This window comes from Spermophilus citellus (genome assembly GCF_964194105.1).
Source record: "Spermophilus citellus genome assembly, chromosome: 12".
In the NCBI taxonomy this organism is placed as follows: domain Eukaryota; kingdom Metazoa; phylum Chordata; class Mammalia; order Rodentia; family Sciuridae; genus Spermophilus; species Spermophilus citellus.
The window spans coordinates 72,188,816-72,765,531 of record NC_138198.1 but is presented as its reverse complement, the minus strand read 5'-3'; the positions used below and the strand labels follow the sequence as shown (position 1 = coordinate 72,765,531).

General features: G+C 39.6%; 1 protein-coding gene, 1 long non-coding RNA gene and 2 pseudogenes across 16 annotated transcripts; 1 reads left to right on the top strand and 3 right to left on the bottom strand.

The window, feature by feature from the left end:
* Window positions 1–91,227: 91,227 nt before the first annotated feature.
* LOC308631583 lies at window positions 91,228–278,002 on the bottom strand. 10 transcript variants are annotated; one of them, XR_014018263.1, is made up of 7 exons: window positions 277,870–278,002; window positions 205,236–205,347; window positions 184,230–184,352; window positions 103,879–104,014; window positions 101,188–102,024; window positions 98,889–99,107; window positions 91,228–92,863 (listed from the first exon to the last, which is right to left on the bottom strand). It is a non-coding gene; the product is annotated as an uncharacterized lncRNA (long non-coding RNA). The 10 variants fall into 10 exon arrangements; XR_014018264.1 differs by lacking the exon at window positions 91,228–92,863 and having other exon boundaries at window positions 96,512–99,107; XR_014018265.1 differs by lacking the exon at window positions 91,228–92,863 and having other exon boundaries at window positions 96,512–99,107; window positions 101,274–102,024.
* Window positions 134,902–135,830, bottom strand: LOC308632050 (cytochrome b-c1 complex subunit 2, mitochondrial-like; annotated as a pseudogene). The gene has a single exon. The product of its transcript is annotated as a cytochrome b-c1 complex subunit 2, mitochondrial-like (transcript).
* Window positions 278,003–278,196: 194 nt separating the features above from the next.
* LOC308631582 (receptor-type tyrosine-protein phosphatase mu-like) lies at window positions 278,197–380,545 on the top strand. Of its 4 annotated transcripts, XM_081262926.1 has the most exons (6): window positions 278,197–278,321; window positions 344,431–344,606; window positions 348,818–348,892; window positions 349,126–349,152; window positions 353,198–353,243; window positions 379,296–380,545. In XM_081262926.1, the coding sequence occupies exons 2-5, from the start codon at window positions 344,483–344,485 to the stop codon at window positions 353,206–353,208; spliced, it is 237 nt and encodes a 78-aa protein (XP_081119052.1). In that variant the 5' UTR covers window positions 278,197–278,321; window positions 344,431–344,482; the 3' UTR covers window positions 353,209–353,243; window positions 379,296–380,545. The 4 variants fall into 4 exon arrangements, 1 of the variants encoding a protein (XP_081119052.1); XR_014018261.1 differs by lacking the exon at window positions 348,818–348,892; XR_014018260.1 differs by lacking the exons at window positions 348,818–348,892; window positions 349,126–349,152.
* LOC308631652 (lysine-rich coiled-coil protein 1-like) lies at window positions 326,765–327,557 on the bottom strand (annotated as a pseudogene). The gene is made up of 2 exons: window positions 327,107–327,557; window positions 326,765–326,900 (listed from the first exon to the last, which is right to left on the bottom strand). The product of its transcript is annotated as a lysine-rich coiled-coil protein 1-like (transcript).
* Window positions 380,546–576,716: the final 196,171 nt, after the last annotated feature.

Genomic DNA, 576,716 nt, shown 5'->3' with positions numbered 1-576,716 from the left:
TCAAAAAACGGACAAGGACCAGGTGTTTACCCACGATATCATGGAGAAAAACATTGGGCTTCATTGCCAAAAAACGGTCAGGGGGGCCCAATGCTCCGGGGCCCACGACCACAAATATACGGGGCATTGGAGGAACCCAGCAACCCCATCAGGGTAGTGCCCAGGACACATTATCCATTAGATCCCTCATTAGACAAATCAGAGGGAGCGCCAGAGTAGTACTAACTCCAGAGATGGGCGTTCAAATCATTCCCACAGGGGTAAAAAGACCTCTTCCCCAAGAAACCATAGACTTATTATTAGGACGCAGTTCTTTTACTCTAAAAGTACTTATGATAAGTCCTGGGGTAATTGATCCTGATTATGAAGGTGAAATAAAAATTATAGCCAGTTCTCCAAGGGGTATATCAGTAATTAGACCAGGAGATAGAATAGCACAGTTACTAATAATACCCAGCCTACATGATAAATTTTCCAGTCGTACTATAGAAAGAGGTTCCAGGGGATTAGGCTCCACAGGTATAGATTGGGCTATGCTTTCTTTGAATTTAGATTCCTGCCCAATGCTAAAACTAAATATTCAAGGACATGAATTTAATGGGCTACTGGATACAGGTGCAGACCTTAGCATCATCTCTCATCAAGAATGGCCAAAACATTGGCTGTTACAACAAGCCACTCAAACGCTTCAAGGCCTAGGAGTGGCAACTAATCCCCATAGAAGTGCAATGGTATTAGATTGGAAGGATCCTGAAGGATGTGAAGGAACTACACAGCCATATGTATTGGATCATCTTCTATAAATTTATGGGGACGAGATGTCCTAGATCAATTAGGACTAACATTAACAAATACCATCAATTCAAATGCGCCCACTACTATGGCTAGACAAGGTTTTAGGAAAGGAAAAGGATTAGGAGAAAAAGGACAAAGTATAGTGGCACCAATACAAATAGATCAAGAAATAGATAGACATGGATTGGGTTTTCAGGAGGGGTCACTGAGACAATAAAAATTACTTGGAAATCAGAACGACCAGTGTGGGTTCCTCAGTGGCCCCTGACTAAAGAAAAGATACAAGCAGCCCATGACCTGGTCAAACAACAATTAGCAGAGGGACATATACAACCTTCTGTATCTCCCCATAATACTCCCATTTTTTGTCATCAACAAGAAATCTGGTAAATGGAGATTATTGCAAGATTTAAGAGCTATTAATAACAAGATGGTTATTATGGGACCTTCTCAATCGGGGATTCCTCAATTGTCTGCTTTGCCAAAAAACTGGTATGTTTTAGTTATAGATATTAAAGATTGTTTTTTTTTTTAATTCCAATTCATTCTGAGGATAGTCCACGTTTTGCATTTACTATCCCTGCGCTGAATCATGAAGGTCCCGATCAGAGATATGAATGGAAAGTACTCCCTCAAGGGATGGCTAACAGCCCAACTATGTGTCAAATTTATGTTAACAAAGCAATCTAGCCACTTAGAAATCAAAATCCTGAACTACAAATATTTCACTATATGGATGATATATTATTAACACACAAAGTTAAAAACACATTGCTAGAATGTTATGCCACACTTATAAATTTATTAAAAAATTATAATCTAGAGATAGCAATAGATAAAGTACAATTAAATTTTCCAATTAATTATTTAGGAGTTCTACTATCCTCGACCATGGTCTGTCCACCAAAAATTCAAATACGAGTAGATCAACTCAAATCACTTAACGACTTTCAAAAGTTATTAGGAGACATAAATTGGATAAGGCCTTTTCTAAGCATACCATCAGGAGAGTTGGGACCTTTATTTGATATCCTAAAAGATCCATCATATCCAAATTCACCCTGCATGTTAACACCTGAAGCAAGAAAGACATTAAAAATCATTGAAACATATATGGAAAATATGCATTTGGATAGAATTGATATAAGTTTGCCTTTATTATTTATTGTACTACCAAGAAAAAATATTCCTACAGGAGTATTTTGGTAAGAAGGTCCATTATTATGGATACATTTATCTTATTCTTCTAACACTATTCTTACTAGGTATCCTGAGGCTGTAGGACAACTAATACTCAAAGGAATAAAAGCAGCAAAGGGAGTGTTTGGAATTTCTCCCAGTAAAATTATTACTCCATATACTATGGATCAAATTGATGAGCTAGCTAATGAGTTAAACACTTGGGCAATAATCATGTGCAAATCTAATGTTTCATTTGATAACTACTTACCATCTAATCCTTTGTTGTCTTTTTGGTCTTCCCATCCTGTTGTTTTTCCAAAAATGACAAGAAAAACACATATCATGAATGCTCCAAATATATTCACTGATGGGTCAAATAATGGTACAGCAGCTGTAGTTACCCCTGATCAAACTTTTACATTTTTAGTACCCAAACAATCAGCTCAAAAGGTAGAGCTTTATGCAGTATTAAAACCTTTTGTGATGTTTAAAGATTCTGAATTTAATTTATTTTCCGATAGTCAGTATATAGTTAATGCTAGAGTATCCCTTGAAGATGCTGGTAGTATTTCCCCTTCCTCTACTGTTTTCTCTTTGTTTTCCACTATACAAAGTCTAATCTGTCACAGAAAAGATCCATTCTTTATAGGACATATCAGGGCACATACAGGATTGCCTGGAGCCCTTAGTTTGGGCAATGATTTAGCAGATAAAACTACACATGACATACATATTTTTTCTATACTAGAAGAAGCTACAAATTTTCATAAATCCTTCCATGTCAATGCAAATACTTTAAAAAAGCATTTTAAAATAACTAAGGAACAAGCTAGACAAATAATAAAACAATGTCAAAATTGTGTGACCTTTTTACCACAAGTTAATCTTGGAGTCAGTCCTAGAGGACTGATACCTAACCATATTTGGCAGATGGACGTCACACACTTGCCAGAATTTGGAAAGTTAAAATATTTGCATGTTACTGTTGATACTTCTTCCGGATTTTTGATGGGCTCCCTTCATGCCGGAGAAAAAACTAAAGATATTATAGCTCATTGTTTACAAAATTTTGCCACTGTGGGCGTTCCAAAACAGTTAAAAACAGATAATGGCCCTGGCTATACTTCTACCTCTTTTAAACAATTTTGCTCATCATTTGGCATTACTCATATAACAGGAATCCCATACAATCCACAGGGACAAGGCATAGTTGAAAGAGCTCATCAAACTATTAAAATGTACTTATTAAAGCAAAAAGAGGGAATTGGGAAGGGGTGTATATCCCCCAAAGTCAAACTTAAAATAACACTTTTTACTCTAAACTTTTTAAATTTGGATTCATCCGGGCTTAGTGCTGCGGATGACCAAAAAATGTACATAAGCCCAAGTCACTTTGGAAGGATATTCTAACAGGACAATGGAAAGGTCCTGACCCAGTGATTGTCTGGAGTCGGGGGTCTGTTTGTGTGTTTCCACAGGGTGAACAGCAGCCGATTTGGATTCAAGAGAGACTAACCAAAGTGATTTCTACAGATCAAAAAGAAGATGATTTGGCTCAAATCAATAACAGCTGATATCCAGAACTCCAGTTTGGCTATCCTTACATCTGCAACAGTGGTTCTCCCACACCTGGAGGCTAATGAATAATGAACACCATTTAGGCCTATTTCAAATGTAAGAAACCTTGGGGTTTACTTGTGGGAATACCTTCAGACCCATATGCAAGTTACAGGAAGAAGGATGGGATATCAAAAGAAGAGTCAAACCCAGATGGTAACCAGGATGCTTTTTTCAATATCTATTTTATTATTGCCCTTTCCCACATCATGAAGTTCTATTATGTTTTTTGAGCTCATACAGACCTAGGTTAAGGTTTTTCTGATCAGTTCTATTTTTTGACTGTGGAGTTTTTAAACATTGCAATGGGGATTTCACCTGTGAAAAGCTACAAGGCCTTTGCTATTATGTTATGTGTTGAATGTATTGTGTTATGTGTGCACACTTGTGTTTTGTGTTGTATGTCTGTATGTGCGTATGTCCATATATCATATATGAGGAACGCGCATGAAAAAATGGATCCAAATTTTTTTTTATTCACGTGATTTAAACGGTTTAATTTAAATTAGGAAAATAGCTGTTGAGGATTGTTTTAAAAGGTGGTTAACAGATCTGTTTGTTTACTTTCACCTTTTCTTCCTTTCCTTTTCATTATTTCTAATTCTATTCAGGATACTAAATTGTTTAGAAAATTGCTTTTTTTTTTAGTGCCTGCTGGAATGTTACATAATTTTTTTTAGCCATCACTGCCAGAATTCCTATCTTCATCCCAGTGCTAGTGAACACAAAGATAAAACCAAACTACAGCTTCTTCGATAGCTATCATAACAAATTGTATAAACTGATGCATTAATGAATAATGTAACTCAACAAGTGATACTCAATCAAGGAGTTGATTTACTTTGGGAGGAAATGGACATATTAATGGATTTCTCTGCTTTGAACTGCTTGCAGAACTTGCCTGGACTATGTATCACTTGTATGCATTGTGAACTATCTGTTGGTGCAGTGAATCGTGGTAGTGCCGGGGTATCTTTGCTGATGATGTTATCGTTGGTACAAGTGGCTTGGTGTTGTGGCATTTTGTATCCTCCCCTTTCTGCTTGTAGCAGGTTGTTCATGGTGTTTGTGTAAAAACCACTATCCACAAGTGGGCTAAATGCTGGGCCGGTAGTCAATGATGGGTAAGATCCAATTGCAATGGTACCAACCTAAGACAGAAGGCTGACGCCTTGAGGTTAGCTCATCCGATGACGGGTAAGAGCCATATGTAATATTGGACAACCTAAGACAGGCACAGTCCCTAAGCCACATGCTTGTTGTTTAATTAAACAGAAGGGGGAGATGTTGAGAAACACAGCCGCGTCGGGATGGCGCCTGGTGTTTTGCCAGGGGGAGTGGTTGAGAAGTGGTGCCAGCGAACCATTAGGATGGTGATGGTTGAGCTCTTGCAGAGTTCCTGAAGAGTTCGCTTGGATGGCGTTCGCGTGGGTTCCGAAATAAAGTTCGTTCCTGCTTGAATCTACAAGTGGCTCGTGACTTCCTGGTTATTTGTGCCCAGCCAGACTGCGGCAAAAGCCCAACAAAGTCTTTCCTTCTTTTAATTGGAGGATAGCATGAGTCAGCAAAATCTGGGCCCCAGGGTTGTGCATGGGCTCCAATATTGAAAAATTGTTGTTGATGTTGGGTATTTTTTTAAACAGAGATGTCATTGTTCTTCTAAGATCATGTATTGACACAGTGTATATTATCACACTACTCAATCTCTCTAATAACATATGTCTACATCATCCACCAACATATTCTCTCTGGGATTGATAGAGTGTAGGAATATACAGTTTCCTTTTAAAATATTAAATAACATTAAAAGGTGAGACAATTAGAAAACAAATTGTGATAATGTAGGTAGTACTGGAATATGACAAACACCTTGACCATGAACTTTGAATCAGCCCCAGAGCAAGTCCTGAACATGCTTGCTCTCACCTGAGAGGCTGTCCCTGCAAATGGGTGAATTTGGTCCCTGGAGCTACCTTAACAAAGCACCTCAGACTCAAAGCTTTGAAACCATAAGCCAAAACAAACCTTTCCTCCTTCTAAATTGTTTTATCTAAGGTATTGTCATAGCAACTGAAAGTTAAAAGGTGGGAAAATTTGGCTTCATGTGGGTCTAAGGCTCATCCAATAGTCCCGACACCTGTTTTCACTGAGCTCCACCACAGGAAATGTGGCTTTCTCCTTTTGATCTTCTAGGCAGAATCTTAACCAGAAGGGTGCATGGGTGGCCAGCATTAAAACTGAGGGTAGAAAATTAGTTTGGAAGGAGAAAGAATCATCTACTTTTAACTTAGAGTTTCCTCAACTATAAAATGAGGGCTTTGGGCTAATTCTGAGATTTTCCAATTTTATTTATACATGGGAAGATAAGAACCACAATAGTTATATTTTTCCATCTTTCACCATTCTTGAAACTATCTGCTCTGTACCAAAAAATCCATGTTGGCTTCTATGTGCATATGTGTTAGCACTAATATTTATAAGCCCAAAAGTTCATATCTTCCCATTTTTTCAGACCTAGATAGAATATTTTTGTTGAGGTCACTTAAATATCACCTAACAGATTTATTTAATTATCATTGGATGTTTCTATGTTTTATTTGACCAATATGCACTGAAACTTGACTCTGTGTTAGGCACTGGGGACATAGGAATGAGCAAAATTATCTCACTTCCTAGGGAGAAATTTTAAAATCTCAGAATGAATAAATTTCAAATCATGGAGAATGTTCAATACATGGATCATTAATCAAATTCAACTAGGAATGTAGGAACACATATATGAAAAAAATAAAAACCAAGGTAAAATAACACTTCTAAAAAATGTAATAACTCTCTAGTAACAGAACCCAAATGAAAAAAGAGTCAATAAGTTACTTGAAAAAAAATTCAAAATAATGATTTTAAGGAAACTTGATGATATACAAGAGAATACAGGCCAAGAATTTAATGAATTTACGAAAAACATGACACAAGGAATTCAGCAAAGATAAAGTTCATTAAAAAGAAGCAAATCAGTTTTGTAGATAAAGAATTCAATAAATAAAGTATTTTATATATATATATATATATATATATATATATATATATATATATATATATATATATATATTGTCAAGAGTCTAAACAGTGAATGTACCAGGCAGAAGAAAGGACTTCTGAGCTTGAAGATGGATCTTTTGAAATAACCCACTCAAGAGAGTGAGAAGATGAGAAAATAATAAAGAGAAAAGAAAGTCTCAAGGGACACAATCAAACAAGAACATTTTTAGGTTATGGTTCATCTAAACAGAGAAGAGGCAAGGTGCAGAAAACTTCTTCAAATAAATAATTGCCAAAAACTTTCCAAATCTTGGGGAAAATAAAGATATCTAAATCCAAGAAATTCAAAGGACCCCTAATAGATTCAACCAAAATAGATCCCCTCTGAGGCACATTATAGACATACTGTCAAAAATACAAGACAAAGAAAGGATCCTAGACATGGTAAGAGAAAAGTGTTAAGTCATTCCTCAAGGAGTACCCATTAAGCCAACAGAAGACTTCTCCCAAAAGTCTTATAGACCAGGAGAGAATGAGATGATATATTCAAAATTCTGAAAGAGAAAAACGGCCAATCAAAAAACTATATCCAGCAAATTTGTCCTGGAAATAATTCTTTTCAAGATAAGCAAACACTGAGGGAATTAATCGCCACAAGATCGGCCCTATGAGAAATGCTTAAGAGAATATTACGCTAGAAGTCAAAGTAGGAGAACTACCATTTTTATGTTTTGGATAAGTGCTCCCCGACAGCCCATGCATTAATGGCTTGGTACCCCACGGGACACTATTGGGATGTGGTGAAGCCTTTAGGAGCTGGGACCTAGAAGAAGGTATTTAGGTTATTAGGGGCATGCCCTTGTGGAACTCCTGTCCCTGGCCCTTTCTCTTTCACTTCCTGACCATGAGAAGTGGTTTTGCTCTATCACAAACTCTCCCAAATTTTAGGCCTTGAGTTGGCCTAAAAGCAACAGAAGCAACCAATCACAGATTGGAACTCCAGAACTGTGAGTCAGAATAAACCATTTCACTTTTGTAAGTTCGTTATCTCAGGTGCTTGTGATAGTAAAAGAAAGATAACTAACAACCATTAGGAAAATATATGGATGTACAAAACTCAATAGTTATAGAATATAAAAACTAAAAAGAAGATAACTAAAACAAACCTTTAAAACCATGAGCCAAATAAACCTTTCTTCCTTTCTCTCAGGTATTTTGTCACAGTGATAAAAAGTTGGCTAATACCACCACGTGCATGGATTGGAAGAATATTATGAAAGTGTCCATAGTAACTGATGCTGTCTGCAGATTAATGTCATTCCTATGAAAATACCAGTGACATTCTTCACAGAAACAGGAAAAAAAAAGCTCCTAAAATTTGTTGGAGGCACAACAGACCCTGAGTATCCAAAGTAGCTCAATTGAAGGCAGTATAATCCCTAACTTCAAAATATACCACAAAGCTACAGTATCCCAAGAACCATGGAACTGGCATAAAAACAGACATATAGAGAACATTGGTACAACATAGTGAGCCCAGAAATAAATCCACATATTGTTAGCCAACTGATTTTCAGCATAGGCATAAAGAAGTACATTGGAGAAAGGAAATTCTCTTCAATGAATGTTACTGGGAAAAAGATATCCATGTGAAGAAAGCAAGTAAACCCTTATCTCTCACAATATACAAAAATCAACTCAAACGAATCAAAGATTTAAACGTAAGACACAACACTTTGAAACTACCAGTAGAAAACATAAGGGGAACACATTAGGACACTGGTCCAGGCCAAGATTTTTTTGGATACAATCCCAAAACCATAGGTAACAAAAGCAAAAAATTGACAGATGTAATTGCATCAAACTAAAAACAGCAAAGAAACAAAGGAGTGAAAAGACCTACAGAATTGAGAAAGTACTTCAAACTATTCATGTGACAAGGAATTAATTTCCAGAGCATACAAGGGATTCGACAGCAAAAGGACAAAAATAAAATGGTAACAAAAGAATAAAGTGAAAAAAGAAGAAAAGAAAACAATTTAAAACTGGGTGGATTACCTTAACAGACATTTCTCAGAATAAGTGATGGCCAATAAGTATGAAAATATGCTTATCATTAATCATTGGGAAAATGCAGATCAAACCACAAGAAGATCTCACTTTTTTTATAGCCTCAACCCAGTTAGAATGGCTATTATCAAAAGGAAGAAAATAGCAAATGTTGACAAAGATTCAGAGAAAAGGGAAATTGCATACACTGTCAGTGGGAATGTAAAACAGGACAGCAATTATGCAAAACAGTATAGAGTTTTCTTAAGAAAACTAGAAATAGAACTACCATACGATACAGCAGTCCCAATACTGGGTATATATACAAGGAACTGAAATCAGTATGTTGAAGAGACATCTGCACTCATATGCTTATTGCAGCACTGTTCACAATAGCTAAGATACAGGACCAACCAAAATGTCCATCAATACATGGATGGGTAAATAAAACCTACTACATATACCCAGTAGAATATTAATCAGTCATAAACAAGAATGAAATTCTGTCATTTGTAGCAACATTGGTGTAACTAGAGGGCATTTTGTTAAATGAAATAAATCAGGCAAAGGAAGACAAATACCACATGTTCTCACTTATATAGAGAAGCTAACACATTGATCTCAAAATGAAGAGAAGAGTGGTAACCAGAGTTGGGAAGGATGTGGGGAAGGAAGAGATGGAGAGAGGATGGCGAACAGGTACTGCAGTACAGTTGAATAGGAGAACTTCTACTAGTGTTCTGTAGCACAGAGTGATAACAATGATTGATAATAATAAATTGAATTTTTCACAACTGCTAGTAGAGATGATTTTGTTCCCAACCCAAAGAAATAATAAATGTCTGAAGTGATAGATCCCAACAACCCTGATTTGATCCTTACACGCTGTATATTGTGTAAGTGTATTGAAATGTCACAATGTATCCCCGAATATGTACAATTACTATATCAATTAAACATAAGAACATATTTAAAATAAAATAAAAATTTAGAAAATGTACTAAAAAGTCTCGTTGAGCTTTATTGTCCAGAGTTTTATTGGGGTTAGATTATGTAGGCATGATTGATTAGATTGTTGGCCAAAGAAGTAAACTCTTATCTCCAGTTTCTGTCCTTCACCAGAGGTCAGGAGATGAGGTTGGTACAAAGTTCCAACTTTCTCTACATGTGGTTTGTCTTTCTGATAACCAGCCCCCAACCTGAAGCTCTCGAAGGGTCTGCCAGGAGTTACTACATTAGCATAAACTCAAGAGTGATCCATAAGGCTCATGAATAATAAAGATGCTTCTCTCTGGAAATTCTCACATTTTTAGACGTTCCACACCAGGAATCTGAGACAAAGCCCTAACTGTTATACAACATTGTCCAATGGCTCACCCTTCCTGTCCTTCTCACAGAAGATGTGCATAGGTCCATGTATGACTGCCGAAGAGCTTATTGTTCATGTCCTCAGCCCTGCCACAGACCACTCACGGAGACCTCTCTTCACAATTTATTCTCCTCACAGTGGCAGTAGGGTGGGGCTTATGCACCTTGGTGATGTCTTACAGGGCTCAAAAGCCACCGGAGAATCAATATGTCATCAGTCACTATGTTAGTCAGCTTTATCACTGCTGTGACTAAAGGACCCAACCAGCATAAGTGTAGAGGAGCAAAGGTTTATTTAAGGGCTCAAGTTTCAGATGTCCTAGTCCATAGAAGCCTGGCTCTATTCTTAGGGGCTCAAGGTGAGGCTGAGCATCATGGCAGGAGTGTGTGGAAGAGGGAATCAGCTCATATCCTGATCAGGTAGTAGAAAGAGATCTCCACTCACCAGATATAAAATTTATATGCCATGCCCCAGTTCCCACTTCCTCCAGCCACACCCTACCACTTCCTTTACCACCTAGTTAATCTCATCAGTTGATTGATTCACTGATTGGATTAAGGCTCTCCCCGCCTTTCCCCTCTGCACCCTCTTGCATTGTCTCTCATGTGAGCTTCTGGGGGACACCTCATATCCAAACCATAATAGTCACAAAGCACCCACCAGGTGCTAACATTGTGCATCGATTTCCAGCAATCCACACAAAAGGCTGTGAGGTTAAGGGCATGGACTCTGGAGTCGGACCCAAGTTGAGGTCTCAGCATCCCTCTTCACTCGCCCTCTTCACTAGCTCAACCTGACCCAGTTTCTCTATAAAATGGAATTGCTGTGAAACCTAAAGGAAATACAGTTTAGCATACGGAAAGTAGTAAGAGCTCATGACTGGTGACTGTCATTATTGCTATTAATATCAGGCAATCCCAAATATGGATTTTTATATGTCTGCAAATTTCCCAGTGATGGTAGTTATGCCTCCCTTCTTAGACTTTTCTCTCTACTCAACCCAACCCAAACAGCCATGCTATTCATGGGGAGAAGGAGGAGGTACCTGCAGGAACTCCTAAGGAACCCAGTAGGTCCAAAGTGCAGGAGTCAATTTCAGTGGGAAAAACAGAGGCCCGGAAAGCTGTTTTTTCACTGATGCTCCCAAGTCAGCCTTTTAAATGCTTTCCTCCTCCAAACCACAAGGAGATATCACCTCACACTCATTCGGATGGCTATTATTTAAAGCAAAACAAAACTAAAAACAACATCTATTGATGGGGATTTAGATAAACTAGATGTCCTTTCTATGTTGACAGTGGGTGACCGGGTGGCCAGCACCCTGACAGAGCAGGGTCCTGCTCAGGAGGTGTGAACAGCCTAAGAAAATAAAAAATCTGAAATATTCAGTAAGAAAAAAGACAAAGCCAAAAATTAGATTTAAAGTGAAGCTCTTGATGGGTCTTTCAGTCCTGATATGAATTGGAACTGAAACAACTAGAAAAGGGCCCAATTCTTTATTTAAGGGGGAGCACATCAAAGGCAGGGATATGCTTTTAGTGGGAGGAGACTTGTTTCCATACTTGCCTCTCTGTGTGGCGGGGGTCTTGCAGTAAAAAGGTTGATTGGTGTTTGGCAAGCTACATCTATCTCCTGGAGGCTGTTTGGCTCCGGCAGGTTACTCCTCTCCAGTGATGTGTTTGAACTTCAGCAGTGAGTTAGAACAGGGCGCCAATTGGGCATTCTCAGACCAGTAGGTTCCGCCTGGGTATCCCCCAAACCAGGCTTCCCTGCCTAAAGGCTTGGACACTCCTCAGTTTATACAGGGCTCATAGATGGTTTTGGGCATGTGGAAATGTAAAATGGTATACTGACCTGGGAACAGGGTGGAAAAATGAAACATAGTATTTAAAGAACAGAGGTTCCCAGCACTTACCTCCTCCACCAAAAAGAAGAGACAAAGTAATAAGTACATAACTGCATTTTGAGGTGCCTTTAGCATGGGAGGACTGGAAATCAACAAGAGGGAGACTGGAATGCTGTAAAATTAGACCTAGGACAACAGTGTGAAAAGAGAAACAAAATATGGCAGAATCTGCTACTCTGGCTCTACATGCAGGTAGAACGCTCCCCTTTGCAGGAGGAAGGGTGAAAGAGAATCCCAGCAAACTATTAGCACAGATGACAGCAATCATAGCTCCTGGAAAGTTTCACAAAACTCACAGGTTTACATCCTGCCTAAATAAGTAACCTGAAATCTGCACTGCAGCCTTGATGTGGAAAAAGATCTTATGTCATCTCCCAGAAAATACCCAGGGTCCTGCAGTCAGGAGTTATCTTGGAGAACGGAGCTATTTTTCTGAGTTTGGACTGCTCTAGGGACCAAACCCCTGCCTATTCCTATCTCTTGAACTCCACTGACATTCCAGTGCAGTGGCTTGGGTATTAGCTGCTTCACAAACCCAGCTTGGTCCAGCAGGGTGGGTGCAGGAAAACCACGGGATGCCCCTGCACTGTGGGGTTTGGGTGTAGCAACATGGAGAACAGAGAGCACCATCCTTGATAAGCAGAAGATCAGGATGCTTGCTGTCTGAGACCAAGGGTGTGGCCAACCCTGCTGGTGACGGGGCTGAGGGAAGGTGCCCATGCAGTTCTGTCTCCCCCTCCTCCCATTACAGGTTAAGGCAGGGAGGGAAACTTGAGTTCCTGCTGCTGCCCCACGTGGAAGCAAGGGATTCTTGCACAACTCCATGGTCTAGCTGTTCCCTAACCCTGAGCACATGCTACAACTGCAGAGGTTGATGAAGAGAAGCCTCAGATCCAACCATTGTCTTACCCCCAGGCAACCACGACTGAAGAAATCCAGGAAGATTGCCTGGTGCCCGTGGTACTGATGTTGTCAGCAGAAAGCAACATCATGATCCCTGCTTCCACACAAGCTGTATGGTTTGTGTACACATCACCATCCAACCTGGATGTAAGTTCAAGAGGGGAGCTGCATTTCCCACTGTGGACTCTCCTGGTGAAGCGTCTGGGCCATACCATTGACTGATCAGAGAGCAAGCCTTTTAAAAATGTGAGATCAGGCCCCTCACCACTGCTGAGGCCTCCAAAGTAGAGGAACTTGCTAGGAACAAAATTAGCATCCTCAGTTCAGAGGAAACCCCATTGCCTGATGGTGGTCAACACCCCATTGTAAAAGTATCACAAAGTTAGCCCTCATACCTACCTCTGTCTGTGTAACACCTGCCTAAACTGCTAAAGTGTCCCCAAATCTTGAATAGTTCACAGAAATATTGGGTTTGAGTTCTCCATTGCATTCACAGTCAAAGAAACTACAGGGGACAACACTATGGTGCCCAAATATAAATGAAGCCAAACTCTGAAAACAAAACAACACCCCAAGGCACACCTTCAGGAGAAAGCTGCTGCTGAAGAAGGCCACCGTATAAAAGTATTGTGAGGTAACTGATCCATCAGACGTCAATGTAGGAGAGGTATGGAGAACAGATGGAGAAAAGGTAATATGACAAACCCAAGAAAACATAACAATTCTCTAAAAACAGATCCCCAAGAAATTGAAATGGATGAAATGCCAGATAAAAAAATTAAAATAATGAGTTAGGCATGGTGGCACATGTCCCTGATCCTAGTAATTTGGGAGGCTGAGGCAGAAGGATTGCATGTTTGAGGAAAGCCTCATAAATTTAGTGAGACCCTGTTTCAAAAGAAGATAAATAAATAAATAAATAGGGCGGTAGCTCAGTGTAAAGTGCCCATGGGTTCAATCCCCAGTACTGCCAAAAAAAAAAAAAAAAGAAAGAAAAGAAAAGAAAAAAGAGAGAGAGAGAGAAAGAAAGAAAAAGAAAAAACAATTTAAAAAATAATTATTAAAACACTCAATGAGAACCAAAAGAATACAGGAACAGGTAAATGAAATTCAAAACACAATGCAGATTAGGAATGAGAAATTTAGCATGCAGACTGATTTTGAAAAAGAACCAAGGAAAAATCTTGGAAATGAAGAGAGAGCTCAATAAGTCAAATAAAAATACAGTTGAGCCAGGCACAGTGCCACACACCTGTAATCCCAGTGACTTGGGAGGCTGAGACAGGAGGATCGAAAGTTCAAATCCAACCTTAGCAATTTAGCAAGGTGCTAAGCAACTCAGTGAGACTCTGTCTCTAAATAAAATACAAAAAAGAAAGGGCTGGGGGTATTGCTCAGTGGTTAAGTGCCCCTAGGTTTAATCTCTTGTATATAAAAAAAAATACAGCTGATAGCTTTAACCACAGACCAGATGAAGCAGAGAAGAAGACTATCTGAACCTGAACACTGATCTTTTGAAATAGCTCAGTCAGACAAAAGAGAAATGAAAAGTAGGTAAGAATGAAGAGAGCATGAACGACCTATCAGACACCATTTTTAAAAATCCACATTTTAAGAATAACTGAAGGCAAATAGAATAAATTAAGGTCATAGAAAACCTATTCCAAGAAATAATATCATAAAACTTCCTACTCCTGGGAAAGTTATGGACATCTATATACAGGAGACTTATAGGAACCCAAATGGACAAGACATTACCAAAGAAAATCTTCACTGTGGCGCATAATAGTCAAAAGTTTAAGACAAAGAAAAATTTCATAAATCTTCAAGAGAAAAGTGCCAAGTCACATTTAAAGATATCCCCGTTAGACTATCAGAAGATTTCTTAGAAGAAACCCTTCAGGTCAGGAGGGAATGGAATGACATATTCCAACTCCTAAAACAAAATAATTGCCAATAATAATAATATACTCAACAAGGCTACCCTTCAGAAATGGAGGAATAACATTCTTGTAATACAAGCAAAAACTGAAGGAATTCATGAATTCCAGAACCTTACAAAAGATACTTAAGGAAGTCCTATACCCACAAGTGAAAGATTGATAACTACTCTCATGAAAACATGTGAATGTATAACATTCCATTACAAGATTAGATACCCAAGAGAAACTAAATAAGAATCAAACATTATCAAACAGTAAACCATCAAACCACATAGATGAATAAGAAAGGAAGAAAAGAACTAAGAATGTTCAAAACAACTAGAAGAAAATAAAAATGACAGGAATAAGTTTTAACCTATCAATTATACCTGAATGTAAGTAGAATAAACTCTCTAATTAAAAAATACAAACTGGCTTAATGGATTAAAAAAAAAAAACAACAACAATTCCCCAACCAGAAAGGAAAATTTTCAAGAAAATGGAAAACGAAAACAAACAGGAGTGCTAATACTCATAGGTCACAAAATAGATTTTAGGATAAAAATTGTAAGAAAAGACAAATAAGGTCAAGGAATCAATTTAAAAAGAATTGTAGTAAATATACAAAAACCTAAAGTCCATATACAAAAACCTAAAGCCAATAACCAACTTGCTGAGAAAGGAATTATGAAAGCAATCCCATTCAAATAGCACAAAAAAAATTAATAAATGAAACATCTAGGAAAAAAATTAACCAGGTAAGGGAAAGACCTATACAATGGAAAATCACACAATTCTGATAAAAATCATTGAAGATGCAAACATAGAAAGAGGATGCAGGGGCTGGGGTTGTGGCTCAGTGGTGGAGCACTCGCCTAGCATGTGCGAGGTCCTGGGTGTGATCCTCAGCACCGCATAAAAAACAAATAAACAACTACAACTAAAACCTAAATATAAAAAAAAGAAAGATGATGCAAAGAAACCCATGTTCATGCATTGAAAGAATATTGTTAACATGTCCATACTACCCAAAGCAATCTACAAACTCAAGGCTGTCCCACTAAAATACCAATGATATTCTTTGCAGAACTAGAAAAAAATTCTGAAATTTATATGAAAGCAGGAAAAAAAACCAGTTTTAGCCAGTTTTCCATGGGTGTGATAAAATACCTGAGATAAACAACTTAAAAGGAGGAAAGGTTTATTTTGGCTCTTGTTTTCAGAGTAGTCTGGGCACTTGGTCCTGTTGCTTTGGGTTTGTGACACAGTACATCATGTTGAGAGCACATGGTTGAGGTAGACTGTTCACTTCATGGTGGCTGGGAAGCAAAAAGAAAGCAAGTAGCCAGGTTCCCACTATCCCCTTCAAGGACATGCCTCCAGGGATCTCACTTCTGTCCACCAGGGTCCATCTACTAAAGGTTTCACCACCTCCCAGTATCACCACAGGCTTGCCACTAAGGTTTTAGCATATTGTCAATTGGGGAACACTTCAAATGTAAACCATAACACTAAATGAAAAAGAAATCTTAATCAAAAAGAACAAAGCTAGAGGCACCGCAATACTGCAGAGCCATAGTAAGCAAGACAATGTGGTGTTGGCATAAGAACACACACAAAGACCAGGGAAACAGAGTAAGCATGTCAGAAATAAGCCCACCATCTACTGTCAACTGATTTCTGACAAAGGTACCAATAAAATGCACTGGAGAAAGGATAGCCTCTTTAATAAATGGTGCTGGGAAAACTGGATATCCACATGCAGAAAACTGAACCTTGATCTCTGCCTCTTGCTCTGCACAAAAATCAACTCAAAATGGATCAAAGGCCTAAATACAAGATCTGAAACTACTAGAAGAAAACATAGTGGAAACCTTAGATGATTGGGGGTGCGGGAATGGGACCCCAAAAGCACAGGAAATAAAGGCAAAAATTAACAAATGGGATTACATCAAACTAAAAAGGTTCTGCAAAGCAAAGGAGACAATCAACATAGTGAAAAGTCAACCTAAAGAATGGGAGAAAACATTTGGCAACTATTAATCTGACAGAGGGTTAATTTCCATAATACGTAAGGCACTCAAAAGCCTTTCAAAAATATAAGCAATCCAGTTAAAAATGTGAAAATGATCTCAATACACACTTCTCAAAAGAAGAAATATAAATGGCCAAAAAAACACATGATAAAAATGCTCAATATCATCAGCCATTAGGCAAATGTGAATCAAAACTGTAAAAGAGATACCATCTCAGCCCAGTTAGAATAAGTAGGAACAAAAGCAAAAAAAAAATTATAATTACAACATGGAGAAAAAGAAACTCCTACATTATGTTGGTGGGAATGTAAATTAGCCCAGCGTTATGGAGAACATTTTGGAGATTCCTTGAAAAACTAAAAATAGATCTGCCATATGATCCATCAGTCCCACTTCTGGATATATATATCCAATGGAAATGAAACCAACATACCAAAGAGACACTTCACACTCGTGTTTATTACAATACTCTTCACAATAGCTGAGATACAGAATCAGCCTAAGTGTCCATTAACACAAGGATGAAGAAACCATGCTGTATGTGTCCACGATGAAGTGTTATTTAGCCACAGAGAATGAAATCCTGTCATTTGTGGTGAAATAGATGAAACTGTAGGACATTATCTAAGTGAAATAAGCCAGATATTGAAAGACAAGTTCAGCACATGTCCTCTCTCACATGCGGAAACTAAAAAGAGTCCACCTGAAAGTCTAACAGTGATTATTAGAGACTGGGAAGGGTGTGTGGGAAGAGGGTAGAAAAAAAGAGGTCAGATTTGATCAATGCATGCTATAAGCATGTATGAAAATACCCACTGAAGCTCATTAATATGGACAATCAATATATTTCTCTAAACAGCAGGCATGTGTTGCCTAATGTCACATGCATCATGTGATTTCGTTGTTGTGCAAACGTCACAGAATGAACTTACTTAAACTAGGATAGCTATAATGTCATGTGATAGGTATGTGACCCTACCACTGCATATGTGGTCCATTACATACTGAAACACTGCATGTGCCACAGCATTGTATACTTGAAAGACGGAAAACAGGGATTCGTGTGCTTATTCACCTGTGTTCACTGCAGCGTTATTCAAAAGAGCTCAGAAGCAAAAAACTACCCAAATGAACTCCATCAGATGAATGCATAAACAGAATGTTGTGTATCTGTATAATGGAATTTTATCCATCCTTAAAAAGGAAGGAAATTCTGACCCGTGCTGCACAACAGGAACGAGTCTCAATGATGTTATACCAAGTGGGCCAGTTGCAAAGGGACAAATAGTGTGTTTCCACTCCTGTGAGGTTCCTGGAGTAGTCCAAGTCAGGAAGATACATTGGAAATATAATGGTGGTTACCAGGGGCTGGGGACCGAGGGGATTTGGTGGTTAGTGTTTTAAGGTTAGAGTTTCAGTTTGGGGTGAGGAAAAAGTTCTGGGATTGGGTAGTGGTGGTGATGGTAGCATAAAAATATGAACATAATGCCAACGAACTGCACACCTAAAAATGATCACAGTGGTAAATTTTATGTCATGTCTATTTTATCACAATAAGACAAAACACTGACTTCTCTCTGTTTCTGGTTGAAGTTGCCTCAGAGTAAAGGAAGGTTCTCCCTGCCACAGCAGGCTGGAGACTCACAGCACAGTGCTCCTCCTGAGCCCCACTCCTCTGTCTGCAGTCCCAGTTCCAGTCTCAGCCTTGGCCTTTGCAGGGGTCCCCGGGCTCTGGGAATATGTTTGAAACCCCCTGGCCTTAGAGTTTCAGCCCTGCCTGTGTAGGATTTGCAGTGGGAACCAGAGGGTTAATTTTTTTTTTTTCTTAGCAGCATGAAGAGAAAGGCAGATGACTCATAGGACCAAGGTTCACACCAGCAAATGTTCCACTGCATTTCCTTCTGACCAGTTCTGGATCTTTCCAGCTCACTTCAGCCCACAGTGCCTCAGGGCCCTCACTGCCTCCCAGCAGGGTCTCATCCTTCAGGAAACATCTGGGTCAGCAGCACAGGGGAGCCTCAGCCTCAAATAGCCTGGATAATGGCTCTTATGTCAAATCCCTCCCAGCCACAGGGCCTAATCTTCCATTTCCTTCTTGTTAGTAAGGGCAGGGGCGAATTCCTTAAGGAAAAAGGACTTGGGCCAGCATGAGATCCCTGTCTCTGATCCTGCCTTGAACTTCCAGCTCATTTTTTTACTGTGCGAGTGCTGAGCTGGAACCCACTAAATAGAAGATCTGACTTGACTGAGACACTTTAATGTGATTGTCCTATGTGCTTCTTGGAAGGGTGGGGGAAAACCACTGAACCCCAACTTTTTTCTATAAGAGAAATGGTACCAGCTGGGCTCAGTGGCATGCACCTGTAATCCCAGCGGCTCTGGAGGCTGAAGCAGGAGGATTGCAAGTTCAAAGCCAGCCTCAGCAATTTAGCGAGGCCCTAAGCAACCTGATGAAATCCTGTCTTAAAAAAGAGAGAGAGAGAGAAAGAGAGAAGTGGTGCCAGTCCCTGGGCCTTTTCCAGGTGTATCACTATAAACACACCATGGAATATTCCTAAGGAACTCAATCACACTGGGCACTTATCAAGTGTGGCTGGAAAAAGAAAAAGAGTGATTCATGCCACTGTCTCTTCCTGCATACCAAAGGCCTCTCCACTCAAACAGAAAAGAAATTATTCTTCCCTGCCTCAGTTTCCTCACCTGTCTCAGGGGAGAGCTCTTTATTTCTCCCACAAGAATATGGCTAGCATGGGACAAAATGAGGTAAGAATGGGTGGTGAAAGTTAAGAGCAACCTGAATGCAAAATACAGCTGCTACAGGTATCAGAGGTTCTTACCTAAAGATCTCCGCAGGGACAAAGTACAAACTGCAATGTAGGAAATGTTAATCTAACTACCTACAAAGGGCAGGCGTCAGAAGAAACTGCTTGCTCTTTGTTGCTGCCTCTGGGCAGAGATGCCAGCACAGACTCCTGGCCCTCCAGCCATTTGTGGAGGAGGAGGCCCCCAGACCCTCAGATGCCAAGAACAGGCAGCTGGGCCCCATAAACAAAGCTAAAGCCACAACCAGGGCTCCAGTGCTGTGCTTGGCGATCCACGGAGGTTTTCTCTTGGTTCATTAAAGCCACATTAAGATGCCCTCTCTCTCTCTGTGTTAATATAAGTAATAGAGGGAAAGTATAATTACCACAGCTACCTCAATTAGGAGCATTTCTAAAAGCTTCCCTTGTTCCTACTGTAGAAAAACTGGATTTGGAGCCACTTGTCTTAACCAGTCCATCCAGTGGTAGAAGGACCACTTACTTCCACCATGTAAACCTAGAAGGCTGATTTTATCTGCTTCAGTTTACCGGGAAGAACCAGATCTTCCGGTGAGTGAGTGGCTTCCCCTAAGGCCACACCCCTGCCAGGGGCCACAGCAGAACTTGAACTAAGGCTTTGCCATGTTCTTCCCAGGCTTACAAGGATGGATTCAGTCTCCAGAACCAACTTTCTAGATCCCAGCAGCTGCCACTTGGTTCTTTGGCTGTTTGGTCTTGGACAGTTGATTTCAGCTCTTTTAATCTCTGTATCTGATCAACTCCAATAGGTGCTTCCTGACACACTGCATATTTCAAAGGAATATGCAGGTTCTGTTCTTCCCTGTTGTTCTCCCCCTTGTCGAGGGTGAAACACTGACCTGACCTTGGCAATCTTACCCCAGGACATGTCCACAAAGGAGTGTCCCCTTCAGTACTCCAAAATGGAGCAGATCTGCAGCTCATTCATAGATTGAAGGAAAACACAGTGCAGATTAGTGAGGCTGGGGATGAACAATGAATACCCTGGTTGGGAAGGGGTTACCTGGATGCCACAGGCACCCAGCACTGCAGCCTCAGAGAGTGCTCTTGAAATCAGACCAGCCCCCAAACTGCATGAAAGGCATTCCTGGTCTGGAATAAGGATGCCTGTTACCACTCAAAGACTCAGACACCCTGCATTACTCCTGACCCATTCAGACTCTTTTATACCTCATGGGTACAAGAGTTGACCTGCATGTTCCTGTACCCCCACACCAGTGGTCATACTTTACTCAGTCACTCAGCCATTGCTTCTGAGGACCCCACATCAATATAGAGGCCTCCTTGGGCTTGATAGAGCACCTGACCCCAGCTCCTCTCTGAGCTTGGGGACTGACGGAGAAGCAGCAGTCCTGCCAGGAGGGCTAGGAAAGGAAGAGTGATGGCAGCCTGCCCCCACCAACTGAGCTCAGGATTGGGAGACAGCAATGCTCCCTAGAAACAACAGGTTGACCCTACTCCCTGCAGGTCAGCAGAATGCAGCTTCTTTGAGGTGGGGGCAATCTTGCCCTGGCCATGGCCATAGCCCCTGGAGATAGGTTCTATGACATTGCTGACCCCAGGCACCCTCTGAGTAAGGAGCAGAGGCCCAGCCTGGAGGTGGGGGTGAGGGGACCAACTTCTAGGTGGAGATCCAAGAGACGTGCTGGGTTTCTGTTCTCGCGACTAAAAGGCTCAGGGGTTACTCCAGGGAAACTGGGCTGACAAGAGACACAAATACCTTTTCCTTTGGGGTCACTATGAGGGTTTCTCTGACCTTAAGGGTCCGCAGGAAGAGAGAGTGCGAGAGAGCATGCGCTGACCCCTTTTATTGAGGAGAAGCTATTCAATCAAATGAGGCAAGGGGTCAGGTTTCAGAGGGCTGAGTCTGTCTTCATGATGTCCACTGTCAGCAGGTTGACTGACTCCTGGGTAGGCCACACCCAAGGGCACAGTAAGAGAAGGGGGACACACACAAAGCACTTCCATGGAAGATTCTATCCTAAACAGGGCGAGGGGTTATATTACAAAGGAACAGGTGAGTGTAGCTCCACCCATGGGGATGTAGCAAGAGATACCCAAGCACGAGACACCGACCCTCGAACCCAAGAAGGGTGGGGAAAGTCTAGCTAGCAGATTGCTGCCCAACGCCCCAGCACCCAGCCGGGGAGTGTGACTCAGTCACGTGCAAGGTTGGTCTCCCACAGAGGCCCTTTCCAGAATGCAGCTGGCACAAGAGAACACCCTGACCTTTATTCATCCTGATGAGAGCATTAGTCCATTTAGGGTAGGTAGAACAAAATCCCTGAAGCTGGTTCTTTATGAAGAGGCTCATTTGTCTCATAATTCTAGTGGTTGGAGGCTCCAAACAACATGGCACCAGCATCCTGGTGAGAACCCCCTGACTGTATCACAACTGGGCAGAGAAATGGAAAGGAAGACAGCCAAATGCAGAAGAGACCAATACAGGGTGGCCTCGCTTTATAATAGCGCTCTCTCTCTCTCTCTCTCTCTCACACACACACACACACACACACACACACACACTAACTCACTGCATGAGACCAGCATTGATCCCTTCCAAGGATAGTATCCCAAACAACCTAATTATCTCCCAGTAGGCTGCACCTCTTAAAGGCTCTACCACCTCAGCACTGCCACAGTGGGGATAAAGCTTCTAGTGCACAAACTCTGGAGGACACACTGAAACTGTGTCCAAACCACAGTGAGACCTCCTTGGGAGAGCAGATGTGTGATGCACCAGTAGGGCACTTCAGGCCTACCTGCCACCTGTAGGAAGGATGAGCTGGTAACATTAGAAATCAGCCCAGAGCTCCCCTGTCAACCTGACCCCAGCAGGTTCCAAACACAGCCACCCAGGCATGGGAGAATTGGCACCCTCCAGGTACCTCATGATGGAGTCAAGCCACTCTGGAATTCCAGCCAGTAGGGACAGCTTGCTGGCTTTCCTGGGGAGCTGCTCTAATCTGCCTGGCAAGAGAATGTGCCATTCAGGGGAACACAAGTGGATGGCTGCACCCTTCCAGGGTGCCTATCAGACCTAAAAGCTCCTGGCTAATTAGCAAAGCCTTCCCCAGGTCAAAGAGATTTTCTCGATGCTGGAAAACTATTGGATTTGGGGTATGCATGAGCGACCTGAGTCAAGAGGCTTGTCTTTCTGCTCCTCTGATGACTTAATGAGGGGTCTGTATCCATGTGCCCATCTCCTGCTCTTCTGCCTGCTAACTCAATGTCTTTATTTCATAAAATACCAATTTATCGGTCATTACCCTCATTTTAAAGTATGTATATCAGTTAAACATAATTTACCTCTCCTTCCGATCCTACTAGCTGATGAAAGCATTAGCAAATTGTCACCCATTTAAATGACTGTGTAATAGGTATTCGTTTTAATTGTCGGTACTTAAGTGGCCATTATAAGAAAGTGTTTCACTTCAAAAGTCAAATAAGTCCCTCATTCTTGAAGGAAAAATGTTTCAGATTTGGCTGCTATAAAGCTTAGAGACAAGTTTATAACTCATTGATTACAGATGAGACTCTGGTATTTTGACATTGGCCTCAGGAGTCTTTTTTATTAGGGTAAGATATACTGAACATAAAATTTTCCATTTTAACCTTTTTTAATGTATAATTCAGTGGCATTGGGTACCTCCACACTGTTTTACATAACCATCACCACCACCCAGAACTTTTTCATCTTCCCCAACTGAAACTGTGCACCCGTTAAATATTGACTCCCCACCCTGCACCCCAGGCCCAGAAAACCAGCCTTTCACTTTGTCTCTATGAATTTGACTATTCTAGGTTTCTAAAATAAGTGGAATATTTGTCCTTTTGTGGATAGCTTCACTCAGCATAATGTCCTCAAGTTTCATCCATATTTTCATCCTTAAAATGGAATTTCCTCCCATTTTAAGGCTGTGTAATATTCCATCACATGTACATATGACATTTTCTTTATCCATTCATCTACCGCTGAACACTTATGTTGTTCCCACCTTTTAGCTATTATAAATAATGCTGCTATTGGCCTCAAGATTTTGTTTTTATATTGTAATCCTTATGCTTCTATTTTTCATTCTCATCTATATCTAATTTTTGCTTCTTGGTGACTGACATTAGATTCCACTGTAATCCCTGGGTAAATTTTGCTAAACTATCTAAGCAAGACAAGATCTAAAGTCAATGTTAAAGACAAAATTCTAAGATCAAATGAGGTTTCCTACATATATAAAAGGGCTGGATTTTTTGGAGGAGGGGTCACCAACCCATTTGAGAATCCAAAGTTTTCTCATTTAAAAACATACAGGGCTGGGGCTAGGGCTGTAGCTCAGTGGCAGAGCATTTGCCTAGCATGTGTGAGACACTGTGTTTGGTCCTCAGCACCACATATAAATTAACAAATAAAATAAAGGCATTCTGTCCCCATATACAACTACAAAAAAATTTAAAAACATTTACATGCACTCAAACATGATATTTATCATTTATATGAAAACCCCTGAGGCTCATCTTTAGACCACATATACATCAGTTCTAGATAATTCCTTTCTTCCCCAAAAGTTGAAAATCAAAACTTTCCACATCAGAGAAGGGTTTATTTTTTTTAAAGAGAGAGATGGGGGGGGGGGAATTTAAATATATATATTTAGTTTTCGGCGGACACAACATCTTTGTTTGTATGTGGTGCTGAGGATCGAACCTGGGTTGTCATGCCAGACGAGCGCGCCACCGCTTGAGCCACATCCCCAGCCCCAGAGAAGGGTTTAAACATCTGTGTATGTGATTACTATGGATGTGACAATGCCATCACGCTACATGTCTGGTTTTGGAACTTTCCTAAAACAAAGCGTGACAGCAGGAAGATAATCCTGTGTGTTCACACAGTGTCTCCAAAGGACGTGGGAAGTAGCAGCACAAAGGTGCTCCTTTTGGACACAGAGTGGATTAGGAACAGCTGATTATGCTGAGGAAAGCTTGAAGCTTTCAAGGGATTCAAGGCAAGAAGCAGAAAATCTTCCTTCCACTGGAGAGACCCTCCCCAGTGCCTGCCTCTTGCTTCTGATCCCTGGCAGCTTTAGCCACAAGCCCCCCCCCGCCCCCGCCCCAGACCATATGTCTACAAAAACCCACTCCAACTTTCCCAGGAGGGGGCTTCAAGGAAGCAGCAGACCCTAGTTTCCAATTGAACTTGTCTGCACACCAATGAGGCAGGAGGGGTTCCTGGGCAAGTGGATGCTGACCTCGTCCTCAGAGCAATTCCAGTTGCAGTGGAAGCTGTTATCAGCGATGGTTTGCCACAGGAGCACCAGGATCCACCATTGTTGTCCACTGATGATGAGAAGTGTTGCTACAAATTTACCTTAAGCAGGAAGTCTAGGTCAGACTGCATGTAACCTCGAACTTGTGCTGAACTTCAGTTGAGATGCTCATGAATGCCTAGTGGGGTGCTGAAGGATCGGGACCTGATATCCAGACATCTTTATCCAGGGGCTGTTGGCCTGGGAGAAGCACATGTGCAGACACAGCCACACAGGAAGAGGAGAATAGATAAGAAATGCACAGCATCTGAAGAATAGTCCTTTTGGAGGGTGGGATTCCAGAACATGACCCTCTTTTCCTGGAGCCTCTGCAACACAGAGACACCTGTGTCACTCTCCCTAGGTCCCCCACACAGCAGGGGATAGGGAGAGTCTCCCCTCTCCTGTGGGCAGGAAATTCAGAGTGGCTAGAGCCTGAGGATCCCCTGGTGGTTTTGCCACAGGAAATCCCTGGTAGGAGGCACTTTCTTCTAAGAAACTCAAGGCCAACTGATCCCAGACCCTGGTGGCATATTACAAATCAGCTGAGGATCATTTAAAATATTAAAATACTATGATGCAGCAAAACCCATTCCAGACTTGCAATAATCTATGGGAATGTGTCCTGAGCATTTAAAATCAGCTGATTCTAATGGGAAGACTTGTCCCACCAACAATCTCTTCCTTGTACCCCTACGTGGCCCCTCTCCCATTTTTGTTAATATATGTTTATATGTCAGGCAGATAACTGCCACATTGAGTCAACTCTAAAATGCACATTTTAGGACTCTAATAGGGATGTTTCTTACAATCATTGTCAGGCAGGTGACATGTATAACAACCTGCCATAGATGTTAACTACGCATGTGCTTACTCGGACAAAATATTTTATATGGTTGTCACTTTAATGGGAACTACTGGTACCATACACAATGAGTTTAATTGATATTTTTAAATGTCCTTTAAAATGTTACACTATGATTCAGCCTTGAAATGAAAAAAAAATTGTATGAAATGAGCATGGACACAGCAGTGGGGTGTAAGGTTGATGCTAGCATGTGTTTCTAACTGCGCTTTCATGGGTTTTTTGTTGTTGATTAGGTTTGTTTTTTGCAAAGCAACAGCCAAATACTATGTAGGACTTAAAAGAAGCCACCACAAAGCAATGATAAGAACTGCTCATCCCATGCCTAGAAAGACAACCCAAAGTCCAAGAAATCCCCAAATCCTGGATATACTTGTTAGGAGGAAAATTCCTTAAACCAATTAAGTATAGTGGGGCTTATTTCAGTAAAGCAAATTGAAATGATCCACGAATGGGCAGCTCCCAGAACAGAGCAGGTCCTGAGAACTCCAGAGAATGTGATCAGAAAGCATGTACAGGAAAACAAAAGTGAGGCTTGGAAAATCTAATTGGCCACAGTTCAGTGATCAACCCACCAGTTACAGCCCAACTAGTTAGTTGTTCACAGCCTCATTAGATAACAGGCCACCGGGTCTTATACAACCAGTCAAAACTCAAATGGGGTTGAATTTTGTTCAGTTAGGTCTGTTGGGCCCAGTGAAGTGTGTCCAGTCCAAATCCATGGCCTCCTACAACTTTTAACGATTCCCCTTTGCTTTGGTCACTCTTCACTGAATGAGAATTTGGCCAACACTTAGGAACTCAGTGCCATTCTTAGTTACACAAATCATCCCGAGTTTCTATTCCTGATCTATCATCCATAGGTTATGGTCTTCTCAAGATCATGCATTTCTTTGAGTTCTTATCATTCCAGTCAAAGAGAGATCATGTAACATTCATCAGATGACTGCACATAAATAATTAAGCTCAGGAAAATAGTTCACTATAGAGACTTGTTGGGAGCCGCCCTGGCTCCAAAGACTAACTTCCTCATCCCCCAAGAAGAGCCATCCAACGGTGAGCCCTGCTGGCTCACATGGTCCTTACCCACAATCAGACTAGCCCTGCTGGCTCACATGGTCCTTACCCACAATCAGACTAGCCCTGCTGGCTCACATGATCCTTATCCACCAATCAAAAAGCACCCCATGCCAACTGTCAAACCCTTCAACCATTAAACTGTCATAACTGTCAAACCACCCCCGGCTCTGTAAATATGCAGAGCTGTTCCTCAATAAATGGGCATTTTCTTCGATGGCAAGCCTTGATAGTTCTTTCAAGACTTATGATTATTAGTGAGATAATACCAAGAATTGGGAACATGTTCCTTAGCCAGGGTTCTCAAACCAAACCAACTAAAACTCAGATGAATGAAGAACATTCCAGTCTAACCAAATACCTGTTACTTTCCTTGTAACTGAGTCTAAGTACCAAATGTATTGACTCAACAAAATTGTTTTCATCTTCAGATTTGTTCTTATTCAGACAAAACAAGGTTAAATTAAACCAGGAGTGAGAACAAGTATCTACACTAATCCTGTTAAGTGCAAAAGGTGAACACAAGGAAAAATTAAGACAGGTGAGATTTTTATTTTCTGACACCTTGAACAAAGCTTTCCCCATCCTAATATGTCCTCTGCTTCCAGGTAAGCTTTTCTCCAGTCAGCTTTACCTTACTATCTGCATTGGTATATTGGCACCAAGCGTGAGGCCCTGATGCTTTACTGCAGTTGGGTGGATTTCAAGAGCAGTCACTCTCTAAACAGTCACCACGCCAATACTTTTCCTGATTTGTATTCTTTTGTCTACCCCACGATGAGTTACAGGGTACAGAACTATAGAGGACACACACAAAAGAAGGAAAGCTAGCCTATGTTCATGGATTGGATTAGTATTAAGATGACTGTACCATAGATTCAATGTCATCCCCATCAATATACCAGACATTCTTCACAGAAATAGAAAAGACAGTCCTACAATTCACATGGAGCCAGAGAAGCCCCAGAATAACTGAAGCAATCCTGAGGTGGGAGAGTGAGGAAGAGAACATCAAAAAATCCCAAACCATAAGGCTGTAGGTTTTACAATATCTGACTCAAATGTACTAAAAGCTATAGTAAACAGAACAGCGTGGCCCTGGCATAAAAACAGATCAATGGAACAGAACAGAGAGCCAAAAATGGATCTGCATACCTACAGCCAAATGATTTGACAAAGGTACCAAGAACTTATATTGGAAAAAGGATAGCCCCTTCAACAAAGAGTGCATACTGGTAAAACTGGACATGCAAAAGAATGAAACAAGAGTCACATCCTCCCACTACACACACCCACACCCACACACCCACACCCACACACCCCTCAAAGATAGATCAAAGTTCTTAATGTAAGAACTATGGGACTGTGAAGTTGCATTAAAAAAAAGAATAAATACTTTAAGACATCAGTGTAGGTAAATAATCTTTTGATAGTATTCCAAAAGCATAGGCAACAAAAGTAGAAATAGAAAAAGTAAACTACATTGAACAAAAGATCTTTCTACAGCAAAGGAAATAAACAGACCACCTACCAAATGAGAAAAAAAGTACTTGCAAGCTATGTATCCAACAAGAGACTTACCTAAATATATAAGGAACTCAAAATGATCTAATTGAAAAGGAGTTAAGAGTCTGAATAAATATTTCTTAGACATACAAATGGTCAACCAGTGTGTGAAAAAATGCTGAATATCACTATCAGAGAATTGCAAATCAAAACCAGGAGATATTACATCACCACAGTTAGAACGGCTATTATGAAACAAAACAAAATGAATGCTGGGGAGGGTGTGGAGAAAGTGGAGATGTCAGTTAGTACATTGCAGCCACTATGGAAAACAGTATGGAGATTCCTTTCAGAGAAATAGAGATACCACATGATTCAACAAACTCCTCTACTGGTTATATATCCAAAAGTATTTGCATCAAAGAGGTATCTGCTCCCATGGTTATTGCTGCACTATTCATAATAGCCAAGGTATCTATCAACAGATTAATAGCTTAGGTGTCCATCAATAGTTTAAAGGATAAGAAAATGTGGTCTATACTCGCCCACATGTGTGATGGAATAATATGTGACCATAAAATGGATGAAATCCTGTCATTTGCAGGAACATGGTTGGAAGTAAAGGACCATTACATTAAGTGCAATAAGCCATACACCAAAAGACAAATGCATATTCTCATATATTTGTAGAAACTAAAATGTCAACCTCATAGATTAACAAAATAAAATAGTGGTCACTAGAGACTAGGAAAGGCAGGGGGAAGAGAAAATTTAGATAAGAGAGATAAGGAACACCAAAATGGGAAGAATTTGTTCTGGTTTTTCTATAGTATAGTCTAGTAGCTATTTTCTATCACAATGATATACTTCAGGATAACTAGAAAAGAGTATAAAAGTTCCCAACACACAGAAGGGATTGATGCTCAAGATTGAAATGCTTATTACCTTGATTTGATCATTACATGTTGCACGTGTTGAATTATCATATTGTTCTCATAACTGCGTAAGAGTATTATGTCTCAAAAACACACAAAGAACTTGGTAATGGATGCTTTGAAGATTCAAGAAAGATCAGGCAGCTTTCCAAGCCCTCTCTGACTCCACACTTAACACTGAGCTTACCTCCTCTCTAATACCAGTTTTGTTTCTCCAACTCAGGTGTATAATTCTGTCTATTCAACAGGCCACCATATGCAATTTAATTGTATCAATTTTAAAGAGTTTATTCAAATCACACATCTCAGCAATCTTGGTATTGGCTATCCCAGAGCATTTCCAGGGGATTCAACCACTTCCTTCTCCGGTAATGCTGGATTGAAAAGCTTGAGATCAGTCTGTCTATTAAAATTCTAGATGATATGGATTCCACTAGACTGGACTCTGTTGGAGTTCAATGATGTGATCTCAAAGTTATCAAAACTCTGCACTTCCCAGGAGTCTCCTTGAAGACTGAACACTTCAGGACTAGGAAACAATTAACCATCTGTGAAAATGACTTGAAATGGCCATGACTAAAGATCTATTGAGATTTCATTACAATAAAGATGCAGTTGAAGTGGGACACAGCACACACCTGTAATCCCAACAGCTCAGGAGGCTGAGGCAGGAGGATCTTGAGTTCAAAGCCAACCTGAGCAATGGTGAGGTGCTAAGCAATTCAGTGAGACCCTGTCTCTAAATAAGTACAAAATAGGGCTGGGGATGTGGCTCAGTGGTCAAGTGCCCCATGAGTTCAATCCCTAGTACCTCCCCACAAAAAAAGATGCAGTTGACAAGGAAACTTGATCATTTCCTCCCAACATTGAAACAGTAACTAGAACTGTAACCAAAGTCGTTATCCCAGGACTATTAGAATTTCATGAATTTTCACAATTTTGGATTCATTAATACATACATAGAAATACAACGAAGATCCAGAGTCACTTATTTGATAAGCTTCCCACACAATTTAACATTTTAAACAGGCTTCACTCAGTATCTCTCCTTCAGATGCTCTAGGGACTCTTCTGGAATATCCCAAAGTTAGTTCAAGGTCAAACAAACTTAGAATTATTTTTTTTATTCTTTAAAAAAATTTTGCATTTGCTCTTTTATGTTATACATGATATCAGAATATATTTTGACATATTATATATACATGGGGTATAACTTCCCATTTGTGTGGTTGTACATGATGTGGAGTTATACTGGTTGTGCATTCATATGTGAACATGGGCAGGTTATGTCTACATTTTTCCCCATTCCCATCCCCCCTCCCTTGCCCCCACTCCACCCTGCCCAATCCAGTGAATCTCCTCTACTCCCTCCCCCAACACTATTGTGAGTCAGCATCTGCACATCAAAGAAAACATTGAGCCTTTGGTTTTAGGGGATTGGCTTATTTCACTTAGCATTATAGTCTCCAGTTCCATCCATTTACTGGCAAATACCATAATTTCATTCTTCCTTAAGGCAGAGTAATATTCCATTGTGTACATGTATCACATTTTCTTTATCCATTCTTCTATGAAATGGCACCTAGGTTGGTCCCATAGTTTAGCTATTGTGAATTGAGCTGCTAGAAACATTGATGTGGTTGTGTCACTCTAGTATGATGATTTTAAGTCCTTTGGGTTTATACTGAGTAGTAGGATAACTGGGTCAAATGCTGATTCCATTCCAAGTTTAGAATTTGATTTTAGAAAACTTGTCAGAAATAAAGCTTCAAAATTCTTGATCAAAATAAGAACTTGAGGTTTGGGGTTTAGCTCAGTGGCATATCACTTGCCTAGCATGCATAAGATCCTAAGTTTGATTAAATAAACAAATTCCTTTCTCATTTTTAGTGAGCTTGACAAAATTCCTCAAAAAGTATTTATCTTTCATGAACTTTCTACAATCTTCTTATAATCCTCCAGTTATTTGTCCTGTATTTGTTCTCTTCTTGTTTTTAATAACTATTCTACTTTAAGTCAAAACATATTTTTTCTTAAACACATTTTTCATACTTTATAGTTTCACCCACCAAAAACACATCTTTTTTCTTTGTAAAAAGAGGTGTTGTTTCTGGTGTTAATGACCATTGAGACTTAAAATAACTCTTAGTAATCTTAATTTCTAATGAAGCCTTAGAAAGCAATTTTGAACTGTTTTGTATCACAGTTTTGTAGATTAGCTCCCATTTGTTTTCTTTAGAAATAGACTTTTTAAAATATATAATACAATCCTTTTCAACTCTATGAACACACCCAAACACACAGAGCTTCTCTATATGTGAAAACAAAATGTTTCACAAGCAGAATTTCTTACCCGAAATTAAACTATAGGACCAGCATTATTTTTGGTACTAAAGTCAACAAAATACGGAATTCTCACAAAGAGTTCAACTCAACCATTCATCTATTTGCAAGCGAGTGGACAATTCTTTTTTCCTCATCATGTTTGACATTACTAATTTTTTTTTGTATTTCTTACATGTACCCTGAGTGAGTCAGTTCCTTATATCACATTCCGTGAGGGAAGGAACTGCATCTACCTTGTTTGCCCTTATATCCTTTGTTTGTCCTTGTAGAAAGGAAACACAAATGGCTACATGTCGGTTGGATGGATGTGTCTTGCTACTGAGTGTTAAGAAGCCCCACATCTCTCAATGAAAGCAGCCAATGGCTGTTTTCTCTTCAGAACAACATCTAGCAGCCTACCCCAATCAACAGAGGTAACCAGGAAATGCTCCGCAGTTAGAATCAAGTTTATCCTGACTTCAGAATCTCCTCTTCCAACACATTAAAGTCAGAATGGTGGAGGAACAAATTTTAGTTTTCAGCTTACTTGACAATGACTTGTATTTCATAAATACCTGCCACTTAATTCACTCCAACACAACGATAGGCCTTCGAGCGACTGAATTCGTTGTGAAATTATGAGTAGTTCATCCACAAACTTCCATCCCACTTACAGTTACCCAGTTTACTCATTCTTATAATTATGCTTATATTGTTCTCTAAATAAAGACAGTCATTGAAAGAGTCCAGAAAATACTACCCCCAGAGTCTATTGCTTTAGTATGTTACTTTAAGTTGAAGGGACTTGGTAAACACTAATATGCAAGATGTATCAGAATTCCTGACATTTAAAGACAGATCCTCCAACCTCTGCAGATTAACCCATCAGGGGAGAGATTTCCCCATACCCAGACGGACCTGTCACAAACCATTGCCTGTTCTTTGAAAGGCCTGTTCATTTCTCTTATTAACCATTTACTCTGAGGATATTTACTTCATTTTACACATTTCAGCAAGGGGTTGATGTCTAGGACCCTGACTTTTTTCTTCACTGAGCTGCCTGATTATTAACCTAAATGATTGTTGGCTAGGATGCTCACTGTAACCAGATTTCAAGCCTAAATATCATCATCTGTTGAGATGAAGAAAAGAAAAACTAAGTAGGTTAGGCTACCCTGTGTCTGTGTGTTCTTGGGAAAGTTACTGTCCCGAGGTCTGGTTTGTACAACTATAAAAAGGGAAACTACAACTAAATGATGTCCATCCTACTAAGGTGGACAGTAACCTTAAGTTGCAATCTCAGTAACAATTAATGGGAACCTCACGCCTGTCAGGAGAAGGAACACAGCAGGAATTAACAAAGACCCAGAGGAGAGCTGAGACCAGCAGCTGTCTTCCTAAGAACAGAGTTGGCCCTGGGGTCATACCCACTTGGGTATGAGGGGCCCTGGGAAAACACATTTTGGAGGCCCCTGTCCATATAAATAATTTTATTAAATGTGGAGGTTCTTTGTGGGGTCTAGGCACAATTTCTCTGTGCTCTTTATTGACAAGGGCACATTCCTGGGTAAGGTCTCATCTCTGCATGAGAAAAAAATGAGCAGTTCCATCAGTAGTCAGAATGCCAAGGCTCTTGGGAACCTGTTTGCACTGAGACAATATAGATCCTGAACCATTTATGTAATTGTGGCTGAACGACACTCCTGAGTACAGCATCCACCTGTTGCCCACGTATTATGGGTTGGATCGCACACCCCATCCCGTAGTGTTGGAGTCCTAAGCCCTAGTACCAAAGAATGTAGCCTTACTTGGAAGTGCAGCCTTTCCAAGTTAAAAGTTAGTGTGGGTCCTAATCTGGTATCACTGGTGTCCTTATAAAAAGGGGAAAGTTGGAAGCAGACTGACATATAGGGAGAACTCCAGATGGACACAGGATGCTCTACTTAGCTTTGTGACCTTGAGTCAATTACTCTTTCTGAACTTCAGTTCCCTAATGTAGAAAAGCAAGAGAAATAATCATACCACTTAATACAGGGGCTAAGAGTAAACCGTGTCACCTCAGTGCCTGAGTCTGGACTCTGTCCTCACTGGCTGTCTGTGAAATCTTGGTACTTTATCTAGACTGTCTCGGTGGTTTCCTCATCTATAAAGTGAGGATGACAATAGCATCAATGTAATATGGTTTGTAGGGGTTTGATAGTACAATAAAGAATCCAACATAGCACATAGTAAGCACTCATTTAAAAAGTGTTAGTGATACTTTATTGTTATGTTGGACAGGATTGTGGGATTGTAGACTCCACACAGGAACTCTACACAGTACCTGGCACATACTAGACATGCAAAGGTTAGCCAGAGAGAGTCTCTCAACCTACTTCTTGCTCCAACCCAGTTTACCTACACAATAGGCTGGAGAGGAAGATCAGGCCAGATTGTCCTATCAGTTTAGCATGGACCAAATAGGAGACTGTGGATTGGCCACATGACATCTGGTTTCCCACACAGCTGAATGAAGATTCTGAGACCCCTTCCTGTGTTTAGTCCATTTTTGATGCCATATCAAAATACCTGAGGCTATATATTATATAAAGAAAAGGGGTTTATTTAGCTTACAGAGTTTTGGAGGCTGAGAGTCCAAGATTGGGCAGTTCCTCCTGCTTGACCTCTGGTGAGGACTCCATGGTAGAAGGCATCACAATGATGGGGACACATGCAGAAGAGATCACCTGGAGAGACAGGGGACAAGAGGGATTCTCAGGCCAGGCTCGCTCTTTCTGAAACAGCTGTTGGAGGAATTAACTGGGAGCTCTTTTTAAAATAACTCACTCTTGCAGGAACTAACTTGGGCCCCACAAGAGCTACATTAATCCTTTGAAAGGGGGGAGACTCCAATAACCTAATTACCTTTCATTAGGCCCCGCCTCTTAAAGGTCCCACCACCTCAACATAGCCACAATGGGGACTCAACTTCTAGCACACAAACCTCTGGGAGACGTACTCAAATCACATTCAAACCATATCACCCTGACAATCCACATTTCATTCTATTCCCTCCTCTCATGAATACAAAAAGCCAAACCTGGATACACAACCCTTCAAAAACTAACAGCTCTCAAAGTGAGCTTCACAGGGAAGATAATCAAGACAAGACAAAATAAGTGAGAGGAAAGTAATTGGAGAGCAGAAGGAAATGTCAGAAATGACAGCAAGGAGGGAAAAGCATCCATGATGTGCTAGAGAAGGTAGCGGGATGAGAGGGGATGAGGATGAAGATGGGGGAAACCCACAAGACAGCCCGACAGAGGAAGTGGAAATGGGAAGGATAACGAGAAGTGAGCAGCATGTGGCCTGCAGATGGAGGAAGGGGCAGCAGGATCCAGAAGCCCTGGCATCTCCAACCTTGGTCTGCATGTTCTGTCCTGCCCAGGACATCCCATCAAGCCCCCTGCCCTGGTGACCCTCCAAGGTCCCAGAAACAGATCATGAAAGCTCTTGGCACTTGAGAGGAAACCTGTGAGACAGGCCTGGGCTCAGCCACACAGAAGGAGATGAAGATGCGAATCCACACCTGCACATGGGGAAACTGAGGCTCTGCTTCCCCAAACTGAGGGAGAAGAAGTCTGGAAACAGGGATGGGTGTGGTTCTTGACACCCAGACCTACCCCTGAAAAAGTCTCTCCATGCTTCTCTCTTTTTCTGACACTGAGAATAAATAATATGAGCAAATACAAAATGCCAGGCATGGTTCCAAAGGCACGTCAACATATTGATGCATGGAATCCTCCCCACAGCCCTGTGAAATAGATGACGAACATCTTCATTCCAGGGAGCAGAGAGTGGAGATAGAGATGAAGTAACTGCCTAAGGTCACTCAGCCGGTGCCAGAGCCCCAGTCTACTTCAGTGATCTTTCCCTGGGGACACAGCCCTTTTGCTTGATTATTGTTTTTTTTTAAGTATTGTATTAGCAGTTAATTTATTTTATACCATCATAAACGGCTACTCCTTGCAGGATAGGGAAACAGGATTTCTGTGCCTCTGTCATTTAGGACGTTTACTTGATGGAGATTTAATGAGCAGAAATTTAAAAAAAATGCTTTTAGTGTCTATACATTATCAGGTAATATATATTCAAAACAGGATACTCAAAAGTCAAACATCTGCTAAGATACATTAATTTGTGTGGGGAATGTTATTGTTGGTTCTGACATAAATTTACTGACAAAAATCCATCATTCCATATTTACAAATTGGTTTGACATTCTGTGCAAGAGCCCCCCCCCCATCCCCTGAATTGATGGAAAGTATTATTCGGTATCAGTGGGCTAAAACACCATTAACACAAGGCAGCTATGAATTGTAGCAAAGCCCTGGGTACAATGATAATGTCTTCAGAGCAGTTTCTGCTTGTTGATGGAAGAATTTATATTGGCAACCTGTTGTCCTTCATGATTGCCTCCTGCTCTGCCAGCTGAGGACCCCTTTGTTCCCACCCCCATCAGCTCCAACTTGCTTCTCCCTTATGAGGAATGGGATTTCAAATCACACCAGTGACACTGGGACAACTGTGTCTATGCTGTAATCAGTCCCTCAAAACAGGCAAGTTCATGACAAGTGGAGGCCACCCTCAAATCACCTCCAAATGGCAGGGCCAGGCCAGGAGGAGATGGCTCCCACTCTGCGAGTGCATGCCCTGTGCCCTGAAGGGACACAGCCATATGTCTTGGACCAGACACATGCTGCAGCTTTGGTCTGGCTTTGTGGTCTGCAGCTTGTCTCAACATCCCCATAGAGAGTGCCAGACAGCCCGTGAAGTGTCAAAGAGGAAGCCCATGCCTGTTCTCGCCTTCCTACACACAGAGATGAATGGATTTCTGACCAGGAAGGCTCAGGGAGTAGGTCCTGAGCCTCCGCTTTCTCGAATCCTCACTTTGCCAGGAAGATTGAAGAGGCTTGACATTTTCTCCCTGTAGAACATAAGGCCCAGGCTGCTGTGCACACAGCAGGGCACTTGGTGGCCATTTTGGAGTCTGCAAGGAGCCTGGGATTGTTGGCTCTAGGGAGGAGCAGCAGACTTCCTAATTCTGCCAACTTAATTAATTAAGGGAACAAAGGGAGATATGTTGTTTGGGATCAAGTTTTTTTTATATTATTAACAGGATTTGTCTTGAATTACTTACTCCAGATATGGAAATGTCAATGCTTTTGTTGATACAGTGGAGACATGGTGATGATTCTAGAACAGGGCACAGAGCAACATATGTGGCTATAGAAATGGTTCTCTTTGAGTAGCTGTCATTTTCTGCCAGAAACGTTAGGAGATGAGTACAAGAGAGAGGGAAAGAGGGAGGGAGACCTCACACTCATTTCCATTATAATATTTAAACACTACAGTTGACAACAACCACTTCCATGTGTTAAGTACTTATTGAGTGTTTTTCATCCTGGATCAGTTAGAATGTTTTAGGTTGCAAACAACAGGTGGGTTAGGCTGCCCGTGTCATCATAACTATGACCTGATATTGCTAAACACAGGTCTATAGTCTTTACTCTGCCAGTAACTCTCTCCCATCTCAGGAACAATTACCAGAAATATACAACTTCCCTCTCCAAATTAGGACTGACATCGAGTACAACATAGAGTGCCAAGAGCCCTGTGAATAAATCCCCTGGAGTTACTGGGTTCTTGGGCAGGGTGGTCCTACATAGCAGCCTTGATCCTTATTGGTGTTGGTCCTGGAGGAAAGAGGAAAGAAAATGTGGTTCTACCTTTCTCATAACCTCATTTTTCTTGACTTAAGGGAATTCTATTAAATTAGTCATGCTGGGTTTTGATTTATTTCCTCTCAGTTCCAAACAGTTTCATTGCCTGCTCTGAAAAAAAAAAAAAAAAAACATAGTAGGGCCCTGTAAATATTCTTCCTTTGCCAACTAGCACAGTGTTTACTCCTTGCCAAGAGAAGACACTGGAATATTGTTGGCAGGAATTTTCTCTGGGCTGGATCTCTCCTGAGACCCCATAACATATCATGTTTCCAACACTAGCCTCTGTCATATCCAACGACCAACAGGAGTAGTTCTCACCCGCAAATTCTAAGACTTATCTCCTCTTTGTGGATGACTTCTTCATGCTCAGAGGGCAGACTCCATCACGTTCTCCTGGGGTTGCCTATGCTCCTTTCTCTGTCCACCAGTGAGTCAGTACCCTTCACTCTCCCATGAGGTCCAGATCTTGAGCAGTGACCAGCCACTTCCTTAGTTGTTCTGCCTCAGCCCTTGGGTGGTAGCTGCTTCCTGTCTATGATTCCTGAGATCTTCAGAGTTCTCTTTACTTCTTACTTGCTAGTTGCTCATTATGCCAATTCCCTATATTAGTTAATAAGTCTTTATATTAAATTTTCAAATCCCTCTATGTGGTACCTACTTTCACCTTTGTTCTGAAGCCAAGAACCCTTTGTGCCTAGCCTTCTAAAGTTAGCTGTCAGCTGAACTGGTTTGAAAGTAACCCTGCCTGGGCGCTGGGCTTACCAGCCTAGTGTGACAGCAATACTTTAGAGCAATTAAAAACTGATGCCTGGACTGGGGCTGGGGCTCAGTGGTAGAGCACTTGCCTAGCATGTGTGAGGCACTCGGTTCAATTCTCAGCACCAAATATAAATAAATAAGAGAAAATAAGGGTTCTCAACACTAAAAAATATTACCAAAAAAAAAAAAAGAATTGATGCCTACATGCCAATAATATCTGTTGACCATATGGCCCATATATGACATGTGTTTATATAAATTCAGTTAGAAAAATGGTTATATTAAAAACACATGAATGGGCTTTATAGAGCTAGATTTAGATATTAAACTCAGCATTAAATCTATCAAGAGTCCTCAATCTTTCTGAAATATATTTTGGCATCAGCAGTTGGTCATTTAAAACCAGAATGAATAAATCATACATCTGTGACTGGGGGAGACCTCAGAAATCCACCATCAGAACTTCGGGTTTGGGATCAGCATTCTTCCTTAGGCCACGAAAATTTATCTGTTTGTTCACAAAAAAAAGGAACAAAGAAAGATTTTATAAATGGGCAAGGATTTGAGGGTGGCCACACCAGAAACAGACCCAAATTCACATTTGAAACAGACTTGGTAACCAATTAAGGTGTAGAGGACAGGATCTGACACTTTGGCCAAGCACAGAAATCTCCAGTGTTTAAAGGTCAAAAAAGTTTTTAGCCTTTTAATTTTACTCCTCCACCTGTTTAGTAGGTGAGAAAACTGAGGCCTGAGAATCTGAAGGCCTGTGAGTGAACTCCACCCCAAATTCTGCAGAGTTCATACAAGTTGGGGGCCTGGTATTGCTCACAGTAGCTGAAGAGACCCTTAACAATGTCCTTGATGCAGGTTAACCTATGACCTTTGGACAATCATAAGATATATGCACCTCTGCCATATTCTAGAGAATATATTACCCTAACCCAATTTTGAATACATAAAAATTAAAATAATATTTAAAAAACTTAAAAGCCACAGTTTAGTTGGCAGATATAGAGCCCCAGAGACTTAGAATGGCCTCAGGTTTGAGTAGCCCCACTTTCAAGGGTGCCTTCCCTGCTCCTCTGCTCACCTGCCATCCAGGCCATGCACATAGGGACATTGGGAATATTTTTCTGACCAACTGGTAAAGTAGTGTTGGATTTGTAATCTTGATAGGAAGAGCTGAGAAAGTGGGCTTAGTGTGGGTCTACAGACTGAAAAGTGTCAGCTTGGAGATCCCACATGGGGTACAGGAGTTCTCTGTGTTTTCACTTCATAACAACATTCATAGTTCATATCTGATGAGCCCTCACTCCCAGTCCAGCACTATCCTAACTACCCTTCAGATATGAGGGAGGAGCAACAGGATTGCTTGCTGGATCCTATGCCAGCACATTTGTTTTGTTTTGTTTTGTTTTCCTCCTATTGCTGCTATAATAAATTACCACAAACTTAGTAACTTCAAACAACCCCCGTTTTTTGTTTACAGTTCCTGTGGTTGCAAAATGCAGACACAGTGTGGTTCAGCTGGTTCTCTGCTTAGGGCCTCTTGAGGCCAAAATCAAGGTATCAGCAGGGCCTTCACCTTACCTGGGAGGCTCTAAGGAAGAAACCATTTTCAGAATAGTTGGGGCTGTTAACTAGTTCGGTTCTATGTGGTAGCAGAGTTGTTTCTTTGCTGTCTCTTGGCAAGGAAAGGATTGTTCTTAGAGTCTAGAGGTCATTTGCATTGCCTGGCCTCAGGTCTTTCAAAGCCAGCATCTGCAAATCAAAACCTGTCAACCTTTCTGATCCAGATCTCAACCTTCTCTCTTCTTTCTTCTTTCACCAAATGTTTCTTGACTCCAACCAGAGAACTCTCTCTACTTTTAAAGACCCAAGTGATCAGATTGGGCCCATCTGAAGAATCCAGGAAAACCTCCCTATTTTAAAGTCAACTAATGAGTCATTTAATTTCATCCTAGCATTCCATTAGAGCAGAACCTACATTCCTTCTTGATTGGATAACCAGAGATGGGAATCTCGAGGGTCATCTTTCAAATCAGGTTGACCTAACCTGGCAAAGGGCTAACTGGAGAAAGAGGCCACCATTCAAGGTCTCAGTTCACTACAAGGTCTCAGGGGCCATTAGAACTGGTGGCAGCCCCCTTAGGCAGCTCATCCACCATCCTCCCCTCTGCCACATGCTCCCACCATGATGTGCTGCCTCACCACAGACCCAAATGCAGTGGGGCCAACTAATCAGGATGAAACCCTCCATACTGAGCCAAAATAAACCTTTCCTCTTTTTAAATTTGTTTATCTCAGGCATTTGTTGCTATAATGGAAAACTGACAAATACAACTCTTAATCTCTATTCCCCTGAAGTTAACATTTGCCTGTCACTTTATTTTCAATCTCTCTTTCTTTCCCTCTCAAGCCCAAGTTTGTGCCTTTCAAGAGTTTTTAGATTTTCTTCTTAGGTCTACTTGGAGGTATTTTATCTTTGTTTTTATTGCAAATAGTCTTATCTGCCATATTCCTTCTAACTAGTTAATGAAGACTTTACCTGTGTATGTTAGTTTCATATTCTACTACTTTAAGGAGCTTTTGTTTATCATTTGATTATTGTTAATATTGATTCTCTAAGGTTTTTTAGGAATTTTATGTATTGTCTGAAAATAGAGATAACTTTACTTCTTTTTCAGTTCATCTGCTTTTCATTTATTTCCCTTGTGTAGTAGTATGGGCTAATAGGTCCACTTCATTGTTGAAGAGTAATATATATAGTGAGCTTCCTTGAAATATTCTTTCTGTTGGTGGAAATTTCTCTAATTTTCCTTCATGTAAAATACTAACTTTAGGATCAAGAACACAATTTGGTGTGTGTGTGTGTGTGTGTGTTAAAAAAAATAAATCAAGAATAGATATTGATTTTGCAGCATCTATAATTGTTATATGGATTTTCTCCTTAAATTTATTAGCATGTATATTCCATTAATGGATTTTTTAATATGGAGTCAAACTTGCTTTCCTGAAATAAACCCCATTTCATCTCACTTGTTTAAATATGGTACATGATTTGGAATGATAGTTTACCTAGAAAATGTGCAACAATATTTTTAAATGATATCTTGTATTTTCTCACTTTTGAATGTTTAAAATGTCAATGTTATACTTGTTTCATAAAGTGAATTAGGAAGTCGTCCTTTTTTATTGCTCTCAGGCATTTGTTAAGACAATTAAGAAAATTTGGGAATATTCAGCCTTTGAAGATTTGGCAGAATGGTCCTAGGGAGCCATACAGGTCTGATTCCTTCTTTTCTGTCTTTCTTTCCCCCTCCCCCCATTATTTATTTATTTATTTATTTATTTACTTACTTACTTACTTACTTATTTATTTATTTTTGTGCAACAGTTCCTGGACAGCTTTCTCTCTTTCTGCTACAGAAATCAGTCTGTTTCTGTATTTTCTAATAGGATCAACTTTTGTAAATTGTGTTTCTTTAGAAAATTATCCATTCAACTAACTTTTCAAATATAATTGCAGAGAAGCCTGGAATCTCATGGTATTTTAGTTTCTTCTGTGTCAGGTTATTTCCTGTTTGCCATTTCTTAGTTTATATATTTGTCTTTCTATGCCTCTCATTTTACCTTTCCTTTCTAGGTTAGCTAGTGATTTCTCTATTTTGTTACTCTTAAAATAGATATTGATTTATTGATCATTAATTATCTTATCAGTTTCTGATGGCTCCTGTAAGAGAGTACTACAAGCTGGGTAATTAAAACAATGGGAACTCATTCTCTCATAGTTCTTAGAAGCCAGAAATTTGGTGTCAACTATTACATATTAATTTGTGAAAAACACCACGTTATGTTGATACTGATTTCTTTTTTCACATGTTTCCTTTACTGTGTGGTTTATAATTTTCTTTTGGTTCTTAGGAAAGTTTAAATTTCTGTTTTAGTGATTATCTTTGTTAATTTTGATCTTTTATCTGTGGGTTGTTAGTTTTTAATTGTATCTTTTATCCCCTCATTTAGGCACCAAATTGTAATTTACCTACATCCTGGCATTAATCTCAAAGAGAAGAAAAAGGTTTGAAACTGACCAAGGGTAGGGAAACACTGTGTTACTTCTTCAACTGTTTTTCTCCACATCCCTAAAAAGCATCCTTTCTACCTATAAATGGGCCCAAATAAGCACACATGCATGCACATTCATACACACACACACACACACACACACACACACACACACACAAGCTTAAACTATGCTTTTATTCTCCTGAGATCTCCCTTAACTTCCTTTCTAGAGCAAGGATCACTAGTAAATTCTTCGTCTCTGTCCACATGGAGCATGTGGAGATGTGCCAGGGATTGGAGCTCGAACCCTGGCCACCAAGGCTGGTCTCCACAAGTGTGAGCACCACTGGAGGACACAGTCAACCTTCCCCAGAGGTGCCTGGATCATTGTCCTTATTAGAGAATATGATTCCTCACAGAGTCTACCTGAGCTGATGGATAGATGAAGTATGAGACGGAATATGAGGCTCTGTAAACATGTCATTTGGGGAACCAAAGTGGTAACCATTAAGTACAAAGTTTAGTGTGTGTAGATCACTATGAGGGGCAGTCTAGCCTCCTTTGTCCTCCGTGTGGTGCGAGCTTCTCTGCCTCCTCTCCCATTTCCTCCAAGAAAACTGCAAAGTGTAGGATTGCCAGGGGAGGGAGAAAAGGAAATCTGCAATATGGAAGCTCTTTTCTCTCTCCTCTGCAGTTTTTCTGAGGCTCTGAAGATTTCTTTTGTGCAAAAAACAAAAAGGAAAAAAAAAAGGCTTTCATCTGCCAAGATTTTTACTTATCACATATGAAAGGGTATAGTCTTCTCCAGATTTTGAAATGCCTTAAATCGGGTATCAAAGAGTCCAAGGCCCATTAATCTAAATTGCTTTAACACTTCGAGAAGAATAAAAGGCACTTTCTAAAATCTGCAAATGAGAGTAACCTACAAAATTACAGATTAAATGCTGGGAGAAAAAAAAACACCTTAAATTCTCACTTGAAACAAGCATCTTTAAAGGAAAAGCGATATTACTTCAATATTTTAAAATCATGTTTTGAAATAGATGAGAAAAAGACAGATATGTACTTACACCCAATGGAGAGGGACGGAGGAGAAATCTACTTCAGCTAAAAACTAGTTCTCATTAAATTTCATTCAATAAAACTTACCAAGGAGGGATCAGCTCTGTAAAGAGGTTATTCTTACAACCTTTGCAGAAGCCCTTATACATGAATCTAAATTTCTAAGTCATTTTTTTTTCCTCTTGGAAAAAGACTCCACAGTTCTCAGAGTGTAGAGCTGAATTTTCGTTACAATTGGTAGAAAAGAGGTCATCTTACGTCTCAGTCTCTCCCATTTAAATTTATTCACCAGTACTCAGTAAAAATAGAATACGAGATCTGTAATATTTGATAGTCTTGATTTTGCCGCCCAACCAAGATAGCAAAACCCATAATAATGTAATAACACCTTAAATTTATATCCCATATATCTCTAAGGAACTAATAGAATTTTCCCAGGCAATTTTGAAATCTGATTAATCCCATCATCATCCTTCACAGGCAGGCATTGAAGAGATGGGGTCTTGGCACAAGCCCTTTCTGCTAACCAGAGATCATGTCTCCAGAACTGGAAGCTTCCCATGAGACCCTCTTTCCTCTCTAACTTAATTCTGCACTGAGCTGTGGTTCTCTGACCCCCAGGAGGGTCAGGCTTTCTCCTGGAGATAATCTTTTATTTTTTCTCCCTAACTTCCTTATATTATGCAGGTAAAAGGGGCTAATGTAGAAAACCAGGATATTTAAAAAACCATTATATTATGGGTTATAGAAAACAACACATAATACCATGACCAAGACTGAATGCTAAATGCTGTTATCATTTTAGTACCCATACATCCAATCAGGCTGCTTTTCATGTGTAGAGACATAAAAATAGATGGAATCCTACTATATTTACATTTTACACACACACACACACACACACACACACACACACATACACACACTCACATGGAGCTGTTTCCTTAGTATCCTCAGGGAATTGGTTCTTGGACACACCTGCAATATTAAACTCTGTGGATGCCCCAGTCTCAAATAAAATGGCAGAGTATTTGCATATGAACTACACACATTCTTTTGTATACTTTCTGTCATCTCTAGATTACTTATAGTACCTAATACAGTGTAAGTGCTATGTAAATAAATAGATGCCATACTGTATCATTTAGGAATAATGATAAAAAATTGTAGATATTCACTACGGATGCATTTTTTTCCGAAATATATTTGATCTACAGTTGGTTGAATCCACAGAGTAGAAAGCCAAAGTTTCAGAGGGAAAACTGTATAACACACACACATATATATACATGTACCTTTACCAACATACATACTTCAACACTTACCAATAGCTTCAGAGATTTTCATTTTTTACGGTATCAAACTTCTTCAGCTGAAAATTATTTTCAAATATTTGTCATTATAAAGTGTTAATGAAATATATATATATATATATATATATATATATATATATATATAAATTTATATTCTTTTAAAGTTCTTTTTTAATATTTTTACACCCCAAGCCCTTCCTTTGTTTTTTTATTTTTTTACTTTGAGGCAGGTTTTCATTAAATTACTAAGTCTGGCCTTTAACTTAGAATCCTCCTGTGTTAGCCTCCCAAATAGTTGGAAATAAGGCATGTGCCACCATGGCTGGCCACAGTTATAATTTTTAAAGACTTTAATTAAATTTTACTTTTAATTGTTTAATTTTTTTCTCTTCTCCTTCAATGTTCCCTCTGTACCTCCAATATAATCAAAATTATTGTCTTAATTTCTGTCTTTCTACACGCTTCTCTATGTGTAGGAAAACACATACACCTGTACAAAGTGAAGATCACAAGTTAAGAGCATCAATAATAGAATTAAATGGGATATGCCTGGCCAAAAGCAACAGCGATCTCAATGAACAGTTAGTTCAAGAGGAATGTTTGGTGAGAGAGAATTCATAAAGATTACAAGTAATTATAATTCTTTTTTTTTTAAACACCAGGACACATATGAAAAAGAAGATTGGAAACAAAGCTCTGGGGTGGGCTCCACAGCCCTAAGGTGTCATGGGGACTTGGGGCTTTTTCTGTCTCTTGGCTGTAATTTTAGTTTCTTTTTGTCTTCATGAGTGTTGCCTCATGTTCATGGAAGACCACTCTAGCCTAGGCACATGAAAGGTGGGAGGAAGGAGTGGCCCTTGGAGTAGAACACCAAGCTCTCCCATCACAGGCTTCCCCTTCGTTTCATTGACCAGAACTAGGACCATTCACAGTGCCAAAGTACATACATTGGCATTTTCTGCCTTCACTGAGCAAAAGTGGCCCTGGAAAAACAAACAGGAAATGGCCATGATGTTAGGTTACCATGGTTTCTGTGAGAACAACAAACCAGAGTGTACAAAATGGGGTTTAAAAAACAATACAAAATAAAAAATAGGGCTGGGTTGTGGCTCACTGGTAGAGCATTTGCCTTGCATGTGCAAGGCCTTGGGTTTGATCCTCAGCACCACGTAAAAACAAACAAATAAACAAATGAAATAAAGGTATTGTGTCCAACTACAACTAATATATATATATATATATAATCAAAACCAATTCATATATATATATATATATATTTTTTTTTTTTAATAAAAAACAATTCCTTCTCTAGAATGATGTTGGCTTTGAGGCCCAAAAATTCACTTTTCCTACTCCAAGGTTCCAGAGAGACTGTGAGAGTGACTGTCTTCAGACTTTCTTCAGGTGTTTGAACAATCCAGTCTGTTTGTGTAAAACCTCTGGGATTTGGAATGAAATTTGGCCCAAATGAAAATGCACATCACATCTGATGTGATAACTTGCCTCTGGATGTCTTGTCCCCAAGTTCCTTTGTTCTTCCTGCAATAAGTATTTCTCTATTGCATAGGTGAAATTTGTCCACTTGTCACATAAAAAGTCGAGGTGAACTTTTGGTCTTTTTAAATCCCTTCTGTCAATTGTTATAAATAGACATAGGGTTGCTGCCATCATGAAAGACATAACATACAGTGTTAGGGTTTTCTCTGCCTTCCTTTCTCTATCTGCTGTTTGCCATGGTTATCTCCAGCCAGAGTCCCTCTGGACCATCCTGTTATGGATGAATTTGGACTTGCCCTCTATGGATGGGGCTGTAGTCAGTTTGATTTCTCAGCTAGGGCTCTCTGCTTTTCATGAAAGGCCATACACCTCCTTCATGCAGAATACTTTTTGAAGATGGTGGTTTCAATGACTTGATAATCTACAAATCTTTTATCTTTGTTTATATTACTATTATTCTAATATAATTCTGTGTTGAGTATCACTGTTTGCTGAGAGAGAATTCATAAAGATTACAAATAATTATAATTCTTTTTCTTAAAACACCAGGACACTAAAACTTTATTAATAATCCAAATGTAAAAACAAACATTTGATTCAAGAAAATGGTCAATTCATTTTATTCTCTGGAAAATCTGTAGAATGAATTATCAAGTTGACTTTTTTGTTTGTTTTTTACCTCTGAGCTACATTTAAAAAAATTTTTTTATTATTCTAATTTGTTATATATGACAGCAGAATGCATTACAATTCATATTACACATATAGAGCACCATTTTTCATATCTCTGGTTGTACACAAAGTATATTCACACCATTTGTGTCTTCATACATGTACTTTGGATAATGATGTCCCTCAAGCATGAATTTGACAATATGTGACACACAAAGAAGATGACCTTCTCTGATCTGTGTTGGAAAATTGTATAAAGACAAAACCATAACTGCAGGGAAACTCTTTTCTTTATACTGTAAGATGGTTTCTGCATGAAATCTATATTTGCAAAAATCCTGTTCTGGTATGCTTTAGCCAATGTTATAGTTTGGGTGTGAGATGTCCACTCAAAGCTGTTGTGTTCATGCAGGAATGATCAGAGATAAAGTGATTGGACTATAAGAGCTACAACCCAGTCAGCCCACCCTAATTTGAATGGACGGAATGGTAACTGGCTGGAAGAGGTAGATCACCTGGGATGTGCCCTGAAAGGATTTATTTGCCCTGTGGCCCCTTTTTCTCTTTCTCTTTCTCTCTCCCCAGCTGTCATGAGGTGAGCAGCTCTCCTCCATCATGCCCACCATGGATGAAACCTCTGAAACTCTGAGCCCCAAGTAGACTCTTTTCCCCCTAAGTTGCTCATGTTGGGTATTTTGATCACAATGACCCAAAGCTAACTTACCCAGCCACTAAGAGGGCTCAAAGTTCACTCTTATTAGTTCATTCAAATCTTTTTTAAAATTTTTAAAAAATTATAGTTGTAGATGGACAGAATGCCCTTATTTTATTTGTTTATCCTTATGTGATGCTGAACATTGAACCCAGGGCCCCATGCCAGGCAAGCACTATACCACTAAGCCACAGCCTCAGCCTCACGAATCTTTTTTATTTTGATGAAAAGTTGCTTTCTGTGAAGAAAGAAATTTGCGTGCAGTGACCAAAACAATCTGCCCAGTAACCCAACCTACTTTCCATTAAGAGTTTCTTTGTTTTATTTTTAGATGGTGTCCACAAGTGGGATGGTTCTGAACATCTTATTTGGACGTATTTGTCTTTCATGTCTGTGGCTGCTAAAGGGAGCTGTTTATGTTTGCTGTTGAAGAAGTTTGTGGAGAGAAGGTTTTCCTCACAGCCTTCTGATATGATTATAAATGCAGACATCTTATGTCCTTTTGGGAACAGAAAACAAAGCAAACACTCAACTGGATCAAGGTAATCAAGTGCTCTGCTGCCCCTAGAAAGCTTTGCCTCCCTGTATCCTTCATAAAAGTCCAGAAGCCCCACCTTGTTTTAGTTTGAATCTATCCTCTTAGATTCATGTTGAAACTTAATCCTAAAATTTATATGTTAATGATATATGGAGGTGGGGCCACTGGGAGTCAACCCAGATTAGATTAAATCATGAGGGCAGGGCCCTGGTGAAGGCATTAGTGTTTTCAGAAGAAGAAGAAGGAGAAAGAGAAGGAGACTTGAGCTAGCATGCTTACTCTGTTTTATCATGTGATATCCACTGCCAAATTATAATACCAGTGCCATGTTCTTTGACTTCCCAGGCTCCAGAACCATTACCTAAATCTACTTCTGTTCTTTCTAAATTACCTGTCTTTGGGCATGTTGTTATAGCAACAGAAAGGGGACTAAGACATCCCCTCTGCCCCTGGGCATGAAGACTAATGAGGTTGATGCTGATGTATGTATGATGATGTTCTTCCTGGTGTAGTGGCAGCCAAATAGACCTCACCACCATTAGATCCTGGTGGTCTCAGACGAATGCCTCGTAGATTGAGTAGCAGGACTTGCAATACCAGCTGTCATTTCTACTTATTTCTAATGATCTTTCACACCAGGAAGAAGCTCTGCTATTGAGTTCCTCTCCTAGGTGACTGTTAGACAGGATGACCCGTGACTTCTCCATCTTTCCAGTTGTTACACTCAGACAAGTAGATTCTCTTCCTCAATTGTTCATTATCCTAAGCCAGCTTCCCTATCCCATAATCCTTGTCCTCCTCAGGCCCAAAGCAGAGACCTGTACAAGTCATCTTGTGACAGCTGCTTATTTGCTAAGAGAGAGGTAGGCTAGGGCCAGCCCTGAGGACCCAAGCAACAGTCAAAGAGAGGGAGGGAACGTCGACATTTAGAGACAAGGACAAATAGAAAATCTAAAAATATAGTTTTAGAATAATTTATCAATCAACTAGATAATAATCTTGTGTAACATGAATTTAAAATGAGTTTCCATCATGGTAACCTCCTATTTCAATAGAAATTAAGAGAAAAATATTAAGTTACTGGCATCAGGGGAGAGAGAAGGAAATTCTTCCCTCTCTCAAATTTAGTGAGAGGTTTCATGAAGAACCAACAGAGACAACTTGGTCCCTGGGGATGCTCATAGACTTGGGCAGGTGGGTGCTATATGAGGTCATGTAACCAACAGATAAGTGGGCTGAGGTCAAGCCCTTTCTCCTTCCAAGGTTTCCTCACCCTATTAGGAGGCTGTACTTCTAGGAAGAAAGACATCTTGCACACGATGGTACACACCCATGCACACAATTTATGGGATTATTATAAATCCTTCTGACATTAAATGTAAGTGAGCAGTGAGTTGGACTGGGGAATTAATTGCCTGTGACCAGGGGTCAGATCTAGATGTGGGCCTGGTTCAGGAGAGTGCTGGCCTGGGATGAGCTTAGACTGCCCAAGGGCATGCTCTGGAGGGTTGAGGCATCCTGCAGGACCATGGCCACTGCATGCACAGAGGCAGAGGAGCAGGCTTGGGAAAAAAAGTCACATTGTCTTGGAACATGTAACTCTCACAAGTTTCATTCCTACACAAATGAATAGCTACACAAATGAACGGATGTGCATCACCACATAAAGCAACAAAGGAAAAACACAACATACCATTTTTCATCACATTAGCAAATATCTGAAAACAGTAGTTCTCAAAGCTAGTGAGGGCCAGGGGGGACTTGATATATAAGTGAGAGTTCCTACTATCTAAAACTTTTTGAAAAGCAATTTGGCAATAGATAACAAAAGCCTTACAAATATTAAAATCATTTAGCCCAGTAATTACTGTAATTACACTTGTAGGAGTCTATCCAAAGGAAATAAGAAATGAATATAAAGATGTGTCTTGCATGTATAGAAAGAAAATTTTAAATGACCCAATGTCTAACATTAGTACAAAAAAATGTTTATTAGGGTCTACTATTTAAGGAATTAAAATTATGTTTATGCAGTGTTTTTAAAACCTGAAACAAGATCAAATGGGGGAAAAAGTGTAATTCTAACAATGCGTAAAAGAAAAGACTAGAATAAAATATACCAAAATATAAATAGTGGTTCTCTCTTAGAGGTGGAATTATGAGGGAACTGTTCTTTTCTCCTTTACACCTTAATTTCCCCCAAAAGATATATGTTACTTTTCTAATCAAGTAAAAAAGAAAAAATGTCAGAGTAAAGGGCCTGATGAGCTGAATGCTGATGTTGATGAACGCTGTGGTGGGTGGGGTTTGTGGGCCAGCAGGTGGGCCTCTGGGATTTAACTTTACCTGATGGTGGTGGGTGGCTCTAAGCAGTCCAGATGCAGGCGGATCCCCTCAGGTATGCTATCCATCCCTTAAATGTGCAGAGTTATCATCACTCTTCTGGAACAGTCTTCTACAGCAGTGCTTCTCAGACTTTAATGCAGACCAATCACCTGGTGATCTTGTTAAAAGGAAGATTTAGGTTCAGAATATCTGGGGTAGATCCTGGAGATTCTGCATGCCCCTCAAGCTAGTAGATGAGAAAGATGCTTCTGGGGACACAGCTTGGTGGGCCCCACATGTGGACATTCTGATTGGCTAGATCTGGGTGCAGTTTGCTAATTTGCATTCTAACCAGCAACTGGGTGATGCCAATGATTGAGGGTCACACATTGGGTAGTGCCTTGCAGGATTCAAGTCTCTAGTACTTGTCCAAGAGCAACAGCATCAGTGTCATCCAGAAACCTACAGATGATTAAACCCAGTCCCAGACTTACAGAATTAGAGTCTGCATTTTAACAATATCCTTGGGTGATTTTATGCACATTAGCATTTGGTAAACTTTGATCTGGAAGATACTCCAAAAGAGTTGAGCAAGAACATTTTCCAGATGATCAAGAGGTGTCCTGCTCCTCCCAAACCTCAATCACTGGACGAATGAGCTCTCATCCTAAGCATGCTGAGCTGCTGCTTCCTCCTTCTTCCTGTCATGGTCAGGGTCATGCTCCCACAGCCAACAAGGAATGTCCTTTGCTCTCAGTTCACTTCTCAGAGTGATGTTGACCATGATGTTGACCATGAGAAAAACATTTCAGTCACCATGCAACAAACTTGGGATTCTTAGATCAATTCCTTAGATAAGAACCCCTTGCCTGGACAAGTGGAGGTGACAAATGGAAACTATTTTTTCAGGCAGGAAATATGGAACCTGGTTGCAACAAGGAATTCTGGAAGCCACTAGGAAAGTTGTCAACTCCTGGGGAAAAAAAATGTGCATTGTTTAGGATTCCTGGTTGTAGCAACTTTAGAAATGGGAGTGTAGAAGGGAATCTTATTCTTCTAATCTATCTGAAAGCAATACTGTGCTATGAAGAATTGAGTGTCATTTCACTGTAATGTTTTCCCTTAAAAAAATCCCCTCCTTATATCTTTTTAATATACCATAACTTTAGTAGAAAAAAAAATCCCTTCCCCAAGATGTTAGCTTATTGGAAAAGAGAGAGAAAATGTTCTGTTTATTGATGACATTTTTATTTGCAAAGGTATTTTCCTTAGCCCTGGGCAGAATGAAATACACAACCTCAAGATTCTCTTGGCTTGACTTTAAATGCAGTGTATGTTGTCATATTTCCTGCTAGTTGAAGTTGTGTGTGTGTGTTTTTTTTTTAATTTGACAGGAGAATGGGGAAGGAGGCTATTCACCCATGGCTATTTAAAGTTTAGTGATTGCCTAGAAAGGGAAAAAAATGCTATTTTTCAGCAGTGAATATTTTTCACTCTGCTAAGAAATTACTGCAATTTGACACATGAAATCTGAAGCATAGATAAGTGTGATCTTGAAAAATTGTCTTTTGTTGGCTTGATAACAGGAAAAAAAAAAAAAGCTGTCAAGGCTATAGGCGTTTCCCCCTGGTTGGTGGGAATTTGGTCCATGCAGCAGAAAGCCATCTAGCACTTTCTCTGCATTATTACAACAGGAGAAATGGGGCTGACAGCTAGAATGGCGCTCCCATTGTTGGTCATTGGCCATGGTCATTCTGCCCACAGAATGAGGCAAATATATGATTATTAGTTCTTGAAAGAAATCATTTTGAATCATTTTAAATTTAAGATGAATTATGCATTCTGACATACTTAAAATTACGTTTCTTTTTAAAAGACCAAAAATTACCCAATTAGTGGTCTTTCGGTTTTCATTCTTGAAAAGACTTCATTTGTCTTCTATGTCATATTTAACAAATTTGAATAATTATATTTTGCTTAAAGTTTTTGTTTACCAGTACAAATACTGTGTACAAATCTCTGAATGTAGCTTCAGGCTTTGATAACTTTTCCAGGCAATTTACTATCTTTTGAGAATACTAAAAAATCCATTATTCTCTAAATGGAATATCATAACAATTATTGACCTTATACCCTATCTCAGAGCAGTAGTAAATAATTGTGAGAGGGACCTGGGATGGTCAAGATAACTCTTGGACATGAAGGAACAGTACACATTGTCTCATTTAATTTAGGTTTTTTTTTCTTAGTTGTAGATGGACACAATATCTTTATTTCATTTACTTATTTATTTTTACCTGGTGCTGAGGATCAAAACCAGGGCCTCACATGTGAGAGGCAAGCGCTCTCTCTACCATTGAACTACAACTCCAGCCTCTCATTTAGTTTTTAAAAACCATGACAGAATATAAGTATATGTGTGAGTGGGGGAGAGAGTAATTTTTGTCTAGTTTTGCCTGCAGGAGTCATGAAACGGATTCAAAGTGCCAGCTGGAACATGGCTGAGTGGGAAACAATGAAGAAACAGGCATTTTCCAGGGACTCGGGCCAGGAAAGCAGACGACTCAACCCTGTACCTGCTCCTTGAAGAAGTGCTTTAAACTCTTAAAGGTGTTTAAACATCAGCATGCGAACCCCTCACAAACGCTTGCATCACCAACACTATGCCTTCTGGAGATAATAATGTCTGAGACAATCAGAAGCCTCTCCCTCCTATTTTTGATGTAATAAATAAATGTTCCTATGTACACCAAGCAGCTGACTTTATAAAGCTACTGGCTCCTTGTGGGAAGCTCTATCCAGGGACCCAGATAATGAGCAATGTAACTGACGTCTCTGTCTCTATTGTTGTTGTTGTTTTTGAGATAGAGGAATAAAAATACTCTTTCATCTTTTGTAACTGAAGAAAAGCATATGAAATAAAACAAAGTTTAAAGGAATTTCCTATCTATGTTAGGATGGGTTAAGAGGGAAAAAAATTGACAATGGGAGGGAGAAATAAAAAGGGAAGACAAAAGAGAGAAAGAGCCAGTAGGGAGCCGAGGGACCCACAAATGCAGTCCAAGAAAAAGGAAGATAGACTCGTACATTAGAGGGATTGTCGGGATTTATTGTTTAAAAAAAAAAAAAAAACAGTTTCAATGTAGGCTCTAAAGCTCAGAGCACAGATGGTATGAAAGTCTTATCTCCATCACGGAAAGATAGAAATGATTCTGACAGAGCCTTTGCAGAGCCGCAGCATCACTGTGAAAGCCTTTTCCAAGGCCCAGCTTGTTTGCAACACCCAGGATAACTGCGGCTGGTCCTAGAAGGAATCTCAGTCCCTCTGGAATCAAGTGAGGAGATGCACTGGGTGGGGGATGGTTAGCGCCACAGTGTATAAGGTACAAAATGTTGAGCAAATGATCAAAAGGACATTTTTAATGCCTTTTCATTGATAAAATATCAGCATGCTTAGCTATTGAGACTGTGCCACTAAATAGTACCACTAGATGAATGTAAAGAAAATTGTATGAGAGTAAGATCCTTCCTTCTTTCAAGTGACTTCTATATTCTTCTAAAAATAGATCCAGAGGTTCCAATTTCTGGATACAGATGAAGAAGGTGCATATTTTCCACCTTTTCAAGAACTGAAGTGAAGACTTTTAGGAGAGCATCCCCTGAAGAAGAAAGACAAGGACTGAACAGCTCATTTTGATGGTTCATTGACCCCACTATAATTTGGATATGAGGTATCCCCCCAAAATCTCGTGGGTTAAGAGATGTTCAGAAGTGGAATGATTGGATTTCGAGGGCTGTAACACAATCAGCCCATCCTACTTTGAATGGACTAACTGGGAAGTAACTGTAGGGGGGTGGGCGGTGTGTTGCTGAAGGAGGTGGGTCACTGGGGGTGTGCCCTGTGATGTGATGGTTCCTTTTTCCTGCAGCCCCTTCTCTCTGAGTCCTGGCCACCGTGAATGAAGCCACACTACAACTTCTTCCTCCTGCCATGATATTCTGCCCCACCTTGAGCCCAGAGCAACGGAGTCAGCTGACATGGACTGAACCTCTGAAGCAGTAATCCAAAGTAAACTTGTCCTCCTCTACGTTGTTCTTATCAGCTATGTTGGTCACAAAAAGCACACTAATATGTGCCTAGAGTGTTTTGAAGTTCTGGAAAAGTATTACTAGGATCAGGGTCAGCCTAGGAAGCTGAAGGCTCCTGCAATGTTCCCTAGGGCTAATGTCCCTCTGGTCCTGCCTATTTACCAGCCCAAGCAGTCAGTCGGTCTGTTCTTTCATTTTCTTCCCTTTCTTTTCTTATTTTTTATTTTCTTTTTTTAGTACCGGGGAATGAACCCAGGGGCACTCAACCACTGGGCCATATCTCCAGCCCTATTTTTTTGTATTTTATTTAGAGACAGGGTCTCACTGAGTTGCTTAGCACCTCACTTTTGTTAAGGCTGGCTTTGAACTCTTGATCCTCCTGCCTCAGGCTCCGGAGCTGCTGGGATTATAAGCATGCACCATCACAGCCACTGTTCTTCCATTTTCAAAGGTCTAAGGACCCATTTCCAGATGAATGTTCTGGAACATTCTAATTGAGAGTCGCATTCCTTTAGTGAAAGTCTTGGATGGGAGTGCTAAGTACACTATCAGTTTCAGGTGAAAAAAAAAAAAAAAAAGCTCTGAGACCAGGCTTTCTGAGGGAATTCAGAAAGCAGGTGGGAAGGCACCTGGGCAGCAGGTCCCTGGGGACATATTTTGCCTGCTTCCCCACTTCTTGGCAGTTGTGTACTTTGGCTCAGTCTTCACAGGGAACAGGGACAGAGTTTCCAAGCAGGAACACCAACAGTCAGAAGGATGTGGCTCCTGTCTCCATCCCCAGGACTCTGCTACCCAGACTTTAAGGCCTGCTGCTGTAATAGAAAAGAAACTTGGAACCCAAATGAGACTTCAGAGGTTGATCAGAAGCAGCGGTGGCTTTCTTCATAGGCCCTGGTCTGATAGGTGGGACTAGGGAGAGAGCAATAGTGAGGGACCAGGGAACCCCAGGATAAGGAGGAATAAGTAAACAGAGCAAATCAGCAGGGGAGGCTGCCCTGGAGTGCTCTCAGTAGTCCATGTGAGAGATGCAGATGGAGTGTGGGATTGGGAGGGACACATTTATTTCTATTATTGCCTCCAGCCTGCTAACTGGTTAGGGACATTACTAACCTCTCAATGTCTCTGCCTAGTAATCTGTAAAATGGGGATAATGATCCAACCTCTTAGCCAACTCACTGAGCCACCAAGGGTCACACAGTGCTTTCAAATTGCCAAGAGCAATGTTCAAAGTAACAGCCAGGATGTTTCGCTCATGGTAATAGCTCCAAGAGAGAAGCAGATTTTGAAGACAAAGGGATGTTTCCAATTTGACAGAGGCATGTTTCAGGTTATACTGCAAAAGAGAGTGTCAGGAGGCATGTTTCAGGTTATACTGCAAAAGAGAGTGTCAGGAGAGCAGAGGGAATCACTAGGGAAGACCAGACAGAGCTGGACACCTGGCACGTTACATCTCTGCATTTATTTCCTAATTCACATTCTAATGTACCTCTCTGCTAATGGTGGCCCAGAGGGTCAGATTAATCAAAGTGGAAAACATTCCTCCTTCAGTTGCAATTACAACCATTATTTATGTTATTGAAATTAATCAATCACCATTGACTACTTTTACTATTTTTATATCGCTTTGGGGAATGGGAGAACAAATCTCCAACCCCTACCAGGGTAGGGAGCTCATACTGGGAGGCAGGAATATTCTCCTCACAGCAACATGGAAGAAGAAAGGATGGCTGGTTGTGTGGTTGATATTAAAGTTTAACAGGCAATTTCTGCATAAAGCAACATGTGATTTATGTTCTTATATTTTCTTGGCTCAGAACTGGCACTTTTTAATAGACCTGTGTCTCAGACATGGGTCACCCACATCAGCACACGTTTTGGGGTGGGTTAAAGGACATTTCCTAGTATGATGTGACCATTCTGCTATTAGTGGGTATTAGAACTGTGGGACAGAACACTGCTCAATCCAGCAGCCCACAGATTGGAAATGCATTCACACTGTTCTCTGGCTAGTTTCAATGTGTAGTATTTTTTTTTCCTTAGCACAACAGAAAATGGTTAAGTTTAGCAAGGTGGTTAAAATCATAACTATATTTTGAACAACACAAAAGTCTCTGATACGGAGCTTTGAATACCTTCCAACATATAAGACTTTCTAAATAGAGTCATCCTTCAATGCCAGAACCCCCCCATACAAATAGCTCCAGAAGCTGCAGACTCCTCTAATTAAAATGGTGTAATGTTTGCATATAATCTAAACACATTCTTTGTGTACTTTCAATACATCATATCCAGATTCCTTCCAATATCAACAGACGTGGTGGTGCATGCCTGTAATCTAGAGGCTGAGGCAGGAGGATCACAAGTTCAAAGCCAGCCTCAGTAACTTAGCAGGGCTCTAAACAACTTAGTGAGACCCTGTCTCTAAATAAAATATAAGAAGGGCTGGGGATGTGGTTCAGTAGTTGAGGGTGTGTGTGTGTGTGTGTGTGTGTGTGTGTGTGTGTGTATATATATATATATATATATATATATATATATATATATATATATATATATCTTACAATACCAAATACAATGTAAATAGTTTAGGGAATAATGACAGTATAAAAAAGTCTGTACAATTTCAGTGCAGATCCAATTTTTTTTTTCAAATGTTTTTGCCGTAGGTTGTTTGAATCTGCTGATGTGGAATCTGTGCTGTGGAACTATAGACCTGGAGGCCCAGCAGTATTTCTTTCTTTTCATTCTTATTACTTTGAGAGCTTGGCCAAGCAGTTATTAAGAAGCTGCATAGTATAGTGAAAACAAACAAACAAATAAGTAATTCAAAGGCAGTGGGTGGGGGGCTGGGCATCAGAAAGTCATGCTTTTGAACATTAGGGCTGCCATTGTCTCAGCTTACAGACAAGGGGTCTGTTTTAGTCAGCTTTTTGGCTCTTGTGACTAGAGAATCTGACCAGCACCACTGTAGGGGAGGAATAGTTTATATGAGGGCTCATGGTTTCAGAGGTCTTAGTCCAGAGAAGGCTGGCTCCATTGCTTGGGACTTGAGGTGAGGCAGAACATCATGGCAGAAGAGTGGGGCAGAGGGAAGCAGCTCATATCATGGTGAGCATGAAGCAGAAAGACTCCAGTTCCAGAAACAAAATATATGCCCCCTAGCCATGCCCCCAATTAACTACTTCCTCTAGCCGCACCCCACCTGCCTCAGTTAATACCATTAGGGATGAATTCACTGATTGGGTTAAGACTCTCACTATCCAATCATTTCTCCTCTGAACCTTCTTGCATTGCCTCATATGTGAGCTTTTGGGGGACACCTCAGATCCAAACCATAACAGTGGCAGTCAAGTCCACTTACTAATAGGGATTCTGGGGGTAGAGTGACCAACCCATCCCAGTGTGGGGAAGGGAAGTGCTTTCCTGGGTTCAGCACTGAAGTTCCCTTGCCGAGGCACCACTCCCAGGCCAGAGGAGGCGGGGATGGTCGGTTACCCTGCGAGTGCTGAGCAAGGAGGGGATTCCAGGAGAAGCAGTGAATGAACCCCATGCCCAGCCTTGGAGGGTGGGAAGACCCCGGAGGAAGAATGGAGGCAAGTGATGCTACAGAGAAGGGGACAGATTATGAAGAGTTGGGGTCAACAGCCCAGCCTACACTTCCGTGGGGTGGGCAGGTGAGAGAATGGCAGAATGAGAGTTGGAGGTCATGGGTGTTTCAGCCCCTCCTCCAGGCTGGAGTGGAGGCTGCGCAGGGACAGCAGGCTGGTGCAGTGGGGCAGGCAGGTTGGCTCTGTGGTGCGACCTTTCATGAAGCTCCAGCAGGCTCAGCATGGGGTGGGATCTGGGGGGTGATTTTCCTTAGGATACTTTGTGGGCAGGAAACAGAAAGCCCATGAAATCAGGAAAACCTGCACCAGGAAAACCTATGACTGGTTTAGCTCTGGCTTTGCCCCACCCTCTGTGGTTCCCTTGGCTCTGCCTCCCCTTGCCTGTGCGTGGCTGGGCACTTTCTGGACCCAACACTATTTCATGATGTCCTCCCAGGAGGATGAGCATCTGTTCCTGTGGCTCAGTTTTCTTTTCTAGATATACACAAAACAAACAGACAAAAAATGGTGCATACTGCATGAATACAATTTGATGAGTTTGGACATATTCATACACCTGTGAAACTGTCACCATAATGTACGTTATAAACAGATCTGTCACCGCTGAAATTTTGTCCCTTTGCCCCTCATCCCTTGGGTCTTTCTTTCTTTCTTTTCTGTTTTTTTTTTTTTTTTTCCGTAAGAACAGTTAACACATGATCTACCCTCTAACAATTTTTTAAGTGGCCCATACCAGAGTGGTAACTATGGACACTATGTGGTACAGTGGATCTCTACAATTTATTCATCTTGTGAAACAGAAACTTTTTACCCATTGAATGACTAAGTTCCCCTCCCCTTTACAGCTCCTGGCAACCACCATTCTGCTCTCTGCTTCTGTGATCTTGACTATTTTCCAGGCCTTGTGCAAGTGTAATCATGCAGTATTTGTCCTTGTGTGACTGGATAGTTCACTTAGCATAGAACTGCCACAGTATCCAGTAATCCCACTTTGGAGAATTTACCAAAAAGAAATGAAATCAGGACCTAAAGACATATCTGCATCTCCTGTTCACAGCAGTATTATTCACAATAGCCAAGACATGGAAACAACCTAAAGGGTCTGAATGATGTGGATAAAGAAAATATGGAATATACATATGAAGGACTATTATTACTCAACCTTTTAAAAGAAGGAAATCCTGCCATATGTAACATGATGGATAAGTCCATTGCTTACCTAAGACAAAGACAATTCTCTCCTTCAAATGCCCTGGAAAATATGTCCTTGAGTCTTAGTGGTCCTTCCTGAACCAATTTCCACAGCCAGATAGATGATGTTCTTTAACAGTGAGCTTGGGCCTGGGTTCCTGGTTGGTCATGTTTAGCAGGCAAGTTCTGGCCCTCAGGTGGATGAGGCCAGCTATCTTTGGAGCATGTGGCCTGCTAGGCAGAGGAGTAAAACCTGAACCAAACTTAGACAAAGTGAAGAATGGAGGATTCTCAATGATCAGCTGCAATTGGAGACTGGGGGAGAGGGATACACACACACACACACACACACACACACACACACACACATACACACATGCACACACACACACTCAAAATAGGCCTCCAGGATTTGTGGCTATCTCTGACAGTTAAGATGTCCGTTTTTGCCATGTGCAACAAGTGAGGTATGGACCCAAGCCCTTCCCTTAAGCCCTCCTCCTCCCTGGATAAGGAGGGAGGAATCACACCCAAGGAGTAATTCTGCCAGAATTCCATCCTGAGGAAAGGCAAAAGGAAGCTATCTTGGCACTGAAGCAGGTAAGGAAGTGCATCCTCAGCACCCAGGTTCTCAGACCCTACCCTGCAATCATACATCAGGCCCCACTGAGGCCCTGCATAAGTTACAAAAGCTCAGAGGCAAAAGCTTTCTAACCCATTGCATGGAGCCCTTGAGGTTTTAAAATGTTTACTTGTATCCTCAGAGTCAGAAGTTCTACCCAGGAAGAAGATGGGCTCATTGGAGCACAGTTGTTGTCTTATCCTGACTATTGGCTTTTCCGTGTCTTTTAATAGTTACCATCCCTTCCAGCAGTCCCCGCCCCCAGAACTTTGCTGCCCAGTGCCAGGCCCCAAATCTCAAAAGTTGCTTTAAATTCACTTCCAGAGGCCTTTGTGCCCAGCTCCACTGCACTGGGCTAAGCGTGGGGTGTGTGATCTGCTACCAGTAGGAGAGGTCATAGCCCTCCAGAGAATGGCCTTCCCAGCCCATAACCAGGAGCCTTGGAGAATAAAGACTCATTTCACCCCAGAGTCTCTCCATAACCCCAGGCCAGAATTAGGGCTGATGGAGCCCTCTGTGCATGTCACCATCATCTTTCTCACTAAACTGAAATGATGTATTTAAATGACCATCTATTCTTGCCTCCATCCACCCTTAAGCCAGGAAGTTTCAAGGACCAATCTCATACCTAGCATAGAGACTGACATTTAGCAGACTCTCTATATGTGGAGCTCAACCCAGGATTTCACAGAAATCAATCACTGGGTTCATGAACATGAAGTCTGACTGTCACCTACCCATTTGGCTCCTTAGCTTTCTTCCAATTAAGAAAATGAATGATCCACTGAAAATTGAATGAATGTAGGATCAATAATAACCTTGTGAAGCAATTTATCTCTTACCCATCCACACGTGCCCGGACACTGTGAACATTTCAACATCTTAGTCTCAGACCCTGTTTGTTAACTTTACAGATAAAAAGATTTCTCAGCTCTCAAATCCTATTTGACTTTTAAAGCCCCTACTAGGATTCAGAGCAGAGCCAAATATATTTTCTGCTTATTCCTAGAGTATGTTATGTGTTTGCTGTTAAGCTAAGAGAAGAGCTTCTTTGAGTCTGTTGATGATCTAAGACTGACACCTGGAAGCATTTCTCAGCTTCAGAACAAAGGAGCAAGAACCAAAGCCTGGGAGCCCGATAAACCTACGTGCTGGCCCTGCGATAGCACTACTTTAAAATGCCACAGTTCACAGAACAGCATTGTCTAAAGTCTCAGAAATCTAGTGCATCTCCCATCACAACTGCAAGCAATTCTGCCCTGATTGCTATAACCTAGATGACCATGCATTTCAGTGTACCGGGAGAAACTAATGAGATGGAGCTTTCTTGGATGGGAACCTGCTGGCCTACTGCCTAATGCACCATGCCGGGGACCTCTGGGAGCCCACCTCCTGGATTGCCGATGTGCCTGGTTCCAGCGGAACGTGCTGATGTATCTGTCAGTGCCATAGGCTGTAAGTGGACTGGAAAATAGAACAGCAGGTGAAGGGAGACCCTGCAGGGAAGCAACTAAACGGTTCCTCCCAGAACACTAGATATCAGCATTAGCGCCGGAATAGCCACTTCTCCCATAACAGGGCAGTTATTTGCCCGGAGCGCCCATTAGGAACGCAGCCATGGAACCAGTGGGGGGATAGACACAGCACTGGTCTGACATGCAGCAGCTTCAGGACTAGAAATCTATGTCAGGGAACAGACAGTTATGCTTTATTTTTAGTCATGATAAGTCCTTCAGCAGCTGGCAGCTTTGTCATTAATGTTATTAAAGGGAATCTGGACTGGTGGGGAGAGCTGGTGACACGTTCCACACTGAACTTAGTCTTTTGAGTTAAAAGGGGAGGAAATAAAATAGACTGAAAATAAGACACTGATGATCTCTTTTTCTTTGCGATTCAAAGGCTGCCCAAAGGATCAATGGGATACCAAGAGCTTAGGCAGAACCTCATGGGAGCCACCAGAAAGGACTAGAAGCTTCCAGAAGCAAACACCTACCTGGGGTCCCATGCACCTTGTTGACCTCCCTGAAAGAAGCAGGCCTTGATAGAGGGTCCTGCCCATGGCAAATAACTCAGTCCCAGCTGTGTTGGCTTCGTGCCTGATTTGGCACGATTCTTCATCCACCCTGGCTTCTACTGGGATCGGGGTCAGCTGACAACATTAAACAGAGCAAATAGGAGAAAAGAACTGCTCTGCTTTGACCGAACCACTAACCCTTTTTGGAGGAAGTATCAGCCACACTCTTGTTCCATTCTATTTGCTAAATTCCCGGAAGACTCGATATGAAAGACACTTCTAATACCTGCCGTTCTCATGTTTCTGACTGCTGAATTATAAAGCAAATGAAGAGCTTGGGAGTTGGGGCAGTAAGTATGGCCAGAGCTATGGCCAGGTTCCATCTGGATGTGCTGTCACTCTCACCTGACAGTAGAGTTCCCATGGTATGTGGGCTTCAGCCTTTGGTGTCTGTAAGCTCAGTTCTGCACCTTTGGACTCTACTGTGGATACTTTCACCAGAAAAGTGTGGGCTCAGCAGTGTCATTTGAGCAAGAGAAGGGCTGTGATCTCTTTGTAGGACAAGATATGATATAGATTGACTCCCAATACCCAACCAACTGGGCTCTTCTCTAGAAACAGGCTCACTAGGGCTTGCGTCTGTATTGGGCATCGTGGTTTCACCCACCCAGCCCTTTGCCCACGCTCTCTTCTGAAACCAGCACAGCTCCCCCATGAGCTCTACGGAGACCAGCTGCAAGCTCTTACACTTCACAGCAGTCTCCCCTCTCTATCAAGCTCATAAGATCTAGTGGTTGACAGAGGATCTAGAGTTTTGCTCTTCTCCCAGCTTTTCCTGTCCTTATTTTACCAATCTACTTCCAAGTCCCAGAACTGCTTCCTGCTTTTACAGCGAGAAATACTTTAACTCTCATCTACCTATGTGAGGTAGTTGTCAGGAATGGATATCTTGACCCCAGGGTCAGCCTGGGCAAGGGAATTGGAAACACTACGTCTACCCAACTCTCTTAAGGCCAGGATTGCCTCCATAGGCTTTGACCTGCCTCTAATTACAATAAAGAGACATTTTTTTCTGTGTATGGTACTTCTTAGCTGGAAATTCAGACCATTGGGGGTGCTATCAAAATCGGAAGTGTGTTTGTTGAAAAGAGTATGTATACTTTAATGAGCCTCTGATGAGTATATGTATATTGCTTTGTGAGCCTGTACTTCATGCCGGGTGCTGAGCTGGGGCTCCGAAGGTTGATTCTGAGTCTTCTTGAGGAATTTGTGATCATCTAAAGACACTGGGAGATAACACTAAGAGGGTGTGGTAGAAAAGAGGAGAAGGCAGGACGGTAGGTGGGAAAGGCAGATGTGAGGAGAAAGCTCTTCTTAGGGATCAGCTCTGCTCCTGTGCCTAGCAGACACCTGATCATAGGATGCTATCCATGAGGCAGGGAAATTCATCACTCTCCCATTAGACAAAATCCTTTCTTAAGAGATAAAATCCTATTGGCCCTAGTTCTCAGGTGAGCAGAATATGTATTTGTTGTATGAACTGATGAATCTAAGCCTTCACCAGCAGAGAACTCCTCTAAATACTTATTTTGCCCTCACTGAACTTAACTTTTCTGTAAAAGGAAATAGGGTATGGACCAGTGCTTATTCAGAAGTGCCTTCATGTCCCAGCCAGGGCCATCCTAGAACTGGTTCTGTCAGCCTGTGAAAGCAAATGGTTAAATATGCATGAATTTTGTGATCCTGTCGTGAGCCCTTGGTACCACTGGACCAGCCAGGAAGGAAGGAGTTCACAATGAAAATTCTCCTACCTGCTCTTCAGAGTTATATTCTTTTATGTGCCAGTTTACCAACACTGGTAAATTGAAGTGGTTTGACCCCTTCAATTTTCAAGGCCTCAGTTTCCCCATCTGTTCATCTAGATAATGCTAATAGTTTCCCAGGCTGATTGGGAGGAGTAAGTGAGAAAATGCATGGCAAGAGTGGGGTACATTGGCCTGCCCATGGGAAGTTCTCACTAAATGAGATGACTCTTGGTCTGTGCTTATAAAGGGAAACACCCTTTCCCAAGGTCTAAAGAAGTTTAATTCAAAGCTAAATGATTTTCAATAGCCCCATTATTTCCAAAAGGAAAAATACCCCATTCTAATGGATCCCTGCCATCTCCTAGGAGTTGCCAAGCTCAAAAACTTGAAAACACTGGTCTTCCCATATAAGAAAACCACATAGATAATTCCCATGACTGGAGCTGGCATCCTGATAGTTCCCACCAGTAGGACTGAAGGATCCAAAGAGGCACAGCCACTTTGAAGGCCCAGGAAGTTTAGTCATGACTGAGAGCCTGACTGGTCAACAGGAGAAACCTGTAATGTGCCTTTTGATATAATGTTGGCCTGGTTTCTCCTCAGCTGATGCCCTCCTCAGACAAGATGCTTGTGTGTGTGTGCCCACCAGTCTCTACTCTTTGGCTTCAGTGCAGCTTTGCCGGTACAAAACTGCCACAGTTCCATCTAGTGCTGCTAGTTGACCAAAATTGTGATCAAATTTTAAGCTTCTTGGAGGGGATAATCATCTTTCTTTTTGAAGTCATGTGTACTAGACTGTTCTTATAAACAGTTAGTTAGCCTTCTGTTAATCTTTATGCTAAAATTTGCCTTTTTTCCTCATCACTATTGACAATGATCAAGATGTAGAAGCAACTTAAGTGTCCATCAATCAACAAATGCATAGAGAAAATGTAGTACATTTATGTGATGGAATACTGTATAGCCTTAGAAGGGGAATTCTGTCATTTGCAACTGAAGAACAATATGCTAAGTGAAATAAACAAGGAACAGAAAGACAAATAGTATATGATCTCACATATGTGTAGAATCTAAAAAAGTTGAACTCATAAAAGTAGAGAACAGGAAGGTGGTTACCAGAGGCTGAAGGGGAGGTAGAAGGAAGAGCAAAAAAGAGAATGTTGATCAAAGAATGCAAAGTTCCAGTTGGACTGGAAAAATAAATTTTAGTGATCTATTTAACTGCATGGTGACCACAGGTAATAATGATGTCTTATGTATTTCAGAATTGCTAAAAGAGATTTTTAAAGTTTTTTTTTTTATCTCTCAATCAAAAAAGACAAATTAATGAGGTGATAGATATGTTTATTATCTTGCTGGAATCTTTTCTATAACATATATGTTATAGAAAAAAATTATATAAAAAATGTTATGTTGTACTCCATAATTACCCAATTATTATTTATCAACTAAAATATTTTCTTTTTCCTAATTACAAAAGCCATAGTTCTCTATAGAAATTTAGGTAACATGCCTCCATTTTAAATGATATGTATACTTCAGGTCTATTTCAGTGATGGGACAAGTAGGAAAGAGACCTAGGCCTGTTGAGTCCTAATCAGGAGCCTTTCCAGGAGGGGCAGGAATGGGCTGGAAATGAGCTGTATTTTGATACAATTGTCCTTTTCAGCCAAGGGAAGTGAGCACTTCTTTTGAGGTTAGGGCTGTGTGTTGAATTTTTTCTAGAGTTGATTGATGGAAAAAAGTGGTGTCAGGCCATTTAAACCACTTTCCTCCATCAGTGAATTCTTATATTGGACTCAGCCTTGCTCCACAGGCACCTCCCTTCCAAGAGGTAATGCAAACCTGACACTTCTTGGCACTCAGGAATACATTTTCCTTCAGAGTCATCAGAAGACTAGATTCATTAAACTAATCAGAGACGGGAGGCTGTGCCATTATATCTTCAAATATGCAAGTTAGTCAGCTAAGGTAGCCTCGTTTTGATTATTTGCATCTGCAAACCCACAGTCATCATCTTGGAAAACCAGGTTGAGTCTTTTGAGGGCAAGAGTCATAACAGCTAAGGAAAAAAAAAAAAGGAAAAAGGACCCAAGCAAAACACACATCTGAATTTACCCAGGATAGGCAATGAGTTTGAACTTGGTTTTGTAGCTAATGCCTGTATGACAGAACTCGAGAATGTTAACAGATGGAATGAAAAACAAATGGAAAGTGAATGCTTTTCTGGACTGACCCTCAAACCTAGACAGCATGTTCGTTGTTGGGGAGTGTTGCTAATGATAGCACCACCCTAAGATGTACCAGTCTCCACTCATGTGACTCACCTAATGGGGCCAAATCCTGGGTAGGGGGTCTGGCTATAGCCAAACACACTAGCTGATCTGGGCTGTACTTGCAGCCTGCATGCCAGAACAGAGCGTTGCCTAAACTCCCCTTCCTTCCCCCTTCACTTCCTTGCATCTCCATGCCACCTGCATAAGTCACTCTGGTCCATTTACTCCCAAGTGCCATCTTTCTTTCCTTATCAGTGAGCAGGGACCCGATGACCTGAGGAGGAAGCCATGATCATGACCAATACTCCTCTGATGAATCCACAGATGCTAAGGACTTAGAAATGGTATGTTACTCTTTTACTGTGTACTGGCAATGAAAAAAGAATGGATAGCCCCAGTCACATCTAAGAAAACTTGAGGGGTTTTTACTGGTAAGGGTGAGCCCTCTAGCTTCTTAAATCTTGCCTTCTATGTGAGATAAGAAAGCCACCCTATGGAAGCCTGGGCATGGCTCTATCTGGGGTCCAACCACATAGAGGAGGTAACAAATTTTTATCTATTTTGATACAATTGTCCTTTTAAGCAAAGGGAAGTGGGTGCATTATATCTTCAGTAATCTCAGTATTATGGGCCCAAACTAACAGGCAAGGCCTGTTGAAAGATAGTATAGCAAACCTAAGGGAAAAAAATACTTCTATTTCTTGTAGTTGGATGCTGTTAGACTGAGAAATAATTTGCAAAATGTTCATTATATGAAATAAAATAACTTACACATATCCTTATCTGTGATCTATTTTATAACCAAGTTATATGTAATGACTTCTTTTAATTTGCTCTAATATATGACTGTTTCCATTTACTTTTATTATTGTTCACTATATTTTAGAGTTATCCTGTCATCTAGGACAGCCAGAGGGGAAATAATTAAAAATGTATTTTATAAATTCAATAAGATGCATAGTTTGAGGCTTATATGGCTGGCTCATGATAATATCATCATAATGCTTTATCCTTACCTAATACCTTTCACAAAGAGGTAGGAAAAAATCTTTAAAACCATAATTTAATTCTTGTAAATTAAATTAAATTAAATTAATTCTTAAAAGAGGCACTATAATCCCTGATTTATAAATGAGGAATCTAGATTTAAAGCAGATAAATAACAAGCCATATCCTTTTACAGATTCATGCTCAAATTTCTGATACCAAAAAAGCCCAGAGGACAAACTATGCCATTTTTACACTTATACACACACACACACACACACACACACACACACACACACCACACGCCACACAACTTTGGGAAGAAGAAATTGGAGTTTCTCCTTTTCTTGATTATAAAAGAAGTTATTCATCCATTTTCCCTTATCTCTTGTTTTACTCAGTTTTCAGTTACTGTGACAAAATATCTGTTGTGCTAACTGAAAAGGAAAAAAGGTTTATTTTGGCTCATGGTTTCAGAAGTTTCAGGCAATGATTATGTGCCCCTGTTTCTCTGGGCCTGTGGTTCCATGGTACATCATGGTAGGAGCCCATGGTGGAGGAGGCTGCTAACCATAACCACATGGGAAGTGAAAAGAGACAGACAGGAAGGGATCAGAGTCCCAATATCCCCTTCAAGGGCACACCCCACACGACCCAGCTTCTTCCCAGTAGGCCCCATCTTCTGAAGGTTCAACCCACTGCAAGATCCCCATAGACTGGGAACCAAGCCTTTATCACATGAGCCTTCAGGAACGTTCACGATCCAAGCCATAACATCTCTTTCTCGTCCTTTCCTCTCCCTCTGCTTCCCCTGGGTTCTCGACTCGATCAACAGAGCGACTCATTTCTCTCCTTCCTTGTCATGCCTTTATCAACAGACCCTTACAGATAATAGACTACAGCTTGGCAACACTACTTACTGAGTGCCAGCCACTCGTTAATACTTCACAAGGACTAATGCATTGGAAATTAACATCCCATTTTATGAGTACAGAAATGATGAACTGCTAAGTTGAAGAGCCAGGGTCATGCACTACTCCCATCTGGACTTCAGTCTCTTGAGTGCAGCCTATACACTGGTGAGACCAAGAGATTGTTGAGCACCTTCCTAGCACTAAGCTCTGTGGCCACTGGGGATGTAGAATCACCAAAAACAAAGATCTCAAGGAACTCGAAGGGGAGAGAGGGAGTGTGTGATGCCATGGGAACTGCTAGTTATAATACAATGCTTTAACTAATATGTACATCCATACACCTTGGTGTTATTGGAATACTAAGGGGCACCCAACCCCGTCTAGGAAAGTTCCAAAAAGGAACTCCAGGATGCTAGAGGAAGGACAGGCTGGGCAAAACAAATCCCCTGAGCACAGCCTGATGGCCTCAAAGATCTTGACCTGTGGGTGAACCCCAGGGGCTCCTCTTACCTGGTATAAAGTATATATGGGGGCAGCTGAAGAATGAGGCCAGATGGAGAGTGAGATGGCAGGTTATGAAGAACTCCAGCTCCCACCCTACCCTGAAGTGGGTGATGGGGCACCCTAAACTGTTTTGTTTCCTATTGTGAGTGGGGACTGAAGATGGCAAGTGTTGGACTCTGGCTATCTTTAAGACCCTCAGGCAGAGTGGTCCCCATCAACAGGATGGGTGAGCCTTAGAGCAGATTATGGGGTTCCCATCAGGGTATCAGGCTATGGAAGAGGCTGAGCGTATGTAAGGAAAGGTTGGAGAGTTGGAGGAGCAGAGGACAGACACTCCTCAGGGGACACCTGAATTTAAGCAAGAGGAAAAGATCTTCCAAATGGCCTGAGGAGGAGTGGTCAAGCAGTTTTTAAAAGGAAAGTCAGAAAATAAATTGAGTAGTCTTTTTCAAGAAAATGGGTTTGGACAACAGTGCCAAGTGAGGTCCAATTTAGCTATGATTTGGCCTTGGGGAGAAGTTTTCGCTGAGTGACTAGAGCCTCAAGTAGCATGCAGATATGAAAGAAGGGAGGTGAGGAGGTGGAGGGGGAAAGTGTATACAGCAGGTGCATTTAGCCACACCATGAGGGGAAGAGAGGGACATCCTGTTAAAGGAGTTGTTGTTGTTATTGTCTTTCCTATTAAGGAAATTATCTACTTATCAATCTGCTGTAGAGAGACTGCAGAAAGGGAGAGCATGAAGATGAATTTGGGAGAAAGAATGATTGATAGAGCTTTGTCCCTCAGGAAGTAAGAGGGGATGGAATCCAGGGCACAAAGGGAAAATTAGCCTTAGAGGGGATAACAGGAAATGCAAAATCTATAGATTCTGAAAAAAACAAAAACAAAAACAAAAACAATCACAACTGTGTGTTCCTAGCCACCATGTTTGGAACCAACAGAAGTAAGAAGCCAGCAACAGAGCAATCTCATGGAGGATGAGAAGGTGGTGCCAGAGCAGGGGTCATCTAAGGACAGGGTCTTTTCTCACTCTCTTCTCCCTATCCATTTCCTCCCTGAATCCAACACTGAATTCCCCCACCAGATAAAGGACCAGCTGCAAATCACAGCTTCCTGTCCCAGAGAAAACCCACTTCCTGTGTGCACACATGGGTGGGTGTGTATATTTTAGCTTCCTAGGGACCAGAACTGCAAAGAGACTTGGACTGAGCCGTGTTCTCTTTCTTCTTCCCAAACTTACCAGCTGGTGGGAGTTAGGGAGGAGAAGGAGAGGATTACAAATTTTAAGGGTTTAAAATTTCAGCTAGAAAAGAGGAATAAATACAAGAGACCTATCTTATGGTAACTATATGAGAGCCCCTTTTGTCCCTTGGTGATATGTTCCAAGAGGCCCTAAAATGTCCCATGGATTCTTGACACTGAAGTTCGTACTGAACACTATATATACTTTGTTTCTTCCTATGCAAACAACCCCACAATAAAGTTTAATTTGCAAATTAGGCACAGTAAAAGATTAACAACAATAACTAATAATAAAGTACAACAATATATATATATTATAATAGAATTGCCAGCATCACTGTTATTGTGCATAGGGCCCATTATTAAGTAAACCAAGTAATGAATACAGGCATGGCCATACCATGATGTTGATCTGATAACTGAGATGGCTACTAAGTGACTAACGGGCAGGTGGCATATACAGTGCAGATACACTGGATAAAGAGATAACTCACATCCTTGGTGGGACAGAGCAGGATATTAAGAGATTTCATCATGCTACTTCTAATGCTGTGAATTTAAAATTGATTCATTGCTTATTTCTGGAATTTTCTATTTAATATTTTTGGACCACCATTGATGAAAGGTAACTGAAACTGCAGAAAGTAAAACCTCTGAACTACTTTAGTTAATAACTTATACTTGAAAACTGCTAAGAGCAGATTTTGAATGTTCTTACCACAAAATTATAGTATGTAAGGTGATGCATGTGTAATAAACAGCTTCATTCAGCTGTTCCATGATGGATACATATTTTAAAACAGCATGTTGTACACCACGAGTATATAAAATTTTTATTTACAGATTGAACAATTAGAAAGAATAATAACAAAACAAAACAAACAAAAAGCAGTAAGACCAGAAATGAGTTTCTTCTGTGCCTGGCACTGCACTGGGCACTTAACACATCCAACGGGTCTCTCACCCTTACAGACCAGGATCACCGTGACTCAGCAGCTCTGTTCCCTTGGCATGAGCCAAGGCTCTCCTGTATCTGCAGATCGGGCCCATGGCAGGGAAGGCTGCATGTTGCTGACGAGGAACCATCAAAGGGCTGCTGAGCACCATGAAATACCCAGCAGAGACTTAAAATGCTATACTTGTAATGGTCCAAATCCACAGGATTGTGATTTCAACAGCTCAGGGTTAGCAGTGAAAACAGCAGAATGCTGGATTGCAACTTTTGTAGGCAAAGAAAGGAAGTTTAAAGTATTTGGTGAGATCTATGAAAAAGAGGTGTGAAGATCCTTAGGGCACTAGATCCCATCTGTCCGGGCTTTGGGTTAGAATCCCTGGGGAGCTTTCCAAATGTAGAAATGCCTGGATCTGGAGTTTCTATTAATTAGTCTGAGGTGGAGCTGGGGGATCCATCTGGCTTCTAAAACTTCCTAGGTGGTTGGAATAAGTAGTCAGGGCTGAGCACCCACTCAAAGCAGTGCTTCTCAACTGTGGTCCCATGGTAGCCGCAGCATCCCTGGGTATCTCTAGAAATATGCATTCATGGGCCCTATCCCATACCTGACAGGTAAGAATACATGTATGTTTGCACACATCCTCTTAAAGGTTCCAATACACTCTAAGGTTTGAGAACCACTGGCTTAAAGGATGTGAGAGGGAGCAGCAGAGTTCCCTCCTGGGAGTTAGAAGGGATCAGGGTGATGCGGGCAGCTGACAGGTCTCTGGAGTTTGTGGCCCAGGAAGCTGTGGAACTGAAGAGCTATTTTGTCATTGTCAGTGGTAAGTAAACTCAGGTGCCATAGGCCAGGGACATAAGCCTTGCAGAGATGCATGGGAGGGAGGGGAGTTGCCAAAGGGGTAGGAAAACTGGATGGTGGGTGCTGTGAGCAGAGAATGTTGAGTGAGGAAGCTAAGGTTCCTTAGATACAGATGTGAGGAGCAGGAGAAGCTGGCCCTGCTGCTGAGCCCTGTGATTTGGGGATGACTCCTTTTAGAGAACTGCAAAGGAAAGAAGATGCTCAGGAAGAGTCAGTTCCAGGTGTCGCCAGCAGGTGGGGAGAGTGGTCTAAGAAGGCCTTTGCGGAGGCTAAGCATATGCTACAAAGTAAATGCTCCAGATGGAAATGGAAAGGTTTCAGAGAGAGAGAGGTCAAGCAGCATGATGAGGTACCCGAGGCCACATTCCAACTCTACTCTCACTGCAAGGCCTTGGGAGAGTTATTTAACTTCCCTGGACCCCAGTTTTTTTCATCTCTAAAATAGGATGATGTCACTAAGACCTAAGTGTGAGTAGGAAGCATGGAGGGTGCTCACCAGTGGTCTCCAGGATCCAATTAGTTGCTCCTGTGGCCGTACAGCCCCAGCCACAGGTTGCTGGAACCTGGAACCCTTTGCCAGTGCCATTCTCAGTTGCTTCCAATCTATTTTCCAGGCCTTCTGACAATTTCATCTTGGGCTTGCTGCCCCTACAATATAGAATTCTCACCATTTTCTTTATTTCCTGTGTGACAGTGGACAAAGCAGATAATCATTATGACAATGGTATCTTTATCAGTAGTGGATGGGTAACCCCTTGCAGGAGGGTGATGAGATTAAGCAAAATAGCATAAACACAGACACCTGGCCCAGGACAGAGTCCAGCTACTGGTTTTGCATCTGTCCCTCCTGTGCACCACATTCAGTGATTCATACTGAAATGAACTTGTCCTGCTTCTAATGACTCAGCCACTAATACAAATCCCCTACCAAATTGTGGCCTTTCAGAGGGTCTAAAGTGCTATAGGACAGTTTGTCAAATAATTGCTAAATATGCCAAATCAAGGGAAGAGGAGTGACAGGTGTGTCTTTTATTATAGCATCTTCTCTCCTGTTAGCTCACTGTTTTAGTCAGCTTTTTTTTTTTTTTTTTTTTTTTCTCCTTTGACTAAGGGACCCAAACAGCACAACTGTAGAGGAAGAAGAGTTTGTTTGAAGGCTCACGGTTTCAGAGGTCTAAGTCCATAGAAGGCTGGCTCCACTTCCCCGGGAGGGAGGCAAGCCTGAACGTGGTAGAAGAGTGTGGCAGAGAGAACTAGCTGACAACCCAGTGATCAGGAGGCAGAAAAACTCCACTCTCCATATACAAACATATGCCCAAAGCCATGCCCCAATTCCCACCTCCTCCAGCCACACCCTACCACTTTAGTTAATCTCACAAGGGATGAACTCACTGATTAGGTTAAGGCTATATCCCAATCATTTCTCCTCTGTACCTCTTTACATTTTCTGATGAGAGCTTTTGGGGGACACCTCAGATCCCCAAAGCATAACACTCATCAACCCAATGGTTCCTTACCCCCTTTGGATACTATAATCACCTCTGGGAAGTTTGCAAACATATCCCTGTTCATATCCAGTTTATACAACAAATCTATAAATCAGAAGTGCTTTCTATGTCTCTAATGTGTGCCCAGATGCCTTCTGGTGCCAGGATAGGGTGGCGGGAAAGGAAAGGTAGGTCCAGGCTTTGCAGAATTTCTGCTGTCCCACTTACATGAAGAGGTGACTACCAGCTCCATTCCCCATCTGGAAGGTCCCTGGAAGCCTGCTCCATCCTCTGCATTCTGCTGGGTTTCTCCAGGACCAAGTGACCTTGTGCTAGACCTCAGTGTGGTGACAGGGGCAAAAGGTATCTTTGCCAAAAATAATCCAGCCAATGTACACCCAAACATTGCTACTTATGTTACCACAGCGCTGTACTAAGTTTGTTCAGGAAAATTCTGTTTTCCACCAGTGAAAAAAGTGCTGCCTGAATACCCATAAATTACCTTCACCCTTGAGATCTTGAATTAAGTGCTTTTCAATTGAATCAGGCTATAAAGAACCATGGGTTTCCTGCCTGTTAATGGGACAAACCAAACCATTTTGAAAAGTGCAGTGAGAAATATCTTCATGAGGATTTATAGAAAAAAAATTGTTCCATGATTTAAAACACAGCTTATTTCCCTCCATTTAAACAATGTTTATAAGGAAAAATGTTTCCCACAACAATCATGTAAAAACTACCTGTTTGCAGATGTACTCTTCAATAGTGTTTGTGTCCTATTTGTTAACATATTAAAGTTGCCTAGTAATAAATTAAGAACCTATTTTTTAAATAGCATGGAATCAGGATGGAGGGCTGTCATTTCTATCAATAGCGCCTTACAGGGGCCTTGGTGAGTCATTCCCACCAATCCACAGTCCCCAACATCCATGGAATTTAACCACCTTTGCTGTAGCTAAAGTGCCATCTTGTGGTTCTGGACAGCATTAGTTACCAGAAATTGAACTGCTCTGAGCCTTTCTCAGAATATCAGCATACAAAATCCTTCTTGGTAATCATTGAAATCCCTGTGTTCACAAGGCATGGTATAAGTGTTTTAGAACTCTTCTGCATAGGTGGGAGTAAAAAATGCATAAATAACATGTGAAGAGGAGGTCAGGTTTAAGAACGGATGAGAACTTTGGGAAATCTCTGTGGCTTAAGGAAGAACATGTTCAATATTTTCCTGGTCCTACACAATCAATTAAATGGGTAGGCCAGGATAAAAAGCCATCTAGCCTTTTCTATGTGACAAGAAAACAGTAGCAATAGATATGAGACCTTTCAGAATTTCAATGATGCTCGAGGCCTGAAACTTGGCTACCTCTGGGGAAAAGAAATTTCAGTAGGATATGTCAGATGGCTCTGTGTTTTAATGTTTCTGTCAGATGGTGTGGGTCAATGTCAGTGTTCCAGGATGCAATATTTATAGGTCTCCCTCTTGCCTGTCATTATCTTGCTTTCAGGGAGACATGCATAGGACTGTCTTCGAACATGCTCTGTGGCCTTTGGGTTTGATGTATTCTGGTTTGAATGACAGCTGGGTTCATTAATTATGACTTCTATGTACCTTGGAGGAAATCTAATAAAAATCTTTATCAAATAACTTAAAAGAAATTGTATAGTGACTTCTTGAAACACTTGGAATAAGCTTGAAACCTCTAGCAGAGCATGCATATTTGAGACCTGCAATCACTCTGTAGGTAGATGTTATGATCATTGAATTTTATTAACTCTTTTAAAGAAATTCAATATTTGATATAGGTGGTTGGAAACAAAAGTAGCTAAAAGTGTTAGAAGGAACTTAGAATTCTGGGATAACTTTAAAGAAGTTGTGTATTGTATTTCTGGCCTAATTTTAAAGGTTCAGATCTATTGATGCTGTAGGAGTTTTCCTTGAAAGCATTTATTTTATCTTCAATTAAAAAGCAATATATGTTCATTTCATAACATTGGGACAATATAGATATATAAAGATGATAAATTACTTGTATTCCCACTGCTGTTAATATTTCATGTATTGGTTTCAGTTTTCTTTTTTTGTCACCTTATGTACTGTGGTCCTCCCTTAGCCTAGATTGCGCTTTTTACAATTACCTGCAGCCAACCATGGTCCAAAACTATTAAAATGGAAAATTCCAAAAATAAACAATTCATAAGTTTTAAATTGCATGCCATTCTGAATAGTGTGATGAACTCTCGCTCCAGCTGCTCCATCCCTGCCCAGGGCACAAATCATCCTTTGTCCAGAATATCCACGCTACCTGCCTGTTAGTCACTTAGAAGCTATATGGATGACTAGGTCAAATGTCATAGCATCAGTGTGTATGTTCACATAACCTGTTTTGCCGTTATGGCCCCAAGTGCAAGAGTAGAGATACTAACTATTTGGATATGCTACAGAGAAGCCTTAAGTGTGTCCTTTAAGTGAAAAGGTAAAATTTAAGTTAAAAAAGAAGATATTTTGGAAGAGAGATTATATTCATGTACCATTTATTACAGTATATTGTTATAATTGTTTTATTTTCTTATTAGTTATTGCTCTAATTTGGATTTTGAATGTCTTCCAAGGGCCACGTGTTGCAGGCTTAGTCACCGTGGTGACACTATTTGGGAGGTGATAGTACCTTTAGGAAGTAGGGTCTAGGGGAAAGAAGTTTGATCATGGGAGTGTGCCCTTGAAGGGAATATTGGGACCCTGACCTCCCCCTGCCCCTTTACTTCCCAGCTGGTGTGAAGTGAGCAGCCTTCTCTGCCATGCACTCCCACCATGGTGTGCTGCCTTGCCAAGGCCTAAAAGCAACAAACCCTTTGACCATGGACTAAAAGCCCCCAAACTGTGAACCAAAATAAATATTTCCTCTTTTTGAGTTGATTATCTCTGGTATTTTTTTTTTACAGGAATACAAAGCTTCTTGATATACTGTTTTCAGCCATCCACTGGCAGTCTCAGGACCTGTCTTCCATAGATAAGGAGGAATGGCTGTAGTTTTTAAAATACAGGTTGTGATAATAACAGATAAAGTTTTATTTTTTTCACTAACATTATAACATAATATCTCCATGTTACCCAATTATTTATAAATAGTTTAATACTGCATAACTTTTCTATTATGCAGAGATATATATTTATACTTATACTGTTATGAAAAATACCCACAAGAAGGGAAGCAAATATGTAAACTAGTGTGTTTTTCTTATTCCTTCACATCACAAATAACACTGCCATGAGAAAATCTACCTATATTTCAAATTTATTGCTTCAAGACACAGTACCAGGAGTGAATCAACTTCATCAAAGGTGTAGACTGGCTCAGTCACTATGTTATTTCCCATGAGCGGGACCCATCAACACTTCCACAAACAACATCCAAGCATACTTCTTAAATCCTGGTCCTTTGTACAGGATGCATGATTCATCAAGGACTCAGAATTATCCTCAGGCAGGGTTCCATGCTGGAGCTGGTGTTCTCAGTTTGAATGCCCAGCTCTTTCATGATAGGTACCTACCACCCCAAAACTAATAAACACAAGACAGTGCTAAGAGCCATAGCCAAGTAGTATGATGCATGGCATTTTTGGTTGAAAGGTGCCAGCAAGCCATTGAGATGATATAATTATGTTAAGATCTGCATTCTTATGGATATTAGACCCCTGCTGCCTGCTAAGGGACTCCTGGAGAGTTCCCATTGGTTGGGGAAGTGCGGGGTAGGAGGGAATTCCGGAGGAGGGACTTCCTGTTGGGGGTCGGAGAGAACGCCATGTGTGTCGGTTGGCAGTTTTTTTCCCGGGAGCGTACGGGGCATTGGTGGCAGTTTCAAAAATAAAATTTGTTCCTGCTTGAGTGGCTTGTGACTTTGTGCCCAGCCAGACTGCGGCAAGACAGGCTTTCCAACTTTATTCCTGCTTGCACCCTATTTCTTCCCTGGTCAGGATAGGTGCTTTCCAAGCTCATGGTCAGATTCATTGTTTCAATATTCTCTACAGCAGACTCAGAGAGAGTCTCTAGGGATCTGTAGGTTAACAAAGCAATCTGCCCCCCCTCCACCTTCCCCTCCCTTTTGCAGTGCTGGGGCTTAACCTGGGGCCTTGCACATACCAGGTAAGCACTCCACTACTGAGCAATATCCCCAGCTCCAAGAAAGCAGCGTTCACTTGTGCTCTTCTCTCACTTTCTCTTCTCCAGCTAGCCAGCCTCTTTACCTTCTTCTGCTTGTGGCTTGGAATGGTGGCTAATCTCCCCAGATTATGTGTCTCCACACATAGCCCCCATTTCCTCATTACAGGGCCTGGCTCAGTTCTGTGGGTTAAAGTGTAAATGCTGTTTCTCGCCACCTTTTAAAATGTGAATGCTCCTGGGAAAGGGAATTCACTAAACTGTTATGGATCGTAATTACCTTAATAGGAACTAATTTATCAGGTCCGTCTCTCTCTTTCTCCTCCTCCCCTTTTCTTTCTGTATTAGTCAGGATCCACTAGAGGAACAGTTAAGCCAGATTTAAAGTTAGGTAGTCAGTGTAGTTAGGTAAATCGGGTCTAACACCGAGTGAAATCTAAAATGGAGGCCATGCTGAGAATGATTCCGGAAACGCAGGACAACTCGGGGAATGTTAATGAAGTCCGAAAAGGCCCTAGGCCAAAGTCCACCTCAAAGAAGTGTTAATGAACAGCCCCCAGCAAACTTGAAGGTGCTGACTCAGAAGTCCTTCCTGACCAGATTACTTCTTTGGCCCACCTGTGTCCCACCCCTCGGGCCTTCCAACCTACATTCCATCACCAAAACTATAAAAAGGGGAGACAACTGCACTTCCACGGATTCCACCTCTGGGTCCCCTTCTTCCTCCGGGAGAAGTCTTTTCTGCTGTCCTTTAATAAACTTCTAATTTCTACTCTGACCTTGCCTTGGCGTGCTCTCTGGTGTTATTCTTCAACATTGGGGAAACAAGGACTCGTCACCGGTCAACAGCGGTAACAACAGGACCATAGGAAGTATACGTAATTATAAAAAGAGGTTTATTATTGACTCACATGGTCCAAGGCTGATTCGTCCCACAGTGGCCATCTGTAGGCAGGGAGCCATAGAAATGAACAGTTGCTCAGTCCAAGCCTCAGAACAAGAGGGACAATGGTGCAGCCTCACTCTGAGGCTGAAGGCCTTCCTAGAAGTTCCCTGGAGAGTCGTTAATATAAGTCCACATTGAGAATTTGAAGAAGCTGGGGTCTGATGCACCTGATTAAGAAGAATCAAGCTTGTGCACAATGGCAGGCTTCTCCTTCTGCTTTTTATGTCATCTGGGTCCCCAGCCTATTGGTAAGGGCTGCCCACATTCAGGGCAGGTCTCCCTCTCAGTTGCTGACCCACATGCAGATCATCTCTGGAGACACCCTCACAGGCACGCCCAGAAGTATGCCCTCCTAATCTTCTAGGCATCTCCGAATCCAGTTAAATTGACAACCAAGATTATCTGCCATATCCTCTCTTCCTCCTTTTTTTCCTTCTTTTCCTCTCTTCCATTCTGTTTTATGTATGTAAATACTTTTAAAAGCTGGATGTTGTATAAGGCTTATGGCAAAAAATGTGGTGAATCTTGTGCAAAAGACCAGGGTATGAGAAGAAGGCTCCACCCTCATGACCTAACCACCTTCCAAAAGCTTCAGCTCCTAACACTTCACCTTTGGGCTGAAGGATACCCTAGGAATTGGGGGGAACACAATGCTTAAACTAGATGATAGAATTTACATTGGGGATTATTTTCCTTCTCAATTTTAAAAGTCTACAACATTGCTTTTGTAACATCTATTGTTGCTATTCTGATTTTGTATCCTTTTTCTGTTACCTGTTTTTATTTAGAGGATTTAAGAATCTATTCTTGAGTTTGGGGTGTAGCTCAGTGGTGGAGCATTTACAGATATGCAATCCCTGGATTCATCCCCAGTACTGCAAAACAAAACACCTATTATTTCTTGTTTTCTGAAAGTTTATGTTCATGTGCCTTTCCAGAGCATTTTTTTCACACGTTGGATTGAATACTGAATGAGCCCTTCCAAACTGGAAACTCCTTTCAGTCCTGATAAATCTTGAATTGTCTGATCATTTTCTTCCCTACATTTTCTCTATTCCGAATTGCTGAAATGCCTATTATTTGCTTGTTAGACCCTCTGGAATAATCACTGAATTTTCTTACTCTTTTTCTCATACATCTTTTGTCATTCTTCTACATTCTGGGATATCATCACTCTATTATCTGACTTCCATTCTTCTTTTTATTTTGGTTTTCAATTTTAATATCTCCTGGTGAAAGATAAACGTATAGTGTTCTTGTCTTATGAAATGCTAAAGACATGATTTTTAAAAAACTTGTATTCTGATCCCTGTCTCCTCTGACCCCCTAAATTTGTTCATCTGGCTTCTGTCTTGCAAGTTAAGGCAGCTTTCCTCAAGTGTCTGGTGGTCCTTGGCTACCTTTGTTAAGGGTGAGTCACTAACAGAGTTCTTCAGGAGCTCTGTGTGTGCAAGTGTGTGTCATGTACTGGGCAGCAGGTTTCACTTTGCTGTGAGTTAGGTTGGCCACTTCACTTCTTCAGCTGACTGACTCGTGGACCTCCCAGCAATGCAGGGGAAGAGTTCTAGCCCTTGAAGCTGGTGAGCGAGAGGCCAGTTCAATTAGGTCCACTTTGGAAGTAGTCACCAAGCAGCTGGCCATTTTTGTGCTCTCCCAACCTGCCTTCCCCTGGTTTGCTGGTTAAAGCCATAGTTAATAAAGTGCCCCTGGGTTCAATCTCTGGCACCAAAACAAAACAAAACTTGTTGACAGAGTCAAAAAGCAACACAAAGAACAGGAAAAATATTTGCAAATCAGACATGTGATCAAAGGATTAATATGCAGAAAATATATAGAACTCCTAAGCCTCAACAACACAAAACCAAGTAATCCAATTTAAAAATGGACAAAGAACTAGAATACACATTCTTCAAAGAAGAAACACAGATGGCAAATAAGCACATGAAAGATGTTCAACACTACTAATCATTAGGAAATTGCAAATTAGAAGTATGAGGAGAAGCCACCTCATACCCATTAGGATGGCCACCATCTAAAAATTTAAAAAGGACTGAGGTTTAGTTCAGTGGTGGAGCACTTGTATAGCATGCACAAGTGGAACCCAGGGCTCCATCCACAGACCCCAGACCCCCTCCCAACCAAAAAATAAAGATAGGTGTTGTTGAGGAAGCAGAAGAAAGAGGAAAATCCCTGCAAACTGTTGGTTGGAGTGGAAAGTGGCACAGCCACTGTGAAATAAATGTATGTTGGTTTCTGAAAATGTTACAAATAATTATACTCTTATCCAGCAATTCTATTCCTGGGTATATGCTGCTCCCCCCCCCACAAAATTCAAAACAGTATTGCAAAGAGATATTTGTACATTCATGTTCAAAATATCTTAATTCACATTAGCTAAAATGTAGATGCAACCCTAATGTCTACCAAAGAATGAGCAAAATGTACAACATCCACACCATGGAATATTGTTCAGCATGTAAAAGGAAGGAAATTCTACCTTATGCCACATTATAGATAAACCATGAGAACATAATGCTAAACAAAATAAGCCAAATACTTTTAATTCCAATAGTATAAGGTTTTTGTAATAGTGAAAATCATAGAGATAGAAAGTGGAATGAAGGGTGATTGCCAGGGACTGGGGGAGATGGGAATGGGGAATTAGCTTTTAATGAGTTGGATTTACAATCAAAGAGAAATGGGCAGTAGTAATGGTTGCATGTCAGGAATGTATTTGATGACACTGAACTCTATGCTTACAAACAGTTACGATGATAAATTACATGTTACTTGTATTTTAGCACAATAAGGAAATCCTAGAATAAGTAAATAAATAAACTTGCCCTGTCACTAAGTCCCTCAAGTTCTAAAAAAGAGACCAGGATAGGTAAAATATCCAGAACATTCTAGAACCAGAGCCTCAGATGAAAGAAAACAATACTCTAAAACCACATAGAACATACAAGATCACTTCCTGTTCTAAATAATTAACCTACAGTGATGTGGCAGTAAATGTTCAGTCCACCATGGCTTTACAAGCTGATTTCTAAAAATTAGCGCCTGCACGAGAGAAGTTGTTTTGAGTATGTCAAATAAGCAAATTACAGTGAAATTAGACCATGGCTGGGGCTTGGGCCACCTTCTTCCCCTTGGCCTTCTTTCCTTTCACCATTTCAGATACCTGGATGAGAGATGGATCATTTTATTATTTATTATTTTAATTTTATTTCACAGAAAGGCCCTTTCCACCTTCCACTATGGGCCATCTGGTCAGAGGTGGTGACTTTCTCTCATGCAGACAAAGGCCCCAAGAGGCTACTGCCATGGTGTGAGAAGTGGAAGGTAACTCACTGGCCAGAGGCACCTGTGTAGCCCATGTACTCAGGTAAACAGACCTTTACATTATAAGCATTTGAAATTGCCACTAAAATCAAACAGAAATCGTTTACTGAAGCTTTGCACTATTAGTGTCCTTGGGAGCCAGAGCTGGAGAATTATGTGGGAAGTGACACCCTGATACAAGGAAGGCTTCTGTTACGATTTAGATGTGAGGTGTCCCCCCAAAAAACTCATGATATACAATGCAGGAATGTTTAGAGGGTTAATGATTAGAATAGAAGAGGTATAACCTCACCTGTTGATTAATAATTTGAAAGGATTGCTCTACTGGGTGGTAACTGTAGGCAGGTAGGGTGTGGTGGAGGAATTAGGTCATGGGGGGAATGTATTTAGAGCTTATATTTTGTGTATTCTCTGGTCCCTGGCTGCCATGAGCCAAGGCACTTTTCTCTGCTACACCCTTCTACCATACTGGGCCCCTTCACCTTGGGCCCAGAGTAATGGAGTCAGCAGACCAGGGACTGAAACCTCTGAAACCATGAGCCAAAATAAACTTTTTCTCCTCTGAGGTGTTCTTGTTGGGTATTTTGGTCACCATGATGAAAAGCTAATGAACACATTTCCCCACCATTTACATGAGTTCTCCACCTTGCATGGGGTGTAGGAGGAGCCCACAATACCTGAACCACCTTCTCCCATGACTGTGAATTTGTGCTCACTTATACGATGATGCTGAAGGGAAGGAAACGACACTCAAAACCTCCTCTCGGACTCTGTCCTCCACGTCACCGCCTCTCATCCCTGATGAGCTCTCTACTGCGGATGGTGCCTGAATAGGAATAACTCATCTTCCCTGTTTACTTAGGGGTCTAAGATTTCAACCTCCACTACTTACAATTAGCCCATCATTTTATGGGATGCCAAAGAACACGTAAAGGGGAAGGACCCCAGGTAATAGCGGATTCTCTCCCACCCAGTGAGGGAAGATTCATTTACAGATAAAACCCAAGCAAACACCAGTGACCAGCATGACTGATTATGCTTGCCCAACACAATCAAAGCACACCTGAAAGAAAAATGTTAAATTCAGTTATTAGTTCTTTTATAATAGCCAGGTGTATCACCCAATAGGCTGTAATACATGACTAGCTCCAAAGCCATGTAAACTTCACAATTTAAATTTCAATTATCTGAAAATATCTCACCTTCTTTTTTTTTATTGGCACATTGTGTTATGTATAACAGTGGAATTCATTGTTAACTATCTGTCTGTGCACACAATATAACAACATAATTTGGTCAATTTTGTTCCCTAGTATCTCCTCTTGCCCTCCCTGACCTTCCCCTGATGCCCTTCCTCTACTCCAGTGGTCTCCCCTCTATTTTTCTGAGATTTCAGCTCCCCTCCCCTCCCCTCTCTAGCTTCCACACATGAGAGAAAACATATGACCCTCCATTTTCTGAGTCTGGCTTATTTCACTCAATATAAAGCTCTCAAGTTCCATCCATTTCCCTGCAAATGCCATAATTTTGTTCTTTATGGCTGAATAAAGCTCCATTGTGTATATATACACTATATTTTCTTCATCCATTCATTTGTTGATGGACACCTAGGCTGGGTCCATAATTTGGCTATTGTGAATTGTGGTGCTATAAATGTGGGTATGTATGTACTGCTATAGAAATTTTAATTCACTTGGATAAATACCAAGAAGTGGCTGGGGCTCACTGGTTTTTAACACTCTCAAATTTCAATTTACTATGATAATATGTTATATGTAAGTGTATCAATTATGAGATTAGTATCAGGTTGATACATTGAGTTAATTTAGGTATTACATTATTCACTATGTATTGTAACACCATGAATCTCAGGTAGTGAACTTAGGTCTGTAAGCCATCTCAATTAGGAGTTGTCCAGGAAGCCTTGGCAAGGCTCCTGCAGTCATCTAAATGAGCACTGCCCAGGGATGTGGTCAGTCTGTCACCTGGGCGGTGGCTGTAGCACACATGGTGAGTCCATCTGCATTTTCTTCTGTCCTCAGTGAGAGGAGGGTGTGAAAGCCAGAGGACCACTTTCCTTCTCTACTAGCACTCTGTCCAGGTCACTTTGAGAACTCTCAGGCACAGAGCTCAGAACCAAAAATGTGTGCTCTTCCCACTGAGGGCACTGAGAGCTCCTATGGGGCTGGGCCTTCCCTGTCACCAGGCTTTCTTTCTCTACTAGCTCCAAGCCTGCCCTTGGTAAATGCTCAGTGATTCTCATCTCCTGGAATCTGTCTCACCTTTGTGTAATCTCCACCCCACTTTACCAAGGTGGTCAGTGTGACCAATACAATAGCGCATATGGTAGAAGTGATTACGTCATGTTCCAGATCAGGTTATAAAGGACTCTGTGACCTATCCCTTGCCTTGCAATTGGGTCATTCACTCTGGGTGGAACCAGTTTCAGTGTTTTGAGGACTCTCAGACAACCCTGTGGAGAGGCCAGTCAGTAGGCAGTGAAGGCCTGCCCACACCACTCAAGGGAGGGCTCAGATGACTGCAGCCTCATGAAAGACCAGGGGCAGAATCAGCCAGCTAAGCCACCCCTGATTCCTGTGTGGGAGAATGTGTTTGTGGCTTGTTATGGTTTGGATCTGGAATGTCCCAAAATCTCTTGTGCTGAAGGCTTGTCCCCAGTGCAGCAATGTTGAGAGGTGGGGCTTTTGGAAAGTGACTGAATCATGAGGGCTCTCTTCTCCTCAATGGATTAATCCATCCACAGCTGAAAGAGCTCCTGGGAGGTGGGGGGACTTGGCTGGAGGACGTAGGTCATGGGGTGAGCCCTGGAAGGTATCTCTTGTCCCCTGCTCCTTCCTCTCTCTATCTGCTTCCTGGTAGCCATGAGCTCAGCAGCTGTCCTCTGCCATGCCCTTCTGTGATGATGTTTCTGCTTTGGAGCCAGCTGACTGAAACCTTGTTCTAGGCAGCTAGGTTTGGGGGTAAATTGATACACAGCAATAGATAACTAACATGGAGCAGTGCTCATCTGTGAAAGGCTCCGCCCTTCCCTCCCTCTGCCCCCTCCACTCTGTCTCAGGCACACAGCTCAAAACCAAAAATGTGGGCTCTTCCCACTGAGCACTGAGAGCTCCTATGGGGCTGGGGCCTTCCCTGTCACCAGGCTTTCTTTCTTTACTAGCACAGAGCCTGCCCTTGGTAAATGCTAAATAAGTGTTTGCATAGTAGATCTGGGTATTTTTGTTTCTTCCATAGAGCCTGGAGAATCGTGCTTTGCTCATAATAAGCTCTCAGTAGACATTTGTTGATCAAGTAAACAACCTATAAAACTTGATGCCAGTTCAAACTTATCACTCACCCTTCTATACTGACATTGTTCAAACATTCTTCACCTGATATTCTGAGAATAAAAGTACTTTAAAACATATAGTACTTGTCATGGAAAGTAATATTTATAGTTAATTAAAATCAGAACAAGTTTAATTAGAATTCTACAACGAGGAGAACTGTCTTTCATCTTTTCAGGAAAATACACAACTTTTAATATACTTTATAAGGCAAAGTCACCTAAGCAAAGGTTGTCCAAATTACAATCATAAATGGGATGGACTCAAACTAAAAAGTTTCTTCTCAGCAAAAGAAACAATCTGTAAGGTGAATAGAGAGCCTACATCTTGGGAGCAAATCTTTACCCCTCACACATCAGATTGAACACTAATCTCTAGGGTATATAAAGCTAAACACCAAAAAAAAAAATAGCCCAATCAATAAATAGGCCAAGGACCTGAAGAGACACTTCTCAGAAGATAATATACAATTAATCAACAAATACATGAAAAAAGTTCATCATCACTAGCAATTAGAGAGATGCAAATCAAAACCACTCCAAGATTTCATCTCACTCCAGTCAGAATGGCAGCTATTATACATACAAACAACAATAAGTGTTGGTGAGGATCTGGGGGGAAAAAGGGGCACTCACACATTGCTGGTGGGACTGCAAATTGGTGCAGCCAATATGGAAAGCAGCAGGGAGATTCCTTGGAAAACTGGGAATGGAACCACCATTTGACCCAGCTATCCCTCTCCTTGGTCTATACCCAAAGGACTTAAAAACAGCATACTACAGGGACACAGCCACATCAATGTTTATAGCAGCACAATTCACAATAGCTGAACTGTGGAACCAAACTCCATGCCCTTCAATAGATGAATGGATTTAAAAAATGTGGCATATATACACAAAGGAATATTTCTCAGCAATAAAAGAGAATAAAATCATGGCATTTGCAGGTAAATGGATGGTGTTGGAGAAGATAATGCTAAGTGAAGTTAGCCAATCCCAATAAACCAATGCTGAATGTTTTCTTTGATATAAGGAGGCTGATTTATAGTGGGATAGGGAGCGGGAGCATGGGAGGAATAGATGAACTCTAGATAAAGCAGAAGGGTTGGAGAGGAAGGGAAAGGGCATGAGGTTATTAATGATGGTGTAATGTGATGATCATTATTATCCAAAGTACAGGTATGAAGACACAAATTAGTGTGAATGTACTATGTATACAAGCAGAGATATGAAAAATTGTGCCCAATGTATACAATAAGAATTATAATGCATTCTGCTGTCATATATAAATAAAAAGTAAATTTAAAAAATTTTAAAAAGAAAGATATGGCAAGGCTGGGCATGAGGCTGGTGAACTCCAAGTTCAAAGTCAGCCTCAGCAAAAGCAAGGCACTAAACAACTCCTTGAGACTCTGTTTCTAAAGAAAATACAATATAGGCTGGGGATGTGGTTCAGTGGTTAAGTGCCCCTGAGTTCAATTCCTGGTACCCACCCGCCAAAAACAGATCTAGTTACTGTCTTTTTGAGAGCAGTACAAGAGAGAAAACATGAGTGACATTTCTAAAGCCTGTCACTGTGTGTGTAGTGACAACAGGTATGGAAAGGATCCAGTCAACTCACTTCAGTGTCCACGGACTGCCTGCTGTGTACAGATGCCATGACAGGTGCTGAGGTGCAGAGGAGCAGACAGTGTGACAGATTCCACAGCTACACACTAAGCCCACTTCCTGCCAGGCACCGTGCTGATATTTGCAGAACTCACTATGCAGTGGGAGAAACAGACACGGACACTCAACCACCTAAGGAGCCTGTGGGACATCGAAGAGTGCCACCAATAGCTGAAACAGCCTCCTCCAGCAGCTGGCTGTACCCTCACATGCTCAGTTGCTGTGCACTCACTTTCCAACACTGTCCCTGGCACACATGAAGTGGACACACAAAGGTGATTTAAGACCAATCTGCCCATATGGAGCCCACAGAGTAGCCAGCAAGACGATGAGTCATGTGACTGGATCTTAGAGAATAAGGGTGGGATGCAAAACTTTTCTAGATGGGGTCAAAGAGGCACTTGGGGGTCTCAAGAACAGGGTCTAAAAGGGCAATGCGTGGCAAAAGACTGTGAGAAATGTCCCTGTTAAAGGAGGTGACAGCAGAGATTTGGTGAACACAGCCTGGAACAGGCGAGTTTGAGAATCACCTCTGAAGCAGTAGCAAGGCGGCCACAAGAAGACGGAAGTGGGTTCCAACATGGCAGGTTCCGCATCCCTGACCCACCAAGGAAGCTGAGGCATAGTTAGAGTGCAGCCGCAGGGTGCAGGGGCTGTGCCCTTGTTGTTCACCTGAGCTCAGCACTGAGCCTAGCACAAGCAGGCATTCACTGACTGGACAAAGACCTGAGGTGAAGCAGTTCATAGAGAGTGGACAGGGGCCTGTGGAGGTCCAAAGGCGGTGTAGAGAAACAGGCCTGGCTCTCACAGTGCTGCCTTGGCTCTCCTCTCTGAGCAGCACACTGTGTTTTCAGAGCAGACTGCACTGTAGTTTGGTATGCAACCCAAAGCAAAGTCAAGATTGGGTTTCCTATGCAGAATATCTGTCCTAGTGGAGATGAAAAAATATCGAGCATTTATGTCTTCCTAACAACTCTCTAAGGAAGGAGGCTCCCACGTGCACATCCCTTGGTCCCAGAGTTCCGCCTGTAACCTGCTTAGTGGCAAGGACATTTCACAGCCTTCTTGTGAGGGTGGTCGTTCTAGTGTTGGCCCACTGACTGTTGGTGTTGGCTAACATTTCTCAAAAAGAGTTAAACTACTTATTTAGTTCCTTTGTTCATGTCTTCCTTCTTTTCCTAGCCCTCCCCACAAAGGATTTGAAGAGACCTGAACCATATAATCTGGTTACATGGGATGGGCCCAAACTTACCTCATTGTTTCTCTTATGATTTGTTCTAGGAACACTGGCGCCAAAAAGAAGATGCAGGCCAAGTTGCAGGAGGACAGGTTCCTGGGGGAAGGCAGCCCAGCAGTGAGGAAGAGGACAGTTTTCCCATGAAGTGGGTCAGGTCGGTGTTCACAGGGCCTTTCTGAACCTTTATCATCTATCACCACAGGTTGTGAGTGGGTTTCCTCCAGGCCTGCCCCAATGCCAGGGGCCTTAGCCACGGGCCCCACCCCAGTCTTAGTGACATAAAAAGAAAAACCTGGAAGCTATTGCAAAGGCCCCTATTGAACATGAAACCTGAGGTTGCCAGGGAAGGCCAGGCCAGGTAGAGAGAGGCCTTGCATGTGCTGGGCTTAGGCCTGGCAGCAGAAGCAGGGTGGCAGAGGCAGCCCTGTCATCTGCCTACAGGGACCTCAGAAGATCTACCTGTGGCAGAGCCAGATGGCTGCCTGGGTCACTAGGCCAGCATGCAGTTTGGCAGGGAGAAGGGGCTGGGAGAGGGATGATGAAATATCTCCCTGGTATCCTGGTGGAGCTCTTCCTCAGAAGAAAGCCCAGAACTCACTGACACTCCCCCTAGCGTCAGCTGAGGGGCTCTGGGGACCCCCAAGGAGGGTTGGTGGCAGCAATGATTCCATACAGTGACAATGAAAGATGGAAGAAGGAGGAGCCAAGAGGACTTTGTGGTCCAGCATGGAGACTGTGGGAAGGACATCTAAAGATGGCAGATGGTGCCTGCCTCTGGCCCAGGTGTCCCTCATAATCAGGATAGTGATTGCCTTCTGAGCATATGTGCACTTGTCCCTTGCCCTAACCCTCCAACTGGGAAGGCAGCCATCTCTCCTCTCCGGGGAAACTGAGAACCAGAGTGTTGGCAGACAAAAGGGGTTGGGTGTGCCATGAGGAGACAGTGCCTTATTGGGGTGGCTGTAAGAAAGGACCTCTCAGAATAGAGATTATTTCTCCCAGCTTCCAAGCATTCCAGCCTCTTTCCTACTGCTCTTCATCCTGCTATGGAGGGCAATAACAAGAGGCCTGCCCTCAAGACCTACATCTTAATCCAGGTTTTTTTTTTCTCATGGAGCCTTGTGTGAATCACTGAAGCTCTTGAGAATTTTTACATTTGCTTCATTTTCTGCAAAATGGGACAGCTCCAGCCTGCCCCATGGCTGTCAGAACAGAGGAGCTCAGAGGGCCTGGGCTAGCCATCCATAAGGCCTGGCCTAAGTTGGAACTTCAGTATCACCACAAAGTTCAAGGTGCCTGTAGGGGCCTGGCAGCCACTCTGGAACCTGCCTCTGCCTGGTCCCACCTCATCCCTCTCTGCAGTGTGGTGCTGGTGGAGGTGGAAGCTGCTGTCCACCTTAGGCAGCAGATGATCTGCTGATGGGTTCCACTGCTTCTCAGAAACCAGGAGAGCAGGGGACCCACCACCCTCAGACAAGGAGACTGAACAACAAAATTTGGCCTCTTCTCCTGCTGAGTGGAAGTGAAGAGACACTTGGCAGTTTTTTGCTAAATCTTCAGCATAAGAACAAGGATTTCTGCCAATAAGTTGTCATGACAGAATCATGGATCCACTTTCCAAGCAAGACATGGAAGTCACTGCAAACACTGAGAAAGATGCACAGCTCGCTGATGGCAATAGAACAGCACAATTTCCAAGCAGAAGATAAAGTCTTTCCCTGTGCCCTCCCCTCTGCCTGCCCATAGCACTCACTGTAGCTCTGCTGTATCTGCTTCCTGATGTGCAAGGCTCTCAGAGGGACCAGTGTAAAAGTTTAAAGAGATCTCTAAAATATAAAGCCACTATAAAATCATGGTTTTAATGTCTAGATGGGGAACTTGATTGATTTCATTCACACCTAAGACCCTGAATAGATCCCTCTGGGGCCCAGTCCCTGCTGTCACAGGATGCTGTTGCCTTACTGTGACATTTCTTTTATCAGAGCCTGTAGAATGAATGTTACCACTCCATTTTTAGGGACACTTGTTCCAGGGATTGACACCCCCGTAGGAATGTTCATATTAGGACACCAAATTTACAGAGGTCTTAGATACAGGAAACACTAGGGTATCTATTATTTGATAATTCGAAAAAATCAAACTAGATGATCTAAAGAAAAATATTTTTTTTCTGCAACATTGCTTGGCCTTTGTATGCACTTAATGGCCATGAGGGATGACCTCTTGGTTTCAATACCATTTACAACTAGATCTCTACTGCAAAAGACAAAGAAAATGGACAGAAATCCCTTACATGCAGGCCTTTATGGTCCTCAGTCAGAATACAAAAAAAAGACTACAAAAATATGCAAGTCAGAATCCTATGGCCACACTGGCAATGGAATACCCTGATTGTTCCCACTTGGGAAGGCAATATTCTCACTGGAAAATAATTCCTTCATGAAATAACAGGATCCAAATGCCCATAGGGATCCAGGAACCCAGATTGTTATCACATCAAAGAAGCCATGAGTCACATTTGACACAGCAGATGATTGACATGCCTACTTAAAAGCATTTATTTTAAACAATTTAAAAATAGTCCTCAACTTACAATTACAGGGATCACCTACAGGTTTTTGGTGACTCTCTCTCTTCTGAATCTCCGCTTGTACTAAAAATAAAGGTATTTCCAAATTGTTAGCACACATTTTTGCCTGGGTGGCTGGCCAGCGAAAGCTGTATTTATCTTTGTTGGATGTTTGAGGAATGCAATTGCTATTGTTTTCTGTATTTTAGGTATGATAACTCTTAGTGTTTTCTCTGACAATAAGGCAACTTGAAATGACTAATATCTTGATTTTCATGGGTAATCTACAACTAGCTATTAAAAATGCATTAAATGTAAGTAACATAAATATTTGTAAAAACACCATAGTTTAAATTCTGAAAACTGTATGACAGAGGTAAAACAGCTGAGTCATCTGTAAGTTAAAATGTTGAAACACCAATTAGTTGGGGCTGGGGATGTGGCTCAAGCGGTAGCACGCTCGCCTGGCATGCGTGCGACCAGGGTTTGATCCTCAGCACCACAATACAAACAAAGATGTTGTGTCCACCGGAAACTAAAATAAATAAATAAATATTAAAAAATTCTCTCTCTCTCTCTCTCTCTCTCTCTCTCTCTCAAAAAAAAAAAAAAATCAGTCCCTCCTATGAGACACTCCTGGCATCAAACATTTGCAGATATGTCAAACTTCAAATCTAGCTACCCTATTTCCAGACTTGGCCCCTTTAAAAGACCAATGTGTGGAGATTATTGAACAAACTTTATAGCCAGCTAAACCCAATAGATATGCCTCTTGATAACTCTGTGGCTAAATGATTCACAGGTGGAAGCAGTTTTATTTTAAAAATGTACCGTAAAAGCAGGGACTTTGTAATAGTCAGTTTCTATGATACCATAGAAGCAAATGCTCTCCCACTCACACTTCTGCCCCAAAGCAAAACTCATCATTTTTATTCATACCTTATAGTTAAAATAAGAAAAAAAAATCTTGAAACATCCACAGAGATTCCACATATGGGTTTCTAGTACTTCATGCTTCTATCTAGAAGGAAAGGAAGATATCAATAACTAAACAGACCCTAATAATATATATTGATCCTCAGGGTCTTCTGTCACCAAATTGCTCCTTACTTCCCAGAATCCTGCAGGGTTTTAATTCTGAAATCAATGAACATATCTTCCCTAGAGCTTTAGCTGGATATGTAGGTCTCTTCTAGATTCCTCCCAGATACATAAGATACATAGACAGGGCTTTCATATGGGTCTTAAATTTGGTATGCATTAATAACCCACTCTTTGGAGGGGACTGGTTTCTTTTTTGACTTGTAGTCCTGGCATAAATGACAATCAATAAGAAAACAAGGGCCTCAGGACATACTGGCATAAGCATGCTAGAGGACAAATTCTTGTAGGAGTCAGAGGGGCAGTCACATCTCTTGTTCCCTGGAACAGTGTTATAGTTAGATTTCCCATCACTGTGACCAAACAAGCTGACAAGAACAATTTTAGAGGAAGAAGCGTTTATTTGGCACTGATGGTTTTATAGGTCTCAGCCCATAGACAGTCTCCTGTATTAAGTCAGAGCCCCTGAAGAGGCAGAATATCAGGGTGGAAGGGTGTGATGGAGGAAATCATCTCAGGACATGACAAGCAGGAAGAAGAGACAGCTCCATTTATCAAGGACAAAATATGTACTCCCAAGGCACACCCCCAGTGAACCACCTCCTCCAGCCATAACCTACCTGCTTACAGTTAGTCCTAGTTAATCCTAGCAAGGAAATAATTCACTGATTATGTCAAAACTCTCGTAACTCAATCATGTCAACTGTGAACCTCTTGCATTGTCTCGCACATGAACTTTTGGGGGATACCTGATATCTAAACCATAACAAACAGCTTCACCTACCTGTTATAAAGGTAACAACATTAATATTGTGAAAATAGAAGGGCATTAGACTTCTTATTTGTTGAGTAGGGAGGAGTTTGTGCACACTTAAATTCCACTAGTTGTACTGGGGTCAACCCCTCAAGATACGTAGTGCTTAATATTAACCCATTATGTCAGCTATCCTGTGTATTAGTTTTTGGAGGTGTCCTATACATTAAACTGAGCAACAAATAGACCACTTATGGTTAACTTTGAAGTAAATTATTTTTCTTAGAGTGGTATTCTTTTGAGAAAGGTCATTGGTGAATGATGAGATCATTTGAAATATTTAAAAGTTCATTGTGAAAATAGCAGAAACTTTACTGCAAAAGTTACTTTTACTAAATATTCAGTGGAACACTACTATGTACCTAATTGGTATAAGAAATGCATTCGTGAAAGTATTTTCTAGAAGTAGGTTGCCATTTTATTTTAAGTAATGTTCTATATTTTAAATTACTGATGTTTGAAAACAACTGTCCTATAAACAGAATACAGGACCATGTATATTGCTTAGTAATGTGCAGCGTGTCCCACTGCTGCCTGGCAAACTCTAATGTGTTGTTCCTTGTGTTGGATTATGGGAAAAGTTCTCAAGAAAGGTCTAACCATGATCTTTAGTGTGGGAGCAAGGCAGTTCTCCAAATGCTTGAGGTGGCAGAGAATCCACTATTCACCAGTTATGACGTGTTGACACCCCTTCAGGAGACTGGATTCCAACCCACTGGCTGGAAAAGGCAAAACAGGCCAAACGGGTATTATCTGAAATGACAACAGTGATGAAAAAACAAGGTCATGTGGTTAGATTTGATACCAATAATGAAATTCTCCTTGTAAAATAGTAAGATAATAAATGCTTCATCATTCTAACAAACTATGATACAATGGAACCACCTGGAAAAGTTCAATGATGAGAAAAAAAAAAAGAAAGAGTAGAACTAATGAGCTTCAACCAGAAGTAGTGGGTACCTGCAATGATTTCAATGGTGCTATGGGTAAATGTGATTGGTTGGTTTCCAAAGGGTATTTGCCTTTGTTCACTCATATAACTGACATGTGTATTATAAATGCATGGATTGTTCACAAACTTGTGAACAAAGGCAAATATCTTAAATTTGTTGGATTTCAAAAGAGACATCTATTTAGCCTACTTAGAACAATGCAATGAGAAACCATCGGGAGGAGGACAGTGTAATACACCTGAACTCATACTGTCCAAGATGATATCAGATTTTTTTTTTTTTTTTTTGGTGGTGCTGGGAATGGAACGCAGGGCCTTGTGCATGCTAGGTAGGCACTCTACCAATTGAGCTATATCCCCAGCCCCATGATACCAGATTTGGCATGAGAAATCATACTGTTCTCAAACAGCAAGAAATATGAAGGTGTCAAAATAAGCCATGTCATGCAAAACTGACAACATGTTGTCAAAAATGTAATGTAACCCTTTGAAATGTTTTGCTCCTTTCCACCAAAAAATTATTGTTAACAGGTCATGAAGGTCACTTCTTTGTATATTGTGCAGTGCATGAAAGGATGTTGTATTTGTCCTATGTATAAGATATCTTATAAAAATTCCCAGAATTGAAAAACTTGGGAGTTAATGGGTTAAGGATATATACAAAGAAGCCAAATATCTACAAAAATATAACCAAAAGGGATCCATGGAAGGTATATGACAAATGCTATCTGGTCCCACCTGGCCTTTACCACTTTCAGGGCTGTTAATCATCATTATCTCACTTCTTATTTGGGGGTCTTGCATATTTAACATAATGATAAGATTTGTGTCTTCCAAACTTCACTAGCTCCAGGACAAGCTAATTTTTTTCAACCCTCCCAAACCAAAAACCAATCTTGCCCCCTTTGCAATCAGGCAGGGAGGGATTTCATAACAACCATACATCATTCAGAGTCCTCCACCTCTTTCCTCTTAGTAATGATGAGAATAAAATCTCTCAGGGGTAAATGCGACTATAAGAGACCAGAATGGGGGAAACGTGGCAGATAAACTCTCAAGCCTTAATTCATAATGTTACTGTAATCATTTCCTACTCTTCTACCATAACAATGCATGGAATATGCCTTTTCCCACCCTCCTATTCTTAAATCAGATCAACCATAAACAGGTGTTCATAAACTGGGCATAGGGTGGCCCAGGAGATATCCCAAGAGTCTTCCACAAGAAAGACACTCCTTTAAAAGGATACCATAAAATTTCCAGCCCTTCCCAACCCAGCCACTTACTAGAAGCCTGGCTCATTCTGTTTCTCCCATTCAGGGCTGTTCCCTTTCTCATCAATGTAAAGACCCTCCTATTAAAGCTTTGCCTATATGTTCATGCTCATCTGAGTCAACCCATTTTACCTGAATGAGGTAATATGTCTGCTGAATCAGAAATTCTCATCTTCAGTATCACCAGTGGCATGCAGCCTGCCTATCACTAATGCACAAAAGGTCACCAAGCCAACCAGGTCCTCCCTACTTGTCCTGGGGTCCCAGTTGAAAAATACCCTTTGTTGCTAGCTCATGAGTCTCCTTGCTTTTATTTCCAACAAGAACATACAAGTCAGTGAAACAGAGCTTCTCCAGGTATCCCATGCCAGGTACTAAGCAGAAAATGAAGCAGGGAGGTGGACACACTTTATTTCATTGAACATTAAGGATTTCTGTTGAGAACCTGACACCATGGACAGTTGACAGACTGTGAATACTGTCTTCCAGTTGACTGGGTCTAAAACCCACAAACAACCAAAATTGGGACTCTCCGAGTAAGTCCTATATATCCACAGGAGAAAGACAGGTCCCTGAAAGAGGCTCAGCAAAGAACATGAGGATTTAGGTAGGTCTTTGTCTCCAGAGACTGGCAAACACTGGAGAGTAGGAAATGCCTAGTGTGGAGGCACAGGTGAACAAATAGATCTCACTGTAAGGACTGGTGGAAAATCAAAGACAAACTTCCACCAACAACCAGGTAGCAGTTAGGTCATTAAGCCCACACATGCCCTATGACCAGCTAGTAATTCTGCTGCAGATTTATATCCCCACAGACATGTTATCTTGTGTCCCAGGACAGGCAGGGGACTACTCCCTGGGGAGAGTATGTTTCACTGTGTGGCCCAGTAATGCTGTGGTACAAAGATATGAGGGTCCCTGTGGACACTTTGCAAGCCAAACAAAAACAGAAGGGCATGCAACATCAAGTGGGTAAATAACAAAGGCTTGCTTGTTAAACAGGGATGCAGTTTACAAGAACACATGCCAATAAGAGTCATAATATTAGAATCAGGGAGGGGAGTAGGTATGAACAGGAGGCAGAGAGTGAGAGAGAGGGAGTTGGCTCTGCCATGTTCTCTCTTCCAGAATTTGGAAGCCAACTAGTTGTCTCTCCTATGGGGTAGGTTGCACCCCATTTATTCCAGACCACCAAGGCTCTACCCCTTCAGAGGGCCTGGTAGGCAGGGAGAACTTTTCTGTACCCTATGTGAAATCCTCCTCACTCTCCCATCTGGGAGCCAATGGGCCCTTCCAAAAACAGCTCCCAGAGTCACAGCATTCTTTAAAGCTATTTCAAACCCTCTGGGCTCCTCTCATCAGCCACATCATGATAGAGCTCTTCTGAGTTTTGCCAGGTGGGGTGCCTACAGCTCTACCTGTGTCACCCCATATCATATTATGACAATCCCGGCCAGTGAGTAACATGAGTGTCTCTGTTTTGCAGAAAAGGAAACAGGTTTAAAAAGGTACAGTCAGAGACAGAGGCCACCTGCGGAGGCCCCCTGAGGCTGAGATCAGAGAGGATGCAGAGATACAAAACAGTGCCCAGGCTCCATTTCTCTTTCCACCATATGCTGACCAGGTCCATCCCGGGAATCCCAGACCTGCACACTATTGGGACCACTCAACATGATGCCCTGGATTTTGCCCTGAGAATGGTGAGGACATTTACCCTTGACCCTGAAGGCCCACAACTGCCCCATTACACCTTCCTGAGAAAGGTTCAGAGTGAGCCTGCCATGCCACATCAGCCAGCAGAAGAAGCGGTTCCTGGCAGTGTCCCTCCTGGAAAGCCCACAGATTCAATCGAGTATTTTATCCAAAGCTGGTAAAGGATGCCAAGAAGTTCCAGGACCTTCTCTATCAGCTTGGAAGACAAGGATGAAAGATGACCCTTTTGAGATGCCTTAATTACAGTCCTGCAGATGCAACAAAATGGGCTAAATGAGATTCTGATATCTCCTTCAAACCCGTGGGCCACCCCAGCCCTCCTTAATGAAGCTGCCAACCACTAGCGTTTGCAAAGGGAGCTGCACAGAAATGGCCCTGAACCAAATATGTGGGACCTTGTACAACTCTCTTGTCTGCACATTTCTCTCCCTTCTGCTGTAAGGTGAAGGCCAAAACTGAGCACGTAAAAGCCACATGCACTGGTATGGTGGGCTTGCAGTGTAGACAGGGCCTCTTCCCCATCAGCAGGGGACCCTTTCCAGGTGTACCGAGGATCCATTGTGAGAGGCAGCCAGGCTGCCATCAATTGACAAGATCCTACATCTTGCTGTCTCTTTCTTCATCTTTTCCATGCAGAGACAGAAGGAGAAAGGCTTAGATGAACCTTCAAAGGTTCTTTACAGTTCCAGGATCTAAAACTGAGCTGGATCTGTCAGTCTGCCAGCTGGCCTGCTCCCCACTGAAGGTTTCCTAACTCTTCACTTCTGAGGGTCCAGCAACACGCTCCTTCCACTCATGCAGATTTAATAAACACCTGCTGTGTACCAAGGATGTGAGGCACAGGGATGTAATGTGCACAAACTGTTACTCCCCTCATGGGACTTATGGCCAGGTAAGTAACACACTTATCTGGAGCTCAGACCCCCAAGCTCCATACAGTGCCTCCCCAATGTGAAGTCTTCCCCTGTAGTCCATCCCACTCTGGTCACCTTGAGTGGACTCTGCTGCCACACAATAAAATGTTCTAAAATAATAGGTTTTGAGGCTGAGAATTGCACCTTGATTCTTCACCATTCTCCATCCCAGCACACACAGGAACTTCATCACATCTACCCAGAGCCCAGGTGTGCTGGGAGCTAGGATTCCCATTCCACATGAAGAAGAGGGACTGAGGAGTTGCTGAGAGCTCAGAGGCATAGACAATGAAATAAATTGTCTTTATTTTTCAAGTTTTCAATCCAGTGAGTCACATGAACTCTTTCCACAAATCATTCAAAAGAATCAACTCTTGGTGTACCCTCATAGTGGCTGCATGGCGGCAGATGAGCAGCTCCCTCCCCTTCCATCACATGACTGGTGGAGTAGCCTAAGCACAGACCATCAGGACCTGGTTGTCCCCTAGCTGCAGCCTACAAAACTTCTGGTGAAGTTCAGGCCTGAGTTAGTTTATCCCCAAGGCTACCCATGTCCCAGACAGGCCAAAAGGGCTCAGGACTGAGTCTCTTCTCCCCAGAATGAAACACGCAGCCTCGCTACCTCTCACAATGGATCCTCCGTACACCTGGAAAGTGTCCCCTGCCACAGGGCCCCCATCACAGGCAAACTTCTAACCACCCATCCCAACCCCTGTTCTAAATCTTCCTTTCCAAATAGGGTGACAACTGATCTTGGGGTTGTGAAACTTGTCATGTTGTCATGTGTGCTTAAAGACACCAGAACATAATGGGCCCCTAGAGGGTTGGAGGTGGGCAGTCCTGACCCAGGCCTTCTGCTGCCATCGTTTTACTGACAGCCTCAGTGTCCATCCCACTGGAATGGATCTGCAGGCCCTGGGCCAGACCAACCCAGCACGACACCTGACATTTCTCAGGGCCTCACTCAGCTTCCAGCTACAGTTGCTCAGGTCCTATGCCACAGTGACTGCCCCCATTCTCTGTTCCTGAGTCTGATGTTGCTCAAGCAGGAGGAGGAAAGAAAATGCGGCTCCCTACCCTGCAAAGGCATCCCTTGCTCTTTGATAGTATAATAGCACAAATTCCAGATTCAACAGCTTCAAAGATCAATTGTCAATTATCAATCAAAATGTTCAAAATATTAAACTAAAAAATGAATGAAACAGAAACCCAGTGTTATGGTTTGGATGTAAGGCATCCCCTTAAAGCTCATGTGTGAGACAATGCAAGAAAGTTCAGAGGAGAAATGATTGGGTTATGAGAGTCTTAACCCAGTCAGTGAATTAATCCCCTGATAGGGATTAACTGAGTGATAACTGAAGTGGAAGGGTGTGGCTGGAGGAGATGCGAATTGGCAGTGTGGCTTTGGGGTATATATTTGTATCTGACAAATGGAGACCTCTCTCTCTCTGCTTGCTGATCATCATGTGAGCTGCTTCCTTCTGCCATACTCTTTGGCTGTGATGTTCAGCTTCACCTTGAGCCCCAAGGAATGGAGTCAGCCTTCTATGGACTGAGACCTCTGAAACTGTAAGCCCTCAAATAAACTGTTACTCTTCTGCAACTGTTCATGTTAGATCCTTAAGCAAAAGTACCAAAAAACTGACTAAAACACCCAGAAATGTCCTTTTTTTGGATTCTAATTCCAAAGGAAATACATGAAATAAATGATGTACAGAGGAAGGATGTGCTTAAACAGACCTGTTTTTGAACTGACCTTCCCTGAGGCCATAGGCAAGGTTTGTTGAGCTCAGTGCAGGCTTGTGTACTATAAGCAGAGAAAGGCCCAGCAATGCCCCACATGGATGCTCATGGTGACATTATAGACCAGGCCAGCATGCACTGCCCTGAGATTCCTCCAGGAGCACCAGGTCAGAAGTGCAAACCTTGTGCATCCTTTGGCTGACTGCCCAGCATATGGTAGGAGCTTGGTCCAGGGCTGCTACGAGGGTCAGGTCCTTCCCTCGTCACTGTCCTGTTCTTCAGGGAGGAATCTGATGAACAGCAGGCTCCTTGCTGAAACAGGAATGGCGAGATCCTCTTCCCAAGGTTCATAAATGCTCACTGAAGACCAGCAGCTCTCAGCAGCAACCCAGAAGCATCCCCTGAGTAAGAGCAAAAGGAGGAAGGGACATTTAAAGGGACATCTTAAATCACATCAGCCCCTCAGGTACAAAGCCAAAATGACCTGGTGTGGAATCACCAGCTGGGAGAAGGGGAGTTGCAGTTTTTCCAGGAATCTCCACCCCTTTATTTTCCCAGGGACTTGGCCATGGACTCGCTCTACCTCTACCCTGTCCTGAACCCCTGCAATGGAACCCCTGTTTGATTTCTGACTCCCATTGCCATTTCTCCATCCCTGCAGAATCATACACAGCACCTCAGTCTACCCCCACCTGCTGGTCCAAACCAAACAAGTCCCATGGAGCCAGGTTGCCAGTCTCACTACATCCTTTACTGAGCAGAAAGGAAAATGTGTCTTCAATAGCATGCCACTAGCAGGCAGATATCACCTCCTTCTGGATAGCTGGTGACTTGCTTGGCAATAACTGTACTCCATCAGCTCCTTGTTGTCTGTTCTCTGCCACCTTAGGGTCCCTTTGGCTCTGCCAACTCTCCATCACTTATGCTATTCTGTGTCTTAAAGGTACTGTAAACTTAGGTCTTTTGGAGTTTCCAAGTTACATTCTAAGGTGGTCACTGTCTTAGAGTTTTTTGTTACAATTACAAAATACTTCAGACTGGGTAATATGTAAAGAATTGAGGTTTATTTATCTCACAGTTCTAGAGACTTGGAAGTCCAGAACATGGCACCAGCATCTGGTGAAGGTCTTTTTGCTGTATCATAGCACAACAGAGGGCATCACATGGTGAGACAGAGCAAGCATGTTCACTCTAGTCTCTCTTCCTCTTTTCATAAAGTTGTTAATGCTATTATGGGGGTTCCCACCTTATGATCCTATCCAATACTAGTTACTTCCCAAAAGTCCCACCTCTAAATGCCATTAGCATACAATTTGGGGGTTAAGTTTTCTATTCATAACATGTGGGAGACACATCCAAACCATAACCATTACTATTGCAGATTTTTCATGAAAAATTTGGGGAAAGGTGAGACACATGGTCTAAGCAGTTGATGATAGTGGCTTGGACAAGGTAGAGAGGGTGGCCACTGAGAGAAGTGGACAAACTTAAGACATACTTTAGAAAGAGAACTGGAAGGACTTGCTGAGAAATTTACTAATGAAACTGATAAATCAAGTCTGATTTCCTACTTCCTGGCTTACGTGGGGAAATCATGTTGCCATTTAATGACAAAGGAAACACTGGGGAGGAGAGAACCGGTTGGGGAGAAACTGAAGAAATGTTGGGGACATGTTAATTTTGCACTGTTTCTGACAAATGTAACTGATGGTGAACTGAAAATACAAGCAGACATAATCCCTGAACCACTAGAGGTCTCAGACTCCTCCTCTGGGAAATGAAAAGAATTGGGAAAAAAAAAAATTTCAGTGACCCATCATTGTCCATATCAGCCTTCCTTCCAACTGTTGTGGATTGGAGGTGAGGTGTCCCCCAAAAGCTCATGTGTGAGACAATTCAAGAAGGCTCAGAGGATGGGATTAATTTAGTGGTAGCCTAAGGCTGGTAGGGTGTGGATGGAGGAGGTTGGTCATTGGGGGTGTGCCTTGGAGTATATATTTGGTATCTGGTGAGTGGAGTCTCTCTCTCTGTGTGTGCTTTCTGATCATTATATGAACTGCTTCCCTGCAGCACACTTTTCTGCCATGATGTTCTACCCTCACCTCAAGTCCTGAGGGATGGAGCTGGCTATCTATGGATTGAGACCTCTGAAATTGTGAGCCTCCAAATAACCTTTTTCTCCTTTATTTTTATTTATTTAATTTTTTGTTTGATTTTATTTTTTAAATAGATGACAGCAGATATGCATTGCAATTCTTATTACACATATAGATCATAATTTTTCATATCTCTGTTTATATATAAAGTGTGTTCATATCAATTCATGTCTTCATACATGTACTTTGGATAATGATGTCCATCACATTACACCATCATTGCTAACCCCTTGCCCCCTCCCTTGCCCTCCCACCCCTCTGCCCTATCTAGAGTTCATCTATTCCTCCCATGTTCCCTCTCCCTACCCCACTATGAGTCAGTCACCTTATATCAGAGAAAACATTCTGCATTTGTTTTTTGTGATTGGCTGACTTCACTTAGCATTATCTTCTTCAATGCCATCCATTTACCTGCAAATGCCATGAGTTCATTCTCTTTTATTGCTGAGTAATATGCCACATTTGTTTTATCCATTCCTCTATTGAAGGGCTTCTAAGTTGGTTCCACAGCTTAGCTATTGTGAATTGTGCTGCTATAAACATTGATGTGGCTGTGTCCCTGTAGTATGCTGTTTTTAAGTCCTTTGAGTATAGACCGAGAAGCATAGCTGGATCAAATGGTGGTTCCATTCCCAGTCTTCCAAGAAAACTCCATACTGCTTTCCATATTGGCTGCACAAATTTGCAGTCCCACCAGCAATGTATGAATGTACCTTTTTCCCCACATCCTTGCCAACACTTGTTGTTGTTTGTCTTCATAGTAGCTGCCATTCTGACTGGAGTGAGATGATATCTTAGAGTGGTTTTGATTTGCATTTCTCTAATTACTAGAGATGATGAACATTTTTCTTATATTTGTTGATTGATTGTATATCCTCTTCTGATAGTTCAGGTTCTGTTCAGGTTCTTGGCACAGTTATTGATTGGGTTATTTGTTTAAATTGTTCTTGTCAGATGTTTTTTTTTTTTTTTTTTTTTTTTTTTTTTGTCATGGCTGCAAAAGAAACTTGACTAAAACACCAACAACCAACACACTCTAGGATGGAGTCTCTATAGAACTTGGACCTGTTGATTTATTTCTCAGTTGAAAGATCTCAGTAAAATCATGCCTTTGGGAGATAGAAGCATAAAGATAGTCCTTTAGGAGAACTTGGGCAATCATCTGTGAAGAAGACATGGGAAGAAAAGAGAAGATGATTTCAGACTGCCTGAACCTTGAGGAGCCTCAACATGAACTGGTTGGGGAGAGAAGAATGACGCTAATCTATTCTGTCCTTTTAGCACTTCCCAAAAATGATGGGCAAAGCAACAGAAAACATGTTAAATCTTAAAAGATTCAAGTTTTCCCTCCAGTTGTGAAGTATATCTGCTAGGGAAAAAAAGACAGCAAATATTAGCTAAAAGCCAGTCTGAATTCAACCTGGAAATTATTCTGTGAGTGCTGCAACCCTGTTATATCCAGAGAGTAACTCTAAAGCCAAAGGAAAGAATTTTCTAAAGAAAGACATTCTCTATTTATTAGAGGTTGGGAAATGGTGGGATGGGTGAAGGGAGGCTGAATTTGACCATTGCCTGTGCGTACATGTATTGAGTTATCCTACTGCACCCCAATAATATGTACAATTAAGACATGTCAATCAAAAATATTTTTAATTAAAAAAAAACCTTTGGACACTGAAAATATGATTTCCTCTAGTTTGAAAGTTGTTTCCATGGCACTATGTATTCAAATAATTCAATGATGGAAAACATAATTTTTTTGAAGGAAGAAATTAGAGGAACTACTTGAGGCTTCATAACACTTCAGGTATTCTGAACACAAACTTATGTCAAGTTTGCCCACATAAATCTAAAAGTCTGAAGTGTAGATCAATGCAATGAGCCCCCAAAACAGGGCACAACAAATAGAAATTAAGTAACTCATACAAGAAGCAATTTGTTGTCATTTTTTAAAATATAAAATTGTGTAGTTTACCCAACTCTTTTATCTCATCAAGACAAGTAAGTTTTCTGCCCCATTGGGTATCAGACTAATATTCAGCTTCTTTGTATATTAAAAGTAAATTTAGAAACTACAATCAGATTAAAAAGAAGACATGCTGCTTACTCATACACTTTCATCTTAATCTATTTAATTTCCAAAACTGCTACCTAAACAAAAAATGAACAGGGTCATTTTAATTTTCAAATTATATGTTTCTAAAAAAACACAGTCCATTAACTTCCAGCCTAGGAAAGTTATTTGACTATGAGATTTAACTAATCATTTGTGAATGTGAGAAATGAAGCATTAAAATTAAGACTGTTTTCAGATTCTACTAAATTCTGCTGTTATTCATTGTTCAAAAATAAGTTGGGAGGGGGAATCCAAGATGGTGGGCAAGAGAGAGGCTGCATTCCGTGTTGCTCTGTGACCTTGGATTCTAGTAGTGGGAATTCTGTTTCTCTGAGAGTTATTAGAGGACCCCTGATGGCTAATCCCATGCAGGAATCCCAGCCGCCATGCCTGCTCAGGTCTACAGAACTCAAAGTCAGTGCAGGTCTCTTGGCCGCTCACCCACAGAGGACCACAAGCATCAGCACTGGCTGGGGACCCCTGGCCACCCACCTGAGCTGGAATCACAGCCTCTGTTCCCACAAAAGATACCCAGCCACTACCCACAGGCAGAGAATCTGGCTGCCACCCCCATCCACCAATGTAGGACTCCCCCTGTCGCCTCCATCTTGGGACACCGCAACCGCTGCCATAGTCCCCTACACGCGGTAGCCTGCACTGGGGACACAGGACAGAGTCTGGAGAAAGCTGCCAGTCACAACACTGCATGCACTGAGCTGCATCTCTGAACACACTGCCCAATGCCACCACCCAGCCCAACCTGACCTGACACCCATCTGTGAAAGCAGCCTCCTCTATCTTGGGACACTTTTACTGCCATCTTTAGTTGGGCAACTCCCAGCCCAACTAAGGGAGGTACTTATAGTCCCCAAATCCCTCCTCTCCCCCACAGCCACTAACCTGGCGCAGTGCTTTACAGCCAGTTTGTAGCTCACAAAGTCTGGCCCTAAATAGCCCAATACAAATCAGCTCTCCGTGGCAGGTGCACACGCAGCTCACAGAGTGCAGCCCACAAGACCTCTGGACAGAGAGGTTCCTGATTGGGAAGTAGAAAGGGAGAGGGGGAGTGAGATACAGTTTAGAGACTGAATTGGAGAAAAGGAATTGTGAGGTCTACAGGCAATATAAGGAGATAAGACCAGGTACCCACATCACAGGAGTGGGCCCCAAAGGAGATCCTGGGGGTGCAGTCTCCCATCAGGGACTGGCAAGTGCTACCCCACCTCCAGGAGCTCTGCCCCAAAGACCAACACCCCTACCCTAATAACCTTTACCATCCTTAGGGTGGAGACACCAGCAAATAACAGACAACCCCACCTATTGGATGAGAAGGGAAGCAGGAAAGATCCTGAACTCCAACCAAATCAACCCTTGTATTTTCCTTTGAGATATTTTTTCTTTTCTTTTGTTTGTTTTATTCTTTTCTATCTCTCTCCCTTCTCCCGCCCTCACATCCTCAACATTTGTGAAACCAAGTACTTTTCATGAATTAGGCTACTGAGGACTGGGATGTCTGAATAGTATATTACAATTGGGTTGTATATTTGTGTATCTCCTATTTTTGCATTTTTCTTATTTTTTATGTTTGTTTTTTGTATTCTATTGTCTTCCCACTTATTTGTCTCCGCAAAATCACTTTCTCTCTTTCCTTCCTGTTACTGGCCAACTTCTTTAGTTTCCTCCTTCAAGCTTCCTAAGATCTAATACTTCTATATTCTTACCTTCTACCTTCTTAACATCCGATCCTACACCTCATCCCTGGTTCTCTCTTTGCCCACCATTAGAAACTGTAGACCCTTTTGCAAACCTACAGTTTATATTGTAGATAATAATTGAACTCAACATTTCTGTATGTTGTGACAAAACTGTAAAAGTCATAATAGCAGGTATTTGGTTTAAGGCTATATATTGTTTGTATTGAGATCTGTTAATATTGTTCTCCCCCTTAAAGGAGAGGTATTGGAAACTTGCAGGGACACTATAAGCCTATAGAGTAAACTATAATACCTCAGATCCACAGTGCTAGAAAGGAAGACTCTCAAACAACATGAAAAAACAAGGGAAGAAAGTGCCCCAAACAAACCAAGATGCTACATTGTTAGAATCCAGGGCCAGCACAGCAGAAGAAGTTACAGAGAAGGAGTTTCAGGTTGTACATAATTAAAATGTTCTGTGAATTAAAGGATGCTATAAGAGATCAAATATAGATAGCAAAAGATTATTTTGATAAAGAGCTACATAAGCAAATATAGGAAGTAAAGGATTAATTCTGAGAAAAAAACAAATATAAATACTTGAAATGAAGGAAACAATAAACTAAATTAACAATAAACTAAATTAAAAACTCAACAGAAATCATCACCAATAGATTAGATCACTATTTGCTCACAACACAATTCTATACAGGATATAATATCAACACACATAAATCAAAGGCATTTCTGTACATCAGTGACAAATCCCCCATTATAATAGCCTCAAAAATATAAAATACTTGGGAATCAACTTAATGAAAGAGGTGAAAGACCTCTACAATAAAAACTACAAAACACTAAAGAAGGAAATTAATGAAGACCTCAGAATATGAAAAGATCTCTGTTCTTGGATAGGCAGAATTAGTATTGTCAAAATGACCATACTACTAAGCACTATACAGATTTAATGCAATTCCAATCAAAATCCCAATGACATTCTGCATAGAAATAGAAAAAGAAATCATAAAATTCATCTGGAAAAATAAGAGACCCAGAGTAGCCAAAGCAATCGTTAGCAAGAAGAGTAAAGCAGGAGGCATCACTATACCAGAACTTAAAGTATATTATACAGCAATAGTAACCAAAATGGCATGGTATTGGCACCAAAACAGACTGGTAGACCAATGGTACAGAATAGAGGATGCAGAGAAAAACCCACATAAATACAGTTGTTTCATAATAGACACAGGCACCAAAAACATATATTGGAGGAAAGATAGCCACTTCAAGAAATGGTGCTGGGAAAAATATAAATACATATGTAGCAAAACAAAATTTAACCTGTATTTCTCACCCTACATAAAACTCAACTAAAGTGAATCAAGGACCTTGGCATTAGATCGGAGACCCTGTCTGTACCAGAAAAAAAATGTAGACCCAATTCTCCATCATATTGAGTTCCTCAACAAGACTTCTAAAGCACAAGACATAAAATCAAGAATCATTAAATGGGATGGATTAAAACCAAAAAGCTTCTTCTTGGCAATCGTAACAATTAATAACATGAAGAGAGAACCTACAGAATGGGAGAAAATCTTTACCACATGCACATCAGATAGAGCACTACTCTCCAGGATATATAAAGAACTCAAAAAACTTAATACCAAAAATAAATAATAAATAAATGACTGAATCAATAAATAGGCCAAGGAAATGAACAGACATTTATCAGAAGATGATATACAATCAATCAATAAATATATGAAAAAATGTTCAATATATCTAGCAGTCAGAGAAATGCAAATCAAAACTACTCTAAGATTTCATCTCACTTCAGTCAGAATAGCAGCTATTAAGAATACAAACAACAATAAGTGTTGGTGAGGATGTGGGGGAAAAGGCACGCTCATACATTGCTGGTGGGACTACAAATTGGTGTAACCAAATTTGGTGTAACCAAATTTGGTGTAACCAATGGAGATTCCTTGGAAAACTTGGAATGGAACCACCATTTGACTCAGCTATCCCACTCCTTGGTTTATACCCAAAGGACTTAAAATGAGCATACTAAAGTGATGCAGCCACATCAATATTTATAGCAGCATAATTCACAATAGCTAAATTGTGGAGCCAACCTAGATGCCCTTTGGTAGATGAATGGATAAAGAAACTGGGATATATATGCACAATGGAATATTACTCAGAATTAAAAGAGAATAAAATCATGGCATTTGCAGTAAATTGATGGAGTTGGAGAATAACATGCTAAAAGAGGTAATCCAATCCCTCAAAACCAAAGGCCAAATGTTTTCTCTGATATGTGGATACTGATCCATAATGGGGGTAGCGGGTAGCATGGGATGAATGGAGGAACTTTAGATAGGGCAAAGGGGAGGGAGGGGAATGAAGAGGGCATGGGGGAAGGAAAGATGGTGGAATGACACAGACATCATTACCCTAAGTATATATATGAAGACAGAAATGGTGTGATTCTACTGTGCGTACAACCAGAGACATGAAAAATTTTCCTCTATATGTGTACTATGAATTGAAATGCATTCTGCTATCATGTATAACAAATTAGAATAAATAAATAAATTTTTAAAAATTCCTTAAGCCTTTGAACAAAGCCCAGAAAGGAGGCGAGATGGGATTTCTGAGGCTCTGCAATGGCAAGTTATTGGAAGAACCTGGAAAGAAGAGTTTATGAATGGGTCAATAGGGAGACTCTGGATCTTGCTAAGCTGCTTAGGGCCTGGCTAAATTGCTGAGGCTGACTTAGAATTAATGATCCTTTTGCCTCAACCTCCCAAGCCTCTGGGATTACAGAATTATACCACCATGCCCAGCATGGAAATATTTCTTTACTGAATAAGGGATTCTTTGATATTTCTCAATATTCCAAGAGGGTTAAAAGAGCTGACATCTTAGAAGAAATCACTGGACTCCTTGATTGAGAATGGCCTGAGAAAGGGCATTGAATCTCCACACTGGAACACACTATCACCCAGCAAGTGGAAGGTCCTTCTGAAATTTCCTCCTGACACCTGGGCAGCAGCTCTCTGGACTTTTATGGCAGCCCCACCCACCACAATTTTGGGGGGTGGTTGCAATACCCAAGGATTTATTTTCATGTCACAGAAGCAAATTGGCCCTCCCTTCCAGAGTCCTATCCCAGACATTATTACAAACTCTGGTTCACCAAACAATTAAATTGTAATAACAGTTTAAAGGGTATAGACTATGCATCCTGAAAATTCATGTATATGTGTACTTTACTTTAGAATGCTGCTCAGCGTATATCATCTGTGCCTGCACATCTGTCTTGGGCCATGGCTTCCGATAGTTCCAAAATCCTTTACATGTCACCTCTGCTTTCCTCATTTGTTCAGTAGCCCCCTCCCTTTTCCTCAGGCATATTAATTTAATACAGTTGCCAGTTGTATTACACACCATTCTGCCTGGTCAGCATGGGACCTCTGGACACATTTCCTTGATGCACGACATTACCAAGCAGAAGTCTGTACAGATTGATTCACATTTCACAGAACTTCGTAGGCAGGTATGATTTTACCTAAGATAGGTTGTGACTGTAGTAACAGGTAAGAATGCTTCTTCTTCACTTTTTGCTAACCAACTTCCTTTTTTATGTTTAATATTTCCTACATGTTTAACATTAAAAGTGATCAGATGTAAAAACAAACAAACAAACAAAAAAAAACCCAAACACCTAATAACCTTGGTTGCATTATGTCCATCAGAATGATACATAGTCTCCATCTCCAGAATGAGGCTTATCAGACCTTCCAATAATCTATCAGAAACATGGATACATTACAGTGCACTTTTCATGCAAATACTTGAGATTTTGAAAAGATTACATTCAATTTTCATTATATAGGTTTTTTCTAGCATTACCCTATTGCAAATTAGAATATCATGTTATCCAAAAATTATTAATCTAATCGAAGTACTTCAGGTAGCTTTATTGATTGGAGGGGAAGATATGTTACATGCTCATTGTATAATGAAATTTGAGCAATATGGAAATGCACAAAAAGACGAACTCTTGATAGGGCAGAGAAGTGAGAGGGGAGGGGAGGGGGCATGGGGTAATTAATGATGGTTGAATGCGATGATCATTATTATCCAAAGTACATGTATAAGGACACAAATTGGTGTGAGTATACTATGTATACAACCAGAGATATGAAAAATTGAGCTCTATAAATGGAATAAGAGTTGTAATGCATTCTGCTGTTATATAAATAAATATATATATATATATATATATATATATATAATAAAAAAGAAATGTACAAAAAATGTGTAATTGTGTCATTAGATAGGGACAGCCATGGTTAATGTTTCATATCATACTCCTGGTCTTTTTCTCTGTAGATGTTCACATCCTCCATGCCACCTGCACACTGCATCCCAGACACACAAATTGAGATTATATTTCACTGCTTTGTAATCTTTTTGTCCTTAATATATCATAAACAACTTCTTTTATGATTTCATAATCTGCTCATGATTATCAAAGTCTGCTTAGAACTCCATCCATCACACAGCCATTGTAACACTCAACATTCTCAAACTATTGAACACCAAATCTATACTAATCCAGTTATAAATAGGGTATTGTGAACAATATGCACAGCATTCCACATTATCAACCTCCCAAAGCAAAGCAGCACATTAGTTGCAATCAGTGAACCTAAATGACATCTCATTATTATCCAAAGTCCACAGTTCACATCAGGGTTCACATTTGTGGATGCTGTGGGTTTGAACAGACAAGAAATGACATGTGTCCACCAGACCATGCAAGTATCATTCAGGGAAGCTTCACTTCCTAAAAATCCTGAGTTACACACATTTTTAGAGGCAAGTTAAATATTACCAAAGAGTGGACCAATTCATTTTTTACCAGCATGTATAAAAGTGTCTGTGTCTAAATTATCTTAACATTAAAAAGTACAATAATTGGGGCTTATCGGTAGAGCACTTGCCTCGCATATGTGAGGCACTGGGTTTGATCCTCAGCACCACATAAAAATAAATAAAATAAAAAAGTAAAAGATATTGTGTCCATCTTTAAAAAAAAGAAGTAGCAGAAATAAATCCTTGCCTATTTGATAGCTGAAGGGTAAAATCACATGCCAATTTTTTTTAGTGAGTCATATAGTTGTTGGTTATTTGAATTCTAGAATATGCCTGTTCATGCCCTTTGCCTATTTTAAAATTGAGTATTTATCATTTTTTAAAAATTTATGTGAACTATTTATATCATTTTTTCAGGTATGTTACACTCACTTTTTCCCAGTTTAGAGATAGCCTTTTATCTTTTCATATTTAATGGCAATATTTTTTAGCTTTTGACATACAGATGTTTAGCTCCTTATATAGTTAAATCCATAGAAAATTAGTTTGTCCTGATTATTTGAAACTAGAATTTCTGAATGGTGATTTTTAATGAAGATCACCAACACACATCAAAAATGCATACCTCACAACCAAGGAAATAAAATATACAATAATAATATGACATTTTAATCTATTATATTTAGTAAATATTAAAAGGCATAATATGACTTATTGATGAAAACAAATACTGTTACACACCATAGTAGAGGTGTAGAATCAACAACTTCCTTGAAGAACAATTTGTTGATGCTTATTCTTACTGACACAACAATTTCTGTTAGTCCTATAACAAGTATGTATTCTGATAGAAATGCCCAATGATTTAGGGTGAGAGTCTTATGACAACATTACTTTTAATAGAAGAAAGGTTGAACCCAATCTCTGTTTTATTTATTTGACACAGAGTTGATGTAGTGCTTAGTGTGTGCTAAACACCTTCCTAAGCATTTTACAACTATAAATGGATTAAATCCTCCTAGCAAACTAGATCTATTATGATGCAGAAGATTTGGAAACTGTAATTGTAATAAACTTTAAAAAGAAAGAAAGGCAATCTCTCAAGTAGTTTCAAGTCCAGAGGTTGGAAACCCAGATGTGGCATGAGAAACAACTCAAAGATGTCATTCAGGATCTAGGTCTTTGCTCACTCCGCTCTGCCATTTCTTGTCTTCTCACAGTTGCAAGATGACTACAATGTTCCTTGAGCCTGTCCAGAAGGAAAATGAAAAGAGAAGGCAGAATTTAGCTCTCCTCCACCAAGCATGAACTCCATGCCCCAACCTCCAATCTGATGGATGAGCTTAGGTTATATGTATATTCCTGACCAACACCATCACCAGGATAAAGCCAAGTTCTGATGGGCTTACATGAATCAGTATCCCCTTCTGGAACCAGGAGAGAAGGCATAAATAACTGAACAGAATTATAATTAGGTTAAGATGAAAGAGAAGAAATTACGTTAAGAAGGCAACAAACAGTGCCCACCAAACTGAATATCTACCAATAAGAGATTGGCCAAATGCATTCACAGTGCATCCATGAAGTGAAAACTTGTGTATCGTCAAAAGAAACAAAAAAAATATGTATGTGGTGACATGGAAAAATATCTAAGATATCTCTTTTAGAAAAAGATATCATATGCTATCACTTAATAGAGATAAATTGATTATCCTTACATATGAACTGGAAGAACACATTTAAAGAGTGAGATTAAATGGAAAAGAAATAGGAAGATAATGATACATAAATTCTGATTTAAGAACACATTTGGGTTTTTGTTTTTGTTTTTGTTTCTGTGGTGCTGGGTTTTTGAACTCAGGACCTTACACATGCTAAGCATGCACTCTCCACTGAGCTACATTCCCAATCCCTAAGAAAGCATTTTGGATTTCATAAAAGGCTTTCTTTATAGCTGTGGTAGGCAGAATAATGACGTAAAATATCCAGTCCTAATCCCTGGACCTTTGAATATATTAACTTTCATGGCAAGAGGGATTTTTAAATGTGATTACATTAAGAATCTTGAGATAGGGAGATTATCCTGGATAACACAGGTGGATCCAATATAATCATAGGGAATCCTCATAAAAAGGAAGGAAGAGAGTGAGAAAAGAGGTGACAAGGAAAGCAGGGGTCAGAGTCAGAAAGAAAGCCTGGAAAATGCTACACTGTTGGCTTTGAAGATGGAGGAAGGGGCCTCAAGCCTCAGGATGCTGGTGTTCTCTAAAATATGGAAGAAACAAGGAAGTGATCACATTACCTTGATTTTATACCAATAAAACCCATTCTAGATTTCTAACCTCAAAACTGTAGTTATTTTTAACCACTAAGTTTGTGGTAATTTGTTATAGCAGCAATAAGAAACTGATATAGAAGGGAATTTTCCATTCTCACTCTATTAAAATAATTTTAAGGTAAAGGACTTAAGAAAATATATTACTTGCCTGCCGCAGTCTTGGCTGGGCACAGAATCACGAGCCAGTCAAGCAGGAACAAAACTTTATTTTGAAAAAGCCGCCGCAGGCAAGCCAAACCCGGTCCTCCCACGCGGGCGTCTGCCGGAACCGCGCGCCTCCCGGAGCCAGGGTCCCGGACCTTCCCCGGAATTTCCTCCTACTATCTTTCCCCAACCAATGGGAACTCTCCAGCAGTCCGGTAACTAGAGTCCTGTAGCAAGCCAAGGTGAACAGCAGGAGCCCAATTTGCATATGAATGTAAATCTTAGCATAATAATACCTCAGTGGCTAGTTGGCGTCACTTTACAACCAAAGGTGCCATTTATATTTTGTTTGTGGCTCCTAGCATCTGCCCCCTTCTGTTTAATTAAGCAACAAGCAATGTGGCTATGGACCGTGCCTGGTAGGTTGTCCAATTTAACATATGGTTCTTACCCGTCATGGGAGAACTGACCTTTAGGCGTCAGCTTCCTGTCTTAGGTTGAATCCATTGTAATCAGATCAACCCGTCACTGACTACCGGTCCAGCATTCAGCCATGCTTGTGGATAGGCCTATGCACCAGTGGGGGGGGTGAGGTTCTTGCCTCACCTCTGTTGGCCCCCAAATTTTGCCTTAGTGCCAGTGGGGGGGTGAATTTGGATCTGATGGACCTTTTAGAATATCAAATAAAGGTCCTAACTCTCCTGTTGGTATGCCTAGATAAGGCCTTATCCAATTTATGTCTCCCAATAACTTTTGAAAGTCATTAAGTGATTTGAGTTGATCTACTCGTATTTGAATTTTTGGTGGACGGACCATGGTTGAGGATAATAGAACTCCTAAATAATTAATTGGAAGATTTAATTGTACTTTATCTATTGCTATCTCTAGATTATAATTTTTCAATAAGTTTGTAAGTGTGGCATAACATTCTAGTAATGTGTTTTTATCTTTATGTGCCAATAACACATCATCCATATAGTGAAATATTTGTAGTTCAGGATTTTGGTTTCTAAGTGGCTGGATTGCTTTATTAACATAAATTTGACACATAGTTGGGCTGTTAGCCATCCCTTGAGGGAGTACTTTCCATTCATATCTCTGATCAGGACCTTCATGATTCAGTGCAGGGATAGTAAATGCAAAATGTGGACTATCCTCGGGATGAATTAGAATTGAAAAGAAACAATCTTTAATATCTATAGCTAAAACATGCCAGGTTTTTGGTAAAGCAGACAATTGAGGAATCCCTGATTGAGCAGGTCCCATAATAACCATCTCATTATTAATGGCTCTTAAATCTTGTAATAATCTCCATTTACCAGATTTCTTTTTAATGACAAAAATGGGAGTATTATGGGGAGATACGGAAGGTTGTATATGTCCTTCCGCTAATTGTTGTCTGACCAAGTCATGGGTTACTTGTATCTTTTCTTTAGTCAGGGGCCACTGAGGAACCCACACTGGTCTTTCTGATTTCCAAGTAATTTTGATTGTCTCAGTGGCCCTTTCTGAAAACCCAATTCGTGTCTATTTATTTCTTGATCTATTTGAATAGGTGCTGTTATACCTTGTTCTTGTTCTCTTAATCTTTTTTCTTTCCTAAAGCCTTGTTTAGCCCTAGTAGTGGGCGCATTAGGATTGATGTTATTTGTTAATGTCAATCCTAATTGATCTAGGACATCTCGTCCCCATAAATTTACGGGAAGATGATCCAATACATAGGGCTGTATAGTTCCTTCACATCCTTCAGGATCCCTCCAATCTAATACCATAGCACTTCTATGGGGATTAGTCGCCACTCCTAGGCCTCGAAGCGTTTGAGTGGCTTGTTGTAATGGCCAATGTTTTGGCCATTCTTGACGAGAGATGACACTAAGGTCAGCTCCTGTGTCCAGCAGCCCATTAAAGTTATGTCCTTGTATATTTAATTTTAGCATTGGGCGAGAATCTAAATTCAAAGACAGCATAGCCCAATCTACACCTGTGGAGCCTAATCCCTTGGAACCTCTTTCTACATTACGACTGGAAAATTTATCATGCAGGCTGGGTATTATTAATAACTGTGCTATTCTATCTCCTGGTGAAATTACTGATATACCTCTTGGAGAACTAGCTATAATTTTTATTTCACCCTCATAATCGGGATCAATTACCCCAGGACTTATCGTAAGTCCTTTTAGTGTAGAAGAACTGCGTCCCAATAATAAGCCTACTGTTCCCTGGGGAAGAGGTCCTTTTACTCCTGTGGGAATGATTTGAACTCCCATCTCTGGAGTTAGTACTGCTCTGGCAGAGGAGCAGATGTCCAGCCCTGCGCTCCCTCTAGTTTGTCTGATGAGGGATTTAATGGATAATGCGTCCTGGGCACTACCTTGATGGTGCTGTTGGGTTCCTCCATTGCCCCATATATTTGTGGTTTTGGGCCCCGGGGCATTGGGCCCTCTAGTCCGTTTTTTGGCAACGGAGCTTGATACCTTTCTCCATGATATCGTGGGTAAACACTTGGTCTTTGTCCGTTTTTTGATAACGGAATACCCTCTATGGTGGTTTGAGAACGGCATTCATTAGCCCAATGTTTCCCTCTATGGCATCGTGGGCAAATACCCGGTATTCTATTCCTTTGATACCCCGCTTTGTTAAACCCTCCTCTTATGGGGCAACTCCTTTTAAAATGTCCTGTTTGATTACAATTATAGCATGTTTTTGGCCTGGCATCTAAAGCCTGTTGTACTGCTGCTAAGACTTGCCCTTGTTCATTAATGTCTCTACATAATTTAATATATGTGTTTAAATCTTCATGTCTCCATGGTCTAATGACCTCTCTGCAGCAACGATTTGCTTGGTCATAAGCCAGTTGTTTTATAAATGGCATTACCTGTTCTGTATTACCAAATATCCTAGAGGCTGACTGAATAAGTCTATCTACAAATTCAGCGTAAGGTTCATTAGTTCCTTGTATTACCTTAGATAATTGACCTTGTAAGTCTCCATGCCCCTGTAAAGTTTTCCATGCCCTAACTGCATCTACAGCAATCTGTGCGTATACGCCAGGGTCATATTCAATTTGCTGTCTTTGACCCTCATAAGGTCCCTTCCCCAAAAGCATTTCTATATTTCTTTGAGGATAACCAGCTTCTGCATTTCGCCTAGCTGTCTCCATGCAAAATTCCTCATTGGCAACTTTCCATAATAAATATTGTCCTCCGTTTAGCACAGATCGACACATGTTAGCCCAATCTGCTGGTGTCATGTCCAAGTTGGTAACAGATTCGACCATGCTTATTGTGAAGGGAGCTTGCGGCCCATAGGTCGTTACAGCCTCCTTTAATTGCTTTATTGTTTTGAAATCTAAAGCACGGTGAATTCGTTGCCCTCCTGCCTGCTCAAGTACAGGGCATGCTAATCTTTGGGGTCCTGCCTCAGAATTCCGTCCATCAACTACGGGAGTTGAGGGCCGCTCAGCGGTAGATGGAGCTGTTGGTTGAGTTACGCCCTCTGGTGATAGAACGGAGTTAGTAGCAACCTCCTGTTGTAATTCTCCACCTGATGGCTGCTTTTCCTCTAAGCTTGGTTTCTTTAAATTTTCCTCTGTCTGACTAGCTTGAGAGACCTTCTCTTTTGCTTGACCTAGCGTTTTTTCTACCATAGTCTGGACCTCTAACAATTTACTTAGCAGTTTTTCGGTTTGTTTTTTACTGGATTCTAATCTACTATAAAGGTAACGTAACCCAATAAGATAGGATAAAACAAAGCCAAAACAGAATGAAACAAAAACGGAACAGACAATGGTTGTATCAATTTTCTCTTTCTCAGGGCCGAATAACTTCAAACCTTGAGCCAACCATTTTTCCCAGTTCGCCTGAGAAAATTCTAGGGCTAGGGAGCTTGAAATGAATTTTGTTTGTGGCTCCTAGCACTTGCCTCTGAATTCCTGCTATCAAATACACATAAACACCTTTAACAGTGACATAGAATACATTAACTCAGTATTGCCTTGTCTTCTGTGTGTACAATAATGGTTGTTGAAAAGTAAGGGCTTTGGAGTTAGACAAGGTTCCCATCCTAAGTTCAGCACTTAGTGTCTCTGTGACCTTTGGAGAATTACTTATCCTCATTTAGGAAGAGGGACAGAATAATGCTTCCTTTGCAAGACTGCTGTAAGAGTTTAATAAATTTTTGTTTAATTCAGGTATGGTAAGGCCAACAGATCAGAAGACTGTCATTGAAAAGATGATTTTATTAGATTTCTAAGAGGAAAGGGCACAGCATGCCATGGAGGGACACAACAGAAAGCACCAGGGTCAGTTGCAGGCAGGGACAATGAACAAGGGAACAGCTGGGAATACTTGATTGGGGTTTTCTTAGGAAGGAATGCATATGGGGGCATGGAAAGAGTGCTGCCTATGTTAGGACTGGCTAGTTTGACTAATCCTAGTAGGCTCTGGAGTGTAGGGGGTTGCCCCTGCTTGTATGATGTCTGGCCTTGGGATGATTAGGGGAGAAGGTGAGGGTGAACTAGTGGATCACAAAAGTAAGAGCCTGATAAAGCAGGTGGGTGCCGCGTCCGGCAAAATGGACCGAGTCCGGCGGGAGACGTCGGGATTAACAAAGACACAGGAGTCCGAGGTCCTTCATCCAGGGGGAATCTGACTTTATTATCTCAGCTCATACTTATATATTTCTTTCAGACAGAATGGAAAGTTACTGGTAGGCGAGAGCAAGGACGGAGGGGGGCAGGTGGTCCTTGTCGACTCATACTAAGCCTTCAACCAGGAACCTTATCAGACCCAAGCAGGTCAGGACATTCCCACATGACTGTTATAGGCTGAATATGAAAACAGAAACCACAAATCTTTCAAGGCCTTGGGAGCTGGCCTCTTTGGCGTGCACACAAGAAACCAGGACCGGCACCAAGCCCCGGGGGCCAGGGGGGATCCGAGCCAGCAGGTGGGCAGGGGATATGGGCTCTGATTAGCTGGTTTGTATATTAAAGACATGCTCTTGGGCACAATTTTTGGTTGTTTCTAGGAATTGGTTAGAGTGGGAGGGGCAGACTCTCCCATTAGCCATGCTCCAGGCCTCAAAACATCAGATAGAAGCTGGGCATGATGATGCATGCCTGTAATCCCAGCACCTCAGGAGGCTGAGGCAGGAGGATTGCAAATTCAAAGACAGTCTCAGCAACTTAGCAAAACCCTATGCAACTTAGTGAGGGCCAGTGGTTAAGCACCTCTGGATTCAATCCTTGATGCAAAAACAAATAAACAACAACAACAAAAACAACAACAAACAAAAAAAACAAGTACAGAAATTAGAAAACGTGGTTAATACACATATGAAAATGTATCTAGTACTTTTGCAGCACATAGCAAATGTGTTTTTCCTACCACCATGTCCCATCAACCAATTATATTTTTAGCATATGTAAAATAATATTTATAATCTACCTGTAAAATTTGAATCATGCAGTGTGTATTTAACATATAATAATAATGCCCTGTTTATCAACTGCTTGCCATATATAAAAAACTATATAGTCATTCCTGCATTTCTCTAAATTCCAAACACAAAGATTTAGCCAACCAAGGATTAAGAGTATTTAGAAGAAAAATTGCGCCTGTTGTAAACACTTTATAGACATTTTTCTTATTATTTCTAGAGGACTCAAGATTATTAGTTTATTCAAGATAAACTTGAATCAGATATCAAGATACTGGATATCAAGATTGTTAGATTATTCAAAGGAGAAATCATTTCCCAGGGACTTTGAGAACACCCATGCTTCAAAAGGAAAAGGAAGAAGAGGTGTCATCTTGGGGTGATTCTCTAAGAAGCAGAGCATAAGGGTCATGTAGTGGGCATTCTCAGGAGCAAATGGTAAGGGAGTCTGGGCAGGGCAGGCAAGGATCCACATAAGAATGTGATTTAAAAAGAAGACTGACTTCAGCTTGATCCTGAGGGAGCTATGGAGAGTGAATCCCAACAGAAGCTCCAGGCAAGTGAGTGGACCTTATAGTTGTGAACTATGGACTGATTGGGGGCAGAAGTGATAGCAGTGTAACTCTCAATGCAATATAACTCATAACCAAGAGAGGTAGATTTGATTGCTTAGGGGCAAGCCTTGGGAAAGGTCACAAGTGCAAACAGCACCCAAAACAGCTGGGAGGGGACACGAATCAGCCTGGTAAAAGGACCCCAGAGCATCTGGCAGAGCACAACAGTTTCTGATACAAGTCTTGTCCCCACCCAGACCTCTTGCTTTTCATCCTAGATTCCTTCCATCCACCACAACTCTAGGATGCTAGTTGCTTTCAGACTCTGGAAACTGAAAAGATGTGAAGTAGGGGCAAGCTAAGATCCCCTGTGGTGCAATTGGTCCTAAGGTTATCACTGACAGTCATCCTAGCTAATTTTTACTGCACACTTTGGACTCCCCTTGCCTACTGCCCTCATGAACATTAGTGACTCATGATCTCTAATATCTTTTCCTGGCATTAACCTTGTTCCACAGAGGAAAGACCTCACTGAACTTCTCAACAGCAACAACTGTCTCCTCCCCAGCACTGTCAGTATTCTATTGTCCCACAAGGGACCACAAACTTCAGAGCTTGCAACAACAACACACATTTTACTATCTCAGAGTTTTTCCAGGTCAGAAATTTTAAAACATGGTGAAATTCTCTGCTCAGGGTCTCACCAGCATAAAATCAATGTGTCAGCTGGGATGAGCACTCATCTGCCTCTTGAGATCCTCTTCTGAGTACCCTGAATGTTGGGAAGAATTCAGGTCCTTGTGGTTGTAGGACTGAGGTCCTGCTTTCCTGCTAGCTGTGAGCTGCTACTAAGATTTTGGTACTGGGAAATGGGATGCTGTTATAACAGATACCTAACAATGTGAAAGTGGCTTTGGAATTGGGGAATTGGTAGAGGCTGGAAGAATTCTGAAGTACATGGTACCAAAGGCCTAGATTTCCCTGAAGGGGCTGATGGTAGAAAAATGGTTGTTGAAATTGCTTCTGGTGAGGGCGCAGATAGAAATGAGGAACACATTATTGAACACTTGAATAAAGGTGATCATAGATACATAGTTGCAGAGAATAGGAGTTAAGGCACCCCAGAAGCCACATACTCCATACTATGTCACCTACTACAAGGGGTTGGTCTTTACTACCACATGGCTGGTGAATGACTGCTATAAGCATTGATGTGGCTGTGTCACTGTTGTATGCTCATTTTAAGTCGTTTGGGTTTAAACCAAGGAGTGGGATAACTGGGTCAAATGATGGCTTCATTCCAAGTTTTCCAAGGAATCTCCATACTGCTTTCCAGATTGGTTGCACCAATTTGCAATCCCTAATGAATGAAAGTATCTTTCCCCCCACATCCTCTTCAACACTTATTGTTTATTGTATTCTTGATAATTGACACTCTGACTGGATTGAGATGAAATCTTATTGATTTCCATTTCTCTAACTGCTAGAGATGTTGATCAATTTGTATCTGTTCTGTGAAATATCTGTTCAGTTCCTTAGCCCATATATTCATTGGGTTATTTGTGTTTTTTTTTTCTTTTTGTGTGTGTATGTGTTAAGTTTTTTTAGTTCTTCATATACTTTGGAAAGTAGTGCTCTATCTAATGTGCATGTGGTAAAGATTTTCTCCCATTCTGTAGTTTTTCTCTTCATGTTACTGATTGTTTTTGTTGCTAAGAAAAAGCTTTTTGGCTTGAAGCCATCCCATTTGTTGATTCTTGATTTTATTTCTTGTTCTTTAGGAGTTTTGTTGAGGAAGTTGTTTCCTAAGGTGACATGATGGAGAGTTGAGCCTACATTTTCTTCTAGTAGGCACAGACAGTGTTTCTGATCTAATGCATAAGTCCTTGATCTGCTTTGAGTTGAGTTTTGTGCAGGAAGATAAATATGTTTTAAATTTCATTCTGCTACATATGGATTTCCAGTTTTCCCAGCACCACTTGTTGAAAAGGCTATCATTTCTCCAAAGTATGTTGTTATGAATATTCTTAAGTTTAATCCAATCATCCCACTACCAAAATGATATCTTATGGTAAAAACAGGAAATTAAGGCAAGTATGTTCAATTTAGTGGTCATTAATTATGAAAAATTTAAGCCAACCAAAATGTTTAGTTATCAAATTTCCATGTTCAGTAGCCAAATATTTTATTATTTATACCTTATTTTATTCCAAAAATTGCATAACTGAATTCTAGTAATTTATTGGTATTTTAAATTATAATAGAAATTACATGATCCCATTATAATGCACAGAAGTGTACTGCCTTAGTCAGCTTTCCGTCGCTATAACAAACATCTGAGATAATCGACTTATAAAGAGGAAAGTTTATTTTGGCTCAGAGTTTCAGAGTTTCAGTCTATGACTGATTGGCCCATTGCTTCTAGAATTATGGAAAGGCAGCATGTCATGGCAGGGAGCACGTGGTACAACTGTTCCTCTTGTGTTCTGGAAAAGAAAGAGAGGAATAAGGGGCTGGGATCTCGATATCCCTTTAAGGACACACCTGATGACCAGAATACCTTCTACCTGCCCCCACCTCTAAAGGTTCCACCACCTCCCAGTGACACCATGGACTGTCATGGGCTTTCAAGGACACTTATCTAAACCATAGCAAGAACTTATCCACAAACTGTGGGGGTCACATGAGGTTTGAGATGTCTGTTTCCTATATCCGTAAGTGAAATTACATCCAAATCCAGTCTTCATCTCCCAGTTTTAGTAGGAAATTTCATCCCAGACATTATCAATTTCTCCCTCAGCTTTTCTCAGCTCAGTAAATTACAAACCCACCCACACAGATACTTAGATCTATACCCAAGCTATATTCCTTGATCCCTATCTCTTCTCCATCCTCCCACATTACATCCAGGATCATCCAGGGCAAGCCCCCCAAACCCACCACAAAGTTGTCCAGGCCCTACATCCCTAGGTGACCTGTGTGTTCAGGCCCCACATCCCTAGGTGACCTGTTATTTTCATCACCCTGGACCACTGGCCTCCCTATTCCATTTGCTGTCCCCCCATCCCCTGAAAAGCCATCACAGAGTATCCAGGGAATTTTCAGAGTAAGACAGGTTGTGCCCCATTCCTGTGAGAACCCCTCCATGACTTCCCATAACCATGGGATGACTAATCTATTACCCCCAGTTCACCCTGGCTCTGGCCCTGTCACCTCTTAGCCTCCCCTCACTGTCCTCTCTATGGGGTCCTTCTTTTTGTCCACCAGCTTGGGGACATCCAAATTTGCCATCCTAAGGCTTGTTCCCAGGTGTCCCTCTGCCTGGGATGGCCTCCCTCAGGGTCATCCCCTGGCCGGCACTTGAGCATGAGAGTCATTTCTGCCAAGGCCATGCCTGTCACTTCATCTGATTTTTATTCTTGGCAGAAGAAAAGCTGTCAGAGCACTTGATTGTAAGCTTGATGAATAAAGGGACCTTGTCCCTATTGTTTACCACTGAATTTCTCACACGTGGTGCCATGAACTGCTTCTTGAATAAATGTTTCCCTGCAGTGTGCTCAGGATCCCAGCCTGCTTGGTCCCTTCTGACCTAACCTCTATGCCACTTTTAGGGCTCAGAAGGCCCAGAGGAAGCAGGAAGTCCTCTAACCATCCTGGGTGGAAAGACTTGTTCCCTGCAGTCCATCACCTCCCCAGGAATTGCCACTGAGCAGGATGGGGTCCTTCTCTCCCCACCCCAGCAGGATGGGTCTCTCCTCAGCTCTACCTGAGCCTGACCCTTCAGACTGAGCAGGGTTAGGGACTGATCAGGCCCCAGGTGGGAGAGTTGGAGCCCTGCTCAGTCTTCCCTGCCTCCTTAGCATTCCCAGTGCTCAGCTGAAGCTCCTCAAAAGTGTCCAGAGGGAGGGGTTATTTGTTGGTTTAGAATACCCATCGTATTTAAGTAGCTTTCTTTTTTCCTCTGGGAAAATCCTTCAGGTTGAGAGAAGGAATACACAAATAATGAGGGAAAATATTGAGCAAACATGAATTATCCTGCCAAAAAATGCTAAGTGAAAACTCCTGAACACAGAATTATATAAAGTGGTCGATTATGCTTTTTAATACCCAGACAAAACACTGGAAGAAAGTAAAATATTATCAATGGTTGTTTTAGAAGAGATGTCTCGATGTGTAATCACAACTCTTTTGACTTTTACATATTTTCTACATTTCAGGCAATGAGAGTATGTTGCTTTTATAATTTTTAAAGCTTTTAAAATTGTACCTTTTAAAGTGCTTTGCAGATTGGATTTCTACACCTGGTAACTTATCATTTGAAATATTCGAATGTGCATGTAAATTTTATTACAAGAATTTTCATTAAATAATTTTCCATAATAATGAAAAAGGACAAATAAAATAAGCATAAAGTAATCCAGGGGATCATCAATAATGATGAATTATAGACAGACCTTAGAAATCATGGCTTTGAAGAGTACCTCATATTATAGGCAAAGGTTCACTATGTAGATAGCTTGAAAAAAAATTTAAAAACAAAACGTGAACATGTTTTTCAGTTCTATAAAAACACTTACGGCCAGGCACAGTGGTGCAGGCCTGTAGTCCCAGTGGCTTGGGAGGCTGAGGCAGAAGAATTGCAAGTTCAAAGCCAGTCTCAAAAGCAAGGTACTAAGCAACTCCGTGAGAACCTTTTTCTAAATAAAATACAAAATAAGGCTGGGGATGTGGCTCAGTCATCAAGTGCCCCTGAGTTCAATCCCTAGTACCAAAAAAAAAAAAAAAAAAAAAAAAAAAACTTACAAAAAAATAACACTTGAAACCATAAAGCCAAAGTTAGCCTTAATTATTTCTTTGGTTGTAACAGGAAAAATTATATTTTTTTCTTTGTACCTAAGTTTTTTTTAAAAAATAGATATTATGTATTACTTTTCCTGTAAAAAAAAAAAATATGCAGTATGGATACTGAAGGACAGTTGTACCATGTACCTAGAGCTGAAAGTGGGTTTTAGACAGAAAAGACACTGAAGAAGAGGCCCCACTCACAGGACATGGTAAGCCAGCTAGGAGTGGCTGGACCTCACACAGGCCAAGCACTCCTGTGTCAAGTTAAATGCCAGCACAGAAGGAGAAAGCCAGGTAGACAGGTCCCAAGAGAGGGAGAACTGCCGTCTCATCTCCATATTTGGGTCTTGTGCCAACACCGGGACAAAGTAAAACCCATGCTATTGCTGTGCCCTGTCTAGGAAGGGTTCAGAGTCCAGGTTTTGCAGAGGGAGACTGGAGTCAGCTACCCACTCAGCTCTGAGACTCAGCCATGTTGCTTGATCTCTGCGTTCTCAGTTTCCAGGGAGCCAGGACTTCCACTTCAGACCTGTTTCTGTTAACTGAGTAGCTCCTGGGATGTGTTAGTGGCTCTATTATTTATGGAGGGTCACAGGACAATGATAATGGCCTGATCCTCTGGAGACAGTCCCAGGGACCCTGTCCCAGCACAGGTCTATGACTGAGCAGGAGCCACAGTGGTTCTCAGCTCAGCCACCTCCACCAGCTGGAGACAGGAAGAGCAATTTCTCCTTGGGTCTCTAAGGTCACCTTTAATGTGGCCTCTGGGGGGGGGGGAGCAGAAAATGTCTCAATAGAGTTGCAGGGCGGCTGGATTAGCCAGGGGACAGAGCAGGAAGCCCCACTTTTCCCAGGCCTGGCCGAAGCACTGCTGGCCTGTGTACATGACATGCTGACATCAGTCTGTGCTGCAATCCATTCAGGCATTCTAGGTTTGTGATAGTAGGAGCAAATGTGACTCCATTTTGTTTTATGACTTCATCCTGTAAAACAACCATGCCAAGTAGAAGAGTCAAGATGTTCTTTTCCTTTTGTTATAGAAACCTTTAAGAACATGGAATTACCTAATGGGGCATTGTTTCTGTAACTAGGGTAACGGGGCTCTGTTTCTGTAACTGGGGTGACTGGGCTAACTGTGATTGGTTAGGCGTCCCTCTGCTTGACTGCACTGTCCCACTTCTGTAACCTGGCTTGCTTGCATTGGCTAGACCCCCCCCCCCCCCCCGAACATCCCTTTTGCAGTTTTCAGGCTTATAAGGAGTGCCCTTGCAATTGTTCCGGGCTGATCAGGGGAACACCTTTATGTTCTGGTCAGCCGCCACCGGTGTGCTTCAATAAAGGCTTGATTTGATTATACTTGAGTGGTCTGGAAGTCAGTTTATGAAACCCTGGGACAAAGCTTTAACTATAACAGGTTCTTCTGTGAATTATAGCCTTCTGAGTTGCTGAGCCCCAGAGATAAGACCAGCAGTTGCCTCAGCCTCTCCCCAGCTCACTGTGGAGAACTTCCCTGGCTCAAACGTATACCTGGCTTGGAGGCCAGCTGCTGTCTCATGTGCTCTGCCTTTGTCCTTGCTTTGTGTCTCAGGCTATTGACCCCTGGTCACAGTCTGCAGTGTGCAGTGGAGATATGGTTGTTAATATAATTCGTATATTACCTGGGAGGTTCTGCCAAATGGTGCCCTATGGATACCACCTGGGGCACCTCATTTTCCTCTAGACATAATTTCTCAGGCTACATTCACCAGATTTTCAATGTGTGGTGACATGGAAAAAGAACATAGGCTGTGGGAAGGTCAAACACAGATTTGAACTTGCACTTTGCTGTGTGACCCAAGGTGACAAGCACATTGCTTACTTCACTTCAGGGTCTCACATTCCCCACCTTCAAAGGAGCAAAATGTCACCTGCCACATGAGAGAAGTAAATGAGATGATAGGAACTCATCTAGGGTGGTGGCTGGCATTAGTGGGTGTTGGAAAATGCTTTTTACTTCCCAAAGAGCTTTGAAAGACACATTAGAAGTCATTATCTAGGATTTTACCTTGGACCAACCAATCTGTCAAGAAAACTTGTCTTTTCCTAATAAGAGCTTTAATGTAACTGAAAGAGAAATGAGTGGTGGAGCAGGGCAGTGCCTGGGGGTACCCATGCTAAGACAGTGTCCTGCTTTCCAAATCTCCCTGTGGAGGGGTCAGAGTGACTCACTCCTGTTCCAGGTAATCCTGGCTTTATGGTGCAGACAAACACCATCTGGTGTGGCATTGGGGCCTTCTTTGCACTTTCTGAGCTGAATAATCCCCTCTGGTGACATAAATGACAACAGCAAGTAAACAACTTTAGAGCTCCAGAAAAAACAACTTAAAAGATCCTATGCAGCTGCCTGCCCACTGAAGTGAATTCCACAGAACTTCCAGTTAGCATTCACTAAAGCGTGTTCTATGGAACCTGAGTTCAGAGGGATGTGAGTAACAACTGTGTGAAGGGGGGAAGGATGCCTCTTAAACGCACTGGGTAGAGTGGACAGAAGGTTAAAATGAGCACCTTTCTTGACCACCTGTCTTTTCAGATCTAGATGTTCTCCTGTGGCTGGTCAGTCCCCCTGTGGGAGATGGATGGACAGTGTTTCCCAAACACACTTGACCCTACAGCTCCTCCTTTGAGGAATTCCTATTAACATTCTAGACGCAGGATTCTTCTGAAAAATATTTCTAGATGTACTGTTGGGTTTTTTTACAACTTTATGGAAGCATATTTTGCATATCATTTCCAGCTGTGTGATTATTAACATGAATAATTTTAGGACTTTCCATTCACCCCATGAAATAAATCTTCCTGCCTATTAACTGTTAACCGCTGTTCCCACCCCATCTAGGTAAAATCACTAATTTATTTTCTGTTTCTATAGATTTTCCTTGAGAAACATTGTTATTTGGGGGAGGGTGGTAAAATATACATAACATTGAATTTACCATTTTAGCCATTTCAAGTGTACAATTCAGTGGTGTTAAGTTCACACTGTTGTACAAACACCACGACCATCATTCTCAATTTGTTCAATATCCCAAACTAAAACTATATTCATTAAAAAACAATTTCTCCTCCCCTGAGGCATTGGTAACTTTTGTTCTAATGTTTGTCTCCATAAATTAGACTATTCTGTTTACTTCATATAAGTACAATCATGCAGTATTTGTCCATTTGTTGTCTGGCTTATTTTACTTTGCACAATGCCCTGAAAGTTTATTTATATTATAGCATGTATCAGAATTGCATTCCTTTTAAGGCTAAATAATTATATTCCATTGTATATGTATATTACATTTTGTTTATCCATTCTTCTGATGATGTATACCAGATTGCTTCCATCTCTTGGCTATGGTGAATAATGCTGCCATGAATATTGATGTACAGATGTCTTTTTGAGTCTCTGCTTTCAACTTTTTGAGGTATATCCTACCAGTAGAATTTCTGGGTCACATGGTAATTTTATGTTTCACTTTTGAAAGATCCACCATATTGTTTTCCATAGTGGCTGTGTTGTTTTATGTCCTCATCAGCAATACACAAAGGTTCCAACTCATCATCAATACTTGGTATTTACTATTTAATTTTTGGTTTTGTCTATCTGTTTATGATTGCCAATTTAAGGAATATGGAGTAATATCTGATTTTGGCTTGAATTTGCATTTCCCTAATGACTGATGATTTGGAGCATCTTTTCATGTGCTTATTGGCCATCTGTTTATCTACGGAGACAATTATGTACCTGAATCCTTGGCCTGTCTCATTATCAGGTAGATTTGTTGCTGTGGTTAAGCCATGGGTATTCCTTTGTATATTCTATTCATCCCTTATCACTTAAATGATTTGCAAATATTTTCTCCCATTCTGTTGGTTTTCACTTTCTGGATAGTGTTCTTGGACTTCATTTTGGTGAAGTCCAATTTGTATATTTTTTTTCTTTTGTTGTCTGTGCTTTTGGTGGGATAACCACTGCTTTTAGGTTTTAAAAGATCAAATAGAAAGAGAATCTGCCCTTGAAAAGTAAAAAAGAAAATCAAAATTGCCTGCTATCCTAACAGGTATTTTTATTATTCCTTTAGAAATAATAATTCATTTTTTTCACATAATATCCCCCCAAATAGTCAACTCTGAACTGTGTTTCTTGGCATATGTTTAAACAGCAATTGTTGTTCTTATTGAATATTCATTATGCACATGTCAGACTATCAGAGACCGAAATATCAGCCATTGTCAGTTCCAGAGCTGTCTGCCCCGAGTTGAGAGGCATATTTATTAGTAAAGACTCAGTTGCAAGTGACAGGGAACCAATTTGAAATGGCTTAGATAGAAAGGCGAATTTACTGGCTCATGCAGCTAAAATGTCAAGGAGAAGTATAGTGGTTTAAGTAGGTCTAGAGGCTATATCTCAAATATTTCTATTTTATTCTTCCCTCCTTCCTTTTTTCTCTCTATCCTTGATGTGGCAAGGCATTACATGAAGACTCAGTCCCCTTGTCCCAGAGCACCTTAGTGATCATCTAGTTTTTCACCCCTATTTCTCAATGATGGTCTTCTTGCAAAGTGAGCAAGGCAAAATGGTTTGGAAGGTGTATTCGTCTTTTTTTTTTCCCTATTGCTATAACAAAATACTTGAGGCTGGAAAACTTATAAAGGAAAAAAGTGTATTTATCTCACAGTCTTAGAGTCTGAACGTCACCCAGCATGGCACCATTGTGGTAAGGACTTAGTGGGAGAGGGCATCATGGCAGGGTTCATGCAAGAAAGATCAGCTGGAAATTCAGGAAGCTAGGGCAGGGCATTGTCCCATTCCTCATGAATAAAACACTCAGGGTCACTCCAGGGGAACTGGGATGCATGAAATGATCACACAAGAGACAGAGGTACCTTTTTCTTTGTGGTCCTGTGGCGGCTCCTCTGACCTTAAGGGTCCACAGAAAGAGTGAGCAAGCATATGCTGGACCCTTTTAATGAGGAGAAGCCATTCGAATGAGGCAAGGGGTCAGGTTTCAGGGGGCTGAGTCTAGCTTCCTGATGTCTGCTGTCAGCAGGTTGAGTGACATCTAGGAAGGCCACACTCAAAGGCAGAGCAAGAGAAAGGGACATATGAAGGGCGTTTCCCTGGAACATTGTATCCCAAACAGGGTAAAGGGGTAATATCACAAAGGAACAGGTAAGTGTAGCTCGAGTCATAGGGCAACATGCCTACATCTGAAGACATGTCCTCAAACTTCCAGGACCACAGAAATGTCCAGGTCACTACGAGATGTAGTAATGGTCAAAACCTCTCTGGCTCAGGGATGGAGAATGTGAATCATTCAGACTGGCTGCCCACAGGGCATACTCTTGCTCTTTTATTACACTCTCAGAAGAACTGTGATTCCAGGAGAATGACTGAATCCCTGGGGTTCCTTCCTTTAGGGCAGGAACCCCAGTGACCTAAAGGCCTCCCACTAGACCCCACCTCTTAAAGTTCCCACCACCTCTTAATGTCAACAACTAGGGAACTGGCTTCCAACACATGTACCCCAGGGGACAATAGCAAACCATATCCAAACTAAAGGCAGAGCAGGCAAGGACATTGCCCTCCAGCAGACATGGAAGGGTATGTGCTGCAAAACCTTTAATCAACATCCAGCTCTGTTCCCAGCGACTTTCCAGGCACAAAGGTTTGCAGATTGATGGGCTGATGGGTGAAGGTTCCCCAGAAGTAGGGCAGAGATTCCATTTCACTGACTTCACATCTTGATTTAAGAAGAGCTATTAGATGTCAAAAACACACTCCAAACACACCCTTTTTGAAGATTGTGATTTATTCTATTATTTTAAAAAATCCAGTCCATCCCATTATATATTATATTTTTATCATTGATTATATTTAAACATATTCCTTTAGTAGACTTAGAATGCTTTAATTTGATTCCCTTGATAAATATTCATTTCAAGGTGACAGCCAGATGGGCAGTAGGCAGGAAAAAAACAGTTTATCCTTTGAGCAAATTTCTTATTGGTGCATTTCCTTGTATGTTGTCATAAAGGCTAATCCCTCACCACACATTAACTTTATGACTTTGTGAATGCCAAACTCCAATGCACTTTTCAATCTACTCATGGACTGAATCATCTTATTTTTCCTTTGCATAAAAGAAATATCATCTTATATTAGGCATAAATTTATAGCAGGCTTAATATTTAGCTTGTTGGAAGCTTTCTTTCAGGAGGCAAAGTTTGTAAAAGACTAATTCAGCTTTGTGACAGAACATGAAAATTCATATTTCCAACCAATGGGTTTCCAATAGAAGCCTTGTTTTGATTTGTTATGCTGTGTCTTTATTTATCGGCTGTGTTCAGACTAACTATAATACCAAGTGTCCCATAATCCTCACGCCAGCTTGTCTTCATAGCTCATGTCCATTTTTCATTCTCATTCTGCTCCATCTTTTGAGTAATGATGACAACAGTGATGAATGTAATAGAAGTGATCAGTCAGTGGCACCACAGTCCCAAGGGGACCTCCGGGTGAGTAATGGATCACCCTCCTGTGTACAGATGCTTTGTATGCATCATTGACTCCAGAAGCAGCTCTCAGAGCAGGGGTGTATGGGTCTAACATTGAATTTTATTTTTTCTTCCTACTCTAATCATGATGAACGTTTCTTTTGTTTATTGTCCAGCTTTTGGTGCTTACATCATGTGGGCTTCAATAATCTGAACTAAGATACATGAATAGTATTTATTATTAAAAATATGATGCTACCAGGTGCAGTGACACATACCTGCAGTTCCAACTGTCTATGAGGCTCAAGCAGGAAGACTGCTTGTGCCCGGGGGTTTGGATCTGCCTGAGACACATAGCAAAACCCTTTCTAAAATTATTTTTAAAATGTGATGCTAGGTTAATGACATTGACAAGCACAGCATACCATTGCCCTTAACCTGGCATTTTAAGACTTAGATTAAGTTATGTTATTTTCCATTGAGGCTCAGTGAGCACACGAACCAGGCCATGGTTTAGACACATCTGAGCAAGGGGGGAGACACAGAAAGACCAAGTTTGATGAAGATCCATACAAGGTTCTTATTAAGGACTTTGAAAGGGACTTATCCTGGTATTATCATTAGAGAAGACTTGACCAGACCAACATAGATTCCTGAGCCACAAATCCAGCATTAAAAATTAAAAATCTATTGATTTTCTCAATACCCTGGTGTGGTCAATATTATCCTTATTTACTGGATTAGGAAAATTGAGATCAGAAAGGTGTAGTGATTTACGTTACAACTCTGATAAGGGATACAGTCTAAATTGGTTTATAAATGTTGTAGCTGTCAAATAGCTACTTTGTTAGGAATTAAAACTGAGAAAATAAAAAATATTCTCTCATGCATTTTAAGATAACAATAATAAATGTATTTCATCTTAAAAAATACTGGCACCATATTTGAGAGACCACCTAAAACCTTAGTCCACAAAACTAAATCACAGGACAGTTTGTTCTTTCAGTATTTCACCTGAACCTCCTCTGGTCAATGGCAGCTTGCCTTTAGGGGTTGCTGCTCCTGTTCAATTTCAGAAAGAAGGAGATAGGTACAGAGCCATGCGCACCCCCCAGCTCCCTCCCTCATAGCACTCAAACACCCAAATCAGGCTGTTTCCTGAGTATGAGGGTAAAGTACAAGTATGGGTGAAGAGGGTGAACCAGGGGCTGGGGTTGTGGCTCAGTGGTAGAGCGCTGGCCTCGCACATGTGAGACCCTGGTTTGGATCCTCAACACCACATAAAAATAAGTGAATAAAATAAAGGTATTGTGTCCAACTACAACTAAAAAACAAATATTAAAAAAAGAGGGTGATCCAGTCTGGAGTTAAAGAGGATTTACATCAGGAAGTAAAATGAGAATGAAAAGATATAAGAAGGGATGGGAAGAGAACCACCTGAGCCAGTCATAGGCTGATCTCTGGAACAGCTTCTGTTTGAGAGCTGAAGATAGATGAGGCTAAAATGACAAAAAGAGTGGGATCCCCTGGTGGTGGCCTAGGTCTCGGCAGGCTGCAGTTTCAATGGACTTCAGGTAATGATTCTGTCTGGCGATGAAGGGATTGACATGACACTTAGTCACCATTCAAGGTCAGGTGGGGGATATAGTTATGAGAACCAGATTGGCTGGGTTATTGGTCCAGGAAGCGGGGAAGCTGTAGCTGGAAAGGCAGCTAGGGCTGAGTGAACCAGATCCACCAGCATGGGGCCTTGCTGGGGGCTCAGCCTGCTTGGCTACATCTACTGTGAAGTGTCCATCCAGAATCCTTACTCTGGCCCCCACCAGATGTGTCCAGATTTCTTTCCAGGGATCCAGGCCCTACCTCTTCTGCATAAAAACAGCTTCTCTAGGGTATAGAAGCTGCTTAATCAGGAAATGGAGTTGGTGAAACTGTTGTAGCCACCAATGTGACATCTTCAAACTGGTCATTAATAGAAGGTAAGCCGAAGCTTATTTTCAAGTTAAGAACAAGGGGTTAGATGCCAAAAACATATTCCTGAGCCACATATGGTCATAGCAAAGCTTTCATGCACCCTTGGAACTGCACCCAATTCTGTAAGCACTCAGGTAATTAGGGATTTCAGATTTGCAATGCATGTTTTGACACCTTCTCAGGAAAACGTTTGGAGCTGAGCATAAATAATATCTTAGTTTTGTAAACCTAAACAATTTACATATAACACTCTTACATCATGACTTCATTTGACATTCACAACTATTAATGAAGTAAACACAAATATTCTCATTTCATAGATAAGAACAAACTGGGTTAATCAAATGTCTTGCCTGAGACTTTACAGCTAGGATGTGGCAGGTCAGATCTTTAGAACTCACCCACTTTATTCTCCCTCCCTGGAGATTTTGGTCTCCTTAGGTTAGTGTTTCTTCCCAGTGTATCCCTTCAACCTCGAATTTTATATTTTTGTGTCAATGATTCAATCATGAGATCATTGATCGAAATAGTAGCCCATGTCTTTTATTTTCCCTCATTTTTAAAGTGAAGTGCTTGGCTTAAGTTGTCATTCTTTGAAGCTTCTCTCTCTGTTTTGTTTCACTTTTTTGAGGCGTGGTCTCATTATGTTGCCGAGGCTGGTGTCCCATTCATGGGCTCAAGTGATCCTCCTGCCTCAGCCTTCCCAATAGCTGGAAATAAAGGCATGCATTGTCAGGGCTCTTTGAGTTTTATTAAGGAAATTCTCACTTCTCCCCTTCATATGGAATCCAGATGACCATGTCCAGATTCTCTTAAAACCATGGACAGTGAGCAATAGCTGATATGGGTCTAACAATTGCTTCAAAGTCATTTGTAGCACATGCTCATATATAAGAATTCCTCAAAAATTAATGTGCCTTTGTTTTGGTTTTGGGGGATCTGTCAGACATAGTCAGATTCCCAATATCTTGCTACCTAATATCAGATATTAGATATCCCAATATCTTACCAATATCTCTAGCCTATGATATCATCACTCACCACCACCCCACCTCCAGCTTGTTTTTCTAGTATTCCAAGCTCCAGCCACAAAGGAATTCCCAAGCATCCAGCATGTTTGAAGCTAAGGACACACTATGACTATGACCAGGAATGTTCTCTCTTTCTACCTTCTCAGAGGTAACTTGTGCTCATTCTTCAGCTCTCCCCATAGACAGAAATCCTTCAGGACACCATCTCTGAATCACAAGTCTAGCTTAGTCTCTCTTTTGCATGCTATAGAGCCATGTGGGCAAGCACAGAGGTTCTGCAGTTAAAAGAACCATGATTGGACTCTCCACACCGGCAAACTTAACCTCTCTGGAATTTGATGTCTTTCCTGTAAAATTTGGGTAATATCCATTTCTTTATAATTGCTGTTTTAAGAATTGAAGGTGAGAATCTATAAGCACAGAGAACAACTGCCTATGGCATAAGTAGGGGCATAGTAGATGCATCTCAATGAGCATCTTTTTTTCTTTTTTAGCCTGTGTTGCCAGGAATAGGAGGCTGGATTAGTTATCTGAGTTTCTTCTGTTGAGAATTCATGGCTGTATCTTTGTTCATGTTGACTTCCTACTGTGAAGTGCCCCTTTTCCCCTACTCTACCCACCCTCAGGGTCCTGTTTGACATATCCCTACTTCTCCCATGATGATATTGGCCCCCACTGTGAGTTTTTACCTATTATTCATCTATTAATAACAGTAGGACTCTTCAATTATTAGGCCTACTATGTGCCCCACACTAATACATGATGAGCATCTGATAGCTATTTAACCCTCCACTGGTCCCAGAAGGGATGAGCTCTGACTATCTCCTCATCCCTGAATAAATGAGGCTTGGGTAAATTTTCCTTCTCACAAATGAGACAGCTGAGATTTGAATCCTTCCTGACCCCGTGGCACAACCTGCCATCCTTCCTGGTTATCAGGTGCACCATCCTTGAGGGTAAACTCTCTTCTTTCCCCCAAAGAGTAAAAGCACTGTGGTGCTAGAGAAGGACAATCTTGTTCTCTAAAGTATAGTGAATGTGAAGCCAGGAGCTCTGGATGCTGTCTAGATGTGACAGATCCAGGGAGACAGAGCAAGAGGAAGGTGACGACTGTGATGGAGGGCCAGGTTCTAGGGGCTATTGCTAGAGTTGCCCTGCTTAAAACTTCTACTGGAAACTGGAAATTCCGTTTACCAGTCTAATAACAAAAGATGGATCTGCAAGGGCTTTGAGGTCAAAGTTTATTTGGAAGGGGATTCCAGAGGAATAGATGAGTAAGCCAGGGAAGGGAAGAGAGCCAATCAAAGGCTCTAATAAGCAGATTACTGCTGCAGGCAACCAGGGCTGATCTCATTAGGAATCCTGGGAAACCATTTAGACTGGGGTCAGAAAATTACAGCTGAATCCAGCCTGTTAGGTTTTTTTTTATTATGACTCTAAAGCAAAAATGCTTTTATATTTTTAAATGATAGAAAAATAATTAAATATTTTATGACATGAAAGTTCTTGAGATTCAAGTTTTAGTAGTGATAATGTTTTCTTGTTATAAGTCCATTTATTTACATTTCATCTATGCTATCACTGCTTGTACCCTAAAACTGCTGAACTGAGTAGTTGTGGTGGAGACCAGATGATCCACAATGATTAAAATATTTACTAGGAGGGTGGTGGAAGGAGAGGGTCATCATTATACAAAATACATGTATGAAGATGTGAATTTGGTGTCAACATACCTTATATACAAACAGATATGATAAATGATGGTATAAACGTGTATTAAGAATTGTATGCAAAAAAATAAGAGAGCTCATGTATAATGGCATAATTTGGTGTGAACATACTTTATATACAGAGTTACAAAAATTGTGCTGTGAATGGATAATTATGAACGTAATGCACTCCACTATTGTCACGTATGTAAGATATAAATTTTAAAAAGAAAGAAAAAAATATATTTACTAGGGGCTAGGGTTGTGGCACAGTGGTAGAGTGCTTGCCTAGCATGTGTGAGGTACTGGGTTCAAGTCTCAGCACCACATATAAATAAATAAATAAAGAACCATCAAAAACTAATAAAAATATTTTTAAAAAATATTTAGTAACTGGTTCCTCATAGGAAAGATTTAAAATCATGGTTTAGGTCATGTTGCCACATTGTTTCTCCCAAAGGATCCTCTTGAATCATTGCTACAGAGATATTCCCAAAGGCTTTAATTTCCCAATACTTGTAGCCCACTTCTTGTCCAAGCAACCTACAAATACTCTCCAAAAGAGTTCCAAGTCTTTTATAGCAGGAAGCAGATTGTATATTTGGAAACCAGTAGGATCCAAGGTGATCTATGTAAGGTACAGAGAGCTCCTGATACAGGAGCAATTTCTTCAAATTGGAGAATTCCCACAGCCCATTTTTTTTTTTTGGCTGTCAACCATAGTACATTGAGCAATTAGCCTCATGTAAAGACACAGGAAGGAACAAACATCCAAAGACAGTTTGTCTATAAAGAAACTGTCTTGTACAAGATGCTAGTGGCATTTCTGTCCCTCTTGACATGTGGTCCAGCAGCAAGGACATGCTGAAAAACAGTGAATGCATGAGCTTCTGCATTTCCTATAGCAGCACTTTCTGCTACAACAGCAGCATGGACAAGATTGTCTCCATTTTGTTCTCAAATTTCACCTCCACCATGTGTGGCCTTTCACCAGGTAAAAATCAAGCCCACCCTTCTTGTTGAGGAACTGTTCAGCAACCTGCTTTAAAACAGGATGACTCACAGCAAACCCAATCAAAGTCATTCTTGTGCTTGTAAAATGGTTCTGAACAAAGTGATATAACTCTTTTGATGTCACTTTTCCAATCCTATAGTCAGGACAATACAATGAATTAGCTAAGGCATTCTGGTAAACAGCAGCATGCAAATTTTCAATGAGAAGAGCCTGTGGATTCTGAAAAGCCAACAGCTTTTTCAATCCTTAGCTGAGACTGAAGGGCAGCCGCTTCCCAACAACAAAATTTGGGTGCTGTGGTGACATTGAGCAGGAATTCCATTAAAATGTCACCATCATCCTGGAGGCACTCCATTTCCCAGTCACACTTAGTTTACCATCACTTGCTTCAATTCCTTGGGTTATCTTGAAAGATGAAGCACCCTTTGTAGTTAAACTGGATGCAAGACACAGCAAATGAGAGGTTCCTAAATTGTTGGAGCCCTAATATCTACTGCCTGCTTTAATGTACAAACCAATTCTTGATGCAGGAGCATAGTTTACTAGAGAAGCAATTACCAAACCATTTGGTAATTTGGTAAACTCAAGGTCCTGAGGATGTAGAGTCACTCCTGCAGGGGCAGTTGTACCTTTAATTTGGGGGACAACTTTGAAGGAATAAAATCTTGAGAAGGACCTGGCTCTAGTCAGTAGCTTCATGGCTCAAGAGTGCTCTGACTCACTGTCAGTGTGGTTTAAAGACAAGCAAGCTGGTACCAGGCTGTTGCCAAAGGAAAGCACCAGACATTCAATGTTTCTGCTTTCAATGCCAATTACTGAGATTCTGGGCTCTTTGGAATTTACACTATCTCCCAGGGTGTAGTTGCTGTAGATGTGATCAAGGCTGCCTATAATCAAGTAAAAACAATTGCCCAAGGAAACCTTTCCAATGCAGATGTCCAGGCTGCCTAAAACAAGCTGAAAGCTGGATACCTAATGTCACTGGAGTCTTTTGAAGGCTTCCTAAATGAAGTTGGATCCCAGACTCTAGCTGCTGGTTCTTACACACCACCATTCACACTCCTTCAGCAGATTGACTCAGTGGCTAACACTGATGTCATAAATGATGCGAAGCAATTTCTTTCTGTCCAGAAGTCAATGGCAGCAAGCAGAAACTTGGGCATACACCTTTTGTTGATGAGTTGTAACACTGAAGCACATGCTGCAGGGGAGTGGAACATTTTCTCAGCCCAGAGCAGCAGACATGTGAAAGTCAAAAGTCTATAATTTATCTTGTTCTTTCTCAATCAACTAAAATATCATAAAACATATATGTGGGGACTGGCATTGTAGGTGACACCGAGGTATTACTCTATGGGTTTAGGGACTGGGATAGAATTTCAGTCAGAAATTTCTAATGGGATAGAATTCAGTCAGAAAAAGACAGTCCAGTAGAACAAGACAAAATGAGCAAAGTAGAGAAAACATAAAATCAAAGAAAATGAAATAAGAATGAGCAATACAAATAATGTACACCTTAACTAGGAGTAGTTCTGTCCATAGATTTCTATTAATGCAGAGAAGCATTAGATCAGAGGCTGGTTCACCGTTTTCATCAAGAAGATATTTTCTATAGTTCTGGAGAGAGCAGAAAAATGTTCTTCCTATTTTTCCACACAGGTGGAGATAGGGAGGAAGCTGTTGGAAGAATAGTTGTAATCTGAATTGCCCTTTTTTAAAAAGGATATTTTTCTTTCCAGGGAGCTCTTGAAGTGCTTTTCTAGTTAAGGAATGTGGAGGTTGAAGTGGGGGTGTATGTTTGCTTTTAGTTGCTGTGACAGATACATGAGGAAAAAAAATTAGAGAAGGAAAGATTCATTCTGTCTTATGGTTTCAGAGGTTTCAGTCCATGGTCAGCTGACTTCAAGATAAAACACTTTAGCAGAAAGACATGGCAGAAGAAAACTGCTCACTTCATGGCAGCCAGGAGGTGGTGGGGGATGGGGGGCAGGATCAGGGACAAATATAGTCCCAAAGGGTACACCCCCAGTGACCTACTTTCTCCAACCCTGCCACACCTCCTCCCTGTAGTCCATTTTAAGTCTTTTGGGGACATTCCAGATACAAACCATAACATGGTGGGATGTTCATATTGGACTGGGGAAGTGGTTCTATTAACCAGATTTGAAATAGCATTGATATATTGCAGCCAATGTTTTATCAAAAGAGTTTGAGCCTTAAAATTCTAGTTAAGTAGTAGATTAGCAGCCAAAGAAATATGCCATGTTCATAATCATAAGAGGGCCCAGAGCCAGTTTCCTTTCCTGTGCAAGCCAGCCCCATGGAATTTTAAAGACAATGTTCCTATTAGGGATAAAGTGGATTGGGTGCCTCTTCTCTGAAGAAGATCCCAAGCTGACCTTGAGTACCCTGTGGGCACTCTGGAAGTGGTGTAAGATATCTATCTAGTCTCTCCAAACCTGATTCAGAGATAACGACTCTGGGTCTTCAGGAAGGTTGCTTAAGAGATTCTCTTTATTCCATCTAATTTTGTTCAAGTAGGTTCTGACAGCTGGACCTTTTGTATTATATTTCTGTATCCTTTGGGTACAGCATATTTTGCCCATTTGAATGGCTCTTTCTGTGAGCATCTTGAAGCCCTAGTAGACTCTAATAGGTAACAGGGTGACCTTCTGCTCTTAACTGGTTCCCTGTCCTCTAAGGTCCTGTCCTCTAAGGAGCCAGAGCATGTACATGATCACCAGAAAGCTTTGTTACTCATTTGACTGAAAACAAGAGCCTCATGTGAACATGTATGAAAGAGATGCAGTTGAGATTTGTGAAATGGTTTTTATGTTCCCATTACTTAGACTAGGGGAGCTGAGTCTTTCCAGTCAATCATATCTGAACTGTCTAGCTATATAAAGCAAAAAGCTTATACAGCATTTGCTTTTGTAAATAAACATGTTTTAGATAAGGTGGAGCATATTTAAAACTTCTGATATGACAAAATATACCAAAAAAAATGGAAAGACACATGCCAAACTGGGAAAATTTTCTGTAACAGTTATGACAGAAAAGTATTAATACTGAGAATATTGTAAAGAGCTCCTGGTCAACTGGAAAAAGACAAAAACTTAGTAGGAAAAAATGAACAAGGGGAATAAAAAGGAAAATTAGAGAAGATAAAATGGAAGTGGCCAGTAAATATATTAAATAATGCTCATCTTCACTAGGAACCATGGAAATAAAAATATTTTAAAACATGATATCATTTTTACCCAATGTAATGACAAAAAAAATATTTAAACATTTTACATTAATGCTCCAGTGGAGGAAAGGGAAAAGCTCTTCTCAATGTTGCTGGTGGGAGTGTAAATGTACATGACAACATTAGAGGATAATCTGGCAGTATCACAATTAAAATGAGCCTGTCCTCATGGTCAACTATTCTGCTCTAGGTATTTACATCAGAGAAATACTTATGGGGGCAGAGGCTGCCAGTTACCACCACATCTGTTCCTCATTTCTTGTGTTGTAGTAAGATCTCCAGATAACCAGCAAGGAATTGCATTTCCCAGCTTCCCTTAAGGGGAAATGTGACCAAATTTCAGCCAATGAGATGTAATAAGAGACTGCGATTTTTAAAGAAGTTTCCTTATGGGAAAGAATATAAATTTTCTTCCTTTTGTCTTTTTTATCAATGACCAGTAGAAGAGAAAGGTGATAAGAGAGACATGCATAAGGCATAGACATGTGAGGGTGGAGAAGATATTAGAGAGATGCATTTACAAGTCAAAGAATCCTGACAGCCAGCAGAAGCTGGAAGAAGTATGGATGTCTCCTAGAGCCTTCAGAGAGAGTGCAGCCCTGCCAACGCTTTGATTTTGGACTCTGTATGAGAATACTTCCATTGTTTTAATATTTCCATTTCTGGTAGTTTGTTATAGCAGTCCAGGAATATGAATATACCATGATGTACTCATTTCATAGGATACTTTTCAGAAGTTGGAAAGGATACGCTCCATTTATATGGAAAGATATTGGCATGGAAAGATCTTGAAGATAATGGTGCTTGATTAAAGCATGTGACAGTTCATATCCATAAAAATACCATTTACACTTATGGAAACCATAAACAAGGCTATGCTTTTTATAGTAATAAATAAATGTATGTAAACATAGAGACACATCTTTTGTGGATCAAGTGAAGAATAATGTTGACCTTTTGGAGGATGGAGAAATAAGAGAATCAGGATTGGGGGAAGCAATCAGAAGAATTAGCTTTTTCACAAGATGAATATTTACATATGAATTGTGTAATAAATAATATAAATACCAACATGGCACTCCAGATCTGGGAGACCAGTGGCAGAGAAGATCCTTGTTTGGGCCTCTGGCTCCAAGGTCTTGGAATATCTGTTGGACTTACTCACTGCCCTGTCCCACCTGACTCCACCCAATATGTGCATGTTCTTATCCCAGAAACTGTGACTGTTACCTTGTACAGCAAGAGGGACATTGCAGATGTGATGAAGGATTCTGAGATTTGAATATTATCCTAGATTATCTGGGTGTGTTTGATGACAGGGTTCTATAAGAGAGGGCATGGTCAGGGGAGAAGGTATGTGCCAATGGAAGCAGAGGCTACAGTGATGCACTCTGGAAATGGATGAAAGGGACCAGCTAAAGAATCCAGGTGGCCAGGCAGCACTGCAAAAGTCAAGGAAACAGATCCTCCCTAAGGACCTCCTGAAGGAACCAGCATTCAACACCTTGAATTTAGGCCAATGAAACAGATTTCAGACTTCTGACATCAAAAGTATAAGAGAATAAAGTTGTGTTGTTTTAAGCCAGTGTGTTTGTTGTAATTTGTTATAGCAGTAACAGGAAATGAACACACTTCTCTGTCCTTACTATCAATGCCTGCTAAACACAGCAAACCTTTGTGAAGAAAGTTCTAAAACTTAGGGGCATATATTTTAAATTAATATGTACTTATCTGTGCTGCTAGAACAAAATAGCACAGAATGGATAATTTGTAAATAATAGAAATTGGTTTCTCATAGTTCCAGGGGCTGGGAGTTCATAATCAAAGCTCAAACAGGTGAGGCTCCATCTCTGATTCCAAGATGATGTCTTGTTGCTGTATCTTCTGGGAGGGAAGAACATTGTGTCCCTCGTGAAAGATCACAAAAGGGCCCAACTAGTTTCTTCTAGTCCTTATATAAGGTTACTCATCACCACCTGAAATCTCTACTCATTACTGTACCCTGTGGATTCAGTTTCAACCTGTACATTCTGGATGGAGGCATCCATTCAAACCATAGTAGTATTTGTCTGAACTTCTGAGTTGCAACATGCTTGCTTCCAATGCTGACCTTATTAGAGACAGGCTGGCGTACACAACCAGGTTTAATCATCACTTAACTAGCCTGTGTAAGAAAAACAGGACTCTTCTCTGTTTCCCCTGACACTATCTATCTACACTAAAAACTTCTTAAAAGACAAGATGATACTCATGTAGGATAAGAAAGTTTCTGAATTTCAAAATTTTGCCTGATAAGTCTTGAGATATTACAGAGAGAATGAAGACTTTCCTTCTTCTAAATTTGAATTCTAAGTGTGCTCAGCTATTTGAGTTTTGTTCTGGAAACCACAGCAAGCTAAGGATAAAACTGATATAGTCCATATTACTCCTTGTGATATGCCAGCCAAATAAGAAATTATATAGCCCAGCAATGATTTCCAGATGAATGATTGTTTTAAAACTCAGTCACAAATGTCTAAAGAACTCTCTTCTTATAAACCGAAACTCCATTCTATGTATGGCGTCCCTCATTACCAGAAAATTCCACTGGATGTGAATTCTCATTGGGGAAAAGCTGATATCTCCCTGCAGACTGACCCTGATGTGCTGGGTAAATAGTAGCTGGCCAAGGGCTGTCCACTCATGAAAACTGTCAACACTACTCCCAGAAAATAGAAGAGAAGGAGATGTGTACTGCAGAAGCAGGAGGAATATTTTGTCTTTACAAAGCATTATCATGACCCTAAAAACAGTTTTCCACAGAAGAGACAGGTGGACAATCTGAAACAAACTCTCTTATTTGAAGTTCTTGAAACTTCTTGTGCAGGAATTCTTTGGATTTATCCATCGGATGACCCGCTGGTGGTGACAAATAGGGATATAGTAACATTATCACTCTATACACCATTTTTCCTCTAAGAATGTGTGGAAAGAAGTGATTTCCAGAGCAAAACTCCTACAGAACATGAATGTGATGAATCATTTTCAGAATGTTTTGGATCATTGAAACAGTCAACTTTTAAGCACAAAGTACAAATTAACTTTATGCCTGAACAAAGGAAGAATCCAGAAGAAAAATCAAAGCTTCCAGATGAACTTACAGAAGAATAATGTGCTTCAGTGGACCACCTCCTGGGGCCAGTTCTCCCTCTGAGATGTTGACCATTTTGAATATAGAGGATTCTCTCAGGTCCACCTCTACACATAGGTTGCCTTTTGGTCAGAGAAAAGAAGGTCATCTTGAAGGCAGAGGGTGTTTTGGTCAATTTCTGTTGCTCTGAGTCCACCCTCAACACATGGAATCCCTGAGGAGATGTTACTTCTCAAGGTCCAGACTGAAAACCTGTTTCTGCACACCCTACTCCACCATGAGGTACTGCTTTCACTGAAGATCGGGACACCAGCCCCATGACTCTTGGGACTCATCCCATCATTGGACAGGATTCAATCTGGGAATCATTCCTGATGGGAGAACTCACAGCATTTTTCCATGTGCCTATCCACAACTCTCATTTGATGAGGGGTAGAAGGACTCAGCTCTGGAAGATGAGGACGTGTTAATCAGCTTTCCACTGCTTTAACAAATATCTGAAATACTCATAACTAAGAAAGAGGAAGGCTTACTTTGACTAACTTTTGTAGATTTCAGTTCATGTTTGGTCTTTGGGTCTGTGACAAGGCAGTGCATCATGGTGGGAGCAAACAACAGAGGAAACAGGTCACCTCCTAGAAACCAAGAATCAAAGAGAGAGGAAGGGACCGAGGTCCCAGTATCCCTTTCTCAGGCATGTATCTAATGATCTAACTTCCTCTAGTTAGGCCCACCTTTTATACCCTTCACCACCTCCCAGTTGTGCCACATGCTGGGGACCACACCCTGAACACATGGCCTTTGGGGGACATTTCAGTTCCAAACCACAATAATAGAAGAGAAGGTCCAGTGTTGTCTGGTCTTTGAAGAAAAACTGAGAAAGAGGAGAACATATCAACCCTTCTCTGACTGACTCCTCTTGTCCTTTAGGTTGAATAAGTCCACCACCATTACCATTAAAGTTAGATCCAGTTGTAGATTAAAGTGATTATGTTAGGAACAACTTGTCTTCCAGACTCCTCCTTATCTATTTGGTTTCCCCAACCACATTTCCTTCCCTTTCCCTCTCACCCTGGTCAGAATGAGCAGCTTTGCCTCCAGAAGGAGGAAGCACTGAGTCAGATAGCTCTAGAATGAGGCAAATATCCAAGAGGTAGGAACTTCCATTTTTCTAGACTGTTCCAAATGTTACACAAATATGTGTGTGCATACCTGTATGAAGACTGTGTACACACATGACTGCTATTGTTTAGATGTTGGATGTCTCTCAAAGGCCCACATGTTAAAGCCTTGCTCCTTCGAGTGGTACTATTTGGAAGTGGTGGAGCCTATAGGAGGAGGAGCCCAGTGGAAAGTCTTTAGGACATTGTGGGTGTGCCCTTAAAAGGGTTAGTGGAACCCTAGTCCCTTCCTCATTCATTTTTTGCTCCCTGAGATGAGCAGTTTTGCTCTGACACATTTTTCTTGCCATGATATGCTGCTTTGCCAGAGCCCAAAGCAATGGTGCCAGTTAATCATGAACTGGAATCTCTAAAACTGTGAGCCAAAACAAACCTTTTCTCTTTGAAAGTTAATGGCTTCAGGTATTTTATTATAGTGATGGAAAGGTAACACAATACCCATGCATATTTTAATCATACCTATATCTGCAAATTGGCATATGTGTCTATATGAGCCCCACCACAATCACTTCTAAAAGCAAAAACAACACAACTAGTAAGCAGGTAAACAAACATACCTTCAGGGAGATCAGAGATGAATGAGGAGGGAACAAATTTGACTTTGCCAAACCCATTCTCTGTTTTAATATGCCAAAGCATACACATGTACTGTATTAACATGTACTTGTGCATAATGTATATGTGACACTGCCATCTGGGACAAGTATGTTTCGAATGATGTATCTAAAAGTGGAAGTGATCTACCTCAGCTGCCATCCAGTGTCTGTGTAAAGTGAGTGATTTCGCTTTTGTACTTGGAAGTTGTGTATCAAGTGTTCTCAGTAGCTCCAAAATGTCTTGTGAGAGAGGTTCAAAGGCAAGTGGAAGAAAAGTCTGTGGCTAAAATAAGTTTAGGAGAGCATATTGTTCTTGGCCACTTCAACAGTATATATCCCAGGCCTCAGTAGTGTAGTCTCTCTCCACCAGCGAGATGGTAGAGGAGACTGGTAGAGGAGAGTGTGGCTGTGGAGTGGCTCATCAAGACCTCCGGAGACCAAGCAGGAAGCAGGTCAGATTTTATTGTGCAGTTACCATGTACATGTACTTGGGCAGTAGCTAGGCAGACTATAGGCAGCCACCAACACAATTTCTTACTAACTGTCCTTGCAGCGACCAGTCGAGCAGGGACTGCAACATATGGCCTCACACCCAGGGCTGTGCCTATGGGGTAGGCAGCCTGCTGCTCATGTACCTAGAACAAGGGGAATGGCCTGCCACTCAGATGCCCTTACAGGTGCCCTTAACGTATGCCATGCATGCAGTACTCCATGCACCTGTACCAACACAGTAAGTCTTGTTGTGTCTCTTTGTCAAGTTTATCACTTCTCTGGGATGCTGCCAAATGTATCTGAAAGAGATCTCATACCTTGCTGAACATCATTCAGTGATGAGCAGATGTAATACCACATGTAGGTTTTTAGCACCTTCCTTTCTCCACACACAGGAGACTTTTGGGTTTTGAATGGCAAGTCAGTGTCTTTTCAAGACAGGGCCTTGTTTGGTCTGTGCCCATGAGGGAGATAAGTCCCCGGGATTCCTGGCTCTTCTCAGAGCACAGTGTGTGACAATCTCCTCTATGTAGAAGACAGGAAGGGTGTTGGTGTTTGGTCTTTGAAAGTAATAAGATGTCTGTGTGGTACTGGGGATTGAACCCAGGGCCTCACACATAGTATGCAAGCTCTTAACCTCTGAGTTACATCCCCACCTCTCACCCATCTTTTTGAGTCATCCTTTTTGAACATTCTCTTGGCTGAAGAGAGCATTGCACTTCTCATCTGAAGTGATTTCTCCAGTATGTATCTCTATTCTTTCAGTGTGCCTCAGTCACTTATTTTATTGAAACCAAGTTGTGGTATTTAAAAAAAGAAGATAACTATGTTTTGGTAATAATTTTCTTGAAATGTTAAAGTTTGTTTGATTTTTGGCATTTTTGGTTTGTTTGACTTTTAAAGTTTTTTTTTTATTTTAAATTTTCAAAGTAATAATATAATAAAGTTACCCAAAGCTTTTAGAGTTTTCTCTTTTTTATTTAAAATTTCCAAAGTAATAATACAATAAAGTCCCCCCAAATTCATCAACTGCTGGTCCCTTGCCATGTTCTGTCTCCTCTCTCTGTACACACCTCCTTCTTACAGAATCATGGGGAAGGGGGCCCAGGTGCCAGGACAGTCCCTTGGATACAGCCCCAAAGCCCCTGTACCCGGAGCAAGTCAATATTCCAGAATTCCAGAATAGATCTTTTTTCCCTTTTAGTTCAGAATGGAGTTGAAAGTCCACACATTTGCATTTGACTCTTAACATTTTGGCCTTGTCCCCTCCTGTGGAATACTCCTGTCACGTCACTGTTCTTCATGACAACAAGTTCTTTGAAGAGTTCCTGCAAAAACATCCTACATTCTTTTCTCATGATTTAAACATTCCCAGGAAGAACACTCTTTGCACAATAGATATTACTCAGCCTTAAAAAAGAATGAAATTATGGCATTTGCAAGTAAATGAATGGAGGTGGAGAATATTATGCTAAGCAAAATAAGCCAATCCCCAAAAACAAAAGGCAAAATGTTTTCTCTGATATGCAGATGGTGATCCATAATGGGAAGGTGGGACTAGAGAAGAATGGAGAAAATTTGGATTGGGCACTGGGGAATGAGGGGAGAGGAGGAGCTATGGGAATGGGAAGGATGGTGGATTGAGACTGACATTATTACCCTATGTGCATATATGACTGCACGAATGGTGTGACTCTGTATTGTGTGCAGCCAGAGGAATGAGAATTTGTGTTCCACTTATGTACAATAAGTTGAAATTTATTCTGCTGTCATGCATAACTAATTAGAACAATTTTTTTTTAAATTTAAAAAACAAAGAAAATAGAACACTGGTGGATTTGTGAATTTCTCACTACTTCACAACAGGAACACAGGAAACAGTAGGTGTTTAAAGTCAGAGTAACAAATCAGTAATGCAGGATTCTTCTGCAACTTCCCCCATGCTATTTTCCACAGAGATAATTCTGCAGCCACAATATAAATAGATAGTTGGCCCTCCATACCTTTTGGAGTCCACATTGCAAATTCAACCAACCATGGATAAAAAATATTCAGAAAAAAAATGCATCTGTACTGAACTTGTACACACATTTTTCTTGTCTTTATTCCTTGAAACAATAGATTTTTTCCTAAAAACTATTTACATAGACTTTACATTGTACTAGATATTATAAATAATCTAAAAATCATGGAAAGCATATGTGAAGAGATACAGAGCTTCTATGTAAATACCATGCCATTTTATATTAGGGACTTGAGCATCCAAGGATTCTGATGGGGGATGACTGTATTTACTCATGTGTTCTAATCTATAATCCACATACAAAGTTTTAGTTTTAAAGTATTAGTACCACAAAAAGAACATATCCAATACCAAAGTTAAGATTCCTTTACCCTTTGTTGTATGTGTCCTTGGAATATATTCCAATAAAGTGTGCTCTCACAGGCTTAATTTTCAGGTTACTTTATGTAATTATTTATTTTATGTTCACACTGGACACTATGGATAATGTTAAAGAACTGTAAATAATTAGTATATTATTAACATTACTCTCTTAAGATAAGTGTAAAAATATTGTGATTAACTCCACTTCCTAGAGAAATAAGGCAGAGGAATAAGAAAACTGGAAATACACACAGAGCCAAGCAATTTCAACAGGTTCTTAGAAGAGAAGTGGTAACTGATTTGGAAGAGAAGAAGAAGCCACAACTCCAAGTGTGTGTCCCAGAATTACAAGTTACAAAAGGAAGTAGCCCACACTCCCTTCCTTGGACATAAGAGGCTCTGGGGCCACAGGTGCAGTGGAGAACAGGGCTGAGGCACAGGGAGAACACAGGGGTCGGGAGCAGATGAAAGTCTTCATATAGAACAGTTGGCCTCACAGCTCCCCCTATTTGCAGATGCCCCAGAAGGCTCTCAGAGCAGCCTCCTTGGGGACCCTACACTGTCCCCTAGCTAAAGACACCTGGCCTGGATCTTTTCTCCTGAGCCCTTCAGGAACTATTCTTGATCCTTCTCTTCTATGTTCTGTGTTCCAGGAGGTAAGTTATACACACACAGTGTCCCTTGGGAATTCTCATTCTGGCTTCTGGGTAGGTTCTGCTAGATTGGCAATGCATTGGGTGATGATCCCAGACTGCAGCAGACAGAGGCTGTCATATTTATTGTCCCTTTTCTTCATGCCAGACTGTACTTTGGCAATGGCTTCATTCCCCTGCGATGACAATGGTTCCTGTTAAGGAGCCCCTCTCCCAGGGCTGGGAGCTTTTAGGAGAGTCCCAAACTTTGTACTCTTTTATTTTCATACTTCATGTGGTAGTGGCTCCCAGCTGTTGCCAGTCTCACCTGAGCACTCACCCTCTACTGTTAGTCTTTATAGGACAGGGACAGGCGGTTATATGAAGAGGCTGTGGGAGAGTCTGAGCATGACATCTATTTCCTGCGTGGACAGAGGTGCACACAGCCTCTAAAGACCAATAATGGTCAGTGCCCTGGCAAACTCAGTTCCACACTCAAAAAAAAAAAAAAAGACTCATCTTTCCCTGGTCATTGAACCGTAAGCAAAAGTATCACACAGGCAGACATCAACATGTGGCTGACCATATGCTCAATTTTTTCCTGTCTTAAATCTGAATGGACAACTGAGGATACAACTGAGGAAGACCACCATATGTAGACAAAAATAAACAAACAAAAAACTGAGGAATAAGGGGAAACAGAAACTATTGATGTAAAACTTCAAAATAAAAAAAAATATTCTCAGAGATGTTCAAAATGATACTGAATCTATAAATCAAACATAACAACATAATCTTGTTATTTTAATTTTTGATATGAAGTCAAATGTATTATTCTTCAAAAAATATTCACTGCCTCTTGTTGAGGGAACATTGTATTTGCCTACAGACTTGCTCACGTGTCTTGGTTTGGCCACTGAACTGTAAGCACAAGTATCAGACTAGGCTGACATCGATGTGTGGTTGGCCATGTGCTCATTTTTTTTTTTTTTCCCTTGCAGGAGACCAGCAATGTTCCACGTATGGATTACGCAATCAACCTGGGTCTCCGTGTGACAATATGCAGAGCAGAGCCACAGGTGACCTGTAATAGATGTATAGTTTGAACTGGCAGAAAAAATCTTTGCTGTTTCAAGTCACTGAGATTTCAGTGTTGTGACCAAAATATATATTAGCCTATGCTGAATGATACAATATTCAACATTTCAAAATTTTAAAAATGCATTAAAAGATCCGAGAGAGAAAGAAAAAATTCAACAAAACCTCTTGGAAAGTTGAATAGATAAGTTAAAAAACAGACAAGAGAAAAAGAAGAGATTCAACCAAAATAAAAATACCAACATCCTTTATTTTTATTTTTTTATTTTTTTTAGTTCTCAGTGGACACAACATCTTTGTTGGTATGTGGTGCTGAGGATCGAACCCGGGCCGCACACACACCGGGTGAGCACGCTACCGCTTGAGCCACATCCCCAGCCCCACCAACATCCTAATAATATGTTTTAGAAGTGAGAGAACATAGAAAATTATTGGGAAAAAATATTCAAGAAAAACAAAACATGAACCTCAATTGAAGGATGTAGGGTTCTAGAATTAACATCCATTATCAGCCAAGCACCATCAAAAAATGTCTAACACCAAAGCACATTCTCAAGGAATTTCTTATTACCCAAAGTGAACAGTTCTATAAGATTCTGTAGGGGGAAAATGGTTACACTAAAAAGGAACAAAAATTCACTGAAAAGAATGGCATCAGGAATTTCAATGATAGCAGAATAAAGGTCTTCAGAAATCTAAGAGAGATTGATAGCCAAACTATCAATAACATATGGGAAGAATAGGATATTTTCACTCATGCAAAAGCCTATAATATTATTTTTTGAAATGTCTTTCCAATAAAAGTCTTTGAGAATGCTCTCCCATAAAATGAAGTTATAAGCCAAGAAAGATAAAAGACATTGAACAGAAAACAATGTATCTAACCCAAGACAGCACTGAAGACAAGACACAGAATGCTGTCTCTACTCATCTGTGTAGCAACCAGTCCACACTGGAGTAGAGATTTGAAGGGCTGAAGGGTGCAATCATGACTATTGCTAAATGTATACTAAATGATATACACTCATGCACTGCATATGTTTCACTGAATGACAAACCACTTATCACAGTAGTCCCATAAGATTATATTACCTTGTGACATCATAGGTGACATCTTAGTCTGTGTACATATGTTATGATGTTCACACTGTGATAGTAGGAGCAAATGTGACTCCATTTTGTTTTATGACTTCATCCTGTAAAACAACCATGCCAAGTAGAAGAGTCATGACTGGAGCAAGATGTTCTTTTCCTTTGGCTATAGAAACCTTTAAGAACACGGAACTACCTAATGGGGTATTGTTTCTATAACTAGGGTAACGGGGCTCTGTTTCTGTAACTGGGGTGACTGGGCTAACTGTGATTGGTCAGGCTTCCCTCTGCTTAACTGCACTGTCCTGCTTCTGTAACCTGGCTTGCTTGCATTGGCTAGACCCCCTGAACATCCCTTTTGCGGTTTTCAGGCTTATAAGGAGTGCCCTTGCAATTGTTCAGGGCTGATCAGGGGAACAGTTTTATGCTCTGGTCAGCCGCCACCGGTGTGCTTCAATAAAGGCTTGATTGATTATATGTGAGTGGTCTGGAAGTCAGTTTATAAAACCCTGGGACGAAGCTTTAACTATAACAACACAATGATGAAATCACCTATTGATGCATTTCTCAGAATGTCCCATCATGAATAACACATGACTTTAGTATAAAAGCCCCCTGTGCATTTCCATCTTGATAGGATGGCATGACAAAGGTTTAAATCTGCCCCAGGAAAGACAACACAAAGAAAAAAGTTTTCCATTATTTGACAATCATAAAAGTGATAAGTTTGAAAATGTAGATGGATGAATGTCTATAGTACATCCATTCACCAGCTGTTAAAAAGAATGAGGCAGATGTGTGTTTATAATAAAGAATAGTCTATAAGATGCATTTTAATAACAAAATCAAGATATACAAAAAATCAAAACATAGAATAGTGTATGCAATACCAGATATGCCAAAACACAACATTTTATAGACCCACAGAAATGTCCATATATACAGAAAATATCATATTTGAAGTAGGGCCACCAGATAAAATTTAAGATGCCCAGTTAAATTTGAATATTGAATAAACAATGAATATTATATTCAATGCAATATTTGGGAAAAATAACTAATTATTTATATCTGAAATTCAAATTTAACTAACAACATGCATTTATATTTGTTAAATCTTGCAACCCTACTTGGAGGTGACGAAGTATGTGAAAATTAGTGTTTTGTTTGCAAAAATTTACATGATGGCCTGAGCACACACAGAAAAGGAAAGCGACAGCCCCTCCAAGCTCATATTTCTAAATCTGACACAGTTTGCATGGTGTGCCCCGCTGTTGTGAGATGTGGCACCTGGTTAAATTACTAGGAGGCACTGATGCTGGTGAAGGTGGCTTATCACCCAAGGAACTCACTGGCAGAGAGCAGCCTGTGTCTGCCCTTCAGGCACCAGTGGAGCTGAGGGCAACTCCAGACCATATGTACTGTTCAGATACTTCAACAATTTTATCCTAACAACAAATAGCCACCATCACTCTGTTTCTTCCTGTGCCACACTCTCCCTAGCCCCACCCCAAGGCAACACTGTTCTAACTCCCCGAGGTAGAATCCATGTTTATAATTATTTTAGCAAATGGATCTGAAAATATTACAGTATTTTGATTTAAGGGATTTAAACACTTCATTCCATTCCCTCTGCAGCCGACTATCCTGTGATTTTGTTGAACATATTTAAAGAGCTCCCACTCACCACTGAGTAAATGTTAGTGACACATTTCTCTGGGGCACAGAAATAAGTTTTCCTTCCCCTCCTACAGAGTGAAAGGAACACTTCCTTGGGTGCAAAGACAGGTGAATTCTCCTTCTTACCCTTTTTCAAAAATCTCTGCTCAAACCCAGCACACTTCTCTTTCCCACCACCAACTGTGACTGCTAAAAAGTAAGCTTTCCAGTGTCATTTATTCAATAAGAATTTATCAAGTGCCTACATTGTGCCAGGCTCTGGAGACACCAGTATGTCCTGGTGCTGCCAGGGACGTGGTGAGATGCTGAGCCCTGCCAAAGCAAGCAGTCTCAGCTGAGGGGACTCAGAAGACTGTCCCATTCCAGCCCTTATTGTTGAAGAGACTGCTGTTCAGAGACCCCAGGAAGGCTGCTCAAGGCCTGACGCTGGCTGGCAGCTAAACCAGGACTGACCCTCTGTGTATTAGACCTGAACCTTGGCATTTCTGGATTTCTTACATTGCTTTCTTCTTTCTCTCCTGGGCCACTCCTGCCCCACCACTGGCTTGCCTTTTCCTTTCAGACTTTAACAAAATGCCACACACCAAGAGGACTGAATTTCTGAGTAGGCACTGAGGAGCCTGCTGCTGTCCCCCATGGAATGTATCTTGGTAACATGAGTTAGGAAGTATTCAGTCATGGGGCTCCATCCTAATGACATTTTCTAACCCTCATCACCTCCCAAAGGCCCCAACTCTACACATTGCAGTCTGTTTCCAGCCTCTTACTACCACAAAATGGGAATTCAACTCATGAATCCATGCAAGACACACTCCAGCCACTTCCCAACCAGAACTCTCCCAGAGACCGGTATGTGGCCTGTGAGCTGTGTCTCCTTGTGAGTCACAGTGAGCATCATCCAACACAGCAAGCCTTCTCCTCATGTCACATGGTTCCTCTTCTCTTGAATCTCCCAAGTAAATATTCTCCCTTCAATTACTGGAAGCAGCTCTTCTTTTCAGAGGATCCAGTTGAGAGATCACTACTATCAGATCTCAAAACCCAGGTTGCCAGTGTCTCAGGGCACATCCTTCATGCCTCTCTTGCCCATGAATTTAGTTAGCAATTTTTAAAAAATTATTGAGCACTTATAACCCTCCAATTCTCCTTCCCTGCCTTATTTTCTACATGGCACTTATTACCATATAAATTATTTTGTTCATTCTCCCCACACCCCACCCCATACCCTGCCAGAGAATGTGAGCTTTTGGGTTTTGTTCACTGCTATTTCCTCAGCACAGTGAGCAGTGCCTGCCACAGAGTGGGAACACTGCTTGGTGAATGAATAAATGCTACACACTAAAAATTAGACGAATCAACAAAACAGACTGTCTTCCTTCAGCAGAAGATCTGACTGCCTCATGCCATGTCCTCTACCCTGCAGATCCTTTCTGCATCTGGCCCTGGGTATGCTCATTCTAAATAGATTCATTCCAGTATGTTCTTCTCATGGCATCTGCTTGCACCAAGGATGGACTTTCCTTGCCCTATAGCTCTCTTTAAATATGAACCTCTCCTCCAGCCCATGTTTGCTCCTGACTTGTCAGAAATGTATCTGTTTCCTTCTGGAATCTAAGATCAGGTGTTTCTAATCCTACTTCTGGTCAGAATATTTCCTACTTGAGCCCTGTGGCTGAGACTGTTGTTTGTCTCTCCATCATTGCATTCTACCATAGTGACAAAACAAATAATATTTACAGTCCAGTGATCCACAAAGAATTTTGTCAGGAATTTTGTAAATCATTGTTAACCACTGGCAGCCTGAAATTGACCTCAGTAGTAGTATTTACACCACACAAAACAGCAAATGCTACAATTGGGACTCCTTCCTTCCCTCTTTCCTCCCCACCCCCTCTTTCTCGCTGGGTTGTGAGGTGGGATGGATAAGGCTGGTTTAGCACACCAGGGTGAATATGCTGGACTACATTTCCCAGTGTCCTTTGCACTAAGAAATGGCTAAGGAGTCAATGAGATTTAAGAGAAATGTTAGTGGGACTTCCAGAAGATTCTCTTAGAAAAGAGAGTTCCCATGTCTCAATATTGATGCCTGAAATATGAATACAATGATTGGAATCCCAGCTGTCATTTTTGATCATAAAGTCAAGGAGAACTGGATGGAGCTTGGTCCCTAATGATTTACAAAGTCCTTAATTCCCAGGCTGAGGATATAGCTCAGTTGGTAGAGTGCTTGCCTCACATGTAGAAGGCCCTGGGTTCAATCCAAGCACCACAAAAAAAGAAAAAAAAAAAAAAAAGAAAGGCCTTAGTTCCCTAACTCCAGTGCACAAATAAACTACCCTTTCTAAGTAATTTTTTTTTTTTTTTAATTTGGGAGTTTTCTGTTAAGAAGTGACATCTAATCCTAACTAATACAGGTCCCTGCTGAATTTATCACCAAGCAATACCAGTTTCCCATGCAATATTATTAATGTCCCCTGGGCAACATGGCTCACAAACATTATTGCTCATGCTCTTAATCTGTGGCCTACAGTTGCCAACTTCCTTACCTTCAGACTTACCCATCTCTTGAAGCAGCCACTAGTGTTCTCTTTCTTAATTTTGACATTTGGCATATGATAAAGTCTACCCCATGCCCTGCATCCTCTTAGAAATGTCTCTTTCAGTTCAGCCTCTTTTAGTTTTCACCTGCTACAGCAACTGGCTGGTGCCTTCTGCCATTGTTATTCTCATGGTGGAAACTGAGCTGAGACTGTTCCCCAGGAGTAGGAGGGAAGATTTGGCAGGGGCGATCAGCTCCACCTAAAGATGACCAGGAATGGGCAATGTATTTGTTAAAGAGTGAAAATGATCATGTCAGTGATCCCCATTTCCTATGGAAATTAACAGCCTGTACTATTTGGGGACCAGAACACACACTGTGTGTTCCTATTTTTAAACAATGTTTTAGTGTAAGAGAAATTTAATCTATTTATAAGGTGATTCAGAGATTGATTTGTTTTTCCAGAAGTAACTTAATTAACCAGCTGTTAGGCATCATCTGTGTAATCTCTAAATTAACAAAATAAGTCCTATGAAAAAAAATTTGCCAATTTCATTACTGAATAATCACTTATATCATGCCCAAAGACTTATGGAGCGTGACAATGTGTCACTCCTGGAAAGTGGTTTCTGAAAATCCATATTTAATGCCTTTTTATTACTTATTATTCTTAGAGAAATAACAGAGACACATGGCTCTTTTGTTCTTGTTGATTAGGGTAATTTAATCTTCTGGTCAATTATACATTTTTATATTTTAATGAAATGAAAATGAAGATGATCTATCTGTGTGAGTCTAAGCAGAAATGGCAGTATTTTGTTTCAAATGTAGCATATCAAAAACTATGCATTTAAAACCAGAGTGGAGGCTTACAGTCAAAAAGATAATTAGCTCTACTTTGGCAGCTTTTGTAAGCAACTGAAGTGTCTTTTAAGTACTGCTCAACTACATTCACCCCTTTTAGATGCTGCTTGATTATGTTCATCTTATTCATGCCTTGCTATGATGTACCTGGCTGTGTAACATGTAGTTTAATTAAGGTCATTTCTCTTTCTTTCTCAGGGCAAGTAAATCTCCAAGAAACTGCCAAGTTCATAAATCACCACTCCCTTCTACTCTCCAACACTATAATATAATCTCCTGAACTAAAATTGAGATGCCTTTGTAAAAAGAAGTGAACAAATATATGTTCTGAAGAAAAAACTGTTTTTCTATTTCTATTTTTACCTCTTTAGCAGAATTTTGCATAGAAATAATTTTTATTTTTAAACTTTCTTCTAGAGATAATAATATCTGCTTATAAATCATTATTTGGGCTCTGAAGTTATTTTTTAAGTAATTAGCATCTAAAACTGTATTTTTAGAACTAAAATTACAAATTTCTAGTGTTCAGTTTTTTCCATTTTTATGAATTCTTTCACTTACACTTAAGATTTTAAAAGTTCTATGAACATTGAGTTTAATATAAAAGTATAATGGAAAAACATTTTTAGAAATGTAATGGAAATAAAGTAGCAGTTAAGGCTATAACTTACTCATACTCGACAAAATTGAAATTTTGGCTTAGTGGATTCACTCACTATAATGAGCAGCAACTGTTTAGCAAGATATGTTTTAGTATCACTATTTTCTCCAAACCAAATTTTCACTTTATCTTTGTGGGTAATGATTCTGCTGAGGGCCACATGGCCCTGTTGTGGGGATCAAATGAGATCCTTGGAGAAGTTCAAAACAGAATTTCCAGATTGTTTTTTAGTTAAGCCTTATTTTAAATAAGCAACTGATCCAAGAGGCTATAATCATGTATCAGCTTGTTTACTTGATGAACATTGAGAGGATAAAAAGTTGTAGATACACGTGATTCTGAGAAAGCAAAGTCTATAATACCCATTGTCTTTTATTTTAAAATAAGGAAAAGGTTAGGAAGGATTCACAAGCAAGTTACCAAAAAATACAATTAAATCTATATGAATGTTTTTATCTTGTCAACAAAATGTTGAGTTTCTTACTTAAAAGCATAAAGAGCTTTCCTGTCTTATTGAAATATCTGAAGTTATAACTAGGACTACTGGTTAGAACCTTGAGCCTAAGGTATTTGTAGAGAGAACAATGATAGAGAAGAATGTGTTTACCTACAGGAAGATGAGTGTGTTTAGTAAATGGTGCTGCCCTGCTCATTAGAATAGATAATAGAAATAGAAAAACACACTCATAGATCATGCCAGGATTATTACAACAATAGGAAATGATCTTGCAGATTGTCTTAAACTCAGGAGCATATCTGATGCCCTGCAAGATGTATTTTTTCAAGTGAAAATAAAAGGAAGACTGTATTAATATTAAAAGGTAAAACAGAAGTTCAACTTTCCACAACATGTACTTATGACTAACTGGCCATGAAAATTCCTGAGATAACTAACTTATAAAGACAAACTTAAAGATAAAATAATAACTCACTTATAAAAACTTATAAAAATAAAAGTGGTGATTTTGGGCTCAGAGTTTTGGAAGTTCTGGTCCATGATCAATTGGCCCCATTATTTTGGGCCTGGGATGAGGCAGTACATCATGGTAAGAGCACATGGTAGAGCAAAATCGGTTATATCACAAGCCAGGAAGCAAAGAGAAGGAGGAAGGAGTTGAGTGCTATAATCCCCTTCAGAGGAACACCCCCATGACCTGAGGACCTCCAACTAGGCTCCTCCTACTGAAGACTCACAGCGCCTCCCAATTGTACCATCCTGGGGACCAAGCCTTTAACACATGGGCCTTGGGGAATTTTCCAGATCCAAACCATAACAATATGCCAAATTTAAAAACTTTAAAAAGTATAAAAAAATGTATAAGTGGAAGCTATAACTTTTTTAAAATAGGTAGGAAAAAAGATATTTTAAATAAAAGTGGCAAATGTTAATGCAAAAAGACAAATATTTTAAGATGATCTTGATGCCTTTTCCTGTAAGGTACTGCATAATGAATGCCACATTATTGGAGGAATATCATTAATCTTCAAGTCCACTGGTTGTCCCTTTTAGACCTACCCTATCCTTTTACCCTGATGTCACCCTTCCTCTCTCCTGTTTCATCCCTATTTCTCCTCTTCTCAACATTCCAGGGTCTCCAGACCCTACCCTCCAGGAAGAAACTGAAATTATCTGGTTCTATAATCTAGCTTTTTAACTCAATTACCTTCTCCCAGGCAACACACACACACACACACACACACACACACACACACACACACACATCAAGCAACCTGTGATCAGTGGGCCAACCTCCTCACTGCCAGTGCTACAAGAACAAAGAGGGTGGTCTGGCCCGTGTGTTTTCTGTAATTTGGTGGCTTGCATTAATGGATGGTCTACTATGGCTTCTTACATTTTGGTTAGCCAAATGACAAAACTTTGAGAGCCCTCCCTGGACACTGCTAAGGCTGATCTGGTCATAAGCAGGGCCATAAAGACCATTCAGAGGTGGAGCAGGGCACAGTGCCATTTAGTGTGACTGTGTTATCAGTTGTGTGCCTTTCAGTAAGTGCTACTTGGAGGAGAAGAGAAGGCCCTCTGCCAGTGCTAGATGGCACTGGAGCAAGGGCCTTCACAATGGATCTCCCTCTGACAGATCTAACAACGGTCTCCAAATCAGCTCTGTGCAGTTCAGGCAGGATGAACATACACGCAGAAGATAGTATAAATCTGTCTGAAGATGTGTAGAGCAGGCTCTTTGAGTGGGAATGCCCAAGTCATACTACACATCAGAGCAAATTAGAGTGGGACCTGAGGGAAGGATATCAGAAATACTGTACAAGTACATATGGAAAACTCATGTACATGAGTACCTACTGTATGCAAGGGCTAACTCTTTCTGTAATATTTGATAGCTCTCAGGAAAGAAGGAAATGTGGATTCATATATCATAATCTAAATATTTGAATGTTCTAAATCAAGCGAATAGCTAGAAAATAAAACATACTGTGTCCCTCCACTTTTATGAATATTCTTTCCTAACAACCTAAGGCCAGTTTCACATGTAGATTGCTCAAGCCCCTTGGAATTCCTGACCACCTTTTCTTTCTACTCCAAGCTCTGCTCTGCACCAAAAGTCACCTTCTGGGTGCTCAGTCTAAATGCCCCAGTCTGCATACCCAGCCTCTTCGCTGTCTCCCTGCCTCCAGCTCAGGAATACATGTTGTAAGGATGCCACTGACGCTGACCTGGGGAGACTGGTACAGGCCCTAGATGAAGAATTGGGGGCTGTTTAGGTAGAGAAATGCCCATATTCAGAGCATGGCTTAGAGAAGGGAAGTATGGACCCCAAGTGGGTACTTTCCCTGACCCCATTACTCCACCCATATGGGAGGCATGGCTGGAGGAGGGGTGGAATGCGGGGGCGGGGGGTTGTAAAGCCCCAGGAAGGGAAGTATCCCTATTGCTGGGTGGTGGGTGATGCTTGCAGGGACAGACCGGGTACAGCTATGATAAGATCAGCCAATCTATCTTAGTAGCTTCCAATCACAGGTGGTTTCTGTTTCTTCCAGATAATAGAAGCCATATTAATTGGTCCAAATTTTACCTTAATACTCCAGAGTGACCTAGAATACCACAGTAAATGATGGATTCTGTCTTCTAGACCATGGGAAAATAAGTGGCAATAAACTTGACATTTTGCATTGAATGGACTTTGAAGCTCTTCCTCTTCTCTTCTTTCCCTTTCTGAACAATAAAGTCCAATTCACTTTAGGTAAAGTCAAGTGAAGAAAGCAAAGTCTGCCTGAGTGAGGAAGGGAGTAAACTGTGGTGTCTGGGGCCAGAGTCCTGGGGAGGGTGAGAAAATGTTTCCACAGGGAGCTGGCCTGGCTTGGGCATCAGGGCCTGAGTGAACAAGGAGGGACTCTGCATGGGGAGGGGGCAGGGAAATGGCAGCAATGGAAGGCTGGGTACAGCTTGGGAATTGACAAGTGTGTCAGTATGCTAAGGACAATGGGAACAGATTTCTCACCACTGGAGAAGTGGAGAGGGTGAAAAAAAGCCTGCATAAACAATGCCATTTATTTGGAATTGGAGATAACAAGATTTTCAACACAGAGAGAGAGGTATAGACATAAAGATGTAAATGTGGATATGTATAGATATGTACAGATGTTCTCTGTGTTAAGAGGCCTGGGGACATCAAACAGCCCAATAGCAATGAGCATATGTGGTGCCCACATTCTGATTTCTAAATCCCATTTTCCATTATGAAGAAGCAGGACAACTTGGAACAGTGGCTGATTCCAGAGCTGGAGCAGGGAATGTACAGAATGATCCTGGAAGAACCTCTTCTTGTGCCAGAGGTAGGACAGTGCTCAAAGAATAAGAACTGCCAAAGGGATGGAACCAGCTTGAAGGGGCTCCTACTGACCAGACCTAAGACACTTTTGCACATTCAGATACATCATGATAGTGACAGAATATATAAGGCATAGTGTAAAATTGCAATCCACAGAAACATGTTGCTACAAATAAGAAAATAAGAGAGTAACTTCAAAGTTTCATTTGCATAGTATGCAAGACTTTCCTCCCATAGTACTTGTTATTTACTACGGGAGAAAAAGAATAACTTTAGAATAGGGAAGTTAGCAGGTACCACTTTAATCAAGTAATAAAGGAAACATGAGCAGTAATGAGACTAACTGAAATATACCCATTAAAAAATGTAAAGAAATACAGCATCACTATCACATTCCTGCAAAGAGTCACAGTTGAAGTTAAGCCATGAGGAAACATCAGACCAACCCAAACTGGAGGACATTCTAATAAATAGACCATAATATTCAAAGTCAAGGTTGAGTCAAGGAAAAACTGTAAAATTATTCAAGACTGAAGAAACCTTAAGAGATGAACAGCTGCTTGCAATGCAAGATTTTAGGCTGACTTGTTTTGCTAAAGGATGCCTTTAAGACAAATAGCAAAAGGTAAAGGGGTTTGAGAATGAGATGGTAATAATGGGATATCATGTGGGCAAATTACTTGCAAATGAGTGAGGAAAAAATAGTTGTGTACTGTAATTACAGTTTGCCTTCAAGTTTGAAATTGTTTCACATTCTTTTTTTTTTTTTATTGGTTGTTCACAACTTTACAAAGCTCTTGACATATCATACTTCATACATTAGATTGAAGTGGGTTATGAACCCCCAATTTTACCCCAAATGCAGATTGCAGAATCATGTCGGTTACACATCCACAATTTTACATAATGCCCTATTAGTAATTGTTGTATTCTGCTACCTTTCCTATCCCCTACTATCCCCCCTCCCCTCCCCTCCCTTCTTCTCTCTCTACCCCATCTACTGTAATTCATTTCTCTCCTTGTTTATTTTCCCATTCCCCTCCCAACCTCTTATATGTAATTTTGTATAGAAATGAGGGTCTCCCTTCATTTCCATGCAATTTTCCTCATCTCTCCCTTTCCCTCCCATCTCATGTCACTGATTAATGTTACTCTTTTCTTCCTACTCTTCCTCCCTGCTCTGTTCATATTTGCTCTCATTATATCAAAGAAGACATTTGGCATTTTTTTAGGGATTGGCTAGCTTCACTAAGCATAATCTGCTCTAGTGCCATCCATTTCCCTGCAAATTCTATGATTTTGTCATTTTTTATTGCTGCATAGTACTCCATTGTGTATAGATGCCACATTTGTTTTTATCCATTCATCTACTGAGGGGCATCTGGGTTGGTTCCACAGTCTAGCAATTGTGAATTGTGCTGCTATGAACATCGATGTGGCAGTATCCCTGTAGCATGCTCTTTTAAGGTCTTCAGGGAATAGTCCAAGAAGGGCAATAGCAGGGTCAAACGGTGGTTCCATTCCCATCTTTCCCAGGAATCTCCAAACTGCTTTCCAAATTGGCCGCACCAATTTGCAGTCCCACCAGCAATGTACAAGTGTACCCTTTTCTCCACAACCTCTCCAGCACTTGTTGTTGTTTGACTTCATAGTGGCTGCCAATCTTACTGCAGTGAAATGGTATCTTAGGGTGGTTTTGATTTGCATTTCTCTGACTGCTAGAGATGGTGAGCATTTTTTCATGTACTTGTTGATTGATTGTATATCCTCCTCTGAGAAGTGTCTGTTCAGGTCGTTGGCCCATTTGTTGATTGGGTTATTTGTTATCTTATTGTCTAATTTTTTGAGTTCTTTGTATACTCTGGATATTAGGGCTCTATCTGAAGTGTGAGGAGTAAAGATTTATTCCCAGGATGTAGGCTCCCTATTTACCTCTCTTATTGTTTCTCTTGCTGAGAAAAAACTTTTAAGTTTAATTAAGTCCCATTTGTTGATTCTTGTTGTTAACTCTTGTGCTATGGGTGTCCTATTAAGGAATTTGGAGCCCGACCCCACAATCTGTAGATCGGAGCCAACTTTTTCTTCTATCAGACGCAGAGTCTCTGGTTTGATATCAAGTTCCTTGATCCATTTTGAGTTAACTTTTGTGCATGGCGAGAAGAGGGGATTCAGTTTCATTTTGTTGCATATGGATTTCCAGTTTTCCCAACACCATTTGTTGAAGATGCTATCCTTCCTCCATTGCATGCTTTTAGCCCCTTTATCAAATATAAGATAGTTGTAACTTTGTGGATTAGTCTCTATGTCCTCTATTCTATACCATTGGTCCGCCCGCCTGTTTTGGTACCAGGACCATGCTGTTTTTGTCACTATTGCTTTGTAATATAGTTTGAAATCTGGTATCGCTATACCACCTGATTCACACTTCCTGTTTAGAATTGCTTTTGCTATTCTGGGTCTTTTATTTTTCCATATGAATTTCATGATTGCTTTGTCAATTTCTACAAGATATGCCGTTGGGATTTTGATTGGCATTGCATTAAACCTATAGAGAACTGTTGGTAATATCGCCATTTTGATGATGTTAGTTCTGTCTATCCATGAACAGGGTATGTTTTTCCATCTTCTAAGATCTTCATCAACTTCTCTCTTTAGGGTTCTGTAGTTTTCATTGTATAAATCTTTCACCTCTTTTGTTAGGTTAATTCCCAAGTATTTTATTTTTTTTTGAGGATATCGTGAATGGAGTGTTTTTCCTCATTTCCGTTTCAGAAGTTTTGTTGCTGATATACAGAAATGCCTTTGATTTATGCGTGTTGATTTTATATCCTGCCACTTTGCTGAATTCATTTATTAGTTCTAGTAGTTTCTTTGTAGACCCTTTTGGGTCTTCTAGGTATAGGATCATGTCATCTGCAAATAGTGATAATTTAAGTTCTTCTTTTCCAATTTTTATGCCTTTAATTTCTTTCGTCTGTCTAATTGCTCTGGCCAGTGTTTCACATTCTTAAACCAAAATAAAACAAATATTACAAAATAGCAATAGGAATGCAGCACACTTAGAAAACAGGAAAAAATAAGTAGATTAAACTTTAAAGACAGCTTTACTTATTCTCGTGATAATGGGATGTCATACTGAAAACAATAGCACAGGAGAATACAGAAGTCAGGGAACTTCTGGAAGGTCATATTAAGGCTACAAAAATATGCTGTGCACATCAAGATTGTACATGCAACTGTAAAGAATAGGGTGTGACTAAAAAGGTGAAGTAGCTCAGCTGCTTCCACCAAGAGCAGCATGTTCAGGGGTCAGTTCTCTGCTCTGGCCTCACCTATGGAAGCCAAGATAGGCTGCTCCTGGGACCCAAGTGAGGTCTCCTTTTGGGAAAAGCGATAGGGAGCGGAGAGTTCATATTTTAACATAGCTTTAAGTAGGAAGTTATAATAGCAGGGGGTATCAATAATAATATTCTTTTGAAAGGGGGAAATAAAATTATAATATACAAGAAGTGAAACCAGGTGAATAGGCAGGGAAAATAATTAATCATTTTATTCTCTTAGGGAAAAGCAAGCAAGAGGCAGAGGATGATATATGTGAAATAGATGTTAAGTGGGCAGGATGCACTGGAGGAGAAATCTACAGCATAAAAGAAAGAAAAGTCCTCAGGATTAGGAGTAGAAATAAAAAGAGCTCTTCCGGTACACAGGAGAAACTCCATGGGTCAGCCAGTGTTTGGATGGGGGAGTACAGGCAGGGGTATAACCTGGCAGAACAGAGGGATGGTTTGCTCTCTTGTACCCACACAACTGAGATGAGCCAAGGGCAGATGCAACTGAAGTTTGACCCAATCAAATGAGTGAGTCAGAGTCTTATTGGAACATGTTCCACCCCTGGTTGCCAGTCTGTGAGATGGTCTCATTATGTCAATGGACTGTCATGAGGTGAACCACCAGAAATGGAAGCAAACTGTAATTACAGGAAGGACCACATGGGATCCTGGGAGACACTCAATGGCAATTTGTCCATCAGGTGAAGGCAGAAAGAGGAAGGCTTTGGATTATTGATCCCATGTGCATCAGAGAGCTACAGGGTCCCACCTGTGCTCTTCAGAGACTGATGAGCCATGGAGTTGCCAATGCAGATGACCCTGTCTGTTCTAATTCCTGGCCTCACCTATGGAAGCCAAGATAGGGTGCTCCTAGGACCCATATGAGGGTGTCTTGAGTTCTGAACAATGAAGAAAGCCACTGCTTAGGTGGCTGCCCTCCCTCTTAACCCCAGAGTGCAGGATCAACAGAGGAGAGAACTGACCCCTGAACATGCTGCTCTTGGTGGAAGCAGATGAGCTACTTCACCTTTTTAGCACACCCTGTTCTTTACAGTTGCATGTTCAATCTTGATGTGCACAGCATATTTTTGTAGCCTTAATATGACCTTCCAGAAGTTCCCTGACTTCTGCATTCTCCTGTGCTAATGTTTTCAGTATGGCATCCCATTACCACCAGAATAAGTAAAGTTGTCTTTCTCAAGCAGGAAAATCTTCTGTTTTTCCTAAATTAGAAAACTATTTACACCTCATTTATGGTGTGGAAAGAGATCCCATAAAGCAAAGCAGTTTTCTACTAAATATCTACCATTTTCTGTGAAAATTCTCACATGATGGGATAAACACAAATTTATTCAGAGGTCCCAATTTAATACTAAGAAAATTTAAAACATATGCAAAGATCTTTCAAATTTTTCCCTCTTCTGGCAACATTTTTGACCTGGAATATTAGTCACTTACACTTGATTTTGTGTAACTGACAAGTTCAAAGCACACTGGCAATCGTGATCTGCTTTTTCTATCTGTACCAGCATCAGCATAGAATGGTGAGGATTCTTAACACATCTCATTCGCTATTTGTTAGCTGCAAAGATTATTCATGCACAGCCTCCTAATAGAGAAAAGATGGTTTTGAAAGAATTTAAAAATTTATATTCCATTTTACAAACACACACACACACATGCACACATTTACTGGTTGAAACTAATAAATGAATTCAGCAAAATTGCAGTATACAACATCAACATGCAAAAATCAGTTATGTCTATATACATATTAATAATGACCTGCCAAAATTAAGAAAAAAATCCCATTTACAATAGCATTGAGAAAAAATAAATGCTTATTCAAGGACATGAAAAACTTATACACATAACACTATAAAATGTTGCTGAAAAAAATTAAAGAAGGCACTAGTAAGTGGAAAGACAGCAATGCTGATGGTCTGGAAGATTAATATTCTTATAATATCAATACAGCCCTAAGTTGCCTACAGACATATTTTATCTCTACCAAAATCCCAATGACATTTTTTGTAGAAAAAAAGATAAATTCATCCCAAAATTTAGATGAAATATCAAGTAACCCTGAAAATTACCAAAACAGTCTTGAAAAAGAAGGCTCAAGTAAGAGGTTTCATACTTCCTGATTTCAAAACCTCTAAAGTTATAGTAATCAGAAAAATATAGTTTTACTGACTTAGAAAAAGACATATAGACAAATGGAATAAAATAAAGAATCCAGAAATAAATTCACACATACCGTCAAATGATTTTCTACAAAGGTGCTAAGATGTTTCAATGGGGCAAAGACATTTTTTTCAACAAATGTCCACTTGCAAAGGAATGAAATTGGACCTTGACCTTATACTATAATTGATTAACAATAAATTAATAAGTAAAATTAACTCAAATTGATCAAGGACATAAACTTCATTGCACTGAATTTTACAATTTGCCTCCATAGCATTGTTGAACAATTTAACAACTCTTCTTTGAATATGATGGTGGAAAAAAAAAACAGGCAATACAGAAAAAATAGGTAAATTGTCTTACATCAAAATTTGAAATTTTACCTCAGTGCAGCAGCTCATGCCTGTAATCCCAAGAGCTCTGAAGGCCAAGGTAGGAGGATCACAAGTTCACAGCCAGCCTCATCAAAAGCAAGGTGCTTAGCAACTCAGTGAGACCCTGTCTCTAAAGAAAATACAAAATAGGGCTGGGGATGTGGCTCAGTGGTTGAGTGCCCCTAAATTCAATCCCTAGTACCAGAAAGAAAGGAAGGAAGGAAGGAAGGAAGGAAGGAAGGAAGGAAGGAAGGAAGGAAGGAAGGAAGATTAAAACTTCTGTGCACCAAATAACACAATCAAAAGAATGAAAAGGCAGTTAACATAATGAGAGAAAATATTTGTATATCATAGGTCTGATGATGGATTAATATCCAGAGTATTCAAAGAACAACAACAACAACAAAAACTAACCCAATTAGGAAATAGGCAAAGGACTTGAGTAAACATTTCAAGGAATATACATGAATCAACAACAAGTTCATACTGAGATTCTCAATATCTCTAATCATTAGGGACATACAAATCAAAACCAAAATGAGATTCTACCTCAAATAAATTAGGATGATTACTATTAAAAAAAAAAGAACATAAAATAACCAGTGCTGGTGAACAGGTAGAGAAATTGTGACACTTAGCACTGTGGATGGGAATGTAAAATGGCACAGTCCCTATGGAAAACAATATGGTGATTATTTAATAAATTAAAATTATAAGTACCACATGATATAGAAATTCTACCTATGGATAAATACCCAATATAATTGAAACTAGGGTCTCAAACAGAAACTTAAATCCCCATGTGCATAACAGCATTATTTACAATAGGCAAAATGTAGAAGCAACACAAGTGTTTGGACAAGCAAAGTGTGACATATGCATGCAGTGGAACATTATTCAGTCTTCAAAAGGAAGGAAATTTGGATACGTTGCAATATGGTTAGGCCTTGAGGACATTACGATAAAAAAGACAGATTCAAATGGACAAGTACTAGATGGTTCTCTATAAGATATCTAGAATAGTTGAATTCATACAGACAGAAAGTGGGGAAAGGAAAGTTTTGCTTAATGAACACAGGTTGAGTTTGAGATGATGAAAAAGTTCTAGAATTGAACAGATATTATGGTTGCACGATGTGAACATACTTAATACCATTGAAATATACACATAAAAATGATTAAAATGGTAAATTTCATGTTTTGTATTTGGTCACACTAAAAATTAAAATAAAATTATATTCCTTTTAATCTAGCTTTCCTTAACATGATTTTATTGGAGTTTGGTGTGAATAACAAAACTAATTAACAGTAACATGACACCCAATGCTGCCTCTGTAAGCCTTGGATTGAGGAGACTAAGGCAGAACAACTCTTATTTTTATATGTTTGTACATTTGAAGCTACAGGGAGGCAGATTTTGACTCAATGGAATCATTAATATACCAAAAACAAAGTCAAAATCAACATACAAAGATTAATGGAACAAAGGACAAGATATGTCAAAACAAAGCAAATAAAGTCAGACACTTAAGAATCACACAATGAAAAAGGATAAGTGGCAGGGAGCTAGAAGAGAATAAAGCAGGCTCCGGGTTCTCCTAGGTTTCTATAGCACTAGGCCTCAGTCTCCAGGGGTGATAGAGACCTCCCAGATGGATTCCTGCCTTGGGAGCAGGTTTGTTTGTAGCCCTTGAAATAAGGTCCACAGCTGCTTCCTCCCTCAGGCCAAGATACCAACTACCTAATAATAAAGGCAACAGCATGGTCACCCTTTCTCAAACTTCACTGTGGTTAGGGGCAGCTGGGTCCCCATGGGCATTGCTTAGTCCTCCCTACAGTTCAGCACCTCATAGAGTGTCTGGCCCAGAACACATCCTCAAAAAGTAGTTAAGTTATTCCACAATGTGATGAATTATGTACATATGTATGTATTGTCATTGTCACCAATTTGCATACAAGAACACTGAGACTCAGAAAGGTTAAGATACAAGCCAAGGTCAGCCAGTGACAGAGCCACTGTTCTAGCATCTAGATCTAGCTGTCTTTCCAGGGCTCCCTCGAAGTCTTCTGTTCCTATGCAACAGGCAGAAGATCCCTTAAGGACAAAAATCAGAAGTTACTCCCTTTCCCTCCATTTTTAAAAGCTTCCCAGGCACCTTAACAGAACTCAAATGAAAGTTCTTTTGATGACCTACAAGGCTCAGCTTATGATATGCAAGTTTCCAACCTCCTCCCCAGCTCCAGCCCTCAAATGACCTCATCACATCCTGACTGCATCCTCCACCCAGCATTGTGACCTCAGGACCTGTGCACTTCCTGTGCACTCTGCCTGGAGTGGCTTCCTCCAGAAGTCACAGTCCCCTTCCTTCACTCATTCATGATTCTGTTCAAACACCACCTCTTCAGCAAGGCCTTTGCTGACCACTTTATCTCAAGACATCTCATTTCACCATCTTCATGCATCCGAATTTATGTTATATAACAAATTGCTCACTGGGCATTTCCCTCTCTGAAGAGAAGCTTCATGAATTTACATACTCTTCATATTTTAGTCACTGCATCCCTAGACTGAGTATTCAGAAAATATTTAATGAATGAATGAATGATAAACCTCTTGATTTTATTTCAAGAACAGTAATTGACTCCACCAGGTCAACCCCTTGTTACCATGAAACTTGTGCAAATTGTCCCTTAAGCATAGAAAACCATGTCATAACAGGTTCACTGAGAACAGCATCCCTCCTCTGCACACAACACTGTATACCACACAATCCCATATACCTACCACATACATCCCATCTGTACACACAGCACAATGCCTGATCCCTTCCTTGTCCTGTGCCATGTCTTGGTCCTTTCTTCCTCAGCACCCTGGACTATCTAACAACCCAGATTCCCAGGCTTTACACCCTTGGAAAGGTGCTAAATGAATCACCCAAACCAGCTAACTGGGTCATCCCATAGGAACAGGCTGTCCCATTTCAGAACCTAGGAGATGTCTTCAGGGAGAAGTACAGGGGAAGCAGAGAGAGGAGTGCAAAGGAGTATTGGTCTCTCTCCTTCACCTCTCATCTCCCCTGGACCCAAGATTTCTCTAAAAATAAAATGCCTTTCTCACTTGCAAAGCTGCTGCCTTTGACCAAATATAAGGAAGAGCATATCCCTAATCCAAACTCTCTGAGTGAGATGGACTTCCAAGGAGAGCTGGGGGATTCTCTGCCCCAGGAAGCCATGAGGCAGAGTGGTGTCGAGGGATTCCTGCATCAGGCAGGTTGCAAAGCGTGAGCTCCAGGGGCACTCATGTTGCTAAAAGGCACCAGAGTTAGCTCTCTGGGGAAGGGGAACTGGCTGCAGCTGCTATTTTATATTCTACTAATTGTTGAGCACTAACAAAGACCCATCATCATCACACAGTAAGAAACTCTTTCCTACCTGTATCGCTTAGCTTTTGGCACACAACTAACTATCCCAGCATTTAGTAGCTTAAAAAAAACAACCATGGGCACCACCAGTGGCACATTCCTGTAATATCAGCAGTTTAGGAGACAGAGGCAGGTGGACACAAGTTCAAAACCAGACTCAGCAACTTAGTGAGGCCCTAAGCAACTTAGTGAGACTGTCTCAAAATTAAATGTAAACGGAGCTAGGGATGGGCTCAGTAGTTAAATGCTTCTGGGTTCAATCCCCAGTACAAAAAAAAATTTATTTATTAGTCCATGGATTCCTGTTTTGAGCTAAGCTCATAGAAGCAGCTGCTCTCTATTCCATGTGATGGAAAGAGCACTTGCACATGTATTTGCAATCAGCAGTTTGTGGCCTTGTTAATGTTTTATAGGTGGCTGGCTATTGGCCGAGCCAGTTGGGAAAACCAGGTCATGTCACTCTCATCTAGTAGGGTAGGCGGGCTCCTTCACAGTGATGGTTCCAGAGATTTTATGAGCAACAAGAGGGCAAGTGCCAATGTCCACCTACCTCCCAAGCCTCTGCTTGCCTCACATTTACTAAGACCACATTGGCCAAGTCACATCACCATGCCCAGATTCAAGAGAAAAAGCATTAACAAGAAAAAAGCATAGACTTCATTTCTTGCAAAACTTATGTTGAGTGGAAGTTTCAACCTGAATGGGAAGAATCTGCTACAAAGTTTACAATCTACCAAAGTGCCTATCTCAGCACAATGCCACATCCAAAAGAAACATAAGCCTAACCCCCAAAGAAAGACTTTAAACTACAAAACAGCAGGAACATTACCTAGAAACCCTTTTACCCATCCATATCCCTGAGGTCCCAAACTTCAAGGCAAATGCCAGAGCCATCTTTCTGTCTTATCCCCAGATTCCCAGTCCCTACAGACTCCCATATTTCATGTCCCTTCTCACTTCCCACAAACCTTCTGCCTTTCACATCTTTTTCTTATTTTACCTTTCTTCCCATCGATAACTCCCTTCCATTCACGAACTTAATAACAATGACGAATAGCCAGCAGCAGAGAAATGCAAGCACAAGACCTTCAGAGGGCTCAGGATGCCCACATGTCTGTCCATATTGATTTGTGTATAGTCAATGAATTCAGAAGTTCTAAATGATAAATCAACCCCTCCCTTTCTCCCTCTCTATATTTTCCTAGTCCCTCTCTGTATTTTCCCCTCTGTCTCTCTCTCCTCGCTCTATGAATGTAGATATATCTATATATATCTATCTATCTATCTATATATATATATATATATATATATATATATATATCCACAATCCTCCTTTCTTCTCATAGTGAGCATGTTCTCTTCAAGTATTTGTTACATTAATCAAAAATATAAAACTATATTTTGAGTATTTGTAACTTCAAGTGTGTGTTACAAAAAGATGTTTACACTGATTAACAAGAATATATATACCTAAAGGAGAAAGGAAACGAGGCAGGGAGCAGAAACCATCCACCTGCACAGCCCCACCTACAGATGAAGCCGCCTGAGGTCTTGGAGGTTGATGGACCCTTGAGCTCATTGGAGCAGTAAATTTCCCTCCCCTTCCCAAGGGTTCTGCTGGCTCATTTTCCTACTTGTTTGCTAGTTGATGTAGCCTGAAATTGTGCTCTCTAGAGAAAATACGTCTCTGTCTCCTTTCATCTCTCTTTTTCTAATTTATTCAGCACCTGTTCATTGCAGTCCTGGGTATTCAGGCACAGTGCAGGGTTTGTAGGGGTTTGTAGGGTTTCTGTTTTCATTGACTTCCTTCTTCCTTAGACTGTCATGAGACAATACCTCTGCAAATTGCCTATGCACCCAAGTCTGTGTGTGTGTGTGTGTGTGTGTGTGTGTGTGTGAGAGAGAGAGAGAGAGAGAGAGAGAGAGAGAGACAGAGACAGAGACAGAGACAGACAGAGAGAGACAGAGAGAGATGGGAATTGAACCCAGGGCTTTGCACATGTGAGGTAGCTGTCTACCACTGAGTTATGATCCCAGCCCCAACCCCACATCCCTATAATCTAGGAGGACCTCGAGTTCCCCTTCAAAATCTTAGGAAGCTTCTTTAGCCAAAGTATTAGGCTGCTTCAAAACTTCTGCAGAAACAGTAGGATAGGAATACCTCTAAATCAGCCAGTATGAACCACCTTATTAGATAAATAATAAATGGGTAGATATATAGGTAGAGACAGAGATACCTATTTTTTGAAACAGAATCACCCTTTTAGTTCTGGAAATATGATACCTCATTTCTTTATTCTGGCCTTTAAATAAGTTTTTAAAACAGGAAACTTTCAGGTCACACTGTAGCTTCTTGCAAAATTTCCCCTGCACTGTGCAGATCTCTACCAGGGTGATGGGGAAGCTGGATCCAAAGGGGGTTAGTTACAGCTTAATTATGGCTCAGGCAGGGGCTGTAATTAGTTTGTAGTCATTGCTTTTGCTTTCCCAGAGAGTGGCTTCCCCTGGCCTAATTTCTTCTGGGCCTCCAGCCCATTGCCCTCTGCTAATTAGTTTGGCCATGGAAAGGTCTTTTGATGTCAGTGTTTGAATGTGTATTGTAGTCTGCTGTTTCATGTTTTGGTCTTCAAACTAGTCAAAACAGCTAACGGATTTTTCTATATTTCAGAATTAACAAGGATACTTCCACAAGTTCTCATCATTATATTTTCAAAACCTGTTTTGGGATACCAAGAATCCTTTCACTCCAGAAACTGTTGGAAGCTAGAGGCTTTTGTTCACAAACTGTAAGATGATAAAACTGTAGTTGTCTGTCAGTATCCACAGGAATGCCAAGATACCAAAATCCATGCATGTTCAGGACTCATATAATATAAAATTGTGCAATATTTGCACAGAACACAGTGAACATCATTCAGTATACTTTAAAACATCTCTAAATTAATTATTGTTATCAAACCAGGTAGGTGTGTTGTGCCCTCCACATGGCATGCCAATCACTGAGATGAATTTTGTAGAAGTTTATTTAAAAGGTGGCCAAGCATGGAGGAGAAGACTCAAGTCCGAAAATCACCTCATTGAGGAAAAAGTTTGGGTATATTTATGGTGTAATGAAGCAGAGTAGTCTGAAGCTTGGGGAAATATAATTGGAGGTGAAGAAATAAGTGGTCTGTGCATGCACAATCTGTCTTCATGGTTCTTCATGGAACACCTGTTCAGATAATAGCAGTGGTGGCATGATCTGAGAGAGGAGATTTTGGACATATGGCATTCAAAGGTCACCCATAGTAATACAGTTAGAGACCCCCATAAAAAACATACCTCATATAGAGCACCAGTCTTCCAGGCTCTAAACTAACATTACATGCCAGGAGACAGGATGCTGGGTAGTCAGTGTATCCTTCAAAGACTGTCAGCAGAGATCCCAAGAGGCCAGAGTCAAGAAAACCAAAATCATTAATTCACACCTACTGAGGCAGGACAATGACCTGCTTTGCTCCAAAGCCCAATTAGGAACTTTCCCCAATGGTAAGAAGCAAATTTCAGGTGGTGAGGGGCAAAGGCCCAGGTAGAATAGCCACTGATGTAATCCACAGTTGCCTTTACCTTATTAACATAGTGAAATGCACAGTCCTAGGTGGGGACTTAAGATGATAATGAGCCACAGAACACAGGAAACAGCATGATGGAGAATAGTTTAGGAACAACTAATACCTCCTCACCTCCACAAGTGATGGCATCAAGAGACCATGTCCCTGCCGACCCCAAAGATGTCTTAAAAGCTGTACACCTTTGTTTTCTTCTTCTTTTTTTTTCCTGACACTCTTCTGGTCAATGATGTATCTTGCCCAAGCAAGATATACCAATAAAAATATTATTTCTCTCACAGTTGTGCCTTTATCTTATTCTTCTGATAGAGATTAGAACCTACCAAGACAGTAAGAATAGAACACCTGGACAGGTCCAAGTGAAGAGAAAGTAATGTCAACAAAGGTGGCCTTCAAGTCCTTGAAAAATAACCTAGGCAACTGCTAGAATCATAACCCACATATTACCTACAGCAAAGCTAGTGGGAGACCCATAGTGTATAGCTCAGTGTGTGACCTCGAGAACTCGTGATGTTTCCAAAGTCAACTAAAAGCAAGTAACAAAGCAAGTGAAGTTTGAGGAGTATTTGGATTTTGCCTGGGTCTCATTATGATCTCTAGGACAACATAAATGCTGTGTAAATAGTTGTTATACAGCATTGTTTAATGAATAAAGAGAAGGAAACAGTCCAGGTTCAGTATGGATGAGATATTTTTCTGGGTATTTAAGGTGGATCCATGGTTGGCTGAATCCATGGCTGAGAACCTGCTGATATGAAGAGCTAACTATACTTTTATTCTATTTATAATAATGGGAAAAACACTTAAGAATTTAGATAATTTTATGTCAATGCTTACAAAATAAAATGCTTGGATTCCTGGGGCAGGACAAAGGGAGAATAGTTTTCTGGAAGAAGGGATTAGCATGTGCAAAGGCCGGAAGTAAAAATGAGAGGAAGAAAGACAAGCCTGGAGAACCAAAGAGGGACCAGATCCAGAAGAGACAAGGACAGGCAGGACACTAGCCTGCAAAGCCACAGCAGAGGTTACATAAGCCAATGTACAAGCAGAGCAGGCCAGGACCCAAGTCTGGTTGAGCAGCCATGTTAGCACAGGGGCAAGTTCCACAGCCCTGCACAGACCTTCCCTGTAGGAGAGGTGCTGGCTGCAGAGCGTACAGAAAGGAAGACCTGAATGGGCTTTTGTTTTATTTCTATTATTGGAAAAAGACACTTATGAATTTAGATTAGCTTATCTCTGTGCTAATTCCGATTCCAAACAGCATCAGAAGCCTGACATTGTCTGAACATGAAGCATGGATACACTCTTAAGGGAAGGCTCAGATGAACCATGCATAAAACCAAATCCTTGGTGCTTACCAGAGGCTGGGGGAGGAGAGGGGAAGGGGAGGTACTGATAAAAGGGGACAAAGTTTTAGTCCAGAGGAATAAGCTTAAGTGATCTATTGCATGGCTTGATGACTATAATGAACAATAATGTAGTACATATGTCAAAATTGCTAAGAGTATATTTTAAATACTTTCACCACAAAAAAGTACGAGAGGTGACGTATTTGTTGGGCTAATTTAATCATTCCATATTGTAAACATTAATCAAGAAATTACATTAAACCCCATAAATATACTTATATAATTAGTCATCAATTTACTAACTTTTAAATTTAAAAAGTGAAGCTGATATATAAAACCAAAATGGTGTTTATTCACTATCATGGAAATAGTGGCAGGGACCTATACCTGGATCTGTGACAAGTAGGCCAGCCTCTCAGCCTCTCCTGGGGCACACCTGAACAGGAAATCCATTGGGAATGGGAAGGTTGCAAGGAGAAGGACCCTAGGAGCTGTACATCCCAGTGGGATGTGAAGAGCCTGGGAGGCCTGTGTCCAAGGCACACTCCCCTTCAAGGATCTTGAGACCGAGATTGTCCCTGGAAGATCTGAGTGGATGTCATTATCACAGAGATTATTTTATTTATATATATCTTATATAGATTCAAAAAGTCAATGTTAGAAGAGATGTAATGACAGACACAGAGGTTAAGGTGATGTGATGTAAAGGTGGAAGCAGGAGCCATAGGCCAAGGAAAGAGACCAAGGAAGGAGGAAGCCTCTAGAAATTGGAAAATGTCAAAATGGATCCCCCCTAGAGACTCCAGAGAGAGCACAACTCTGTCAACACTTTTAGCCCCATAAGAACCATTTTGGACTTATCACTTTCATAACAGTGTGATAATAAATTTGTGTTGTCTCAAGTCACTAAGTTCATGATAATTTGTTTATAGTCACAGTAGAAAACTAATACAATAGTCAAATGTATAAAATGGTTTATTATTATCCTATGCTACATAATAAAATAATGGTATCCATGTTTCCAATGTGATGACCACCCTGTGGTTCAAGAGTTCCCATGGTTTTCTGGTGGACAAATTAGAGTGGCCCTTATGTTAAGCAGTTTCCCATTACTGTAACAAAATGGTTCTTCAGGCAGCAACCTGATCATTCCTTCTTCTTTTCTTTTTTTATGTTTTATTCCTGAGTATTATTTTTAAAAAGCCCCAGATTGTCTTTAAAATCACTAAATCGTTTTTTTTAATTGTTCCAATTAGTTACACATGACAGTAGAATGCACTTTGATACATCACACATAGATGGAGTATAATTTCTCATACTTCTGGTTGTAGGTAATATAGAATCCCATCAGTCATACAGTTATATGTGTAGATAGGGTAATAATGTCTGCTTTATTCTACTATACTTCCTACCCCACACCCTCCTTCACTCTCCTCTACCTAAAGTAGCTCTATTCTTCTCTAGCACCACCCCCATTCCTTCTACTATTATTAGACAAAGGGAAACTCAAGTTTCTTCCCAGAGTTTCCCAAAACAAAGAAAACGTTCTTGAAAATCTCTATTACTGGACCCAAAAGGTAACTAAGAGCAGGATATACACTTACTCAGGCTCTGCCCTGAACAAGATCATCACCTATAAGGGGAAATTGTTCACATGAGAGACACATTAATTATTGTGGATTTGAGGGTCTTTGTCCACTTCAAAGATGGGCAATTGTATAATTATTATGACAATTTTCCAGGAGATGGCAGTAATATATCTTACTTTATCAGAGTCAGTATAAACTGACAATTTTCAACAAACAGAAAAATGACTTATTCCAATAGTGCAGAATATGATTAATTAACTTATGAAAAAGGAAAATAATCACTGATCCTTCATCCTACCCATCTAAATAAATCTGTGCTTTTAATAAAGGTTCAATTTTTTATCTGATCTACTAATCAGTACGCATCTTAGAAAAATCCACCATTGATACTAGAGCACTGACAAAAGTTTATACTTTATATTGAAATTTCAGTCATCCAGATTGTTTACTATGCCAGAATAGAGTAACTGAGCTTCCAATTAAAATATATAGTACTTCTATTAAGATGCAAGTTATACATGACAGTAGAATACATTTATGCACTTTGATATATCATATATAACTAAGTAGTATAATTAAAACAAATAAAACAATTTTTAAAGATACAAATCAAATCTCTAAGAAAAAAACTTTCATTTGCAATTAATAATCCACAAATAGTCTGTCTTGTAGTACTGCAATTGTTTAATTTGCTGTTATAAAAATTTTATCAGTAAAAAGTAAGCAGTATTAAAATCAAGAAGTTTGTTAGATACATGTTATATTTGAATGTTAAAATTTCCAAGAAAAACACTAAACATGGCAGATATTCCATGACTTATCATTGGGTAATATTCCCATAAATCAGTCATAAATTGGAAATATCATAAACTGAAAATACATTTAAAACACCCCACTTAATATTCTAGTTTAGCCACACAGCACACTGTAGAACATTGGTGATTTCCCCTGATGATCACAGGGCTGCCTGGGACCCTTGGGACTCACAGCCTCAAGGTAGATAGGGTAGTAATGCCTGGATCATTCTACTATCCTTCCTTCACTTCACCCCCTCCCCTCCCTTTACTACCCTCTACCTAATCTAAAGTAGCTCTATTCTTCCCTAGCCACCCCCTACCATTCCTTCTACCGTTATTAGACAAAGAGATCATGAGAGGATCAGACCACATATGACTAGTCCAGGAAGAGATCAAAACTGAAAATTTGAAGTACAGCTTCTGAATACTTACCACTTTTGTACAATCAAAAGTCCAATTCTATTGTAAATCATACTATTGTAACTCAGGGACCATCTAGAGATGGTTTCTTCTCAGATGGTAGGGAAAAAAATTTATTTATCAGTATCAGAAAACAAAATCACAGATGATTAAAATTATTTTGATCATTAAGTAAATCTTTGAAGAAAATAAGACATGAGAATAAAATGAAGCCACACCAGAGAAGATGCAGCTGTCTCACAAGCAGCATGTGTTCAAATGCTTGGATTCTATGTCAACCATAACTGATGGATTTCTGGGAAAACTGGAAGACTTTTTTTCAAGAATGCATTGAACCAAATACATTTTCTATCCAGCCAATGACCTGAACATTAAAATCCAGAATCTTTCATTGAAAACTCTTGCTGGAAACATTCTATAAGTATCTCAGCTGAAAAGATTTAGAAACTTGCTACACACAATTTCTTTTCAAATGGAGAAAAAAATCGATATTAATTAATTTATTTGACCTCAAAGACTTATCTGTCCACATTGTATGTTCTCTAGGAATAAATGTAAACATTGAAAATGAGAGGGGGACACAAAGATTGTCAGCAGTTGTCACACGTGCTTGGTCAGCATGAAGTTAGTGAAATGCGTGTTTTCAACAATAGTAAATATGTAAAAGTAAAAATATGAAAAAGATGTGAGGGGCAATAGGGAAGACACTGCATGAAACTGTCTTGGCACACTGGATTCATAATATGCATGGTACAGTTCTTTTCTATCGGTGATGTCTAGTGTACAGAGGGATAGCTAAAAAAATATAAAAATGGTAGGACTTTCTCCATTTGTCAGAAACAACAATAAAATGTAATAACATCATAATGGAACACTTTCACAGAAGACAAGTATCAATGTGAAATGTTAACATTATCTAAGGAATGAAATGCAAAATCACGTAAAGGTGTAATAAAAATGATGAATGAAATAACTTTGAATAAAGTAAGAAATGCAGAATACTATGTATCTGTTTTAGATAAAATTCCAAATGGAGCCACATGAAGCAGATAATTATTGTTGGATTTCTAGATTTTCAAGATTCAAATACTCTCTATATGAGTATTTCGTAGGATTTGGCCCAGAAGGCAATGTGAATAAAGAGAATCTATGCCCATTTTTAACAGAATAACACCAAAAGAGATCTAACAAGCCATTAAATATGCCTAGAAAACAGAATAGGTTGCAAGAGCAGAGAGAGAAAAAAATGTCTAAGGCATCCTATCTTCCTTTTTTTTTTTTTTGCATACTTTCAAGCATACTAAGTGAACACTGCAGAGAAAACACTTTAAAAAATTATAACTTTATTTTATTTACTTATATGTGGTGCTGAGGATCAAACCCAGGGCCTTGGACATGTGAGGCCAGCACTCTACCACTGAGCCATAACCCCAGCCCCTCGCCCCCAAAAACACTTTTGATGACACTGAACTTTTTATTCATATCCTAGAACGATACAGCTATTTTGTTGCTTCAGTAAATATTAAAGTATATTAAGAACATATATTACCCAGCAATAAAAAATAATAAGATCATGGCATTTGCAGGGAAATGGATGGCATTAGAGCCGATTATGCTAAGTGAAGTTAGCCAATCCCCAAAAGAACAAATGCCGAATGACTTCTCTGATATAAGGGGGGAGGGATGACTCAAAATGGGGTTGGGAAGGAGAGAAAAGGAGGAAGATTACCTCTAGATAGGGAGTAGGGGTAGGAGGGAAAGGGAGGGAGAAGGGGACCAGCATGGATGGTGAAAGGAGACTCTCATCATTATACAAAATATATGTATGAAGATGTGAATTTGGTGTCAACATACCTTATATATAATCAGAGATATGATAAATTATTGTATAATGGTGTATTAAGAATTGTAATGCAAAATAAATAAATAAATAAATCATAAAAAAAGAACATATATTCCAAGCATTTAATTGTAACTATAGTTGAATCGCATTGGGAAGGTACAGTTAGTGCCATCAAACCTCAGATTAACCCATTTGGAAAATATAAGCGAAGACGCATTCTGGAATGAAAGCCAAAGATATTGTTTTGAGATATCTACTTTCAACTGTATTTTCTCAGTAATAATTTGGAATCATGTTTTAAATAGAAAATGATGCACTAACAAATTTTTCTTTTCTTTCTTTCTTTTTTTTTTTTTGGTACTGGGGATCAAACTCAAGCATGCTCAAACACTGAGCCATCCCCAACCCTTTTATTTTTCATTTTTAGATAGGGTCTCGATAAGCTGCTGAGGATCTCACTAAGTTGCTGATGCTGGCTTTGAACTTGCAATCCTCCTGTCTCAGCTTCCTAAACCGCTGGGATTACAGGCTGTGATTATATGTAATCAATAATGAAAATTGAATGTGCACATGAATGCACCAAAGGGATTAAGAAATTCTTTGAAGAAAAATGAAATAATGATATTATTAATGTAGTATATAGGGCAAAACAAATTGCAGTTTACTGACACTGAAACCAACTTCTCAAACGTAGAAAATACTAGAAAAAGAAGGCAGAAGACTCATTTCGATTACACATCTCAGAATGTATGACCAAACACCAAATTTCAAAATTAATATTTCTTTTACCCTTTTTAGATTATAACATCCTTTTTAAAAGTTTTTAATATTGAAAAATAATCATACCCTTTTATCAGTTATAAAGCATCATAATTTAATGATCATAATAAACACTTGTTCCTGCAACTAAGTTAACTGTAGAGTTGAAGTTGGTTGTTAAACATGGTGTGTTATGAGAAATTAATGGGATAGCAACATGAAGAAGTAATGAACTTGGGTGACTTTTAAACACTAATATAACCCCTATGGAAAACTCTAATATATTTGCAACAACAATTTACCAGGTGCATTTTTTAATATTTTTTGTAGTCCTCAAGCTATATTTAACTTTGCCATTTACAGCCATACTTCTTAAAATTAAATTTTTTAAAGATTTACACAAGAGCTACAATGTCACTGGAAAGTCTAATGTCCATTTTTGTAGAAAATGGTGTTCTGGAACATTATGCATTGGATCTGCTGCAGAAACTTTCAACCAACACTAACAACTAATTATTGATGCTGACAATTTGAATTGTAAACTATTTTATGCTCATTTGTTTGATTTTCATAACTTTATCTTTTATATATTTATTAAAAATTGTATATATTTAAAGTGTACAATGTGATGTTTTGGTATATATTACACACAGTGGACTCATAACTCAGTCCATCTGATTGAAACATCAATCTCTTCACATAGCTACCTTTCCTGTGTATATGTGGTCAGACATTAAGATCTACATTTAGGAGATTCAAGATGGTGGGTTAGAGGAACGGTGCATTCCTAGTTGCCCTGTGGCTCAGGATTCAGGCAGTAGTAGTACAGCTTCCCAGTGAGGGGTTAAAAGAGGGTTTTCACTAAAATTCAATATTGGACAGTTGGAGTATCTTAGAGACTTGGAAATTTGGGTGCATTGAAAAAAAAAAAAAGAGTATAGTGGAGCCAAACTGGTTGTAACAGTGACAATGCTGATTCACCAAGAGGGAGGGAGAATACAGACAAGCACAATGGACGGATTTGCTTCAGAAAAATTGAGATCAGTAAAGTAGTCCAAACAATTATCAAGAATACACATAACAATAAATCTTGGTGAGGATGTGAGGAAAATGTGCACTCATACACTGCTGGTGGGATTGCAAATTGGTGGAACCACTATCAAAAGCAGGACAAAGATTTCTCAGAAAACTTGGAATGGAACTACCATTTGGCCCAGTTATCTCACTCCTTGGTTTATAGCCAAAGGACTTAAAATCAGCATAATACATACTTTGATGTGGCCATGTCACTATAGTTGCCAATCTGTCAGGAGTCTGGATCTCAGAAGTCTTACCACTCTTAATTAATGTAGTGTTGGGAATTCTAGCCAGAGCAATTACACAAAGGAAGATGATAAAAGGGATAAAAATGGGAAAGGAACAAGTCAAATTATCACTGTTTGCAGATGATATCCTAATACTTAGAAGAGCCAAAGAATTCCACCAAAACAACTGCTCAAGCTATAAACAATAAACAAGTTTGATAAAGTGGCTGGTCACAAAATCGACATTAAAAAATGAATGGCTTTCCTATGTAACAAAAATGAATCTGCTGAGAAAAAAAATCAGGAAAACAATTCCATTCATAATAGCCTAAAAAAATACTTAGGAAGAAATCTAAAAAGGAGGTAAAAGTCCTCTACAATGAAAAATATAGAACATTACAGAAATAAATTGAAGAAAACCTCAAAAGATGGAAAAACCTCCCATGTTCATGGATAGGAATTAATATTGTTAAAGTGATCATATTAGCAAAAACAATATATAGATCAAGTATAATCCCATCAAAATACCAATGACAATCTTGACAAAACTAGAGAACATAGTCCTAAAATTCATTTGGAAGAATAAAAGACCTCGAATAATGAAACAATCCTAATCCAAAAACATAATGCTGGCAGCATCACAATACCTGACTTCAAGTTATACTACAGGGATACAGTAACACAAATTGCATGTACTGGCATAAAAACAGATGGAAAGACCAATGGTACAGAATAAAAGACAAACCACACATCTACAGTCATCTGATCCTTCACAAAATCACCAAAAACATACACTGGAGAAAAGATAACCTTCTCAACAAATGATGCTGGGACAACTGGTTATACATATGTAGAAGAATGAAACTAGACCCTTATCTCTCACCTTGCACAAAACTCAACTCAAAATGAATCAAAGAACAGAAATTGTACAACTCCTGAAAGAAAATATAGGCTCAAGACTCATGGAGGCACAGGCAATGACTTTCTCAATAGGACCCATAAAGCTCAGGTAATAATTCCAAGAGTTAATAAATGGGATAGCATCAAATTAAAAAGCTTCTGCACAACAAAGGAAATAATTAGGAATGTGAAGAGATAATCTACAGAATGGAAGAAAGTCTTTGTTAGCTTCTCCTCTCACAAAGTATGTAAATAATTGAAAGAATTTACGTCAAAACACCAAACAACCCAATTAATAAATGGACAAATGAATTAAACAGAGACCTCTCAAAAAAAGAAATACAAAAAAAAAAGTCAATATCATTACCAATTATGGGCTGGTGCAAGGTTTGTTTCTGGAATAAGCCATTCTTTGGATTAGTTTCTAAACTCTCTCTCCTATGCTCAGGAGCCCTATGTTTCTGTGCTATACAGGAGCTGAAAGAACCTTGGAGAGACTCTGGGCACCCTGAAAGCCAGGAAATGCTTCCTCAGAATGTGGGGTATGTGGTGTGACCTGAGGAATCATTTCATCTTTACTTTAAACTATTTCTCATAACTAATACAAAAAATATTTTGTTCTAAATATTGCCCACTATTTGCCCATTTGCCATCTTTTGCCTGCCCATGTCCCGTCATTTTCCCACAGACCACATGCTATTTTCCTTCATATGGCCTGTTGCCTATTGCTGCCTACAAGTCCATTGTCAGGGTATCTGCAGGTTTCGTTACATGCAACCGCTGCCATCTTGGGATACAGACCAGGGCTTCACAATGGGAACATGGGCCAGGGCCTGGAAATCTATTGTTGGGATACCTGCAGTTCTGGCTGCACCCGAAGTCATCCTGTTGGGTATGCTAGTGACCACCATCAGGCTGCCTCTTTGCATAGTTGCCCCTTTGTGTTAGGGCATCCCTGGTGGTCTCTCTGCAAGTTGGAAAGGCATTGAGATCTTGGGATTGCAGCAAAGCAGAGGCTGGGGAATCTGAAGCCCAGATCTTTCACATTGCAGCTGGGTCTTTGTGGGTCAGTCTGGGCCTGGCCAGCCTATGGAAAGCCAGAGACTGGGGAAATTTCCCAGTGGGGGAGCACATGTTGGAGAAACTGGAAAGAACCAGGCTCTCTCCAGCTCAGTGAGTCCTGAAGTGCATGGGGACTGAAATGGCCAGCTACAATGGGTGGGAAGAGTGGAAGAGGGTGTGAGGGCATCTTCTATTGGCTCACCCAGCCCAGCCAAGTGATCTATCACCCACTGGACAGGAGCTACCATCAGATTTCATACAAGTGCACCTACTGGTGGAAGAGGGAAGCTAAGAAAATTTTTCAAAGCTAATAGAAATAATTTTTCAATTTTCCATTGAGACTTTCCCCCTTTTTATTTTGCCATCTCTCACATCTCTACCATCATTGAAACCAAATATTTTTATGCGTTAATTTATTAAGGAATGGGATGTCTAAATAGTATTTTACATTTTTGTTGTGTATTCTTACATTTTCACCTTTAAAAAAAATCTGTGTATATTCTTTTCTACCCTAAGAGGCTTATAGGACCCCAAATGTACAAAATTACAGCAGACTCACACCAAAGCACATTATAATAAGAATGATTAACATACAGAAAAAGGATAGAATTTTAAAGGCTGTGAGAGAAAAATATCAAATTACATATAGAAGGAAACCAATTTGGATTTCACCTGATTTCTCAACCTAGACTCCTCAACACCAGGAGATCCTGAAATAATATATATCAAGCTCAAGCTCTGAAAAAAAAATAGATGCCAACCAAGAATTTTATATCCAGCAAAACTAAGCTTCAGATTTGAAGATGAAATAAAAACCTTTTATGATAAACAAAAGTTCAAAGACTTTGCAACTATAAAGCCTGCATTACAGAGCAGTCTCAGCAAAATATTCCATGAGGATGAAATGAAAAAATAATAATAAAAACCAGCAAAGGGAGGAACTAAACTAAAGGAAAAGTCAATCAAAGGAGAAACTGTCAAATGAAAAACCAAAAATAAACCACAATTACCAGGAATACAAATCATATCTCAATAATAACCCTGAATGTTAATGGTTTAAGCTCATCAATCAAAAAAACATAGCTTGGCAGATTGGATTAAATCAAGAATCAGGTGACTTGATGAAAGTGTTCGATGTTAACACTCAAAGACCTCATGCTGCAAAGGCCTGATTTAACCACAAGTAATTCTATTAGTCAATAGAAATAAATTAAAACTGAACATTTAAATGCCCCTACTTCATTGTTCCAAGGCACAAAACCCATCTAACATCAAATATCTGCAAAGTTGCTTGCCCATTGTTCTTCTACTCTCCCCTAATTATTGTAGTCTGTTTTAGCATTTATATGGCCACTGCTGGGATTTTAAATCCTTTTTAAATGTAAAGAGTGCATGATTTGGTCTGACAAAGCAGAAAATTTCAAGTTTAGAGAACAAGAAAAGATTCTTCTCGGTGTTTTCATCAATGGAGGTCTGTGATCTTGTGATAAAAACAGAATCAGCAGCTGCTAAAGAAGACTCAAATGTTTGGGCTTCTTTTTAAAGTTAATTTTTTCCAAATAAGATGTCAATCTAAAGGGGCAAAATAATGAAATCAACTACCTAACATGAAAAATTACAAATCTGGGGACTGGGAGGGTACCTCAATGGTAAGCCCTTCCCTAGCCCATGCAGGCTGTTGGGTTCTCCCAGAGAAAAATAATTACAAATTTTGATCTAGTGAGAAGACAACAGCCACAGTGCTAAAGAACTCAGTGTTCCTTTTTAAGAAGTTAAAGGAAAGGCAAGCAGGAATGTGGTAGATACTACAGAACAGCATTAGACTCTACCGCATGTTTCAACTACCTTTACAAGATTAATTTACTAAATGTAATTTTTGCAGCATGTAGGTGCATTAATGAAAAGCTTAAATTCATTAAAAGGATTGAAATTGTGTTGTATCTGAAATACAAATCAGAATAACATGTTTTACTGGTTTGATTCCTGAATGTGATATGCCCATCATTCTACCTGAAGAATTAATCTGCAAATCTGAACTTTTAAAGGTATGTTCAAGGTCATAGCCTGAAAAAGGGATACAATAAAATGGTCAGGCTGCAATATGAATAGAGTTCATCAATCACCATCTTCCTACTCTTTTTTCCAAAAAAACAAGTCAAATTCTTGCTGGTGTTCAGTGAAATAAATGTCTTTTATTTCAGCAGAAAATTCACTAAATACTTCCATACTGGGAAAATTATGCACATATCTATGCATTGCCATATATTTTCTGAATGCTTTCAAGACCGCTTGCCATCCTCTGAGATTTCCCAGGTATAAACTGAACCCCTGAGGCTGAGAAATGTTTAGTCACTTCCAAGGTCTCCTACCTGTGACAGAGACTTTGTTATTTGGATTCTCCAAGTAAAATTCCATCCATGAGTCACATTTTCCAGAAAAGACATCCATCCCCTATATCTGCTTTTTGGGAAATGATCAATTGGGTGAGGCCAATTAATCTAGCTAAGGTATACCCAAAGATAAGGGAAATAAACCGTAAGTAAACCATAGGAGGGAGATATAAAGTCAAAACTCTTGTAATCAGTCCTCTTAATTATACCACCCTTGCTAGCTAATCAGCCATTGACGGCCACACTCAAAGAAAACACCCTCCATCATTCAACACTATCCAGAGAACATTGAAGATGATGATGATAAGACCCTTGGGCTCCCTTTACTTTAAAAAGGAAACTTAACACTAACAACTAACCTGATGGCTTTCATGGATCAGAAGTTGGTTTGGTCAAGGTGTTCACTTGCCACCAATGGAAGTCATCATCTTCAGCCTGAATATATCCACATGTGCTGTATGGTTCCTCAAAGAGGCAACCACCTAAGATGTCAAAGAATGAAAAGTAATGACCACCAGACCTCTTCAATGAGCTGTGATAATTACACCTACTTGATGCCAAACTGGATCTGATTTGATTTAGCCTTTGTTACTCAGGATCTGTGGATTTCACCATTATCATACATTTGCTAAGTATGGCTGAGTATTAACCATGCCTTGCCCATACCACTATATCATGTTGCTCTCCAAAAGAATCTAACATCCATAGAAGACAACTGAAATGAAGATCTAAGAAATTTTAAAATTCACATTTTTCAGATGCATAGGAATTTTAAAAATTAATTGTACATGTAAAACTTTAATAAAACTTCCCTAAGCATTCAATATGTTTTCAATTTTAAAAAAATTATATCATTTGTCCAAAAAAACAGAGAAATGTTTTCACCACAACATTGGCACAATGGTAGAAGACAAGATGCAATACAAATTATGGATAAAATACAAAATATTCTTCAAAGGATCATTCTAAAATCTAACACAGGAACCTCTTTCATTTTAATATTTCAGAGATTTGGAGGGTCTCAAAATTAAAAGAGATTATAAACTTACTTTATAGTCCATATAAGTTTTAAAGGCAAAAAGAATTTCAAGATTAAAAATGTGTTAAACATTTGCTTAATTTTGCTATTAGGAATGAAGCTATTTAAATAAGGAAACAAAAACAATAGAAAATGCAGTGTATGCAGAGCAGTTCATGTGTTTCAGCATCAAAAGCACTCATCACATTGATGATTGTAGATTTCACCCCACATCCTCTTAAATGTCTGTTACTCTGAATTATTATACCATCAGATCTTTATCCACATGTTTCCTGGGTAACACAAGTAATTATATCAACCATATTAATGACTCTGAAAATTCTAATCATTATATAATGGATAATTAATATTATTATGTAACCTATTACTTAACAATAATTAATATACTAATTACATGAATTCAAAAATATTAATTATAAGTGTTTGCCAATGAGAATTAAGATCTAAGTCAAGAAAACACAAATTTAAGAATATTATTACATTATGTATGTAATGTATTCCTGATCTCAAGAAGATAAATTAAAAAGAAAACAGTGTTGGGGATCACCTGATCTAACTTCCATACAAATGCTCAAGTCAAATCTCCTGAACATTCAGACAGTCTTTGAAGAGGTGAGACACTCAGAATCTTGTAACATATACTTATCACACAGAAAATTCCCCTTAAGGGCTGGGGACATAGCTCAGTTTGTAGAGTGATTGCCTCTCATGCACAAGGACCTGGGTTCTGCCCCAGCAAAACAACAACAACAACAACAATAACAACAACAACAATACCCTTAAAAAGACCCAAATATGCTTCTTGAGATGGAAACCCATTTATCTTAGCTCCACCCATGAAGAAATGGTAAAAATCTCAGCTCTTGCATGGGAAATACGATCATCTGAAAAGAGTTGTCATGTTCTAAGTCTTTACGTCTCCAAACAAAACATGCTTTGCTCCCCTAAAATTCCTCCTACTAGATGGGTTTCAGACTTGTCAGTAGCATGACAGCTGTTCTTTGAACACTGGTCCAAAAGACCAGAATTCAACCAGCTCATTCCCTTGACCTCTGCTCTTTCAACAGCCTGTGCAAGGTGCTGGTCCTTTCTGAATTGCTGGGTGCCTTCATAACCATCATCTATTCCATACCTCTGCCACTGAATTGTTTTTTTATTTTATGTAATGAAGTGATATTTCTGAATTCAAACACAGGACTGTCATTTCATCACTGTCATCTGTGGAGAGCTTTCAACATACTGCCCTGTTGCTCAGGTACTAGTCATCCTACCTAAATTTACATTACAGTTTGAGCATGCCTAACTAGAAAATCCAAAATCTACCAAAATCTGAAAATTTTTGAGTATCAATATGATACCACAAGTGGAAAATTTCACACTTGACTTCATGTGATAATGGGTCACATTCAAAAGGTAGGTGCACTAAAAATATTGCATAAAATCATCCTCAGGGTATGTATATAAGGTGTATGTAAAACATAAAAGAACTCTGTGTTCAGACTTGGGTCCCATCCCCATAGCATCTCACTATATATATGTGAATACTTCAAATTTTAAAAAAATCCAAAATCTAAACCATTTTTTGTCCCAAGCACTTCTGAAAAGGATTCTCAGTCTGTATCTGAAAATAAAGTAAGCATGCTCTCAATGTTTGCTTCTGATATGCTATTAAATGTTACATAGGGCAGAGTCCAGGAACTTTGAACTGTTTTAAATGGTCTCTACCAGCTTTCTAGACTTTTCTTAGTCCTTAATTCCAGGCATGAGGATGAAATCCATTCACTGACTTCAGTAACATCTCTAACACTTCTAGTTTCAACTAAACTTTCTTGTGGAAACAGAAAATTCATTATAAAAGATAGATCATTAAACTCAAAGTTTTACCTTGACAACCATCAATCATTTGTATTCCCTCTTACTAGGTTTTAATAAGGTCAAATGCAAAATGGATTCATTGAATGCTAACAATTTTCCAATTTGGGTTAAGAAATGTTAGAAGATTACACAAATATTTATGGTATTTCCCCCTACCTTAGTTGCAATCCCTAATTTTGATATAGAGAATAGCTTCAGTACTGAAGGGATAACCCCAACTAGAGTGGCATGAATAATAGTCCATAAGAATGAAATAATCATAAATTTTTATATAAAAGAGACCTCAGTGGAAACAGCACAACTGTGAAAGTTCTATTGTGCAATCTTAAAACAGAAACAATGATAAACACCCACTGAACAGCAAAGGCTTGTTAAAGATCTGGTTTACAAGTCAGTTGTTGGCACTGAAGATGGACCCAGATACCAAGGCATAGCACATGTGGCTGAGAGCAAACCCAGAAGACAAATACAAAGCCTGTGAGGGGATACAAAGCTGTTTTTATCACTTGAAAGGAAATGTAAAAGTATATTATGGTTCTTTCTGGACCCATGTCTGATTATTGAGCCTCTTGAAAATAGAATCAACCATAGAATTTCCAATAGCCCTAGAATATATATACCCCCATGCACAACAACATTTATTGGTGGGACCATGAAGATAGCAAAGATGATTTTTTTAGCTAAAATAATATTAAAGGAAGTGACAAAAGAATTGAAACAACCAATTAAAGAGAGAACAATTGATGTTTTGGTTTTGATTTTCATGTAAATTGGTATAATAGCATAGTATACATTTTCTGGAGTCAAACTCCCAGACATCTTTTCATGAAAACTGCAGGCTGTAAGAACAGGTATCTGAAAGGCCATGAACAGGGTAGGAATTGTGCTCAAAAGCAATACTGATTTGAACTTTATTTTTCTTGCCTTTGTATTCCCTAGAGCTGCTCCCTGCTAAGCACTGAGTGAACACCTCTTAGAAGAAGAGGCAATGAATTCCCCCAAATTCAATGTAGGATCTGGCTGCATTAATTTTTGCCTGGAAGTTTTGAAAGAAAGTGTAATGTAACATCCACCTAAATAATAAAACCAATCTTTATATAGCCCCCCAAAATACCTCACCTGATTCTTCTGGGGTATCCCAAGATAAAACAGCTGCAAAAGGTGACTAATCATTGAATATATTCACTTTTTATTATGGTTGAAACTATAAGCCAGTTAAGTGTTAATGAAGTTTACACAAATTATGGCTTTCAAACTTTTTATTTATCCTGGCAATAATTAGATGACAAGTCTAGTTGCCTATAAGAGTCACTCTTAATTTATTAAAATAAAATGACAATATTTTATTATCATTTGCATCCTGGAGGGAATTTGCCTTTCTTCTTTCTTTGGAGGAGCATAAATGACTGCAACAATAGTATGAAATCTTTGAGATATAAGATGTGAAGAACTGGCCTGCTTTTACCCAAAATGGAACCCTCTGAGATCTTTCACATCATCATTTTATGTCCTACTGAAACTCCAGGCCTGGAGAAAAGACAAAGGAAGACAAATTGACAAAGATTAGGGCCAACCATTGAAAGATGTTTTAAAACATGTTTTTGATTGTGAGCCAGTCACGCCACCCTGACCCAGCCCTCCTACGTGCACTCTTCACTAACCAAATGTATCTCGACTGAGAGTGTGAATATTTTATACTGTGTTCCACCTGGTTTTGCAAACGGGAGCTCTAGATTCACTAAACTGACTTCAGGGTTTCTTCAAAAGTTGCTTCTTGCATTCTCTAAGATTTGGGAGTGAGAGACGCTACTTAAGAATGTTTACTTAGCTCAAAGTTTTAATCAACCCTCAATATGTGAGTACACAACTAAGATACTCAGAAAAACTCCTGATCTACAAAGATCTCTGGTACTGACAGCTACTATTGCTTCAATATGGACCTAGTGTCATCTACAGGATGAATCCAGGCCCTTCATCTAAATGCTATCTAAGGGACAATATGATAATTATTTTTTTCTTCACAACCAGTAGAAGACTCTTGTATCAAGATGTTTGATTCAAAGAACTCACTGCATAACAAAACCATACAAAAATTTATATGTATCATCTCATTGAATTTTCTTAAAGACCTATCTGTGTACCAGTTATCAGCATATATTATACCTCTCAGGTCTATATACACTTTTCATCACTCGCTCTGCAAAAATGTGTCTAGGCCCTTTATCTAAATCACCTGTCCTAATAGGCAAGAAGCTATGATTCTCAGTAGAGGGTATGTGAGAGACTCTGCACGAAGGAGGGATGGCCTCACTCAACTCCCTGGCAGGATCCTCAGCACACCATGCAGGAGCCTTCTCAGAGACTGACTCCTCCAGCAACAGCAGCCTTCCCCACACATCTCCTGAGGTTTGCAGCAGTGGGCCCCCTGGAATGCATCCCATTCACAGTTTTCTCTGCCCCCTGCTTTCCCTCCAGAAGGCATATTCCTTACAAGCTTTGCAGGTACAGCCTGGTAGTGACTACTCTGCCATCTGGTAGGTCATATCCTGTCCTGGGTCACTGGGATTGCAGGTATACACCACCAGTTCTGGCAAGTTCATTATTCTGTAAATTAGATTTTCCCTATTCAACTTACAGTACTGTTTTTGTCTCTTGACTGGATCCTGACCAATATGTTCCTAGTTTTACAAATGGCAGTTTTGGATGCTCAGATATCTCCCCAAAAATATCCCGCAAATTTCAGTTCAGGGCTAGTAGTTCAACCGAGGTCTGCATGTAAATTCCATACTCTTTCCAGTCTATTATTCACCTACATCCATGAAATAAGTAAACAACACACTGACTGTTAAATGAAATGCATTGTAAATAAGCTCCTGAAAGTGCTGCTTCTAAGAAGCAGTGGAGTGTTAATTTCATAAACTTGTAAGATAAACACACATTTTGAATTGTTCTGTCTTTTACAGGTTAAAATGACTTATATACCCTAGGCAATCATTCCTATTGTAATTATAGTCCATTTAAACTCATTTTGTAAAAAGACTATAAGACTCTTTGAGAAGTTTTCTGGAACATTTTCTCATTTTTTTAAAATAAAGAATGACCCCACTTAAGGCAGCTTTTATCAAATGCACAAACTATTAAATGTCTCTCTTCATAGAGAACACAGATCAAAAAATAGTGCTAAAGTACCCCCCGGAAAGAATGACTATTTTATATTTATTTATAAATTGTATACATGTAGTACTCTGCATATGCTGATTATGACAAGTGTGCTTGTAATTGACTTTTTAAAGAATTACTAGAAAATATACATATAAGATGAGATTCAGATATTTTCTTTCATTCATCAATGGATTTTACTATATTCCTTAAAAGCAGCAAGAAGTAGAAAGTCTTCTAGAGGTTGGTGCTTGAACTAACTTAATAATTTAGTCATAAATATCTCTCGGGTAAATAAGGAAAACAAAAATATCAGAGCTGGATCAAAATGTTGCTCTAATTTTCTGCTAAGAAAGCCCTAATCAGTCATTTTTCTAAGTTGACTATTCAATATCCTACATGGAAAATGATCCCAGATACTGGTCAGAAGTACCCAGGAAATTAATGAAAAACAGAATTTCATTTAATACACTCCTGGCAGTTTAATATGATTTATTAGCATAAATCATTATTTGGAATAGCTGATAAAGTCCTGAATTCACCAATGGGCAGTGCAATCAAGTCAATTATTTATGTTCAAAATTTAAAACACCCAGCCAATAGTTTGTGTTTCTTAGGTTCTGATTAACCTAAGCTTGCCTAAATAAAAAGCTTCAATGATTCAATGAACTTTTTTTTTTACTCATTTACAATCACTGAGTAGAATAGACATATAAGGAAAAATAAATATAATTTCATATATCTTCTTGGAAAAACATTCATTCCTTTTGCTATCATTAGGAGAATTACTCTATCAGGTAACTTGTACAGCTGACTGTACTGAAGGGGATCAGGGATCTGGGGTATATTAAGTCCTGGATCTGCTAGTTATATGGCTCTTGCTCCCTGAACAAGAAGGAGATGAGCAGTCCTCACAGTGGAGGTGCACTTTATCTAGATGATTTCAGTGAAGAAAAGGGAGGAGTGTGAGATAGGGAAAAGTCAATCTACTTGGTCCAGGAGCCTAATAGTCATATGTCCCAGAAAAGCTGGAACTGAACAGGTGCTCCCTCGATCTCACCCAGTTGGTTTCTGTTCCTTCATGCCTTTCTTAGCATGGCATCCTGTTGGGGTCAGTGTTAATTCTCAGTGTTAAGTTCTGAATGTTTTACTAAAACATAGGTCCAAACTCTAAATCACCTAACTCTGTGTTCAAACAGGAAAATATATTCCAATGCCAAGGGGACCCTAGAGTGGCCCTGTTGAAATTACTGAGAAACAGTATGCTAATCATCAATGCAGAATTTCCCTAATGGGTTTTCAGGGATAATTTTGACCATGGGAAAATCTCTGAGGATTTATGCTCTACATAATATTTGGTTCCTTCATAACATCTATCACCTATTGCCTGGGAACCTGAGAAGGTTGGACTTGGCGATTTCTGTGAAAGTATGGTCATTGATAGAAGATGATAAGCATCAAAGAAAGTCACAGCTAAGTTCCTGTTTCATAAGGTATGAAACAGGAAGAAACAGTAATAGACGTGTCTTTATCCGCACTGCATTGGTTGGGTCACCTAACTCTCTGCCCAACATCTTATGCCCTTCATTGTGTCTCCTATCAGTTTCCGATCCTCCCCCACAATTTGAGTTTCAGCTCAGTTATCCACTAGATTTGAACCATTCCCTCATGTCTGCCCCTCTAGTAATCCCACATATTCTCTGAAAGCTGAATTTTATGAATACATAGCTTTAAATACTCTCCCTCTATTTAAATCTATTCATCAGCTCCTTACTGCCCATGGGATAACACTCAAGTTTTATCATGTGACATATACTATTTTTCTGATTTGACCCCTTCTACCTTTTCTATTCTTACTACTGTTTCCACTTAATTTTACACTCTGGTAATTCCCAGCTATCTCTTCATCTCCAATGACTGTGCTGCCATATGCTCATGCAGTTCCTGCACCTACTCAGGGTTTTCCCCACCCTGAGCCCAGAGTCTACCTTGAAAACTCTCAAGCACTAATCAAATCCCAGCTCAGAGGCCATCTCATATAGGAACCTGATATTTTTTAACAGATAAAATCAATCCTCCTTCCTTTGGACCACCACTGCAAAATATATCAGTCTTCTTGATGTTCTTAGAGTTCTACTGTGGGGCCACAGAACTGGACGTGTTTGTCTTCTCTACTGCACTGTGAGCTCCACAGACCAGCACAAGGTTTTTTGTTCATCTCCATATCCCTATCCCCAATCCTAGAAAAATATTTGTAAATCATTAAATACCTGCTGGACTTAACAAAATTGTGTGAAGTTTTTTTTGTAATACAGGTAAGAACAAACACTGCTTACTGGTCTCTTTGTTAGAAAGAAACACTGAAAAAGAAGGATCTAATTTGACAAATTATTCTATTTAACAAATACAATGGAAGAAGAAATCTTGATTCTAGAGTTCAGTCTCTTCTTTCTCTCCCTCTCTCAGCCCTAAGGCTCCTAAGGACTTGGTGCCAGGCATTAGGTCAGGCACTGGGGATGAAAGGGGAGTGGACTAGAGAGACAAAGGATGAAAAAGAAGTCCTTGTCCTCAAGGATGTTAACTCTGGGAACACCTGGAGTTAAAAGGGGAGGGAATTCAAACTACTACAGGAGCCAAGGGAAAGAACAAAAACTCATTCTGAAGGTCTCCTTTTCCTAAATAAGATAAAAGATAAAAAGAAAACCAGAGAGTCAGCAACTAGATATAAGAATTTACTAGATACCCATGGCCTACTATTCTAAGAATGAAGCTGCCATTTGGCAGACCTCAGCATAAGTCAAGGAAAAGCACAGGGATTTTGTGTGTATCCTACTGGAGCCTTGGTTTAATGCCTCAGTCAGTTGTGTTTGGTTTTAGGTTTTAAACATAAAAAGAATGTGAATGCATCTTTCAAGTTTATGAATCATAAAAGTAGTTAATGCTTACCCAATATCAAATGTCTCTACTCACCATAAAGAAAGAACACTTTAAAGAAAAGTAATTTGTTATATAATTTTTAAAATTAGGAAGCTGATTCCATGCAAAATTCTCCAAGCTTAGAGCAATACTCACAAGGCATAAAAACTGTCATGAATCAGCTTTCCTAGCAGTTATTTCGCTAGCTGATCAACCAGTTGCTAAAATATAGGAAACTAAGGACATTAACCCTTCTCAAGATCAATGTAGCTGGAGTGTATTTCTTGTTCTAATTGAGTGGTTATTTGATATTCTGTTTATCTTTTAGTGGACATTTTACCACTGACTAAAGACAGCAAGCCATCTGAGAAAATGGCCCTGGACCAGGAAGGAGGAGTCTGGGTCCCAGACCTGCCCATGCCTGCATGTGGCTTCAAGTAGACAACCAGGCACCAGAGGAAATGTGATGGAAAGAATATAACCTGTCACCAGAAAGGATCAAAGTAAGTCCCAACCCCGTTTACTTAAAAGCTTTCCTCATCTTTTCATCTATAGAATGAACTACCTTCAAGAATAAGGATTAAGGGCTGGGGTTGTAGCTCAGTGGTAAAGTGCTTGCCTAGCACATGTGAGGCCCTAGGTTCAATCCTCCAGCATCACATAACAATAAATAAATGAATAAAAGTTATTGCGTCCATCTACAACTAAAAAATATTTAGAAACAAACAATAAGGATTGAATGATTTTACATATATGCAAGTGTTTATGTATACATATATTTTATACTGTACCTACCTACCTACCAATCCACTTACCTACCTAGCTAGTAAAGGTTTTCTTTTCTTTACAGTCCAGTGTCCTGTCTATGAAATAGCATGGATGTATTATATCATTGTTTTTCCAAAATGTGATTGTCAGAACCCTCTGACTACTTTTGGAATATCTGCCCACTGCAAGCCCTTCAAAAACCCTACTTCTATAGATATATTCAACTTTCATTTACCTTTCCTTTCTTTAAGTCAGAGTGTTGCTATGTTGCCCAGGTTGGCCTCAAACCTGGGCTTAAGTGATCCTTCTGTCTCAGATTCCTGAGTAGCTGGGACTACAACATCCTCCACTGAGCCTGGCAGAAGATTCCATTGGCTACAAAACAACTGGGCTACAAAAAAGTTAGTATTTGTCAATATCTGACAACTTCATGTCTAGATTATCTCAAAATTCTATCCTAAGACCTCACAGTCATTTCTTTCTCTCTTCTCTTATTGATTCTTTATTAACAATACAATGGAGGTTAAAATGTGTTGTTGTGTATTAAGTATACTTCTGGGGGAATGATTATGATATAAAAACAAAATGAATAAAGTTAATAAATAATATAAGCAAAAAAGATGGCTGAGCTCAATGTTCAACCATGAAGACAATGATTAGGAGGAGACAGAAGGCATTCCACTGACAGAAACATTAGCCAAGGACCGGCCAGGCTCCTGATCTGTGAAAAAGCAAAGATTACAAGGTCACAGGACAAAGTATCCAGTATTTTCAATCCTGTGTGGTTTGGGACCTAGTTGGGGTGACTGTTCCAATCTGAAATGATGAAATCACATATGCTGAAAGGATCACCTAACACAGGAGGGTGTGGTGGCACACATGTGTAATCCCTCAGGAGGCTGAGATAGGAGGATCACAAGTTCAAGGCCAGCCTCAGCAACTTTGTAAGGCCCTGTGTAACCTATTGAGGCTCTTTTCTTAAAAATAAAAAAGGCTGGAAATACAGCTCGGTTGTAAAGCACCTCTTGGTTCAATCCCCATTACAAAGATAGATAGATAGAGAAGGGGAGAGAGAGAGAGAGAGAGAGAGGAGAGAGAGAGAAACCAAACCCACCTAATATGACTTCAACAGCATTCTTCTTAGCTTAGTACTAACATCTAAAGTTATTTGAGGGGACTGGGGTATGACTCAGCTGTAGAGCACTTGGTTAGCAAAAACAACAACAAATACAATTCAGTCTACAGCACAGAGGCTAGATACCTAAAACTCAAAGGCTGCATATAAATGGATTCATACTGTCAGTCCTCTAACCATATCCACTCCAGAAAGTATTTATTTAGAGCTATAGTGCACAGGTCCACACAAACAACCCACAAGTATAAATAACTAGATGTTAAGTATTTTGTACTTTTGACAAAAACTACTTAAGGTCATTTGACATATGAAAGATAGGTGGGGAATAGGTCCCTCCCCCACAAAAAAAAAAAAATAGAGAGGCAGGGGAAGAGGGAAGTAGAGGAAGAGGAAAAAAAACTTACTCAGTGTCTTCATAATAAGCTTGTTGGAAAGAGACCTACTGGGGTCGAGTCCTATATGCTTCCAGAAATGATTCACTGGGATATAATTAACATATAGCCTGGTGTGTGGTGAGTTCCATTTATCATGAAACTTCCTTTGTTTTCATATGGCTGACCTATGAGAAGCTGTAGTCCCTGGGATAAGTGACTCACAGGGCCACTACACCATTAGTTTAACAGTCTGAGTTTAGTTTTTGTTGCTGTTGCTGCACTGCTAGGGATTGAACCCAGAGCCTTATGCATGCTAAGTAAGCACTTCACCCTGAGCTACTTCTCAGCCAGCTGCAGTGTAATTTTATAGTTGATTATACATGGCCTGGATCTTTCTTTCTTATGGAATGCTCCTTAAGCTTGCGTTTGGCCTTGGCCACATTGGATTCTCACCTTTAACAGTATCTAACCTAGGGCAGGCCCCTTGTGTATAGAGAATAAATCTTTGTAGATCCATATAAGATTGATCAGTCTTATAGAACAGTGACCTTTCATGGGGCCATAAATTTGTCTAGAGGAAGCTTCATATACCAGCTCAAGCTCTGAAATGTTCAAACCAATAATGAAATGTGGTCTTTCAAAGCCACAATTCCCAGCTGGTGTGACCAGCAGAGAGCTCCATCACAGCTACTGCTGGGAGACACATGTGCCACCACAGAGTCCCTCTGCTAGAGGCGCTGCGTCCCATTTATAGGAGTGAATCTTCCACTATCAACAGCACACTCATTTTACCCTGGGTTCAGGAGAAATGAGGGAACATGTACCACTTTTCAGCGGTACCCTTAACTGATGTAAAATTCATGGGTTAGGAGTAAAAACTAAGTTGCATCCATCACAGCTTCTTCCCGCATGCTCTATAGATTTCACAGAGATGTTTATCACAGAATTGCAGAGATGACCTTAACCACAGGAGAGAAAAATGTGGCTCCATTACTAATAATTCTCAATAAATACCTTCATTCTACTTTGCTTCTAGATATTGCTAACTTCAGAATTAAAAAAAAAAAAAAAAAACTAGAGGGAAACCAGAAAATTTAATTAGGTCAGAAAGAGAAATGTGGACTTGAGTTGTTTCTTGGGGGGGAAATTATTATAAATAAACTGTTAAATTAGTAAATCCACTAAACACTGTAAACTCTAAACACTGAAATATTAACCCAAACATAATCCTGACTTACAAATTGAGTGGTAAGCCCTTGCCTCCCTCATGTGTTTACAGGAGAGTCCCTGAAAATACCTTTCCTATTCTCGCCACATATTTCCTTAAAGATTAGTGACCTCAGTAGTCCTGCCATGGTCTTGCTCTCATTCTGTGTTGCATGCTTTTCTCTGAGCTCAGTCATTCTGAAACTTTGGGGAGCTAATGGACCTCCTGGAGAAACTAAAAAGAGCTGGCCATGATCTGTCTCCCCAGCACAGATGTGTATCTATGCAAACCTTACAATTCCTCGGGTTACAACACTCTCAGGGACAATGTGGCATTTACTCAAAGGGAAGTTCACTGGCCACCTGCATCAGAATTGCTGGGACCATTTATTACTACACAGATATTGAGCCCCAGTATAGATTTAGAGAACCAAAATTACTGGGAGTGGGGCTGAAGTTTTGAATTTAGGATACTTCCCCAGTGATGCTGCAGCTGGATGAGGGGAGGATGATCCTCTGCTATGGCTGTTTTCCTATCCTCTCCAGCCATCATCTGGTACCCAGATTAGTGCCCAGTACCCTCTCCACTCTCTGAGGAGCCCGAACTCTGCCATCTCTGCATGACTGGTGGGCATCTCCACTGGTATACTGTACAGCCCACCAACTCTCCTCATACCCACACCCTGCACATGCAACCCCACTCCATACACATCAGGATCTTGGACTCTCCTGTTCATTTACCTGGAGGCACTTCCCAGAAAACTGAGACCACTGCCATAGAAGGTACTAGCTCTCTCTCTCTTCCCAGGTCATTAGCTCTTCACTGAATTCCCACAACTCTCATATAGAGGAGACTGTCCTTCTCACCATTGTTTACAGCATTTGGCTTCCCAACAAGGCTCACAATAGAAGCAGCACCTGCTACTGGGTGCATAGGTGTCAAACCTTACCTGTCTGTACTGAGATGAAGGCTATCTACACGGGAACATCCCAAATGCTAAAGCTCAAAGGGACCTTAGGTACTGCCCAAAGTGTTAAACAAATATGGAAAATAAGGCCTGGGCATTTACCTGACTTATCAAAGCAAGAGATTCAATATCCAGTCTCTCGTGATGCATACCAGGGCATTGTTAATGTGGGAAGAGATACTGAAGCCCAGGATCCTGACCCTCAACTTTAGTTAGGAATACAGGACAGATACATGACAAAATAGAATTCAACACTGACAAGAACATGCTGAGGCTATTTCAAATGAGGAGAGAGTAGGGAGAATGCACAGGCGATTAGGTATTTAAGGTGTGTCTGGCAAGCTAGGTCGACTTTTGAGGCACAGATATAACATTCTAGAAAGCAGAGTGTTGTGAGAAGCCACTATGCTGGCATGAAATAAATGTTTATCTCAGCACAAATAATATCAAAGAGTGGCTGTAGATGAGACTACAGGTAGCTGGGAGTGTGCTGTACTAGGCTGGGGTCCATCCTGGCAGAAATAGAATTTTCACACTGCTATGTACATAATTCAACATGGCCATCATAACAGCCTGGTATCAAAGGAGGGCAGAATCATTATTTTCTCTTACAGACAAGAACAGGACTTGGAATGAAGTATCTGGCCTGTAGTCCCAGAGGTAGACAAGGCAGAAGTGGAACATGACTCTTGGCATATTAACCCCAAAGAAGCATGTTTTCCTCTTGGTATAATTTGTATAAAACCTCACTAGGATGACAATTTCACAAATGCTCCTTATGTATCTACTACATAAGGCAATTGCATTTTTATTAAAATAGGCACATTAGATGTCATCTTTGAATTTTTAATTTTTTTTAGTTGTAGATGGACACGGTATCTTTATTTATTTTTATGTGGTGCTGAGGATCAAACCCAGTGCTTCACGCATGCAAGGAAAGCGCTCTACCACTGAGCTACAACCCCAGCCTGTCATCTTTGAATTTTATAGCCAAAGAGCACTGACATCTCAACACCATTAAAGAGCCTTTATAAACTTATTTAAGTGAATATTTATAAAAACGGAAAGAAGATAAAGAAAGAGAGGCATGGAAAATTGAGATTAATTTCCTCAAATAGATACCGCAGAAAACTCAAACTAGGAACAACTATCAATAATGCTACTGAATGAATCAATCCTGGACAAACTGAGCATGCTAAGCAACAGCACTTGGAGAGACAATGGATTACACCAGGCAAGTTTACAGATGCCTCAGACTAACTGCTTGTTTGCTTTTTCAATTCGAATCAGAAGCATAACTAGAGAAACCTAACTTAACATTGAACGCAATCACCATGAACCATCAAAAAAGCTCTCAGGGGCAGGAAGTAGCTCAGGGATGGAGCACCTGCCTAGCATGAGCAAGGCCCAGGGTTTCATTCCAAGCAGGACAAAAAAAAAGAAAAGAAAGAAAGCACAGACACATGGCAAGGGTGCTCAGAGATCAAAATCTCTTCAAAATTGAAAAGAAATGGTAATGCACCCCAGCTCAGAACTGCTGTGCTAGAAAGGAAATTAATATCAAAGCTGGAACAGCAGCTTTAGTCCCACACAGTATGATGGAGAAAATGGTGTTTGGCCCAACAGTACAAGGAAATATAGGAGTCTCATAGAACAGAGGAAATGAAGACAAATCTTACAAAGAATTCAAAGTAGAACAAAGTTGTTCAAATTATCCCTGGGCAAGGGAAAGATTAGGGAGAGAAGAAGTTTTTTATTTAAAAGTGTATGACCCAAATAGTATTCACAAATAGATAATTTAAGCTCTGATTGAGTTTATATATTTACATTAATACTACTTATATTTGTCTATGATGGGAGTTGATTTTATGTTTCTCTAATTTCTAAAGATGTTGAATTTTTATGATTAATGCACACTCAGATATATCCTGTATAAATTGGCAGTTCAAGGATCTTGCCTAAATTTCTTTTGTGGTTTCTGGCTTTAAAGAGAAGAAAATATATCCAAAAAAGCAGATACTGTTTGATTTCAGGAAAAGAAGATATACTCTTAGTTAATAATAATAAAAAAAATCATTTACATTTTTTCCCTCAGTATGTATTCCAAATTTCTTATTTATATTATAAGTATAGGTTTTTCAAATAAGATTACAGAGCTTATCTTTGAAAATTAGAACAGAAAAAAAAAAAAGAAAAGGGTATGACCACAGGAGCTCCTCAGCTTACAATTCCATATTATTCAAACCTCTACCCCAGCCTCCTGCACAGCGAGGAAATTGTACACACGGAGGAACCAGCACAAATCAAAAGTCTGAAGAAGACACAAATATTGTAGTAACCTACCACTCTGTGAAGACTTGGTCACACTTTGGGCCAATGATATGTATGAAATGCTACATGGAGATGAGGCAGATTGTGTTTTCAATCAGTTCAAAAGCCAAATGGCACAGTTAAGAATTTAAATTCTTGTACCTGTCTTCAAATTCTGTTTTTACTTTGAACCCACATTCAATGAGCTATGAAGCCTGCGCCTACTCCTCCATGTGGGTCATATGCATGTCCTTGTCCTCTACTGGAGCAGGAAGGCCTTCCCTGTCCACACCCCAAGAGGCTGGGCCACCACTTCCTCATTCCTCTTCTCATGTAGACAAAGCCATGCTGAGTCAACAAATCAAAATATTCAACTCCTCCAAGGACCTTCAAAATGAGAAACCTGGAAAATTTATCACTGCATTAAGGCAAAAATATTCCAAGTCCTTTCTTCTACTTTTTTGAGATACACAGCACATACCTGCTATCGATACTCACACTGCACTTCAGAACTTCTTGGTCCTATCCAGAACTACTCACAATAGCACTCCAGAACTTCTTGGTCTTATCTAATTGTAACTTGTACCCATTAATCAATCTCCCTCCCCTCTGCTTTCTCCAACCTTTGCTAAGGATGTTCTCAACTTCTATGAGATCAACTCTTAGATTCCAATGGTGGTGGTATTTGTCTAGACTGGCTTATTTCACTTCACATAATGATCTCCTGTTTCATCCATGTTACTGCAAATGATAGAACTTCACATATTCTCGTGGCTGAATAGTATTCAATGGAATATATGTGCCATATCTGTATCTATTTATGAGTTGATGAACATATGTTATTTCCATTTCTTGGTTATTACTGAGATGAAATGGGATTCCAGATGCCTCTTTTATTTACTGATTTCATTTCCACTGGTTATATATCTACTGGTGGCGCTGCTGGATCATAGGGCAGTTCTATTTTTAATTTTTAAAGAGCCTTCATACTTTTTTCCATATGGCTATACTAATTTACAGTCCCACCAAAAGTGTACAAGGGTTCCCTTTTCTCTATCACCTGCCAGCACTTGTTACCTTTTATCTTTTTGATAATGGTCATTCTTACTAGAGTTAGATGCTATCTCAATATGGATTTGATTTGCACTGATCAATGATACTTAGCTTTTTTTTCCTCATATACCTCTTGGCCATTTCTATGTCTTTTTTTTTGAGAAATGAATGTTTAGATCTACAATCTAGTTTTTCTTGGTGTGTGTGTGTGTGTGTGTGTGTGTGTGTGTGTGAACTCACATGCATGCACACACACTAAGGAACAAACCCAGGGTGTTGAGCATGCAAGGCTAGTATTCTGCCACTGAGCCCCATCCCAGCTATATCTCATCTCCCATTTTAATAGGACTTTTAAGGGATTTTCTTGCCATTGAGTTTTTGGAATTCTTTATATATTCTGGATTTTTCCTTTTTTTTTTTTTTTTTTTTTTTTGCACCAAGGATTAACCCAGGGGCATTTAATCACTATGATACTTAGCTTTTTTTTCTCATATACCTGTTGGCCATTTCTATGTCTTCTTTTAAGAAATGAGTGTTTAGATCATTTCTAAGATACGGAGCCCTTTTTATTTTTTATTTTGAGACAGGGTCTCACTGAGTTGCTAAAGCAGCTTTGAATTTGCAGTATTTCTCCCTCAGCCTCCGGAGTCACTGGAATTACAGGCGTGCACCACCACACTTGGCTATATTCTAGATGTCAACCCCTTTTCAAATAAATAGTTTGCAAATATTTACTCTCATTCTGTGGGTTGTCTCTTCACTGAGATGATTTTCTTTACTGTGCATTTAGTTTGATACAATCCCAAGAAAGGATTCTAAATGTTTTCACCATAAAGAAATACTAAATGTTTGAGAATGTAGATACATTTAACCTACTTACACAATCTATACATGTATCAAAATATCACAGGGTACCCCATTTACATGTACAATTTTTGTGTTTTATTTACCATTAAAATAAATTCACTGTAACTTCTCCATTCAACCCTAATCTCTCATAATCCCCTCTAATAATGCCTATATTGGATCTTTCTGGCTAGGCATTTTGTAGGGAAATTTCTGATTTGTCTGTGTTTTCACTAATAATCCTCCCTCTTCCTGAGGAGCTGTATCCACCCACAACTACTAGTATTTTGACTGTCTGGTTTTCACTCCTCCCCCCCCCCACAACCCCCAGTTCTGGGGATGGAACCCAGGGCCTCCTGCATACTAGATAAGTGCTCTACCACTTAACTGCATCCCCAGGCTGATTTGTCTGATTATTATCCTCAGACTGTTGGTTCCAAATATCACAAAGTATGCCCTGGTATATTTATATAGAAGAGCACTTCATAAAACAAGAAATTAGTAAGTGGCAGACTGCAGAAACATGCTCTGGTAGAGGCCTGGAGAAGGGAACACAGACAGGACTATGCCACTGAAGTAGTCTGTTCAGGATCACTGGATTCCTTCAGTCACTTGTGCAGTGTGGTCACCCCATACTACCTGCATTAAGCTTCACAGTGGCTGTAAGAAGTCATAGATACACATCCCAACTGCCAAGGAGAGGTTTATTTCCCTTTGGCCTCCACAAAGGGAAGTGCATGGCCTGGGATCCCCCAAACCATTCCTGTTAGTTTGTTTTGTTGTTGTTGTCATTTTTGTTTGTTTGTTTTTCTTATTGCTGAAGAGAACAGACTGAAAGAACAAAGCCACACAGCTGCAAAGAGGTCATCACAGGGAGTGTGACTGCCAACTGAATCAAACCTACCTGCTTTGCAAGTAGCCCAACAACCTGGCAATTATTCTAGGCAATGTGGAAAGAAGGCTGACATCTCAATCTTCAGTGACAATGCAGACAGGACAGAAGGTCACATCTGGGGAGCCTAGTCTAGACTAGTCTCTGGTGTACCTTGCTCATGCCTGTTTCACACACTCACACACTATTCAACCATGTGCTTGGACTCTGTGTCCACATGTGTTTTACATTTAAGTACCTAGAAGAAGAAAACTTATATTCTTTGAAACATGGCCTGTAATAAGCACAGGAAATATTGAGTACTGTACAGGGTCTCTTTAAACTGCCTGGTACAAGATTCAGCACAGAGATGAGCATATTAAAATTCTTAATAATTATTTATTGAGGACAAAAACTTTGAGGTATATTCAACAGGGTAAAGAAGAAACAGAAAACCAAACAGAACTGCACAACAGAGGCTAAGAACTAAAATGTCAACTAATCTATATTTTACCAGAATTTCTAAAGCATTTTCACATACCTAAAATATAAACTTATCATTTTGAAAATCAAAAACAGTAAAGAAATACTGCAACAGGAAAGCTGCACAGGGCAGACCCATAGCATATCTGTCAGTGATGCCAAAATAAAATGGAAGGAGATGGGCCAAAATAGGAGGCGGGAAAGGTAAGTGAAGCCAAAAATCCAACTGTGCAATGGGTCCCAAAATGAAAGAGTATATATGCAGCCAACAAGAAAACAGAATTATAAATGAAGACACAGAGAATGGTATTATTCCACCACAAACTTTAGCACCTACAGCCAAAGCAAAATTATATGCTGAGATTGTTTTTAAAAGGGCATTTTAAAGAGAAGCAAATTTAACCATTTAAAACTTGGTTTTAAATTTAATGGTTAAATTTTTAAATGGTTAGGAGAGTACTGCAGTTAGTCTGCAGATACATAAGAATTAATCCTGTGGATTTCAACCTTGTGTATGTTATGGAGACAGAATGAGAACAAAGTTTGAAGCTTACTGATCATGTCCTTATGTAGACTGTACCAAACCTCTCTCAACACTCTTGCTCAACAACCCTTTTATGCAGGAAGTACTGCATTCATCTAATTGATGAACACATGAAAACTTTGAGAGGTAACAGAAGTTTCTCAGGATTATTTTAGTTAATGACAGAAAGCACTAATCAAATCAGGATGTGTCTGTTTTCAAAGCTTATTTCACACCTATATTTCTTCTTAAAATGTATAAAAGCAAAGCATATAAAGGAAAATATCTGCCTGTATACCTTCAAAATAATATAGACTCACATAGAAAAGACAACTCTTATCCACCTCAACTTTTCTTTTACACGTATTGGATAAAGTTAGAGATCACTGGCTAACCCTCAATGGGTGTGTTACACTATCACTCTACAATTATTAAATTTTTCCAAACATTTTCAATTAAATGCATATGGATAAACAAACATCTATAACCCCTTCCAAACTAGCTAGGTCTGGTATTCTACTAAGCCAAAGATCTATAAGACTGCTCCACAGTATTTTACTCATCACCATGTTTCTGGAATCTGCCCCTTCCAACAAAGCATCAAACTCCTACATTACTTTTTCCTTCAAAGAAGGGTTATAAAATTAAGAATTAATGAAGATTAATAAAAAATAGACACAATAGATTTTAAACCAAGGGTATCCATCCAAGTTATCAAAAGCATGGAAAACATATTCTTTACCAAGTGACTATATCTAAGAAGCCAAAGGACATCTAAGCTGAGTAGGTAGTTTTGTGAGTATTATTTTCATGATTCACAAGTTCATATCAAACATTCATAAAACCGAAAGCCAGGCACTACTGCATTTCCTACTTCTAGAAATCACAGGAATATATTTTACAAAAAGAAAAAATTTCAGAAGGGACAACAGAAGAGATGTTTGAAATCATAATGCAAGATTTATATGATCCTGAAATTTTTAAAAAGTTTCAATAAAACTCACTTTGGTTTATTGACTCAGACAGGAAATTTGGGTAATCTTTATGAAATTTTCAATAAGTGTTGAAACCAAAATATATTAAATTAGTTATAAATGTGTGTAAAAATTGGTGGGAGGAACAGGAGGGAGGGAAAAAAATTCTAAGTGCTATTAAATTTAGAAAATACCAGACAGAAAAGTCATTTGATCAACAAATATAATAAAATATATAATTATAATAAATAATGTATGTGTGCCAGGCTGTGTGCTAACCAAGGATACATCTTCTCCCAAAGAGGTGAAGGGTTAACTGCAAGAATCTAACACCTGGTGGACAAGACTGGCCTACTCTCAAAAGGTCAGAAAACTAAGCACACATATGGCTCTGTGTTTGAGAAGTGTACAATCTCGGGGAAGGGGAGAAACATACAACAGAGAGCTTGTGTTCTGGCCAAAGGACAATGAAAGGTACCAAATTCAAGAAGGGACAGAAGAAGGGACAGAAAACTGTCACTTGCTTTGGCTCACCCTCTCTGGAGGGAGCCATACTGTCCCTTCACTTCCTTAGACTATGTCATCCTTGTTACTCTGGAGCCTCAAACTTTTCTCTCTAATCCATCCTCCTGGAATAACCTTAAAACCTCTTATCACAGAGCAAGCTCCTGAGACTCTCATGTCTCAGCTCATGCATCACTTCCTAAGCAAAGGCTTCTGTGACCATCCCAACCCACCCCAACCAAATAAGGTCCCTCCCTGTCCCCATAGCAGTTGCACCTCACAATGGCAGCACTCAATACATTTGTCATTATATATTCCATGTCAAGGAAGCACCAAAAATCAAGAAAGAGATTACTATTACCTGCAGAGGAAGCTGTCGAAAAGTGCTCACAGAGGAAGAACCAAGCTCTAGGATGTGAAGCATGGAGGTCTCCCCAGATGGCTACTAGGTGTCCGTCACTGTGTGGGTCACACTACAAAGACAAGTCTCAATTAATCCACTTAATTCTCACAGTAACTCCATAGGAACAAGCTGTATTCACTTCCCAAATGAAGCACCTGGGTTTTAGAGATAATATAATTTCTCCCTAAAGTCACATGACATGTACATGAAGTAATTAGATTTCCAGATACAAGTTCAATTACAAAATTTCATGTAAACAAATGTGATTCCAACTCCCTTCATTTTCAGATGAGGGAATCAAGAACCTAGGACATGAAATTGCTTTCCTAGAGTGGCATGCATGGTCAATAAAGGCAAACTGTGGCACTGACAACAATATTGAGAAATCAGAACTGAAGATCCATTGGAATGAAAACCCAACCAAGGTAAATACAGGGGTGGTGGGATAAAGAAAAGCCCAATGATATGCTAACAACTTAGACAACTGACAATGGTGAGAGACATAAGGAGATAACACAGGTGAAAATGACAGGAGACAAATCAGGCATATGATTAGAAATGTCAGATTTATCTTGAAGGTGCGGAAGGAAAGCTATGAGCCAAGTTGTACAGCCCCACATTTGCAGAGTCAGTAGATCATGTTGGAAAGGTAAGCTGGGAACAAAGTGATATTGGCTTTGGTTGTTAATTAAGCAAAGACTTCTTAGTCTTCCTCTAAGCCAGGGCTCCCCAGCCTTCCTCATGCCATAGCACATGTACACAGAACCCAAATCTGCACATCTCCCTGGGGTCAGTGGGTGTGAAGTCAAGAGTCTATCCTTCTGGAGGGACAGTTTCAAGGTACCCATTTGGGGCATATCAGCCTTGCTTACTGCCAGGCTGTGCCATAGCACTAAGAACATGCAATCATCATTCCTGCCACAAGGGAACTTGCTTCATCTTATCTTTTCAGGTCTTGGATACTGGACTATGAATGTTTGAAGGCACAGTTCAATTTTGTTCCAGTCAAAGGTGAGAAGGCAGCAATTCTAGGTAGGCATGTGCTCACTCAAAAGTAAAGAAATTAGATGAAATCAACTGCAGTCATGAGATGGCAGATATTTTGTACACATTTGTGCTGAAGTTGACCAACAGGAGAGGAGGATAAATTGGGGACACAGCAAAAGGAAGATAAGAAAGTCAGGAGTTAGAAGATCTAAAATATAAAACAGAAAGTCTTCCATGCTGTAATGACCAATAAAGAGCTATTCTGAACCCCTGAGCAGAGACTGGTGATACAAGGAATATTATCCTATTTGAAGCTAAATAGCATCTGTCACAATAAAGAGGCCAGGGACAGCCACTGAGCACACAGGTGGTTTCACAATTAGGAAAAAAGGTTAATTCCACAAAGCACTTTGGAGGGAGATTTGGTGATTTAAAAGATGTTACAAAATAGCTTGTTTTACTAAGAGGTTTAGAAATCATTTGAATATTTTCTTAAAACATAAAAACAACAAACACTTAAAGATGAACAACAGACTTGTATTTAAATTTATCTTATCAGAACTTAAACTTATCCCCACCATATTTCCTTCTACTATTATCAGAGTGATAACAAAGAAAAATAAGCTTTAGTTAAAAGTTAAAGTTATCCTGTAATTCTAATTTCCCCAGCAAAACCTAGAAAAACATTATGCTTTGGGGATTTATACAGAAATCCTTATCAAGTAGGATACCAGGTCTTAAGGCCTAAAGTGAAAAAGGACTTTGGGTAAGAAGTCAAAAAGTAAGTTACCAACATCAACTGCCATTATAGTGGCAGACAGCAGATTTCTTAAGTCATCTGCAAACACAGGTTTTTATCAGACTCGCTATGAATTTTTTAAATGCTTGACAAAGCAGAGACAGGTTTGGCCTTGGGAGGCACACAATTTCACTTAAAAGCAGAATTGTTTAGGAATTTCAGCAAAGATTGTTTTGTTTTAGGCATATCTATGCTTTATAAGCCACAAAGCACTAGTTTCAGGAAAATTATTGTTAAAGTAAGGAAATCTGCCAGCAAGCCCCACCTTTCTGCACATGACCCCTATAAACACAACCTGTCCATCACCTCCTCAAAAAAGCTCAAACTATGAACAGCATATGAGTTCAGATCATAATTACACTTAAATAGGGCTCCAAATCCTACTGCAGTCAAGACACGTACTTCCTTCATGGGCCCAAGAAATTAAAACACACACACACACACACACACACACACACACACACACACGTGTGTGTGCACACACATCATAATCCCACTTAAAATAAAAATATTACTAGCTCATATCTTTTAATATTCCAAATTATACAAGGAGACCAAGAATGTTTTGGATCGTAGAGAGAAAGGCAATTAATGAGGTATTTCTATTTAAAGACCAAATCCCTATCAAAACTGCTTGACAAAAAAATGGTGGTTTTTAACACACACAGCTTGCAGTAGCGCTGCCAACAAAAACAGTGGGTGGTAATTCTGCCAGCTAAAATGGTGCTGTAATGGGGGTAAGGGCAAGAACGACTGTCCCTCCCAACTCCCTCTCCAGCAGCTACAGCTAGCCCACATCCCATCCTGTGGCTGCACAGCCCACCAGTTCTTCATAAGGCCATTGCATGGGGAGCAGGGGTGCTTTTCTAGGCTAGGAACTCCAAAGGCCACTGTTAAAGCAGCTAGGAGGCCTAAAACCATGTCACTTGTAAGTGAAAATGTTTCTCAGATGTGACTGTCTCATCCTAAGTAAATTTAGACTTTTTAAGTTGTAATCAAGAAGATCAACAGAGGAATTCTAAAATCATCCTAAACACCAGCAAACTGGTCTTAACTTTTTCCAGAAGAAGTTGGTGGTTAGCCTCTCAGGGAGGTTTCTCAAGAGCCCCTCTCCAGGGACAGCAATGAGAGGTGTGGGTTCCTATGTCAATGACTCTACCTCCTGTTTTTCAAGTCATTCATTAAAGGGTGGCAATGAGGATTTTGGGTGCTGTTAAATATTAATCCAGCACTCTCATGAATGATGCTGGGATTTACACCTAGTTTTGTTTCTGGAATTACTTTGGATTATATTAGCCAAAATGGGCAGAGAACTCAAATCTACCTTGGTTAAACAAGATACCTTATCCGAATCTTATTCTCCCAGCTACAGTATGTGGGCATAGGTAGGAATGATATGGCAGCTCTACTTCACAATGTCCCCAGAGACCCCAAGCCCATACCTCCAGTCCATAATTGTACAGCCCTCATCCTGTCAGGCTGGGGCTCTGGTCAGCACACTCCCATCCCATGCAGAAGGACGGAGGCAGAAGGGAAAGAAGGGTACATTCCATCCTCAACTGGCCAGTGGTGAGTGTTCTGCATAGCACGTCCACGTGTACCCCAGTTACAGATTCACTGTTCAATACAGGGTTATAAGCTACATTCAATATTTAAATTTAAATTGAAACTAATTAAATTTACCTAAAATTAAACATTTATTCCTTAAAGACAGTAACCATATTCCAGGTGCTCAGCAAACTCATATGCAGATTTGCTACTGTACTAGACAATTCCATCACCACAGGGGCTCAACTGGACAGTTCTGGTTCTGGAGCCTAAGTATCACATTGCTACACCCACTGCAAGAGGGGCTCTGAAGTGCAGTCTTGATGGTGGGGAACCATGTACCCAAATAACATCAGATAATCCCCGTCCTATAGAAGAAGAGAAGAAAACAGCAGGAACTTCAGTCTTTCCTGGAAGCTTCAAGGTGTTACATACAAAAAGACCATCTTCAGATGGACTTTTAATCTTTCAAGCAATCCTTACATAAAAATAGCACACAGAAATGCCAATTGTTATGGGTCAAATGTGTCCCCACAAGATCCATGTCCTATTTAGAAAGATGATTATTGCAGATATAAGCAGTTCAGAGGAAGTCACTCTGGAGTTGGGTGGACCCTTAATCCAATGTGGCTTATGTTCTCATACAAAGGGGAGACTGACACAGAGGCCCCACACAAAAAGAATGTCAAACGAACATGAAGGCAGAGAGGCACCTACAAGTCAAGGGGCAGCAAAGATGGCCAGGAAACTAACAGAAACCAAGATAGAGGATCCTCCCTTACAGCCTTCAGGATTAATTAATCTTGATCGTGGGTTTCTAGGCTTCAAAGCAGGCAATCAATTTCTAGTTTTTAAGCATTTTGTCACAGGAGGCCTAATTCACTCATATGCCACAGAAGACGGTACGTAAAATCCATTTTTCTGTAAAAGAATTCCTGGCTTCCTCCCCTCTTTCTCCTCCAGTGCCTACACAATGCACACTTGGCATTCACTCCAGAATGCAGGTGAATGATTCTACATCAGTATCCTGGACACCCTTATATTTTCAATAAATGCATATGTTTAGGAGGAGTGTTTTGACCCTTTACATGTTTCCAGTAAAATAATTGATAGATTTAAAGAACAAAGCAAAACTTTCAAAGGATTCAGAGTTTGTTCTAGGATCAAAAAAAGTCAGAAAAAAAAAAAAAAGCTACTAGCCTGGGATTCTGGGATTCTGGAGGAAGACAAAATATCATGGGAACCAACAAGAGTTAATTGTTCTCAGCCATATGGTTGGCCTAAAATAACTTAGTCTTATTGTCACTGACTGATAGGCTGATCAGTTTTATTTCCGTTATTTATGTAATCCTTGCAACAACCCCAAAATTCCTACTTATTATTAAATTTTTCATAGTATAGAAGAACTTAGTAAACTAACCCAAGTTTCTCAGTACCAAAAGACAAAGGATTTGAGCCCGGGTTAATAAAATTCCAGTGCTCAATTTCTTTTAACCCCTAGAGATTAAATTTTCTCTGATTTGATCTTTTACACAATCTAAGGAAGAAAGAAATTGGCATTCTGGGTTTTAGCACTACTCTGACTTCAAAATCCTACTACCTTGATGGTCTTTCAACTAAAGTTTGAGATCTAAATGGATTTAGCTTTTATTTCCTGGGGAGGGGGGAACACATACATTTGAACTTCAAACAAATAACCTTTGGAGAGTATACCAGGCTCAGCTGAAAATGGGCTTAGAGGGACAGAGATGTAGCTTAGTGACAGAGCACAAGTTCAGCATGTGCAAGGCCCAGGTTCAATCACCAGCTATGAAATGGGGCAGGAATGGGTGAGGATAGAAAAAAGATAATGTCTTTGAACAAAATTATTTTAATAGTAGCTCTAGTTACTCAGTCATCTCATAATTGCTGGGGAAGGAGTATCCAATACAGTTCTCAATTTTAGAGAAATAAACAGAGGACCATAGGAACAACAACAACAACAACAACAACAACAACAACAAAAACCCTAGTTTTTGATTCATTTATTCATTTAATGACTATTTACTTATTTCCTACCATGTGCCAAGCACTGTTTGTTCTGGATATTTAGAATATATTTTAATAGGTGAGACAAAATAAATAATAAGCATAACAAATAAGCTCATTATATGGTTCTTAAATTCTGCTGGGGGCCAAGGGATGACAGAGCCCTCTCATAGGTATTGGGAGTGTGGGGCAGTTGCACTACTTTATTTTTACGTAAGATTTTCTGAAATATGGCAGATAATTACTCCACCTCACTCCCACACTGTGCTTCTTGAAGAAATGCCTCTCTACAGAATAAAAGACTTTTCCCCCTTTAAATTCAGTTTCCTAAATTTTATCATCTTTTAATGCCTTAGGACAAAACCTTTAGCACTCAATATTCATTCTGAGTACTTATCTTGCCTTTAAGACTTACAGGCATTAGAATGCTGATGGGAGTAATTAATGGATGACATTGCAGAAGATAATGCTAAGTGAACTTAGCCAATCCCCAAAAAACAAATGCTGAATGTTTTCTCTGATATAAGGAGGCTGACTAATAGTGGTAAGGAGGGGGAACATGGGAGGAAGAGATGAACTCTAAATACGGGAGAGGGGTGGGAGGGCAGGGGCGGGGGCAGGGGGTTAGCAAGGATGGTGGAATGTGAGGGACATCATTATCCAAAGTACATGTATGAAGATACGAATTGGTGTGAACATACTTTATATACAACCAGAGATATGAAAAATTGTGCTGTATATGTGTAATAAGAATTGTAATGCATTCCGCTGTCATTTATTTTTAAAAAATCAATAAAAAAATAAAAATAAAAAAAAAAAAAGACTTACAGGCAAACAAATACACTAATTCCTTTATAACAGAAGCCAGCATTCTCCAACAGATTTTGGGCATTTTGATCTTCAAATCTGCAGGCATATATAATCTGATTTTTTTTCTTAACTTGATTTTATTTATTTTTCACAAGACCTTTTTAAGAAGCTCTACTGAGTAATTCTTTAAAATGTACAGTCTTCTTTAGGCTTTAAAAAGGATTTCCCTCAGTCAGTCTAAATAACATAAACCCAAGTGTGATGCTTTCCCACTAACTGCAGAAAAACCTAAGTCAGAAGCCTGATTTCATGGTAATCATTCCCATTTGTTTGATGAATTTTGAGTTATTTCAGAATACTCATAAACCCTTTTAGATAAGACCACACTAAGCCCATAATAAGAGCTGCTAAATAATTTGTTCTACTTTTATGTAAATACACATATTATTAATTTTGATAGTTTGTATGGAGGCTCTTAGTCTGTAATTTAAAAGAACATAGGTTTCTCTATAAAATCAGTCCACAAACCAAAGCAAGCAAGAAATAATTACACTATATATACATTTCTTCTTTTTGGTTTTATTTCCAAAATATTTAAGGGGCAATACACTGACATTAAATCAATTACATACTTGTATATGTAGTCAATTTATTAAATGAAGTGAGAGTTTCATTTTTCTGATTTGTTAAAATACCAGGTTTTAGCCAGTCTCCCTTTTTAAAAGTAGTATTATTCAAATTTTGTTATGCAACTGTCTCTCTATATCCGATGTTTTGGTATTTCACAATTACTGGTAAACAGACAACTCTTAGACATTAGGTTTTTAGACTGTTGTAAAAAATTTCATTTAAAAATGCAGTGGAATATATGAACTTTCATTTATATAGCATGATACAGTACACCAAATATTTTCACACAGATTATCTTATTACATCCTCACAACAGTGTATTAAATTTGGTAAGATAGGCACTGCAATTGTTGTAGTTGAGAAAAACCAGGCAAAGAAAAGTTTAATGACAATTGGTGACCACACAGGTAGCAAGTGGCATAGGTAGCAACTGGATGCTTGGATCCTTTTCCTTTTCCCTTAGGCTGTTCAGAACAGCTTGAAGCTTAATTAAGCACTGGACTCTACTCAATTCAGACCAACAGTCCAATTTTTAATGGTTATGTGACAAATATACATGTTTCCTAACATCTTTGGCCCTCTCTTTTCTCATCCATTGGGCCCCAAATGGTCTTGAACTCCTGGACTAAGTGATCCTCCTGCCTTAGCTTCCCAAGATGTTGAGACTTTAAGTGTCCACCTGGCTCTGAGAATTAAATCAGATAAAGCATATATAGTGCCCAAAGGCAAATATCTTCTATGTAAATCAATTTAATTTCCTATTTTAAAGTTATATGTTTACATTTAGGAGATCATTAACATTTTTTTTTTAAATTTACTCTTTCCACAATCAATCTTTGCAAATCTCTCATACTACTAGCTGGTTAAGATTAAAGTGTACTTCAATGTCTTTGTGTTATGGGGCCACTGCTTAGAAAACACACTAAGTCCTAATCCAAAACAAAGAATTTCATTTTATCTATCTTTTCCTGGCCAGGGACACTTCTGACAGAGTCCCAGTGGCTCTCTGAAAGAAGAATGTGACCCCAGAAATCCTTCAGATCAACTTATACAGCCAATTAAACTTCTCACTTGACTTTTCATTTCAAGTAATAGACATCAAAGGCAACAGAGAAATAAATATAGGTACTAAAAAGAAATGCCATGATATAAGGTTCTAGGGCATTTACACTTTTCAGTCTTTCAGCTCATGATAGGAAAAATAACTGGTAAAGAGAATTCACTGATGAAAAAAAAATGGATTTTTCAGGGCCTAGGGTTATGGCTCAGCAGTAGAGCAAACTTGTCTAGCACGTGTGAGGCCCTGGGTTCAATCCTCAGCACCATGTAAAAATAAAATAAGGGTATTGTGTCCAACTACAACTAAAAAATACATTTTTTTAAAAAAATGGATTTTTCAGAGAGAATGTGAGGTGAAGATTGGTCAGCCATCTTTAATGGACTATACAACACAAATGACAAAGTCTTCATGGGGCACTATAACACATGCCAAGAAAAAAATGCACACTAAATCTTTAAGTTCAAATATTATCATTTATTAAAATCAAATATAGTGATGTTCTCCCAATTTTAGCTAGACTCCTGGCTACCTGGAGTATACACTGAATTTCTCAGTCTTCCTTCAAGCAAAAAGTGCTCCCATAACTAAGTTCTGGCCAATGGCAATGAAGTATTATGTGACTGCTTCCTGACCCCACATCACACTCCAGTTCATACTGCCCCATCCTCTTCTCCCCACTTCTGTCCTTCATTACATACTTCTCCAAGCCAGCTAAAAGAAAGACATGATAGCTAGGTCTTGAGCAGGCATCTTGGGCCCTCAGCTGCCACTCTGGAATTTATTGGGATTTGGATCTGAAAAGACTGTGGTCCTACTGAGAGGTGGGGCCTAGTGGGAGGAAGTTATGTCAGTGTGTGTGGGGGGGTGCCCTTAAAGGGAAGATTTGTCCCACCACCCCCTTTCCTCTTTCTTGGCTTCCCAGCCACCATTAAATGAACAGGACTTCTTCCCATATTCCTGCCATGATGTACTACTGTGCCACCACAGGCCCAAAGCAATAGGACCAAGAGACTATGGACTAAACCTCTGAAACTGTAAGCCAAACTGAATCTTTCCTCCTTAAAAGTCATTTGTCTCAGGTATTCTGTCACAGTGACAGAAAGCTGACTAACATAAGACTATAGGGAGAGTAAGAGAGAAGGAATGTTCAGACTACTTACCTCTGCACTCTCTTTACTTGAATGAAAAATATATTCTACTTGCCTACACCATTCTCACTTTGTATTCTCCATCATCTTGGGCTGCATCTAATCCTGATTAATACATAAAGTTTTAAACCAATAATTTCCATCAAGACATTACAATATGTCTTCTTATTGGATTTTCTAGTTTCCAAAACAAAAGGAAAAAAAAAGCGTGCTTTGCCTCTACAGATATATAAATTAACCAGGATGGCAACACACAGCAACTCTATCAGGACAGTTCTTGAATCAATTTTTTGGCAACTGCCAAACATTACATGAACTGGAGAGAAGCATGAGTAAAGTGTGGTCTCCTTTTCCTTGTTTTCCTCATATCACTTCTCATCACTCAAAATCAATGGATCAACTTTTACATACAATTAAACTTCTCACCATGTAGTCTTTCTCTTCTCCTTTAAATCCCCCAAGATACTAGAGGGTCACAGATTCCACATAGAACCTCTAAATGAAGGTAAATAGTGAAATCAAATGAAAGCTATTCCTGAGTTAGGAGACCTGTATTTTTTATTCTTGTTTTTCTGCAGATCATTTAGATGGCCTTGTTGTGACATTCATACACCCATGTTAGAGCCCAGATTTCTTAGCTGTGAATGAATAGCACTGGATGAGATCTTTATATATTAACTCAAGGATTCTATGGTCCTACAATAATACTTCTTAAAGTGTCTGAAGGGCTCTAGTATCTATGGATACTTGCAATAACAATCAAGATTGTTTCAATTCAGAACATCCATATGTAGGAATAAGCTACTAATCTTATACCCTGGTATCCTCACAATATTATTTCTATAGTTCTACTACTAAATTTGAAATTTATTTTTATCATTAATAAAAAAACTTGGGGGTATGTATCAAAGGGCCATGAAGACTCTGAAAAGAATTTATTAGATATTGAATGTTTTCAAACCAGTGTCATAATCTTAAACCCATAAACAAAACAACAGCTTGATGGAGAATTGCTATTCCCTTTTAGAGTGAGTAAATTTCGCAAGATAAAAGTTGTTAAATACAATTTAATTCACTCTGGAGTATAGTTAAATAGATATGATGGATGGCAAATAGTCTTGATCTTTTCCATTGGAAAAATTATGATTGATGAGTGATGCTCACTGATGAATCTCCAGGCAGAGGCTGTGTTTGAACTCTTTGTCTGTATCAAGAGCTTCCAATCAACAGTTGTTCCACATCCATCTCCATCAGACCAAACTGACACTCTGCAATTGTGATGAAGGAGAATTCCAGAAACCTTACAAAATAAGTCATTGGTATTCAGTGTGATGTGAAGTGCAATCAACATGTCAGGGAGGCGAGATTGTCTCAACAAATTTGCAGTATTTTGGATGCTGAAGGAAGCTTCTTACATGACCTTCTCTCCAGCAGAGGAAAAAATATTTCTGGCTCCATAATTACTTGCCTTTAGGGAAGGGATTTACTATGAGGCACTGATACAGAAATTTCACACTTCAGGTTCCACATTTCCTGAGTAATACAATAGCCACAGATAAATGACTTTTAATTAGTCATTTCAAATTGAATGAAGAGTGATACACACCAGCTAAACTGCATAGTCCAGGAGAAAGGCTGTGCTTTAGGTAACAATCCAGGTTGTTAGTTGAGTGCTACCCACACTGAGCACATTCAGGTTCCAATATTTTGAGTTTATGATAATGTAGACGTTCTCTGCTGCCACATTATAAAGTTGCTTTGTAACTTGGTGGGGAGGGAAGATAGGAACCCTAAAAGCACAGAAAGATATCCTTTTAACATAGAAATGCCAGGCTATTAAACACTGAGCAACAATTTATGTATCAAATTTGTAAGCAAATTCATAGACAAATTTGCTCAATAGAGAAAAAAAATGAAGGAGGCTGACTCATTGTGGGGTAGGGAGGGGAAGAATGGGAGGAATAGATAAATAGTAGATAGGGCAGAGGGGTGGGAGGAGAAGGAAGAGGGCAGATGATTGGCAAGGATGGTGGAATGTGATAGACATCATTATCCAAAGTACATGTATGAAGACACGAATTGGTGTCAACATATTTTATATACAATCAGAAATATGAAAAATTGTGCTCTATATGTGTAATAAGAATTGTAATGCATTCCAATGTCATTCATTTTTTTAAAAAATCAATTTAAAAAAAGAAAATGGCATCTCATTTTCTGAATCACACATCCTCTGGTGACATCTTTTTGAAAACTAAGGAATGATGACTCTTTCAAGTTACCATGTGTTTTCTCATAATGGTGAGAGTCCACTTTCATTTCCCAGAGTCCATTCTGGCCCTTACAAACTTTTATTACTTAAGCACAAAATATGTGCAATAATTGGACCTTCTACATATACACAACCCAAGAATGATGATATAGGCTCCAGGTCTGACAAAAACTTAGGGTGAAAGCAGAATTTTTCTATAATATTTTACACTTGAAAGGAATTTCATATAAGCATTGAAGTAAATGTAGAATATATTTTTCATTCATGGAATACAGTTGAGACAACTTCAACAACACAGAAATGTTCAAAAGATTGATCTTAATTCATTATTTTATCACTACAATAAAAATGAAACTAAGACTTAAGTTTAGGTTAGCTTTAGATGGTTCTATATGATTTTATTTTTTTAATTCTTCAAATTAGAGATATTTTAAAAAGAAAGTAGTTAATGAGGATAATAGCTGAAGCGATAAACTCAAATGTGTGTTTTAGAATGATTTAAAACAACCACTTACAGTGCCTCTAGAACTGGAAATATGGTAAATAAAACTAAAAGTCCTAACACAATTTTCAATTGTCCAACTTAACTGGATATTAAAATTTCCTTCTGACATGAAGTCTACTTTGTCTATATTTAGTGTTTTGTACTGTTTGTTTTTCTTCAGCCTTACTACAAAATAAATGCAAATTTTAAGTGCAACAGTTCTGCCTATAACAGAAAATTTAAAAAACAGAGATAGAAGTAATATGCAACTCAAGTACTAGCCTGGAGCATACTATATAATCTGTCCTGAGACCATGATAGAGGAATTTGTGTGTGCTGTATCAGGGACACACAGTCATCTGTGCAAATTTCTCAGTTTCAAAAAAAAAAAAAAAGAAGCTGTTAAGTGAGGAGCATTTTTTTCTCTATTAACTCTGATGTACAAGGAAGACAAAGGTATTTCATCAGGAACATCTCATTCAGAAATTTTGAGAGGAAATAACTTTCAAAAAGACGAATACCTAGGATTGGGAATGTAGTTCAGTTGTAGAGTACTCTCCTAGCTCAGGGTTCAATCCCCAGCACTGTCAAAAAAAAAAAAAAAAAAAAAAAAACAACCCAGTAATATTAATAGCTAGATTCTTGACAGTACTTCAGTACTTCATTTATGTAAATACATTTACATTGGGGTGAGTTTCACAAATAGCCTAAGACATAAATTGACTAATCCTGTTTCTACCAACTATAATAGAGTAATAGTGCTATTTTAGGTTTTAGAGAGTTATAAAAAAAATCCATGTTTAGCATGCAACAGGGCCTGGGTTCAGTCTCTGTCCACATACACAAAAAATCAGAATAATTGAACACACTGAAATACTATAAATATGAATCAAAAGACAGTCTTAAATATCAAAAGATCTGAATGTTTTTTAACTTCTTGTATTATGGTACAAAATAAGACTGGAAGAACTTAGGAAAACTTTAAAGAACAAGCTTGAGACTGGAGACAAGAAGATCTGGGTTCTAATCCCAAATTTGTTATTCACACTTACTGATTTTATGAACTTGAGCAAATTTCCTTAAACTGTGATACCCTCAATTTTAGTGCCTCTAACATATAAATGATAAAAATACCATAGAGTTACTTGGGAAATTAAATGAGATAACGTTAACAAAAAAACTGGCCTCATGCCTGGCACACAGTAAATGATCCTAAGTAATAGATATTTTTCAAACACTTAGAATAATTCCTTGGGGTTAAATTTCTCCCTTTTGGACTTGCTACAAAATTGCCAACACTTAACACAACACAGAGGAAAACCTATTTATCCATCTTCAAGTTATTCTAGAAATAAAAGTCAAGCACATACTCACTTTCCCACATCCAAATTGGGGGAAAATGATCATTTGGCTGTTTGTTTGGCCTTCTGTGTCTGCAAAACAGGTTTCCAACATAGATTCAACTTTGACATGCCATTGGCTTGCCACAAAAAAGTCAGTTACTTGCTGTCTCTCAAAAGACTCTTCAGCTGTGAAACTTCACAACAACAACAAAAATAAGAATATATAACTACGTGAAAATGAGGAGTCGAGATGTAACTCAGTGGTAAGTGATTGTTTAGCATGCCTGACACCCTGGGTTCAATCTGTAGTATCACAAAAAAAGAAAAAATCGTAAGTGATTAATACTAAAGATGGGATACATTCTTTACAAGCCAAAATAATTTAGTGAAGAATAAAAGCAATCTTTCAGGGTTACAAGTATCCACTCGATTAAAAAATAAATTGAAAATATAATCTCATTGCACATATACACAAAATACTGGCCTTTTCTCTGAAGTATGGTGGCATATAATAGGGTTAGAGGTTAAAAAGAAAATTCAGCTATTCTTAAGTTACTTGGTTATGGTCTCTTGTAGTCACCAGGTCCTTCTACCATACCTCTGATGGTTCTCCCAGCATCTACTTACATCCTGTCAATGACAGGGAAGTCACTACTCTTCAAATCACCCATTCCATTGTTTCATAGCTCTGGAAGTGTTACCAGCATCCTAGGTCAGAGGCCTGACTGCAGGGTGGGGAAAGAGTCCCAACTAACCAGCATGTACCAGCCATTCACCCCAAACACCAACAGAAAAGGTAATACTAAAAGCAGGAAAATAACTCTAATAAATATGGTCATATTAGGAAGGCAAAGTGAGATTCAGCACCTCAGCCTTGTTATCTGGGTACTGATAGGAGTCCTAGGTATAAATAGAGAAAGAAGGTTTTTAGTTTGAATCCATCCCATTTATTGGTTCTTGATTTTTCTTCTTGCTCATTAGGAGTCTTGTTCAGGAAGTTTATTCCTAAGCTGATATGGTGAAGATTTGGGCCTACTTTTTCTTCTGTTAGGTACAGGGTTTCTGTTCTAGTGCCTAAGTCTTTGATCCACTTTGAGTTTTGTGCAGGGTGAGAAATGGGGGTTTAATTTCATTTTTCTATATAAGGATTTCCAGTTTTCCCAGCACCACTTGTTGAAGAGGTTATCTTTTTTTCCAATGTATGGTTTTGGCATCTTTGTCTAGTATGAGATAACTGTATTTATGTGGGTTTATTTCTGTGTCTTCATTTCTGTACCACTGATCTACATGTCTGTTTTGGTGCCAATACAATGCTGTTTTTGTTATTATGTCTCTTTAGTATAAACTTCTTCTCAGCAAAGGAAACAATAATGTGAAGAGAGATCCTACAAAATGGGAGAAAATCTTCACTGCATGAACATCTCAAAGGATTAGTCTCCAGAATATATAAAGAACTCAAAAACTCAACACCAAAAAACCAAATAACCCAATCAATAAATGAGCAAAGGAACTGAACAGACATTTCACAGAATAAGAAATACAATTGATTAACAAATATATGAAAAAATGTTCAACATCTCTAGCAAATAGAGAAATGCAAATCAAAACTACGCTAAGATTTCATCTCACTCCAGTCAGAATGGCAATTATCAAGAATACAAGCAACAATAAATGTTGGTGAGGACTGGGGGAAAAGGTACACTCATACAATGCTGATAAGACTATAAATTGGTGCAACTACTCTGGAAGGCAGCATGGAGATTCCTTAGAAAACTTGGAATGGAACCACCATTTGACCCCACTCCTCAGACTATACCCAAAGGATTTAAAATCAGCATACTACAGTGAGGCAGCCACATCAATGTTTATAGCAGCTCAATTCACAATTGCTAAACTGTGGAACCAACCTGGGTATCCTTCAATAGATGAATTGATAAAGAAAATGTGCCATATATACACAGTGGAATATTACTCAGCCTTAAAGAAGAATGAAATTACGGTATTTGCTGGTAAATGGATGGAGCTAAAGAATATCAAGGTAAGCCAATCCCAAAGAACCAAAGGCCCAATGTTTTCTCTGATATGCAGATGCTAATTCACAATAAGAGTGGAGGGGGTGCTAGGGAAGAATAGAGATACTCTGAATTAGACAGAGGGGAGTGAAGGGAGGAGAGACTAATAGAATGAATCAGGTGTTATGATGCTATGTGTATATATGATTATATAACTAGTGTAAACCTACATCAAGTACAACCAGAAGAATGAGAATTTATACTCTATTTATGTATCATGTGTCAAAATGTGTTCTATTGTCATGTATAACTAAATAGAACAAATTTTTTTTTTTTAAAAAAGGAAGAATTGAGGTAGGGGTAAGAGGCCTGCATAATCAAGCAGTCTTGTTCACAGTGTTGTCTGGTTGACTATGATTTCAGTTCTGATTCTATAAAGAGTTCCTTCTAAAGTATTCCTATCACTTGAGGGGGCAATTTTCATTTGCTGCTCAGGATGTCTGTCTACCAGACCTGTGATCCTGGATGAGGGACTGGAGACTCTAGGCACCACTCAAGGGATCTGGAACAGGATGCTGCAAAACTTGCCTCAGTCTTGAAGAGGGAAGAGATAGGCTAGCTAACTTTAGGGCTAATAAACCTTGCATTACTCGTTTTTAGATGAACATTCCTAAATGATTAGCATGCCTATGTGCAGAGCTGAGCAGGGACCTTTCCCCAAATTTAAGTTAATACATGAGAAAAATAAAAAACGTAGGCAGAGATGCCCAGTTTTATCCAGCATGTACATGTCTGCAGGCCTAAGGGTCACTGCTTTTAGCAAAGGCAACCTACATCCCTGTTTTAAAAGGAAACTCTTCCCTAACAAATGAAACCACCAAGAAACTCCAATCATCAATTTAAAAAAAAAGGTTGTCCTACCATTGAATTATGAATGAGCAATTGACTAAAAAATGAAGGTCTTTTTATACAAAGCACTGTCAAAGCCAATATCCTCTATTCTTCACTAACACACTTATTCTTCTAAAACTAAATGTAAAGCATTGTATGACTTTGGCCTATTATTCAACATAACATAATAACTCTTTTACTTGCAATAAACAAATAAATATAAATTGCTTTAAAAGTCATGAGACCTTAAGCTGAATGAATAAAAAATAGTGTTGCATTCAAAGGAGATCCTAGTGCCAACGTACCCAAAATAGAGTACCACAAAAGAATTCAATTTGGAGCACTACTCTTCAAGAAAACACAATAGAAAAATCAGCTGACTTCCAAAAATATTAATTCCTACTCTTAAGAGATGGCAGCTGGGTTTGGTAGCACACATCTGTAATCCCAGTGACTCAGGAGGCTGAGGCAGGAGGATCAGGAGTTTAAAGCCAGCCTTGGCAACTTAGCAAAACCTTGTCTCCAGAATAAAAAATAAAAGATGCTGGGGATATGGCTCAATAGTAGAGCACCCCTGCATTCAATCTGTGGTACCAAAAAAAAAGTGATGACAAAAGATGAGGTTCAATGAGGGCCTAAATATATTTAAGTTGTTTAGTACATTGATAAGCAAAATAAAGATACATAATCCCTTCACTCATAAACTTCTACTAAAGATCTAGGGTCCAGCACTATGCAGGTCACAGATTAATAATCTTTATATTAAACATGTGGTAAGAGATAAAAAATTAAATGATACAATCAAAAATCTGTAGAATAAGGGTAAATATTTGTAAATCATGTCCGATAACTCCTAAACTTGATAAGAATGAAACAAAGATTTGAAAATGCATTTCCCAAAGGAAGGCATACAAAACACAGACAAGCACATGAAAAGATGCTCATGCTCAGCAGCATCAATGGGGGAGGGGGGTGTAACTCAAATCTGCAAGTACCACTTCACACCTAAGAGGATGGCTAGAATTAAATTGATGGATGATAACAAACATTGGCAGGCATGTAGAAACACTGGAACCCTTATACACTGTTGGCTTCTTTGGAAAATTCTGGCATTTCTTCAGAAAAATAAACAAGAGTTACCATATAGCTCGGGAATTCTGCTCCTATTCACATGCCCAAAAGAAATTAAAAAATTTATCCAAAATCTTCCATACAAATGTTTGTAGTAGCACTATTCAAAAACAACACAATATAGATGTCAATCAACTGATAAATTAATAAATAAAATGTACAATCACTTAATGGAATATTATGTCTTAATAAGAAATGCAGTACAGACTGATACATGCTAAGACATGGACAAACCTTAAAAAATGATGGTAACTGAAAGAAGTCAATCAGAAAAGACCATGTGTTATATGATTCCATCTATAGGGAAGGTTTATTTGCAGAATAAGCAAATATACAGATTGAGTCAATTAGTATCACCAAGGACTTAGGTTAGGTAGTAGAAATTGGTAGCATGACAGCCCATCATTTTATGTATTCAATAATAAGAATGAGCTGCCTTACTACTGAAGATCTGGATCATTACAAGTTGAGGCAGAAGCTAAATAAACTTAATAAAGGGAATAATCCTCCTGCCTCAGCCACCCCAGCCACTGGAATTACAAGTGTGTGCCACCGTGCCTGGCCCACAGAAGCACTTTTAAAGACAATGTGAGTTCCCTGACGACAGGGCTTCTTGTCTCTTTTGTTTCATGATAGAACATCATCTGACATAGTGGGCACCCAATCATCTGTTGAATGATTGAATAATTAAGTGACACAGGAAAAAATTGCATTTAAGAAATTTTAAAATTTTGAATTCAGTTTTTTAAAAAAGACAGATGGGAAGGAACTTGAGTTTGGCTTTCCTTTTATTTCAAATTAAAGCATATTCTCTAAGTGACTCTTAAAATGTCAACTAATGCTTTTGACAGATAACACAGTGATTTAAATATCCTATTCTTTTAAATAAAATAGCATGAGACATGTATAATTTAGAATGAATTTTTTGTACCATAACTGCAATTTTCAGACAGTTATATTATCTTTCTAAACTCTCATTTCAAAGACAATAACTTCTGTGCAATAATAGTATCCTGGGGAATAATAGAAATACATTAAATTAGTTGCATTAATTTGAAGTAGAATCATTAAACTACTTATCATTTTTTGTTTCTGAATTATGTTAGTGCTTAGATATTAAAGTGAAAAAATAGCGAATGCTTCAGACACCTCTAAAAATCCAGTCTGGTACACAAAAATTAGTGGCCCATATAAAATGAATCCTGACATATATATTTTATATTCCTAATTGAACTAGTATATTTGTTATGTGGCCACCTGAAAATCCTTCATGTTTCTAAATCCTTTAGAAAAAACATAGTGGCTCTTGTATGACATCCTGAACTGGGAAAATAAGCCCCAGCTGAAAGCTGAAGGCTTATAGGTCTCTCACTGAGAGAGCAGGCACAGTCCCACTGTAAGAAGAGAGTCAGCAGGATGTTCAATGGGATGAAGAAAGGCCATCCTTAGCAGAGCACAGGGGCCCAGCAGCTCAGGAGCTCAGGAGCTCAAAGCCAGCCTCAGCAATTTAGCAAGGCCCTAAGCAATTTAGATCCTGTCTCAAAATAAAATATAAAGAGGGCTATGACTGTGGCTCAGTGATTAAGTGGCTCTGGGTTCAATCCTCAGTACCAAAAAAAAAAAAAAAAAAAAAAAAAAAAAAAAAAGATGCCATCCTGGAGGTGACAACCCAATCCTAATGTCCTTATACAGCTGATCAGCTGATAATTTAAAAATATAACCTCGTCTCAGTCCAAGTTTTAGAGACTTCAACTTCAATCTACCTAGATGGTAAACCTGCTCCTCTTAGTTGCAAAAGCAACTGTGCAAGCATAAGACAGTATAAAAGCAGGACTTATTGGAGGACAGGCTGTGATGGAGCTCAGTGGTAAAGTGCTTGCCTAGCATGCACAAGGCCCTGGGTTTGACCCATAGCCCTGCAAAGAAAAGAAACTAGAAAATTAACAGAACTAGAGGACAAAGTAAATCAACTTATGGTATAGTAACACAAGTTAGATTCAGGATTTTTTTATAATCATCACAACATGCTATCTTTTATTCTAAGCCATTTGAAACATTTATGAGAAACAGATATATCTATATATAGAGAGATCCATTAGATATATATATTCTACATATATATATATATAAATCTATACAGATATATACGTGTATAGATATATCTGATTCATATATATTCATATTTGAAAAAAAAAAAAAAAATATATATATATATATATATATATATATATATATATATATATATATATCCTACTCCCTCAGTACTGGGAATCCAACCCCTAACCCCTAGGGGTGCTTTACCACTGAGTACATCCCCAACTCTTTTATTTTGAGTCTCTCTAAGGTTCCAAACATGCAATTCTCCTGCCTCGGCCTCCTAAATCACTGGGATTACAGTCATGCACTATTGCACCAGGCAAGTGTCAGATATATTAAAGAATGACATGTTAGACTTACAATCTTAATTTGAACTGTTTAAGTATTTACATGTTTGAAAGAACCTGACTTACATTGACATGTCTATTACACTTAACAAATGTTAAGTTCTTAGAAAGACTGTACTATTAGATTTACTAGGTCACCTCCTTAGAAATTTAAAAGAATAAAAAATATTAAATGCTGTTTATAACACTTAAGGGAATCTGGGAACAGTGGTTTGTGACTGTAATTCCAGCAACTCAGGAGGCTAAGGCAGGAGGATGATAAATTTAAGGCCAGTAGAGGCAGGTTAGCAAGACTCTGTCTCAAAATAAAAAATAAAAAGGACTGGGGATGTACTTTACCAGTATAGTGCCCCTGGATTCAATCCTCAGTAACACCAAAAGAATAATAAATAAATAAAATAAAAATAAGCAAATTTATAACCTGGTAAAAATATTTAATTGCTTCAAGGAATTTAATGTTAAACTGATGCCTTATTTGAACTTTACTAAAAAATCAAGTATTTTTGTTTTTACATACACATTCCTCAGATTTATAAATAAAACAAACCAACATTTGTAAGTAAAACAGTCTTAAAAATAGCTCTTTTAAAATATTCAACTTTAATGAATTGAAAATTATTCTTTGTATTCTATACACAAAATCATTCCTCTTAAAAGACTTCAACTGATTATGCAAAAAAAAAATGTCAGTCTCCTTTGTATCTTAGGCTATTCCTAGGAAAGATATATATATATTTGCTCTTGTGAATACATCCTTTTTAACCATTTGTTTTAGTCAACTTTTTTGCTGCTGTAACTTAAAGACCCAACTAGCACAATTGTAGAGAAGGAAGAGTTTATTTGAGGGCTCATGGTTTCAGAGGTCTTAGTCCATAGAAGGCCAGCTTCATTACTCAGGGCTGGAGGCGAAGCTGAACATCAAGGTGGGGAGAGGGTGGCAGAGAGAAGCAAGCAGCTCAGATCAAAGTGATCAGGAAACAGACTCCACTTTCCAGATACAAACATATATACCAAAGCCACGCCCTAATTCCTACCTCCTCCAGCCACACCCTACCACTTCAATGACCACTCAATTAATTCCTGTCAGGGGATTAAATCCCTGATTGGGTTAAGATTCTCACAATCCAAACATTTCTCCTCTGAACCTTCTTATTGTCTCACATGTGAGTTTCTAGGGATACCATACATCCAAACCATAATACCATGCTAGTTTCAAACTGGTTATTGATAAAACAGAAAGATTAACTTGTGTATGCTAATTTTGTAATTAGCCCCTTTACTGAGTTTAGTGTTTTTTCCAAAATAGTAGTCCTGTCATGTCATCCACAGAAATGAGAATTATCTTTCCTTTTCAGAAAAACTTCATTGATGTTTGTTTCATGTCTTATTGCATTGGCTAGAACTTCCAGGGTATCAGACAGCACATCCTTTGCAATGTTCCTGCAAAGGAATGGAAATGCATGTTGCCAATTGTAATATTGATTCATACTTTTATTAAGTCTTTACTATGTTCTTCAATTCCTCAAAAGTTCAAGTTTCTAAAGTAGGAACATGTGCTGGGTTTTATTAAATTATTTACTGCAATCTTAAAAACACTTTAAACAATCAGTTTTTTGTTTGTTTGTTTTTGTTTTGTGGTACTGGGGATTGATCCTAATTGATCCCACAACCTTGTGCATGCAAGGCAAGCACTCTACCAACTGAGCTACATCCCCAGCCACAATCAGTTTATCTTTAAAAGAACATACACACTGTGAATGACAATCCCTGCTATTAATTCTGAGAAACTGGTCTCCAGGAAAGAAAAATCAGGTTGCAGGACAACCTAGCAAGCCCAAACACCCTCACTATCAAAGCCTCTGCACAGCATAATGCCCACAGGAAATGCAGGTGAACCTACCACCTTTAGGAGCAGGCATGTGACTCAAGAAAAGTGCAGCTCTGCAGCTCCAAGTCTACCTGGACTCTGGGCTCCAGGGAGTCTGAGCCCCGGAGTGGGACCTGTTGTAAAAAGCCATGCTACTACCTGTCTATGGAAGTCTGGGCAGGCGCCCTGCTTGACGGCGACTAACAGTCCCCCTACGCTGGCATCCTTCCTCCTGCTGTCACAACTTCTTACAAAGTGTCCAACTACACCAAGGCTAACCCGGGAGCCCGGCCACGACAGCCACACACACCTCTGTCTCGAGGGCCCACGCGGACCGCGGACGTCCCCACACGGCAGTCCTCATGGGGGCCATGACTCCAGGCTGCCACGCAGCTAGTGGCCGGCTCAAGAACCCTGCCTGCGGGCGGCCAGCGAGCTGGCGCCAGGGCCCAAGGCCGGCTCCTGCAAGGGGCCTCATCAGCCGCGCCGCATGCCGGCCAGGAGGACGCCAACTCCACGCCCCAGAAGCAACTCGCGGGACAACCAGGGAGCGGCCACTGGGCGCCCCAGCAGGAATGCGGCTCTGACCCGCCATCCCGACGCTGCTCCTGAGGAGCCGGCCATCCGCGGGAGCACTCCGCAGAAAGCAGCCGCGGGGGCAGGGGACGCCTGGAGGTCGAAGCCTCCCAGGCTGAGGTCAAAGGAGCCTTCGAGGCGCGGGGCCCCAGGCTCAGGGAAGGCCGGGTTCCAGGCCGCGCCGAGGTCAGTCAGAGTAGCCCCCGGATGAGGCGTCAGGGTTGGAAGGCGCCTGGGTCTGGGGGATGCTCCTGCCCCCAACAGACTAAGGCCTAACTAACTGGAGCGCCAAGGAGGAGGGGAACCCAGTCTGGTGCAGTGGGCAGGGCAGGCCAGTAGGCCAGCTCCCTGCCAGACTTGGCCTCCCGCACCCTTGTGGCCACCTCAAACCACAGAAGCTTCCTTGTCAGGAGCCTGAAGGAGGGGGAAGGAGCAGGGTCTCTGGTGCTGGGAGACCGCATCACCCCTGATGAGTTCTTTTAAATTAAATTGGGAACAACCAAATATATGTCTCACAGAGGACAGGGCATTTCCTGAATCTGACTGGACAGTATGATGACGTAAAAACAACCCCAGAATAAAATGTTGCTCTAGAGCACTAAGTGCTGAGCATTAGTGAATGCAGCCTTTTTCCTGAAAACATCAGAAGAAAAGACGCAAAAATTATAAAAGCCTTGAATTGGAGATTTTCACAAATGTTAACTCATTCAATCCTCACAGTAAGAAATGTTGTCTCTATTTTAGGGAAAAAAACAAGCTGGAAAGTGTGAGTGACCATTTCATCTGCATGATGGGTTACCAGGGTTTCAAACCCAGTGGTTTAGGTGTAACCTTGCTGGTGCGTGATAAACATGGAGTAAGTGCCTCTTGATTCCCAAACCCCTGCTACCTCCCAATCTCTTCCTTCCAGAAGCCCTAGAGGGATTACAATGAAAGGCTTTATTTTCTATTCTTTTACCTTGCAATATAATTTCACCATAGGGCAAGGATTAGGCCATATTCCTTTTTCATTCTTAGGCCCAAAATAGCAAATTGAATCAAATAGTGTGGGAAATTCCTTTTATAAATATTCATTTGTATTTAATATGATAATAACAGAGATTACAAATAAAGTGAAACCAAATCAGGAAATCTAGAAACCTCTGACTTGCTGATAAGCTAGTAGGCCATTTTGTTTTAATCACTTCATTATCAGGAAACAAAGGAAACGTTTGAGACAACATTTTAGTGCCTACTTTGAACGTGGAGTTTTCTTACACTTCTAAAAGCTTTTCTTTCTTTCTTTTTTTTTCACAAAAGCTTTTATCTTATTACTCTCCCTAAATATATACTCTCAAATGACAGCTATAGGTGCATTTCAAGCTCTTGTAGAGTTCTGGTACATTTTGTTAGAGGTAAAAATGAATCCTTCAAGGTCTTTGAAAATGGTTGCTAATGGAGGGAGCTGGAGAAGGAATCATACCTGGTTCTTCAAACAGCAGCAGCTCAGGGTACACAGTGCTGGGGACAGGCCCTGCACTGTTGCAGGGCTCTGCAGGAGCTTGCTCCTGGGGTTCTCACAACAACCCCATGTGGTAGGTACTACTGTTGTCTCCTTACAGAAGAGGAAACTGAGGCATAGAGCAACTTGCCCAGGCTATACACATAGGAAAAGGGAGCTCTAAGAGTCAAATCCAGCCAGTCCCCAGTTCAGTAGATATCCAGTGATTTCAAAATAGATCACTGGGAGAAGTCCTTTCAAAGATGTAATCAGGGGCTGGGGTTTCAGCTCAGTGGCAGAGCATTTGCCTAGCATGTGTGAGGCACTGGGTTTGATCCTTAGCATCACATAAAAGAAACAAATAAAATAAAGGCACTCTGATCATCTACAACTACAAAAATATTTTTTTTAAAAAGATGTAATGGGAAAGTAAGGAGTCTTCATCCTTCAGGAAGCTGGAAGTATAGTGGAAAGAACATGGAAGACCAATTGCTAGGATTAGGGCTCCACTCTCAGGTATAAATAGTCAGGTAGTCTTGGGCAAATCAATTTACTGCTGGAGACTGTATTTTTAAAAATCTAAAATACCAGAAGCTGGGTAAAAAGAATCTATAGGATCATTTGTCAGTCCATGCCTGCCTTACCTGGTTTCAGATCCACCAGAATTGGCAGGTTCTCATGCTTTTCCCACAAGATTTGCAACAGCCCTTCTCTCACCATGTGTTTTCCACATGTGCTGGAGCCAGGGAGAGGGGGTGAAGAGCTGGGGTGCAGTTTACAGATCTTATGGCCACCTCCATCGCCCCCCAGAGACAGGAAACTCTTTGGTTTGTTGGACTTGCTGTAGAGGATCATTGCTACCTCACATGGCTATTTGGGGTCCAAGTGAAGTTTCTCCTAAATGTCACATGGGTAGGGGAGGCTTGTAAATAGAAGTCATTTTTACTACTCTAAATACTATGGTGTGAATATGTTCCCCAAAGTTCATGTATTGGAAATTTTATCTCAAATGTAATAGTGTCGACAAGTGTGACCTTTAAAATGTTAGGTCATGAGGGTTCTGCCCTCATGAATGGATTAATGTCATTATTGCTAGGGTAGAATCATTATCAAGAGAAGATTTGTAATGAAAGTAAGTTTGGCACACCCTTGCTCTCTCAACATTTGATGCCCTCTGCCATGTTATAACACAGCAAGATGGGTCTTACCAAATGTAGCCCCTGATCTTGGCCTTCAGAGGCTCCAAAACCATGAGCTAAATAAACTTCTACAGTTTATAAATTAGCCAATATGGTATTCTCTTACAGTAGCACAAAACAAAGACACTAAAATCTAATATATCTCACCTAAACTCTTAAACCTTATGAAGACTTGGCAGTAGAGATGCTCAATACAATGTTTATTAATCTTGTAAAGTCTTTACCACACACATACATCAGAGAGGGCACTAATCTCCAGGATATATAAAGAACTCAAAAACTCAACACCAAAAAAACAAATAACCCAGTCAATAAATGGGCCAAGGAACTGAACAGACACTTCTCAGAAGCAGATATACAATCAATCAACAAATATATGAAAAAAAATGTTCAACTTCTGTAGTAATTAGAGAAATGAAAATCAAAACTAAGATCAAAACTCCAGTCAGAATGGCAGTTGTGAAGAATATAAACAACAATAAGAATTGGTAAGGATGGTGTGTGTGTAGAGAGGGATTTTCAAACTGGAACTGCAAATTGGTGTAACCATTCTGGAAAGCAGTATGGAGATTCCTTAGAAAACTTTGAATGGAACCACCATTTGACCCAGCTGTCCCACTCCTCGGTTTTTACCCAAAGGACTTAAAATCAGCATACTACTGTGATGCAGCCACATCAATATTTATAGCAGCTCAATTCATAATAGCTAAACTGTGGAACCACCTAGATGTCTTTCAATAGATAAATGGATAAAGAAACTGAGGTATATATACACAATGGAATATTACTCAACATTAAAAGACAATAAAATTATAGTATTTGCCAGTAAATGGATGGAGCTACAGAATATCATGTTAAGCAAAATAAGCCAATACCAAAAAAACAAAGGGCGTATGTTTTTCTCTGATATGTGGATGCTGAATCAAAATGGTTTAGGGGGATGGAGGCATGGGAAGGAACTTTGGATTGGGAATGGGGGTAGGAAAGATGTGGAATGAGACAGACATCACTACCCTAGGTACACGTATGATTACATGAGTGGTGTGACTCTACATCATATACAACCAGAGAAATTAAAAGTGGTGCTCCATTTCTGTACAGTGAATCAAAATGCCTTATGCTGCCATGTGTAAGTAATTAGAACAAATAAAAAATTAAAAAAATAGTGAAAGATGACTAGCAACCTAAATGGCCCAAATGTAGAAAGTCAGAATGTATAAATTATGGAATAGAATGAAAGTCATATGCAGCTTTTTAAAAAATCACATTTTCCAAGATTACTTTCCAGCCTGGAAAAATAAGGATGATCTTGAACAGTGAAAAAAATTAGGCTGTAAAAATTGCATACACACCATATTTACTATTATACACCAATGTAAGACTCATGTGTAACACATATATACATGCATGGAAATCTGGAAAAACAAAACAAATTGTTAATCATCTTTGAGCAATTGGATTATGTTCTAATTTCCTTTTGATACTATTCTGTATTTTCAACTTTTTCCTTCAACAACAACATAGGAGTCTAAGGTTCAAAAACAAAGTGAGTCAACAAAGGACAAATACACATTTTTTCAAATAAAAGTAAGATTTACACTAAGAGCAAAATCATTTTTAGTAATTAACTTGTAAAATATCACCCAACAGTAGATTACCTTACACCAAGAAGAAAAATAGAAATATGAGAATTTCTAAAAATTCAAATGGCATTAAAATGTGTGAGTTTAACAGACTGAGGATTTATAAATTTTTTTTAAAAGTATCATAAAAATTACAAAAGTTTGACTGCCCAGAATCACCTGGGGGAAAAAAAGTCCTGGAGGGATCAGGGGTTTAGATGAGAACTTGGCTAGACCTCGCTTGCTCAACAGCCCAGTATTTTTGTTCTCTCTGTCTCCTCAACACAGACACACAGGCACACAGTGCCAGGCCTAATGACAACTTCACTCTTGACTCTCAGATTTAAAAAGTAAAGAAAAAACAGTCTAGCTTCCCCAAGGCCTCATGTTCCTGCCTCCTAATACTGATAGGGACCTGGCAGTGAGGCCACTTCTCTTGTGTGCCCTTCACTCACTGCCCCTGCTACCATTCTAATAGAGACTGACCAGTCTGTCTTGGGGCTTGCCTCTTCCTAACCAACCTATGCCCCTGATGCCAAGCCACACCACCACCCACAGCCAAAGTGGCATTCAAGCCTGCGACAACTGCATGTGTGCTCATCAGGTTCCAGGTGACAGCACCCTCAGTGACTGGCAAGTCTCAGGTAGTTTATCAGTATATCTTCCCTCTATTCTCTTCCTATAAAAAATAGCCTCAGCTAACAGTCATTTTGAAAGAACAAACGAGATCAACTAGGGAGCCTGGCACAAACCATAGGGAACTCAGTATTGATCACTGGCAGCCCAGGACAGACCCATAGGAGCCCAGTATCACCTCCTACCATAACAGATAAGAAGCCCGACACCTACCATGATCTCTCCAAGGACCCATGAAGACAAGATGAGCTGGGATCAGAAGAGCTGGCTGCAACATTAAACTAAGAAAATGGTGAAATAGCACAGGGCACAGAAGTAATTTTCATATCCAGGGTAGAATGGCTCTGTGACCTTAAGGGTCAGCTTCCACGCTGGAAAGAGCACTGGAAAAGACAGCATGCACCTGAAATCTCTTTATTTTTATAGGGGGACACACAAAGGAGTTTCCATGAGGCAGGGGATAAGGTTTCAAGGGTAGAGTCTTGCTTCCTGATGTCTTGTGGTCAGCAGATTGACATCTTGGCAAATCACACCCATCTCAGGTGCTGTGTGGGATCACAGGCAGAGCAAAGGGAAGGTGCACTTGCATCACACAGCCCAATCAGTATGCAATGTCAGACTTATCCCCTCACATGGCTACTATGCATATAGTTGACACACGTAGCCCATAGACAGCTCATGACACCATGAGCACCAGGCCACAATGACTAGGGAGGCGAGGGAAGAGGGAGGTAGAGCCAGAAGCTTGAAACATAAAGCTTGAAACATAACACATATCCAAAAAAAGACCATTTATAGAAAATGCAGGGTACGTACTATTTATAAAAATTTAACTCAGAATACTCTTCTCACACACCTATTAGAAAAACCAAAATCCATGAATGGACAACAGCAAATGCTGGTGAGGATGGAGAACATCAGAACTCTCCCTCACAGCTGGTGGGAATGCAAAAATTGCACAGCCATTTCAGAAGTTCGTTGCAAACCTAAATATCCTGTTACCAAGTGATCCAGCAATCACAGTCCTTGGTGTTTATCTAAAGCAGCTGAAAACTTTTGTGTGCACAAAAACCTGCACACAGAAACTTATAGCAACTTTATTCAAAATTTCTAGAACTTGAAAGCAGGCAAGGTGTCCTTCAGCAAGTGACCAGATCAACAAACCGTGGCACACCCAGACAATGGAATATCAGTCAAGGCTAAAAGAAATGAGCTGTCAAGTCAAGAGAAGACATGGAGGAAATTTAAATGTATATTACTAAGTCAGAGAAGCCCATCTGAAAGGGATTACAACTATCCAACGTTCTGGAAAAGGCACACTTGTGGAGACAGTAAAATGATAAGCAGTTGCCAAAGGGCTGGGAAGAAGGAATGTTGGATGTGGGAGGTCCAAGGATTTTTAGGTCTGTGAAACTATCCTGCATGACACTGTAAATGGTGGAGCCATGTCACTGGACATTTATCCAAACCTACAGAAAACACACACCACTGAGCAGGAACCCTAGCATGAGCTGAGGACTCTGGGAGATGATAATGCAACAATGTAGGGTCATTTCTTTTACACTGTGGGGGATGCTAATGAGGAAGGCTGAGATTGTGTGGGAGCAGGGGACATGTGGGAAATCTCTGTGCCTTCTTCTCACTTCTGCTGAGAACCTGAAATTGCTCTTAAAAACTAATTGTTACAGCACCGTGTACTTTCAGAGGAATGAGAAGTTGTGTTCCATTTGGGTTACAATGTGTCAAAATGCATTCTACCATCCTGTACAATTAATTAGTACAAATTTTTAAAATAAAAAATAATTATTATTACAAAACAAAACACAAAGCAATAATCACCTTGCCTTCATTTAAGAGTTTCAAACAATGTTTTCTTAAAAAAACATTGATTCTCTAGGTCCTTGGTTCAAATCCCAATTCACTGATTAGCTGTGCCACCTTGAGAAAATTAAACCTTCTGTGTCTCTACTACCTCATCCTAGGAGACACCTACTTTCAGTGTTATGAAGATAAATTGCATTAATAAACTTAAAAGCTCTTAGAACAGTACAGCCAGCATACAGTAATCACTATATATCTTGTTTTTGCTGCTAGTATTGTTTATTATTATTGTCTTATTGTCATTATTGAACCTGCCTTTTATAGTTTGAAGAATTTCTGCCTTTTTCAACAAAGTCTATTTAATTGTACTCAGAACCACGTGATAATTTGGTACAAATATGTCCTTCGTGAAAGAAGAGGAGCTGTGGGGTTGGGTAAGCCATGTGACAGCCACAAGGATAATCTGACACATTACCTAACCTCTCTGAGCCTCCAGTTCCCATGGACAAGACACTTGTTTGACTACCAACCTCCTAGAGTCCTGCAGGGAGTGAAGAACATGTGAGAAGCAGACTTACAAAGCTCTGAGATGTAGCAAATGGAAACAGGCCTGGCAGTGACCCACCTGGCGCTCTGGCTCTGGGGGTGTCAATGACTCTCCCTTGCTTGGCAGACAGGGACCAGGAAGGCTCTGGGACACAGGGAAGAAGGAGGGTGCCAGGGGCCAGGTCACTCGGGAACATGTATGTGAGGGAGATAAGTTGCTTTCCACTTCGGGTTATGTGAACTTGAGATTCCTACCAAGAAATCATCCAAAGGAACAAAACAGACTTCATTGGTAAAAGGAATAAAATAAAAAATGTTGAAGTTACCTACGAGAGAGAAAAAAAGAAATTAAGACAAAGGCCAATCCCCCAGTCCACTGTTCTTATTCAGCAGCCGACAGAGTGTGTTTCTCACTTCCCACTCCTCATATTGCCACAGGAATTCCTCCACTCAGCCCAAGGAGAGGAGATGCCAGTGGGACTCCTGAACACATTTCTGCTCCCCAAAAGAAATCTAGCCCCTTGTGGGTTACATCAGTCAGGGTAGGCTGAGATATGCTGCAGTAACAGGCACCAAATATCAAAAAAACAAACCACTTTTTACTCATGCCTCATGCCCACTGCCTCTGTCAGCTGGGGCTCTTTTCCAAATCATCCCAAGATATCATAAAGCAAACACTGGCTCCAAGTGGGACATTTAATTGACCAAAGCAAGTCACAGCCTATATCCAAATGAACAGGGAAGTACAATATTTCTCCTTGCCCAGAAGGACAGTCAGAATATTTGTGAATATCCATGCACCCAACAGGAAGGTCTCTAAGACCTGATTACCTACCTGTTTTTTAGAGAAAGCTTTCAAGAAACATATTTACCAAATAAAGTCAGAAACAGATGACAAGAGAAGGTAACAGAAGTTTCAGCTGGTTACTATTAGAAAACTGTGACTGCATCCCTCTGAAGTTTTCAAGTATTTTCTTAAAGCTTAATCATTAAATATAGTATAGGCTTAAATGGTTACCTAAGACTCTACGTAGTCATCACCATCCTGTAGTATAACCACACACACACACACACACACACACACACACACACACGTGTATACCTACACAAGTGGCAACTGCCAACTGTCCATATTGAGAGTAAAATACTCTTTGTTTTATGAATCACGCTTTTGCAGGACGGACTCCTGAGAGGATCATGTCTTTACAGCCAGTCCCAAGTGTAGGTTCTTTCTGTCTTAGAAAATGTCCTCCTCTGTAAATGTTCCCTGGGGCCAACCTCATGGAGGCATCCAGAGCTCCTCCCAGAATGAAGCCCTCTGTGAAGCAAGCTTTCAGATACTCTCAACACTCCTGGCATCCAGACATTCGTACAACCCTGAATTATTTATTCACCAATCCTTTCACGATTTCCCCAACGCCGATGGAGGCTGGGACGGTTGCAGCGATTTGATGTTACATCTTCTCAAGTGGCTAAAGAGGCTATAAAGCACCCCATTGCTTAAGCCTGCCATCTCGGTTCCATTAGCAGTAAAGACCTCTCTATTCAAACTGTGAAGTAAATCCTCCCAGAGCCCGGGGAATGCTTCATGCTTGAAAGCAACTGTTAAGAATTTGACAACAACCAAACTGTTCCTATTTAATCCTTCTCCCAAGGTAAAAAGAATTGTAGGTAAACATATGCCTTCATTATTTGCTTTGCTGCATTTCAATACCCAATCCCACACAAAATTGCCAGCCGAGGATTTATGCAATCACTTCTGTATTTCAGAGCTACTGCCTCTACAGAATGGAAAAAGCTAAACTAGGGTGATGGAGCTGGTTAGCCAAGGACCATGTCTTATGTGGTGTACACCTTAAATGTCACCGGGGTAAGGGTGATTTGGGAAAAACCATCCCAAATCAAAGGTTGCAGCAAACAATAAAAAGAATGAGAGAAGATATTACAGAACGGAAATTCTTCTTATTTGGTATTGAAAGATAGTAGCTATGAGGCACAGGGCTTGGGTTCTTATTTAGGTTTTTTATCTTTCAAGTTTTCTGTTTTATTTTGACTTATATACCTGTCACATCTCCAATTTACTACTCCTGCTGAAGGTAACTTTATTGATACATTAAACACACATTCTAAAATTGATAAATGCAAGTTAAGGTAAGGAAAATACTCTTTATAGATGTATTATTTAAGAATAATAAATAATCAGTACAGAATAAGGGAAGGAAAAGTAATGAGAAGAGGGAAGGGGAAGACAGAGACCTAATTACCTACAGAACCACACGTGACATCTTTTTATGTGTAAATGGGTTAACCTGTGTCATTTCCTTTGAGGAAGGAAAGATGACATTTTCTTTATTGTAGTTTTATTCAACTGTCTATGAAATGATGAAACGTGCACCATTAAGGGATCACTCAGAGGAGGGTTTTGTTGGTGGTGGTGGTGGTTTTTGTTTTCTTCTTTTCTGGGAAGGGAGGGTTTGGTTTTGTTTCAGAGTTTTGGGCTACATATTTAAGAGGCTGCATGTAAAAGCAGAACATCTTTCCCAACAGTGGAAGACTATTTCCCAACGTGCACTGTTATCACTGGCTCAGACTCAAGGCAACATCTTAGAGAAGGGATTCCAGAGCACTTAGTTCTCATGAGCCCCTACTCTGAAGCTCCTAACTCCCAGAGCCATTTGGAGCATTCTTCCTCTTCCTCCTCAGAGCCAATTCACACAGAAGTGAAAGTCCAGGGCAGTCTTCCAGATCTCCCAGACCAAGGGAAGGTAAACCAACTGGAAACCAGAAACACTCACAGATAATTCAAGGATGAGGCATTCTGCTACTTCCCGCTTCCCAGATGCTCTGTCTGGCACACTCCAGTGACTAATGATGACTCCATTCTCATGAAAGGCTGACACTGGGTGTAGAGAAACAGATACAGATATACAGATGTATCTCATATCCTTGGTGTTCAAGATGGATGCAGAACCTCTGTAAAATTAAGCTTTGAGCCAGGCACAGTGGCACACACCTGTAATCCCAGTGGCCAGGGAGGCTGAGGCAGGAAGATCATGAGTTCAGCCTCAGCAACAGTGAGACACTAAGCAACTCCCTGAGTCCCCATCTCTAAATAAAATACAAAATAAGGATGCGGATGTGGCTCAGTGGTCAAGGGCCCCTGAGTTCAGTCCCTAGCACCACCACCCCCCAAAAAAATCAAGCTTTAGGGGCCGTAGGTGTGGCTCAGTTGTGCAAAGCCCTGGGTTCAATTCCCAGCATGGCAAAATTAATTAATTAATTAATTTTAAAAATCTATAATTAAAATTAAGCTTTTTGATTATGTTTTTTTTTCCAGTTAGGCAAAGAACTTGTAATTTTACTTAGGGAAACAGCACTTTTCTCAAAAACAGAGAGAGGAAAAAAAGGCCTTGTCTGATATATTCTGATTCAATTCAATTAATCTTTATTGAGTATTCAATAATTGCTCCAGGGAAATAAAACGGAAAAGGGGAGGTTATGCCTTCAAACAGCTTACAGACTAACAGAGGAGAAAGTCATTTAAACAAATATGTTTGCAACATATACTGGTCATATATATTCTGGACACCACAAAATGTTCAAGCAGAGCAATACTAGCTGCCGTTGGAATGAAGCAGGGATGCTTAGAGAAGGGAGGATACTTAAGTCCCTGGGACTTCCAGGTCAAGGAGGACTTTGATTACTGAAATAGAAATGTCTGTCCCATCACTTCGACTTCCCAAGTCTCTTTTTCCAAACCCAATCTCCTGAGAAAAAGATCTTGTGCTCTGAATAGTGAAGTTGGCACTTCCAATGACACTGAGGTTGGGTACCTTCCAACATGCAACCCCACAATGCAAGACAACCCTAAATGTTTTGTACTGAAGGGGTCATTAAGCTGTGAAGTCTATTTCTAAGGTATTTACTCAACTATATTATTTTTAATGCCCTCCTGGTTTTTGTGAATATGAACCTCCCTCTCTGACCTTGTTTTGATCAAAGGCACTGACGGTGAGAACAGTGTCAAATAGCCCAGCCACATGTGGAAACATGTGGAAACACTAAGAAATTCTGTCTTGAGCATGGGCCAAGAAAGCAGACCGGACAAATGAAAGACACGAGGATCAACTTGGCCTTGTGAGTGAGAACAGGTGGATCTCTCCAGGCCTCCCACCAGTAAAGTCTCCCCCAGAAGCCAGTACCAGCTCTGCTCTTGTGGGGGGAAGGCAGGAGTTCTGAGCACAGAGAACGCACTCTGAGGGCCATGCTTCCCTCAGAAGCAAAAATCAGCTGTTGTCTCTCTTGAGGCATTTCTCAAGAAATCCAGCCTTGGAGAGAACACAAAGAGGAACAGGGCCCATGGAATAAGGGGTAGCCAGGCTGATACCCAGTGGATGGACCCAGTCTCTGCAGAATCATGAAAAGGTTTCTTGTGAACTAGAACCAAAGGTAGCTGTATTGGTCTGTTTCCTGCTGCTCTAACAAGGCACCTAAGCTGGGTGTTTTATAAAGTAAAGAGGTTTGTTTGATACAATTTTGATGCTTGAGACTACAAAGAGCATTTTGCTAGCATTCTGGCCAAGGCCCTGGCTGCATCACAACATGGCAGAGAAACAGAAAGGGAAGCAGAAGGGGCCCAGTGCAGGGGTTGGCCTCACTTATGACAATCCATTCCAGCATTAATCTGTTTCAAGAATCGCAGCTCTAAGACCTACTCACCTTGCACTCGGCCCCACTACTTAAAGGTTCTACCACCCCACCACCAGCACACTGGGTACCACACTTTCAGCATGTACACCAACCCCATCAAACCGCGTCCAAACCATAGCAGCAGCTAAACTCAGCTAGAGAGTGACAACCAAAAAGAAATGAGTAAGTCACCTCAAGGCCTTTGGCTGTAACTCTGGGCCAACTGTGTCTGGGGAGATATGTGGTAGAGCATTACTATACATGTGTAGACACAGGGTGTTTCCTGACATCCCTTACATGAAGGGAGGGGAGCATTCTTCAAGAGCACCCCAAAGAGATAGGCATGGCCCCATTCCCTCCCTGTTGTTTCCATGCCACAGATGACAGATGAAGGCCTCTTGTAAGACTCAGGTGGCTCCTAGGGCCAAAAGAAGAGCCTCTACTTCTCCCTAGGTCAAGGTCACTGAGGAGGTAAGATTCAACTCCTGACATGACTTTAGGCCCTGGTCCAATTTTGCCACTTTTGATTACACACAATGTTTCTTCATTACTTTCCAGGTTCTATTCAAACACAACCCAGATTTTGAAAAGAACTCTAGGGCCACCCCCCACCCCCACATCCCAAACTACCACACCCACCAGTTTTCCCAGCAGATTCCACCAAGGCACAGGCAGGCCCTGCTACTCTTGTCATTGCAAGGACACCAGCTGCTGAGGGTCACATTGGAAACTGGGTGCTATCATTGAAGATGTTCTGCAACAACAGGTATCTTTGAGGCTTGGATGCCTATGCAGCACCCAGAAGGCCTCCAATAAAGAAGCCTACTTATGGCCTCCATCTAAACTCACATTACAGAAACATCTTCAACAACAACCACTAACATCTTCCTCATGCAAAACCTACCTCTATAAGCCCCAGAGTGAACCAGGAAAAACAAGTCCATCCTGCCAGAAGGCTATGCTGCAACAAATTGTCCTGATACACAAGGCACAAATCGACCCTTCCCTACTTCCCATCAGAAGCCAACTGTTCCTATAAAAGATACACCAAACATGAAGATGTCCCCTCTAGAATGGCTGTCTTTAAAATTCTAGGGGACCATCATGTCCCTCTTCATTTTGATGGAGGTGGTGGTGGCAGCTTTTAATTTGTGCTATGCTATCTGTAACTGAACTTTGTCATGCGCCTCCATGACAGTGATTTTGCTGGTCTATGTCTTTAATAAACAGAATTTTTATTATGCTAGTGAAATAAAGGATGAGGCTTCATGAATAAAGATCAACTCTAGGAAGATCAAGTCATCTCGAAGTACAGGCACCCCCCTCTATCCATAGGGGAGAGATTCCAAGACCCCTGTGGATGTCAGATAGTACAGAATCCTATACATACTAAGTTCTTCCTAAACATTACCTATAATAAAGTTTACATTATAAATTAGGCAGAGTAAGAAAATTAGCAATAATAATGATGATGATGATGAAAACTATTATAACAATATGTATAATAAAACTTACATGAATATAGCCACCTGTAGCTTGCATTCAGCTCTCCCTGCCACCTGGTCACACCTTCTCTCACCATCTCCCCAATCCCTACTCCACACAGCCTCCCTTCTATCCCTAGTATCACAATCCTGTCAGTCCCCATCAACTTCCACCCCATATGAAAATCTGGAAGTGCATCCCTTCCTTCTGCAGGACCCTTAGTAGAATGCAAAGGGAAGAGAGCTTGAGAGAGACACCAGGAAAGGGCCAGAAAACTCCTAACTAGACCCACACCTCATTTTCTTCTTCTGAAGTAAAATGCAGAGAGCTGGGGTTGTGGCTCAGTTGTAGAGCACTTGCTTAGTACTCGTGAGGCAATGGGGTTCATTCCCCAGCATCACATTAAAAAAAAAAAAAAAACCTAAATAAATTTAAAAAAAGAATTAAAATTCAGAGATGAGGGTGCTGCCAAAGAGAAACCTATTAACATGTATCTTAGGTTTGTAACATGGCAGCAGACCTCTGCTGAAAGAAACTAAGTTTGATTTGGCTACTTGGTTGAACCATGAGGATTAGTTTTGCCAATTAGGTCCTGCAACTACAAGGTGATGAAAGAAAATGAATTTAAAACAATTATCAATGGGCAGGTAATATTTTAGACACACAGTGAAAATTTTTACATCAAGACTATTTTATGAGAGCAGAAATTTCTGAAAATCATTGCTCTGGGATATATAATCTTCCAGGGTATCCACTATGCAGAATGATGATCTCCACATGGGCCAGCCCCTGGTCCTGACCACCAAACCATCATCCCTGCACCACCAGATAATCCACAGTAGCAGGGATCCACCTCTCCTCACTCCACATCCTGCTGCTGAATGTCTGATCACCTAGAACAAACTAGAGGGAAGGCAAAGACATGCTGCTTAAAATTTTTTTAAAAAATCAGAATAGATATACAATAATGATGACAATGTTCTCATTAGTAATAAGACCATGGGTGACTGTTTTCACTCCCAGATTCTGCCTTGTGTTACATTAAAAGCACAATTTAAAGCAATTATGTCTAAATGATTAAGTTTTTGTTATTTTAACAAAATCAAGCCAGTTCCCCACATTGAAAATTTACTAGGGTTAAATTACAAAGGATTTTAAAGATGAATTTCCTGAAAATTCCCAAGTTTAGCTTCTTGGAACACAGACTTAAAATTTTAAACCAGAGAAAGAAGAACCTTGTTTAGTCTTATGATAATATTGTAGGTGTGAAAGAAGATGGACAGTAGGTGGGGGGGGTAGTAGATTCTTAACTCCAGTCTCATCCAAAAGAGTGAAACAGTTACACACTGAACACCCTTCTTTAAAATTGGATGAAACCTATAAAAATAGTTTTTTGAATGAAGTTTGTTTATAAGTTTGGGGGGGGGCAGTTTTTACACTAAATTCCTGCCTTAAGAATATGCATTATAGGTAAATTTAACAGCTGTGCAAAGACTGATGGCACACTGGGCCCATCACCTGTCAACAGTAGCTGACAATGTCCTAATGAAAAATGAGAGGCACAATGAATTAGTATTTCACATTAGGTGGAAGAAGTCAAGAAAATTCATCCACGTGATTTGGCTGGGCCCGATAACACTCAAATTATTAACTAGATCAGTTGCCTAAAAGTATCCAATTTTCTCTAAAGAAAAAGACATCCCTTCAGTAACAAACCATTTTGTTCTTTTTATGATCATTTATCATTCATTCCCTACTTCTAAATTTACAGGAAACTCTAATCACTGCAAGCACAAATATTCCTGGGTTTGTTGATATTCCTCCAGTTCCTGAGCTTTTAAATGACCTTTGATCACATAGAATCAAACTCCCAGCATCTTCTGCCTCTGAGTTGGTATTCCAGAAGTCCCCTAACTACTGCCTCCCATGGACCACAGGCACATCACCCTGTGTGCACTTTATTCCTGTGGCAACACTAGTTTGGCCTGTGTTTATGCTGTTTCATGCTGAGCTGGTGGTTTACATATCCCTTAAATCATTTGCACAAATAGTAGGATTGATTCGGATTCTATGTAACATGTGTTTTCTGGTTCTGCTTTCTACCCTCAACTATTCAAGAGAGGGTAGGGGAAATAGTATTTTCCTATCTACGATGTATTCACCATCTGCAGACCCCACTGCCTAAATGAGCCAAATCAGCAATCACCCACTGAATCATGAACGTCTTCTCCAATAAGTGTCTTGCAGCCCAAATAAAAGCAACAAATGTTACCATAGGAAATACAAATTCCACTCAACCAGGACTTTTCCATCTATGCAACATTACAATTTATCTACCTGTTCAAATTTTTCAAATTATGAGTTAGATCTATTGGAGCTGACAATAGTCATCTGCTAATCCCAAGAGATTAATCCAATAGGGTCACTCCTTCACAGCATTGGAATCAACCAAACATTGATCTACTGATCATTAGCTGCATGGACAACATGGTCCCAGCTCTAAGGGTGTTTTCAATTTCTTTAAAGAAACAAGGGAGTTAGGTCTAGAGTGATGTAACCGTTATTCATCAGGTGTCTACTATAGGAAAAATGACTAAGACAAAATAGAATCAGGTGTAAAATTGTGTACAGTAGTTCACACCTTGCTAGAATTCAAGATTTCATTCTAGTTTCTCCCACATTCAGCTGGTACAAACAGTAAGTTGGAATTCAGATAAGTGGAGATAAAGACATTTGAAATATGGGGTTTAAATTAACCAAGTTCCCAGGTAGTTAGACTCAAGTGTGAATCTGAGGAGCAGTTGAGAGACAGGTCTGACCAAGGTAGTTAGAAAAGACTGAGAGAACAGTGCAATGAATGCCTAAGAAGAAATCAGCCTAAGGAAATCCCAGGACCGAGACACAAATTATCTAATGCAGCTCAAAGGGAGTCAGTGAGGAGTTTCCAAGAACAGCAAGGATGATTTTTCCTTAAAAGTACTCCTGAAGACCTAACCAGCACCTTAGCAACAGGTTTCCTATACCTTTTGGATTTTTACACAGAACAGAGAGCAAAAGTCAACTGAAGCATGATAACATGTCACCCAGGCACATGCACGTACACCCACATAGTCACATTAGTTCACTTGACTTTCTTCTCTTCTTGAAAAGTGAGATCAAAGTAAGAAACACGTTATTCCAAACACATGAGAGAAATTCCTACAACATATGATCTTATTTAACTCTACCTCTAATGCTATATTTCTCAAACTTGAATGAAGTTCAGGAATCTTGTGAAGAAAAATAATTATCAAAGATCCAAAGAAGCCAGGTGTGGTGGCACATGTCTATAATCCCAGCAGCTTAGGAAGCTGAGGAAGGCAGATCATGAGTTCAAGGCCAGCCTCTGCAATTTAGCAAGGACTGTACTACTTAGTGAGACACTTTCTCAAAATAAAAAATAAAAAATGGCTGGGGATGTGACTTAGGGATTTGACACCCCTGGATTCAATCTCTGTTACCAAAACAAACAAACAAACAAATCCAAAGGAAGTTTCACTAAAGGATTCTTAGGGGTTTGAGAAACACTGACTAAAAGAAAACTGAAAAAAATAAAGTAAAAAGACTTTATAAATAATTTAAACACACACACACATATTTAAGAATCCAGTTGGAAAACATTTAAAAATTACAGAAAACTGGTGTTGACTGAAAATAATCATAGGAACCCACATTTGAGAACCTCATCTAGAACTACAGTGCAAAACCCAGCACTTTCTATCAAACAAGATGCTGCTGTCAGTTTGCCTTAATTCCAAGGTTAGTGTAAGAAAAGTTTTAGTACAGGAAGAGACCTTTTCTAAAAGAATCATTCATCTTATGGGGCTTTCAAACTGCCCAATAGAATCTGTCTTCTATTTTTCCTATCCCACATCTAGTGAGTTTCCCTGTTGATATTTGTTGTTGTTTTTGTTTTGGTGTTTTTCCATTTTTTAAAAATGTTTTAAATTATTAACTGATACATAAAATTGTACATGTTAATGGAGTATAATGTTGTGTTTTGATACATGTATACACTGCATAATATTTAAATCAGGTTAAGCCCTGTTAATGTTTCTAATATAATTATTGGTTTCATAAAAATGCCTCTCAATCCTCAGTACTAACAAGTGTAAGTCATTTGCTTCCAACTTTCCCAAAACAAAATTGCCCTGACTTTCACCACCATCAATGTGGGGAGTCAGGCATCCTTAGCTATAGGCACTAATAAAATTCTCACCACTTGGTGAGAATTCTCATTAAAATATCCAAAATCCCCTGCAACTACTGTTTCACCTCTGTGGAAATGTTCTCCCTAACTTAAGCCTAATGCATAATCACAAGTAATCAGAAATCCAAGAGCTGCCAGGGTGCAGGGGATCCACTGATTCAAGTTGATCACAAATTATGTTTTTCCCTCAACTGAAGATGATTTCTGGGTTGTGGGGCACAACAAGAGGGCACGACAGGGACATTATGTGGAATGACTGGCAGTGGCATGTATGCACATTTTTTAAGCTGAGGCTCCATAAAAAATTGGTTGAAGATAGGGTTTACCTTTAAAAATGAGAAGGGACAGTTTTTGGATGTACTGCTATTCTATGATTCAATTCCATCTAAGAGAATTCTGATTATCTGAAAAGGGAAGTGACAATCCAAGGCACCAGGCAGCCAGTGGCAGCAGCTGGAGCAGAATACCTAGGGCTGATCCCTAGGCCAGCACATCCAAGGAGTTACCAACGTGACCATCACCACTGGCGGCAGGTGTTTGGTGCACGGAGAACTCTATGACGGCATCAAGAACCTCCCATCAAGTACAGCAACACAAAGAAAGAACTTGAGGGAAAAATTCACTATGATGCCAGGACACCAAGAACTCAGAAGAGGCCTGGGCAGAAAAATCTCAGAAACGTTAATTAAGAAGAAGAGAATTATTTTTAGCTTTAAATGACAATTAGCTGGAAAGTGTACACTAGGAAGGAATGCACAAGTGTGTGTAATCATTTAATAATAGCATGAGCGTGCCCTGGGGAAGTAAACAGGAGTCATGAGGGTATCCCAGATTCTAGCCATGACATCTGCTCCATCGCCTCTGATCAGCTGACCTCAGGGCACCCAGGGACTAGTCTGCACTTGAAGAATTTTCCAGATGTTTTTGAGGTTACTCTTCTCCTTTTTACATCTGTTCCAACTGGGAGAAACTGCCCTTTCATCAGATCTTCCCCCACTGCATGTCCACCCCTGCTCCCCAGAGCTCTTTTAAAGTTCTTCAAGCTGTTTCAGAGCAGTAGGACTCCTGTTCTTCAGCTCTCCCAGGGCACCTGCAGGCAGGTGCAGGTGAGTGGGCCAGTCCATCGTCAATGAGCATGTACCAACATGGGACCCAAGAACAGGAATAGCCACTACCCGGAAAAAAAAATGAGCACTTTATCCCAAGGCTAAAGGGCTAAATGATACCCACGCACCAATGTCACTCAACTTCTCAGGGTTCAAAGAGAACCAGGTCCTTCCCAGTCTCATTTCAGAGACCTCAGAAGCTCACTAACACTAATTCCAGAGATCAGTGGAAAGCTCCAAGACAGTTAAAATCAGGTAACCTACAGAGGAGTTTCTTACTGTAATCTCACAGAGAAACAAGACTGTCCTTTCCGTGGAACTCTGCCGAATGTTTCATAAAGACATAATGTTAAAAAAGCAGTAGGGGCCTCCTAGTCCTGGACAAGCTAGGTTTCGATCGGTATGAAGTCAGGAGTGTGCAAAAGCATGTCTGCCTGACATGAAACTTGAACCTGGAAAAATTGTTCTTTGTGTCTTCAGATTATCCGTGCTTCCCCTTGCCAAGCTGCCTCCATCTTCTCATGGTACTTCACCCTGCAGTTTCTAAATAACATGACTATCAGTCAAGAGGATGCCTCTCCCTGCAGCTCTTGCCTGTCCAGTATCTTCTCTAACTAGGGAGTGGAAGCTGTCAAGGTCTCACTCATTACTGAAACAGGTGAGAGAAAGACCCTGTCCAGCACAAGGACTCCATGTCCCTAAATGGCCATCCCCTGGGCAGCTGTGAGGCAAGAAGTGTAATAAGTAGCTACTGAGTGGCCTCAACCTCCACCCCTCACCACTGAGATTTAAATAGCAGATGGCATGTCAGAAACAAAATCGAGTCCAGTGCCAGGGGCTGTGGTAGATGTTGAGGATGATCAGAGCTCTGAGGAAGGCAGAGCAAGGTATGATCAGCTTACCTAAGGCATCCAGGATTCTTATTTTAGGAAACTGACATCTTAGCACTCAGCAGGCAACTGTAACTTGAAACTGAATAGCCTAGAGCTATCCTAGAGAGGATTGGGACAACCCACCCTGGCCTCTACCAGATCAGGCTGGCACAGGCAGGGGAAAAGGCCTTACTCCTTTGGGGGTAAGTGATGATTAGAATTGTACTCAATGCTTAATTTATTTAATAAATATCATAAACAGCGAGGCACAGAGAGGGTTAAGTAATTTCACTGGGGTGACACAGAAGGGAAATAGTCAAAGATTGGAACCCAGATCCAGGTACAGTGGGACCTGCCTACAATCCCAAGTAATACTTGGGAGGCTGGGGCAGGAGGATTGCCTGAGGCCAGGAGTTGAGAATTATCTGGGAAAGAAGGAAAGAAAGAAAAGACTGGAACCCAGAAAGCTGGCTCCTAGGTTTAAGCTCTGGTCTGAATCGAGGCAGGCTCCCTCCTCAAGATGTGTGCAGAAGACAGTTCAGCACACAGAGCAGCCAATTGCTCTTTACACCATTTATAAACAGTCTTTTTCACATGCAATGAGTGAAGGAGGATAATAACAGTCTGCAGTGAGAATTTCTGTAGTAAAGATGCTTACAATCTTTCCATTCCTTAGAGCTCCACATCTCAGTTTCTGTACCATCAAAACACTGCTAACACCAGCATCTCCCTTTAAGAGCTGGTGTGAACGTTTAATGAAGTTACACTGGCAGCAATGTGCCCACAGCCTGGCACACACTGAGTACTGAGTAAGCGTCAGGTCCTCCTCCCAGGGCAACAGCCCCCAGAAGCAACCATAGCCTCTTCCTTCCAGACCCCTAAACCACCAGTGTCCAGGAAACAAATGGTGGTGACTGCCTGATTCTCCATCATTAGCCAGAGTTGTCTTCCCCACAAACTTCAAACATAGGCCAGTGGATCCCCAGGACTTTAGGTTTTTTGTTTTTGTTTTGTTTTGGTTTGTTGTTTTAGGTGCTGGAAATCAACCCAGGGATTCAAGAATGCTAAGCACGCTGCACACTCAGCCCTGATCCTCCGGTTTTAGACATGGTTTCAGTCATCGATCCATAAAGACAGGGGCAAAGAGCATAGAAGCCAACACTCACTTCAGTTGTGGGAAGGGGCTCAGGACCACTCCCCTTCCCCACCCTGTGGGTCAGAAGAACAGGTAATGGGAATGGCTTCTTGAGGGGTTCTCCAGAACCTCCTGCCTCTCCTTTCCCAGGCCTAGCTCATAGCCAGAAATGCTTCCCTGGTTCCAAACCACAGCCTCTTCCTGTCTGATCTGCTCCACAAAGACTTGTCCCAGCATGAGAACCAGACCCACATACACACCACCTACCCCCATGTCATCTCACAGTCTGTGTCCAAGTAGGGAAGGATGATCTGCCTTGGAGAGCCAGACAGCAACACAAGAGACCCTTCCCCAAATCAGCACCACTGCCTCAGCTCTGGAGTCAGAGGGTCTATGCTCACACCTGGATAGAATTGAAGCTATATTGAATGGGTAACTTCACACGTGAACTGTGTATGGTTCAGGTCAACTCACTCATTCAACTGAAATTGCAGAGTAACTGAGGAACTAATCTTTAAAATGAGGAGATTTAGCTTGATCCATTAAGGGTGGGGAAAGACCCACTGATTTTCACCTGGACCTCCCTCATGTATATACTAAAAAAAAAAAAAGAAAAAAAAATGTCAGTTCATTATGTATATCTTTTCAGTTCTGAAAACTTTTTGCTAGGAAGCATGCTATAGAAAAGGAGGGTCGGGTGTGACATTCTTGCTGATGTCTAAAATAAAAAATAACGGGGTTATAATACAGTTAATATTCAAGACTTTATCATCAAAATTTCACATAAGTATAGCTTTCTACTACACAATATGTATTAAGATTCTAGTGAGTAAAACTGACTTACTTAGTAGGTCACATTAAAAATTTATCTGGCTGGGAGCAGTGGTGCACACCTGTAATCCCAGCAGCTCGGGAGGTTGAGACAGGTGGATCACAGGTTCAAAGGCAGCCTCAGCAACATCAAGGTGCTAAGCAACTCAGTGAGACCCTGTTTCTAAATAAAAATACAAAATAGGGCTGGGGATGTGGCTCAGTGGTTGGGTGTCCCTAAGTTCAATCTCCAGTAACCCCCACTCCCCAAATTATCTGTTCCACTGGAAATTTTCCTCAGCATTCCAAACAGTACCAAAGTGTCACCACCAAAAGATAAAAGCCCAAATTCTATTTTGGAAGATTATGACACTTTAATGTAAATTGAAAACCACTGTGTTCTACAAGAGGAAAATGTGAGCATGAGAACTGTCGTACCATGTCATCCAAAAAGATTAGAAGAAATGGTCTGGTCCCACCAGCTGAAGTCCCCGTTGGCTTCCTGCCACACCCTCTCTGAATTTCCACAGAAGTGAGGGTGGCACCAGGTGAACAGGGTGCTCCTGTATGTCCTTCAGGAACCAAATCCTCTATGGCCTCTGTGTACAGTTTCTGCCAATTGTGCATCTCACAGGATGGTAATGTCGAAATAAAAGGTAAAGTCCGTCTGCTTCCTCCTCCCGAGTGCACACATTCCTTCTGTGCTCATAACACTGGCATCACCACTGACACTTCACATTCTCCAAACAAGTGTCACATGCAAATTCCTCCATGCAGCCCCTACAAGGCCCCCTTCAGATTCACTGGAATTGGAATAAGTATTTCAAAGTGCTATTACAAATGCTGAAACTCCCCAGATTTTCCACACCAGAGAACCTTTCTTTTTTTTTTTTTTTTTTTTCCTACATTTGGGCACACATTCCACACAAATCAAGTTTTTGTTGCTATTTTTTTTTAAACAGAACAGCAGCCATGTCCAAACCCCATCAGAAATCTTCAGGTCTTTCCTTCTGCATCTGGCATGTGGCCAAGCAGCCTTGTGTCTCACTCCTAACCCTCCAGATCCTAAATCTGTCTCCTGAGGTCCCAAATTTAGCCTCATGCCTTGCTTTGGCAAGAAAAGAATTAGAACTACTCATTCACAACTTGGAACATTTCTCCATCAACAAAAAGAGAGGCGATTCCAGAAAATCTCAAATAAAAGAATAAATGGATCAGGCATAATTCCTGGCAATTAGACTGATCAAGACATCAGTTGAAAAGGAGGGATGATGATTATGTTGGCATCATAAGTCTATGAGGTGGCTGAACACCCCTTCATGAAGAATGAGGTTAGGAGGATGAAAACCCCCAGAACTACAAACAAAAAGCAGTGAGTCAGATCTAAAAGCGCACTGAAATACATACTGGCTGGAGCGCATTTTGCTGCAGAAGCTGGGGTGCCACATGGCAGCAGGGATCAATGCTCCATTGTGAGTCCTGAGCTAAGCAGACTCCACAGGCCACTGTGTATGCCACACCACGAGCCCTGAAAGGATTAAAAACCACTAATTCTGAGGCAGAAAGCAGGTTTGCCCATTTGAAAGCCAGAACTAACCAACAGTTATAGAAATAAAGTTGGAGGAACAGGGAATATCAGTGGGCCTCAGGGAAAAAAAAAAACAAAACAAAACACAGATCCTCCTAACAGCAAAGCAGAAAGGGAAGAAAAAAAAGTGGGAGGCCCTCCTGTGGAGAGCAACTGGACTCACCCAGATTCTGCAGGTGATATCCCAGGTCAGGAGAAGAGCAGAAGCAAGAAGGCCAAGGCCTGGTAGAGGTTAGCGGACTGAAGCCCTAAGCAACATGCAGGGAACATCCAAATCAAACACACTTCAGGATGACTTAAGATGCAGTTGCAAGTAGGCATTCTTGGGGCAGATTATAAAAATGATTCCAAAGAAATATTTCTTAGATATTTCACAATACCTTCTCTTTTTCTCACAATACTTTCAATGCTAAGTATTAAAATATAAATTCAATGAAACACTAGCAAATTTTTTTTTAAATTTTAACACGTTTATTTTTAAAGTTCCGTGGTCACAGTGCTAGGGGAAATGGAACTAGGGGAATAATGGTATAATTAACACTTTATACTGTACTATGTATTGGCGTTTGTAAAAGCATTGCCACAATCGAATTTCCCAGATAACCCAAACATCAGTGTTAAATCCAATCATAGCCAACAGAATCTTTGTTCAAACCTTCTCACTGGCCTTTCGATTTTTCCCTATTAATTCCCTCTCCATAGTCCTTTCACTGTGCTAGATGGAATCAAATTCATAGAAGTAGACTAATGCTGCAAAGTCCCCTGCCCAGCCCTGACCTAAGGTCACCACTCTGCAGTCTTATCATCTTGAAGAGTACAGGCAACAAGGAGCTCAATGCTGTTTCCAACTACCTAAGCAGACCTTCACAGGTGACTAAATAGCTCCAAACCTCAGACACCTCATCAGTAAAAATGGGACAATGGTGACACCTTTCTCCTGAGCCAAGCTGCTGGATGTCAAAAATATTTAGCATAATAAAGGCTCAAAAATTGTTTCTTTAGTTGTTATTCTGACTATATTCTGGCAGCAGTCAGATTACCAAAGTTGACCCACATGAGTTTAGCTATGAAATTTGTTACTTTAAGCCAGAAAGTTTATAATAATTTGTTACAGCAACACTAGGAAACTAACACACCAGGCAAGAGTAGGGGTGATTCGTGGAGCAAAAAATAAAAGGGGGATGACATATTTCCACAGCTAGCACTTGTAGTTCTTGCAGGAACTCCTACAGGGGAGGAAAACCTAACTTGAGCATGGACTTAATATCCATGAAATTGTTTATAAACTGTGTGGTTTAGGAAAATGGTCATTTGGACATTACAACCAGTTTTCTATTTTTAAGGACTAGGAGGTGTACCAGGGATTTAACACAGGGCACTAAACCTCTGGGCCACATCCCCAACATATTTATTTATTTATTTATTGAGAAAAAGATCTCACTAAGTTGTTTAGGGCCTCACTAAGTTGCTGAGGCTGGCTTTAAACTTGAGATCCTTCTGCCTCAGCCTCTGGGATTATAGGGATCATAGGGGTGCACCACCATGCCCAGCCCGTTGTCTTTTAAATAGTGTGGCTTCTCAAATCCTTATAGAAAGTTTAATGCTTACAAACATCTAAACTAGCACTTTACATAAAAACTGGAATACAGGTGTTATAGTTTGGATGTGAGGTATCCCCCAAAAGCTCAAAAGTGAGACAATGCAAGAAAATACAGGTTAGAAATGATTGGGTAGTTAGAGTCTTAACCCAAACAGTGAATTAATCCCCTGATAGGGATTAACTGAGTGGTAACTGAAATGATATGGTATGGCTGGCTGGAAGAGGAGGGCATTAAGGCGTGGCTTTGGGGTATATAGTTGTATTTGGTAAATGGAGGTCTCTATCTGCTTTATGAGCCTCACATGAGCTGCTTCCCTCTGCCATACTCCTCCAGCATAAAGTTAGGCCTCACCTAGAGCCCTGAGGAATGGAGCCAGCCTTCTATGGACTGAGACCTCTGAAACCCTAAGCCCCCAAATAAACTTTTCCTCCTCTACAATTGTTCTGGTGAGATCTTTTAGTCACAGCAGCAACAACAGGCTATCAGTGGGGCTTGAAGTCAATGCTGGCCTATTGGAGGTACCATACCCAACCCTGTGGTCCTCCTCTTCTTGTCTAACCAGCTCAGTGTGCCCGAGTAGACAGATTGGGAGGAGGATAGACTTTAGTACAAAAAATGACTTAAAACAAAAAAGGATTGCTGGCTCAGGTTGCCACAGTAGCTAAGTTACCTGTATTTAATTCCATCCCACCCACATTTTCCCTTTAAAATACAGAAATGTCCATGCAAATGAGAGCAGGAAAGAATTTCTTCTACTTATGTAACATTAATAGGATGGATAAAGAAATGATGAGCACCCAGGTCTGAGACAGGGAAAATGAGCAGGGAGAGAGCTGCAGGCGCCTTCCAGCCCACGCTAGACCTCTCCCTCAGCAGCTCTCAAGGCCTCCACTGCTGATCACAGAAGCAGTTCCTCATCCCCTTTCATCCCCTCCCCAATCCCCCCACTAGACAGAGTTAAGCTTCTCTCTGTCATGAAAATGCTATGAGTTAAAAAAAAAATGTTTCCAACAAAGTATGGGAAAATACTTTAAAAGCAAGGAAAGGAGTTAGTAACATTGACTAACTCCAGTAGGAAAAAAAATGTGAATGAGAGGTCAATAAACAAACACAAATGATCTTACCAAGATTTTTTCACTGTGATTCTAAAGAAAAACTTTTTTATGGACAAACTGGGCACAAATTGAAATGTTTCTGGTCCATGATCTGAATATAAATGAATACAACTTTTCTAGAGGGAAGTTTGTGGAAAAATACACCGCAGGTTGAATATTTCTTATCCAAAATGCTTAGGACCAAAAGTATTCCAGATATTTGAATTTTTTAATTCAAAATCTGATTAGGGATGCTTTACAAGTTGAGCATCCCTAATCTGAACATCTAAAACTTTCTGAGCACCAACATAATACTCAGAGTTTCCAGTTTTGGAGCATTTTGGATTTAAGATTTTCAATTAGAGATGCTGAACTGTTCAGACATTTATGATGATTTCACATATGTAAATAATCAGGAATGTGCAGGAAGGAAATGTGTGGGTAAAGTCATTAATCACATCACCATGTAGCATTTATCATAATAGCCATAACTTGGAAACAATATCCAGCCTAAGAGAAAGAAGCATGAAAGAAACATGCACTTCCATGCAAAAAGTATTTCTGTGGCCACAGAAATCACGTTCTCAAATGGCTTTCTATATATTAAGGACATGCAAAAGTATAATTTAGGATTATCTATGGTTAAGATCACAATTTAAGGTTAAGAAAAGAAAAATTGATAACTGTATGATTCTTGTGTGTGTACACGCCAGAGATCAAACTCAGGGTCCTACACATGCTAGGCAAGAGCTCTGCCACCAGCTATATCATCAGTCCTCTCATTTTTTAAAATACACAAATTGAAAGCAAACTAGAAGGAAATATATTGAACTACTAGTAATAGCATTAGGTGGCAAGATCTTCTTTCTTCTTTACATTTTTACCTTTTCCCAATTTACTCTACCAAAAAAAAAAAAAAAAAAAAAAAAACAAACACTATTTTTATCCAAAGAGAGGTAAAGGGAAATTGTAAAATCTAAAAAAAGGAACTATAATGCAATGTTTCTACTAAAACATTTCCAAAAGATGTAAATTAAAAATATATGTTCAAAATCCTTTTAAAATAGTTATGCATATAATGAAATTTTTGCTACTGATTTTTCAGGGTAAGGGCAAGCTACTTCAATGCTCTAATTTGTGAATTTTAATCTCTTATTGAAGAAATGAATACCTAATATGTACACACTCCATTCTCAAAAAGCTAGGCACAAAGTGATCAGATTTAGTTTTTAAAAAATTAATTATAATCTAGATATCTGAATGGTGTGAAATCTCCACAAGGAGCGCCTATTTGCAGAGGAGATAAAACACTATAGAATAAGTCTATGGATGGAAAAAGAAAACACAGCAGTGTTTACCCCAAAATAAGAAAGAAGTTAGGTTGCCTTCTAAAAATAGCAAATATGACAAATGAGTTTTACTGAGCAAACTTTATCACTCATTTCTTTTTTCTTTTTTACAAACATGCTGACCTCATTTATAGAATTTATATTTATTCTTACTGCCAATTCAGCTACATATTTAGTAGAAAAGTTCTCAACAAAGACATATAAAACGGAAATATAATTGGGTAAAAAAATGACTCAAAAAATAATTTATTGCATTTTAATAGGCTTGATTCATTTTTGAATCTTCATTCCAAAATCTTTAATTCTTTAAAAAAAAATAAAAAGTCGGGCTGGGGTTGTGGCTCAGAGGTTGAGCACTCATTTGGCATGCGTGAGGCACTGGGTTCGATCCTCAGCACCACATAAAAATAAAAAAAATAAAGATATTGTGTTCGCCTATAACTAGAAAATAAATATTTAAAATAAATAAATAAAAATAAAAGGTCATGTTTGACATTTAATGCTTCAATATTTATTTTCCTAGTCTTTATCAAACAGACATATGGGAGAACTTTTTCTTCCATTTTCTTTGACACATTCTGCTGTGCACCAAGAAATATTAGCCCCCAAAGTGACTTCTGCTGGGAAGCCTTCCATCATTAGCTCAGGTTTTCCAATTATACCTGTTCTCAGGGCATGTTGTTACTCTCTTAGTAGCACCATTCTTGGTGTGTCATTACACATATATTTTTGTGTGTCTCTTCCACTGAAACGCAAACCTTTGAGGCCAGCAACCTGACCTGTTTGGCTCACTCCTGTACCCCCAATGTGTAGTACTCACAAACTAAAAATATTAGGTAAGTAAAAGCCATGATGTTCTCAGAGTGAGAAGACCCAGATACAGCTTATTAAAACCTATGGTCCCAAATTCTTCATGAGTTAATTAGCTTCATTCAAAGAAACACACTGCTCTTTTGCTCCAGCCCAGCTGGGCAAATGACATTCAAAAGTGCATATTCTGTTCCAGATGGAGAGGAACTGCAGTGCCACGGGAAGAACACTGGGCCTGGTCCCTGAAAGCTGGTCAGTGTTCAAATCCTAAATTCTTCTATGACCAGCCACTCCAGGCCCCAGTCCATGTCTCTGTCTATAAAATATGCAAGCCATTACCAACTTCAAGGAATCGTTTTTTGAGGACAAAATGTTTTGAGACAAGAAGGAAAAAAGCCACCTGCATGTTAAGTTTTATTATTATCTTGATGAGTGAGGCCTCCATGGCTTTCGCGTAAAAAGCATGAACAAATTCATATATTCACAGATGAGCATGGAAGAGCAAAGACCCCAAAATGAGACCCCAAGTATTCATTATGTAATCAATATGAAGATCTTATCTATTACTGACAGGAAACATTAAAATGCAAATAGAGTAATAACATTATTATTGACGTCTCCTGCCACTACTCTTGGTTTAATGAAGCCACCTGAGACTTCACCACAGGACAGCATGCATTCAACATGCGGGGGCTGTCTTGCAATGCCAAGCCTCCTAGGACAGCATTATCACAAGATGTTTCCAAACAACTCACCTCATTATTGCCCCCTCCCAAAATAGATGAAAGTTATGCCAGAACAAAATCACTGTCTGATGGACATTCTCCTACACTTAAATAGCCAATTAGAAAAAGGCATTCCATCCTTGGGTCAATCTGTTTCATTAATTAGAGGTGCATTTTGCAACCAATTCCTCCTCAGAGGCACATAAGAAAGTGGCTTAGATTTTGTGCCTTCCCAAGGTTTTCCTACAAGTGTGGTAGCTCCCTGGGCAATACCTGCTCTGAAACACTCCAGGAAAAAACCATGCCTGTCATCATCAACAGCGGGGAGCTCTGGGATCAAAACCAAGCCCTGACTGAGCTTAGAACAGCTTGGCTTCTACCTACATCCAGTCCAGCAGATGCCACTGAACGAGCCACTCAGAGAAAAAATTGAGCATCATGGTGCTTCCGAGTCACCCTTACCTGCAAAGACCCTAGAACTCTACAATGCCCAAGTTCTTACCACCACTCTCAACTGTCAAGATTCAGTGTGGAGAAGTGGACTTGGAGGGTGATCATTTAAGAAAGAAGCTATTTTTTACCCTGCTGGGTGTGCCCATTTTGATCCCTAAATCAAAACAGCTATAGATCATCTCTGGCTTCCACAATATTGCTTTGACTAAACTGTTTCAAGTTATTCCTTCAATCTGAAGGTCAGGTTTAAAAAAAAAAGCTGCACACATTTTGCTACCACAAAACTGTTAACCAGAAGAACATCATTCATTCCATAAAACATTGGGTGAAACCTCAGAGCAGCAAACAGAAAATTTTCCCATGCAAAGATTTCCTGCATTTACCTCTTTGCAGGATTGCCAGGGAGCTAAAAACAAACATTATTGGTATATACACCCTTCTTTTTTTTCCCTGATTTTAGTAATGTTCTTGTAGTCTCATCACCCACTTCAAATAAGCTAAATGGAACTTAAAACACTATTTTTTGTATAAATTCGATTTTTTTCCCTTTGGTCACTTGATTGTATCTACAGCTTCCCTAACATCTGTAGAACTAGACTGGGGAAGAAGATGAGGAAAATGGAGAGAAACAGTTACTTAATTCTATCCTCAGAGACTCTAATCCACTTAGGAAAATTTCTGGATTCAAATCTTTAAGAAATTCTGAATTCAAATCCAAGCTACACCACTTACTCCCTGCAAAGCCAGAGGTTTTCTGCATCTTAGTCTCCACCTTGGTAAACTGGGTCTATGGCCTTTCCCACCAAGCTGTTGAGACCCATAATAGGCAGAGTGGAGAGAGGCCAGTTAAAAATCTGTAAAGCATTATATCTGAATAAGCTCTTTATGTCATTAATCCAGAGGTTCAAGGTTAAAGGCTTGCAAAGTAAAATTCCTGCAATGCCATTTTCTCAAGCAGGGAACTAGCAGTTAGAAAGTGGAAGCAAGTGATTGCTAATGCATTAATGACTGACATGTGGCAGCCACCATGAGACACACAGATTCAATGTGACATTAATGGAGAGATCTGCCCCTGGTCATGGACATGGGGAAAGGGATGCTCCACCGCCTCTTGCCTTTAACTTGGGTTAGAAATCAAACGTCAGCCAAGATTAATTAGAAGTTTTGTTGAAACTCTGTTGATAGGAAAAATACATTTCCATAAGATAAGGAAGTGCAAATCTAACTGACGTGGAGGGAAGGGCTGCTGTACTGTGAATGCTGCCTGTGTGGCTCTTGTCAGGGCAATTACTTTCTGCTCAAGTGGCTGCTTCTCAGCTTTCTTCCTGAAATTTTTGTAAGACCATTAAAAACTAGCTGTGCCCTTGAAACAAACCATGAGTTTATTAATACTCAACCAATTAAGAGAAAAAAGCAAAGTCAGAGAGTGCTCCACACCAGCAATTATTAACCAAGCAGCCGGCCTGCACGCTTGCCTGGCCACAGATTTTATTTGAGGAAACATCCTACAGGTTGAACTGACTGGGAAACAATGTGAAATGTGTTTACAGCATCCCAGGGACCTCGAAAAGCTCAAAGGAACAGAAGGAAACTGCTGTCCAGGTCCAGACAATTCTCAAGTCCAGGTTATGGTGGACGCCATAGGAATACCTTTCTCACTCTCACCAACAGAACAAGGCTGTCAGAGGCTTTCTCCAACCCTTTATAGAAGATCCCCAAGAAAGGGCACTTTATCTTCTCAGTTCGACTCCCACTGCTACGCTCTGGGTAAGTGGTCCCCAAAGGCTGACTTGTTGAAGGCCTGCTCCCCAGCCCGTGGCACTACAGGGAGGTGGGGAAGACTTTAAGTGGTGGAGCAGAGCAGGAGGTCTTAGGTCATTGAGGGTGTACCCTTGAAGGGGACAGTGGGAATCCAGGCCCTTCCCATCTCTCTTCTACATCCAGGCCATTAGGTGAAGATTTTTTGTCATGCACTCCACCATGGTGTGCTGCCTCTCCACGGGACCAATCGACCTTTGCAACTGTGGGCCAAAATAAGTAACTATTCCTCTTTTTAAGTAGATTATCTCAAGTATTCTGTTACGGTAATAGAAGGCTGACTAATACACATACACTTTGCCATTTTTTTATTTATCAATTAAACCTACACAACATTGCTCTTTCTTAAACATATTATCAATATCAACTCATTTTTAATAATATATATTCTAGTCTTAACTCTCCAATACTAGAATGATGGGGATTGTGAAAGTCACATCAATCTAGTAATAACCCAAAACCAAAGGAACAGTGACCTACAGAATCACTTCCTCCACTCTCTCTGAGGCAGCACCAAGAAGCTCTGCACCAGCTAGGTGTGGTGGAGGACGCCTGTAATCCCAGCAACTCGGGAGGCTGAGGCAGAAGGGTCATTCAAGTTCATCTCAGCAAAAGTGAGGCACTAAGCAAACTCAGTGAGACTCTGTTTCTAAATAAAATCCAAAATAGAGCTGGGGATATGGCTCAGTGGTTGAGTGCCCCTGAATTCAATCCCCACTACCAAAAAAAAAAAAAAAAAAAAAAGAAAAAAAAAGAAAAAAGAAAGAGAGAGAGAAAGAAGAAGAAGAAGAAAAGTTGTGCACCATGGAACTGCAGGCAGGCAAGAGTCTGACAGCTCTCGATCAGGAAAAGTCCAGATAAGAGTGGCATACAGTTTCTGGGCCAACCTTTGTGGCAATGATGGGCAGACATATTTGAAGAAGAAACATCAGAATTTTGAATGAGAGGAACACATTTGAAAACATCCTTAGCTGTGAGAGCATCCCTATCCAACTGACCAAAGAACTGAGAAGGCAATATCATCTACTCCTCTCTTTCTTTTTTGTTCCATTTTCCCTGTTTTTACCCATTGTATTAGTCCATTTTGTATATCTATAACAAAATACCTCAGGCTGGATACTTTATAAAGAAAAGAGGTTTATTTAGTTCACAGTTTGGAAGGGTCAAGGTCCAAAATCAGGGGGCCCTGTCTGCCCCACAACATGGCAGAGAGAAGTTGGAAGGAAAACAGCAGTGCTTACAGCAGAATGGTCACATAGAATGACAGGAATCCAGAAAGACTCTGAGCCAGGTTGTTGTTATTATTATTATTATTATTATTATTATTATTATTATTATTATTATCATTATCATTATCATTATCATTATCATTATCATTATGTGTACCCACTCTCACAGGAACTACAAAGTCCCTTCAGAACTACATTAACCCCTTCCAATGACATGATCGCCTTCTACTAGGCCCCACCTCTCAACATGGCCACACTGGGGACCAAGCTTCCAGGACAGGAGCCTTCAGGGGACACCTACACCATACCCAAAGCCCACATCTCCTTCAAAAATTAATTACGGTCTTTATTTTTCTGTTTTCCAGGTGACTCTGAAAACCTCTGGGACCATCCAATTTAAAACAACAATGACAAGGGAAACGCTCCCAGTGAGGCACAGTAGGATCTACTGAGAAGGTAAAAAGTCTGACTCCTTCTGGGTACAAATAGGTTTTCATCCTTAACAGTACGTCAGTGTTTCTTCAAAAACGCACACATACATAATACAACGAATAAATTCACATCAAGAAGCAGGGTGCTAAGCATTCAGCTTGGGGTTCCACTGCCATTGTGATGCTGCTAAAATAAAGTTTATGAATGCAGGTGGGGGTAGCAGGCAGAGGGACGTACACAGGAGCACCAGAACACAGAGGCACAGCACCCACAGGGTGGTGTTCATGTCTCCTCCCCCATTCTCCCTGCCTCCTCTGCTCAAAGGCACAGTGAAGATTTTCAGATGCTGAATTCATCTTCCTTACTTGTGGAAGAAAGCAGCTGTCAGCCACGGTTTTAAAAAATCAGTATATTTTGGGCTATTATCTGCAGTTTTCAAAATAGACACGGTCCAATTACATTTTCTGAAATTGTTTCTCTTTCTTTATGCACAAAATACATCCAGTCTGGTCCCTAAATATAATGACAAGCATCCAGATTTTTTTAAAAAAAGAAAAAAAAAACTAGCACTCTTGCGATTTTGTTAATTCTTGCTTATTTCTTTTCCCCCAAATAAAAGTAAATCCTAGGCTGGAGTTGTAGCTCAGTGGTAAAGTGCTTGCCTCACATGTGTGAGGCACTGGGTTCAATTCTCAGCACCACATAAAAATAAATAAAATAAAGATATTGTGTCCATCTCCAACTAAAAAAATTTTGTTAAAGAAGTAAATCCTAACAGATCTAAATAAAAAGCACAGGCTGGCTTGCATGTTCTCCAACAGCACTCAGACATACAGCAAGGAAGCCGTTGTGTGTGCTTTAGGATACTTCTGAGCCTCTGGTCTTGGGGTTTTCAATCTGTACTATCTAATTTGGGGGCTCAGGGAGCAGGGGTCTTAATTAGTGCCCAGCTCACTTGTTAGACTTGAGATCCTCCCTTCCTCTGTCCCCTGGCACACTGTTTCCTGGAGCTCTCGGGTATCTAATTCTGCACCAAGGCTTAATAAGGTTGTAGAGATTTAATACAATTAGGAGTGTTGCTCGCAAATTAACCAATCCATTAACACTCCAGCAAAGATACAATTCCAGAGGAAAAGCCAGCCAGAGGAGGATGAGAAGACAACCCGCAAAGGGAACAATCTGCTTAAAATCACACGCTGGGACGCACTTTCACGCCTACCTTTGTATGTTTCATACCTTTCAGAGCAAAGGTAAATTGTGACATCAGGAAATCTCCCTCTGCTGCTGTTCAGCTTCAGAAAGTAGGAACCGAACCGAGTGTCACTCTGCCAGTTCATTTTGCAAAATCATCCCAGCTCTTTATTGAGTTTATATACTCATAGATTCAATGCTTACTAATCTGGTTTTAAATAATTTTCATCATAAGGTGGATATATGAACACATTGAAGAACTCTAGTAAATACAGAAAAGTCAAAAGAAAGCAAAAACACCAACAAATCCACTGTCTAGAAATAAGCACTTTAGTATTTTGGTTTATTTTCTAGGTACTGTCACAGATATGTCAATAAACATTTCAATAAGACTGGCATTGCCCTATTCCATCATGAGTTCTACCCTTTGTCACTGTACTGTGATTACGTCACATCCTTACACGTTTGCTTTGTCACCATCCTTAGTGGCCATCTGGCAGTCTTACATGGACATGCCCTGATTTCATGCTTTCCTGCTGCTGGGTGTTTAGGTTACTTCCAATATTTTTACTTCTCCAAACAATGCCTTCATGAAGATGCCTCCAGGTTATTCTTCATACACTGTTCACTCTTATTTCCTTGAGATAAATTTATCATATTTGGATAAAATTCCACTAAGCTTCTTAGGGCCTTGCTATGTTGCTGAGTCTGGCTTTGAACTCACAGTCCTCCTGCCTCAGCTCCCTGAGCCACTGGGATTATAGGTGTGTGCCACCATGTGTGGCTCCACTATGTTCTTTATGCATCCTAATGGAGCATCTTTCCACTCTCCAGGTGTGTGTGCTCTCAGGATCTCTGTTTTATATGACCCATTGCTCAGGAAACAACCACTGATCACTGGATTGCCCTCGATGACCTACCACCTTTAAAATACATCAAAATATCCTTATAAACAAAAATTACCTTCATATTTCCTGAAAGACAACTGAACTTGACTAACTGGACTTGACACTAGCAGGAAGGGTCAGCACCCTTCCCAGTGTTTCCCCATCTCCCTCAGTGCCACACAAAAGCTCTGCCACTGCTCTTCAGAACTCTCAGCAACCTGAGCTCTGGCTTTCCTCAGGGCCTGCACAAACCACTTAACTAGTATTCAAGATCCAAGAAATGAGACACCACCACCACCAGTTCCCAGAGAGAAACAGCAGAAAGACCACACAAAACAAAGAGCTGAATCTCAAATAATAAGTGGCACAAGGACACGGGGGACATTGTAAGTATCTGCAGATCTCTGTGTATGTCTTGTTCTCTCAGAATGCTGCTTCCTGGAACAGAATGAGAATTCAACGTGATCCTGTCAACTGTCCAGAAGATTTAGTTACACAATGAGAAACTTAATGTGTTGCAGATTTCTTTCCTGTCCAATGAAGAGTTTACAACATTATTGAGAGTTCACCTAATTACAGTAAGTCCTGGTACCTCCAGGTTCTGCACCCATGGGTACAATTAACCTCAGGTCAAAAATATTCAGGAAACAAAATATGCACACATTCTTTTTTCCTGTCATTATTTCATTTTAAATACCATATTTATACTATAATGCATTGTATAATGTATTATAAGTCATCTAGAGATAATTTCAAATATATGGGAGGATATGCATAGGGTTTATGCAAATACTAGGTAGGCTCTTTCACACAAGATACTTGAGCTTGTTCCAACTTTGGTTATCCTCCATGGTCCTGCAACCAATCTCCCACAGATACTGAGAATTGACTGTGCTAATTTATTTTTTAATATTTATTTTTTAGTTGTAGTTGGACACAATACCTTTTTTTCACTTGTTTATTTTTATGTGGTGCTGAGGATCAAACCCAGGGTCTTGCACATGTGAGGCGAGCACTCTACCGCTGAGCCACAACCCCAGCCCCCTGTGCTAACTTATAAGCAAAGTCTGACATCTAAATTATTTTTAAGTTGCAAGTACCTGTCTTGATTTCAGAAGGGATAATTGAGGCAGAGAGGTATAAAATATTCATCAAAGTCATAGACCAAGACCAGAATTTAGTTACTGTAAAGCAGAGTTCACCTTGACTTCTGTCTCTTGGAGGTCACACTTTTCCAACACTAAGATCTCCATCTAGAATGTTCAAGGCTACAGCCCCCACAGCCACAGGGCCTGCTTTTCATATCCAGCATAAGTGTCAAAGTCCCCACAGGGCCATACTGGTGTGGGTGCAGGAAAATTTAGGAGTACACAATAATGAAGGTCAAGGTACATCAGTGTTTCTCCATTCCCATGTACTCTTTCTCAAAAGCTCTCACCACTTCCTTGTTTCCATCCAAGAAGCTTAGGGTTTTGCTAAATTGCTGAGGTTGGCTTGAAACTAGTGATCCTCCTGCCTCAGCCTCTGAGCCACTGACATTACAGGTGTGCACCATCACACCCAGCTAGTATGCTTTTTAATTTAATCTTCACTCTACAGTAACTCGTAAGTTTAGTTGTTCGTTTTATTGTATTTAGATAAATTAATGAGAATCAGAATAGATTTTTCATGGTTTTACAACTTATTACAAATATAATTCTTTTAAATCTACATCATTTTAAAATTGGCTCAACCACTTTAAGTAATCTGTCAATTCTTTTTAGAATTTTAAAAATTTTTCCTCAAAATGCAAACTTAAACTTACTTGACATTTAAAACAACATTTTCTGATAGCAAGTAAGGCTGATTTTTTTTTAATATTTTTTATTGGTTGTTCAAAACATTACAAAGCTCATGATATATCATCTTGCATATACTTGACTCAATTGGGTTATGAACTCCCATTTTTACCCCAAATACAAATTGCAGAATCACATCGGTTACACACTCACATTTTTACATAATGGCATATTAGTGACTGTTGTATTCTGCTACCTTTCCTGTCCCCTACTATCCCCCCTTCCCTCCCCACCCATCATCCCTCTCTACCTCATCTGCTGTTGTTCAATTCTCTCCCTTGTTTCCCCCCCTTTCCCCTCACATCCTCTTCTATGTAATTTTGTGTAACATTGAGGGTCTCCTACCATTTCCATATGCTTTCCCTTCTCTCTCCCTTTCTCTTCCCCCACTCATCTTTGTTTAATGTTAATCTTTTCCTCATGCTCTTCCTCCCTGTTCTGTTCTTAGTTGCTCTCTTTATATCAAAGAAGACATTTGGTATTTGTTTTTTAAGGATTGGCTAGCTTCCCTTAGCATAATCTGCTCTAATGCCATCCATTTCCCTGCAAATTCTATGATTTTGTCATTTTTTATTGCTGCGTAGTACTCCATTGTGTATAGATGCCACATTTTTTTATCCATTCATCTATTGAAGGGCATCTAGGTTGGTTCCACAGTCTAGCTATTGTGAATTGTGCCGCTATGATCATTGATGTGGCAGTATCCCTATAGTACGCTCTTTTAAGATCCTCAGGGAATAGTCCGAGGAGGGCAATAGCGGGGTCAAATGGTGGATCCATTCCCAGCTTTCCCAGGAATCTCCATACTGCTTTCCAAATTGGCCTCACCAATTTGTAGTCCCACCAGCAGTGTACAAATGTATCCTTTTCCCCACATCCCCACCAACACTTATTGTTGTTTGACTTCATCATGGCTGCCAATCTTACTGGAGTGAGATGGTATCTTAGGGTGGTTTTGATTTGCATTTCTCTGATTGCTAGAGATGGTGAGCATTTTTTCATGTACTTGTTGATTGATTGTATGTCCTCCTCTGTGAAGTGTCTGTTCAGGTCCTTGGCCCATTTGTTGATTGGGTTATTTGTTATCTTATTGTTTAATTTTTTGAGTTATTTGTATATTCTGGATATTAGGGCTCTATCTGAAGTGTGAGGGGTAAAAATTTGTTCCCAGGATGCAGGCTCTCTATTCACCTCTCTTATTGTTTCTCTTGCTGATAAAAAACTTTTTAGTTTAAGTAAGTCCCATTTATTTATTCTTGTTATTAACTCTTGTGCTATGGGCATCCTATTAAGGAATTTGGAGCCTGACCCCACAGTATGTAGATTGTAGCCAACTTTTCTTCTATCAGATGCAGTGTCTCTGGTTTGATATCTAGCTCCTTGATCCATTTTGAGTTAACTTTTGTGCATGGCAAGAGAAAGGGATTCAATTTCATTTTGTTGCATATGGATTTCCAATTTTCCCAGCACCATTTGTTGAAGATGCTATCCTTCCTCCATTGCATGCTTTTAGCCCCTTTATCAAATATAAGAAAGTTGTAATTTTGTGGATTGGTTTCTGTGTCCTCTATTCTGTACCATTGGTCCACCTGCCTGTTTTGGTACCAGTACCACGCTGTTTTTGTTACTATTGATTTGTAGTACAGTTTGAACTCTGGTATCGCTATACCTCCACATTCACACTTCCTGCTTAGAATTGCTTTTGCTATTCTGGGTCTTTTGTTTTTCCATATGAATTTCATGATTGCTTTATCTATTTCTACAAGAAATGCCGTTGGGATTTTAATTGGCATCGCATTAAACCTGTAGAGAACTTTGGGTAGTATCACCATTTTGATGATGTTAGTTCTGCCTATCCATGAACAGGGTACATTTTTCCAACTTCTAAGATCTTCTTCTCTCTCTCTCTTTAGGGTTCTGTAGTTTTCATTGTATAACACTTTCACCTCTTTTGTTAGGTTGATTCCCAAGTATTTTATTTCCTTTGAGGATATTGTGAATGGAGTGGTTTTCCTCATTTCCATTTCAGAAGTTTTGTTGCTGATATAAAGGAATGCCTTTGATTTATGCATGTTGATTTTATAACCTGACACTTTGCTGAATTCATTTATTAACGCTAGCAGTTTCTTTGTAGACCCTTTTGGGTCTGTTAAATATATTATCATGTCATCCACAAATAGTGATAATTTAAGTTCTTCTTTTCCTATTTTTATGCCTTTAATTTCTTTTGTCTGTCTAATTGCTCTGGCTAATGTTTCAAGAACTAAATTGAATAGAAGTGGTGATAGAGGGCATCCCTGTCTTGTTCCAGATTTTAGAGGGAATGCCTTCAGTTTTTCTCCATTTAGGATGATGCTAGCCTGAGGTTTAGCATATATAGCTTTTACAAAGTTGAGGTAAGTTCCTGTTTTTCTAGTGTTTTGAACATAAAGGGATGCTGTACTTTGTCAAATGCTTTTTCTGCATCTATCGAGATGATCATATGATTCTTGTCTTTAAGTCTATTGATGTGGTGAATAGTATTTATTGATTTCCATATATTGAAACATCCTTGCATCCCAGGGATGAATCCTACTTGATCATGGTGTACAATTTTTTTGATATGCTTTTGTATTCGATTCGCCAGGATTTTATTGAGAATTTTTGCATCCAAGTTCATTAGAGATATTGGTCTGTAGTTTTCTTTCTTTGAAGTGTCTTTGTCTGGTTTCGGGATCAGGGTGATGTTGGCCTCACAGAATGAATTTGGAAGAGCTCCTTCTTTTTCTATTTCTTGAAATAGCTTGAAAAGTATTGGTATTAATTCTTCTTTGAAGGTTTTATAAAACTCCGCTGTATACCCATCCGGTCCAGGGCTTTTTTTGGTTGGTAGTCTTTTGATGGCTTCTTCAATTTCTTCCTTTGTTATTGGTCTGTTTAAATTGTGTGTGTCTTCCTGACTCAATCTGCGCAGATCGTATGACTTAAGAAATTTATCGATATCTTCACTATCTTCTATTTTATTGGAATATAGGGTTTCAAAATACTTTCTAATTATCTTCTGTATTTCTGTAGTGTCTGTTGTGATATTGCCTTTTTCATCCCATATGTTAGTAATTTGAGTTCTCTCTCTTCTCTTCGTTAGAATGGCTAAGGGCCTGTCGATCTTATTTATTTTTTCAAAGAACCAACTTTTAGTTTTTTCAAATTTTTCAATGTTTTTTTTGTTTCAATTTTGTTGATTTCTGCTCTAATTTTAATTATTTCTTGTCTTCTACTACATTTGCTGTTGTTTTGCTCTTCCTTTTCTAGGTTTTTGAGGTGTAGTGTGAGTTCATTTATTTGTTGGTTTTTTCTTTTTTCTTTTTTTTTTTTTTTTGAGGAAAGAACTCCAAGAAATGAATTTCCTTCTTAAAACTGCTTTCATTGTGTCCCATAGATTCCGGTATGTTGTGTCTGTATTGTCATTTGTCTCTATGAATCTTTTTATCTCCTCCTTTATGTCTTCTGTAACCCATTGATCATTCAGTAACATATTGTTCATTTTCCATGTGATGTAGAATTTTTCCTTCCTTCTTTTATCATTGATTTCCAGTTTCATTCCATTATGATCAGATATGGTGCATGGTATTATCTCCATGCCTTTATATTTACTAAGAGTTGCCCTATGGCATAATATATGGTCTATCTCTGAGTAGGATCCATGTGCTGCTGAGAAGAACGTATATCCACTTGATGATGGTTGATATATTCTATATATGTCAGTTGTGTTGTAGTCTATTTGACTCTTGAACTTGAGGAGAGTTTGTTTTATGAACGTTTCAGCTCCATTGTTTGGTGCATACAAATTGATGATTGTTATGTCTTGTTGGTGGATGGTTCCTTTTAACAGTATATAGTGTCCTTCTTCATCCCTTTTGATTAACTTAGGTTTGAAGTTGATTTTATTCAATATGAGTATGGCCACTCCTGCTTGCTTCCGAGGGCCATATGAGTGATATGATTTTTCCCAACCTTTTACCTTCAGCCTGTGTATGTCTTTTCCTATCATATGAGTCTTCTGAAGCCAGCATATTGTTGGATTTGTTTGTTTTTTTTTTTTTTTTTTGATCCAGGTTACTAGCCTATGTCTCTTGATTGGTGAGTTTAGGCCATTAACATTTAAGGTTACAATTGAAATATGATTTGTACTTCCAGTCATGTTTATTTATTTATTTATTTATTTATTTATTTATTTATTTATTTTAGTTTGGCTAGTTTTTACTTTTTGGTTATTTTCCTCCCCCTTTACTGAGATGCCTCCTGCTGTTAGTTTTGGGCACTATTTTTAAATTCCTCTTCTTGTAGTATTTTGCTCAAGATGCTTTGCAGTGCTGGTTTTCTGGCTGTGAATTCTTTTAGCTTTTGTTTATCGTGAAAGATTTTAATTTCATTGTCAAATCTGAAGCTTAATTTTGCTGGATACAGTATTCTTTGTTGGAAACCATTATTTTTCAGCGTTTGAAATACATTGTTCCAGGAACTTCTCGCTTTTAAAGTCTGTGATAAAAAATTAGTCATTAACCTAATTGGTTTACCCCTGAATGTAATCTGCCTCCTTTCTCTCCTAGCTTTTAATATTCTCTCCTTGTTCTGTATGTTGGCTATCTTCATAATTATATGTCTTGGAGTTGGTCTATTATGGTTTTGAATGTTTGGGGTCCTGTAGGCTTCCAGGATTTGGCAATCCATTCCATCTTTCATCTCTGGGAAGTTTTCTAGAATTATTTCATTTAGTAGGTTGTCCATTCCTTTGGTTTGATTCTCTATGCCTTCTTCTATCCCGATGACTCTCAAATTTGTTTTTTTATGACATCCCATATCTCTTGAATAGATTGCTCGTGGGATTTAAGCATCTTTTCTGTGTTGACTATATTCTTTTCAAGTTGATAAACTATGTCTTCATTATCTGATGTTCTGACTTCTACTTGATCTAGTCTATTTGTAATATTCTCCTTTGAGTTCTTAATTTGGTTTATAGTTTCCTGCATTTCTAGGATTACTGTTTGATTTTTTTTTAAGATCTCTATCTCCTGGTACAGCTCGTTCTTTCCATTTGAATTTGTTTGTTTAATTCATTTTCAAAATATACTTTTATTGCTTGGACTTGCTGTCTCATGTCTTGTCTAATATTCCTTTCCATCTGAGTTAGGTATGCCTTGAATTCTTTCCCTATCCCTGTTTCTGATGCTTCTAGGTCCTCCTGTAGAATTAAGTTGTCCTGCATTGTTTGTACTCCTTTTTTCCCTTGTTTTTTCATGATGTTCATGCTACTTTCCAGCTCTATTTGATTGCTGTGTTTCTGCTCTCTTCTATAAATTTGTTTTGGTTTTTTATATCTCTGTTGTCTCTCCTTTGTGTTAGTAGACTATGATTGCTAAAGTGGATTCCGCTGGGAAGGAATTCTGACGGCCGAGCTCCAGTGATGTCACCTCTCTGCTATGGCGTGCCCCAGGCTCCTTACTGGGGTGTCCGAATGGAGGGGTGGGACTGTATTGACTCTGGTTGGTTTCAGCTCCTGGACGCCGGCGGCCAGGCAGTCTCCAGCTGCCCAGTCGCGCGGGCAGCCAGCGGGCGTGCGGTCACCGTCGGCGTGTGGTTTCCAGCTGCTCAGTCGCAGGGGCAATGGGCCGGCTGTCGCTGGTGGGCGGGCGATCTCTAGCCGCCCAGTTGCAGGGGCAATGGGCCAGCTGTTGCAGGTGGGTTTGCGGTCTCCAGCCACCCAGTCGCAGGGGCAATGGGCTGGCTGTCGCTGGTGGGCGGGCGATCTCTAGCTGCCCAGTCGTGCGGTCGGTCGCCGGCGGGGGGCGGACTCCAGCCGCCTAGTTGTGTGGGCGGCAGGTGGAGTTTCGCCGGTGGGCGTGCGTTCTCGGGCGTGCGATCTCCGGCCGCCCAGTCGAGTGGGCCTGGCCTCTAGTCCCCTGGTTTCTTCTGCCTTCTGCTAGTCCTTGTTTCTCCTGCTAGACCAGATTTCCCCTGAGTGATGCCTCTCAGCAGTTCAAACTGTACTCTGGGCCTGCCATTTGTTGGGTGTGGAGGGTGGCTATTGAGAACCCCCCCCCCCTGCCCCGCACTCTATTGTTTTGATTTTTTTCCTGCTTGCCCCTCCCCCGCGCTGGCAATACAGGTTTCGTTTTCCCCGCTGATGGGAGGGGGAGTTGAAGGTCCGGTGTCTCTAGTTTTCCCTGTGTCTTTATGCAGGCTTGCTCTGATAATCCCTCCCCCGGAGAGCCTAGGAGAGATTTTATGCGAATTCCCAGCTGTATGGGAGATGAGCTGAGTAACACGGACCTGTTTTATTGTTGCAATCTGTCAGAGAGTGGCGGTGGTTACTTCAGCTCTCCAAGATGGTGGCCACTGGTTTCCTTGGTGGAGTTTCCATTGTGGGGGATAGAACTGTCCCATTTCCTTCCCCGTCTGAAATCCTGAACTCAGCCCGGGGCTCCGTGAGTGCTCAGGCAACAGGATTCCACAGAATCTGCAGCAATCTCCCTGCTTGCTAGTGGCTTCTCGGCGGCTCCCCGCCGTCTGTAGCCGCGGGGCGGGCCGCGTGGATCAGTCAGCCTGGATCTCCGGTCGCACGGTTGGCTCGTGTATGAGACTCAATTCCCGGACCTCGGTGCTGGAAATCCTTCCTTTAGGTTTTGGTGCACCCCCATCTTGCTGTAAGTTCCTAACAAGATAGTTTTTTGTCGTTCTAACTCATTATTCACCCGCGCAGTGGCGCGGTACATGGGGTGTGATGCACTCTATTCGAGGCCATCTTCGCTAGTCCTTGTGAGGCTGATTTGAATGACAGCTTTGATGAAGACCACTTTGCTAACCAGATCATACGATAGATATTTTTCACTCACTGATTAGCCTGAATTGTTCTTTACATATATGATTTATTATAACAATATAAATAATAGCATTATAAATATACACATTTATATGCATATTTAAAACATGCATTGACTAACATAAAAATAAATTAACATTATTTTTGTTTTCACAATCATTTCTAGACATTCCCATGTTTGTAAATAAAGTGTTTTAAGTTAAATAATAACAGGTATGATTAACAGCAAAGCTCTTGGACAACTTTCCAGCAAATGAGAAGGTGCATGACTGGACAAGGAATCCTTTAGAGACGAGTTAGTTTCCAACATTTTTGTTTTCAATAACTTTGAGAATGAACCTGATCAAATATCAACTTACAAATCATTAAAAATAATTTTGATGCCAAATCAAGTGTGAATTTTGGCATGCAAATTGAACAGTACTCTAAGAAGTAGCACTGCCATAGCAAAAAATCCTTACAGTTCTATCTATTTATATAAACAAAGTTTCTTGGCACATATTCGTAAAAATGAAAAATGGAAACAGAATCGGCACTTCATTCAGTTTAATTCTAGCAGTAAATAACACCAATCCACAGACACATGAACTAATTTCTTCAAAGCCCAATTGATTTCTGAAGTACTTCTCCAATACATTTTAACAATGATTCAATTGTATACCAATAATTGGAGTGATCATTCAACTGGATAAAATTTAGCACTTAGAGCTTCATACTCCGGTGAAATTAAAATTTCTATTTTATATATACTTTTGCTGCAGAGATATTTGGTAAACAATAAGTAGAAGATTTCAAGCTTAAACATGTTATAAGGGGCTGGGGATGTGGCTCAAGCAGTAACGCGCTCGCCTGGCATGCGTGCGGCCCGGGTTCGATCCTCAGCACCACATACCAACAAAGATGTTGTGTCCGCTGAGAACTAAAGAATAAATATTAAAAATTCTCTCTCTCCTCTCTCACTCTCTTTAAAAAAAATAAAGTGTTTCTAGCTTTAAAAAAAAATTTAAAAAAAACATGTTATAATATGATACAATTCTATGGAAAAATTATAAGAAAATACCTGTTCAAGGAGGTAAAATAAAAATAAAAGCTTTTTCATGTATTTTTAAATGGACAGTGGGATAGTATCAAGTCCTTGGGTACCCAGCTTTTCTCTGATAGATATCTTTAAAACATCTTTGTAAAAGTTTTATTTTAAGATGCAGTATTTACTATAGAGCATATATTCTCTGCTTCTGAACTGAATAAACAGGATAAAAATTTCAGATGTGAACTTATCAAAGGGCAAGGAAGTGCCTAGTTTTTAAAAATTCTTTTACAGAATACAGAAGCATGAAAGTCAGATGTCTACCCAGTACCACTGCCCAAAGACCTCAGATCTTAGCCTTGGCCATCAGCTCCCTGCAAGATGCCATACAGCAAGGTTCCAAACAGCAGTAGCTATTCCATTTTGCTGCTGACAATCACAGTTATTTCTGTTGATGTTGTTAGGATGCACTACAGTCTCCAGAATGAGCAAACATATCCATTGACTCTGTTTGAAAGTCATCCTCCAAAATGAAGAGACCAACTTTATAAGTGTCCTGAGAGCTGGTGTCCCTCAGTCCTTAGTCCTGTTATTGGGGTGACAATGCTGCTTGCAGCTGAGTCATCCATCCACCCTTACTAGACTCCTGCCTAACCAATCAAAAGGGAAGCATGCAAAAAGGTCTAGGATCTCAAAACAGGATCAGGTTAAGCTCCCAGGGTATGCATCATAATGCTAACTCTGTCTGATACAGACAAAGTACTATGTTCAGGGTGAGTAGCCTGTACCCAAAGTGCTTAAACCTAAAGTATGTTAATTTTGATTTTTTTTTAGATTTTTGGAATATCTGCATACATGTAATGACAGATCTTGGGGACGGGAATGAAGTATAAACACAAAATTCACGTCTGTTTCATGTGTGTCTTGAACATGCTGCCTGAAGATAGTTTTTTACACTATTTTTCACATGCCTACACCTTGACTGCAACCCACCTCATGAGATCAGGTGTAAAATCTTGCACTATGGCATTATGTCAGTGCTCAAAAAGTTTTGGATCTGGGAGCTTTTCAGATTTCAGGTTTTGGCATTTGGGATGCTCAACAAGCTGCACAATTTAATGGCTTATGAATCATGTTAATTAAGTTCCAAACTCAGCTTTGCCTCCTACCATGTACCTGATGCTGGTCACTTTGCATAGCCTCTGAGCTTATTTCCAGGCCTGTAAAATGGGGGTACCTTAGGTTGTCATGAGTACTAAGTCGGGCAATATGTATTTGAAAGACACTTCAGACAGTGCCTGAAAATATGGAAATGTTGAAATGTTCAGAACATTGGTTGCTCTTCTGTCATGTCACACTGCTATGTTTAAGGACTGCCGTGCTGAGTAAAAACAAAGCAGAGGAGACCTTCATCATTATAAAAAATACATGTATGAAGATGTGAATTTGGTGTCAACATACCTTATATACACACAGAGATACGATAAATTGTGGTATAAAGGTGTATTAAGAATTGTAATGCAAAAAATAATAATAAGAGAGCTCATGTATAATGGCATAATTTGGCGTGTCCATATTTTATATAGAGTTACAAAAAAATTGTGCTGTGAATGGATAATTATGATTGTAATGCATTCCACTATTGTCATGTATGTAAGAAATTAAAAAACAACAACAACAAAAAAAAATCAAAGCAGAGCGTGAGCAGGTCTCCCATTTCTAGCTCACTCCATCTGGAACAGCACTCACTGTGCCGTCCACATCCTGCAGAGGAGAAAGGTGGTGACAAGCAGCCTGTCTTCTGATAATTCCACCCCAAGAGGAGCAGCAGTGGTTCAGTGGGATGAATACACCTGTTTAAAGCTCAACTATTACAGAACACAGAGAAGGAGGAAGGAAAAGAAAGGAGAAAATGAAAGCCCAGGAGCTTGATATCAGGCATAGAAATAAAAGAGCAGTCAACTTTTTAACTCAGGAACCCCTCACAAAACTATGCAGTTTTCCAACTTCTGGCCAAATTCCAATCCTGTGCACAGCCATCTTTTAGTATAGCAGAAAATTTGTCTGCCTGGGGACAGAAGGAAAGGGAGCCAAGGCACCTACAATGCCATCTTCTAGTTTAAAAATTAAGTGAAAGCTCTTTAAAATTTTCCCCTTCCTCCAGTTTCCTAGGCCTTCCCATTCTATATTTTATCTAAGTAAATGATTATACCCTCAAAAACTCATCCACTTCAGAAGTATCTCATTTTTTAAAATAAATTATTTATTCAAATTTATTATACATGACGGCAGAATGCAATTCATTTCATATTATACATATAGAGCACAATTTTTCAAGTCACTGATTGTACACAAAATATTTTCACACCATTCCTCTTCATAGGGGTACTTAGGGAAATGATGTCTAACTCATTCCACTATCATTCCTCCCCCCTTACCCCCCTCCCTCCCCTTTGCCCTATCTAAAGTTCCTCCATTCCTCCCATGTTCCACCCTGTTCATCCCTGTTATGAGTCAGCATCTTAGTAGCAAAGAAAATATTCAGCCTTTGGTTTGGGGGGATTGGCTTACTTCACTTAGCATTATATTCTCCAACTTCATCCATTTACCTGCAAATTCCATGATTTTATTCTCTTTTAATGCTGAGTAATGTCCCATTGTGTATATATATACCAAAATTTCCCTATCCATTCATTAACCAAGTTGATTCATCAACCAGGTTGGTTCCATAATTTAGCTATAATGAATTGTGCTGCTATAAAAATTGATTTGTCTGTGTCCCTGTATGCTGTTTTTAAGTCCTTTGGGTATAGACTGAGGAGTGGGATAGCTGGGTCAAATGGTGGTTCCATTCCAAGTTTTCCAAGGAATCTCCATACTGCTTTCCAGATTGGCTGCACCAATTTTCAGTCCCACCAGCAATGTATGAGTGTGCCTTTCCCCCCCACATCCTTGCCAACACTTATTATTGTTTGTATTCTTGAAAGCTGCCATTCTGACTGGAGTGAGACGAAATCTTAGTATATTTTTGATTTGCATTTCTCTAGTATCTAGAGATGTTGAACATTTTTTAATAGTTTGTTGATTGATTGTATATCCTCTTCTGAGAAGTGTCCAGTTCCCTAGCCCATTTATGGATTGGGTTATTTGCTTTTGTTTGTTTGTTTGTTGTTTTGGTGTTAGAGTTTTTGAGTGCTTTATATTTTCTAGAGATTAGTGCTCTAACTGATGTGTGAGGGTAAAGATTTGATCCCATTCTGTAGGCTCTCTATTCACCTCACTGATTGTTTCAGAAAAGCTGTTTAGTTTGAATCCATCCCATTTATTGATTCTTAGTTTTAAAGCTTGCACTATAGGAGTCTTATTAAGAAAGTTGGGCCTAAACCTACATGATACAGATTTGGGCCTACTTTTTCTTCCATTAGGCGCAAGGTCTCTGGTTTAATTACTAGGTCCTTGATCCACTTTGAGTTTAATTTTGTGCATGGTGAGAGATAGAGGTTATAGAAGGCTCTCCTTCCAGTTTTCTAGAGGCTTCCTTCCTCCAGACTGGACTTCAAGCTCCCTAGACAAGCCAGCCCTGGAAAGGGAGATGCCACCCCCTCCCTCTTTAGTTTCCATACTATTTTTATTTAATAACAGAAGGTTCAGCTGACCTTTTTTTCTTTAAATGTAATTAGGCACTTTTTTCGTTTAAATATTTTTAGTTGTAGATGGGCACAATATTTTTTTTTATTTATTTTTATGTGGTGCTGAGGATCTAAGCCAGTATGTCACACATGCTACTACTACTGAGCTTCAACACCAACCCTGACATATGTTTTTCCATGAGCTCCTTACAGGGTCATCTTGGGACAGCCTTACATCCTCAATACTCAGCAAAAGCTGAGAGTAGGGACCTCAACAAAGGATTCATAAACCAGTCTTTGCCTGCAAAAGGCGCAGGCACCTTGGATTTCCCCAGAACGTGTTTGTACAGGGCTGCTGTGAGTTCGGGAATAAAGAATTGCTGTTCGAATCTACAAAGCTGTGAGTGGCTCGTGATCTTGTGCCCAGCCAAGACTGCGGCAACTAGGCTCCCAAATTGGCAAGTGCTATCCAATATTCACTAGTAAAAATGCTGGCCAAAATCTGCATCCAATCAGACAGCCCTGTATCATTCTATTAAAATCTGTGTGGCACATTCAATTATCAGCTAAGGAAAAATTAAAGTTGGGGAAGGATATTTCTCTTCAAGTTGATTGTTTGGGTTTCTTTCAAAGCTAAGGGCAATCAGCTTTCTACAAGCTCCACTCCATCTCTGTCCCCTAGTCAGGGGTCCTGCCACTCAGCAACTGCAGGACACAACCTTCTGTACCTCTGTACACAGAGGACCAACAGCCAATGGTCTTGGCCTCCTAGAAAGTAAGAATTGATGTTTTCACGCGCCAGATTGCCAAAAGTCTTTAACGTTTAAAACGTGCCTTTTTTGCTTTTAATGAAAGTCTTCATCAAAAAAAGAGGAGTCCAACTTACTCATTACTCTCGAATAAACATAGAAATCTATTCTGCAAACCAAGTGTACAGCCATATAGCGGGGGGAGGGGGTTATTATTAAGAGAAAAAGAAGAAAGTCCACCACCACCGCTGTGCATAGACTTTAATGAAGCTCATTTAATAAGCATGGGAAAGAGTAAAGATTGCCAGCATTTGCCCATCATCGTGGGTCCTTCAGGTACAAAAAGGGGATCCTGGAGATAAACCCTGGAACACCATGCAAGGTTTGGCCTCGCCCCTGACCCCCATCTCGGGTTGAAGATCCAGTCTCCACAAGGGCTTCCAATGCCCAAGCGCGCCGATAGCACCTGCTTGCTCCCGCGCACACTGCCAGCCCCCCCCCCCCCCACACACACACACGGGGGACAACAAATGCAGCCCGGCAGAGTTCACAAGTTGACTTTAGATGCGGCGCTCCACCAGGGGGCCAAGGATTAGGAGCGGGTGTCCAGTGTGGCGCAACACCTCTGAGGCATGGGGAGCTGTCGCTTCCTCTACCATCGCGGAGACCTCTTTGGAACCAACAAGGAAAGCTCGTCCAAGCTCTCCTAAGACACTGCGCGACCACGGGGACCTACTAAGGTCGCCGGACACCGCGAGCAATGGTCGACAGGGAGGTCAAATCGCCCCCAAGCTGCGGTTAGGTCAGGATGTTCAACGCGGGCACACCTGGACACCGGCGCCTCCCTCCCGTGGCTCTGCTCTGGGTCTGAGGGGACAGCGCAGCGCCAATGCCTGGCGGCGGCTGTAGAAACCTTCAGGCAAAGTTTTCAGTTGTTCTGTAGGAACTGGCCAGAGAGTTGAAGTGGCGGGCGTCCAAACCGGAAGCCCTAGCCCATGGCGCAAAGAGAAAGGGGCCAAGCTGGGGGTCCGGGGTCCAGGACTAGTCCTAGAGGCGGGCCCGCTCCACACGCCCGGGTGCTCAGCGCCAGCCCTCCCTTCAGGGCCATCGCCTTGTGCCCCGCTGATCCGCAGACAGGTGCCTGACATGCCGCGCCCCTGGCCGGCCCCGACGGCCTCCTCCAGTTCTCCTACCTGGGAGGTGCCGGGGTCCCGGACACCTCGCTCTGACCCCTTCGCCCCAAGAGCGGCTGTGATTACCTGAAAACGTCTACCCTGTATCAGTTAGCACAAGTCCCGCCAAAGTCGCCAGACAAGTCCCAAGTCCTCTCATGGTGCTGAGTGCGCGCCTGGCTGCTCCCCAGCAGAGGCGGCCTAACGTGGGTGCGCGAAGGCGGAGGGGGGACGGGAGCTGGGGCTTCCACACAGCGAGGAGAGACGCATAAATAGCAAAGCCTGAGCCAAACCCCCCCCAGATGCCAGTAATAAAAGAAGTCCAAACTCCAGCGTCCTGGGTCCTCTTGCCCTGCTCCTGCCTCTGCTCCGCATCTTGCCCTGCTGAGAGGTAACGGAGGGCGCGCCCGCGGAGCCAAAATCCTCCCTGGGTTCCTGCAGCTGCGCCCCCCGCCGCTCACCTTCCGCTGCTCGGACCCGAGCCGCGGGCGCCGGCCGTGGCTGTGGCCGCTCGCGTCCTGCCCGCCGCCTCTTTGCTGTCAGCCCCAAGCCACCCCAAGCGGCGGCGCGCCAATGGCCGAGCCCGCGCCCGCTGCGCACTTGGCTCTTGCTCCCCGACTGGCGAGGCCCGGCAGGCTGGCTGAGAGCCCCGCGTCAAGGCCACTCCGCACAGCTGAGGCCCGCTAGAGGGCGTGGGCGCTAGCGCTCGGCGCCTCCTGGAGCTCCGCAGGGGGTGGCCTGGCGTCCACCACTGCTGGTGCAGACGTCTCCCGCGCGGGAAGGAGCGGCTGCAGAGTTGCTACCCTCTGCCCCTCCTCGCCCGGACTGTGTCTTCTATTTCGGTGGTTGGCTTCGAGAGGGTGGCTGTGGAAGGGGCTGCGGCTCGCCAGAAGTTTGTTCTGAGTCAAAACCCGTGAGTAGTAAGAGAGCAGCGGGCAGGACCAGCGGCCTGCAGCTCAGCGGTGGCGGCCAAGGCGGTTCGGTCCCAGGCGCCCTTAGGCGGTGTCGCGGAGCAGAGCTGTTTCAACCGGAGTCGCAGGGCCCGCGCTCCCCCGCCGCTGCGGGAAAGGCGAGCGAGATAATCTTGGAGGTTATGGAGGGCTGCGGGCTGCTCCATGCCCCCGGCGGAGAAGTTGGCGGAGGCCAGGGGAAGGAGCTGGAGCCCTGGCGCGCCAGCCTGCGCTAGGGCGGCCCCGTGGGGGCACATTCGCCCCATGCCCTGAGCCCCAGCACCGGTGAAGCAGGGCTCGCTTTTATGCTCCATGGTGCCTCTGCGTCCAGTGTGCGAGCCGGCTGTCGTGGAAGGCGGCGGTCACACTGAAACTAGGGTTTGAACATAAACCGTGATTTCTGTATCTGGCTGGTGCGAAGTGCTTGGGCAAGGGGGGAGAAAGAAAGATGGGGAATGAATCAAGAAATGTCTCTAAATATTTTACTTTGCCATTTTGAGTCTGAGATGACTCTTACTGAGAATTTTTTATACTTTCATGCTTCAGTAAAGCGTAACTTTTAAACATTTTTTGTTCCTTGTTTATTTTTAATGATCCATCCCCCTCAAAATAAGCAAATTGAACCAACTCAAGACAGCTGTAGGCTCCTGGCCTAACCACTGCAGCCAAAGAGGCTTGGGAAGAGGTTAATTGGAAATCAAAATAACTGTTTGAATACCAGAATGTTCTCTAATTTGCCAAATGTCAAGTGCTTCTGGATTCCAAAGTGCCTGGAGCTCTCCAGGCCTGCTAGCTCCAAGAGGCATCCTCTAATCAACCCTTCCTCCCCTGTTTTAAGGTACTTTGAAGACCTAATAAATATATTGACCCACGTTCATGCTGAACAGGTCCACAGAGGGCCCCAGAAGAACCAGCAGACAAGGATACCTTACATGTGTCATCCTCCTGGGGTAAATTTGGAAATCTTATGACTTTTGCCTTTGGTATGGCAACCAGCACTTTCTTCCTGAATTCCACTTACTAGGTCCTTATCAGACTTGTTGTCTAAAAGATGTCTCCAAATTAATAATTTTCATTTTAATATGACCTTACACCACCATGCTATTTTATTCAAATATGTACCTGTTGAGCCTTACCTTTCATTGCAAAATGAAATTTTGAAGTGAGACAAGAAGGGCAGTCTCGTATTTCAAAAAAGGATCAACAATTCAGGATGATCCAGTCTGCAATCTGTACTTTCCATTTTGGTGAAATTGTGCCATATACCAGAACACAAATTTGCTTTATAAAAATTGTAGTGGTTTTTCCAATGGAGTTGTACCCTAGTGAGGATCCAGATGGGAAGTAAAAGTCAGTCTAGTCACATTGCTTCTGAGTAACTTCTTTAAACTGGGTGGAGAGGTTAATGTTAGGGTAGGATTTCATTTGTAAAGTATGTTAATTCTTTCAGTAAATAACTATTAAGGCAATACTGTTTGCCAGGCACTGTGCTAAGTGCCAGAGGTGGTCCTAGTAGGCTCCCTCAGAAGCTGACCTTAAGGTTAGAATTTCAGTACAGGTGATTTTTTTTTTTAATTGGGGAAGTGATTTTTTTAAACTAGAGAATAAAAGAAATCAATATAGGGGTTGTTAATGAGTGGGTTACTGCTGAGGGCAACTGGGCTTGATCCCCTGGGAGTCTTCAGGATTTGGAAATTTCATTGCTGTTACCACAGGACTTCCATAATAACCCCTGGAAAATCCTGTTCCTTCTTACAGTTTCTTAAAGCTCAGGGGAGGGTCTGAATGTCAATTGTCCTTGTTCTTTGCTCTTCATGACAATGGTAGGCTGACTGTCCTTAGGAGCCTGCCATTCCCATTTCAAAGGGTAAGGGGGGGTTACCCAGCCACAACTTCCCTTACAATTTGGGACTACTACATCTTTTTTTAAATCCCTCCTACAGATAACTGGTCAAAACAGCCTTTGAGCCCAAAGAGAAGGGCTCTATTGAAAACTAATGGTGAGAAATAGGGGTTTAATTTCATTTGGTTGCATATGGATTTCCAGTTTTCCCAGCACCATTTTTTGAAGAGGCTATCTTTCTCCAATGTATGTTTTTGGCACCTTTGTCTAATATAAGATAACTGTAATTATATGGGTTTGTCTCTGTGTCCTCTATTCTGTACCATTGGTCTACCAGTCTGTTTTGGAGCCAATTCCATGCTGTTTTTGTTACTATTGCTCTGAAGTATAGTTTAAGGTCTGGTATTGTGATACCACCTGCTTTACTCTTCCTCCTCAGGATTGCTTTAGTTATTCTGGGTCTCATATTTTTCCAGATGAACTTCATGACTGCTTTTTCTATTTCTATGAGGAATGCCATTGGTATTTTTGATTGGAATCACACAAAAACATGCATAAAACTCAACTCAAAGTGGATCAAGGGCCTAGGAATTAAGCCAGAGACACTATATCTCATAGAAGAAAAAGTAGGCCCAAATCTCTATCATGTTGGATTAGCCATCCCCCCCCGCCCAACTTCCTTAATAAGACTAGTGCAAAAATTAAAATCAAGAATCAATATATGGATAGATTCAAACTAAAAAAGCTTCTTCTCAGCAAAAGAAACAATCAGTGAGGTGAATAGAGAGCCTAATTGGGAGCAAATTTTTATCATTCACACATCAGGCAGAGCACTAATCTCTAGGGTGTATAAAGAACTCAGAAAGCTAAACACACAGACACACACACAGACACACACACAAAAAAACAAATAACCCAATCAACAAGTGGGCCAAGGAACTGAACAGGCACTTCTCAGAAGATGATATACAATCAATCAGCAAATATATTTAAAAAATGTTTAACATCTCTATCAATTAGGGAAATGCAAATCAAAACTACTCTAAGATTTTATCTCACTACAGTCAGAATGGCAGCTATTAAGAATAAATACAAAGAACAATAAGTGTTGGTGAGGATGTGGAGAAAAAGGTACACTCATACATTGCTGGTGGGACTGCAAAGTGGTGCAGTCAATGTGGAAAGCAGTATGGAGACCCCTTGGAAAACTGGGGATGGAAACACCATTTGACCCAGCTATCCCACTCCTATGTCTATACCCAAAGGACTTAAAAGCATACTATAGGGACATAGCCACATCAGTGTTTATAGCAGCACAATTCACAAAAGTTAAACTGTGGAACCAACCTAGTCCCCTTCAGTAGATGAATGGATAAAGAAAATGTGGTATATACACAATGAAATATTACTCAACATTAAAAGAGAATAAAATCATGGCATTTGCAAGTAAATGGATGGAGTTGGAGAATATAATGCTAAGTGAAGTTAGCCAATCCTAAAAAACTAAATGCCAAATATTTTCTCTGATATAAGAAGGCTGATTCACAGTGGGGTTGGGAGGGGGAGTATGGGAGGAATGGTGGAACTCTAGATAGGGCAAAGGGATGGAAAGGGTAGGCAAAGGGTAGGAAAGATGGTGAAATGAGATGGACATCATTACTATAAGTACATGTATGAAGGCAGGAAAGGTGTGAATATACTTTGTATACAACCAGAGATACGAAAAATTGTGCTTATATGTGTAATATGAATTGTAATGCATTCTACTGTCATATATAACAAATAAGAATAAAAATAAATAAATAATAAATAAAAAGAAAACTAATGGATCCTAAGGAAGGGCCACTGTAGGGTACTCCCAACTGAGTATTTGCTTTGGCTTGTATTTTTAACAGTGGAGATTTCTTATTTCAGTCTAACTACATGTCACTCCAGGGCATCTAGGAAAAATAGTGACATTTACATTGCAGTTGGTCAGAGTTACGGATGCTGTCAAGCAAGTCTCTAATATTGGGGGGCTTGAGGGAAGAGTTAGGGAAGGAAGACTTACTTACCATATGTCTAAATTTTATCAAGTTTGCAAACTACTGTGCATCTTCTTATTATATGTTGATAAGAATCAAATTAAAAGATTAAACAGTTTTGGAGGCTTTTGTTTTAGTTTTTGAGGGGGGAGGGTTGCTAGGAATTGAATTTAGAGCCCTGAGCATGCTCAATACTGACTAGCATGAAGCTGTACCCCTGGCCCCTACTATAGTTTTTATGTCACAGAAAGTAAACAAAACATCAGACAATAAAATATATTATTGTACATAGGTATATTTTCTGTTAAGAAACAGTCTGGATATATGCATAAGTAATACATAATTCATATATTATGGCATATATGTTCCAGAAAATTGGTGTATTCCTTTATTTTAGTAAAATAACCAATTTGTTATAATCAATATTTTCACATATGTGTGTTCTATTAATAGCAAGGATCTAAAACTATGTGTCTCTACATGGCATCACTTAGCCACTTTCAGTTTTGTTACCTAGTGGCACTAGCTACATTTCCAGTGCTCAGGAAGAACATATGGCCAATCGCTGCTGGACAGCCCAAATAGAGAACATTTTTATTACCACAAAGGTGATGTAAAAGATTAGTGTATTCAAACTATACAAAATCTGAACATATATTTTCATCAAAAATGTCAATTTTTTAAATTTAGAAAATTAAAATTACTTTGTACAGTTGAAATTTATCTTCTTTCAAATGATTCCAAGTGATCTGTTGGAATTCACATTCAAAATACAAATTTTGACTGAATTTCCATATTTAAATATATATATTGTACTGGGATTTGAACCCAAGGACACTTAACCCATATCTGCAGCCCTTTTTGAATTTTTTTTTTTTTTGAGGCAGCTTCTCAATGATTTGCTTAATGCCTTGCTAAGTGGCTAAGGCTGGTATTGAATTTGCAGTCCTCCTGCCTCGGTATCTGGAGTCACTGGGATTACTGGCATGTGCCACCATGCTCAGCTTAAATAAAAAGTGTTAAACCTTAAACTGTCCCATATTTGAAATTTTAATTGTACCTTATTAATGTCTAAATAAAACATAAGCCTATCAGCAATTCTAACACTGAGTCCACCCAGCTGCCAATGTAAAGAATCAGTTATCAGTATGTGTTATTACTACATAGCTACCATTTTTAACAGTGGAGTTCATTATTTAACTTTATAAAGTACTCAATGACCACACTCATTATTCATTATTTAACTTTATAAAGTACTCAATGACAAATATATACTAATGTGTGACTTCCTCCAGAACAAAAGATTGGGTCATAAAAAAAAAAAAAAAAAACAACGAAATGGGTGTTTGGTATTACTGGGAAACAACACCCATGACCTAAAACTATAAGATCTGCTTGCTATCTGAGTGACTGAGGTGACCATTTGTTCCTAAATAAATATTTATACAGGTTTGTGGTACTTGGGTTTTCCAAGTCTCATGGCCAGAGTAGGAGCCCCTTTTGCCCAGTTTGTGTGCAGAACTTTTGTCTGTACCTATGTAGTGATAAAGTCTTTGGCAACAGTAGTTGTTTCTGATTTTGATCCCAAACCCAATAAAGTAAGTAAATTACAAAATGAAAACTGATCTGTCCAAAATCCATCCCTCTTATCCGATGTCAATATTGAATCTGGAGGTTAACCACATGCAAAAAGTTCCTTAAGCCATGGAAAAACCTGCCAGAGAGCATAGAGGGAAAGAATTATTTCAATATCTCCAAGACCACTTAATGGGCATTGTGGGTATCCAGTGGACAAGGAAACAATTGTGATTGTTTTCATTACCTATGTATTCTCATCTAGACCTTGATGAGATGATGACTTACTATTTTTAGATGTGTGTTGGGATTATGAAAATATACTCTGAGATAATAAATGGAAAATGGAAATGAACACCCCTGTATAGGTTTCCACAATGAGGCATTCCCTTCTATTGATCAAGGAAAGTATGTTTGGAGGGAGGGAGAAGGGAGGACGGATGGACTTGAATTCAAAGTCCAATTCAATATGAATCACAACTGTGTGAGTAAAATTAGTTCATTTCAGCTTCCTGGCTTGTAGAAGTGGTATTAGATGGGAAAGCTCTGTGTAAACTCAGGCACTGAGCAAACGTGATTATTTATTATGTTGATCTCTGATTAAGCAAAGCTTAAACTGAGCAGTGCCCCTCACTCCCACCTGCTCTGATTCCAATTTTCTTTATTTTAGAGACCTGTGTGAGCTGTGGGACAGCAGAGGGATCCTTCACTGGGTGACATGCATATCCCCAGACTCAAACACACACCTTACACATTTGGGGGTATTTATATATTTTTGTGGTGCTGAGTGGACCCAGGCTCTCATGAATGCTCAGCTTTAGCACTCAGCTCCACCCCCAACACCTAACATCAGATAGAAGAGGAGCAAACAGAACTTTCCATCCAGGACTTCATTTCTCAGCTTCACTCTCCTTTGAATGTTGTCTTGGTCCTCTTCCTGGCACCACTACACCACAGACTGGTCAAGTTGAAAAGGAATTTATTTTGGCTCATGCTTCTGGAGTGCAAGTTCACAAGGCTGCATCTGGTGATGGTCTTGCTGGCAGAGCCCTGAGGTAGAATAGGGCATCATATGGCAAGAGACAAAGTGTATGTGTACAGGTGTGTCTCCTCTGGTGTCCCCTTGTAAACCACCACCCTCATGACCTTGCCTAAACTCAATCCCTTGCCAAAGGCCCCACCTATAAGCACCATGTCCAATTAAGTTCCTCCCCTCTTAACATCGCACACTGGGGATTAAATGTCAGCCCAGTGTCAGAGACAAATCATATTCAAACCACAGCAAATGTGTGTGTACGTGGAACCAGGGAGGGTGGGATGAAGATGAAAGCACAGGACTGGTTTGTCACAGGGGCCAGAAGAAAGCAGGTCACCTAACCTTCCACCAGCGAAGCCCTGGCTTTTCCTGAACAGAAGAAAGAATGGGGGCAGGTGCCCTTTTCTGTGACTGTGCATATCCTGCCTAAGGTCAGAACCTGTCACTGACAAAGGCAAAGCTCATCCAAACACAGTTCAAAGCCACAGTTGTATAAAGGCTTAAATCACCAGGTTGCAGTCTTAGATGTTCCAGGAATTCCTTCTCGTGACCTGATTAACAAACAGAGAGAGGTAATAGATTTTAGCTAGTTTTTTTTTTTTTTTTGCTTTGCCCACATTATGGTCAGAATATAATTAATTGCCTATAAAGCTTGTACTAACATAACACAGCATTTGTATAGTTTTTTGTTTTTCTTTTTGCAGTAGTGGGGATTGGACTCAAAACTTCACACTCCAGTGCTCTATCACTGAGCTACAATTCCCATTCCTATTTTTATTTTGAGTCATGGTCTCTCCCAGAACGACCTCAAACTTAACAATGCTCCTCCCTCAGCCTCCTGAGTAGCTGGGATCACAGGTGTGCATCACTGCATCTTGCTATACTTTTTAGAAATGTTAACCCTCATATTGTTAGACTGTGTAGCCTTGGGCAATTCACTTAACTTCTCTGTTTCAGTTTCTTTATCTGTCAAATGAAGATAATAATTGTACCTGTTTCACAGACTCATGAGGATTGAATGACATAATAACATAAAGTGCTTAGAACAGTTCCTGGCTCATCATTAGTGATATATACATTGTTGATCATAGATCATTATATGACAGGATGTATGATGTAGCTCAGCATGTGCTGGAAGTTTGGTCCCCAATATAATGGTATGAAAAGGTAGTGACATCTTTAAGAGGTGGGGCCTCATGGGAGGAACTTGGATTATGTCTATTCTCATGAAAGGATTCATGCTGGTCTCCAGGAGTGGATTAGTTTCTGCCAGAGTATATTTTTATGAGAGAGTGAACTGGGCTGCCCCAGGCTCTTGCTTCCTCTGTTTACCATGTGATCTCTCATTCTCACACTCCTTCCATGTGATATTCTCCACAATGAGGCCCTCATGAGAAGCCAATGGCAGTGCCATGCTCTTGGACCTCTGAAATTACAAACTAAATGAACCTATTATCTTTTTAACGTACCTGATTTCATGTATTTGTTATAACAGAGAACAGACTATGGAGCTCTTCTATTTAATTTTACCAGGTGACACTGAAAATTTACAATTTGCAAATGGGTCATATTTTAATAAAAACCTTTTTTTCTGATTGGAACTTTCATCTCTTTGTATTTTTAGGTATAATAGTTGGGTAGGTTGATATTCTTTAAAAATTCCCTTCATAGTCATAGAGTCAGCAGCAGGAGGATCCTACAGGGCAGTCTCCATATGCCAGAGAATGTGATGGTTGCCGCTCTGTCCAAACCTGTGTTCCTAGGAACAGTACTTTACAGAGGAACCTGCTGGCGAGTTGCTGGCCCCACCTGACTCCCTCTGAAGGCTGTTCTGTGTGCTCTTGAGAGAATGACTGGGATCTCCCAGTGACTTCCTGCTCTGTGTGCAGGCAAAACTTTGGGCTGCCCTGATGCCCAGGGGCCTTATGTCCTTATGTGAAAACAGGTCACACTGTACCCTTTCCTTCCTTTTGCTCCTGCATCCTGGACTAGGGGAAACAACTGCCTGCACAAAAGCACACTTCTGACCAGAATAGCCTGTCTGCCTGTCCCCCTGGAGCAGGAGAGGCCAGGCCAGGCTGTTTCCTGCCCAGAAGCAGGTCCCATCTACATGACCAACCAGCAGCAGCGGCAACAACATGAACACTGTACCCACCTGCACACAGTCATAGCGACAGTAGTATTCAGGCTGGTTAATCATATATGGATTATATGTCACTCTACATCTTTTGTTAAAACACCCAGAAGTCCTAGAAGAAAATGATTTCTGCAAACTTTTTGGAGCTGGGAAGTTTTTCAAGAGCTGCTGGTGTATTCCAAGAGTGAGAAATGACACTTCGCTGTTTGAATCACAGGAAGTTCAAAGGCACAGGCACCAGCTCACCAGGCAGCAGCGACTTTCCATGTGGGGGTTCATTAAAGGAGAGAGTGTCTGTCTTTGTGTCCCTCATTTTGCCCAGAGGCTTTGAACTAAGATTTTATATTAGTACTTGTGCTTTTGCATGAATCAACTGTTTTTCCCAGATCACAGTTTGGAGGTTAGTCAGATTTTTCTGAATTCAGGGTAGAAATTGTGGTTCTCTATCATGCTCCCATGGATTCTTTTTTTAATTTTTTTTTTTAGTTGTTGATATAACTCTATTTTTATTTATATGTGGTGCTGAGAATTGAACCAGTGTCTCCCACATGCTGGGCAAGCGCTCCACCACTGAGCTACAACCTTATTTCCTTTGATTTCACTTTCTTTTGAAATAAATCCTTTGAAGTTGATAGGTATGTTCCTTAAGCTTAGTTTGACTAATACTATTAAGAAAGTTGTGCTAATAATGTCATTCTTATTCAGATCAAATTATTGCAACAATGTGTCCTAAATCCAGTGATCTATAATAAGGCTGGATTTCCAGTAGAATATGAAAAGAAAAGTTACAATGCTAACATGAAAGTCAAAATCATCTTCATTTTCTCTTCTTTTTTAATATTTTAAAGTTTCCCAATGTTGCAGTTTGAATCGACCATTTCTAGACAGGCATTATTTTCAATATGAGACAGGCACAGAGGAAAACAATCAAACTTATATAAAATGTTTTTTAAGCTATCATTTACTGAATTGTTGTTATGAACAGAACATTTTTCTAGGGCATTGAAACTCTAAAGGACATGTGTGGTTATTATGCCCATTTTAGAGTTGAGAAAACATGTTTAACCCAAGAGCGACAGAGATAATGCAATGTTATTAGGCCACAGTCACTAAGCGAGCAATAACTGGTAGAGCTGTGATTTGTAGGCAAATATTTTTTCTCCTGAGCTCCCTTTCTTAACCCCCTCTGCTGTATTTTCCATCTTCACCTTGGTCTCTTTTCCTACCATAAATTATTCCTCAAATTGTTGCCTAAGTTGCCATCCTCTGGCCACATACTACACTGATCTTCATGTAATGACCCCAAAGCTCTCCTATAATTCGTATCCACCCATCAAGGATATGTTAGGATTGTGAGCAATGGCAGTGTTGTGGTTTAGATATGAAGTATCCCAAAAAAGCTCATGAATACAACAATGTAAGAAGATTTTGAGGTGAAATGATCCAGTTATGATAACCTTAACCTAATCCACTTGAAAGGATTAACTGGTGGCAACTGTAGTCAGGTAGAGTGTGGCTGGAAGAGGTATGTCACTGGGTGTGTGCCTTTGGGGTATATGTTTTGTCCCAGGTGAGCAGAGACCTGTCTCTCTTTTTTTCCTAGTGGCCCTGATCTGAGCCGCTTTCATCCCCCACACCTTTCCACCATGATGTTCTACTTCATCTTGGGCGCAGAGCAATGGAGTTAGACATCTAGGACTCAGACCTCTAAAACTGTGAGCCTCTAATAAACATTTCCTCCTACAAAATTGTTCTTGTCAGGTATTTTGGTTACAGTGGTGAAAAGTCTGACTTACACAGGCAGGTAACAAAACCCAGCCAACACTGGCATGGGGAACCAGGATTAAGGGCATAGGATGTGCTAGTACCTACCTGTGGTTAAAGTCCAGCTTCTCCACTTACCAGTGAGTGACTTGGGTAAACTATTCAAGCTCTTCACGCCTCAACTTCCTTTCAAATATTAGGATAACAATAGCAGGACCATATGGTACCCACTTCTTCAGGTTCCTATGTAGACTAACTATGAATTCATGTATATTGCTCAGAAAGAATTTAAACCATTTGCTGCCGTTGTTTAAGTAAATAAATGGATTTTAGTTTCTCCTGTTTGAAAAAAAAATGTGCAGGTGGTACAGCCCCATCAGGATGCCACTGAGGAGCCAGGTTTCTTTCATCTTCCACTCTGTCATTTCCTACATGTCGACTTCATTCTCAGGGTTTGCAGAATGTGCCTCCTTCTGTATCCCAGACAGAAATAGGAAAGGCCAGTGTTACAGTTTCTATCTGGAGTGTCCCCTACAGTTTCATGTGCTCAAGGCTTGGTAGCCAGCCTGTGGTGCTAGTGGTGGGTACATCAGGAGGTGGGGCCCAGTGGAAGGAAGTACATTATTGGGAATGTGCCTTTGAAGGTGATATTGGGACCCTGGCTGCCTTCTCTTTCTCTTTCTCTCTTTGCTTCCTCATCATCCTGAGGAAAGCAGCTCTCCTCCACCACACACTTTCATGGATTCTGCCTCTCTATGGACCTAAAGGCAGTTAGATGAAGTGACTATGGCCTGATACCTCTGAAACTGTGAGCCAGAATATACCTTTCCTCCTTAAAATTGATTTTTCTCAAAAAATTGATTTTTCTCAGGTATTTTGTCACAGCAACTGAATGCTGACTAAGCACAGCAAGGGACAAGATGACTTCTTGAGGACTTTGGCTTTTATTTTGTAATTGAAGTCTTCCTAAATGATTTCTTCTACAGCTCTTCAGCCAAAATGATGCCATATGACCAGGCTTCATTTCAGTGGATGTGAAGAATTTCAGTTCTTCATTTTCCAGGCTCTTCAGTGGAAGAAAGCTAGGGAGAATGTGGTTATGACTGAGTGTTGGGTAAACTGACCTCTAGTATTGCCCAATGGACCCAAATCTCACCTATGTGTTTTTTCTAATTGACAACATCACCTGTGCTGCTTTTGACACTCATATATGGTTCTATCTGCCTGGAAATCTCATCATTTTACATGGTCAGTGTGCTATCTTTGTGTTGCTGTAACCAAAATATTCAATAAGGACAACTTAGAAGAGGAAAAGTTTATTTTGGTTCTCAGTTTGAGAGATTCAGTCCCTGGTTGGCCAACTCCATTGGTCTGGACCTGAGATGAAGCAGAACATCATGGCAGAAGGGCCTGCAGAGGAAAGCTTCTCAGCTCATGGCAGCTGGGAAGGAGAGAGAGAGGGGAGGTGGAGGGAGAGGGAGGAAGAGAGAGAAAGAGAAAAGAGATAAAATACACACAAGGAGTCAGGGACAAGTTTTAATCCCCAAGGGCATGATCTTACTGACCCACTTCCTCCAGAAGCACCTTACCTGCTACAGTTATCACCCAGTATAGTAGTCTTAGATCTATTTGATCCATCAATATACATCAATCCATTGATTAGGTTCTCTCATAATTCAATTTTGCCACCACTAACCTTTCTCTTTCTTTCTTTCTCTCTCTCTCTCTCTCTCTCTCTCTCTCTCTCTCTCTCTCCTTATATATAATAGGAATTGAACCCAGGGCCTCTCTCTCCTTATATATAATAGGAATTGAACCCAGGGCCTTGTGCATGCAAGGCAAGCACTCTACCAACTGAGCTATATCCCCAGCCCTCTGCATAGTCTCTCAAATGAGCATTTGAGGGATACCTCATATCTACACCATAAAAGTTGGCTTATTCTCATCCTTCAGGATCAGTAAATATCATTTCAGAAAGGAATTCTCCAACCACTCCCCTGAATGCATGTACTTACTGGTTCTCTCTCTTAGCACCCTGTGGATTTCTCCAAGATACTTAGTTCAATTAGGAAGATTAGAGGGATAGTACTTTTTGTATTTCCAAGAAACTGGGCTTTCTCCTTGCCTGTGGCATACCACTCTGGCCCCTGGTAAGAGAGCAAGATGCCCTTCTTTCACCAAAGGAATATGAATTTCTAAGGAAGTTCACATCAAAGAGAATAAGAAGTGGAAGATCATCCTCTTTATGCTGCAATGGAACATTGGAAGCAAAAAGGAAATAAAAGTAGAGAGAAGGGGTCATATGGTAAGGAGGAGATGCCCAAGAATATTGGAGTTAATAGCTTACTTCTAGAGAATAATCTGAAAAAAAGGGAACGCCTCTCACAGAAACCCCAAGTTCCACATGGCACTGATCTGACCAGGTCAACCACAATAACTCGAGTGCTGCACAGAAAAGTAGCTAGCTAGATTTTATTAAACAAACGAGCAAATACTATGTTTGAATGGGACATGAATATACCATCCGTGATGGGACTTGAATGTCCTGTATTTTGATGGGATAAGGAATGTGGACTTCACTACAACATGGCTAACACCTGGCATTTTGCTCATCTCTGAGGATGATTTCTCCAGTGCAGAGACTGCCCTTTCCATCCTTTGAATCCCCTCAATAGCTTCCTACTGAGACACTCCATGGGTACATCTCAATTGATTAAAAAAGGGGATGAAGATAAAAATGACACAATTAGGAAGAAGGAAAGGATTATAAGACCCAAGGTTACCTGTATTTTTTTAAGAATGGACTTTATAGCTTAGCAAGGACAAAATATAAACCCCAAAGTCACACCACCCAAGTGACCTACTGTCTCCAGTCACACCCTACCTGCCTATAGTTACCACCTAGTTAATCCATAGCAGTGGATTAATCCACAAATCAGGGCATGATCTCATAATCTAATCATTTCACCTCTAAATATTTTCACATTCTCACATATGCTTTGGGGGACACCTCATATCTAAACCATACCTTATTTTTTGTAGTTTTTTGATATTTCTTATTTTTAGTAGTTTTTGTTTAGTTCATTTGCCCATTTATTGTTTAATTTAATAATTTTGTTAGTGTTAAGTTTTTTGAGTTCTTTATATATTATGGATACTAACCTCCTGTTGAAAGAGTAACTGGCATAGATTTTCTCCCCTTTCCCTTATTCATGCTCTTAATTGTTTTCTTTGCTGTGTGGAAGCATTTTAATTCGATAACAGCTCACATATTGATTGTTGGTATTATTTCCTGAGCCTTAGTAATCTTATTGCGGAAATGATTTCCTTCACTTATGTGTTGGAGCATTGATGATGTTTTCTTCTAGAAGCTGCATAGTTTCTGATTTAAGTACTGGGCCTTTGATTTTTTTTTTTCCTTTCCTTTTCTTTTTTTAGTAATGAGGATTGAACCCTGTGCATCTACCACTAATCTGCACCTGCAGAACTTTTATTTTTTTGAGACAGGGTCTCAGGGTCTCACTAAGTTGCTAAGGCTGGCCTCGACTTGTGATCTTCCCACCTCAGCCTCCGGAGTTGCTGGGATTACAGGCATGAGCCATCATGTCCAGTTTTTGATCGATTTTGAGTAGACTTTTGTGCAGGGTTAGAGATAGGTATCTAATTTACACTTCAACATATAGATATCCAATTTTCCAGCCCCATCAGCAGCAAAAGTTTGAAAGAGAGCCAGGTACAGTGGTGCACACCCAGTAATCCCAGAGGCTGAGACTGGAGGATCATGAGTTCAAAGCCAGCCTCAGCAATAGTGAGGTGCTAAGCAATCAGTGAGACCCTAAACAAACAACAAAATAGGGCTGCGGATGTGGCTCAGTGGCTGAGTGTCCCTGAGTTCAATCCCCAATGCCAAAAAAAAAAAAAATTTTTTGAAAGAGTCAAAGCAGAGGGAAAAAAGCATGGCAAATTGCTCAGCAGAACAAGGAAGAATGAATCTTTAACTGGTGTTTGAGAGACTCACAAGCACCCGATCTGTGCCATGGAAGTCTTCAAAGCTCAGGAACTGGGGATCAAAGTGGGCTGCAGACAGGAAGATTGGTTAAAAGTTTATTTAAAATGTGGTGAGCTGGCCCAGCACAGTGGCGCATGCCTGTAATCCCAATGGCTTTGGAGGCTGAGGCATGAGGATCAAGTTCAAAGCCAGCTTCAGCAACTCAGCAAGGACCTGAGGAACTTAGCGAGACCCTGTCTCAAAATAAAAATAAAAAGGGCTGGGATGTGGCCCAGTACTGGAAAAAAGAAAAAAATGCAGTGAACTGACCCCTCTCCAAACCATCTTCTCCCTACTTTGCTAAAATGAGCTGAAGTCTCCCACCCACTCTGGCTGGAGTTTAGAAGTTAATTCCTGGCAAAGTGATAAAGTTGTAAAAGACAGTGTCTCTACTTTTGGGGATCCAGGCACCATGGAGGTTGGGCATATCTTCTTGATAATGAGCTGAAATGACAATATAAATAATGTGTAAACAATGAATGTTCAAACAATTACCCCTTTTCCCCTCAGCTCCCAGTAGGCTGTCAACAAGTTTTTTTCTCTCCAGGCAGGAGATGGGAAGATTCATCTCAGAGGACTCTCCAGCCCAAGAGAAAAGGCTTCAATTCTGACGTTGCCCCTGCCCTGATAAAACCATCCAGGAGCTGACTAGAGTTGAGGAGCCCACTTACAGCCTCAAAACTTCCCATTAATTTCATAATGTCCTACTTTCCCTTTTATTTGTTTGGAATTCTACTAAGGCATAATTTACAACTACAGAATAATGCCCTCTGTTTAATAGGAGTAGAAACCAGCAACCACCAAAAAAAAAAAACAAAAACAAAAAAAAAAACAAAAAAAACAAAACAACAACAACCAACAACAAAACACCCTGAGGAAATCTCTAATAAGAAGCAAATAGCAAACAAAAAACAATAGCATCAGCTATGGAACAAAGACATTAAACTTCAAAAAAATCCACCAATAACATCCTCTGAACAATGACATTGAGCATCTTTAAATAAGGACAAGATGCTGTAGAAAAGGAAGAGTCTTAGGGGGAAAAAAGTGAGTTCTAAAAAATTAAAAAATGCAATAGCAAAAAATGATTCAATTGAAAAGATAAAAAATACAACTGATAAATTTTCCTCAAAGGAGAATGAGAAAAATAAACAGATAAAAATAGAGATGAAAAGATGAGAAATTTAGAAGATTAGGCTAGGATTATTTATCAGCCAGAAAATGTCATTCCAACAGAAAAGAAAAGAAAATACAGTGGGAAAGGAATTTTCAAGAACATAAGCCAAGAAACCATCCTGGAAATGATAGACAGGGATCACCAGACAGAAAGAGTCCTTTCAGTGCCCCTCAGAACATGTGAGAATAGCCCCAGACCATAGCTCATCATGGTGACATTTCAGAACAGTGGGACACAGAGAAGATACTACTCACTTCTGGATAGGAAAAAAAAAGTTCCATACAATGTATTATGAAGCACAATTATTTCAAACTTCTCAATAGCATCATGAGTCTGGAAAACAATAAAGCCTTTAAATTTCTGAAAGAAAATGCATTTATATCTGGAATTTTATTCTCAGCCATGATACAATAAAGTATGAGGGTAACATAAGAACATTTCAATATGCATAATTTTAGGAAAATAAACCCCTTCTAAGGAAACTGCTGACAGACATTCTCCACCCAAAGGGGTAAGTAAACCAAAAAATTAAAAAGGCATAGAATTTGGAATGTAAAGGATTCAACACAATAGAGACAAAGAGAAATACTAGAATTGTAGTAGAGAGATATTCCAGGATGCCAGGTGCACAGAAGATGGGGAGAAAGTGGAATCCGTGAGAGATGTCTCCACGAAGACGAAGTTGATTGAATAATTAATATGCTCAAACATACAAAAGGAGAGTTAGATATTTGTAAATAGAATTTACAAGAAATTTATAAAGAAATTAAATGATTACAAAATTAACCTGACAGAACACAAGTCTATTATTAGAAAATACGTGAAAGTAAAGGAATTATGAAAATACATGAAAGTAAAGGAATTATGAAAATACGTGAAGGAAAGGAATTATGATCACAGTTTACATCATGTATCAGCTGTGAAGAGCATTTGATTGTCATAATAACATTGACAGTAGTTATCTGCCCCAAAGTGTGATAGAACTATATTAAGAGACCAAGAAGGCAGAAGTGTGGGGTCTGTGCTATGTGGGGTGGGGGGCAGGTACCAGAGGATGGTAAGACAAAGAGCTGAGTCCTCCAAAGTGGAAGTCAATAGTAAATCTTAGATTACTAGTATAAACATGATAGGAAAAAAAGATCTTTCAAAATAAATGGCCAAGAGAATTGAAATTAGGAATGGGAAATGTGCGTGTGTGTGTGTGTGTGTGTGTGTGTGTGTGTGTGTGTGTTCAGGTTATGGATAGGGCATTCACTAGCAGAGATTTTGTACATATGTAACTTAAATACAATTCTAAACTAAGTTTCTTAAAAGGTCAACTAAATTGCCAAACTGTATTTTTGTCACAAGGACAAAATTGTAGTTTCTCACCTTGATTTTGTTTTCCTCATTGATTAGATTTACAACTTGCATCATTTCTTGTGATAGTAGGAGTAAATGTGACTCCATTTTGTTTTATGACTTCATCCTGTAAAACAACCATGCCAAATAGAAGAGTCATGACTGGGGCAAGATGTTCTTTTCCTTTTGCTATAGAAACCTTTAAGAACACAAAACTACCTAATGGGGTATTGTTTCTGTAACTGGGGTGAGTGGGCTAACTGTGATTGGTCAGGCTTCCCTCCGCTTGACTGCACTGTCCCGTTTCTGTAACCTGGCTTGCTTGCATTGGCTAGACCCCCCGAACATTCCTTTTGCATTTTTCAGGCTTATAAGGAGTGCCCTTGCAATTATTCAGGGCTGATCAGGGGAACAACTTTATGTTCTGGTCAGCTGCCACTGGTGTGCTTCAATAAAGGCTTGATTCGATTATATGTGAGTGGTCTGAAAGTCAGTTTATGAAACCCTGGGACGAAGCTGTAACTATACCATCTAAGTACTGGAGATACTAAATAAACAGACACGAACACAAATAAAAAGAGAAGTATGATCCATGATCTTGGTAACCATCCAAAGAAACCAAACCACTATCAATAGTAACCAGCCCAGGAAGCCAGCCTACTATAAGTCGAGCTTGTTGGAAAAGAGACAACTTTTCCAGCAACCAGTCCAGGAAATCAAACAATAAGCCCTGCGACCTTTGGCATAAAAATTCAGAACTTGAATAATAAGTGACAGTTTCCCTAATCTTTGTCTAGGCTTTCATCTTAAGACCAATCAGAGAAAGCCAGATATAACCCTTCACCAAGGACATAGGATGCCCTTCTTCTAATTAGCCTGCCTACAGCTTCTCTATGGTAACAAGCCACCAATCAGAACAGACCTGATGCCCCCTGCCACACAAATATTAGTAATGGTAGTTGAGGCACAGAAAATTTTTGAAGATTGAAGGCCACTCTCTATTTGTTAAGAAATAATGCCTGCTAAACCAATAATCCAAGTTCAAGAAGACTTAATAATTTCTTAAGGGCTGATGATGTAGCTCTGAGGTAGAGTGCTTGCCTAGCATTCACTAAACCCTGCGCTCTGTTTCCAGCACTGAAAAAAGAAAGAAATCCTTTTATTTACTCACATATTGCACTCTATTTCCATGTGCAAAGTGCTGCATTGGATGTTACGGAAGACACAAAAATAAGCAACACAATTTGATTTAATAATTTTTGAGTTTTTGAAATTTAGATAATCAAGATTATCTAAATTTCAATAACTCAAAGCTGTGTTCGTAGTTTTAAGAAAATGAACATAAATTTAAAAATTGAGTTGCCATAAAGTGAGAGCAAGTTATCCTTTTATATGTTTTTATTTGCCATTGTCTCTCAAATTGCCCAATTTAAATTTTCTTATTTAGCTATCATGGTATATGTCTAAATTATCTCCCCCTCCCTGTGAAATCTTCTCTTATGTTTACTACTACAAATATAAATGTGACAAGTATTCATTTTTGCACATTCTCCTCTTTGTGCTTTAGAACTGAATTGCAGATGTCCTATGAAAGGGCACATATATGAGTATGGAGATTATTCTACTGAAAATAACAGTAGTTTTTTGTAATGATGTAAATCCGAGAAAGCAATAGAAATTGCAGTTGGAAAAATAGATGTATTCAATAAAAAGTTACCATGTGCATGTAGTAAACTAGTTGTTAGCAAGATTCAAATAATACAATCAGTAGGAATTTGATTGGTCTGTGGAATTGTCAAAGGCGTGTGGGATGTTTGAATAATAGCAGGAAATTTGTTGTGGACATGAAGCTATTAAGTCTGTCTCCTGCTGCATTCAATATTATTAAATAACTGGTTTTATAGAAACTTTTAAAATTACTTGGCCAAAATATAAATTAAAGTCTATGAAGAATGCAAATATATGCCTTAAAATGTATAATACTAATTTAGGTTCCTTTCCCACTTTAAAATAACCACTCAGAAGAAAGAACAATGATTACCAAAATAGTAGCAAATTAACAAGACTGCCAGGAAGCCTTCCCCAAAGTATGGAGCATTAAATGTGATTTCACTTCGTAAATGCAGAACCCCACAATTATTGGGGTTCTCTTCCCCAGCTGACTGCTCATAACTCCTATTAGCATTAATGGAGGTGGCACACGTGAAGTCCAAGAAATGATTAAGGTGCATAAATAATGGGTCAGAGTCTCTGGAGTCACACTCAGATGTGTGGAGGGTCAGCTGACATCCACCACACCTGGAGAGGGAGAATTGTATTTCGGTAGCCAATTAACTTTTTTTTTTTTAAGAGAGTGAGACAGGGAGAGACAGGGAGAGAGAGAGAGAGAGAGAATTTTTTAATATTTATTTATTTTTTTTTTAGTTTTCAGCGGATGCCAATGTCTTGGCTGGGCACAGAATCACGAGCCACCACACAGCTTTGTAGATTCAAACAGCAATTCTTTATTCCCGAACTCACACCGGCCTCCACACACGTTCTGGGGCAATCCCAGTTCTCCTCCGCCCAATTCACCTACTCCACGAGGCTTTTTTCCAAATCTTTTTTGAATCTCACGAGAACTCAACGGGAACAAGCAGCAGGAACACCCTAATCCCGGCAGCAATAATCTTCAACCTCCAACTTCCCTAAAACCCCTATTGTCTTAAACCTGGAACGCCCTAAACCCAAGGACCAGGATACTTCCTCAAACCTGATCAGCTCTAAACCCAGATCCGCCTTGGTCCTTGGGCAAGGTCACCTTTCTCAAACACACATGCAAGGTCACAGCAAATTTCCAAGGCAAGTCCATTTAACATGGGGTACACTGGCAAGGAAATATCGATGCGTCATTCCTACTTGGCAATGGCCCTCAGCAAGCGGACACAACATCTTTGTTTGTATGTGGTGCTGAGGATCGAACCCAGGCCGCACGCATGCGGGGCGAGCGCGCTACCACTTGAGCCACATCCCCAGCCCGCCAATTAACTTTGATTCCCCTTTCCAGCCTTTGTTTCTACCTGTATCTTTTCTTCCTTCTTAGTCCCTGCAGTGAAGCCTGTCAATTTATAAATGCAGTTATCTCAAACTCAGTGATGAGCAAAGCTTTTCTTGGTTGGCAGGATAGGACCAAATCCCTCTTCTCTCCCTAGACTGTTCCTTATATCAGAGTGGTTGTCAAACTTGGAAAGAATTTTATCATGGAAGCAGTTTAGAAATGTCAGATTCCCAGGCCCCACCCTGAGCTTACTGAGCCTCTGAGGCTGAGAGCAGCCTGGGTTGCCTAGAGTTCCTTGTGCAATTGGAGGCTGGTGCTGGGCAGTGGTGGGGAAGCAGTAGCAGTCACTGAAATATCTACATACTTGAGGATGGATCAATTTAAAGAATATTTTTTTAAGTGTGTATGTGTGTGTGTGTGTGTGCGCGCACACACACATGAATATAAATCATTTGTCACTTAACGATAATCTAAGACATGCATCCTTAGCAATTTTGTTGCCCACTGTGGACATTGTAATGTATTTATTTATACAAACTAAGATGGCTATGATGTCACTAGATAATATAATCTGATGGGACCACTATCATATGTGGCCCATTGGTGAGCAAAAAGGTCATTAGGCAGAGCATAACTGTACACACACACACACACACACACACACACACACACACACTTTGAAAAGTGAAACATTTTAAGAATATAAAATGAGTTGGACAATACTCTGGAAGTCATATAACCTAGGCTTTAAAAAATAATCTGTCTGATCATCATAATCGCCTAGGGGTCTGAAAAGGGGTAGATTACTAAATTTTCCTCCTTAATTACGGAGTCTAAACCTCTGAGATCAGGCCTGGGACTCATCATGGTTTAAAAATTTGAAAACACATCTTTGATCTTATGTGGGAATTCTCATTTTTCATCCTAAATGAATTTGTTCTTCCAGGACATCCTGAGAGGACACGGTTTCCGGCTGCTCACCAGCTGGCCCTTGTCCTCTGAGCAGACTGTTTTCCCAGTTATTGCTGAAAGCACAGAGGTGTGTCTAGAGCTGAAGGGGGCCTCCCCTTCCCTTGGTTCTGGCCTCTGCTGGTCAGTCAGAGAACCAAGATCCAGGGAACTCTTTTGGCAAATCTTTTTCACATTTTTGCTCATATTGATTAAACACCCGCCCCCATAAAAAGTACTAATAAGCCATAGTTTTCCCATCTTGGTTGTGAAATTGAATGTTGACCTAGCACAGAAGCTATTTAAGGCTTGTTAGATTCAGTTCAAGATCCAAGCTGTCAAGTTCATTTTGGATTTTATCAATCAATGTATTAATCTGTCTCCCCCAGCTCATGTTATACTTACGTTTGATAAGCAAGCTACTTCTGACCTTATTGAAGTTATTAATAAGCATATTACATGAAAGAGAGCCCTGGGCAGATCTCCTCAAAACCTCCTTCTGAATGTACATTGGTTATCACCCCCTTCAAACTGTTTTTCCTCTGGTCACACATGTGTCCAACTGCTCAACTCAGGTCTGTCCAGATCATTAATAGAAACCCCAGGAAAAATACTTTAAAAGCTGATTTCTTGAAATTAAATTTCAAAGCCTATATTGTTTCACATCACCCCAGATCTCTGTAACTGCAACATGTATTTTACATGCTAAAAATATTTTATATCAAACTTCAGTTATAAATAGATGGATTCCCCATTTTAAAACTTTTTAAAAATTTTCTCAAGAAACATCTTTACCAAGGTGAAATTTCTTATGATTCTTTTGTCAAAACTTCCACCAACATACACCATCACCTTCATGACAATATTTTTGCTGATCCTGAGGCAGAAGTGTCTGACAGTAATTCACAGAGATATACATTTCAATTGCTTTGGCACATTTCAATTAGGAGACCTTTGAGGTGAGAAAGAAAAAGAAATAGAGTGGGAGTCAGGTGACTCTGAAAGAAAAACAACATGAAAGGCCAGGCGAAGAAACATCTCTGGATAATAGAAAAAGGAAACAATCTGAACAAGAATTCCTAGGAACAACTTGATTTTACTTTCCACTCAAAGTAAATGATCACTCAGAGCTGGAGTCCAGAATAAATGAAACAATGTTTCCTTTTATTAATTCTGCCCAGGTGTGGAAAATTGAAAAATTGGATACTGCAAGATATTGTCCTACTCTCTGGAAGCAGCAAATGCTTTCTAAGGAACAAAAGTTGTTTGAAGCTGTAATTACTTTAAGAATCTTTTTTTTTTTTTTTTATGAATTCTTCATCTGGCTCTTTTTTTTTTTTTTTCACACTGAGGCAGAGATAAGAGTGATGCAGCCACAAGACAAAGAAAGCCAGGAGCCACCAGAATCTGAAAGAGGCAAGGAATGCATTAGCCCCTAGAGCCTCTGGAGGGAGCGAGGTCCTGCTGACACCTTGATTTTGGCTCAGTGAGACTTCTGTCCTCCAGAACTGTAAGAGAATAAGTTTCAGTTGTTTTATGCCTTCAGGTTCCTGGTAATTTGTTACAATAGTCACAGGAAATGAATACAGTAGGTAATGTGGATCACTGATTTGACAAAATCTGAGTCACATGGTTAACTCTGAACCAATCACTGCACACTGAGTAGCTGGACTCAGGTTAGAGTAGGAGGAGGAAGACCCCCAAAAGGGAAGAATAACTGGAAATAGTAACTGGTGAGATGAAGGGGCAAAGCACCTACATACATTTCATTTTCTATTTGAAAGAACAAAGAAGAGAGGTGTAAAGTTAACAGTTTTATGAAAGTATATTGTAATATTGGTGCATTTGAGCTTTTATTTATTTATTTATTCTTTGGTAGCTCTGTTGGTGTTGTGAAGCAGCATATTATCAGAATACACTGGGATAAACAGAGACCATTGATAAGAGAAGATAGGTTTTTAGTGCAGAATATTGTACATGCAGTCCCCTTCCCAACTTATCACAGGTTTCATTTTCTAGGATTTCAGTTTCCCACAGGTAACCATGGTCCAAAAATATTAAATGGACAATTCTGGAAATAAACAAGTCATAGGTTTTAAAATGCATGCCATTTTGGGTAGTATGATGAAATTTGGTCACCTAGCTCTAACCTGCCTGGGATGTCTAGATATCCACACAGTATATGCTACCCACACATTAGTCACCTAATAGCCATCTTGGTTATCAGTTAGACTGTCATGGTATTGCAGTACTTGAGTTCAAGTAACAATTATTTATTTAAAAATGGACCCAACATGCAAGAGTAGCGTTGCTGGCAATGTGGATATGCCAGAGAGAAGCTATAAAGTTCAGGCTTTAAGTAAAAAGGCAAAAGTTTGCTACTTAATAATAAAAGGGACTGGGATTGTGGCTCAGTGATAGAGTGCTTTCCTAGCACATGTGAGGTACTGAGTTCAATCCTCAGAACCATATAATAAATAAATAAATAAATAAATAAATAAATAAATAAATAAATAAATAAAAACTTATAAAAATAATAATAATAATAAAAGAAAAAATCACATGCTGAGATCTCTAAGATCTTTGGTAAAAATCCATCTTCTACACTTGAGATTGTGAAGAAGGAAGAATAAATTTGTGCTAGTTTTGCTGTCACAAATGCATCTCTCACATATGGGGGTGGGGAGAGTGATATATTACAATCACACATAATAATCCAAGTATAAATGTACAAAGATCTTAGGAGAGGATAATAGTTGGTATATACTTCCTAATATTTCTAATTATGTATAAAATACTTGTATTATAAATGCTTGCTGCAGTAAGAACTAAGCCAGAGTGAATTTTATAGTATTTTCGACATCTGTTGTTGGATTATAACTGGGTAGTTTATGATGACTATTTTCAAGGTTGCCTCTGCCTTTTATGGGCTTTCTGAATTTGAGTAAGTTATATCTTTCAAATGTCAGTTTCTTCATATGTAAAATGAGGACAAATAATTTCACACCATTTGAGGATTATCTAAAAAAAGGTGTGAAAGTGGGCTGAGGATATAGCTCAGTTGGTAGAGTGCTTGTCTTCCATGCACAAGGCTCTGGGTTCAATCCTTAGCACCAAAAAAAAAAAAAAAAAAAAAAAAAAAAAAAAAAGGTGTGAAAGCATTTATCAGGAATGCACAGCATAAAGATGCTGATTATGTTCCATTATGAACCCATAAGCTAATAAGTACAGTTTACCTCACTATTCCTTCATTTGTATTCTTTTCCACACTGAAGCTCTTCCAATGACGTGTTTTTTGCTTCAAGATCCACATATAGTTTCCAATTGGCTAACCATGTTGGTTTGCTGAGGAGCCTGATGTCAAGTGCACATGGGATGTTTTAGCATGTTCTCCCTCTTCTTGAATCTTTGTCTGATTTAAAATAAGATCAGTGTCTGTAATGCAAAGCTAGGCCTGCTCCTTTATTCCAAAACTAGTTTTGATGCTTATAAGATAAGCATCTTTGATATGACCAAATAGTGCCGCCCACCTCCCCAACCTGAGATGACTCCTTTTCCTTGGTTGAAAAACTGTCAGATTTTATTTTAAGGTTTCAAATTAATTGGACATATTAGTTTTCCCTTAGTACTTTCATTATTTACTCTAAAAAAACCCCTAATAGATAAATTAATCATAATTTTCCTTACTGGGCATTTTGCTGAAGGGAAGAGGAAAGCAAGCATCATTTTTTCTATAGGGAATAGTCCCTGTGGTGGGCAGAGCCTGGAGTTCCTGTGAGCCAGTCTCTGTCACTGAACAATCCTTGGACCTCTTGAAAAGCCACAACAACTCTGGGTCCCCCAGAGATGTTTGAGAAATCCATGACCAGGTTACACAGGTTTTGGGAGTTTATATTACTCCATCTTTACCCAGAAAATTCTAGAACTCAGTTGCAGGGCCTTCATGAGCATTTGATTCCCAGCCTTTGTTATTTAAGGAAAATCTGCTTCTATTCAAGGCAGTCATCATTCCAAACATTATAAACCCTATCTAAAATAAATATTAACTAGGCCTCAGGTACTTAGGGAGATGAAATACAGAGAGATGACTTTTATGGATGAAATTTACATGTTTGCTAACATTTAAATAAAGGAGGTTTATTATTTAATGAAGACTTTTATCCATCTTATATCCATAATTTACACCGTATCAAATATCACAAGGTCTCACCCATCCTACACAAACATTCTGTGTGCCAAAATCCCAAATTTCAAAAGTGAAATTTTTTTTCTTGGGCAAATCTCCTAAAAACTCAATGTTTAACAGATATCATATACATAATATGAAATATTTTGATTAATATTTTAAAATGAAATAACTTTTAAGAAGCAATAGTTATGAATATATATCATAGTATTATTTTTAACAAGTTAAACCTGGGACTATATCTAATAATAAAATTGTTTAATTAAAGTTTCAGATATATATAGTATAATGCAACTTCCCCTTATTTAATAGGCATTTGCATTTGGTAGTGGGGGAGTTGTGGAACTAACACTTTAAAAATTGATGCCAATTTTTCCAATAGTCTAATTTTTTTCCCATTATTTGGCTAACAATCTATTATTTTAACTCAGTTCCCAGTCTTCACCAAAAATTATTGCATTCCAGTGCTGAGATAGGAGGGATGTAATGAGAACAAAAATGATGTTTATTAAAAGAAAACCCATTTACATATTCACTTGGCTATACTCAGAGTCTGACATTGCTAATGACCACCTTGAGACCTAGTCACAAGGGTCCTTAAATGACATGGAATTCTATTGTGGAGGTCAAAACATTCAAAATATAGCTGGAAGTGTTTGGAATTCACATCTCACGTGAATTTGAGAGAGTAGAATATTCAGAAGTATTTTATCTAGAGTTTGGATAATAATATTATGGTTCTAATAATGTATTTTTTGAAAAGACAAAACTTCCTTTGGGTAGAAAATGATTGTGTGAAGTGTTGCAAATATTGCAAAATATGAGACCTCAGGATTTAACAAAGCATCTTTCATGGTTAAGTCCAGGTCTGCTGAATGGATGATACACTTGTGTGACTGATCCATGGAGAGGTTTCCTTGGGTTGTTGTCCTTTTAGTGGGTAGAGGATTGCCAGGATCTTGGAAAGAAATCTGTGCCCTGGGAATCCAGGACTGTAACTGGAGGGACTGGATCTGACAATTGAAGAGCACAGCTAAGGACGATCCATGCTAATTAAAGCCAGCAGAATAGACCCAACTGTCAAATGTTTATACCCTATCTCCTGAAGTCTTCAAACACTATGCACACTGAGCCAACAGAACCAAAAAGTTACCAAGCATAATGGGGGCTCATACGTAGCAGAATGTTTATTTCCTACTTCACTCTGATGTAAAATTAAAGTTATTTTAAATGTGTGGATGGAAGTCGCAGTTTATAAACTTTACTTTGATTTAGTAATAAGTATTTTTAAAATGCTTCCTATATTTTATTCCATTTTACACAAAGAAATTCAAGATAGATATAAATATTTATGTCATTATTTTTATAGAATAATATGCATAAAGAAAGATCAAAATCAGATACATCACATAGTATATTCTTGTCTTTCTCTAGTTGTCTCCGCCTGAAAAATCTAATCAGTGATCTGTGTCACCAAAGCCAGGCCTCATCATTCACCCAGAGTGAATCAGGGCCACGTATCAGAAACAGAGTGTAGTTAATCTTTCTTGTTTTATCAGCACAGTCTCTAAGCCAGCAAGCCCCTTAGGAAGGGATCTAAGTAACTCATTCTCTGTGATCTTTTTAATCAAAACTAAAAGGCCCAGGCTTGAATAGAATGGCAAAGGAATTTTAACTCACTCCAGTTGTTCTTTATGTTGTTCTTGCAGCCTTTACCCCCTAACTCAGAATCTATTCCTTACCACTCCATCAGAGCTACAAACCAGGAGACTTCGTATGTGACACAAGTTCATTGCAATGTAAAGAAAAATTCCCAAGTGTGGTCATGGTTCCAAAAGAAGCTTCTATTCAGTTTAAATATTAAAAGAGATTAAACTGAGCTTCCGCAGCTACTATGTCTATAAAAGACACACTTCTGTGCTAAGTTATCTTTTGTGGTTTTAAGTCATTTTTTGTTACTGAAATAGGCTCAGGATTATAGGACTGGCCTTTCAGAGGGTCTTTTTTTCTTACTGAGAACAGATTTGAGAACTCTTACGGGTACCTCCAGCTACTGGCTGATGTCTCCTTAAGGACAGGGACATACATCTTCAGGGCCTGTTTCAGGTGTGGGTAACACGGAAAAATCTGCCACTTCATATGTCAGCTTCTTCCTACCTGTAATTTTTCTCAAGTTCGATATTTACAATGCTTTGAATAAACTTTTACATAGTAAGCCTAACTAGATTTAGACCTCATTTCCAGGAGTGTTTATGACTGTCTCCTACTAAGTGATTACTTTCTTTTTTCATTTTTAAAATTTATTTGTTTTTATGTGGTGCTGAGAATTGAACCCAGTGCCTAACCCGTGCTAGGCAAGCTCTCTACCACTGAGCCCCAGCCCTAGTCCCCCTCCTCTTTTATTAATCATGTGACTGCTTCCAAGGGACAGACTTTTTGTTTTTAATAAAACTTCAAAACCCTCAGACAAACCAAAAGACTAAATCAGAAGGGTTTATTTTTTAAAAAATATTTTTTTTTATTTTTTAGTTTTAGGTGGACACAATATCTTTATTTTATTTTTACGTGGTGCTGAGAATTGAACCCAGTGCCTCACACATGCTAGGCGAGCGCGCTACCACTTGAGCCACATCCCCAGCCCCATTATTTTTTAAATATTTATTTTTTAGTTGTAGTTGGACACAATGCCTTTATTTTATTTATTTTATGTGGTGCTTAGGATTGAACCCAGGGCCTCCCACGTGCTAGCCAAACACTCTACTGCTGAGCCACAACGCCAGTCCCAGAAGGGTTTCTTTTTATCATATTATAGAATGTTTTGACTTTTTTGAGATGATAACATCCATTTGAACCTTTCTTTTTTCATATTTTTAGTTGTAGATGAACACAATGCCATTATTTACTTATTTATTTTTATGTGGTGCTGAGGATTGAACCCAGTACCTCACACATGCTAGGCAAGTGCTCTGCCAGTGAGCTACAACCCCAGCCCTGATCCCTTCTTTTTAGTTTTGCTTTAAGTGCAAATAATTGAGTTTTTGAATATAGATAAACATTCTAGCACAAGACACAAGCAAAATGCTTTTTACAAATAACAGTAATTCAGAATGAAAAGTGATATAAAGGAAATATGATGAACACAATTAATCAAAAAGAAGGAGAAATTAAAATTGAAGGTAGGACAGAATTAATAAGAAAACCAAAAGCTGGCAATTGAGGTAGGTCTTAAAATGGACAAGTATATTTAAATTACTATGTATCTTTGTGTCAATCTAATGTTAACATTAAATACATACACAATGTATGTGTATATATGTTACAGAATACAAATGGCAAGATTTTAAATATAAAAACTAAACTGTTTCTTTCTTCCTTTTTTTTCCTGAACTATAAAAATAAAATGGAAAAATTCCCCTTCCTCTCATGGCAAATTAAATCCTTGCCTCTTGAGGAAAGGGTAACTGGTTTCAGGGACTGTAATGACTCATGCTCTGGATATAACAAGCCACCAAATATGCTGCAAAAGCTGACCAGGAAGGGCTGGGGAAAGCCTGTGTTCTGGGGAAAGGGCATCCTCTAACTAGGGGAGGAAACAGGCTGAAGGGTCCCAGGGCAAAGAAGACCCACTTCCTATGCCCTGGAGATTTCTTGGGAAGGTAATAGGATTCCAGAGAAGCCATATGATACATATAGTGAGGGGTGGCCACAAACTTCTGCTTCTCAGTAGTGACTTGGAAATCGCAGAAAGTGTATATTGATCATGCTTTTTTTATTCTACATTGTTGACATTTTGATACCTTTCTGACACCCAGGACTACCAATTCCTGGAGATAGTGAACAACTCACCCGTGGTACATATATGCAAATTGTATATGCAAACCAACCAATCCAGAGTTCAAAGTCATAAATAAGCTGAATGCTTAAGAATAAAAACCCTGGCAAACAGGAATAAATAATTGTTAAAGTGTCTGTTTATATTAATATTTCACAGAGTAACTTTCAGATAAAAACTATTTGAGTGAAAACAGCTTGCTTTATAGTGATTAGATGATTACCATATGAGGAAGATGAGGAATAATAACAATGATAAGTATATATGTACCTAAAACAGAGACCTAAAATACCTCAAGCAAAACTGGCATAATTGAAGAGTGAGGCAGATGATGCAATAATAAGGATTGTACATTTTAATAATTCACTTATAACAATAGAAAAATTAGAATGAAGAGTAGCAAGGAAATACAAGATTTGAGCAATATTATAAATCAACTAGACTTGGGCTGGGGGTGTAGCCTAGTTGGTAGAGTGCTTGCTTCTCACATGCAAGGCCCTGGGTTCTAATATCCACCACCACCAAAAAAAGAAAAAAATATATTTGGGCTAGGGATGTAGCTCAGTTATAGAGTGCTTTCCCTCTCAACTAGACTTAAAAGACATCAATAGTAGGGTATACATTTTTCTTAAATATACACATAACTTTCTCCAGGATAGATGGTACGTTAGGCCATAAAACAAGTTTCAATACTTTTAAGAGGATTGAAATCATACATGATATATTCATCAATTACTATTGTGGGGACAAGTGCATGGAGTACTGCATACTTGGCATATGTTAAGGGTGTCTGAGTGGCAGGCCACACCCCTCGTGCTAGGTGCATGAGTGGCAGACTGCTTACCCTGTAGGAACAGCCCTAGGCATGAGGCCATGTGTTATAGTCCCTGCGCTTGGTTCACAGCCAGCTCCTTGATTGGTCACCACAAGGACAGTTAGCAAGAAATTGTATTGGTGGCTGCCTGTAACCTGCCTAGCTACTGCCTGAGTATGTTTAAACATGGTAACTGCACAATAAAATCAGACCTGCTTCCTGCTTGGTCTCTGGAGGTCTTAATTAGTGACTCTGCAGCCACACTCTCCTTTACCCTGTTCCATGGACCTCCTCACCAGATGAGAGAGAGCTTGTGCATGCAATGAAATTATATCCAAATTCAACAGTAGAAGGAAATCTGGGAAATTCATAAATACGTGAAAATTAAAGAATATATTCCTAAATAATCAATGTGTCAAGGAAGAAATCACATGAGAAATTAGAAAATATTTTTAGTTGAAGAAAATCGCAACATCCAAAACTTGCGATGTGCAGGTAAGACGGTGCTTAAAGAGAAAAGTATTCTATAAACAAGTATATTTTAAACAAAAGAATGATTTCAAATCAATAACCTAAGTGTTCACCCTAAAAAACTAGAAAAAGAAATAAAAAAGAAACCCAAAGCAATTTGAAGAAGAAAATAACAAATATTAGAGCAGAAAACGAATGAAGCAGAAAATTGAAACAAGAGAAAACAACAAAATGAGAAATTTGTTTTTTGAAAAGTTTAACAAAATTGGTAAAACTTTGTCTAAAGGGAAAGAGAAGTTTCAAATCACCAAAATTAGCAATAAAATAAGATTTACTGCTACTGTAACTTGCAGAAATAAAAAAGGTTACAAGGGAATAACATGAAGCACTATATGCCACAGGGACCATGGAGTGAGTGACAATGGATGCGAACAAGTGTGGATTGCTAATTACTGATAACAGCAACTATCCTTTAATTGTCTTCTACACACGCACACACACACACACACACACACACACTCACACACACAAACACACACACACACACACACACACACACACACACACACACACACATACCTTAATGCTGGACAAGGCAGATGCTTAGAGTCTCTGCTAAGGTAAGTAGCAGAAAATACAGATTTCCAAGATTTTGCCCACATAGGAGACTTATGCCTACTCCATTATTTTAACAAATGGGACTTAGAGGAAATTTCAGAGTTATTATCATTTGTAACGTTAACTTCTATGGAGATAGTCACTATTATCCATTTCAATCTCTATTCATATGTTAGATGTAGAAATATCAGATATGCAAGAAATGTATTTTATTTTCCATCATTCAGCTTAATTTTAATTTCTCTTGGTAGCAAAAACAAATCTGTCAAAGCATGATTTTTCCCCTACTCTGGTCTGACATCTAAAAGTTCCAGGGAGCTTAAGTGGATTTTCTTTCCTATCTGCCAGGTTCTCAGTTTTGAGCCATGAGGAATGCTGACCACACAGTCTTTGCTGTCTCTCTCAGGAGCCTTGGACAGGTTACCTGTGTTGCTCTGAAGTTGTCAGAACTTGTTACTACAACTGCTGTACTTGGGGACAGGGCAAACACTGCTCCCCCATGGCGGCTGGGCCATTGGGATTGTGGCTGCATTTTCCATGCAGATGTTTTGCTGTTGTTGTTTCCAGTTCCTGCATGGAGACAAACTGGGACCTTTCCAGCTCCTCCAGGCTTGGATCTGTTTGGGGACCAGGGGTTCCCCTTTGAGGTCAGACCTCACAGAACTATTTTTTTTGGCTGAAGGAAACATAATTTATTTAACTATTCTTTTGTATATTTAAATGGCATTAATCTTTTACTATTTTATGTCATACTATCTTGAATATCTCTGTAATGAAAACTTCATGCTGATCTATATTTATTTAAGAGAAATTCATAAAAGGACAATTTTTATGTCAAACAATAAGCATATTTTAAGGCTTTTCTATATGTTGTTAAATCATAATGTAACAATTAACCTCTCACCAGAAGTGGATAAGAATTCTCATTTCCTTGCACCTAGGAGATTTTGCAATAAATTACTTACAGAGGTGACATCCTTGTTGTGAATTTGCATACACTACTGATGATTCCATAATAAAAATATGCTTGATAATTTGTAAATAATTGATGGAGAACCAAAAATATAGTTTAAGGGTTGTAATGATTTTTTTAAGTTTAAAAATTAGATGATTCATGAAAAATATTACTAAGTTCACCTCTTATTAGGTGATCATTCAACAAGGTCAATGATCAGCTATTTTTTTATACTATGCATTGAGTACAGAATTTTTTAAAAGAAGTTCTATAACAACAATAACTATTACTAACTGGAAGGCAGAGGACTCCCCAATGAAATTCATTTATTGGTAATTGGATCCCGTGAATATGTTACATCAAATGGCAAATTAGAATTTAGAGATATAATTAAATTTAGGTACCTTAATTATAGGTTATGTTAAGATATTATCTAACCTAAGAATTATCTGATTAGAGGGAGTCCCAATGCAAAAAGTATACATGCTCTTTTTTTGGCTCCTCTATGTAGAAACCCAAAGATAAGCACTAGCACCTAGGAGCTCAGGACAGACCCCAGCTGGTAGCCAGAAAGGAAATGAGGACATCAGTCATACTCTACTAACAGCTTGAATAGACTTCCAAGTGGATTCTTTCCAGAGCTCGAGATAAGAGCTGCCATGTTGATGTCTACCTGTTGCTAGAACAACATAAAGGAGACAATGCATGTGTATTATTTAAGCTGCTAAATTTGTGGTATCAATTACTGTAGTGGTAGGAAACTAATTCATTGGCTGAACAAATAAATAAATAAGCCCTTAAATTTCAGTAAATGAATAAATAAATGAAATAAATATAATTTCAGAGCAGAAAGTGTTATACACTTTTCCCAAAAGAGACAGGAATCATAAATCTATTGTATCTCTAAGGTCCTTTGAATATTTTGTTTTACTTTGTTCCAGTTTTGTCCCCTCAGTGACTTCGAAGATGAGACAATTACATGATGTAACCATCCTCTCTGCCTTTTGGTGATAATATTTATTATTTGGTGATAATATTTATTTTAGTGGACAGTAACTGTTTTATGCTTGTGATCAACACTTGTAGAATATGAGCATTTTGTGTCCAGCACACAAACTATTACTTTCTTACCCAGCAAGCTCAGAAATAAACACCTGCATGCATTCATTTCCCCCCCTCACTTATTTATTAAACTCCTGCTCTGAGTATAGTTTTCTGCTCTGCTCTGAAGCTAATACAAAAGAAATACAAATAGTTCCTGAATTAAAAGCTGATGTTTATTCTAGAAGTTTACTTCCAAGTTAGAATTTGTCACTCAGAGCATATTTCCAAATAGAAACAATATTAAAAACCTTGACTCTGTACCTAATCCCACCCATGAAGTATCATGTAACTCAAAATTTACTTGAACAATCTTAAAATAATTTAACTGTATTTAAATGTTATTTATTTTATCTCTCTAAAAACAGACTCAAGTTTTCCAACTTATGAGGTTAGAAACTTAATGTCCTACCTAGAAGCAGTGATATTAAGAATGTCACTTAAGGGGCTGGGGTTGTAGCTCAGTGGTAGAGTGCTTGCCTAGGATGTGTAAGGCACTGGGTTTGATCCTCAGCACCACATTTAATCAATAAATCAATAAAATAAAATAAAAGTATTGTGTCCATCTACAACTAAATATATATATATATATATATATATATATATATATATATATATAAAATTTTTAAAGAATATCACTTAATTGAATAACTGTATTTAAAATATCTTAAGATTGCCAGGTATGATGGCACAACCCTGTAATCCCAGCTGCTCAGGAGGCTGAGGCAGGAAAATTGAGGTTTCAAAGCCAATCTAAGCTACTTAGCAAGGCCCTAAGCAATTCAGCAAGACGCTGTCTCTAAATAAAATGTGTGTGTGTGTGTGTGTGTGTGTGTGTGTGTGTGTGTGTTTTAAAAGGACTGGGCAATTAGAGAAAAGCAAATCAAAACTACTCTAAGATTTCTTCTCACTCCAGTCAGAATGGCAGCTATCATGAAGACAAAAACAATAAGTGTTGGCGAGGATGTGGAGGAAAAGGTACACTCATACATTGCTGGTGGGACTGCAAATTGGTGCAGCCAATCTGGAAAGCAGTATGAAGATTCCTTGGAAATCTGGTAATGGAACCACCATTTGACCCAGCTATCCCAAAGGACTTAAAAACAGCATACTATAGGGACACAGCCACATCAATGTTTATAGCAGCACAATTCACAATAGCTAAATTGTGGAACCAACCTAGATGCCCTTCAATAGATGAATGGATAAAAAATGTGGCATATATACACAATGGAATATAACTCAGCAATAAAAGAGAATAAAATAATGGCATTTGCAGGTAAATGGATGGAGTTAGAGAAGATAATGCTAAGTGGAGTTAGCCAATCCCAAAAAACCAAATGCTGAATGTTTTCTTTGATATAAGGAGGCTGATTCATAGTGGGATAGGGAGGGGGAGCATAGGAGGAATAGATGAACTTTAGATAGAGCAGAGGGTTAGGAAGGGAAGGGAGGGGCATGGGGTTATAAATGATGGTGAAATGTAATGATCATTATTAAACAAAGTACATGTGTGAAGACACAAATTAGTATGAATATACTTTGTATACAACTAAAGATATGAAAAATTGTGCTCCATATGTGTAATAAGAATTGTAAAGCATTCCACTGTCATATATAAATTTTAAAAAATAATTTTTAAAAAAGGGCTGGGCATGTTGCTCAGTGGTTAAGTGTCATGGGTTAAATCCCCAGTACCAAAAAGAAAAGAAAAGAAATCTTAGGGTTGTGGGGATAGCTCAGTGGTAGAGTGCTTGCCTAGCATGTTTGAGGTCTGTGTTCAACAGAATATGGTTGAACCCTCTCTTGGTTTTGTTTTAGTTCTCTGTAGCAGGTATACCAGTTGTCTCCATGTTGGATCCTCTTGTTCTCTCTTCCATGTTTATTAACTTTTTTCTTGTTGATTTTATTATATTGTGATTCTGAATTGTCATTGTTGATTCTTGACATCTATACATCTGTTGCCTTAGATATTTAATTCCTTAGCAACCCTAATGAGAAATAAATGTCACTTCGCTTCACAGAGAAGTCGGTGCCCATCTCCAGAATCCAACTTTGCACATATTATTGTTAATAAATGTGTTGCTGAGAAGTCAGGAGTTGTCTGTGATCTTTAAGACATGCCACCCTCATTCATGTTAGATTTTTCTCCCTGGACAATTAAGTCATGTATGTGAATCATTTCAATAGGTAACTGATAAATAATTTAGGTAAAGTGGTAGACACGGAGAGATGATATGGAATAGATACAGGTATCAATCACACAGAAAAGTTAAAGAGATCAGACAATAAAAATTCAAAATATTTAGGAGTTCAGAAAATGGGGACTTAGCTTGTGCCTTCTTCAACCATTCAGCAATCCCAAACATGTGGGTGATTCCTTTGCTCATAATTTTATCTCTTCCTTGTAGACTCCCTCTCTCCTCCCTTCTCATCTTTGTATGCTTAAATCTTGTCCACTTTTATGGCCCAGCAACATTTATATACTTTTCAGGAAGCTCTCTTGGAATTCCATCTCTTTTGGAGCTTAGGCAGTGTTACTGGGGATTGAACCCAGGGGTGCTATACTATTAAGCCACATCACCAGGCATTTTTATTCTTTCCTCTGAGATAGGGCCTCACAAAGTTGCTGAGGCTGGCCTTGAATTTGCAATCCTCAGCCTCCTGTGTCTCTGGGATTATAGGCCTGCGCCTCTGTGCTGGTCAGATAGTCCTATCTTTATATAATCTGCCTTTCTGCTCATCTCTCTTGGAAATCCACTGCTACTTGTAGTATATGATACAGAAGCAGGGAAATGGACAGGTATTTGTAGAAAACAACAAGGATGTACTTAAAACACAGTTGTTGAATGACAGGTGAGTTAAGATTTATATAAAAGAAAGAAGCAGAAGAACATTTTAGATATGGTAAAGATGATTAGAGAAGATGAACAAAGGCATACATACTGGAAGTTTCTGGAAACAGATGACTCATATTGAAGATGGCAGAAGGTAAAATGTTCAAAACTAGTTGGGGAGCAGATGGTGCAGGACCTTTCATGATGCCTCAGGGGTGAGGAGTTTGGATTTCATTCTGAGAGCAACAGGAAGCCATTGAATGCTTTGTTAAAGTGGGCATTTAGTAAGATTAATTTGGCAGCAATATGTAAAATGGACACAGGGAGCTTATTAAAAAGATATTTTGGTCAGATGAGGGCAGCAAGTACAAATTTTAAAGGCCCTACTCAAGTGTACCACCACCACACAACCAGAACCCATACTGTCCTAGAATTCATTTAAATTTCTGGTGCTAAGTTTCCATTCTGTTTCCTGCAGAAAATGTGCTCTAGTCACTTCTAGGTAAAATAAGTCCAATTTTGTGTTTTCTTGGGGTCTTGAATTACTTTAGTTCAGATGGGGTGGAGGAGAAGGAAGGTGGAGGGGGATACTTTGGCTTTAAATTTCTCTGCACATGGTGGACACTGTTCCCAAGATTACTCCTCATGTTTGTCATTTACATACGTGTGGGATAGTGGGCACCAGGAGCCAAGGCTGTCCACATGAAATCCTCGTATGAGAGGTTCCCTCATGCTGAATGTCCTGGAAGGCCCTTCTCTTAGACAATGCTGGTCCCTAAGTGTAGGATCATGGAAGTCTTCAGATACTCCCTACACCTCTCACCTCTCCAGCCCACAGGACACTAGGTGAATTGTTTCTAGCTGCCACTTGAATGTGAGCCACACCACCAGTTTCACCTGCAGCTTCTTCTGAATGATGTGGTTGGTGTGTGAGTGTGTGTGAGAGAATGTATGTGTGTCTCCAGGTTTTGCTGTCAGATATCTTCCAGCCTTGCCCCATCAGAAGACCTTCCTTTTCATGAGTACCTAAATTTAAATAAAGGGATCTATTATGTCTTCCTCCTGGACTCATTCTGAGAGCGCAGATGGCAGGGCACCAGGTCTTCACACTGACACTTAAATCTATTTCTTTTTCTATGACAACCACTCTCCTAATTTCCCTTATTTCCAGCTTGGAGATTATTTTATTCTAGTCTAGTTGGGAGTCATGCTCATAGATATGAATCTTTCAGTATAATCCCAAGATCAGGGGAATTTTAAATTAAGAATTAATTTCTTGATTTTGTAGAGTTTTGTTGTTTCCTGGTTCTACATAGTTCCTCTGTTTCCTGACTTACTCTCTGGAAAGAAGGAACCTTAGGAAATGATTTAAGTGAGCATAGGCATTGACATGGGTAATCATATGAATTAGTACCCTGAAATAGTTTGTCATCACATAATTGGGGTGTCCTCAGGGCACAGGCTTAGGTAGAAAGGGATAAGAAGGAAACATCTATTGAACTTGATTAGAGTATGTCTTGGTCCATTTTGTGCTGCTATAACAGAAAACCTGATATTGGGTGACTTATAATGAAAGAAACTTATTTCTCACAGTTCTGGAGGCTGGGAAGTCCAAGTTGGAGAGCCAGCATCTGGTGAGGGCGTTTTTGATGCATATCCCATGGAATAAGATGGAACAGCAAGAGAGAACATTTGGGTGTGAGAGAGGATGCAGAACTCATCCCTTTTCTAACTAAACACACCCACAATAATGGCATTAATCCACTGGTGAGGGCAGAGTCCTCATTACCTAATTACCTCATGAAGAGCTCACTACTCAACACTGTTGCATTCCAACACATGTACATTAAGTTTCCAGACTACAGCAGAGGATTAGTATATGATGTAGATAAAGTGTTCAAGGTGCAGTTGTCCAGCTGGGCAAAATAACTGGGAAATGACAAGCAACTTGAAGGTTGAAGCGGGAACTACTTTATTGCGAGTGAACTCAGCGCAAATTGAGCAGGAACTCAAAGTAGCGGGTACCCTAGGTAGCAGGAGCCGCCTCTCTGCCGGACTGCAGAGGTACATACGCAACTAATTACACACAGCTTAACTTAATTAACATATACTAGATATAGCAGTCAGTCATTAAGGAATCCTTATCATCTTAATGGCTCACTGGCATTACTCAGAAACTACTCCCTCTGGCAAAATGCCAGGCGCCATCTTGACTTGTTTATGGACCCTAACACAAGGAATGTTTTATAGATTTTGAGTCCAAGTAATGGGGAATGAAGGAATTAGGAAAGAAAGAAAAACGGGAAGGAGAGAGGGAGGGAGGGAGGAAGAAAGAAAGAAAAACTAACTGCTTATATCCCATGGCTTGAAATACCTTCACCTGGATGAGAGCAGCACTTGGAATATATGACCAGTAGGAGAATGTGCATTACTTTATTAGTGACATAGGAACAGGTTCTAGAGGCTCAATGTCTTAATCCGACTCACTAAGGATGGTCTGGAAATGAGTATAACCATTCATTAATTTATCCTGGGTATTTTACCCAACAGGTTGACTGTAGTTTCACTGCTCATGACTACTGGAGCGTTCAGACAGGGGGCTGATGCTTGGACAACAGTTAGATCAGAAGATTGATAAGGGAATATAGGATAAGAACAGGCAGATTCAGTTGAAATTATGGCCTCTTCAAATGTGCAATAAGATAATTTGTTTGGGGTCCTGGAACTATTTCAAAGTTATCCAGTGGCAGTCTTTAGAATCCGAGTGTCTCTTTACCTAGAAGAATGAGGACATACTGACCAATTCTCTACTATTCATTTTCTATATTCTTTATGCTGTTGCCTCCACTGCAGAATAGCTGCTTTCATTCCTCCTCTCGCAGTGACAGCGGCCAAGAGCTGGGCACTGGGATCTGGCTGGCTGCGCAGAGTGGGCGGCCTTTGGAATGGGCCTAAGTGGAGGCCCCGCGGGTGGTCGGGGAGGCTGCTGGCGGAGCATGAGCTATGTGCTTGCATGGATCCGGGGGCAGCGCTGTAGAGGAGGGCCAGGGTAGAGGTGGCTGCCTGGGCTCCGGCTCCTTGGCTCTGTCCTGCAGCCAGATGTAAGGAGGAAAACAGCACACCCCCGCCCCCAGCCGGCCAGTGGACTTCAAGCTGCTGGTCATCAGCATCAGCTCTCACAGGGTGGTAAAGACCAGACTGATGGAGCATTTCACCTACAACACCTTCCGCGAAGGCTGCAAGTCCACGGTGGGTGAGGGGCAATGCATTTTCCCTCATGCCTGGTCCATTGAGAGTCATTTTCTCATATATTTAGTGTGAGAGACAATTGTTCAAAGTGTTTCTGTCAGTATTTTAAATCTGTTTTTATTGTTGTTTTTCACTAAAAGCCAAAATCTCTCTCATTTGTTTCCTCTTTTCCTAAATTCGTTGTTTTTTAAAAAAAATTTCTTTATTGGTTCACTTTAATCATACATAATAGTGGAATTCATTGTTATATATTTATACACCTACAGAGCATAATTTGGAACTTCTTGGTTTTTTAAAAAATATATATATTTTTTCATTTGATGGACTTTTCTTTGTGCTGAGAATCGAACCCAGTGCCTCCTCACATGCTAGGCAAGCACTTTACCACTGAGCCACCACCCCAGCCTCCCCCCAATTCTATGTTTTCGAAATACCAGCTATGTTTTGATTTAATTGTCTAAATGGTTTACAAACCACCTCTAAGGTATAAGTGAGGCATTATTTCCCGTGGGTGTGTCTTAGCATTTTATGAGAAATTACAGGCATTTCATTTCTTTTTTTTGGGGGGGGGCAAAGATTTTCATAGTAAATGCTGTTAACCAATGTACGCTCATCAAGAGTTATGCAGTGACTCCTCCAATGGAGCAGAGATGGCATTTTCGGGGAATACAAGACTGTCCCCTCAGGAGAATCTCTCAGGAGGATTCTTGCCCACACACTGGATAAAAGGAAACATGTATTTCCCTCTAAAACTGTGTTGCTTTTGGAAACAACGTGGTGTAATGTTAGACTCTTTGTCCATGTTTAAACTTTCTGCCTTAAAAATACATCTCTTTCATTTAATAATATTTATACATACTCTCTTCCATGTTGTGAGATGTAAATATAACTTGGGACATGCCAGCTTGTCATTTTCTAAAGTGAGTCAGTTTGTCTTTGGTTTAGCTGAAATTGCTTCAGAGTACACTTCCTCCTGGGATCTGAATGCAAAATAACTGAAGCAGATTGAAATTGGCAGTGACTAAGGAAGTTTGGAGCAGAAGTTGGCAAGTCAGTGAGTTTTTCCTTATTAGGAGAAAGAGGAGGGACCAGAGCCTCTCAAAATCCAGGCATTACTTCATCCCCACTGGGAGAGGGGATTCAAACACAAATATTCCTCCTACATTCTTTCCAAAGACATCTGAATTCATAGTATACAAATTTGCTACATTACTGATAATTCCCAGCCAGCTTCCTTGTTTAATGAGCCATTTGAGTTGCCTAAAGATATTCTACATAACAATAATTTTATTCAGTCACACAAAATTTATGAAGCTGGGTGAAAATTAACATGAATTAGAGTCCTGGTAATGTTTATTTGATAACTCCTTCTGCAAGCTGACCACCTTGTCCTACCTGTGGTGTCCAGGGAAGGTCTGCCTGACACTATCTAGCCTTGCTCTTTACTGAGTCTTAATATGTGCTAGTGTGGCTTCACTTTAGGATCAGTATTCATATGTTTCCATGTATCACTTATATATCTACACCTTTATGTCAGGAAATATCAGAGTGATTTCTTTGTTTCTCTCTTGATATGTTTTATTTTTGCACCTATTTTTGTAACCTTTAAAAAGGTTTCAGGGATCTGTAGTATCACATGGCACCATGCATGCACGGTTTGTTTGCTGCATCTTGAAATATTTTGAAAGAAATTGGTGTACTCTTCTCTCTGACTTCGCTTTAGCACTCTTACCTCATGCCCGCTTAGACAGCAGCAAGATTTGTGCTTTCCACCTCATTAAATTGACAGTAGAAATTAGTTAGTGGTATTAAAAACTAAAAACTGAAATTATAGCTACATATGTCCTTTTGCAATCGGGCATGTGGAAGATGTTTGATTTTAATGTCTGCTATAATGGAGAATTTAAATTACAGTGTTTGTCAAATCTCTAATATTTGTTACAGAGCAGAATATTAATTATGATTTTAACTATGAGCATCCACTACAAGCCCAGGGGTAAATTGCAGATTACTGACAACGTGACATAATGCTCTAAAGGTCAGTTTTGTCAAACAAATTTAGAGGAAAGTTAAACTATTAGCTTCCTGTTGTTCCAGGGCTTTTCTTGCAGCAAGCCACTGTTTTGAGCAGCAGGGACACTGTGCCTCATGGAAGACTAAGAGAGTCAAATGAATAAGCAAGATGGATGAGGAGACAAGGCCACAGACTTGTTCAATTAGTTTATAACCATGTGTTAACTTCTGTAGGTCATTTTGAATAAGCAGCAGATTAACTCTTGCACTTTTGTGGGGGAAATGTGGAGTCTTGGGAAAGGGGTGGTGTGGTGCTTAGTCAAGTCAAATAAACATTACCAGGACTCTAATTCATGCTAACCGGGTTTGTATGTGAAACATTAGTGATGAGTTCCTCATTCTTCTCCTTTAAACCTGAACAGGCTCCTTTTTTTGAGGAGCCTGTTCAGGTTTAAAGGAGAAGAATGAGGAATAGCACACGCCCAGGGATTGCTCCTAGGGTTCTTGCATGGGACAGTGCCTGCCTGCTGCTCTCCATAGAATAAGTCCAATTTCAATTGCTGAGGCTTTTTTCAGAACCTCTACTTGGGAAGAGTAGTGACTCTTGGTTTTTAAGACTCAAGATGAAAAAGTCTTCCTAAATGATCCAGCCAGGATTTCCTCCCTATGAGGACTGACAGTATAGAACAGCCCTGAGGAGTTCTTGCTTCACATGACATAACATAGAGGCTCACAGCAAGTAGAAGTCAGTCGCTCTTACTTCCATGAAAGATTGTTTTTATTCTCAGTATTTATGAAAATTCTAATCTGCTAATGCTTACCTTGTGAAGCCACTGAGGAAGTGTGACATGGTATGACCAGTTTATTACCAGGAAGAACAGCAACATTTAGTATGAAAACGTTAAAGAAGCATAATGAGAATTAAAGGGGATCAAAGGACATAAAGATTAGAGAGGGAATGAAAAATAAGTGCAGAAAAAAATGCAGAAAAACTGTGAATGATGATGACTTTACTGTCTTTACTGGTTCTGACTTTAATGTCCTTAACTTGTACACCAACATGCAGACAAGATGTGATGCTAGCCATTCATCAGAATTCTTTTATGTATCTTAGAGCAGTTATAAGAAAGTCCTGCTTTTCAATGCATGCATGCACTCACGCACACACACAGCTCACAAAGAGAATGATTCATCTTTTGCTATTTTGAAAGTCTAAGATATTTAGGCTTGATCCTCTTATTGGCAGGTTGTAGCATTCCTTATGTGGACCTGTCCATTTAGAACCAGTTGTCAAGAGAGAATCAATAAAAAATAACATATGTAGCAGATTGGTCTCCTAAATGAGCATTATGATCTTTTTAGTTCAGAAAGCTACTATAGTTACTCCTGAATAAGGCTCCTTTGAGGAAAAGAGCCAAGTCTTGATCTAACTGTTAGATGTCTGTTTTGACATATGTGTCTGTAATTGCTGGTTCGCTTTTTAAAATTAGGGTTTTTCCTTCGATCATCCCTTGAATTACCTATCAGCCGGCAGCTGGAAGTTTTCTGGCAGCTGGAAGTTTGCTGGGACCCCTTTGGCTGTGGCTCTCAACAGTTAAATACTGCATCTCTTTTATAATCATCAGTGAGAACCATCCGAGTGACAGCAGTTCATTTCTTCATCAGCCCACCTGATGAAGCCCTCAGGAGGTAAGATCCCAATGAGCAAAGTGAGAATAAGCAGGTAAAATAAGAGTCCAGTGATTGACCTTTCAAAACAAGGCATTTAGCATAGCTCAAACTTGAAATCTTTTTCTGCTTTTCCTCCACTGAGCTAGCTGTAGATATTAACAAGTGTTTATTTTGCCTACTACAATTGGAGGAGTTTGCCATGGAAGAGTAGGAGAGGAATGGACAGGAAAAGTTTATCCCAATTATAGTCCACAGTTTATTCATTCATTTTTTTTCGGTCTGTTCCCTGCCACATTACACAGCCTGTACTTCACACAGCATAGCACACTTCCTTGTTGCTATGCTTATTGCTGTGGTCATTTTCACTTGCCTCTCTGTCCAGGGTTGTGAGCTTCTCAGGGGTGAGGACTAGCATCCCTTGCCCAGTATTCTAAGCACTTGGTGCAATGCTGGGTTTATGGGGGTTGTTTTTGGGAAAATGGCAATATCTGTATGAACAAATACTGGAAAAGAGGAAAGAACATGTTTTGTGGTATCCAGATACCTAAGAAACAGAAGCAGTGTTGTTTCAAATGTCATTAAGCTGTTAGAGAAGGCTTCCATAACATCTTTCTTCCCATTGAGCCTCCATCAAATATCTGTGCTTTGCCTGTCTCCCATTAATCCTCATAATCACAAAGTAGATTATATGTCGTTCACATTGTTCATATGAGGAAACCAAGTCTTAAAAAGTTGCAGTGTCTTTTATACAGAAAGCCAGAACCAGCCAAATATGGGATAAGTTCTCCCATTGTTCTGCTATTTGCTCAGTGAAATAAGTTTTCATCTGAGAGGGGACAAGGAGGTACTAAGAGAGGTCAGAGGATGTTACAGAAAATGAAATATTGGTGATATTATTCTACTTCTCAGTTTGACTTTTCTTGTTCAACAATAATATATAAACATTTCAGCATTACTGCCAAGACCTGCCACAAAATGACCCCAGAGTTTCACTGTAGACAGCTCACACCTTATTTGTTTTTCTAATAAAGTAGTTGGCTAATTGTGAATGTAATCTAAAGGCATATGATAGTAATTTTAAGAGTTAGTTCTTTTTTTAAAAAAATTAGTTATAGATGAACACAATACCTTTATTTTATTTATTTATTTTTATGTGGTGCTGAGGATCGAACCCAGTGCCTCATGCTTGCTAAGCAAGCACTCTACCACTGAGCCACAACCCCAACCCCAATAATTAGTTCTTTTATCTTGTCAAAATGAAACATAAGGAGGCCTCTAGTCAATAGCCTAGAATTGGTTATTTTATCAAAGGTTTTCCATCCTCTTAGTATAAATCAGTCTCACGTATTTCAGGTATTGTTCAAAGAACTCTCATTGTTGTACCAGACATCATAAGCAGAATGAAATGCTGAGCATTCCCTTCATCATGCTGGGCAGACAGACCCTTCCACAGCACAACATCCCTTTGCCCAGACATCAGCGCATTCCAAAGTTCCATGATAGAAAAAAAAAAAAAAGGTTGCATCTGACTAAAGATGACTTGGGCTTATATTTGTTGTACTGTCCCCACAGGAGTCTTACCTGCTCAAACTGCTAAAACAACACTTCACATCATCCAGGGATTGTGATTTATATTGAATACCACTGTCTGTCTGCTGTCCTGCTATTAACCATGGGGAGGGCAGGCATTTTCGCAAAATCATAAATCTCCCCTTGGTATATATAGTAAATGCAAGGAGAGCGTTCAGATTTCTTCTGCCTAACATTTGTTCTCTCTTAACTCTTATTTGAGTGAAGAGCGCCATCACATGACACAGAAGAGGTCATTATGTTTGAATTCCTTGGGTTGGGAACAGGGTGGCTTTGTCTTTGCATCAGAAACCAAAAGCAAGTGCAGTACCTGCTGGGGACACACATCCCCTGAAAGGTGCCAGCACTGTTTGCCAGACAGCTCCCAGATAAGCAGATGGCTTTTAAATGATGAAACCTAATTTTTATAAAATGCTAATGAGTTAGAGAAAGATAATTTGAAAGTCTGCCATACATCACGGGAAATGTCTTTTGTGTCTGTATCCTTTGCTCCTAAGAATCACGTACCCATCACCTGGGTGAGCTCAGTGTTTCTCTCATTTAAATCATGTGATCACCAGAAAAGGGGAAAAGGAGAGCCCTCATTCAGGATGAAATAATTAAAAGGAAATTGATATTAATATATTTAAAAATCAGCCTTACGTCTGCCTTTTAAGCTATGCATTTCAAACATCTCGCCAGTGGCTTCCTGTGGTATGAATCTCAACTCATTTCTCTATGAATTTTCAATGAAACTCAGAAAATTCAGATTGCCCATTTAAAAGTTGTTTCTGACTGTGAGCTTGTCAAGTCTGAGGGGATACAAAAAATTAATGAAAATAGTGGCAAACTGCATTTCTCTTTGAATTCATGCCTGATGTAGTTGTGACTCAGGGCAAGTCACCTAACATTTCATGTATAATTTCATGTTTATAGTGTGGAATAGTATGGCCCATCCTTGGCCTGTTTGTTGAAGAAACCATTCAAGCTGTAGAATTCTACATTCTAATCTTGGCTGATATATTCTTGTAGTGTCATTTAACATGTCATTTTGTTTTATCTGTATTTTCATTGAATTGGGGCTAGAACTAGAGGCTTAATCAGATTCCAGTGTTTTTATTTTGGTGGAAACTTTCATAGGTGGTTTTTGGAACTCCTATTACCTTGCATCAGGAAGCACATAATGTCGAGATTGATTAGTGGATTGTGGTTTTTGCCAACTTCGTCCATCTATTATGAAGTTCCATATCAACCTTTCACTTAATATATTTTTAATCTACTAATGATGGTTACCTAAATCCATTATTTTATTAGGGGTTTCAAACTAGGGGTTTTCATCTTAATTGTATCTTCCCTCTGCATTTATTATGTACTCTACTCAACGGTTTGGTCCCCCTCAAATGCAGTTCATATAGGATAAATACTTGAAATTCTTTCCCCATATTTACCAGTTTCATAATGAATCAGAGCCACAGGACTTTATAAGATTTCCAATAGTGTCATTATGAACTCAAGGATTCTAATATATGTGATATGTTTGAATATTTAACAGTAATTAGTGTTTGGATGCTTAGAGTATTGCTTCTTCAGCCAACAGGAGCTCCTTCAACAGGAGCTCCTTGTCTGTGTTTTGAATTTGTGAGAGGCTCTGAGAAAACAGAATGTCCTTAATTAATCTTGTGCATTGGCTATTAGTAACTGAAATTGGCCATTTCTCCAAGAAACCCTGGTTTTTTAAAGGGAAAAATGATGTTTAGAAACCACAGTCTAACAGTAAGGGGTGATCACTGAGCCCAGTGGCCATTGCTTTTATACCTACACAAGCCACTTCTATCATCTTTAACCCTGGTGTCTGCTTGAAGCATCTTTTATGTCTGTTGTGTGTTCTAACTTATCCCTTTTGTCTGTTCACTAGGAAGAGAAAGGCTATTATTATATGTAGTGGAATCAAAGTATCTTTATGCCCTCTGGGAATGGGAAGCCCTAAAACAGGATGGATAAATTTGAATACTTCAAAATTAAAAACTTTTGCATATGTAAAGACATTATCAGTAAGGTTTAAAACAAGGTTTAAAAATTAGAAGGAAATATTTATAATACTCCATTTTAAAGTACTAATGACCTAAATGTAAAGAATATGTGGATATAAATAAGACACACATAATCCAATAGAAAAATGAAAACATAAGTAGGAAACTATAAAATAGCATTATATTCTGTAATAATGCACATGTATCCTATAAGTAACATTTGAAAAGTTTTGAAAAGTTGTCCAGCCTCCCACAAAATCAGGTATATGCAAATCAACAAATTATTGGATGCCATTTTTTCACCATCACATTACCAAGTATTTTTGTGAGTGACATAAATTCACATATTTTGTGAATGTGTAGGCAAACACAAACTCATCAATTCTGCTAGCTTAGAACAACTTTTGTGATAGTTTTGAAACTTCATTTTAATTTTGGAAAAAGAAGTCCTTTCTTTTCTCCATCATTTTTATCCCATCCCAACCCCCACATACACACATAAAATAAATTTAGATTCTCTCTGTAATGAAGGTAAAATTAAAATTTCAGAATCATAGAAGTAAAGATTTTTGAAGTGTCATTTTATGTTTTTCTGGGGTTGGGAAATGGTATTTTTTGACACTTAACTAGCAATCACTTAGGATAAGTTAGCAAGAAAACATATGTCTGTGTTGGGAGCTATTGATACATAAATATGCATTTTAGAAATGCCAATTGACCATAGAAATGCCCAAAAGTTATAAAATATTAAAATCTGAATATCCATGTTATGCCATTAATTCTTTAACAAGTTATTACAACATAATGGCTTTAAGTAACACATTTATAGTTGTGAAGGTCAGAATTCTGACATGGGTTTTACTGGGCTAAAATCAAGGTGTCAGCAGGGCTCTATTCCTTTCTGGAAGCTGCAGAAGAGAATCCATTTCCTTGCCTTCTCCCACTTCTAGAAACCACTCATATTCTTTAGCATGAGGCCCCTTCCACATCTTCAGAGCCAGCAAAGTTGGGCTGAGAGCTTCACATCCCATTGCTCTAACCTACTGCTGTTCTTCCTCTTAAAATGTCATGCTGTGGTATCAGTCAGATAATTTAGGATGGACTTCCTGTCTTAAGCCTAGCTCATTTCAACTTCCATTCCAAGTGCACCCTTGATTCCATGTTGCCATGTAACATAACATACAGTCACAGGTTCCAAGATTAGGACGTGGACATTTTCAAGGAGCCATGCTGCCCAGCAAATGATATCTGTCTCCAACACAAAAGGCCATCCCTTCCTGAAGGGTTAAAGTTTGCACATCCATTAGTTTCCACATTCCATGCCAGTTGCTAGGGCCCCTTAAGAAGCAGATTATATTTGTTCCTGCATAAATTAACCAGAAGTTGTTATTTTAATTTTTAAAAAAATATTTATTTTTTTTAGTTTTAGGTGGACACAATATCTTTATTTTACATTTATGTGGTTCTGAGGATCGAACCCAGTGCCTCATGCATGCTAGGCAAGCACTCTACCACTGAGCCACAACCTCAGCCCCTAGGAGTTGTTTTTTTAAATTTGGAATATAGTCTTTTATTTAAAATTAGAACACTTTATTATAAATATTTCCAGAATATAAACTGATTTTGTATTGAGACTCTTCAAAACTTTTAAAACTATATGAAATATGAGCTTACAATTTTTATAATATATTCCATGTTCCACTTTCCAACCTAGAAAATATAATATTGTTAAAGCTAACAAAGGAAAAAAATCTAAATTGCTGGATAGAGAAAACCAATGAACTTAAAAAATCCCACTCAAAACTAAAACAATCTCAACCAAGAAATAAATTCTGCAAAGTCTATATTCATCCTCCAATTTAAAATAAATGATCTCCCAAGGAAAAATAATCCAATAATAATGGTTTATGAATAAAGGCAGAGCCACTCTTCTGAAAAGAAATTGCATCATGTGTAAGAACAACATAATAGTGCTTTTAGAAAATGAGGAACAGTAACTCCCTGTTAGGGAAAAAACACAGGAAATGCTTCATGTTCTGTTGCTTGCTCACAAAAGAAAGCAATAAGGACATGGGCACCATAAAACCCAGCTCTGCAACTCTTTTTTCAACTTAACCCCAGGAGAATCAGCTACAGCACTTCAAAACCCAAGATGCACTGGTCTCAAAGCATTTTCTCCTCTGTCCTCTCCTTACCTTGGTCCTTCCTTGCTTTTCTGTCCTCTCTTTCTTAGAGGTTACCTCTTGGCTCTTTTTCTCCTTTGGTTCTTAAGTTTTTTCTACACTAATCTGTGCAGCTTCTGCCTTCACTTTTGCTTTCTTTCTTTGGAGCTCCTGTGTCTGTCTAAATCCAGTTCCTTATAACCTCTTTTCCTCTGGTGCTTGAGCCGCTCCTCCTCTGTTTTTCCTCTGCCATCCTCTGGGTACCTTTTCCCCTGCTGATGTACCTAATTATGGCTGGTTTGATGGGCACTGGGACTGTTTCTCAAGGAGAGGTGCCTATGAACTCTGGATTCTATGTCATATGAACCACAATTATATTCTCACTGACGAAGGTCCATGAGCACTGGTTTCTCTAAGAAACAGTCCTTGGGGAGCTGAGAGTAGCTCAGAGAGTTTCATCTCAGCCTGCTGTCCTGAGCTGGTAAGCACTGAGGTACCTGGTTTTCCACTGTTTGTGGAGTTTTGCATGACCTTACGTAGGTCTGGAGAGTTCCCGATGGGGGTCTTTATCAAACATTCTATACCTGAGTCTGGAGTCAACCTGTTCTCTTGTTCCCACAGGTTTCCAAATAGTCCTCTCTCATCTTTCTGAAACAAGTCTTTGGCTCTAAGCCTCTGGCTTTCTGAACTTTAATATAATCTTCAAGTTCATCTTGAAAAGAATCATATGACTTTAAATGCTTCATTAGGTTGACAAAAAATGATTCTCCTTCTCAGGCTGAGATCTTGGGGGAGATTCCTGATCAAATTTGCCCTTTAATTGCTTCAGATTTTCAGAATGAACTTTCTTCCATAATGAGGCTATGCAAGATCCTTGGGAGCTCATAATAGGAACTCTTTTATTATTATTCAATCTGAAGCATTATTCCACAGAGGCTTTTTATAAAAAGTATCTGTAAAAGTTCAGTCTTTGTTCAGTAAATGTGGAGGCGGAGAGGCATCCACAACTATAGCCCTCTCCACCAGCGCCTAGGTCAGCCTGGTGAGCTGGGTATGGCCAAGAGGCAAGAACACCTCTGCTGCCGCCTACCAGAACAGGGCAGCCAGGAGCCGGAGGTGGAGACCCGGCCTCCAGAGGCGAAGTCGCCGCCACCATTTGCAGCTGACTGGGCAGCGCCCGTGCTGTGGCAGCCTGGAATAGAGTCTTTAATAATACAGTTTCAACCTATAAGTTTATGAGATTCTTGTATACTTAATCCTGTAATCCAAGGTTTTACCTGGATTTTATAATAACATCAGTGCTTCAATTAGGGTCCAGAAAATGCAGTTTTACTGAATCCCTATTTGCCTACTGATACCAGCGTCTTGCCCCAATTTTATGAGGCAGAGGCATTCCTAGGTTTTCTAGTAAGCTTAACAGACATCATCAAGAGGGAAATGGGAGTTCTATTCCAATGTGACATGCATGAAAAGCCCCTCTTTTTCTCACTCGTATTTATAGTCTGATGGAGAATCAACAAACAGTATACCATTTTAGTCTTACTGCAGAGTGACATTTTTGAAACCATTAAATTTCAAGATAATGTGCACACATGGAATTTAGCAGCATAAGCTGACTGTGAGCAGGGACCTGCTATCACTAATGTCACTTTATTCTCAGTTCTGCTCTACTGTGGCTTATACCAGTTTCATATTTCTTGTGCCATTATTGATTCCAGTCCCTCTGGATTCATATTGCCCTGATGTGAGAGAGAAAACTAAACAGAATGTTACTAAGGATGACAGATACTGCATCTATTATTTTTATGGCTGGCTTTCTTTAGTGTTTAAAATCTTCAGCTGGTTTGGGAAATTACATTTTGGTGCTCACAGGAGCCATGAGGGACTCCCAAATGGAAGGTGTTTTTGTCAGGAGGGATCTATGTGCAGGTGGATCTTGGAGGGCAGACTGTGTATGTGTTTATAGGTCCTCCTGCAGCATGTGTTCAGAAGAGCCTACATTCAAATTTAGTTCCAAAAGTAAATACAGTGAGGGCCTATATAAGGGTATTAGACTTTGAGTTATAGAATGGGAGCTCAGCCTCCTGGAGCCAGGAGCCCTCAGAGCCATCAACTATGCATCAGTCATTCTCTCTCCCTCTGACTGCTGCTGTGCCTCCCCCTCACACACTATGATGTTCATCACATATTTTTTTTATAAAATAAAGATATTATGATCAATCATGCAATCAAAATAAGAACAAATATTTGGTGAGTACCAATGAGGTGCCAGGTACTGTTCTAGGACAGGGGATGAACTCTAAGCAAAAGGAGCAAAAAGTTCTGTCTTCACACTGCTGGCATTTAATGTGTGCCTACAGGCTTAGTAAGACACCTGTTGACTGAGAATAAAACAGTGTCTGCCAACCCAAGCAGAGTCACCCACTTCCAGAGAGGGCGATGGAATTTGGGGTTCCTGTGCGTGAAGCAGGCTGGCTGTGAAATAAATCTAAGAAGAGAAGGCAGCAGAAAAAACCACAGGACACAGAAAGTAGTTTTAGAAAGTGAGGGCCTGATGGCTCTTTGACCTTAAGGGTCTATTCCACACGGGAAAGACAGTGAGAGCCCATGTTTGCTTTATTTATTTGGGGGAACTTCAAAGACTTTCTACAGAATGTTTTTCATCAAATAAGATAGGAGGTGGGCTGTCCAGTTCCCAGTTGGTCACTACCAACACTGGAGCTGTGAGACCAGTCTTTCCAGCTCATGGAAGACAGAGGTCATGTGCATTGCACAATCCATTAAGTGGGAGGAGCCACAGAATAGCTTGCAATGCCAAACCAAAATCTCCTTGGCTCAAGGCTGAGTGAAGACTTCCCAAATAGCTCAGGGGTGGCTCCCCCACAAAGAGGGATGCTTAGTAACCAGAGATCTCTTTGAAATTCAAAGGTGAGAAAAATGTTCTTTTTGATTTATTAAAAAGTCTACTACTATTAGAAAATTTGAGGGAGTCCTGTTCTTTCCACAATATAATGGGCTTTCTTCTTAATTTAGTTCCAAAAGTAAAGAAAGTGAGGGCCTATATAAGACTTAAGTATTAGACTTCTTTTTATTCTCACATATCAATTTAATTAAGGATTTCATGATTTTTATTGTAATAAATAATAATATTGGTTCACTCTGTATTTTAACTCATGATAATAATGGCCATTTCAGAGTCACGTATTTGTGCCATGATTTGGGAGTAATCATGGCACAAATTCATATATATGTGAATGCACCAAGAGAGATACTGTCAGCCACTGGGCAGAGAGATCCACGTATTTCATTGCTTTGACGGGCTGGTGCATGTTCCTTTACAGATACCCTCCCAGCCAAGGAGGCACTCCAAGGCATTGTTACCTCTGGGTCACCCAACATAAAACAGCAGTGTCAGAAGAACACTTCTACTTTAGTCAACTATTGTGCACTCCCAGCCACAGAATAAACCAGGCTTTATTTACAGTGTCCAGACTTAAGCAACTAGTGAAGTTCAGCTCAGGATGCCAGTGATGGTTTCAGAAAGATGATTTCATCTCCACATTGGAAAACAAAGCCAGATGCTTACAGGTCTCAGGCCTAAGGTCTAGGACAACTTAACATGACTGCATTGGTTTCCTTCTCTCTAAGGGAGAGATAATAATATTAATTTCCTCACTGGGCTGTTAATAAGAATTAAAAGAGTTAATGAACTTAAAATACCTGTCTTACCCAAAATCCTGTGAATTTTTGCTAATTATTTTCATATTGTATTTTTATCACCTGTTATAATGCATGTTCAAGTTGAAATAATTACAAGTCCAACTGCTGTGTTTTTTTTTCCTTAAAATTCTAACATTTAAAAACATTATCTGGTAATTTGCATAAATCTATCTTTAAGGTGACAGCTCTTTATTCATTTAGGTTTATTCAGTTGAATCTTGGCAAACTGGGTATAATGTACGCATTGTTTGACTCAACCAATAGCTATTTCATTCCTATTGTGAGAGAAGTTAAATACTTTTTGGTTCCAGCTTCTACCCCATAGCTTAATTATGTCTAAGTACACACTTTTTTTTTGTTTTTTTTTCTTTTTTTTTTAATTGATTATTTAAAGCATTACATAGCTCATGATATATCTATCATCTTTCATACATTTGACTCAAATTGTGTTTTGAACTCCCATTTTCACCCCAAATACAGATTGCAGAATCACATCTGTTACATATTCACATTTTTACATAATGTCATATTAGTGACTGTTGTATTCTGCTACCTTTCCTATCCCCTACTATCCCCCCTCCCCTCCCCTCCCCTCCCATCTTCCCTCTCTACCTCCCCTGCTGTTGTTCAATTCTTACAAAAGCCATGACTAAAAAGTCATTTGTCTTTTATTCTTTGGACTGTATGTAATTTCCATATCTATAAGTTTTGCTATAAAAAAATCTTTATAATATTTAAGTGAAAGGTTGTTTTTAAATGAAAATGCCTTTTCTATAGGCAACACTTGAACTTCACGTCAGTGCTATAAAGCCATTGCTCAGGCACAGCTCCTAGCAGCAGAACCTATAGGGACAGGGATAGTCATGCTCTGGGGTGAACTGTGTCCTACAACCTTGAGTGGCAGTGAACCAGGTGTGCAAGCAGCATCCACACTGAGGATGACCCTTGATATCTCTCCCCTGGAATCCACTGGTACTGGTGGCAGATGTGCCTTCTCACCCTGCTCCTCCTACATGGCCACCCACTTCTGCTGGAGAGAGGAAAATAGGAGGAGGAGTTGTTTCCTTCCTCCATGCCGTACTTTGTTCTCCTAATCCACAGCCATTTGTCCTCCAGCCCTGCCATGAGACACATTGCTGACAAGTTCATTCTTCACTGGGTTTTCTTTATAAGTTGTGATTCATACCTGTCATGTAGCTGATACAAGCCAGGGCATTTTTCTCATTTCTCTTGCCCTTACTTTATTTTTTGTTTAGCCTCACAAAAGAAACACAACAGAAAGATTAGGATATAATAAGCATGAAGTATAATAACCTTTAAAATGAATTCATTACACATTTCTCATCTTTCTCCCCTTTATCCTGATTTCTAACTTTAGGGCTATGACTACCCTTCCCTCTAATTTTTTTATCATATAGCATTACAATGTGTTTCATAGGCTTTATTTAAACATTGTGTTACTCAACTTTCTATAACTGTAACAAAGTAGTTGAGATAATCAACTTAAAAAGAAGAAAGTTTTATTTTGGCTTATAATTTACAGATTTCAATCCATGTCTGGGTAGAGTCATTGCACTTTTGGAGGCAGCACATCATGGGCAGGGAGCATATAGTATGGTGCCATGAGACACATTGCTGACAAGCATACAGCATTCAGCTTATGGCAGTCAGGAAGGAAAGAAAGAAAGAGCAAGGGCCTATTGGGACTCATCTTTTAAAGGTTCCACCACATCCCAAGAGCACCAAGCTGGAGACTTACTTTTAACACATGGTCCTTTGGGGGACACTCAAGGTCCAAACTATAGCAAACAAAATATGGAGTTCCCACATACCACCTATCATACACACAGCCTTCTCCACTATCCACGTTCTCTTTTTTTTTAATGTTTACTTTTTAGTTGTAGTTGGGCACAATACCTTTATTTCACTTATTTATTTTTATGTGGTGCTGAGGATCAAACCCAGGGTCTGGTACATTGCAAACAAGCGCTCTACTGCCAAGCCACAACCCCAGCCCCCCAATATCTACATTCTTTAACCGAGCAGTACATTTATTATAATTTGCAAACCTATATTGATATATCATTGTCACCTAAAGTCCATAGTTCACCCTAAGGTTCACTCTTCATGTTGCACATTCTAATTTGATAACTCCATAATGACATCTATCCTCCATTATAATATCATATAGAGTAGTTTCCTGCCCTAAAAATCCTCTGCATTCTACCTGTACATTCCTCCCTTTCCTGATCCCTGACAACCATTGACCTTTATACTGTCTTCATAGTCTTGCCTTTTCCAGAATGTCATACAGTGTGAATAGCCTTTTTAGATTGGCTTCTTTCACTTAATAATATGCATTTAAGTTTCTTCCATGTCAAGTCATAGCTTTATAGTTCATTTCTTTTTTCTTTTTATTCTTTTCTTTTTTTTTTTAATACAGGAGCTTGAACCCAGGGTGCCTTACCAGTTACCCAGCCCATTTTATTTTATTTTATTTTATTAATATTTGAGACATAGTCTGGATAAATTGCTTAGGTCCTCACTAAGTTGCTGTGGCTGGTCTCAAACTTTGGATCTTCCTTCTTCAACTGCCCTGAGTTGCTGGGGTGACACCCAGCTTTAATTAATTTCTTTTTAATGTTGAATAACATTCCACTGTTTGAATGACCACAATTTGTTTATCTACTATCCTACAGAAGGACATCTTGGTTGCATTTAGATTTTTAGCAAACATGATTGAAGATACTATAAACATCTGTGTGCAGATTTTTGAGTGGATTCAAGTTTTCAGTTCATTTAGGTAGATACCAAGAAGATTGGTATTTACTAGACGGTTGCTAGATCTTATGGTACAAACATGTTGTTTTCCTAAGGAGCTGCCAATCTGTCTTCCAAAGTGACTGTCATTTGAATTCCCACCAGCAATGAGAGTTCCCTATGTTGTCAATGTTGAGAATTTAGGCCATTCTGATAGATGTGTAGTAGTATCTCATTGTTTTAATATGCATTTCCCTCCTAGTTCATGATGTGGAGTTTCCTTTTATATGTTTATTTGCATATACAAGGAAATTTTTTAAAAAATATTTATTCTTTAGTTGTAGTTGGACACAATACCTTTATTTTATTTATTTTTATGTGGTGCTGTATACCTTCTTGGTGATGTATCTGTTAAGGACTTGGATCAAATTTTAAAATTATGTTATTTGTGTTCTTATTGAGCTCTAAAAGTTCTTTGTATATTATGAATACCAGTACTTTCTAAGATGTCTTTTGCAAATATTTTCTCCCAGCATGTAGCTTATCTTGTTTTGATAGTGTCGTTCACAGAGCAGAAGTTTTTAATTTTAATGAAGTCCATCTGATTAGTTATTTCATTCATGGATCATGTCTTTGATGTTTTATCTAAAAAGCCATTGCCATGAAGGTCATCTGAATTTTCTCCTATGTTCTCAGCTATGAATTTTGTATTTTTATATTTTACCTTTTAGTCTGTGATCCATTTTGAGATAATTTTGGTAAAGGGTGTAAGGTCTCTGTCAAAATATGTATTTTTGCTGTAGGTTTCACCACCATTTGTTGAAAAGATCATTTTTGCTCCTTTCTTAAAGATCAGTTGGCTGGCTATGTTTATGTAGGTCTCTCTCTCACTTTCTGTTTTGCCCAGAGATTTATGTATTATTTTGCTCTTGCCACAGGGTTTTTATTACTATAGCTTTATAGTAAGTTTGGAAGTTGTATAGTGTTTGTTAATCCTCTGACTTTGTCCCTCTTCAATACTGTGGTAGCTATTCTGAGCTTCTCCATGTGTACTTTAGAATCCCTTTTTTCATGTCAATAAAATAAATTACCAAGATTTTAATTGAGATTCCATTGAATCTATTGATCAATTTGGGAAAAACTAACATCTTAACGCTGAATCTTCCATTTATTTAGTTCTTTGATTTCTCTCATCAGAGTTTTGTAGTTTTTTCCTAAATATTGTACATACTTGTTAGATTTTTTACCTACTCCTTTCACTTTTGTGGGTGCTAATGTAAATGATACTTTGTGTTTAATTTTAAATTCCAGTTGTTCATTATTGGGAGAGAGGAAACAGGTTGACTTTTGTCTATTAACCTTGTATCCTATGACATTGTTTATTAGTTTTAGGAGCTTTTTGGGTTGACTTACATTTTCTAGACAATTGTGTTAGCAGTAAACAAAAGTAATTTTATTCCTTCCCTCCTGTTATGTTTTATTTTCTTTTCTTATTGCGTCAGCTAAAATTTCCAATAAATATTGAAAAGAGTTAGAGAGAGGCAATGTCCTTGCTTGCTTCTGATCTTTTTGAGAAAACTTTTAGTTTCTCAAAATTAAGTGTATCAACTGTAGGATCTTAGTAGATATTCTTTATCAAGTTGAAGAAGTTCCCCTCTATTATAGGTTTCCTGAAAGATTTTATAATAAATGAATATTGGATTTCATCCAATGTTTTTTCTGTATCTATTAATATGATCATATAGTTTTTCCTTTGTACCTGTTTGATGTAATGGATTACATTCACTAGTTTCAAATGTTGAACCAACCTTGAATCCATGAAATAAATCCCACTTGGTCATAATGTATAATTTTTAAAAATCCTTAGATTCAACATGCCAATATTTTGTTGAAGATTTTTGCTTGTAAGTCTATGACAGATATTGATTACAATTTTCTTTTCTTGTAATGTCTGATTTTGGTATTAAGGTAATGCTGTCCTTACAGAATGAGTTATAAAATATACCTTCTGCTTCCATTTTCTGGAAGTGAACCCATCTGAACCTAGTGCTGTCTGATTTGGAAGATTATTAATGGGAAAGGGTATTGGGAATTTAACCCAGGGGTAATTTACCACTGAACTATATACCCCAACCCTTTTAAATTTTTTTTTTAATTTTTTGAGAAAGGCTTTCATTAATTTTCTTAGGTTCTCGCTCAGTTGCTGAGGCTGGCCTTGAACTTGCAATGCTTCTGTCTCAGTCTCCCAAGCTGCTAGGATTACAGACATGCATTTTTCCACCCCCACATGCATGGTGGAGATAATTAATTATTGACCCAATGTTTTCAATAGATACAGACCTCATCAAGATTGTATGTTTCTTTTTGTTTTGAGTTTTTACAGATTATGCCTTTCAAGTTGTTAGCCTATTCCATCTAAGTTCTCAAGTTTGTAGGCACAGATGTGTTCAAAATATTCCTTATTGTTCTTTTAGTGTCTGTGTGATCTGTAATGATGTTCCATCTTTCATTTCCAATATTACTAATTTTGTTTTCTTTCTTTTTCACTTAGTTTGTCCAGAAACTTATAAATTTTATTGATCTTTTCAAAGAACCACATTTTGGTGTTTTTTTTTCCTATTAATTTCCTCTTTTCCATTTCACTGATTTTTTACACTAATTTTTATTTTTATTTTTATGCTTCCTTCAGATTTAATTTTCTTTTTCTATTTTCCTTATTCATATTTTTCTTTATTAATGTATGTATTCAATATTATAATTTTCATTCTAAGCACTACTTTTGATGCATCCCACAAAATTTGATGCTGTATTTACATTTTCATTTCTTTGAAAAAAATTTAAATCTCTCTTGAGATTTGTTCTTTGACTTGTCTGTTGTTTTTAATCAGACATTTTGGGATTTTCAGCTATCTTTACTGAATTTTTGTTTTTTCATCTGAAAACATACATTACATTATTTCTAATTTTCTAAATTTTTTAAGGTGTGTTTCATGGAACAAAATGTGTTCTATTCTTCTGAATAGTCTCTGTGAGCTTGAGAATAATGTGTTCTGCTGTTGTTGGATGAAATAATCTAAAGGTGTCAGTTATATCCAAATGATTGATGGTGCTATTGAGTTCATCTGTGTCCTTACTGATTTTCTGCCTGCTGGATTTGTCCTTTACTGACAAAGGGATGTTGATGTTTCCAACTCTAAGAGTGGATTCATCTGTATCTCCTTGTACTTCTATCACTTTTTTCTTGTATATATTGATGCATTGTTAGAGGTTCATACACATTAAGGATTTTTAAGTATTTTTAGAAAGGTGACCCTTTTGTCATCTGAAATGCCTTTTTATCCCTGATAATTTTCCTTGGTCTGAAGTTTTCTGCTAATTTTAATATAGCATATTCTTATTTTCTCTTGATTGTTTTTTACATAATGCTACAGTCTGTATTTCTTTGTTTTTAATCTCTGTGTGTCTTTATATTTATGGGAAGTTTCTTATAGAGACTATATAGTTGGGTCTTTTTTCTGATCTACTGTGGCAGTCTCTGTCCTCTACTTGCTGGTGTAAACTGTTGATATTTAAAGTGATTATTGATCTATTAATAACCTATCATGTTTTTTGGGGGGCGGATATTGTTTGTTTTCTGTTTGTTGCCCTATTCTTTGTTCCTATTTTAGTCTCCCCCACCTTTTCTGCCTTAGTTTAATTGAACATTGAATACTATTCGTTTTCTGTACATTCTTAGCTTCTTTATTCTTTTCACTTTTCATTGGTTGCCCTAGAGTTTGCAGTTGTCACTTACGATTAATGCAAACCTAACTTCAAATAACAGTATACTACTTGACAGGTGGTCCATGTTCTTATAATAGCAAAGTATTCTTTTTTCCTCCCTTATATCATTGCTGTATTTACTTTACTTATTAATAATCTGTAGTCATCAAATGCTTTGTTGCTGTTATTATTTTGAGTAAATGTTTATCTGATAGATCAATTAAGAACAAAAATATATATCTTCCTTATTTCTTTTATAAAACTCTTCCTTTTTTATGTACATCCAGGTTTCTGGTCTATATCATTTTTCTTCTTTCTAAAGAACTTTTTTCATATTCAGATTTTTATTTAATTTTATAGTGAACAAAGTACATATATCCCTCACCAATTCCGGGTAATTTAGTGTGGCAGTTCTCCATAATATACTATTCAAAGAGATGCTTTGGTCAAGACTAGAGTGAATTATAAAAAGAAATGCTATTATAAAACCAACACTGGGCTGGGGTTGTGCCTCAGCGGTAGAGCGCTCGCCTAGCACAGGTGAGGCCCTGGGTTCCATCCCCAACACCACATAAAAATAATTAAAAATATTGTATCCAACTACAACTAAAAAATAAATATAAAAAAAACCCCAACACCGTCACAAATTACATTAAAAAAAAATACATAGTATTTGCATGTTGTGGTTTACAGTGTTTTCTTGGGACTGGCCCCCAACATCATGAAATGGCAGAGATGCCAGTTTATCATGTTAGATATGGAGGCTCACCCAGTTTCACCTTAATCTTTAGGATCACCATCGTCAGCTTTAGACAACATCATTTTGGCTACTGACAGTGTGGTCTGCCCTGTAAGTGACTATGCAGTTGCTCTTATGAGTGATATGTCCATTATGGTCCTTGAGATCTTAAACTTTCACCCACTGGCTCTCATTTTTTTTCATAGGTGTGCATTTTGTGATGATTTCTCTTGTTCCAGGCATGATAGGTGATTGGCTCTCAACTACCAATAAACTCCCTTAATTTTTGTTTGTCTGAAAGAGTCTTTGTTTCTTCATCACTTTTGAAGGATAATTTCATAGAATGCAATATTATGGCCAGGTGTGGTGGCACATACCTGTAATCCCAGCAGCCCAGGAAGCTGAAGCAGGAGTACCACAGATTCAGTCAGCCTCAGCAACTTAGCAGGATGGTGAGCAACCTAATGAGACCCTATCTCAAAATAAAAAGGACTGGTGATGTGGCTTGGTGGTCAAGCACCCTTGGGTTCAATCACTGGTACCCAAAACAAACAAACAAAAACAACAACAACAACAAAACAACATTCTGTGTTTGTGGCTTTTTTCATCAACACTGAGTATTTCACTCACTCTCTTGCTTGTGTGATTTCTGAAAAGTTCAATGTAACAAAAGCTTTTTTTCTTATAAGTAAGGTGTTTTGTCCATCTGGCTTCTGTCAGGGTTTTTAATTTTTTTCTTTGACTTTCTGCAGTTTGATGTGATACACCAAGGTGTAGATGTTTTGGGCTTTTATTTGGTGTTCTCTGAGCATTTGACATGAATTTTATGAAATTGTCATCATTGCTTCACATGTTTGTTCACTTCTTTTCTTTCTTCTTCTTCCGGCATCCAATATACATACATGTTACACCTTTGTAGTTGTCCCACAGTTTTATAATATTTTGTTCTTGTTTTTTGTTTTTGTTTTTTAATTTGGTGGTTGTTTTGCTTGGTTGGTTTTTTCAGTCATTTTTCCTTGCTTTTCAGTTTTGCAAGTTCCTATTGTTGTATCCTTAAGCTCAGAAATTCATTCCTGGCAGTACCAAATCAACCAATAAGCATATCTGAGGCATTTTTCATTGCCATTACAGTGTTTTTTTTTTATCATTAGCATTTCTTCTCTGTTCTTTCTTAAAATTTCCATCTCTTTGCTCATGTTGCCCAATCTGTTCTTGCATGCTGTCTACTTAACCTATTAGAGCCCTTAACATATTAATCATGGTTGTTTCAAATTCTCAAAAATCTCTGCGATATTATAGTCTGATTGTGATGTTTGCTCTGAGTCTCCAAACTCTGTTTTTGTCTTTTAGTATACCTTATAGTTCTTCCTTGATAATTAAACATGATATATTGGATAAAAAGGACCTCAGTAAATAGACTTTTAAATGTGGTAACAAGGGAACAGGGGAGGTGTTCTGTAATGCTATGATTTTTTCTCAAACTTTTAGTGAGCATGCAGTTGGACTATGAACTCACAGATGTTTCTCAGCTCTCCCAACCTCCACCCTTAGGTGGGACACAATTGTTAATGTGAGGTGAAGTTCCGTATTTCCTTTCCCCCATATTAGTTAGGTACTAGTAAAATTCCAGCAGGTTAGCTCTAGTAAAATAGTGTTTCTTGAGGGAGAGTCTTATGTGTTAGTCAACTTTTTGTCTTTGTGACCAAAATACCTGACAAGAACAACTTATGGGAGCAAAAATTTATTTTTGGCTCATGGTTTCAGAGATTTGGTTAATGATCAGCTGACTCCATTGCTTTGGCCTCAAGGTGAGGCAGAACATCATGGTGGAAGGGTGTGGTGGAGAAGCACTGCTTACCTCTTGGTAACCTGGAAGCAAAATAGGGAAGTCAGGTGCCACAGGGAAGGTGAGCCCTTCCAGAGCACACCCAATGACTTACCTCCTCCCACCTGCCCCACCTGCCTATAGTTACCACCCAGTTAGTCCATTCAAATTAGGATGGGCTGATTAGGTTACAGGTCTCATAATCTGAATCATTTTTACCTCTTGAATTAACAGGATCTTTGGGAGGACAGCTCAGATCCAAACCATATAGCATCTTGTTAAGACCGGAATGTTCTGGGCTGGGGTTGTAGCTCAGTGGTAGAGCACTTGCCTGGCACATGTGAGGCACTGGGTTTGATCCTCAGCACCACATAAACATAAATACATAAAAATAAAGATATTGTGTCCATCTACAACTATATATATAAAAGAACAGAACTTTCTGGCATATTTCAAAAATGGCCACTTTTCACTTCATCCTGCTGAAAGCATGAGGGGATTTGCCTCTGAAAATCACTGTGAGTACGTGGTAAAAGATCATGGAGGTTTAACTCTCAAAAGTGTGGAGACCCCTTAAGTTTAGTCACCCTCTCCCCACCCTCCCCTCCGGTCCCTGGTGTTTCTCACTCTAAGCCTGGGCCACAGAGTACCTCCAGCACTTTGTCGATGATGGTTTAGGTCATCCTGACCCTGTAGTGGTTCTTGCTTTTCTTCATGGACTTCGACTCCCATCAGTTGTCATCGAATTTACTTTGGATCTTTCCAATTTTGGAGGCAGTTGTTTGCTCTGTGACCTCAAGTCTCTGACAGATGTAAGAAGAGTTGCTGATTTTCAATTTGTCTGGCTTTTACTTGTTAGGATGGGGTAATAACTTCTAGCTCTCTTTGTGCCAGATTGGAAGCTGTAAGTCCTTTCTCAAGTGGTTTTATGATCTACTTATAGATGTTGATATGAACCTTTTCTTTTTCTTTTGTTTTCGTCTTCTCTTTTTAATTACTAAAACCCTTTCTGATTCATGGAGTACAAGTTTGGAGATTGCAGATTAAAATATTTCAGATAAACCATGTTTTGAAAAATATAAACAAATAACTGAGTGTTTAGATATGATTACAAAGAAAATAACTTCAACTTTAGGAATTTCCATCCATAAGATATTTCATTAAGTTCTCAAAGTTTTTCTAGTAGGTTTTAGGGTTTTCAACTTAAAAGAATAATACAAGGTTCAACGAGAAGCCAGGAGTGAGGGTTGGGGACCTCCAGTTTATCCATAGTTATAACAGAGCCTCAGTTCTAAATCTAACCTCCTTAACTATCTATAATTATGAATGAAAACTTTGAACTGCAGATAAGATCAAATAAAATTCCCAAACAATGACTTAAGACTTCCATGACTAAGCAAGCTACTTTTAACAGATGGGTTATTAGTGAACTCACTTCACTTATGCTTTGGTGTGATGATAACTAATTCAGTTCACAAGCATTTTGGATGCCACCAGCTTGTGAACGTAAAGCATTGGCTAGGTACTAATAACCCAACTTTTTCAAAGCATTATAGTTTGGGATGGTGGAGTGTCCACACTTAAAATTAACTTAGTTACAGTATTGCTTATAAGGAAATTTAAATTGATGAAATACTTTACATGATAAATCATATTGTTTCTAAATTAGAAATTTGGGGTTCAGAGTTCATGGTTCCAATATCAGCTCCATTAAGGAAAGTTGCTTAATGTCCTTGAAACTCAATTGCCTCATCTATAAAATAGGGAATAAGAAGGTAAAATAGGGAATAAGAAGGTAAAATAGGGAGTAATAATTTGTGCATGTGCATGAGGAATTAACAAGATGTTGCAAGCAGAGTATTGACATATGGTAGTTGTGTGTTCTATGTTACTTTCTACTCCTCTAATCCATTTCAAAAGGATTCAGCTGCTTAGTGCTATTATTTATGGAGTGCAGAAGGGCCAGCCAGTATGTTTTATTTTTAAATTTGATTTATTTAACAACAATTAAAAATTGAGTTGACATAAGATCTGGATTTCTGGTTTCTCCAGAAACTTTCAATGACTAGGATCTCCACAGAGCATCTTCCCAGAAGAGTTGAGGCACTGTTTCCCCTCCATTTCTCCAGTCTCCACCACTTCTTTTTTTATTTTTTATTTTTTGTTTTAGATGAACATATTACCTTTATTTTAATTATTTCTTTTTTTACGTGGTGCTGAGGCTCTAACCCAGTGCCTCACACGTGCAAGGCAAGCGTTCTGCCACTGAGCCGCAACCCCAGCCCCTCTCCACCGCTTCTTATTGCCTTGTGCTTCATTTGTATTTGGGACATCTGAGGGGAGCAAAACTGTGTTTGAAGGACAGAGTGAATGCAAGAAGCCTGCTGAGAACATTGAGTTGGAAACTGAAGGTTTACAGACAGAAAGTATGTGTTCAATGGATATTAACTTAAAGGTCCAGGTCTCTGACTTGACCTCTGATTTGAACATGAACCCATGAGTCCTTAATGGGATTCTTATGCACTCAAAGAAAATCAGTAAGAAGTGTTTAGTGTGATATCACTTAAATTAGTTCACACACATGCAAGACTAGAAAGGAGAAAGAACTTTTCCATTACAAGCTTAGCTTTTATGAGGGCCTTTTATGATGCCACCCCCATCTACCAACCCCCCCCCCTCCAACAATACAAGAAGCACATTTGTTGTCATTTTTTCACCTTTAGAATTAGACAAATTCAAGCAAGACAAGGCCGGTAGAGTCTGGTTGACTGTGCTTCTTTTTCCAGGCAGAATAACAACAACAACAACAACAAAATTGAAGCAATTATCCACGCAAATCAGTCCAAAGCAAATCAAAAAAATCAAGCAAAAAGTGAGCCTTTTGCCTGAATCATAGAGTTAATTATTTCAGTCCTTCACTGCAGCATTCCTGGGAGACCTGGTCTAAGAATGTTTTTCCAAAAGCTAGCAGATGCAGAAGTGGAGAGAAAATGTATTGTGAGCAGAGCTGTGGAGATGGAGTGTGCTGCCCAGAACACCTGATGAGAATAGCAGGTGCAGACTCTGGCTCCACATCAGCATGGCTGGAAGAGAAGATGATCTTCGATGGGGAAGGTGATCTGCAGTGTCAAGAGAAGTGTACCAGTGCCTAGAGGGTCATTCTACCTGACCTTTCAAAATCTTTATAACTTCACCCTTGAACATATGATGTTTCAATTTACTGTCAGAGACATTATAGGTGATTTCCCTTTATGTGCTTAAAAATGTATCTCTTTTCCCATCACCTCTTTGCAATTAAAAGGGCAAGTTATTAATCAAAAACTTTTGCCTTGGGGCTGGGGTTGTGGCTTAGTGGTAGAGCACTTGCTTACCATGTGTGAGGCACTGGGTTTGATCCTCAGCACCACATAAAAATGAATAAAGGTACTGTGTCCATCTATAACTTAAAATAATAAATAAATAAAATTTAAAAAAACACTTTGACTTCAAATTATGAAATTAAAAGATGATTATAACTACAGGAAAGGAAGCATTTGGATTGTGTATCATTTGTAAATATAATCTATATTGTCTAATGTTGTGATTTCTTCCAATCCATTCACAATCAGCTAATGTGAGTACAATTTTGATTACATGGCCCATTTTAAATTCTGCTATGTTCTGGTCCAACCAGTGTCAAGATGGTTCTTTCCTCCTTTCTAGTCTTGCATGTGTGTGAACTAATTTCAGTGATATCACACTATTTCTAATAAGAAATAGCTTCCATTTTTTCTTTGTAAATGCTGCTAGGTGCTTGGGCAGAATTTGTATATTTTTCCCAGGGGTTTTGGTATGGTGTTTCTACAGTCTTAAACCTTCTCACTTGCCAGGTGTGGTGAGGTATGCCTGTATCCCAGCTGCGTGGGAGGCTGAGGCTGGAGAATCACAAGTTCAAAGCCAGCCTCAGCAAAAAGCGAGGCACTTAGCAATTCAGTTTGACTCTTTCTCTAAATAAAATACAAAATAGGGCTGGGTATGTGGCTCAGATGTCGTGTACCCCTGAGTTCAATCCCTGGTATCAGGAAAAGAAAAAAAAAAACCTTCTCAGTTAATCCCTCCTTCTTAAGGAATCTCAAATTCTATTCTTGTCTGACTTGGGAACATAAAACAACCTCTGGTGGTAAGGCCTGTAAAAAAATGGCTTTATCTGTTTATTTATGTTAGTTTCCCTTAGTTTTTTTGTGGCTTTTGTATAGGTAGCTGTAATTTTAGATTATGAGATTCAGGTGGTCAGGGAGCAGGATGCAGGGAATACTGTCCTGGGCTTTTTTGCATGGTCTTCCACTGACAGAGGGAGCAACATGATTAACCATGCTAAATGTTCCTGCTGTGATGTTCATTAGTTGAGTGTAGTCAGTGCATTTTCAACATACAGCCTTTTTAATTTACTGGGTTGTGACCCCATCATAAGACAAGAAATACCTGTATTTCAACTTTGTCAAATATTTATTAGAATCTTCTCTTCAAAACTGTATATGGCAGTATAGATAATAATTCAGTAATAAGTCAATGTCTTTGAGCGAATGTCAGTAAGCAGATGATGATTGCATTGCACAAGTATCATTGGTCATTTTGTTTTAGGCTGGTTTTTTTTTTTTTGGACAGGCAGTGGATATTTTTCATATCTATGTGTGCAGCGTGACACTCACTAAAGGCACATAAGTCAATGAATCATGAATGTGTAAAATTGTTTCAGTAGAGGTTATTCCTGAACATTGTTGAATGTGCCACCAGATCTCCAGTTTCCATTCACATGCATGTCTACATAATTCAATTCTTTGTCCTTAAGGAAACTAGCCAAGAAATGAAAGGAGACTGTGAGCAGCACCCGGCAAGAGACTATGAGCAGTACCCAGAAGGAGATGACTGTGATGGTGAACTCGATGGACAAGAGTTACGTAGAGCAAGGCACAAGCTGTGATGAAGTCTTCTCCTTCATGGACACACACAATCTAAACAGGAGCTGTAAGTGCACCCAATGGCTTTCTGGGATTCCAGGTAGCATTGAGGGATTAAAAAACAAACTGAAACAAGACTTTATTTTTCCTCTAAGAATTGTTATGCCATATTGCTCTCTTCACTCTCTTTACCTGGTCTGGAAATACTATATCTCATGGTTTGCTTAGCAAAGATGTTCCAAAGGTGATAGGACCAGGTCAGAGACCATAGGAAACCACAGTCTGTAAATTCTTCCAGAGCAGTGACAGGAAGGTTTCCTCCAGTTGAGAAGGAGGCACCTGTTTCTCATCATGCTTTTCTTTGTTTAGGTCCCATTTGTAAGCAAGCCAGGTGTGGAATTGCACAAGGGAAGCCTGTTGTAAAACAGTTTGCTAAATGGCAGTAACAAGTTAATTGTTTATGTGTTTAGCTAACAGGTTCTGCTTTCATTTTAGGGCTATGAGTGGTAATTAATAAATTAAACTGCATTTCAACTGCACAAGTCTTAAACCTCACACCAGGTGGGTAAACTGAGCTGGGCTAATACCTTCCCTTGCTTCCACCTGTGATTCAGGTACACGGCATTATTTCAGGAAACTAACAATTAGATTGATTATATGATATAAAAAAGGAACAGTTGTTTTGTCTCTTGTGATGTCAGATAACAGAGGTAAATCACATGGCCATGGATTGTAGGCCACAGCACAAGTTCATCAAGTTCAAGGTCAGAGGTTTCTTTATGCTTTTGTGTGAAATCCATCCCTGCAGACTGCTACTGACCCCGGCTGCATAATCAGGTCATTGATCAGCATGGAGATGGAGAGTGCAGCATTGCTGTTATCTAAGTAATGCACATAAAGGCTGGTGGAGCAGAGGAGCAGAGAGAGTGTCTGGGAGAGTATGGACAGTGCGAGCTGGTGTCCTGGTGTCCTGAGTGCACACGGCAGCCTGTTCAGGTGCTGTGGCTCTCCATCCACTCCTCTCTCAATCACAGCATGGTCAATGCCTGTGCCTGCTCCCAGCATCACATTGCTCCTTGAGACTTCATAGAATTTAGTCTCTTATTTTTCTGTACATAGTTACTGCAGTCATCCCACATTTTCCTGCTACATTTATGTGCTCTACACATATACCTGGCCTTACATCGAGCTGGTGCCGCTTGGTTTTCATTTTTGGTGGCCTTTCTTTACCCTCAGTGTCATTTTACTGATAGATATAGAAGCTGTAGTTTCTCACTATACCATAAAGTGCATCCCATTTTGTCATTGGATTCTCTCTGCTTCTTGTAGCAGATGTTACATTTTTCTTTCAAAAGCACATATGTAATATATTTAATGGCTGTAACATATATGGCCTATGTTGTATTTGTTGGGGGCTGGGGGTGAAGAAGATCTTTGAGCTACATACAAGGTTGGTATTTTTGTAGCAGCAGTTATTTCTTGAGCATCAGAAGGTAAGGAACACAGGAGCTAGGAGTGTTGCTCAGTGGTAGAACATTTGCCTAGCACATGTGAGGCCCTGGTTCCATCCTTAGCACCACACACGCAAAAGAGAAAGAGTGAGAGAGAAGAAAGGGACTGTGTGGATGTAACATACGGTTTCACTTTCAACCCATTAAAGTTCCAAAGTTTTTATTTCATAGTAAAATTCCTCATGAATACATTTGCTTAAAATGACCTTCCCCAAGAATAGGAACCTACATTAGTAGCTTCAAGGCCTTTGTTTGAGGTTGGAACCACAGAGAGATTTGCCTCTGGACAGGAAGTGTAATCTGGAAGTTTCTTTTTAAGAAGGCAGTGGATCTGTGGAAATCCAAAAATCAGGGAAAGAAGGCAGCCAGAAGCTGGCATCCCTCTGCCTCTGGTGATCCATTTGGCATTGTTTGATGCCTCAAAGCCAGCCAAGAAATGCCACAGGAGTCTTCCTGTTTGTCTCTCACTCTTAGCAGTCAGTGGGTCTCGTCCCTGATGGTAAACTTTTTCATCATATTCTATTAACGTCCTTAAAATTAGAGCTAAAGTACTAGGGCAGGAACTTTCAGGAAGAGCATTTATTAGACCATTGTCTGCCAACCTCATCCCCATTACAAATCTGCAAAGTGCAATATCTTTTAAGGCTTGGAAAAAGTCTAGTTGAGTTGCTTTTAGAAATGAATCAGTGAGAAAAATGTGACTGGAAAATTTCAAAGTAAGCATGAACACATTTACAAAAAGTATGGAATAATCTGTCCCCCAAAGCAAGTATGAGGTGTGCTTATATAATACAGCATAATATATACTACAAAAGGAGAACATATTTGGGAAAAGGTTTGACTTGTGTAACAAAAGACAAATGTATTTGTGTTCTCTTATTTTAACTAAAAGGCAAAAATAAACAGTTATTTCATATCTGTTTTGTCCATTTTTGCCAACCATGTAAAGTTGTCTGCTGATATTAAAGAGGCATTACTCTCACTAACTCTGATATAGTTTACAAGTACTTAGTTATTTTTGTTCTTGTTTTCATCATTTATTTTTTCTGGTTGAAATATACTTTATATATGTTATTCTTCTGTACTTTAGAAAAATATAAATGACAGACAGCCTGGGTTCTGGTTTTTGTCCCATCACTTACTCATTCATCCCCTTAAAAATACAAACACAGGTAAAGGCACTGTCCTACTGGAATTGCCCCTGAGAGCTGAAATATGTTAACATGTCATCAGAATAATTATAACATACAGTGTCCACAGGTATACTTCCCACAAATATAATGGTGTAATTGGGTATTAGTGTCCTGGTCCAGCACTTGGCATCGAATAAATCATGTAAGTATGTCAGAGGAATATATATATATATATATATATATATATATATATATATATATATGTATGTTATGTTTAACCACCTTACTCATATTTAAGTTGTTATATGTTTATGAAATTTATGTGCTGTTATCATGAATCAGTGAAGATATTGAAGACAGTTGACATACTACCTTAAAATTAGGAGCTGGCCATTTTTACCGGAATTGGATAGATTAGATTGGATTGACTTTCTTTTTAAAAACAGAAGGAGAAGGTGTGATAGCATTGAATGTTTTAGAGTAATATTTTGAAGGGATGCAAGCATTTTTATAAGGATTTAATAAGACAATGTGGGGACATGCAACTTTCACCTTAAGTATCATCTTTATTTTTCATAAGTCAAATCATGTCAGTATGGAAAGTTCTCTCCATTTTCCAAAATGTGAGGAAGGACAGGAATTAGCAATCTACAAAACACTGGCATCCCCAGTATTCTTCAGAAGCCTTGAATGTCAGCATCATACAATGGCAGACTTACTACAAGAAAAGCTAGAAGTTAGAAGTATGTTGCATTTATCTACTGGGCTGTGGGGTAAGAAAAGCCTTTTTTTCAATTTTTTATTTTATTTTATTTTTTGTGCCAAAGATTGAACCCAATACACTTAACCCCTGAGCCACTTCTCCAGCACTTTTTTAATATTTTATTTAGAGACAGGGTCTCACTGAGTTGCTTAGAGCCTTGCTGATTTGCTGAATCTGGCTTTGAACTTTCTTTTTCCTTTTTTTAATCTTTAAATTTTGATATGTTATATATGAGAACAGAATGCATTACAATTCATAATACATTATTATAGAGTATAATTTTTTATATCTCTGGTTGTACACAAAGTAGAGTCACGTACTTCGTGTCTTCATACATGTACTTAGGGTAATGATGACCATTGCATTCCACCATCTTTCCTACCCCTATGCCCCCTCCCTTTCCCTCCCTCCCCTTTTCCCCTTTGCCCTATCTAGAGTTCATTTAACCCCACCCCCACCACCAGCATATTATGGATTTTGGGTTTTGGGGATTGGCTAATTTCACTTAGCATTATATTCTCCAGCTCCATCCCTTTACCTGCAAATGCCATGATTTTATTCTCTTTTAATGCTGAATAATATTCCATTGTGTATATATACCACATTTTCTGTATCCATTCATCTACTGAAGGGAAGAAAAGTCTTTAAGTGACAAAGCATTGTTTGTTCTCTTAGAGGACAAGTAACAACCCAGAGACACCTGGGGATGATGGCCTTTGCCATGTGTCCCTAAGTGAATCTGGGAAGTTTCTTTCTGTCACCTGCTTGGAGTAATCAAGGTGATTTCAGAGCATGGTGCCTGAAGTCTCAGGACTCTACAGCTTCTGACCAGCCTTTTTTTGTTTGTTTTTGGTTTTTCCTTTATCAACAGTTGTGTCATCACCATCGTCCTTTACAATGAAAACAAACACACTGAGCACATCGGTGCCTACTTCCTATTACCCAGGTAACAGATCCTTCCATCCTCTCATCTCTTCATGGCCCCTTGGCAGCCAGAACCCATCAGCCTCCCACAGTGCCATGTGCCATGCGGTGCTGTAGGAGCTCACTCTGTTGGATGTGCTGTACCCAAGGCTTTCTGTGGCTTTCATGGGGGAAGATGGGGGACCTTTCATCAATCATTTACTGTTCTTTCTCTTTTTACTTTCTCTGCATTGACCTGCTTACGATGTATGACAGACCCATTTGTGCCAACTGCAATTTTAGGTGAGAATATTTCCCTTTACCACAGTATATTGCAGGAGTAATTGAGAAAGTTAGTGGCCACTCTGGAGGAGACTGAAGTTTTAATTCTGTTTGGTGCAGTGATTAGAAGAAGGATATAGGATGGGGTGGGGGTGGGTTAGATGATAAAAAGACTTGGTCTAATCAGTCTGCATTGATGAGGAGGGTTTGTTGCATGTGTGTTGGGGATGATTTCAAAAGGTTTAAATGAACAGTCCCAGCTCCAGTATCCTCCCTTTCTGTGTTCAGAATTTAACTTATTTGTGATCCCAGGGGAAAAAAAACAATGTGTCATCACTCAGCTGTGTACTTCCAAGAACTGAATCCTGTCTAATGTAATAGTCATCCTAAAAGTGAAAATACCTCATTATTTTCAGTTATCACTCAGCACTAAAAATATCAATTGCTAAAAAATAGCATTTTTTTCAATTATGCCCAGTGGTATGCAGATCAATGATCACAGTAGAGTCTGGGCCCCCTACCCATCTACCCAGGGAACCCCCAGCATCCCAAAGTGTCTGTTGCACAGTGGAATTTCAAAGGAGCTAATGTTCTGAACTTGGAAATACAGGATGTCACTTTATAATCATCTGGTTTATTATGTTTCAGATGTTACTAAAATTGAACTCAAATATTAGCCCAGTGGGGCAGAATGGATTTAAAACATGAAATATTCCCAACAGAGGGCTACAGAAAAAAAGTCCTATTTGTGCAGTGTAAGAAGGGTGAGGAGAAATGGCATTCCCTGGCTGTTATAAACAAACATGCAAGGGCTGCTATTGCCTTTGAGATGCATAAGTAATCCAAATGTGTCCCCACTGTGTTCTCTTTCTACTGTTGTAGGGACAGACAGGCAAGGCACTGAAGATAGCAGGAAACAGTTTAACTTGACTGCAGCCAGGTTCAGAGGGCACAACTTTTGCTGTAATCGATTAATCCCCTAACCCCGACTGAGTTTTAGAACTTTATACCCAACATGTAAGGGGAGGGGCTCAGAAGTTCACAGTCTGCAGAAGTTCACATAAAGCAGCTTTTTCTTTCACTGTTTTGGGCAAGTTAACTCTTCAAGGACAACACCTGAGAAGGGGAGAGCTTCTTCTCCCCTTTCTTTCCTCCCCCTGCCAGCTGTTACCATGGAGCCCAACTGCTAACTTCTCTTATCTTAGAAATGTAGACGTCTCTGTGAAGCCCAGCTCAAGGCCAGAGGCCTTGTTACAGGATTTGTCTTTTTGGATACATTTGCATTTGCAAACACACTTCTACAAACTACTATACTGGATACATGTTTGTGAAAAAACAAGTAAAGGGCTGTTCAGCACCTGGAGTGCTGATTTCTTCCTGGCCAGTGGCCTGATAAAATAAAGCAACAAGACAATAGAAAATTTAACTACATTGAATTTTTTTTGTAGAAATTATTTTGCTTATAGTCTTAAAATCAATTATGGTGAAGATTTCTGGAGAAGCTTAGTTAAGATTTTTCATGGAGGAGGGGGTGACACTACCTTACTACTAACCTTACCAAACAAGAACACAACAAAAATATCTTCCAGGTATATGACAATTCATTGTAGCAAGAGTTCCATCCTCAGTTGTCCAACCCTCTTCCTAATTCTCTTTATATCTTTGCAACATAATTTCCTCCTGTGCTTCTCTTTCCTCTTAGTTTTTATGATTCCTGGATAGAGGGAAATTTTATTTTCCTTATGATGTTCTCTGGGCTTAATAAAGTTTGTTGCCTGGGGAAAATGTGAACTAAGGCATATTTTAGAATAAAACAGAATTTTTTAGTTTTGTATCATTTAAGATCTAACAATGCCCACAACCCCTCCTCCCTTACATACACATTTTAATACCAAGTGTAAGGAGAAAAAGGCTTCATTTTTATTCTTTTCACAAGTGAGAGGCACCGACTAACCTTTGGCACCCAGAACAATGTAATCTACATGCAAATGACATTTGCAAAATCATTGGATAGGGGAAGATTTGCGATTTCTTTTTGTATAATAGCATTCATTCCCTGGGTTCCTCCAGTAGATGTTCTGACCCTGGGGGAGCTTTGAGTGGGGCTGGCTGAGACAGGCATTGTCAGAAGGAAGAAAGTGTTCAGATTTCACAGCAGGATTAAGATAAGCTTATTAAACAAATATCATTTTTCTAAAGTCACTGCTTTGTTGTTATGAATACTAATTGAAAGGGTAAAGTTTCTAAGCTGGAAAGCTTGAATTAAAATGTAAAAGATTAGGTATTATTAAGTTCCTCTGTTACACCCAGATTCCTGAGATAGTTAAGACAATGCCCTACTGACCATTCAGCCTAGGGCCCTGTGCAGTTTGTCACAGGGCCCGAACCAATCAGTTTGAATGTGTATCCCGCTTAGGAGTGACCAATCACCCCCGCCCGACCTGTTCCTGCCAATGAATGTGCCAATCACGTCTCAAAGTTGTTGTTCAATTTCCCCGCGCCTCATGATGATTTGTTCTGATGTATGCAAAGCCCACCGCCCTCTCCAAAAAGTGTACTTAAGCTCGGCTTGACCTCTGCTCTGGGCTCTGGGCTGCTCTCCCTTCTTGAGTGAGCACGGAGCCCCAGCGCGCTGGAACGGATCCCTAATAAATCCCCCTTGCCATTGCATGAAGCTAGTCTCGTGTGGTCTCTTTCTCCGACGCTTCGCTGGACCCTTACATAATGACATCTTTTAAAGTTGGTTAGGCATGGGTTCTGGGAAAATAAAAATGATAAGCATGCAGTCCCTGCTCTCAGGGACTCCACAGCTTGGTGTCCGAAATAGACAAAGAAACTGCAGAACATGCCAAACAGTGTCCCCTATATACATGGTCAGGGTGCCATGTGACATGCAGGTGGCAGGAGCAGAGAATCCCTGGGGTCTGTGGGTAGTTGTGTCCTATTTGGTGCTCTAGTGGCCTTGTCAAGTACTGGAGAGCAAATTATCTAGTAAGAAAGAATGGAGCCAAGAAAAAGGAATAAGTATTGCTCACTTGAACCACAAACTAATTACCAACTATTGGCAAGTGGGGGAAGTAGCCAAGATGGTGGAATGGAGATTAGCGAGTAAGGAAGAGTTTTCATTTTGCAGAACTTGTTGAAAGCCATCTGGGGACACATGATCCTGGTGCCATATTCTATGGCCCTCAAACATTTCAGAATAATGCACCTGCTCTGCATTTATTTTTCCTTTCTTCCCAATCTTCTGGTTTCCCAAATGGATGAAGAAGTGTAAGGGTAACTGTGGCAAAGAAATCAGTTCTGCTAAATCTTTCTTGCTACTATTCTTCTCATAATCTCCAGTATAGCTGATTTCGAAAAAAGATGTCACATGGACTAAAGTGGAAATAAAAGTCCCATTATTTTTCCTTTGCCCACTGATGACAGAAGACATTTTTATCATAACTGGAACTGAAAGAAAATCTAATAAAATGAAGATTAAAGACCCAGGGCATAATAATGCCAAATCCTTAAATAAATGGACATCTAAGCTCCATTAAAAGTGAAGAGAAAACTCCAGCAGAGTATATTTCTGGATTTTAGCCTTAAAGTCATAAAGTCTTAGCTTACCTACTTTCACTATTTAATCAAAAATAACCTCCTTTCAATTAGCAAATATTGAGAAAAAGAAAGAGATGTTTTCCTCTCTCCTACAAGAATATTGAGAAGTGGTAATATGATGAAGAAATTGAGAAAAATTTAATGTTTTCTGTGTCATTCAGGTAGGATAGGTATGACCATGTGACCACTTGTACTGGATTATACAAATAAATTGTGGGTTCACTCTTCAACCTCCATCCCTGTGTTTGTAAGATATTAACTTTTGGGAAAAAATGTTTAGGAAAAAACAAATGAAATGTTTCAAATATAACACAGTTTAATATCCAATTCCTTACCTCATCCCCATGGGCATTCTTTCCTGCTTGACCCTTGATCCACATTTCTAAGGGCCCCTCCCTGCTTAAGATCCCTCTATTTATTGCACCAAATTGTAATGCTTAGTGTCACTTCCTCTTTCTTCCAGAGTTTCTTTGAAGGGCAGTCTGCACCATGGGATTCTGCTAAGAAAGGTGAGAACAGAATGAAGAACAGATATGGGAATATCATTGCATGTGAGTGCTGACAGTGTAATTGTGCTGTTGTAGAACCTTCTTTCCACATCTGATAAGATTGACCACCAGGCTCATGCAGTGAGAATTTACAGTGCAATTACTGCTTTCATCCTGCTGCAAGGGGCTAGTGTTATGCTCATACTAAAGGAAGGAAAAATGATCTGAATACTGCCACTACATCAGTGTGCTCTCCCTGTAGGCCCAGTTTTACTTTTAGATTTAAGGTTCTAGGAACATAGGTAATGTTAAAATGTGGAAAAGGAAGACACATTTTAGAAGGAGTAACACTCCAGTCCTAATGTTTCCCAGCTGCTTCATGAGAATGAATAGAAATCATGATGCACAGTCTGCCTTCATGCAAGGAGCTTGGCGTTCCCTGCGAATATTAACTCATGAATCCTCTGGACTCTGGGTTAGGTAGGTCAGTAATAGCCCCATTCTAAGGGCAGGAAAGTGAAAAACTCAGTGGTTAAATGATAGTCCCCATATCACAATACTCATTAGCAAAAGATCTAGGATTATATCTCAGAAATTCCCAGTGCTGGTGAAACTGAATGTTGCCAATCCATAATGCTTCAGATGGGTTTTAAATTGAGTCCAACATCATTAACGTTCCATAATGATGGTGAGACTCAAGGTAGATTGATGAACCTCTTCTCCCCAGGCTCATGCTACCCATCCACTGCATTAAACTGTTCTGAGTCACACATAACTGCATCATGGTGGTGACGGACTCACTGTAGTAACTTAACAGAATTAGCAGTATTTATAAAGACATGTAAACTAAACAAGAAGGCAGAGAGAACATCTAGCTCATCCTGCCTTATCACATGTAAGAGAACAAATTTGGAAGGTTTGGATATTCCAGGGGAGCAGTTAGTTTTATTGATTGTGAAAGTGCAGTTGAATTGCCTGAGTTAACATTTCTTGAGTTGATGCCACAGAGTCTATGGCAGTGCTGCCCCAGAGAAAATTCTGTTAAAACCACAGGAGGGTGCTGAACACTTGGCATGTGACTGGGATGACTGAGAAACTGACTTTTAACTTTTTATTTTGTTTTTATTATTTGAATTTAAATGGTACACAGACTCTTGGTCAGTGCAGATCCAAAGTTTTGGGGCTTCCATATAATATGAAACTTTTGAACCAAGCATTTTTTTGTTTTCCTTTTGGCCATGAATAGAGCCAAATCACCAGCTTTGCAGGTTACAGATGCTAGCTTCATTTATTTTGTGGGTTTTATTAAAGCATGGCCATATTTATTTGGTGCTTTAGTGGCCTTGTCAAGATCCTTTGTAGATGGGAGATGTTACCCCAAGGTCCAGGATTTGATTGCCCCTCAGTGAATTCATTCACCTGTGTGAGACTTTGTCAGAGACTGGGGACATGAAGGTCATCAAGATGAGATGTTGTCACTGCCCATGGGACAGAGCAGACCAGGCAGAGGACAGATCTCCATGGCTGTAGTCTTGCAGTTGACGGTATACAGTGCCATAGTGATTCAAAGAAGGAAAACATTACTTCTTAGCCCATCCAGACTCTTCCAAGTTCTTTCATGTTCTCTGGGATCTTGGGGAGGTCTTGCACTAGTAGAAAAATCCAGATTTCTCCAGTGGCTTACAGGAAGCTTCACTTCTGCACTAAATTCTGAGGGATTCACAGAGCTACCATGGACACTTCCCTTCACATGCAATGTGGAAGGGGACCTTGATGAGTCATTGTCCTTTAGTTGCTGTAATATCACCCATCTGAGCCTCATCTGAGCATAAAGCATACAGAAGGCCATGTCAAGGGGTGTCACTTTAGGTATGCTGAGTCAATTAATCTTTGTGCAGTGTAACTTGGAGTCCACTTCTTCCTGTTACATAATTTTATACCTGCACTTGGGAGACTCTTGAGAATATTTCTGAATGATTAATGGGAAAAATAATAGAGGTTAAGCATCCCTAATCTGAAAATCTGAGATCTAAAATGCTCCATGATCTAATATTTTTTGAACACTGACCAGATGCTGCAAGTGAAAAATTCTATACCATGAAACTTTGTTTCATACACAAAATCACTGAAAAAAGTTATACAAAATTCCCTTTGGCCTGTGCATATAAGGTGTATATGAAACATAAATATGTCATGTTTAGATTTAGACTTGGGTCCCATCCCCCAAGATATTTCATTATGTGTATGCAATATTCCAGAATTTAAAAAAATCTAAATCACTTCTGGTCCCATGCATTTCAGATAAAGGATTTTAACCATATAAATTCAGTGTTCACGGATCATTTACTTCTTCTAGTGACTGGTCTGTGTCCTTTGCATGCATTAACTAATTTACTCTTGTATGCAACACTATGAAATAGGTAATATTCTTTTGTCTATTTTATAAATGACAAAATTAAGGATGACACAGTTAATAAGATGTGGAGGCAGGCCTCCAACCTGGGAGCTGCTGTCTCTCCTACCTGATGTGCACTTTGAGGGTTGTTCCCATTGGCGTAGTTTAGCCTTTACCATCACATTCTTCACAGGCCAATCCCAGTGACAAGGCAGCTAAAGGAGACTGTGACTTTCCTTTCCCATCCTTCAGCTCTCCATGCCACCCCACTCCTAATAAATACACAAAAGAGCTAAAAACTATACTTAAAAGTGGCTTCAAGATAAGTCCTCTGTCCTTGAAGCTGACCCTTGAGGCCCTCTGTCAAGAAACTCCGGAGCTGCCTTTGCCTTCTGCACAAGTTCTGTATGATGCCTTCATGTCTGACATCTAAGGAGGACAGTGGGCACAATTTATTCATTATTAACTTATTTTTACTCATTGTCACCTAGCTCTGAATGGGCACAGAGAGGACAGGCTGTCAGAGGGCTTTTTAGGAATGGGCCAGATGTAAGGAAGAACAGTAGCCAGCAGGGCTGCCCTGCCTGTGTCCTGCCTGAGAAAGCAGGATGCCCAGCTGGAGGGCACTGGGCAGCATCCTGATCCTAGGGTGGCAGGAAGGCAAAAGAAAGTCACACGTGGCCCCACCTACTTCCCAGCTTATTATTACACAACATATACTGACTTTTTCATGAAGATATTTAAAAACCACAAATGCTGCACAAATATAAAATAGTTTCATGTAACTCAGTGAAATCCTTACTTTCAAGTTGATGTATGGAGAAGGGAAGTCACTTGTCTGTGATCTAGTACGTAGGTAGTTGTTCTTTTGTGATATGAAACAATGAAGTCTAGTTAATTTATTAGGAAAGTTTGTTTTTATAGACTTGGGAAGAGGCATGGCCCCTCCAGGCCAGCCTGACAATGGCCCTGTACTAACTGTCTCCTTTAGTAAAAAATTTCTAAGCTTCCTGCTCCATTCCAAGTACAGTCCTCCTGTGTTGTTCTTGATCAGCATCCTCTCTCCCCACCACCTGGAGGTTCTGCCCACCTTATCTTGACTTGACCCTCTGTATATCTGATGTGCACCTGCTTGTCACAGAAGTATATTACTCGATCCTCTGCTTAGTTCTCCTCACAGATGGACAAAGAGTATGTGAACCCATTCCTTCTTTCAATAAGTGTTATTGATCATTTACTATTTGCTAGATACCACTATAAAAAGGTGATAAAAAATAAATGGGTACTGCCCTCCTGGCAATTATAATCTGGTGCAGGGTTTGGCAAATGTTTTCTTGTAAAGGGTCCAATAGTAAATATTTTAGCTTTTACAAGTAACTTAGTCCAATCCTCTGATATAACAAATTATCACACACTGGGTAATTTGTAAATAATAGAAATGTACTTCTCATGGTTTTTAAGACTGGAAATTCCAAGCTCAAGATCAAGGTGCTAACAGGATAGGTGTCTGGTAAGGGCTGCTTTCTGCTTCATAGTTGTCACCTTGTTGCGATGTCCTCCAGCAGAGGAGATAAATTCTGTCCATGATGGAAGAGTAGAAGCATAAAAGGGCCTAACTAGTTCCTCCAGCCTTGTATAAGAGCACTAATCCTATTGACGGAGATAGAACCTTCATGGTCTAATTACTTCCTACAGGCCCCACCCCTTAATACTCTTATGTTGGAGATTAAGTTTTAACCTGAATTTTGGACAATTGCAACAGAGCAGTTAGTCTTGGTGCAGATGCTTAGCTAGTGCAAAAGCAGCCAGACAGGACTGAACCCAATGGAAGTATGACCTATAAACCTTCATTGCAAAGTCAGGCAGTGGGCTTTGGCCCACAGGACAGTATAGGCAGAGATAGAACACATTTAAATCTACCTGATACCCCCATGAATTTATAGTCTGTGGCCCACACTAGGCCAAGACATGCATGGAATAATCAATCTGATGTCCCCAAATAACTGGAAACTGTATTGTGGTGACACTGTTGGGGACTGGGTAGGACAAGGGAGAATGAGGGAGCAGGAGGCAGTCAGGAAAGAACTATTGGGCAAAATAAAAGAGTATAATATGGAATTGAAAGGTATAGTTTGGAGTCCTTGTCCCACCACCTGCTACCCTGTTGGCCTTGGGTAAGTCATTATCCTTAGTAATGTCATAATTTCCTGAGAACCATCACCTTTTACAGAAATGAACTGAAATGTCATATGAAGATAACATTGATTGTTGTCACCTGAAAAAAAAATCATATCTTTATTATTCCTCCTTCTGCTAAGCAGACTAAGTAACTGGTCATTTAAAATGAAAATCGGCATTTTGAAGTCTCAGGATCCCAATGAATAGTTAATATGTAATTACCAGTGCCATCTTGCTCCATAGTTGTTAGCCCCACTGTGGACAGTGACCCACCTCTTCGCAGGCTTGGCTCTGGCTTGTGTTTCTGAGTGGTTTGCACTGGATGTGGCCTTTCACCTTGATTTGGGGGATTGCATTTTCTAGCTTCCATCCCCCCTCCATCCCATCTTCCCCACCCCCTGCATTTTCTTTGTGTTTCTGTATTTTCTCAGTGTCTGCATTGTTTTTGTACCTGTCTGGGGGCAATGACAAGAAGAGACTTCTTTGCTCCTGCCTTTATAATCCAGTCTTCTTCATTCTCAGCTTCTGTAGCACCTCGAAACCTCTCCCTGTGCTCCTGTGCTCTCTTTTCATCTAATTCTTTTTTTTCATTTCTTAAAACTCCTCTAGAACTGTATGTTATTGAAAATTGCTTATTTACATAAGTATATGCTTTTCTATGAATATATATTTATATGTACCTACATATACTGGTTATTTTTTTTTAAAGAGAGAGTGAGAGAGGAGAGAGAGTGAGAGAGAGAATTTTTAATATTTATTTTTTAGTTCTCAGCGGACACAACATCTTTGTTGGTATGTGGTGCTGAGGATCGAACCCGGGCCGCACGCACGCCAGGTGAGCGTGCTACCGCTTGAGCCACATCCCCAGCCCCCATACACTGGTTATTTATGTGATTCTCTGTAAGGCTTCATCCTATCATATCTCCTAAGATAGCAATCATTTAGACCACCTGCCAAAGTTATTAATTCTTCTAAAATAGAGGGTCTAAATCCTCAGACAGATCTGTTAATCCACTCCAGCGAATCAGGGTGAATTTGATACCACACAGGGGATGAAGGAAAACCACTACCTTAGGCTTCAATAGCACAACTGCTCAGGCACCAGCCACCGGCCTGCATCTAGGTCAGACCCTGAGGTCTGAGTGGTGTGTCAGTAGGGAGGATGCCCATTCCAGCCCACATTTCCTTCAGTGCTTTGTGCCAGTCTTTTGTCATCACCATTTGGCAACTGCTTCACTTAGGTTGTCTGTCTGTCTTTACAGCAGTGACAGTAAATCTTGGCTATTGTTAAAGTTGTACAAGGATTTAAGGAATGAAAGAAAACAAGGATACTTCCTTAACCATGCTTATGTATATGCCCATAGATGCTTAATGGCTGTTTCTTTATAGGCTTAGAGATTAGTATTATCATCTCCCTTTCCATAAACAAGTATGTAATTGCACAAAGGTCAGTGTCACTCACTGGGAAGTCTGCCTCACAGAGTCAAGGCCCTGGGGACAGCACCACTAACTCCTGTGAGGAATTGGGGATTCCATCAACCTATCTTCAAGATGCTTGTTAGTGCTTTTCAAAGAACATTAAAACGTGCTTATAATGATCTCGTTCATCGTGCGAACACATTCCAGCAGTGTTCGCATATAAAATGGTGTTAATAGCACTTAAAATCTGTTTATTGGCTTTTGCTCCTAAGTAAGTTAAACTTTTCCGTTATTTACACTGTAGATTTGCTGAGCTAGCCTTTTCCCAATAGAAACTAACACTCTGTCTGCTGTTACCACCACACACACAGACACAGCCCCTATTACTCTCCACAGTTCCTAGCTATAATTAACTCCAAGTTGAAGGCATACACCAAATTTCCAGCTAACAAGGCAGCCTCCCTGCAGCTGGCTCTGAGTTCTGGAGGGCTGACTGTTGAAAAGAATGAGCCAGAATCTGCAGGAGTGTCCCAGGCAGAGTCCAGCCTCCTCTTTACTGTCATTCATTGAACAGATGCATATTGATCCGCCATGTGTCAGGTGCTGTGCCAAAATGAAGTCATTCTTTCCACTGATATTTATTGAGTACCTATTTCAGACCAGACACCATCCACAAACCAGAGACAGAGCAGGGAACAAAATAGCAGACTACTTTGTGGGTATAGTGCTTAACGTTCTTGCAGAGGGGACAGAAAAGTAATCACTAAGTGCATGGTTAAATAAGTGTATCGCAAAGTGAGTCACGCAACAGCAAAATTAAAGGAGGGGACGGAGTTGGTCTGAGGTGTGAGTTGCAGTTCTTCTGTGGTGGTCCAAGAGGACCTCCCTGAGGAAGGAGACACAATGCCAGCCAGGACCAGAAGCAGGGGAACAAGTGGCCATTCCAGACACAGGCTTTGAGGCAGAAGGAGTATGGTCAGGATGGCAAGGAGGCCAGTGTTAGCAGAGCAAAGGGAATGAACAGGAAAGTTGTAGGGTGTGTGGACACTGGGGTGAGCACACTAACAACAGCCGACAGAGTCCTTAGCCTCATGAACTTGATAGTCACAGTGCAGGGATTAGGAGAATTAGTAGGATGAAGTAAATGATCCCATACGATTGCACAATTAAATGAAACTGAAGTTAAGGGCACAAAAGAGGCACATGGGATTTTGAGAACTTAAACTGTAGGGGTTGATTTATTCAGGAGGTATGGAAAGGTGACCCTGAAGATGTGACATGGAAGACAACCGAATTAAGAGGATAAAGAAATCCCTGTAGTTTGATAGGCTGAGGCAGGAGGATCACAAGTTCAAAGCCAGCCTTATACTTAGCAACTTAGTGAAGCCCTAAGCCACTTAGCCAGACCCTCTCTCAAAATTAAAAAAAAAGAATGGCTGGGGATGTGTCTCAGTGATTGATCACCTCAGGGTTCAATCATTGGTACATTAAAAAAAAGGATAAGAACCTGTCACATGAGGGAGCCCCTTACATCTGAGGAACTGGACAGAAACCAGGGTAGCTAGAGCTTGGAGGGATTGGAGGTGGAAGTTAGGCAAAGGAAGGAAAGAGAAAAGGAGAATCCAGACCACAGAGCCTTTTAAGACACATTAAGGATTTTAGTCTTTATTATAATTACAAAGGAGACCACATTAATGGATTTTGGGGGGGAGGGGAGTGGGTTGTTAATTAAATTTTCATTGAAATTTTTTGGTCGAAGGAATAGAAAATGGATCAGAAAAGAACACTAGTTAGGAGATCCTGGGTAGCCCAGGTGAGAAACAGTAGTGCTGTGGCTAGAGAAAAGTTATGTTATAGATTCAAGAGAAGTAATTGACCAAACTGAAAGTTGGATAGGATATGGAGTAAGACAGAGGAGGCAGAGGTGACTCAGACTTCCAGTTTGCAGAAAGATGATGGATGGACATTTGGACAGATAGCAGATGGAGGGATGGGCCATTTACTCAGGTGGGCAACACTGGAAGGAATCAGAGTTGAAGAGGATCTCAGGGGTGAGCTTTCAGTTAGCAGTAGTATGGAAAGCTTATGGGTTTAAGTTGGGGACATTTTGAAACCTTTGAATGAATTGCCAATTGATGGTTACATAAAATGCTCTGGGATTTATAAGAGAAGGGTCTTGTCCTGGATATATAAGTGAATTATGGGGCAGATAGATGGCTGGGGAAGCCTTTGGCATGATGAGATTTTCTGCAAAGAATTATAAAAGGCATAGAGAGCCCAGGATCAACCCAGAGGGGCTGTAATAATAGACAATATGGAGATGAAATTGCTTAGCCTAGACACAGGAACATTGTGTTGTGCAGAAATGGGGGTGTTAATGATGTCCTGTTTGTAGACCTAGTATTGTGGAGACTGGGGTAGTGGCAAGGACAGCACCAAGTGTGGCATTAGCTGTGGATGTCATCTTCACTGGGGCACTCCAGGCATCCCCATGTAATTTTCTAATAATGAGAAAACTAAGAGGGCTCTGAAAACTTTCTTCCTACTCCATCCCTCCAGCTTCTTTTAATCTGTAGACCAATCTTGGTGGCTTGCATTAAAGACTTCACATTTTTTGTATTGGATTTTGTTTTGTAGCAAAGTTCTCTCTGCTAATTAAGTGACTCCCACAGTGCCTCTTCTTTCTTTTCCTTTCTCTTCTCCTCCCCCTCCCTCTTCCTTTCTCTCTTCTCTTCCCCAACCCCCTCCTCTGGAATCTACAATTGTCCTGATCTTGCTTAGCTGTAAAAACCAGAGCTATGGGAAGGGAGGAAACAAGAATTGAGTTGGAGGAGATTGAATTGGCAGGGAGAACTTTGACATTAAATTCTGGTAGACAAGACAAAAAGAAATAGCTTGACACAATTCATTCAGGAATGCAGAGTAGAGTCTAGAAAAATCAGGAGCAATAAGAGTCAAGGATCCCTGCCAGGATTCTGAACAGTGAAGAGTGAGAGTCCCTTAACAGAGAGACTAGGTAAACAAGGAGCCAGAAACAAAGCAAGAAAACCAGCAGACACTAATTCTTCTGCAGAGCCACCTACCATTAAACATGGGTCCCATTTTTGCTCCTTGCTCAGAGCCTGTGTTGTAGCGACAAACAAGGAAAGGCACCGAAGATAGCAGGAAACAGTTTTATTTGACTGCAGCCAGGTTCAGAGGGCACAGCTTTTGCTGTAATAATCAGTTAATCCCCTGAACCCCAAGTTCAGGTAGTTTCAGAATTTTATACCCAACATATAAGGAGAGGGGCTCAGAAGTTAACAATCTGTAGAAGCTCACATACAAGCTCACTGTTGTGGGCAAGTTAACCCTTCAAGGACTACACCTGAGAAGGGGAGAGCTTATTCTCCCCTTTCATTCCTCCCCCTGCCAGCTGTTACCATGGAGCCCAATTGGTAATTTCTCTTATCTTAAAAATGTAGACATCCCTGTGAAGCCCAGCTCAAGGCCAGAAGCCTTGTTCACACATTTCTACAAACTACTATACTGGATACATATTTGTAAAAAACTAGTAAGGGGGTGTCCAGTGCCTGGAGTGCTGATTTCTTCCTAGCCAGTGGCCAAGTAAGATAGGGCAGCACGAAAATAGGAAGTTTACCTACATTGAACTCTTTTGTAGAAACTCTTTTGCTGACAGTCCTAAAATCAGCCAGGGTGAAGATTTCTGGAGAAGCCCAGTTAAGACTTTTCTGTGGAGAAAGGGGGTGCCACTACACCTGTGTGGCTGGATTTGAGACTCCTTAGGGAACTAGCAGGGTTCAACACCAAAGGGAAGGATGCCAAGCACTTCCTACTGGTCATGGTCACCTAGCTCTTCTGCATCTTGTACCTTGAAACAGGTGCAACAGCATCTTTGGCTATATGTAACTACAAAAGGAGCAAAGCCATTCTTGGCAGCATCAGTGAAAATTAATTTTGAGTCTTCTCTCAGAGGCCAATGTTACTTAGATCACTGTGATTCCATTTTACCTTAACTATGTCATCAGTATTTAGCAGAAATGGAGAATTGGCTGGAGATGAAAGATTACCATTGATGTACTCCATTTCCATCACTGGGGGTATACCTAATTACAAGCAAGTTAAAATTTCAAGACCATTACCAATATTGTTATGTTTAATATGGAAGTATGAAAATATTTGAAGCTGCTGAGGGGTATTTTTAATATAATGTTACTTGATAAAAAGTGTGTAAGTATCATGTTTTATTTTTATTTTTATGTTTTTTTTTGGGGGGGGCGGGGTACTGGGGATTGAATTAAGGGGCACTCAACCACTGAGCTACATCCCCTGTTATATTTTATATTTTATTTAGAGACAGGGTCTCACTGAGTTGCTTAGCACCTTGCTATTGTCAAGGCTGGCTTTATAACCAGCAATATTCCAGTCTCAGCATACCATGTTTCAGAGACTTAGGGTAGAGAATTTTTATTTTCCTAGTTACCCAACAGTTTTCTGAAACATTTTTCTTTGTCATTGATACATAATAATTGTACATACTTGTGGGGTACACGTGATAATTCAATAATACTTTTTAAAAGATTGTGTTTTTTTCAAAAAATCACTATTCACTTATTCAAAAAATATTTAAGAGGGAACCTAATATGTTCTAGGTCCTAATATAGTGATAAGAAAAGGAAAATACATGCCTTTAGAGGCTTTTAAAATTTTCCCTTTCAAAATACTTTCAATGAAATAACTGACCTGGATAATATTTGTACAATTACAGCACTTTTACAGTATTATCTGCATGTCAGATATATTTCTTGGCAATTTGTCTTTTCATTTAATCCTTGAAATAGCTCAATTTCAGGAGCGCCTGCAAGGTAGGCGGACCTGCGACTCACCGGCAGAACAGGCCCAGCAACCCTCGCAGGGGCAGAGCGGGCAGGGGCAGAGCCGCCCCAGTGCCTGCTAGGTAGGCGGACCTGCAACCCACCAGCAGAACAGGCCCAGTGGCCTGCGGAGGGGCAGAGCTACCCCAGCGCCTGCAATGTAGGCGGACCTGTGAGCCACCAGCAGAACAGACCCAGCAACCCACGCAGGGGCAGAACCACCCCCGGCGCCTGCAAGGTAGGCGGACCTGCAACCACCGACAGAACAGGCCCAGCGGCCTGTGGAGGGGCAGAACTGCCGCACGCACCTGCAAGGTAGGCAGACCTGCTATCAACCGGCAGAACAGGCCCAGTGGCCTGCCAGCATGATAGGTACATTGTCCCAATTGGACGAGGGGCAGAGCCGCCGCCCGCGCCTTCGAGGGAGACTTTGCAACTATACAAGAGCAATATAAATATATAGGGGGAAAAGTCAATAACACAACAGTTTCACCAAGCACAAAGAAACGTGAGCAGTATGAAAAGACAAGGAAAGAAAGGACCACAAGCAATGCAGGTCAACTCAACGTTAGAAGAGGTAATATCTGCAGCAGATGGAAGGTCAGATAAAGAATTCAGGATATACATGCTTCAGATGATCTGGAGTCTCAAGGAAGACATTAGACAGCAAAATCAGACAATGAAAGATCACTTCGACAATGAATTACATAAACAAATCCAAAAAGCAAAAGATCAACTAAACAGGGAGATAGAGGTTATCAAAAACAAACAAACAGAAATCCTAGAAAGGCAGGAAGCAATAAACCAACTTAAAAACTCAATTGAGAATACTACCAGCAGAGTAGAACACTTAGAAGGTAGAACATCAGACAATGAAGACAAAGTATTTCAACTTGAAAAGAACATAGACAGCTCAGCAAGAGTGTTAAGAAACCATGAGCAGAACATCCAAGAAATATGGGATAACATAAAGAGACCAAACCTAAGAGTCATTGGGATACAGGAAGGTATAGAGGTCCAAACCAAAGGAATGAGCAATCTATTCAATGAAATAATACGAGAAAACTTCCCAGACTTGAAGAATGAGACAGAATCCCAAATCCTAGAAGCCTACAGGATGCCAAATGTGCACAATCATAAGAGATCCACACCTAGACACATTATAATGAAGATGCCCAATATACAGAATAAGGAGAGAATTTTAAAAGCTACAAGAGAAAGGAAGCAGATTACATTTAGGGGTAACCAATCAGGATAACAGCTGATCTTTCAACACAGACTCTGAAAGCTAGAAGATCCTGGAATAACATATTTCAAACACTGAAAGAAAATGGGTTCCAACCAAGAATTGTGTATCCAGCAAAATTAAGATTCAGGATGGAAGATGAAATTAAAACCTTCCACGATAAACAAAAGTTAAAAGAATTTGCAGCTAGAAAACCATCTCTTCAAAAAATCCTCAGCAAAACATTACAGGAAGAGGAAAAGGAAAATAACAATGAAAACCAACAGTGGGCCGCTGGGACCGGGAGCCCCCAGCTGCCTCACTGCAACAGGCAGGGCCCCACCTGCGGTCTGCTCCCCACAGCCGCTGAACCGGCTGAAGAAAAAAAAGTTTCCAAGAGGCAGGCTGAGAAAGTGGAGAAGGGTTACCCGGAGCGGCAGAGGGCGGCAGGGAGAGCCCGCCGCGGAGGGCGACGGAGCGCCCTGAGCCCCGGAGGTGTCCAGGCGGAAGCAGGTGAAGTCACAGTCTGTGAAAGACAAACAGCTGTGACTCAGCACTAATCCATCCCGCTGAAACAACTGGTCAGCCCTTCTCATCCTACGGAGGTAAATGCCTACCGAGCCTTCATAAGTAGTGGCCACAGTTTTGAAACGGGGCTTGGGAGAGACAGTAAGGACCCACCCGTTGCATTGGTCGCCCGGCAAAGGGAAACAAACTGTCGCCATTTGCAAGAGACACCACTATGGCAGAGAACTCACGTCATCAGACTGCGGCGGAGGAGATAACTTCATTGAAACCTGTGGCTACAGGTGTGTAATCCCCTAGCCTTCCCTCTCCACACATTGGGGAAACCTTAAGGGCCCCTCCAAGCTCTCCCGTAAGGGCCCCTCCCAGCTCTCCCGTGAGTGCTACAGCCAGCCCGAGGGAATCAGAGGTAGCGCGGGATCCGCGGCGCGGGACTACCACTCCCACCAGGGCTGACTGCTGAGGTCTCTTGCACCAGCTACCGGGGGAGTGGCTACCGGAGGGCAAGTAAAATTCGCTGAGGATTCTCAGCCCCAAGCTCTACAAACTTAGGGTCTGAGGGAATGGCAAACTGGAAGAGGGTGCCCAGTCGTTCATGAAAACAGGGCTCCCGGGAGCAGCAGACCTGGCGTGTATCCAGTATTGTGATGAGCAGCACCCGTGAGAGGGGCCTGGCTAGAGGAAAAGTGGGAAGTGACTAGACACAAGAGGAGGCCCTAGAAATTCAGGATTGGAGACTCGCCCAGTCTGGGAGGAGCTGCTGCACAGTGATTGGTTCCCGCGTATTGACAGGAGAAACTTGACCTGGTGGGCACAGCACCACCTACTGGAAGAGAAGTTAATCAAACTCTAAGACTGCATTTATTAGGTTTTTTTTCTTTTTTTCTTTTCTCTCTTTTTTTTTTTTTGATTTGGGTTTTTCTTTCATTTTCATTTTTCTTTCTTGTTTTTTTTTAAATTTTTTTTTTACAATTTTTTTTAATTTTTTTCTTCTAATTTTAATTTTAATTTTGTTAATTATTATTATTTTTTTAAATTTTTTTAGTTCCTATCTTTTTCTTCTTTTGTCTTTTCATTTTTCTTATCCCCACTTCCTTGAATTCTACCTGCTTACTCTCATTCTCTTCAGTGACTTCTTCCCTTCCCTTCTAATACCTTTCCTCCCAAGCATCAAATAAATTTATAGGAGTAAACAGTAACTCAGCAGTCAGACAGAACAAGAAGTAACATGAGCAGCTTCAAAAAGCAAGGAAGAAAAGGAGTACATACAATGCAGGACAGCCTAAATATTCAGGAAGACCTAGAGTCATCAGAAAAATGGTCATATAAAGAACTCAAGGAACACCTTAGACAGATGGAATAGAACCTTAAAGAGGATACAAGACAGCAAATTCAAGCAGCGAAAGAACACATTGAGAATGAATTACACAAACAGATAAAAGAAGAAGTTAAGCATCTCTATCAGGAGATAGAGATTATAAAAAATAATCAAACAATAATTCTAGAAATGAAGGAAACGATAAACCAAATTAAAAACTCAATTGAGAGTATCACTAACAGAGTGGAGCAAGTAGAAGCCAGAACGTCAGATAATGAAGACAAAATATATCATCTTGAAAAGAGTCTAGCCAACTCAGAAAGGCTGGTAAAAAATCACGAGAAAAACATCCAAGAGTAATGGGATAACATAAAAAAACCAAACTTATGAGTCATCGGGATAGAAGAAGGTACAGAGATTCAAACCAAGGGAATGAGTAACCTGCTGATTGAAATAATTACAGAAAACTTTCCAGAAATAAAAAAGGAAACAGATATACAAATTGAAGATGCATACAGGACACCGAGCACAAAAAATCACAGTAGAACAATGCCAAGACACATTGTTATGAAGATATCCAATATACAGAACAAAGAGAAAATATTAAAAGCTACAAGAGAAAGGAGACAGATTACATTCAGGGGTAAACCAATAAGGTTAACAACGGATTTTTCATCACAGACACTGAAAGCAAGAAGGTCATGGAACAATGTATTTCAAACAATGAAAGAAAATGGATGCCAACCAAGAATTCTGTATCCAGCAAAATTAAGCTTCAGGTATGACAACGAAATAAAAATCTTTCATGATAAACAAAAGTTAAAAGAATTTGCAGCCAGAAAACCAGCATTGCAAAGCATTTTGAGCAAAACACTACACAAGGAAGAAATGAAAAACAATAACCAAAACCATCAGTGGGAAGTGCCTCAGTAAAGACAGAGGGTGAGGGGAAAGATAATCATGGAGAAACAAACTAAATTTTTTAAAAAAAGGAAAAACAATCAAACATGGATGGAAGTATAAACCATATATCAATAGTAACTCTGAATGTTAATGGCTTAAACTCTCCAATAAAGCGACATAGGCTGGTATCATGGATTAAAAAAACAAATCCAACAATATGCTGCCTCCAGGAGACACATCTGATTGGAAATGACATACACAGGCTGAAGGTGAAAGGATGGGAAAAAATATACCACGCACACGGTCCTCGTAAGCAAGCAGGGGTGGCCATCCTCATATCAAATAAAATCGACTTCAAGTCTAAGTTAATCAAAAGGGATAAAGAAGGTCATTATATACTGTTAAAAGGAACCACTCACCAACAAGACATAACAATTATCAATATTTATGCACCAAATAATGGTGCTGCGACATTCATAAAACAAATTCTCCTCAAGTTCAAGAATCAAATAGACCACAACACAATAATTATGGGTGACTTCAACACACCTCTCTCACCATTGGACAGATCCTCCAAACAAAAGTTGAAAAAAGAAACTATAGAACCCAATATCACAATCAATAACCTAGACTTAACTGACATATATAGAATATATCAACCATCATCAAATGGATATACTTTTTTCTCAGCAGCACATGGATCCTTCTCAAAAATAGACCATATATTATGCCATAGGGCAACCCTCAGTAAATATAAAGGGGTGGAGATAATACCATGCATTTCATCTGATCATAATGGAATGAAGCAGGAAATAAATGATAAAAGAAGGAAGGAAAAATCCTACATCACATGGAAAATGAACAATATGTTACTGAATGATCAATGGGTTACAGAAGACATAAAGGAGGAAATCAAAAAATTCTTAGAGATAAATGAAAATACAGACACAACATATCGGAATCTATGGGACACAATGAAAGCAGTTTTAACAGGAAAATTCATCGCCTGGTGGTCATTCCTCAAAAAAAGAAAAAAACAACAAATAAATGAGCTCACTCTTCCTCTCAAAGCCCTAGAAAAGGAAGAGCAAAACAACAGCAAATGTAGCAGAAGGCAAGAAATAATTAAAATCAGAGCGGAAATCAATGAAATTGAAACAAAAGAAACTATTGAAAAAATTAACAAAACTAAAAGTTGGTTCTTCGAAAAAATAAATAAGATAGACAGAACTTTAGCCATGCTAACAAAGAGAAGTAGAGAGAGAATTCAAATTACTAACATATGGGATGAAAAAGGCAATATCACATCAGATGCTACAGAAATACAGAAGACAATTAGAAATTATTTTGAAAACCTATATTCCAATAAAATAGAAGATAGTGAAGACATCAATAAATTTCTTAAGTCATATGATTTGACCAGACTGAGTCAGGAGGATACACACAATTTGAACAGACCAATATCAATGGATGAAATTGAAGAAGCCATCAAAAGACTACCAACCAAGAAAAGCCCAGGATCGGATGGGTATACAGCGGAGTTTTACAAAACCTTTAAATAAGAATTAATACAAATACTCTTCAAGTTATTTCAGGAAATAGAAAAAGAGGGAGCTCTTCCAAATTCATTCTATGAGGCCAACATCACCCTGATTCCGAAACCAGATAAAGATACCTCAAAGAAAGAAAACTACAGACCAATATTTCTAATGAACCTAGATGCAAAAATCCTCAATAAAATTCTGGTGAATCAAATACAAAAACACATCAAAAAAATTGTGCACCATGATCAAGTAGGATTCATCCCTGGGATGCAAGGATGGTTCAACATACGGAAATCAATGTTATTCACCACATCAATAGACTTAAAAATAAGAACCATATGATCATCTCAATAGATGCAGAGAAAGCATTCGACAAAGTACAGCATCTCTTTATGTTCAAAACATTAGAAAAACTAGGGATAACAGGAACTGACCTTGACATTGTAAAAGCTATCTATGCTAAGCCTCAGGCTAGCATCATTCTGAATGGACAAAAGTTGAAGGCATTCCCTCTAAAATCCGGAACAAGACAGGGATGCCCTCTATCACCACTTCTATTCAATATAGTTCTCGAAACACTGGCCAGAGCAATTAGACAGACGAAAGAAATTAAAGGCATAAAAATTGGAAAAGAAGAACTTAAATTATCACTATTTGCAGATGACATGATTCTATACCTAGAAGTCCCAAAAGGGTCTACAAAGAAACTATTAGAGCTAATAAATGAATTCAGCAAAGTGGCAGGATATAAAATCAACACGCATAAATCAAAGGCATTTCTGTATATCAGCGACAAAACTTCTGAAACAGAAATGAGGAAAAACACTCCATTCACAATATCCTCAAAAAAAAAAATAAAATACTTGGGAATCAACCTAACAAAAGAGGTGAAAGATTTATACAATGAAAACTACAGAACCCTAAAGAGAGAAGTAGAAGAAGATCTTAGAAGATGGAAAAATATACCCTGTTCATGGATAGGCAGAACTAACATCATCAAAATGGCGATATTACCAAAAGTTCTCTATAGGTTTAATGCAATGCCAATCAAAATTCCAACGGCATTTCTTGTAGAAATAGATAAAGCAATCATGAAATTCATATGGAAAAATAAAAGACCCAGAATAGCAACAGCAATTCTAAACAGGAAGTGTGAATCAGGCGGTATAGCGATACCAGACCTCAAACTATATTACAGAGCAATAGTGACAAAAACAGCATGGTACTGGTACCAAAACAGGCCGGTGGATCAATGGTATAGAATAGAGGACACAGAGACTAATCCACAAAGTTACAACTATCTTATATTTGATAAAGGGGCTAAAAGCATGCAATGGAGGAAGGATAGCATCTTCAACAAATGGTGTTGGGAAAACTGGAAATCCACATGCAACAAAATGAAACTGAATCCCTTTCTCTCGCCATGCACAAAAGTTAACTCAAAATGGATCAAGGAGCTTGATATCAAATCAGAGACTCTGCATCTGATAGAAGAAAAAGTTGGCTCCGATCTACATATTGTGGGGTCGGGCTCCAAATTCCTTAATAGGACACCCACAGCCCAAGAGTTAATAACAAGAATCAACAAATGGGACTTACTTAAACTTAAAAGTTTTTTCTCAGCAAGAGAAACAATAAGAGAGGTAAATAGGGAGCCTACATCCTGGGAACAAATTTTTACTCCTCACACTTCAGATAGAGCCCTAATATCCAGAGTATACAAAGAACTCAAAAAATTAGACAATAAGATAACAAATAACCCAATCAACAAATGGGCCAAGGACCTGAACAGACACTTCTCGGAGGAGGATATACAATCAATCAACAAGTACATGAAAAAATGCTCACCATCTCTAGCAGTCAGAGAAATGCAAATCAAAACCACCCTAAGATACCATCTCACTCCAGTAAGATTGGCAGCCACTATGAAGTCAAACAATAACAAGTGCTGGCGAGGATGTGGAGAAAAGGGTACACTTGTACATTGCTGGTGGGACTGCAAATTGGTGTGACCAATTTGGAAAGCAGTTTGGAGATTCCTGGGAAATATGGGAATGGAACCACCATTTGACCCTGCTATTGCCCTTCTCGGACTATTCCCTGAAGACCTTAAAAGAGCATGCTACAGGGACACTGCCACATCGATGTTCATAGCAGCACAATTCACAATAGCTAGACTGTGGAACCAACCTAGATGCCCTTCAATAGATGAATGGATAAAAAAATGTGGCATCTATACACAATGGAGTACTATGCAGCAATAAAAAATGACAAAATCATAGAATTTTCAGGGAAATGGATGGCACTAGAGCAGATTATGCTTAGTGAAGCTAGCCAATCCCTAAAAAAAAATACCAAATGTCTTCTCTGATATAATGAGAGCAACTATGAACAGAGCAGGGAGGAAGAGTAGGAAGAAAAGAGTAACATTAAACAGAGACATGAGATGGGAGGGAAAGGGAGAGAAAAGGGAAATTGCATGGAAATGAAGGGAGACCCTCATTGCTATACAAAATTACATATAAGAGGTTGTGAGGGGAATGGGAAAATAAACAAGGAGAGAAATGAATTACAGTAGATGGGGTAGAGAGAGAAGATGGGAGGCGAGGGGAGGGGGGATAGTAGGGGATAGGAAAGGTAGCAGAATACAACAATTACTAATAGGGCATTATGTAAAATTGTGGATGTGTAACCAACGTGATTCTGCAATCTGCATTTGGGGTAAAATTGGGGGTTCATAACCCACTTCAATCTTATGTATGAAATATGATATGTCAAGAGCTTTGTAATGTTGTGAACAACCAATAAAAAAAATTCAAGGTCTTAAAAAAATAATAAAATAAAATTAAAAAAAAGAATAAAAAAGAAAACCAACAGTGGGAGGTAGTACAGTAAAGAGGGGAAAATAATCAAAGAGGAAAAACAAACCATGTTAAGTAACATAAATAAACAAATATGGCTGGAAGAACAACCCATATCTCAATAATAACCCTAAATGTTAATGGCTTAAACTCACCAATTAAGAGACACAGGCTAGTAGAATGGATCACAAAACAAGACCCAACAATATGCTGCCTACAGGAGACGCATTTGATAGGAAAAGACATAGATAGACTGAAGGTGAAAGGTTGGGAAAAATCATATCACTCATATGGACTTTGGAAACAAGCAGAAGTGTCCATACTCATATCAAATAAAATAGATTTCAAGCCAAAGTTAATCAAAAGGGATAAAGAGTGACACTACGTACTGCTCAATGGAACCATACACCAACAAGACATAACAATGATAAATATATATGCCCCAAACAATGGTGCAGCTATGTTCATCAAACAAACTCTTCTCAAGTTTAAGAGTCTAATAGATCACCATATAGTAATCATGGAAGACTTCAACACACCTCTCTCACCACTGGAGAGATCTTCCAAACAAAAGTTGAAAGAGGAAACTATAGAACTCAATAACACAATTAATAACCTAGACTTAATTGACATATATAGAATATACCACCCAACATCAAGCAGTTACCCTTTTTTCTCAGCAGCACATGGATCCTTCTCAAAAATAGATCATATATTATGTCACAGGGCAACTCTTAGCCAGTATAAAGGAGTAGAGATAATACCATGCATCTTATCTGATCATAATGGAATGAAACTGAAAATCAACAATAAAAGAAGGAAGGAAAAATCATGCATCACTTGGAGAATGAAAAATAGGGTACTGAATGATCAATGGGTTATAGAAGACATCAAGGAGGAAATTAAAAAATTCTTAGAGATAAATGAAAACACAGACACAACATATCGGAATCTATGGGACACAGTGAAAGCAGTTCTAAGAGGAAAATTCATTGCTTGGAGTTCATTCCTTAAAAAAAGAAAAAACCAACAAATAAATGATCTCACACTTCATCTCAAAATCCTAGAAAAAGAAGAGCAAAACAACAGCAAAATAAGTAGAAGGCAAGAAATAATTAAAATCAGAGCTGAAATTAATGAAATTGAAGCAAAAGAAACAATTGAAAAATTTGACAAAACTAAAAGTTGGTTCTTTGAAAAAATAAATAAAATCGACAGACCCTTAGCTATGCTAACAAAGAGAAGAAGAGAGAGAACTCAAATTACTAGCATATGGGATGAAAAAGGCAATATCACAACTGACACTTCAGAAATACAGAAGATAATCAGAAATTATTTTGAATCCTTATACTCCAATAAAATAGAAGATAGTGAAGGCATCAATAAATTTCTTAAGTCATATGATCTTCCCAGATTGAGTCAGGAGGATATAGACAACCTAAACAGACCAATATCAATTGAAGAAATAGAAGAAACCATCAAAAGACTATCAACTAAGAAAAGGCCAGGACCGGATGGGTATACAGCAGAGTTTTACAAAACCTTTAAAGAGGAAATAATACCAATACTTTTCAAGCTATTTCAGGAAATAGAAAAAGAGGGAGAATTTCCAAATTCATTCTACGAGGCCAACATCACCCTGATTCCTAAACCAGATAAAGACACTTCAAAGAAAGAAAACTACAGACCAATATCTCTAATGAACCTAGATGCAAAAATCCTCAATAAAATTCTGGCGAATCAGATACAAAAACATATAAAAAAAATGTGCACCATGATCAAGTAGGATTCATCCCTGGGATGCAAGGATGGTTCAATATACGGAAATCAATAAATGTTATTCACCACATCAATAGACTTAAAGATAAGAACCATATGATCATCTCGATAGATGCAGAAAAAGCATTCGACAAAGTACAGCATCCCTTTATGTTCAAAACTCTAGAAAAACTAGGGATAACAGGAACACACCTCAATACTGTAAAAGCAAACTATGCTAAGCCTCAGGCTAGCATCATTCTGAATGGAGAAAAAAATGAAGGCATTCCCTCTCAAATCTGGAACAAGACAGGGATGCCCTCTCTCACCACTTCTGTTCAACATGGTTCTCGAAACACTGGCCAGAGCAATTAGACAGACGAAAGAAATTAAAGGCATAAAAATTGGAAAAGAAGAATTTAAATTATCACTATTTGCAGATGACATGATTCTATACCTAGCAGATCCAAAAGGGTCTACAAAGAAACTATTAGAGCTAATAAATAAATTAAGCAAAGTGGCAGGATATAAAATCAACATGCATAAATCAAAGGCATTCCTGTATATCAGCAACAAATCCTCTGAAATGGAAATAAGGACAACCACTCCATTCACAATATCCTCAAAAAAAAAAAAATACTTGGGAATCAACCTAACAAAAGAGTGAAAGACTTATACAATGAAAATTACAGAACCCTAAACAGAGAAGTAGAAGAAGATCTTAGAAGATAGAAAAATATACCCTGTTCATGGATAGGCAGAACTAACATCATCAAAATGGTGATATTACCAAAAGTTCTCTATAGGTTTAATGCAATGCCAATCAAAATCCCAATGGCATTTCTTGTAGAAATAGATAAAGCAATCATGAAATTCATATGGAAAAGTAAAAGACCCAGAATAGCAAAAACAACTCTAAGCAGGAAGTATGAATCAGGTGGTATATGGATACCAGACCTCAAACTGTACTACAGAGCAATAGTAACAAAAACAGCATGGTACTGGTACCAAAACAGGTGGGTGGACCAATGGTATAGAATAGAGGACACAGAAACCAATCCACAAAACTACAACTATCTTATATTTGATAAAGGGGCTAAAAGCATGAAATGGAGGAAGGATAGCATCTTCAACAAATGGTGCTGGGAAAACTGGAAATCCATATGCAACAAAATGAAATTGAATCCCTTTCTCTCACCATGCAAAAAAGTTAACTCAAAATGGATCAAGGAGCTTGATATCAAATCAGAGACACGGCGTCTGATACAAGAAAAAGTTGGCTACGATCTACATACTGTGGGGTCAGGCTCCAAATTCCTCAATAGGACACCCACAGCACAAGAGTTAATAATTAGAATCAACAAATGGGACTTACTCAAACTAAAAAGTTTTTTCTCAGCAAAAGAAACAATAAGAGAGGTAAATAGGGAGCCTACATCCTGGGAACAAATCTTCACTCCTCACACTTCAGATAGAGCCCTAATATCCAGAGTATACAAAGAACTCAAAAAATTCAACAATAAGAAAACAAATAACCCAATCAACAAATGGGCCAAGGACATGAACAGACGCTTCTCAGAGGAGGACATACAATCAATCAACAGGTACATGAAAAAATGCTCACCATCTCTAGCAGTCAGAGAAATGCAAATCAAAACCACCATAAGATACCATCACACTCCAGTAAGATTGGCAGCCATTCTGAAGTCAAACAACAACAAGTGCTGGCGAGGATGTGGGGAAAAGGGTACACTTGTATATTGCTGGTGGGACTGCAAATTGGTGCAGCCAATTTGGAAAGCAGTATGGAGATTTCTTGGAAAGCTGGGAATGGAACCACCATTTGACCCAGCTATTCCCCTTCTGGGTCTATTCCCTAAAGACCTAAAAAGAGCATGCTACAGGGACACTGCTACATCGATGTTCATAGCAGCACAAGTCACAATAGCAAGTCTGTGGAACCAACCTAGATGCCCTTCAATAGACAAATGGATTTTTAAAAATGTGGCATTTATACACAATGGAGTATTACTCTGCATTAAAAAATGACAAAATCATAGAATTTGCAGGGAAATGGATGGCATTGGAGCAGATTATGCTAAGTGAAGTTAGCCAATCCCTAAAAAACAAATGCCAAATGTTTTCTTTGATATAAGGAGAGTAACTAAGAACAGAGTTGGGAGGAAGAGCATGAGAAGAAGATTAACATTAAACAGGGGTGAGATGTGGGAGGGAAAAGGAAAGAGTAGGGAAATTGCATGGAAATGGAAGGAGACCCTCATGGTTATACAAAATTACATACAAGAGGTAGTGAGGGGAAAGGGGAAAAAAACAAGGGGGAGAAATGAATTACAGTAGATAGGGTAGAGAGAGAAGATGGGAGGGGAGGGGATGGGGGATAGTAGAGGACAGGAAAGGCAGCAGAATACAATAGACACTAGTATAGCAATATGTAAAACAGTGGATATGTAACCGATGTGATGCTGCAATCTGTATACGGGGTAAAAATGGGAGTTCATAACCCACTTGAATCAAAGTGTGAAATATGATATGTCAAGAACTATGTAATTTTTTGAACAACCAACAATAAAAATTAAAGAAAAAAAAGAAATAGCTCAATTTCAGGCAGATTCTGCTATCCTTTCTCTAAATAAGTTGATCAATAGCAAAGTAGGAAATTTAGAAGGTGTGTGATATTTCTTTGTCTTTCTGCTAATCAGTTTTTCAGTCCTGTAACAAAATGCATGAAATAAATTTACTTAACTGAGTCAAATGGTGGATCCATTCACAGTTTTCCAAGGAATCTCCAAACTGTTTTACATATTGGCTGCACCAATTTTGCAGTCCAACCTACAATGTATGAGTGGGCCTTTTTCCCCACATCTTCACCAACACTTATTGTTGTTTGTCTTCATAATAGCTGCCTTTCTGACTGGAGTGAGATGAAATCTTAGAGGAGTTTTGATTTGCATTTCTCTAATTGCTGGAGATGATGAACTTTTTTTCTTATATTTGTTAATTGTATATTCTCTTCTGAGAAGTGTATTTTCATGTCCTTGGCCCATTTATTGATTGTGTTATTTGTTTTTTCTGTGCTTAGCTTTTTGAGTACTTTATATACCCCAGAGATTAGTGCTCTATCTGATGTGTGAGGAGTAAAAATTTGCTCCCAATATGTAGGCTCTCTATTCACCTCACAGATTGTTTCTTTTGTTGAGAAGAAACTTTTTAGTTTGATTCCATCCCATTTTTGATTCTTGATTTTAATTCTTGTGCTATAGGAATCTTATTATGGAAGTTGGGGCCTAATCCCACATGATGAATATTAGGGCCTACTTTCTCTTCTATTAGATGCAGAGTCTCTGGTTTAATTCCTAGGTCCTTGGTCCACTTTGAGTTGAGTTTTGTGCATGGTGATAGATAGGGGTTTAATTTCATTTGTTGCATATGGATTTCCTGTTTTCCCAGCACCATTTGTAGAAGAGGCTATCTTTTCTCCAATGCATGTTTTTGGTGCCTTTGTCTAATATAAGATAATTGTAATTTTGTAGGTTAGTCTCTGTGTCCTCTGTTTTGTACAATTGGTCTACCAGTCTATTTTGGTGCCAATGCCACGCTGTTTTTGTTACTATTGCTCTGTAGTATAGTTTAAGGTCTGGTATAGTGATCCACCTACTTCACTCTTCCTGCTAAGGATTGCTTTAGCTATTCTGGGTTTCTTATTTTTCCAGATGAATTTCATGATTGCCTTTTCTATTTCTATGAGGATGCCATTGGGATTTTAATCAGAATTGCATTAAATCTGTAAAGTGCTTTTGGTAGTATGGTCATTTTGATAATATTAATTCTGCCTATCCAAGAGCAAGGTAGATCTTTCCATCTTCTAAGGCCTTCTTTGATTTCTTTCATTAGGGTTCTTTAGTTTTCATTATATAGATCTTTCACCTCTTTCATTAAGTTGATTCCCAAGTATTTTTTTTTTTTGAGGCTATTGTAAATAGGGTAGTTTTCCTCATTTCCCTTTCTGAGGACTTGTCACTGATATACAGAAATGCCTTTGACTTATGGGTGTTGATTTTATATCCTGCTACTTTGCTGAATTCATTTACTAGTTCTAGAAGTTTTTTGGTGGAGGTTTTTGGGTCCTCGGTCTATACTTTAAGTATGCTTAAAAACAGCACACTACATGGACACGGCCACATCAATGTTTATAGCAGCACAATTCACAATAGCTAAACTGTGGAACCAACCTAGATGCCCCTCAGTAGATGATTGTGTTAAAAAAATATAGCATGTATATACAATGGAATATTACTCAGCAATAAAAGAGAATAAAATCATGGCATTTGCAGATAAATGGATGTCGTTGGAGAAAATAATGCTAAGTGGATTTTGCCAATCCCAAAAAAGCAAATGTCAAATGTTTTCTCTGATATAAGGTGACTGACTCATAATGTGAGGGGGAGCATGGGAGGAATAGAGGAACTCTAGATAGGGCAGAGGAGTGGGAGGGGAAGGGAGGGGGCAGGGGTTTAGCAATGATGATGGAATGAGATATACATCATTATCCAAAGTACACGTATGAAGACATGAATTGGAGTGAACATACTTTATGTACAGAGATATGAAAAGTGTGCTCTATATGTGTAATAAGAATTGTAATTCATTTCAGTGTCATGTATTTTAAAAATAAAATCAATTAAATATTTAAAAAAACAAAACCTAAAAAATAAAAAAGAAAGAAATCTATTTAAGAAGAGGAAAAGTTTTTATTGGCCTAGTTTAAGAGGTTTTAGTCCATAATTGAGCATATAATTGAGAAAGGTATACAGTAGAACAAACTGCTGAACTTGTGGTGACCAGGAAGTGGCTCAGTGGTAGAGCACTTGCTTAATATGTATGAGGTACTGGGTTTGATCCCCAGTACTGCAAAATAGAAATCACACACAAACTGTGGCAATCCTGAAGGCAGCATATACATGGATGATCTCTATGCTATAGAAGTATATTCTAAGTCTTGGAGAAACCTAACCATTTGCTTTGGTTAATGGTTGTTTTCTTTTTCCTTGGCAGATGATCATTCCCGGGTGAGACTACAGACAATAGAAGGAGACATTAAAGTGGCACTCCCTTTCTCCACAGAAAAGCCCTCTTCTCCATGGCTTATTTTAGGACTGTCAGCAAGAGAGTCTCTGAGAAAGAGTCCAATGTAGACAAACTTCCTATTTTTGTGTCACCTTGTTTACTTGGCCATTGGCCTAGATGATACCAGCACTCCAGGTGCTGAACACCCCCTTACTAGTTTTTCACAAACGTATCCAGTATAGTACTTTGAAGAAATGTGCAAACAAGGCCTCTGGCCTTGAGTTGGGCTTCACAGAGACGTCAACATTTTTAAGATAAGTTATAAATGGGCTCCATGGTAACAGCTGGCAGGGGGAGGAAAGAAAGGGGAGAAGAAGCTCTCCCCTTCTCAGGTGTTGTCCTTGAAGAGTTAACTTGCCCAGAACAGTGAAAGAAAAAGCTGCTTTTATGTGAACTTCTGCAGACTGTGAACTTCTAAGCCCCTCCCCTTACATGCTGGGTATAAAATTCTGAAACTCCCTTAACTCGGGGTTCAGGGGATTAACTGATTATAGCAAAAGCTGTGCCCTCTGAACCTGGCTGCAGCCAAATAAAACTGTTTCCTGCTATCTTTGGTGCCTTCCCTCGTTTGCCCCTACAACAACATGAACTCAGACTATATCAATGGAAATTATATCAATGTATGTATTTTGAAACTCTCAGTGAACTCAGCCATCCTAACACATACTAGATTTCGTGTCTGCTATGAGATGGGCAGACACACATCAGACAGAAACTAAAAACAAATGTATTAATGTTGCCCCATACCCCATAGAACTTCACAGTTACTACACAGTCACTCCTTTTCTCAAGTCAGCCTGTTCCTTGGTGAATTTCTCTGGAGTTCTGTGTACTGTCTGATGCTTATGTAGACTAAGAATTTTTTTCCTTTTATTAATTTTTTTAATCAACAACTTGTAATTATTTGACATTTTTAAAAAATTTGTTTGCATATTAATGAAACACATCTCTCTATTTCCTAATGCAGTGATTTGCAATCTCTTATGATCAGTGCACTTTTAAAGTTGCCTCAAAGTAGTCTGCAGCTGTTCGCCAGGACTTCCAATGCAAGCAAGATGTGTCATTAAATATGTAGGCTGTTTAATTATTGAAGATGGCTTCTTTGTTCATTTTGCATTATGTTAACTTAATGTTTTGCATTAGGATGAATTCTTTAGGAGACAGCCTGTTTTCAGTTGAAATGAGTGAAATCAAAAGTAGCCTGAAAAAATCAAGGGAAGGTTGGGATTCCCAAGTCTACACTAAACAGATTTCAGCTTCTTTGTGATTCCAAAGATGTATTCTGTGCATAGCCATCACCTTATTTTTAAGTCCATCAGGGACAGGTTTTACCCATCATATTCAAGCTCAGAAACCCTAATCCTCAAATCCAAAACATTCCAAAATCTGCTATCTTTTTGGCACTTATACAACTCCACAGGTTGAAAATTTCATATTTACTTCATGTGACAAGTAATAGCCAAAACTCAGGCACACAGCACCCAATTTGTTCAGTATCCCCAAAGGGAATAAAAGACTCTCCTGGCCCCTTCAATTGTGATGCATGAACTCCGCTTCATGTAAAAAAAAAAAGTGTTTGAAATACTGAATAAAATACCTTCAGGCTATATGTATTACGTATATAGGAATCAAATGAATTTCATGTTTAGACTTCTATCCTCCCCAGATATCTCATTATGTATACATAAATATGCCAAAATTGGAAACACTTCTAGTCCCAACATTCCAGGTAAGGGATGCTTAACCTTCATATGGATTCTTGTATATTCTGGGATTGAATAGGACTTGGGTGCTACTAAAAGTAACTAGCACCATAATCTCTAGTTGTTTTCTAAAAATAATATATGAATGTTATTTTTTTTTTGCTAATTGGAAAAGGTTGACATTTTAGTTATAGTTTGACATTTTCAGTTATAGATTTGTGGGTGGAGCTTGAGGGTCATTATTAAAAGAGTAATTCATATCTCATTCATCAAACAACCTTACAGCATTTTGATAGTGGCCAAAATAATACCCACTCCAGTTTTGATTATTTTAAAATCAGGATTTCTTCATAAGCTTAATTGCACTTATTACTCTGTTCATGGGAGTAAAAAGAGATGTCCAAAACTTGTCACTCTTTTCTCCACAGCTTCATAATGTAGAAGCTGAAAAATGAAATGTCTTCTCCAGTTCCCCTCACCACCAGGTCAACTAACTATAACATACCTTCCCCTGGGGCATCCAGTGAACACTGTTCACCTTCTAGTCCCAGCTCCTGTGGTCTCTCTTGGGTCCTCGAGCATAGAGCACATTGTCCTAGTTGCCTGGAATATGCCTGAAATATATTGAACACTTAAGTGTTTGATGAGTCATTGACTGAAGGAGTCTATAGGATCAGAGTAGGCATCTAGAAGAGGTCACTTGGATTGAGCTTGAAACAGTGGGTGGGTAGAGATACAGGAGAGAAAACCTTCTAGCTCAAGGAAATAATATGAGCAAGACTATAAATAATTAAAATGTCTGATGAATGACTGTTAATTTTATTTTGACAGAGAGGAGAGTAATTACTCAAGGACCTCTTTATTCACTTGGTCATTCAAATCTCATTGAGCACCTGTGATGGTTGGTTACTTAATAGGCACTAGAGCTATAGCTGTGAACAATTCAGATTAAAAACAACCAGCTCAATGAGGTGGTGCGTGTGTATGACCTCATTTAAACCAGCTGAAAGAGGTGGTGCTGTTATGGGGAGTCCCTCTAGAAAGCACTCCAAGGTCAAATTTCAATTCAAAAGAGAGCTTTATTACCTGGTCAGGGACTACCATCCACTGCAGAGACTCAAGCTCTGTGGGAGGAAAGCAGCTTCCTGGTCCACCCAAAGAGAATATAAGGCTTGCTTATCATCATGTAAGCTAGCCAATCACAAAAATTAAAACAATAATAAGTGGGACCTGTGGGCTGTAGGCAGGACTGGAATTTTCCATTCAGCAAGCAAGCGATAAACAGAAGCTTTTTTAAGCATTAGCTTTGCAGTTCAGTTGACCGCAGTCCTGGGTTCAAGCAGGTGATAGACAGTCGCATCCTGAATTTGGGCAGGGGTCAGCAGGGTGAAAATCAACTTCAAAGTCATGTAGACCCACAAAGGCATTCAAACCCAATGACCCTCGCTGCATCCTAAGTAGGGTACAATTTTTGGGGTACAAAGTACAGAAAGACAATTTTTTTTTTATAAGACAACAGCTTTCATTTCAGTTTCTCAGCAACAGCTCTTGTAATAGTTTTTTCTACAGAAGGCAGCAAAATGGAGTCTCAGGCCTGTCTATGACAGTTCTTGCTTTATGATTGTCTTATCAAAATCTTATATCTATAATCTATATTTTTAGTAATTTCTATAACCTATAACTTACACTCTTATTGATTATATTTATCAGCTCACACCACTGTAGTGCATATCTATAATCCCAGTTATTCAGGAGGCTATGTCTGGAGGATCACAAGTTCAAGGCCAGCTTCATCAGCTTTGCAAGACCCTGTCTCAAAATAAAAAAAAAATAAAAAGGACTGGGTGTGTAGCTCAGTGGTAGAGTGCTCCTGGGTTCAATCCCCAGTACCACAAAAGCAAAAACAACAACAAGTATAACCTGTGGACATGGTGGTGCACACCTGTAATCCTAGTGGTTCAGGAGGCTGATCACAAATTTAAAGCCAGTCTCAGCAACTTAGCAAGGACCTAAGAAACTTAGTGAGACCCTGTGTCTAAATATAAAAGAATAAAAACAAGAAGGGCTGGGAATGTGGCTCAGTGGTAAAGCACCCCAAAATAATAATAACAACAACACTAATAGTAATAACATTCTAATGGGGCTGAAGTCTATTTAGAAGAAATGACAATAAGTAAAACCAGTTAATTCTGTGGTATATTAGAAGTTAATGTGTACTGTGGGGGAAACTAAAGCCATTAGGAGACGTAGGAGTGTTAGGCTTGGAGGTGAACTGCAGTCAGTGTGAAGGTGACATTGGAGCAAAGAAGATGAGGGATGGATCCATGTAGATATCTGGGAAAATCAGTCTGAGCAAAAGGCTTGTTATAGAGCTTACCTAACAAATCTGAAGAAAAACGAGCAGCAGGTGTTGATGGAGTGGTGTGTGGGGCTACTGGGGAATAAGGAGGAAATGAAGCGAGAGGCCATGGGGCCAAGTAATAGAAATGATGGCAAGACCTTTGGCTTTCAGTGTGCAAGATGTGAGTGATTTGATGGATCTGAGCAGAGGTCTGACTGCAGAGAGGAGAACAAACTGTAGGTGGGTAGGAGCCGGAGCAAGGAGACCTGCTAGATGACTGTGGAAGTAATCCAAAGGGAGTGGACAGGGAGAAATGGGATCCTGGGTCTATATTGAGGGCTGAGCCCATGGGATTTGCTGGCAGATTGGCCAAGGGTGTGGGAGGTAGAAAGGGGTCAGGAATTCCTGTATGAGATGGGATTGCTATTTTCTCAGAAGTCTGTGGGTGGAGCAGGTTTGGGTAGGTCTTAGAGAAGAAATGAGTTCAATTTTACACGTTAAGATGTAATATACATTAGACATCGACATGGAGTGTTCATCAGGTAACTGATCCACATCCAGATTTCAAGGAAAAGATCTGGTTTAGAAATAAGAATATAGAATTCATCAGGATGCGGATGATATTGAAGACCATGAGAGAGGATCAGATGACCAGGAGAGTGAGGGTAGACAAAGGAAAACCCAAGAACTAGACATTCCAACATCAAGGGGAAAGGAAGAATCTTCCAGCAAAATAGAATACAAGTGGCCAGGGAGGAAGGATGGAGGAAAACCAGCAGAGTCCTGTCCTGGAAGCAAGTGAAGGAAGTATTTTAAGGGGATCCTTAGTATTCATGCAACTGATGGTTCAAGTAAATGAGGACTGGGAAATGACCATGATGTTTAGGAACATAGTCCATTCCTGGATGGTGCATGCCCGCAGTTTATCAGATGTGTTTTTCCTATCTGCTAGACACCTTGCTAGGCATTGACATAGAGAGTGAATAAGTCAGTTGGAGTACTTGCCTTGTGGGACTTTGTCAGCTACTGGGAAATGAGTGTCTATATAGGTAACGATTCTGTAATTTGAAATATACAGCCAGTGAGATGTATAAAAGAAATGTTTGCTTTTGGTTTTCATTGTTGTGTTTTTTGTTTTTACAACACTGATTTTACAGGTACAACTTTAAGTTGTCTGAGAAATCCGTATACTCTCCAAGTTTCTTTTTTCTGTGTTCCAGCTAACTTTGGGCATAGTACTTGGGGTCTGAAATGGAAAGCATTAGGTCCATGATGATATAATATGTTCCTGGGTATAATGTTCTCTGACTTGGCTTTGTCTTTCCCAGATACCTATCCTACAATTTCTTTGCTACCTGCTTTCTTTGGTCCCAGCTTTCATCTTACTTGTTTCTTGCATGGTCTCCATAAAAGGAGGAGGTCTTGCAGAATTTCTGTTTCTTGAAATTCCTGGTCCTTTGTACAGCATCATGTCATGGAACTAACAGTGTTTAAGAATGGTTTTGAATATTAATATTGATGGAACTGTCTATTCTACCATAACGGACTATGTGTTAAGCCCTTGGCACATTGCCAGTAACATCCCAAACACAAATGAAATTCTATTGCACACTCCCAGTCTGTTTGCATCTGAATAAGAGTGGTGGTCATTTTTTCCACCAGGGATCCATTAATTGTTAGTGTTTATTGCTCATTATTCATCTCATAGATAATATATAATTAAGTCACTCATACCTCCTGTGCAAGCATCAGAACAGTTATATTTCTGCACCTTCACTTATTAAGAGAAACTCAGTGGTCCTTGGCCTGGCTAATTTAACTTTCAAGTGAAACAGCTGTTGTTGTTTGTATATGCAAATCATTTCCGAAGACTTAGCATGTGACTTCTGTGCTAGATGATCTGCTTAGCCTCCAAATGTCTTTCTTCCCCTGTGCCATGAAGTCAATAATGGCTCCTGCCAAAGGGACTTTGCTGGCCAAGTGCAAGCTCTCCCGTAGGCTTCCCAGTGTGCCCCAGCACATGGCAGGCCCCACGAAGGAGTTGCCAGGATCTTAGAAAGCGCACACCTGGCTCAGGCTCAAGTGCTTGAACCTGGGACTGAACAGGGACTTCTGAGTTCAGTCCCAGGCACTTTCTGGACCTGAACTAAATTAATGAGTGCCTTTAGAGGAACCCATTGTTAGTTCTTTGAAATTCATTCTCATGGCTTTCAAAGTGTTCTAAAATAGGCATCATAACACTTGACTTAATAAATTTGATGATAATTTGAAATTAGTGTTTTTATAAATACAAATGAAAATTCAATTGTAAAATACACAAAAAAAAATTCTGAGCTGCTTGTCTTGGTTAAAAATTCATGTTTTCACAGGTAGCATGAAAATAAAAATTAAACTCCTTTTGAATTTTCAAAACCAAGGACTTGTAGATTAATATAACTAAACAGTCAGCTAGATTTGAAACCCCCAAATCTATGTATGGCCTCTCACTAGGCTTCCCTTAGTTGAGTGTCTCCATAAGGGAGATTATTCTTTGAAAAAAAAGTACCATTAGAGAAGTCACTTTCTGCAGAATTAATTTGAATGATACTTAATGGTCAGTGGCCCTCTTCAGTGGTATCAACCTGTCAGGTGTTAATGAGCAAATACATTTTAGGCAACTATGGAACAGCAAATGCAATCCATTTGTAGGGCTACTTATCTGCCCTTAATGGAGAAGGTCATGCCTAATGCCCTTTTTACCAGACCATGGTGGCCTCCCTTTCATGCAGACTGGGCTACAGATCAGAATTCTCAAACATCACTGTTGTTGGTTCAGGGAGAGGCAAAAAATGAATATTTTTATTCTAACATTCATTCAAGGCTGTATGCTGCATATTCAGACCACCATGCTCAGATCAGAAAGCTAGCCTCTCTTGTCTAGTATATGCTGCAAGCATAATGCTACCGATGGCCTCAGATGGCCAGACAGAAGGATAGCCATAACCTACAGTGATTGGTGTGGAGAGGTAAAATTTGTTCATGAGTCATCTTCATTTAAAAAAAAAACACACAATCATCTCATTCTAAGAAGTCAACTAAATAGATGATAAGGATTAATAGGAAATGCCATTTTTATTTTATGTGTTCTTTTTAGTTATACATGATAATAGAGTGTATTTTGACAGATATACATGGAGTACGTCTGATTCCAATTAGGATCGCAACCTTGTGGTTGTAGGTGATGTTGAGATCACTGTGTTGTTGAGATCACATACGTACACAAGGAAAGTTAAGGTAGAATCATCCCACTGTCATTCCTGTCCCCTTCCCTTCCCTCCATTTCCCTTTGTCTAATCCACTGAACTTCTATTCTCCCTGCCCCTTGAGTGTTAGCATCCACATAAGGAAGATGACATTTTAAACACTGTCCTCGCTCTTTTATCCCTCTGTTTTGTTCTGAGATAGTTCTTTAAAATCTATTCACAGCCAGAACCTGTGAAACTACATGAATGGTCCAATTTACTCACAACCAGTTTTATTCACAAGAGACAGTAATACACAGATTTCCCTTTCATACAGAGGCCACATTATAAATTTATGTATTGAGTCTCTTCTGCCCAGCTCCCTTACATTCATTGACTTCTCTACCAGTACCTGATTTGGACCTTTGATGATAAAGGTAGTGTTCCTGCAAATTAAAGGGATCCTATTCAAGCCAGATAGGTTGCTTTTTCAGTATTTTCTTCTTATCTGTCTTCTGTTTAATTATTTTCATGTGGCAGCTAATATATTGATGGTCTAATATGAACTTCATCACGTATGATTGACTGGACATTAATGCAATTGTAACATTCAAGATTTAGGATTAGCAAAACAAGTTATCAAATGAGAGGAATTAGTATATATTGCCATATGCTTAAAGCCAGGACAGAGCTAGAATTTCAAAACCAGGGCTCACAGCGAGGGCCAGAAGAGCATGCAGGTGGGTATTCTAGCCCAGAACTGATCATAGTTCACAATCAAAATACAACCCACAGAGACAGTGTTGGATGCAAGCTGGATGAAGAACATTAAGAAGCACTTCTCCACACTGATTGCAGAGAGCACCTGCTGGCCTCATAGTGGGCAGCCAAGTGGGCCTGGAGAAGTGTTCTTTTTAGTGTCTCATTTCATATATTAAACTAACTTAATAGAGTTTTGCTTTAGATAACTCAGAAAGGCAGTTGTGAAAGAAGATGTTGCAGGTCTCTGGCACATGTGACTGTGTGGGTTACACATGTGGAGTCCTTCTTCACTTCTATTTACATGTTTCCCTGGCATCAGTATTTTTTATTTATTTTACTCTTTAATTTTTTAAATGTTATCATTTTTAATTGACACAAAATAATTGTAAACATTTGTGGGAGATACAGTATGACCCTTTAATACATGCAAACAGTGTGTAATGATCAGTTCAGGGTAAAATGGCACATGTGTCACCTCAGACATGTATCATTTCTTTATGTTGGGAACATTTAAAATCTTTCTACTAGCTATTTTGAAATACTCAATTGTTGTCAACCATAGTTATCCTACTGTGATATGGGACATTAGAATTTATTCCTCTGGGGCTGGGGTCGCAGCTCAGTATTAGAATGCTTTTTGCACGAGACCCTGGGTTCCACCCCAGCACAACCACCACAAAAACAAAAACAACAACAAAAAAAAACCAAGGTTATTCTAATCCAACCACATCCCATACTTCTTCCTTGTCAGAAAGGCTTTTCCAGAGTCATTTATGCACTAAAAATCTCCTTAAAAAGAGGATCATGCCTAACACTCTCAGTCCTGTCTATTACAAGCTGACCCCTCAAAACCACATGGTTAGTTTCTAATAAAATGGATCTAGGATCATCCCCTTCCAAGATATAATACCTTTTACTGCAACATTAAAATAGAAAATTTTCTTTCATATAGCCCTATCATAAAATGTGTTTTAGCCACTAAGCCACCTCCCCTGCAGCACCCTTTATTTTTAGAGTGTTATGGTTATACATGGTAGTTGGGTTCATCCCAACAAACTCATACAGGCATAGAAGTCTATTTCAGTTCATGAACCCCCTTTTTCTTCCCATCTCCTCCCTCCTGCTTCTTCTTCTACACTACTAGATTTCCTTTCACTGGTCTGTTAATTTTATTTGATTGGATCCTTATGTAATCTTATCCTTCACTCCACCTTTCCTTTATTTTACTCTAGCTTCTGCCTATGAGAAAAAACATTCGACCTTTGTGTTTCTGACTTTGGTTAGTTTCATTTAGGCGGATATTCTCTATTTCCATCTATTTACTGGCAAATGCCATAATTTCATTCTTTTTAATGGCTGAGTAGTACCCCATTGTATGTACGTATGTGTGTGTGTGTGTGTGTGTGTGTGTGTACACATGTACTACAGTTTCTTAATCCATTCATCTATTGACAAACATTTGGGTTGATTCCATAATTTGGCTAATGAATTGTACTGCTGTAAATATTGATATGGCCGTGTCACCATAGTATACCAATTTTATGGTGGTTCCATCCTTGGTTTTTTGAGGAATCTCCAAACTGCTTTCCAGAGTGGTTGTACTAGTCTCTCATCCCACCAACAATCTACAAGTGTTCCTTTCTCCCCACAATCTCACCAGCATTTATTGTTCTTTATATTCTTGATCATTGCCATTCTAACTAGAGTGAGATGCAATCTTAGTGTAGTTTTAATTTACATGTCCCTAATTGCTAGAGATGTTGAACATTTTTTTAAATTTATTGGCCTTTTGTGTTTTTTTCTATTGCAAAGTTTCTCTTTAGTTTTCTTTAATTAAAATCATTTTACAAGTCCTAACTGTAACTACAGATCATTAATATCCCCACCTTTGACTCCAAATTTTCCATTTATTGATTGGGTTATTTGGATTTTTGGTGTTAAGTTTTTGAGCTCTTTGTACATTATGGATATTAATCCCTTACTGGAGGAATAGCTGTCCAAGAATTTCTCCCCTTCTGTAGGCTCTCTCTTTGCCCCCTTAATCATTTCCTTAGCTCTGCAGAAGCTTTTTAGTTTGATGGCATCCCACTTATTGATTGTTGGTTTTATTTCTTGTGCTTTGGGGTCTTGTTAAGGAAGTCTGTGCCAGCACCTTTTTGATAGAGTACTGACCCTATTTTTTTTCCAGTAGTTATAAAGTTTCTGGTCTAATACCTAAGACTTTGATCCATTTTGACTTGAGTTTTGTTCAGGATGAAAGATAGGGTTCTAATTTCACTTTTCTACTCATAGCTCTCCACTTTTCCCAGCACCATTTGTTTAAAAGGTTGTCTTTTCTCCAAGATAGAATTTTAGTGCCCTTTTCCAATATGAGACAGTTTTAGGTTTGTTGGCCCAACCCTTTTTAAATATTTTTACATTGGGACAGGATCTTGCTAAGTTGCTTAAGGCCTCACTAAGTTGCTGAGGCTGGCTTTGAATTTGTGATCCTCTTGCCTCAGCCTTTCCAGCTTCTGGGATTACAGGTGTGTGCCACCACACCCAGGGTAAAATGCCTCTTTTAATTAAAGTCATTTTACAAGTCCTAACTGTAACTACAGACCATTAATATCCCCACCTTTGACTCTTCCTGAGTACAAGTATAATGCCCACTTCATCACTTCTTTTTTTTTTTTCCTGAATTGTGCCAATTTGACAGCATTAGTCAGTCAGTTAGGGATCTTAGCCTGGCTTTTGCTATGTGGAGTCTCTTGTCTCCATCAAGGGGTTTGCTCTGTGCAGGACCCTTAGGCAGCCCTGGAAATAGGTGTTCAGCTGCTCATGTGAGAACACGGAAATCCCTATACCCAAGCCTCATGCTTTCTATGGGACTGGCCAGTCTTGAGTGCTCTGGCCCAGTGGTTCCTCACCTTTAGGAGACACAGAACTTCTTTGAATAGCTGGTATGATTTAAGATCCTCTCCTCAGAAAGAAAATTTCATACATACACATATTCATGACATATTAATTTGAGATGCTTCATGGACACTACCCCCACAGTCCTATTCATTAATTATCTCAGGTATCACTTCACTTCATTCAAAAGATTAAATCTGTTTTTGGAGTAGGACAGGAAACCCAAACTTAATTAACTTAAAAAAAATGGCATACATCTCAGGGGTCAAAAAAAAAAAAGATCATAGGTTTCTTACAACTCTACAGCTGTGAAATGCACTTCTAAGAGCTTCAAAATTTTTACTAAATTTAAAAAGTTGTTACTAAAATATTTAATAACCTGATTCCTTATTGAAAGACCATGGAATAGAGTTATAATCTTTAGTATTTTGAACCATAATCAGTCAATGTCTGTGTGTACATTTTATACATATTTGTCTCCGGATGCTGTTCTTTTCTTTTTTGCCTATGTGTCATTCTTTTACATTTGTTCCCCAGAAGTTTAGCATTAATATTAAAAATGCAATTTTAGTATTTTTGTTAGAAATCGCTCTCTCTTAGTGACAGGAAACTGAAAGATCCCATGGCGCCTACTTTTATTTCTTAAAAGCAAGATGTACTAGGAGTACCACGGTCAGAAGGACTGGACCCAGATTCTTGTTCTACAGAGAAGTTACTGAACCTTCTAAATTTATTTAATGCAGAGTCCAAGTGCTTAGAAAACTCACAATGACCAGGATAGTATTTCCTGTGTGCCAGACAATGTTCTACACATTTATATGTTAAGCAACTCATTTCATCTTCACCCTGAATATTGAGGATAGGAAATATTGTTGTCCCCAACTTATAGATGAGTAAACTAAAGCAGAGAGATTTGAATTTGTTTAGTCACAGACATAGGAAGTGGAAGACCCATGTTCATATGCAGACTATTGAACACTAGCATCAATATTAATACTTACCTCATTGTACTGCCTCCTAGAGGCCACTGTGGAGATTAAATGTACTCACATATACAAATACATAGAGGTACCTGATGCAGAATAAATGCCATGAAGATGTAAGCTCTTGTTACTGAGAGGTAGTATAACTTCATGATTAGGAACAAGGCCTCTGGAGCCGTGGTGCCCAGGTTCAGACCCTGACTCCCCCTTTAAAACCTGTATGACCTTGGACAGTTACTTAACATCACTATTCTCATTGTGAATGAAGATGATAATAGTTGATCTTGCAGGTTTGTCATACAGATGAAGTGAATTAATATTTCTAAAGCACTGAAAGCAGTGTCAATACTCATTAGATGCTACACAAATATTGATAAAATAACATTCTCCTTCATGGCCTTAAAAATGTACCAAAACCACAAAGAGTAGGTCTTACTAATTACACATGTTCACATTTCCAAGTGTAGTAGTCTTGTATAAAATCCCTAAATAGCTAGTACATAATATTGATTTATCCCATGCAAGTAACCCTGGGCTGTACGTTTTTAGGACTGTTCCTAGATACTGTGACCTGTGGAGAATAAACCATCCAAACAGGTCCTGTGTCATGTACCTTGGCCTTGTCACCATCTGCCTTTTATGCTCAGAGACTCTGATGCTCGGTGTCATATTTCATGATGCCAAGTCAGACTGGCAGACACCACAGGAACGAAGATAGAAAAACAGATACCAGCAAACAGAGATATGAAAAATTGTGGTATATATATGTATTAAGAATTGTAATGCAAAAAATAAAGTACATGTGTAAAGGCATTAAAAAAAGATAGTGTAAAGCAAAGACAGTGCTTCTGCTCAAAATTCATGAAGGATCACATGGAAAATCTATAGACAATAATTAAATTATTAGCACCAAAAAAAAAGAAAAGAAAAACAGATAAAATGTCTTCGTTTACAGTGAAAAATGTAACTGTCTATCAGACAGAACTGTTCACAACTTGGTGGGGGCATTCTGTGTCTGCAGCTAAAGAGGAAGATGCTTCAGGACCAGGACATCAGAAAAGGGGTTTCATTCATTCATTCCTTGGGTGGTAACAACCACGGTGGTAGACAGCCAGCTTGACACAGATACTCAGTAAGACTATGAGAATGGGTGCATGAGTGCATAAAGGAGTTAGCATGCACCAATCAGATGATGGAATATTTCAGCCAGGCAGGAAGCATGTCTCATGTTGGTCTGACCAAGCAAATGCTTCCAGGAAATACCTTGGTGTCATTATCTCTGACATCTCTGGCTATTTGTTTCTTCAGTTAAGAGCTGGTCACCTTCTGCTTTTAGAAACACTTTCTCTTCACACATGTGAGTAAATCCAGGCACTTTCTTTGGAGATAGTCCATCCTGTGAGACTCACTTTGCTTATCTTTGCACTAATTTTGTTTGTACACCCCCCATACACCTTATAGAGTCAGTTTTGTCCATGATTCTACTTTGTCCATAATTTGAAAAAAAGAAAAAAAATTCCTCTAGACACTTGGAGCTAAAATCAAGCTTTACTGGGAAAAATAATAGAAAGGCAGAGTAAAGGTTTATGTAGACATATTTACAGATCCTCAACCCCTGCACAACAGTGGAAGGTGCTCTAGTGCTTTCTTTCTGTTTGCTTTTCATCTGTTTCTCATGCATTTCTTCCATGGGGTGTCATTTTAATAAGGATTTTCAGAAACACAAATATGGTTCATATTTTCCCAACTCAAAATCCCCCTCCAGGTTTTTGGAGCAGTTCTTATTGGTTCACTTTGCTTTCCTGGGCAAGTCATTCTTGAAACAGAATGTTCTCAGGGCTTCCATGCAAGTTCTGTGGGCTCTGTAAAGAAGACTTTATCTCTGACATTCTGGCCTCCAAATAGAGATGAACACTTGAAATAAGTGCAATCAAAAGAACTTTATTTTTTAAATTCAGAGCTTAGCCTTCAGTAAAAATCTTTTGTTTTATTCTTTCAAGCACCAGGATGTACTTGAAGCACAAACTCTGTGAGAGCTGACATTGGCTAAGTTGTTCCTACATTGTCAGTGGGTTATAGATTATGTTTTGAATTCATTTGTTATGTGTTTTGGAGATTGATTTAAAAGTAGTATCTAGTGAAAAGTGGCATTCTCTGGTTTCCAATATTAAATAAGGAGGCTTTGAAAAAAATGTAATTTATGCACAGGCAAATACTGACTCTTCCCCAATGAGGATAAGGATTCCAAACACTCAGGGACACATTTGTGTGGACCCCACATGCATCTTACACCCATCTGTGGTTTTCCCAGAGAGATGAACAATTGCAATCAACAGCTTATCTTAAAACTTCCTTTAGTTTGTCTTCATCAGATTAATTTCCAAAGATACTGGCTAATTAACCAAATGGTCAGTTTCATAGATGTCTGAGCCCTGTGCTCTTAATAAACTTTCTCTTTAGCAGTGAGAACATTTAAAGAATGTAATGAAAAGATGCAAATGAAAAGATGAAGCCAAAAATCAATCTTGTTAAATCACTAGCTTGTTATGGATGCCATGAACAGAAATAGATCCCTTTGATAATAAAACCTAAATCAACCAAGAATAATTTAAAGATAAATGATGTCCTATTGTTAAGCAGGTGCCCTGTTCTAGCTAGTCTCAAAACAAATGATTTTTTAAAAAACTTTTTAAATTTTATTAAATATTACATTTTATGTTTGTGGGGTTCAGGTGATTCAATGTACATTGAATTGTGAAAAGATCTGTCACCTCAAATGCTTATCAAGTCTTTGTGGTTAAAACATTTAAAATCCTATGTTTTAGTTATTTTGAATATACAATACAGGTATATTATAGCATGTTTCACAATAGCCAAGTGTCCATTAATGGACGAAAGGATTTTCAAAATGTGGCATTTGTACCCAATGAATATTATTCAGCCTTCAAAAATTAACAACAGCATGGATGAACTTGGAGGACACTATATACTTAGAGGACATTATGTTAAGTGAAGTAAGCCAGACACAGACAAATACCATATGCTTTTACTATATAAGTATTTTCTAAAAAAGTGGAACAAGTGCTTTTTAAATCTTTAAGAGAGGTTTAGATATATACCGCATTTAAAGTAGAAAATTATAGAATCTTTTACAGCTGGTAGAAACTAACGATTTCACAGTCCCAGTTCCTTGTTTTGTAGTTTAAATAGAACTGAAGCAGAAATTGATTTAAGTGTCCTTCATTCATATAAGTTGAAGTGAGTCCTGTATGTAAAAGCATATACAAATTAAATATATATATGTGTATAAAATATAAATTTAAATATATGTTTTTTCTTTCACATCTATTTTCCAAATTCAGCCCTTCAAAATGATGGCGTATTCACAGCACCAGCTTCCCCTTGCCTTCAGTGCCTTGAGCCCTCACGAAGTAAATCCATTCCTGTACAGCCTTTTTTCCTCCAAAACCGAACAACCATTTCTGTGCTCCTACCACATGCAGGGTCAGCACAAGGTCAGGTATGCACCAGGGCCTTAGAATTATACAGTGCAGAGATATCTAAAGTGTCAGCACACTATCACTAGTTTCTGATTTTGTTGTAGGAGCAGATTCAGGGACTTCTTTAGACTATTTTTTTCCCAATGTGGCAAATAAAAAAAAATGAGTCACAATGCAGACCTTGAGCCACTTTTTCTGACTCTGTTCTCTTTCTACCATGGACACAGTTTTGGAAAGCTTGTCAAGGCAGGAAACAGTTTAGTAGCCTGGCCCTGGCAGGTTACTTCTGTTTTCTCCCTTCTCTCTCAGAAGTTTGTTGCTGGAAGTTTCCTGATCCTCTGCCCTGCACTGCCATTGAAGATTTGAGATTGCCTGCACTGAGCTATGTCTAGGGAGCCAATTTATTTCTATTTTATTCATTTATTAGATTTATTGTCTCCCTTCTTAAATAAAAGAGGATCCTACTTGCATACTGAAAAATGCCTAATTAAAGAAGGTAGAGATTAATGAAAGCCTTTATTTCTCCGGCAGTAGCCCCCTGGAAGCATATGAATATAGTTTTTTCCCCTCCATTTTACTTCTCTTCGACAGAAGGTAGCCAGGTCCTTTGGGTCACCAAACCCCTCCATTCTGAAAATTGCCATTCCTTTTTTTTTATTTCTGGATTGCTTTCTCTGCTACAGCATGCACAAGTACCCAGGCTCAGCTTCTGAGAGTTCTCTTTGGAGACAAACACTGATGAACACTCTGTGCCTCAGCCAGAAGGAGGCTCTTGTACTGTGGACATCTGTCACGTTCCCCCTTCCTAGGCTCCTGTGCCTCCTCCCAGCTCCCCCTGCACATTGCCATACAGCCTGTCCCAGGAATCAGGGACTAAAGTTCCCTGTAGAAATAGTGAGTGTCTATTTTTAAAATTATTGTCAACGTTCACTACACCCACCTCTTTTATTCTTTCCTGTGTGCATGTTTATTACTGGAGGCCTAATCTTTACCCCCACCACTCAAATATGATTTGTGTACCTTCACAACCTGCTTTCTATGTCAAGAACAATAGAAGCCTTTGAATTTCCAGTCACAGTGTACCAATACAAGTGAAAATGTTTGTGTAACTGCTGGGGGTAGGGGTTCTGCAATAGGGCTAAATGTAGTCCAAAAAGAAAAAAATCCATATAGTGATTCATTTAGGTATATGGAGTTTCCAGAAATGCTTTGGAATATTTCAGTTCCAAATGCAACTCATATTAGGAGTTACCCCACTATTGGTTTTACTCACAAATATTCTCTGCTTGTATAGCATAGTCACAGTCAGATCTTTGAATTTTGGCCCTAAAATTCCTTCTATCAATAAATATGTTCTATATCAGTACCTGGACCAAGATTGCCCCAAGAGACAATAGAGAAGAATAGTTATTTAGGTTATTAACTCTAGAGTTGGGCTGCTCAGGCTCAGATACCAAATCTGCAAGTAGCTTATAAATCAATATTACCTACAATTCTTATTGTTCACACTAAAATTCTAAAGATTCCAAAAGACACAAAGCTTGGTAGCAGAGAGAGAGTTCAAACTGCAGCCCAAGTATAGTGTATACTCATATGGTTTCATAAAAGCCAATACATTCTATGCCTGCTAATGTACCAAAGGGGAAACTTGGGTTTTTACCAGCATCCTGTGTTCTCCTCCAAAGTACAGATTATTATCATCATAAACTTACAAACAAAAGGTACATATGGGTTGGAAAGACAATAAGCTCTATCATAAGCTGAGAGAAGCACATTTTTCTGTAGTTTTTGATGACTGGCAGAAATTGACCAGTTCTAATAGCAGCAAAGGATATTGCTTCATGCTTGGGTATCCTAAACGATAGGTGGACTACATGTAAGTGAAGAGAGCATAGTTTCAAGCACCAGCACAGTTTATTCTGGTTTTATCTAGGCTTTATTGAAAGCAATTTCTGGGATAGCAATTACATGGGAATGTTTTAGAGAGGAGCCTGAGAGAGCACTGGAGAACACCAAAAGGCTATGGTATGTTTTCTTGGGAAAGAGAATAAAATAATGGACGAGGAACAGAGGGAGAAATAAGAGTGAAATATAAAAAAGGTGTGTCCCCTAGGCTGATTCTGCAGCCTGTGTGTGTTGAGTGGGTGAATAACCAGACACCACCTTCTGCTTGGCTAGAGGTTGACCAGATGTCTGGAAGTGGCCAGTCTTGATTTGTGCCGAGGAGGCAGGAGATGGATGGGGGCACTGAGCTGCAGGTGTTCCTCCAAGCCACTTTTGATGACCACTTCATATGGGAGACACATCTGCAGTTTATGGAAGGGCTTCACAGTCCGTACTAATTGGTATTTGATGATTTCTAAGGAATTACCATTCTTTTTCTAAAGTGATATAATGGAATCATGGTTGTGTTCTTAAAAACAGATAGATAGATAGATAGATAAATAGATAGATTGATTGATTCAGGCAGGAATGAAATGTAGATGTACCCTGGTAAATAATTATGATCATGGATTTGAGTACTTACAGGTGCCTCTCCACCCTGACTCATACCCAGAGTCTCATTATTTACAGAGTAATAAAGCAAAATGGACATTGAACATTTTAAGTAACCATTTATTAATAAGTTTCCAAAGCAAGTATCCTAGTAACACAATCAGAGCACTTGTATTCTGCTTCTATTTTACAAATGGAAAAGATTTTTTCCTAACATTCCTTGATACTTGTATCACTTTAAAGAACTTTTGTGAATTTGCACTCTGTCATTTTTATTTTTATTTTTTTTTTATTTTTTTTTAGTTTTTATTTATTTTTTTTATTGGTTGTTCACAACATTACAAAGCTCTTGACATAACCCACTTCATACATTGGACTGAAGTGGGTTATGAACCCCCAATTTTACCCCAAATGCAGCTTGCAGAGTCACATCGGTTACACCTCCACATTTTTACATAATGTCCTATTGGTAATTGTTGTATTCTGCTACCTTTCCTATCCCCTACTATCCCCCCTCCCCTCCCCTCCCAGCTTCTCTCTCTACCCCATCTACTGTAATTCATTTCTCTCCTTGTTTATTTTCCCATTCCCTCACAACCTCTTGTATGTAATTTTGTATAGCAATGAGGGTCTCCCTTCACTCTGTCATTTTTATACATAAGATTTTTTTAATAAGACCATGATTGTGATTTAAATCATCATGTGCTATGGGTGGTATGAGAGCAATAAAAGTTATTTTTCAAATGACTTTTATTTTTTAAAAATCTTTATCTGGGATTTTAATACCACATATATCTGTCTAAATGGTTAGAAGGACATATGTGCATGTATCATAAGTAATTTCTTGTCAACCAGGAGTGGTGTCACATGCCTTTAATCCCATCGGTTCAGGAGGCTGACACAGAAGGACAGTAAGTTCAAAGCTAGCCTCAGCAATTTAGCAAGGTGCTATGCAACTCAGTGAGACCTTATCTTTAAATAATACACACAAAAAGGGCTGGGGGTGTGGCTCAGTGGTTAAGTGCCCCTGAGTTCAATCCCCCCTACAAAAACAAAACAAAACAAATAATTTCTTTTCATGCTTTAAGAGTGACCCTATAAATTTTTATTTTCATTTATTTTCTTGTTTAAAGATGTTGGAGTTCTTGGTAGAGGAAAGGAAGAAAGAACTCAGAATGCTTGAGTTATTTTATTTTCAATTTCATTTCTTAAAAAGTTTTTCTTTATTTGATTTTGCTACAATGTGAGACACATAATGTGGAAATGCATGAACTTTATTCTAGTAAACTCAAATTCAGGGAAACCAAAATAAAAAAATAGGAAGGTTTATAAAATGCCGGTAATCTCATTGGCTCCAGAGACTGAGGCAGGAGGATTGCAAATTCAAAGCTAGCCTCTGCAAAAGTGAGGTGCTAAGCAACTCAGTGAGATCTTGTCTCTAAATAAAATACAAAAAGGGATGGGGATGTGGCTTAGTGATAGAGTATCCTGAGTTCAGTTCCTGGTACCAAAAAAACAAAAGTAAGAAGAAAATAAGAAATTAAAATAATGATGAATCCAGGTGGAATAAGCCCATGTTGGAACTAAGATACTAGACAAAAATAATTTGAAAAAAGGGAAGTTAAAGATTGAAATTGAAAACAAGGCTATTGACTAAATTTATCTTTAAGACAAAATAATGTATACCATGTAATTGCTTATCCTTTTTTATTTTTAAACATAATTATTTTTAGTTGAATAAGTGAATAAAGTGAAAGTCAGATTATTAGCCAAAAAAGAGAGAATGATTGAAGGATTCTAAATGAAATTACAGACAGGGATTATTCCAGGCTAGTTTAGTGTTTATGTGCAGCCTGTCCACTAATATTTGGTTTATACCAATTTATACCAACATAACCTTTAGGGGACCAAAAGGGTTTCATTATTTTAGGAATACATCTAGAAAGAAACAGTCTATAAAACTAATTATGGAGAGAAATCCAGGAACATTTGTACAGTAAATGTTGACATCCCCTTTATTTCTGTCTAAAAGAAGGATTTTGTGGGAGAGTGTAGATGAAATGTGATCACCATGTGGTCTAGAGGAAAAGCGGCTCCTGGGGACAGCAGGAAGGCTATGCCTAATTTTAGTATAAAATGAGGAATAAAAACTATGAAGAAGTGAAGTCAATCTAGAAGATACAGGGCAAATGGCAAGTACCTACCAACCAGAGTGATCCAGGTAAAGGACACTGATTTGTGCAACAGGAAAACCTATTCCAGCCTAAAAAGGGATTTGTCATCCTATGGGAGCCCCTGAAATTTATTAATGGAAAACACTACTTAATGTCATCATTTAGGTCATAATTTTTGACATTCATTCTAAAAAGTTGTCTTTTATTGTAGCTCCAGTGCCAATGTTCTTTTTTTTACTGTCACCAATTAAAATTCCAGTGGACTGGGGAAATTTCCTAACCCTGTAATTCTGCCATAGTGCTCCACCTGAGAGCTATCTTTAGAAAATGCTGTTTTAACAGGCTGCTGGTTCTACTATTGAATTTAAGGTAAATAAAATATTCCCAAGTTTTCACCACTATAGAACAATCCTTATTGTATTTACTTCTCATTCATTAGTTGATTCTGATTGTTTCTTTTAAATGGTAACTTTCTTGGAATATTCTTACCAGTTGAGAATAATGAACAGATCACATCCCATGTACCTGGCCATTTCAATTGCATTTTTCTTTCTCTGCAGCTGAAACCAAAAATTATTCATAAAAATTCTACAATCCTAACATAAGTAGCCTTAGGAGAGAGCAAATGCATCTATCACATAAGTGATGTTAAGGATTATTAATGCAGAAGCCAACTGTCTTCAGTGTCACCATTATAGCTTCAGTCCGTATAATGTAGTGGCAGATTTTACCTTTTACATTTCACTTCTGCAAAAATGAAAAGAGACTACGTGTGAAATTATGGACATAAGTGTTATGGCAGTATCATATTGAAAAATCACATGAAGTTTTGTAGTAAGAACTTACTCAGTAACATGTCCAATTCTCTGACTGTTGAATAACTGACATTATAATGCTTATTATACATTATCGCCAGCAGCAACAGTAGTAATAATGGACCAAAAATTTAGGGTCTCTTTTATGTATGTAGCAAGAGCTTTCAAATTAATGCATAAATCTGAGGCTCATCTTTTTCCACATTCACGTTGCACCTCCAGTGTCTCCAGTTCTGATGGAGTGAATTGGAAACCAAAGAGCATGACAGTGTAGCCCAGTGCCTGGCCTCTCTGTAGCTGTGCCCTCTTGGGATCATTCCTCTTCCCTCTGTACTTTTTCTACTTGCTGTGACCCCACCACTCTCTCCCTCTGCTCCCAACGCCTCCATCAGAGCATTTCAGGACTGACACACCCAAAAGGTGCCCTGTTCTTGGTTGCTCAGTCTTCACCATCCTGGTCCTGTGTCCTCATTCTGTCCTAAGGCCCTTGGTTTATTTATTTGCATAAAAAATAATAGGGACAACAGAAGTCCTCCTGGACTCAAAACTATCCCCCAAGAGAAGCTCCAGTCTTCTCTACTCTGATTCAGATGGAAGCCCTGCCAGTTTCCAGGGCATCGTGGCCTGGGCCTGAACTCTGTCTCTGCTCTAAGGAGCCCTAGGTCCCACCCTGACCATGCCAACTGAGCAATGCCTGCTTGGGGCCTCACTGGACCCCAGGACTCTACCTTCCTGTCCTATGCTGATCTTCCTGTACCTAGGCTCCTGTGCTGTTCATTTTGAAACCTCACCTTAAGCCATACTGCTGCTGTCTTTGAATACAAACCCCTAGAGCTAGAGTGGGGAACAGGATTGGAGAGGAGTAAGGCCAGAAGGGCCATGTTCTAGAAATCCTTTCCTTGCAGAGAGGTTGGGGCAGGCAGAGAAGCTTGGGAGCTGGCTGTGCTCATGAAGTTGGATTTTATTCTGTAGCAGCAGGAGGCCATTGGGGATGTTAAAGGAGGGAAGTGACCTGATGTAAAACCACTTTTAAAGAGGTTGTTTCTGTGTGGTTGACATGGTTTATCTTCTGGCTTACTCTTGTGGGGATTGTGGTGACTGCAGGGTACACTCCTGTCTTGTCGAGCCCTTCTAAATTGTTTTTGACATTCAGAAGGAGGCCCTGGTATAAAATAGAGGCAGACCACTGGATTTAAAACAGCCTCGCGGCTCACTAGCTGTGTGACCTTGGGCAGCTTCGACTTTTCTATGCCTTTGATAAAATCGAGACAATTGGATCCATTACATAGAATGGTGATCTTTTTTTAAAAAATGTAGTTGTAGATGGACAGAATGCCTTTGTTTTATTTGTTTATTTTTATGTGGAACTGAGGATTGAACCCAGTGCCTCATGCATGCTAGCAAGCACTCTGCCACTGAGTTACAGCCCTAGCTCCATGATGGTGATTTTTATAGCTAATGAGATAATACTTCAAACAGCACCTGGGCAGTAGAAATTAACTCAAAAGATGTTAGTTTTTTGTGTTTTTGATGAAAAAACAGTTGGTATTTGTGCTTTGCTTTAAAAAATATATTTTTTAATATGCCACTGTGAGCTTTTAAAGGACCTTGACTTCTCTGCAGCTTTTGTTAACGCGCGCGCACACACACACACACACACACACACACACACAATACTCTATAGAAATTTGAAAATTAAAAGAAGGGGTACAAGTCATCTATCAAGGTTTGAAACTGTAATGTCTAATTTTTCTCTCTTCCCATGAACTAGAGGACCTCTCTGTACAAGAAAGCGCATGCTTGAATGTCTTTTACTTCTGCTTTGATTGTGTTTTATCTTTGTTCTTATATTCTAGTTTTTTCTGTGCTTTTCTTTTGTTGTTCTGGTGCTTGGTGGAGGTGAATGTCCCCTATACACATTTCCTCCTCGGCAGAGGACTGCCTGTGCCAATTACAGTGGAGGAAATGGAATGTAGTATTGGCCTGATGATGTTGAATTTTCTAGACCTGAGCTTTCAAATTGGTCGAGTCCCTTGTGGGGACAACTGCTGAGAATAACCTCCTTGCCTTTTGTACAAACATCTATAAATGTACCTCCACAGGTGGTTCCCACCCAGCCACAAACCATGGAAATCAAATGCAAGGCTATCAATTTCACTTTTTCATACCTCGAGAAAGGAGGATTTTTAGTCCTTCACCTGCTGTTTTGGATTCCTTGTCTTGGGAATTTAGTTCTTTGCTTACTCTGGGGGCAATCCCCAGGTGACCTTAAGAGATGAAGGTCATGGCAGAGAATGCTGATTTCCCCTGTTGTTCCTCCCTGCATTTCAGTTCCATGAGGACTTGGGCACCTGGGTACCCAATACACACCAGAGACACAGAATGTTGGTGCAGGATGCTTGCCCTCCCTCAGACTCCACTAGGAGCTGCTAAAGTCACATGGAAGAGCTCAGGAGGTAGTCAGTTTGGCCTCTCCCTGGCCACTGGTACCCTTTTTGATTTTTGTCAAGAGACATGTGTCTTTGAGTAATAATTTATTCAGATCTCATGAAATAATTTTAAATATGTCTAAAAGAAAAGAAAAATGAAATTGGTGAGTTTTGTTTATAAACTTTAAATTTGGGTGCCCTTCTTCTTCCATTCCAGGGCCCCTTAATTTTTCTAATATTATTATTTATTTTACTTATTTATATTTTATGTGGTGCTGAGGATCAAACCCAGTACCTCACAAGTACAAGGCAAGTGCTCTACTGCTGAGCTATAACTCGAGCCCCCGCCCCCTACATTTTTAAAACAAACAAAATTTGAATGAAAATTTAAGAAAATATCTTGAATCCTCAGACAAGAATCTCTCATGCCCACCTCTGAGCAATTTTTTTGTCACTGGGAAATATAATTTAATAGTCATACAAAAATAAACACATTTAAAATGACATTTTGTGACTATATTTAATACCTGAGCAACATAAGTTACCCAACTTGAACCTTTACAGATGAATCTTCGTTATAACAATTTTAATTTACTAGAAATATTATGTTTGATATTCACTGTTTTCACCTCTCAATGTTATTTTATATTCTGCATCATTCAGACTCCAATTTGCTTAAAAACCAATATAGTGAATCATACCATAGTGCAACCTATTATATCACTGTGTAAAGTGTGAGAAGTCATTCATAATCGCAGTCCAGTTGGGAAAAATCTTATCTTTTTCAGGTAATTTCACACTTAAGGTACAGTGGAAAATGCCTTGAGAAGGGAACTGGCATGGGTCACACTGATGATGAGGCCCTTGTGCCCTTGTTACTTTTTTCTTAATTAATTTATGTATTTTACAGTAGAATATATTTTGACATATAGTACAAAAATAGAGCACAGCTTCTCATTCTTCTGACTGTACATGGTTCAGGGTCACTCCAGTAGTGTAATCATCCATGAATATAGAGTAATAATGTCTGCCTCTTTCTGCCATCCTTTCCATCCCCCCAACCCCACTCCTCCACTCACTCCCCTTTACACAAACCAAAGTTCCTTTATTCTTCCCTACCTCACCCCACTATGGATCAGCATTGGCTTATCAGAGGAAACATTTGGCTTTTGGTTTTCTGGGATTGTTTATTTCACTTAGCATGATACTCTCTCACTCCATCCATTTACCTGAAAATGCCATAATTTCATGCTTATTTAAGGATGAGTAATATCCCATTGTGTATGTGTACCACATTTTCTTTATCCATTCATCTTTTGAAGGGCATCTAGGTTGGTTCCATAGTTTAGCTATTGTGAATTGAGCAGCTATAAACATTGATGTGGCTGTGTCACTGTAATATACTAATTTTAAATTCTGGGTAGGATATATGGTGGGATAGCTGGGTCAAATGGTGGATCCATTCCAACTTTTCTAAGGAATCTCCATACTGCTTTCTATAGATGTTGCACCACCTTGTAGTCCCATCAACAATGTATGATGTACCTTTTTCCCCACATCCTCGTCAACACTTATTATTGCTAGTAATCTTGATAATTGCCATTCTGACCGGAGTGAGATGAAATCTAAGAGTAGTTTTGATTTGCATTTCTCTAATTGCTAGAGATGTTGAACATTTTTTCATTTGCTTTCTTCTTCTGTAAAGTGTCTGTTCAGTTCCTTAGCCCATTTATTAATTAGGTTATTTGGGGTTTTTGGTGTTAAGTTCTTTGAGTTCTTTATATATTCTGGATATTAGTGCTCTGTTGGAGACACCTCCAACAGAGGTGTGGTAAAGATTTTTTCCCATTCTTAGGCTCTCTCATCACATTATTGATTGTTTCCTTTGCTGAGAATAAGCTCTTTAGTTTGAATCCATCCCATTTATTGATTCTTGATTTACTTCTTGTGCTTTAGAAGTCTTTTTCAGGAAGTCAGGTCCTAACCAACATGATGAAGATTTGGACCTACTTTTTCTTCTATTAAGCACAGGGTCTCTGTTCTAGTGTCTAAGTCTTTGATCCACTTTGACTTGATTTTTGTGCAGGGTGAGAGATAGAGGTTCAATTTCATTTTGCTACCTATGGATTTGCATTTTTTCCCAGCACCATTTGTTGAATAGGGTTATCTTTTCTCTAATATGTTTTTGGCATCTCTGTCTAGTATGAGATAAACATATTTATGTGGGTTTGTCTTACTGACTTCTATTTTGTACCATTGATTTACATGTGTATTTTGATACCAATACCATGCCATTTTTATTACTATTGCTGTGTAATATAGTTTAAGGCCTGGTATTGTGATGCCTCCTGTTTCATTCTTCTTGCTAAGGACTGCCTTGGCTATTCTGAGTTTCTTATTCTTCCAAATGAATTTCATGATCACTTTTTTCTAGTTCTATGAAAAATTTCATTGGGATTTTTAATAGGAATTGCATTAAATCTGTATAACAGTTTTGGTAGTATGGCCATTTTGACTATATTAATTCTGCCTATCCAAGAGCAAGGTAGATCTTTTCATCTTCTAAGGTCTTCTTCGATTTCTTTCTTTAATGTTCTGTAGTCTTCATTGCAGAGGTGTTTTACCTCAGTTTTTAGATTTATTCCCAAGTATTTTTTAGGCTGTTGTGAATGGGATGGTTATTCTAATTTCTCTTTCAATGGATTCATCGCTTATGTATAGAAATACATTTTATTTATAGATATTAATTTTATATCCTGCTACTTTGCTGAATTCATGTATTGGTTCTAGAAGTTTTCTGGTGGAATTTTTTGGCTCTTTTAAATATAGAGTCATGTCATCAGCAAATAGTGATAGTTTGAGTTCTTCTCTCCCTATTAATATTCCTTTAATTTCTTTCATCTGTCTGATTGCACTAGCTAGAGTTTCAGGAACTATATTGAATAGAAATGGTGAAAGAGGACATCCCTTCTTGTTCCACTTTTTAGAGGGAATGCTTTCCATTTTTCTCCATTTAGAATGATGTTGGCCTTGGGCTTAGCATAGATAGCTTTTACAATGTTGAGGTATGTGCCTACTATCCCTGGTTTTTCAAGTGTTTTGAACATGAAGAGGTACTATATTTTGTCAGATGCTTTCTCAGCATCTATTGAGATAATCATATGATTCTTGTCTTTAAGTCTTTTGGTGTGATGAATTACATTTATTGATTTTCATATGTTGAGTGAACCTTGCATCCCTGGGATGAAACCCACTTAATCATTGTGCACTATCTTTTTGCTATGGTTTTTTATGCGATTTGCCAGAACTTTATTGAGAATTTTTGCATCTAAGTTCATCAGGGCTATTGGGCTAAAGTTTTCTTTCTTTGATGTGTTTTTGTCTGGTTTTGGAATCAAGGTGTTACTAGCCTCATAGAATGAGTTTGGGAGGGTCCCTCCTTTTCTATTTCATGAATAATTTGAGGAGTATTGGTATTAATTCTTTTTTGAAGGTCTTGTAGTACTCCACTGAGAATCTGTCTGGTCCCAGGCTTTACTTGGTTGGTAAGTTTTTTTAAAAATATTTTTAGTTGTAGATGAACACAATAGTTTTATTTTGTGTATTTAGTTTTTATATGTGGTTCTGGGGATGGAACCCAGTACCTTGCGCATGCTACACAAGGACTCTACCACCGAGCCACAATCCCAGCCTGGTTGGTAAGCATTTGATGGTATCTTCTATTTCCTTGCTTGCAATTGATCTGTTTTAATTGTGTATGTCCTCCTGATTGAGTTTGGGCAGATCATATGCCCCTAGAAATTTGTCCATGTCTTTGGGATTTTCTGTTTTATTGGAGTATAAATTTTCAAGACACTTTTCAATCTTCTGTATTTCACTAATGTCTGTCATGATATTTCCTTTTTCATCATGAATTTTGAGTTTTCCCTCTCCTTTTCGTTAGGGTGGCTATGGGTTTATCAATTTCATTTATTTTTTTCAGATAACTAGTTTTTTGTTTTGTCATTTTTTTTCAATTGTTTCTTTTGTTTCAATTCCATTGATTTAAGTCCTGATTTTAATTATTTCCTGTTTTCTACTACTTTCGGTGATGATTTGTTCTTCTTTTTCTAGGGCTTTGAGATGTAATGTCAGGTCATTTATTTGTTGACTTTTTATCTTTTAATGAATGAGCTCAGTGTAATTAACTTTACTCTTAACACAGCCTTCACAGTGTCCCAGAGATTTTGATAGGTTGTATTGGAGTTGTTCTTTCCTGAAGTAATCTTTTACTACCTGTATTTTATATCTTTGTTGGAGTAATTAATTATTGCCTATAATTTCTGTCTTATATTATTTGTGCTTCTCAGATCATTTTGATTCTGTACATTCTGGACTCCTTCTCTGACATTTCATCTACTGTGCTGTCAAAAGATTCTATTATTGTAGCATCTTGGTTTGTTTGGAGCATTTTCTTGCCCTGTTTGTTTCATGTTGTTCATGTGTCTTTCTCTCTGGCAGTGTGGATCTGAGGTATTAAGGTTTGTACTCTATAATCTTGTAAAATCCTGCAGGTTACTAATACCTCATTTATGGTGTAAACAGGCCTGGGTGGACCTTGGTGATGGTCTTCCTGGTCCTGGATATTGTCTCTAGATGGAATCTAGCTGGGAGAGCCATGCATTGGTAGATGAAGAGGGCCACAGCTCAGTCAGTATCATCCTCTGTGCCTTGCCCAGGGTTGGTCTGCTCCGCTTCCCGCAATTTACCTGTTGAGCTGCCATGTGACAAGAGAGAAGGTTACACATAAAATGTTGATTGATTTGTTGTCACAAAAGTAAAGGAAGGCAGAGACAAAGAAGAGAAGGCATAACTGAACCAAGAGGAAAGGTGGTACCCTCTACTTATACTTTTTTCTTTCTTTCTGGGATCAACTTAGAATAGTTTTGTGTTCAGTTTTGTTTTTAAATTTTGCACCAAATTGTTTTAGTTCTTCTGGATTCTGAACCATAAATTTAGCCTTGGAAAAAACCTGATCTCATTTATTTTTTTTCCTATCTTAATCTTCTTTTCTAGTCCAGGTCAATGGGTAAGAAAATAATGAAGACTAAAATATATGTTATCAGCCATCTGAGCCATTAATGCTTGTAAGCACACTTTATTTCAAACAAAATGCAAAGTTACTCATATAAACCCCAAGCAGCATTAAATGACCATCAGCTCAGTGGTGAGGTGGCCTGGCCACGTATTGGATGACATTTTTACAAGTGTATTTCCTTCTCAATCATAGAGAAATGGGATTTGTTTTGATTCACAGAATAGGTAGGTTTGGACTAGTCAATAGATTCAAAACAATAAATTCTTTGTGTTTCACAATGACAACTCCATAGCAGACCAGGTGACACTGGTTAGAAGGCAGATGCCCTTGGTGCTGTAGAGCAGGAGAGATTTGAAAACACACCCAGGACAATTAAATCTGAGGCTCACAGAATAGCAGCATCTTTTTAAAGTTCCATTAATTTTCATCTGTGGTTCATGGATAAGAACCAGTGCTTCCAATAGAGAACAGTGACTGAGCAGCTAGGATTGAACTCTGGCCACCCAAGCAATCAACTGAGCTAAGTTTCCAAGCAAAGCCTTGGGCAGGGAGACTTAGAAGAGAGATCTGTTTAGTGATTGCGCCCCGACAATGTCATTGTGCCCCGACAATGCTCTGAGGAGAGAGTGATAGTCACACTCATTCTGAAGAAACTATTGCAAAAGATGCCCTCCACGTGTATGAAGATGTGAATTTGGTGTCAACACACCTTATATATAATCAGAGATATGATAAATTATGGTATAATGGTGTATTAAGAATTGTAATGCAAAAATAAATAAAGAGTGAAAAAAAAGATTCCCTCCTTTCCATGAACTGAAAAGGAATAAAGGGGCTGCATTTTCAAGCATCTGCAGATAATCTTAATGTTATTCAATACTTAGCATATGATGAATATAACATTTAAATACAGTTGATTTGTACACATGCATACAGACTCGTTCATTCATTCATCTATTTGTGGAGCTTCTGCTTTGTGCCAGGTTTTCCAGAAGGACACCAAGGGAGTAGAAGGAAGCCAAGGGTGCCCTCTTTCCCTCCAGAGGGAACTTGAACTCAGTAATCACAGGGTGTTGCCTACCAAGAAAGGATAAGCAAAGCAGCACTTTGGAAGCACAGAACAGGGCCCCTAGCATAGAAGGTCTTTGTTACAAAAGGATGTTTCCCATTGGAAAAAGAGAAGAAAGGTAGCTTTTTTCCTTGCATTTACATGCTGTCCATGACAAAAGACCATCTAACTCTTTCACTATAGCCACAGCCATCAGAGCCATTTCTGATAAAGGTAACACAGGTCTGTGTACCTAATGAAGTCCACCTCTTTGCTTCAGGGGTCCCATTGGGAAGACTGTGTCTGCACAAAGATGGACTCAGTGCATTTTTTTTTCATGAATAAGTAACAACCTATTAAGTATACAGTGAACGTAACTCTGTGCAAGCTAAAAATGTGGTGATTGATGGAATCCGATGTTTACTTGTCCCCTCTGTAACCTTAGATTAAAGTCACTGAAATCTTCAGCCTAGACTTCAGGAGAATGTCACGCACATACGAAGGGAATGGGCTGAGATGGAGGATGTGGCTTCACAGGAGGTGGCATGCATGGTCCCATCCCCAAAGGGATTATGTACAGAGACATCAGGAAACTGAGCAAGCCATTGAGGGAGGATAGGAGTGTACTCAGAAGCAGCAGAAAGGAATACTCAGAGTGCATGTTCTGCAGGATGGGGAAGGAGGCCTGGGCAGGGGGGAGAGGGAAGAAGAATTAAACAAGAACCAATTGCTAGTTGCTCCAGAGGAATGCGAGGGTGATTAAAGGGGCCTTGGGGGTGTGCCATTATTGCTCAGTGTTCAGACCTCAGCACAGGAATGATCATTAATAAACACCTTAAATGTACCTGTTGTCCTTCTGTTGCTTTGCCATTCATAAAATGCTCACTTGTGTATTAATTCTGCAGTTGCTTCACATAGACTTGAGAAGACACTGAGGTCACAGTGGCTCAGTAACCTTCCCCAAATCACATAGCAAGGTAAAAGGCAGAAGCAATCTCAAATTCAAATATTTGAGTTCCAGATCCAGTAAACTGTAATGTCCAGATCCTGCAGTACAAGGGGGTCCTGGCTCTGAATGTGCCTGATTATTTGCAAAATTCTTCATACATCATGTGACTCTCTGAGCCTTTGAATTTGAATTTTCTCACATTTCTACTTGTTGTCTCAAGATTTATACTGTTACATTTATAGCCTCAAGTATGCATGGGCATCAAATAGAATTTGGGCTTTAAAAAAAATCTGGATTAAAAGAAATTTTAAACTACAGCTTTGTGCACCAGATGGCATCATTATTCCTGGAATTTTGTAACCCACAAACTCCCCATAAATACCACCTCTTTTTTTCCTCAAGCCATAGGGAAGAGTTTTCAATGCTCTGCCAAGAGTTAAGAAATTTGAAGCCTGGCTGTGTTCTGCCAGGAATCTTTGTGTTCACTGAGAAGTACAACTGCTTAAAACTCTTAACTTCTCTCTCACTTTAGAAAGTCAGGCAGAAAATAATGGATTAATTTGACAGATAACACCAAGTAAGAAAAATATTAGAAAGAAGAAAAAGCCATTTTTCCTATACAGGCTCATTTCTTTCTCTTTACCACTTCCCTGGAGTATCTGCCAATTGTTAGCAGAAAGAGTAATGTTATCCTTTTTTTTTTTAATTTCACTCTTGAATATTATGAAGATAAATAGCTGAATGATGAAGAAATACCTTTCATAGTAGTAGTTTAAGAGGGGTTGAAAGAGCTTCAGTGCAGATAACATTTGATGACATGAGAAACTTGTATCATGAATGAAGGAGTTGGTATTTCTATGGGTGCAGTTTGAGAAAGATTACCTTTTTGCAGCTACACTAGAGAGCTATGTCCATCTATAAAATTGAGAGATCTGTTTGGGTATTGATAGATTTATTTGCAAGTCCAGAAATTCTACAGTTGAATACCTAACAAAGAAAAATAAAATCTCTCTTCCATTTTGCTTCAGGGCCAATGCAGGAGACCATTTATGACTTCTGGAGGATGGTGTGGCATGAAAACACAGCGAGCATAATCATGGTGACCAACCTCGTGGAAGTGGGAAGGGTAAGCTAATGTCCACTACACATGGCCCTTTTGTTCTTTGCTTAGTTGGTAATAGAAAGTAAGGCATGAGCCAAGCTCTTGAAGTATTATGTATACTCCAAAAAACAATAAGGACTCCACTGCCTCCTATTGCTTGCTGCACTTGCTTATAAATTATCAGTAAACAGCTCAAATTGCTTTCATTTGTTGTGATAGCAACAGACAGGAAAAGCACTCAAGATTTAAAAGCCATTATTATCTGGCTATATTGAGCACACAAAAATACCTCTAAGCATGCATGCTGGTTGTTGGTTGTCAAAACTCCATGGGTGTTGCATCAGACATGACTGCATTCCTTAACTCAGGAAAATTGGCTCTAAAAACAGCATGGAATCCAAATTTGCTCTTTAGATTAGAACTTCAGTATCTTCTCTTACATAGATTTGACTTTTCTATGCCTGAGTTTCCTATTCCATTCCTATGTAAAATGGAAATTGTAATCCACCCCAATGGTCTTGTTTTAATTTCTCTTTAGAAACACTTTCTGAGTGCTATTTTTGTTTAGCCAGGAAACTCTTAAGTGGCTGTAATCTCAGCAGTGATTTGCAACTGGATTATTTGCAAAGTGAAATTTTAAAATACAAATTATTACCTACCACCTTCTTAGAGAAGGCAGTATAACATGATTTACACTTTACAAATGCAGCCTACAAGTTAGCCTAGAGTTGATTTTTTTTTCAGTGCTGAGGATTGAACCCAGGGTCTCTTACATGCTAGGAAAGTGTTCTACTACTGAGTTGAAATACTAAGCAAAACACAGAGAGGTATTGCCTTTTAAGATTCTCAGAAGGCATCGGGAAGCAGAAACCAGGAAGAAGAGAGACATTGAAATTTTCCTATAACAAGATAATCAGTAAGTGGAAAATCAGACTAAATAGCCTGAACTCTACTAGAAACATTTAGAAGTTCTAGATAAAAATTCATTCACTTGACTAAACTCATCAGTAGATATATTGAAAATGTGTGGCTTAACATTCAAGAGAATAAAGAAAACTACCAGGTCCCAGAAGTACAGTGAGGACTAGTGATCAGAGGGAGAATGGACATTGCAGCTTCCCTTGGGAGACTGGTAGTGGGGCTGTGTTCACCCTGGTGAGAGGTGGGTAGCTACAGTGTGCCTGATTTTGGATCTTGAGTTTTAAAGCCCACCAAGGGTAGAAAATATCATCTTGGATCTGTTTAATGCTAATTTAACACTAAAACCCACAAAAGGTGGAAACTCAGATAAGGGCAGACTAGGCTAATAGGAAGGTAGGATGGGGAAGGAAGAGAACACCAGCCATCTCAGGAAATGACAGGGAAGTGAATCCTGAGTTTTCATTTAGGATCCTGATGAATAAGTGCTTCCTCTAACTCTTGGGTCAAAATAAAACAACTGTCACAAATCAGAAAATACTTAGAGCTGCAGACCATGAACTATCATGTACAGTCAGCCCTCACGTACAGTTCCAAAACCATGTATTCAACCCACTGTAGATTGAAAATACTTGGAGAAAATTGCATCTGTACTGAACAGGTGCAGATTTTTTTCTTGACTTTATTCCCTAAATAGTATAAGGGCTATTCATACAGCATTTACAACAGGTACACTTAAGATATTTACATTGTATGAGTTATTATAAGTCATCTAGAGATGAATTGAAGTATATGGGAGGAGGGTTGGGCCTAAGTTATATGCAAATACTGTGACTTTTTATATAAGGGACTTGAACATCTGTGGATTTTCGTATCTTCAGGGAGCCTTGAAACAAATATCCCACAGATACTGAGAGATGAGTGTATTAATCTTTAAACAGTACCTAAAAGTCCTTAAATGCTGTTATTAGAAAAGAAGAAATATCAAACATTTAATTCAAGAAGATAGAAAAACAGAATAAAAAGAGAAAAAAAGATAATGAATTTAAGAGCATAAACAAAGGGAAAAAAAGCAAAGAAGCAATAATCAGTATCAACAAAATACAACCGTGGTTTGTGAAAAAGCTAATGAAATATACAAACCTCTGCTAATAGATCAGAAATAAAAGGAAGACACCCACATATAGCGAATTCAAGAAGTAGACTAGTGCTTTCTATCAGGATAATATGAATAACAAATTTAATAAGTATTTTTCTAAAAAAATGTGATTTTCCAAGTTGTAACTAAACAATAATTATTTTAAAATTGCAGTACAATTTAAAAGTAACCAAGAGAAATGCACCATACCCAAATGTATTTATAGGTCCTAAATATTCAAGAAATAGTGCACTTGAATTTTATAAATCATATGATATGTGAAATTACATAAATTATGTAAATATATAAAATATAGGTACATGTTATAAATGTTATAAAAATTATTCTATGGAAATGGAAGAAGAAAGATTGCTCCACTGCTTTATTTTATGAGACTCAGACAACTTTGAAATCAATACCAGACAGGGACTACAGGATAAGGGAAAATTATAGGTGTCAAAAATTGATAGGAAGAGCTAAATGGACCAATATGTCAAAACAGAGAATCTAGATGTCAACTACAGGCCTAAGTAGAAAGATATATAATTAATAGGGAAAGCTAAGCTTTTCAATCAAGTGAGCTGAGACCTTTGGTTACCCATGTAGACCAAAAATAAGCCCCTCTTTCATAAAATGTCCCCAAATGAATAGCAAATAAAGACCAAAATATAGGAAATAAAGCTTTAAAACTTGTAGGGAAAAATTCAAAAGAAATTGTTTAAGGTCTTTGGTTTCTCTCTTTCTTTTCTTTTTTTTTCCAAGTATATTTCATAGAAACCAAAAGCACAATACATTAAGAAAAGAATTGGAAATTTTGACTCAATTATTAACAGGTAATATTTTCTGTACAAGAAAAGCTATATTAAGTAAAGAGACAAGAGGGGAGATACCATTATGTAAATCATAAAAACATACTAAGCAATATTTTAAGTTACAAAAGTATAAAACTGTTTCTTTTCTTTTGATTTTGTCTCTGCTAGGAGCCTGGTTGGGAGGGCAGGTGAGCTGGCTCACAGCCTGGTGCAGCAGGTGCTCGCTGTGTGACCAGCCTAGAAGAGGTCTCTCCTACCACTTCTAGGAAGTGGGGTATGATAGTACCTGAGAATCTGCCAGCTCAGGTTGCCATAACAAAGAACCACAGGCTGGAAGGCTTAAGCTACAGGAGTCTATTTCCTAGCATTTATGGAGACTGGAAGTCCAGATAAGGTCAGGCATGAGTGGGTGTCTGGGGAAGGCTACCTTCCTGGCTATGATTCATGTAGCTGCCTTCTCTCTGTGACTTTATATGTGGCCTGAGGGAAAGAGGAGCTCTTTGGGGCCTTTTCTTATAATGACACTGGTCCTATTGGATCAGGGTACCACCTTTATGACCTCATTTAATTTGAGTTTCTTCCGTAATGGCCCCTTCTCCATATAAAGCCCCACTGGGGATTAAGGTTTCAACATTGAATTTGGGGGTATTCAAATCTTCAGTTCCTAACAACCTGCTTCATGTGGTTCTTGTAAATATTAAATGAACTTGTACATGTCAGGTGGTTGTAAAAATTCCTGCACGTTATCAGGACTTAGTAAATTAGCTTAATCTTTACATTTCCACCAACAAACCTAAGACCTGCAGTAATTACCCCCCTCCCCAGCACAAAAATCTACCTTCTTTTGCTATGAAAGCAATAAATGGTTATTGGGATCAAAACATTTCAATGCCACCCAAAGGCAAGCTCCTTTGAAGGAAGAGACAGCCTTACTCAAAGACCTCTCCTTCCCGGCAGTGATCCTGACATTCAGCAAATGGCCACAAAGTGAATCCATGAGAATACTTACGACATTGTAATTACCATGTGCTAGTTTAGCTATTAATATAGCCAAGCAAAATATTTTCTCCATCTTCTCATGCTTATATTCTTTCTTCAAAAATGTGCATTCAATTCTGAATCCTATATTCATTTCATATCTGTTGGCTGCCCACATCTGATGGGAGAGGAGGTAGCTGGAGATGACTCTCCCAGTGTTTCTTGTACTTCACAGTAACTGAATTCCCCAAAAGTAATTCACCACCTCAAATTCTGAATATTTGCATCAGAGCTCACTTTCAAGAAAATCATAAGGTAAATTATTTTGAAAAGTAGATAATTATTAAAATTACAACTAGTACTGAATTTTAAAAATTAAAAGCACATAGGTGTTTTTTTTCTTAATTAAAATTCTGTTGGATTCTATATCCAGACTCAGTAACTTAAGAGGTTAAGTTATTTTCATAGGATAAATCCTTTTACTTTAAGGGAAGCAATAGTGTAGTGTTTGGTTGAATAGTCAAAAGAAGATTGCACTATAAAATGACTATAGTAAAAAGTAATAATAATAATACTGAAGCACACTGTCTTTGGACAGGACACATTTTACAAGAAGCCAGGTTTCATTTCAAATAAACTGGCTTTGAAAAAATCAAAACTAAAAAGACTATGCAGTGGAGGCACCATTCCTTCACTCAGGTACATGGACTGCCCCACCCAGGGCAGTCATGGTTGATTTTTATGGTGGTGGTAGCTACTCCTTCTGGCAAATCACCATGGAAACTCCAGCCAACAAGGTGTAGCTGAAAGAGGGAAGGTGGTAACTAGGTTTCTGGTTTACTTATGAATCTATGTCCATATCCTTTTATTACTCAATAATTATAGGTCTGGTAAGCTTATTGAAAAAAGAAAGAAAAAAAAATCTTCCAGATTCTTACCAGGTTGGTGAGGATGTAGGTAAGCTCTGAAGAGGCGTCACCTCAATGCCTTCAGCTCCTTGGATGGATTTGTCTTCAATTAGTAATGACATTAATGGTGTCTCTTCTTGAAATGTCTGGCATGATTTGGGGGTTTTGACAAGAGGTAATACTCCTTTCAGGAAAAGAGGCTCACCTTATTCCATGCTGTTTCCCATTGTTAATCCTGCACGTTTGTTTAGGAACATTGCCTCTATTTTCCATGCATAAAAACAACAACAAGTCATCCAAGAAATCAAAATGACATGGTTTTTAAGGGCAACTGCTACCTACTTAACATGTGTTCTGCACGTGGTGCATCCTTCATGAATTAAGCATGAGCCAGGCAGATGTGTGTTTGTTTACACAGACTTGCTGCTGATTCATTAAATCAGAGCTGGGGACCTGCTTCCCCCCACTCTTGCCCTGAAGCACTCTGCATTAGGTGGCTTTAATTGCTAGTGTTCAAGCCACTGGGAGGCCTTCCCTGTCACAGCACCTGGTACAAGACACAAAGATGCTCCACTCCCCTTCAGCTGGGTCCCCGGTACATCTGCCAGGACTTATCATTATCTAAAACATCCTTGTCACCACCGTGTATCCCCTTTCAGCCTCTGTGTTCTGGGAAAGGACCCTTGTCAGTTTTCCTGGCACCTGCCAACAGCTGCACACCTGGCATGTAAATGGCACTGGAATGTGTTGTGATTGTTTCCCTCTTTAATGAACCCACCTGAGGGGCATTTCGCTTTTTCTCCAGTAGCCTGGTTCCCAGGCATCCCCATTTACTCTGCTTTTATGAAGATTCAAAAACTCTGCCATCACATTGCCAGACGTCTCATAACCAAATCTGCAGGACTCTCAGAGGAGATTTTTGCACTGGTAATTTAAGCTAATGGTTTCTAAACATCTTTAGTCAGTTGTATGAAGATCTCATTAAAATGTAACTGTTTATTAAAAATGCAAATGAGATCTCACAGTCATTTAGGAAAATTATTGTTGAGTCACCATGAATAGTTCTGATAAAAGATGATAAAATATTTTGTGGCTAAGAGAATCAGGGACCAGAAATGTTAACCTCTGTCACAGTTGAGGAGGGAGTGGATGCTTTAAAGAATACTATCTGCCCAAGGAAGCTAACCTAAAATTGCTTTAACAGTATTTCTCACTAAAAGAATAACAAAAGAAAAAAGCTAGACATAAACACTAGACATAAAAGTCATCTTTCTAATTCACATACAAGGAAGGTATACTAAGATTCCAGATGCCCCTATTACATGCAGCAAAGAACATCTGCTTTTCTGCAGTAGCCTCCAAATCTAGAACCAATGAGAAATGAAAGAGAGAGCAAGGTTGCCCTCTTATAAAATGTGGAAATATTACTTAACCATGATAATTACTTAGGTCATGCCTACCAGTACAAAAATGCATTAATACTTTTTTACTACAAAATATCTCCATTTATTCCAAGACATCACACTTATCTATGAGAGGGAAGGGCCTAATTGTTTCTGTAAACATTGTTGAAATTTTCCTTTCTTGAACTCCCACTAGTCCCTTTCATAGAAGTTTTTAAATGAGCTGGATATTTAAGATTGATACTTTGTAACTTGAGTAATTATAGTAAGACTTGATTCATTTATGTTCATGCAGCCCTCTTCTTTGTGTCTATCTACTGTACCCATTTCAACTACCATAAGAATGAAACTGGTTCCAGCCTTTCCTCCCTCCTGTGCTTCACACTTGAATTTTTCCCTGCTCAGTGGCCATCTCTAGTTGTGTTTCATGAATGGCACAAATAAAGCACTTCAGAAATGGAACTTGTAGTTCCTTCCTAGACTCCTACTCTCCACTACCTCTTATTATCATCTATGATGGAAAATGAATTTTATTTTGTACTCAACACAATACACTGTCAAGCCTTGTAAATACCATCTGAATGTGCATCTACCTCCTGCTTTCATGGCTCCTCCTTGGTAGCTCAATTTTACTCAGTTTTTTACATCAGCAGCAGCATACTTAATGGTTACCCAAGCTTCTTACTATCTACTGTCCATTCTATACATCATTAGTACACTCATTTTCATAAATATTGGCTTTTGACTTGCCATGCATCTTCTCATAATCCCTCAGTTATTCTTGTTGAATTCAGAATACAATCCATGTGTCAGAATCCGGTTAGTCTATGCCCTTCACAGTACTTTGCCAGTCTCACACACCCAAAGCTTATTACCTACCATTCTTTTACACATATTAGTGATGTCATGCAGACCAAGTGCTGTGGTTTAAATGCAAAATGTCCACCAAAAGTTCATGTGTTAAGGCTTAAACACCAGATTGGAAATGTTGGGAGGTAATGGAAACTTTAAGAGGTGGGGCATACTGTGTGCCCCACACTGTGTTTCTCCTGCCTTTAGTGCAGTCTGCTTGTGTACAGCAGAGCTAACCAAGAGAACCTACCACAATAATGGGAATGCTGTGTGTTGGTGCTGTCCTATCTAGAGCCCCCAGCCATAGGGGGCTAGTGGGCACTTGAAATGTGGCTACTGTGACTGCAAAATTCAATTCTTAGGTTCATATAGTGCATATTAATTTAGATTTCCATAGCCACATGTGACTAGTGGCTTTGTCTTGGTCTGTGCAGAGATCTGGCCTTCTTTCCTCTGCCTATTTAAATGTAACCCTTCTTTAATCCTAATTTTAAATACTGCTCTTTCTAAGGAAGAAACATTTCCTGATTCTTCCCATCCCCCAGAAAAGAACAGCAGGCGTTTTTTTTGTTTGTTTGTTTGTTTGTTTCAGTATTTTTTTGTTTTAGTCGTAGAGGGACACAATACCTTTATTTTATTTATTTATCTTTTATGTAGTGCTAAGGATCAAACCCAGTGCCTTGCACGTAAAAGGCAAGAGCTCCACCACTGAGCTACCACCCCAGCCCAAGAACAGCAGGTTTAAGGAAAAGGTGCCATGATTCATTGTGGCCATGTGCTGAGTAAGGAACAAATGTGGGCTTTCCATAAAGCTCAGGAGAGAGATGTGAGCTGAAGGCATAAAAATAAACTGTGAACCTGGAGATTCCCCTTTATGTTCAAGTTTCTGCTCTGTGCTAGGCTTTGCACAAGATGGGGCTGGATATCAAGATGAAATAACTGAGGCATAATTCTAAGAAACAGACCAAGAAAGATTATAGAGCCCAGTGAGAGCCAGAGCCACCTTGACAGAAGCACAGCATTCTTGGAAGACAAGAAAGGACTCTTGACATGTGCATTAATCCACATGGATTCCAGACTGCTACAGGAATCAAGGTGTTGGTCTGAGCACCAGCAATAGAAGACAAATAGGGAATCTGGATTTTTAAATTATTATTATGTTGTTGTATGTTTTATATCTTTATTTCATTAATTTATTTGTATGTGGTGCTGAGGATTGAACCCAGTGCCTCACACGTGGTAGGCAAGTGCTCTACCACTGAGCCAAAGCTGCAGCCCTAGAAGTCTGTATTTTTAAAAGAGAATGATTCAGTATGAAGATGTAAGCAATGTTACTGTCTCTGGGAAGGGCCATCCATTTCTGCTTCTGCTAAAAGTGAATTTTGTAGAAAACCTGGAAGAGAATGTTGCAGTAAGATTAGGTACCATTGAGACAAGTTCTGTCAGTGATTGATCTATATTTTAATTTATTCAGACCATAAAAGATGTTTTATCCCTTCTTTAAGAATTTATAGACCTTCTTTTGAAAACAATCTAATCTGACAACAGTAGACTCTGATTTTGAAAGAATACATTCTTTTCAGTAGTTCTCCATATTGTTTATATCAAGCCACTGATTTATCAACTGACACAATAAATTAACCTTACCTCCCAACCACATTTCCATTCTTTTACCTAAGAATCAGCAGTACCGTGTGGATTTCCTGCCACTCCTTTGTGGTAGGAAAGGAGTCCTAGGAGAGAACATGGCTCCTCTGGAGAACTCTTGCAATCATTTAATAAAGATATCTGTGTGCATCTTGTTGTGTTCTGTGGATCAGCAAGTGAGAGCTTTGCATCCAGGAGAAGATCTCTCTGTTTCCAGAAATAGTTCCTGTTCCCAAAAGGTTTAATCCTTAGAGAGTTTTCACTTCATGTCCATTGATCCAACTTGTTTATCATCTGTTTACTTTTTTTTTAAAGAAAATCAATACTCGATTTTATTGCTACATACAAGAAGTCCACTTTAAATATAAAGTTATGGATAACTTCAAAGTAAAAGAATAAAAAAATATATACGATGCAAACACTCATTACAGAAATTAGTGTGGTATATTAACATGAGACAAAGCTAACTCCAGAACAAGCCATATACCAAGGATAAACAATGACAAACACCATAAAGGTGAAAAACATAAGAATCCTAATGTATATTATCAAATAACAGAGTGTTAAAATATATGAAAAAATAATTGAAAAGACATAGACAAATAAATTGACTGTATAATACTCCTCCCTCTGTATATTTATTGATTTTTCTTATCTTCAATAAATATACAGAAGACTTAAACGACACTATGAATCAGCTTAACCTAATAGCCATTTATGAATCTCAACTCCAAACCAGAAAAACATATGTTTGTTTCAAATGTACATAGCACAGACACCATGAGAGACTCTTGTTGGGTTATAAAATAAGTCTCAAATAAATTATTGAAACTATAAGTAGAAGTTTCTCTGGAACCAATCAAATAGAACCAAAATTCAATAACAAAAAGAAATCTGGGAAGCCCTCAGATATGTAGAATTAAGCAACAAGCTTTCTTAAATAACTCATGAGTGAAGGAAGAAATCACAAAGAAAATTCAAATATATTTGTAAATGAATGAAAATTAAAACACAAAATGTCAAAATCTGGGGGATGCAATTGAACAGTTCTCAGGGGAAAATCTGCTTACTTTTGATAGGCAAACCATGTTATAAAGGAAATTCAGAAACACATACAATTGCAAAACAAATTGTCTAACTGGGAAATTTTCCTTTGACTACTAAATTGAGTGGTAGTTTTGAAAAATGTGAGACTAAAGGGAAATAGGTAATCCCAGAATAAATTAAGGAGAAAACCTTGAAAGCTTAGGTATTTTAAAACTAAGTACTACATTTTACAACTTAAAGTAATGAGGTTTCCTGTCTAAAACTTCATACTGTAATGTTTATGCCAACTTCTGTCAACTTTTTTTCTGATGGTATTCTTGCAAATAAATGTATCCATAAATATAGTTACATATTTACATTTTTGTTTGAAGCTAGCTCTTCCCCTCCCTCACATTTGTTTATGGGGAAACCAGAACAGATCTCTTTTGCAACTTTCACATTTCCAGGTACCAATAAAAGATTCTTTTTATTGTATGTAGGTGTGCATAAGACACACCTACATACACACAAATGCATGTGTGTGTGTGTGTGTTCGCGTGCGCGCGCGCGCACACACACACACACACACACACACACACACACACACTCCTGTCTTCACACAGTCTTACTTTAGCTTCAGAAATGCTCTTCACCTTGGGAACAGCAAATTGCTGTCTGCTCCAAGTACCAACTCCTATTTGTCTTTCTGAATTCTGTATGAGTGGTCACAGTGAATTAAATTTCCAGTGGGGAAGACAGGATTGGTCTCATATCTTTTCCTCATACCTCCTGAGCCTCTGCTGCTGTCCTTGTTAGAAACCCAAACCCCATAGGGTCTTTGTTCATCTCTCCTTCTGGGTCTTCTCCCTGGCATGCATACAGCTAGTTAACATGCTGGTGCAGTTGTGTACCTCAACAACAATGTTTCAGACCTAGGAAACCACATTCCTCCCATAAGATTATAATGGATCTGGAAAATTCCTATCCCAGAGTATTTTTGCTGTTTATTTTCTATATTCAGACGTGTTTAAAGACACAAGTAGTTATCATTTTGGCACAATTGTCTAAAGCAGTCACAGACTTGTAGCCTAGGAGCAATAGGCTCCATGATAGAGCCTAGGCATGTAGCAGCCTCTGCTATCCCAGTGTGTTCTGGTGCACTCCAGGATGTTCACGTAATGATGAAATCTTCTAATGCATTTCTCAGAATATATCCCCATAAGCAACATATGGCTCTGTTATGTGACCTGTCAACTGCTTTAGGTCAGAAAACAGAAGAGAGGAACTTTCAAGACATTTACAATCTGATTATGGACCAGTTTTTTCTGGGAAGGAGCAAGACACCTTTGCCCCCTGCCCCCAGTGCCTGTCCACAGGCTTCTGTGAGCAGGGGACAGGTGAGTTCCTTCATGAATTCCAAAAGGCTGGACACATCAAAAACACTCAGTGAGTACTTGAAAAGGAGTGGAAAAATAATTACAAGGGAACATGTTGAGCTGGTTTAATACAACTTATTTCATAGAAGGGAAATTTCCATTTGCTACTCCCTTTCCCTTGATTTCTTCTTTCTGGGATAAACAGACTTACACTTAATGTATATAACTGTACACATAATAGATTCATTATAATTGAATGAAGTTCACTACAGCTCTATTTGATAGGACACAAACATACCTACATTTAGCCTACTCTTTTGTATAATGTTATTGGTAATTCAGCCTAATCCATTATTCCCATAATTTCCCCTGTGTTTTCTGAAGATCAAATGCTGCAAATACTGGCTAAATGACACAAAGATATATAAAGACATTAAAATTACCTTAATAGAAACAGAACTATCAGCAGAATATATGATGAAAACATTTGCTGTTGAACAATTCACGATAGCTAAACTGTGGAGCCAACCAACCTAGACGCCCTTCAGTGGATGAATGGATAAAAAAAAATGTGGCATATATACACAATGGAATTTTACTGAGCATTAAAAGAGAATAAAATCAAAGAAAACTACAGACCAATATCTCTGATGAACCTAGATGCAAAAATCCTCAATAAAATTCTGGCGAATCGGATACAAAGGCACATCAAAAAAATTGTGCACCATGATCAAGTAGGATTCATCCCTGGGATGCAAGGATGGTTCAATATACGGAAATCAATAAATGTTATTCACCACATCAATAGACTTAAAGATAAGAACCATATGATCATCTCGATAGATGCAGAAAAAGCATTTGACAAAGTACAGCATCCCTTTATGTTCAAAACATTAGAAAAACTAGGGATAACAGGAACTTACCTCGACATTGTAAAAGCTATCTATGCTAAGCCTCAGGCTAGCATCATTCTGAATGGAGAAACATTGAAGGCATTCCCTCTAAAATCTGGAACAAGACAGGCATGCCCCCTATCACCACTTCTATTCAATATAGTTCTCGAAACACTGGCCAGAGCAATTAGACAGATGAAAGAAATTAAAGGCATAAAAATAGGAAAAGAAGAACTTAAATTATCACTATTTGCGGATGACATGATTCTATACCTAGAAGACCCAAAAGGGTCTACAAAAAAACTACTAGAACTAATAAATGAATTCAGCAAAGTGGCAGGATATAAAATCAACACACATAAATCAAAGGCATTTCTGTATATCAGCGACAAAACTTCTGAAACGGAAATGAGGAAAAACACTCCATTCACAATATCCTCAAAAAAAAAATAAAGTACTTGGGAATCAACCTAACAAAAGAGGTGAAAGACCTATACAATGAAAACTATAGAACCCTAAAGAGAGAAATAGAGGAGGATCTTGGAAGATGGAAAAATGTACCCTGTTCATGGATAGGCAGAACTAACATCATCAAAATGGCGATATTACCAAAAGCTCTCTATAGGTTTAATGCAATGCCAATCAAAATCCCAACGGCATATCTTGTAGAAACTGATAAAGCAATCATGAAATTCATATGGAAAAATAAAAGACCCAGAATAGCAAAAACAATTCTAAGCAGGAAGTGTGAATCAGGTGGTATAGCGATACCAGATTTCAAACTATATTACAGAGCAATAGTAATAAAAACAGCATGGTACTGGTACCAGAACAGGCGGGTGGACCAATGGTACAGAATAGAGGACACAGAGACTAATCCACAAAGCTACAACTATCTTATATTTGATAAAGGAGCTAAAAACATGCAATGGAGAAAGGATAGCATCTTCAACAAATGGTGTTGGGAAAACTGGAAATCCATATGCAACAAAATGAAACTGAATCCCTCCTCTCGCCATGCACAAAAGTCAACTCAAAGTGGATCAAGGAGCTAGATATCAAACCAGAGACTCTCCGTCTGATAGAAAAAAAGTTGGCTTCGATCTACATATTGTGGGGTCGGGCTCAAAATTCCTTAATAGGACACCCATAGCACAAGAGTTAATAACAAGAATCAACAAATGGGACTTAATTAAACTTAAAAATTTTTTCTCAGCAAGAGAAACAATAAGAGAGGTAAATAGGGAGCCTACATCCTGGGAACAAATCTTCACTCCTCACACTTCAGATAGAGCCCTAATATCCAGAGTATACAAAGAACTCAAAAAATTAGACAATAAGAAAACAAATAACCCAATCAACAAATGGGCCAAGGACATGAACAAACACTTCACAGAGGAGGACATACAATCAATCAACAAGTACATGAAAAAATGCTCACCATCTCTAGCAGTCAAGGAAATGCAAATCAAAACCACCCTAAGATACCACCTCACCCCAGTAAGATTGGCAGCCATGATGAAGTCAAACAACAATGAGTGCTGGCAAGGATGTGGGGAAAAGGGTACACTTGTACACTGCTGGTGGGACTGCAAACGGGTGCGGCCAATTTGGAAAGCAGTTTGGAGATTCCTGGGAAAGCTGGGAATGGAACCACCATTTGACCCAGCTATTGCCCTTCTCGGACTATTTCCTGAAGACCTTAAAAGAGCACACTACAGGGATACTGCCACATTGATGTTCATAGCAGCACAATTCACAATAGCTAGACTGTGGAACCAACCCAGATGCCCTTCAATAGATGAATGGATTAAAAAATATGGCATTTATACACCATGGAGTATTACGCAGCACTGAAAAATGACAAAATCACGGAATTTGCAGGGAAATGGATGGCACTAGAGCAGATTATGCTTAGTGAAGCTAGCCAATCCCTAAAAAACAAATACCAAATGTCTTCTTTGATATAATGAGAGCAACTAAGAACAGAACAGGGAGGAAGAGCAGGAAGAAAAGATTAACATTAAACAGAGACATGAGGTGGGAGGGAAAGGGAGAAAAAAAGGGAAATCACATGGAAATGGAGGGAGACCCTCATTGTTATACAAAATTACATATAAGAGGTTATGAGGGGAATGGGATAACAAACATGGAGGGAAATGAATTACAGTAGATGGGGTAGAGAGAGAAGATGGGAGGGAAGGGGAGGGGGGATAGTAGAGGATAGGAAAGGTAGCAGAATACAACAGTCACTAATATGGCAGTATGTAAAAATGTGATGTGTAACCGATGTGATTCTGCAATCTGTATTTGGGGTAAAAATGGGAGTTCATAACCCACTTGATTCTAATGTATGAAATATGATATGTCAAGAGCTTTGTAATATTGTGAACAACCAATAAAAAAAAGAGAATAAAATCATGGCATTTTCAGGTAAATGGATGGCTTTGGAGAAGATAATGCTAAGTGAAGTTAGCCAATCCCAAAAAAACAAATGGCGAATGTTTTCTCTGATGTAAGGAGGCTGACTCATAGTGGGGTAGGGAGGGGGAGCATGGGAGGAATAGATGAACTCTAGATAGGGAAGAGGGGTGGGAGGGAAAGGGAGGAGGCAGGGGATTAACAAGGATGGCGGAATGTGATGGACATCATTATCAAAGTACATGTATGAAGACACGAATTGGGTATCAACCTATTTTATATGAAAAATTGTGCTCTATATGTGTAATAAGGATTGTAAAAAAATTCCGCTGTCATGTATTTAAACAAATTAAATAAATAAATAAGAACATTTGCTGTTGAGAAGGTAAGTTTAAAAGCTCTGGTGGTGCTATACTAGCCTCATTAATATATATATATATATATATATATATATATATATATATATATATATATATATTTTTTTTTTTTTTTTTTTTTTTTTTTTTTTACACAAGATCACACCTAACCGAAGATACGCTCTGTCTGGCTTTTTTCTCAAGGTTGCATCTTCCCCTCTGATTCTGTAATAGCTCAATTCCATCTTTAACTTAAATTATTCTCATTTCATAACAATATATATTGCATCTAAACCAGAAGATAACATATATTTGTCTATTTTCTTCTTAGCCTGGTTGATATTCTTCTGCTCATCTCTCTTTGTTGACAGAGCAGTTTGTGAGATTTTGATGAATGTCCTTCAGGTTTGATAAATTTCCTCCATGTGAGTGTCCATTTGGGTTTCCCAGTAGTGAGTTAGTATCAGTGTTAACACACAGGTCCTAACTCCTCCTGGAATCCCTCAGGATTCCATATGGCTCTTTTAGGCCCATGGTTCCACAGGGACTAATGATTTTCCAGGGAGAATCAACCTACCTGGAAAACTAAGTGACCAATGTCCTTTGGACCCAGGACACTCTTGCATGACCCAGCGCATTCATTCATGCTCACTGTCATACTGAGTCTAGCCTTTCGTAGTTCCTGGTGTTGGTGAATGCTGTGCTTTGGTTCTACCCTGCCTCATCCCATGTGCATGGATGGGGCTTCTTCTCTGGGAAGCACTGTAGGGCGTAACAGGGAATTTCCTTATTCCCTCTCTTTTTGCTGACATAGGGAGGGGCCGGAGGTGAAGCAAACTGCAGTCCATCCAGAGAAGTGTCACAGGTAGGCTGTGGGGAAGGTGGAGGTGATGTGACTGAGAAACACTCTGCCTTCCAGAGGCCCACAGACTTCGATCAAGAGCTCCTTCTTCATCACCAAGCCACGCACAGCTGCACCAGATGCAGCAACTTTGTCATGAATTTATTCTGCTTACACTCATTTAATAGTAGCAGGTCCCCTTGAAGGACAGGGTTATAAGCAGACTGCTGGGCATTTGGCTCTTGACCTTCCTTTCTGCTCTGTATTTTCATTGCATTTTTGTATTTTCATTGTATTTTTGGATTAACAAGACGAGTTCTAGAAAGTTCAAGGAAATAGCAGCACCTGCTTATTGGATAATCTACACTGATAATTTGAAATATCATTCCTGATTTGCTAATCCAAATTTGTCAGACAATCACAATGTTGAGAAGACTAGTTCATTTTAATCTGTTTCTTATACTATTTAGCATGTTTTTCTTAGTCTTTTTCTAAAAAGAAAAATATTTTGTTTAGTTGTAAATGGACACAATACCTTTATTTTGTTTATTTATTTTTTATGTGGTGCTGAGGATCGAACTCAGTGCCTCACATGTGCAAGGCAAGCGCTCTACTGCTGAGCCCCAGCCACAGCTCCTTTCTTAGCCTGTCTTTTTAAATAAGCAGGTAAGAGCTTAGAGACTTCAAAGAATGTGAAGCTCTGGTTGACTCAGTTCTTCAGGTTCTGAACCTCACACTTTGATGTCAAATTTTTCCTTCTTAGGCAGGATTGGGGGGAAAAAAGAAGTGGAGGATTTTTTATGGCTCTTGGCAAGAGCACTCATGAATAACTGCATTAAAATAGCGATAAAAGACCCTCAATATTTTTTTCTTAAGCCATTGCTTAAACATGGAATTCTTTGAACAATAGACAGCTTTCTGATAAGCTGAAAATGGATCTCTGTTGCTAAAGGAAGGGTTTGTTTGTTTGTTTGCTCTTTTTTTTAAACCTCTTCTTGTACTCTGCTGCATTCACAGCCACATAGAAATCTTTCTGAAAACTCAGTTACTTAGTCATTAGAAAGCTAGAGAAAACATGATGTACAGAAGCAGGGCTTGTGAATGCATTTGGGAAAATAAAAAGGACATGTTAGTGATTTTCTAACTGGGCAATTGGAATCTTTGAGGAAAAAAATCCCTGGACTTCTGTAGAACATTTCTTGTAGGTTTGAAACTTTGTCATTGAAAAAGAGTGGTTAGGGATGTACTTTGAGCTTCCTGCATTTCTCATTCTATTTTGAGAGTGTTTACAAGAAGGGACCTAAAGGTGTAAAATGGATTTGGACTCCACTCTGCAAAACAAGCAGATAGTTATAATTTGAAATTGAAGATTTCCTGTTTTGCATCTGATGGCTGCTTTTTCTTTCTCATATAAAGGGAATCAGAAGGCAGTGGGAATAATGATCCCCCATCTCAAAGAGAGAACATGCAATCAGTGATTGAGACATTCTTCAAATGTTTATTAAGCACCCACCTTGGTCTAGGTGCTGTTGTATGTCAGGGGTTCTCCCTTCCCATTATATTACATGGAAAATTTAAATGACTTTTTATATAGCATTAATGCTTTTATAATGAAGACTAAAGGAAGAATGTAATTAGCATCCAGCTGGGAAGTATTTAGATTGTGATCACTGGTTGCATCTATGATTCTCTTCCTCAATTGTATTACAAAACAGCAAAAGGAGAAACTTGTGTCCATGAACAAGAATGAAAGTTGGATCAGAAGCAATTTCCATTGCTAATGTTGGCAGTAATGAACATATTAGAAGGTGGAGGTTTATTCTGGGAGCAGTTTTTCTGCATTTCAGAAACTGACATTTACCTTGCTCATAGAATGAGTCTTAGATCAGTTGGGAGCTCTTCTCATGATTGATAGGGCTCAGAGCTTGGTGATGCATAGGCCGAAATCTAGAAGTGCCTCCTTTCCCCCTTTGGAATAAATAAATATTTATTGCTAGTAAGCTTCCACAGTTTATGGGATGCTCACTCTGTATTTCGGAGTACCTCTGCCCAAGTCATAAAGCTAACGAACCTCTCTAGGGCTTTGGAAGGTGACAGAGGCTCAACTGCATGTCTCTGATGGAGACTTTGGGGCTGGTCACATGATGTCACTTTTTCTAGGATAAGAAATATGGGCTCCTAACGACCTAGTAATATTCCTCTGGGATTACTGCACCTATTTAGCAGATGACAATGTTGATTTGCATTGTGAATCCCTGACTATTTAACTTCTTACTGCTTAAACTCTTACTAAAGAATATCTTTACAGAAAAATAAAGATTCAGTATTTGTGGATTGTTAGACATATTAACATATTGGTAGTAAACAAGTCTTATCTTAAAATCTGTATTTGTTTGCCTTTCCATGTCTTCCAAGAACATAAAATTTTGAACTTATTTTTTGTTTCCTAAACAGTGCTTGATGGAGACTGTGATAAGGTCAGCATATGTTTACCTTTAAGATGTAGTCAAACCAAAATCATGGCTTAATGCAGAGATGGTTCTTAGTGGTTATCCAGTGAGAAGACAGAGAAAGTTAAATTTGATACCAGATTTATATGCAGTCTTGGTATCAGAAGTAATTTTAATTTTCAAAATAAGCCTTTTTCTTAAAATATAGGCTTAAAATGTAGACTCATAGTCAGAAAACAAAACTGATATTCAACTTAATTACTCTCAAGAGCAAATTTAAAAGCAAAATAAGAATCTTTCCTTCAGTTCCCTTCAGTTCAGTAGCAGGCAGTGCCCCCTCCAATTTACTGATACAAAAGCACCTCTTGATTCTCATGGGTACATTTGCTGACATGCCTACTTCTTGCAGACTGGGACCATCACTTGAAGACAGGAGACAATGTCTTCATATCTCTGCAGCCTAACACCTTGAGTAATACTTGGAGCACTGAAGTCACAAAACTGTCAGTGATTTGAGGACTGGGTTAAATGTTGACCTGAATTAAAAAGAGAAAAACAGAGTTGCAAATGAAAATGAGTTCCCCAGCTCCTCTGGTTGGAAAGTAGATTCATTGTGCCAGAAAAAAAAAAAAAAAAAAAATTTTCTGAGTATGCACAGTGTGTGTGCACAGCTTGAGCACCTGGTACAAAGAAGTACCAGGATACAGAAGATCCAGAAAAAAGGTCTTGCATTTCTGTAGCTAGTATTGAGCAGCTTTTAACAGAGTCTACATTTTAGTAAGGAATTTCAAAGAACCAGAGAACCATTCATTTACTGGAATTGCACATGTAAATTAGCATGTCCCCAAACACCATCTCTCTTTCTCACCCACAGACATCTTTAAAACTGTGATTAACCTGTGTTAAATGTAAGAATGACCTTCTTCCCCAGCAACTCATTGTTATCTGCCTTTAGACTGGCTACCTAGGAGTGGGTTGTGCTCCTAAAGTTTGTTCTTTGGTTGCTCTTGAAGTTTATCAATTATTTTCCTTTTGTTCTCTTCTATATTGTAGCTGACCCATGAAATCCTAGAGATCAGACAGTTTCACTTCACTGGCTGGCCAGAATATGGGGTCCCCCACCATGCCAAAGGGCTGCTGAGATTTGTCAGTCAAATCCAAGAGCCTGCCCAATGCAGGCCCGTTGGTGGTGCACTGCAGGTAAGCAGAGCTCCCAGAACCTCTTAAAGAAGTACACCTTGGGTTGTGGTTGGGAGATGGTGGGTATATTTTGGAGCTGGATAGAGGTGACAGTTGGACAACATTGTGAATGTGCTAAATGCCTGAACTGCATGTGTTTAATGGTTAATTTTTAAATGTGAATTTGACCTTAACAAAAACATTTAAAAGTATCAGCAGCGCAGTGGTCCTTTTACCTCCATTGATGGACCCCTCTTTTCATGAAGTGCTGGCACAGGAAGGACGGCTACTTCATCATCATTGACATCATGTTGGCCATGGCCGAAAGGGAAGGGATGGCAGACCTCTGTAACAGCATCAGGGAGCTGCAATCGCTGAGGATGAACCTGGTGCAAAGAGGTACTGCAACCCGCCCTCCATCCTTTTGGCCTGGTCCTTGGTCTCTCCCCTGCATCCCACCTCCACAGTCCAAGGCAAAAGAAAGTCTGCCAACTCTTTCTTCAAAATCTTCTAGGATACCTGGCAATAACAGCTAATAAAATTGCACAGTGTTTAGGAACTGTGCACAGTGAAAGTAGGGAAAGGAGTGAAAAGAGCCGATGGAAGAAACAAAAGACAAAACAGCTAACAGAAGGAAACAGGGAAGCAAGAGCTGGGGAACAAGAGGAAGCAGGAAAAGGGCAGAGGGGGGTGTAGGAGAAAGCCCAAAGGCATCAGAGCAGTCCGCAGCGGTAGCGCTGTCATTCTGCGGGGAACCCCTTCGCGGCTCCGCCCTCCCGCGCCTGAGCTTCCTGCGCCTCCCGGTCCCGCACGGAGTTGCTGCTTCCCTTATTCCTCTCCCGGCGGCGGCGGCGGCGGGGAGCGGGGCTCTGGGATCAACCAATGGCGCAGCTGCAAGTGGTTAAATGCCCATCTCAGGGCTGAGTCCCTGCGCGCGCCACGGGGTTGGCCGGACGGGCGGGTGGCCGAGCGCAAGCCTTACGCTTGCTTGGATCAGGGCGCCGCGCTGCAGGGGGGGCTGGGGGCTGGGGGCGGCGGCGGCCCGGAGCTGGCTTCCTGGGCGCTTTCTGGCTGCCAGGCGCCTGGGAGGAAACAGACCCCAAGGCCGGCGGACTTCAAGCTGCAGGTCATCATCATGGGCTCCCAAGGGGTGGGGAAGAGAAGCCTGAAGGAGCGTTTCACCGATGACACTTTCTGCGAGGCCTGCAAGTCCACCCCCTTTTGTAAGGAAGCTGTAGGTGTCTTACTTAAAGGACTTGACATTGACGTTTGTCGTGTGGGTGTGGACAAACGTTGTTTCTATGGAAAACCCCTTAAAAGCTGCCAAAGGCAGGGGAACCCTGTGAATGGGGTGTCTCTTCAGAATAAAGAGCAGTCATCTCCAATGGTCTGCAGGAGGGATGTGGAGGGTGTCCAAGAAACATTGAATACTATGGAGATTTGATATGCAGAATTAAAAGTATCATTCCACATAGTGATACCTATATTTAGAGTTGTAAGTAGAGGTAGTTCCCGTTTTGAGATGAATTGGATTTAAAGTGTCATGTAAGAAAACATTATTGCATTTAAACTGTCTTACTGGAAAATTAAAGCTCCAATTTTTGTAATTTTTTTGTTTTGCTTTTGAGAACTTCCTGTAAAGCTTTTTTAGAATCATTCGTTTTGGAAATATTATGCTCTCTATACCCTGTTTGTTTTTAAATGTTAATATTGGGGACATGACCTTAAAATTCAATAGGGTAAATTATAGCTGTTTCAAATACCCAACCTTAGGTTATAAGAGTATAGGAAATAAGTTTTATGTTATTTTCATATCTGACATAAAGGTAAGAGCAATTCAGAATTACTTTTAATAGCTTCATACATACGTATAAAAATGAGATAATAAAGTTGTATTGTGTGCTTAAGAGAAATGAATGCAGTTGCTAACAGGTGGATCACTGTGAAAACTTGGGTGCATGTGGGTGAGCTGGGAGATCAATAAAGTTTGCTGTAGAATGAGTGAGAAGTGAGATGATGAATGTTTTCTAATCTAGATGCAGCATAGCTGCACCTTCACTTCTGGGAGAGGTTCCTTAGAGACCTTAGGGCAGGGACATGAGTGTGGATCCTTGGTGGCTTAGACTGTCATCCTGAGGAGAATGTGCATCTGGAGCAGTAAAGGTCTCTTAATAAAGCATTGAAACAGTGAACTAATTTGGGATTACACAGAACATTTGGGAATGAGCGGAAAAAACAGGAGGCAAGGAGACCAGCAGTTTGTTTCACTGTTCCCTTAACAAACATAAACACACACACAGATCCCAGAACCTATGTTCCCGCATTGAGTGTGGTTGAGTTTTCCTCTTGTCAATTTTTGTTTCCTCCATATGTAGCCTATAGTACTTGATTCAATAAATGTTTCTAATTATGGGAGGTTCAGAGAAGGAAGAGGATCCATGACCTGGTCCAGACCAGGAACACATTTTAAGAAAGCTAACAAGTCCCCTTAAGTTTTCTGCCTCTGAGTCATGTTTCCCTTCCAGTGATTAGGTTGTTTGTTGAGCACCTACTGTGTGCGGTGGTTATTCTGCCCACTGGGGATTCAGTGGTAAACAGGACATGGGCTTTGCTTAGAAGTGGATCAGAGCTCCTAGGGAGCTAAGGGCAATGTTAGAGACAATAATTGGGAAGCCTCCTATTTAAAGCACCTCCTACTTGGGACTAAGGGTAAGGACTGTTCAGAGAAGACTTCCTCTTTGGAATGTTGTGAAGAAAAATTCATTCCCCAAGTTCCTTTAGAAAAATTCTACTTAAATACAGTGTTGGGTGTGGTGTTGCATTGTGGCTACCTTTTAAGCAGTTAGCCCATAGGGTCCTTCTGAGGCTGGTTTTTCCAGTTTCATCTCCATGCACTAGAGTGAGCTCCACTTAAAGAAAGATTTCTCTTTGGTGGGGGCAGTTTTGCCTTTCCCATGTCAGGGCTTGTAGATGTCTGCTGCTCATGATAGCAGAGGTCCCTATGCCTATCTGGACCCAGGTTGCTGAGGCAAAGGTGTCTGTAATTCAGAAACTAGATAAGTATCTCCTTAAGTGCATTTTAAAGTGAATGAGACTTCCTTAGGCATTCTGTAACAGGTTATAGTGGAAATCCTTAGGGATTTGAGATGATGAACTATTGTGTAAAATGATGAATGAGAAAAATGTTGATTTTTTAAAATTCATAATCAAATCAGAAACTGATTTGGTTTAAAAGATACCCAAATTCACAGGGTATGAAAAGCTACAAAGATTGTTTTTAATCACTGATTTATTTCATGGATATTATCTAAATGGAGTGTGATTTTTCAAATGGATTTTGAATCCATGAAAGTGAATTACTTACTCTGATAGAACTAGCATAACTTGACAGGTTATTCTATAAAAATACAGGAGTAGTTTTTAAAGTTTGAGAAATGGTGGGAGTATAAGCTAGCTTGCTATAGAAATTTGCAAGTATCTAACTTACCCGACTTATTTATCTCAAAGCAATATCTGTATTGTAAGCATACTTAACTAATGATAGTAGGAATCTGGGTACATGTGTGCAGATATACATTCATGACATATTTTTCTGAGTGGAATATGCAGAAGCCATTTCTATCTAACAACACTGAAGTATGTCTTTCTTTCTCCTATTTGACTCAATTAGATTTAGCATAAATAAGCTTTTTGAAAAGTATATTTCAAAATAAGCAATATTTTTTTTATTTCTACGTTAACTATTGGAAGCTAGCTGTCGATTTTGTTTAGATTGAAATGGTTTTATCAGGTAGGACCCCAGCTTGTTCCAACAGTATTGCATTCTGGAGGAAATAAGTCAGACTGAGGAACCTGGGCTCTTATTTTAGTTATCTTAGTTTGTGACTTTGGAAAAGTAATTTAGTTGTCTGTGCATATAAAATATAACATTCTATTGTAGTCTTTGCTATATGATGAGCATTTATGATGGACCAGCAAAGGACCTCATCTCAGACCTGAAATTCATCTCCTCTCACAAATGAGGACACAAAGTCTCAAGGACGTAAAATCTATCCATCTCATAGCTGATCAGCAAGTAGTCAGGGGTACAACTGAGTTCTTTCTATCTCTTCCTTAGATTACTATAGGATTTAAATTGACTTTCCTTTGTTGAAAATACTGATGGTTCACACACATAATGTAAGACACTCAAGCCCTTTTTAGTTTTCTAAATTGGTCTTTTCCCTGTGAAGATAGTGATATAATTGTTCTGTGGTATCTGCTGACCTTCATTAACAATGCCCCATCATCATTTGTCTCTTGCCTTTTGCATGGCAGAATAACGCTCTAAGAATTACATTTTTTATCTAGACAGGCAGAACATCCTAATTTGAAAATCCAAAAGTTTTGAGTATAGGCATGATGCCCAAATGGAAACATCACCTGACCTCTCATATGAATCACAGTCAGAAACATAGGGACGCCAAAAAATATACTATAAAGTTACCTTCAGTCTCTATTTATAAGGTGTATGTGAAATATAAATGGATTTTGTGTTGTGTATAATTTTCATATTTTAATAGTACATGCAGATATTCCAAAACCCAAAACATTTACATGGGGATACTAAACCTATATATTCCATCATTCAAATATAAACCTTTCACATATTTATTAAAATTTCCCCAATTAAAATATAGGAAAATTTGCTATAAGGCTGTCTAAACCAGAATTCTTATTTTTCTGGGCAGTAAAATTTCCTAAATGTTAAAGGCCAACATAGAATTGCCAGTTTCATTTTGCCCAAGGAGCAACATTGAGGGAAATAAAAATCCACTATCACCAACTTTCTAAAAGTGACAACTTAGAATGAAATGTGTGTGTATATATATATATATATATATATATATATATGTGTGTGTGTGTGTGTGTGTGTGTGTGTGTGTGTGTGTGTATAGCAGGACATGATAGCTCACACCTGTAATCCCAGAGACTTAGAAGACTGACGCAGGAGAATCACAAGTTCAAGACCCCACTCAGCAATTTCGCAGGAACCTGTCACAAAAAGACTGAGGATATAGCTCAATGCCCCTGAATTCAGACCCTAGTACCAAAATAAATATAAACACACACACACACACACACACTCACACACACACACACACACACACACACACATGAAAGATAAGATACTGGAATTAAAACGTTCTTTAACTTTTGCTCTGAGAATAGTAATTCTTCCTCTTTGTCATTTACAGCAATACATTAAATTTTCTAACCTGGCCCCTGAGAGTGCCTAGTTTTAGAAGATAACTGTACTATTTAACTCAGTTACTGGCCGGCCATAGCTCCTGCAGTATCCTTACTTTCTGTTCCATTCAGTCTCTGTAGAGATGAGGGTGCCTGTTCTGAGGGCAGGGCCCTGCAGGAGACATGCCTGCTGGGAAAGTGATGGGTGCAGGTTATTACCTTTCAGCCATGTCAGCTGTTGATCTGACAGCAGAATTGAGGGGATCCAAGAAACAGGTGAATGTAAGTCCTCTTTGGAAATGGCTATCTATGGGTCTTCCCTAGAATGTTAGGTGACATGATGGATAAAATATTGTGAAAAGTTTGTATACCTGGAAGCAGCAGAATGACTGTTAAGGGAAACTGCTTGTATCCTTTTTGGAAACCTAGGGCAGAGATTTGTGTTAGAAACCTCAGAAGAAATGTCTGATTCTTAACTGTGTATTTTATTTTGCTCTTGGTATTTATATGCAATCTTCCAAGCCATGACCAATCTGCCCAAGTGTTTCACTTAAGAGAGAATTAGAGAAAATTGGCCAGAATGCCCACTACAAAAGCCAGACACCACAGTCCTCCAGTATTGTTCACCCCTCCTGAGAGAACCTCATGGGCTTCCCTGCCACATTGATGTAACAGGATGCCTCAGGGAGGAGTGAGCATGAGCAGGAGAGGAGCTTGTGTGTGCCCTGCATTGCATGACTGGGTTTGTGTAATGAACTTAATGCAGACTCAGACTTGTGGAGTTAAGTACCTTACAGGGATTTTCAGATTTAGTTAGGATGGCTTGTTTCCATTGAAGGGGACTCTGAAGTCCTACCTCCAAGTGCATTCTGCCTTCCTCTCACTGCTTCAAAGTGAAGTGGAGGGGATTCCTCATGTTTGATAGAGATCCACATTCTTAGAGATGGTCCTTCTCTCTAGTGTGTGGAATGTGCTTGAATCTATTGGTAGATCCTGGCACCTGCTATAGAAGGGAAATAGGTTCCTTTGAGAATGATAGATCCGAATTACTCTCTAGCCTAGGGTGCCAGATACATTGTTCCAGTTAAGCATTGGTTTGAACTAGTAAAGAAAACATGGCTTTGTACAGTTATCACTCAGATTTTTTTAAGAAGTTCTTATATTTACATAAGACACCATTCTGATAGCCATTTTATAGGATGCAAAGCTTACCTGGCCTATCCCTTTCAAGGAGGGAAGTGAGTCATGGAGGGAGACATAATGAAATGTTGGAAAAGAGGCGAACACCATTGTACTTCAACAGAGGAAGAAACCGATTATTCTCCTTTTGTTCTTTGATTGCACAACTTTGACATTTGGAAAGTATTTCAAAGACCAAAAGTACAGACCAAAAATACTACCCTTAATTTGAGTGTGATGATGATTATTATTTTTAATCTTTATCCTTTAAAGCCTGGAGGAACAATGCAGGCTTAACAAACACTATATATTCCATAGAAGACCTTTTTCCTTTTTCTCCCCCAAATCTGATAGACTCTACTAGTTGCTTTGTAGTGCTTGTGTAATACCTTTTTTGTTTACAAAACAAAACAGACTACCTCAGGCAGATGTGTGAGGAAGGACCTGACAGTGAAGGCTGTCTGGGCCCTTAGTGCTGAAGCCTGGTTGCTGCAGGCCTGGATGGAGTGAAGGTACAGGGCCCTGTGGGGGAAGAGCTGTGCTGATTTTCACTCTCTATCTCACCTGTTCTCAGGCTTAATACCCTATTGATTGGCTAAAGAATCACACACCACAGGAGCTGGGGATGTGGCTCAAGTGGTAATGCGCTCACCTGGCATGCGTGGGGGTGCTGGGTTCGATCCTCAGCACCACATAAAAATAAAATAAAGATGTTGTGTCCACCGGAAACTGAAAAATAACTATTGAAAAATTCTCTCTCTCTATTTAAAAAAAAAGAAGAATCACATACCCACAAGAAAACACAGCTTTCTCCCAGGCCACCAAACTTTTTCCTCTTTTAATATTTCCTTTATGATCAGGAGCTGGATATGGTGAGTAGTGGCCTTTCATACAGAATCTTTCTCTAGCCTAGGAGAGGAGAAGGCCTTCTGGTGCAGGGACAATCTGGCCTTGCTAGCCAGAGAAAGTAAAATCTATATTATACTTGCTTAGCAGAGCAAAATTCTTTTTAAACGTTAATATATATCCATACCCATCTCCCTTCTCTCCTCTCCTTTCTTATCTGTATGGTGAATGGGATGATTGCACCCAAAAGGCAGATAGCCCAGGTTCCAATCTTCACTCTAAAGACTTATCAGGGCCAACACCTTGGGCAGCCTACACAGCTCTCTGACTTCCATCTTTTCATCTATATAAAGGGGACAATCATAACCTCTACCTCATAAAGTGGTTCAGAGAGTGCACTGCAATCGGATAATGCACATTAATCTCTTAGAATAGCACCCAAAAAAGAGTTAGTTCTTAGTCTTTTTATTTATGAAGGCAACAAACACCTTTCTCTGAAATTCTCTCATGTGCATGTACACTGTGTGACCTTGACTCATTTCTTAGTTTAGTTTCTCATTGTCAACTCACTGAAAATGCTTGAAATTCTCTCCTTAAGGAATATCATGTCCCAAACTGGATGACATTATGTAAAATACATCCTAGGAAGAAAGGCCACTGTACCAACAGGATGTTTACTGCAGATGATTACTGTAAATTGGCAGTAACTTCACAACCACTGTTAGAGCAAAGACCTACTTCAGAGTCTAAGAATCCTGCTATTTGAAAGTGTTAAATCTGGGGCTGGGGTTGTTGCTCAGCAATAGAGTGCTTGCCTAGCATGTACAAGGCCCTGGGTTCGATCCTCAACACCACATAAAATAAATAAATACAAATAAATATAATGTGTTCAACTACAACTAAAAATAAATATTAAAAAAAAGAAAGTGTTAAGTCTGTGGTCAGGTTCCAGGTCTTTGGTGAGGGAGAAGGGAAATGGGCCTAGAAGAAAAGAGGGAGGCTGTCCATTCAGCTGTACTCACAGACGTGGGCCATAGTGTTATTTTTGCTTTTTGCTGGAAAAGGATTATGAAAAAAAAGGGGGTTGCTATTTTCATTTTTGTAACTTATAATGGCCCAGAGGAAAAAAAAAACTAATATTTTGGAAATGTTTGTCTTGAGGGTGACTGAGAAGTCCTGTCCCTGCTAATACCAATTCCTCATGCTCTTGCAAGATTTATGGAAGACAACTAAGAGGAAGACAAAGCTGTGTTTTTAGCAAAGATTATGATAATGGGCCATTTGCAGAATGTTTCACATTTCATTTTTTTCACCCATCTGAGTTTTACTATAATATTTGATGTAATATATTATAATATATAATATTTGATAGTCTTGATTTTGTAGCCCCAACCAAGATGGCAAACCATAATAATGTAATAGCACCTTAAATTTGCAACCCACATATCTCTGAGGAACTAACAGAGTTTTTCCAGGCAATTTTGAGATCTGATTAATTCTATCATCATCCCTGACAGGCAGGCACTGAAGAGATGGGGTCTTGGCACAAGCCCTTTCTGCTAACCAGAGATCATGTCTCCAGCACTGGAAGCTTCCCATGAGACCACCTTTCCTCTCTAACTTAATTCTGCACTGAACTGTGGTTCTCTGACCCTGCCAGAGGGTCAGGCTTCCTCCTGGAGGTCATCTTTCATTTTTCCCCCTAACTTTCTTATACAGGTAAAACAAACTAATGTAGAAAAACATTTATCATAACACCCTCATTTCCAAGTTTATCAGTGCTCTGCTTCAATTAAACACCATCTTCTTATTGACTAAATACTCCTGGAATTTTCCAGGGTCACTTTGCTTTCTGTGTCTTTATTACCTTCTTCCACAGCATTAATAAACATGTAATCTGTCTTCATCATCCACATTCGTAATGCTGGGATCAAGATCAATTCTTGTGGGACACTATTCAGTAAGCTTTTCACTATACCCCACTATAGGTATAGCCTTTACTGGAAGGAAGCCTGTCTTCAGTGAGTAAATTAATTTGGCCCAAATTGAGAGTTGAAATTATCTCAATCTCACCTGTCAAGGTTTTTTGTTGTTGTTGTTGTTGTTTTGTTTTGTTTTGTTTACAGTTAAGTGGGTGTTCTCTTCAAGGAATTCATTATATAGTGCAACATAATGGGACTGATTTTCTGTTGAAAAAGATGGCAGACCAGGATATCTAGAAAGAGTAGTTTGGGGAAAAAAATGTCCACAGTCCCTCAACTTGAATGGGGTATATTAAAATTCTCAATTTTGTTTAATGTTTAGAGATATAAGAACTCTGTTTAGGGAATCATATAGACCTAAAATATAAAGCCACAATGTGAATGAAAACATCTGAACATAGCAATCTGCAAAATGTACATGTAATCAAACTGCAATACAAGAAAGCTTTTCCCAAATGATAAGATAAATAAATACTAGAAGAAGAAAAAAAAACAAAAAATAAATAAATAAATACTAGAAGAAAGAGGGGAAATGGAAGCAAACATCTGTTTGCTTTCCTCGATTGTGACGGTATTATGTGTTCAAGAATACCATCATTGTGTGATTTCCAAAACCCATTCTTTCAATTGATTTGGTTTTTCTTTGATCCATATTCATCGGTGTCACACTACTTTTATACTCTTCACTAGGTAAGGTGGTTGGTATCAATTCCACTGCAAAAGCTCAGCTTGATGATGGCAGATTGTTGAAATTGCACTCAACTCTCAATGTAAATGATTGTTGCCTTTTTAATGATCAACATCAACATCATCTCTGTCACATAAAATTATTTAAATCTTCAGACGGCCAGGAAGAACACAAATTCTATCATTCCAGACAGTAAACCAGCACTGAGGAGAGAATTTTAAATCTATTTGTGGATTCAATTTTTTTATCTTTAATAAGACAGGAAAAAGTTTAATTTTCTTTTACTCATTTTGAATCACCTTATTTCTCTCTTCTCCACTCCACTGCTCATTATGTGTAGATACAGTCCAACAGAGAAAACCCTCATAATTTGGCAATAAGAGAGCAATATTAAATAAAGGACATATTGTAAATAAATTGTTGTACTTTTCTTGCCCCAACAAAAATCTGCCGATTTGCTCTCATGAAAACACATACACCCCCCCACACACACACTCACAGTACATAAGTATTAATATATAAGTAGTATCCATTAATGATATTTTCTACCTTCTGATAATCTACAGCCTGAGACTCATTCATATTTTGGGGCCTTATGTGATAGAGTTTTTAAACGAATCATGCTTTTGGCATTATAAACGTTTTGCCGTTACATGTTGTCTTAGTTAAAACTCTAAACTTGAATATGCTACATAAATATGCTGGCATTTATTTCAGTGAACTTTTAAAAGATTATCATTTTAAGTATGTACTGATTCTCTGGTTCGTTCTTTCAGGAGAAACTTGTGAGTGGGGAAAATATGTCTTTACAGTGATCTGGGGATGTGAGCAACAATCATGCCAACAGCCACAGCTTTAAAACTGATTTGCAATATTCAGGATTTATTTTAGTGGGTATGACCACTTTGTCTTTGAAATGACAGCTTCAATTATTTTAATACAGTGCTTTTATTGTCACTGATAACTTCTCATGGTATGATTGTCCTTATAATTGAATGCTTCCTCAGTATATTCAAAGAGCAATTTGTGGGTCATTTCTGTTGCTGAGAATTATAACAGTTAATAAGAACTTCATTGCATTATGAATGGGGACAAGATGAGGGTATAAGGAATGAGAGAGAGATTTTGGCTTTCTTTTTTAAAGCATGTATGCGAAGTAAGTAAGATTTCAACCGAGATAATAAATATTTCTTTGGGGAAAATATGAATGTTTTGTCCATCCAGAATCCTTCTAATTAAAAATCTGCAACACAAAATATATAGAAACATATAGAAATCAGGAATTTATTGTATATAATGTGTCCAGATTTTTATTAAATTTGATTTTCTTTGTTTGCATTATCATAGTTGGCTTTAAAAGTACTATTTTCATTCACTCTTCTATTAGATTTTTTTTCTCATGCTGCTTTACAAAAACAGGTGCAGATATTAAAACTTTATTGTTTACTTTAATATTTCCTCATTTACTCCAAGTACTCACCAGATATTCTTTTATAACCATTTTGGCAGAAATTAAAAGTGGATTAAGTGTGGTATAGTTTTACTAGCTTGTTGTATTTTGAAAAATCCATGCTCAATTCTTAGAACACTATGAAGAACAGGTTTTCATTCCATTGAGGAAAAGTAGGTAATAAAGCAATTGGATTTATTTTCAGAAAATGTATTATACTTTCTAGAAGTTTTTTATTTGATCCTGGGGCTACACAGGAAATAACATTGTTTCTCCTGTGGGGCATTGGCCTTCTGCATTTTCCCAGCTGGTTATCAGACAGCCACTTCGGTTAAGGGAACTCAGCACAAGAGTGTCTCACCTCAGAGAGGAGAGAAACCAGGAGTGCCATTTTTATTTTTTTTTAGGAGTGCCACTTTTATTATTAGTGAAAGATAGGAGATAATCATGTATTATGTTTTCAAAAGCTCCCTATGTAAGAAATTATAGTTGCTAGAACAAGTTGATTATGACTTATAAATTAGAGTTCATGAAGTATGAAACAGATATTTAAATAAAAATATTTTAAACCTGTAATCCCCGTGGCTCAGGAGGCTGATGCAGGAGGATCATGAGTTCAAAGCCAGCCTCAGCAAAAGCAAGGTGCTAAGAAAATCTCTGTAAATAAAATTGATCCTATCTCTAAACAAAATACAAAATAGGGCTGGAGATGTGGTTCACTGGCCCAGTGCCCCTGAGTCCAGTCACCAGTCTCAAAAAATAAAAATAGAAAATAAAATATTTTAAGGCAGTTGCAGCCTATTTGCTTGTTTCACTGACTTTACATCCAAAAAAAAAAAGAAACTTTCATTTCATTAAAACCATCTTTTGAACATTCTATTCTCTTCTTCATGCAAGGAGCCTTTGACCATACGAACAATATAAGGCTCTTTTGATGATTAAATGAGCCAATATATTTTAAAACACTTCACACTTTGTACTTACTAAATGCTGTGTAATTATTTTCTTGTGCTGTGATCCTCCTCACACCATATCACTGTTGTTTATGCTGTTTCTGATCCTAAGTGCAGCCCTGGTCCTTTAGGTTTTCTTGTGTTTGTCTTATTTTGTTCATATCTTAAAAATCTAATTTTACACGAAAGTGAAATTATGGATTTGACAGTTGCTTCTAGCAGCAAAGCAATAAGTAGAATTCCTGTAAGTTCTGATTTCTTTATGCATTTTGAAATTCAGTTACATGTGGTTGGTTACCTGTTTATTTGTGCATTTGTGATTTTTTTTCCAGGAATTGATCATATAAACAGAGAGTGAACTTTTTCCAGCTCTATAAAACAACTTCTTAATGAATGGTTAGGTGCCCCCGTTATCACTGAATCCTAGCTATGATTATCTACCTGTTGATTGATTGATTCATTCATTTATTTGGAGGTGCTGGGGATGGAGCCCAGGGCCTCATGCATCCTGAGTAGTTACTCTATCACAGAGGTAAAGCCCAAGTTCCTGTAATTATAGTTATTATCAGCTCAGCTGAAATAAACTTAGCCATAAAACAAAGGAAACTAATCGTCTGTTTTTATCCACTCCAAAAGACCACTGGATGGCACAGTAAAACTCACAGTGTGACAAGCCTAAAAAAGAGCCGGCAGCACATGTCATTTGACTGACTCAGGAAATCAAGTTCTCTCCTCACCTGTCATGAATCTGGATCCTCAGTCTAGGTGTCCAGCGGGAGATGAATGGATGAAGAAAGTGTGGTAGACATAAGCAAAGTAGTTTTATTCAGCCATAAAAAAAAAATTGAAATTATGTCGTTTGCAGGAAAATGGATAGAACCTGATACCTTTATATTAAGCAAAGTATGCCAAACTCAGAAGGTCAACAATTGTGTGCTCTCTCTCATATGTGGAAGCTAAAGAGGGCAAAGAAAAAGAAAGGTGTGTGTTTGTTGGGGTGGGGGGTCTCATGAAAATGGAAAGGAGACAGTAGAGTAGAGGAAAGGAGGCAGGAGGGAAGGGAAAGGGAACATACTGGGGAATGACATTGCCAAGTTGCATTTTGATATACTGTGCATGTAGGAATATGTAATAATGAATCCCTTCATTGTGCACAACCATAATGCACAAATAAAAAGTATAGGGTAGGGGGAATCTGTTTCCTCCTCTACTTTCTTAAGAGAAATATATTTATGACTCAAGTGACCTTTTTATGACCATTCAATCTTTATGATTAAGTTAGAATTTATTCCTGAAATTCTAGATTTTGTCTCTTCTAATCAAAATGGTTTTGTTCAAGAGTTTGTCCTGGCTTAAAGGAGCCAGTTAAATAGTGATTTGAAAATACACTTTTTGTTATTACTCACATTGTTGTTAATACCTTTATATTATTTTCCTTTTGTAATGACAATATTATTTTGAAAAAGGGAAATCTTTAGTCAGACCTCAGAATACTAAATTCACCTTCATATCTAAAGACTCAATCCAATGACTATGTATAACTGTAAAGCTCTAATTAAACACTAAATAATGATTCTGTGATACAGATTTGAAAGTGGCTTCACTTTCAGTCAGCCTACTATGAATTGGCATTTGATTTACAGGTCTAAGCAATATTTTTTCTCTAAGTTAATTAGAAGCTACTGAATCTATCAATTATAATCGAGATCTTCACAGTCTAAAACACGTGACAATGTCAGGTGACACCCACAGGTGTCACCCACAGTCTCCTTCAGCATAGTATAGGGAGGAAATTTCTAATATTCAAATAATCACTCAGCTTTATACATTACTGTGGGAGGCCATCCTCACACGTGATTTGAGTTACCTCCCTGGCTGGGTGAGTGCACTTAGACACAGCTGTGTCAAATCTTTCCCCACCCTTCTCCAGGTCTGAGGCGTGTCTGGCTACTGCCCTGAAGACCTTGGGATGCTGCCCCCTTAATCTTCATTGGATGGTATTTTCCCCAGAATTTCTTGTTCCCCAATAAATGTCCACTCCCTGGCGTTCTCTCTGTCTCGCTAGCCTCTTCAGTAAACCTCACTGCCACATTCAGTGGCTGGAGGCTGGAGCTAGGAGAAGCTCTCCTGGAGTTGGTTTTAAAGGTAATTAGAGTCTTGTCTCTTCAATTCAAAACTCCCTAATGTTTTCTCACGGTTTGAACCTTCTTTCATGAAGCCAGCGTGGGTCACAGGCTAGACATTACATAGATTATGAACCTAACTTTTCAGATAAGCCCCATGATAACAGGACATTTAGTTTTAAATTCAAGATTTGTCACTAGGTAGTTATGTGACCATCACAAATTTACTATCTCTGAGTTGTGGCTTTCTCCTCTTTCCAAGCCCAGGATATAATGGTTTACTTAATCTCTTAAAGTTGTGTCAGTATCATGTGTATTTTTTACTCACTGGGGACCTACAGTCAGCAATTGTTGGCTCTCTTCTCTAGGGGCTAGCAATTTAGGTGGGAGACAGATCAAGATGTGATCTGGTCTCCTCTAATAGGGATGAGGGCCAGGACCAGTGAGAGCAGAGGTGGTCAATACAGAGGAAGGTCAGCTTAGGCTTGGAGAGGAGGTAACTCAGCCAAAAAGCTGAATCTCACAGATGGATGTTGTTCAGGGAAGCATGTGATATGGAGTGTGTGTGATTTGTGGTCAGGGAGGTTAGTTATGTGACAGGGAATTAAAAAGGAGAGAGACAGATGTTCCAAGAGGGCAGCTGAGGACTGCGCAGGTGAGCCTGACCTGGGAACGAGAGATGTTGTATAATCAGAGAGGAGAGGATGGAAGGAGAGGGAAGAGAGATTGAGCTAGTCTGGAAAGCCTTGCACTTCACACTGAGGATTGGCCTCAAGGGGGGATTTGGTAATAAACAAGTGAAGAAGGACTGCAGTTGCTCAGAAGAGCTTGAGAGGGCCTGGGGCACTGGGAAAGCAAATGGGAGAGTGGCAGGAGGATAGGCCTAAGGAAAAGGTTCTCTTCCTTGGGCTCAGTTAAGACATCTCTAACCTTCAGGGCATGAAGGGAAAGGGATCTCGTACATGCTGTGTGTTGATTTTCATTAGAAATAGGGTGTAGAGAAATCAAAAATACTTAGTCCTTTGTGGAAGAAAAGAGTCTATAGTGACTAATCAAAGCAATTAATGACCATAACACTGTTTAAAGTCTCATTAAAGAAAATACTAAAACACTAGAAATTGAAAAATGAGCTTAACAGGGACTCTGATAATTTATTAGAAATATCTAATTATATGATGTTAAATCTGTTTTATAAGCCATACAAATATGTGGTTTTATTAATCCCTATTCAGAAGAACTATATGGATCTTTCTCTTGTGCTTCTCTCTGCCTTCCTGGCACTATGTCACTCTTACCCCTTCACCCAGAGCCTGTGCTGGCCACATGTGAGATTATTATATATTTGGGGTGTCTGCAATGCCTGCTGAATGGATGCAGATAATGTCTTTGTTTCCTGAAAGCCAGAGTATGAAATGCTTCTCTGAGCTTGGAAAGGAAGGTCATGACTTTGGCTAATTCTTGCCTGGAGCCAGGGTTGACCCAAGTTTTTAATCATACTGCTTGGGAACTCATGTTTGTCTCTGAAAAGATGTATGTCTGAAGTTAGTGCTACAGATTACATGAAATGCCCTAAGTGTCATTTATAGTGGAAGCTATAAATTACCAATGGTCGCCTCCCCAAAGTGAGGGTAGGGTCAGGTCCTGTGTTCCCCTCACACGGACCCAACTGCCCAGAAGCCATTTCTCAGGGTGGAGGGAAAGAGGTATAGAGGTTGGTTGCATTTTCCATTGGCAGTCCAGGAGTTACAGGCTGGTTCTTCCCCCATATATCTGGAACTTTTCTAAATATTAACAATGGAAGAAATTAGAAATAGCTTCAATTATAAACCCAGAGTGCCAGGACAATGTATTGTCTGAGTTATGAATCTTAGAACTGCTCACACTCTTGGATTGTGGAAACTCCTGGGTCTTAATCACAACTGTTGATTTCAAGAAGTTGAAGGGAGGCATTTCTAGGAGTGTTCCAATAAGACTGAGAACCATTGTGAGAGATTATCTTGGAAGTTTTGACAAAGACTCAACAACTTGAGTATAGATGCTTCACTTTCATTTTTTTAAAGTGTCAAAACCTTCACTCATGTATATTTGAGTGAAGATTCCAAGTTTGTAGAGGCTTATAAAATCATAGGGAGAGATAATGACAGCTAGTGTGGAAAATTCTAGACTTGCAGAGCTGGAGTGACCCATAGGCATAACCTGCTTTCCACTTGTCATGGTATTTCTGGATCCTATTTTAGGGGAGGTGGCATAGCTATATAATGAACTCTGCTTTTTTTATCATTAGCAGAGCATTTTGTCAACCAGCTCTTACAGATATGCAAAATGTAATCATTTATTATGAGAACACTAAAGGATACTAAAATATGTCTTCAGTTTCATCCCAAACTATGTTATTATCTTATGCTTCAGTGCTTACCTGCATTAGGTTTTGAGCTACTTAATTAAATTAATATTCAATACTTTCACCTGTTAGATAGTACAGAAACTAGGAAGAGGTGTTTATTTTTACTCTGAATCTTCATGGCCCTTTTGTGTTTTCCTCAGCTAAATGTCTAGTTCTTACATCTCTCTATTTTTACCTCCTGTTTCCCTGTCAGGTATTAGCAAATTTTCTGTTCAGTAAGACATAGAAAGAGCTCTTTCCAGTTACCAGTGACTAGTTAAAATCCTTGCCCTAACACTGGAAAGTATTAAAGGAAATTTTAGGGTTCACAGTTGGCTATTAGCCACTCATTAGTTCATCATTCGCTCCCCAGGTGTCTGTAGATCACTTATTAGGTTCAATTCATTGGCTAGGATTGTGATAAATGTTGTCTAGAAATGTCCAGGGACTCCACAACCTGTACCAGGAGGAGGAACTCTGCAAAGGAACCAGGAGTGTCTTCCTGAGAGTGTGATATGGAAGCTGAGACCTCAAGGAAAGTCAGAAGTGAGGGGCCAGGTAGTCCATCACTAAAAAAGGTGCCGTAGGTTCATTAGGTAGAAGAGCAACTTACAGAAAAGTCAAAAGATACATAAGTAGTGGTCATCCTAGTTAATAAGATTGAAAACTCTCACAGGAGGTTTGGCCAGCACTGAGGAGCATTAATTAGATTTATGAACTTAATGTTCAGGGCGACTATTTTCCTAGGCTAAACAGTATGGAAAATGTACATAAATGTAATAGGAAATGCAGAAGGCTCACACAATGAGTTCCATAATTCTGTTTCTGAATATCAGTCAGTACCTCCAATCTAATTAAGTGTGCAATGAATGCTTATTTTTTTCTTTTTTTTTATTGATTGTTCAAAACATTACAGAGCTCATGATATATCATCTTTCATACATTTGATTCAATTGGGTTTTGAACTCCCATTTTTACCCCAAATACAAATTGCAGAATCACATCGGTTACACACTCACATTTTTACATAATGGCATATTAGTGACTGTTGTATTCTGCTACCATTCCTATCCCCTACTATCCTCCCCTCCAATGAATGCTTATTGAATTGAACCTCAACCTTTTCTTGGAGGCAGAAATAATTATCACCTGAAAAGTTTTACAGACAAGAAGACACAGACCCAAGACCTTTGTTTAACAGTCAGTCAGGAAAAGATTTTTGAGCTTATATTCTTATGTCTAAATAAAAGTTAAATATGATGACCGCTCCATTGACTGCAGAAGCATGAAAGAATACCTTGACATTACCCTAGAACCAGTTATTAATTTTAATGAGAAGAAAAATTCAGAATGATTGTTTCAAATAAGTCATGGCCATATTTCAGACTCCATCAGGAAGGTCACTGTGATGCCTCCTTTGAATAGTTTTCTAGCTTCTCATCTCTTACGGTCAGCAAGAACAGCTCCCCACATGCCCTTTATCCTTCTCATTCCCTCTCCATCCTCAGTCATTGCATTGGCCCACACTTGTGTCTTTCTCATATCTCCTAGCCACACCCCACACTGGCTGTAGGAGCTTTTATTTTCTTGTTTCACAACCCATCCCAGCCTGTAGCCATTAACATAAATCCAGACTTTATTTAAAATGCAACATCTAGGCCCTTGTTGCTGGAGACTGGACTTTACTTACTTTAAACGAATCTGGGGTCATACTCCAGCTTGAAACTGTGTAAATAGTTTTGTACTACCTTAGCATTTAGGGCTATGCTCCAAGTTTCTCATGGATACCTAAAACTACATGTAACATTGAACTCTCTATGTGATTGTTTTTCTCCAAACATACATGCCTATGGTAAAACTTAATTTAAATGAAGTGTAGTAAGTGATTACTAACAATAATAATATAAAGTAGACCAATTATAACAATATACATTTATAAAATTGCCTTGTACGTGGGAGCCCTTATTGTAAAAGCTCTGAGATACTTCGATAATCAATCTGATAACTAAGACAGTTTCTAAGTGACTAAGGGACACACTGGACAAAGGATGGTTCGCATCCTGGGTGGGATGGTGCGACAATTCATCATACTCCCAGAACAACATGTAATTTGAAACTTACAAGTTGCTTATTTCTGGAATTTTCTATTTAATATTTTCATACTGCTGGTAAATGAAATCACAGAAAGTAAAACTGCTCATGAGGTGGGACTACTATGTACATTTAGTACTAAGAATATTCTGGAACCAGTTGTGACACATGCTTGAAATTCCTTCATATTGGAAGATGAAGCAGAAGGATCCCAAGGGAGACCTTATCTCAAAATGAAAAAATAAAAAGAGCTGGTGTAGCTCAGTGGTACAGCATCCCTGGGATCAATCCTCAGTACTGGGGAAAAAAGAAAAAAAAAATTGCTGGGTTCCTCCAAGCCATTTTGTTTATTTTGTATTTGGTGTTCCCTAATGGAATCTTCCCTTTTCTCTCTCCTCTCCTCTCCTGCCTCCTGCTCCTGCCCTCAACATACCAGCGCCCGCTCGCGCTCTCTCTCTCTCTCTCTCTCTCTCTCTCTCTCTCTCTCTCTCTCTCCCCTTCACTTCAACCACACTCCATCCTTTGGCCCAGGTGATTGCTTCCTTGGGCCTTCCCTGGCCTCCCAGCCTGTCCACATCCTGCCTCTCTCCCAGCCCAGCTCACCCTGGACTTAACATACTGCTCAGTGATGTTGGCCCCTCTGGGCCATCAGCCCCTTCAGGACAAGGACTGTCCTCTGTGATTTTACTTCTGTATTTCCAATCCCGGTTCTCTGCCAAGACCTCAATAAGTAATTTTTTGCTTGTTTTTATTTTTCATAAAAACAATAAAACTCTAGAAGGTATTTAATGGGGAAAAAATAGGACTTGATTTACATATAGAACAGATCACTGAGGCAGAGACTCAGTAAATGGGTCCCTGTGGCTTCCAGATGGAAAGTGGGTTGTTTTCAAGTGGATATTTCCCATCTTATTCCAAGTCAGGGGCTTTGGGTGGGAGGCAGCAGACTGTGCTCAAGAGTATTGTCCCTTGAGTTCTCTCCAAATGGCCCCAGATTCATTTAGAGTAAGTGAAGTGCAGTCTCCAGAAGAAGCAGTTCATACAACTTACTGTATTAGAAACGTGGCTTCACAACGTCCAAGAACACCTCGGGCTTGTTCTTCATCATGTCTTTGAATAACTGTGTGCCCCTGGATCACCCTGAAAACTCTCTGAGTCTGATTGTTTATTTGCAAAATTTTGCATCAGATATAAATCCTTCTCCTATCACAACATGGTCAGGAGGATTAATGTAGGTGAAAATTTTTTGCAAGCTGAGGTTGTGAGAGACGTAAACTATAATATCATGATTTGCCCTCAAAACATGTTGACTAGATTGCTGATCAGTCTCTGCTTCTTCCTTTTATTAATATGCTTAGAATTTCTAAACATTGCCTGTTACCATTAATATTGTTCATTCATTCTGTGAAATCATCAGAGCCGGAGGAAACCTATTGTTCCATCCAAACACCCTGACCATAAGAGAAGCATTATTGGTTGGAGAAGTTACAAACTACAGCTCTTTTCAGCAAAGGAAAGTGCAAAGATGTTAAGAAAGAACCATTAAAAAAATGCAACCACAGGGGCTGAGGCTGTGGCTCAGTGGTAGAGTGCTCGCCTAGCATGTGTGAGGCCCTGGGATCGATCCTCAGCACCACATAATAATAAATAAAGGTATTGTGTCCATCTACAGCTAAAAAATATTTTTGTAAAAAATGCAACCACAGCATGGAGTTGGGCAATCCTAGGTTCAAATATTGTCTGTGACCTTGGGGCTATTTGTGCAACTTTTTGAGATTTATTCTCCTCATCAATTAGAGGAAGGAATAATAATATGTACAGGAAAAGGGCAGCAGGAGAATGACTGACATGTACCCAGCCAGGACAGCCTCTTACATTGCTGGTGTCTATTCAGTCTTTTCTTAGTGTGGATGCTATCCTGGCTAGTAATGATTGCCCATGTCTTGGGACACCTTCTGAGTCCTGGTATTCCTGAATCTCAATTTTGTACATCTGAACAGCTTGTGATAGATAAATAATAATTATTATAATAAAAAATGAATCATAATTGTTGGTTGGGGTGAGGAGCTAGGCATGCCAGGCCTCTACTTGTTTCTTTATGAAGTACTTTTTAGTCATCCAGAACAGCCTTTGTTACATGTCAGGAGGTACACTTGATAGTTGAAGGAGCTGAGGTTGAGGAAGGTTAACAGACTGGCCCACTCTTACCCGAAAGCCAGGAGCTTTCTGAGTAAGTCCTGTGCTCAGATCTCAAGTCTCATGACTCACAGACCCCTGCCTCCTCTCCAAACTGGATCCTTTTCTTCTCTGGTACTCCGTTGTCCTCACTCCCCTTGGTCAGGAAATCTCTTCCCTGCTGACTTTTTGCAACCAATGTGCTCACATCCTCCATTGCAGACAAGGACTCTTCTGTGAGTTAATATCTTTACTATTTTTTCTAATATTCAGAAAACACACTGGAGCTTTGCTTCTAGATTATGATTACTGGGATCCTTAGGGTTAATCTTATGGCTTAATTCTTAGAAGTGTTTTCTTGTTATGTTTAAGCTATTTTTTCCTCAAGCCAAGGGCCATTACAGCCTCCTAAGTGTTTAGGCACTAATTTTGAGAACTTAGCTTTGACAAAATTGTTTTAGAGAATTGGATTATTTTAATCAAACTTTTCAGTCCTTTGTTGTTGGTATTGATGGTCTTTTTCCTTGGCCATTTTAAATTGTCTTCAGAGGATCAAGAAAAGAAAGTACCAGTTCTTTTGAGATGCTTTTAAGTAGCTTTTTAGCTAGTGCTTTTTAGTTATTGAAGAAATGTGCACCATACGAGCATATTAAACAATTTGGGCTAAATGCTCTTCTGTCCCACTTCTGAATCCTTGCAGAAAGCTTCTAACACTTGCTAAAATTGTTTCAGATAAGGAACTCTTGACTTCCAACCTAATTATTTTCACTTTGCATTGGGGTATACATAGTCACAAAGATTGAAATGCCACTCAATGGTAAAACTTTAGTTCTTATATCTGGCATTACCTTGTTTTATTATTACTGTGGTTGAGTTGCCACAGTATTTGTTAATAGAAGGTGCCAAATCCCCCCCATCCCCTCCACTTGCCCCATCTGCTTTTAGGTAAGTTTTATTGTATTGAAAAAGTAAGATTCTGGATTCTTTTATTGCCAGGAAACAAAAAATCATTTTCATGAATGTTGCTTCTTGGATGACAATGTCAGTCATCTCTTTGAAAATTCATTTTGGAAATGAAGTTTGTTCCTCAAACATCCTTATAAAGAAGCTGTAAAAATGGCAGTGAAAAGATAATAATAGAGGAGAAGTATTAGACCATTTATACAAGGAAACTTAGTTTACCTTCCTTCAAACTTGTTTTTATGCAGCATACATGAAAGTATGCTGCATAACTTTCCTTCCTCTATTTCTCTTTTTTTTTTCTCAGTCTCCTCTGAAGGGTTCTGTGCTTTAGATCAGAGCTCCAGTCTTATTACCAGTGCTTCCTGGCCAGGCACACTGGTGAGCCCAGGCCCCATACTGGAGTCAACAGCCCAGGCCTCCTGTGGGGGAGGTAGGATGAGAGGCTGCCTGGAAGCCCCACATTGATCTTGGGGTCAAATTTCCCCTCCCTACCATCAACTCCAAATGTGTAAAACACTAATATTTTGAGTTGTTGAACTACCCCATTTACAATAATCTCAAAAAAATAAGATACTTGGGAATCAATTTAACGAAAGATGTGAGAGATCTATACAATGAGAACTACAGAACCCTAAAGAAAGAAGTCAAAGAAGACCTTAGAAGATGGAAAGATCTACCTTGCTCTTGGATAGGCAGAATTAATATTATCAAAATGGCCATACTGCCAAAAGCATTATACAGATTTAATGCAATTCCAATCAAAATCCCAATGGCATTCCTCATATAAATAGAAAAAGCAATCATGAAATTCATCTGGAAAAATAAGAAACCCAGAATATCTAAAGCAATCCTTAGCAGGAAGAGTGAAGCAGGTGGCATCACTATACCAGACCTTAAACTATAATACAGAGCAATAGTAACAAAAACAGCATGGTATTGGCACCAAAACAGACTGGTTGACCAATAGTACAGAATAGAGGACACAGAGAATAATGCACAAAATTACAATTATCTTATATTAGACAAAGGTGCCAAAAACATGCACTGGAGAAAAGATAGCATCTTCAACAAATGGTGCTGAGAAAACTGGAAATCCATATGCAACAAAATGAAATTAAACCTATATCTCTCACCATGCACAAAACTTAACTCAAAATGGATCAAGGACCTAGGAATTAAACCAGAGACTCTGTGTCTAATAGAAGTAAAAGTAGGCCCTAATCTTCATCATGTTGTATTAAGCCCCACTTCCTTAATAAGACTCCTATAGGGCAAGAATTAAAACTAAGAATCAATAAATGGGATAGATTCAAACTAAAAAGTTTCTTCTCAGCAAAAGAAACAATTTGTGAGGTGAACAGAGAGCCTACATCCTGGGAGCAAATTTTTACCCCTCACATATCAGGTAGAGCACTAATCTCTAGGGTATATAAAGACTTCAAAAAGCTAAGCACCAATAAAACAAATAAGTCAATCAACAAATGGGCCAAGGACCTGAACAGTCACTTCTCAGAAGAGGATATACAATCAATCAACAAATACATGAAAAAATATTCTTCATCTCTAGCAACTAGATAAATGCAAATCAAAACTACTCTAAGATATCATCTTACTCCAGTCAGAATGGCAGCTATTATGAAGACAAACAACAGTAAGTGTTGGCAGGGATTAGGGGAAAAAGGCACACTCAAACATTGCTGGTGGGACTGCAAATTGGTACAGCCAATATGGAAATCAGTATGATGATTCCTTGGAAATCAGGGAATGGTACCACCATTTGATCCAGCTATTCCTCTCCTTGGTCTGTACCCAAAGGACTTAAAAACAGCATACTACAGGGACAGACACATCAATGTCTATAGCAGCACAATTCACAATAGCTAAACTGTGGAGCTAACTTAGATGCCCTTCAGTGGATGAATGGATAAAAAATGTGGCATATATACACAATGAAATTTTATTCAGCATTAAAAAAGAACAAAATCATGGCATTTGCAGGTAAATGGATGGCTGGAGAAGATAATGCTAAGTGAAAACAAATGCCAAATGTTTTTTTCTGATATAAGGAGGCTAACTCATAGTGGGGTAGGGAGGGGGAGCAAGGGAGGAATAGATGAATTCTAGATAGGGCAGAGGGAGGAGAGGGAAAGAGAGGGAGCAGGGGATTAGCAAGGATGGTGCAATGTGATAGACATCATTATCAAAGTACATGTATGAAGACAGGAATTGGTGTCAGCATACTTTATATACAACCGGAGATATGAAAAGTTGTGTTGTGTATGTGTCATAAGAATTGTAATGCATTCTTCTGTCACTTATCTTTTTAAATCAATTAAAAGAATAATAATTGTAGATGAAACTGATAAATACAATCAGCTACATATTCTTGCTCTTAATAAGTAAATTTAGCAAATGTTTTAGAGGTTTATGTTTAAGAATTTTCACAAAGTTTTGTACAAGAACTTATATGAATTTCATTCAAATAGCTTACTGTGATACCTATGTCTTACATTAAGACATTTTTATGCTATGTAATTTTTAATTACAAATTCACCCAATAATCTAAATGATAATTTAATTACAAATTTACCCAATAATAAATTATCTGTATTTTTTTAAAAAACAAGATATTAAAGTAAAAAAAATTAGAGTTGTCTTTAATGTTGAAAATGGATATGCAATGAAAATCAAAATTGAGGAATTATGGATCTTGTAACCTGAAGAGTGATTATAGAGGTAGAAAGCATAGCTACAAATTGTCCTACAACCATTTGAAGAAGGGAACTGACACCAAGACCATCCAAGACCATCAAGCTTATTTCCCTACCTACCCCAAATACCTCCATGCCTGTATTTCATGGTGGCTTTGGGAGAAAAGGCTGTTATTTGAGGAGCTAGACAGTATGTAAATTGAGAAAAATGCTTAAACTCTTAGGTTTACTCATGGTAAGTCAGGATGGGGGATTCTTGGGGAATACCTCCAGCAGGTCCCAGGTAATGACCTTCTGTCTGCTGTGCTACTGACAAAGGGCTCTCACAAGTGATTGGAGTGAAAGGGGCATATATTGGGGATCCAAAGGCACTAGCTTTTTTGTTTGTTGCTATGGTGTTTGGAGCTTTTTGTTTTTTGAGACAGAGCCTTCATATGGTTGCCCAAGCTGGTCTAGAACTTCTGGGCTCAAGCAGTCCTCCTGCCTCAGCCTCCTGAGTTGCTTGGAATGCATCTATTCTTAATGGTGCCCTACTATGTTGTTTTCTGTTCATTTTGAGAACACTGGTGACATATGCAGTACAGAATCAGCCTCCAGGTATCATCAGCAGGTCCCAAGCAAATGCTTTCCATGTAGTAGATGCTGAAGAATTTTTTTTTCCTTTTTGTACTGGGGATTGGACTCAGGGGCACTCAACCACTGAACCACTTCCCGAGCCCTATTTTGTCTCTTATTTAGAGACAGGGTCTCATTGAATTGCTTAGTGCCTCACCATTGCTGAGACTGGCTTTGAACTCTTGAGCCTCCTGCCTCAGCCTCCTGAGCCAATGGGATTATAGGCATGTGCCTCCTCTCCTGGCTGCTGAAGAGATTTTATGTAGATTGTCACTTCCTGTGGGTCCTGTAACTTTGTGCTTTGTACAAACCCTTCCTGGCTCCTTGTCACAATAGTTCTTCCTTGGTGTGGGCTATTTCTAACACGCTTCCAATGAACTCCTCAAGGACAGAGGCAGGCTGTGCCTGCTTTCTGTCCATTGCAGAAAAGCTTTACTATTGCAGGTTAGGTGAGCTAGAAAACAGATGTGACCATCAAAAGAACAGGTGCACCAAACAGGAACACCACTGAGGGAGCACTGAAGTGAGATCCACCATCCACAATGTCCTCCTCAAGGACAGAGGCAGGCTGTGCCTGATACCTTTTTTTATTCTTCCCCCGAGCCTGGCACAAGGCCTGATATGTGATAGATACCTTGGAAAGACAAGATGGAGAAAACAAGAATAAAATAATTTTATTCTTATTTATTGATGTCACAATTTGCCCCATCTTAGGAGTCATACAGTACAAGAGCTTGAAAGACCCTCCATGGCAGTTAATGATTTATTGGTACCTCTGGCACTTGTGATTTAGTCCTAGTTTTTTGAGAAATTTCCATACTTCTTTCCAGAGTAGTTGCAGCAATCTGAAGTCCCACAGCAATGTACAAGTGTACCCTATTCCCCACTTCCTTGCCAACATTTATTGTTACTTTTATTCTTGATAATTGCCATTCTGACTGGGATAAGGTGTAATCAGACAAAGGGAAATGAAGGGAAGGGAGAGGGGATAGGAAAAGGAAAGACAGTGAAATGTATCTGAAATAATTTTCCTATGTACATATTCAAATACACCATAGTGAATCTTTTTTTATTGGTTGTTCACAACATTACAAAGCTCTTGACATATCATATTTCATACATTAGATTGAAGTGGGTTATGAACCCCCAATTTTACCCCAAATGCAGATTGCAGAATCATGTCGGTTACACATCCACAATTTTACATAATGCCCTATTAGTAATTGTTGTATTCTGCTACCTTTCCTATCCCCTACTATCCCCTCTCCCCTCTCCTCCCATCTTCTCTCTCTACCCCATCTACTGTAATTCATTTCTCTCCTTGTTTATTTTCCCATTCCCCTCACAACCTCTTATATGTAATTTTGTATAGCAATGAGGGTCTCCCTTCATTTCCATGCAATTTCTCTTTTCTCTCCCTTTCCCTCCCATCTCATGTCACCATAGTGAATATTACACATCATTCTATAGCCATAAGAATGGGATCCTAACTACCCTAACATATATTCTGTGTTTGTACAATTATATCAATGAATTCTACTGTCATGTATAACTAAAAAGAACCAAAGGAAAAAAAGGCACAAGTTGAATATCCCATATCTAAAATATTTAGCATCCAAAATATTTGGAATTTTGGATTTTGTTACATTTGGGTATTTTTGTATAGACTTTGCCAGTTGAGCATCTCTAATCCCCAAATCCAAAATATTACACAATCTAGAACTTTCTGAAAGGATGCTCTCAATCTTTATTTGGTGTGGCTTTGGTTATATTTTATTTTTATTCCAATCACTAGGGCTTTGGGGGGGGGGTACCAAAGATTAAACTTGGGGCACTCGACCACGGAGCCACATCCCCAGCCCTATTTTGTATTTTATTTAGAGACAGGGTATCACTGAGTTGCTTACTGCCTCTCTGTTGCTGAGGCTGGTTTTGAACTTGTGATCCTCCTGCCTCAGCCTACCAAGCCACTGGGATTACAGGCATGCGCCACTGTGCCCTGTTCACTAGAGCTTTTAAAGGGAACATACTTTCATGTTAGTAACTGACCTCAAACTGTAATTTTTATAAACATGTGTTTATTATGAAATTGGTTATTATGAAATATGGTTATTATGGTTATTAATGATATATGGTTAAATTATGATAAACAGATGAAGTAGGAAGTGCAAAGGAAAATGTCTTCACTGTTCAAAGCAGGAGAAATTCCTCTTAAAGATGTCTGTCTAGGACTAATTTACTCAAAATGTAGTGCGTGTTGTGAAGATTAATGACAGTTAGTGGCCTTTCGCAGAGCTTTTCAGCCTGAGTCTAATGTGCTGGGTTCTTTTTTATTTTTCCAAACCTCCATAACTAAAGTATTTTTTCACTCTGCCCTTCGTTCACAATATGGGACTGTAATTGAGTTCATATTTCTCACTCAACCTTTCAGCTGTAATTAGTATTTTATTATAGCAGATTTTATCACTAACTAGCAGAGCAGCAGGGTATTAAACTGCATGCTTGCATGTGCACACGTGCACACGTACACACATCCAGAACAGTCTCGAGTTACTGATGCCAGAAAAGCTCCTTGTTATGAGTTATGGCTGAGAGAACATAAAATATGCTTGTGGTGGCCTGCAACCCTTCCACAGCAGTTTATGGGCAGCCTTAGGATCACAGCAGGACAAAGAGAAATTAAAGTTGCTCACACAGACTCTTCAACCCCACAGGTCTGTTCACGCTGGCAATGTGTTACCAAAGTCTGTGTAACACTAGTTACCAGTTTTCTCTCATAATTTAATGACCAGGGCATTGTTAGGTCAGCTGCTCTCAGCACCAGTGCTTCATGCAGACTCTGAGGGATCCTAGCCATGATGACAGCATGTTGAATTCTCACCTAGTTTTAAACTGGTGATGTACTTCTTAAAAGTTAGTTAAATCTTACCAGGTTGTTGGGTGAATTTAGGTTCCATTTCAGTAAGTGTTGACAGATTTAGGGAAGGGGTACATCTGAACAAAACCAGGGCGAGCAGAAATTCTGTGTGATTAAATGGTGAGACACTTTAGTTATATGGGTTTTTTAATTTTTTTTTTTTTTGGTTATAGGTGGACACAATATCTTTGTTTTATTTATTTATTTTTGTATGTGATGCTGAGGATCAAACCCACGTGTGTGAGGCAAGCGCTCAACCACTGAGCTACAACACCAGCTTAGTTATATGTTTATTTTCATGTAATTAATGTTTTGATTTTCTCACGTCTCCTACAAATTAGCCTTCAGAAAGATTATCAGTACTCATTTCTCTTCTTTTTAATACATTATGGGATATATGCTTTGTATCAAAAGATAAAAAGTCACTCTTAGATCCCTGAAATGATCAGAAGTGACAATTTTAAAGGAATAGCAAAAGCAACAATGGAAGAATCATTGCATTTCTGCTTCTCTCATTTTCTTCTGTTAATGAGCTGGGTAACCCTCAATAGAGAGAGAGAGAGAGAGAGAGAGAAATAAATAGAATAATGGATAAGAAATATGACTTAACAACTAAGGTTTTAATCATGCAATGAATTAGGATAAAAAAATTGAGTCAATTTCAATTCTACTTCAAGCTTCCTCTCAAAGACCTCAAAGTCTGAAAAAAGCTAAAAACACATTTTATTACATTTGAACTTATAAGTTAAAAAAGTACATGCAAGATGTTCAGATGTTGTTATAAGGTTATACATCATGTGCTATTCTATATACATTCAGATTTCTTATTTTCCTTATAAAGGTCTTAGAGTTTTGCTATAAGAAAGCCTAGCATAAATTAAACTTTAAGTTTCATTCCATTTGCAAGTTCTGATAGAACTGATGGTACATTTTTGATAGATTCATTTTTTACTATAGGTTGTACTTTAATATTTCAAAAGCAGTAGGAAGATTTTATGCTACTTTAAATTCCAGAATAGTAGTAGACCAGCATTAGGAAAGGTGCACGTTTATTTTTTATAACTTTTTTTTTTTGGTACCGGGTACCACTGAGCCACATCCCCAGCCCTATTTTGTATTTTATTTAGAGACAGGGTCTCACTGAGTTTCATAGCACCTCGCCATTGCTGAGGCTGGCTCTGAACTCGCGATCCTCCTGTTGCTGGGATTACAGGTGTATGCCACCGCTCCTGACCAGGAGTGGTTTAACTTTGATAAACAAAAGAAGCCTTAGTAATAAATTTAAGAGGCTGTAGAATTTTAATTCAGCTCACTAAGCTAGAAACTTCTGATTGCCTTCCTTTCCTTGAGAATTTACTTTTTTGTTTTTAATCTTTTTAGAAAAAAATAGATGGTAGATTTTCAAAGCTAGCTTTGAGATTGGAAGCCAATGATTGTTGATTGCAAGATTTTATGAAATTGATTAGTGAAATGATGTTATTTGTACAGATGAAAAACACACAGATCTTGCAGTTCAGTCAAGGTACCATTGACCTGGGTGCTACATGTTAATTTCCATCAGGGAGACAGCGATGTATGGTAGTTGGGCAGCAGAGAGGATTCAGCTATTTTTCATTAGCACTTGGACTTTGATAAAGGGAGATAGAAAAGAGCTGCTTGACCTTTCAGTGCTTAAATTATTAAAGAGCAAATAGATCTGAGGTCTGGATGCTTGCAAATCTAATTTGTCTTGTGGAACTAGGGTGAAAAGACATTTGGGGTTTGAAATTGCTCCAGTCAACTTAGTTCTTTTTTTAATATATCTGGAGATGAGTAGATGGTAACCATTTAAAAAGTAATATGTCTGGAGTAGAGTGTATAATATAACTAATACCAGCGGACAAAAAGGGAGGCCCATTAAATGATCATTTCATTCACCTATTTTCACCTAATCCTCATTAAATTGCTGCTTAGGAAAAAAATACTTTTTAATCCATACTCTCTTAGATGGTGTATAAATTACAGAAGGAAACTTTGTTTCATTAACAAATGCCTCATTAGGGAACAATAGATTGTACAGTTTGAGTTACAGTCAGGCATTAGCTGGCACAGAGTAGGCACTCAAAATATTTATTAAATTAATAAGTAACTGAACACACACATAGTAGCAAGGTTAGAAAAGAGAGGAATGATAAGTGAGAGATGGAGCTGAGAGAAGGGGTAGAGGAGGAAGAGATGCAGCCTTTGATTCCCTCCAGGTTCATTATTTGTTGTGGGTCATCCAGGACAAACTTAAATTCTGACCAGCACCCTCTTATCACAAAACTTTTTCTTCATAGCTCTTATATTCAGGAAATAGATTTAATGTTAAATTTGAGTAATGCAAACACACTTGTAAAGAGCAATTATCTTCCCCCTTACCCGCACATATAATTTGTAATGTACCCCCCAAAACAAAATAGACATGACTTTTGGATCATATTATGATTTCAAATATATGCACTTTATAGCCCACTTCATTCCAAGAGTTATGAGAAACAAAAATGAATAAATTGCACCCCTCTTCCTCTAGGAGCTTACAAGACTTCTAAAAATAATGATTAACTGATACCAATGACTCTCAGTCTTCACAAAAGAAAAAAAAAAAGATATTTTTGTGAGTTTGGAGCAGCGTAAGAACATCCCAAAGTGAGGGAATGATTGGAAGCCACTGGAAGAGGGGTCAAGGAGTGTCTCTGCATTTTATGAGAAAGTTTCCCTGCTGAGTTGCCCAAGTGTCCATCCTGCTGGGGAGAACAGCATTTAAATAGCCCAGGCCAAGAAGGAAGAATAGAGACATAGAGGTTTGTGTCCAAATTCAGTATCTTGGAGCATGAAAAGTCTGGAAGTGGCTGTATTGATTTTTTTTTAACAGAGTAGATTTAGATTCAGAGGGTGCCCCTTGCATGGTGAGAAAGGTGGAGATATTTCAGCAGGTTCAAAGTCACTGTGACTCCAGGAGTAGATCTTTCTCTGAAAGTGATTTATACCACAGATAGAGATGTCAGAAGGGAATGAGGTCAAGGTAACATTACCATCTATAGCTCCCTTGAAATCATAAAAGTGAAACAATCTTTACACAATGCTCAAAATAAAGTGATTATGGAAAGTAGAGATCAGCTTACATATTGGTTGCATCTGCAGGGTATTCCACTCAGGGCAGATGGCTCACATCAGTGCCTTAAATAGTACTTGTGAAGAAGGAAAGCATCACCTGGCCCAGTTATTTAGAACATGATGTGAACTGGGCTCCCCTGCCATTTCAGTAGAATAGCACTTCACCTCAGGACCTTGATCTTCACCTCAGTAAGTTGGAAAAAATGAAACTTAACATATACCTGACTGGGTACTGGATAGAATAATTTCTGTAAATTGTTTATCTTCAAAATTTTGTTGTGTTTTTTTTTCTGCTTTGTTTTTCTGGTTTGTCTTGTGCAGGAGTTTCTGAAAAGTTATTTTTAAATTGAAATTTTGAAAATCATGTCATGTAGCAAATGAATAAGAAAAGCTGACTCTTTAAAGGAAGCCATTGTTGAAAATTATTTTACCAAGTTGGGAATTTCTTTACAAAGCAAGTAATTATTCTTATGGGTTGTTCATTTTGTGAGATCACTTCTTATATGGTGAATAAAAATTCTGAACTTATAAAATGCACCTTAGAGATCCAACTAATATTCTCATTTCATAGTAAAAAATAAGACCCGTCAAAATCAATTAAAAATTCCAGTTCTTTGCAGAATTAGAGTTAGTGCTGGGATCCATGCACTGACACATCCCTATAAAAGCCATTTCAAGAAAATGTTCATGCTTTCTCAGTGCTGTTTTTAAAGACATTTTGAGTAAATTCCTTCCATAACTGTCATCTGTGATTATACTACTAAGCAGGTGGCATTTTATCTTTTACTTTGACCTTGACCCTTACTCCTGCTAATTTATTACCTAATATGCAGATTACTACTATAGCCCCTCCCCTCTGCAGCAGATACAATCCAAGACCCCATATGGATGCCTGATGTCATAGTTAGTATCAAACCCTAGATGCACTGTTGTTTTTATACACTCATATTTATATAAAGATAAATTTGTAAATTGGACACACTAAGAGATTAAGAACAATAACTAATAAGCATATAGAACAATTATAACAGTAAACCGTGGTACTTATGTGAATGTAAGCTGTCTTTCTTGAAAGAATCAAGACAAATGTTAATATTTTTGGATTGTGGTTGAGTGAAACCACGGAAGGCAAAAAAAAAGATTAATATTTTGAGGTTGAGGGCAAACAAAACCACAGAAAGCAAAACCACAGATAAGGGGGAATACTTACTGTATTTGCTGCTGTATCATATCAAACTACTCCAAATTTAGCAGTTTAGAACAAACTTTATATCTTCCCATGATGGTGTGGGCCAGCAGAGGGTTGGCTGGACAGCTTCTGCTCAGGGCCTCTCAGCACTTCAGTCATCTGCTGGCTTGGCTGGTGACCTTCTGAGGCCACTCACCTACATGGCTGCTGCAAATGCTGCCTGTGGGCTGGGAGTCCTTGGGACTGCCAAGCAGTGTGCCCCTGACAGCTTGGCAGGTTCATACTGGGGGACCATTTACTTGGTTGGCTTCTCCAAGAGCAGACTTCCCAAGTAACTAGGGAGAAAATGCATGTGTAGTGACCCTTCTGCCACATTCTGTTGGTTGCATGTGAGTCATTAAATATAATGAAGCCCACCTTTTGACCGAGACATGTCAAGGTCTTTGTAAGTAAATCTTTATATCACCACATCCAAGTATCTGTAGATGTAAGAAGTCAAGAAGGATGAGAAAAATCAAAGTCTGCCTTACCTCTTTATGCATCCTGTGTCCTCCCTAAATACTTTCTTTCATGTTGTGTCTGTTATGCAGGGAGGAGCCTCTTACAGAACAACACCCAGTAGCAAGTCCCTTCCTTCCTTTCTTTCTTCATTCCTTCTTTCCTTCACTAGTCGAAATGTCAAAATTCACTCCATTGTCACACTGTAAACCTGTTGGAGTACCTGTGGGCTGAGAAATCACTATGATGTTGACGTGTAATTAGACAGAATTATAAGTTGAATGGCGACACTCACTTTGTGACTCATTTTGCACCAAATGGTTGTGTTCATAGAGTAAATCTTTGCCTGAATGCAGATTGTAAGTTCACACCAACAAGAAGCATGAAGAGGCCTTCCCCAGGGAGGCTGGATGGGCTCCCACTCCTAAGCTTCTCTCTTATTGTTAATGCTCAGCTGTGCTCAGCAACTCTTGAATCACATCATTTTTGTAGGGAATCAGGGTGCTACTCTGAACTATAAGAAAAAGGCACAGGATTCTGCTCTTCAGGGGACACATCATCCTTGCAGATGTTGTTGAAGCGCACTTTCCCATCCTTCTTTATATGTGATTCAAGTGGCCTTGTTCATGGTTTCCTTTTCCAAGTCACACGGAGTTCCAAAGATTGGCTTTTGAAATTCCAGTCCCTTCATCTCTGTTTTTCTCATGTCCTCTCTTTCCACTGACTGATTATGGTCAAGGGCAAAGGAATGTAAAGAAAAGATGGGAGCCGTAAACCTCAGTTAAGATGAATCACTGTGCATTTCTTTTGTGACTTGTTAAAACTTCTCCTGTGGTCATACAGATGCCACTGAAGAGAATAATGCATTGCCTTTCTTACAAACCTACTGTTAACATAATTTCATTATCAATGAGTTAAAAATCATTGTGAGGTCTGTGTGAGAAAAGGATTATGTTAGTGCCCTGCATACAAATAGCAATTTCTAAACATTGAGTTTTGTGTCTCTCAGTAAATTGTTTTGGGTGAGAGAGTTCTGAGGAAGAATGTAAACATTGTCCCTCTCTCTTCTGATGAGTAAGCATCAAGTGAGTGGTCCTTATGTACCAGGCATTTATTATTGACTATGTTCTGCATGTTTCTTATTTTAGAGGTGCTGGTTGGTTCCCTGCAGTTGAAGGCAGAGGAGATCAGATCAGTTAAAAGATATCATTTATGATTCCCCCCCCAACTTTTTTTCCTCTAGTGTTTATCAAATAGTTGTTGAGGAAGAATGTCCTTGAAGAACTAAAAAGACAACAGAGGTTTTGAAGTGCTACCCAGTGCCAATTCACTTCCAGAATGCTTCCATCCTGAATTCACAGTACTACTTCTGATGCAGAAGTCCCATCAGACAGCCTCCAAGCTGCTCAGCCTTTTACTATTGGTGACAACAAGACATTCCATGGATCCTGGAACACTCCCCTCCTCCCCCATAAAAGCTAAAAAAAAATTATTTTCAAGCTGCTAGTAGAGCCAATTGGGTTAATTTTATAGATGACTGTTTACCAGTGCTATTTTGTGTTATTAATGTGAACATAGCTTAAGTAGAATGGTAGTAAATAAATGAAGTCATGCATTTGTGTGCTTTTACTTGTAAACAGTTTTGTTCTCCTTTAAAATTATTTTCATCTAGAGAAGTTTATGGCAACAACTGAATATATTCATATCATCTTTTTTTGAAAGTGTAAGTGTCAACAATGACGGTTTTTATTTTCAAATGTTCTTATTACTGAACATTGGCTAGACATTCTGCTTAGCTTACTATTTTACAGGAAAACAGTATAGCTACAACACATACATCCAGCTCATTTAAAGTTTTGTGAGCTCCACAACATCTGTCTTTTCAGCACTTCTGTCCCATTTCTTTAATTCTACAAGACTTTATGCTTCCTATAGCTATGGCTAAATTAGATGTCTTTTTTTCCCTCTTAAGAGAAAACAGCTTTAGGAAGATGAGTTAGAACAAAATGAAAACTATCATTGAGTCCCACATCTGTCTCCTTTCCTATTCAGACCAACTAGAGCTCTGGTAAAATTTTAAGTCTCATAACACAGCAGGAAACATTGTCCAGATTCTTTCATCAATTCCCTCCCTCATGGCACAGATCTAGGTATCGCTGGTGACTTAACTTTTGCCATTAAAAGGAAAAATCTGTGTATGGGGGGTGGGGGCTAAAATCCTTCCACAGTACTGTTTGCCCAGGGCACAAGGATGGGTCTGGGGAAACGTTCAGCATCCAACAGGTAGAGATCATTTGTGTTTAACTCCTTCTTCCTCATGGGGTGCAGCATTCCCCAACACCATCTACACTGGAGTCAGAAAATATATATGAGCATGGTTCAGAAAGTGAACTAAGTGTGATAAAAGCCATACCTGGAACAATGAATTCTTTCCTTTTCAGAGTGATCCAACTCAAACTGCAGATAATTCAGTTGTTTTAAATACAACATGAATAATAAGTTCCCCCCTCTCTATTTAATGTAGGAAATTAAAACTGTGTCCACGTGTCCACAAAAGTTAAGTTGAAATTGTGGGAATATCTTGTGGCTATGTCTCTTAAAATTTACTTTAGACTGTTTCAAAACTTTCTGCAATGTAACTTCATTGAAATAAGTACGTGTGTGTTTCTGTTTGTATGTATCGTATCTATATGTGTGCATGTATCTGTGTATAGATATTTTAGGATTTATGGCAGTTAACCCTATTTCATGTAAATATGTTTCATAATTACAATCCATATTGCTATGTTCCAAGCAGTTTTCAATGCTTATCTTTTAAAAATTGTTCTAAAATATTTATTTTTATATGATGTCTATACATATCATACCTGTTTAGATCAATCATAGTGCACCTTGTATATCTGGTAAAACTATATTCAGAGAGTTTTCATATACAAGGGGGTAAAATATTTATGCTTCCACCTTCTTTAATGAGATGAGACCTTGCTGTGTTGCCTAGCCTGGCCCCAAACCCCTGAGCCCAAGTGATCTTCTTTTCTCACCTCCCAAATAGCTGGGATGACAGGTGTGTGCCATCAGGGCACACCTGCTATTTTCAGCAGAGATCTAACTATAATAGCCCTAGAAAATCAAGTCTATATGAGCTTTTTTCACTGAAGATGCTTGAGTCCCAGTCACTAGGTGATCTTATTACAGAACTTCTATTTCCCAGGCCTGGTTAAAATTCTGAGAACTGTGATCAAGGATGAGCTATAGATAGGGGGAGTCACCATGTGCTGCCCACACAACACCTTTTAAGAAGAAGGTGCAGATGTGTGTACTTGGATATGAGCAGCAATCTCTCATCGGTCTTAAGGTGATAAACATTACATATGGAAGTGCATGAGAAAATGCATTGAGAATTATGCCTTCTTAAAATGAGACACTATAAATTAACCCTTGTTAGTTAAATATATTCTTTCAGACCATCATGGTAACCATGAGCACGAAGAGGTTGTGTGTGATTTAACTTAGAAATAATGAGAAGACATCACTGGGTCTGTGGCACAAGATTACATCAGTTCACACTGGATATGTACTGTCGGATAAAAGTATCATTTTGATGTGTTTAACTGTCAAGAAACAGTTTGAATATGCCACGAATATGCATGTACATCAAATCTTCATTGCATTCTTGCTTCATGAGGATACACAACTTTGCATTCAGTGTTAACAAATGTTTATCCTTTGCATGTTATGTTCAGGCATTATGGAAGCTACTGACCTCATTGGTAATTTGTCCTCATGGGCTTATATAGGTCTATTTTTGAGAATCTATTTTTGTTGCTTTTAAAACCTTCTGAATATCATATTGTACCTGGGTGTGAATAACTTTATTTATAGGAGTAAGTTAGTAGTAAAAAAAATATAGTTAATATGTTTCATAAGCTATTTTCAGTTATCATCATATTACAAAGCCCTTGAACCAGGTATCCATCCAGGATCTTTGATCTGCAGCTCATGGCCTGTGCTTGAGCACAGGACTTGTGAAATATTGCATTATTACATTCCACTTACCCTAACAGTCTGAAAAAGTGAATCTAGTTTCAGGGTGCCTAATTTATAATGCCTTGTGTTTAACATTACAGTGGAAAGTTTTGAAATCACTTTCATACATGTGCTCTTTTCACCACTAGTATGAAAAAGGAGACAGGTTATTCTGCTCTTATTTTTTAAATTTATTCTAATTTGTTATATATGACAGCAGAATGAAATTCAATTCATATTGTACATATAGAGCATTTTTTCATATTTCTGGTTGTACACAAGGTAGAGTCACACCATTTGTGACTTCATACATGTACTTAGGGTAACGATGTCCATCTCATTCCACTATCTTTCCTATACCCATTCCCCCTCCCTTACTCTCCCTCCCCTTTGCCCTATCTAAAGTTCATCTATTCCACCGATGCTCTGCTCCCCATCCCCATTATATATCAGTATCCTTATATCAGAGAAAGCATTTGGCATTTGGTTTTGGAGGATTGGCTTACTTAGCATTATATTCTCTAACTACATCCATTTACCAGCAAATGCCATGATTTTATTCTCTTTTAATGCTGAGTAATATTCCATTGTGTATATATGCCATATTTTCTTTATCCATTCATCTACTTAAGGGCATCTAGGTTGGTTCCACAGTTTACTATTGTGAATTGTGCTGCTATAAACACTGATGTAGCTGTGTCCCTATAGTATGCTGTTTTTAAGTCCTTTGGGTATAGACAGATGAGTGGGATAGCTGGATCAAATGGTGGCTCCATTCTCAGTTTTCCAAGGAATCTCCATATTGCTTTCCAGATTGGCTTCACCAATTTGCAGACCCACCAGCAATGTCTGAGTGTGCCTTTTTCCCCACATCCTTGCCAACACTTATTGTTGTTAGTATTCTTAATAGCTGCCACTCTGACTAGAGTAAGATGAAATCTTAGAGTAGTTTTGATTTGCATTTCTTTAATTGCTAGAGATGTTGAAAATTTTTTCATATATTTGTTGATTGATTGTATATCATCTTCTGAGAAGTGTCTGTTCAGTTCCTTGGCACATTTATTGATTGGGTTACTTGGTTTTTTGGTGTTAAGATTTTTTAGTTCTTTACATAACCTTGAGATTAGTGCTCTGATATGCATGTGGTACAAATTTGCTCCCATTCTTAGGCTCTCTATTCACTGATTGTTCTTGTTTTTAAGGTGAAGAAAATGTGTGTATTTGGAGATGAGTACACTTACTGGGCTCACTCAGCTAATAATCTGTGGGTCACAATACAGAAATGCCTGGATCTGAACCTTCTATTTAATTAGTCTGAGGGGGAGTTGGGATCTATCTGACTTCTAAAGCTTCTCACGTGTTGGAATAAGCAATTAGGGCTGAGCACCTGCTCAAAGCAGTGCTTCTCAACTGTGGCCCCTGGCAGGAACAGCATCCCTGGGTATCTCTTAGAAATATGCATTCCTGGGCCCTAACCCATACCTGACAGATCAAAATATGTGTGTGTTTGTACATGTCCTCTGAAAGGTTCCAGTATACCCTAAGGTTTGAGAATCACTGGCTTAAAGGATCTGAAAGGGAACAGCAGAGTTCCCTAGTGGGAGTTAGAAGGAATCAGGGTGATGTGGGCAGCTGACAGGGATTCAGGCCACTGGAGTCCAGGACCTGGGAAACTGTGGAACTGAAGAGCTTTTTTTGACTGTCAGTGGAGAGTGGACTCAAGTGCCATAAGCCAGGGACATGAGCCTTCCAGAGATGTGTGGGAGGGAGGGGAATTGCCAAAGAGCTAGGAAAGCTGGATGGCGGGTGCTGTGAGCAGAGGATATTGTGTGAGGAAGCTAGGGTTCCTTAGAAACAGATGTGAGGGGCAGGAGAAGCTGGCCCTGCCACTGAGCCCAGTGATTTGGGGGTTACTCCTTTTAGAGAACTGCAAAGGAAAGAAGACGCTCAGCAAGAGTCAGTTCCAGGTATCGCCAGCAGGTGAGGAGAGTCTCCTTAGAAAGCCTTTGAGGATGATAAGATTTTCTCTCCTATTAACCCAATGGTTCCTTATCCTCTTTGGCATACGATAATCACCTATGGGCAGTTTGAAAACATATCCCTGTACATATGCAGCTTATACCACAAATCTATAAATCAGAATTGCCTTCTGTGCCTCTAATGTGTACCCAGAGGTCTTTTGGTGCTAGGACAGGGTGGCTGGAAAGAAAAGGTAGTTCTAGGCCTTGCAGGACTTCTGCTGTCCCACTTACATGGAGAGGTGACCACCTGCTCCATTCCCCATCTAGAAGCTCCCTGGAGGCCTGCTGCATCCTCTGCTGACTCTGCTGGGTTTCTCCAGGACCAAGTGATCATGTGCTAGACCTCAGTGTTGTGACAAGGACAAAAGGTATCTTTGCCAAGAACAATCCTGCCGATGCACCCCAGAACGCTGCCACTTATGTAATCACAGCACTGTACTAAGTTTGTTCAGGAAAATTCTGTTTTCCTTTAGTGAAAACAGTGCTGCCTAAGCACCCCTAAATTACTTTCACCCTTGAGATCTTGAGTTAAGTGCTTTTCAATTGAATCAGGCTATAAGGAACCCTGGGTTTCTTGCTGTTAATGGCACATTTATGAAAAGTGCAGTGAGAAATATCTTCATGGGGTTGATAGAACAAAAATTGTTCCGTTATTTAAAACATGGCTTATTTCCCTCCATTTAAACAATGTTTATAAGAAAAAAATGATGTTGTCCCGAACAGCCATGTAAAAAAAAATACCTATTTGCAGATATACTTTTCCGTAGTGTTGGTGTCCTGTTTGTTAATATATAAAGTCAACTAATAATAAATTAAGAACCTATTTTTTTAATCGCATAAAATCTGGATGGGGACTATCATTTTTACCAATAGCGCCATACATGGGCCTGAGTAAGTCATTCCCACCAATCCACAGTTCCCCAACATCCATGGAATTTAACCACCTTTGCTGTAGCTAAAGCGCCATCTTGTGGTTCTGGACAGTATTAGTTACCAGAAATTGAACTGCTCTGAGCAAAATCCTTATTGGTAATCACTGAAATCCCTGCGTTCAAAAGGCATGGTATAAGTGTTTTAGAACTCTTATAAAATGGTGGGAGTGAAATGCTTAAATGACATGTGAAGAGGAGGTCAGGTTTAAGAATTGATCAGAACTTTGGGAAATCTTTGTGGCTTAAGGAAGAACATGTTCAATATTTTCCTGGTCCTACGCAACCAATTAAATGGGTAGGCCAGAATAAAGAGCCATCTAGCCTTTTCTATGTGACAAGAAAACAGTAACAATAGATATGAGACCTTTCAGAATTGTCAATGACACTCGGGGCCTGAAGCTTGGCTGTCTCTGGGAAAAGAAATTTCAGTAGGATATGTCAGATCGCTCTGTGTTTTAATGTTTCTGTCAGATGGTGTGGGTCAATGTCAGTGTTACAGGATGCAATATTTATAGGTCTCCCTCTTGCCTGTCATTATCTTGCTTTCAGGAAGACATGCATAGGACTGTCTTCGAACATGCTCTGTGGCCTTTGGGTTTGATGCATTCTGGTTTGAATGACAGCTGGATTCATTAATTATGACTTCTATGTACATGGAGGAAATCCAATAAAAATCCTTATCAAATCACTTAAAAGAAATTGTATAGTGACTTCTTGAAACACTTGGAATAAGCTTGAGATCTCTAATAGAGAATGCATAAGGTTTAACTTGAGACCTGCAATCACTCTGTAGGTAGATAATGATGATCATCGATTTTTTAACTAATTTTTGAAAAAAATCAATATTTGATATAGATGCTTGAAAATAAAAGAAGCTAAAAATTTTAAAAGGCCCTTAGAATTCTGGGATATCTTTTAAAAGGCTATACAACCTTTTTGAAGATTGTACAACCTTCCTGACCTGATTTTAAAGGTTCTTATCTATTGATGCTATAGGAGTTTTTCTTGCAAGCATTTATTTTATCTTCCATTAAAAAGTGATAAATGTTCATTACACAAAATTGGAACAATATAAATATAAAAATATAAATTACTTGTATTCCTACTGCAGTTAATATTTTATGTATTGGTTTCAGTTTTCTTTTTTGTCACTTTAAGTACTGTGGTCCTCCCTTGGCCTAGATTGCACTTTTTTACAATTACCCACAGCCAACCATGATCCAAAACTATTAAATGGAAAATTCCAGAAATAAACAATGCTTAAGTTTTAAATTGCACGCCATTCTGAACAGTGTGATGAACTCCTGCTTCAGCCGCTCCATCCCTGCCCAGGGAACAAATCATCCTTTGTCCAGAATATCCACACTACCTGCCTGTTCATCACTTAGAAGCTATATGGATGACCAGGTCAAATGTCATAGCATCAGTATGTATGTTCATATAACCTGTTTTGACTTAATGGCCCCAAGTGCAAGAGTAGTGATGCTAACTAAATATGCTACAAAGAAGCCATTAAGTATGTTCTTTAAATGAAAAGTTGAAATTTTTAAAAGATATTTTTAAAGAAAGATCATATACATATAGCATTTATTACAGTATGTTATAATTGTTTTATTTTATTATTAGTTATTGCTCTAATTTGGATTTTTTTTTAGTTGTACACAATATCTTTATTTTATTTATTTTTTTTTTAATTTTTTTTTATTGATTATTTATCGCATTACATAGTTCATGATATATCATCTTTCATACATTAGACTCAAATTGTGCTTTGAACTCCCATTTTCACCCCAAATACAGATTGCAGAATCACATCTGTTACATATTCACATTTTTACATAATGCCATATTAGTGACTGTTGTATTCTGCTACCTTTCCTATCCCCTACTATCCCCCCTCCCCTCCCCTCCCCTCCCATCTTCCCTCTCTACCTCCCCTGCTGTTGTTCAATTCTCTCCCTTTTTTTTTCCCTCCCCCTTGCCCCTCATAACCTCTTATAATTTTATGTATCCTTGAAGGTCTCCTACCATTTCCAAATGCTTTCCCTTCTCTCTCCGTTTCTCTCCCCCCATTCGTCTTTGTTTACTGTAGTCTTTTCCTCATGCTCTTTCTTCCTGTTCTGTTCTTAGTTGTTCTCTTTATATCAAAGCAGACATTTGGCATTTGTTTTTTAGGGCTTGGCTAGCTTCGCTTAGCATAATCTGCTCCAATGCCATTCATTTCCCTGCAAATTCTATGATTTTGTCATTTCTTAGTGCTGCATAATACTCCATTGTGTATAGATGCCACATTTTTTTTATCCATTCATCAATTGAAGGGCATCTAGGTTGGTTCCACAGTCTAGCTATTGTGAATTGTGCCGCTATAATCATTGATGCAGCCGTATCCCTATAGTGCGCTCTTTTAAGGTCCTCAGGGAATAGTCCCAGAAGTGCGATAGCTGGGTCAAATGGTGGTTCCATTCCCAGCTAATCCTACATCACATGGAAAATGAACAATATGTTATTGAATGATCAATGGGTTGTAGAAGACATAAAGGAGGAGATGAAAAAATTCTTAGAGTCAAATGACAACACAGACACAACATACCAGAATCTATGGGACACAATGAAAGCAGTTTTAAGAGGGAAATTCATTTCTTGGAGTTCTTACCTCAAAAAAAGAAAAAACCAACAAATAAATGAACTCACACAACACCTCAAAAACCTAGAAAAGGAAGAGCAAAACAACAGCAAATGTAGTAGAAGACAAGAAATAATTAAAATTAGAGCAGAAATCAACGAAATTGAAACAAAAGAAACCATTGAAAAGATAGATAAAACTAAAAGTTGGTTCTTTGAAAAAATAAATAAGATAGACAAGCCCTTAGCCATGCTAACGAAAAGAAGAAGAGAGAGAACTCAAATTACTAACATACGGGATGAAAAAGGCAATAATTTGGATTTTGAATGTCTTCCAAAGGCCACATGTTGCAGACTTAGTCACCGTGGTGTCACTATTTGGGAGGTGTTAGTACCTTTAGGAGGTGGGGTCTAGGGGAAAGAAGTTTGATCATGGGAGTGTGCCCTTGAAGGGAATATTGGGACCCTGCCCCTTTACTTCCCAACTGGTGTGAAGTGAGCAGCCTTCTCTGCCATGCACCTCCACCATGGTGTGCTGCCTTGCCACAGGCCTAAAAGCAACAGACCCTTTGACTATGGACTAAAAGCCCCCAAACTGTGAACCAAAATGTTTCCTCTTTTTAAATTGATTATCTGTGGTATTTTGTTACAGGAATACAAAGCTTCTTGATACAGTTACTGTTTTCAGCCATCCACTGGCAGTCTCAGGATCTATCTTCCATAGATAAGGAGGAATGGCTGTAGTTTTTAAAATACAGGTTGTGATGATAACAGGTAAAGTTTTATTTTTCCACTAATATTGTAACATAATATCTCCATGTTACCAAATTCTTTATAAATAGTTTAATACCATATTACATTTCTAATAGACAAAATTATGCAGAGATATATATTTATAGTTACATTGTTAGAAAAGACAAAATTATGCAGAGATATATATTTATAATTACATTGTTATAAAATCATGCCCAGAAGAAGAAAAGTAAATATGTAAACCAGTATTTTTTTTCCTTCACATTACAAGTAATACCACTATGGGAAAATCTACCTATATTTCAAATTTATTGCTTCAAGATACAGTACCAGGAGTGAAAAAACTGCCTCAAAGGGTGTAAACTGGCTCAGTCACTACGTTACTTTCCATGAGGGGGACCCATCAACACTTCCACAAACAACATCGGAGCATACTTCTCATACTCTGGTCCTTTGTACAGGACGCATGATTCACCCAGGACTCAGAATTATCCTCAGGCAGGGTTCCATGTTGGAGCTGGTGTTCTCAGTTTGAATGTCCAGCTCTTTCATGATAGGTACCCACCACCCCAAAACTAATAAACACAAGACAAGGTTTCCAACTTTATTCCTGCTTGCACCCTATTTCTTCCCTGGTCAGGATAGGTGCTTTCCAAGCTCATGGTCAGATTTGTTGTTTCAATATTCTCTACAGCAGACTCAGAGTCTCTAGGGATCTGTAGGTTAACAAAGCAATCCCCCCTCCCCAGCCCCACCTTCCCCTCCCTTTTGCAGTGCTGGGGCTTAACCTGGGGCCTTGCACATACCAGGTAAGCACTCCACTACTGAGCAATATCCCCAGCTCCAAGAAAGCAGCGTTCACTTGTGCTCTTCTCTCACTTTCTCTTCTCCAGCTAGCCAGCCTCTTTACCTTCTTCTGCTTGTGGCTTGGAATGGTGGCTAATCTCCCCAGATTATGTGTCTCCACACATAGCCCCCATTTCCTCATTACAGGGCCTGGCTCAGTTCTGTGGGTTAAAGTGTAAATGCTGTTTCTCGCCACCTTTTAAAATGTGAATGCTCCTGGGAAAGGGAATTCACTAAACTGTTATGGATCGTAATTAGCGTAATAGGAACTAATTTATCAGGTCCCTCTCTCTCCTTCTCTTCTTACCCTTTTCTCTCTGTATTAGTCAGGATCCACTAGAGGAACAGGACCATAGGAAGTGTATGTAATGATAAAAAGGGGTTTATTATCAACTCACATGGTTTGAGGCTGGGTCATCCCACAGTGGCCATCTGTAGGCAGGGAGCCAGAGAAACCAGTAGCTGCTTAGTCCAAGACAAACAAGAGGGACAATGGTACAGCCTCAGTCAGACTAGGCCCAACAGACGCTGGTGGGCTACAAGGGCCAAGATGGCATGATGGGGCAGGAAGGGAGCAGCAGCCCAGGGGGCATTAATTAGGAGCTCCCTCGCTGTTCAGGGGTGCTTCATTATCAACTTTCTGGGAGGGGCAGTATTGGTGGCCACATTCCAATCTCCCAGGGGTGGTCTCCAACTTCTGGGGTCTAAATCAGCCAGCAGCCCAAACCAACAGCCTCTGCTTCTTCTCCTCCTTCCTCTCTGGTCTGTTTTTCAGCCTCTTCCTGAATAGTGGGTTCACTGCCTTCCTGGCTTCCCCCTTCTTCACTGGGCCCCAGGGCCACCTTCTTCCCCTTGGCCTTTCTTTTCAGCATCTTGGATGACTGGAGGAGAGAGCGATCATTTTATTATTTATTATTTTAATTTTACTTCCCAGAGAGGCCCTTTCCACCTCCCACTGTGGGCCCTCTGGTCAGAGGAGTGACTTTCTCTGGTGCAGACAAAGGCTCCAAGAGGCTACTGTCATAGGGTGAGAAGTAGAAGATAACTCACTGGCCAGAGGCACCAGTGTAGCCCACGTCCTCAGGTAAACAGACCTTGACGTTATCAACATTTGAAATTGCCACTAAAAATCAAACAGAAATCATTTACTGAGGCTTTGTTCTATTAATGTCCTTGGGAGCCAGAGCTGAAGGATTATGTGGGAAGTGACACCCTGATACAAGGAAGGCTTCTGTTAGGATTTAGATGTGAGGTGTTCCCCAAACACTCATGTTACACAATGCAGTAATGTTCAGAGAAGCAATGATTAGATTAGAAGAGGTATAACCTCACCCGTGGAGTAATCCTTCTGATAGATCAATAATTTGAAAGTATTGCTCTACTGGGTGGTAACAGTAGGCAGGTGTGGGAGACCACTCTTACACGTGACTGAGTCACACTGGGTGCTGAGGCGCTCAGTCACAGAAATGTGGCAGAGCTTTCCCCACCCTTCTTGGGTTCGAGGGTCGGTGTCTCATGCATGGGTGTGTCTTGCTACAGCCCCATGGGTAGAGCTACACTCACCTGTTCCTTTGTAATATAACCCCTTGCCCTGTTTAGGATAGAATCTTCCATGGAAGTGCCTTGTGTGTGTCCCCTTCTCTTATTGTGCCCTTGGGTGTGGCCTACCCAGATTTCAGTCAACCTGCTGACAGTGGACATCCTGAAGATAGACTCAGCCCCCTGAAACTTGACCCCTTGCCTAATTTGAATAGCTTCTCCTCAATAAAAGGGGTCAACACATGTTTTCCCTCTCTCTCTTCCTGCAGACCTTTAAGGTCAGAGGAGCTGTCACAGCGACCCCAAAGAAAAAGGTATTTGTGTCTCTTGTGTGGTTATTTCGTGCAGCCCAATTACCCCAGTTTACCTGGAGTGACCCCTGAGCCTTTTAGTCTCAAGAACAGAAACCCTGCAGGCAGGGTAGAGTGTGGTAGAGGAGTTAAGTGGGGGGGGAAGGGGGGGCACGCTGGTAGAGTTTATATTTTGTGCATTCTCTGGTCCCTGGCTGCCATGAGCCAAGGCACTTTTCTCTGCTACACCCTTCTACCATACTGTGCCCCTTCACCTTGGGCCCAGAGTAATGGAGTCAGCAGACCAGGGACTGAAACCTCTGAAACCATGAGCCAAAATAAACTTTTTCTCCTCTGAGGTGTTCTTGTTGGGTATTTTGGTCACCATGATGAAAAGCTAATGAACATATTTCCCCACCATTTACATGAGTTCTCCACCTTGCATGGGGTGTAGGAGGAGCCCACAATACCTGAACCACCTTCTCCCATGACTGTGAATTTGTGCTCACTTATACGATGATGCTGAAGGGAAGGAAATGCCACTCAAAACCTCCTCTCGGACTCTGTCCTCCACGTCACCGCCTCTCATCCCTGATGAGCTCTCTACTGCGGATGGTGCCTGAATAGGAATAACTCATCTTCCCTGTTTACTTAGGGGTCTAAGATTTCAACCTCCACTACTTACAATTAGCCCATCATTTTATGGGATGCCAAAGAACACATAAAGGGGAAGGACCCCAGGTAATAGCGGATTCTCTCCCACCCAGTGAGGGGAGATTCATTTACAGATGAAACCCAAGCAAACACCAGTGACCAGCACGACTCTGAGTAATTCATACAAAGGTTATGCTTGCCAGCACAATCAAAGAACACCTGAAAGAAAAATGTTAAATACAGTTATTAGTTTATATTAGCCAGGTGTGTCACCCAATAGGATACAAAACATGTCTATCTCTAAAGCTACGTAATCTTCATAATTTAAACTTCAGTTATTAGAAAATGTCTCATCTTTTTTATTGACACATTGCATTATGTATAACAGTGGGATTCGTTGTTAACCACATGTCTGTGCACACAATATAACAACACAATTTTGTCAATTTTGTTCCCTAGTATCTCCTCTTGCCCTCCCTGACCTTCCCCTGATGCCCTTCCTCTACTCCAGTGGTGGTCTCTATATTTTCATGAGATTTCAGCTCCCCTCCCCTCTCCACTCTTTCCCTCTCTAACTTCCACATATGAGAGAAAACATATAACCCTTCATTTTCTGAGTCTGGCTTATTTCACTCAATATAATGCTCTCAAGTTCAATTCATTTCCCTGCAAATGCCATAATTTTGTTCTTTATGGCTGAATAAAGCTCCATTGTGTATATATACACCATATTTTCTTCATCCATTCATCTGTTGATGGACACCTAGGCTGGTTCTATAACTTGGCTATTGTGAATTTTGGTGCTATAAATGTGGGTATACATGTACTGCTATAGAAATTTTAATTCTCTTGGATAAATACCTAGAACTGGCTGGGTCATATTGGTTTTTAATACTCTAAAATTTCAATTTACTATAATAATATGTTAGATGTAAGTGTATCAATTCTGATTTTAATAGTAGATTGATATATTTAGTTAATTACATATTATATTATTCTGTATGTGTTGTTACACTGTGAATCTCATGTAGTGAACTTAGGTATGTAAGCCATCTCAATTATTAGTGATCCAGGAAGTCTTGGCAAGGATCCTGCAGTCATGTAAATGAGCACTGCCCAGGGATGTGGCCAGCTCTTACTACCACCTGGGTGATGGCTGTAGCCCACATGGTGGGCCTTTCTGCATTTTCCTCTCTCCTCAATGAGAGGAGGGTGTGATAGCCAGATGGTCTCAATGATTCAATGATTCCCATCTCCTGGAATCTGTCTCATCTTTGTGTAATCTCCACCCCACTTTACCAAGGTGGTCAGTGTGGCCAATACCATTTAGCATGTGGCAGAAGTGACTCTGTCACATTCCATATCAGGTTATAAAGGATTCTGTGACCTATCCCTTGCCTTGAAATTGGGTCATTCACTCTGGGTGGAACCAGTTTTAGTGTCTTGAGGACTCTCAGACGACCCTGTGGAGAGGCTAGTGGGCAGTGAAGGCCTGCCCACACCACTCAAGGGAGGGCTCAGATGACTTCAAGCCTCATGAAAGACCAGGGGCAGAATCAACCAGCCAAGCCACCCCCAATTCCTGACCCTCAGGACCCACATGGGAGAACATGTTTGTGGCTTGTTATGGTTTGGATCTGGAATGTCTCAAAATCTCTTGTGCTGAAGGCTTGTCCCCAGTGCAGCAATGTTGAGAGGTGGGGCTTTTGGAAAGTGACTGAATCATGAGGGCTCTCTTCTCCTCAATGGATTAATCCATCCACAGCTGAAAGAGCTCCTGGGAGGTGGGGGGACTTGGCTGGAGGAAGTAGATCACTGGGGTGAGCCCTGGAAGGTGTTTCTTGTCCCCTGCTCCTTCCTCTCTCTTTCTGCTTCCTGGCAGCCATGAGCTCAGCAGCTGTCCTCTGCCATGCCCTTCTGTGATGATGTTTCTGCTTTGGAGCCAGCTGACTGAAACCTTGTTCTAGGCAGCCAGGTTTGGGGGTAAATTGATACACAGCAATAGATAACTAACATGGAGCAGTGCTCATCTGTGAAAGGCTCCGCCCTTCCCTCCCTCTGCCCCCTCCACTCTGTCCAGATCACTTTATGAAATCTCCAGCGCGCAGCTCATGACCAAAAATGAGTCCTCTGCCCAGTGAAGGCCCTGAGAGCTCCTATGGGGCTGGGGCTTTCCCTGTCACTAGGCATTCTTTCTTTATCAGCACATTTCTTAGAAAATGCTCAATGAGTGTTTGCATAGTAGATCTGGGTATTTTTGTTTCTTCTACAGAGCCTGAGAAATCGTGTTTTTCTCATAATAAGCTCTCAGTAGACATTTGTTGATCAAGTAAACAACCTACAAAACTTATTGCCAGTTTGAAATTATCACTCACTCCCCCCCTTCTATACTGACATTACTCAAATATTCTTCATCTGATATTCTGAGCATAAAAGTACTTTAAAATATATAGTACTAGTCATGGAAGTTAATATTTATAGTTAATTAGTATCAGAACAACTATACTTGGAATTCTACAATCAGGAGAACTGTCTTTCATCTTTTCCAGGAAAATATACAAATTTTAATATACCTTATAAGGCAGAGTCACTTAAGCAAAAGTTGTCCAAATTATAATCAAGAAAGGTCTGGCAAGGCTGGGCATGTGGCACACACCTGTTATCCCAGCAGCTTGAGAGTCTGAGGCCAGAGGATCATGTGTTCAAAGCCAGCCTCAGCAAAAGCGAGGCATGAAGCAACTCAGTGACACCATCTCTCTAAATAAAATACAAAATAGGGCTGGGGATGTGGCTCAGTGGTTGAGTGCCCCCCTGGTACCACCCCCCTACAAAGAAGGAGGAGGAGGAGAAAGAGGAGAAAGAAGAGGAAAAAGAACTGGCGTCTTTCCTTTTGTGGGCAGTAAAAGAAATAAAACATGAGTGGCATTTCTAAAGCCTGTCACTGTTAGCTCACACTGACGGTCGTGTGTGTTTGTGTGTGTGTGTGTGTGTGTGTGTGTGTGTGTGACAACAGGTATGGCAAGGGTCCAGTCAACTCACTTTGGTGTCTGCTGACTGCCTGCTGTGTGCCAGATGCAAGGACAGGTGCTGAGGTCCAGAGGAGCAGATAGTGTGACAGATTCCACAGATACACACTAAGCCCACTTCCTGCCAAGTGCTGTGCTGATATTTGCAGAGCTCGCTATGCAGTGGGAGAAACAGACATGGACATTCAACCACCCTGAGGTAACAGCCGGGTGAGTAATGAGCCTCTTCTGTGGGGCACCAAACAGTGCCACTGACAGCTGAAAGATGCACTTCCTCTAGGGGCTGGCTGTGACCCCCCACATGCTCACTCAGCTGCTAGTTGCTGCGCACTCGCTATCCAACACTGTCCTTGGCACACATGAACTAGATGATCTAAAGAAAAATATATATTGTTTTTCTGCAACATTACCTGGCCCCAGTATGCACTTGATGGTCAAGAGGGACGACCTCTTTGTTTCAACACCATTTACAGCTAGGGTTCTACTGCAAAAGACAAAGAAATGGACAGAAGCCCCTTATGTGCAGGTTTTTATGGCCCTCTGTCAGGATACCAAAAAAATCACAAAAATATGCAAGTCAGATTCCTATGGCCACACTGGCAATGGGAATACCCTGATTGTCCCCACTTGGGAAGACCTGGGCCCCTCTTGTTCTCACCAGAAAATAATTTCTCCATGAAGTGACAAGGTCCAAATGCCCACAGGGGTCCAGGAACCCAGATTGTTGTCACATCAGAGGAACCTTGAGTCACATTTGGCACAGCGGGTGATTCACATGCCTAATTTAAAACATTTCTTATAAACAATTTAAAAGTTGTCCTCAACTTGCAATTACAGGGATCACCTACAGGTTTTGGGTGATTTTCTCTCTTCTGATTCTCTGCTTGTCCTAAAGATAAAGGTGTTTTCTGAATTGTTAGCACATATTTTTGTGCCAGCCAAGGTATTATTTGTCTTTGTTGGATGTTTGAGGAATGCAATGACTATTATTTTCTATATTTCAAGTTTGATGCCTCTTATTGTTTTCTCTGACAAAGAAGCAACTTGTAATGAATAATACCTTGATTTTCATGGGTAATCTACAACCACTAAAAATACATTAAATGTAAGATAAATATTTGTAAAAATACTTACCATATAATTTAAATGCTGAAAAATATATTATAGGTAAAACAACTGAGTCATTTGTAAGTAAAGATGTTGAAACATCAATTGGTAATTATAAATTCAGGTCTTGTTGGCTTCTTAAGGTCTATAAAAGACAATATATTCGGGTCTCTTAAATGTGTTTTCATAAATTGTTGTATGTAAAAAGCAGTAAAAAATTATTCATATGTGAAAGAGTAAAAATATGGCCTTCTTCCTGGGTCTTCATTCAAATATAAGACTACCAAGAATTAAAATCTAATTAACGTGTAATTAATTCACATGAAATTCAAGACCCTCAAAAAGTAACCCCCTGAGGGACTGGGGCTATAGCTTAGTGGCTGAGCATTTGCCTACCATGTGTAAGGCACCGGGTTCAACCCTTAGCATCACATAAAAATAAACAAATAAAGGCATTCTGTCCATCGACAACTACAAAAAAAAAAAAAAAAGTAACCCTTGAGGATCCTTGACTGATCTTAATAGTAGGAATGTACTATCTATTCAGTCTTGAATGTCCAACAGGAAAACATAATCAAAGACAAATGTTCTATCATATGGGTAAAAGAAAAGTCATATACCAAAAACAGGGTTTAACATTATGGTCTAAACCATAAAAGTGGGGGCCCATCCCAAGACCAGTTACTCATTTCTCCAAATAGCTAGATCCTGTGAGTCAGGGGTTACCAAAGTGTTTAAAAGCAATGGCCACGACTCCTTTGGTCCTCAAGGAGGCTTCCCAATTAACCTTGGGACAACATGGAGGTCCAGGTCCTCCCACCAAGTTCAGACAGTTTTAGAAGTCAAGGGACATCACTGGTTCATAGGAGGAAGACTAACAAAATATCAGTCCCGCCTGTGAGACATTCCTGACATCAAACATTTGCAGATATGTCAAACTTCAAATCTAGCTACCCTATTCCCAGACTTGGCCCCTTTAAAAGACCAATGTGTGGAGATTATTGAACAAACTTTATAGCCAGCTAAACCCAATAGATATGCCTCTTGATAACCCTGTGGCTAAATGATTCACAGGTGGAAGCAGTTTTATTTTAAAAGGTACCATAAAAGCAGGGACTGCAGTAGTCAGTTTCTATGATACCATAGAAAGCAAATGCTCTTCACACTCACACTAAACTGAGCAACCAATAGACCACTTAGGGTTAACTTTGAAGTCAATGTTATGTTGTTAGAGTGTTTTTCTTTTGAGAAAGGTCATTGGTGAATGATGAGATCATTTGAAATATTTAAAAATTCATTGTGAAAAGGACAGAAACTTTGCTGTAAAAGTTACTTTCACTAAACGTTCAAACTTTGCAAAACTCATTTTTATTCAGACCTTACAATTAAAACAAGGAAAAAAATCTTGAAACATCCACACAGATTCCATATATAGGTTTCTAGTACTTCATGCTGCTATCCAGAATGAAAGGAAGATATTAATAGCTAAAAAGATCCCAATAAAATATATAGATCCTCTGGGTTTTCTGTCACCAAATTGCTCTTTTCTTCCCTGCATCTTGTATCACTTCTATCCAAGTTCAATGAGCACATCCTCCCTGGAGCTATGACTGGATGTGTGGGTCACTTCTAGGGCTTCAGATGGTGTCTTAAATTTGGTATGCATTGGTAACCCATTCTTTGGAGGGGGACTAGTTTATATATATGTTGTCCTGGCATAAATGACAATCTATAAGAAAACAAGGGCCTCAGGACACACTGGCATAAGCATGATAGAGGACAAATTCTTGTAGGAGTCATAGGGACAGTCACATCTCTTGCTCCCTGGAATAGTGTTTTAGTCAGATTTCCCATCACTGTAACAAAAAGAGCTGACAAGAACAATTTTAGAGGAGGAAACGTTTATTTGGTGCTGATGGTTTTAGAGGTCTCAGTCCATAGACAGTCTCCTATATTAAGTTAGGGCCCAAAGAGAGGCAGAATACCAGGGTGGAAGGGTGTGATGGTGGAAGGCATCTCAGGACATGACATCCAGGAAGAAGAGACAGCTCCATTTGTCAAGGACAAAATATGTACTCCCAAGGCACACCCCAGTGAACCACCTCCTCCAGCCATAACCTACCTGCCTACAGTCAGTCCTAGTTAATCCTTAGCAAAGGAATAATTCACTGATTACAAAACTCTCATAACCCAATCATGTCACCTGTGAACTTTCTTGCATTGTCTCATATATGAACTTTTGGGGGGCACCTAATATCTAAACCATAACAAACAGCTTCACCTACCTTGAGGTAACACTAATATTGTGAAAATAGAAGGGCATTCAATTTCTTATTGGTTGAGTAGGGAGGAGTTTATGCACACTTAAACTCCACCAGTTGTACTGGGGTCAACCCCTCAAGATACGTAGTGGTTAATATTAACCCATTATGTCAGCTTTCCTGTGTATTAGTTTTTAGAGGTGTCCTATACATTAAACTGAGCAACCAATAGACCACTTAGGGTTAACTTTGAAATCCATGTTGTTTTTAGAGTGTTTTTCTTCTGAGAAAGATCATTGGTGAATGATGAGATCATTAGAAATATTTAAAAATTCATTGTGAAAACGACATAAACTTTGCTGCAAAAGGTACTTTCACTAAACGTTCAACGGGACACTATTGTGCACATAACTGGTATAAGAAATGCATTCGTGAAAGTATTTTCTAGAAGTAGGTTGCCATTTTATTTAAAGTAATGTGCTATATTTCAAATTATTGGTGTTTGAAAACAACGGTCCTATAAGCAGAATACCAGGGCCATGTATATTGCTTAGTAATGTGCAGTGTGCCACACTGCTGCCTGGCAAACTCTAATGTGTTGCTCCTTGTGTTGGATTGTGGGGAAAAGTACTCAAGAAAGATCTAACAATGATCTTTAGCATGGGAGTAAGGCAGTTCTCCAAATGCTTAAAGTGGTAAAGAATTCACTATTCACTGGTTATGACTTGTTGACATCCCTTCAGAAGACTGCATTCCAAGGACTGGTTGGAAGAGGCAAAAAAGACCACACAGGTATTATCTGAAATGACAACAATGATGAAAAAACAAAGTTATATGATTAGATTTGATACTAATAATTCAATTCTCTTTGTAAAATGGTAAGATAATAAATGCTTCATCACTGCAACAAACCATGATACAATGGAACCATCTGGCAAAGCTGGATCATGAAACAAACAAAAAAAGAGTGGAACCAATGGGCTTCAACCAGAAGTAGTGGGTACCTTCAATAATCTCAATGGTGCTATGGATAAACATGATTTGTTGGTTTCCAAAAGGTATTAGTCTTTGTTCACTCATATAACTGACATGTGTATTGCAAATGCATGGATTGTTCACAAACTTGTGAACGAAGGCAAATATCTCATAAATTGGTTGGATTTCAAAAGAGACATCTGTTTAGCCTACCTAGAACAATGCAGTGAGAAAACCATCAGAAGGAAGATAGTGTAATACTCCTAAACCAAGATGATATCAGATTTTATTTTATATTATTATTATTATTATTATTATTATTATTATTATTATTATTGGTACTGGGTTCACCCAGGGCCTTGTGTATGCTAGGCATGCACTCTACCAACTAAGCTATATCCCCAGCCCCATAATATCAGATTTGACATGAGAAATCATACTGTTCTCAAACAGCAAGAAAGATGAAGGTGTCAAAATAAGCCATGTCATGCAAAAATGATAACTTATGGTCAAAAATGTAATATAACCCTTTGAAATGCATGAACAAACGGGACAACCATAAAAATGCCAGCCCTTCCCAACCCAGCCACTAACTGGAAGCCTGGCACATTCTGTTTTTATCACTCAGGGCTATTCCCTTTATTCTCAATGTAAAGTTCCCCCCACCCCATTAAAGTCTCACCTACTCATGCTCATCTGAGTCAACCCATTTTACCTGAATGAGGTAAAATTTCTGCTGAATCAGATATTCTTATTTTCAGTATCACCAAGAGCATGCAGCCTCCCTGTCACTGCTGCATAAAAGGACCCCAAGCCAACCAATTTCTCCCTGCTTACCCTGGGGTCACAGTTGAAAAATACCTTTTGTTGCTGGCTAATGAGTCTCCCTGATTTTATTATCAACAAGAACATACAGGTCAGTGAAACTGAGCTTCTCCAGGTATCCCAGGCCAGGTACTAAGCATAAAATGACCTGTGAGTCAAGCAGGGAGGTGGTGGACCAGCAAAGTGCAGAACTGAGGCCCCTGGAGGGCCTCTCACACAGACCCAGGGGCCAGGGACAGCTTCCTATACTAGGTGATGTCTGTGTAAATCTTTCTGCTTGGAGGTCATTGCATGCTGAATTATTCCTTCCAAATTACAGCAATAAACATCGTTTCCCCCTTACTGGGCACCTACTATGGGCCAGGCATCATGCTAAGTCTTTCATACTTCCAAATATTGCCAACCCCCTAGCCAGTAGTGATAACAGCTGTTCCACAGATGAAGCAAGAGAGGCTTAGAATAGTTAGAGAGTGTGCCAGGATCTTGCAGCCACAGTGGCTGGGCTAGAGTTGAAGGCAACTCAAATGCTTCCAGGTAGAACAGTCTCAATGGCAGAGCTCAGACTCTTAACTTTAATAGGTAAGTGTTGACGACTTTTTTTTTTCTACCGTGAAAGGGGAAATTTTTCAACTTAATTATAAACCATAAAGGGGTAATAGAGAAAGTGATAATGGCTAATCTGTGTTGAAAATCATCCTTTGGCTGATTTGAAAGGGTCCAAGGCAGTGGACACTGGAGAGCACACAGGAAGTGGGTCAGAAAAGGGATCTCTCATATTCTCCTTTTCCTCTGTCTTCAAAACTCCTAGCCAAACTCTTGTCCATTTTTCCTTTTCTCAGTCTCTACCCAGCTGATTGTGCAGGATTTTCTATTAGAGCCAGCTGGAAGCTCCTAGAGAACAGGATGGATTTGCACCTGCTTTTGTAGAAAAGGGCACAGTCCTCTTGGTGGCATGTACTGTGGCACTCCTGAGTCTCTCTTATGCTGAGCTAGTCAGCCAGGTAAAGAGGAGCACAGCACTGTGGGGAGGTCTGACAAGAAGGCAATGGTAGCAGTGGTGACCCCTAGAAAAGGGACAAACTCACAAGAAGGGGAAGGGGACAAGGGGGCTGCAGCACCAAAAGAGTATGCCTGAGGCCAGAGTTCTGGACAGGCTGAGATGACCCCCTCCAATGGAACCCAGAATCCAGCTAAACATCCACAGACCCTCAAAGGTAATTACCCTGGCAACCTTTTCCAGAGACCGGGTGTGATTTCCAGCCTCTTGCTAAAGTGTGGGGACAGATCTTGGACCCTGTCATCAGTTATTCCCTTCAGAGACTATGAAAGCCCAGGTGTGGCCCAGCAGGAACTCTTCAGCAAGGGTGGCAGCTCAGCAGTGCATCAAAACATGGGCTGAACCTGAGCTATGACTGTGTCCGTCAGCAGCCTTCTTTGGAGGCCAAAGCCAGCATTTTCTCAGCCCATTGAAAGTGACATCATGGAGAGATGGTGGCGAAGGGAGTGCAGCACACCAGTACGCTGCGCCACTGTGCGGGAGAAACACGAGGTGAAATGGCTGAAGGCTACCTTGGTGGGAATCCCCAGTGAAATTGAGGTGCTTCAGAATCTAGAGGACAGAATTCCAGCGCGCGGGATTCGGCTGCAGGGGCTTGGTCGAGGGCTATTTCTCCGCATGGAGGGAAGCAGTACCTGGTCGGTGGACCGCCCAGTGGATGGAGTCTGGGACGCACCCGAGTTAATTAGCCGCGAGGTACCAGAGCGGGATTACAGCGAAGCGGATTCTGCAGGCTCCTGCCAGTGGCACACTGGCCGCGCTGAGTGCTGAGTTCCAGCTTTGAAATAGAGGAGAGAATCGGTCCAGTTCGATTCCCGACACCGGTCGGAACACGGAGGAGGACAGCAGCCGCCATCATGGAGAGCTGATGCAATCATCCCTGTTTTCTACTGATCTCAGCTCATTCAACTACAGAACAGGTGATTCCAGGCTGGTATTTGCCTGCGTCGCGCAGACAGATCGCTCAGGCTCGGGATTGGAAACTCTGAGGAGAATACTCTTCAGGCCTCACCCCTGGCAAGGCGGGCGCCTGGCTTTGAGCGGCCAGATTCTAGTTCCCCGGGTTGCTTTGGCCCAGGGCGGGAGATCCTTCGGGGACTCCGGGCGGAGGCCAGGTACAAGTGGATTGTGCGCTGAGGGGCGGCGTGGCTCTAACTCCCGGAACAGTTTTGGCCCGGGGCTAGGGAACCCACGGTGACTGCGTCTTTGACCCTGCCCCTGTCTGAGCGTACACTGAGCTGGGAGAGGTTGGAGCTGCCAGGCTCGGGCTCCCGGGGCTGCCTGGGCCTGAGGCTGGGGTACCTCTGTGGAGCCTGCTCCGAGCAGAGTGTGGCAGGGATCGGAGAGGCTGGGTTCTGGCTCTCGTGGCTGCTTGAGCCCAGGGCCGCGGAGCCTGCGGGGACCGCAAGCTGAGGCCAGCCACAAGTGAAACTTGTGACGAGGGGCAGCGGGACTCTGTCTCCTGGAACAGTTTTGGCCCGGAGCTGGGGAGCCCGCAGGAAGTGCTTCTTAGACTCTGCTCCCAGCGGAGCGTGCACCGAGCAGGGAGAGTCTGGTGCGGCCAGGCTTGGGCTCCCGGGGCGGCTTTGGCCTGGGATTGGGGAACCCGCGGCGGTTGCCCTGAGGAGCCTGCTCCTAGCAGAACGTGGCGGGGATCGGAGAGACCGGCTCCTGGCTCCCGAAGCGGCTCTGGCACAGGGTTGGGGATACTACAGGGACTGCTTCTTGGTCCAGATCCTGCTGGGTGCTGCGGGGGCCTGGGGGCAGAGTGGAGCTGCCTCCTGTGCCCAGAGCAGACTAAGGGTCCCGCCGGTGTGGTATCGCGACACCCCAACTGCAGCTGGGGCCGAGGAGAGTAGCCGCCCATGCCTGGAACAGGACCAGCGACCCGAAGGCAGGGTAGCCAAGTCAACCCACTTGGAGTGGAGGCCGTGAAGAGCTGCTGTCTGACCCTGCAAGGTAGGCAGTCCTGCGTCCCACTGGCAGGACAGGCTCGGCAGCCTGCCAGTGTGGTGGACGAGTAGCATCGAGGCAGTCACGTCACACTGGTTGGAGTGGGGGTTGAACAGAGCCGCCGCCAGCGTCCGGAAGGAGCCCAGAGACCCGTTGGAGAGGCAGTTAGGTACCCCCACTGGGAGTGGGGGTTGAGCAGAACTGCCGCCCAGGCCCACAGGGTGAGCAGATCTGAGACCCACCCTTGGAACAGGCTTGGAGGCCGACCAGCGTGTTAGACACGTCACATCAATTGGAGTAGGGGTGGAGAAGAGCTGCTGCCCACATCTGGATCAGGACCAACGATCCGAGGACGTGGTAGGAACGTCACCGCAATTGGAGTGGGGGCAGAGTAGAGCAGCCACCCGTGCCCGCAGGGCGGGCAGACCTACGACCAACCAGCGTAGTGGATAGATCACCCTGATTAGAGGAGGATCACAGCCACTACCCGCCCTACAAGAGAGATATCCCAAATATACAAGAGCAACATAAATAAACAGGGGGGAAAATTTCAAAAACACAACAGTTTCACCAAGCAGAAAGAAACGCAAGCAACATGAAAAGACAAGGAAAGAAAGGACCACAAGCAATGCAGGTCAACTCAACTCTAGAAGAGGTAATAGCTGCAACAGATGGAATGTCAGATAAAGAGTTCAGGATATACATGCTTCAGATGATCTGGACTCTCAAGGAAGACATGAGACAGCAAAATCAGACAATGAAAGATCACATTGACAAGGAACTACAGAAACAAATCCAGGAAGTAAAAGATCAATTTCACAGGGAGTTAGAAGTAATAAAAAACAAACAAATAGAAATCCTAGAAATGCAGGAAGCAATAAACCAACTTAAAACCTCAATTGACAATACTACCAGCAGAATAGATCACTTAGAAGATAGAACATCAGACAATGAAGACAAAGTATTTCAACTTGAGAAGAACATAGACAGTTCAGCAAGACTGCTAAGAAACCATGAGCAGAACATTCAAGAAATATGGGATAACATTAAAAGACCAAACTTAAGAGTCATTGGGATACAGGAGGGCACAGAGCTCCAAACAGAGGAATGAACAATCTATTCAATGAAATAATACGAGAAAACTTCCCAGACTTGAAGAATGAAACAGAATCCCATATCCTAGAAGCCTACAGGACGCCAAAAGTGCAAAATCATAAGAGATCCACACCTAGACACATTATAATGAAGATGCCCAACATACAGAATAAGGAGAGAATTTTAAAAGCTACAAGAGAAAGAAAGCAGATTACATTTAGGGGCAAACCAATCAGGATAACAGCTGATCTCTCAACACAGACTCTGAAAGCTAGAAGATCCTGGAATAACATATTTCAAACACTGAAAGAAAATGGGCTCCAACCAAGAATCGTGTATCCGGCGAAATTAAGCTTCAGGATGGAAGATGAAATTAAAACCTTTCACGATAAACAAAAGTTAAAAGAATTTGCAGCTAGAAAACCATCTCTTCAAAAAATCCTTGGCAAAACATTACAGGAAGAGGAAACTGAAAATAACATTGAAAACCATCAGTGCGAGGTAGGACAGTAAAGGGGGGAAAGTAACCAAAGAGGAAAACTAATCAGGTTTAGTAACATAAATAAACAAATATGACTGGAGGAACAAACCAAATCTCAATAATAACCCTAAATGTTAATGGCTTAAACTCACCAATTAAGAGACACAGGCTAGTCGAATGGATCACAAAACAAGATCCAACAATATGTTGCCTACAGGAGACGCATTTGATAGGAAAAGATATACATAGACTGAAGGTGAAAGGCTGGGAAAAATCATTCCACTCATATGGACTGCGGAAACAAGCAGGAGTGTCCATACATACTCATATCAAACAAAATAGATTTCAAGCCAAAGTTAATCAAAAAGGATAAAGAGGGACACTGCATACTGCTCAAGGGAACCATACACCAACAAGACATAACAATCATAAATATATATGACCCAAACAATGGTGCACCTACGTTCATCAAGCAAACTCTTCTCAAGTACAAGAGTCTAATAGACCACCATACAATAATCATGGGAGACTTCAACACACCTCTCTCACCACTGGACAGATCTTCCAAACAAAAGTTAAATAAGGAAACTATAGAACTCAACAACACAATTAACAACCTAGACTTAATTGACATATATAGAATATACCACCCAACATCAAGTAGTTACACTTTTTTCTCAGCAGCACATGGATCCTTCACAAAAATAGATCATATATTATGTCACAGGACAACTCTTAGACAATATAAAGGAGTAGAAATAATACCATGCATCTTACCTGATCATAATGGAATGAAACTGAAAATCAACGATAAAAGAAGGAAGGAAAAGTCATGCATCACATGGAGAATGAACAATAGGTTACTGAATGATCAATGGGTCATAGAAGACATCAAGGAGGAAATTAAAAAATTCTTAGAGATAAATGAAAACACTGACACAACATATCGGAATCTATGGGACACATTGAAAGCAGTTTTAAGAGGAAAATTCATTGCTTGGAGCGCATTCCTTAAAAAAAGAAAAAACCAACAAATAAACAATCTCATATATCATCTCAAAATCCTAGAAAAAGAAGAGCAAAATAACAGCAAAAGAAGTAGAAGGCAAGAAATAATTAAAATCAGAGCTGAAATTAATGAAATCGAAACAAAAGAAACAATTGAAAAAATTGACAAAACCAAAAGTTGGTTCTTTGAAAAAATAAATAAAATTGACAGACCCTTAGCCATGCTAACGAAGAGAAGAAGAGAGAGAACCCAAATTACTAGCATACGGGATGAAAAAGGCAATATCACAACAGACACTTCAGAAATACAGAAGATAATCAGAAATTACTTTGAATCCTCATACTCCAATAAAATAGAAGATAGTGAAGGCATCGATAAATTTCTTAAGTCATATGATCTGCCCAGATTGAGTCAGGAAGATATAGACAGCCTAAACAGACCAATAACAATAGAGGAAATAGAAGAAACCATCAAAAGACTACCAACTAAGAAAAGCCCAGGACAGGACGGGTATACAGCAGAGTTTTACAAAACCTTTAAAGAGGAACTAACACCAATACTTTTCAAGCTATTTCAGGAAATAGAAAAAGAGGGAGAACTTCCAAAGACATTCTACGAGGCCAACATCACCCTGATACCTAAACCAGACAGAGACACTTCAAAGAAAGAAAACTACAGACCAATATCTCTAATGAACCTAGATGCAAAAATCCTCAATAAAATCCTGGCGAATCGGATTCAAAATCGTATCAAAAAAATTATACACCATGATCAAGTAGGATTCATCCCTGGGATGCAAGGCTGGTTCAATATACGGAAATCAATAAATGTTATTCACCACATCAATAGACTTAAAAATAAGAACCATATGATCATCTCGATAGATGCAGAAAAGGCATTCGACAAAGTACAGCATCCCTTTATGTTCAAAACTCTAGAAAAATTAGGGATAACAGGATCATACCTCAACATTGTTAAAGCAATCTATGATAAGCCACAGGCCAGCATCATTCTGAATGGAGAAAAATTGAAGGCATTCCCTCTAAGATCTGGTACAAGACAGGGATGCCCTCTCTCACCACTTCTGTTCAACATAGTCCTCGAAACACTGGCCAGAGCAATTAGACAGACGAAAGAAATTAAAGGCATAAAAATAGGAAAAGAAGAACTTAAATTATCACTATTTGCAGACAATATGATTCTATACCTAACAGACCCAAAAGGGTCTACAAAGAAACTATTAGAGTTAATAAATGAATTCAGCAAAGTGGCGGGATATAAAATCAACACGCATAAATCAAATGCATTCCTGTATATCAGCAACAAATCCTCTGAAACGGAAATGAGGACAACTACTCCATTCACAATATCCCCCCAAAAAATAAAATACCTGGGAATCAACCTAACAAAAGAGGTGAAAGACCTATACAATGAAAACTACAGAACCCTAAAAAGAGACATAGAAGAAGACCTCAGAAGATGGAAAAATATACCCTGTTCATGGATAGGCAGAACTAACATCATCAAAATGGCGATATTACCAAAAGTTCTCTATAAGTTCAATGCTATCCCAATCAAAATCCCAACAGCATTTCTTGTAGAAATAGATAAAACAATCAGGAAATTCATATGGAATAATAAAAGACCCAGAATAGCAAAAACAATGCTAAGCAGGAAGTGTGAATCAGGCGGTATAGCGATACCAGACTTCAAACTATACTACAGAGCAATAGTAACAAAAACAGCATGGTACTGGTACCAAAACAGGCGAGTGGACCAATGGTACAGAATAGAAGACACAGTAACCAATCCGCAAAACTACAACTATCTTATATTTGATAAAGGGGCTAAAAGCATGCAATGGAGGAAGGATAGCATCTTCAACAAATGGTGCTGGGAAAACTGGAAATCCATTTGCATCAAAATGAAACTGAATCCCTTTCTCTCGCCATGCACAAAAGTTAACTCAAAATGGATCAATGAGCTCGATATTAAATCAGAGACACGGCGTCTGATAGAAGAAAAAGTCGGCTATGATCTACATACTGTGGGGTCAGGTTCCAAATTCCTCAATAGGACACCCTTAGCGCAAGAGTTAACAACCAGAATCAACAAATGGGACTTACTCAAACTAAAAAGTTTTCTCTCAACAAAAGAAACAATAAGAGAGATAAACAGGGAGCCTACATCCTGGGAACAAATCTTTACCCCACACACTTCAGATAGAGCCCTAATATCCAGAGTATACAAAGAACTCAAAAAATTAGATAATAAGATAACAAATAACCCAATCAACAAATGGGCCAAGGACCTGAACAGACACTTCTCAGAGGAGGACATACAATCAATCAACAAGTACATGAAAAAATGCTCACCATCTCTAGCAGTCAGAGAAATGCAAATCAAAACCACCCTAAGATACCATCTCACTCCAGTAAGATTGGCAGCCATTAAGAAGTCCAACAACAACAAGTGCTGGCGAGGATGCGGGGAAATGGGTACACTTGTTCATTGTTGGTGGGACTGCAAAATGGTGCAGCCAATTTGGAAAGCAGTATGGAGATTTCTTGGAAAGCTGGGAATGGAACCACCATTTGACCCAGCTATTCCCCTTCTCGGTCTATTCCCTAAAGACCTAACAAGAGCATGCTACAGGGACACTGCTATATCGATGTTCATAGCAGCACAATTCACGATAGCAAGATTGTGGAACCAACCTAGAAGCCCTTCAATAGATGGATGAATTAAAAAAATGTGGTATTTATACACAATGGAGTATTACTCTGCAATAAGAAATGACAAAATCATAGAATTTGGAGGGAAATGGATGGCATTAGAGCAGATTATGCTAAGTGAAGCTAGCCAATCCTTAAAAAACAAATGTCAAATGTCTTCTTTGATATAAGGGGAGTAACCAAGGACAGGGTAGAGATGAAGAGCTGGAGAAGAAGATTAACATTAAACAGGGATGATAGGCGAGAGGGAAAGTGAGAGTTAAGGGAAATTGCATGGAATTGGAAGGTGAGCCTCAGGGTTATACACAATTACATATAAGAGGAAAGGAGGAGTAGGAAAAAAATTATATAAGTGGAAGAAACGATTTATAGTAGAGGGGATGGAGAGAGAGAAGGGGAGGGGAGGGGAGGGGAGGGGAGGGGGGACAGTGGAGAATGGGATAGACAGCAGAATACATCAGTCACTAGAAAGGCAATTTGTAAATCAATGGAAATGTAACTGATGTGACACAGCAATCTGTATACGGGGTAAAAATGGGAGTTCATAACCCACTTGAATCAATCTGTGAAATGTGGTATATTAAGAACTATGTAATGTTTTGAACAACCAACAATAAAATAATTTAAAAAAAAGAAAAAAAAAAGAAAGTGCATCATGTGCTCACTTCTAAGAATGTACACATGCACACACACATTATTACATCAAACATTAAGGATTTATTTTGAGACCCTAACACTATGGACAGTTGAAAGATGGTGAATACTGTCTCCCAGTTGAGTGGGTCTAAAACCCACAAAGGACCAAAATCTGGAATCTCCTAGTAAGTCTTATATATCCACAGGAGAAAGACAGAGCCCTGCAAGAGGCTCAGCAAAGAACATGTACTTGAAATTGTAGGACTTAAGTAGCTCTTTGTTCCCTGAGACTGGCAAACCCTAGAGAGTGGGAAATGTCTAGTGTGGGGGGCAAAGGTGAACAGATAGCCCTCACTGTAAGGACTGGTGGAAAACAGAAGCCAGACTTCCACCAACAACCGGGTGGCAGTTAGGTCATTAAGCCCACATGTACCCTATGACTGCCTAGCAATTTTTCTGCAGACTTATATCCCCACAGACATGTTATCTTGTGTCCCAGGGCAGGCAGGGGACTACTCCCTGAGGAAAGCACGTTTCACCGTGTGGCAACGTGGTCCTATGAGGATGTGTGGGCCTGGGTGGACACTTTGCAAGCTGAACAGAAACAGGAGGGCATGGGATGCAACATCGTGTAGTAGATAACAAAGGCTTGCCTGTTAAACAGGGATGCAGTTTACAAGAACACATGTCAATAAACATAATATTAGAAGGGAGGAGGGGAGTAGGTATGAACAGGAGGTAGAGAGTGGGAGAGAGGGACTTGCCTCTGCCATGTTCTCTCTTCCAGAATTTGGAGGCCAGCTGGTTGTCTCTCCTATGGTGGAGGTTATACCCATTCATGCCAGACCACCAGGAATCTACCCCTTCAGGAGGCTTGGTAGGCAGGTGGAACTTTTCGGAACCCCATGTGAAATCCTCCTTGTTCTCCCATCTGGGAGCCACTTGGGCCCTTCCAAAAACAATTCCCATAGTCACAGTTTTCTTCAAAGCTAATTCAAACCCTCTGGGATCCTCTCAGCTTGACAGAAGATGCCACACAGCTGCCAGTTTAGACAACTTTAGGCAATAGGTGCCACACACTGTGTTGTCATCAACTACATCATAATAGAGCATTTCTGAGTTTTGCCAGGTGGAGTACCTACAGCTCTACCATGTCACCTCATATCATATTATGACAATTGCAGCCAGTGAACATGAGTGTCTCTGATTTGCAGAAAAGGAAACAGGTTTGAAAAGGTGCAGTCACCAACGACTAGGCAGCTAGAAAGAGACAGCCCACCTGCGGTGGCCCCCTCAGGCCAAGATCAGAGAAGATGCAGAGATACAAAACAGGTGCCCAGGCTCCATTTCTCTTTCTGCCATATTCCTGGCCCATCCCAGGAACCCCAGACCTGCACACTACTGGAACAACTCGCCTCAATGCCCTGGATTTTGCCCTCAGAATGGTTAGGCCCTTTATCCTTGGCCCTGAAGACAAAAGCCCACACCTTCCCCTTTACACCCTCCTGAGAAAGGTTCAGAGTGAGCCAGCCATGCTATACCAGCCTGCAGAAGGAGTGGTTCCTGGCAGTGTCCTTCCTGGCAAGCCCACAGACTCAATCAAATATTTTATCCAAAGCTGATAAAGGATTGCAAGAAACTCTAGCAACCTCTCCATCAGCTTGTAAGTCAAGGATGAAAGATAACTCTTTTGAGAAATGTGTCACATTAGATTGGGTAGAGAGAGGTGATGGGAGGGGAGGGGAGGGGAAGAGGGGATAGGCAGCAGAATAAAATAGACATTAGTATTGCTGTATGTATATATGTGTCTGTATAACTAATGTGATTTTGCAACCTGTACACTTGGAAAAATGGGAAATTATACCCCATTTGATTCAAATGTATGATATATCAAGATCATTGTATTGTCATGAGCAACTAATAAATAAATAAATATAAAAATAAAGATAACCCTTTTGAGATACCCTAATTATAGTCCTGCAGATGCAACAAAATGGGCTAAATGAGATTCTGATATCTTGTTCAAATCTATAGGCCATCCCAGTCCTATTTAATGAGGCTGCCAACCACTGACTCTTACAAGGGGAACTGCACAGAAATGGCCCTAAGCCAATTATGTGGGACCTTGTTCAAGTCTGTCATCTGCATATTTCTGTCCATTTGGCTGTAAGGTGGGTGCCGAAACTGAGCCATACACACTAAGTACTGTGGGCTTGCACTCTAGGCAGGGCCTCTTCCCCTTCAGCAAATTCTTGGCCATCACTTGACAAGATTCTACATCTTGCTGGCTATTTCTTCATCTTTTTCATGCAGAGAGGGAAGAAGAGAGGCTTAGATGAACCTTCAAAGGTTCTTCACAGTTCCAGGATCTAAAACTGAGCTGGATCTGTTAGTGCTGCCCCCTGGCCTGCTCCCCACTGAAGCTTCCCTAACTCTCAACTTCCAAGGGTCTAGCAACACCCTCCTACCACTTAAGAAGATTTAATAAACATCTGCTGTGTTCATTAAAGGATATGTGAGTCACAGGGATGTAATGCTAACAAAACTGTTACTCCCCTCATGGAACTTATGGCCAGACTTATCTGGAGCTCAGACCCCCAAGCTCCATACAGTGCCTCCCCTCTGTGAAGTCTTCCCCTGCAGTCCATCCCACTCTGGTCACCTTGAGTGGACTCTGATGCCACACAATAAAATGTTCTAAAATAATAGGTTTTGAGGCTGTGAATTGTACCTTGATTCTTCACCATTCTCCATACCAGCACACACAGGAACTTCATCACATCTACCCAGAGCCCAAATGTGCTGGGAGCTGGGATTCCCATTTCACACGAAGAAGAGGGGACTGAGGAGTTGCTGAGAGCTCAGAGGCATAGACAATGAAATAAACTGTGGTCTTTATTTTTCAAGTTTTTCATCCAGTGAGTCACATGAACTCTTCCCACAAATCATTCAAAAGAATCAACTCTTGGTGTACCCTCATAGTGGCTCCATGGTGGCCGATGAGCAGCTCCCTCCCTTTCTGTCACATGACTGGTGGAGTAGCCTAAGCACAGACCATCAGGACCTGGTTGTCCCCTAGCTGCAGCCTACAAAACTTCTGGTGAAGTTCAGGCCTTAGTTGTTTATCCCCAAGCCTAGCCATGTCCCAGACAGGCCAGGTAGGCTCAGGAGTGAGTCTCTTCTCCCCAGAATGAAACCTGCAGTGTCACTACCTATCTCAGTGGTATCCTCTGTACACCTGGAAAATGGCCCCATCACAAGTATTGAAACAAGAAGGAAAAGAACAAGCCCAAGATGAATTTATGACATTGACATTTCCTTAATCCAAAAGGAAATAATATTCCTAAATGTTAAGACTTTTCTTTCCCAGAATCAAACCACTGGAGTTTTGAAAACAAAGTTTCCTTGGGCTTTAGGACCTAAAGAATTTTGTGTTAATTAGGACACGTGTTTCCAAATGCTAGAGCTTCTGGGTAGGTGACAGTTGGCAAGAGCAGCCCCTGGCCCTTCTCATCCTTCCTGGAAGCCAAGGCCTTGATGGCCCCAGTGGCCTGCCCCACTGTGTTCTGCCCATGATCATGCCATGCCTGGCCTGCAACATGTGTGCCACCCTGATACTGGTTGGTTGTATCTGGAAGGTACATGATTGTATCTGACTTCATGAGGTTGCTGGAACTACCTAACAACTCTGCCATATTTAATAACATTTCTCTACTCAAATAGATGTACAGTTTGGATTTTTTTTTTTTTTTACAGATCAACAATCTACTTGCCCAGTGTGATCCCTACCAGTACCTGCAGGATGCTCACACTGTTCAAAGCCAGCCTCAGCAATTTAGTGAGGCACTAAGCAACTCAGTGAGACCCTGTCTCTAATAAAATACAAAATAGGAGGCTGGGGCTCAGCAGTGGCGCACTTGCCTGGCATGTGTGAGGCACTGGGTTCGATCCTCAGCACCACATATAAGTAAATAAAATAAAGGTTTATCAACAACTAAAATAAATAAATAAATAAAATTTTTAAAAAAATACAAAATAGGTCTAGGGATGTGGCTCAGTGGTTGAGTGTTCAATCCCTGGTATGCCCTCCCCCCCCCCCGCCCACTGCAAAAAAAGAAAAATAGATTCCCAAAAGATAAAAACAAAACAAACCAAAAATTCACCTCCATTTAGAATCTCTGGTTGCCAAGCAAGATGACCAAATACTGTGTCCTCTTCTTAGTAAGCAATTAGTTCTTCTGAAATCCTCTCTGCAAGATCTTGTTTAGGTACCACCTTTTCAGGAATCCCTCTGCTTATGTGCCATTCTCACCTTCTGTATCACAGGGTAGCAGCTGAGCACATAGGCTCTGGAGATTGACAGAGTGCAAACCTCAGCTCTGCCACTCACTAGCTATATGACCTTGGAAAAGAGACTTCATGTCTCGGTGCCTCACTTCCTCATCTGTGAAGTTTAGATAATTATAGTATTGCTTATTTTTCTCTTCAGAAACTAGATAAGCTAATATCTAAAAAGTGCATTGAATGTTGCCTGGTTCATGGTAAACATCACACAGTTGGTCTTGTCCACACTGTCATCATATAGCCCTGACATGCTGGATTGTGCTGTAATTGCTCACCCAACTAAGCAGCAAGCTCCAGAGAGTGCCTCATATATCCTCCCTACTCCTTGGCATACATAATAGGTATCTGAATATGGGCTGTCTTCAAATATGTCCTAAACTGAAGCCTTAAGTACTCAAACTTGCTTGTCTGCCTTACAACTTTTAGTTCTGAACTATCTTCACAAATATTAAATCAAAGATTTCTCTAAGCATGCCTTAGAAATGAAGATAAAAACCAAGAATGAATTGTTCCTGAACTGAGCTGCTTGGAATTCTCTTGAGGGGAACCTTGGACTTCCATATCAAAGATTCTGATGATGACAGCTCTGAACACATCCAAGAAGCCATGAGAAGAAATGTGAGCTCCTCAGCCCCTGTTCATTCCTGAGTGAGAAGATGACACCCTGTAGGTAAGGTCTTATCTTTCACTAAGATTAAGAGAGATCTGAGAGCTGAGTGTGCTAAGAGAAAAGTAAAGCAGAGAAAGTAGGAAAAGTTGCAGAATTAATGTCACAGTAAGGAAACAGCTGCCATGGACCAACAAAGCAAAGGGGGAGACAGGTTTCTCGCAACCCAAACAATCCTTCTACGAGTCAAAACATACACTCCCTAAAAACTGCATGCATTAGCTCCACTAATGGCCACTAAAGTCATAAATTTTTTATAGGTAGAAGATATTTCTAAATAGATTTCAGAAACTTAGACTCAGTGCTGACTATCATGTTATCATGTTCCCTATCTCATCTCCATTGTCCAATCTCACCAAACCATTGAAATCCCTTTGCAATGTCACCTACTCTTACACACTTTGAATTTCCAACCAGAAGTGGGTGCAGTAGTTTCCATCTCTTTTGCAGAACCTTAGAGTCTATCTTCCCATGTATGTCATATTTAAGCCTGTCCCTAGCCCCAATCCAACGAGATCAGTGTGGAGATGCCTTTCACCTTTACAAATCTCATGTAATACTTAGAAGTAAACTTGAGAAGAAATAGCTAGAAATTGACCCTCACTCTTCAGCATCATTTGGTATTTTCTCTTGGCAAGGGCTCCCATAAGAGGAATCCCAGGAAAGGTCAGTTTGGCTGGGAGCATCCTTGGGGCCAAGTGGTGGTAGAGTTTGTGTTCTTGTCAATTAGATAGATTCATTCTGTCATCTATGTTAGAAATATCAAGGTACGGCAAGAAATCAAACACATGCTCAGAGGTGAGTGGGCAAGGCGAATTTTACTCCTGCCATAAGGTTTGCTGTCTAACTTGGCTAGCAAGCACACCTGGGCAGGCAGTCCACCTTTTATCCCTAACACAGCGCTGCCCTTCACCCTGATTGGAGGAGCTTGGGGTTACACTCTATGCCATTGGCTAATTTAAAAAGTGGGGCAGGCAAAGGGGAGGACTATAGTTAAAATGGCTAAAAATGGATCCAATTAAGGGCAAATACTAGATTCTGAAAATGGGCCACCTAACTTTCTATTTGTCAAATCTACTCACTCTTTTTTTAGTACGAAACTCTTGGATTCAGCTATGTCTGGTGTCTCTAGTTCCAGATCTCCTCTAGTTCCATTTGTCTGCAAGCTTTCCACTGAGGCTGGCAAGAGGGTGGCAAGATCACCCACTCAACTCATGGAGTGGGAGGATGTGTGGGATCATCCTTTTCTGCCCAGTTTCAAACAGCCCTGTGTTGTCTCCACTTGTTTCCCAAGGTCCTGGGACTAACAATGTCTGAGAGCTTCCTGCTGCTTCTTTGCACCCCTAATGATAGCAGAGTTCTCTGCTCCCTCTGGCCCTTGTTACTCCTTTTCCATCCACTTCCTAGCTTCTAAAATTTTGCTGTTGTCACCTCCTCTCCTGATTTCTTTTTCCTTGTCGATTTCTCATGAGGGGATACTCTGATGTTTGCTAGTCAGTGGTTTGGTTCTCCACACATACACTATCGAGTTGGCCTGGTCCTTCATCATGCCAAGAAGACAGAGTTTTAATGGAGGTAAGAGGAGAGGAGACATTGACATCCGTTCCTGTCCACAGAAGGTGTGAGTATGAGTGTCTGAAATCAGGGGTCCCTGACAGCTATCAAGCATCCTGAACACCCAAGTTTCACTGAGTATGAAGGCTGTTAGGAGGGAAGAGACAGGCAGAGGAGAAAAGTGAGAGAATGGCAAAGAGGAACTGTTAGCTCAGATGGTTGTGTTAGGTCAGCCAGAGCCTGGGTAATGCAAGGCATTAATTAACAGATGCTCTAGCCACCAGGAAAGGCTCTGGTTTTGAAGTGCAAGTCTTGTCTAGAGTCACAGTATAACAGAATGATAGAGCTGGAAAAAACACTGGTGGCCATCCGTACAACCCTTTCATTCCCAGATGCAGGGCTGTAGGGTTGTCTGAGTTCACAGAACTAATGGATGACCCAGTGCTGGATGTGACCAAGGCAAGCATGATGCCTCATAGTGGCACAGCATTCATGCCACTAGCAGAGGGACATCACCTCCTGCTTATCTGGCACAAGACAGCTGGTGACTTGCTTGGCAGTAACTGCACCCCATTATCTCCTCATTGTCCATTCTCTGCCATCCTAGGGTCCTCTTGGCTCTGCCAACTTCCCATCACTTATGCTACTCTGAGTCTTAAAGATACTATACCCTTAGGTCTTCTTAGGTTCTGAGTTACATTCTAAGATGGTCACTGTCTTAGTAGGTTTTTGATGGCTATCACAAAAAATACTTCAAACTGGATAGTGTATAAGGAATTGAGGTTTATTTAGCTCGCAGTTGTAGAGGCTGGAAAGCCTAGAGCATGGCTCTGGCATCCAGTGAAGGTCTTCTTGCTGTATCATAACATGACAGAGGGCGTCACATGGTGAGACAGAGCAAGGGTGTTCCCTTAGTCTGTGGAAGACACATTCAAACCATAACTTTTGCAGGTTTTTTTAATATTTATTTTTTAGAAGTAGTTAGACACAATCTTTATTTTATTTATTTATTTTTATGTGGTGCTGAGGATCAAACCCAGGGCCTCCCACGTGCTAGATGAGCACTCTACCACTGAGCCAAAACCCCAGCCCACTTTTGCAGTTTTTTAGTGAAAAAGTTGGAGCAAGATGAGACAAGTGGTCCCAGCAGTTGATGATAATGGCCTAGACAAGGTAGAGAGGGTGGCCATTTAGAGAAGTGGACAAACTGAAGATATTCTTTAAGAAGGAGAACTGGAAGGACTTGCTGAGGTATATACTAATGAAACTGATAAATCAAGTCTAATTTCCTACTTTCTGGCTTACTGGGGAATTCATGGTGCCATTTAATGCCAAAGGAAAATCTGGGGAGGAGAGAACTGGTTGGGGAGAAATTGAAGAAATTTTGGGGACATGTTAATTTTGCAGTGTTTCTGACAAATGTAACTGATGGTGGTCTGAAAATACAAGCAGACATAATCCCTGAACCACTAGAGGTCTCAGACTCCTCCTCTGGGAAATGAAAAGAATTGGGTAAAAAAAAAAAATTAGTGACCCCCATCATTGTCCATATCAGCCTTCCTTCCAACTGTTGTGGATTGGAGGTGAGGTGTCCCCCAAAACTCATGTGTGAGACAATTCAAGAAGGCTTGGAGGAGAAATGATGGAGGTGAATTTTTTGTTTGTTTTGTTATCTTTTGGGAATCTACTTCTTATAACGTATTTCTACCATTTTCTACATGATCAGGAAGTGAATTTGTTATGAGGTTATGAAAGCCTTAACCCAATCAGTGAATTAATCCCTGTTGGGATTGAGCGGCAGTTTAAGGTTGGTAGAGTGTGGCTGGAGGAGGTGGGTCATTGAGGGTGTGCCTTTGGGGTATATATTTGTTATCTGTTGAGTGGAGTCTCTCTCTGTGCTTCCTGATCATCATGCGTTCCTCCAGCACACTCCTCTGCCATGATGTTCTGCCCTCACCTCAAGCCCCAAGGAATGGACCTGGCTATCTATGGATTGAGACCTCTGGAATCGTGAGGCCCCAAATAAACTTTTCTTACTTTAAAATTGTTCTTGTGAGGTTTGTTTTTGAGCACAGCAGCAAAAAAGCTGAATAAAACACCAACACACCAGTCTAGGGTAGTGTCTCTGACCAGTTGATTTATTTCTCAGTGGAAAGATCTCAGTAAAGACATGCTTTTGGAGACAGAAGCATAAAGATAATCCTTTAGGGGAACTTAGGCAATCATCTGTGAAGAAGATATGGGAAGAAAAGAGAAGACGGTAGCATACTGCCTGATCCTTGAGGAGCCCCAACATAAACTGGTTGGAGAGAGAAGAAAGACCCTAATACTTTCTGTCCTTTTAGCACTTCCCAAGGACGACAGGCAAAGCAACAGAAAACCTGTTAAAGCTTAAAAGACCCAAATTTTCCCTCCAGTTGTGAAGCATATCTGCTAGGAAAAAAAAGACAACAAATATTAGCTAAAAGTTAGTGTATTCAACTGGGAAATTATTCTGTCTGAGAGGACTGTGACCCTGTTACATCCAGAGAGTAACTGTAAACCTAAAGGAAAGGGTTTTCTAAATAAAGACACTATTTACTGGAGATTGGGAAGCAGTGGGGTGGGTAAACAGAGGTTAGATTTAATTGTTGCATGTGTGTACATGTAATGAATTATCCTACTGTACCCCATTAATATGTACAATTAAGACATGTCGGTCAAAATATTTTTAATTTTAGAAAAAGCTTTGAAAACTGAAGATATGATTTCCTGTACTTTGACAGTTGTTTCTCTAGCACAGTTTCTTATGGCACATAAGCAGGAAGAAATAATCCAGTGATGGAAACATAATTTTTTTTGAAGGAAGGAATTAGAGGAGGCTACTTGAGGCTCCATAGCTTTTCAGGTGTTCCCAACACAAGCTCACGGCAAGTTTGCCCACGTCCAACTAAAAGTCCAGAGTGTAGATCAACGCAATGAACCCAAACTATAGGGCTCAAGACGTCCAAAATAAGTAATTCATACAAGAAGAAATTTGCTGTCATTTTTTAAAATATAAAATTGTGTGTAGTTTCCCAATTGTTTTTTCTCATCAAGATAAAGTAAGTTTTCTGCCTCATTGGGTATCAGGTTAATATTCAGCTTTTTGCCTATTAAAAGTAAATTTAGATACTACAATCAGATTAAAAAGAAGACATGCTGCTTACTCATACACTTTCATCTTAATCTATTTAATTTCTGAAACTGCTACCAAAATGAAATTGAACAGGGTTGTGTTAATTTTCAAATTACATGTTTCTAAAAAACACAGCCCAGTAACTTCCAGCCCAGGAAAGTCCTCTGACTATGAGACGTAACTAATCATTTGTGACTGTGAGAAATGAAGCTTTAAAATTAAGATTTTTTTTTCAGACTGTACTAAATTCTGCTGTTATTCATTGTTCAAAACCAAACTTGGTTGCATTATGTCCATCAGCATGATACATACTTTCCATCTCCAAAATGAGGCTTATCTGACCTTCCAACAATCTATCAGAAACAAGTGTTCTTTTCATGCAAATAATTGAGATTTTTGAAAGATAACACTCAATTTTCATTGCATAGCACTTTTCTAACATTAGCCTATTGAAATTAGAATATCATGTTATATAAAAGACCCAAATTTCTATTAATCCAATAGAAATACTTGGATATCTTTATTGATTGGAGGGGAAGATATGTTGCATGCTCATTGTATAATAAAATTTGAGCAATATGGAAATGTACAAAACAAACAAATGTGTAACTGTGTCACCATCCAGGGACAGCCATAGTTAATGTTTCATAGACATACTCAGTATCTTTTTCTCACGTCCTCCATGCCACCTACACACTGTATCCCAGACACACAAATTGGGATTGTATTGCACTGCTTTGTGATCTTTTTGTCTTTAGTATATCATAAATGACTTGTTTTATGATTTTAAAATCTGTTCATGATTATCAAAGTCTACATAGTATTCCATCCATCACACTGCCATTCCAACACTTAACATATTCTCAAACTATTGAACACTGAATGTATACTAACCCAGTTATAAATAAGGGTGCAGTGAACAATCTGCACAACATTCCACATTATCAACCTCCCTAAGCAGAGTGGCCCATTAGTTGCAATCAGTGAACCTACAATGACACCTCATTATTATCCAAAGTCCACAGTTCACATCAGGGTTCACATTTGTGCATGCTGTGGGTTTGGACAGACATGAAATGACACGTGTCCACCATGCCATGCAAGTATCATCCAGGGCAGCTTCACTTCCTAAAAATCCTAAGTTATTCACATTTTTCAAGGCAAGTTAAATATTACCAAAGACTGGACCAATTGATTTCTACCAGCATGTATGAAAGTGTCTGGGGGCTGGGGATGTGGCTCAAGCGGTAGCGCACTCGCCTGGCATGCGTGCGGCCCGGGTTCAATCCTCAGCACCACATACCAACAAAGATGTTGTGTCCTCCGAGAACTAAAAAATAAATATTAAAAATTCTCTCTCGAAGGGAAAGCACATGGAAATAGTGGAGACCTTCAATGATACATAAAATTATAAGAGGTTATGAGGGGCAAGGGGGAGGGAAAAAAGAGAGAGAATTGAACAACAGCAGGGGAGGTAGAGAGGGAAGATGGGAGGGGAGGGGAGGGGAGGGGAGGGGAGGGGGGATAGTAGGGGATAGGAAAGGTAGCAGAATACAACAGTCACTAATATGGCATTATGTAAAAATGTGAATATGTAACAGATGTGATTCTGCAATCTGTATTTGGGGTGAAAATGGGAGTTCAAAACACAATTTGAGTCAAATGTATGAAAGATGATATATCATGAGCTATGTAATGCTTTAATCAATAAAATAAATAAATAAATAAATAAATAAATAAATAATTCTCTCTCTCTCTCCCTTTCTCTCTCCTCTCTCACTCTCTCTTTAAAAAAAAAAGAAAGTGTCTGTGTCTGAATTTTTGTAATATTAAAAATTACAAGAAAGAAATACTAGCCCCCATTTGATAGCTAAAGGATGAAATCACATTCTGAATTTTTTTAGTGAGTTATAGTGAGTCATATGGTTGTTGGTTATTTGAATCCTAGAAGATGTTGGTTCATGCCCTTTGCCTGTTTTAAAATTGAATATTTATTATTTTATTTTTAATTTATGTGAACTATTTATATCATTTATTTTCAGCTATGTTACAAATAGTTTTTCTCAGTTTAGAGATGGTCTTTTATCTTTTCCTATTTAATGGGAGTATTTTGTTAGTTTTTGACATACAGATGTTTTACTTCTTATATAGTTGAATACATTGAAAATTAGTTTGTTCTGATTATTTGAAACTAGAATTTCTGAACAGTGGTTTTTAAAAGTTAATTAAGATCACCAACACACATCAAAAATGCATATCTTCACAACAAGGAAATAAAATATAAAACAATAATATGACATTTTAATCAATTATATTTAGTAAATATTAAAAGGCATAGTATTATTTATTGATTTATTGACACAGTGTTGATGTAGTGCTTAATATGTGCTAAACACCATCCTAAGCATTTCACAACTATAAATGGATTAAATCCTCCTAACAACCTCAATCTATTAGTATGCAGAAGATTCAGAAACTGTAATTACAATCAGTTTAAAAAGAAAGAAAGGCAGTCTCTCATGTATTTGCAAGTCCAGAAGTTGGAAACCCAGATGTGGCATGAGAAACAACTCAAATATATCATCCAGGATTTAGATCTTTCCTCACTCTGCTCTGTCATTTCTTGTCTCAGCTGAGTCTTCTCGCAGTTGCAAGATGACTACATGTTTCTTTGAGCCTGTCCAGAAGGAAAATGAAAAGAGAAGGCAGAATTTAACTCTCTTCCACCAAGCATGAACTCCATGCCCCAACCTCCAATCTGATGTATGAGCTTAGGTTATGTGTATATTCCTGACCAACACCATCACCAGGATAAAGCCAAGTTCTGATGGCCTTACATGAATCAGTATCCCCTTCTGGAACCTGGGGAGAAGGCATAAATAACTGAACATAATTGTGATTAGGTTAAGATGAAAAGGGGAGAAATGTTAAATGTTAAGAACAAACAGTGCCCATCAAACTGAATATCCACTAATAAGAGATTGGCCAAATGCATTCACAGTGCATCCTTGAAATGAAAATTTGTATACCATCAAAAGAAACCAAGTAATATATATGTATATGTAGTACATGGAAAAATCTCTAAGATACATTCCATTTAAAAAAACAGTAAAAGAGTATATATCACAAGCTATCATTTAATAGAAATAGATAAATTGATTATCCTTGGATATGCACTGGAAGAATACTTTAAAAATGCATTTTATTTATTTATTTATATTTTTATGTGGTACCAGCCCCTCACGCATGCTAAGCTAGTGCTCTACTGCTGAGCCACAACTCCAGCCCCTGGAAGAACACTTTTAAGGAATGAGATTAAATGGAAAATAAATAGGAAATTAATGATATATAAATTCTTATTTAAGATTTGGGTTGTTTTTGTTTTTGTGGTGTGGGGTTTTAAACATAGGATTTTATACATACTAAGCATGAACTCTACCACTGAGCTACATTCCCATTCCTTAAGAAAGCATTTTGGATTTCATGAAAGGATTTCTTTATAACTATGGTAGGGAGAATAATGATCTAAGATATCCAGTTCTAATTCCTGGAACCTATGAATATATTAACTTTCATGGCAAGAGGGATTTTTAAATGTGATTACATTAAGAATCTTGAGATAGGGAGATTATCCTGGATAACACAGGTGGATCCAATATAATCATAGGGAATCCTCATTAAAAAGGAAGGAAGAGCAGAGTGAGAAAAGAGGTGACAAGGAAAGCAGGGGACAGAAAGAAAGCCTGGAAGATGCTACACTGTTGGCTTTGAAGATGGAGAAAGGGGCCTCAAGCCTCAGGATGCTGGTGTTCTCTAAAATATGGAAGAAACAAGGAAATTAGTACATATGTTACTTTGATTTTATCCCAATAAAACCCATTCTATTCATCTGACCTCAAAACTGTAGAGTTATTTTAAGCCACAAAGTTTGTGGTAATTTGTTATAGCAGCAGTAAGAAACTGATACAGAAAGAAATTTCATTCTCACTCTATTGAATTAATTTTAAGATAAAGGATTTGAGAAAACACTTTACTTGCCTCTGAATTCCTGCTACCAAATACACATAAACACTTTTAATAGTGACATAGAATACATTAACTAAGTATTTCCTTGTCTTCTGTGTGTACAATACACACAGAAGTTTCCCATTCTAAGTTCACACTTAGTGTCTCTGTGACCTTTGGAAAATTGTTCATCCTCATTTAGGAAGATGAACAGAATAGTGCTTCCTTTGCAAGACTGCTGTGGCAATTTAATGAATTTTTGTATGGTAAGGCCAACAGATCAGAAGACTCTCACCGAAAAGATGATTTTATTAGATTTCTTAGAGGAAGGGGCACAGTGTTCCATAAAAGGACACATAGAGAAGCACCAGGGTCAATTGGAGCCAGGGACAATGAACAGGCAACTGTTGGGAATACTTGATTGGTTTTCTTAGGAAGGAATGCATATGGGGGCTTGGAAAGGGGGCTCCCGATGTTGGGATTGGCTAGTTTGATTAATCCTAGTAGGCTCTGGAGTGTAGGGGGTTGCCCCTGCTTGTCTGATGTCTAGCCTTGGGATGATTAAGGGAGAAGGTGAGGGTGAACTAGTGTATCATAAAAGTAAGAGCCTGATAATGAAGATGGGGAGGGGATATGGGCTCTGGATTAGCTGGTTTATATATTAAAGACATGTTCTTGGCACAATTTTTGGTTGTCTCTAGGAATTGGTTAGACTGGGAGGGGCAGGCTCTCCCATCATCAGGTCTCCAGATGTCAAAACATCAGATACAAGCTGGGCATGATGGTGCATGCCTATAATCCCAGCAGCTCAGGAGGCTAAGGCAGGAGGATTGCAAATTCAAAGCCAGTCTCAGCAACTTAGCAAAGCCCTATGCAACTTAGTGAGACCCCCATCTCAAAATAAAAAATAAAAAAGGACTACAGGTGTGGGTCAGTGGTTAAGCACCTCTTGCTTAAATCCCTGGTACCAAAAACAAACAAACAAACCAAAAACCCTCCATCAACAACAACAACAAAAACAAATACAGAAATTAGAAAACGTGGCTAATACATACGAAAATATATCCAGTACTTTTGCAGCACATAGCAAATGTTTTCCCTGCCACTGTGTTTCATCAACCAACTACATTTTTAGCATATGTAAGATAATATTTATAATCTATCTGTAAAAATTTGAGTCATCTAGTATGTATTTATCATATAATAATAAAGCCCTATTTATCAACTGCCTGCCATATATAAAGTACTATATAGACAGTCATTCCTTTGTATCTCTGAATTCCAAACCCAAAGATTCAGCCAACCAAGGATTAAAACTATTTGGAAGAGGGATAGAATTGTAGCTCAGTTGTAGAGCGCTTGCCTAGCATGTGTGAGGCACTGGGTTTGATTCTCAGCCCTGCATATAAATAAAATAAAGGTCTATCAACAACTAAAAATATATTTTAAAAATATATTTGGAAGAATAATTGCATCTATTCTGGACATGTTACAGGTTTTTTTCTTATGATTATTCCAGGGGGTTCAAGATTATTAGTTTATTCAACATTATCAGATATCAAGAATATTAGATTATTCAAACTACACATCATTTCTCAGGGACTTTGAGAACACCCATACTTTGAAAGGAAAAGGAGGAAGAGGGTATTGGGCTGATTCTCTAAGAAGCAGAACCTAAGAGTTATCTTGTGCGGGTTCTCAGGAGCAAATTGTAAGGGAGTCCAGGCAGGGCAAAGAAGGATACACATAAGAATGTGATTTCAAAAGAAGACTAACTTATCCTGAGGGAATGGTGGAGAGTGAATCCCAATAGGAGCTTGAGGCAAGTGAGTGGACCTTTTATTTTTGAACTATGAACTGCTTAGGGGTAGAAGTGTTTGCAGTATAACTCCCAGCCACCAAGAGAGGTAGATTTGATTGCTTAGGGGCAAACCTTGGGAAAGGTCTCCGGTGCAAACAATTAGCCACGGCACCCAAAACAGCTGGGAGAAGACACAAATAAAGGCTGGTAAAAAGACTCCAGAGAATCTGGCAGAGCACAACAGTATCTGATACAAGCCTTGTCCCACCTAGATCCTCTTGCTTTTTATCTTAGATTTCTTACATCCAGCTACAACTCTAGGATACTGGTTGCTCTCAGAAACAGAAACTTAAAAGATGTGAGATAAGGAGCAAGCTAGGATCTCCATGGTGCAGTTGATCCCAAGGTTATCACTGACAGTCATCACAGCTAACTTCTATTACCCATTTTCAACTCCCCTTGCCTACTGCCCTCATGAACATTAGTGACTCAAGATCTCTAATATCTTTTCCCATCATTAACCTTGGTCCACAGAGGAAAGACCTCACTGAACTTCTCAGCAGCAACAACTGTCTCCTCTCCAGCACTGTCAGTATTCTATTGCTCCATAAGTGACCACAAACTTAAGAGCTTGCATCAACACACATTTACTATCTCAGGGTTTCTGCAAGTCGGAAATTTTAAAACATGGATAGATTCTCTGCTCAGGGTCTCATCAGGATAAAATCAATATGTCAGCTGAGATGAGCTCTCATCTGACACTTGGGATCCTCTTCTGAGCTCCTTGGGTGTTGGGAGAAATCAGGTCCCTGTGGTTGTAGAATTGAGGTCCTGCTTTCCTGCTAACTGTGAGCTGCTAATCCTAAAGCTAGGACTTTGGCACTGGGAAATGGGATGCTATTGTAATAAATACCTAACAATATGAAAGTGGCTTTGGTATCAGGTAATTGGTAGAAAAATGGTCGTTGAAATTGCTTCTGGTGAGGGCTCAGATTGAAATGAAGAATACATTATCCCACATTGGAATAAAGGTGATCTTAGATACATAGTTGCAGAGAACAGGAGCCAAGGCACCCCAGGAGGCACATCCCCCAGACTATACCACCTACCACAATGGGGTGGGTCTTTACCACCATGTGGCTGGTGAGTGATCCAATAGAAGCTACTAGAAACATTGCTGTGGTTGTGTCACTGTAGTATGCCGATTTTAAGTCCTTTGGGTATAAATCGAGTAGTGGGATAGCTGGGTCAAAGGTGGTTCCATTTCAAGTTTTCTGAGGAATCTCCATACTGCTTTCCAGAGTAGTTGCATCAATTTGCAGTCCCACCAGCAATGAATGAGTGTGCTTTGACCCTCACATCCTTGCCAACACTTATCATTGCTGGTATTCTTGATAAATTGCCATTCTGACGGAAGTAAGATGAAATCTCAGAGTAGTTTTGATTTGCACTTCTCTAATTGTTAGAGATGGTGAGCACTTTTTCATATAGTTGATGATCAATTTTGTATCTCTTCTGTGAGGTGTATGTTCAATTCCTTAGCCCATTTATTGATTGGATTCTTCCCTCCTTCCTTCCTTCCTTCCTTCCTTCCTTCCTTCCTTCCTTCCTTCCTTCCTTCCTTCCTTGGGTGTTAAGTTTTTTGAGTTCTTTATACATCCTGGAGAGTAGTGCTCTATCTGATATACCTGTGGTAAAGATTTTTTTTCTCATTCTGTAGGCTCTCTTTTCACATTATTGATCATTTCCTTTGCTCAGAAGAAGCCTTTTAGTTTAAATCCATTCTGTTTATTGATTCTTGATTTTATTTCTTGTGCTTTAGGAGTCTTTTTGATTCCTAAGCCGAAATGATGAAGAACTGGGTCTACATTTTCTTCTAGTAGGTGAAGGGTCTCTGGTCTAATGCGTAGGTCCTTGACCCACTTTGAGTTGATTTTTGTGCAGAGTGAGAAATAGGGGTTAAATTTCATTCTGCTACATATGGATTTCTAGTTTTTGCAGAACAATTTATTGAAGAGGCTATCATTTCTCCAATGTACATTGATATGACTATTCTTAAGTTTAATTAAGCATTCCACAGCCAAAATATCATACAGTTACAACAGGAAATTAAGGAAAATATGTTCAATTTAGTGGTTATTTAATATGAAAAATTTAGGATAGCAAAAGTGTTTATTTATCCAAAGTTTAGTGGCCAGATATTTTATTATTTGTATCTTATGTTATTCCAAAAAGTGCATAACTAAATTCAAGTAATTTATTGGTATATTAAATGATAATGGTAATTCCACAATGCAGAAAAGTGTACTGCCTTAGACAGCCTTCCATCACTATAAACAACATTGAGACAATCGACTTATACAGAGGAAAGTTTATTTTGGCTCAGAGTTTCAGAGTTTCAGTCTGTGACTGATTAACCCATTGCTTCTATAATTATGGAAAGGCAGCATGTCATGGCAGGGAGCATGTGGTACAACTGTTCCTCTTGTGTTCTGGAAAAGAAAGAGAGGAATAAGGGGCTGGGATATCGATATCCCTTTAAGGACACACCTTAAAGGTATTCTGATGACCAGAATACCTTCTACCTGCCCCCACCTCTAAAGGTTCCACCACCTCCCAATGACACCATGGACTGTCATGGGCTTTCAAGGACACTTATCTAAATCATAGCAAGAACTTATCCACAAACTGTGGGGGTCACATGGAGGTTTGATATGTCTGTTTCCTATATCCTTAAGTGAAATTACATCCAAATCCAGGCTTCATCTCGAAGGATTAGTAGGAAATTTCATCCCAGACATTATCAATTTCTCCCTCAGCTTTTCTCAGCTCAGTAAATTACACACCCACCCACACAGATACTTAGATTAAACCCAAGTTATATTCCTTGATCCCTGTCTCTTCTCCACCCTCCCACATTACATCCAGGATCATCCAGAGCAAGCCCCCCAAACCCACCACAAAGCTGTTCAGGCCCCACATCCCTAGGTGACCTGTTATTTTCATCACCCTGGACCACTGGCCTTGTTCCATTTGCTGTACCCTCACCCCCTGCAAAGCCTTCACAGAGTATCCAGGGCATTTTCAAAGAGTAAGACGGTAGTGCTCCATTCCTGTGAGAACCCCTGCATGACTCCCCATAACCATGGGATGACTAATCTATTACCCCCAGTTCACCCTGGCTCTGTCCCTGTCACCTCTTAGCCTCCCCTCACTGCCCTCTCCATGGGGTCCTTCTTTTTGTCCACCAGCTTGGGGACATCCAAGTTTGCCATCCTAAGGCTTGTTCCCAGGTGTTCCTCTACCTGGGATGGCCTCCCTCAGGGTCATCCCCTGGCCAGCACTTGAGCATGAGAGTCATTTCTGCCAAGGCCATGCCTGTCACTTCATCTGATTTTCATTCTTGGCAGAAGAAAAGCTGTCAGAGCACTTGATTGTAAGCTTGATGAATAAAGGGACCTTGTCCCTATTGTTTACCACTGAATTTCTCACATGTGGTGCCATGAACTGCTTCTTGAATAAATGTTTCCCTGCAGTGTGCTCAGGATCCCATCCTGCTTGGTCCCTTCTGGCCCAACCTCTATGCCACTTTTGGGGCTCAGAAGGCCCAGAGAAAGCAGGAAGTCCTCTAACCATCCTGGGTGGAAAGACTTGTTCCCTGCAGTCCCATCACCTCCCCAGGAATTGCCACTGAGCGGGATGGGGCCCTCCTCTCCCCACCCCAGCAGGATGAGTCTCTCCTCAGCTCTACCTGAGCCTGACCCTTCAGACTGAGCAGGGTTAGGGACTGATCAGGCCCCAGGTGGGAGAGTTGGAGCCCTGCTCAGTCTTCCCTGCCTCCTGAGCATTCCCAGTGCTCAGCTGAAGCTCCTCAAAAGCGTCCAGAGGGAAGGAGTTATTTGTGGGTTTAGAATACCCATCGTATTTAAGTAGCTTTCTTTTTTCCTCTGGGAAAATCTTTCAGGTTGAGAGTATGAATACACAAATAATGAGGGAAAATATTGAGCAAACATGAATTATCCTGCCAAGAAATGCTAAGTGAAAACTCCTGAACACAAAATTATATAAAGTGGTCAATTATGCTTTTTAATGCACAGACAAAATACTGGATCTCTAAGTGTAAACACAACTCTTTTGACTTTTACATATTTTCTACATTTCAGGCAATGAGAGTATGTTGCTTTTATAATTTTTAAAGGTTTTTAAACTGTGCCTTTTAAAATATTTTTAAGATTGGATTTCTACACCTGGCAATTTATCATTTGAAAATATTCAAATGTGCATATAAATTTTATTACAAGAGTGTTCACTAAATAATTTTTCATGATAGTGAAAAAGGAAAAACAAACTAAACATAAGGAGATTACCGATAATGATGAATTATAGACAGAGCTTTAAAATCATGGTTTTGAAGAGTACCTCATTTTATAGGCAAAAGTTCACTATGTGGATAGCTTGAAAAAAAAGTTGAAACAAAATGTGAGCACATTTTTTTAACTATATAAAAATACTTAAAAAAATAACACTTGAGAGGATAAAGCTAAACTTAGCCTTAATTATTTCTTAGGTGTAATAGGCAACATTATTTTTTTTCTTTGTACCTAAGTTCATTTCAAAAATAAACATTATGTATTACTTTTCCTGTAAAAAAAAAAATCACTATGGACACTGAAGGACAGTTGTACCGTGTGCCCAGCGCTGTATGTGGGTTTTAGACTGACCAGACACTGAAGAAGAGGCCCCACTCACAGGACATGGTAAGCCAGCTAGGAGTGGCTGGACCTCACACAGGCCAAGCACTCCTGTGTCAAGTTAAATGCCAGCACAGAAGGAGAAAGCCAGGTAGACAGGTCCCAAGAGAGGGAGAACTGCCGTCTCATCTCCATATTTGGGTCTTGTGCCAACAAGGAGACAAAGTAAAGCCCATGCTATTGCTGTGCCCTGTCTGGGAAGGGTTCAGAGTCCAGGTTTTGCAGAGGGAGACTGGAGTCAGCTGCCCACTCAGCTCTGAGACTCAGCCTTGTTGCTTGATCTCTGCGTTCTCAGTTTCCAGGGAGCCAGGACATTCACTTCAGACCTGTTTCTGTTAACTGAATAGCTCCTGGGATGTGTTAGTGGCTCTATTATTTATGGAGGGTCACAGGACAATGATAATGGCATGATCCTCTGGAGACATTCCCAGGGACCCTGTCCCAGCACAGGGCCATGACTACTATGCAGGAGCCACAGTGGTTCTCAGCCAGCTACCTCCACCAGCTGGAGACAGGAAGAACAATTTCTCCTTGGGTCTCTAAGGTCACCTTGAATCTGGCCTCCTGGGGGGAGAGCAGAAAATGTCTCAATAGAGTTGCAGGGCAGCTGGATAAGCCAAGAGACAGAACAGGAAGCTCCACCCTTCCCAGGCCTGGCTGAAGCACTGCTGGCCTGTGTACATGACATGCTGACATCAGTCTGTGCTGCCAATCCATTCAGGCATCTGAACTCTTCTATGAATTATAGCCTTCTGAGTTGCTGAGCCCCAGAGATAAGACCAACAGTTGCCTCAGCCTCTCCCCAGCTTACCTTGGAGACTTGCCCTGGCTTAGATGTATCCCTGGGCTCAGAGGCCACCAGTTCAGGCTTGCATGCTCTGCCCGTGTTCTTGCCTTTGTGTGTCAGGCTACTGACACCATGCAGTAGAGCTGTGGGCATTAATGTAATTCACAGATCATTACCTGGGAGGTTCTGCCAATTGGTGCCCTATGGATACCACCTGGGGCACCTCATTTTCCACTAGCCATAATTTCTTGGGCTGCACTTCATGGGATTTTCAGTGTGTGGTATCATGGAGACAATGTAGGCTGTGGGAAAGCCAAACTTGCACTTTGCTGTGTGACCCAAGGTGACAAACACATTTCTTACTTCATCTCAGGGTCTCACAGTTCCCACCTTCATAGGATCAAAATATTACGTGTCACATGAAAGAATTAAATGAGATGATAGGAACAAACCTAGGGTGGTGGCTGGCCTTTAGTGGGTGTTGGAAAAATGCTTTTTACTTCCCCATGAACTTTAGAAGACCCTTTAGGAGTCATTATCTAAGATTTTACCTTGGACCAACCAATCTGTCAAGAAAAGTTGTCTTTTCCAAATCAGAACTTTAATGTAACTAAAAGAGAAATGAGTGGTGAAGCCTGGCAGTACACAAGGGTTCCCAAGGTCCTGCTTTCCACACCTCCCTGTGGAAGGTTCAGAGTGACTCACCCATGTTCCAGGTAATCCTGGCTTTGATGGTGTAGACAAACACCATCTGGTGTGGCATTCTGGCCTTCTTTGCACTTGTTGAGCTGAATAATCCCCTCTGGTGATGTGGATGTGAAGGGCAAATAAACAACTTGAGGGATCCAGAAAAAACAACTTAAATTATCCTGTGCAGCTGCCTGCACATTGAAGTGATTTCTGCCAAACTTCCAATTAGCATTCACTAGAGCATGTTCTATGGAACCTGAGTTCAGAGGCATGTAAGTAACACCTTTGTGGAGGAGGGAAGGATGCCTCTTAAATGCACTGGGGAGATGGATGGAAGGTTAGAATGAGCACCTTTCTTTTTTTCCATTGTTTATTTTTAACATTTTTAATTTTTTTTCTAATTAGTTATATATGACAGCAGAATGCATTTAGTTTAATTGTACACCAATGGAGCACAACTTTTCATTTCTCTGGTTGTATATGATGTATAGTTGCACCATTTGCCCAATCATACATGTACCTAAGGTAATGAAGTCTGTCTCATTCCACCATCTTTGCTACCCTCATGTCCCTTCCCTTCCCTCTTCCCCTTTGCCCAATCCAAAGTTCTTCCATTCTTCCCATGCCCACCCCCAATTATGGATCAGCATCACTTATCAAAGAGAACATTCAGCCTTCGGCTTTTGGGGATTGGCTGACTTTGCTTAGCATGATATTCTCCAAATCCATCTATTTACCTGCATATGCCCTAATTTTATTCTCTTTTAATGCTGAATAATATTCCATTGTGTATATACTCCACAGTTTCTTTATCCATTCATCTATTGAAGGGCATCTAGGTTGGTTCCACAGTTTAGTTATTGTGAATTGAGCTGCTATAAATTTTGATGTGGCTGTGTCACTATAGTATGCTGATTTTTACCTATGTGTGTACACTGAGGAGTGGGATAGCTGGGTCAAGGTGGTCAAGAAAGGTGCTCATCTCGGCTGGGGATGTGGCTCAAGTGGTAGCGCGCTCACCTGGCATGTGTGCGGCCCGGGTTTGATCCTCTGCACCACATACAAACGAAGATGTTGTGTCCACCAAAAACTAAAATATAAATATAAAAATATTCTCTCTCTCTCTCTCTCTCAAAAAAAAAAAAAGAAAGAAAGAAAGAAAGGTGCTCATTCTATGTTTTTGTATATGATTTGCCAGAATTTTATTGAGAATATTTGCACCTTTCTTGACCACTTGTCTTTTCAGACCTAGATGTTCTCATGTGGCTGGTCAATCCCCCTGTGGAAGATGGATGGACAGTGTTTCCCAAACACACTTGACCATATAGCTCCTCTTTTGAGGAATTCCTTAGCACATTACAGAAGCAGGATTTTTCTGAGAAATATTTCTAGATATACTGTTGGGTTTTTTTTTTACAACTTTATTGAAGCATATTTTGCATATCATATCCAGCTGTATGATTATTAACATAAATAAGTTTGAGGACTTTCCATCCACACAGTGAGATAAATCCTCCTGCCCATTAGCTGTTAATCCCTGTTCCCACCCCATCGAGGTAATCACTAATTTACTTTCTATTTCTATAGTTTTCCTTGAGAAACATTGTTACTTGGGAGATGGTGGTAAAATATACATAACATTGAATTTACCATTTTAGCCATTTCAAGTGTACAATTCAGTGGTGTTAAGTACATTCACACTGTTGTACAAACACCATCATTTTACAGAACAGGTTCAATATCCCAAACTAAGACTATATCCATTAAAAAACAATTTTTAATCCCTTGAGGCCCTAGTAACTTCTGTTTTACTTTTTTTTCTCCATAAATTAGACTACTTTTTTACCTCATATAAGTATAATCATGCAGTATTTGTTCATTTGTTGTCTGGCTTATTTTACTTAGTATGATGCCCTCAAGGTTCATTTTTATTGTAGCATGTATCAGAATTTCATTCCTTTTTTTAAAAAGTTTTTAGTAGCTATAGATGGACACAATGCCTCTATTTTATTTGTTTACTTTTATGTGGTGCCTCACGCATGCTAGGCAAGCACTCTGCCGCTGATTTACAGCCCCAGCCCAAATTTCACTCCTTTGTAAGGCTGAATAATATTCCATTGTATTACATTTTGTTTGGCCATTCTTCTGAAGATGGATACTCAGGTTGCTTCCATCTCCTGGCAATAGTGAGTAATGCTGCCATGAGTATTTATGTACAAATGTCTTTTTGAGTCCCTGCTTTCAACTCTTTGAGGTAGATCCTAGCAGTTGAATTTCTGGGTCACATGGTAATCTTATGTTTCACTTTTTGAAGAACCACCATATTGTTTCCCATAGTGGCTGCATTGTTTTACATCCTCATCAGTAATACACAAGGGTTCTAACTCATCTTCAATGCTTGGTATTTACTATTTGTTTTTTGGTTTTGTCTCTTTGTATGATTGCCAATTTAAGGAGTATGGAGTAGTATCTGATTGTGGTTTGAATTTGCATTTCCCTAATGAGTAATGACTTGGAGCATCTTTTCATGTGCTTATTGGCCATCTGTTTATCTACTTAGATACCTATCTACCTGAGTACTTGGCCTGTTTTCTTATCAGGTAGTTTGGTTGTTTTTGTTAAGCCATGGGTATTCCTTTATATAGTCTACTCATCACTTGTCACTCACACGATTTGCAAATATTTTCTCCCATTCTGTTGGTTTTCACTTTCTGGATAGTGTTCTTTGATGCACAAATGTTTTTAATTTTGGTGAAGTCCAATTTATCTATTTTTTCTTTTGTTGTCTGTGCTTTTGGTGGGAGAACTATTGCTTTTGCTTTTAAAAGATCAAACAGAAAAAGAGAACCTGTCCATGAAAATTAAAAAAAAAAAATGCCTGCTATCCTAATAGGTATCCTTATTATTCCCTAGAAATAGTTCTTTTTTATATAAAAACTCCCAAATATTCAAGTCTCAACTGTATTTCTTGGCATATGATTAAACAGCAATTGTTGTTCTTACTGAATATTCATTATGCACATGTCAGACAATCAGAGACTGAAATATCAGCTGTTGTCAGTTCCAGAGCTCTATCCTGAGTTGAGAGGCATATGTATTAGTAAAGACCCAGTTGCAAGTGACAGGGAACCAATTTGAAAAGGCTTAGATAGAAAGGCAAATTTACTGGCTCATGCAGCCAAAATGTCAAGGAGGAGTATAGTGGTTTTAATTAGGTCTAAAGGCTATATTCTTCCTTCCTCCTTATTCCTGATGTGGCAAGGCATTATGTGAGGACTCTTAGTCTCGTTGACCCAGAGCACCTTAGTGATCATCTAGTTTTTTACCCCTATTTCTCAATGATGGCCTTCTTGCCAGATGAACAAGGCAAAGTAGTTTGTAGGGTGTATTGGTCTTTTTGTCTGATGCTATAACAAAATACCCAAGGCTGGAAAACTTATAAAGGTAAGAGTTTATTTAGCTCTCAGTTTTAGAGTCTTAAAGTCCACACATTATGGCACTAGTTGTGGTAAGGACTTCGTGGGAGATGGCATCATGGCAGGGTTCATGCAAGAAAGATCACATGGTGATTTGGAAAGCTAGGGAAGAGGTAGTCTTGCTTTTGTTATTACACCCTCAGAAGAACTATCTGTGATTCCATGAGAATGATTTGAATCCCTTCTGAGGGCAGGAACCCCAGCAACCTAAAGGCCTCCCACTAGACCCTACCTCTTAAAGTTCCTACCATCTCGTAAAGTTCTTACCACCTCTTAAAGTTCCCACCACCTCTTAATGTCAACAACTAGGGAACTGGCTTCCAACACATAAACCCAGGGGACAATAGCAAACCATATTCAAACTAAAGGCAGAGCAGGCAAGGACACTGCTCTCTAGCAGACATGGAAGGGTATGTGCTGCAAAACCTTTAATCAACATCCAGCTCTGTTCCCAGCGACTTGCCAGGCACAAAGGTTTGCAGATTGATGGGCTGATGGGCTAAGGTTCCCCAGAAGTAGGGCAGAGATTCCATTTCACTGACTTCACATCTTGATTTAAGAAGAACTATTAGATGTCAAAAACACACTCCAAACACACCTTTTTTGAAGGATGTGATTTATTCTATTATTTTAAAAATCCAGTCCATCCAATTAAATTCTTTTGTCATTAATTATATTTAAACACATTCCTTTAGTAGACTTAGAATGCTTTAATTTGATTCCTTTGATGAATATTCATTTCAAGGTGACAGCCAGATGGGCAGTAGGCAGGAAAAAAAAAACAGTTTATCCTTTGAGCAAATTTCTTATTAGTGCATTTCCTTGTATGTTGTCATAAAGGCTAATCCCTCACCACACATTAACTTTATGACTTTGTGAATGCCAAACTCCAATGCACTTTTCAATCTACTCATGGACTGAATCATCTTATTTTTCCTTTGCAGAAAAGAAATATCATCTTATATTAGGCATAAATTTATAGCAGGCTTAAAATTTAGCTTGTTGGAAGCTTTCTTTCAGGAGGCAAAGTTTGTAAAAGACTAATTCAGCTTTGTGACAGAACATGAAATTTCATATTTCCAACCAATGGGTTTCCAATAGAAGCCTTGTTTTGATTTGTTACGCTATGTCTTTATTTATCGGCTGTGTTCAGACTAACTATAATACCAAGTGTCCCATAATCCTCACGCCAGCTTGTCTCCATAGCTCATGTCCATTTTTCATTCTCATTCTGTTCCATCTTTTGAATAATGATGACAACAGTGACGAATGTAATAGAAGTGATCAGTCAGTGGCACCACAGTCCCAAGGGGACCTCCGGGTGAGTAATGGATCACCCTCCTGTGTACAGATGCTTTGTATGCATCATTGACTCCAGAAGCAGCTCTCAGAGCAGGGGTGTATGGGTCTAACATTGAATTTTATTTTTTCTTTCTACTCTAATCATGATGAACAGTTTCTTTTATTTATTCACCAGCTTCTGGTGGTTACATCAATAATCTGTACTAAGACACATGAATACTATTTATTATTAAAAATATGATGCTACCAGGTTCAGTGACACATACCTGCAGTCCCAGCTGTCTATGAGGCTGAAGCAGGAAGACTGCTTGTGCCCGGGGGTTTGGATCTGCCTGAGACACATAGGAAGACTCTTAAAAAAAAAAAAAAAAAAAAAAAAAAAAACAAGGATGCTAGGTTAATGAAATTGACAGGCACAGCATACCATTGCACTTGACTTGGCATTTTTAATCTTGGGTTAAGTTATTGTAATTTTCCACTGAAGCTCAATAAGTACATGGACTGTTGAGAGCCACAGCCGAAGGGGCCCCAGCAAACTTCCAGCTGATTGGCTCACAGCTGCCCCAGCAAACTTCCAGCTGCCAGCTGATTGGCTCCTCTGCAGCAATGCTCATTGGGCTGTTTCCCCGCCCTTTCGGACCACGGATCTGCTCATTGGGGGACTCTTTTGGCTCCACCCACACGACCCAGCCAATCGGCCTCAAGAGTGGGAGGAGTGGGGGGGTTGAGAGGCTCCCAGGAAGCCGGTGGGGGCAGTTGGGCTCTGGGGAAATTCCTGAAGAGCTCCTGTGGTGCGCTGTGTGGGTTCTAAAAATACAGTTCATTTCTGCTTGATAAGTGGCTCCGAATTGTGCCCAGCCAGACTGCGGCATTTTCCACTGAAACTCAATAAGTACATGGACCAAGACATGGTTTAGACATACCTGATCAAGGGGGAAGACAGAAAAAGTCCAAGTTTGATGAAGATCCATACAAGGTTCTTATTGAGGACTATGAAAGGGACTTATCCTGGTATTACCATTAGAGGAGACTTGATCAGACCAACATAGATTCCTGAGCCACAAATCCAGCATTAAAAATTTGTGAGTTGATTTTCTCAATACCCTGGTGAGGTCAATATCCTTCCTTATTCAATGGATTAGGAAAATTGAGATCAGAAAGGTGTAGTGATTTATGTTACAACTCTGGCAATGGGTATTGTCTAAATTGGTTTATATGGATTGTAGTTACTTTGTTAGAAATTAAAACAGAAAATGAAAAATATTGTTTCATGTATTTAAAATAACAATAATAAATATATTTCAAATTTTAAAATATTGGCACCATATGTGAGAGAGCCACTTAAAATCCACAAAACTAAATCACAGAATAGTCTGTTCTTTCAATATTTCAGCTGAACCTCCTCTGGCCAATGACAGCTTGTCTTTGGGGGTTGCTGCTCCTGTTCAATTCCAGAAAGAAAGATATAAGTACAGAGCCATGTTCCCCAGCTCCCTCCCTCACAGCACTCAAACACCCAAATCAAGCTGTTCCCTCTCAGTATGACAGTAAAGTACAAGTATGGGTGAAGAGGGTGAACCAGTCTGGGAGTTAAAGAGGATTTACATCAGGAAGTAAAATGAGAATGAAAAGATGTAAGAAGGGATGGGAAGAGAACCGCCTGAACCAGTCCGTAGGCTGATCTCCGGAACAGCTTCTGTTTGAGAGTTGAAGATGGATGAGGCTAAAATGACAGAAAGAGTGAGGTCCTTTAGCAGTAGCCCAGGTCTAAGCAGGATGGGGTCTAAATAGACTTCAGGTAATGATTCTAAAAAATCTGGTGACAAAGGAATTGACATGGTGCTCAGTCACCAATCAAGGTCAGGTAGGGATATAGAACCACAAATTGGCTGGGTTATTGGTCCAGGAAGCAGGGGCAACTGTAGCTGGAAAGGTAGCTAAGGCTGAGTGAACCAGGTCTCACTAAGTTGCTTAGTTGCTTGTTTTTGCTGAGGCTGGCTTTGAACTTGTGATCCCCCTGTCTCAGCCTCCCAAGCTGCTTGGATTACAGGCTTATGCCACCATGCCTAGTGCCACATTCATTTTTAAGGAATTCCTATATATGAGCATGTGCTGCAAATTACTTTGAAGCAATTATTAGACCCAGATCAATTATGCTCACTGTCAATGATTTTAAGAGAATCTGGACATGGTCATTTAGACTCCATATGAAGCTTAGCAGTGAGAATTTCCTTAATAAAACTCAAAGAGTCATGGCAGTGCATGCCTATAGTTCCAGTTATTGGGAAGGCTGAGGCAGGAGGATCACTTGAGCCCACATGCTGGACACCAGCCTAGGTAACAGAATGAGACCACAACTCAATGCATTCTGCTGTCATATTTTACAAATTAAAACACACACACACACACACACACACACACACACACATAAGCTCTGGAATCACACTGCTTGTGTGTAACCTTGGCTCTGTCACACTGTGACCTTGGAAAAGTTACCCAATTTGTCTGCGTTAGTGTTCTCAACTACAAAATGGAAACCTGAATGAGGGGACTCACCACATACACAAAATGTGAATGATATTAAGAGGCATAATCTTATCCTATAATAAGTGCTAAGGATGTTATCATTTTGGAAATGCAATATCTCAAGCACTTTTCCACAACAATAAATATAGACCAAGGCTGTTTAAAATGAAAAAAAAATACAAAATAGGGCTGGGGACATGGCTCAATGGTTGAGTGACCCTGAGTTCAATCCCTGGTACCAAAAAAAAAAAAAAAAATGAACGTGGCTTCAGTTTGGTTTTATGTGATCAGTCAGAGATAGTCAGATTCCCAAGTTATCCTTCTCCCCTGTTATGATGAGGTCTGATTTACAGCATTGACCTCTACCTCCTTACATGTTCTGGAAGTCTGCCATGTCTGTGTAAATCTGTATTCTTCAGACAAAAGCCCAACTAATGAAAACGGATTGCTTCAGTTGGTCATAAAATTAATACATATAGTTAACCTTCCTTATAATCATTCTAAAATTTTAAGTGTTTAATGGAAACCTAAAAAGGAAAGATGGAGACATAATGGAGAGTTGCCTGTTCATCGTACTATATAATAATCGATCTCATCATCACTTGCTCAAAACCATTTTCTGTCTAGAATTCCTGAAACTTAAATGATCAGGTTGAGATACTCCTAAAACTATCACCTTAACATCAACACATTTTAATTTTCATCTTCATAGACAATTTAAGGAAGAGAAATCTCTGCAGCCACATTCATATTCTGATGGGCTCTTATTTACTTCTCCATACAATGATGCAGATGTGCATGGGTTTGCACCTTCTTATCTCAGAATCAAGCACATCGCATTACCCATCCCTACAGGACCAGATTTGTCCCAGCCCCTCTTGGCACCTCCCCATCCTGCTTTGTGTCCACAGAAATTAGGACTGACTTGTGAGGATGGCATGGACCTGACTCCCTGGCTGTCTGGCTTAGGCTCAGCCAAGAAAGGGAAGTCCTCAGAGGTCAGAGGACCTAGGAGAGTGAGGACAAGGTATGGATTCCCAATCAATTGCCTTGGGTGACTGTATCCTTCTGCAGAAAGCTTCTATCTGGCTTCCTTGGGTTCTGCTATCTACTTCCCTTTGAGCCTTCAGACCAGGGAAAGGTAACTGCTCCTGCCATATCTTCCAGCCCTACCCATGCATTTAAAAATAGTGCCTTTGGCTTTTGCCTTCCAGGAGCCTTTCAGCCAAGCACCAGTACTTCCCAACCAGATCTAGGTCCCCACTCCTCTGCGTCCTGGACCCAGCTGGATGTGGACCCGGGAACCTAGCATTCAGGCATGCCCCATCCTACAGGCTGGATTTGATTCTGAAAGCCAGAGACTGTGCTGTTTTGAAATGGACAATAGAAGCCCTGCTGGACAGGGGAGCCATAGGGGGAACTTGGAAAACCTGGGTGAGTGAGCACTTCCTTATATGATCTCCCACCCACAGTCAGCAGCACAGGAAAGGGGGAAGTCATCCATTTTCAGTGTGGTCTTTACTGCTTTCTGTGAGAATTGCACTGTTCATGTCACCACCACCACTGTGGAAGAGTTTCCCTGGACCTGTGGTATTTCTGGGTTGATTTTTATGCACCTACAACAGCTGTTGAAAGTATAATGGAGCACTTGTGTCAAGACATTCACTGTGATCAGACCAAATGTTGTAAAACACCCTCTGACCCAGGAAGTAAAAGAATGTGAGGGCATCGTCCCAGTCCCACTTGAGGAAACATTATATTCTGCAAAGAAGAGAAAGTGAGAAGATTGGCCAGATTTTAGCCTTAAGTTGAATTGTCTGGGGCCTGAGCAGCCTGGGTGAATGGTGAGAAGCTTGGCCTTTATATGGGGGTGGTGTGCAGATGTGAATGGCTTTCTCTTGATTCTCTTTGCTGCAAAGAGGGGAGAATGGCTTGCTAAGAGCTGCTCTGTAACCTGTGGATTCTTCTTGATTTCATTTGCATTATGTAATTTCTTGGTCATTGAGAATTTTCTTCTTAAAACAATAACACAATTTTGAAGAGCAAAACATAGAACTGGCTTGGATTGTGATCTAGTAATTCAGACTGAATAACCATGCAAAAATAAAAATTGAAGACCCATGTATTATGTGGACAAGATTTAATCAGAAAAATAAACATTTTGTAAACAAAAAAAAATAGTGCCTCTATTAAACTCTTCTCGGACCACCCAGTTTGAGGATGCTACTTGATTCATTCAAGAGTTATCTCATCCTTGATTTTCTTCTCCATAGATGGAATGTGGTTAGAGTTCCCATTACTGCTTTGAGGCCATCGTGAGGATCAATGAGGATTTCAGATGTGAAAATGTTGGATGAACTGTAACAGTTTTAGCTTTTTCAATTGTTTGAATGGTCATTAATCAACTCAGAAAACTTCTTTCTCAAATACATACCCTGAAACCCTTATGTCCTTTATACAGAACTCCTTATAAGGAATGCTATTTCCAGTACTTCCATTTTAGCACTATACTCATGGAAAGATGTAGCAAAGTTATACCCAGAGGACTTAAAAACAGCATACTACAGGGATACAGCCATATCTATGGTTATAGCAGCACAATTCACAATAGCTAAATTGTAGAACCAACCTAGATGCCCTTCAGTAGATGAATGGGTTTAAAAATGTGGCATATATACACAATGGAATATTACTCAGCAATAAAACAGAATAAAATCATGGCATTTTCAGGTAAATGGATAGAGTTGGAGAAGTCCAGATTATTTTTCTTTTAATATTTTTTAATTGTATATGGACACACAATATCTTTTCTTATTAATTTATTTTTTATGTGGTGCTGAGCATTGAACCAGTGCCTCAGACGTGCTAGGCAAGCACTTTGCCACTGAGCTATAGCCCCAGCTCAGTCCAGATTCTTTAACACAGTGTCTGGGGCACTTCATGAGCTGGTCTCTAGCCTGTGAAATCATCACTCACCCCACCCTGCCTCCAGTTTGTTTTTATAATACTCCAAGCAACAGAGGAATTTCCACACCTCCTGCATGGCTTTGAAGCTAAGGACACACGATGACCAGTAATGTTCTTTCTTTCTACCTTCTCAGGGATAACTTGTGCTCATTCTTAGTTCTTCTCATAGATATCATTCCTTCATCACACCTTCTCTGAACACCAAGTCTAGCTTAGTCTCTCTTCTGCATGTTATAGAGCCATGTGAGTGAGAACAGAGGTTCTGCAGTTAGAGGAACTACACTGGCAACTTAACCTCTCTGGAGTTTGGTGTCTTCCATGTAAAATCTGGGAAATATCTATTCCTTTCTAATTGCTGTTGTAAAAATTGAAGGAGATAATCTGTAAGCACAGCACAAATAGGGACTCCGTAGATGCATACTCTCCTTTAGCCTGTGTTTCCAGGAATAGGAGGCTGGATTAGTTAATTGAGTTTCTTCTGTTGGCAATTCATGGCTGTATCTTTGCTCATGTTGACTTCCTACTGTGAAGTGCCCCTTTTCCCCACCCCACCCACCCTCAGGGTCCTGTTCCAAGTACCCCTACCTCTCCCATGATGATGCTATCCCCAAATGACCCTTCCATTGTGAGTTCTTAGAATATTATCCATCTATTAATGATAGTAGGGCTTCTATTATTGGGGACCTCCTATGTGCCCCACACTATAATGCATGATTGGCATCTGATATCTATTTAACCCTCCACTGGTCCCAGAAGGGATGAGCTCTGACTGTCTCCTCTTCCATGAATAAATGAGGCCTGGGTAAATTTTCCTTGTCATGAATGAGATAGCCAAGATTTGAATTCTTCCTGACCCCGTGCACAACCTGCCACTCTTCCTGGTTATCAGGTGCACCATTCTTGTGGGTAAATTCTCTTCCTTCCTAAACAGAGTAAAAGCACTGTGGTGATAGAGAAGGACAATCTTGTTCTCTAAAGTATAGTGAATGTGAAGCCAGGAGCTCTGGAAGCTGTCTAGATGTGACAGATCCAGGGAGATGGAGTGAGAGGAAGGTGACAACTGGGATGGAGGGACTGATTCTATGGGATATTGCTAGAGTTGCCCTGCTTTAAACTTCTGTGGCCTATGACTTTGAGGAAGGGGAAACCGGAAATTCCATTTACCAGTCTAATAACAAAAGAGGTTCAAAGTTTATTTGGAAGGGGATTCCAGAGGAATAGATGAATAAGCCAGGAAAAGGGAAGAGAGCTAATCAAAGGCTCTAATGAGCAGATTACTGCTGCAGGCAACCAGAGCTGATCTCATTAGGGATCCTGGGAAACCATTTAGACTGGGGTCAGAAAATTACAGCTCCACCCAGCCTGTTAGTTTTTTTGTGATTCACAAACTAAGAATGCCTTTATGTTTTTAAATGATTGAAATATCAAGAAATAATGATATTTTATGACATTAAAGTTCCTGATATTCAAATTTTAGGGGTGATAATGTTTTATTGTTATAAAGTCTTGTCCATTTATTTACATATCATCTGTGCAATGACTGCTTGAATACTAAAACTGCTGAATAGAGTGGTTACGGTGGAGACCAGATGATCCACAATAATTAAAATATTTACTCACTGATTCTTCACAGGAAAGGTTTACAAACCATGGTTTAGATTATGCTTCCACATTATCTCTCCCAAAGGACAAGGATCCTTCTGGATCATTGTTATAGGGATATTCCCAAGGGCTTTAACTTTCAGCACTTGTAACCTACTCCTTGTCCAATCAGCCACAGAAACTCTCCAGAAGAGTCCCAGTTCTTTATAGTAAGAGGCTGATTGCATATTTGGAAACCAGTGGGAGCCAAGGTGATCCATGTAAGGTACAGAGAGCTCCTGATAACGGAGCAATTTCTCCAAATTGGAGAATTCCCACAGCCCATTTTTATTGGCTGTCAACCATGGTACATTGAGGAATTGGCCTCATGTAAAGACACAGGAAAGAACAAACATTCAAAGACAGTTTGTCTCTAAAGAAACTGTCTCATTATGATAATTTCTCTAAAAATGGAAAAGTGTAACAATCCCCCATTGAGATGACTGTGATGGATCACTATGTGCAGTGAAGGTGAAGACTGCACCAAGAACCAACCCACAGTAGCAAGCTCCATGCAAGCAAGAAAGAGTGTGGGGGATAAAATAGGAGGTGGGGGAAGATATGGGAAGCCATCTGTGCTTAGTGCTGCCTGCCTTAAATTTCTGTATTCTGAAGCTTTGGAAGAAGGGACAAAGGAAAAAATAGAATTTACTAGTCTGGGAAGAGGTCTAGTAATAGGATACTCAAATTTACACCTGAAGTTATGAAGAGTAGTTGATATTACTAGATATTCTTGGTCCTTACATATAAATGGGAACATACTCATTCATGGAATGAAATGGGATGTCTCCTCTAGGGGGAAGTCACTAGTTAGTAAGTAACAGAGTGGAGACGAAACCTGAGTTTTCTGTTTTTTGACCCTTATATGTCACCATATATGTACCTCATCTATCAACTTGACTCCCTGTAGCAAGCTGTAGGTGACACAGAGGCATTACTCTATGGGTTTAGGGACTCGGATAGAATTTCAGTCAGAAATCTCTAATAGGATAGAATTCAGTCAGAAAAAGACAGTCCAATAGAACAAGACAAAATGAACAACATAGAGAAAACAGAAAATCAAAGAAAATGAAATAGGAATGAGCAATACAAATAACGTACACCTTAACTAGGAGTAGTTCTGTCCATAGATTTCTATTAATGGGGAGAAGCATTAGATCAGAGCCTGGTTCACTGTTTTCATCAAGAAGATATTTTCTATAGTTCTGGAGAGAGCAGAAAAAACATTCTTCCTATTTTTCCACACAGGTGGAGATAGGGAGGAAGTTGTTGGAAGGATAGCTGTAATCTGAATTGCCCTTTCTTAAAAAAAAGGATATTTTTCTTTCCAGGGAGCTCTTGAAGTGCTTTTCTAGTTAAGGAATGTGGAGGTTGAAGTGGGGGTGTATGTTTGCTTTTAGTTGCTGTGACAGATACATGAGGAAAAAAATTTAGAGAAGGAAAGATTCATTTTGGCTTATGGTTTCAGAGGTTTCAGTCCATGATCAGCTGACTTCAAGTTAAAAGCATCCTAGCAGAAAGACATGGCAGAAGAAAACTGCTCACTTCATGGCAGCCAGGGAGTGGGGGGGGGGGAGCAGGACCAGGGACAAAATATAGTCCCAAAGGGTACACCCCCAGTGACCTACTTTCTCCAACCCTGCCACACCCGTGTAGTTTCACGGCCTCCCAGTAGTCCATTTTAAGTCTTTTGGGGACATTCCAGATACAAACCATAACATGATGGGATGTTCATAATGGAAGGGGTTCTATGAACCAGATTTGAGATAGCATTGATAATATTCCAACCAATGTTTAATCAAAAGAGTATGAGCCTTAAAATTCTAATTGCATAGTAGATTATCAGCTAAAGAAATATGCCATTTTCATAATCATAAAAGGGCCTAGAGCCCATTTCCTTTCCTATGCAAGCCAGACCTTTGCTGTTTTAAAGACAATGTTCCTATTAGGGGTAAAGTGGATTTGGTGCCTCTTCTCTGAAGAAAATCTCAAGCAGACCTTGAGTATCTTGTGGCCACTTTGGAAGTGGTGTAAGATATCTATCTAGTCTCTCCAAACCTGATTCAGAGATAACGACTCTGAGTCTTCAGGGAGGTTGCTTAAGAGATGATCTTTATTCCATCTAATTTAGTTCAAGTAGGCTCTGACAGCTGGACCTTTTGTATTATACTTCTATATCCCTTGGGTACAGCATATTTTGCCCATATGAATGGCTCTCTCTCTGTGAGCACCTTGCAGCCCTAATATACTCTAATAGGTAATATGGCTGACCTTCTGCTCTTAAATAGGTTCCTGTCCTCTAGGGAGCCAGAGCATGTATATGACCACCAGAAAGCTCTGTTGTTACTCATTTGACTGCTAAGAGCCTCATGTGAACATGGAAGAAACAGATGCAGTTGAGATTTGTGAAATGGTGTCATAACTTGCAAGCTGGCTTTCTATGTCCTTATTACTTAGACTAGGGGATCTGACTCCAGGCAATCATATCTTAATTATCTATATATCTTTATTTAGCAAAAAGCTTATACAACATTTGCCTTTTCAAATGAACATGTTTTAGATAATTAAGGTGGAGCATATTTAAAACTTCTGATTTAACAAAATATACCCTAAACAAAATGGAAAGACACATGCCAAACTAGGAAAAATATTGTAACAGTTATGACAGGAAAGAATTAATATGAAAAATATTATAAAGAGCTCTCCACATCTGTTCCTCACTTCTTTTGTTGTAATAGGATTGCCAGATAACCAGCAAGGAACTACATTTCCCAGCTTTCCTTAAGGCTAAATGTGTCCATGTGACCAAATTTCAGCCAATAGGATGTGAGAAGAGACTGCAATTTTTAAAGACATTTCCTTATGGGAAGGAATATTCCTTCTCCTCCTTTTGTCCTTTTTATCCATGGCCAGTATCCTTAGGAGGGAAGAGAAAGGAAATAAAACAGACATGCATGAGGCATAGACATGTGAGAGTGGAGACTGACACTAGAGTAATGCATTAATTAGTCAAAGAATCCTGACAGCCAGCAAAAGCTGGAAGAAGTAAGGGTGTGCCCTAGAGCCTTCAGAGAGAATGCAGCCCTGCCAATGCTTTGATTTTTGGATTCTGTGTAAGAATACTTCCATTGTTTTAAGCCACTGAATTTCTGGTAGAGTGTTATAGAGTACAGGAATATGAATATACCATGATATACTCATTTCATAGAATATCTTTCAGAAGTTGTAAAGGATAATTTCCACTTATATGTATTGTCAGGGAAAGATCATCAAGATATTGGTGCATGATTAAAGCATGTGATAGAATCATATCCATAAAAATACCATTTTAAATGTATGGAAACCATAAACAAAGCTATGCTTTCTATGGGAACAAATAAAAACAGAGACACATCTGATGTAGATCAAGTGAAGAACAGTGTTGACCTTTGGGTGGGATGGAGAAATAAGAGAATCAGAACTGGGGAAGGTAATCAGAACCTTATTAGCTTTATGAAAAATGATTCCATTTTTACAAGATGAATATTTACATACGAATTGTGTAATAAATAATATAAACCCCAACATGGCACTCAAGATCTGGGAGACCAGTGGCAGAGAAGATCCTTGTTTTGGCCACTGTTTCCAAGGTCTTGGAATATCTTTGGGAGTCTGCCCTGTCCCACCTGCTTCCTCCAAATATATGCATGTTCTTATCCCAGAACCTGTGACTGTTACCTTATACAGCAAGAGGGACTTTGCAGATGTGATTAAGGATCCTGAGATTTGAATATCATCCTGATTATCTATGTGCATTTGATTTAATCACGGGGTTCTTAGAAGGCAGGGTCAGAGAAGATGTGACAATGGAAGCAGAGCCTGGAGTGATGCACTTTGGAAATGGATGAAAGGGACCAGTTAAAGAATCCAGGTGGCCATGCACAGCTGGAAAATCAAGGAAACAGATTCTCCCTAAGGTCCTACTGAAGGAACCAGCAGGCCAACACCTTGACTTTAGGCCAGTGAAATAGATCCCAGACTTTAGGCCAGTGAAACAGATTCCAGACTTCTGACCTCAAAACTGTAAGAGAATAAAGTTGTGTTGTTTCAAGCCAGTATGCTTGTTGTAATTTGTTATAGCAGCAACAGGAAATTAATACACTTTTCTGTCCTTACTATCTATGCAAAACTTTTTTTTTTTTTTTTTGCTGTGTTTAAAAGAAAGAGTTTTAACTTTGCGGGCATGTACATTAAGTAATATGTATTTATTTTGTGCTGTTAGAATAAAATACCATAGAATGGATAATTTGTAAATAATAGACATTTTTTCTCACAGTTCCAGGGGCTGGTAGTTCATAAACAAAGCTCCAAGAGGTGAAGCTCCATCTCTGCTTCCAAGATGATATCTTGTTGTTGTGTCTTCTGGGAGGGAAGAACATTGTGTCCTCACATGGCAGAGGACAGAAAAGGCTCAGCTAGTTCCCTCTAGTACACATATAAGGTTGCTCATCACCTCCTAAAATCTCTTCTTCTTATTACTATCACCCTGTTGATTCAGTTTGAACCTGTACATTCTGGATGGAGGCATCCATTCAAACCATAGCAGTATTTGTCTGAACTACTGAGATACAACATGCTTGCTTTTTGATGCTGACCTTATTAGAGACAGGCTGGTTTACACAACCAGGTTTAATCATCACTTAACTAGCCTGTGTAAGAAAAACAGGACTCTTCTCTGTTTCCCCTGAAAAACTTCTTAGAAGCCAAGATGATACCTATTTAGGATAAGAAAGTCTCTGAATTTCAAAATTTTGTCCGATGAGTCTTAAATTACTGGTTACAGTGATAATGAAGACTTTTCTTCTTCTAAATTTGAATTCTAAATGTGCTCAGTTATTTGAGCTCTGCTCTGGAAATCACAGCAAGCTAAGGATAAAACTTAAATTGTCCATTTTTTACCTCTTGTGATATGCCAACCAAATTAGAAATCAGAAAGCCCAGCAATGAAGAATGATTGTATTAAAACTCAGACACAAATGGTTAAGGAACTCTCCTCTCATAAACAGAAACTCCATGCTATGTATGGCCTCCCTCATTACCAGGAAATTCCACTGGATGAGAATCCTCACTGGGTAAAGAGCTGACATCTCCCCACTGGCTGACCCTGATGTACTGGATGAATAGTAGCTGGCCAACGGCTGTCTACTCATAAAAACTGTCAACACTACTCCCAGAAAATAGAAGACAAGGAGATGTGTACTGCAGAAGCAGGAGGAATATTTTGTCTTTACAAAGCATTATCTTAACCCTAAAAAACAGTTTTCCCCAGAAGACACAGGTGGACAATCTGAAACAAATTCTCTCATCTGAAGTTCTTGCAACTTCTTGTGCAGGAATTCTATGGATTTATCATCTGATACCATGCTAGTAGTGAAAAATAGTAACATTATCCCTATGTGCATCATTTTCCCTCTATGATTGTATGTAAAGAAGTGAAAAATATAGAGAACTTGAATATGATCAGTCATTTTCAGAATGTTTTGAAGCATTGAAACAGACAACTTTTAAGCACAAATTATAAACTAATTTTACACCTGCACTAAGGAAGAATCTGTAAGAAAGTCAAAGCTTCCAGATAAACTTACAGAGGAATAATGTGCTTCAATGGACCACCTCCTTGAGCCAGTTCTCTCTCTGAGATGTTGACCATTTTGAATAAAGAGGGTTCTCTCAGGTCCACCTCTACACATAGGTTGCCTTTTGGTCAGAGAAAAGAAGGTCATCTTGAAAGCAGAGAGTGTTTTGGTTACCTTCTGTTGCTCTGAGTCCACTCTCAACACATGGAATACATGAGAATATGTTGCTTCTCAAGGTCCAGAGAAAACCTAATGCTGCACACCCTACTCCACCATGAGGTACTGCTTTCACTGAAGATCAGGACACCAGCCCCATCACCCATGGGACTCATCCTGTCATTGGACAGGATTCATTCCTGGTGGGAGAACTCACAGCATTTTTCCATGTGCCTATCCTCAACTCCATTTCCTGACGGGTGGAAGGACTGAGCTCTGAGAGTTGACAGATGTGTTAATCAGCTTTCCACTGCTGTAACAAATACCTGAAATACTCATAACTAAAAAGAGGAAGGTTTATTTTGGATCATAGTTTCATAGGTTTCACTCCATGTTTGGTTGACCTGTTGCTTTTGGGTCTGTGGCAAGGTGGTGCATCATGGTAGGAGCAAAGGAAGCTCACCTTCCTAGCAGAGGAAACAGATCACCTCCTGGACCCAAGAAGCAGAGAGAGAGGAGGGACTGGGGTCCCAATATCCCTTTCTAGGGCATGTCTCCAGTGACCTAACTTCCTCTAAATAGGGCCCAGCCTCTTATAGACTTCACCATCTCCCAGTTGTGCCATAGACTGGGGACCAAGCCCTGAACACATGGCCTTTGGGGGACATTTCCGTTCCAAACCACAGCAATAGAAGAGAAAGTCCAGGGTTGTCTTGTCTTTGAAGAAAAACTGAGAGGGAAGAGAACATATCAACCCTTCTCTGACTCCTTTTGTCATCCAGCTTGAACAAATCCATCACCACTTCCATTAAAGTTAGATTCAATTGAAGGGTAAAGTGCTTATGTTAGGAACGACTTGTCTTCCAGACCCCTCTTTATCCACTTGGTTTCCCCAACCACATGTCCTTCCATTTTCCTCTTACCCTGGTCAGAATGAGCAGCTTTTCAAGACTGTTGCCTCCAGAAGGAGGAAGCACTGAGTTAGATAGCTCTAGAATGAGGCACCAAGAAGTAGGAACATCTATTTTTCTAGACTATTCCAAATGTTACACAAGAGTTTGTTGTGCTTACCTGTATGAAGCCTGTGTACACACATGACTGTTATTGTTTGGATGTTGGATGTCTCCCAAAGGCCCATGTGTTAAAGCTTTACTCCCTAGAGTGGTGCTGTTTGGAAGGGTACAGTCTTCAGGAGGAGCCTAGTGAAAGGCCTTTAGGACATTGGGGTGTGCACTCAAAAGGGTTAGTGGAACCCCAGTCCCTTCCTCATTCTTTATTTACCCTCTGAGATGAGCAGTTTTGCTCTGACACATTTTCTTGCCATGATTTGCTGCTTTGCCACAGGCCCAAAGCAATGGGGCCAATTAATCATGAACTGGAATCTCTAAAACTGGGAACCAAAATAAACCTTTTCTCTTTGTAAGTTAATGGCTTCAGGTATTTTATTATAGTGATGGAAAGGTGAGTAACACATACCAATTAATACTAATAAAGCTATCTCAGTTTTGAAGTCTGAAAAAAAAAGGTGAGTAACACAAGAACCATGCAAATTTGTTTTTTATAGCTTTATTGAGGAAAAATGGAAGTACAATAAAATGTGCATTTTTGAAGTATGCAATCTGATCAGTTTTAACATGTATGTAACTAATACAATCAATATACAAAGCATGTCTTTACTCTTCTTTAAAATTTGAAATCATGCAGACTGTTCCTTACATGATTTATTACATTAGAAATCAATCAGCTTAAGATACATAGAACCCACCCCAACTTCAACTATTTCAGAATTAAATGGCACACATATAAATATCTCTGAAGTGAGGGAAGAAAACACTAGAAAAGTAAATAGAAAGTGCTTTGCACTAAATGATAAAAGCCTAAAATATCAGGATCTCTGGGATGAAATAATACTCAGATGAACATTTATAACTTAAAGTACCTGTAAAGAACCTGTATAACTTAAAGTGCCTTAAAGAAGATAGAATAACAAATTATTTTCAAATTAAGTAGTAGGAAGGAAAAAATAAGAGTAGGAAAAGAAATATATGAAATAGAGAAGACATGATACATCTAAAAATCAAACAAGTCTAATCAAGAAAAAGAAAGAACACAAAAATTAATATCAATGGAAAGGAAGCTATCAAAATAACCCTACAGATGTTAAAAAATATATTAAGGTAATACTACAATTGTATTACAACATATGTGAGAGCTTACGTAACATGGTCTATATTAGAGAAGGATCCATGTGCTGCTGAGCAGAAAGTTTATTCGGTCATTGATGGGTGAATTAGTCTCTCTATGTCTATTAAGTCTAAATTATTGACTGTATTATTTAGTCCTATAGTTTCTTTGTCTAATTTGTATTTGGAAGATCTCTCCAGTAGTGAGAGAGGTGTGTTAAAAGTCACCCAGCATGATTGTGTTTGTGGTCTATTTGATTCTTGAAGTTGAGGAGGGTTTATTTGATGTACATATATGTTCCATTGTTTGTGAAATAAATATTTATTATTATTATGTCTTGTGGATATATAATTCCCTTAAGTAGAATGAAATGTCCTTCTTTGTCCCTTCTGATTAAATTTGGCTTGAAGGCCACTTTTTCTGATCTGAGGATAGAAACCGCAGCTTGTTTACAATCCATGATATGTATTTTCCTATCCTTTCACTTTCTGTCTGTGGATGTCTCTGCCTATAAGGTGAGTCTCTTGGAGAAAGCATATTGTTGGGTCATGATTTTTCATCCAATCTGCCACTTTATGTCTTTTGATTGATGAGTTTAGGCCATTAATGTTCAGGGTTATTATTGAGATATGATTTGTGTTCCCAGTCATTTTGGTTTATTTCTAGTTTTTAAATGGAATTAGTTTCTCCTTTCATCAACTGTTTCTTTAGTGTAATTCCCCCCTTCGCTGGTTTTCACTTTTGTTGTTGTCGTTCATTTCATCTTGATGGAATATTTTGTTGGGAATATTCTGAAGTGCAGGCTTTCTGGTTGTGAATTCTTTTAATTTTTGTTTATCATGAGAGGTTTTTATTTCATCTTCAAATCTGAAGCTTAATTTTGCTGGATATAGGATTCTTGCTTGGCATCCATTTTCTTTCAGAGCATGGTATATTTTATTCCAGGACCTCCTAGTTTTGAGGGTCTGGGTTGAGAAATTAGCTGAGGTCTGTATTGGTTTCCCTCTATATGTAATCTAATATTTTTCTCTCTTAGCCTTTAAAATTCTATCCTTATTCTTATGCTAGGCATTTTCATTATGATGTGCCTTGATGTGGGTATGTTGTAATTTTGCACATTTGAGGTTCTGTAAGCCTCTTGTAGTTGATTTTCCATTTCATTCTTTAGATTTGGGAAATTGAAAAGTTTTGTGCATTTCTTTGGTTTGTATTGCTACACCTTCATCTATCCTGATAAATCTTAAATTTGGTCTTTTCATGTTATCCCATAATTCTTGGAAGTTCTGTTCATGGTATCTTAACACCTTCTCTCCATGGTCTACTCTGTTTTCAAGATTATATATTTTGTATTCATTGCCTGAGGTTCTATCTTCCAAGTGGTCTAATCTGTTGGTGATGCTTTCTATTGAATTTTTAATTTGATTTATTGTTTCCTTCATTTCAAGGATGTCTGGTTGTTTTTTATTTTTTATTTTTTCAGAATCTCTGTTTCTTTAATGAAGCGATCTTTTGCTACATGTATTTGCTCTCTTACATCATCCTTTACTTCAGAGGTCATTTAACCATGTACATTCTAACCTCCTTCTCTGACATTTCTTCTACTGTGGTGTCAATGGATTCTGTTATCGAAGTAACATGGTTGGGGTGATTTGTTCCCTTTTTTTCATGTTGTTAGTCTGCCTACCCATTTAATAGTATGGATCTAAGGCAGTAGAGTTTCTACCCTGTGGACTTATAGGGTCCCTGAAGGTTTCCAGTACCTCACTGTTTAGAGGGAGACAAATAATTACAACCAATGCAAACAATTTATGACATTAAACCAAATAGTTCCTACTGCAATGTCTACAATGTTAATTATCACAATTAATAGAAATGATATGATCAGTTATTGCCTATAATAAAATCAGCAAGTTTGGCAAAAGGGTTTACATTTTCAAATGGTGGACAGAGAGAAAACAGAAGTGATATAGGATGTGATGATCATGAGGGAGGAGGAAAAAAGACAAAAGAAAAAGATTAATGGAAGAGTGAAAGAAAGAACAATAGAGATTGACTATTAGCAGAAGAAAAGAGAGAATCAAGGGAGACAAGTAGGAGAAAAAATATAAAGAAATTTTTTTAAAAAAAATTAAAAATAAAAATAAAAGTATATAAAACAAAACCAAAATATACTAATCAAACATCCTAGTTCACAAAAAACTAATCCATGTAAAATAACTGGCTTCAAAAATGCTAGAGATAAGAAGAAAAGAAAAAAAGAGGAGAGTGTATAAATGTCCATGTAACATTAAGGTCACAATTAAACAGTGAAAAATAATTTTTGAAAAAAGAAAAGGGAAAAAATTGAATGTAAGTTAAAGAATTCTTTCTAATGGAGTTCAAAAGATTCTCAGTTTCTCTCCTCAGCAGTTTTAGGTGAGATATTCTGGAGTGTAATGCTCTACCCTCTGAATTTCTGGAGTGAGAGAGGGAAATCCTGTAGGCAGAGTTCCTGAAGATGGGGTTTAGGCTTAGGTGGCCTCCAGGCTCTTCGCTAAATGCCAATTGGTCTGGAAATTTTAAATCAGCCCATTTCCAATGCCCAGTCCTGGCTGGTCCACACTGGAGAACTATTCCCCAGGGATCTCCCCATGTTCTACTCATATGGTGGGAGAGCCAATCCTTAGTTCCTTATATCAGCTGCAGACCCCATGTTTCTTGGTCTTTGGTTCAGTCTCCAAACAATTTCTTCCACTTCTGCCTTTCCAAGTTCCCTGCCAGATGCATCTCTCCCAACCAGTCCTGCAAGCACCCACACTGGAAGTGGAAGGAAAGAGACGGATGGGTTTCTGAGACCAGTTTTCCCCTGTGTAACCCTCTCTGACGTTTGATTTTCTCCTGGTAACTTAAGCACACTCTGTCACACAGAAATTGTTTACTAGGCCTGTATTTTAGGTCAAACTCCAATTTGCCAGGAATCAGCCCCCTCAGCGGCTGGCTATGCTTGCAGCAGCTGCAAAATGGTTTCTTGCAGGCCACCTCTTGAGATGGAAGCTTCCTTCCCCACACACAGGTATCTTGCAGTGAGTCCTTCAGGTTTGCCAGGCAACGTCCTTGATCTCTAAAGTCTCCATACCCAGATAGGCCTTGGGCCTCCCCAAAATGCAGGTTCCTTTACTTCCCTTATCCTACCACTGTGCTCACAAAGGAACCACTCTGACTGGAGCTTCTGGCCTGGCTGTGGCAATGGCTATGCTGCTGGGGATTTCTTCCTTATTTTATTATATCCAAACTCCTGAGTCAGTGATGTGCTTTGAATGTCTCCCCACTTGTTTTGTTCACCCACCTTGCTGAGAAGCTGCCTGTTGGTTTTCTTGGTTTCACTTCACGAAGCAGCCAGGAACACAATCTCCATCATGAAACACTCCCTCCACACCATGTACATTTTAACCATACCTGTATCTACAAACTGGCATATTTGTCTCCATGAGCCCCACCACAACCACTTCTAAAATAAAAAATAAAAGAGCAGGTATACACCCATACCTTCAGGTAGATGAGGGATGGATGAGGAGGGAACCACTTTAACTTTGGCAAAACCTTTCTCTGTTGTAATATGCCAAAGTATACACATGTGTTGTATTAACATGTACTTGTGCATAATGTATACGTGACACTGACATCGGTGACAAGTATGTTTTGGATGATGTATCTAAAAGTGGTCTACCTCAGCTGGAGTAATCTACCTCAGCTGCCAATATCTGTGTAAAGCCAGTGATTTCACCCCTGCCTTTGCACTTGGAAGTTGTGTTTCAAGTGTTCTCATCAGCTCCAAGTGTCTGAGTGCCCGCTTGTGGGAGAGGTTCAGCCGGCAAGTGGAAGAAGAGTCTATGGCTAAAATAAATTTAGGAGAGCAGATTGTACTTGGCCACTCCAACAGTAGATAGCCCAAGCATCAACAGGTCTCATTGTGTCTCTAAGTTTCTCACTTCTCGGGATGCTGCCAAATGTATACGAAAGAGATCTCATACCTTGCTGAATATCAGTCAGTGATGAGCAGAGGTAATGGCCCATGTAGGTTTTTAGCACCTTCCTTTCTCTAGACACTAGAGAGTTTTGGGTTTGGAATGGCAAGTCAGCATCTTCTCAAGACTAGGTCTTGTTTGGTCTGTGCCCATGAAGGAGATATGTCTCCAGGATTTCTGGCTCTTCTCAGAGCATAATGTGTGACAATCTCCTCTATGTAGAAGACAGGAAGGGTGTTGGTGTTTGGTATTTGAAAGTAGTAAGATGAGTACTCAAGAAAACTGGTCGTCTTTTTGTATGTATGTGATCAGGGATGGATGATTGAACCCAGGGCCTTGCACATGCTATGCAAGCTCTTAACCTCTGAGTTATATCCCCACCTCTTAGCCATCTTTTTGAGTGAACATTCTCCTGGCTGAAGAGAGCATTGCACTTCTCATCTGAAGTGATTTCTCTAGTGTATATCTCTATTCTTTCAGTGGGCCTCAGTCACTTATCTTTTTGAAACTCAGTTGTGGGATTTAAAAGAAAAAAGGTAATAATTTTTTTGAAATGTTAAAATTTGTTTGGTTTTTGGCATGCTTTTAAAGTTTTCTCTTTTTATTTTAAATTTTCAAAGTAACAATACAATAAAGTCACCCCAAACTCATCAACTGCTGCTCCCTTGCCATGCCCTTGTCTCTTTCTCTGCACACACCGCCTTCTTACAGAATCATAAGGAGGTGGGCACAGGTACCAGGACAGGCCCCTACATACAGCCCCACAACCTCTGTATCCTGAGGAAGTCAATATATGAATTCCAGAATAGTTTTTTTTTTCCTTTTAGCTCAGAATAGAGTTGAAAGTTCACACATTTGCATTTGGTTCTGACATCTTGGTCTTCTCCCCTCCTGTGGAAGAGTCCTGTCACCTCACTGTTCTTCATGACAAGTTCTTTGAAGAGTTCCTGCAAAACATCCTACATTCTATATTTGTCTGATTCTTTCCTCATGATTTTATTTAGGTCAGACTTTCCCACCAAGAATACTATTTTGTGAATTTGTGAATTTCTCACTACTTCACAACAGGAACACACAGAACAGTAGGTATTTAAAGTCAGAGTAACAACTCAGTAATGCAGGGTTCTTCTGCAACTCCCCTCATGCTGTTTTCCACAGAGATAATTCTGCCCCCCCAACATAAACAGACAGTTGGTCCTCTATGCCTTTTGGATTCCACATTGCAAACTCAACCAACCATGGATGGAAAATATTCAGAAAAAAATTTGCATCTGTACTAAACTTGTACAGACTTTTTTCTTGTCTTTATTCCCTGAACAATAGATTTTTTTTCCTAAACAACTCTTTACATAGACTTTACATTGTACTGGGTATTATAAATAATCTAAAAATGGTGGAAAGAATATGGGAAGAGGTTCACAGCTTTTATGTAAATATCATGCCATTTTATATAAGAGACTTGAGCATCCAAGGATTTTTATGGGGTCTTAGAACCAATCCCCCACAACTACCAAGGAATGACTATATTTACTCATGTGTTCTAATTTAGAGTCCACATGCAAAGTTTTAAGCTTAAAGTATCAGTACCATTTAAAAGAACACATCCAATGCCACAATTAATAAGATTTCTTTGTCCTGGGTTGTATGTGTCCTTGGAATATATTCCATTGAAGGTGTGCTCTCACAGAATTATTTTTCAAGTTACTTTATGTAATTATTTATTTTATGTTCACACTATAGATAATGTTAAAGAACTATAAATAATTAGTATATTATTAATAGTACTCTGTTAAAATAAATGTAAAAATGTTGTGATTAATTCCACTTCCTAGCAGAATAAGGTAGGGGAATAAGAAAACAGGAAATGCACACAGACCAAGCAATATCAGCAAATTCTTGGAGGAGAAGTGGTAACTAATTTGGCAAAGAAGAGGAAGCCACAACTCCAAGTGTGTGTCCCAGAATCACAAGTTACAAAAGGAAGTGGTCCACACTCCCTTCCCTGGACACAGGAGGCTCTGGGGCCACAAGTGCAGTGGAGAACAGGGCTGAGGCATAGGGAGAACCCAGCGGTCGGGAGCAGAAGAAAGTCTTCATATGGAACAGTTGGCCTCACAGCTCCCCCAATTTGCAGATGCCCCAGAAGGCTCTCAGAGTACACTCCTTGGGGACCCTACACTGTCCCCTAGCTAAAGACCCCCGGCCTGGATCTTTTCCCCTGAGCCCTTCAGAATCTGTTCCTGATCCTTCTCTCCTGTGTTCTGTGTTCCAGAAAGTAAGCCATCAAAGAGTGTCCCTTGCACTTTCTCCTTCTGGCTTCTGATAGGTTCTGCTGGACTGGCAATGCACTGGTATGATGATCTTGGACTGCATCAGACAGAGGCTGTCATATTTATTGTCCCTTTTATTCATGCCAGACTGTAGTTTGGCAATGGCTTCATTTCCCTCTCCCAGAGCTGAGAACTTTTGGGAGAGTCCCAAACTTTCTACTCCACCTTTTATTTTCATACTTCAGGTAGTAGTGGCTCCCAGCTACTACCCAGATTTCCAGTCTCACCCTGAGCACTCACTCTCCACTGTTTTTCCTCTTAGGACAGGAGTGTTACATGAAGAGGCTGTGGGAGGGTCAGAGCATGACATCTATTTCCTGCATGGACAGGGGTGCACACAAGCTTCACAGACAGATAATGTTTGGTGCCCTGACAAACTATCAGTTCCACACTCAAAAAAATAGGCCTATCAGAAGCTTCCAACCTGCTCCTAAGTGACTCATCTTGGTCATTGAACCTTAAGCAACAGTTTCACACAGGCAGACATCAACATGTGGTTGGCCAGATGCTCAATATTTTCCTTCTTAAATCTGAATGGGAAACTAAGGATCCAACTGAGGAAGACCACCATATGTAGACAAAAATAAACAAACTTATAAAAGTGGGGAACAAAGGGAAACAAACTATTGAGGTAAAACTTTGAAATATAAATTAAGAAAATTATTCTCAGAGATGTTCAAAATGATACTGAATCCATAAATCAAGCATAAGAACATAATATTGTTATTTAAATTTTGGATATTGAGTCAAATGTATTATTGTTCAAAAAATAACCACTGCCTCTTGTTGAGGGAGCATTGTACTTGCCTACAGACTTGGTCATGTGACTTGCCTTGACCACTAAACTGTAAGCAGAAGTATCAGACCAGGCTGACATCATTGTGTGGTTGGCCAAGTGCTTGTTCCATGTGTGGATTGTGTAGTCACCCTGGGTCTCAGTGTGACAATAATGCACAGCAGAGCCAAAATCAACCTGTAATAGATGTGTAGTTTGAACTGGCAAGAAAACTTCACTGTTTGAATTCACTGAGATTTCAGGGTTGTGACCACAATATATACTAGCCAATGCCGAGTGATACAATATGCAATATTTCCACGTCTTAAAAATGCATTAAAAGATCTGAGAGAGAAAGAAAAATTCAAGAAAACCTCTTGGAAAGTAGAATAGATAAGAAGATGGAAAACAGACAAGAAAAAAATTAGAGATTCAACCCAAATAAAAATGCCAACATCCAAATAATATGTTTTATAAGTGAGAGAACATAGAAAATTACTGGGAAAAATTTATCCAAGAAATATGAAAACATTAACCTCAATGGAAGGATTGTGGGGTTACAAATTAATATCCATTGTCAGCCAAGCACCATCAGTAAAAAGTCTAACACCAAAGCACATTTTCAAGAAATTCCTCATCACCAAAAAATGAACAGCTCTATAAGATTTTGTAGAGGAAAAAAACAAAACAAAACAATGTTACACTAAAAAGGAACAAAAATTCATTGAAAAAAATGGCATCAGGAATTTAAATGATAATGGAACAAAGATCTTTAGAATTCTGAGAGATATTTATTGCCAAACTATCAAAAACATATGAGAAGAATAGAATATTTTCACTCATGCAAAGGCCTAAATATTACTTTGTGAACTATCTTTCCAAGAAAACTCCTTGACAATGCTCTCCCATAAGATGAAGTTATAAACCAAGAAAGATAAAGACATTGAACAAAAAACAATGTATCTAACCCAGGAGAGCAATAAAGACAAGACACAGATGCTATCTATACTCATCTGTGAAGCAACCATTTCACAATGAAGCAAAAATTTGAAGGACTCCAAATAATGGAAAATTATGGTACAATTATGAATTGTATGGTATAATTATTAATTGAATATGAAATAATGGTACAATTATGACTGCTGCTAAACTACACTAAATGATATACACTCGGGCACTGCATATGTTTCAGTTAATAACAAACCACTTATTACAGTAGTCCTATAAGATTATATTACTTAATGACATCATAGCCATCCTAGTCTGCGTACATGTGTTATGATGTTCACACAATGAAAAAAATCACTTATTGATAACATTCCTTGGAAGGTCCCATCATGAATAACACATGACTTTAATAGAAAAGTCCCCTGTGCATTTCCATTGTAATAGGATGGCATGACAAAGGTTTAAATCTGCTCCAGAGGAGATGGCACAAAGAAAAAAGTTTTCCATTATTTGACAGCCATAAAAGTGATAAGTTTGAAAATATAGATGGCTAAATGTCTATGGTACATCCATTCACCAGCTGTTAAAAAGAGTGAGGCAGATGTGTTTGTATAATAAAGAATAATCTATAAGATGTATTTTAAATAACAAAATCAAGATACACACAAAAAATCAAAACATAGAATAGCATGTGCAATATGCTACCAGGTATGTGAAAAGACATAGACCCACAGAAATAGCCGTATATACAGAAAATACCATATTTGTAATAAGGACACCAGATAAAATTTAAGATGTCCAGTTAAATTGGAATTTTGAATAAACAATGAATATTTTTATTATATTCTATGCAGTATTGGGGGAAAACAATCATTTATATATGAAATTCAAATTTAACTAAGCAACTTGCATTTATATTTATTAAATCCTGGAATCCTACTTGGAGGTAACAAAGTATATGAAAACTAGTGTTCTGTTGGCAAAATATACATGAAGGCCTGAGCACCCACAGCAAAGGAAAGCGACAGCCCCTCCAAGCTCATGTTTCTACACTGAACACAGTTTGCATAGTGTGCCCTGCTGTTGTGAAATGTGGCACCTGGTTAAATTACTAGGAGGCACTGCTTCTGGTGAAGGTGGCTCGTCACCCAAGGAAATCACTGGCACATGCTATAGAGAGCAGCCTATGTCTGACCTTTAGGTACCAATGGAGCTGAGGACAACTCCAGACCATATGTACTGTTCAGATGCTTCAATAGTTTTCTCCTAACACCAAGATTACTCTGTTTCTTCCTGTGCCACACGCTCCCTAGCCCCACCCCAAGGCACCACTGTTCTAACTCCCAGGTAGAATCTATGCTTATAATTTCTTAGCAATTGGGTCTGAAAATGTTATAATATTAGGGGATTTAAAAATTCATTACATTCTCTCTGCAGTCAGCTATAGTGTGATTTTGTTTGAACTCATTTGATGAGCTCCCACTCACCACTGAGTAAATGTTAGTGATACATTTTTCTGAGGCTCAGAAATGAGTTCTCCCTCTCCTCCTACAGAGTGAAAGGAACACTTCCTCTTGGGTGCAAAGAGAGGTGAATGCTCCTTCTTAACCTTTTTCGAAAACCTCTGCTCAAACCCAGCAGACTTCTCTTTTCCACCACCAGCTGTGACTGCTGAAAGTCAAGCTTTCCTGGGTCATTTATTCAACAAGCATTTATCAAGTGCCTACAGTGTGCCAGGCTCTGGAGACTCCAGTATCATCATAAGGTATGTCCAGGTGCAGCCAGGGACATGGTGAGATGCTGAGCCTTGAAGGGACAAGCAGTTTCACCTGAGGGGACTCAGAAGACTGTCCCACTCCAGCCCTTATTGTCGAAGAGGCCCCAGGCAGCCTACTCAAGGCCTGACACTGGCTGGCAGCTAAACCAGGACTGACCCTCTGTGTATTAGACCTGAACCTTGGCATTTCTGGCTTTCTTACATTGCTTTCTTCTTTCTCTCCTGGTCCACACAACCCACACCCTCCAACTCCCCTGCTGGCTTGCCTTTTCCTTTCAGACTTTAACAAAATGCCATGCACCAAGAGGACTGAATTTCTGAGTAGGCACTGAGGAGCCTGCTGCTGTCCCCCATGAAATGTATCTTGGTAACATGAGTTAGGAGGGAAATAGGCAGAGAGACACCCCCATTCTCCACTCCCACTCCCAGCAGACTGTGCTGCATGAGCCCCCCTGTATTACTCCATTTCTATAATTATAATGAAATGCACCAGGCAGGCCTCTTTATCAAAAAGAGGTTAATTTGGGCTCATAGTTCTGGTGAAGGTCAAGGACCCACATCTGTGGTGGCCTTGCTGCTGGAGTCCCAAACACCACATAGCAACATACAGGGAGCAAGCATGTGTGCTGCTCTCTCTCTTTCTAAAGCCACTAGTATTCAGTCACGATGACATTGTCTAACCCTCATCACCTCCCAAAGGCCCCATTTCTACACACTGCAGTCTGTTTCCAGCCTTATTGCCACACAACGGGAATTAAATTTCTTTTTTTTTTTTATTTTTATTGTTGGTTGTTCAAAACATTACATAGCTCTTGACATATCATATTTCACACTTTGATTCAAGTGGGTTATGAACTCCCATTTTTACCCCGTATACAGATTGCAGCATCACATCTGTTACACATCCACTGATTTACATATTGCTATACTAGTGTCTGTTGTATTCTGCTGCCTTTCCTATCCTCTACTATCCCCCATCCCCTCCCCTCCCATCTTCTCTCTCTACCCTATCTACTGTAATTCATTTCTCCCCCTTGTTTTTTTTATCCCCTTTCCCCTCACTTCCTCTTGTATGTAATTTTGTATAACCATGAAGGTCTCCTTCCATTTCCATGCAATTTCCCTTCTCTTTCCTTTTCCCTCCCACCTCTCACCCCTGTTTAATGTTAATCTTCTTCGCATGCTCTCCCTCCCAACTCTGTTCTTAGTTACTCTCCTTGTATCAAAGAAAACATTTGGCATTTTTTTTACGGATTGGCTAGCTTCACTTAGCATAATCTGCTCTAATTCCATCCATTTCCCTGCAAATTCTGTGATTTTGTCATTTTTTAATGCAGAGTAATACTCCATTGTGTATAAATGCCACATTTTTTTATCCATTCGTCTATTGAAGGGCATATAGGTTGGTTCCAAAGTCTTGCTATTGTGAATTGTGCTGCTATGAACATCAATGTAGCAGTGTCCCTGTAGCTTGCTCTTTTTAGGTCTTTAGGGAATAGACCGAGAAGAGGAATAGCTGGGTCAAATGGTGGTTCCATTAGCAGCTTTCCTAGAAATCTCCATACTGCTTTCCAAATTGGCTGCACCAATTTGCAGTCCCACCAGCAATGTACAAGTGTACCCTTTTCCCCACATCCTCGCCAGCACTTGTTGTTGCTTGACTTCAGAATGGCTGCCAATCTTACTGGAGTTAGATGGTAACTTAGGGTGGTTTTGATTTGCATTTCTCTGACTGCTAAAGATGGTGAGCATTTTTTCATGTACTTGTTGATTGATTGTATGTCCTCCTCTGAGAAGCGTCTGTTCAGGTCCTTGGCCCATTTGTTGATTGGGTTATTCCCTTTCTTATTGTTTAATTTTTTGAGTTCTTTGTATACTCTGGATATTAGGGCTCTATCTGAAGTGTGAGGAGTAAAGATTTGTTCCCAGGATGTAGGCTCCCTATTTACCTCTCTTATTGTTTCTTTTGCTGAGAAAAAAAACTTTTAGTTTGAGTAAGTCCCATTTGTCGATTCTAGTTATTAACTCTTGTGCTACGGGTGTCCTATTGAGGAATTTGGAGCCCGACCCCACAGTATGTAGATCGTAGCCTACTTTTTCTTGTATCAGATGCAGTGTCTCTGATTTGATATCAAGCTCCTTGATCCATTTTGAGTTAACTTTTGTGCATGGTGAATGAAAGGGATTCAGTTTTATTTTATTGCATATGGATTTCCAGTTTTCCCAGCACCATTTGTTGAAGATGCTATCCTTTCTCCATTTCATGCTTTTAGCCCCTTTATCAAATATAAGATAGTTGTAGTTTTGTGGATTGGATTCTGTGTCCTCTATTCTGTACCATTGGTCCACCTGCCTGTTTTGGTACCAGTACCATGCTGTTTTTGTTACTATTGCTCTGTAGTATAGTTTGAGGTCTGGTATCGATATACCGCCTGATTCACACTTCCTGCTTAGAGTTCTTTTTGCTATTCTGGGTCTTTTATTTTTCCATATGAATTTCATGATTGCTTTCTCTAATTCTACAAGAAATGCCGTTGGGATTTTGATTGGCATTGCATTAAAACTATAGAGAACTTTTGGTAATATCGCCATTTTGATGATGTTAGTTCTGCCTATCCATGAACAGAGTATATTTTTCCATCTTCTAAGATCTTCTTCTATTTCTCTCTTTAGGGATCTGTAGTTTTCATTGTATAAGTCTTTTACCTCTTTTGTTAGGTTGATTCCCAAGTATTTTATTTTATTTTTTTTGAGGATATTGTGAATGGAGTGGTTGTCCTCATTTCCATTTCAGAGGATTTGTTGCTGATATACAGGAATGCCTTTGATTTATGCGTGTTGATTTTATATCCTGCCACTTTGCTGAATTCACTTATTAGCTCTAATAGTTTCTTTGTAGACCCTTTTGGGTCTGCTAGGTATAGAATCATGTCATCTGCAAATAGTGATAATTTAAGTTCTTCTTTTCCTATTTTTATGCCTTTAATTTCTTTCGTCTGTCTAATTGCTCTGGCCAGTATTTCGAGAACTATTTTGAACAGAAGTGGTGAGAGAGGGCATCCCTGTCTTGTTCCAGATTTGAGAGGGAATGCCTTCAATATTTCTCCATTCAGAATGATGCTAGCCTGAGGCTTAGCATAGATTGCTTTTACAATATTGAGGTATGTTCCTGTTATCCCTAGTTTTTCTAGAGTTTTGAACATAAAGTGATGCTGTACTTTGTCGAATGCTTTTTCTGCATCTATCAAGATGATCATATGGTTCTTATCTTTAAGTCTATTGATGTGGTGAATAACATTTATTGATTTCCGTATATTGAACCAGCCTTGCATCCCAGGGATGAATCCTACTTGATCATGGTGCACAATTTTTTTGATATGTTTTTGTATTTGATTTGCCAGAATTTTATTGAGGATTTTTGCAACTAGGTTCATTAGAGATAATGGTCTGTAGTTTTCTTTCTTTGAGGTGTCTTTGTCTGGTTTAGGAATCAGAGTGATGTTGGCCTCCTAGAATAAATTTGGAAGTTCTCCCTCTTTTTCTATTTCCTGAAATAGCTTGAAAAGTATTGGTATTAGTTCCTCTTTAAAGGTTTTGTAAAACTCTGCTGTATACCCATCCGGTCCTGGCCTTTTCTTAGTTGGTAGTCTTTGATGGTTTCTTCTATTTCCTCAATTGATATTGGTCTGTTTAGGTTGTCTATATCCTCCTGACTCAATCTGGGCAGATCATATGACTTAAGAAACTTATCGATGCCTTCATTATCTTCTATTTTATTAGAGTATAAGGATGCAAAGTAATTTCTGATTATCTTCTGTATTTCTGAAGTGTCAGTTGTGATATTGCCTTTTTCATCCCCTATGCTAGTAATTTGAGTTCTCTCTCTTCTTCTCTTCGTTAGCATGGCTAAGGGTCTGTCAATTTTATTTATTTTTTCAAAGAACCAACTTTTAGTTTTGTCAATTTTTTCAATTGTTTCTTTTGCTTCAATTTCATTAATTTCAGCTCTGATTTTAATTATTTCTTGCCTTCTACTTCTTTTGCTATTGTTTTGCTCTTCTTTTTTTAGGATTTTGAGATGAAGTATGAGATCATTTATTTGTTAGTTTTTTCTTTTTTTAAGGAATGAACTCCAAGCAATGAATTTTTCTCTTAGAACTGCTTTCAATGTGTCCCATAGATTCCGATATGTTGTGTCTGTGTTTTCATTTATCTCTAAGAATTTTTTAATTTCCTCCTTGATGTCTTCTATAACCCATTGATCATTCAGTAACCTATTGTTCATTCTCCAAGTGATACATGATTTTTCCTTCCTTCTTTTATCGTTGATTTTCAGTTTCATTCCATTATGATCAGATAAGATGCTTGGTATTATCTCTACTCCTTTATATTGTCTAAGAGTTGTCCTGTGACATAATATATGATCTATTTTTGAGAAGGATCCATGTGCTGCTGAGAAAAACGTGTAACTGCTTGATGTTAGGTGGTATATTCTATATATGTCAATTAAGTCTAGGTTATTAATTGTGTTATTGAGTTCTATAGTTTCCTTATTCAACTTTTGTTTGAAAGATCTGTCCAGTGGTGAGAGAGGTGTGTTGAAGTCTCCCATGATTATTGTATGGTGATCTATTAGACTCTTGAACTTGAGAAGAGTTTGTTTGATGAACATAGCTGCACAATTGTTTGGGGCATATATATTTATGATTGTTATGTCTTGTTGGTGTATGATTCCCTTGAGCAGTATGTAATGTCCCTCTTTATCCCTTTTGATTAACTTTGGCTTGAAATTTATTTTATTTGATATGAGTATGGACACTCCTGCTTGTTTCCGAAGTCCATATGAGTGATATGATTTTTCCCAACCTTTCACTTTCAGTCTATGTATGTCTTTTCCTATCAAATGCATCTCCTGTAGGCAGCATATTGTTGGGTCTTGTTTTGTGATCCATTCTACTAGCCTGTGTCTCTTAATTGGTGAGTTTAAGCCATTAACATTTAGGGTTATTATTGAGATTTGGTTTGTTCTTCCAGCCATATTTATTTATTCATGTTACTTAACATGGTTTGTTTTTCCTCTTTGATTATTTCCCCCCCTTTACTGTACTACCTCCCACTGTTGGTTTTCATTGTTATTTTCCTTTTCCTCTTCCTGTAATGTTTTGCCGAGGATGTTTTGAAGAGATGGTTTTCTAGCTGCGAATTCTTTTAACTTTTGTTTATCGTGGAAGGTTTTAATTTCATCTTCCATCCTGAAGCTTAATTTCACTGGATACACAATTCTTGGTTGGAACCCATTTTCTTTCAGTGTTTGAAATATGTTATTCCAGGATCTTCTAGCTTTCAGAGTCTGTGTTGAGAGATCAGCTGTTATCCTGATTGGTTTACCCCTAAATGTAATCTGCTTCCTTTCTCTTGTAGCTTTTAAAATTCTCTCCTTATTCTGTATGTTGGGCATCTTCATTATAATGTGTCTAGGTGTGGATCTCTTATGATTGTGCACATTCGGTGTCCCATAGGCTTCTAGGATTTGGGATTCTGTCTCATTCTTCAAGTCTGGGAAGTTTTCTCATATTATTTTATTGAATAGATTGCTCATTCCTTTGGTTTGGACCTCTATACCTTCCTGTATCCCAATGACTCTTAAGTTTGGTCTTTTAATGTTATCCCATATTTCTTGGATGTTCTGCTCATGGTTTCTTAGCAGACTTGCTGAGCTGTCTATGTTCTTTTCAAGTTGAAATACTTTGTCTTCATTGTCTGATGTTCTATCTTCTAAGTGTTCTACTCTGCTGGTAGTATTCTCAATTGAGTTTTTAAGTTGGTTTATTGCTTCCTGCATTTCTAGGATTTTTGTTTGTTTGTTTTTTATAACCTCTATCTCCCTGTATAGTTGATCTTTTGCTTCTTGGATTTGTTTATGTAATTCATTGTCAAAGTGATCTTTCATTGTCTGATTTTGCTGTCTAATGTCTTCCTTGAGACTCTAGATCATCTGAAGCATGTATATCCTGAATTCTTTATCTGACATTCCATCTGCTGTAGATATTACCTCTTCTAACATTGAGTTGACCTGCATTGCTTGTGGTCCTTTCTTTCCTTGTGTTTTCATACTGCTCGCGTTTCTTTCTGCTTGGTGAAACTGTTGTGTTATTGACTTTTCCCCCTATATATTTATATTGCTCTTGTATAGTTGCAAAGTCTCCCTCGAAGGCACGGGCGGCGGCTCTGCCCCTCCTCCAATTGGGACAATGTGCCTACCACGCTGGCAGGCCGCTGGGCCTGTTCTGCCGTTCGGTAGCAGGTCCGCCTACCTTGCAGGTGCGGGCGGCGGCTCTGCCCCTCTACGGGCCGCTGGGCCTGATCTGTCTGTCGGTTGCAGGTCTGTCTCCCTTGCAGGCGCTGGGGCGCCTCTTCCCCTCCGTAGGCCGCTGGGCCTGTTCTGTTGGTGGTCGCAGGTCCGCCTACCTAGCAGGCAAAGGTGGCGGCTCTGTCCCTCCCCCAACCGGGGCCATGTATCTACCACGCTGTCGGACCGCTGGGCCTGTTCTGCTGGTGGGTCGCAGGTCCGCCTACCTAGCAGGCGCTGGGGCCGCTCTTCCCCTGCGCGGGTTGCTGGGCCTGTTCTGCCGGTGAGGGGAATTAAATTTCAACTCATGAATCCACGGAAGACACATTCCAGCCATTTCCAAACCAGAGCTCTCCCAGAGACCAGCGTGTGGACTCTGAGCTGCGTCTCCTTGTGAGTCACAGTGAGCATCTTCAACACAGCAAGCCTTCCCCTCTTGTCACATGGTTCCTCTCCTCTTGAATCTCCCAAATGAAATGTTCTCCCTTCATTTCTTGGAAGCAGTTCTGCTTTCCAGAGGATCCAGCTGAGAAATCACTGCTAGGAGGTCTCAAAACCGAGTTTGCAAGTGCCTCAGGGCACATCATTTATGCCTCTCTTGCCCATTAATTCTCATCTCATGGGCTGTTTCTGGGAAATGGACCTGAAATATCATTTAGTTACTAAACATTTTTTTCTATTACTGAGAACTTGTAACCCTTCCCTTCATCCTTCCCTGCCTTATTTTCTACATGGCACCTATCACCATATAAATTATTGCATTCACTTTCTCCCCGGTGACCTCCCAGCTTGTGAATGTGAGCTTCTGGGTTTTGTTCACTGCTGTCTCTTCAGCACAGTGAGCAGTGCCTGCCACAGAGTGGGCACATTGTTTGTTGAATGAATAAATGCTACACACCAAAAATGAGACAATGAACAGGAAAGAAATGTCCCAAGCCCCAGGGAGCTTTCAGTCTACAAGGAAAATCAACAAAATGGACTCTTCTCCTTCTACTCTTCAGCAGAAGATCTGGCTGCCTCATGCCATGTCCTCTACCCTGGAGTTCCCTTCAGCATCAGGCTCTGGGTCTTCTCATTCTAAATGGATCATTCCAGTATGTTCTGCTTATGGCATATGCTTGCACCAAGGATGAACTTTCCTTGTCCTCTTTGAACATCAACCTCTCCCCTAGCCCATATTTGCTCCTGACTTGTCAGATTTGTATTCTTTTCCTTCTGGAATCTTGGGGTAGGTGTTCCTTTTTTTAATATCTATTTTTTAGTTGTAGTTGAACACAATACCTTTATTTTATTTATTTATTTTATGTAGTGCTGAGGATAGAACCCAGGGCCTCACATGAGCTAGGCGAGTGCTCTACTGCTTAGCCACAACCCCAGCCCGTGCAGATTGTCTTAAACTCAGTCTTTATAATGGCATATCTTATGCCCCTCAAATGTATTTTTATTTTTTTAAAATATTTTTTATATCTTTATTTTGTTTACTTTTATGTGGTGCTGGGGATCGAACCCAGTGCCTCAAGCATGCTAGGCAAGCGCTCTACCACTGAGCCACAATCCCAGCCCACAAATGTTCTTCAAGTGAAAAGAAAAGGCAGGCTGTATTAACACTAAAAGGTAAAACAGAAGTTCAACTTTCCATAACATGTACATTCTGAATGACCATCAAAATTCCTGAGATAACTTATAAAGATAAAAGTTAAAGATAAAATATTAGCTCACTTATTGAAACTTACAAAAATAAAAGGGTTTATTTTGGGCTGAGAGTTTTGGAGGAGGTTCCAGTCCATGATCAATTGGCCTCATTGTTTTGGGGCTGTGGTGAGGCAGCACATCATGGTAGAGCAAAATCAGTTATATCCCAAGCCAGGGAGCAAAGAGGAAGAGGAAGGAATTGGAGATATCAAATTTTCAACACATAGAGAGAGGTATAGAAATAAAGATGTAAATTTAGATGTGAATACATGGGTACAGATGTTCTCTGTGTTAAGAGGCCTGGGGACATCAAACAGCCCAATAGCAATGAGCATATTGTGGTGACCGCATTCTGATTTCTAAATCCCATTTTCCATTATGAAGAAGCAGGGCACCTTGGAACAGTGGCTGATTCCAGAGCTGGAGCAGGGCATGTACAGAATGATCCTGGAAGAACCTCTTCTTGTGCCAGAGGTAGGACAGTGCTCACAGAATAAGAAGAACTGCCAAAGGGGTGGAGCCAGCTTGAAGGGGCTCCTACTGACCAGACCTAAGACATTTTTGCGCATTCAGATACATCATGATAGTAACAGAATATATAAGGCATAGTGTCAAATTGCAATCCACAGAAACATGTTGCTACAAATAAGAAAGTAAGAGAGTAACTTGAAAGTTTCATGAGTAACAGGATGTTTGCATAGTATGCAAGACTTTCCTCCCATAATACTTGTTATTTACTATGGGAGAAAAAGAATGTCTTTAAAACAGGGAAATTGGCAGGTACCACCTTAATCAAGTAATGAGAGTAAACATGAGCAGTAATGAGACTAACTGAAACATACTCCATCATATGTATAGCATCACTATCACATTCCTGAAAAGAGTCATAGTTGAAGTTAAGCCATGAGGTAACATCAGACCAATCCAAACTTGATGACATTCTACTAAAATAGCCCATAATCTCCAAAAGTCAAGGTCATGAGAGTCAAGGAAAAACTGTGAAATTATTCAAGACTGAAGAAACCTTAAGAGATGAACAGCTGCTTGCAATGCAAGACTTTAGGCTGACTTGTTTTGCTAAAGGACGCCTTTAAGACAAATAGCAAAAGGTAAAGGGGTTTGAGAATGAGATGGTAATAATGGGATATCATGTGGGCAAATTACTTGCAAATGAATGAAGGAAAAATAGTTGTGTACTGTAATTACAGTTTGCCTTCAAGTTTGAAATTGTTTCACATTTTTAAACCAAAATAAAACAAATATTACAAAATAGCAATAGGAATGCAGCACACTAAGAACAACAGGAAAAAATAAGTGGATTAAACTTTAAAGACAGCTTTACTTATTCTCATGATAATGGGATGTCATACCGAAAACATCAGCACAGGAGAATACAGAAGTCAGGGAACTTCTGGAAGGTCAGAGTAAGGCTACAAAGAGATGCTGTGCACATCAAGATTGTACATGCAACTGTAAAGAACAGGGTGTGACTAAAAAAGGTAAAGCAGCTCAGCTGCTTCCACCAAGAGCAGCATGTTCAGGGGTCAGTTCTCTGCTCTGGCCTCACCTATGGAAGCCAAGATAGGCTGCTCCTGGGACCCAAGTGAGGTCTCCTTTTGGGAAAAGCGATAGGGAGTGGAGAGTTCATGTTTTAACATAGCTTTAAATAGGGAGTTATAATAGCAGGGGGTATCAATAATTTTCTTTTGAAAGGGGGAAGTAAAATTATAATATACAAGAAGTGAACCCAGGTGAACAGGCAGGGAAAATAATTAATCATTTTATTCTCTTAGGGAAAATCAAGCAAGAGGCAGAGGATGATATATGTGAAATAGATGTTAAGTGGGCAGGATGCACTGGAGGAAGAATCTATAGCATAAAGGAAGGAGAAGTCCTCAGGATTAGGAGTAGAAATAAAAAGAGCTCTTCCAGTATACAGGAGAAACTCCATGGGTCAGCCAGTGTTTGGATGGAGGGAGCGTGGGCAGGAGGTAAAACCTGGCAAAGGGGGGTGGTTTGTACTCACAACTGAGATGAGCCAAGGGCAGATGCAACTGATGTTTGATCCAATTGAATGAGTGAGTTAGAGTCTTATTGGAACATGTTCCACCCCTGGTTGCCAGGCTGTGGGACTCTCTCATTATGTCAATGGACTGTCACGAGGTGAACCACCAGAAATAGAAGCAAACCGTAATTACAGGCAGGACCACATGGGATCCTGGGAGACACTCAATGGCAATTTGTCCATCAGGTGAAGGAGGAGAGAGGAAGGTTTTGGCTTATTGATCCCATGGGCTTCAGAGAGCTACAGGGTCCCACCTGTGTTCTTCACAGACTGATGAGCCATGGAGGTGCCAATGCAGATGACCCTGTCTGTTCTCATTCCTGGCCTCACCTATGGAAGCCAAGATAGGCTGCTCCTGGACCCAAGTGAGGTTGTCTTGAGTTCTGAGCAATGAAGGAAGCAACTGCTTAGGTGGCTAACCCCAGAGTGCAGGATCAACACAGGAGAGAACTGACCCCTGGACATGCTGCTCTTGGTGGAAGCAGATGAGCTACTTCACCTTTTTAGCACACCCTGTTCTTTACAGTTGAATGTTCAATCTTGATGTGCACAGCATATTTTTGTAGCCTTAATATGACCTTCCAGAAGTTCCCTGACTTCTGTGTTCTCCTGTGCTGATGTTTTCAGTATGACATCCCATTACCACAAGAATAAGTAAAGCTGTCTTTCTCCAGCAGGAAAATCTTCTGTTTTTCCTAAATTAGAAAACTATTTACACCTCATTTATGGTGTGGAAAGAGATCCCATAAAGCAAAGCAATTTTCTACTAAATATCTACCATTTTCTGTGAAAATTCTGACATACTGGGATAAACACAAATTTTTTCAGAGGTCCCAATTTAATACTAAGAAAATTTAAAACATATGCAAAGATCTTTCAAATGTTTCCCTCTTCTGCCAACATTTTTAACTGGGGTATTAGCCATTTTCACTTGATTTTGTGTAACTGACAAGTTCAAAGTATACTGGCAATCGTGATCTGCTTTTTCTGTCTGTACCAGCATCAGCATAGAATGGTGAGGATTCTTCACACATCTGCATTCCGTATTTGTTAGCTGCAAAGAGCATTCATGCACAGCCTCCTAATAGATAGGGAGAAGATGATCTTGAAAGAATTTAAAAAGTTATATTCCATTTTACACACACACACACACACACACACACACACACACACACACATGTGCATGCATTTACTGGTTAAAACTAATTAATGAATTCAGCAAAATTGCAGTATACAACATCAACATGCAAAAATCAATTATATTCATATATACTAATAATGACCTGCCAAAACTAAGAAAACAATCCCATTTTTTAACCAAGAACATGAAAAACTTATATACATAAAACTATAAAATGTTGCTGAAAGAAATTAAAGAAAGCACTAGTAAGTGGAAAGACAGCCTTGCTGATGGTCTTGAAGATTAATATTTTTATAATATCAATACAGCCCCAAGTTGTCTACAGATATATTTCAATCTCTACCAAAATTCCAATGACATTTATTTTTTGCAGAAAAAAAAGATAAATTCATCCCAAAATTCAGATGAAATATCAAGAGACCCTGAAAATTACCAAAACAGGCTTTAAAAAGAAGGCTCAAGTCAGAAGTTTCATACTTTCATACTTCGTAGGTTTCAAAACCTACAAAGTTATAGTAATCAGAACAATATAGCTTTACTGACTTAGAAAAAGACATATAGACCAATGGAATAAAATAAAGGATCCAGAAATAAATTCACACATACACATTCAAATGATTTTCTATAAATGTGCTAATATGTTTCAATGGAAAAGGGACATTTTTTTCAACAAATATCCACATGCAAAGGAAGAAAGTTGGACCTTTACCTTACACCATAATTGATTAACAATTAATTACTAATTAATAATTAACTCAAAATTGATCAAGGACATAAACTTCATTTTGAATTTTAAAATTTGCCTCCTAAGCTTATTGTACAACTTAACAACTATTTTTTGAACATGACACTAAAAGCACAGGCAACACACACACACACACACACACACACACACAAATAGGTAAATTGTGTTACATCAAAATTTAAAACTTCTGGCCAAGTGTGGTGGCTCACACCTGTAATCCCAGCAGCTCAAGAGGCCAAGGCAAGAGGATCACAAGTTCAAAGCCAACCTCATGAAAAGCAAGGTGCTAAGCAACTCAGTGAGACCCTGTCTCTAAATAAAATACAAAATAGGGCCGGGGATGAAGATCAGTGGTTAAGCATCCCTGGATTCAATCCCCGGTACCCCCACCCAAATTTAAAACTTTTGTGCATCAAAGGACACAAGAGCATGAAAAGGCAGCTCACAGAATGAGAGAAAATATTTATAAATCATAGATCTGATAAGGGATTAATATCCAGAGTATTTAAAGAACTCCTACAACAACAACAACAAAAAAAAACTAGCCCAATTAGGAAATAGGCAAAGGACTTGAGTAAACATTTCTCCAAGGAAATATATATGAATCACCAACAAGCATATAATGAGATTCTCAATATCTTAAATTATTAAGGATATGCAAATTAAAACCATAAGAGATTCTACCTCAAATAAATTAGGATGACTTCTATTAAAAAAAAAATAGTAACAGAAAATAACCAGTGCTGGTGAACATGTGGAAAAACTGTGACTTTAGACACCGTGGATGGGAATGTAAAATGGCACAGTCCCTATGGAAACAGTATTGTGGTTCCGCAAAAAATTAAAAATACAACTATCACACAATCCAGAAATCCTACCTCTGGATAAATACCCAAAATAATTGAAAGCAGAGTCTCAAAGAGATATTTGAACCCCTATACTCATAACAGCATTGTTTACAGTAGGCAAAAAGTGGAAGCAACACAAGTATTCATAAACAGATGAATGGATAAGCAAAGTGTGGCATAGGCATACAGTAGAATATTATTCAGTCGTCAAAAGGAAGGAAATTCTGATAGGCTGCAATGTGGTTAGGCCTTAAGGACATTATGCTAAGTAAAAGAAGCCAGATTCAAATGGACAGGTACCAGATCGTCCTCCTATGAGATGAGATATCTAGAATAGGCGAATTCATAGAGACAGAAAGTAGAAAAGGCGAAGTTTTGTTTAATGAACACAGACTGATGAGTTCAAGAAGCTGAAAAAGGTCTGGAATTAAATAGATGTTATGTTTGCATGATGTGAACATACTTAATGCCACTTAACTGTACACATAAAAATGATTAAAATGTTTTGTATTTGACCACACCAAAAATTAAAATAAAATTATATTCCTGTTAAGCTAGGTTTCCTTAATGTAATTTTATCAGAGGTTGGTGTGAGTAACAAAACTAAGTTAACATGACACCCAGTTCTCTCACTATAACCCTTTGATTGAGGAGACTAAGGCAGAACAACTCTTATTTTTATATGTCTGTACATTTGAAACTACAGGGAAACAAATTTTGACTCAATGGAATCATTAATATACCGAAAACAAAATTTAAACCAACATATAAAGATTAATGGAACAAAACATAAGAAACAAAGCAAATAAAGGCAAGACACTTAAGAATCACACAATGAAAAGGCTAAGTGGCAGGGAGCTAGAAGAGGATAAAGCAGGCTCCGGGTTCTCCTAGGTTTCTATAGCACTAGGCCTCAGTCTCCAGGGGTGATAGAGACCTCCCAGATGGATTCCTGCCTTGGGAGCAGGTTTGTTTGTAGCCCTTGAAATAAGGTCCACAGCTGCTTCCTCCCTCAGGCCAAGACACCAACTGCCTAATAATAAAGGCAACAGCATGGTCACCCTTCCTCAAACTTCACTGTGGTTAGGGGCAGCTGGGTCCCCATGGGCATTGCTTAGTCCTCCCTACAGTTCAGCACCTCATAGAGTGTCTGGCCCAGAACACATCCTCAAAAAGTGGTTAAGTTATTCCACAATGTGATGAATTGTGTACATATGTATGTATTGTTGTTGTCACCAATTTGCATACAAGAACACTGAGACTCAGAAAGGTTAAGATACAAGCCAAGGTCAGCCAGTGACAGAGCCACTGTTCTAGCATCTAGATCTAGCTGTCTTTCCAGGGCTCCCTCGAAGTCTTCTGTTCCTATGCAACAGGCAGAAGATCCCTTAAGGACAAAAATCAGAAGTTACTCCCTTGCCCTCCATCTTTAAAAGCTTCCCAGGCACCTTAACAGAACTCAAATGAAAGTTCTTTTGATGACCTACAAGGCTCAGCTTATGATATGCAAGTTTCCAACCTCCTCCCCAGCTCCAGCCCTCAAATGACCTCATCACATCCTGACTGCATCCTCCTCCCAGCATTGTGACCTCAGGACCTGTGCACTTCCTGTGCACTCTGCCTGGAGTGGCTTCCTCCAGAATTAACAGCACCCTTCCTTCACTCATTCATGATTCTGTTCAAACACCACCTCTTCAGCAAGGCCTTTGCTGACCACTTTATCTCAAGACATCTCATTTCACCATCTTCATGCATCCAAATTTATGTTATATAACAAATTGCTCACTGGGCATTTCCCTCTCTGAAGAGAAACTTCATGAATTTACATACTCTTCATATTTTAGTCACTGCATCCCCAAACTGAATATTCAGAAAATATATAACGAATGAATGAATGATAAACCTCTTGATTTTATTTCAAGAACAGTAATTGACTCCACCAGGTCAACTCCTTGTTACCATAAAACGTGTGCAAATTGTCCCTTGAGCATAAAAAAACCATGTCATAACAGGCTCACTGAGAACAGCATCCCTCCTCTGCACGCAACACTGTATACCACACTACCCCATATACCTACCACATACTTCCCATCTGTACACACAGCACAATGCCTGATCCCTTCCTTGTCCTGTGCCATGTCTTGGTCCTTTCTTCCTCAGCACCCTGGACTATCTAACAACCCAGATTCCCAGGCTTTACACCTTGGAAAGGTGCTAAATGAATCACCCTAACCAACAAACTGGGTCATCCCAAAGGAACAGGCTGTCCCATTTCAGAACCTAGGAGATGTCTTCAGGGAGAAGTACTAGGGAAGCAGAGAGAGGAGCGCAAAGGAGTATTGGTCTCTCTCCTTCACCTCTCAATTCCCCTGGACCCAAGATTTCTCTAAAAATAAAATGCCATTCTCACTTGCAAAGCTGCTGCCTTTGACCAAATATAAGGAAGAGCATATCCCTAATCCAAACTCTCTGAGTGAGATGGACTTCCAAGGAGAGCTGGGGGAGTCTCTGCCCTAGGAATCCATGAGGCAGAGTGGTGTCCAGGGATTCCTGCATCAGGCAGGTTGCAAAGCGTGAGCTCCAGGGGCACTCATGTTGCTAACATGCACCAGCATTAGCTCTCTGGGGAACTGGCTGCAGCTGCTATTTTATAGGCTGCTAATTGTTGAGCACTAACAAAGCTCCATCATCATCACATAGTAAGAAACTCTTTTCTGCTTCTATTGCTTAGCTTTTGCTGCATAACTAAACACCCCAGAATTTAATAGCTTAAAACAACCACCATGTCAAGCACCACAGTGGCATATGCCCATAATTCCAGTGGTTTAGGAGGCTGAGGCAGGTGGATGCAAGTTCAAAGCCAGCCTCAGCATTTAGTGAGGCCGTAAGCAACTTAGTGAGACCCTGTCTCAAAATAAAATTTAAAAAGAGCTGGGAATGGACTCAGTGTTAAATGCTTCTGGGTTCAATTCCCAGTACAAAAAAAAAAATGTTTTTCTGTACTAGTCCGTGGATTCCTGTTTTGAGCTAAGCTTACAGAGGCAGTTGGTCTCTATTTTATGTGATGATAGGGGCACTTGCACGTGTGTTTGCAATCAGCAGTTAGTGTCCTTATTCATGTCTGGTAGGTGGTAGAGTCAATGGGGAAAACCAGGTCCTGTCACTCTCATCTAGCAGGGTAGGCGGGCTCCTTCACAGTGATGGTTCCAGAGATTTTATGAACAGCAAGGGGCAAGTGCCAATGTCCACTTACCTCCCAAGCCTCTGCTTGCCTCACATTTACTAATACCACACTGGCCAAGTCACATCAGCATGCCCAGATTCAAGAGGTAAAAAAGCATAGACTTCATTTCTTGCAAAACTTATGTTGCATGGGTGTTTCAACATGAATGGGAAGAATCTGCTACGAAGTTTGCAGTCTACCATAGTGTCTATCTCAGCACAATGCCACGTCCAAAAGAAACGTTAAGCCTAACCCTCAAAGAAAGACTTTAAACTACAAAACAGCAGGAACATTTCCTAGAAACCCTTTTACCCATCCATATCCCTGAGGTCTCAAACTTCAAGGCAACTGCCAGAGCCATCTTTCTATCTTATCCCCAAATTCCCAGTCCCTACAGACTCCCTTATTTCATGTCTCCTCTCACTTCCCACCAACCTCCTGCCCCTCACATCTTTTTCTAATTTTGCCCTTCTTCCCATCAATAACTCCCTTCCATTCACAAAACTAATCACAACCACAAATAGCCAGCAGAAGAGAAATGCAGACACAAGATCCTTCAGAGGGCTCAGGAGGCCTGGATATCTATCCGTGTTGGTTTATGTATAGCTAATGAATTCAGAACCCCTCCCTTTCTCCCTCTCTATATCTTTCCTTATCCCTCTCTGTATTTTCTCCTCTGTCTCTCTCCCTCCCTCCTTACTCTACATTTCTCCCTTTTTTAATATTTCTCTCTTATCACTTCTCCTCCTTTCTTCTTTCTGAGCATTCTGTTTAAGAATTTGCTATATTAATCAAAAATATAAAACTATATTTTGAGTCTTTGTAACTTCGAGTTATGTTATAAAAAAAGATGTTTACACTGATTAACAAGAATATATATATATATATATATATATATATATATATATATATATACCTAAAGGAGAAAGGAAATGAGGCAGGGAGCAGAAACCATCCACCTGCACAGCCCCACTACAGATGCAGCAGCCTAATGTCTTGGAGGTTGATGGACCCTTGAGACCATTGGAGCAGTAAATTTCCCTCCCCTTCCCAAGGGTTCTGCTGGCTCATTTTCTTACTTGTTTCATGTAGCCTGAAATTGTGCTCTTTAGAGAAAACACGTCTCTGTCTCCTTTCATCTCTCTTTTACTGATTTATTCAACGCCTGGTCTCTGCAGTCCTGGGCACTCGGGCACAGTACAGTGTTTGTGGGGGTTTGTAGGGTCTCCGTCTTCATTGACTTCATTCTTCTTTAGACTGTCATGAGACTACACCTCTGCATTTGCCTATGTACCCAAAAGTCTTCGTGTGTGAGTGTGTGTGTGTGTGTGTGTGTGTGTGTGTGTGTTTGCATGCATGCTGGGGATTGAACCCAGGGCTTTGCACATGTGAGGTAGCTCTCTACCACTGAGTTATGATCCCAGCCCCAACCCCATGTCCCTATAATCTAGGAGGACCTAGAGTTCCCCTTCAGAGTCTTAGTAAGCTTCTTTAGCCAAAGTATTAGGCTGCCTTGAAACTTCTGCAGAAACAGTAGGATCGCAATACCTCTAAATCAACTGATACGAACCATTTGATTAGATTAATAATAGATAGGTAGATAGATAGGTGGAGACAGAGACACCTATTTTTTGAAACAGAATCACCCTTTTGGAAATATGGGAACTAATTTCTTTATCCCAGCCTTTAAATATTAAAAAAAAATTCCCTGCACTGTGCAGATCCCTGCCAGGGTGATGGGGAGCTGGCTCCAAAAAAGGGTAGTTACAGCTTAATTGTGGCTCAGGCGGGGGGGGGGGGGGCATAATTAGTTTGTAGTCATTGTTTTTTGCTTTCCCAGAGAGTGGCTTCCCCTGGCCTAATTTCTTCTGGGCCTCCAGCCCATTGCCCTCTGCTAATTAGCTCAGATATTGAAAGGCCTTTTGATGTCAATGTTTGAATGTGTGTTGTAGTCTGCTGTTTCATGTTTTGGTCTTCAACCTACTCAACACAGCTAACGGATTTTTCTGTAGTTCAGAATTAACAAGGATACTTCCACAAGTTCTCTTCATTATATTTTCAAAAGCTGTTTTTGGGAATACCAAGAACACCTTCACTTAGAAATTGTTTAAAGCTATAAGCCTTTGTTCACAAGCTGTAAGATGATAAAAATGTAGTTGTCTGTCAGTACCCACAGGAACCCCAAGATACCAAAATCCATGGAATGTTCAGGTCTCATATAATATAAAATTGTGCACATCGTTTTGTATACTTTAAACCATCTCTAGATTACTTATTGTTACCAAACAAGGCCTGTTGTGCCCTCCACATGGCATGCCAATCATTGAAATGAGTTTTGCAGAAGAGTTTATTTGAAAGGTAGCCAAGCATGGAGGGAGAGACTGAAATCTCAAAATCACCTCACTGAGGAGAAAGTCTGGGTATATTTATGGGGTAATGAAATAGAGTAGTCTGGGGCATGGGGAAATGAAATCAGAAGTGATGTAAATCTAAGATTTTTGGCTCTCTGGTATCCAAAGGTCACCAATAGTGACACAGTTAGGGACTTCCATAAAAACATACCCCATATTAGAAGCTAGAAAGTGCACCAACATCACATGCCAGGACATGGGAGGCTGGGTAGTTGGTGTGGCCTTCAAAGACTGTCAGCAGCAATACCAAGAGGTCAGAGTCAAGAAAACCAAGAATCATTAATTCACACCTACTGAGGCAGGACAATGATTTGCCTTGCTCCAAAGCCCAATTAGGAACTTTCCCCAATGGTAAGAAACAAATTTCAGGGGTGAGAGGCAAAGGCACAGGTATGACAGTTACTGAAGTAACACAGTTTCTGTTACCTTATCAATATAGTGACATGCACTGACATAGGTGGGGACTTAAGATTGTAATGAGCTATGAGACATAGGAAGCCTCATGATAGAGAAGAGTGCAGGCACAACTACCCCACCACACACAGGTAATGACATCAAGAGACCACATCCCTGCCTACCCTAAGTATGCCTTAAAAGCTGTACACATTTGTCCTTTTCTTTTTTGAGCCAGACTGACACTCTCCTGGTCAATGCTGTATCTCCCTTCTGCCCAAGAAAGATGTCCCAATTAAAAGTCTTTGTTGTGCCTTTATCTTATTCTTCTGTTGGAGATTAGAACTTACCAAGCCAATAAAAATAGAACATCTGTGCAGGCCCAAGTGAAGAGTGGTAGTTTCAACAAAGGTGGCCTTCAAAGTCCTTGAACATAATCTAGACAACTGCTATGATCATAATCCACATGTTATATACACCAAAGCTAGTGGGAGACCCATAGTGTATAACTCAGCTACATGACCTCCAGAACTAGTGATTTTTTAAAAGTCAACTAAAATCAAAAATAACAAAGCAAGTGAAGCTTAAAGATGTATTTGAATTTTGCCTCAGACTCATTATGTTCCCTAGCACAATGGAAATGCTATGTAAATAGTTGTTATATTGCATTGTTTAATGAATAAGGAGAAGGAAAGAGCCAGGTTCAGTACGAATGAGATATTTTTCTGGGTTTTTAAGATAGATCCATGGTTGGTTGAATCCATGGCTGCAGAACCTGCTGATATGAAGAGCTGATTGTGCTTTTATTTTATTTCTAATATAGGAAAAAGACACTTATGAATTCAGATTAGCTTATCTCTGTGCTAATTCTGATTCCAAACAGCATCAGAAGCCTGACTTTGTCTGAACACGTAGCGTGGATGCACTCTTATGGGAAAGCTCAGATGAACCATGCATAAAACAAAATCCTTGGTGCTTAACAGAGGCTGGGGGAGGAGAGGGGAAGGGGAGATACTGATAAAAGGGTCCAGAGGAATAAGCTTAAGTGATCTATTGCATGGCATGACAACTATAATGAACAACAGTATTACATATTTCAAAATTACTAAAAGAGTAAATTTTAAGTATTTTCATCACAAAAAAAAAAATCTTAGAGGTGAAGGATTTGTTTCTTAGCCTGATTTAATCATTCCATATTGTAAACATTTATCAAAATATCACGTTATACCTCATAAATATATATATAATTATTATTCATCAACTTAATAACTTTTTAATTAAAATTCACTATCATGGAAATTGTGGCAGGGACCTATACCTGGATCTGCCATGGGCAGGCCAGCCTCTCAGCCTCTCCTGGGTCACACCTGAACAGGATATTCATTGGGAATGGGAAGGTTGCTTGAAGCAGGGACCCTAGGAGCTCTATTCATCCCAGCAGGATCTGAAGAGCCTGGGAGGCCTGTGCCCAAGGCACCCTCCCCCTTCAAGCAGCACTCAGGAAGGCACCTGGAAACCCTTCTTGCCTCCCTAAGTTTTATATACTCTTTTAATTAGCACAATCAGGCTTTCCAGCCGCACTGTTCCATAGGGTAGCCACGAGTCCTGTGTGGCTGCTGAACATTTGACGTGTGGTTAGTTAGTTTGAATCTAGATGTGCTGTGAGTACAAAAACACACTGGATTTCAAAGACTTTGTAGAAGAAAAATAAAATATGAACTATTCATCTTGAAACAATATATATTATATATTTTAAATATATAGTATGGGAGAAAATACATTGCTAAAAAAAATTTCACCTGCTTCTTTTTACATTTCTTAAAGGGTTCACTAGCAAAGTGGAAATAACACATGAGACCTGCCTTCTCAGCACTGCTCTGGTTGCATGATTGTGGACCATTCATTAGACCATAGTCAAGTTCACTGGCCTGAACACCAGTCTGTCTCTCCGAGATGCACGTGTCTGTTTTGACCTGTTGTTATGTGTTTCTTTAAGGTTTCACCCAGCAGACTCTGAGAGGATGCTTCATGGACAAGTGAGGTACTGGGGCCAGAAAAGAGGTAGGAACAGAGGCAAACCCTACATGAGGCCAGGCCCAGAGATTCAGGCTCTACTCAGGGAGGTGAGTTGGATTTCACATCCACCTGTCTCTTGGCCAGGAATCAAAGGTTGACCAGGAGGTGTGTAAATTCCCAGGTTCTCTGGGGTCTGCTCCAAAGCAGCCTATTGAAGTAGGGCCAAGTACTGGGTTTTAGAACAAACACTCTAGAGGAATGATGTGGGGGCTGAGGGTGTAAAGTTGTGATACCATATATATTTAGCAAGAATAGGACCTGGGTTCAATGTCTAGTACCAGAGACAGAAGAGAAGATAAATTTAAAAAAAGAAAAATACATGATATGTATGAATACATTCAGAAAAGAGACAGTTGGGCAATTGAGGTTTATAGGGAGTTCTGGCTTCATCTCCAGGGCAGCAGGAATCACCAGGTCCCTCCTGTTTCTTGAGGAAGTACTCAAGAAGGCTCACTATGGACAACAGACACCATGGAGCAGGAGCTCAGCTGCCTGGAGTGGGTTACTCATTTCTGTTCTTGGGCTTTCCTCCTTCGGGACCCACTGAGCCCCTGTACTCATAGGAACTTCACCAAGGAGCAAAAGCCAACAGACCCTGAAAAGCTCCACCATCATTTTATTGCAAATTCAGCTTCTATGGACAAGTCTAGGTTTCCCTAATACACCAGTTTTATTGAAAAGTGAGGGGGCCATCGATTGTGAAAGCAATGGTGTGATAGAATCACAGCCCCCCCCCCACCAAGATGTCCATGTCCTAATCCCTAGAAACAAACAGGGACTCTGTGACCTTATGTATCAAAGAGGGCTTGGCAGATGTAGTTCAGTAAAGGATCTTGAGATAGCAGGATTGTCCCTGGAAGATCTGGGTGAATGTCATTATCACAGGGATTCTTATACAGAGGCAAAAAGTCAATATTAGAGAAGGTGTAAGGGTAGACACAGAGGTTAGGGTGTTGTGGTGTAAAGATGGAGGCAGGAGCCACAGGCCAAGGAAGGAGGCAGCCCCCAAATGTTGACAAATGTGGAAATGGATTTCCCCCTGGAGACTCCAGAGAGAACACAACTCTGCCAACACTTTTAGCCCCATAAGAACCATTTTGGACTTGTCGCTTTCCTAACAGTATGATAATAAATTTGTGTTGTCTTAAGTCACTAAGTTCATGGTAATTTGTTTATAGAAGCAGTAGAAAACTAATAGTCAAATATATAAAAAATTGTTTATTATTATCCTATGCTACATAATAAAATAATGATATCCATGTTTCCAGATTTTATGACCACCCTGTGGTTCAAAAGTTCCCATGGGGGGCTGTGGCTATGGCTTAGTGGTAGAGCACTTGCCTGGCCCACATGAGGCACTGGGTTTGATTGTCAGCATCACATAAAAATAAAATAAAGGTATAAAAAAATTCCCATGGTTTTCTGGAGAAGAATTTAGAGTGGCCCTTATGTTAAGCAGTTTCCCATTACTGTAACAAAATGGCTCTCCAGGCAGCAAACTGACCATTCATTTTTCTTTTTTTTAATAAACTTTTAAAAGATTATTAAGCTCCAGATTGTCTTTAAAATCACTAAATCATTTTTTATTTGTTCTAATTAGTTATACATGATAGTAGAATGCATTTTAATGTATCACACATAGATGGAGTATAATTTCTCATTCTTCTGGTTGTAGGTGATGTAGAATCCCACCGGTCATATAGTTATATATGTAGATAGTGTAATAATGTCTGATTCATTCTACTATCCTTCCTACCCCACATGCCCTCCTCCTCTTCACTCCCCTCTACCTAATCTAAAGTAACTCCATTCTTTCCTAGCTCCCTCCATTTCTTCTACTGTTATTAGACAAAGGGAAACTAAAATTTCTTCCAGAGTCTCCCTATAACAAAGAAAAATTCCATGAAAATCTCTATGACTGTACCCAAAAGGTAACTAAGAGCAGGATATACACTTATTCAGGCTCTGCCCTGAACAAGAACATCACCTATAAGGGGAAAGTGTTCACATGAGAGACACATTAATTACTGTGGATTTGGGGGTCTTTATTATATCTTTGTCCACTTCAAAGATGGGCAATTATGTAATTATTATGACAATTTTCCAGGAGATGGCAGTAATATATCTTACTTTAGCAAATTCAATATACACTGACAATTTTCAAAAGACAGAAAGGTGACTTGTTCCAATAAAGTAGAATATGATTCTTCATTAACTTATGAAAAAGGAATCAGTCAATAATCACAGATCCTTGATCATACCCATCTAAATAAATCTGTGCTTTTAATAAAGGACCTATTTTTCTATCTGATATACTAATCAGTAAGCATCTTAGAAAAAATTTAAATCCACCATTGATATTAGAGCATTGATGAAAGCTTATATTTTATATTGAAATTTCTGTCATCCAGACTGTTTACTACACCAGAATAGAATAACTGAGCTTCCAATTAAAATCTACAGTACTTTTATTAAGATACAAATTATACATGTCAATAGAATACATTTATGCACTTTAATATATCAGACATAAATGCAGTAGAATACATTTATAAGGCACTGTCATGAATAACTTATTATAACAAATAAAAAGCTAAAAAGATAAAAATCAAATCTCTAAGAAAAAGCTGTCATTTGCAATTAATAATCCACAAATAATATGACTTATAGTACTGTAATTATTTAATTTGTTGTTATAAAAAGTTTTATCAGTAAAAATAAGTGCTGTTAAAACCAAGAAGTTTGTTAAATACATGTTATGTTTTAGTGTTAACATTTCCAAGAAAAACACTAAACAGGGCAGATATTCCTTGACTTATCATGGGGTTATGTTTCCATAAATCCATCATAAATTGGAAATATCTTAAGATGAAAATGCATTTCATAAACCTAAGCCACTGAACATTCTAGCTTAGCAACACAGCACACTGTAGAACATTGGTGGTTTCCCCTGGTGATCACAGGGCTGCCTGGGACCCGTGGCTCAGAGCCCATGCAACATCATGAGAGGATCAGACCACATATCACTAGTCCAGGAAGAGATCAAAATTCAAGATTTGAAGCATAGCTTCTGAATATATATCACTTTTGTATAATTAAATATCCAAAGTCATATCATTGTAAGTCAGGGACCATCTGTAGATGGTTTCTCTTCAGATTACAAGAGAAAAAAATGTAATCATTAGTATCAGAAAACAAAACCACAAATGATTAAAATTATTTTGATCATTAAGTAAATCTTTGAAGAAAATAAGACATGAGAGTAAAATGAAGCCACACCAGAGAAGATGCAGCTGTCTCACTGACAAGTAGCATGTGTTCAAATGCTTTGATTCTATGTCAACCATAACTGATGGATTTCTGGGAAAACTGGAAGATTTCTCTTCAAGAATGCATTGAAGCAAATACATTTTCTGTCCAGCCAAGTACATGGCCATGTGACCTGAATATTAAAAGCCGGGCTCTCTCGTTGAAAACTCTTGCTGGAAACATTCTAAAAGTACTCAGATAGAAAGATTTAGAAACTTGCTATACACGATGTCTTCCCAAATGTAGAGAAAATATTCAACAGATGCTCATTAATTTATTCTCAAAGACTATATCTGTCCACACTGTGTGTTCTCTACAGCTCTTTTCTATGGGTGATGTCTAGCATACAGAGGGATAGCTAAAAAAAAATGAAAATGATAGGATTTTCTCCATTTGGTAGAACAATTATAAAATGTAATAACATCATAATGGAACACTGTCACAGAAGAATCAATGTGAAATGTTCACATTATCTAATGAATGAAACACAAAACCACATAAAGGTATAACAGAAATGACAAATGAAATAACTTTGAATAAAGTAAGAAATGCAGAATACTATGTATTTGTTTTAGATAAAATCCCAAATGGAGCTACATAAAGCAGATAATTATTGTTGGATTTCTAGATTTTTCAAGGTTCAAATACTCTATACATGAGTATTTCATGGGATTTGGCCCAGAAGGCAATGTGAATAAAGAGAATCTATGCACATATTTAACAGAATAACACCAAAATAGGATTTAGACAGAAAATATCTGACAAGCCATTAAATATGCCTAGAAAATAGAATAGGCTGCAAAAGCAAAGGAAAAAAAATCTAGGACATCCTATCTTCCTTGTTTTGCATACTTTCAAGCACGCTAGTGAACACTGCAGAGAAAACACCTTTGATGACTGAATCAGATCCTAAAATGATACAGCTACTTTACTGCTTCAATAAATATTAAAGTATATTAAGAACATATATGCCAAGCATTCAATCAAAACTGTGGTTGAATCTTATTGGGAAGATAAGGTTAGTACCATCAGGCCTCAGATTAACCCATATGGAAAATATAAATTAAGACACATTCTAGAATGCAAGCCAAAGATATTGTTTTTAGATATCTATTTTCAACTGCATTTTCTCAGTAATAATTTGGAATCATGTTTTAAGTAGAAAATGATGCACTAACAAATTTTTCTTTTTTTTTTTTTTTTTTTTTTTTGGTTTTGGGGATTGAACCCAAGGGTGCTCAACTACCGACCCACATCCCCAGCCCTTTTTATTTTTTATTTTGAGACGGGGTCTCTCTAAAATGCTGAGGGTCTCACTAAGTTGCTGATACTAGCTTTGAACCAGCAATCCTCCTGCCTCAGCCTCCAGAGCTACTGGAATTACAGGCTCTGATTACCTAAAATCAGTAACAAAAATTGAATGTGCACATGAAAGCACCAAAAGGATTAAGAAATTCTTTGAAGAAAAATGAAGCAATAATATTCTTAATATAGTATTCAGAGCAAAACAAATTGCAGTTTACTGAGACTGAAACCAACTTCTCAAATGTAGAAAATACTAGAAAAAGAAGAAGACTCATTTTGATTACACATCTCAGAATGTAGGAACAAATACCATATTTCAAAATTATTTATTCTTTTCTCCTTTTTAGATATAATATCCCTTTTTGAAGTTTTTTTTTATATCTTAATTTTATTAATTTATTTTTATGTGGTGCCGGGGATTGAACCCAGTGCCTCACAGGTGCCAGGCAAGCGCTCTACCACTGAGCTACAACTCCCGCCCCCTTGAAATTTTTCATATTGAAAAAAATCATAGCCTTTTATCATTTATAAAGCATCCATAATTTGAAGATTAGAATAAGCACTCATCCCTGCAACTAAGTTAAATTTACAGTTGAAGTTGGCTGATAAACACGGTGTGTTATGTGAAATTAATGGACTAGCAACATTAAGAAGTATTGAACTTGGGTGACTGTTAAACACTACCATAACCCCTATGGAAGAATTGAAACATATTGCAATACAATTTACCAGGTGCATTTCTGAATATTTTTGTAGCCCTCAAGCTATATTTAACTTTGCCATTTATAGCCACCTATAGCTTCTTAAAATTAAATATTTAAAAGATTTACTCAAGAGCTACAACGTCACTGGAAAATCTAATGTCTATTTTTCTAGAAATGCTGTTCTGGAGCAACTATGCATTGGAGCTGCTGTAGAAACTTCCAACCAACATTAACAATTTAGTGTTCCTAACTATTGATGCTGACAGTTTGAATTCTATGCTATTTTATGTTCATTAATTTGATTTGTATAACTTTATTTTTTATATTTTTATTAAAAATTCTATATGTTTAAAGTGTGCAATGTGATGTTTTGGTATATATTACACAGAATGGACTCATAACTCAGTCTAGCTGATTGAAACATCAATCTCTTCACATAGTTACCTTTCCTGTGTATATGTGGTCAGTCATTAAGATCTATTTTCAGGAGATTCAAGATGGTGTGTTAGAGGAACACTGTGTTCCTAGTGGCTCTGTGGCTCAAGATTTAGATAGCAGTAGTATAACTTCTCAGTGAGGTGGGCGAAAGAGGGATTTCACTAAAATTCAATATTGGACAGTGTCTTGCAGACTCAGAAACTTGGGTGCATTTAACAAAGAACATAGAATACATTGGAGCCAAGCTGGTTGTGATGGTGTCAGTGCTGGTTCACCACAGAGGGAGGGAGAACACAGAGAGAAACACAATGGAAAGATTTGGTACAGAAAAACTGAGATCAGAAAAAGCAGCCTGAATGATTATAAAGAATGCAAGCAACAATAAATGTTGGTGAGGATGTGGGGAAAATGTTCACCAATGCATTGCTGATGAGATTGCAAATTGGTGCAACCACTATGAAAAGCAGTATGGATATTCCTCAGAAAACTTAGAATGGGACCACTATTTGACCCAGCTATCCCACTCCCCAGTCTATAGCCAAAGTACTCAAGAGTAGTATGTCATTGATGTGACATAGCCACATCAATGTTTATAGCAGCTCAATTCACAATAGCTAAGCTATGGAACCAACCTAGGTGCCCTTCAAAGGATGAATGAATAAAGAAAATGTGGTACATATACACAATGGAATATTACTCGGCATAAAGAAGAATGAAATTATGGCATTTGCTGGTAAATGGATATAGCTAGACACCACCATGCTAAGTGAAATAAGCAAATCCTAAAAAAAAAAAAAAAACAAAAGCTGAAAGTTCTCTCTGATATGTGGATGTTAAGTCACAATAAGTCAGGGAGGGAAGAATAGAAGACAAAAAAATGAATTAGACAAAGGGGAAGGAAGGGAAAGAAGGAGATGTGAGAATAGGAAAGACAGTAGAATGAATTGGACATAACTCTCCTATGTTCATATATGAATATACAACCAATGTAATTCCACATAATGTACAACCACAAGAATGGGACGTTACACTCCATGTATGTATGATATGTCAAAATATATTCTACTGTCATGTATAACTAAAAAGAATAAATACAATAAATAAATAAATTTTTATTTTCTAATTAGTTAAACATAACAGCAGAATGCATTTTGACTCATTGTACACAAATGGAGCACAACTTTTTATTTATCTGGTTGTACACAATGCAGAGTCACACAATTCATGCGATCATACATGTCCATCTCATTCCACCATCTTTCCCGCACCCATAGCCCCTCCCCTTGTCTCACTCCCCTCTGCCCAATCCAAAGTTCCTCCCTTTTTCCCTTGCCACCCCCCATTATGGATCAGCATCCACATTTCAGAGAAAACATTTTCTACCACGTGGCCTGCGCAGTGGTTTCATTAATGAGGTTCTAGGCATAAAGTTAGTTAGAAGAGATCAAAATAAAACACACAGACCAGTTACCTTATTTATATTGCTAGGTCCGAGATGACTCACCTCTCTGGTTCCCACCTCTAGCCGCCCAGCAGGGCAGCGAGGATTACTCAGGGCTAGCAGGAGAGAGAGAGAGCGAACACGCCTGGGAGTAGCCCTTTATTGGGGAACAAGAGATTCAGGGGAGAATTCCATCCAATGAAGGTTGAGGGGGGGCTGCACTCCAAGGTCAGGGTCAGTGATTGGGTCCCTGGGGTCAGTGGTCAGGCACACCCCCACACGGATGGGCTCTCTCATCAGGAAAGGGTTGGGAAAGCTTCGACAGAGCCAAAGCACCTCAGGCCCTTAACGGGAGTCACCCAATCACGTGTTAGAATGGCTTCCCACAACATTTGGCCTTTGTTTTTTGGGGACTGGCTTATTTCATTTAGCATGGTTTTTGAACTTAGGTCTCCAGAGGCTGCACTGTGAACTGGTGCCTGAAAAGTACTGTGTTTCTCAACTGGCAGTAGAGAGCTGAGTGGGGAGCCATCTCGAGGAGGCCACGCTGCAGCTGCAACTATGGAGCCAGAAGATCACAGCAGACATTGCCACCCTGTCCTGGCAAGGGCCTAAATTGTGGCTTAGAATGTACTTAGCAGAACATGAGTGAAACAGGTCAGAGAAAATTGTACCCGGGGGATTCAGGTCAGAAAAGTGAAGAGGAGTCCAACTTGCTTTTCCTTTGAGTCTGGAGGCTTATGGGACCAGCTAGAGTGGGGCAGGAATTTGAACAGGTGGGTGTCAACACACTCGCAGACTAAACTCAGAAAGGCTGTGCTCAGGGACAGCAGAGTGTGTGGAAGATTGGCTCCCCTGCCCCACGAGTAGAATTCTTGGGAGACTCCTGAGATTTAACCCCTGACAGAGATTGGCAACTGTTGGGCCCTAGGGGTGTGTTGATCTAATCTCTCCAGAGCAAATACCACCCAACCAAGACCCTAAACCGTGATTAGATCTAAGCCCCAGCCACAGGAACTCTCCACATAGAACTCTGCAGTGGCCCCACCCTGGAAGCACATGGATTTCTTTTGTGCAGACCAAACTCCAACAGACAGTACTTCTCATTCCATCCCATCTTGTGCTGATGAGAAGGGAAGCTGAGAGCTGTGTCAGCCAGCTTCAGTCTCAGGTCACTCCAGCTACAGCTTGGCGAGCAACACAAAATGAGGAAGGGTTTAACAATCCCCAGCCCTTGCTCACTCACTTGTTCTGTCTATCTCAGTACATACTCCAATAAGAAAATGGAAAGAAGGACACCTGGGCATAGGCAGTGACCATCTATTCTCATGAACTATTTTGACCTCCTCAATGGAGACAATTCCTTCATTTTTAAGAAACATTTTTTCTTTTTTCTGGAGGCGGGGTACCAGGGATTGAACTCAGGGGCACTCAACCACTGAGCCACATCCCCAGCCCTATTTTGAATTTTATTTAGAGACAGGGTCTCACTGAGTTGCTTAGCGCCTTGCTGTTGCTGAGGCTGGCTTTGAACTCGCTATTCTCCTGTCTCAGCCTCCTGAGCCACTGAGATTACAGGTGTGAGCCACCCCGCCCAGCTACTTTTTTCTTTTTTCCTTTTTGTGGGGGAGGGGAGGCGTGTTTGTGTGTGTGTGTGTGTGTGTGTGTGTGTGTGTGTGTGTTTTCTTGCTGTACTGATTGGTTCATGGACATATATACATACATATGTTTCTTTTTTCCTCATTTTTACCTTTTTTTAAAATGTAGTTATCCTACCTAGTCTTGCCTTTTTTTTTTAGGAAGGAATTTTTTTAATACCTTTATTCCAATTATTCATTTGTAGGTGGTGCTGAAGATTCAACCTAGGGCCTCACATGTGCTAGGTAAGCACCTACCACTGAGCTATCACCCCAGCCCTAGCCTTGTCTTTTGAGGGTTAGAGTTTGGGGGGGGGGGTTTGTTTAGTTTAGTTGTATTTTTGTTTGCTTCTCTTATTTTTTTCTCTCTTTTCTTCTTCTAACAGCCAAATTATCTTGTTTTATCTCTGTCCCTTCCTCCTTCTCTCCCTCCTTTCCTACCTTTACTTTGTTTTTCCTATTTTTCTCCTCCTTCCTTATAACCACCACCCACTACAGCTCTTCTGCATTCTGTCTGTTCACTATTTTAAGTTGTAAACTCTGTTCTATCTTCCCATCACATTTTCTTTTCTCTTAATGAACTGCACTTTTACCATTGTTCAGAACAAATTGATTACTATAATTCTTGCCTCCACCATTCATACTGTTGCAATTATTACTGCTGTAGATTACATGGTTGACACCTGTTGCTTTCTTTAATGCCAGATCTAGTTCATGGTTACTTATTGTTTTTGCTGTTGTCAGTCGCTGACACCACCATTCCTGTTTTTTTCTTTTGTTTTGTTGTTTTGTGCCTGTGTGTGATAATGTTGTAGATGTCATAGTAGGAACCAGGTATTTATTTTAATGCTGTGTGTTGTTTGCGTTGGTTGTTGTTATTGTTTGTTTCCCCTGTCTGTGAGGTGCTGGGAACCTACAGGGACCCTACAAGTACACAGGTCAGAGACTGCTGCTGAACTAAACTCAGATAAAAGACAGCACACCTTGCTCCACATACAAATTAATAACACTCAGTCATCAGTTATACTCTCATACGAAGAATAGAAGAGACAAAAAACAAAACTAATGATCAGGCCCCAAGTAGGAATAGATAGGGGTGGGCTCTCAAGCCTCTCTCATAGACATACACTGCTATTGTTAAAGAAAAATGGAAAATTATGGCAATGAAAAGAGGCAAGTGGCACTTGGAGATACAGAAGACCAAGGGTTATTCAGCAACAGTGTGGTCTCAGAAGAGTCTTCTCTGAAAGCTGAGCACAGCCCTTTGTTCTCAGTATCTTTTACACAGTACAGACTTCCGGGTTTCAAGACTTTCTCAGTCAAGTAGCCTTGATTTCTCTCCCTTTTTCCAGGCAGCTCTGGTTCCTGCCACAGCTGCTGAGCAAGCATGATTTCAGAAGCAGAAACAAGCAGGTTGCAGCTATTAACAAAGATAAAAGGAAACATCTCAGG

What these genes read in the sequence shown, in the direction of transcription:
- LOC308631582 (XM_081262926.1), top strand. Translation starts at nt 344,483, where the DNA reads ATGAGCAGTACCCAGAAGGAGATGACTGTGATGGTGAACTCGATGGAC. An exon ending in ACACAATCTAAACAGGAGCT is followed by an intron (nt 344,607 to 348,817) that starts GTAAGTGCACCC and finishes CTTTATCAACAG; the next exon opens with TTGTGTCATCACCATCGTCC. An exon ending in GCCTACTTCCTATTACCCAG is followed by an intron (nt 348,893 to 349,125) that starts GTAACAGATCCT and finishes GATGTATGACAG; the next exon opens with ACCCATTTGTGCCAACTGCA.